This window comes from Ambystoma mexicanum, chromosome 9 (genome assembly GCF_040938575.1).
Source record: "Ambystoma mexicanum isolate Mex_15411 chromosome 9, UKY_AmexF1_1, whole genome shotgun sequence".
NCBI lineage: Eukaryota > Metazoa > Chordata > Amphibia > Caudata > Ambystomatidae > Ambystoma > Ambystoma mexicanum.
In genome coordinates this window covers 515,978,238-516,554,953 of record NC_090931.1, presented here as the reverse complement: position 1 = coordinate 516,554,953, position 576,716 = coordinate 515,978,238, and the positions used below count along the sequence as shown (strand labels likewise).

At 48.6% G+C, this 576,716-nt stretch overlaps 1 long non-coding RNA gene across 1 annotated transcript; it reads left to right on the top strand.

Moving 5' to 3' along the window:
• The first annotated feature begins 142,420 nt into the window (after positions 1–142,420).
• LOC138488231 (uncharacterized) lies at positions 142,421–455,671 on the top strand. Its single transcript, XR_011274615.1, has 2 exons — positions 142,421–142,626; positions 447,812–455,671. It is a non-coding gene; the product is annotated as an uncharacterized lncRNA (long non-coding RNA).
• The last annotated feature ends 121,045 nt before the right edge of the window (positions 455,672–576,716 follow it).

The following is a 576,716-nucleotide window of genomic DNA, read 5'->3' as shown; positions in this document are numbered from 1 at the left end:
TGGAGAAGTCATCTCGGCGGTGTCAGCCCATCGCAAACGACGCACCCAAAAGATCGTGGACGCCGAAAAATTAATATCTGAATGTGAGGAAAAATTCCTCGTGCAAGGGACCCAAACCACAAAGGAGGCCCTGATAACGGCCCAAGAAGCCCTTAGCAACCTGGCCCTGGATAATGCACAAACAGCCCACCAACTTGTTCAAAGGCAAATCTACGAGAAAGGGGACAAAGCAAATAAAACATTAGCCTGGCTGGAAAGACGCGAACAAACAATCCGATCGCCTGAGGGGGAACTATTACCTGCAGACTCCGACATAGCGGAAGCATTCGCCACCTTTTATGAAAAACTCTACACCCCGCCCATAGGGAACCCCACATCCATTCCCTCATAATTTCTTGACCAGATCAACATCCCAAGACTCTCAGCACAACAAGCAGACCTCCTAGATGCTGATATCACTGAAAATGAAGTGCAAGAGGTGCAGGCACAGCTCCAAACCGGGAAGACCCCGGGCCCCAATGGTTTCCCAGTGGAGACCTGGAAATACCTCGGCACAGCAAACCTGGACACATGCACGGCATGTTTCTTCGAAGTAAAGAACAAAGCGCACTCCCCCTGGACCTCAGAAGAGCGTGCATAGTGGTCATACCCAAAGCCGGGAAGCCTCCGGAAGACTGCCTCTTACCGCCCCATCTCACTGATCAATGGGGAGGCCAAAGTCCTCGCCAAGGTACTGGCAAATAGACTACTCAAGGTAATCGAGTCCCCTGTTCAACCGGATCAATGCAGATTTATGCCCAACAAGTCCACCCGCATGAACCTACATAGATTCCAACTTGCCCTTGACAGGGCCCCGGAGATACCATGCCCGCTGGCCCTCCTGGCGGTTGATTTTGAGAAAGCATTCGACTCAGTCGGGTGGGAGGCTTTGTGGGACATTATGGCCCGGATGAACTTTGGGCGAGACTTTATCTCCTGGGTTAGACTCCTATACGCATCCCCAGAGGCAACTGTAAGGGTAAATGGCAGGACTTCTAGACTGTTTTCACTGGGGCGAGGGACCAGATAGGGCTGCCCCTTTTCTCCCCTCTTATTCTTGCTAGCTATTGAGCCACTAGCAATTAAACTTCGATCGGATAAAAACTGGTCCGGATTCACCTGCCCAGGAGGAGGAGATCGGCTCTCGCTCTATGCAGACGATATCCTCATATACCTTAGCAACCCTCTCACCTCATGCCCGACAGTGTCCCACACCCTCAAGGAATACCAAGATTTTGCCGGCCTGAAGGTGAACGAGCAAAAAACCATTCACTTCCCGATCCAGGGTGGCGACACAGCGATTCCTGAGACTTGCCCCTACCACATTGCCATTCGAGAATTCACATACCTAGGCATATGCATCAGCCCGACCCTAGACGGATACCTCCAGCTTAACCTGCAACCTGTACTAGACAGGTTTACCAAAGATGTCTCCCACTGGCAAACGCTCCCCCTATCACTAATGGGCAAGGCAGCCCTGTTTAAAATGATGACACTCCCCAGACTCCTATATGTTCTACAAAATGTTCCACTTCCCATCCCCCACAAAACCTTTGCAGGCATAGACAGAGGCCTACGTACACAGCTCTGTTGCGGGAAACAGCCCAGATTCGCTCTTACCACACTCCAACGCTCTGTATGGGAGGGAGGCATCGGATTACCTTGTATACGCACGTACTATTTAGCAACACAGACGGGGGGTGGTAAATGAATGGCTACATGCCAACACCACACTACCACATATCCGCATTGAAACTGAAGCTATGCGCCCGTAACACCCCTACAAGCCCTATACGCCACCAGTAACCGAACCTCGAAAATGCCAAGAATGTCACTCCATATCCCGCCATACCTGGAGGGAAGCGCATAGACATATTGGCTGGGGAGCAAAACCAACACTTGCCCAACCCACTACTACAACATACAACTACAACATACACCTCCCAGAAATACAGAGAATGGGCTGTTTCGAAAACTGGGAAAAGCGAGGGATAACCACACTTGCACACGTGATCCAAGAGGGACACATGCTAGAATTCAACACCCTTCACGACAGATTTGGTCTGACACTGATAGACCGATTCCGACACACACAACTGGCTCATGCCATAGACAACCAGTTCCCAGACATATACACCATACTCCCCTCCTTCCCTCTAGAGACCAACACGCTTCTGCAACGTATTCCGTCCAAAGTCACATCAACACTATGCCAAGCCCTTAACTCTTTCGGAACTAAAGAACTCATTAAGCTGAAGGAGAGGTGGGAAAGGGATCTAGGCGACCGAGAACCGGAAGGACGCACTGATGTTCCCTCGAGAGATAGGTAACAAAGCCAAAACTCAGGATACTCCACCACTCCTATTACCCTCGAACGACCATTGCCAGATGGGGGAAGGCCGGAGGTGTGACATGTCTCCGATGCAAACGAGAGACGGGTAACTTTTTTCACATGATATGGGACTGTGAGGTGCTACAAACCTTTTGGGAGGAATGCATCAATACACTGTCCAACATACTAGGAGCACCAATTCCAAAGGACCCCAAAATGATACTCTTGGGAATCTGGGGGGAAGTCGACCTCATGAAACATGAAAAATCGTTCCTAGCGGTGGCAATGGGCACAGGGAAACGATTGACCGCTGCAACCTGGGGCTCGGCAGACTCTATATGCTTGAACCGCTGGCTCATTGAACTAAGCAGGTGCACATCCATGGAACGTCGCATCTACAATGCGCGGGGCTGCACCCGAAAATTCGAGAAGATATGGGGCAAATGGCTAGATGAATACTGAGAGATACCCCTCCCCCCAAATCACCCCCTTCCTCCTTCCTCTCCTCACTAGGGGACATGTCACTTTGCCAGAACTATCACCCGTTTTTCTGACTTTCAGGGGTATGCAAGACACCCCTAAGACTTTGCTTGCCATCGTTGTCAATACTGCCATTTTCTTTTCTTTTTTTTTTAAACTTTGTTTATTAAGGGAACGGTTCACAGCAAGACAATTCTCATAAGCAGTGCAGCACAGCATGTGCATAATTTCGACAATGACATACATCTGTGGCAATGAGGCAGGCATCGTCACCTAGAGTGATGGAGTAGGTGTTACATCAGCATCAGACATCAAATCACATAGGTACAGACGTAGCAGCGACCATATATCTTTGGGACGACAGGGCGTTGGGACTGAGAAGACAAAAAGTTCCTCATCATCATTCACCATACATAAGTCTTTCAGGAAGTTGGATCGGGTAGGCCCTGCAGCGGACTTCCAACATTTAAGGATGCAGCGTTTGGCAATAACACACGAGATATTAAAAAACCTCCCTGTGGTTTCCTTCACCTTTCCAATGTCACCAAACAGGTATTTCAGGGGGGACAGAGCGCTGGGATCGCCTTTACCTCCTCAAGGAGCTCAGCCACTTCTCACCAAAAATCAGCAATAACAGGGAACGACCAGTACATATGATACGCTCCAGCATCGGGGGCGCCACATTTCGAACATGTACCTGTGCAACCCTCCACAAATTTAGCTAGCCTAGCCGGGGAGTAATGTAACTGATTCAGGATTTTAAATTGGATCAGTCGGAGTCCTGAGTTCATGGAGACCGATTTGGTGAGTTGACAATATCGGGCCCATCTCACGTCATCAATGTGGGTTCCCACATCCCGCTCCCAGGTTTCTCCGATAGTGTTTCGTGAGGGGGAGTGTGTTTGCACCAAGGTGTATAGCGACGAGATTCCCTGATCATGACCATCCGTTGTCACCATAGCTCTGATGCATTCATGTGTCTGGGGTTCTGCCGGGAAGAAAGGCCATTTAGCAGCAAAAGCTGTTCTCATACGATAATATTGAAGCCGCTTAAGCTGACCCCCCCCCCCCCCCCCCTCCACACTGCATCTATGAAGTCTGTGAGTTCACAAAACATGCCATCGGGGAACATATCTCGCATCCTAAAGAGTTTATTCGGGTCCCAGGTTCGCTGAAGGGCCTTGTCAAAAGTCGGGGAAATACTGGAGAAGTTCCACAGGGGTATATCTGGGTCATAGGGGATCTCTAGGCCAATCCTCCTGTAAACCCTGGACCAAGCTCGTGTGGTGATGTATACCGGGTCGAAAGGGCAGTTGTTACCATAAGTAGGGTTCAAAAGGACCGATCGTATATCATTAGGGCGGACTGCGTGCTTTTCAAGAAGAATGTGTGGGGCTGTGTCTTCGGGGTCAAACCAATGCTTCACAAATTATGCCTGTGCTGCTATACAATACAATTCAAAATCAGGGGCCGCAATACCGCCCTGTGAGTATGGCTCCACCATCTTGTCCCAACCCAACGTAGCAGTTTGCCCGTTCTAGATAAAGGAAGACGCCAATGATTTAAGTTTCGCAAAAAAGGCTTTACCGGGCCAAATCGGGATGTTGTTGAACAGATATAAGAGTTTGGGTAGAACTACCATTTTAAGTAGGGTCACTTGGCCGTATAAGGACAGAGGGAGATTAGCCCATAGTTGGAGCTTGGTCGTAAGGGTGAGAAGTAATTCGCCATGATTATGCGAGTACAGCAGCTGTCTATTTCTGGCCACCATGATTCCCAGGTATCTTACCTGCGTGGGGGCAGGCTTAAACCCTGTAATGTGAGATAGGTCACCTGTATTAGGGGCCAATGGGAATATTTCAGATTTGGGGACATTGATTTTATATCCTAAATATTCTGAGAATTCGTGATATCAGATATAATGTGTTGCACATTCTCATGTGGGTCCAGGACATATAACAGCGTATCATCCGCGTACAGTGATATAATTTGGGGAGGGCCAGTCATCCTGAGACCTCTGTGCGAGTGGTGTTGATGGATATATTCCACCATCAGTTCAATAGTGAGTGCAAGGAGAATGGGCGAGAAAGGACAGCCCTGTCTGGTCCCTCTGTGTAGATGGAAAGAAGGGGACAGGGTGTTATTAGTTAGGACCTTGGCGGATGGTTGGGTATACAGCAGCCGGACGCATTTAATAAAATAAGGCCCAAGTCCAAACCTCTCGAGTACCAGGAAAAGATATGTCCAGGAGACGGAATCAAAGGCCTTTTCGGCATCTAGGTCCACTACAGCCGCTTTTGCCTCCGGATCTATTTGCGCCAGCACATTAAATAGTTGTCTCAGGTTTAAAGCTGTAGATCTAGTTGGTATGAAGCCAGCTTGGTCAGGGTGGACCAGGATTGGCATGTACGGCAGGAGTCTGGTGGTCAGAACCTTGGCAAAGATTTTCACATCAGTGTTGATTAGGGAGAGTGGCCTGTAGGAGGCCATATCCTGTGCTGGTCTGCGTGGCTTCAGAAGGACCGTAATAACTGCTTCACGCATCGAGTTTGGAAGGACACCACAAGTCATGGCCTCCTCCCCCACTTTCAGTAAGAGTGGGGCCAGTTCACCCTGAAATTCTTTGTACAGTTCGGCGGTCAGGCCGTCTGAGCCAGGGGCGCGGCCACCGGATAGAGATTTAATGGCCTCAGTGAGGTCTTCAATAGTAACGGGTTGATCCAAAATGTTTCGTGTCATTTGGGTAAGTGTTGGGAGATTGAGGGAGTCCAGATATCTGAACGTGCCTTCCCTGGTTTTGACATCATGATCAGAGTACAGAGCAGAGTAGAAATCAGCAAAAGTAGAATTAATGTCACTTTCCTTATTGACCGTGACCCCGGCCGGGTTCTGGGTGCTAGCAATTGGGTGAGGTGCCTGTCTGTTCTAAGCATGTTGGCCAGAAATCTCCCCGCGCTATTACTCTCCCCGTACCTGGGGGCCTTAGCCGGGGCAGCCATGTATAAGACTTCCCCACTGGCTAGCTCCTTGAATTCCTTAAGGGAAGGGTGCATTTTAGATAGGGTTTCCTTGTTCAATGTGGCGCTATAATCCGTCTGTAATGCATCTCTTGTGGCTTCAGCCACACCCAGTTCCCCTCTCACCGCTTTCAGCATACCTGTAGACTTACCCAGTATAGTACCCTGGATCCAAACCTTGAATGCCTCCCATAGGTGCTCACCGAACCCTCGTTCAACTCCAGAAATTCCTCAATTTCAAAATGTAGTGCCTCACAGATATTGGGGTCCCCAAGGATCGCAGAGGGCATTCTCCACCTTTTAGCCAGAGGTGGGGAGTCATAAAGGCTGATGTCTAGTGTTATCAGCGAGTGGTCTGAGAGCGTGCGGGGGTGTATTGCACAGTCAGAGATCGCCCCAGAGAGGGATGAACTAATGAACCAATAATCTATATGGGAGTGGGAGTCATCAACAGATGAGTAGAAAGTGAATTTCCTCTCATGTGGATGTAACATGTGCCATGCGTCAATTATATTGGTTTGTTCCATCATCTGTCTAACAGTAAGAGCCGCTTTAGACGGGGCCCTGGGGGAGGTAGATGAACGATCCAGGGAGTGATCAAGAATCATATTGATATCCCCACCCCATATTATTTGCGTCTCTTCCGATGTGGACAGCATATCAAGGATTGCGCAGTAAAATAGCAGGTCATCTATGTTAGGACCGTATCTGTTAGTCAGCAGTATTTGCCGTCCCGCCACCTCCCCTCATACCAACACGTATCTACCCAGAGGGTCTATCTTACTAGAAAGATACCTAAAGCATAGCTTGGGGTGTATAAAAGTCAGGACTCACCTGGATTGTGTTGAATACTCTGTGGTACCTATGAGGACCCCATCGTGGGAGAAATTTGGTATTGATACTCCCCAGCGCATGCGTTTCCTGTATCAGCAGGATGTGGGGGTCATGGCGTGTAATGTATATGGCAATTTTCCTTGCCTTGACTGGGTTGTTGAGACCCCGAATGTTCCAGGAGAGTAGTCTAATGTTCAACCCACCCTTAGCCTGCGCCATAGTTGCCTATCGGAGGAAGCGTTTGCCAAGTATGGCGCCATTGTCTCAAGTGATGGAAGAATCCCGCTGGAAAGTAGTCCCCTGATTTTAACTTTGTAACATCCCCAACCATGCCTGGCAGAACACCAGGAAAAACTTTTAACTGTTTCCCCCGCCAACCCCCACCCGCATCATCAACCCCAACCCGATGATGTATCCCATCAACCATAACTTGGGAAGTCTCCTGGGGGTGTGAGCTGTACTCACGTGACCGACCACCATGGGGCGGGGGGGGGGGCTCACGGCCCTATGACAACATATGGTGGACAGGGCCTCCTTGCCGTCAACGGGTTATTGAACTTGTGGCAAGGCAGTGCGGAGTAAGTTTCATCAGCCAGCATGGACCTCCGGTTCCGCCACCGGCCGGGGCGGCAGGTTTCGGTTAGTCTCCCGGCTCCCCGGGGGAAGGGGGATTGAAGCCTCGACATACATCATGGCCTCCGTAGGATTCTCAAAAAAGTGTGCACGGCCTGCGTGTTGGATGCGCATTTTAGCCGGGAAGACAAGTGCATATGGGATCTGGCGTATCCTCAGCTGTCTCTTGACCGGTTCGTAGGACCTCCTCAACGTTTGCACATTAGTTGAAAAATCTGGATATATGTGTATCCTGTTGTCTTCATAATGTAGGGAGCCTTTTTCTCTGGAAAGCCTCAGGATAGCGTCTCTGTCTCTATAATTCAGGAGTCGGGCAACGATCGTGCGGGGCGGTGCTCCAGGCTTGGGGGTGGGGGGCCAGGGTACGATGGGCGCGCTCCACAAGAAAATGATCGGAGAAAGCATCGGAGCCCAAGAGGGATTTCAGGAGGTTTTCTACCTGGCGTCCCATGGAGCCTTTTCCGAAGGATTTGGCTACTCCGACCAGGCGGATGTTGTTTCTCCTGGAACGAGATTCCAAGTCGTCGCACTTGTTCAGGGTTTTCTGCAGGTCACCCTTTAACTGGGCGATCTCGCGGCTGTGTTGTGCTATCGAGTCCTCGTTCACTCCAATTCTGTTCTCCGCCTCCATAGTGCGTGCACTTTCCTTGTCAACCCTTGCCTTCAGAGAGCTGATCGTGGCCCCTATATCGTCCAGTTTGCTGTTAACCACCAGGAATCCAATCTGGACCATCGATAATAGTTTGTCCACTCTCTCATCCATTGGAGACTCCGGTTAGCCGCCAGAGGGCTCAGCGGGAGTCTCGACAGACCCATGTGGCTGGGAGCTGGCAAAGGAGTCCATCGGACCAGTTTTCTTGGGGCCCATACTTTTCTTTTCGCTGCGGCCCATATATGAAATCTGTTGGGTTGCGTCCACACACGTTCTGGTGTCTAGTGGTAGTCGGTGGTCAGCGATCGCCGGCACTTAGGCGTGTGATTCAATCATTGGTGTAGTTTGTGGGCAGCATGCGCTGCATACGGGGCGGCGAGGGCAACACTGCTTGTGTGGCGGGTATATCCAGAGGAAATGCGCAAGAGCGTCCCGGGAGGAGCCACGACAAGGGCACCGACCTTATGATGTTATCAGCAGGCCCCGACGAGCGTACGCAGCTGGCACGCCGCCGTTGGCAAGGTCCGACTCGGTGGTCAGTCAAGGATCAATCCGCGGGGCAGCAACGGCTCAGGGAGCGGGTCGGCAAAAAAGTAATGGTCCGTCCGGGCCGGGCATGCGGTGTTCACCCAGGAGGAGGACCGGGGGCCAGCAGGATATATTCACCGGCAACTCCGAAGTGTATCAGGAAGGCACCCGGCAGCAAAAAGGCGCGTAGTGCGGCTCCTCCCCTCTCCGCCCCGCAGACAAGCCGACGCCTCCGGCTGTCGCGTGATTCCTCTGGAGCCGTGGTCCGGGTATGCCGCCGCCGCACTCACGATGTATGTTTCCAGTCCGATATATCAGGATTGAGCCGGCGTTTCTGCAGGGAAATCAGTGGAACAATGCCGCAGGTCTTCCACTGCCGATCACAGATGTTTATTGGCGTGTAGGTGGCCCCGAACAGGATTAATTTTATAGTAGGATATGTTACGGGCCGGAGCTCTCCCTTCAGGCGGCCATCTTCGTTGTGCGCAACAGCGCCCACAGCCTTTTTCTTTTCCGATAAATGCCTATGTTTATGATGTTTTGTTGTTTAAACTCAAATAAACAGTTAAAAAAAAAAGAAAACACAGGCTGCCTGTGGAAGTACGAGAAGATCTGGGAAATATGGGGTTGAGAGAGCAGGGCAACTGAGGTGGAAGGGACATGCATGGAGGAGGTAGGGGGAGGGAGAGGCAGGCCCGGGGGGAGAGGAAAAAGTGAAGATAAATGGGAAAGGGAGAGGGTGGGAGAAAGAAAGCGGGGAGAGGGTATGGAATATTTGGACATGGGGAAAAGGGTTGATGCCTTAATGTTGAATTGATGGTTGCTGTCTTTGGTGAACTCACTTCTGTACAAAACCTAATAAAAACTTGTTTAAAAAAGAAAGAGAAGGCACACACTTGTTTCCATGCTTATCAGGACAACACTGCCTTGGAGTCTCACTGGACTTCTAAAGCCAAGGTGCTATTTTTTTTTAAAAAAAAAGGTTTTATTTTTCACTCAGCTCGCAAATTCCAGTCTTATTACCAGCAGTATTGTATCTACAATTGACATTTCAATTTGTACAGGTATCTTATCTAACATTACATTACACGGCTTCAGCGAACATGAGGTTTTGTGTGTTATAAACAAACCCTAAACCTTACCCCTCTCCTCCCCCCTCCCTAACCCAAACATGCATGGTTTCAACCTTGTTGCTCTGGGTTTTCAGTCTATTGTTCGTTCTTATGAGAGGGCATTGCATTATGGTCAAATCACATGCTTATTCTTGAGTAGTTTGGGTTTATGGAATTGTCCTTCCCTGTCATCTACGTATTCATGAAAGGGACTCCATACCACAAAAAAATGTTGATGCGCCCCTGCATTTAATGCACATATTTTCTCCATAGCCATTACCCCCCCCCCCCCAAAATCTTCACCCAACACCAAGATATTACGGGAGCTTCCACCGTTCCCCATCCCTGAGTTAGAGTCGGGCAGTTCCGCCATCAAGAGATGTGTGATGAGGGCTGCTGTTACCACTTGCCGCATAAACCCCCTCTACTGCTGCCCCCATCAGGACCACTGTTGGTGAGTGCGATAGCTGTGCCCCATGATCAGTTTGTTTTATGTGTCCCAGGATCTCTTTCCAGTATATTTGGGTTTTAGGACATGTCCACCACATATGTTGTAAATCACCTATTTCTCTGCATTGCCTCCAACACAAAGGGGGGTACTTCGCATTCATCCCATGTATCCGGTGGGGTGAGAGGTACCATCTATAGCAGATTTTGTATGCCGTTTCCTTAGTAGACATGCTTTTGGACATTTTGTGTGCCAGTCTCCAGATTTGTTCCAATTCCTCCCCCGTAATTGGGGTGTCCAAATCCCTTCCCCTCCTGTCCATGTATGGGAGTTGGACTCCCAAGTTTGCCCTATCTAGCAGTCTATATAGTCTGGATAACCCCTTGCATGGCGCGCCTTCTTGGAGGGTCAGTTCTAGTCCTATCGGGGCTCTTGTGCCTGCCTTTGCGACCTCCTTCTGCATAACCCAGTGCCGGGTCTGTATGTATTTGTATCGGTCTTCTTCTCCTATACCAAATTTCTGTTTACAATTTTCAAAGTAAGGGCTTTCACGTACTGAAAAAAATATTTTAATAACAGAGGTTTAGTTCCCCTCCAGGTATCCCAGAATGTCTCTATCTGACCGGGGGTGAAGTCATTATTATTGGCCATTGGAGTTTGCAGTCCCAAACCTCTGGGTACTTTCTTCCTTTTGAGCGCTACATCCCATCCGCGTAATGACACCTTCGTTGCTTCTAGAAGCTGCCCCTCGAGCCGAGGTTCGCATAGCGTGTAAAACCCTTAAAGGAATAGTTGTGACCCCTTGTTCAATCTCACACCAACCCCTTTGTGTCTTTTCTGCTGCCCATTTCAACATCTGTGCTATTGTGCCGCAAGGATGTATCTCTCCAAATCTGGGACTCCCAACCCTCCCAGAAGAGTTGGGCATGTCAGGACTCTCTGCTGCATTCATGGTTTCTTCCTGTGCCATATAAAGGATACCATTTCGGACTGCAATATCTTACACATGCAAGATGGTATTTGTACTGCAAGAGAGCTAACCATGAACAGTAGTCGGGGAAGCAATGTCATTTTTACGGCCGCAATACGTGCAAACCAGGGGAGTTCCTGGGTATCCCATCTACGTAGGTCTTCCTTAAGTTGTTTCCACAGTGGGGTTATGTTTGCCCCGTATAATCCTTTATATTCGCTCGTTAATTGTACCCCCAGGTATTCTATGCTGTTCTCTTCCCATATAAAAGGGTAATCTTTGCCTAATTTCACTATTTCCTCGCTATCTTCGTTTATGTTTAGGGCTTTGGATTTCGTGTAATTTATGGTGAACCCTGAAATTGAAGCAAATAGTTGCAACTTTTCCATCACTCTGGGCAATTAGCTATTTGTGTTTTTCAATAATAAGAGAATGTCTTCCGCGTAAAGCGCTATTTTGTGTACCTCTTTTCCGCTTGTTATCCCCTGAATCCTCTGATCTTGTCCAACTGTGACCGCCAGGGGATCCATAGCAAATACTAATGGGGACAGATGACATCCCTGACGTGTGCCTCGCATTATCTGTTCCGATATTTACCCATTAACCAGGAAGTTGGTTGATGGTATTTGGAAATTCGCTAGTATAATCTGGGTGAACTCGGGCCCACATCCGAACGCTTCAAGAACCCTACGCACATATCCCCAGTCTAGACTATTGAAGGCTTGGCGCGCATCTAGTACTGCTATTGAGAATAGCTGTCCAGTTCTTGTACCCATATCTATTATATCTATCGCTCGTCTTAGGTTATCCTGCGTATGTCTCCCTACTATAAAGCCCGCTAGATGTTCATGGATTATTCCCAGGAGGACCTTCATCATCAGTCTAGCAGCTAGAACCTTGGCGTATATCTTAGCTTCACTATTTAATTATGCAATTGGGTGGTAACTGGCGCAGTCTGTGGGCTCCTTCCCTGGTTTAAGAATTAGAACCATAGTAGATTTTTCCATCTCTTCATCACCCCTTGCTTTCTTATATGATTAAAGAGTCATGTTAAAGGTGCAAGCAGTTGGTCCCTAAACGTTTTGTAGAAACCGCTTCCTAAGCCATCAGGATCGGGTGTTTTATTAGTAGGCAATGAGGTTATTGCGTCACTTACTTTTTATGGCGTGATGAGTACTTCCAAGAGTTCCCTTTCCTCGCTGGGTATTTGGGATAACTGTAGCGCTTCCATATTTCTAGTCTGTGACTGTGACTCTAACCCTTCTTGTTTCAGGAGCCCTGCATGGAATGTTTCCATGATTCTGAGTTTATCCAATTCTGCTGTGAACATTCTACCTCCCTCATCTCGTAGTTGGCTGAAATAATTCTGGGTTTTCTGATTTTCGCTGCTAGATATCGATTAGCTTTCCCGCCCTGCATATAATATGTTTGTTTAGTATTCAGTAGCGCTCGTGCAGTGCCGTCTGCCGTATGTGCTTCTAGCTGTGCTCTGATCTTCCGTAATGCCCTTAGGAATTTTTGTGCCCGTCGTGTTTAATGTCTGGCCTCTGCTTCTTTGAGTTCCCGCTCCAGTTTTCTCCTGATCCCCTCTTTACTCCTGACGTATATTATGGATTGGGATAGGAATTCTCCTAGTGCTACCGCCTTACATGCATCCCAAATGATCTTCCAATCAATCTCCCCAGTATAATTTTCTGTGAAATAATTGCTAATTACTTTCTGCATGTGCGCTCTCAGTGCCATATATTATGAGTTACTCACCGTAGTGACTAACGTACTCTTAGTCCTTAGTGCCCTTTCCTCCATACTGCAGGGGCGTCCCTTCCAAGGAACGGGAGACAGAACCATTTTCACCAGAAAAAACCTTCTTCCCCTTTAAATTCAGAGGCGCGCAGGAGTGCGGCAATGGGAGCATGCGCTACCCTGACTCTGGCGCCACTCCTCAGTCCCCATTGATGCGTCGACAATATTTAACATCGCCTAATGACACCAGTATTATTAGGTGGGAGGATGGTGGGACGTATGGAGGAAAAGGGACTAAGGACTAGTCAACACGGTAGCTCATAATTAATCTTATGTCCTGTCGCCTTTCCTCCATTATGCATGGGCGATTACAACTGAATGTAGCCCCAGGGTGGAGAGGAGACCCTCCTTAAGCAAATAGGTTCCCGAGAACCACCTGTCCGAAGGCCCTGTCTGATTTGGAGCCGGGGTCCAAACAGTAATGCTTACAGAAAGCTGAAGGGGTGGCCCAGGTAGCTGCCCTGCTTATGACTTGCCACGGAACCTGCTGCTGGAAGGCGATGGCCGTGGCTCTAACCGCAGGAGCGTGCATGTTGGCTGGCAATGGCTTGTGCTGCCCTTGATAGGCCTCTTTGATGGCCGCAACCATCCACCGTGTAATAGAAGCCTTGGATGCCTGATAACCCGCACTGGGGCCCCCCAAAGGTGACAACAAGTGCGTCTGACTTGCGGAAACCCTTGGTCCTGTCCAGATAGAATTTCAGAGAGTGCCTGACATCCAGACAGTTCAAGACGCTCTGAGCATGGTCCTTGGGGTCAGCGAAGAACGTAGGGGAAGACTATTTTCTTGTTAAGATGAAAGGAGGAGGGTACCTTATGTACGAATGCCAGGTGAGTCCGCAGGACCACCTTGTCCCTGTGCAACGTGGTGTAAAGTTCTGAGGCCACCAGAGCCTGGATCTCGCTGACTCTGGGAGCGGAGGTAAGTCCCACCAGCAAAGCAGTCGTAATGGTGACCAGCCTGATGTCCGTGGATACCATTGGCTCAAATGGTTTGTGCGCCAATGCCCCCAACACCAGATTGAGATCCCACACAGGGTGTGGCCTCTTAATGGGTGGTTAAAGCCTGGACAATCCCGCCAGATGCTTCTTGGCAATCGGGTTGGAGGAGAAGACGACTTCCTCTGAGTTTCTGTAGGCCCTATGGCTGCCAGGTAAGTCAGACATGTGTCCACCTGAACGCATGAGTGCGCGAGGTGAGCTGAGAAAGAGCAGGTCGTCCAGCGTGCATGTAAGGGGGGGGGGACACTCTCCTTAGAGTCCGCCCAGTGACCGAACCTGCTCCATTTGCTTTTATATTGGCTCTTTGTAGCCTTGCTCCTGGCGCCCCGAATGATCTCCAGGTTGGCTTGTGATAGGCTCAGGTGCTTGAGGGTGATCTGCTCAGGAACCGCGCTTCGAGGGCGAACTTCTGAGGCGTGGATTGGAGGACCCTGCCCCCATGTTGGGACAGGAGAGGTGCCGGACCCAGCAGAAGGTGCATGGGTGGTTTGTCCGTGAGGCTCAGCAGTTCGGAGAACCACGGTCTCACCGGCCACCAAGGAGCTATCAAGATGATAATGAGGTGACAAGCTTCCCTCATCTTGCAGAGTACCCTGGGGACCAGAGGTGTGGGAGGAAAGGCGTATGCTGTCAAGCCTTCCCATTGAATCTGCAATGCGTCCCCAAGTGAGCCGGGGCTCAGCCCCTGGCAGGACATGAACGGATGGCCCCATGTGTTGAAGACCGTCTGCAGCACCTGATCGTTCAATTTCCATTCATAATTGTGTGCTCCCAGCCTGCTGAGCCTGTTCGCTTCCAAGTTGGCCTCCCCCGGGAGGTGGACAGCCGTGAGGTAGATGTTTTCCACGGCCCATTCCCACATGCTAACCACTAGGCTGCACAGCGGAGGGGACCTGGTACCCCCCCGCTTGTTGACATAGTACATGCTGGCGGAGTTGTCCGTCTGGCTAAGGACAGCCCTGCCCCCAATGAGCAGAAGGAAGGCTCTGAGGGCTAGCCAAATGGCCCCGAGCTCCAGCCAGTTGATATACAACACCTGCTCCTGCCAGGTCCAGACTCTGTGGACGGTTTGGCTGTCCAGAGTGGCTTCCCAGCCCTCTAGGAAAGAATCTGTAGTGATGATGACCTGCGGAGACTGCTGCCGGAAGGGCTTGCCCGTCCGCAGGTTGCAGTCCCTGGACCACCATGTGAGGTCAAAGTAGAGAGAAGTCGGTATGCTGACCAGCTCCGCTTGGGAGCACTTCTCCAGTTTTCCATGAGGCTGTGAAGTGCAGCTGTAATCTCCTCATCCGGAGCCTCGTGTGTGGCACGGCCAGGAGGACCGCTGCCATGATAACCAGTAGGTATTGGTACCACTGCTCTAGTAAGGAAGTGCGTAGTGTGGCCCGCTTGATGGCCGTAATCTTGTCCTCCGAGGGAAATACCTTCTCGGAGCTTGTATCCCAGATGACGCCCAGAAAGGTGAGGCTCTGTGTGGGATGCAGCTGCGACTTCTTTAGGTTGATAGTAAACCCCAGGTCGTGGAGTGTGTTCATAAGCGCGGAGGAAGTGTGGGTAACCCCTTCTGGGGATCTCGCCCTGACGAGCCAGTCATCCAGGTACGGGTAGACATGGTGACCCTGGGCCCTGAGGAGGGCTGCCACTGCATTCATGAGTCTGGTAAATACCCTGGGGGCTGAGTTGAGGCCAAAGGGTAGCACCTTGTACTGGAAATGACAGCCCATGATCTTAAAGCATAGGCAGGAGCGATGAGGGTGACATATTGGGACGTCTAGGTAGGCGTCCTTCAGATCCAGGGAGCACATCCAGTATCCCTTGTCTAGTGTCTCCACAATGAGTGCTGGCGTAACCATCTTGAATTTCTAAAGAGGGAGGGAGAGGTTAAGGGTGGATAGATCCAACACAACTCTGAGGCCAGCCTGGTTATTGTTTTGTATGGCGAAAATCCTGGAATAGAAGTCTAATCCTCTCTGGTACGCTGGTATTTCTTCCACTGTTTGGCTCTCGACGAGCGACCGGATCTCAGCCAACAGAGTTGCCGTCCCAATATGTGTGAGAGGAGGGAGGAGAGGGAGGTATCGGTAGGCGCTACCAGTTGGATGCTACAGAGAGGATCCAGTGGTCTGCAAAGTTCTGGCACCAGAAATGCAAGTGAGAGGCAAGCCTGCCCCCCACTGGAGACTCGTGGACCTGAAGGGACGTGTTATGCCTTTTTACCGTCTGAGGCTGCTGCTGAGGAAGGAGACTGGAAGAAGCCCTTGCCCCCCCTTTTTTTTTTTGCTTGCGCCGGTGCTGACTCAGCGAGCAGTCAGGTTGTCTCGACCTCTGTTCCTGGAATCCCCGGAACCCACCAAACGTCCACCCCTTGTCAGAGCGTTGATGCGACTGGGTGTTCGCCTTGGGCGTGGCCTTCGTCAGGATAAAGACTTTGCAGTTTGCAAGTTGTTCTTTTTACCTAAATCCTCATCGGTGGTAGAGTGGAAGAGGTCACTACCCTCGAGCGAAGGTCCAACATGCGATACGGGACATCGGGGTTAAACTAGGTAGCCCGAAGCCAGGCCGTCTTTCTCATGTCCGTGGCGATGCAGAAGGCGCGGCAAGAGGTATCGATGTGGGCCACGGTGGACTCCATGATGTCCTGCGCTACCAGCCTGGATTCTCCTAGACCCGCCTTGAAGCGTGCCTGGCTCTGCACCGTACCTTCCGGAAGGAAATCTGCTATTTCCCGCCACAACCTCTAGCTAGCGGCTGCCAGTATGGGAGGCATTGGTGTACAGCTTCTTCCCATACGCCTCCAAGATCTTCTCCTCCTTGCCTAGCAGCGCCGAGGACGAGTTGGCCGAGGACGACTGAGGCTTGAATAGAGTGACGCTGCAGCAATTACTGAAGAATGTGGCTGGGGGTGCATTGATAAAAAGAGTGCATCCATCCCCTTCCATCTGTCTATACTTGGCATCGAGGCGCCGACTGACGGGCTGGGCCGAGTGTGGCTTGAGCCACCCCTTCTTGGCCAGAGCCACAACGTCCTTCTGCATCGGGATACCAATCTTGGTAGGGATTCTTAAGGTGAGGCCTTCTGCCAAGTCCGCCTCCTTGGGTTGCTCTACATCGGGTTGAGGAAGGCCCAGATATTCTGCAAAACCTGCAAGCCTGTCGTGGAAGGCCTTCGCTGACAACGGCGTGTCAGGGTCTTCCTCCTCGTCTGTATCCACCCGAGTGTTCGGCTGGTCCGGACTGGGGGAGGGGTGCTGTGCGAAGTGGGCTGCGGAGTGGAGACTGGAGCCAGAGGCTGCTGCGTGACCGCCTGGGCTGCGGGAGGCAGGGGAGCCGGAATCGAAGGAGCAGGCAGGGGCAGCTGGGCCGCGCTGGGGCCTCTGGCGCTGGAGCCAAGAAAGGAATGACTATGGGCGCCAGTGGAGTGACCGGGGGCTGCAAGTCCCTGACTGCATCCTGTAGGATGGCCCCCATATGGGGGGGTCCGCAACTGCGCCAGGAACTGTTAAAACAGATTTCTGAACTCTGTCCTGGAGGCGCAGAGGTTCAGAAGGCCAACCTAATTACTTGGAACAGGGTAACCTCTGGACAAGCCAGACCAATCAGGGTAGCGAACGCGGCGGTCAAGACTAAGTCTCAAGAGGGGTGAGGGTGACAAAGCCCGCAATGAGCACACAAAGCAAGGACACTTACAAATTACTCCAAACAGGTGTTATATTAAAAATATATACACATTTATTCCAAGGCCTTTGCAACAATGACCGTAGCGAGAAATCACGATAAAACTCTAGTAAACCAACACATACCAAACCAATACAATATATATACAAATACAAATGAGTCTAAAGCGTTAGATGCATGAAATGTGTAGTCCACCTAGAAGGGGAGTAAAACAGGCAGTGCGAAATAATGATTAGACCCAGTCCGCCTTCAGAGGCACCTAACTAAAAGGAAGTCCAAGCCCTACGAAGAGTGGAGCCTTGTGCTCAAAAGTACCGGCACACGCTGGTGCCAACGGGCAAAAAGAGGAGTCTCTTCGAGGAAATCAGGCAGTTCAGTTTGGTGCACAAATGAAGAAGAACAGAGTTCCGCGACTCAAGCGCAGTCTCCACTGTGGGCAGAAGCAGAGCGCGAGTACGGAAAGGCGTGCTGTTTGACACAGCAGGGAAAAGCTATGGGATCCTGCAGGAGGGCGACCAATTCCTAGCTATACTACTCACCGGTCCCCGATGCAAGCAGAGCCAAGCTTCTCCGCGTCAGTTTCAGTGCTGGCAGGTTCAGGGGAGCAGGGGACGTTGCGTCGTCGTGTAGATTCTGCAGCAGCAGAGTTGAGTTAAAGATGTCCCAAACGAAGTGAACCCGCACAGTTTGTTACCACAGCAGGGCAACGGAGCGGCCGTGTGTATCTCAGCCAAATGTACACTACTCACTTCAGACCTGGGAATGCCAAGTGTACGAATCGTGTGAGAGTGACAAGGACTCGAAATACAACACAACCTGGCGGCGGTTACAGAGCAAGACTCCTGGGTAGGCTGGTCAGTCTGCTGGATGGCCCAGAGACACTTCCGAAGGCTTACGTGCAGGAGATGGTGAAGATGCCGAGAATAGCTGTCCCCGCTATTCCAAGGGTTGAAGTACCAGTACAGGCCTTCTGGTTCGATCAGAGGTAGAAAGGGTTTCACAAAGCGACAGCAGTGCAGAGGAGCAGTCCTTCAGCGGGTCACCAGCGATTCCTCGGTTCAGCCTCGTGGTTGCAGGATACTTGGCTCCTGTACTCCTTCTTTTGTGAGAACTCAGGAGATTGACATGGTAGTGGCGTTTCCAGCCCCCTCTTATCCACGGTTCCCTTTGCGCCAAAACGGAGCGGACCCAATGGGAGATCCGCTCATCAAACACACCATACGTGGACCTATCACGGACCACGGTGGTCCCAGGCATTCATACCAACTAGACTCTGGCACCCAGGATGTGTATTGGGACCAGACATCCCAGCCCACATCCTGGAGGCACACACAAGGCCTGTAGAAGCCCGCGAAAGCATCTGAGCATCGTGGGAAAGTACATGCCCAAATAAGGAAGGCCCCGGGTCGGCTCGACCTGGGGAAGGTGAAAGGGGCAAGACGGTCAGCGGACAGGACAAGGGAGCCTCGTGGTCTGGCCATTTTGGGAGCCAAGCCACCATTTTGGGCTAAGCGCGAGAAATGCTTAAAACGCCAAAAGGAGCTCAAAAACACAAGAACCGATTGCTGCCACCATTCCCGTCTGTGATTCACTTGCACCGATCAGTTACAATCCAAAAAGAGTATCTAGGGCCTGTAGAAGGCTAGAGACCCAAGAGAGCAGAAACTTAGCTTACAGTGCCCTCTTGTGTCATGATGCACGAAAGCTGCAACATGATAAAGAAACTACGGAAAACAGCGTTTCCCGGTACTGACTGTCTTAAGGGCATGTCTGTTTCCCCGTAAGAATGGAGCAAAAGCCCAGAGGAGTGCGGCAGAAGGCTGCACTTCTCTGGCAAAGTCTAGATCATGGTGAAAAACAACAGCAAAAAGTTTAGGAGTTGCCACATGGAAGGAAAATTACTCACAATTAAGAAATCTTTCCTAACAGGAACCTTTCGACGAACCGGTCTACGGAGGCAGAAGCAGTGGCATGGGATGTTGACAGAGTGGCTAGGGGCTGCTGAGGCCAGAGCGCCCTCTCAGTCTAGGTAGCAGGAGAACCTGCCATCCGCTGCAGATGGATAAACGGTAGACCACGTACCTGGTTGACATCAGTCCCACCTTGAAACTCAGTGTTAGGGAGAATTCTCATCTATGGCTAGTTTCCCTCACCTAGTGAGTCCCCCCAGCAGCTTTGCTGGATTTCTGTTTTTTATTTTTTTCCACTTGGTAAGAGTGAGAGCTTTTCCCCCACTCTTACCTGTGTTTTGTTATGTGTTTCCATCTGTTTTTGTGATTGTGGACTCTGAAGTATACCACTTCAGTAGACCCATTCTTTTTGTGTGTCACACAGCACCTTCAGTGCCGTGGCACAGGGTTGTCTTTAAGACTTCCCTCGACTCCATTTCTGAGGCGACTACTGTCCCCCAGAAAAGGGTAAAGTTACCATTAACTTTACCTAGTCAATCTACCACAGATCCAGTACACCCCATCTTCCATGGAGTTCTGGAAAAGGTTAATTTGTATGCCTTTTTATCTGTACCTCCTAGAGCATTGTTTCACTCTTAACAATTAGACTTGGCTGGTGGCAGTGGTACCTACCCCAACTTTTCTACCGCGATTATATACATAAACGTGGTACTGTTCTTGGCTATTATATTAGCCTCGAACATAAACCCCGCTTGACCAAATCTTCTTTCTTTTGGCTCCGGTTGGGTTCATTCGCCATTTCTTTTTGTTAAAGTCCTTCTTGTGTTTTACATTGCGCGGCAAACTGGGTTCACTTTCTTTGTTCACCGTCCTTTGGCGGGCTTTCTGTTCAGAAGCCCTCCACCAGGCGCCTGGGTGTCTAGGTGGGCTGAATGTGAGGGAGGGGTGTAGTCACCCCCTGCACAGGGTATCCTAGGAAACCCAAGTCGCACTTTGTCATGATTGGCCAGGGTAGTTGTCCGGGCTGGACAACGCCCCTGCTGGGTGATTGACAGCCAGGCTGTGTGAATGGGGGTTTTTCCACATACAAGGCAGGTCTCTTGGGCTAGAAGTCAGAGAGTCGCCACTGCAACTACAAGGAACTGAAGAGAAGCAAAGAGAACGGCGGCTGCTGCAACTACCCCGTCCCAGTGAAGCCCTGCTGCAGTCCCGAGCTATCTTCCCTTCAACGACTTAGAGAAGATCCAGTCCGGAGTCCTCTTCCCTTGAGCTTGGTGGGGACAACCAGCTCATCTTCTACAGCCAGAGGATCCTCTTCCTTGGTCGAAATCGCTGAACACTGCTGTAGTGGTCCGGATAGCCACCTGAAGAGCCTCTCCTGTTTTTTTAAGGAGCGCACCTTTTATTCCTTGTCGCTGCTACCGGCTTCATCCCTGTGTGGTGCAGACCCCCTTCAGACGTCCTTCACAACGAAGCTACAGGAATCGTGGGTCTGTGGGAAACTAACAGGAACAACTGCCAGGGCACCAGCTGCACCACTGGAACAAGGTACTGTGTTCTGTTGAGGAAACTGGGTGAATCCCTTTTTCTTCATTTTCAAGGCTTGCCCTTGTCTTCCCTTCTTATAACTTTTGCTGCTGAACATTGACAATATCCAAGTACTGTTGGCTACGTCGAATCTTGAACTGTCTGACTGTGTGATCTTCGGCAACTGGCCCCGGTGTCGTTCGACTCTGGCTCCGGCCCTTTGACTTTTGAACTCCTGTCTCCGAATGTTTCTTGAGTCTGCCTGCCTAACCAAAATATTGCCTGTGATTTTTGCCTCCAACTCCCTCTGGGTATCTCAAGTGCTAAGTGTGTTTTTGCCCCGGTAGCATTTCATGTCACGGATACGCGTTTGTTTAGTAGACCGAACTGTCAAAAAGTGATCGCAATCGTATTCGCGGTAACATGTTTTTGTGCCTAACAACGGTTCATTCCAACACAGGGTACTTACCTTGAGACTTAATGTACAAAGTGAATTGGTTAGTTGTAGTATATTTAACGTGTGGTTTTTTTTGAAGTTTCATAGAAGTGTTGTGTTTATAACGAATGGTTTAAAATTAAATGTACTTATATTTTTATACCTGAAACCTTGAGTCAGTGTTTGCTTGAGTCACAGTAATTGTGGTCCCTTTGTGTAATCTCTGCTACTGCTCATATACTCTTGAAATACGCCTGGCTGCTCCGCCACTGCTACCACTCTGACATAGTAGTACAGGCTTGTACCAAAGTTAAAACTTGTATTGCCACCTGTAGTCTTAATTGTGTGTAGTGGTCCCTAAGGGTACTGCACAGGATTCTGCCGAACACTCGTTCACCCGCCTGCTCTGTTCCTAGGAGTGGCATCGGACGAGCGGCCATGTTTTCTGGTGCAGCAGCCATTTTGCCGAGCTGCGTGCCACGTGCCTGATTCGTGGTGCATGGTTCACTGGGCCCGGCCTCCTCCAAGACTCTTGGTGGTGGAGCATGAGGCCTACCCTGCACCTCAGGTTTAGGCCTTGAAGGCGTATTGCCCTCTGCATTGTCTCCGGTAGTGCTGCATACAGGTGCCCCCTCAGACATTGAGCCGGTACTAGAGCGTTGCCCCTCGGGTGTACACTGGGTAAAAGAACCTTGCGGTTCCTCAGCACTGATTCCAGAAGGATCGGACGACCCCTCGGCCGTGAGGCCAGTAGATGGACTAGCCTCGGTGCATGTGCTGGTATTAGAACCCGAGAGGTTCCTCCCGCTTCGGCGTTTCCTCGGGAAGGAGTTGCCCTTATGAGGTGCGATGGAAAATAGCGGCCCTCCTTTGGGCCTTGATCTCTGCTTGATGAAGTTTTTCATGTCCTCTGAGAGCATGGGGTCAGACGTAATGAAGAGGCCCTCGCAGACTGGACACCTGCTGAAACCCGCTGAAGTCGACGTGCGCCAGGGAGGAGCATGACGGCGAAGGAAAGAGTACCTGAATGACAAAGAGAAGACAAAAAGATTGAAGGAGAAGAATTTGGGGAAGAGCGTGTGGTATTATATGGCCGAAGACAAACCCAGGAGCGCTGGTGAAATCGACCCGTTCCCGTCAGAGCAGAAACGGGGACTGGGGAGTGGCTCCGGAGTAAGGGTAGCGCATGCTCCCAGGGCTGCATCCCTGCGCACCTCTAAATTTAAAGGGGAAGAAGGTTTTTTCTGGTGAAAAAGGTTCCGTCTCCTGTCCCTTGGAAGGGACGCCAATGCAGTATGGAGGAAAGGGGTCAGGACGTAAGAGTACACCCAGGATCAAATCTTTTAACCTCCAACGTTTCTGTTTCTTGGGCGTCCTTGGCCATTTCAATTTATATCATCACCGGGGCATGGTCAATTATGTATTTAACTCTGATTTCTATGTTAACTGCTTGAGGGATTAATGTTGCAGAGACTCATGTCTATTCTTGAGTAACCCTTATGAACCGCTGAGTAATGCGTGTAGTCTCTTACCTGGTCGTGAAAGAATCTCCATGCCTCTATTACCCCCAAATCTCTAAACAGTTTCCCCAGTGCTTGCCTATTCTTTCAGTCTGCCATGGTGGGTGGGAACGTTTTGACTAGTTGTGGATCCATCATGCAGTTGAAGTCTCCGCCCACAATCACCTTTCCTTCACACCAGCTTCCTATTTGCTTTAGTGTTTTCCCCAGAAAAAGATCTTGTTTTTCATTAGGGGCATATATTACCACCAATGTGTAGATCTGCCCCTCTATTATACCTTTGAGTATCAGAAGCCTTCCCTCAGGATCCATGTATAGGAATCGTTTTGTAAAGTTCACCTTGGCCCCTAACATGATTGCAACTCCTTTCGTCTTTGTCCCACTAGAGGCGTAGTACTGTTTAGGAAATGTCTTATGCAACATCCTTCCTTCATCTTTGGGAAGTAGATGGGTCTCCTGTAAGAGTGCTATAGAAGTCTGAAGCTCTAAGAGCCTCCCCAGTATCAAGTGACATTTTGCCAGCTGGTTCAGCCCCTGCACATTCAGGGCTATAATATGTATCTCAGCCATATCCAAAAAATTCCCGGTGATCCTCCACCAATGCTTACACCTCTTGATTTGCCTATCTTTAGACCCACACAAGATTTGTGCCATACAACAAACAATTCGGTATCCCAGAAGTACTGGGACGAATAAAAGGTCTGAAGAGGCATGCACTTGCAATAGTCATACAATTGAGCCTAACGGTCCACACTGAAGGAAATTGGGAGGCATAAACGCCCCCCTCCAGTGCAGGCATAGGAGGAGAGGAGGGAGCTAGAACTAGATGAAGCCTTTTACTCGCGTAGAAAGAAAATATTGTTCACCGTTATAATGCTGTTATTATCTGAAGGAGTGGCCACGTGTCACCAATTAAGTCGAGTGAACGTTGCAAAGACCATTACCAATTACCTTACCTTGTTAAATCCATTGTTAAAATCTTTAACTTCTGAAAACTACATCAAAAAGTGGTCGCGTGTGCTTAATTGTGATTCCCAAAGGAAGACTGAATTTGCAGCCTTCACTTTACACGGGAATACAATTCAATACCAAACTTTTGTATGTGCTTAATTGATTTCTAAAGAAAGACTGCATCCTATTCTTAACTTTAACATGGCATACCTTTCATGAATAAGAAGTTAGTGTATATATTACTGAAGCAGAGAACACATTGCCCAAGCCAAGTGTCTCCTCATATTAACAGTAATATCTGCCTTTCTCGAAATTGAAAAGCAATCTAATTGTGCTGTGAAGTTACTAACAATGAATTAACTTAAGATGAAAGTGTGCAAGCATAACCTGAAGCTAAGAGAGTGGCACCAAGGCTGCTGGGTAGTTAATTGGGCTGATAGCTGGTACAAGTACAACTGGGCAATGGAAACCCGCTGCTTGTAAAGACTATTTTCAAGTAGACACAACCTGTAGTGCCAAAGGTTGTGGAAGACCGAGAAGTGAGTCTTCAAGGCAAATCCAGGTTGTCACTCTGGCAGACAAAGAGGCTGCCCCTTTTGAAGAGAGATATTCAGAGGAAGAGTGCCTTGTCTACTAGAGGGTGTTGAAGTGCTTTAAAGTATATCTTGTCGAACCTTATCTGAGAATCCAAATCGCTGAAGCTGTGTTAGTAGTTCAAAGTACTAAAGCTGTAGTGGTATATCTGGCTGTCAGTAGATGCGACACTGCAGTAGTCTATACAAGGTGGAATACTGTGAGACAAAGATGCCTATTCTCATGTTAAATCAAATAGAAGTGTGGCTGTTGAAGTGGAGGCGGCAGCACTCCTAAGTCATCCTGACATATATACCATTGTGAATGCTAAAATCTGCAACTAAAGCAATACTAACTGGTGACTAAGAATTGTATATTAACAGTGTGGATATTGCATTTCCCTTTTGAGTTGTGGCAAATATTTTTGAAGAGGTGACAAAGCTCCATAGCCCGGATTACCATTAGTGCTATTTTTCTGGAAGTAGAAAGTTGATATTTCTCCCAGGAGAAGAGATTTGTTGTCAGTGGAACTCTGGTTAATGAACTTTTACTTTAACTGATACAAGACAATTCTTTCTTTGGTTGAACATTGGCAGAATTGACTTTGAATCCTGGGGAAGGGAAATTATACAGGACATTAGGTCATTCAGGAACTGAATATTGTTCGGGGCATGCTGTATTACCATATATTGTCTTTGTGTATTCATTGCTAAGAGTGAGAGCCAGTTATACTGTGTTAGTGTGTTCCCTTAGCTTTGGTGAGGCAGGGAATTGGTCAGCAGAGTAGGGACAGTGAGGCATTTTCTTAACATATTTATTTTCAGGATAACATGGCATACTTTGATCGTCAAACAGGTGTCCGCCTCGTATTACTGACCCCTCACAGAATACAGCCTCTCCAGTCTACAACCTGCCTACATCTGCCAGGATTGGATGTCCATCATAAGGTTTCAGCTTGCAACAGAGCCCTATATATAGCCCATCTATTGTTGCATCCCTTTTACAGCAACTCGCTAGAAGACTATAGCATCTCTTGACAATGGAGCACTCATGAAAAAGCTGCTGCGTGTGACCAGACCCAACACACAAAATATAATTCCCCTGAAACCAGTCGGACACATGTGACAGCTTTGACACACAGTAGATGTTGATTCATAGACCAGTTGCCATTGAAGACCGCTATTTGACGCCATAGAACCTAATTGCATTGTGAACACTTTACCAAATGCAACTTGACAATTTTAGTTACCCTTTGTTATTGCCAGTTGCCTCACATCATCTCCTTTCCTTCACCTTTGTTTCTTTTAAACCCCATATCATGTACAATTTCCTGCATACCCATGAGAAATACTGTTGGAAGGGCAGATGGAATGTAGCATGTTGCCATCCACATAATTGTCAAAAGGAAAATAACATGAACCCATACAGCCCTGTACCCTCCTTTGCTCATGCTTCTAGACCTAACATCCAGTCCTTTGCTGGAAGGGGTAGCTGCTGTCCTAAGAGATAAAAATAGTTTTTTCTTTTTCTTCAATTTTTCTTCCTTGTATTTTGTGCCCCAGTTTCTGGGGATCCAGCAGCTTCTTCTGTGAAAGGTCTTTTGCCATTACTGGTTGGCGTGCCTCTTGCCACATACTTTCTGTCACTTAGTGCTCTTATCCACAGGGGAATCCATGGGGTGCCAAGGGAGAGCTTCTTCCTTTTCAACTTTCTTCTAATTCCCTCCTAGTATTGTCTGTTTTTAAATAGGCTCCCTCATGAGGCAACGAGTTCCAGCATGACCACCTATTTGAGAAGAGGTCCGTCATGACTACAAGAGTCAATTGTGGTATTGCGCTGGGCTAATCCGTCTCTTGTGCTGAGGTGCTTTCTATATCGAACACCACGACTTGCCTGAGATGCTCCTATAGTATCTGGCACTCTGGCTGAGGGGGTGTGGATGAACCTCTGATAAACAAGTACCTGGGCAATCCCCAGAGGGCCTTCAAAGTCCCATACATTACACTAGTCCATGTAATACACATGGCCCAGTCCACCTTTTCTGGGCCAACACTTCTCCCATAGCTTCCCTTAACATGAGGGTACGCAAGATGGTGGACAAACAGCCTAGAACTTGGTCAGTTGAGCAAAATGGCACTGGCGTGCCCTTAGTGCTTACCCAAAGCCTAGAAGGCTGCTGCCTTTGTAAGGCTCTTGCTGCTCAAGATGGGAGTTGGAACATACCCTCTGAGTAATTCTTGTCCAGCTATCTTCCGATTGGGACGTTTTCTGAGCCCCATCACTCAGTGACCCGAGAAAGACGATAAAACCATCTGTACTGCTGTCGTCCCATACTAAATCTCTTTGGACCTCTTACTCCAGGTACAAGCTACAAGAATCGCTACAAGCTTTTAGGCTAGCGGTTCAGGCCCAGTCTCGACATGTGGGGACCATTCCATGGGTTAGGAATAGTTCCACACAGCTTGATGAATCAATTTCTCAGAAATGTAAAATGTTTGAGTACACCAGCAAGAAGACATTTCTTAAAAGAAATGATGTAGGGTTGGGGCTACTGGCCAGTAGCCATACAGTTGTGATTCCTACGTGATCAATGGCCACCCTTGCTAAATCGTCAGATGAGGGTGGGGGAAATTCTGGCAAATGCATCTGTGGTCTTTAGATGAGGGGAGACATGGGCACCGTTGAAAATGTCTTGCTATGGTCCTTGTTCTCTGTACAGCCAGAGATCAGCTAGTGAGTTTTCCACTCTGAGCAAAGAGAAGCCAGTGCACTCATGGTAACTCTGCCCAGCCCTGCTTCAACCTGAGAAATACAGCTGAAGAACCTGGCAGCCACGTGAGTGTTTTTGTTCTGTCGCTGTGGAGACCAGTCCAATGTAGTAGGCTTTCTTTTGCCCAAGATGCATGTAACAAGGTTAGTCATTGGCCTGCTTGTCTGAGGTGCCTAGTGTTGATCATGGAAGAATAAAAACTCAGTGGCCCGGTTATGATCCCACTGAAAATTAAGGATTGCAATGAGCAGGAAAATGCCGGGGCTCTGATCAAGTACTTAAGACCAGCAATCCATGAAATGTTGGTTGCAGTGATGGACTTGTTCGTAGCACTGTAGCCAAGTGTGATGTCTCTATGGCAGTCAATAAAAGTCTCGTAAAATGAGGGTGTCAACATGACCCTGTGTCTACACAAAGTTTCAGCTGATTTGCTTACTTGGGTGCACTGTTCCTGCATACAAAATCTGTTGAGGGAGGTGTGGCTGGGCACATCGCCAGCTCAATTAAGATCTGCAACAGAGCACCCTTATGAAATGCAAGGAAATTTAAACAGTCACATCTTGGTTGAACTAAGGAATACCTATTAGTACAAGTTCCCATTTCGGCTCCTTTTCACATGCAAACGGCAGCATAACCTGGGGACCCCAAAAGTAGGCTATGGATATCCTGGGGCTCAGTCTGTGATGAGCAAAGAAGGAGGGAGGGTTGCAGTCCCACTACTAACTACTAACAATTCTTTGAGGCCCAGATGTTGCTTGAAGGTAAAAATGGCGAGATCTCAGTACTGAACAGTTGAGTGACTGGTTAACAGACATGCCCTCTTACTGGATTAAGAGCCTGAAAAATATAGGTTCTTATTTTCTCACATCGTCCCACATATGGGAGATTGACAATGTTGTGGTGCCTCTACCCTTAATTGATGGTTGAGGGCAATGGGCTGTCAAGTTGTTAATCTGTTGGTTGAGGTTTTGGGTTCTATCTCGATTGTGGCAGAGATTTGGCATGGTTTGTTAAGATCCCAAGTTTTTGTGCTATGTACTGTGACTTCTGCAGCAGAGGAAGAGGCCACATTGATTTGGATCCTTTAAACGACTTTACTCTTGCTCCTGGATCGCATGCTCTATTTAGATAGCGGCTCTTAATGTTGAAGGGTAAATTACTTACTCATTTAAGAGTAGAGTGAACCTCTTAAAACACCATAATTTTGAAGCTGATGTCGCCTTTTTACAAACACGAGTCCAAGTTACTGAGGGGTGATCAGAGAATGTTTCACTCCAAATTGTTTCCCCTTCATTTATTTTGCATTTGCAGGGGGAACAACGGCCTCACAACTCTGCAGTCGACAAACCAGTGTGTTGGGTCCAAATTATTTTATGCGACTCCCATGTTTCATTATTTGGGGCAGTATAGCAGACTTAGAAAATGGAAAGTTTATAATTGGAGGCATTAATTGAATCATTGGGTGGGGGGGAGATGTGATGTACTATTGGATCATGCACTTGATGGCTTTTACCAGGACATTTCCTTCCTGGTGCATCCATACCAAATTCACAATGAGGCTATATGTGATCTGTCTGACATGTGGTTTCATAAACATATGCTCTAAAAAGGGACTGTACTCATCCAACCTAGCTTAATCGAAGTTGGATGAGTTGTTCAACGACAGCATACTTAAACAACTTTCTTTAAAAGACCATGTGAGGATGTGCTCAAATTACGGTGAATAATTTTAGTGATCCCATGGTAGTTCTAGAGCTTTGAAGAGCACCTCTTGCATTACTTGGAGGACAGTTACTACAAAGATTAGTTACAATTTCTGGGAAAAGTATAAACTTGTCAATTGGAAAAAGAATTTGCATGGCCGTGGCACCCACTTACGATAGACAATCTGCAGCTGTCACCTCTACCTAATGTTACTGAGTTGCAAAACAGGCCAGAATCCAGTCTTGGAGAAACTGTGCAGACCGCTTTTGGCAGCTAGGGCTGAAATTTAGATAATGTGATGCTTTGGTGCATAGTTTTCTCAAAACCAGACAATCCTATTATTCACGGGCCGGCAAAGTCAGTAAGGTTTTGGCTTATAAATTGGAATCCCTTTTATCACAAAATACAATCAGTTATGAGGTTATAGTGACATTTTCGAACGTCACATTTTCGAAATGCCATTTTGCCGACACCGAAATGCCGGGGGGAAAAACATTCAAATGTTTTAAAAAAATATATATATATTTAATCGGGGGTCCCCAAACCCCTTTTTTTGACACTTTTTTTTGATAATGAAACAAAAATAAAACATATAAAATAAAAAATAATACATTCAGAATTTTTTTTTTTCGACATTTTTGTGTCGACAAAATGGCATGTCGAAAATGTGTTTTCGGAAATATAACTGGATACCCAGTTATAAGGTATACATTTAGCTAAACTGTGCCCTTTTTTCTGCTCAGAAACTGAACCAGAGTTGGCAGAATATGTTCTTGCGGTTCTTTGAGAAGAAAGCTTGGAATCTCTTGAGCCTCGGGTCACAGGGAGGAAATATGTGTTAAGTCCCTCCCCAAATAAAACCCCATGCTAGTCGAAGCATTTGGCCTTGTTTCATGTGTCGGGTATCACTCCAACTATAAGGTAATCAGGCAGACACCTAGCTTGGCACCTCGTACCACACCATTGTAGTGTTCAATTATGATGTACAGATTTATTCAAAGGTGTCGACTAAGCACCTTTCAACACTTGCTTCCTAATCTAGTAGACCCAGAACAGGCTGGCTTCATCATTGCACAACATGCCCATGACAACATTCATAGTCTCTTTGAAAGCAAGAGAAGAAGAGCCCCATTGCCGTCATCTGTCGTCCCCGTCCCGTCGGCCCGCAAGAAGGCATTTAACTAAGTGAACCAGAGCTTTCCGGAAGGGTTTTCTTAAAGTTGGCTTTGAGACATGCATCATGAAATCTTTTGAAGCATTATAGCTGCCTTCAGACTGGGAATCAAATGAGTAATATCACAAAACCCATTACATTTGAGCGGGTGCATCAGACGAGGTTGCCTTATGTGCCCCGCTTGTTTTTGCTCTATGCATGAGGCATCTGACATAGGATCATCACAAACGATGCATAGCTAGACCAGGCAGAGATTCATGACTTAAGTGTTGGGCTCCCAACACAAACTGGCATTGTTTTAGAGTGTTTTCTCTGATGTGGACTCAGTGCTCTCCCTGCCAAATTTGATTCAAGTGAACTGTTTTGAGGTGATGCCAGGATATGTCGTAATCTATGGGATATCGAGGGTTCACAATAACTCTGCGCCTACTTGCATGAGACAATTGTTTTGCCTCGTGATGTTCCAGTAGGCCACTTAGAACATTATCCTCAAGCTTCTTTATTCTTTTCATGCTTTACCTGTCCGGTGTCAACAGTACCGACTTCTTGCATTTCAGCGCAAACTTTCATTTTACCTGGGCCAATGGTATGCAAGGGGGTGGTATCAAAAACCCATCTGACGAGTCACCAAATTAGTGGTCCGGGCATCTGTCAGCACAAGAAACCTGCAAGTAGCACAGACACTTTCTGCTTTTACTGGTTGGATTAACCTTCCCAAGAAAAGTGGCGTAGCTTAGAACGGGGTTAATTTCCAGTTAGCCTAGAATATCTCCTGTCTTTATCCATGGGTCTGACCAAGTCCATGCTTGGAGACAGGGCAATCCTTGTTATCTTTATATAGAGCTAGATCTAGGATGAAGATTGAACTGATTCCCAATGCCTCACTGCAACAATCCTTATTTTGTACAGGGTTGACTAGCAATACATTTGGGTGTTGCAAGGTTGGGTGGACGGGGGCCGGTGGAGCACCTCAGTCACAGGGAAATCGTACTATGAAGGAAAAATCAAATCCCTGGATGAATGTTTGTGAATCCTCTTCCAGTGGGAGAGGGTTTTTGATTGTTATAGTAGGTCATTGACTGCATCACCTGAACCCACTCCTCATAGATAAACACTTGTTGCAATCTGGCTTGGTCATGCGTAGGTTTCCTGTTACATAAATGATTGGATGATTGGGCTTTCCCCACATTGGCACTCATACATGACTGGATTTGAGGAGGATTGTGTTAGATTACATCTCCGTGGACAACGTGAATGAGAGCAGCAAAAGTGTTTCTCTGTAATCATGTTATAATGAAAGTGCCTACAAATAGATTGAGTTGAGACTTGACCCAGGTGATATCACACAAGACCCTCTCGTAATGCTCTCCCCTTCTGCTGAAGGTGGGTGCTGAGCCAGGGGCACCCTTTCAGAATGTATTATGGTTTACAAAAACGTTTATCGATGCTACAAATATCCCAATTTACAATACCATTCCCATAAAAAGATTCCATTTACATTACATGATATTTGGGTTAGCGCATACTGAAATAGATATTATATAAAAAAAAAATGCTCTCGAACATATAAAATCTTTAAATACTACTCACTTCATTGCAAAATAGTCTCCTCCGAAGATTATGAAGCTTAAAGCAATTCAGAATTCAGTGTTCAATTGGAACACTGACATAAATTAAAAACAAAGATTTGCTGAGACCTTGCTCATCTGTCACCACCAAGCTTTATCATAATGCTGTGCTACTGCGAAAAGTAGGTGTGTGCACAGTTTCCCTGCACAGTGTGTAAGCAGTTTGCAAATACCTCGCCCCTTTTGCTCTGAAAGTTGGGTTAAGTCATTTTAGCATCAGATTCTTATAGGGACAGGGGATCAGGAAGGCAATTGTAATTTCCACATAGCCTAGGCCACACAGGCATATCTAGTTAGAGCCTCCCTATTTCCTCTATCTGCCAAACAGTGAGGGAGCTGGCAAGTTCTAGTTTCTCCATTTTGAAAAAAAGTAGTTAGCTGAGGGGGTTGAATCGTATTGACGTGAACCTCGAATCCCTCCAGTGTTTTGATGATGTGGTAGTCTAACAATAGTCTTGAGGAGATGAGGATGTTGTGATTTTGTTTCCGATTCAGACCCCAATGAGCTTCTGCCGTCTTTCTGTTTTAATGTTCAAAAATGCACTCATTCTGATATTGAAAGCTTCACCCAGAAGAGCAATGATCATATTGATATCCTGTTTTTAATTACCCTTTCACCTAATTTCTGGCAGTTTTAAAGTGGGTGCAGCAGAAAGTAGGATTAGTAAGGCTTTCATGCATGTATTCTCAGCTCTTGCTAGAGCTGAAGAATCTGGGCCTTATTACGAGGTTGGAGGTAGCCATGGCGCTATTAGCGCCATGGCTGCCTCCAAACTCGTTCTGACTCCGCCCTGGTGAATGGAGCAATTACCGGTCCATTCCAAGGTTGGTGGGACCGGTAATTCCCCATTCACCAGGTCCATTCCCATTTGAGCCCCCATACGGCTCAATGGGAATAGGGAAGGCGCTAATAACGGTAGCGCAAATTGCAGTAACGTTATTAGCTCGAGTCCCTTTGCGGGTCCCGTCCTTCACGCCTGGAAAAACCAGGCGTTAAGGGAGGACCCGCAAAGTGAACTCATAGTAGGGCAGTACGGGATTACCGGTGCCCTTGCCGGTAATCCCTTACCGCCCACCTCGTAATGAGGCCCATTGTGTACTCCCAAAACTCTGTGCCAGATAAATGTACAAGTAGTGAAAACCATGTTCTTCCCAGACTTCCTCTCCTTCGTGTGGAACCTAATTAATGATTTTGTAGCGTGACACAACACGTTTTGTACAATCCCTCTGCCCCATCCAGCGAGCAGTGCTTGCAATACATATGCCCATATAGTCCTAATACAGAACTTGGGGAGGTTTGTTGTCAATTGGAAGTGATCTTTGTTTTTTCAAAGTGTAATCTATTTTCTTTGTTTTGTTTGCTGCAACATTTTTCAAACCTAATCATTTCAAGTACGGCGTAGTCAACATGGAGGAGGACACCTTCTGATTTCAGACACCTACTGATAGTTGGTACGTCGGTTTGCAGTCGCCTCCAAGGGCAACCTGTACAGAAATAAACCATATTTGACTAGTATTATTGTGCATGCTTTTGAGAAACCTTTATATCAAAATGATCTCTCATAGCCAGCTTCTTGTCATACTTCCTTTGGTTTGTCTCTGATAGACTTGAAATGACTTATTTCTGAATGAAGAGAAAGTCAAAAAATGTGATCCAACTGTTCCTTGCTTACTTTTGAATCCTACCTTTGTGACTTTTCTGGTATTTGAAACGTACTCAAATCCCGTCCCCTTTCCTCCATCCTTGTGGGCATCCCCCAACATTGGGACGGTACCCTGAACCTTTGGCAGCGAGAAAATTAGCTTCCACTTTAAATTTAGTATATCGTGCAGGGGAACAGCCTCTGGCGTGGGAACACCCCGCCCTCCGGTGCCTCCCCTCAGTCTGCTTTGAACACATTGGTCACTTGGATACCTGGCTACTCCTAGTACATATTAGCATACTAGCGGGGGAAAGTGGGTGGGGCCTATGGAGGAAAGGGGGCTATGGACTATGTGTACTCTAGTTACTACGGTGAGTAACTTTAATCACTCGTGTCCCGTCCCCTTTCCTCCATCCTTGTGGCCAATTCCACCAAACAAGAACATAGGGTGGAGCTGTGATAACCTGCAGCATATCTAGGACGAAGTAAAAAGGTTCTTCATAACCGCTTGACCAAACTCTGCATCGCCCCTGGAGCTGGTGTCCATCTTGTAGTGCCTACAGCAGGCTGACGGGGTGGCCCAAGTAGCTACCTTGCTGATGACTTCCCAGCATGTCACTGAAACGTGACGGCTGTGGCCTGATCAGGAACCAGGCTGCCAGGGCCAGTTTGGCTGGGTCTGGATGTTCCACTGCAGCGCCCTGCTGTGTCAGGAAACTCATTCTAGGGATTGGAAGATGGACGGGACTCTGGGAGCGCAACTGCAGCTGATATGAAAACCAGGGTCTTGAAGGCCAGTTGGGGGCAACCAGGAAAACGGCTGCAACCCACAGAGGCCTGGAACTTGCAGAGTAGTGGGAAGTAACGCTTAACACCTGCAGCCATTTCAACAGATGTGGAAGGCATCTCCAGTGACCCCCGACCTGCCCATTTTTCACTGCCAAATGTTCGGTACCATCCCCATGTAGGAAGGATGGCGGAAAGGGTACTATGGACTAGGAGTACTCTAGTCACTACAGTGAGTAATTTTTATGAAAGGGTACCACTTTGTCAGATTGCCCAGATTTGGTAATTGTTTCACTTTTAGTCACAGCTTCAGTTATCTTATATACAATATTGACCCAGATCTGTTCTAACCTATAAAGCCAGTCCTGGCCATTTGCAAGCCTTTTCGACAAACTAGCATCATCAGTTTCTATTTATGTAAAGTTGACTTGAAAAATGCACGGCAACAGTGATCCATCCAGACATTTGGGAGTTAGTACAGCTTGTTCTGCTCTTTCACTGTATCATTTAGACAACTGTGTATACCACACTTTACAATTAATACTCTTCTGTACATGTGGTTTCATTGTGTTCCCTGTTGTTTTTTTCTCTAAATCTTCAGAAGCCTTTCTAGTCCCTGGAGTTTCTGCAATTTTGCTCTGTATATGATTTCTTCTTGGCCAATTAATTTGATATCCTCCTCTTACCATTTCCTTTGTGTGGCCCAATCTTCCTTTAATCAGTTTGCCAAGATACCCGATTTGTATCCTTTGACTTTGTAAAGAGAAAGCACTGCATCTTTCCAACAGATGTATATTGCAAAACTTTGACTGGAAAGGTTGACTCGTCAAGTATAGCACTGTCCTATATGACGGGGAGAACATCCCACTCCTTAATCTGGGCCCATTGCAGCTGCATCTTATTTGGAGTAATACACCGGGCTGCGAAAGTGGCAGGCATCTTTTAACCCCTTTAATTTAAGAGTAGCACTCAAAGGATTGTGGTTATATTTAACCCTAGGCAGAACAGCCATGTCCTCTACTAAAAGGCCAGTTAGCAAAATCAGTTTGCCTTTTTAATTTTCTGGAAGCAAAAGTGTAATTTTCTGGGATAAGAGCCTGGGTATACTAATTTAGATTCCAGAGGCCATGCAGATCTGCCTTTATAAGATAAAGTTAACCATTGTATTTGAGTTGCATTGCTTAATTTGTCAAAGATGGTCCCAGGAAAGCTGGAATCCAACCCATGCTGGAAGGCCTCCCATGATCCAGCCTCATTTTGCTTTTAGGGCTGCAACATGCGACTGAGTAACCTTCTGTCACTTGTCCCTGTTATCCATGTCTCCGGGACACAGCCCACTAAGAACTTTTCAGTGAAGGCTTGCCAGTCGGTATGCTCTAATTTGCCTTTAAGTCCTGCATCAATCCAGGACACAATCTTAAAATTATTTAATTGCTGATTTCCGGACTCATTAGTCTGTATCTTTAAAAAACGTAAATGCTTCCCTCGATCCCACGATTGTCACAACATGATCCTTGTATAGCTTCAGAGATTAGGCTGGTCCTGTTGCATAGTGCATCCTGTCTTTTATGGGATGCTCCTCAAGCTCATCATGAATCCATACTGATTTAAGGCAATACCTCCACCACATTTCCTCCACAATTGCCTGTTTTGGTGCTTGTTTCCTGTGCCTCCTCATGCCCAGTTTTTCTGCTAGATTTCACTTGGCTGAGGGTGCCCATTCCTGCAACTAAATCCCACTCGTCTTCTAACGCGGGGAAATCAGAATTGTATGAACGACAGCAAGCTTGTCAATATCCTACATTACTTGTGAGCCAACTGAACTTTATCTTTATGCTATCCCCCTCTAGCAGGGTATTTATTATACATTCTTCATCTTTATGTATAATACCTACCTCACAGTTTAATTATTTCTAACATCTCAGATTTAAGTTAATCTTTGTCTCCTTGTGCCTTTCCCTACTTCCTACCACCTAATCTCTCCCAAGCATTCATCAGTACACACCCAACTCTTTGCGTTGATACTTCTGTCAGCTGGCTTGGCAACCCCAGATCTCTCCCTGACAGAGGTATGTCTCTTACTTGACTAATCTGTTGAAGCCCCCATACTTCAAAGTTCCACTTGCGCACCTCTCAAGTCCATCACCCAACTACACACTATCTCTAGTACCATGTTTTGCCTGGTCTTTAAATTGCCATCTCAGTTAAAGTTTCTCCTAAACGGAGCTTCTATTCCTGACGTCTCACATGCTTGCCTGTCAAAAAATCGACAAATAAAAAACGTGCATCCCAGCTATCACATCCAGATTCCCTACCCTCCTTCCGAACTGCTCTCTCCGACCAAACTGCCGGTCAACTTACTAACTCTTCTTTCCCTTCGCCATTTCCTATTCTTTTCTACCCTCAGAATAGGATTGGGTGACACCCAGGTGGGGTCACAATACGCCATTATCAGACAAGGCTAGTACACTAGGTTGGTGACGGGCACGGTATGAATGCTTTATTGCATAACATGGGGAGCCTCCTACTTCTCAATGGCCCGTAAAAGGTATCCTGGGAGATTTCAATGAATCCATGTTCTAGGCTAGTTTCTAGATAGGTACAGGCAACCAGGTTTATGGTAGACATGCAATGAGTCTCCTATAAGGCCCCTCCCCCTCGACTCTGGTGGGGCCAACTTGTGCGATTCTCAAAGAATACCACAGATAGACATGTGTTCTCCTTGTATCACGCTACCCATGATCCAATGATATTGCTGTGTTGCACCGGCCTAGACTATTAAAGGCTTTCTCGTTGTGCTAGGAGGTTCTGGAGTTTAAAAAGCCTACTAGGCCCTGGGACCTTGATTCACCAAAGCATGAGCTTGTTCTCGGATCTTTAATTATGCTGGCTGCTGATGGTCGATCCTGCTCTTGATAAAAACTGTGCCATGCATAATTCCTATATTTGGTTTTGTTTGCTCCTGTGAAACCTTAATATCTTTAAATATATTGGAGGTTTGGCTTCAGGCTGACTTTCTTCAAATTTCAGTGCATGTGCGCTAAAAGCTGGGGTTTATGGAATTTCTGCACTGTCTGTGGCCATCTGCTGTAGAAACTGTGATATTGGCGGCTATTCTCCCTTGTACACGTGAGTAGGGTTTCCACTCAGCTTGATGTAATGAAAAATGCAAAAAGAATATAAGAATTGCCATATTTATTTGTGAAATGGTTTCTACCAGTAAGAATGGATGCTGCTTTTTGTTTTGGACCGGACAAGAAATTGGGTCTTAGCTACAGTAGTCCTGTTGGCCCACTTCATAGATTCATCTTTAATATCATCTATTTCAGTTGAATCGAGCTCTGCTCCCACAGGCAAGAAAATGTACAGGTGCTTCTAGAAAAGGTGACCCTTTGTGGTGCTTTCCATTTATATTAGTACAGTGCTGGTGTGTTCTTAGCGGTCTGCAACTTAAAGTTTTGGAGAGAGTTCTTTTTGCAGATGACTTGCCTTCACGTAATCTGTTTTTGGCATGCACCGAAGAGGTCAAGTTGGTCTTTTCTTGACCTGTTGAAAAATGTTGTGGTGCTGGCTGGCTGGCTGGCTCTGAAATTCCTTATTGTCCCCCTGATCTCTTGAGGACTAGCATAGCCACATTCACCAAGGGGAGACTTGGTTTGCCCTTATAGAGTATGAGCAGGCCCTGCAGCAGCGGCATCATTGAGGGTTGCCCACCTGCATCTGGTTATCACCAGCGGCCGGACCCACCCGCCTTCCACCAGTCCCAGAATGTGGTATTCTGCTCCTGTGGACACTGGGTTGGGGCGCTCCTACATTTCTCTTGCTATCAATATGGGCCTCATGTGGAGGGAAGTGCGGCTCAACTTCAGACTCTATACCTGGAATTAAAAATAGAAATGAGAAACCTTGTGCCTTTTTAATTGTTAACTTACATTTTTATCTTGGATTATTGATTAGCAAGTCTTATAATGGTTAACTATTGATTATTATATTTTGTATTCATCATTACAAAGCTTAATAAAAATTGCTGAACTATATAAAAAAAATTAAATAAATGAGTAGCCTCCGGTATTAGCACAACACAGGTGCATGAGATCAAAATATTTGAAGTACCAAGGCCCACACAAACCTGAAACAAAGTATTTGATGTTGCAGTACTAAAGCATATACACTCCCTGCACCTACTAATTGCTCTTATAATTGCCTCATTTCTATCCTTGGAGAGAAGTGGTCATGGAGGCAGTGTGTCTTGAGTGAAGCGTTGGATGAGTTTGTTGGATACCTACGGTCCTCTTGTGATTTATTTCTCCCATAGCAACTGATTCGAGGGGATTGGGTCCTCTGACGTATTCCATATCTTTGACAGTAATCACCACAGCTGTGCTGCTTTGGAAAATTTTCTGCGTCCTACGTCGATGCGCCGTCCCCGAGGACCTCCTCCGCTGACGTCACCCGATGTGATGAGTAGGATGCACGACGCCCGTAGCCTCAGTTCCGTTTTTACCGCGAACTGTAAGAGGATTCAATTCAACACTACAGCTAAGTCAATGCCTAGTCTGGGATACTGAATGGAAACCCTTATTGATATATCTTTATGTCCAGTTCATGCGTTCTGGATGACTACCCCTATATAACACCCCTCTCTTGGAATCCCCCTGACCCCACTGAGCCAAGAGGTAGTTCTGTTTTGCAAGTTAAAAGGTTTATTTGATAATTTAAACAATAGATATATATATGTCACACCTTATAATAAATTAATAATTGAATATCACACTTAATCTGATATGATAAAGATTAACAACGGAGAATCTGGCACTAACACGCTTCTCTATAATCAATAAGGAGTTGACATGAAATGGATAAGGTAGCACAGTGGTAAATAGGTACAGAAGTATAATGTGGTAGAGAATGCTTTATAGAGTTCAAATGGATGGAATGTTGAATGAATGAAATGCAGTATAGAAAATACTCAATATGATTTCAACAAAACAATGTAATCACTTTTCTCTGGCAATCCCCTCCCCCCCTTGATGCAATGCAAGGAAATGGAAGGAAGCACACAGTTCTCAGAAATGCAATCAACTGTAATTCAGTTCACCCCAGCAAGCTTACACTACAGAAAACAGATAGGAGTTTTGAAAACACAGGCCCAAATGCTTTTATATGTGCTAGCAATGGATGAGAAATATGCTGGAAATGCTTTTAATTCCCTTTCAGAGGTTCAGGGTGAGTGATAGCTACTCTCTATGAATTCAGGATCACCTTAACAATGCTTTAGTAGTAACTAGCAGGTAAACAAAGTTTTTGGCAAGGAAAAGCAAAACTGCTGTCTTTTTACACGTGGAGAAATTTGCCAATCGCGGCAAAATTCGCGCGTGCGTTTTCCACGATTGCGGTAAAACTATAAAGGGTAGGAATGTGGTTCTTGGTGCGATTCAAAGCTAAGATTCTAAGCTTTCAAATGAAAGTTACTGCAAGTCTCTAGCACAAACGGTCGCGGAGATATGAGCGATTAAATAAAGGTCGTTTTTCAGATTTGAAATTTTAAAGTTCAAAAAGACAAGTGCAGCTTGCAACTAGAAAATGACAAGTGACAGCTTTGCAAATGACAGGTGACGGTTAAGAGACAGTTCTACTTAGATTAAAATAGGATTGAATTATATTATTTTAACTAAGAGATTGGTTCTGCACAGTTTTGCTATGTACTCACACTATATTCTTGAGTGAAATGGGCCTCATCACGGATCTGGTCAGGGTTTTAGACTGGGCTCTGGTCTCTCTCTGGGCACAGCGTCTGGTCTCTGGAACTGCTCGCTCTCTGGTCTGGTCTCTTAGTTCTGGATAGATTGAAGTCTCTAGTTTGGCTTTCTGGAGGTTGATGAATTTGAAGTCTGGATCTCTGGATGTTGTATGGTCCGGCAGAGCGTGTTGCAGCAAATGGAATTGAAGGTCTCTATCTGTCCTGACTCTCTGCTTTTATGTGTTTTTAGAGTGGGGGTGTATGCAGCATCACCAGCCCCTACCCCTCTCCACTTGCCATTGGTCAAGCTTCCATTTCTCACTTGATTGGCGAAGGAGCTGTGAGTTAGAGTGATGTCATCCATTTATGATCTCTTGAAACAACTCCCCTATCATCTGTGCACCCAAATCTATATATGATCAAAATCCATATTTCACAGTTACACAGTTGTTTGAAATTACACATACATGGTGTGGCTGAATTTAGCCATGTCTCTGTCCAAATCTGCTCTTTCTAGGAGCTTGCATTCAAAAATGGCAACTTCTAGCACTTTTTCATGTGCTGAACAACATTGGATCTTCATTAAATTTTATACAACTGTTCCTCACATATCTACCCACATACCAATGCATTTTCGTTTGTCTAGCTGAAACAGGGAGTCTGTAATATTAATAAACAATGGGGTTTTGCCCCAGAACATCACACAAATTGGACTTTGGGCTTGAATTAAAGGTACATTTTTTAAATTAAAGCTCTCAAAGTTATACATTTCTGTCATTTGATTACAAAGAGTTATCAGTGTTTTTGTAAAATATATATTTTACTTTCAATTCAGTCCTCAGAGTGTTGAAGTCCGCCTCCAAGACTTGGGTGGGTCAGTCACAGATCTCTGCTGGCTGGCAGATCTTTGTTGACAGCAAACATCCAGAATTAACATATTCCTTTCAGAGGAAAGGGTCCTTTGTGTGGTGTCTGGCAAGCTCACATCAGGAGGCCAGGGGGCCACTTTGCATTTAATTAACAGAACCCTGTTATTTCCTGGCTTCTTGTGTTGAGTTCTGAAGTGTCAAGAGTTCTCAGGACAGGCAACCCCTTTGAACCTTTGATGAAATAAGATCCCTTTCTTTGCACTCATGCAGTTTGCAAGACAGCTCTCCTGTCAGAGTTTAGACCGCTAGCGCCACCATCAGGATTTTGTGGTTACTGCATCCATCCTTGGGATTTTTTTTTTTTAGATTGATTCCTTTCAGCAAGTGATATTATATGGAGTAGATTGTCCATGTTCAGGACATGGCATTGGTGTGTTTCTGCAGTAAAGTAATTCTGTGCCCATGATTTTGCCATATTTGACATTCAAGAAAAATGAATTCCCAACAGTATGGGTTTGCTTTTGGCAATCAGCATTGCATCTCTGAACTCACAATATAGGCAAAATGGGATTTTCCTGTGCATTTTCTGGGGAGCTCTGGCCATTATGATGTTTTCAATGCCAGTACTGCACAGTAGGGCCCGGATGCATGGGTAAATACATCCCACAAGCCCCCCTTCTTGCGGTGGCCATCTGATCCTTCACTAATGGGACCCGCAAGATCTGGGATGTAGTTCTCCTCTTCTTCCGATAAATGGCACAGTTCAGCATCTTTTCCTCCATCCGGTCGGATCGATCGGTTCTCCTCGCCGGTCCTGATGGGAGTATTGGGCGGTCCACTGGGCCCATTGGATCTTCGTTCCCGGTCTCCGGATCGTCCTTCTTGGTCATTCTTCATGGTTTCATCTCTCCTAGGATGATAAAGCAAAAGCGGCAATATCTACTCATAGACGATTTTTTTTTCCACCACTGTTGAGATAGTGGGGCAGCATATGCATTTTATCATAACGAAACATTACATTCTTATTTTAATAAAAACAGTATGACTAAGAGACAGTTTCATACAAATCACAGTATGTTAGAGACTAGATGTGGTATGTTTTATGATTGGAACTGAATTAGTCTGATACAGTACCCGCTAGGATTCCAGAGGATTCCTCCAGTTGTTGCAGAGTGTGCCTGGGATGGCAACATTTCAACTGGTTTATGTGGACCCACTTGTCTTCCCCCTCTGCCGAACCGCCTTTGGGGATGCGGATCTTGTAGGCCACAGGGGAGATCTTATCGACGATCTCAAAGGGTCCCTTCCATGTAGGCAAAAATTTGCGCTGCTTGGCCTGGTTCCTTTGGAAGTTGTATAGATAGACCCGGTCTCCCACCTGATATTCCTTCCTGGAAGTTTTCAGGTCATAATGGGTCTTCATGCTATCAGCTGATCTTTCTAGATTCCGCTGAGCATAAGCAAAAGCATGTTGGAGGTGTTTCCTTAAATTCTCTACATACTCATGAGTAGTGGAGGCATTTATCAGTGTCTGCTCTTGGGTCCTGTAGAGCAAATGCTGAGGAAGCACCATCTTGCGCCCAGTCATCAACTCAAATGGTGACATTTTGGTTGCAGATGAAGGGGTAGATCTGATGGCCATTAGGACCAGAGGTAATCGGATATCCCAACTTGGCCCAGAATCTGCCACAAACTTCTTTAATATGCTCACAATTGTCCGGTTATATCTCTCTACTGCCCCAGAAGAAGCTGGCCGATAAGCAATATGCAACTTCCTTTTGACCCCCAGTATCTCCCACATCTTTGTCATTACTTCACTGGTGAAGTGGCTACCACTCAATCCTTTGAGGTAGACCAAAACGGGAAAAGATGTGGTTAATCATCAAGGCAGCTGCAGTTTCTGCCTTGCAATTTGGGGCTGGGAGACATTCCACCCACTTGGTAAACAAGCATGTCACAGTCAACATGTACTTATTCCCCCTAGCCGAGCGAATCACAGGGCCTACAAAGTCGATTTGTAAATCTGACCATGGCAGTGTCATCCCCCTCTTTTGGAGAGGCGCACGGTGCGTGAGGGATGATGGCTGAAATTGTGCACACACAAGACACCCCTTCAAGTATTGGTCGAGGTCCTGCCCCATGTGTGGCCAGTATGCAACCTCTCTTAAGATTTCCAATGTTGTGTGAAACCCCCTATGACCGGCGGTGGCCGCATCATGGGCGTGACTTAACATCAGGCTTCGGAATGAGGTAGGAACCACCCACTGATCGTGGCCAGCTTTGGATTTCCTTACCAGCAAACCGTCTTGAATCCGGAACATTTTTGGACATTTCATCAACACTCTTAGGTCCTCTTTCCCAATGTAATCGGTATCCGTCAGGGGAAAGTTCTCAGGGTCCTCAAGGTGCTGGTAAAATTTACCAATAATTGGATCCCCCTTCTGAGCAGTAATCAAATCATCATCAGGGGTCTCCTTACTCCATTGTGCAATTGAAAGGTCGTTGTGAGCATTTGTCTGGGACCTAGTGATAGCAGTGACCTGGATTTCCCCCAACAGGGACTCAATCTCAATTAGATCCCCTTGGATGGCCCCGGTTTTGGCCAGCTGATCAGCTAAGTCATTTCCAGTTTTGTCTGGTCCCTCTACTTTGGAATGACCCTTGATCTTTTTCCAGTAGATGGTCATCCCATTCGATGTGACCAGATCATCAATGTTTTGGATCAACTTCCCATGTTTCAAGGGTTTGTTGTTAGCACATAACATGCCTCTGGTTTTCCAATTAACCAGGTGCTCCACGAACCCGTTCCGTACATAATCCGAATCTGTGATTATGACCAGTTCGTGGAGTTGATGCTGGACAGCAGTGAGGATGGCCTGATGCACAGCCATCAATTCTGCCACCTGACTACTTCGGGGACCAATTTTGTATCCAGCGGAGGGTTCTGGGGACTCATTCACCCATGCATTCCCTACGCCGGCCACCAGTTCTTTCTCCCCGTTGTTGTCAACATGGTAAGAGCATCCATCCACATACACAGTGGGCATTCCCTCACACTTGTCTTCTTCAAAGACTTTGTGTGGGGAATTAAGGTATGCCTCCATGTTGTCCTTGATTTTCAGACTTTCGTCCTCGAGACAGTTTTCTCTGGCACAATCATGCAAGTCAGCCAGACCTTGCGCGAGGGGACTCTTCTTGTTTTGGCCATATCTGACCTCCACAGGAAAGCCTTGCATTGACAGAATCCAGGAAGTAATTCGGGAATTACTCACATTTCCGGCCCGGATTCTGTCACTTTGGAGATATTGCAGAGGCTGGTGTGGAGTCTCCACTATGATGTGTGGATAAACGGGCGGTAATTCTTCAATGCCCACACCGTTGCCAGGAGTGCCTTCTCACAATCGTTGAATTTTTCCTCCACTGAGGATAAAGTTTTGCTCGCATAGGAGATTACTTTATTGACCTTGTCATGCTTTTGGTATAATACTGCCGTCAAGCACGTATCAGAGAACCCCGTCTCCAGGAAGAACTCCTTGTTTCTGACAGGGTAAGCTAGGCAAGGCGCTTGTGAGAGGCTTCTTTTGAGTTGTTTTACCGCCTCGGCTTGTTCTGGACCCCATTCCCACTTGACCCCCCCCTTCAGGAGATGAATCAGGGGTCTGGTGATCTCTGCGTAGCCCTCAATGAACTTTCTGCTGTAATTAGTCAGTCCAAGGAGGCTCCTTAGTTCCCGCAGAATTGTGGGGTCTTTCAGTTTCTGAAGTGCTTCCACTTTCTTTTCCTGGGGACAGAGACCCTGAGGAGTAATCTCATGCCCCAAGAAATTAACACGGTTTCTACACCACTGTGCTTTCTGAAAGGAAAGTTTTGCTCCGGCAGCCCTCAACTGTGTCAGAACATAACGGATCTCCGCTATGTGTTCCTCCACAGATGAACTTTTGATGAGGACATCATCTACATAAGCCAGGTTACCCCTTGCACCCAAGTCAGGCATGGCCTTGTGTAGAAAAATGTTGAATTCATTGCCGGAGTTGAGGTATCCGAAGGGAGTCCGGGTCCAGGTGTACTGCTGGCCCCCAAAGGTAAAAGCCAGCTTGTATTGGTCCTCCCTACTGACAGGCACAGTCCAGTATCCATTGGTCAGGTCTATTGCAGTGAATACCTGTGACCCCTGGATCTGGGCCAGCCCTTGGTCAATGTAGGGCAGAGGCCATCGGGAAGTATGGACCCGTTTGTTGAGCTCCCTGAGGTCGGCACAGAGTCTCCACTGGCCGTTTGGCTTCAATATTCCCAGCACCGGATTATTGAAGGTGCTGTGGACTGGACGGATTATTCCCCGGGACTCAAGGTTCTTAATTATTTCAGTAAGGGACTCCATTGATGCGAGAGGCAAGCGATATTGCTTCACAAACACAGGAGTCATGCCAGGGTCCGTGGGGATTGTTGTTGTGTGGATGTCAGTGCGACCACAGTCATATGAGTCTACCGCAAAGAGATCTTGGAAATCCAAGAAAACTTGTTTCAACTTTTGCTTTTGTTCCAGAGTCACACAGGCATCAGCTAGGTTGACTCTCTCTTCCACCATCTGCCTGAAGCCTGGAAAGATTTCTGGTTTGGCTATTTCCGCGGCCTCCTCCAGCTGGGTGGAGAAGTCCCTGGTCAGAGTGCTGATTTGGACCGGAGGCTTCAGGTGGGAAAGGCAGCCCTCATGTACCTGGAAAATCACCTCATCCCTCCTGAAGTCACACGTCACATCTTCCTTACCATAGGGGCAGGAAGTGTACACCAGGAAGTTCCCCCCATGCCCGGTGAAAATCCTGTCTGGTGTTGTATTGTCCTCACTGTCACTGTCAACACAGTCCTTGGGGATTGGTCCTAACAGTTCATTTACAAGATCAATGGAGAAATGTCGGTCATCAACCGCCATTCCAATAATGGTGCCTGCGGCTAGAGTAATACTCTTTAAGTCGCTGTTATCCACCTCTATTAGAATGGTGTCATGTTCTATGTTGACTAATGGAGTTGGGTTTACCCCCAACCCTTGCTGTTGGAAAGAAGCATTTAGATGTATGTAAGCATCAGGGTTTTTCAACTCTTGTCCCCTTTTAACTTTCACTTCCAGGGAGAATTGTCGGGTCCTTTCTGGGATGGTGACTTCCTCTTTAACCTGAATTTCAACTGCATAAGGTAGCAATTGAGCTGACCTAAATGCTTTTTCTGGATCATCAAAGCCCATGGGATTATCCGCTAATCGGGACCAAGCTTTGAAGTTTATTAGGTCCAAACTAATGGCAAAGCGATTGAGAATGTCACTGCCTAAGTAAAAGGCGGCAGTGACGTCTCGCACGACCCAACAATTATGGACTATGCTCTTGTTGCCAATGGAGATTTTGAGCATACACCTGCTTGGCAGGAGATGTTTTGAATTGGGTGCTTCCAGGTCCATTTCCCATTTGTCTATCAGTTTGAAGGTGGGAATGGCTGGATCTTTTGGAAGTTGGCGAAACATGGCTTCGCTGATGAAGCTCTTACCGTTGTTCACACACACTCGAGCGAGAACAGAGTCCTTCCCATCATTTAACTGAACAGGGATGAACAACTGCTCTCCAATTTGCTGAATATCAGCCAGGCTTTGAGCTGATTTCACATCTTTCTGGACTATAGGAGTGGGAGTTTCAGATTGTGGATTGGTATAGAATTTCAAAGTGTTTCCTTCCAGCGTGGAATACCACTTTAGACTGGAAGGAAGGTTGATTTTCAGAAATAGAGAGGACCCCCCATCACCAGTCTGTTGTCCTACTGCTATGACTGTCACGTCTGGAATTTGGTTGTTCTGGAAGTGAAATTCTACTTGGTCAGATTTTTGTTCAACCATGTGGCAGGTGCCGTTTAAACTAACATGGTTGACACTCTGTTTTAATTTTATTGGTCGGCTAGTCTGGGTCCAGAGGACCTTGTTTACACAATCTATTAGGGGTGACAACCTTCTCAGGAGGTCATTCCCTAGTAAACAAGGGGTGCCCTCTGGGGTCACTACTATGACCGGGTGTTTCAACTTGTGTCGCCCAATTTTAATGTCCAAATCTGCCGTCCCCTCGACGGGAATTTCCTTCCCGTCAAAGTTCTGCAGTTGTCCAGGAAGAGAGGTGAGAGGAATTAGGTAATTCTCTCCCCTTCCTGCATTCAGTTCATCAAAGGCCCTTCTGGACAGAAGGGTAGCTTGAGATCCTGTGTCCACCAGTGCCAAAATTGTACCCTGCCCCTGTACTCGGACCGGGGCATAATATCTTCCCTCCTTTTCCTCAAGGGGGCTCAGATAATGTACATTTTTGGACAACTTGTGGGCTAATTTTCTGGTTTTGGACATCGCTAGCGAAGAGATTTGGGCAGAATTCTGTGGAGAGCCTTGGGAATCTGAAAGAAAAAGTTGGCAACTGGAGATCAGAGCCATTGTGGGTTCCCCTGGCTCCGGTTCTGGGCCGCCCCCCCCTTTTTGGAGGCAGTCACAAGGATGGGTTTGAACCAGGGGATTTTCTTGCTGTTGGTTCTGGGATGAGATGGTGGGCGGCGGTAGCTCAGTCTCCACATCTCCCCAGTCTGGATTTGCATCCCTAGGGACCCATTTTTCTTTGGGAGGAGTTCCCCCCTCTCTGAAGGAGAAGATCCTTTTCCCAGAATCCTCTGAGGATCCCTCTCCCTCAAATTGGAAGATCTGTACTTCCTCCTCAAACTGAGTCTGTTTGGGTCTTTTGTTTCTCCTACCCCCCTCTGCTCCTTAGGGGGCCGACTTTCAAGGGCAGGAGATTTTGTTTCCGGTTCCTGGGTTTCCAGGGGCTGTTTACAAGTGAGGAAGGAAGCTTCCTCCAAGGCTTTACACCCCCCTTCCCTTTGTGCCTCCTCCCTGGGAACCGGTGTGTTATCGGGGTGCTGCCCCCGTCATTGTTCTGGAGCACCAGGTCCAGAGTTGGGTACGTTCTGCGCCGGCATGCCGATCTGAGGGTTCTGCTGAGCCCTCAGTATGTGACCCATATCCCGCGCCATGTTTTGAACCTGGCGCTCTAACTGGGAAACCCGCTCAGGCTGATACGGGGCCCTGTTTTCTCCCCTGGGCTGATCCCGGGAAGGGTAGCTGTCCCTCCTCTGGTAGTACCCCTGGTTGGGAAGATTTGGGTACCCCTCCACCCTTGGCCTCCCCTCTCCCGGATTCAGTGGTCTGGGCTCAGGGAATTGGGGAAAGAAGGATGGATGGTTTTGGGGCTGAAAGTCGGGTGGATATCTGGGGAAAAAGTTCTGCCCAGGGTTTGGTACATTTCTGCCCTCCTGTGGGAAGTTTGGAGGGAAGTTCCCTGGGTTAGGTGCTTGGCTGGATCCCCCCCTTGGGCTGGAGGAGTCCACACATAACCCAGGATGGGTCGATTTCCCTTGTAACGGGGACTTACATAATCAGGAGAGCGAGGGACCCCATTTGTGGGGCTGCCTCCTTGGCTCCCTGTCTGTGACTGGCCCGAAGACCTTCTGGGCCTAGCATTATTAGGTGCAGGTAGGTTTTTAGGCCCCCCCATCTCCAAATCCAAAACGGGGGTGACCTTTACCTCTGCCACCTTGGCAGCAGCAGGGGTGCTGTTGGCTTTGGGGTTTTTCTGGGCATTACTTTTGCTATCTACCGGTTTCTGCACCTCATAGATCCGGGTAGCCTGTTCAATGACCCAGTCTAAAGATCTTTTCTCGTGAAAATCCCTCACGAGCTGGGTCATGATATATTTGGGCAAGGCATGGAAAAACGTATTAATAAATTCCCTGCTATCCGTGCGCACCCTTCTTGTGGTCTGTGCAAAAGCCCGCTTTAACTCCTGCACAAATTCTTGTGGGGCCTGATCCTCCCCACATTGCAAATTGTAGGCTGCCTTGCGAGCCTCTTGAGGATTTCTGTGAACAGAAAAATGTTTCAAGATGGCCGCCTTATAGGTGGACCATCTTAAATGATTTTGGTCCTCCAGCCCCGCAAAGAAACTGGAGTATTCCGGGGAGAAGGTCCACTTTACATATTGAATACAGCTTTGGCTGTCCTTCAAATGGAAAGTCTCCATCATTTGTTCAAACAACTCTAAGTGCTCCCAAACAGAATACTTAGCGTTCTTATGGTAAGGCGTGATGACGCTCCTGATCGCCTTAATCTGCTTTAAGGGGTCCTTTAGCAAGGCCCTTTTTGCCTTATTGGCCTTTTTAGTTCGGGTAACCCTTGTCCATTCGTCCTCGGACTCAGAGGCACTGCTCCCAGAGGTTCCCGTCTGTTCTTCCAGGTTTTCCCGGATTCTGCGAGCCTGGGAATGGCTGGCAGAATGTGGGGACCTGGTCTCCTGTGTCCTGCGCAGTTCAGAGGAGTCTTCAGATTCCTCCTGGCTGCCAGGATTTGATGGGTACCCCCTCCACTGACCTAATTGGGCAGAGGTTTTCAGGATGCCCTTAATGGGCCTACTCTCCTGGGGTTCCCCACTGAACTGTACTGTACTTGGGTGCCCATACCCGGATGCCCACCCCTCCATTCCTGGGTGGTACTGGCCTATGAGCCCCATGCTTCTGGCTGGATAGTAATCTGCCATCCCTGCGGTCCTGTGCTCACGTGCGCCAGGGGACATGGGGGTGGCAGAGTCCAGGGACTGAGAGGTATGAGGGCCTCTGGTACTAGGGCTCCTGAGGTTATGCTCCGGAGTTTCCATTTCCCAGCGAACCTCATCTCTATCCGCCCCTGCTCCCTGTTGCAATGCAAGAGCCTGCATTTGTGCTTTCAGTTCCTCTGTTAAGGCCTTACTCAACTCTATCAGTCTCTCCTGCATCGCTACCTGTTGTTGGAGCCTATCATTGTGTTGGCAGAGAGCCTCATTCTCTCTCTGTGCTTCCTGATTGGTCCTGGAGTACTGGGCCAGTCTTTGCTGCAGGAGGGTTACCTCCTGGGCAATGTCCCTATTGCCTGCTCCTTTCTTGCCAGAGCCTCTTCCACCCTCCTGGTGTGCTCTAACAAGTTCTGGTTTTCTTTTTGGAGGTCACCCAGCCCCTGGAGTGACAGGTGATTTTCTTCCATTTTCCTTTTTAAACGGCAGACTTCCTGGCCTATGGCGTCTCTTTCCTGACTAAGAGCCTGCATTTGTGCCGCCAGGTCGTCCCTCTGCCTTTGGAAGGTACCAGCTTTCTGGCGCTCCTGGTCAAACTCTGTCTGGGTATCCAGGTCTTTCAAAATCAGTTTATTGCTCTCTGCCTTCTCTCTATCTAGGTGGCTTTGCAGGGTGACTACCTGCTCAGCACATGCCCTATTGAAGTCTAGCTGTTGCTCCAGCTTTTTCTGGCTTTGCAGTAGGGAGTCCAAACCTTCTTGGTGTTCCTTCTGCAAGGCCAGAAATCTGGTATCCTGTTCTGACTTTTCCTTTTGCAGCACATCCATATCCTCCTTCATTTTAGTGATGTACAGTCTGCTGTCATTTTCTGACTCCTGGCTCCTCTGCAGCCTCTGCTCAGAAGAGACCAGGTCAGATTGGACCTTCTCTAACACCATCTGTTGCCTATTTGCCAGATTTTGGCTTTCAGCACATCTATCCTGCATGTCTCCCATATATAGGTACAGGTATGCTGCTATCCTGGCAATCCTATTGTGTTCCTCTTTGGCTTTAGGAGCCATATATAGTTCACTCAGGGCCACATGTAATGGACCCTGATCTCTCCATAAGTCTGACCCTGTTTCAGTGACCTGTCGCGTGATGGCCTGCAACCAGGCATCCTGGCCCTGCTCAACCCATTCACCTCTCACAAATAGTTTATGTAAGAAGTGCTCTCTGGCTATTTTCATATCTACCAAGGTCGTCATTCTAGAGATTGGTCTCTGTCCTGACTTACAGAAGTTAGTATTTTATTTTTGCAGAACAGAACTTTTCTTGGAGTGTCCCTTTTGAGGAATGCTTCACAGCGTAATGCAGCGTGGTGATCCGACCGGATGTATGTATCCCGTCAATTAGCACACTGTATTAAGCTGCACAAGTGGTAAATCTAACCCAACGTCTCGGCTCGAGCCCCCAATTTGTAAGAGGATTCAATTCAACACTACAGCTAAGTCAATGCCTAGTCTGGGATACTGAATGGAAACCCTTATTGATATATCTTTATGTCCAGTTCATGCGTTCTGGATGACTACCCCTATATAACACCCCTCTCTTGGAATCCCCCTGACCCCACTGAGCCAAGAAGTAGTTCTGTTTTGCAAGTTAAAAGGTTTATTTGATAATTTAAACAATAGATATATATATGTCACACCTTATAATAAATTAATAATTGAATATCACACTTAATCTGATATGATAAAGATTAACAACGGAGAATCTGGCACTAACACGCTTCTCTATAATCAATAAGGAGTTGACATGAAATGGATAAGGTAGCACAGTGGTAAATAGGTACAGAAGTATAATGTGGTAGAGAATGCTTTATAGAGTTCAAATGGATGGAATGTTGAATGAATGAAATGCAGTATAGAAAATACTCAATATGATTTCAACAAAACAATGTAATCACTTTTCTCTGGCAATCCCCTCCCCCCCTTGATGCAATGCAAGGAAATGGAAGGAAGCACACAGTTCTCAGGAATGCAATCAACTGTAATTCAGTTCACCCCAGCAAGCTTACACTACAGAAAACAGATAGGAGTTTTGAAAACACAGGCCCAAATGCTTTTATATGTGCTAGCAATGGATGAGAAATATGCTGGAAATGCTTTTAATTCCCTTTCAGAGGTTCAGGGTGAGTGATAGCTACTCTCTATGAATTCAGGATCACCTTAACAATGCTTTAGTAGTAACTAGCAGGTAAACAAAGTTTTTGGCAAGGAAAAGCAAAACTGCTGTCTTTTTACACGTGGAGAAATTTGCCAATTGCGGCAAAATTCGCGCGTGCGTTTTCCACGATTGCGGTAAAACTATAAGGGGTAGGAATGTGGTTCTTGGTGCGATTCAAAGCTAAGATTCTAAGCTTTCAAATGAAAGTTACTGCAAGTCTCTAGCACAAACGGTCGCGGAGATATGAGCGATTAAATAAAGGTCGTTTTTCAGATTTGAAATTTTAAAGTTCAAAAAGACAAGTGCAGCTTGCAACTAGAAAATGACAAGTGACAGCTTTGCAAATGACAGGTGACGGTTAAGAGACAGTTCTACTTAGATTAAAATAGGATTGAATTATATTATTTTAACTAAGAGATTGGTTCTGCACAGTTTTGCTATGTACTCACACTATATTCTTGAGTGAAATGGGCCTCATCACGGATCTGGTCAGGGTTTTAGACTGGGCTCTGGTCTCTCTCTGGGCACAGCGTCTGGTCTCTGGAACTGCTCGCTCTCTGGTCTGGTCTCTTAGTTCTGGATAGATTGAAGTCTCTAGTTTGGCTTTCTGGAGGTTGATGAATTTGAAGTCTGGATCTCTGGATGTTGTATGGTCCGGCAGAGCGCGTTGCAGCAAATGGAATTGAAGGTCTCTATCTGTCCTGACTCTCTGCTTTTATGTGTTTTTAGAGTGGGGGTGTATGCAGCATCACCAGCCCCTACCCCTCTCCACTTGCCATTGGTCAAGCTTCCATTTCTCACTTGATTGGCGAAGGAGCTGTGAGTTAGAGTGATGTCATCCATTTATGATCTCTTGAAACAACTCCCCTATCATCTGTGCACCCAAATCTATATATGATCAAAATCCATATTTCACAGTTACACAGTTGTTTGAAATTACACATACATGGTGTGGCTGAATTTAGCCATGTCTCTGTCCAAATCTGCTCTTTCTAGGAGCTTGCATTCAAAAATGGCAACTTCTAGCACTTTTTCATGTGCTGAACAACATTGGATCTTCATTAAATTTTATACAACTGTTCCTCACATATCTACCCACATACCAATGCATTTTCGTTTGTCTAGCTGAAACAGGGAGTCTGTAATATTAATAAACAATGGGGTTTTGCCCCAGAACATCACACAAATTGGACTTTGGGCTTGAATTAAAGGTACATTTTTTAAATTAAAGCTCTCAAAGTTATACATTTCTGTCATTTGATTACAAAGAGTTATCAGTGTTTTTGTAAAATATATATTTTACTTTCAATTCAGTCCTCAGAGTGTTGAAGTCCGCCTCCAAGACTTGGGTGGGTCAGTCACAGATCTCTGCTGGCTGGCAGATCTTTGTTGACAGCAAACATCCAGAATTAACATATTCCTTTCAGAGGAAAGGGTCCTTTGTGTGGTGTCTGGCAAGCTCACATCAGGAGGCCAGGGGGCCACTTTGCATTTAATTAACAGAACCCTGTTATTTCCTGGCTTCTTGTGTTGAGTTCTGAAGTGTCAAGAGTTCTCAGGACAGGCAACCCCTTTGAACCTTTGATGAAATAAGACCCCTTTCTTTGCACTCATGCAGTTTGCAAGACAGCTCTCCTGTCAGAGTTTAGACCGCTAGCGCCACCATCAGGATTTTGTGGTTACTGCATCCATCCTTGGGATTTTTTTTTTTTAAGATTGATTCCTTTCAGCAAGTGATATTATATGGAGTAGATTGTCCATGTTCAGGACATGGCATTGGTGTGTTTCTGCAGTAAAGTAATTCTGTGCCCATGATTTTGCCATATTTGACATTCAAGAAAAATGAATTCCCAAAAGTATGGGTTTGCTTTTGGCAATCAGCATTGCATCTCTGAACTCACAATATAGGCAAAATGGGATTTTCCTGTGCATTTTCTGGGGAGCTCTGGCCATTATGATGTTTTCAATGCCAGTACTGCACAGTTTTGAGGTAGGGCCCGGATGCATGGGTAAATACATCCCACAGAACGTGTTCGCTTTGTGAATCTCGGTACGCCGCGACTCTTTGGAGTTTCTGTTGTAATCTTCTCGGTTCTTTGAACCTGTTCGGTTTTGTGAAAAGGCCTGTTTGTGATGATGTCTACCTCGTCTTCAACCCCGCGTCCGGGCTTCAAAAATTGCGGGGACTGTGGGTCCAAGATGTCGGTAACGGACTCGCACGACGCCTGCCTCTGGTGCCTCGGGAAGGCCCACGACACGGACGACTGTGTCGACTGCCAGTCACTCACGGCCAAGCCCTTGCGGGAGCGCAAGAAGTTGTCGGTAGGTAGGGTGTCTAAGCCCCAGGACTCGAGGTCTCCAGGGCTTTCGACGGATGAATCGAGAGGCGACTCTCCGTGTCATCGTCGGAGGTCCAGTGGGTCTCCTTCCAGGAGTCGGTCTCGCCACTCCTCTGCCTCGTCGAGGCATTCCTGGAAGCGCCGGCATCGGTCGCCTTCCCCGTCCTCTTCCGAGGACCCCACCCATTGGCTGGTTGCTTATCCCACCATGCAAGCGACACCGGAGGAATGGGCTTCCTTCGGGAAGATGTTAGCAATTCTCGAATCGCAGGGCACCGGTCCGTCCACGCCTCCGAGTGGGGTCGGTCGAGAGACACCGCTCGCATGCCTTTGGGATCGGGTGGTCGGCACGGTTCGCGGAAGAGGTCCCTCTAGGACAATAACGGTTCTCGCCATGCCCATTCCAGATCCCGGTCCTCGATGCGCTCGAGACCGCGTGATCGTGTGCAGTCTTTGAGGAAGACGTCGACGCCTGTGGCGCCGAGGTCGTTGACGGCCTTTCTCGAGGCTCTGCCTCCTAGGGGGTCGTCGACGCTGTCGGTGCGTAGGTCGTCGAAGGACACGCTCGGAGCTCTGGCTTCGAGGCCTGTGTCGACGCCGTCGATGCTGGCGGCGCTGCGGCTGACGTCGATGCCGATTCACTCGACGCCGATTCTCTCAACGCCGGCGCCGATTTGTTCGGCGCCCTCTGCCTTTCGAGGCGGTGGTATCGGAGGGGCCCAGTGGTACAGGGAAGCCCCTAGAAAGGCTCTGGCTAAGGCCAGGCATAGCTTTGGTTCCCAGGTGCCTTCCTCTCACCGCCTGGAGTACATTTCAGAGGTTGATGAGGGCACTGACGAGGGCTTGGTTCCGGATACGGTGCCAGGTGAGCTTCTCTCGGGCCATAGCCAATTTGAAGACCTGAGGCAGTCGCTGCATGATGCCAGTGGACTGGACACCTCTCCGGAGGTGGAGTTTTGGAGACCTCAGCCTGACACTCATGCCGATTCTTCGTACCGGCGCCTTATGTCTCGGGTCACCGAGTACTTGTGATGGTCGGCTCCCCCAGGGGAGTTTGTTCAGGATGATCTTACGGACATCCTCGATCTTGGTCCTCCCACTGACCCGGTACTGCCGTTTCATATGGCTCTGCAGAGAAGGGTGGCGGCGGCTTGGACTGCTCCGGAGAGCCTCCCAGCAGTGGGCAAGTCTTTGTCGCGAAAATACCGTCCAGCCAGTAGCGACCCCTGCTACTTGTCCAAGCACCCAACTCCGGAGAGTTTGGTGGTGCAGGCAGCTACGGCCCCAGCAAAGCAGGCGTCGTATCATACCATCCCTCCGGATAGGGACGACAAACGTTTTGATGGCTGGGTGAAGGAAGTGTTTTCTTCAGGGGATATGGCGCTTCAGGCAGCCAACTCCGTATGTGTCTTGTCTCGTTTCACACACACTCTGTGGAACTGTGTTGCATTAGCGGCTGAACATATTCCCGAAGGGGACGAACGGGATGGTTTCCTTGCTATGGTCCAGAATGGCAAGGATGCCATGTGTGAGGCGGTTCAGTCGGGTTTGGACATGGCAGATTGTGTCAGCCGGTCCATGGCGGCGAGCACCGTAATATGCAGGTTTGCGTGGTTGCGGAAGTCGGGGTTCGCTCCTGATATGAAGTCCCCGCTCCCCAACATGCCCTTTGACGGTGAACATCTTTTTGGCAGCAAGGCTGATGAGAGCCTTGAGAGGTTGCAGACCTCCAAAGCTGCAGCGAAGTTGTTGGAGGGGGGGAGGTTCCTTTCGTTGTTACTCATCCTTGAGTAAAGCGAGAGGAGCTGTCAGTCAAAGGGGCCACCGTAGGAGTACCAGAGGTGGAAAACAGGGTACTCGAGGTGCCAAAGCTGCTCGGGCAGTTGCCTCTTGGCCCTCAGGCAACGCCGCAGTCGCTACCACTCAGTCATGAGGCCATGTCCCATGGTTCGCCGGTTGGGGGAAGGCTGGCGCAGCATCTTGTAGAGTGGCGTGCCATTACTTCAGATGTGTGGGTTCTGGAGATCATAACCCACGGCAGTCTTCCCTTTTGGCAGTGGCCTCACGACAATCCACCTGGGAACCTCTTTGAAGAGTCCGGATCCGCTCCTTGCGCAGGAAATTCAAGCCCTGCTGGAGAAAGGTGCCATAGAACTGGTGCCTGTAGCGGAGAGGAACAAGGAATGGTATTGCCCTTATTTTTTTGATTTCAAAGAAAGACGGGGGCATTGAGACCCATCATGGACTCGCGCGGTTTGAACAAACTCCTCCGGAAGGACAAGTTCAAGATGGTTACTCTCTCTCTCAAGTCCTCCAGGCCCTTCAACTTCAGGACTGGTTGGTGTCTCTCGACCTCAAGGATGCTTACTTCCATGTGCCGATCCGTCCCAAGCACAAGAAGTACCTGAGGTTCGCGGTTGCCGATTCGCACTTTCAGTTTCGGGTCCTGCCGTTCGGATTGACCTCCGCCAGAGGGTTTTCACCAAGCTCATGGTGGTGGTGGCAGCGCATCTCAGGAAAGGGGGGGATTCACGTCTACCCTACCTGGACGATTGGTTGATCAGGGGGGACTCTCCCAAGCAAGTCCTGGATCATCTGTCCGTCACCTGCCACTCCCTTCACAAGCTGGGCTTCTCCCTCAATTTAAAGAAGTCCCATTTGACGCCAACACAGCGGCTCCAGTACATCGGAGCAGTGCTCGACACTTCCCTGGGGCAGTGTTTTCCTCCCCAGGTGAGGGCTCATCACATTCAGCAGATGGTGCACAAGTTTCAGCATGCCCAGACGCTCCCAGCGTTCGAGTTCTTGAGGTTACTCAGCCTCATGGCATCCTGCATTCTTCTGGTGCCAGAGGCTCGCCTGCGGATGAGATCTTTGCAGTGGGCACTCAAGACGCAATGGTCGCAGTCCTCCGGCAGGATGTCGGACCCGGTTCAGGTGCCGCCCTCGGTCGCCCGGGACCTTCTGTGGTGGGCCGTCGAAGGCAACTTGATGAAGGGGGCTCCATTTTGGCTTCCCTGGCCGGTAGTGACGATCGTGACGGATGCATCCCTCACGGGATGGGGAGCTCATGCCAACGGGCTGACAGTCAGCGGTCGTTGGTCTCCGTCGGAGTCCAGACTCCATATATATCTGTTGGAGCTGAGGGCCGCCAGGCTAGCCCTGAAGGCTTTTCTGCCGACTGTGCGAGGAAAGAGTGTCCTGATCCTGACGGACAACACAGTGGCCATGCACTACCTCAACAAAAAGGGGGGGCAGGGTCACTTCCTCTGTGCAGGGAGGCGATGCAGCTCGAGTTCTGGGCCATCCAGCAGGAAGTTTCGATCTCGGCAGTTCATCTGGCCGGAGATGAAAACGTGACGGCGGACGCTCTGAGCAGGCAGAGCGCGATCTCTCACGAGTGGGAGTTGGCTCAGGAGATTCTCCTGGAGATCTTCGCCCTTTGGGGGACCCCTCGAGTGGATCTCTTCGCCTCCAGTGTCAACCGAAAGTGCGAAAGGTTTTGCTCGCGGGAATTTCCTCCAAAAGGAGCCTTAGAAGACGCGTTCGTGGTGGAGTGGTCATTCCCGCTGCTGTACGCGTTTCCTCCAGTCCCCGTCATCCCGCAAGTGCTGTGGAGGTTACGGATGTTCGGTTCCCGGATGATCCTCATCGCTCCGGCGTGGGCTCGGAGGACGTGGTACCCGGACCTTCTCGACTTGTCCATCTGCCCTCCACGCCGTCTTCCCTACCGAGACGATCTGCTCTCACGGGAGGGGGGTCAGGTTCTCCATCCAGAGGTCAGATCCCTCAACCTTCACGCTTGGCTTCTGAAAGGTTGACATATAAGGATTGGGACCTCCCTGAAGACGTGATGGAGGTGTTGCTTTCGGCCCGAAGGCCAGCAACAAAGTCTCTGTACCGTTGCCGTTGGCGTAAGTTCTGCGACTGGTGCAGAGTTCAGAATGTGGATCCTTTTGCATGTGACATCCCCATGGTTCTGTCCTTTTTACTTTCTTTGGCCCACAGGGGCTTGCAAGTAGGTACCATTAAAGTTTACCTGGCGGCGCTGTCCATCTTTAAGCGCTCGTCTGAAGAGTGTTCTTACTTTAAAATCCCTTTAATTTCACAGTTTCTGAAAGGGCTCACTAATGTGTTCCCTCCGTCACCTTTCCTGGTGCCCAGTTGGGATTTAAACCTTGTTCTTAAGTTTCTTATGGGTGCTCCGTTTGAGCCTTTACATTCTTGCCCTTTGAGGCTGTTAACTCTGAAAACGGTGTTTTTAGTTGCGGTTACTTCCGCTCGCAGAGTGAGTGAGTTACAGGCACTTTCAGTTAAGCCACCCTTCACTGTATTTCACAAGGACAGGATTGTCCTTAGAGTTCGTCCTTCTTTTCTTCCGAAGGTAGTGACGGAATTTAATTTGGCCCAGAAGGTTGTTCTTCCGGCATTCTATCCTCCTCCGCATCCTGGTAAGGAAGAGGAGAGGCTCCATATGCTTGATCCTAGGAGAGCTTTAAGCTTTTATGTTTCACGCATGTCCCGGGTCAGAGTGGACAATCAACTCTTTATTGGTTACGCTGGAAAGCGTTTAGGGCAAGCTGTGACGAAACAGACTGTCTCGCCGGATTATTTTGGCCATCTCGGAGTGCTACCGCTTGGCGGGTAAGGACCCACCGGCTGGCTTGTGGGCCCATTCTACCAGGGGTATGGCTGCATCTACTGCCCTGCAGAGGGGTGTTCCTATTCGCAACATCTGTGATGCAGCCACCTGGGCTTCAGTACATACATTTGTACGTCACTATTCCCTCGATTCCATCCGAGCACAGGATCTGGCCTTTGGCAAGGCGGTCCTTTGCTCTGCTATTTGATTGGCTATTCTAAATTTTGATTCTAAATTCTTTCCCTCCTCCTTGCTCTGGTACTGCTTTGGGAGTCTGTCATAGATATGGAATACGTCGGAGGACCCAATCCCCTCGAAGAACAAGTTACTTTCTTACCTGGTAACGTTCTTTCGATGGGATGGTCCGATGACGTATTCCATATCGCTCCCGCTCTGCCTTCCCCGCTGCAGAATTTCTTTTGCGATTGCATCTTACGTTCCGCAAGGCTTTGTGTCTGACTGGCAGTTGACTAGTGTCACACGTTCTGGGGGAAAAAACTACAACTGAGGCTACGGGCGTCGTGCGTCCTACTTATCACATCGGATGACGTCGGAGGAGGTCCTCGACGACGGAGCATCGACGTCATCGGCGCAGGACGCAGACGCCGAAAAAAGTTTCCGAGGCAGCACAGCTGTGGTGATTACATGTCATAGATATGGAATACGTCGTCGGACCATCCCATCGAAAGAACGTTACCAGGTAAGAAAGTAACTTGTTCTTCTCTGGCAAGACGTTATGTGGATGCAAGGGCTTTGAATCTGCCCAATATTAAAGCAAATTGGATTTGCCCAAAATGCAGGTGACAGTGCCACACGTAACTTGATTCTTTAGCAGTTGCAACACTCTATGCAAGAGAGGAGACATTGTCTGTTTTGACATCCAAAGTAGAGGCATCGTTTTAAACTAGAGCAGCTATCTGGCTGTATGACCGAGGATGAGTAAATATTATGACTGAAAGCACAGTGCAGGTCTTGACATGGTCCATGCAAACAATGGTGACCCGGAGAATCTCTCGGAGCAATAAGAACCACATTCTGGGCATTTTGAAATCAGCAGACTGGTCCCATGGAGCAATCCTTAGAGGGGATTCTCCCCAATTTGGTGGGAAAGACAGTGCTTTCCTCACACTTTCGGATTCAGCTTATCGCTGTTTGGGTCCTCTGCTTAAACTGGTCCCACTCCCATCTGCAACCCACACATTTCGCCCTAAAACAGGTCATTGCTTGCATGTTCAACAGTCGAGAATGTGACTTGTTGCAGACAAGGAGGGAAAAGGGTAGTCTACAACATCCCGCAACAATTCAGATTTTCCCTGGCAATTTTCCTGCTGTGCAAAACTCCAGGAAATAATTTAATGAAGTTTGAAAGCTCTTCCGGGATAGAGTGATCCAATATGTAATCCTGTTCTCTGCGAAGATGGGAAAACATTAATTTGAACTTGCCCAGAAGAAGGAAAGTCATATGGGAACACAAACATTAAAACAAGTACTACCCTATGTTACTATATTGTGTTGCCCTCAAAGGTTTCGATTTATGTGTATGAAGATGGAAGTGCACTCGTACCATGATACTTCACGTTAAGTTGTGTACATATATGGTTCCACAGTTGAATGCTGAATTGCAAACAAACACATATGAAACCTAGAAAATGAAACTCATCATCTGATACCAAGGGAAAGAAATTCAGTTATGAGTTGTTTGTTGGTACTCTCATATCCAGCAGTGGATGGATTCTTTACTTTTTAGCAACAACTATTAAGCTGTCACCATGGACATGTTAACACAAAGGAAATAAACTAAAGGAAACCTAATGTATGTAAATATCGTTTGAAAAGGAAACCGCTGTTACTGGAATATCCTAAGAAGGGATTGTAAACATAAACGTCTAGAAAAACACCAGCTCCAAAGCAAATTCTATCAACATTAGGAATACCAAAATGACAATTAATAATTGGGCCCAAAAGCTAAACACAAAACACTTGCCATGTGTCAGTTTCCATGATGTGAACACGCCTCCACCTTCAATGTTTCCCATGTTTATGAATACAACCAGGGGGCAGCAATTAAAGTTGCAAGCTATTAGCCAGCCATAAAAAGGTACTCTCCACCTCAACTCTATACACACAGCACACCATTTCTTACTTGCCAAGAGTCAAATTTAGCTAGCGATCGGCGAGTGCACATTTTGCACACTTATGTTTTCTTCACGTCTTTATGGTATAGATAAATATGCATAGCTTATTCCTTGTTCCTACATGCTAAGTATTTACTTTTTGGTTCACTTGAAAAACAATCAACAAGGGACACAGGACAATATCATCCCAAAGAAATAATTATATAACGTGACCATCCCTGCCAACGGGTGCTGTTAATATTTTTGCTGTGCAAATTTGTATCTACATAAACAACCTCAGTATGTGTTATCAGATCTTTGGTGGTTAGGTTACTGACAAATAATGTGGGTTTTATCCTGTACTGGAGGTGGTGGTACTTTTCTTTACTTCATAAATCTGCTTCTTTGTGGTCATGATGGTATCTAGGAAATGATGGATGTTTTAAGTTTGTTACTTTGTATTACATTATTTAGCACTTAGTCAATGTCTTCAGCATGTAAGACTATTAGAGCTGTATCTTTGAATATGAGGGGCATCTGTAACCCGACTATAGCTAGAGGTGCTGATGTTTTGATGCGGCATTGGTGTGAAGCTGTCTCTCCTGCAGGAGACTCACTTCATTGATGGAGGACACTGTGCCTGTGCTACAAGTTGGGGCTCCTTCAAATGGTTTTCCAGTTTTACGTCCCACTCCAGAGGAGTCCTGAATCGTCTGTATAGAGACCTGCGCGTTCATCTGTTGAAAATAATAAAGGCTCTGAACGGGAGTTACGTTATGGTGGTAGGCGCGCTGGCAGGAACTGTAATGTGAATTCTCAATGTATATACTCCAACCAATGACACATTGGCCTATCTTGATAAATTGCTGAAGGCAGAGACTTTTTAATATTGGATACAAACCTTGATTGGTCCACAAACGGCACACGTTTACACAATCTGCTAAAACCCTTTTCCGACATATGGAAGTGCTTACCTTAGTCTGTTTCGCATAAGCAAAATGCTGGAGATGAGGATTGGACCTTTCATTTGTCTGTTGATGTCTTGCCATCCAAGATAGGTCTCCGGCTGGCGACTGGTGGAATGTTCTGAATATTTTTGCTTTGTGTTATTAATCCTCCCATCTTGGATCGTTCTTGGTATTTATAAGCCGTTCTCCTGACTGGGGTAATGGCAGCTATAAGCCATCATAGCGCTTTTAAAGTCCATCTTGCAGAAGAGACTGAGCATTTCATTAGAATTGTGCTCCCACAATTCTCCAATTTTGCAAATCTCTCAAAGCCTGGACTCTTCAACAGCCTCTGACCACAGGCTGCACAGGACGCAACTCACAGTGCTGAGCTACTGTTAAGATGACAGCCCAAGGGCAGGCTACCCAAACCTTGTTCAGTGCTCCGCTGCTCTCGAGCTAGGTCTGTGCTTTAAAAAATAAAAAATTAGTAATTGATATCTTTTTTTTTTTTTTGTCTGAGAAACCTTGAACGTGTATATCTATGGGGTATGCATGTCTAAAGAAACTGAAAGTCACTTCATAAATAGATGCAAGTACATGAAATAAAAGGTGTGCGAGCAGTCCGAGGGCGTCCTCACTACTTTCCCCTATACATCCGCCTCACAGGTATAGGCTGTCGCTTTCAGAGCCTGACACTGGGGGTGGATATGCGAGTGAGAATCACCTGTGTGGAGGGGACTTTGGGAGTTTAGATGAGGCACCCTTGGGTGAGACAAGGTATTCCCCAGTTGCTCTTTATATAAGGACTCAGATACCCCCCTGGCCTTTGTAGGGTATTACAAGTCCCTTCCCTATTATTTCCTAAAACCATCTCCCAGTATACACCACTCTGGTACTGGACGAGGACGAGGGATGCCGAGTACCAAGCCTGTTATGCAGTAAAGGAACATTGCCTGCACCTTAGGCCATGGGCGTGGGGGGAATAAATGGCCCTCACTGGTGAAACTAATGAGACACCTGTGTAAAGCTTGTAGGAGAAGCTGGAAGTGAAGCCAGAGAGATGTGTGCCCGAGGCGCCTACGAGCTGCAGATTCTTTGCAGCAGAAGATGAGTGTGGCGGGCGCGTTCGATAGGTCTGCGGTAGCAGAGCGGGTCTGTATACCTCCTGGAATCGGAGAGACTCCCACTCCGTACAACCGAGGCAGCAGAGATCCTGAATGAGAGGCGCGCCGAGCAGCGCCTGCCGCTGCAGAGTTCAGCACTTGGAGACGGCATACCCGGTTAGTCATTAAAGCCCGAGTGACTCTGTGGTGTGGACCTCGTTGTTGATGCAGGTCGCGTCGCTTGTCAGTGAACGACCAAGCGCTTACGCAATATGAATACCGGCCAAGCTGGAACTAAATACTTTTGATAAGCAGAATAACCTGAAGTTGCTGTGAAAACTGAATTAAAGGTTTTTATGCATACTGAACTATAAAAGAGATGAAAATGACCAGGCCAAGAGAGGGCCAAAGAAACAGCAATATTTAAACTTGTGAAATACACCCGTGAGTGGTGCAAATTCCCAACAGGTGAGTAAACTCAGAATTTGGTGTTGGTTTGTTCAGTGTGACTGATTGGAATGAAATGTACCCTTTTTGAATACTGATCTGAAAGAAAGCAAGTGTGGTTGAGTTTTGGAATATTGAGACCTTTGCAAGCTTGGGGAAGGGAACCCCTCATTTTGGTTACGTGAACTAGCCTGAATCTTGGGGAAGGGAAAACCATTTTCCTACCAAGAGCTGGCAGAAGCTCTGAACTTTTGTTTTACACTTCGAATTTTGATGCCGACATCCCTACACATTATATACAATTAGATTTGAGGGCAAGTATAGGTTTTGGACACAGGCATTTGCTTTGGACTTCCTCACACAGACTATCATTCGTTTCAGTTAGGTAGGGAAATCCCACCTTAGCACAGGGACAGTTGGGCCTTTTTCCAACCCTCTTTTTGCTTTAAATAAAAGTTTATAACCCAAACTTTACTCAGTTGTCTATTCTTCATGATGCCTTCCCAGTTGGCATAGATGGCTATGGTCCTTCAATGTCAGCGACATGCTTACTTCATTACACTATTCCTGGCGGATCCTGAAACAAAATGCATGTACCATAAAGTTACAGCACTTAAGTATGGGGAGGGCAACACGCCAGGTTGTCGTCTCTTGGATTATTGAAGTGAAAAATAGTGAAACATTAGAAGTGAAAGATACTCCGGCTTGTCTTTGTATTAGCGATAAAGAGATCAATTACATTTCTCTGTACTCATCTAAACGTAGTTCCTTGCAGTTCATGATACAATATTTAGCTTCAGACAAGCCCAAGGCCCTGATCGGCTAGTGTGAGTTTTTTAAAATAATTTGCTTGTCTTGTTTGTTTAAAGGTCATGTGTTAATACCATGACTCCTCCAACACTGGTACGCTTCCTTTTATATTGGGCAAAACTTAACTTATTGTCATGTTAAAACCTGGTAAATCTACGAGAAAATGTAAATCCTTTAATCCCTTATCACGATTGAATGTGGAGAGTCTTGCTAAAATACTGACGAATAGTCTTCCTATTCTTTCAAAAATGGTCTGGCCAGAGCAATCTGGTTTTGTTCCAGGCAGGTCGACCTGTCTTTTCTTGTAATGTGATGTAGTGACCCATCCTCATTCAGTGACAGCAGTGGCTGTAATGGTGGATGCAGGAGGATTTTGACAGAGTGGAATGGCCCTTTATTTGCTGACCTTGAGAGGATTTGAGTAGGGGATAGTATTGTCTCATGGGAATAATTGTTATATAGCACTCCCTGGGCAAAGTTGCTTACAAAAGGGAGACCCTTTATGACATTCCAGTTTGCTTCTGGTGTGCGCACTGTCTCTTCTGTCATTTGTTTTGATAGACCTAGTACCATGTATATTGAGAGAATTCCATATCGACAGAGGTCTCCATTTCTACTACTGGAAGGTCTTGACACGGCTCTACACACAACCTCTTTATCTTTGTCAGTCTAACCAAATCTTGGGGTGTTATCAGGCCTATATATAAACTGCAGCAAATACGAGCTCTATCCTCGCAGTATCTATATCGCCACCTGGCACTAGCTTAGCCTTTAACTGGTGTGCAGACTATGTCCAATACCGGGGCGTTCACATTCCTACTGATGCTGTAGCACTCAATACGGCTAACTTCGTGCTATTACAGTCCTGTACAGAAAAAGTCGATAAATGTTATTGCTACCAGAAATGCGACCTTGTCCAATAGGAATTTCCGGGGGGCAGTTTCCAGACCCTCAAAGGGGGGGGGCCCCTACCAAGCCCCTGGAGAACCAGCGGTAGGGCCCACAGGGACACCATGGACCTCGGGGTGGCCTTTTGTTTTTTTAAACTACAAAAAAAAGCTTGGACACTAAAGGCCACTACATGGTCTAAGTGTTCCAGTTGAAGTGATTGGACCCAATAGCAGCTCATTGACAATTCAGTGAGGCCAGGGACTGATCTAGGAGAAAACAGTCCCTCAAATCAAGCACCTGAAAAGGGTTAGCCTCATACGGTGGAAAAACCTTTCTCAGTACACCAGTGTGAAAGACTGCTAGTGTCGCTGGTAGGCTTTCCTGGTCGCTGGTCTGCATTCTACTTTAATACAGAAGCCTATCCCCTTGGAGCAGTGCAGGTACTCTTACGTTCCGTTCCCTTTCCTCCATACTGCATGGTTGTCCCTCGCTAGGGACGGGAGATGGAACCTTTTTCACCAGAAAAAAACCTTCTTCCCCTTTAAATTTAGAGGCGTGTGGGGTGTGGCACTGGGAGCATGCACTCCCCTGACTCCGCCCACTGGTGCCACTCCTCTGTCTCCTTTTCCGCACCAACTGGAACAGGACGATTTCACCAGTGCTCCTGGGTTTGGCTACGGCCATATAATACCACGCGCTCTTCCCCAGATACTTTTGTCTGTCTTTTTGTTGTCTTATCAATCAGGTACTGTGTCCTCTGGCGCCGTGCTCCTCCCCCGACGCATGTCGACTTCAGCAGGCATCCAGCCTGCAAGGGGCTCTTCCCTACACCAGATCCCCACGCTCTTTGCCTCCACTGCCTTGGCCCCGACCACGGATGGGAGGGTTGTACCGCATGCAACACACTTTCATTGCGTGCTCTGAAGAACAGACTAGCTCGGTGGAGGGAGCTTTTCGAGAAGTAGTCTCTAATCTATATATCTAGGCTTGCCTGAACGACTCCCAAATAAACTCCCAACGCATACAAAATGCGGCGGCCAGACTACTCCTTAAACTACCTCGAAGAGAAACGCATCACACCAGCGCTGAAAACGCTACACTGGCTACCCATCAAACAGCAAATCAAGTTCAAATCAATGTGCATAACCCACAGAGCAATCTACGACCAAGGTGCAGAGTTCATCAGAAGAAAACTAAACATACATCACACTGCAAGGCCACTCGGGTCCATCAGCGACATCAGTTTGAAACCCAAATCATACAACAAGAGAAAGCTTGGAATATCTTCCTTTTCTCACCTCGCCCCTAAAACCTGGAACAAACTACCAAAGAACATAAGGAACACAAGAGATTACCTACAATTCAGGAAACTCCTTAAATCATGACTCTTCACCCCATAACCAGAAAGAATGCCCATAAGGACATACACTGAGGAACTAGGCCGAGAGAAAAGCCTACTCTGACTCCCTAAATCATCAACCCTTATCAATAAGGATATCTGGCCATTTAACATATCTACTTATCAATTTAAAACAATCCTCACCAATTATAACTAGAACTCCCACCGTTTCAGTTGGAGGGGGAGAGCAAGCTATCACCCAGCAATGGCACCTGGCAACTCGCGGGACAGGCAGCAATGGAACATAGACAGTAATGCATAGGCGAGAACTAGGAGAGATAATATAACTCCACCACCTAAGCAGGACTTATCCCCGCACCCTGGATGCACCAAGCCCAACACCTTAGCTGGGGGCCAACCTCTTCCCCGGCCCTGAAACCAGACAGTCAGGGAAGAGAAATTTATACCACCCAATGGATTATCAACAGTAAATGGATGGAAAGAAGCTGGGTAATAACAAAACCCCACTATCCTTCTAGGAACATTTTATCTGCTGAAATAGCCACAGTATCACCACAGAAACTAGACAATCATTATACCTAGAGAGAATATCCCAACCCACTTTGACTACCTGATACATAAACTAAACTACAGGGATTATGAGACATACAACCCACTAACCAAAACCTCTCATTTCTGCACTTACTGCACACAAAACCAACACAACCACCTCTCTTACAGCAAACCGCACAGACTTCACCAGACCGGAACAACAAACTACCAATACATAGATCCCATCAACAGCACGCAAGGTCCTGCTTCGCACCCATTTGCACACCCAAGCTCAGCGCATGGTGAAAACCAAACTGAAGCTGCCAACAGTACACCATCTGTCACTTTCCTACGCCCTCTTCACCCACTAACCCACCCCCTCCACCTTTCTTTACAGATGCGACTGAGCGCCTGGAGACCAACTCTGTTGGTGACAGTGCTCTATATAAATACCTTTAACATTAACATAAGTCAAGGCCCAGCCGAGGGCTGCTCTTTTCCAGCACCTCCCGCAACGGTGGCTCCTTCCAAAGGAAACACCTGGGCGGGAGGAACCTATCCAGTTCTCACTCCAGCACGAGTACCGAGGTCAGCTCAGCTACCAGCCGCCATCCGAGGGGTCTGTAGATCCTTCTGGAGACAGTGCTGAGGGACTGCAGGGTTCTTTTACAGGGTGTACACCCGAGCGACTATGCCCTCGTACCCGCAACACGGCCAAGGGCGACACGCCTACCAGGCCTCGGCCTGAGGTGCAGGGTAGGTCTCATGCTCCATCGCCAAGAGTCCTGGAGGAGGCTGGGCCCAGTGAGCCAAGAACCATGACTTCGGCACATGGCATGCAGCTGGACAAGATGGTCGCTGTGCCAGACAAGATGGTACCGCCCTGAGGAATGGAGCAGGTGGGACAACGAGTTACAAGGTGGGACTGGTGTCAACCAGCTATGTGGCCTACAGCTTATCCATCAGCATAGCAGGGCATGTTTAACCCGCAGCCAGCTCGACAGAGTACGCACCTGCCCCAGCAGCCACCTACACTCCCGTCAAGATCACCTGCCACCCCACCGGCCTGCAAGGACCGGTTATTTGAAAAGTTCCTCACGCTCATGTGATCTCCTCAGATGGGGGCAATCCTTAAGGAAGTTATCGGGGACGTGCTCCCTCCGGCCCCTCTGTCTGCACCTATAGTAATTCCTCCTATGGCTCCAGCGCCGCAGGCCCCGGTACAGCCCCTGCTGCCCACCCCATCTCCTTCGATTCCGGCTCCCCTGCCTCCCACAGTTCAGGCGGTTCCCTACCAGACTCTGCCGCAGCCTCCGGCTCTGGTCTCCACACCTCAGCCCTCGCCGCCCAGCACTCCTCCAGCCGCACCGGACCAATCGGATGCCCTGGTGGACACAGACGAGAAAGAAGACCCAGACACACCATAGTCAGCCAAGGCCTTCCACGAATGACTTGCAGGTCTGGCAGAATACTTGGGCTTTCCTCAATCTAAAGTCTAACAACCGGAGGCGGGGGTACTTGCCCAGTTCCTCACTCTACGCCCTGCGGCTAGAAAGGGGACCCGGTCCAGAAGGACGTTGTCACCTTGGCCAAGAAGGGTTGGCTCAAACTCCACTCATCCCAGCTTGTCCATCGGTGCTTGGCCGCCAAATATAGGCGAATGGAGGGGGATCCACTCTTGCTGTTGGCCCACCCTCTACCACACTCTTCAGTGATTGCTGCAGCGTCCCTCTATCTAGTCTTTATCCTTACGAAGGCCACGCCCAAGGCGTACACCCAGTCATATCAACGCTCCGACAAGGATGTTCTGGGGGTTCCGCAGCTTCCAAGAACCGAGGTCCAGGCAGCCTGCCCATTCTACGAGTCAGCACTGGCGCAAACAACAAAAATAGGGTTCGGGTGGGGGCAAGGGATTTTTTTCAGTCCCTCTCCTACGCAACAGCCTCAGAGGGAAAGAAAGCATGACACGTCCCTTCTAGTCCACGTGTCTCCGGTGGGGGACAGGGTTGCCCTTCACGCACAGTGTGGGCATCCGAGGTTTGCGGACCCCTGGATCCTCTCGGTAGTATCCACGGGGTACTGCTTACCGATTCCTCCCCTCCACTCCCACAGATTGGGACAGCAACTCTGTGGATGTAAATTCAGTCACTCGTCGAGAGCCAGGCAGTGGAAGAAGGCCCAGCCTCCCAGCAAGGATTGGGCTTCTGCTCCAGGTTTCTCGCCATACAAAAGAACCACCAGGCTGGCTAGAGAATTGTGTTGGACCTCTTGTTAGGCAGAATCCTGTGCAGTGCCCTTGGGGACCACTGCGCACAATTAAGACTACAAGTGGTAATACAAGTTCACCTTTGGTACAAGCCTGTACTACTATGTTAAAGTAGTAGCAGTAGCGGAGCAGCCAGGCTTATCTCAAGAGTATATGAGCAGTAGCAGAGATTACACAAAGGACCACAATTACTGTGACTCAAGCAAACACTGACTCGAGTTTCAGGTAAAAAATATAAGTACATTTATTTTTAAACTATCTGTTATAAAACGCTTCACTTCTATGCATTCGAAACCAAACATAAAATACACTACACACAACCAATTCCACTTTTGCCAGTAAATTCAAGCGAAGTACGTTAGGATTTCACAGAGCAGTGTAGCGATAGTAACGCGTACCCGCGGATAGAAATGCTCACGAAGTTAAAACACACTTTGTACTTATTAATTTCAAACAAGGGAAAAGTGAATAAAAATCAAAGGCAATACTTTTCCAAGGCAAGGAGACTTGAGGACTTGTTCAAAGATACAGATTAAAGTCAATAGGCCTGCGCCAGTGTCCGCTGAGGATCACACGTTGAACAGTTCGAGATTCGAGATGCCAAGAGTTCGTATGATTTTCAAATGGAAGAAAAAGTTATAAGAAGGAGGGAAGAAAGAACAAGTCTTTGTGGAGGAGAAGGGTTCACCCCGATTCCGGCTGGTCAGACAGAGAATGACCAAGTGTGCACAGTACCTTTTTCCGTTGGAGAAAATCTGGTGCCACGGCAGTTGTTCCTGGAAGTTCCTGCTGACTCACGGTTCCTGCGGCTTCTGTCGTGGGGACAAGGCTGACGACGTCTGGAGCGATCTGCACTACCCAGGGATAAGGCCAGCAGCAGCGAAAAAGAACAATGAATAAAAGGTGCGCTCCTTTAAATCGGGAGAGGGCTCTTCTGATGGCTATCCGGACCACTGCAGCACAGCAGTGATTTCGACCCAGGAGAGGATTCTCTGACTGAAGAAAAGACAAGTTGGTTGATCCCACCAGGCTAAAGGGAAGAAGACTCAGGACTGGATCTTCTCTTGTTGTTGAAGGGTAGATAGCTCAGGACTGCAGCAGGGCTTCAACGGAACTCGGGGTTGCAGCAGCCGTCCTCTTCTCTGCTTCTCTTCGGTTCTTTGCAGTTCCAGTGGGGACTCCGACTTCTAGCCCAAGAGTCCTGCCTTTTATGCCAAAATCCCCCATTCACACAACCTGGCTGTCAATCACTCAGCAGGGGGGTTGTCCAGACCGGACAACCACCTCAGCCAATCATGGCAAAGTGCGACTTGGGTCTCCAAGGAGTCCCTGTGCAGGGGGTGACTACACCCCTCCCTCACATTCAGCTCACCTAGACACCCAGACGCCAAAGGAGGGCTTTGGGTCCGAAGCCCGCTAAAGGTTGGCGAACAAAGGAGGCAAACCTGGTTTGCCGCGCAAAGAAAGACCCAAGAAGGATGTTAACCAAAAGAAATGGCGATTAAACCCAACCCGAGCCGAAATAAACAGTATTTGGGCTAGCGGCTTTAAAGTTCAAGGCTACTAACATAGCCTAAAACAATACCACGTTATGTAATATAATCGCGGTAGGAAAATTAGGGTAGATAACACTGCCACCAGCCAAGTCTTAATGTTAAGGGAGCTAAACAATGCTCCAGGAGGTTTAGATAAAAAGGGCTAAGAATTAACCCTTTCCAATAATCCATGTAAGATGGGGTGTACTGGATCTGTGGTTAAATGACTATGTAAAGTTAATGGCAACTTTACCTTTTTCTGGGGGACAGTAGTCAGTCCTAGTAATGGAGTCGGTGGGAAGTCTAAAAGACAACCCTGTGTCACTGCACTGAAGTTGCTGTGTATCCCACAAAGGAGTGGGACTACTGAAGTGCTGTACTCCAGAGTCCACAATCAAAAGAACAGATGAAATACATATGGCAAAACGAGTTGGGGAAAAGCTCACACTCTTACCAAGTGGAAAAAATTAACTCCAGAAATCCAGCAAAGCTGCTGGGGGACTCACTAGGTAAGGGAAATTAGCTATTGAATGAGAATTCTCCCTAACACATCTCCACCCTCAACCTCTCCCTTCAAAAATTCAAGATGATTACACCAGCACTCATTGCAGAGACGTTGTGCAAAAGAGACTGGATGTGCTCCCTGCATCTAAATGACGCTTATCTACACATCCATATTATGCAACCGCATCGCTTATTTATACGATTCAGGATCATGGGCCACCATTTCCAATACAAGGTGCTACACTTCGGTCTCAACTCAGCTCCCAGGATATTTACCAGGCTAATGAATGCAGTGGCAGCCCTCCTCGCGGCCCAGGGCCACCACGTGTACCTGGACGACTGGCTCGTCAGGCCGAGATTTCCTGGGCGTTTCATCACACTTCCTCCACCCTTATGATCACACTACACGAGCTGGGATTTTCGATCAACCTCAAGTCTTCGCTGCAGCCTACGCAGAGCTTGACCTTCCCGGGCCGCATCTGGGACACCAACTCTGAGATAGTTTTCCCCTCGGAGGACAAGATTGCGGCCATCAAGAGGGCCACTAGTCACTTCCTTACCCGAGAAGTGACCTCAGACTGGTGGTACCAACATTTGTTAGGTATCATGGTAGGTGTCTTACTGGCCGTACCCACACTAGACTCAAGATGAGGGGATTGCAGCTGCACTTTGCAGCCTCATGGAATCAGGAGCGGGGCTCCCAAGCAGAGCTTGACAGCATTCCTCCTTCGCTCCACTCGGACTTCACATGGTGGTCCAGGGACTGCAACCTGCAGACTGGCAAACCCTTCAGGCAGTGGACCCCGCAGGTCACCATCACCACGGATTCCTCCCTGGAAGGCTGGGGGCGCCACTCTGGACAGCCAGTGTCCATGGAGTTTGGACCCGGCTGGAGCAGGAGTCTCATATCAACTGGCTGTAGCTGAAAGCCACCTGGCTAGCTCGCAAAGCTTTCCTTCCGCTCATTGGGTGCAAGGTCGTCTTCATCCAGACCAACTTCACCTGCATGTACTATGTCAACGAACAGGGGGGGGTACCAGGTCCCCTCCACTGTGCACCCTAGCTATGAGCATATTGGAATTGGCCCTGGAGAACATCTACCTCACGGCCGCCCACCTTCCGGGGGAGTCCGACCTGGAGGTGGACAGGCTCCGCGAACTGGGAGTGGGCAATTACGAGTGGAAATTGAACAATCAGGTGCTGCTGGAGACCTTCAGCAGATGGGAGCATTCTCAAGTGGATCTCTTTGCCTCCTGGAACAAGAAGTGCCAGCAGTTTGCTTCCTGGCAGGGCCCTGGCTCCCTGGGTGACACATTCTAGATACAGTGGAACGGCATGACCACGTATGCCTTCCCTCGGACACCCCCCTGGACCACAGGGTGATCTGCAAGATAAAGGAATCTTGGCACCTCAGCATCATCCTGATAGCTCCTTGGTGGCCGGCGAGACCAGTGTTCTTGTTCGCTTCTCAGCCTCTCGGACAGGCCGCCCATTCACCTGCCGATGGGCCTGGCTCATCTTCTGGCGCTGCAGGGGGGCAGGGTCATCCACCCTGCCCCACAGAAATTAGCCCTTGCAGGGTGGTTCCTTAGCCCATCACAGGCTAACCTAGAAATCATTCAAGGTGCTAGAAGCAAGGCTACTAGGAGCCAGTACAAGAGTAAATTGACTAAGTTCTGTCACTGGGCGGACTTTAAAGAGCGCAACCCCCTTACGTGCACGTTGAATGATGTGCTCTCCTCTGCACACCTTGCTCACTCAGGCGTGCAGGTTGACGCACATAATTGGCAGCCATTTGGGCCTGCAGAAATTCGGAGGAGGTCTTCTCTTCTTCCAACCCGGTAGTCCAGCAACATTTGGCTGGCCTCTCCAGGCTATACCCGCCCATCAAAAAACCACACCCCGTGTGGTACCTCAATGGGCGCTTTTGCGCACAAGCCGTTCGAGCCAGTGGCATCCGTTGACATCAGGCTGGTCACCATTAAGACAGCTCTGTTGGTGGGCCTCACCTCTGCTCACAGAATCGGCGAGATCCAGGCTCTGGTGGCTTCAGAACCCTATACTACTTTTCACAAGGATATGGTGGTACTGCGTTTCTACCTAAGATACCCTCTGCTTTCCATCTAAACGAGGCAATAGTCTTACCTGTGTTTTTTGCCGACCATAAGGACGAGGCTCAGAGGGTCTTGCACTGTCTGTATGTCGGATGCGCTCTGAAATTCTATCAGGACAGGACCAAGGGCTTCCACAAGTCAGATGCTCGGTCACCTTTGGAGGGTCAAGGCCTGGTTATCAGGCATCCAAGGCCTCTATAGCAAGGTGGAGGGTTTTGGCCATCAGGGAGGCCTATGAGGGGCAGCACAAAACACTTCCAGCTAACATGCACTCCCATGCTGTTCGAGCCAAGGCCACGGCCATTGCATTTCAACGGCAGGTACCATGGCAGGTCATCAGCAGGGCAGCCACCTGGGCCATCCCTTCGGCTTTCTGGAAACACTACTGTTTGGGCCCTGGCTCTAAGTCGGACGCAGCTTTCGGGCAGGTGATTCTAAGGAATCTGTTTTCTTAATGTAAGGAGGGTCTCCTCTCCACCCTGGGGCTACGTTCAGTTGTAATCGCCATTGCAGTATGGAGGAAAGGGGATGGGACGTAAAGAGTAATTAATAGTTACCCACCGTAGTGACTAACATACTCTCAGTCCATAGTCCCCTTTCCGCCCTACGTCTCACCATCCTCCCCCTAATAATACTGGTGTCATTATGCAATGTTAAATATTGTCGACGTGTCAATGGGGACGGGGAGTGGCGCCGGTGGGCGGAGTCAGGGGTGCGCATGCTCCCAGGGCCGCGCTCTAGTGGGCCTCTATATTAAAAGGTTCTGTCTCCCGTCCCTAGCAGTAAGGAGGAAAGGGTACTATGCACGAAGAGTACATTAGTCACTACGGTGAGTAACTATTAATTTTTTGTCTGACCTCCCTCCGGACAAGCAAGCCGCCTTCAAAGCCGGGATGGCAGATGCCCATGCCATTGTGCAATTCCTCGTTGAGTCTTGTGTCTCCCACCTCGACACAGCCTGCAGAGGACTGTGCCTTGGTTTTGAGATGAGAAGGGCGGCGTGGATGCACAACCCTAAGTTTTCATTTGACGTTCAGGAGCAGATTCTGGATCTGCCCTTCGAGGGCGTGGACCTTTTTCATTCGTCAACCGATGACTAGTTGACGAAGAAAACCTCCACCCACTCAAACCGCCAAGTCCTTGGCCATCCTGACAAAACTTGGATAGAAATATTTCCCTCTGTCTCAGGGCTGGACGGAGTTCAAGCCCTTTGCTTTCTCTGGCTTCAAGGGATTCCAGGACCGCGGTACACAGAGGCCTGACAGGTCACCCAGCGACAACCGGAGGAAGCAGCAGAGGACGTTGCAGCAGAGGACGTTGCACAGGTTTTTCCACTCCCCCTCCTCTGCCCCTGCCTCTGATGCCAAGAAGCAGTGAGGTCAAGGTCTGGGAACCCAGCTCACCTGTGGGGGGTTGTTTGGTTCTGTTCCAGGACACCTGGAAGCATCTTTTGAGTAACCTGTGGATCCTATCCGTAGTCTCCACGGGCTTCAGTCTTCCTCTTACTTTGCCTCTACCATCCTCTTTAACTCTTGGTCAGATTGGGGCCCTGGCTCTTTTACAGGAGGTCCTTTCGCTCTTGGAGATGCAGGCGATAGAACTGGTTCCTGTTGTAGACGGGGGCTCTGACTAATATTCCAGAATTTTTGCGGTACCCAAGAACCACCAGGCGAGTCTGATGGTGTGGTTGGGGAGGGGGGAGTTGCATGTCTTTACACCAAATTTATTTTACAGAAAATGTTTCAACACATTTTTTTCCCCTAAAACATGTTTATCGAATGTAGATTAATAAGTGTTTATGCACTGTAACTCATTCACTGAACAAAATACAGGTTTGATGAAGCAAGGAGAGGAATGAGAAAAGGACCCTATCTGAGTGAAATCTTGGAAACTGACAGTTGGAAACCACCGTTCTGTCATTGACCAGCTGTGTGTTGATTGCTTTAAGTGCGGAAGCCAGGTCAATTACAAGAGGAAAAAGTGACTATGAACAAACACAGGTTAGTGAAAATAAAATCAATACGAACATGTCCCTTGAAGTAAAACCTGTTTCTCCCTCATTTTATAGTGTGAGAATATCAGATCCTGTGGTGGTTATAATTTCTAAAAGGGGCAAAAAACAACTAGTTAAGATACAATTAGAACAAGGAAAGAGAAGTTAAAGAAAAATATATTTGAAATGTTCAGATTGCCATTACAGCAAGTGCAAGGGAGGGGCTGTTACCCATGGACAAAGTCTAATCCATAACGTGGAACACAACAACCTTCCGGATAGCACTAACATTTTAATTTAAAAAAACGTTACTGAAATGAGGGAAATATTCGAAAAAAATGAGGATGAACGTTTGGTCATTAAATGAATGAAAGTCTTACAATTGCAATTATGCGAGCATCGGCAAACAAAAATCAACTTTCCATTAGCACCAGAAAACTTATGACACATAAAATTGCTACCAGAAATGCTAATAACTGCTGAATAGGGAAAGTAACTAGCAAAGATTACACATTTTTTAACAAAAAAAAAAGGGATTACTTGAAAAATTCAAAACCATGGCATGTTGATGCAACATTGAAGTATGTCCAAAACCATTTTCACAATTTTATACAGTACACAGGATGATTGAAACAACACTAATACCATTGATTTATGTCCTTATGCCAACCAAATCAAAGGAACAGTACAAACATTTTTCGATTCATTCGTGAAAACTGATCGTCTAATTCCCCTGATTTATTCTTGATTATGAGAATCAACAAATTAAAGCGATTGACATTTTCCCATTATGTAAAATCCAAGGATGTTTTTTTCATTTTACCCAATCAGTGTGGAGAAAAATAGATAAAAATGGCATGCAATCAAGATACATAGATGATTTGGAGTTCCAACATAACATTACATTGTTTTCATTAGCCCTTGTAACAATAGATAATGTAGAAGAATATTACGAACATTTAACAGAATCAGATTTTTTTAAAACAATAATACTTGGAACCACTTCTAGTTATTTCGATAGCACTTGGATGGGACAATTAACGAGAAGCGGATCAAGCAGAACCAGATTTGATTAAAAAAAAATGTGGAATTGTTATCATGCAGTAGTGAAAGGAATTGCAAAAACAAACAACAAAATAGAAGGTTGGCATAATGGATTGCGACAGTCTTTTAAAACTAACAATCCCAGTTTATGGACATTTATTAAACATTTGAAAATGGAACAAGCTCCCCAGGAAATGCAGATTGCACAGTTTATAGCACGGGAAAAGAGACAAACTCAAAGAAAAAAATATCGAGACACACAGCAAAGACTGAAGGAATGCGTTTTGGGATTTGAGAAACATGAGAAAATGAACTATTTTTAAACCGTATATCTTTCAATATAAAGTGTTGAAGAATGGACAAATAGCCTACCACAGCATTCAGGAAACCACGAATCCAATAAGAAATACAAAACCAAATAAACCCACACCACAGCAAGAAACCAACAACCCAGGGAAAAAAACAATAAAACCCCAAAATAATCCAGAAGAGCAAAGGCATCCAGCTTGAAATCGGCAGCTCGAAATCCATAAAAAAAATCCTCAAACAGGAATCCAGGAGAAAATGCACAGCCAAGAAACCACAACCAATGAATCCACAGAAAAAGGTATCCAAAATCCACAAAAAAGCTGACGGCCAGGAACGATAACCTGGAGACATCCATAGCAAAATCCACAAATGTCCAGAAACCAGAAGGAAATCCACAGCCGCGAAAAAGAATCCAGTGAATCCTCAGGGGGAAAAAAAGCAAAATCCAGAAAAAGAAAGCAAAACATGAAAAAAATAAACCTCTAAACAAGAACTCCAAACACATCCGAACGGGGGGGAAAAAGGGACAATTCCAAAATGGCGGAAAAGTAAAAACGTCAATAGAAATGAATAGAAAAATTGACTGCACATCGACCCCAGGTGGTCAAAGAAAATATCTACAAGAACAGTTGCATTTACAAATTAAATTAATATAGTTGAACATTTTTAATGTTACATTTGTTATATTTGATGTTAAAAAATTCAATAAATGATTTTTTCGATGAAAAAGCCTTTCAATAAGCATTTTTAGGTGAAAGCTCTAGATGTAAATTATTTCTGTGAATAGTCTGTATACCGTCTGAGGGTTGTCCTGGGCTGTCATTTATTGTCTTTACTGCTGGAACGCTTCAAGATGATTACTTCTGCGCACATAGCCGAGTCTCTGTGTGCAGGGCACTGGATGTGTTCCCTGGACCTCAAGGATGTCTGCATGTACCCATCTACCAACCACATCGGAAGTTTCTGCGGTTCACGGTTGTCGTACCACTTTCAGTACAAGGCTCTGGTCTTCGATCTGAACTCGGCCCCTCGTGTCTTCACGGAGTTGATGAACGCATTGGCGGGCCTTCTCCGCTTGGCGGGCCATCATCTGTACACTTATTTAGACAACTGGCTGGTGAGGGCGGGTGGTGCACTCCTGCCAGAGATTGGTGAATATTCATCAGCTGGGGTTCTCCCTCAACCAGAGGAAGTCAGTTGTGCCCATCTCAGGTACTGCTCTTCCTAGGGACGAGTTGTAACACTACCGTTCAGTGGGTGTTCCCTACACCCTTTCTGGCCAACTCAACCACCTTGGCATGGTGGTTCCAGCACATTCTGGGCCTGATGGCCTCCTGCGTGCTCACTCTACAGCATGCCTGTCTCAAGCTGAAGCGCCTCCAGCTCCATCTGGTGGCCAATTGGGATCAGGAGACGGGGTCTGTCGTGCAGGGTCCCAATACCACTGCTCCTACTGCCTGATCTTCACTGGTGGCTGATGAAGGGCAATGTTCCAGTGGGAGCCCCCTGCACCTGGCTGTAGCCTTCCCTGGTGGTGACGACAGACTCTTCCCTTTTGGGCTGCAGGACTAATCTGGAGGGCTATGTGATTCACGGAGCATGGTCCAGGACAGAAGCCCTCCTGCATATCAGTCTGCTCGAGTTCAGGGCAGTGGGCCTGGCCCTTGAGTCGTTTTTGCCCCTCGTCTGGGACAGGTCTCTTCTGGTCAGGATGGACAATTCTACTCCAATTTTTTACATGAACAAGCAGTGTGGCACCCGTTCCCCCCACCCCAACCTATGTTCTTGTTCAGTGTAATCACCCACAAGGATGGAGGAAAAGGGGACTGGCTGTATGAGTAATTCAAGTTAAGTTAGTGACTAGAGTACTCCTAGTCCTTAGTCCCCTTTCCTCCATATGTCCCACCTGCCTGTCCCCGCTAGTATGCCAATGGCTAATATGTATGGGCGTAGCCAGGTATCCAAGCTTCTGATGTGTTCAAAGTGGACTGAGGTGAGGCGCTGCGTTCCCACGCCCCAGGCCGCGCCCCCATGCACTATACTGAATGTAAAGGGGAGCTCCATTTTTCACTGCCAAAGGTTCCAGTGCCGTCCCCATGTTGGGGGATGCGACACAATGATGGAGCAAAGAGAACTAAGTACTCTAGTCACTATGGTGAGTAACTTTAATTATTTATGAAAAGATGGTACCTCCTGGGGCTCCAGACACTCCCATCACTGTTTACTGAACCTAAGGCTGCTTGGTGCAACCATCAGAAGACGGATTACAGGTCAGGTAAAATCCTGATTTTTATTTATTTATTTTTTCTTTCATTGAATCTTCATTAGTGTCTTCAAGCTAGAGCCTTAGGGTTTGAGCGCTGATCTCTCTCCAGGCCACTGGTGGAAAATGTTAAGTAGTTCCTTCATAGAAACAAGTGAAGTGTTTTGTGGAGCCCCAATGGGATGCCAACCATATGTGTGCTTCAGTTCAGAATCTTTATCATGTCTTCTAAAGTTAAGTCATAAGTGTTTTTGATTGCGATTTGAATCTGCCAGGACAGAAACATGGAGGGTTTGGAGCAGGCTGAAGTGTGCGCCAATCTCCTACTTTTCTTCCAGAATGAGAGCGAAGATGCTGTTCTTTACAAAGGTGGTTACAGCGTTTTGCCTTTCTATGAATCCTTGTGTGACAAATCCAGTGCATTTGTCCCTTCTATCCAAGGGAGAGCCACTTGGGACTAGGTTGGTGAGCCTGTTAGGCTGAACACCCCCTAGTTGACAGAGACCACAGAATGCTGCTCTCGCCAACGCAGAACAGAGCAGGAACCATTCAGCCTTAGGAGAGAAGCCCTGACCATGCCAGGCAAGGGAAAACGCCTCCCGCTACTCCCAGCACTGACGAGGAGCGTCTGAGACGCTGAAACCCAAGCGATAGCCCAGAATGCAGTGTTGCATCAGCCGAGGAGACCGCCAGAGGAACACCCCTAGAGCTAATCAGGTATGCTGTTATGCCAGGAATAGGGGTGAGGGCAAGGAGACCCACCCTAGCCCAGAGCGGGCTGAAACAGAGACCCTTAAATGGGTGAGATATCAGTACTCCAGGGAGAAGTAGAACTAGCAGCAACCAAAGCGGCTGAAAGAGAGAAACACAAGAGAGTGTTTATTGAAACTACTTAGGATCTTCGGAATACCGGACAAGGAAGGAGAGACAGAGAGACCTCAAAAGGATAAAACTTATTTCAGGGAAGGATTCCATAGATAATCCCAAGTTTGAAAGGATCCATAGAGACGGTGGCACCGCTGGGGGCCCCAGATCTCTTTGTCTGCTTCCATAACTACCTGGATAAGGTTACAATTCTAGAGAGGGCTAAGAATGTGAGGCCTGTCGCATATGGCGAAGCTAGAACTACTATTTTCCAGGACTTATCGCTGACCCTTGCAAAGAGAAGGCTCTGCCAGCCCCTTACCAAGTGGCTTAACTAGAAAGGCATCCAGTAAAGGTGGGAGTTCCCTTTTTCAATTTCCTTAGAAATCGACGGACACGGGCACAAATTGGTCAGAGGAGGAGATTAATGGAGCCATGAACAAACTGCTGGGGGACGCTGAGTTTCCCTCTGGCTCGCGGGCGACCGGCACCGAGGGAAGACCGTGGCCACTCAAGGGCCCGAGACAGAAGTGTGTCCCAGGCACCTGCAAATACAGGGAGCAGAGTACCTCTGCGGCTGCCGGAACTTGAGCTATCATGGAGACGGACTCGCAGATTTATTAATCAGTTCTGGGTTCAGGAAAGGGTGGCGCGAAAATATTGTAGGAGCTGCCCGCAGTCTCAACACTGAGGGACTGTCTACTGGGAGAGGGGGTGATGTATGGGGTGGGGGTTAGTTGATGTGACTCCACGCTGTTGATCCCTGGAGAGGAGCGGCGGGGGGGTGGGAAGAGTGGGGGCTCACAGATATGGTGAGATTTATGCATACAACCTATCTGACTGGGTCAGGTTGGTGGTTCGGCCACACCTTAGGATGGTTCCTGGGGGAGGTCCAGGGAACGGGGAGTGGTGCTTGGGGGGGGATTTGGAGGGGTGGGTGGGGGGGGGAGTGGGGTGAGTTGGCTCTTTGTTGTGTCAAGTATTGGTCTGGCTCTGGAGAAGGCACGCAACCCACAGCAGCATAGCAATTGGAGGGATCAATGGCAGTGGGATAACATGACGACCGCATCAGATGATGGGCAGCAAATGGATTTCCTGAAGGTTGGCACCCTGAATTTAAAAGGTCTCCACTCCCAGACAAAGATCTGATAGCTGGGGAATTCCACAGGGTTGGGCTTGACATCCTCTTTCTACAGAAGACCAAGTTTGTGAAGGGGGGTGAGCGGAGAACTTTGAACAGTAAGACAGGACATGAAATTTGGGGCTCTGGCCCCTCTAGGAAAGCTGGAGTGGGCGATCCTGATGCGGAAGACACTTAGAATGGTGGTCTCAAAGGTTTGGTCAGATGTAGATGGGTAGGCCCTTTTGGTCACAGGAAGTGTTCGAAAAGGTGAACTTTACGTTTGCACCGATTTACACGCCCGACCCAGGGACAACAAAGATTCATGAAGGGTACACTCCCCAAAATTCTTAGTGAGAGTTCTGGACATGTGGTTCTGGGAGGTGACTTCAACACATGGGATGATGTGGCAATAGATAGGCCGGCTACGCAGGACAGGGGACAGGCGTCCGCGAGGCAGGGCCCTGGGGACATCGGGGAGTCACTGGAACTGCATGGTATGAGAGATATATGGTGCCACTTTGACCCACAGGAGAGGGGCTACATGTTCGTCTCACCCCCCCTCGGCACTTTCACAAGGATAAAACTACATCTACATTTCAAGAGGTCTGTGGGACATTGGCCAGGGGTCAGAGATCCACTCTATCTCGTGGACTGATCATGATCTGGTCACCTTGGACCTATGCTGGTTGGGAATGAACCCCAGGGGCACGAGGTGGCGATGTAATTAATTTATGATACCAGGAGAGTTTTCTGGGAGGCAGGTAAGGCTACCTGGCGTGGAATACTGATCAGCACGGGGGCTTGGAAAAAGAGGGAGTGTACCGTCATTGAGGAGGAGATCCTCAGACTGGAGAAATGGGCACAGTCAACAGGGGGGAGTATAAGGAAGAATGCCTTGCGGAGGTAAGTGTTAAGAGGGAAGAGCTGAGACTACTTCAGAAAGGGAACATAATTCAGAACCTGCTATTTCTTAAATATTTTTTGACTAGGTCGACAACGAGGATGCACTCCTGGCGGCCTGATTAAGGGGACAACGGGCAGAGAGGTGGGGTCTCAGAAGTCATTCGGAAGGAGGAGGAGCCAGTGTCATCACCTGAAGAGGTAGGTGCTAGACTTTTGCCTCCTTTTACAAGACATTGTATGGCTCAGAATCCGCATGGGAGGAAAGGAGGATTGACACATCTGGCAGATAACTGCCCACACTAACTAGAGTGGAGTCCCTGGAACTGGAGGACCCCATAACAGGGGAGGAGATCAGGAGGGCGGTGGCACGAATGCCCCTGGGTAAAGCACCGGGTGAAGATGGGTTCTCGGCAGGCTTTTACAAGTCCTTCTTGGAAGTCCTTATCCCCTTCATGATAGAACTCTTCAACGACATACTAGAGACGGGTTGCCCCCGACTCATTCTTGCAGGCCCTCATCATTGTAATACCTAAAGAGCGGAGAGATCCCAGGATGTGTGGGTCTTAGAGGCCTATGTCCCTCCTCCATATCGATGCCAAAATATACGCTAGGGTTCTCACGGCCAGGCTGGAGGGGCACATGCCGCGTTTGATAGACCAAGACCAGGTGGCTTTCATCAAGGGACGGCAGGAGGCGGACACAATGAGGAAGTCTTTGCATTTACTTCATGAGGTGGCCGGGCAGCAGGGGACTCCACCTTTCTCTCAGTGGATGCTGAAAAAGCCCTTTGATGGGGTAGAGTGGGATTTCCTGAAAGCGGTCCTGGTCAAATATGGTATGGGGGACCGGCTCTTACGGGGGAATCATGGTGATGTATGCCTCACCCAGGGCATGTGTCACGTCAATGGTAGGGTATTCACGTTGCTTTGGCCTGTGGAGAGGAACTAGGCAGGGGTGCCCCAATCCTGTTCATACTCCCTGGAACCGTTGGCTCAGAAGATCGGGGGGGGCCCGGAGTAGACAGTCTCTGCATTTGGGAGGGAGCAGGAGTACAACATAGCATTATATGCGGATGACATGTTACACATAGTGAACCCCCTGCTCTCACATAGTGAACCCCCGGTCTCAGTGCCAATGGCGATCCAACTGATCGAGCAATATGCCGCTATATCAGGATTTAAGATTAATCGGTCCAAGTCGGTTCTCCTGCCCTTGAACAAGACCGCAGACCAGAACGTAGCCAGGTTGGCACCCCTGGGAGTGTGGAGGTAGGCCCGGGGCTGCTCAGGTATGATGTTGGTAAAGTATTGTTTATGTATAAAGTGCCTATAACGCAGGCAAGTATTTCAAAGTGCTCAAGGAGAGTGGGAACATGAGGAAAAAAACTGTTGCTCAGAGCCCTTGAAATTCTGAGAAGATAATAGTCTGCACAGGCAGAGTAAATGTGTAAAGTACATATAACAGTTGAGATACAGCAAATAGGCCTGACAACGATTCTGCAGTTTTACCAGTGCAATTAAGTAGTGAAGACAAGGGAGGACAGACAGATGATCTTCAGGCATGGTGCGTACGGATTGTGCAAGTGCGCAGCCGGTCACAGGGAGGTGGGGAGGTCCAAGTGCACCTATTCGGTGGAGACTGGTGTAAGTGCACAGAGAGCCACTCTCTTTGGTTATTTCTCAAGTGCAGTGAGTGTGGGTGAGGTGTAGAGCTGTGAGGCAAGTGGGAAAGAGGACTGGCAGGTGTGCCCGGGACCCGTGAGAGGCTGAGGTACACGAGGCGGCCAGTCAGCAAGCTTTAAGGAAGAGGAGGGAGAAAGGGAAAGAGCAGACCGCTAGGTTAGCAGGAGAGAGAAGGAAGAGAAGAGGAAGGTCTTTAGGAGTTTCCGGAACTTAGGAAGATCAGGTGGAGGGCGGCAGGGGGGCTATTCCAGAGGGAGACACCTGCTGAGGATAAGGATCTCCCTCCAAATCTTTGCTTGGAGAACCGACTCACTTGCAGAAGTTTGGAGGTAGAAGAGCAGAGGACCAGTGAGGGACAGTATTTAAGTAGGCAGCGTTGCAGGCAGGTAGGTCCCAGGCCCCAGAAAGCCTTGTGGACAATGCAGAGGGTCTTGAACTTGATCCTTGCAGCCACAGGGAGCCAGTGAAGGGATTTCAGCGTTGGAGAGATATGGTCCCTGGGCTTTAGGCCAAGGATACGTCTTGCGGTTCTGTTCTGGATGAGTTGCAGAGGGCGCATGGCAGAAGGGAGGTTGAGGAAGAGGCTGTTACAATAGTCCAGCCTAGAAAGAACCAGGTCTCTGGAGACAGTGAGCCGCTTGGGGAAAGTGAGAAAAGGTAGAGTACCTCTGAGGAGGTCTAGCTGATAGTTAGATTTTTTAGAGATGTCCGAAATGGGAGAGAAGGAGAGAGTGGAGTCAAAAATGCCTCGCAGGTGGGTGCGGGCGCAGGGCCAAGGGAGGCCGGCCAGAGTGAAAGTTGGAAAGCGGGAGCAGGGGTCCCAATGCGAACAATCTGTTTTGCTGGTGTTGAGGCAGAGGTTGTTTGCAGCACACCATGGTACCTGGGGATCAATATGAGTAGGGATCTTGGAGAGCTTCACTAGACTCATTTCATCCCACTGATGGACAAACTTTAAAAAGACCTGGAGAAATGAGGAAGCTTATGGTCTCCTGGCTGGGATGCTGTAACGCCCTCAAAATGGTCTTCCTCCCCAAGATCCTCTACTTGTTCCATCTTACCCATCAAGATCCCAGACTCGTTTTTAGTGTCGCTAGGAGCGCCATGCTAAGATTCCTCTGGCAGGGGAAAAAAGCCAGGATCCCCACGGGGACCCTCTGCCTTCCTAAGGAAAAAGGAGGGGTGGGCCTCCCTGACGTGAAGCTTTACTATAAGGCTGTTCAACTCTGAGTCCTGATACTTCACAGCGAGATCTCCAATGGGTCACCCTAGACAACACCCACAACACCCACATGCATCCGGCCACGGTTGGGGAATGGCTCTGGGTCCTGAAAAATAAGATGCCACGTAGGATTCTCGAACACCAATCTTGGAGACAATTTGGTTTGTATGGAAAAAGGGTACGGATATGGTAGGGGTCACAACTTGGCCATCACCGCTGCAACATATCTGGGTGCTGGGGAGTGTGAGACGCTATAGGAAGCCTTGAAAGTTTTCAACCCTGGTTTGAGGCGGGACTGGAGAGGGTAGGACAGTTCTGGAGGGAGGGGAGATTTATTACCATACAGAAACTTGGAGGCCTTGAATATTGGCAAACTTTCAGTCTTTCTCTATCTCCAATTTAAGGGGGCACTGACAAGGGTGGGCTTGAGGGAACAGATCCAGAGGGTCCTCACCCCTTTCGAGAGACTCCTAGACACCAGGAGGGAGGGGGGCTGGTCTTCGCCATGTACAGAGCCCTGGTTGAGGCAGGCGGGGGGGGGGGTCCACTGACAAGCTAAGGGAGAGATGGGAGAGAGACCTGGGAGGGGGGTGGTTGGACCAACTTCATTGGTATAAACTCTGCAGGGGTGCCTGGCGGACTTCAATATCCTGCCAATATAAACTCCATGCAATTAAGCTCCTACACAGGTGGCAATAGGACCTGGTCAGACTTTCTAAAATGTACCAAAATGTCAGCCCTCTGTGTTGGCGACAATGTGGGATCAGGGCAGACTACTGGCACAGGTGTCAAAGGGTCCAGGTGTTCTGGGGTGAGATCCTGGGATGGATCAAGGAGTTTGAGGGTATACCTAGAACGAAAGCCCCATTGCTGGTCTTGTTTGGATTAGAAGAGGTGGATGGAGACTCCCCCCCCGATGGCGGCAGGCCTGCTGCTTGCAACCAGGGCATGCCTGGCGATCCGATGGAAGAATGCGCACATCCCAAGTAAAAAGGAATGGATCAGTGTTGCCAAAAATATGTATGTGATGGAACAAATTATGGCGGGTCTCCACAGGGTCCGAGTATCTGTCGAGATGGAATGGGCGGAATTTGTGAACAAGTATGTGTCACCCACCTGGGTTAGACTGAGCCGATGAGCTACTGGTAAATTGGACTGGGAGCACAGGGAGAGCCACTGTGGAAACACTATGCCCATGGGGCGATGTAAATGGTCAAAAGGTGTAAAGGGACCGCCCGTAAGGGCCCAGGAACTCGGGACTCTTATGCAACAGGACACTGCCGTGATGCGACATGCCAAGCCGACTAGATGTGAATGAGCCATAGTTTGAGGGGCGGGGGAGCATAGAGTGAGGCGTGAAGGGAGCGGGAGTTTAGCTTTATGGTTTGATGGCTGTTACTGTTGGCGGAAGGCCGAAGACTAATTCAGTTTCTCTTAGGGGTTTTAGAGCTTTCTAAATGTTCCATCTTATCACCTCTGTTGCCTCAATGGAGGCTGTTTGGTTGTACTGCTCTTGAAAAAATGCCAATAAAGTTTAATTTGAAAACAATAAAAATAAATGGCCAATACCAAGAAAACCTATTGCCAAACCTCAAAACGAATACAAAAAGGGTGGGTGTGTTGGATTCCTGCAATATTGGCGCTTAACAAATAGGTTATATTTCTAGGAGGATTCCTATGTTCTGTGGAGTCCTATAGCGATGAGAAATGTAGTCCACCCGTTGTAGATTAGTGCCATTAAGTCTTTATTATCACTATGTGTGCTGACATGTTTGTTCACATATTGATAGTTTATCGTATCCAAACAAGTAGTGTGACATTTGCAGAGTGATTTAGTGAAAAGCATGTAGTGACGTGCATAAGTTTAAAAACTGAATTTCATCTCGTCACTACCACAACCCACCACTGCAACACACCCCCATGTGTTCAACCATGTACGAGAGAACAATCCACAGGCACCCCACTTAGGCTGGTCACATGAAAATTAATGTAACAATAAGTAACTTGCAGGGAGGCAAATGAGCAATTGTGACATTTTGGAAAGCATAGACACCCGCCATTCATTACCATATAGCCACAAGGCAATCCACTACCATTCAGATTTGCTTTTGCTGATCTCCTGTAAACCGAGGGGGCACTACCATCCTTTAGTCACAGAATATCTACAGTAACCTCTGCCAAACAGTTTGGTTGCTAGGACCACGCCTTAAACATAATCCATAATTTCTTTCTTCCGAGAAGCACTATTCGCTGCAATCATTCATCATTGGCTAGATGCCATATCAACCTTATACTCGGGAAACATCACATTTGGTAAGCCCACAATGATTACCATTATACAATTATGAACTTCACTTTATATTCAAAATCATTATGGAGCTGTAGACCGCTAGGGGGCGCAGAGACTGATGGCCACCTGAACTTCGTTTCTTGCCGCCCCAGGGAGAAAGGTGATGATAAAGAGCTTATTTCGCCCCAAATCTCAATAAGCAAGCACCCAAAAGTGCTGTGACTACAGACGATGAATCATTACCACCCTAGATGCCCGCCGGGGGGAAGATTAAACACCGAAAGCTGAGCGGAGTGCCCATCCCCCCTCAGGCCTAGAAGGTAATGGCGTGCTGGCTCTGAGCTTCGCTAAGGGAAAGAGCCGACTCGTGGTGGGCCGGACTCCTAGACTGTGACACACTCAGAGAAAGGGGCCGGGCCGCATACTAGCGGTCCATCAGCAGAGGAGCCGCAGAAGAGGACGGATTCCAACCATCTGTGAGAAACGAGCGAGGCAGAGGCACACAGGGAGCTGGGATGCGGCCCCAGCAGGGGGAAGGACCACGGAGCGCTTAATGCAGGCGGGGATCGTCCAATCAGCGCCCCATACAGCCCATAGATCATGCGCAGACTCAACAGCAGCAAGACCGGGAGAGAGGCCACCAAGAAGGACTAAAGCCTGAACTCATGAACATCGTGTATGGCCACTCCTGAGAGGATCTATCTCGCCAGCGCCATCTCCTCCAGCTGGACCAGAACCCCAGAGCTAGCACTCCAACACCCGGAACCCGCCACAAAGAAAAGGGCAAGAGGCGAACCAACCCTGAAGCTCCAGGAGATAGGTGAAGAAGAAAACATATGCGCCCCGGACATGCGGTAAGTGGCAATTTCCAAAACCCTGGGTGGGGAGGCCCTGCGTGCAGCGCAGCGAGACAGGACCCACTTCTGGCTTGAGGCAAGGAGGTAGTGAGAAGACCATGCGCAGTGTGTAAATAGGTGGGAGCGAACTCACCCGTGACCAGGACAGACCTGCGCATCAGAGGGGGGGGGGTAACGCTCCCGGCAAGGCGGGACTGAGTTTCCCACAGCTCTCGGCGCGACCAAGGCAGAGAACCCGGAGTGGTGACCAAAACCAGGGAAAAAAGGGACCAAACAAACGAAAAAGGACTAATAAGACCACCAGACCGCCTGCTCGTGGGGAGAGGGCTCCCAGGGAGCAGCAGTGAAGAGCAAAGGCGGAAAGAATATCCAGAGGGAAGGAAGGGATCCGACTGATCCATAGGGGCACAAATCCTCTACGCCCAGCAGGGGAGACACCAAGACTGGACGCAGGGGTGATACCAAGCCTGCCAGAACGACACACAAAAAAGAACCAGGGGGGGGGGGACCCCCGCTGAGCCACCCCAGCATGCGGGCATAAAGAGGAAAAAAGAGTGGAGACACGCGCAACCTCGATTCTAGATAGACTGCAGCAATATAGGCGTGAAGAGGCTCTGGACTCCCTCGCTACCGAAATAAATACCACGGCCACTAAAGAGGACATTGCAGGGATCATGGCAGAGATAAGACTCCCTGCGCACAGATATACAAATGTCCATCTCAGAGCGTAAATGAAAAGTGGAGCACATAGAGGGAAAGGTTGAGGACCAAGAGCATAACCAGACCAACACGGACCTAATGGAGATGAAGTTGAATGCTCTGATGGCTGACACAGACCTGAAAGAGGAAGAAATTGCGCTCAAAATGGATGACATGGAAAACGGGGAAAGGAGATCCAACCTAAGAATCCTGGGCCTGGAGGAAAAAGATGGCGAAACACTGGCCCAAGTTGAGAGAAAAGTACAGGAAATAATTAACCACATATTTGAGGCCGACAGTGGAAAAGAAGTACAAATTGAGAGAGCCCACAGCGGTGGTCGAGCATTTGCAGAGGGCCCCGCTCAATAGTTGTCAAATTCCTTCATATAAGGAGAAAGCAGAAGTCCTCCTGAAAGCAAAGGAAACTCAGAACATTGAATTTCAGGGCTCCAAAAAAAACTTCCAAGACCTCTCTAACCTTACCCTGGGTAGACCAAGAGCATGCAGGCTCCCAACAGCGTGGCTGACGGAGAGGTTCATACGGTACAGATGGGGATACCCCTTTGACTTAACTTTTGATTACAAAGGAGAAGATTATAGAGTGGTCACCTCTGATGAAGCAAGTCAAGTACTCAAGTTCTTGTCAGGACTGAACAATGAAAGAGCCCCAGCTGGGCCTGAGGGATCCCAAGCCTCACAGTCAAAGGGGGACGAGGAACCCCATAGATGGAGAAAGCGAACCAAGGCGGGTTTAGGCACGCATACTTCCTCCCAGATCTCGCCCAAGAAGCCGTTGTGAGAAGGTACGCGATGAATGGGGGTAACCCAAGCACTGGTCACACACACTACTACTTCTGGTTTGAAATCGAGGGGGGAAAACAAACGGTCTCCACGGGGGGATATGTTTTTCAAACCTAGTGGCCCTCACGCAAAATGAGGGCGTCTCGACCTCAAGGACCTAGGACAGTTAAAATGGCTGTGGTCCAGTTAATTGGTCTGTTAATTTTCAAGTTTGAAGTGAGATGGGGGTGGGGGGAGAAGGGGTTTGAGAGGGCGTGCAAAAGAACACAGGAACCAGGGGAAACACGGATCAAGGGAAACTAGAGGGCAGAATCAAGACACAGCGATTGGGGAACGGGAAATTCAACATATAAATGACTACCACAGCTAAAAGCGGGGAAGGGACTACAACTTTGAGGGTGGCCACACTTAATGTTAAGGGACTAAACTCTCTGACTAAGAGGTCTCTGGTGGTAAGGGAATTTGACAGAGCAGCGTTGGATGTGCTCTTCATAGAGGAGACCAGGCTTAAAGCGGGGGAGAGGAGACCATTGAGAGGGAGGGGAGTGGGGCAGACTTTCCGAGCCTCAGCGAGCCTAAAAAAAAAGGGTGTAGCCATGATACTCCACAAGACGGTCAAACTTGTAAACCCGGAGGTGCAATCGCTTATGGGGGTAGACTTCTGATAGTACGGGGGGAATGGAACAACGTGCAGATCACCCTAGCAGGAGTATATGCGCCCAACCAGGGGCAAGCAGCGTTCCTTAAGGAAGCCCTATCCACAATCCTGGGGAAAAGTAGGGGCCTTCTGGTAATGGGGGGGACATTAACACATGGGCCGATCCACACACTGATAGACAAGCCACGAGGGCAATGAACTGAGACACTTCAAGGGAATTAGGGGTACATTTTTGGTGTGCATCGCAGAGGGAAACCTGGTGGATATTTGGAGAGCAGCCAACCCAGACAAGAAAGGGTACTCTTTTAAATCCAGTGTTCATGAGACATTCATGAGGATAGACTATCTGTTGGTAAGCAGGGAAACCAGCCCAAGGATCCTAGGTAGTGACATTCGTCCGGTGGGATGGTCGGACCATGACATGGTTAGGGCAACTCTTGACCAGGAAGGGCTTATCAAGCAAGTTTATAAATGGCGCTGCAATGAATATCTGTGGATGGACCAACCATGCTCACAGGAACTGGAAGAGGCAATACTTCCAAATAAACGATAATGGGGAAGTGGGAAGAGGAACACTATGGGAAGCGGGTAGGGCAGTATGGAGTGGCCACCAGATGAGGGAGGGGCCAAGACGAAAGAGAGAGAGTAAGTTGCTAGAAGACAACTTATGAAAGGAGATTACCACCCTGGAGGAGAAAATGCATACACTAGGGTCTTTCCAATAGGATCACATAGAATCGCTGAAGCAGAAAAGAATAGATCTCAAAGCCCTGGGTAGAGGGGATGTCCTGAGGAAATTAACATTGAAAGAAAAGTTCTACGAGAAGGGAGACTAAGCCGACAAAATGTTGGCAGCCAGATTGAGAGGGCAAAGAGCTGAGAGATGGGTGGAAAATATCAAAACTGAGGAAGGAGATTGGACACAGACCCCAGAAGGCATAGCCACGCTGTTTGCCAGCTTCTACACAAAGCTGTACACCTCAGGAGGGAGCCTAGATAAGACAGCAATGAAAGAGTACATCAAGGAAGCTCGGCTGACTCACCTAACTGCAGCTGAGCAACATCGCCTGGACTCCCCCCATATCCCCAGACGAGGTGAAAGTGGCAATGAAGAGGCTCTCCGCGGGTGGCGCCCCTGGTGAAGATGGATACACCATGGGCTTCTAAAAACACTTCGCAGAAACACTTGCCTCGCAACTCTCAGATTTATTTAACCTCATACGTGATACCGGCAGCTACTGTACTACTATCGGATGCTCCCAATTACTATCCCTCGAACCCACTTTCAAGAGATTAAGGCCAAACTTGTAACATTTTTATGGCAGGGGAAAAATCAATGTATTGCCTACAGCACCTTGATCCAACCAAAACAAGGAGAGAGGGAGGGGTCTCCCGGACCCATACACATACTATCGAGCGGCCCAGCTCCGCACCTTGGTCCCACATCTGAGAAACGATCCTCAAAAGCAATGGGTAAGATTTGAAAACCATCGAATGCGACCTGTTACATTCGGAGAGTGACTGTGGGCCCCCAACAGTCATTCCCCTCAAGTGTGATCAATCACTTTGCAATGGGCTCGCTCTTTAAGATATGGTGGAGCAGAAGAGACATGAAGGAGCTGACGAGGCCTGCCCCCATGTGCTTCATCTGGGTCCCCCCTTCCTCCCCCCCATAAGAAAGGGCCTTCAAGAACCAAGTCCTTATCTATCATAGTACGAGGTGGGCTTAGAGAGGGTGGGCCAAATTATGAAACCTACTGGGTGCATGCTAATTCAGGACCTGGAAACCACACTGCAAATAGGCCCCCTGGATGTATTCAAATATTTGCAACTAAACGGAGTGCTTCAAGCGCCAAAGTGGAGAAAGAAACTTCAGAGAGATCGCACTCCTTTTGAAAAAATAATCAGTGAAGCTTGCTCAACCAGGGCTCATCTTGTTAATGTACAAATCTCTGATTAGCGAGGCAGAGAATGGAATCTATCGCCTGCGGAAGAGATGGGAAAAGGACTTTGGGGGGGGGGGGGTTTCCCCTGACACTCCAATTGTGGAAACAGATGCGCAGATCAGCACAGAAAACCTCAATTTCGGCGCAATATAAGTTGCACGAAAAGAAATTATTACACGGGTGGCATTACAACCCAAAGAAACTATCAAAAATGTATAAACAATCGAGCCCGCAATGCTGGAGGTGATGTGGCCTCCAAGCTGATTATTGGCATATGTGGCGGTAAGTCCAGATTTACTGGACAGAGGTCCTGACATGGATAAGAAGAGTAGAAGGAACTCCCAGATACAAAGACCCAAGATTGGTGCTGTTTTGTCTGGAAGAGCTAGGAGACCGTTGGATACGCATGACACACTTTCTCCTCCTGGCAGCCCGGGTATGTATCACAATAAGCTGGAAAGACCATGACCTCCCAACGGAAGCTACCTGGGCTCGCAAAGCTAGAGAACTTTATGAGATGGAGAACATTACGGCAGCCATACACCTCTCTCCAACCAGAGAAATGGAATGTGCCCCGTTCCTTGAAGCCTACAAATAAGAGCCTAAACGGCCCATCGACCATGCCCCTGATCCTGTTGAGACACAACTGAAGCTTGGCAAGTTCCTGCTCACGGTCTATTCACGGAAAGGGGGGAGTGGGGTAGGGGAAACGGGGGGGGGGGCGGGAGTTGAGGGAGGGGGACGGGGGAAATCAGTTATAAATTAAAGGGGAAAATCTATTTTGGACTTGTTGCTAAGCTATTGGGAACGAAAAGTTGATGTTTAAAGCTTATGTATGTGTTTCTCTGAAACGCTGAATAAAACGATACAGGGGGGGGAGGGTGTTAGGAGGTGCTTAGTACCAACTTGAGATCTCATCTCCCTGTCCAATATTCTTGTCACTCATGGCATTGGGTATCTTGGTTACAAGGGAACCCTGGCTGTGTTGACTCAGTAAGTGTTCCAGATTCCAAGTGGTTCACTGCTGGGGGCCATTCTCTATCTTTTCTGAATAAAACCTCTCAACTTATGTGAAGTCTCTGAAGTGTATTACAGAACCATTTAACATTGGCAACGAGGATTGGGCCCAGTGAGACACGCCCCCCGGCAACAACAGGAAGTGCACAGGAATTGCACCAGTTTTGGATTTTACTGGGTGCAAGAAAGCACAGGAAGGGTATCCTGGTCATATTGACCGCCTGGACCTGGTCTGTGTCTCGGAGCGGACATAGTGCAGCCTGAAGCGGAGTGTCTCTCCAGGAAGCATTGTTTATTTTTGAATTTGGAAGGTGAGAGGAGCATCATTTACTTATTGGTATTGGGGAGTATGGTGGATTACTGAAGCAACACCGAGTGAGGGATGCCTAGCGTTAGCTTCACACAGACTTGCATCATTCAAATGCTTCAGTGAGCCCAAGGTGCTGGAATATTTTCATTGTGCGATCCTGCCGTTGTCTGCAACCACCACCATTATTTACATTTAAGTTTATTTTAACTTTGCAGATTTAAAGAGTTTGGATTACTTGCTACTTTTGGGGAACAGTGCTTCAGAGGAAGAGGTTTGCTTGTACTGGGGGTGACAGTATCCAGGTTGAGACATGGCAAACATACCGGCTCCAGTTTTCTTCCTTCCAACGCCAGGTGAACCTAGAGTGCGTTGGTTAGACTCGAAGGAGGGCTTTTACAAATATGTGCTGGCTGCATTTGGCCCCAACTTTTCCACTGAGCGTAAAGAAGCACTCCTCTTTCATTGCTTAGGTGCTGCTGTGCAAGAATTGTTAAAAAAGCTTACGGAACGTCCAGATATTCCTGAAGGGGGGCCATTTGAAAAAACTTTACCAAAGTTGGACAAACATTATTGTGTTGAGGAGAATGTAATACTAGAAAGGTACAAGTTTGCCACAAGAGACCAGAAGAGTGGGGAGAATATTGAAGAATTTATAACTGTTCTTAGAGGTTTGGCTATTAAGTGTAGATTTGGTCATTGTCATGACGAACACATAAGGGATCAATTGATGATCAAATGTTCAAATGACAATATCAGAAGGGAATATTGGAAGGAAAAGAATCCCTCTCTTGACAGGGCGATTGAGATAGCGAAAAAGGTAGAACATACAGATAAATGTATAAAGGTTCTTCAACAAGACAATCCATCGCATGATAGGCCCAAGACAAATGACAATGAGGCTGCGATACAAAAGGTTTCAAGTGGTACAGAGAAGTGTTGCAGGGCCTCCCCGCCGTCCTTTGCAAATGGGCAGAAGGACAGAGAATCGTCAGTCTTGCCAACAGTGGTTGTCCATGAGGGAAGCCAAAGGATCACCCAGTGAGACTAATGCATTTAAGGGTGGTAGAGATTCTAGTTACTCGAGATGTGCTCCAATAAGGAGGTGCTTCAGGTGTGGAAGTCTGTCACATTTAGCATCTGACAAAGTGTTCTGCGATCCACATAATATGTAATGACTGTGGAGTGAGAGGACAAATGGCCAGGTGTAGGAATTTCAATGCAAGCTCAGGTCAGGTACATGAGGTCAACGTAGAGCATGAGTATGACCCAAATGATGGTGATGGTAGGGAGGTGGTGTTTTCAGTCAATGCCATTGATGGGAAAGTGAAGAAAAAGAAACCATACGCCACAGTGATGGTTGGAGGTATACCTGTGTCGATGCTCATGGATAGTGGAGCGGATTATACCTTGATAAGTGTGCATGTGTGGAGAGAAAACTTTGGATGCTGTACCTTATGGGAGAATATAGTAAAAGCGAATGCCTATGGAGATGTACCGATAGAAATGATAGGATGTTTTGAAGCGGAGTTGCAATTCAAGGATAGGAAGTCAACAGGAACAGTCCATGTGGCCACTAGAGGTGGGGAACTCCTGTCCTGGAGTGATCAAGCTGAACTGAAAATACGGCTTGAGGCAAGTCACCCAGATCAAGTATTGGCTGTAGGGAGTGAAGCCGCTAGTACCGTGGTAAATGATGGGAGAGCACAATCCAATACCACAATTGATAAATTTGGATGTTTGAAAGGGTTTGTGCATAAGATTCGATTGAAGAGAGATGCCACTCCACAAATTGCTAAATTACGTACCATCCCATTAGCCCTCAGAAGATGCAGAAAGGGAATTGAAAATAATGGAGGGTGAAGGAGTAATAGAGAAAATGGATTCCTCAGAGTGGGTTAGCCCTATAGTGATTGTGAGAAAGGGTAATGGATCTTTACGAATATGCATAGATCTCAGACATCTTAATAAGATGGTGGTAGCTGACAAAATTTCCACTACCCAGGATAGATGATTAAATTGCAGGTGCATCTGGTTCTGAAATATTTTCCATTATTGACCTAAAATCGGCCTATCATCAGGTGGAGTTACATCCTGACTCCAGAGACCTTACAGCTTTCATTACTCCAATTGGTCTTTTCAGATGCGTGCGTATGCCGTTTGGATTGGTTTCGGTGGCGAGTGTGTTCCAGAGCATAATGTAAAAGTTACTAGGAGGTGAAAGAGGTGTCATGTGTTACCAGGATGATGTGCTAGTGTGTGGAAAGGATGAAATGGAACATAAGAGACTAGAGAGAGTGTTTAAAATATTTAAAGAAGCGGGTCTTAGTGTCCCTAGAGAAAGGTATATTTAAAGCTAACATGAAATCACAGGGGAAGGAGTCAAACCCAAGGAGAAGGCCATAGAAGCCATTTGTAAGATGGAAGTGCCAATGTCAAAGGCAGATGTATTGTCTTTCCTTGGCCTGGTTGAGTTCTATGGAAAATTTGTCAGAGGGCTGTCTGACATGTCAAGAAATTTGAGAATGCTGACTCGGAAAGGTGTTACCTTTAAGTGGAATCATTTATGTAGGGAGGAGTTTGACAAGATTAAGGATGCCATTGCCAATGCTCCCATTTTGATTATGTTTAAATAAAGTAGACACTCATTACTGTTTGTAGATGCCAGTGAGTATGGTGTTGGAGCAGTCTTAATGCAGGAGGATCAGGAAGGTCTGCACACAATAGCGTTTGCATCTAAGTCGCTCAAAGGACATGAGAATAGATACTCTGTAGTGGAAAAGGAGGCACTAGCTTGTGTCTGGGGAGTGGAAAAATTCAAAAGTTTCCTGTGGGGCAGGGAATTCACTTTGTGCACAGACCATAAGCCTTTGATTGGTATATTCACCAAGGGTGGTCTGGAGGGAGTTTCCAGGCGCATTATGAAATGGGTGACCTCTTTACAAGGATTACAATATAATATGCTACATGTCAAAGGTGAAACCAATGTAATTGCTGGTGCCTTGTCCAGATCAGTGCTGAGAGAAACTTTGACTAAAGAGGAATTTCCAGGTCATGGGAGCGATGTTGAAATATTTCAGGTTCAAAGAAGGACAATTGGGACATTGCTTGTTCCGAGGATAATTTGTACCAGAGTTTTGCGTTTGGTGATGGAAGGTAAGACCAAGAGTTGCCTGGGTGACCTAGGTGGTTTTGCCAAGGTTAGAGATGAACTCTGGATTGATAAAGGGTATTTACATAGGGGTCATCAGATGGTGGTACCCCTCAAGATGAGGAAATTGGTAATTGATCGTGCTCATGTTGGGCACTTGGGAATAGCCAGGACCAAAGGTTTGGTTAGGTCAGAGTTCTGGTGGCCTGGTGTGGACAGACACAGAAGAAGTAGTCAACGGTTGTAGTCATTGTATTAAAGGGAGTAAGGTACTCAAAGTACAGAAAGTTCCCATGACCGTGAGGAGATCACCTACAGTTACGTGGGATGAAGTTGCCTTGGACTTGTTAGGCCCTTTTAATATAAGAGGTGGGAGAGATACTTATGTATTGGTTGTCATGGATTTATTGTCTAAATGGCCTGAAGTATTTATACGGAAGGATATTTCCAGTGGTGGAATCACAAAACTTATGGAGCAATTATTTTGGAGAAGGATTTCCCGGAAAATGTTTGTCAGATAATGGTTCTCAATTGGTGTCCAGGGAGTTTAGAGTTTCTGAGCAGTCATGGCATAGAACAAGTAAACACCTCTTTGTATCATCCCCAAACCAATGGGTGCGTAGAACTCTTCAACCGCACCCTCATGGATGCCATTAGAATTGCTGTGGCCACTGGAGGTGATTGGATAAGAACTGTAATGGAGAGGACATTTCAGTACAGATTAGCTCTGCATAGTGTTACAGGTGTCTCCTTTTGAGGTGCTGAGGGGAAGGAAGCCTAATTTGCATGTGTGTCCTGGTTGGATGGGAAAATCAAAAGTAGTGGGAGTGAATGTAGAAAAAGTGAGAATATTTGAGTCGGGGGTCAAATCCAAAGAGCGGCATGACCAAAGGAATGCCTGTAGAGAGTTCAAACTTGAGGAAGGTGACTGGATCAAAATTAAACTGCCTACTAGTCCGCAAAGGTGCATCTCTATTTTCCCTGCCTAAACAGGTTGTGAAAGATTTAGAATCTTCTGTCCTTGTCAAAGGAGGTGGTATTTGGAACAAGGAGAGGATAGCACTTTGCAAGATTATTAATGGGACCAATGTAATTTAATATCATTGTTCCAGTAACCTATCCACTTTAACAACTGTTATTTCAGCAATGTTATTTTTTTTCGTTGCTTGTATACTTTTATACTTTGTTATTATTCTGTTCTTTTATTTGGTGTGAAAGGAAGGGAGGTGTTAGGAGGTGCTTAGTACCAACTTGAGATTTCATCTCCCTGTGCAATATTGTTGTCACTCATGGCATTGGGTATTTTAGTTACAAGGGAACCCTGGCTGTGTTGACTCAGTAAGGATTCCAGGGGAGGTTGAGAGCTGAAGGAGAGAAGTGGTTCACTGCTTGGGGCCGTTCTCATGGATGTATCTTTTCTGAATAAAACCTCTCAACTCGTGAAGTCTCTGAAGTGCATTACGGAACCATTTAACAGGGGGGGTCAATATGAAGCTGACTGCGAACAAACACAATCTCCTGTTCCTTTTCTTCCCCTGTGTTGCTATGTCTCTCGGGCTGTATGATGATCTTATTTAAACTTGTATGCAACACATATACCAATCACCCAAAAATCTGGAATAATTATTCTGCATAGTGATAATGGACAACTGATTATGTATGTAGGATGAATTGATGTCACAACACAACCATTCCTTCTTTTAAAACTTTTGCACATGTCACTACACACACTTTTCACTCTGCACCTGTCACACTTGTGTTTGGATACGATAATCTATCAATATGTGAACAAACAATGTATGATGGTTGATGACCACAGCCGTGATAAAGACCTTGATTGGTCAAAACACGTGTCGGCACCCACAGTGATAATAAAGACCTAATGGCACTAATATACAATGAGTGGACTACATTTCTCATCGCTATAGTACTCCACAGAACATAGGTTATATTTCTAGGAGGATTCCTATGTGTTAAGTGCCAATATTGCAGGAATCCAACACACCCACTTGTTCCTCACTTGGGGCGCAAGAGCACTGCCCTAAGGATTCCTACAGCCGGCGGCTTTTTAACACCTACGTGCAAGGATGGTGTTTGGCGCGGTAATGTTACTGGTGCTCTCACCTCCTTCCAAATTCACTAAATACAAAAAGGGGTGTGAGATTGTTTTCAAGAAAAGAAAGAAGTGTTCATAAATAATGTCAGGGTGCGATAGCTTGCAACTCCCTTCCCCGCGTTTGAAGTACGGGTAAGATGGGAGCTTGGATCACAGTACACATTCTAGCTTTCCCAGCACGAGTTAAGAGTTCCAATGGCAGCAATCGAGATCGTTGATGGCTAAGTCTTGTTCCTCTTGATAAAGTATTTTGCCTTCCAGGGCCCGATATTTTCAAACAAACACAAAGTTCTTCTCTGCAGTTCACATTTGGTGAGGGTGTCACCCTGGGGTCCCCCTCTTCTGGGGTTGACCCTTCAAAAACAGTTCCTTCTCAATAGATTTTGGGTGATGTCTTCACCCTATGATCTCCCTCATTCAGGCTTGTACCCGACTCGACTGTTGGCCTCCCTTGGTTCCCTATGGCTTTCAACAAGTCCTGCTATGGTACTCAGTCTGTTCAACAGTTTGCTGAGAAACCTCCATTTCTCGGGTTCACGTGTTCAGGGAGAGAACGGCTAACCCCTAGATCCCCCTCTTCTGGGTGGCGATGACCCTTCTTTGACAAGGTGGAAGTGAACGTCTCCTGTCTTAGTGTCTCTTGGTTTCTCCCTCGGCCATACTTGGATTCCAAAACATCCAGCAGGACTGTGTACTTATCCTGTCCTCTCCTTAACGTTGTACACTCAACTTGGCTTTTCAATGTCTTTTCACATTTCATAGTGGACATCCCTTGCTTTTGTCAACACACTGTTTCTCTGGACTTGGGACTTTGCTCCTTCTTGTTAGCACCCATCTTCTGGATTCACTCTTGCCAACTTCAAGTTCACTTTCACTTGTGAAGTTCACGTGATTCACTTCCCCTTTTACTTTCACCATGCGGGATCCACTTCCCTTACTTACTCTTGCGTCCCGTCCCCTTTCCTCCATACTCTATCGGCATCCCTTCCAAGGGACGGGAGATGGAACCTTTTTCACCATAAAAAACCACCTTCCCCTTTAAATTTAGAGAAGCGTGTGGGTGCAGCCCTGGGAGCATGCGCTGCCCTGACTCTGCCCTCCGGCGCCACACCTCAGTCCCCTCTTCTGCATCGATGGGAACGGGCCAGTGCTCCTGGGTTTGCCTTCGGCCATGTAATTCCACGCGCGGATACTTCTTCTTTGTCTTTTATTTGTCTTTTTATTATGCAGGTACTGTCCTCGGGCGTCATGCTCCTCCCCGATGTTAGGCAGAATCCTGTGCAGTTCCCTTGGGGAACACTGCAATAAGATTAAGACTACAGGAGCCACAGTAAACCCAATTGGTAGCAGTCTGCACCACCCAGATTTACCTGGCAGCTGTGGCTGAGCAGTCAGACTTCTCTCAAGAAGAGTAGGGCAGTATGCAGAGTATACACAATAGGGCCAAAACACAGTAGAGCAAACAAACAGTGACCAGAGCTTTGTATAAAAAGTATATAGTTATTTATTTAAAACACACTTTAGGTAATACACTAGCACTCTCAATGAAAGGTAATCTAAAACGCAGTCAGGTAAGTATATGCACCTCCCTTGAGAACTATCAGACAAGTCAGGGTTAAAGCACAACTATTTGTTCAGACAGGAGTGAGTGTTTAACCTAGATGGCACTCCAATAGTTTAGGTTAAAAAGGGAGAGAAAAAGGCAGAGCATAAAATAAAACCGTTCCCACCACTTTTAAGAGTTCAGAGCAAGGGGAGAAAGGCAGGTTATACTGTAGAGCCCAAGTTCATAGGCCAGGCCCACTTTAAATGGAGCAAAGCGAAATGTGCCCAGGATCACACGGTTTAAAGTGCACTGAAAGCCTTTGCAGAGTGTTCAAAAGAGGTTGGGGTGGTTCAAAAGGTATGGTTGGAGGTCTGGAGCCAACCCAGTATAGGAGCCACGGATTTAAGGGTCACCTTTAGCAATCTGTAGAAAGGGGAGGCCAGGCAGGACACAGTACCTTAAAGAGAACGGAAGCTCCAGCGGGGGCAGTTGCTCCCGGCAGTGGTTGCAGTTCGTCGTTCCGACCAGGGGAAGAGAAGATCTCGTCGAGGAGGAAACTTGGAGTCGTTGCACTGCACTGGGATGAAACCAGCCACAGAGTTCCCGATTAAAAGGTGCAGTCCTTTTATTTGCAGTCAAAAGTGGTGAGCTTGGCTATCCGGCCGCCGGGGTGCTTGGCACGGGCGATTCGATCAAGGGCCATTTTTAGAAGGCGAAAAGGGTGAACTGGTTGTTCGCACCAGCTCAGAGGAAGAAGACTCGTCCAACAGAAGATCTTCTCTTGTTGTCGGGAAACTGGTGAGGTAGCTGCAGCAGGGCTTCACCAGTGGTGTCGTCATGGCAGATGGCTCAGCTTCGTCCCTCTTTGGATTCTTAGGTCCTGTGGCGACTTTTGAAGTTCCAGTCCCAAAGGCCCTGCTTTTATGCAGAAAAACCCCATTCATCAGCGTAGCTGTCAATCACACATGCTAAGTGGTGAGCCGGGCGACTCACCACTGGGCCAATCAGAGTAGAGTGTGACTTGGGCTGGTAAGCCAACGCAGTCCAGGGTGCCTATTGCCCCCTCTACCCCTCCTATGGATCCCAGACAGAGTGGCACCACTTGGAGGGCTTCTGTGGAGAAGCCCGCCAAAATAGTGGAACAAAGGGCTCGACCTTGGTCAGAGTTACAGAGGCGAACACAAACGCCATTTTAGAACCGAGTTCTGGCAAAAAGACCAAACCTTTGATTTAATATTAAATAAATAAACCAATGGTATCTTTAACATTGCACCAAAAAGTGGTACATTTAAAACCAATGGGAAAATCCGATAGAGAATATTCGGGTGGAATATTTCGCGTGGTAACCGCTGCCACCAGCCAGAAACTCGACGAGGGGGGGGGCGGGACAGTGCCCCCTCGAAAACAGACCCAGGGGCAATCGAATTACCCCTTACCAGTACTTCCACAATATGATGGTTTGTGCTGGTTCTGTTCACAATTTTGGACTAGTAAAGCCAATGGTGACTTTACATGGGAGCCTGTTTGGCGCATGGGAGCGTGGCGTGACCTATCCATTACGCTCAACCTACATGTCCCTTCTGAACTTCCATATTGGAGCCCCTACACCTGGACTAACTAGCTAGGGCGCTTTGCCGTATGCTACATAGTCTTGCACCCTGCAATTTCTACGCACATCCATGTGACAGCATTGTAAGTACTCTCTACCTGCTTGACAACGCTCAGCCCTGTATTCTAATGTACTGCATCAGTGCCTCATATTGATGCCACTACCTTCACACACTAAATGCATTTGTACGCACACACAACAAGCGGACTTCTTGGCGGTATATATGTAGTATTGGGACTGTCAATTCTAGGTGCCCTTTGGGCGTCTGCATATTTAGTGAGTACGGGGACTGCAATTCTAGGTGCCCTTTGGACGTCTGCATATTTAGTGTGTACGGGGACTGTCAATTCTAGGTGCCCTTTGCACGTCTGCATATTTAGGGAGTACGGGGACTGTCAATTCTAGGTGCCCTTTGCACGTCTGCATATTTGGTGAGTACTGGCACGGTCAATTCTAGGTGCCCCTGGCATGTTTGCATTTTTTAGCTACTATTGGGATCATCACATTTGGGTGCCCAGTCGCTGTTGCAAAAACACCTATGCCTAGCTCCCAGTTCCTATAATCAGCATTCACGCAGCGCCTTTCTATACTCTGTAGGAGTGGCCATAGAATATCCAACCATGCGCATCACCAAGACTTACCTCACATATACACTCTACTCCTTATTCCTGGCCACTTTCATAATCACCACAACAATGGCCACACTAACTCCACACCCTGTAATCTGCAGGAAAGAAATATGCGACTTAGAGCCAGGCTACCACGACTTTACAATCTCAAAAAGAATAGAACGAAACCTTCTATCCTCAAACACACCTTAACTGCCACTAACCTTAATCCATCTGTCACAGATGTTGAAAAACCCTCTAAAACACAGATTCACCTTCCTCATACCTAGAAGAGATAAAAGTACACCAAACTTAAAACTACTCAAGAAAAAACTACCAATCCGACCTTATCAGGAGCACTCATCAATGCAAGGTCCCTCATAGCACACAGCACGGAGATTGCTGACATACTCACCTTGGATAACATAGACATTTTGGCTGTCTCCATGATGTAGCAGGTCCCGCACTTATGATTGCCATACCAGACAACTACAATATACTCAGAGTAGACCGGCCCAACTCAAGAGGCAGTGGCCTAGCTATCCTTGCCAAAACTAAATTAGCAATAAGACTCACCCCTCCTCCAGCCATCACATTGTTCGAACTACTTTCAGCTAAACTACCCATCTCCAATAATAGTATACTAACCATCCCACTTGGGAACTTTGAGGAAGACCTATCCAGCCTCCTCACTAACAATATCAAAGATTCCACGCAGCTCCTATTACTAGGCGACTTTAACTTGGGATTCAACGATGTTGAGGACAAACGGGCCCAATCCATCCAATCTATCTTAGTTGAACATGGCCTCACTCAAAAAGTCCTAGCCCCCACACATATAAAAGGACGCACACTAGATTGGATAGCTAACCTGAATTGCACTACCTCCATCGCTAATATCATACCTCAAACCTGGACAGACCACCAACTTATCTGCTTTTCATCTTTCATAGAACCCTTTCAAACAAATACTTGTGAAACAGTACCACCTCTACCTACTAGAAGCAAAAAAGATAATACTGCTGAAAAACTACTCCTTCTCCTCCTACCAGCTCTTATTGCTAGTACCAACAACCCTGACCCAAACTCATTAGTCGCTACATTTAACATCTCATGTCCAAAGCCTTGGACACCATTGCCCCGATCAAACTATGTAAAAGTAAACAATCACACCTCAATTCCTGGTTCACCCCCTATCTCAAAGAACTATGATTCCAAAACGTAAACTCCAAGCTATCTGGAGACACTCGCCCTCAGCTGAGAACAAAACCTTACTTGCCAACCTTGCGAACAAATACAAGAAAAACATAATTCAAGCTAAAAATAATACATTCAGTGAGGGAATCAGTAAAGCTAACTCCAATTCTAAAGAACACTTCTCCATCCTTGGGGAAATGGAAAATCCAGTTGCTCCCACGAACAATGTCCCCAAAGACAAACAATGGTGCACCAGCATCCAAAACGCATTAGCAAATAAAATTACAATGTTACAGGCCAAAATTGCAAAGAAGAAAGCCACTGAGTTCCACGGGAACCCATACTACCCATCTGACGGATACACCAAGTACAGACGGACTAGGTAGCTGTAAACCATTTAAGTTCACTAACATTTCCATACTGGAAACTGAAAAGATTATTTCATCTCTGAAACCATCGAATTGCCAGGGTGACAGCTGCCCGGCACAAGTAATTAAGGACGCTGCTAGAGACTTAGCACCCTTTATCTCTAAGCTAATTAATGCCTCCTTTAGATCCAGTACCGTGCCTACCAACCTCAAAGAATCTTAAGTACTGCCTCTCCTTAAAAAACAGACCCTGGACTCGGCCATCCCTACCAACTATAGGCCCATTACTACAGTCCCGTTCCTCCTTAAAATCATTGCTAGAGTAGCCTACCTCCAGATCCAAAAATACCTGGAGACGAACCAACTTCTAGGAACACGCCAATCTGGATTCAGGCCACAACATGGCACTGAAACAGCCTTAATTGACCTTAAGACACAAATGGACGAGCTGAAGGGCAAAGGTAAAACAGCTATGATCCTCCTTGACTTATCGGCGGCCTTTGACCTGATTGACCATGCAGTGTTATACAAGCACCTAGCGTCCGCTGCCCATTTCTCAAGTGAAGCTATAGCTTGGATACAATCCTTCCTTGCCAACCGTACGATGAGTCTTCTCCCCCTTAGCTTCAGCGGACCCAATACAAATCACCTATGGTGTCCCACAAGGTTCATCTGTCTCCCCTACAATGTACACTTTCGAAGGGATTGTGTACTCCGACGTATTCCTTATGTTTGATGATTCGTCTCCAGCTTGCTGGCCTCGGAATTTTTTTCTCTGTAGAGGGCGCTACGCGTCGACATCCGCCAAGTCGATGTCCCTCGAGAGCCACCGTATCGGCGCCGACGTCACCATGCCCATAAATAGCCATGCGCGGCGTCCGTTGCTCAGTTCAGTTTTTCAGCGCTTCGTGGGGCCTCGGAATATCGTTGCTCAGTTCAGTCAGATAAACCTTGTAGATTTACTCAAATACCAACTCATTCTCGTTGGCTTCTTCATCGGAACCGACAACGCCGCGATCCGGCTTAAACAAATGTCGAGACTGCTGTAAAAAGATTTCGATAACGGATACACACAGGATCTGCTTGTGGTGCTTGGGAGCCGAGCACCATTGTTCGGAGTGTGAGGACTGCATGTCCATGACGGCGAAAGCCTTGAAGGAGCGCACGGGGAAGCTCGAGAGAGGTAAGTCGGTCAAAACCTCCTCGAAAGTTTCTTCGGCTGAGTCGAGGCATTCGTCTCCTCGCCGGCGAAAGCATTCCCATTCTAGATCTCGAAGTAGCTCCCACCATTCGTCGAGATTCAGACACTCAAAGAAGAGACGTCGAAGATCCCCTCCCTCGTCATTTTCTGTTTCCCCAGAAAGGGTCTCCTGCCCCACAAAACACAACTCTCAGGCTGAGCGGGGGGAATTCAGGAAGAAAATGCTAAGCGTCTTCGAGAAAGCGGCCTCGACCCCCTCGAAGACAGCTGAGGGTGATACCCTGGGTGAAAAACCCAAAAAATCGAAACACCGCGAGTCGCTGCACCCGGCGAAGGATTCCACCCGAGAGCGCCACGGGCCATCGGGTAAGAAGGCACCGTCTTCGACGACCTTGTCGAAGATCCCTTCGATGCATGGATCGACGCCATTGTCGAAGGGTTCTTCGACGCATCAGTCGATCAACTCGACGCCATCTACGCCGATGAAAGAGAAAACCACGGCTACTTCACATCCAACGGTGATACCAAGAGCCTCCGGCACGACGCCTAGACCGTCGTCGACATCCTCGAGTAGGATCCCGATCCTCTCGAGTTCTTCGAGGCCTCTTCCAGTTTTCACGACGCTGTTCTCAACGCCTTCGAAGCCTGTCACATCGGCGTCGACGACATCGACGTTTTCTCGCCCAATAATGACGAGTTTGGCTCCTTCTGCCTTAGAAATGGGTTTTACACCATTTCCGAGGTCAGAGTACCCCGGATTATCTTCAATCTATGAAGAAGGGGAGGATTCTGACCAGGAAACCTTCGGGTTGCAGAGGATTTCACCTCTGAGGAAAGAAGGTTGAAAGACCTACAGGAGTCATTACATGAGGCAAGTGGGCTGGACACTTCCCCAGAAGTGGAATTTGTTAAACCAGACCCAGGGGAACATGCCGAAACACCCTATAGAACCCTGATGGCAAGGATTATTGAATTTATGGGTTGGTATGTGCCTTCACCTGTTTTTCAACAGGATGACCTGACAGACATACTAGACAAAGGTCCACAGGAGGAGCCTGTGGTCCCCTTCCATGCAGCCTTACAAAGAAAGATTTCATCTAATTGGGAAACTCCTGAAGTTATCACTGCAGTTAATAAAAGATTGTCAGCCAAGTATAGGGTAGCTCCAGAGAGCCTGGTGGTTCAAGCGGCAACTTCATCAAGCAGCAGGTCCGCTTACCCTACTGTCCCACAGGATAGAGATGACAAAAGGTGTGATTCTATGGCAAAAAAAGTATTTTCTGCTTGTAGTATGGCGTTGAAGTCCATCAACACCACCTGCACGCTCGCCAGGTTCAGTCACACACTGTGGGAGTGTGCTTCATCAGCGGCTGACTGCATACCCGAAGGAGAGGAAAGGGAAGCCTTCCTTAACATTATTAAAGATGGCAAAGATGCCATGTGCGAGTCACTTCAAACTGGCATCGATTCCGCTGACAGTATCAGCAGGGCCATGGCGGCAAGTACGACAATCCGCAGGCATGCGTGGTTGCGAAAGTCTGGCTTTGCTCCAGATGTACAGGCCAGACTTTTGAATATGCCCTTTGACGGCTCTTCTTTATTCGGTAAAAAGGCTGATGACAGTATGGAAAAGTTGCAGACATCTAAAGAAGCGGCAAAATCTTTAGGAGCTGCAATCCGCCAAACTCCTTTTCGCCCCTCAGGAACCTCTGGAAGAAGAAAGTCCTTTAGCTATTATTCCGCATTCGGGAAAGGCAGAGGACAGCTGCCTCAAAGAGGTCAAAGGAGATCCACCCGAGGTGGACGGGTCAAACGTACTAAAGCCGCAGCAGCAGCAGGTGCCTCTTTACCCTCAGCATCTGCATCAGCCGCCCCCAGACCACTCTGAGGTCTTTCCACACAAGTCACCTGTAGGGGGCAGGTTAACTCACCATCTGACGGAATGGCAGGCTATAACGTCAGATGCTTGGGCATTGGGGACAGTTGCCCAGGGTTACTGCCTACCCTTTCTACGCATCCATCAGAGTCATCCACTGGGGCACAGCTCTCTAAAAGTTCCATATCCACTCCTCTTGCAGGAAATGATAGACCTGCTAGAGAAAGGTGCCATAGAACCGGTACCTGTAGCGGGCAGGAACAAGGGCTGGTACTCCCCCTACTTTCTCATACCAAAGGACGGACGGAGGACTGATACCCATCCTCGATTTACGAGAATTGAACAAGTTCCTCAGGAAGGACAAGTTCAAGATGGTAACTCTCTCTCAGATCCTTCAGGCCCTCCAGCTCCAGGACTGGCTGATATCTCTGGACCTTCAGGATGCTTATTTCCATGTGCCAATCCATCTCAAACACAGGAAATACCTGAGGTTCGCAATTGGCGACTCTCGTTATCAATTTCGAGTTCTGCCATTTGGGCTGACCTCCACCCGAGGGTCTTCACCAAGCTAATGTCGGTAGTGGCTGCGAGTCTAAGGAGGGAAGGGATCCACGTCTACCCCTAACTGGACGATTGTCTGATCAGGGCTGTATCTTCGGAACAAGCTCAGATCCAGCTACATTATGTCTGCCACTTCCTTCACAAACTGGGCTTCTCTCTCAATTTAAAGAAGTCACAGATGATACCATCACAGAGACTCCAGTTCATTGGAGCGGTCCTGGACACTTCCCTGGGAAAAGCCTCAGAGGTGAGGGCTCAAGATATTCTGCAGATGGTCAACAAGTTCCAAAATGCTTAGTCTCCCAGCCTTCGACTTTTTGAGGTTGCTAGGCCTCATGGCTTCCTGCATCTTCCTTGTGCCAGAGGCTTGCCTGAGAATGAGATCTATTCAGTGGGCACTGAGAACTCAGTGGTCGCAATTCTCAGGGAGAATGACAGATCTCCTCCGGATTCCGGACAAGGTAGCCCACGACCTTCGATGGTGGGCCTATCCAGAGAACATCTTGAAAGGAGAACTGTTTTGGCAACCATGGCCGGAGATCACAGTAGTCACAGACACCTCGCTCACGGGGTGGCGAGCCCATGCCAACGACTTGACCATCAGCGGTCGTTGGTCTCCATCAGAGTCCAGACTACATATCAACCTATTAGAGCTGAGAGCGATCAGACTAGTGCTGAAAGCTTTCCTGCCATCAGTACAGGGGAGAAATGTCCTGATAATGACAGACAACACGGTGGCCATGCACTACTTCAACAAAAGAGGAAGCGTAGGGTCACTGCCACTGTGCAGAGAGGCAATGCAGCTCTGGTTTTGGGCAATTCAGGAAGGAATCTCTCTATCGGCAGTCCACCTAGCCGGAGAGAAGAACTTGACAGCGGACGCTCTGAGCAGGCAAAGCACAGTCTCCCACGAGTAGGAGCTAGCTTAGGAAGTCCTTCAAGAGATCTTCGCCCTTTGGGGAACCCCTCAGGTGGATCTGTTTGCCACAAGCACCAACAGGAAGTGTCATCTGTTCTGTTCAAGGGAATTTCCCCCGAGAGGAGCTCTAGGAGACGCATTCGTAGTGGACTGGGTGTTCCCACTCCTTTACGCGTTTCCACCAGTCCCTGTTATTCCTCAAATGATCAGGAGGTTGAGAAGATTCCGGAAAACCATGATCCTAATTGCCCCGGACTGGGCCAGGAGAACGTGGTACTCGGACCTTCTAGATATGTCCATCTGCCCTTCAATCCGTCTTCCACTGAAAGGGAATCTTCTCTCACAGAAGGGAGGTCAGGTTCTCCATCCAGACATCAGAACCCTCAACCTTCACGCTTGGCTTCTGAAAGGGTGAGGTATAAGGATTGGGACCTCGCTGATGACGTTATGGAGGTGTTGCTTTCGGCCAGAAGGCCAGCAACAAAGTCTTTATACTGCTGCCGTTGGAACACATTTTGCAGCTGGTGTAGAGAAAGGAATATCGACCCTTTTTCATGTGTACACCAACGGTGTTATTGTTTCTACTTTACTTGGCAAACTCAGACCTTCAAGTTGGCACTGTAAAAGGCTATTTCGCAGCGCTTTCAATCTTCGCACTGCGGAGGAACCATCGTATTTCAAACTACCTCTAGTGTTACAATTTCTCAAGGGATTAACTAATGTTTATCCTCCAAGACCATTTCATGTTCCCTTATGGGACTTAAATTTAGTCTTAAACTTCCTAATGGGTACTCCATTCAAACCACTCCACTCTTGTTCGATGAGATTTCACACGCTTAAAACTGTCCTATTGGTAGCACTAACACTAACATCTGCTAGGAGGGTGAGCAAGCTACAAGCTCTCTTGTAAACTCCCCCCATACAATATTCCATAAGGACAAAGTTGTCCTACAGGTGAAGCCTAATTTCCTCCCAAAGGTGGTTTCTGAATTTCATATTACTCAGAAAATGACCTTACCTTCGTTCTACCCTCCTCCCCATCCGGGAAAGAGGAAGAAAGGCTACATAGGCTGGACCCAAGGCGAGCTCTGAGCTTTTACATCATCAGACTGGCTAGGATTAGGCAAGCAGACCAACTGTTTGTAGGATACTCAGGTCACAAGTTGGGACTACCCATAACAAAACAGACCATTTCCAGGTGGATTATTTTGGCCATTCTGGAATGTTGCAAACTGGCAGGGAAAGGGCCACCCCAAAATCTTAGGGCTTATTCAACCAGAGGTATCGGAGCCTCTTCGGCCCTCCAAAGTGGGGTACTGGTCCGAGACATATGTGCGGCTGCCACATGGTCGTCCGCACATACGTTCACAAAATTTTACAACCTGGATTCCTCCGCTAGTTAAGAGACCAGATTTGGAAAAGCCGTATTACATGCAGTTCATTCCTAAAAGGGATACATGACATTACTCCCACCTCCAATTACATGCCACTGCTATGGGAGTCTATCAAAGATAAGGAATACGTCGGAGAACACAATCCCTTCGAAGAACCAGTTACTTTTTACCTTGTAACGTTCTTTCGATGGGATGTTCCTCCGACGTATTCCTTATCGCCCCTCCTATCCATCCCCGCAGTAATACTTCCCTTGTGGTTGCAGCTTATGCTCCTTCAAGGTCAATAACCAATTCAGGCATGACCTATCTTATGCTACAAAACGGAACTGAGCAACGGACGCCGCGCATGGCTATTTAAGGGCATGGTGACGTCGATATGGTGGCTGTCGAGGGACATCGACTCGGCGGACGTCGAGGGACATCGACTTGGCGGACGTCGACGTGCAGCGCCCTCTACAGAGAAAATATCCGAGGCCAGCAAGCTGGAGATGAATTATCAAAGATAAGGAATACGTTGGAGGAACATCCCATCGAAAGAATATTACAAGGTAAGAAGTAACCTGTTCATCTTCACTAAGCCTTTCTTTGACAAACTTGACAGACTGTGGGTAACCTATACTAACTACGCGGACAACACGCAGATCCTTATACCACTATCTGGCAACTTTGTCGCAGACACAGCTCTAGTAAACAAGATTTACCTCATCATTCAGGCATGGATGGCCTCCCATGGCCTCTGCCTGAATGACAACAAAACAGATACTGATCCTGGGTTCCGACTCTAACTTTAAACTCAGCACCAGCTACACAGCCTTCAATATAGATGGTAACATAATCAAGGTGGTTACCGAGGTAAAAACACTAGGTTTCTACCTTGACGCCACACTATCTCTCAAGACAAGTCAACTCCCTGGCCTCATCTACAGCCTACACCTGCAAATTAATCAAGGCCTGCAGACCCTACCTCTCCAAAACCAACTGTATCACACTAGCCAATGCCTTAATGTCCAAACTAGACTACTGCAACGCCCTATATGCAGGTGCCAATAAAACTATCATAAACAAAATGCAAATACTGCAGAACAATGCTCTCAGAGCAGCCTTGGACATACCCCGCAGAGAGCATATTTCCAATATTAGTTAGGACCACCAGTGGTTAAAAATTAGCGACAGAATTCTCCTCAAGACGCTATCTATCACCTGCAAAGGGCTCAACAATACAGCACCACCATATATCTCAGCTAGACTGACCAGAAAAAAACTCCAGACACCACACCAGAGCTTCTAACCATCTTCTACTTGAAACCCCTAGATTTAGACTTACGAAATCAGGGGGTGCGAGCTTCCCTGTTAGAGTTGCCCATGCCTGGAATGCACTAAGAGCTGATCAACCATATTCTAGATTTAGATGTAAAGTGAAAAGTTGGCTTCGGACTAATGATACCCACTAATCTGGTCTCCGGCTCTATACCTTTGGATTCATGCATGTAAATACTCTGAAACCTGTACTTTCCTGAAAATCGTAACATAGACTATCCCTCCCCCCGTGTGTTGTCCTAACAGTTCGTATATGTGTACTGTAAATACTGTAATAACATGTATGCATTTATTGTATGTAACCAAGCTTAGACATTCTTGTGTCGGCTGCTCCCGGCTACCCCAGGATTTGGAGCGCATTATCAAATAATAAACTAAACATGCCCTGGGAGACAGTCAGTCCCAGGGTATGGAGTCTAGGTTTGGGGGTCACTGTGACACCCCTGTGGTACTGCACTGAGGGTGCTGTGTACCACACATACAGAAAAACAGATGATACCCTATGGAGTAAAAAGAAAGCCCATAAGCACATAAGTCAAAGACATACCTCAAATCATGCCGAAGAGTGGGAGTAAAAGAGTCTTTCTCTTTGCAGGAGAAAAAAAACAAACCCCAAAAATCCAGCAAAGCTGCTGGGGGACTCACTAGGTTTGGGAAATTAGCCTTATAAGAGAATTCTCCCTAACACCCTACACATGTCGACGTCCACAGGGTTCAGCAGGTGTCCATCCTGCAACTGGCTCTTCCAACTTCAGACCACCACGCCCTCTGCCTATTTTGCCTTGGCCCAGACCACGGTTGGGAAGCTTGTACAGCGTCTGGCTCGCTGAAGAACAGACTAGCCAGGTGTAGGGAGCTCTTCCAGAAGTCTCCTCCAGAGGACCTCAAGAAACATCGAGCCAGGCCCAAGGTAGGGCTGCGATTTTCTATCGCACCCCACAAAGGAGACGCCTTCCCAAGGACTTAAGCACAGGAGGGACCGTTCAGGTCCTTGTACCAGCTCGTGCACCGAGGCTGCTGCAGCGACCGGCCTTCGGGCCGAGGGATCCTTGGATCCTCCCGGTTTTAGTGTTGAGGGATCGGAAGGTTCTTGTACCGGATTGTCATCCGAGGAGTTCCGCCCTTGTACCGGCAATATGGCCGAGGGGCTATGCCCTGGTACCGGCAATACGTCCAAGGGGGCGCCTAAACGCAGCTCTACCGACCCCCGGGTCGAGGGTGTCACACCTTCCGGGCCTAGACCAGAGGAGCAGGGCAGGCCTTGTGACACACACGCAAGAGTCTTGGGAGAGACTGTGCCCAGCGAGCCGAGCAACACGTCGCAGGCGCGTGGCAGGCAGCTCAACAAGATGGCCACCGCGCCAGACAGAGGCACCCGTCCGACACCTTCCAGGAGTTTGTCGAAGAACAAGTGTCAGGGTGGGACTGGTCTCAATTATGTGGCATACAGCCTATCCTTCTTTTGCACAGGGCAGCTTCTCACTGCGTCCCTAAGGGCAAGGTATGCAGTGGCTCCAGCAGCTCCCGGCTACCCCATCAGTACCCCCTGCCACCTCTATGGCCAGTGAAGAGGGGTTCTTCAAGAGGTTCCTTGGGCTCATGAAGTCCCCTCAGATGGGGGTTATCCTCAAGGACTCCATCAGGGAAGTCCTCCCTACGATGCTAGCGACACCACAAGCACGTAAACTGGCACAGCTGCCACCTCTGCCTTCCCAGCCTATTCCACAGGCGGTTCCGCACCAGCCTCCTCCTCAGCCTCCGGCGCCAGCTACTTCTCCGCAGGATCCTCCTGATCCACAGTATACAGACAAGGAGGATGCTGCTGACACGCCATCCTCAGCCAGGGCCTTCCATGAAAGTCTTGCAGGGCTGGCGGAGTACCTGGGCCTACACGAGGTTGAGCAACCGGCAGAGGGGGTTCTGGCTGAAGTCCTCACTTGACGCCCCTCTGCCAAAACAGGGATTCCACTGCAAAGCAATTTAGTCTCCCTGGCCAAGAAGGGTTGGCTCAAGCCCCACACGGCACAGCCGGTCAATCGACACCTGGACGCCAAGTACAGTCAGATGGAGGGGGATACACTCTTGCTCTCAGCCCATCCACAGCCACACTCCTTGGTGATAGATGCAGCATCGCTATACTCCAAGCCGCGGCCTCCTGCGGCACTGCTAGGCACGGAGGCAAAGATCTTGAAGGCGTACGGGAAGAAACGCTATTCCAACGCGTCCCTGCATCTTTGTCAGGCCAACGGCGATGCCATACTTGCTGCCACTAACCAAAGGTTATGGCGGTAAATTGCGGGCTTCCTCCCGAAACTCCCTACTTGGAGCCAATCACGTTTTAAGGCGATGCTGGCTGAGGCCAAGCTGGTGGCGCACGTCCTCATGGAATCCACTGATGCCCATATTGACACCTCTGGCCGTGCCATCTGTATCGCCACGGACATGAGAAGGACAGCCTTGCTCCAGGCGACGAAATTCAACCTGGACGTCCAGGAACGCATATTAGATCTACCGTTCGAGGGGGGGGGGGTGCCCTCTTCCACTCCATGGATGAAGAGCGGGACAAGAACCGCTCACAAACGGCCTGGTCTTTATCCATCTAGACAAAGACCACGCCCAAGGCGTACACCCAGTCACTGCAGTGCTCCAACAGGGCGTGTACGTAGAGAGGGTTCCGCAGCTTCCAGGAACAGGGATCTAGGCAGCCGGACCGCTCACCGCCTCGGAACCGGCGCAACCAACATAAAGGGGGGAGGGAGTAAGGGCTTTTTCCAGTCCCCCTCCCCCCTCCACGACAGCCTCCGGGGGACAGAAGGCATGACACGCCCCTTTGGGTCCACGTGTCTCCAGTGGGGGGCAGGCTTGCTCTCCATACACATTTCTGGTGTCAGAATTTCATGGACCCTTGGATCCTCTCTGTAGTATCCATGGAGTACCACCTCCCTATACCAGCCTCTCCTCCCTCCTCCACTCCCACAGGTTGGGACAGCAACTCTTTTGGCGGAGATACGGTCGCTCGTAGAGAGCCAGGCAGTGGAGGAAGTCCCAGCCTGGCTTGCGCTTTTACTCCAGGATTTTTGCCATTCAGAAGGAGGACCAGACAGGCCTGAGAGTTGTGCTGGACCTTTCCACCCTCAACATCTCCTTACCCCCGCATAAATTCAAGATGATTACGCCAGCTTTTATAGCGGAGACATTGTGCAAGGGAGTCTGGATGTGCTCCCTGGATCTGAACGACATGTAACTACACGTCCTGATTTGGCAGCCCCATCATTCTTTCCTACGGTTCAGGATCACGGGCTACCATTTTCAATACAAGGTCCTTCCTTTTGGTCTCAACTCGGCCTCCAGCGTCTTCACCAGACTATTGAATACGGTGGTGGCCCTCCTCAGGGCGCAGGGCCTCGACATCTACCCATACCTCAACGACTGGCTCGTTAGGGCTACATCTCCGGAAACGGTTCCCCACTCTTCCCATGCCCTTATGAACACACTGCACGATCTGGGCTTCTCGCTCAATCTCAAGAAGTCGCAGCGGCTACCCACTCCGACTATGACATTCTTGGACTTCATCTGGGACACGTGCTCCGAGAAGGTATTTCCATCAGAGGACAAGATCTCGGGCATCAAGAGGGCCACCGCCCACTTACTCAACAGAGAAGTAACCTCGGCTTGGATGTACCAGCATCTCATGGGTCTCCTGGCGGCGGTCCTATTAGCCGTCCCACACACGAGACTGAGGATGAGGAGGATTCAGCTGCACTTCGCGGCCTCATGGAACCAGGAGGAGGGCTCAATTCAAGGCCTGGAGAGCCACCCTGGAGGATCTCTCGGTCCACGGCACCTGGACTTGACAGGAGCAGGAATACCACATCAATTGGTTAGAGCTGAACGCCATCTGGCTGGCACTCAGAGCATTCCTACCACTTCTCAGGGGCAAGGTTGTCCTCATCCAGACAGAGAACTCGACCAGCATGTACTACATCAACAAGTAGGGGGAGGCACCAGATCCCCTCCTCTGTGCAGACTGGCAATCTGCATGTGTTAGTGGGCCCTGGAGAACATCTAACTCACGGCAGTCCACCTCCTGGGGGAATCCAATCTGGAGGCAGACAGGCTCAGCAGGTTGGGAGTGGACAATTACGAGTGGCAGCTAAGCGACCTAGTCATTCAGGAGATCTTCATCAGGTGGGGTCATCCCCAGGTGGATCTCTTTGTCACCTGGCACAACAAGTGCCCTAAGATTGCCTCCTGTCAGGGACAGGGCCCCAGCTCCCAGGTCGACTCATTTTGGCTTCAGTGGAACCGCATGAAGGCGCACGCCTTCCCACCCACTCCGCTGATCCACAGAGTGATCTGCAAGAACAAGGAGTCTCGCCAACTCATCATTCTAATCGCTCCTTGGTGGCCTGCCAGGCCATGGTTTTCTGAGCTGCTCAGCCTCTTGGAGGTGCCTCCGATTCACCTCCCGACGGGCCCAGCACATCTTCTGGCGCAGCAGGGGGTTCAGGGTCATCCACTCGTGCAACAGAAACTAGCCCTCACGGCGTGGAACCTGAGCAGGTAATGCTGCGCCACCTTCGCCTCTCACAGGCCAATCTTGAAATCATACAGGGCGCAAGGAGCAGGGCTAACAGGGCCCAGTATAAAAGCAAATGGACCAGATTCGGCTACTGGGCAGACTCTAAGCAAATCGACCCCCTGGCATGTACTTTGGACGACATACTCTCCTTCTCGCCCACTCTGGGGTGCAGGTGGACACCTGCCGCACATATCTCGCAGTCTTCGGGGCTTACAGGAACTCAGAAGAGGGGATCTTCTCCTCCAATCCTATCGTCAAACATTTGACAGGGCTTGCAAGGCTCTACTCGCCTGTCAAGAGGTTGCACTGCGTGTGGGACCTCCACATAGTCTTGGGCACCCTGGCGCACAAACCGTTCGAGCCAATGGCGTCCGCAGACATCAGGCTGGTCACCATCAAGACGGCCTTACTAGTCTGCCTCACCTCGTAGAGTCAGCGAAATACAGGTGCTGGTCGCCTCGGAACCATATACTACCTTCGACAAGGCACCCTCTGTAAGCAGACAGGAAGTGAGCTTTGCAGGAAGGGGAAGGGCAGACTATTGAGAACCAAGATGATCAACCCACCTCTTAACGTAACTCTCATTGAGCCTACGACCAGAGGGCCTGCAGGCACAGTTGCAGATTGTTAAACTGGAATTCAGGGCAGGGATAAAGACTGATTGTTGAGGGCTATTTTTTATACAGTTTGTTTGGGGCAGCAGGAGGATGGATTTGAAGGAGAGCAGGAGTGAATCCCAGAGCAGGAGAGCAGTGGAAGGGAGTGGAGGTGGGTAAGTAGCAAGATGAGGTGAATTTTTGTGAACGGGGCATTGCACTCCTGGAATGTAAACAGGGCACTATACTCATTGTAGTTAATCAGGACACCATATACCTAGAGGTGGTTGAGAAGTGATGACGGATGGAATGGAGAGTTAAAGATGAAGAATCCTCAGAGGTGTAGTGGTAGGTTTGTTGGGGGAGCAGGAAAGCTCCAGGCAATTGGTGCAGGAGTTGCTGGAAAGGGGTGGAAGTTTAAAGGAGAAAGGTGGAAAGATGTTGAAGGAGGTAGGAGGGTGTGCAAAGAAGCTCTACTGGGGTTTTGGCAGAGGTAAGGAACATCAACAACAAGGTTGAGAAGTTAAAATGGGCGGTCGAGGAGACTGGACAAAAGGTTGAGTGAAGAAGTTGGACAAACAAGAAAAGGCGTAAGAAAGGAACATTAAGAGCCAAAGGCGCAGAAGAGATATCTGGAGAGGTGTCAATCAAGGAAGTGGCTGGATAGAGGGAGTTGGTTTAGGATCAAGTAAAGAATTGATCAGGTGGAAGAGGACTTTGTAAAGGGGCTCTGAACACATCAGTTTGTAGTTGGTTGAAAGATTGTTGGGGGCATGGAGGAAGTAGGTCAAGACAGAGGTGAACACCACAGTGAGAACAAAGGATCACAAAGGTGACCAAGGAGAGGACGTCTGAAGAGATGAGCAATACAGTACAAGTGAACAGGCGACTGAGTAGTGTGGAGGATCAGAGAGGAAAGAAAGTTTTGAAATGTATGATAATGGAGAGGGACAGAGGCAGGACAAGAGACGGTGAGACCTCGAACAGACTGGTTGTGGTTAGGAAGAGGCACTGATCAGGAGGAGGTGTAAGAGAATGATTTGCGGTGATGAGGGTAGGATGTACAAGTTTGTTAGGGTAAGACCCAATATCGCCTGCAAGAGGTCAGAAGAGAGTGATCATAACCTAGAACCGGGTGACAGCGTAGGGAATGGCAGCATAGGGGATTTTGGGCCTGGCTAAGCAAACCCTCACCAGGATCATTGCACTACTCTCCAGGAAGAGTTCAGCTCAAAAAGCTGAGGAAAGATATTTGGATTACCTTTTATTTGCCCCTTATTTCTTATTTTGGCCCAACCTGTAAACCCAAATAAAACCTCTCCATGACACAAAGGTATTAACCGGTGCACACAAGTATTCATTGTAGCCTTTTGTGGCACTCAACCATTTCATATTTCTATTGACGGAGAGCTTGCTACATTTTAAAACTTGTGCCTTCACAACTGTTACTGGCAGGGCTGTCTAAGCCTTCCCAGAAAACTACTTCTGCAAAGCAGTTTAAAGGTGATCATTTTTATCTCTGCAGGATTTTATGCCTTTCATGATCGACCTCAAGATCAAAAGGACAGCTAGTGTAGACCTTCCTCCTCATATGTAAGTGGCAAAAGACGCCAAATGATTATTTTTTGTTGTTTTGGAATTACAAGAAAGAACATCAACAAAGTATACATAACAGGCAATTCAAAACGCATCCAGGGTTTAACAGCAACGGGCCCATTACATTATCAAATGCAAAAAATGAAAAAAACCTTAAGGAAGAAGGGGAAAAAAACTAAAATGGGGGTGAAGAAAAACATTCAGAAAAAAGTGAGGGAGCTAAATGTACAAGTCATTAAAATTATCCCAAATAGCTGCATACTTATCAAGTCGCTGTTTATACTTGAAGGACACCTTCTCCATGCCAAAAAGGATCGATAAGCTGTGAAGCCAGTCTTCAACAGTAGGCCTGGCATCACTCTTCCAATGCAACACAATAGGCTTCTTACCCACCACAAGAGCTCTATAAACCCAAGCGAGTTTACCAACAGACAAGTCCGTATCGTCTGGAAATATGCCCAAAATGCACAACGTAGACATTTGAGGAAGAGAAAGGCACAGCCCAAGGTCCATATGCTGGAGAAGCTCCACCAGTACGACTGGATCTTCTTACAATACCAGAACATACGCAGGGTGGTACCCACAACCCTTTTACAATTCCAACATCATTAAGACAACCTACAGGACACCAACTTTTAAGGGCACCAATAGATGTAATGATCCTTTGCTGACTGAAGCTCAAATCTAATTCTATATTGAATCTGCATGGACCAGCACATATACGAGAACATTCAATATCAGAGTTTGCACCCTATGTCTCGGTCCCAGCGGTCACTGCCACACAAAGACTTCAAGTTATATTCACATAGAGTAAGTAGTTTATAGAGCAAAGAAGCTGAGAGTGGCATACTCTTAGTCAAATACAGGATCGTAGGCAAACCATGCAGACTAGCATTGGGGTGTGTGAACAGTACACCAAAAAGGTTCTGTAGGGCTGAATAACCATTGAATCCTGGCAATTTCAACTTGTATTTGAAGCGCAAGTACTCAAAACCAAAAAGAGTATGCCCATCATGAACTTGACCTATTTTACTAATACCAGCCATTGCTAGGAAACCCAAGTAAGTGTCCTATTAATCTGCACAGCTGGGTTCCTCCACAAACAATCTGCACAAAGCAATAATTCATCTCCACGGGTCACATTGCTCTTCTTCCAAACCTGTAAGACCTGCTCAATAAAAGGTGTAGTCGAGTAACATGGAAGTCTACTGTCCGTGTCAAGCAGTCAGGTGGGATAGGAGAAACGGAATCCTTCTCAATATGGGACCAGTTCGGAAAATCATCTTGGTCTAGTAAACGGTAACGGAGCATAAGCAGTGTGAAGGCTGTGTGATATTTCCCAACTACAGGAATACTAAAACCACCCAAGTGCACCTACCTCAAAAGGACCTCTTTTGGAATTCCTGGCTTCCTACCCTCCCCCAAAGAAAATGCCTAAATGTGTTAATATCACGCTGCAGCTTACCTGAAAGTGGAGGTGGAAACATGCTCAAGACATACAGCAACCTGGGGAGTAGGGTCATCTTAATTGTACTCATTTACCCCATTGCAACAAGGACAGTCTATCCCACTTAAGACATAGCCCAATGCTCAAACCCAGAAGTGAATTTGCGTCCCTAGTGACCTGCTTAGTGACCTAAATACTTAAAACCACACTGGTGCCAAGCATTTTGCCCACATCAAAGAGGGCCCTGTGACACGAATACTAGATGGGGAAGATCATCGTCTTATCAACGTTAACCTTATAATCAGAGATTTCCGGGTCTGATAGTAACACCAATAGATTTTCCGCATATAAAAGCACCTTAGAAACACAACCACCAAACAGAATCCCTCATATACCCTGATGCGCTCCGAGCACAGCAGCCAACGGCTCGATTAACAAGTCGAAAAGCATAGGCGACAAAGGACAGCCCTCCCGTGCACCTCTTCTAATGGCAAAGAAATCGGAGGTAAACCCATTGATGGACACCGCAGACTTAGCCCATTGTACTAGACATGAAACCGATGCAAGAACCGATGCCCGTGGTTTATTTTAAACAGGACTTGACGGAGAGAAGGCCCGTTCACCCTGTCAAGTGCTTTCTTAGCATCAGTACTGACAGCTGCAAAAGCTTCGCTGGGGGGGGGGGTCATTCCTAAGATGGATAATGTTGAACTCCCCCCTCAGGTTATCATAGCTATTCCTGCCATAAACAAAACCTGTTTGATTTTTGTGGACTAGCTTCGGCCGCAAGCTATTAAATATCCTTGCATTTACTTTTGCCAGGAGCTTAACATCTGCATTTAGCAATGGTATCAGCTGGAAATTAACGTAAACAGAATGGTCCTTGCCCGGCTTAGGTATTGCAGTGATCCGTGCAGACTGTATAGTATCCGTCACAGCCTCCTTGTGTTACTTCCGCATATAACCACACCAATAAAGAGGAAAAAAACGCCACTAAACGTCTTGTAGAACTTGATCGAAAGGCCATCAAGCCTTGGACACTTGTGAGAAGACACTGCCTCCATTGAATCAGGGACCTCTTGACAGACGGCTGCATCGAGATTGGGTTTGTAATGTTCCTCCAGCCCTGGAAGAACATGGTCCAAGAACCCCCAGTCTCCGTAATATGCCCATCATTATATAGAGAAGCCTAGAATTTCTGAAAAGCCCCACAAATGTTCACATTCCTCAAGTGCGATCATCATTGCCTGCAATAAATAGCACTTGTTTTCCCTTTTCCCAGAATTTAAGCCGGTTGGCCAATAATGTTCCTGATTTCTTGCCTCGCTCCCTAAAAGCCTGCCTATTAAAAAAAAAAAAAGCTGTCTCTATCAGTCCTAGAGTGTAACTAGGAATCAAGAGAACGCTTGGCACAAAGCATAGAAGACATATTTACAGACGGACAATGATTTTAAACCTCTTCCACCAATTTATATGCCTTATCCAATTTATCAAGTTCCTCCAGCCCTCGTTTCCTCTTAAAAGACGCAAAACTAATCTATTAAAATAGGCTTTCAAAGCATCCCAAACCACAGATGGTCGCAACTGAATCCAAGTTTTCCTGTAAAAGTGTTGAGATCTCAGACTGTTTCACAAAATCTGGGTCCAACAATAAAGATGTATTCTAACTTGTTAATCAATTTCTTAATTCAAGCTTGTTAATTTTCTTTGAATCACATGCTGTGCATATAGTCCGACATCCATTGGTAACCGCAGAGTATTGCATCTTGTCTTTCGAGGATCAAAAGGGGACGTCGGCATGGGTGTGCCTGTAACACTATCCCTAAAGTGACGTGTAGTGTTCCCAATATCCCTCATGCATCGAGGTCCCTCATTGTTTTTTTCCGCCCAGTTAACTGGTCGCCCTAATGCAGAGCTCTTCATAAAACATTGCGTTATTGTTATATTCTCGACCTTCAGTTGTTTGTTCTTATTGTCACTCCTTTCGACGGCTGATTTTTGTGCCACCGCCGAAGGCTGCTGACTACGGAACTTCAACGTCTGTTGATCCGGTCGGCGCTGCTGACCACGTGGCCGGGCCTTCTGGCCGGCCTGTACAGTAGGGAGAGTGGGGTTGGGGTGGTCATATTCTTTTCAAGAATGCCTTTCATTTTTCGCTCTTTGTTCCCTTGGGTTTGTTGCCGCTATCACAATCCTGCACTATGGACAGGGCTCCATTTAGATTGTCCTTCTTGTAAGGCAAAATATCTGTGGAAAGACCAGCACCGTAGGTGCAATAATCGTATTCCTCCCTGATCCCAACGAGGCGGCCTGTAAACTCCTCCATCCCAAAACTGTTAACGAGCTCTGTTTGAAGCGGTGGGCGGCCTACGGTATGTCGCAGGCCGAGAGTAATTCCCCTGCCGCCACAGCCGCCGAGTGCGACGAATAGGTTAGCTATGACCAAGGCTCCACTTCGGAAGCCATTGACCTAATGGCAGAGAGTTCTCCAAATCGCCAACGGACACGTCGAATATTTCGGTGGCGTCTGCTGATCTTGATGATCGGCAGCCCTTCCCGCGACAGTGGCATGCGTCCGGACAATCCAAGAGTACGGGCGCAAGCACCAAAACGCACGCGGCTGTCGAGACGCATCAGAAGAAAGCGCTGATGCCGCTTAAGGCCCCAGTTGTGCTGAAAACCACAGCGCAACCACTGGCTTGATCTACACACCTCCCTGTAACCCCGAGTATCAGCGATAGGATCGCTTTGGCGGTGAAACTTAAAGAACAGTCGAAAGATACGTCGAAACAGAAGGAACAGCCTAAAGATGTGTCTAAAGACACGTCGCAACGCCCAGAGCCTTGAAAAGAGTACTCGTTGAGAGCCCTTTGCCTTTATCCAAGACCGTAGGCGAAATATCTCGATGTTCTAGAGAGGAAAATAGTCGAAGACCCCTTTCCTCCCCTGGACGACTCTGGTTCATCATCATTGTCCAGGGATACATTTGAGGGGTGCATGAACAGACTGGAGAAGTTTGTTGAATTCTCAAAGGTTTGCTCCCAAGAGGCCTTGTGAGGAGCTTCCTTATACGCCTATGGTCAAGTTTCAGAGGACCTTTGAGGATCCTCATGAAGAGAATGTTACGACCTTACTGATGAGGTTCCTATAAATCCCTACATGCAGGATGATGATCCCTTTGGGCACCCTACTGATGATCCTGCTGATCCCATAGAGGGTTGGGAAGACAACCATCCGGTTGATAATCAACCTTGGCCGTCCCCTAAACCTACCCCGGACCCCGACTTTGTGGATGGATTACCCTCCTACCACACCAGTCCGTCGGGCCTCACCTGTGGATTATCAGATGTCGTTTAACGCCATCTTAAATCTTAAAGAAGGCTGCTGAACATTTACAAATCGCCACACAAGAGGCTGTGCCAGATTCAGATTCTGTAGGAGACCTAATAAGAGAAAATCCTCCTGCCAGTCAGGCCATTCCATTGCTGAACTCTTATCAAGAGATGTTTGGCTCCCTCATTGTTAACACCAGCTCATTCCAGGGCGGTTAGCCCCAGAGTACCGACCCCCTTTACATTAGCGGGCATGCCACTCTGGACTCCCTCGTAGTTAGGAAAATGAGAAAGAGGGCGGGTGTCCCCCCTGTCTACAGGTGAGGCACCACCTGATACAGAAAGCAAAAAGTTTTATGCACTGGGAAAAAGGGTTACGACTGATTCTGCATTCTCCACCCGAATATCCAACAACACCACTCTGTTGGCTAGCTATTCAGATGTACATTGGAACCTGCTGCAAGGGGCCCTACAAGAGGTCCCTGAACCGGTGCAGGCTCGGCTAAGTGAACCACAACATTCTTAAAAACACTTTGGACGCTGCTGAAACAGCTGGAAGGACCTTGCGCCAGGGTACCCTACTAAAACGACACGCCTGGTTATGGAACTCCGGGTTTAAGCCTAAGATCCAAGCAGCCTTAATAAACAAGCCGGTTGAGGGGACCAACGTGTTCGGCAAGGCCGTGTATGAAGCACTTAAGACAGCCAAAAAAGAACATGAGACTCAAGACCTTAAACCAGATTGCCCAAAGGCCTTCACAACAGAGGGAGCGGCTCTTTCCTTTCGTGGGCAATCTCACTCCCCTCAAAACAAATATAATTCTGGAAACAACTGGTCGTCAGGACAAGAATCTAACACCACCACACATCCACCTAGAGGACAACGCCGTGAGGAGGGTAGGGGCCAGAATTCCACCCCCAGAGGCTCCCCTGTCTCGGGTCAGAAATGACCCTCCGATCCGGGTCCCCTCCCATGCCTACCTGGTCGGGGGACGTCTAACATCATTCCTTCATGCATGGGAAGGGATAACAGACCAGTGAGTGCTCAAGACTGTCGCCCATGGGTACTGCATAGAGTTTTGCCGACCACCTCAATTCAGACTGCCAAAATCAAGACGCCTGACTCCGGAACACCCACGCATCCTGCTGCAATAGGTTGAGATCCTGCAGGAAAAGGGCACCACAGAAGTCGTCCCTCTTCTACAGGTAAACAAGGGTATTTATTCAATATACTTCCTTGTACCCAAAAAGGATCTCACTATGCGCCTTGTGCTAGACTTGCGCCCAGCAAACAAATTTGTCAAACCTCAAAAGTTTCGTATGGTCACGTTGCAAGAGGTAATTCCTATGGTTACGCATGGGGGATTACAGGGCAACATTGGATATGAAAGATGCTTACTTTCATATTTCAATGTTGCCGGCGCATAGAAAATACCTAAGGTTCATGATAGAGGACAAACACTATCAGTTCAAAGTACTCCCCTTCGGCATTGCTTCAGCACCAAGGGTGTTTACGAAGGTACTGGCAGTGGCAGCAGCGCATTTGCTCAGGGCCTCAGTCCCAGTTTACCCTTACCTCGACGACTAGCTCATAACGGGGGATTCCTACAGAACATGCCTGTCCAACACTCAAAAGACGATAGACCTCTTATTCAGCCTGGAATTCTCCATCAACGAGAAGAAATCCAGCCTAGAACCCAGTCAAGTCAAGCAGTTTCTAGGGGCTCTAATTCGGACAGAAGAAGGCCTAGTCTTCCCCTCCAACGAGAGGGTTCAAAACATGCTGTTTCAGATCCCTCAGTATGTAGCCGGTCGACAGGTGGCAGTACGCAAAGCCATGAGACTGTTAAGAATGATGGTGTCCTGCATTTAGTTAGTTCGCCATGCGCGTCTGCGTCCCATGTAAGAGTGGTTCAACAGCCGGTGGTGTCAGGCAAGTGGACAATGGAACAATCTAGTGGTTGTCTCGCCAGCCCTCGTTCTCTCTCTACAGTGGTGATCGATGGGAAGCCTCTTGCAGGGAAAGGCCGTCACCACCCATGCAGTAGAAGCCACTCTCAGGACGTACGCATCTCTCACAGGGTGGGGGGGGCCTCACCTGCTTCAACAGACGTTGCATGGCCTGTGGTCCCCAGAAGTAGCACCCAACCACATAAATCTGTTGGAGCTATTAGCCGTATTCAAAGCACTGAAAGCCTTTCAGACACAGCTGCAGGGGAAGACAGTCCTGATGCTCAGACAGCACCACAGCCATGTACTACCTGAACAAGCAAGGGGGCACACACTCTATCGGGCTATCCAAGCTGGCCAAGAACATTTGCAAATGGGCTCTCAAACACAGGATGTTCCTGTTGTCCCAACACGTTCCAGGGGAACTCAATTTTCTGGCGGACTTGCTCAGCAGAGACTTCCCACTGCCCATAGAGTACGAATGGTAACTACACAAAGACATAGTCTCCAACGTTTTCGCATAATGGGGCTTCCCAGAGATAGACTTGTTGGCAACTCTGGAGAACGCTCAATGGCAAGATTACGCCTCCAGGTACCCCCAGAACCGATCCAAGGGGAACAGTCTCTGGATAACATGGTCAGGAAATTTGTTTACACCCGCTCCACCCATCCCCCTGACCGCTCCTCACCCTCCCCGACTCACCCTACTCAAAAAGATAGTGCACAAGATGCACCAGGAACCAGTCACCATGATATTGGTGGCCCCCTTGTGGGCCCCCCAACCCTGGTTCTCTCATCTGATGGAGATGTTACAATCTCCTCCAATGAAACTGCCTTGCCCATACAACATGCTATCTCAGGGCAAAGGGGAAACACTGCACCCATGCCCGCAAACTCTGAATTTAGCGTCCTGGCACTTGAGGTCATAGAGTTCAGGCATCTCCAACTTCCTCAGAGATGCATGGACATACTTAGGGAGGCGAGGAAACCGAACACCCAATATTGCTACTCCAGTAAATGGAAGCGCTTTGTTATCTGGTGCAATTCCAAGGGCGTCAATCCCATTGACTGCTCTCCTACACACATTGTATTGTACCTAACTCGCTTACTAGACTCAGGCCTGGTGTTTAATTCCCTGAAATTTTACTTAGCTGCTCTCTCAGCCTACACTACGTCACAACAGAAGGTGTTGTGGTGGAAAATACCAGTTATTAAGGCTTTCATGGAAGGGGTTAAAAGGATTCAATCCCCCATTTCTAACCCGGCTCCCACATGGGACCTAAATGTGGTATTGACTAGATTTATGGGGTCTCCTTTTGAGCCTATGCATAATCAAGGATCTTAGCTATATTATAGCCTTCCTCATGGCTATCACTTCTATTAGAAGAGTCAGTGAAGTACAGTTCTAGACCCTTTTGTTACAGTTCAGAGATAAGGTGGTTCTGCGCACTTGCCCTCGATTTGCGCCTACATTTATTTCCATGTGACCCAATCAATCGAACTGCCTACCTTCTTCCTGAACCCCACGAACACCATTAGATGTGCGCAGGGCAGTCATGTTTTACCTTGAAACTACTGAACCACTAAGAAAGACAAACCAGTTTTTCGTTTCAGTGGCAGCTGGTAGAGAAGGAGATCCTGTCTCTAAATCAGCCATCTTAAGGTGGATTGTCAATTGCATCACACTGTTTCTCTCTTGCTAAGAGAGAACTGCCCTTCAAGCCTAGAGCACACTTTACTCGAGGCACTCGGGTTTAAATAGCACTCATTGCAAATGTTCCCCTAGAGTCCATTTGCAAAGCGGCAACCTGGAGTTCTGTACACACCTTTACAAAACACTATTGCCTACACACTCATTCTAGGTCTGATTCTCAGGTGGGACAAGCTGTACTAAGACATCTTTTCACTACTGTTCCTTCTCACAACCCACCTCCAACTCCGGGTACTGCTCGCTAGTCTATGCACAGCAAGTGATTCTAAGCAGATTAACAAGCATCAGAAGTCCTGCTTTACTTGCCGTAATAGCATTTCTGATGATTGTATCTGCTTAGATTCACATGAGCCCACCCTTTCTCCCCGCTCGGGTGGCAGGATCATAGACTTCTTACTACTTTCTCTCTTATGTACTTGCTCATGATGGTCATTAGGCTCCCTCATGGCAGAAAAAATACAATCGGAGGGATATCGATGCGTGAGGGATTTTGGGTTCACTAAACGTCACGTTGGGGATAGTGTTACAGGCACGCCCATGTCGACGTCTCATTTTGATCCTCGAAAGACATGATGCAATACTCCACGGTTACCACTGGATGTCGGACTATATGCACAGCATGTGAATCTAAGCAGATACAATCATCAGAAATGCTATTACGGTAAGTAATGCATGTCATTCAAACACCAGTGCCAAAGCCCATTTAACCTATCGGACAATTTATCCATGGCCACCTCTATGTAGGCATGGTCAGAGATGACGACACTGCAGATAGAAGCACTATGAACCATATCACAAACACCCCACTAATTAAAAAAAAATATGCATGCATGATGAAGTTCCACGTGGAGAAGAATGAAAGGTATATTTCCTACAACCCCGGTTAAGACTACGCCAGACATCATGCAAGTCCCATTTACACAAGTTTCTCCAACCCCATTTTTACCCTAACAACCGTGTAATAATGCAACCCATTGGATTTATCCACAGCTGTGTAAAGTTGTATTAAAGTCACCCCCTATGATAAGCTCTGCATTCCCCATGCTGTCCAACACACGGTCCATCTTCTGAAAGTCTGCCTGACCCACATTAGGCGCATAGACTTTCAAAAGCACAAACACGTTTTCCCTCCGCAACTTGACCCCACCCATACCTAACTTTTAGTCTACATCATCCACAGTATACATTAAATCCATCCTGAGTAAAATGGTTACACCTCTAGAATTACTCGCAAACCTACTCGAATTCCTGAACATAGGTATTATTTATTGCAATAAGACATCAGACTTCCTCTTATTCAAAGACTTTTTTCCTCCTAACAGGATTATTTGCACCTTTGACATTCCAGCATAACAACTTTAAGTTGTCAATCCAGTTTACAATAATGAGAATGTCAGCCCCCAAATCACACACCACCACATGAAGACATGAAAACTTGGATGGCATTAAACCATAAATCCAATCCCAATAATCATATGTGCAGCCAAACAAAAATCCTTAGCACATTATGATATATTTTATTTATATTGCGCTCGTACACAAGTGTTTCAGAGCGCGACAAGGCAAGGTAGGGGAACAGGGGAGAACAAAACAACGATCTTACTAGGCCCAGTGACATTGAGAACGTGCAAGTGCATGGGAAAGGGTACAAGTGCATGGAAGGGGGAGAGTGGAAAGTGCAGAGCAGAGGAAAAACAGATAAATAATCATAAATATAATAACATAGATAATGGAGCAATAAACAGGGGTAGTGCAGACAAAGTGGCAAGTGCTGTGTTTACGGCAGCTGAACTGGGTAAGTCTGATAAGTGCATACAACGAAGAAAATGGGGGGGGTTGTGGGACTGTATGGGTACAGATGCAGTCCCCAGTGCAAGGGGTGGCCAGGAGGCAGTGCAGAAGGGTGGCAAGGAGAGCAGGTACCTGGGCCAAGGGGACAGAGGGTGGCCAGGTGCACAGTGCCAAGAGACCAGATCAGCAAGGGAGAGGAGGAGGAAAGGCAGATGCAAAGAGGAAGGTCTTGAGGTGCTTCCGGAACCGGAGATGGTTCTCCTCAAGTTTTAGAGGGGCAGGGAGGCTGTTACAGAGGAAGGCCCCGGCCAGAGACAGAGATCTACCCCCAGCTTGTTTCTTTGAGAAACGACTGACCCTGAGGGAGGTAGAGGAGCGAAGATCTCGAGAGGGGAGGTATTTGCAGAGGGATAGCTGAAGGTATTTTGGACTCTGGCCCCAGAAAGCTGTGTGGACAATGCAGAGGGTTTTAAATGTAAACCTTGCATACACTGGGAGCCAATGGCGAGATTTCAGATAGATGAGGAACAGAACAGCCCAGCAAAAGAACCGCAAATAAAGAAAGAGACCAAAACAAATAGGAGGAGGGATAAATAAAAGGGGGGGGGGGAATCACACACACCCACCATATCATATTCCCTGCTCTTCCTCTGGCCCTTCTGCAGCCACCCCTCCTCCCTCATTCTCTGCCTTTCCTCTTTTCTCTCCAGACGAGGTTTCTAGACCAGTCCGATCTATGAAAGTCTTGTCGAAACAGGTTCCCCCCTGTTCCTCCAAAACTATCAAGGACCACATTGACTCCCTGGCTCCTGCCCTGGTGGATTTCTGCAATCACTCCTTTGCCACTGGAGTCTTCCCTTCCCCCCTGCAGCACTCCCTATCGCCCAATCTCCATCACTCCCTTCCTGGAATCTGTTGGTTGTCTTCATGACCATCAGTCTGGCTTCAGAGCTGCCAGAAGCACGGAAACTGCTCTCCTGAACATCCGTGAAGATCTGCTCACCAACCTTGACTCGCACCCGTGCGTTATCTTGCTTGATCTCTCTTCTGCCTTTGACACTGTCGACCATGCCATCCTGCTCAACTGTCTCCGTGATAACCCGGGTATCATTGGTCAGGCTCTGGCGTGGCAGACTTCTTTCCTCTCCGACCGAGCCTCCCAGGTCCAACTTGGGTCCTTCCTCTCCGACATCTTTCTCTTCCTGTGGTGTTCCCCAGGGATCTAACCTCTCTCCCTGGCTGTTCAAACAATACCTGGCACTCATTGGCCACCGCATCGCCGCTCTTTCCCAACTTTCAGTGCTATGCGGATGATACCCAGCTCATTTTCAGGCTACCCTCGGCCTCCTCCCCCTCTCCTTCCCTCATCTCTGACTGTCTGCCATCCAGGAATGGTGTGCCACCAACAACCTCTGCCTTAATGCCAGTAAGACTGAGATTCTACTCATCGGCACACCCATTCCCTCCTTCCCTGCAGCTCTCTGGCCGGCCTCTCTTGGCCCTCCTCCCACTCCCACCTGCAAAGCTAAAAACCTTGGGTCATCTTCGACTCTGCACTCTCCTTCTCCCCTCACATCTCTGACGGCTCTAAGAAGTCACACTACCAGCTGCACCTCCTTAGAGGTATTCTTCCTTTCCTCTCCTTCCCCCAGAAGCTCACTGTCTCAGAGCCCTGGTCCTCTCTAAGATGGACTATTGTAAAAGCCTCTATCTAAATCTGCCTGCCTCCTCTCTCCGCCCACTGCAACTTATCCAGAACAGGACTGCGAGACTTGTTCTTGGCCTCAAGCCCAGGGATCATATCTCTCCAGGACTGAAATCTCTGCACTGGCTCCCAGTGGCTACGAGGATTAAGTTCAAAACGCTCTGCATTGTACACAAGGCTTTCTGGGGTCTGGGGCCACAATACCTTCAACTCTCTTCCTAAATATCTTCCTTCTCTAGCTCTGCCTCCAATTCCCTCAGGGTCTGCTGCTTCTCCAAGCAACTAGTTGGTGGCAGATCTCTCTCTTCGGCAGGGGCCTCTCTCTGGAACAGCCTTCCTGCCTCCCTGAAACTCAAGGAGAACCATCTCCGGTTCCGAAAGCACCTCAAAACCTTCCTCTTTGCTTCTGCTTTCTCTCCTCCCCTGCTGAATTCCTGACTGAAATTGCACTGGTTACCTGGCCACCCTTTCTGATCTCTGGCCCAGGCCCCGTCAATTGCCAACCTGCACTGCCTCCCTGGCAACCCCTGCACCTGGGGACCGTTTTTCTGTATCCCTACAGTCCCCCTACCAGCCCTTATGTCTGCACGTCCTTGCACTTGCCACTAGCTGGCTGTTTTGTTTTATTTATCTTATTTATTCCACTTTCCCATGTACTGCACTTTCCCCTCTCCCTTCCCCCCGCGCACTTTTCCTTTCCCAACTTCCCATGCACTTGCGCGATCTGAATGACACCTGGCCTAGTAGGATCGCTGTCTGTCCTCCCTTTGCCCCCCCCCCCTGGCCTCGTCGCGCCTTGAATCACTTGCGTGTAGGCGCGTTATAAATGCCATATCATATCACCCACTAACTGGGACATGGCGCAACAAGGGCCAAAAAGCAGCCAGCCACCACACACATCCCAAATAATCTTATGAGCAATGAATAAACAAGCAAATTAGTCTCAATGCAACAAAGAGCTCCCACTGTTCAAAGGTAAGAGGTAAGCAAACATAAGGATAGGCCCCGTCCCAATATGGCATAACCCAAGTGAGCACAAGGCCTAACCAGTCTAAGCCAAAAGACAAACCCAAAATCAAAGAAAGCTAACCAACCCCTAGGGACTACACATGCAAAAGAAAAGCCAACAGCACAAAGAGTGTGCAAAAGGGAAAATGAAGGAAAATACAAAAGGTAACCAAGAAATGGCAAAGGAAACAAAAGTCAATAAGCAGAAGCTTATGTCGGCAAAGGCAACAAACAGCAGAGACAGCCTAGCAGAGTGTTAGTCTTAAGGCACATGAAACATATATTCAAATGGATTGTGTCGTCCCACGTATTCCTCATCTTAGATATTCGTAGCTTCCAGCTTTGCTGCTTGAATTTGTTTTCCACTAGGGGGCGCTGTGCCTGAGGTTGCGGCATCTCTGTCCCTCGAGGGCCGCCATACAGCGTCGACATTATCTGCAGTATAAAGGGCTCAAGCTGCGCCTGTTGGCTTCAGTTCTGTTTTTCCGATTGCTCTGCTTTGTCATGAAAACGGCGCTTCCGTTTTCTGCGAAATGTCTACCTCGTTGAATCCTTCCATGCCCAAAACTGGCTTTAAGAAATGTCAGAAGTGCGGGAAGATGTCGATCACTGACCCCCATTGAAATTGCCTCTGGTGTTTGGGCCCTGACCATCGGGCCGATGAGTGCGGTTCCTGTCAGGCTATCACCAACAACGCTCTTAAGGAACGTAGAGGTAAACAGGCAGTGGGGGAGTAATCCTCGAAGTCTTCTTCGTGAAAGCAAAAAGAATCGAGAGAGAAATCCCGACATGGGTCGAGGAATTCAAGATCGAGAAGTCGTTTGAGGAAATCTTCCTCAAATCGAAGAAAAGACGACACTGATCTCCTTCGTCCTCTTCCTTGTCGGCTGATGCAAGGCTCATCTCATACCCTTCAAAACGCGATTCCCCCAAAAAATGGGAGGCCTTCAGAGCCTTGATTAACATTTTTGCGAACGCAGCCCAGACCCCCTCGAAAAAGCTGTGTGGATAACATGCCCCATCTCACTCCAGAAGTGACAGGGGGAGGTCAAAGACCAGATGCTGAAATCCGATATGTCATTGAGGTTGTCGTCAAAAGAAATTTCTCTGACACCTAGTAAAGAAAGATCAAACCTACCGGTGCATAAATCGGAGAGACGGCTAACAAGATGGCACCGGGAATCCACCCGCCATCGAAGGATACATCGACGCATCTATCGAAGGTGCTCTCGAAGCCGACTTCGAAGATGGCATCGACACCTTCCTCGACTGTATCGAAGGCTCCTTCCACGTTGTCAAAGCCAGCGGCCATGACATTGACACCTTCGACGCCATTGTCGAGGCCAACTTTAATTCCGGTTCCAAAATCGCCATCTTTGTCGAAGCCAAGGTCGATGCCTATTGAGTCACCCAGAAAGATATACCAGCCACAACCTAGACAAGACATTTTCAGGTCTGTCGTCCATTTATGAGGAGCAATCCTCTGAAGAGGACATTAATCCAGCTGGAGTGAAATTTGGGACTAGAGATGTCCCTGAAGAATTAATAGACCCTAGATCTAAGATGGCTGACCTTTATGAATGCCTACAAACAGCCAGTGGCCTGGATTCTTCTCCTGAAGTAGATTTTGATGGACCCGACCCTGCAGACTATGCAGACTCTGTGTACAGAAATTTGATTAATAGTCATTGAGTTTATGGGATGGAACACTAATTCACCTAATTTTGATCAAGACGACATGACGGACATCCTTAATGAAGGCCCTCAAAAGGACCTTGTCCTCTCCCATCATAAAGCATTGCAAAAAGGGTCATGGCCACATGGGAAACCCCAGATTCTGGCCCAGCTATAAATAAAAAATGTGTAGCTAAGTACAGGCCTTCCTTTTCGGACCCGGAATACCTAGCAAAACATCCCTTGCCTGAGAGCTTAGTGGTGCAGGCGGCCACATCTACTAGGCATTCGGATTACCCTTCGATTCCCTGAATAGGGACGACAAATTGCATGGCTGAGGAAGCCTGGTTTTGCACCAGATGTGCAATCCAGATTACTCAATATGCCTTTTGACGGCTTGAGGTTGTTTGGCAGCAAGGCGGGCGAAGGTTTAGAAAAGCTGCAGACCTCGGAAGCAGCGGCTAAATCACTTGGCCCTTCTATAAGACAGCCTCAACAACACTCCTACTCAGGGTCATCTTCCTGAAGGAACCGTCCTTTTAGATGCTTCTCCTCATTTAGGAGAGGGAAAGGAAAGGCCAGTCAAAAAGGACAACAAAGAAAATGTCCTTGTGGTGGAAGAGGAAAGAGTGTTAGATCAGCCCCAGGAGCGGCAACTGTCCCCTCAGCCGCTGCTGCAGCCACTGCAAAGCCACTCTGAGGCCTTGACCCACAAGACTCCAGTGGGATGCAGGATCACTTAGTATGTGAACGAATGGCGGGGCATTACTTCAGATACCTGTGCACTAGAATCAGTGGCCCATGGTTACTGTCTTCCGTTTCGACAAAGGCCTCCGGACCATCCACCGGGGAGCCAGCCCTTTCAAAATTCCAGACCCGCTCTTTGTGCGGGGAAATTGTAACCCTGCTAGAGAAACGTACAATAGAACATGTACCTGTAGCAGAGAGGAACAAGGGTTGGTACTCCCCTTATTTTCTCATTCCCAAGAAGGACGGAGGATTGAGACTCATCTTGGACTTAAGAAATTTGAACATATTCCTCAGGAAGGAAAAGTTCAAGATGGTGACCGTTTCTCAGATCCTTCAGGCTCTCCAACTCCAAGACTGGTTGGTTTCATTGGACCTTCAGGGTGCTTACTTTCATGTGCCAATCCATCTCAAGCACAGAGTACCTGAGGTTCGCGATTGGCAGTTCTCGTCAGTTTCGCGTTCTGCCATTTGGGCTGATCTCCGCCCCAAGAGTTTTCACCAAGCTGATGGCTGTGGTGGCAGTGTGTCTCGGGAGAGGGGATTCACGTCTACCCTTACCTGGGCGATTGGTTAATCAGGGCAAGTTCACCCGAACAAGCCCAGGAACATCAGACAATGACCTGCCACTTCTTGCACAGACTGGGCTTCTCTCTTTTACAAGACGTCAACAAATGATTCCACTCCAAAAGCTCCAATTCATCGGAGCAGTCCTAGCTACTTCCCCAGGCAAAGCCTCGCCTCCCAAGGAGAGAGCTCACCACGTTCTGCAGATGGTAACAAAGTTTCAGAATCCCCGGCCTTCGTTTTTCTGAGGTTGCTCGGCCTCATTGCATCCTGCGTTTTTCTGGTGCAGGATGCCAGATTGAGGATGAGAACCCTTCAATGGAACCTCAGGACCCAATAGTTGCAGTTTTCGGGGGATATGTCAGATCTTTTACAAGCCCCAACCACTGTGGCTCAGGATCTTCTACGATGGGCTTGCAAAGACAATATCGTCAGAGGAAAATCTTTTTGGCAATCATGGCTGGAGATAACTGTAGTGACGAATGCCTCACTCACAGGGTGGGGGAGCCTACAACAACGATTGGACAGTCAGCAGTCGGGTTCCATGTGTTAATATCCCCACACTAAAATATTGCCATATTTTTGCGGCAATATTAAGGCATGGAACCTGCGGGGGACACCCCTGCAACCCCTGTATTTGAAAGGGAGCAGGGGACACCCGCGCTTCCAAAAACACCAGATATTATCCCCAATAAAAATATAGCCTATGGCCGTTCCTGACGACCATATATACAGCAAAACTTTTGTTGGGGATAATATTATGTGATACCAGCAGCCGTTGGTCTCTATCAGATTCCAAACTACAAATCAACATTTTGGAGATGAGGGCAATCAGACTAGCGCTTAAGGCCTTCCTGCCATCTGTACAGGGAAGGATTGTCCTGATAATAGACAACACATTGGCCTTGTACTAACTCCACGAAAGAGGTTTGCTCTGGTTCTGGGCAACACAAGAAGGAATCTCTCTATCAGCAGTTCACCTAGCCAGAGAGCAGAACAAGGCGGCGGACGCTCTGAGCAGGCAGAGCAGTTTCCCATGAGTGGGAACTAGCTCAGGAAGTCCTTCAAGAGATCTTCACCCTTTGGGAAACCCCTCAAGTGGATCTGTTCGCGACCGAGGTGAATCGGAAGTGCGAACAGTATTGCTCAAGGGAATTTCCTCCAAGAGGAGCTCTGGGGGACACGTTCGCAGTGGAATGGGAATTTCCACTCCTGCATGCGTTTCCTCCAGTCCCCGTCATTCCTCACGTAAACAGGAGGTTAAAGTTCAGGAAAATCATGATCCTGATTGCCCCGGATTGGGACAGGAGAACGTGGTACCCAGATATTCTGGACATGTTCATCTGCCCTCCAATGCATCTTCCACAAAGAGGGGATTTCCTCTCGCAAGAGGAAGGTCGAGTTCTCCATCCAGAGGTCAAAAAGCTCAACCTTCACGCATGGCTTCTGAGAGGTTGAGTTATAAGGATTGGGACCTCCCGGATGACGTAACAGAGATTTTGTTTTCGGCCAGCAGGCCAGCAACAAAGTCCTTGTACCGGTGTCGTCGTAACAAGTTCAGTAACTGGTGCAGGGAAAATAATATAGCCCCAATCCTATGTAATACTCCTATGGTTCTTTCCTGTTACACTTGGCCAATTTGGGGCTCCAAGTTGGCACTATAAAGGGATACTTGGCAGCGCTTTTCTATTTTCAAGGGCTTCTCAGATGAGGTATCTTATTTTAAAATGCCCTTGGTTACTCAATTTCTGAAAGGGCTCGCAAATGTGTACCTTCCAACAACCTTTCAGCTTCGCATCTGGGACTTAGATTTAGTTCTAAAATTTCTCACATTTATCCCTTTTGAGCCATTCCATTCTTGCCCGTTAAGGCTCCTCACTTTGAAGACAATTCTGCTAGTGGCAATTAAACCAGCCTACAGGGTGAGTGAGTTGCAGGCGCTCTCTTGTAAGCATCCTCACACCATTATCCATAGGGACAAAGTTACTCTTGGGGTCAAACCTTCTTTTTTACCAAAAATAGTCTGACTTCCGCCTGTCGCAGAAAATTACCTTACCTTCTTTCTATCCTCCTCCGCATGCAAGTAAGGAGGAAGAAAGGCTACTCAGACTGAACCTGAAAAAGGCTCCCAGTTTCCATACCTCCAGTGTGGCTAAATTTCGACAAAATGATCAACTCCTTGTCGGGTATACTGAACACAAATTGGGTTTAGCGGTCTGAAATCAGATGTGGTCCAGATGGATAATTTTGGCACTTACTGAATGCTATAAATTGGCTGGTAAAAAGCCTCCAGATGGGCTAAGGGCCCATTCAAATAGGGGCATGGCGACTTCAACGGCTCTTCAGAGGGGTGTCCCGGTCCAAGATATTTGTGCAGCGGCCACCTGGTCGTCAATACACACCTTCGTGAAGCAGTATTGCTTGGACTCAAATCATCTCAAGGTGGCCTTTTTGAAAAAGCCGTTTTTCACACGGTTCATGAATAACATTTCTGGTACTCCATCCTCCGAATTCATACTGCTTTGGGAGCCTATTTAAGATAAGGAATATGTGGGAGGACACAATACATTCAAAGAACAAGTTACTTACTAACGTTCTTTCGATTGGATGTTCCTCCCACGTATTCCTCATCGACCCTCCCAGCCTACCCCGCCACACAGTTTACGCCAATTGCTCTCCGTATTCCTTAAGAGCTGAAGGTCAATGAATGCCTGGTCATCTGATGCACTTCATCATATCGTAAAAACATAACTGAAGCCAATGGGCTCAGCTCGAGCCCTTTATACTGCGGATGGCGTTGACGCTCGACAGCAGCCCTCGAGGGACACCGACGCTGAGACCTCTGGTGGAACATTTTTTCCGAAGCAGCAAAGCTGAAAGATAAGAATATCTAAGAGGACCACATGGGAGGAACATACAAACGAAAGAACGTTAGTTGGTAAGTAACTTGTTCTATGCACACAGTATAAACAGGCCACAAAGCTCGGCATATGTACAGAAGTGTGCCCATCCAGAAAACTATTACTTAGCCAGTGAAGGGTAAGAGAACATTGCCAAAGCTTCCATTGCACAGTGGTCTATTTTTTTTCTACTTAGGTTCCCACTAGTCCTCATCTGTGCCATACTCTGAACTACCGGGGTGGAAATGTTTAGATACCGAGGCAATAGCATCTGCCGTTTGCCCGACCACTGCATGAACATCTTGTGTGAATTTGGCTGGGTGTTGATGGGAGGCGAGGAAACGGATAGAATGGGTGGAGCTGTCTGTCCCCATCCGCTATGTAATACTAAGGACATCTTCATAAAGCCTCCTTTGCCATGCATGCATGTATGAATTAGACATCAGCAAACGTGTGCTGTGTACAAATGAAATCATACATGTATTTAAAAAAAAAAAAAAAATTGCGGGAGCATCCAGGGGTGCGCGTTATTGGCATACGTTTGTTCAAGAAATCAGACAAATATTAGCATAGTTATTGTTCAGTACTGCAAATTTGCGCATAAATCGGTCAAGCAAGGGGAGCAAAATACTCTATTTACAGTCTGTCCAGTGCCAGCATGAGTATGCTTCCAGTACACATGAATCAATTATGAACACAGCCTAATGAGAATCCCGAGTGCAACCTCCCTATAGAAGCTTCTGGATGTCAACCATGCCCATCTGTGTCATGCCTTCCTTTATAGCAGAGCACAGGAAAGATTACCTACTGGAAAAAAGGGAACTTCAATATTCGTACCTTGCAGTAAGAAAACAGTCCCCAAGTAGGCAGTTCATCGGGTCAAAACCCTAACACGAAGCAACCATGAAGGAACCGAAACAGTATTTATTTTATTTTTTTGTGCATTTGTAAGGCACTTATACATAAAGTAAATTGTGTTTCAAAGCGCCTGCAGGGCCATGGGGAGGGAACATGGGAAGGAATGCATATATAATAACAGTGAAGAAAGAGAGAAGCAGTTCTACTAGACCTTGTGAGCATTCAGAGCGTGCAAGTGCAGAGAGAGAGATGGGAGGTGGGGTTAAGTGCTGGGAGTAGCAAGGAGGGAGGTGCTAGGGAGTAAGTTGCATGCAGCTGTTAAGTGCCTGGCAGAGATCACTTGGTCGGATTGGTCAGCTGCCAATACAATAAGTGCAGGCCTGTGATAGCACAGGCTAGTCGGCGCCCAAAGGCAAGTGCTGGGCGGAGGCTGAATGCTATTGGGGGAATGGGGGGGGGGGCAGGACACATAAGGGCCCTGGTCACTGATCACCGTGACTGAGGGGTTTAACACGGGAGGAAGAGGGGGGGGAAGGATGAGGTGAAAAGGAATGTCTTGAGGAGCTTCCAAAATTTAAGATATCCGCCTCAAGGCTGAGAGAAGGGGGGGATGCTGTTCCAGAAGAGGAAACCAGCCAAGGAAAGAGATCGGCCACCAGCTCGCTGTTTAGAAAAACGCTTGACACGCAGAGAGTTGGCTCAGGAGGAGCGTAGAGATCTGGAGAAAGAGTATTTTGAGAGAGCCAGTTGAAGATAGCGTGGTCCCAGGCCCCGGAGAGCCTTATGGATGATGCAGAGGGATTTGAATTTGATCCTTGCAGCAACCGGGACCCAGTGGAGAGATTTTAGGGCTGGAGAGATGCAGTCCCTGGGCTTGAGGTCAAGGATACGTCTTTCAGCCCTATTCTGGATGAGAGGAGGGTAGATTAAGGAAGAAGCTTTTATAGTAGTCCAGACTTGAGAGTACTAGAGCTCTGGAGACCAGGAAGGAACCTTTGAGGGGGGGGGGTAGTTAAGTTGGACTTCTTGGCAAGGTCCTCTGTGAGGGAGGAAGGGAAGAGAGGAGTCGAAGATGACTCAAAGGTTTCTGGCTTCCGATGAAGATGGGGGCGAGGCCATAGAGGGTGGCCAGAGTGAGGGGAAGGAGGGAGCAGGATTCCCAATGGGAAAGAGCTCAGTCTTGCTGGCGTTCACGCAGAGATCATTGCGGGGACACCGGGGCGGAATGGCAAATAGGCAGTCAGGTTTGATGGAGAAAGTAAGGAGAGGGTCAAACGGAAGCTTGAAGAACACTGGAAGTGAGAGAAAGTGGAAATTAGGTGTGCAAAAATAGGATAAAAACACATTTAAGGCAGGTTGCACAAAAACGCATACAAAAAGGTGGTCCAATTGGAAAAATGGAAATGGAAAAAATAAGAAAGATGGGGATAATTTTATAACAAAATCAGTACTTGGCCCTAAGTGAGCAAGCTCCCTTAGCATGGTCCTGTTATAAGTTGGCCAGGAAAGAGCAAGCGCTCAATGGATCTGTGAAGGAGTGTGTGGAGCGATCCACCACAATCTTGAGTGTTACTTTATGGTGTACCCTGCAAGTGAGGTGCTTTTCTCTGGCCAAACGTTTTGAGTCCGCAAACAACTTCCTCTGGGCAATAACTTCCCTGCTGTAGTCATTAAACAGCATAATTTTACAATTGTCACCCCACTTCAGCCCACCAAACTCCATGGCTCTCCATCAACATTTCTTTTACAGGGAACCTCGGAAGCTTCACCAGGAAGGCACAGGGCGGGGTGACCAACAGCACGCTTGGGGACAAGTGTACGGTGAGCCCTCTGAATCTCCAGAAACGTCCCCGGTGGCAGATCCAGCAGTTATGGCAGAACTTTTTGCAGAAAATCCATTGGGTGACTATTTTCAATACCCTCTGGAAAGCCAGTAATCCTGATATTGGAGTGCCTTGAGTAGTTATCCTGCTCAGAAATGCTTTTAGGGGCAGCATCATGGACAAATGTGGCACGTTATCTTCCAGGGTTCTCAGCTGATCTTCCGAGCCAAAGACCCTGTATTCCAGCTCATCAGTTCGCTTTTTCACCTTAGCCTGGTCCGCCTTCATTTCCTAAACAGTCTTGTTTAACCATCCCAATGGAGAGTACAACCTCATCCATTATATCAGTCAGATAATCTTCAGCAGACTGGCTGAACGGACACCGTCCTGGAAACAACTAGAATCTGGCAATGTATTATATCATGGCTTTTCGTCTATGGACCTTGTAATGCTTGTGTGAGAAAAGCGACCTAGAATAGCATGGCGTCGATGCGCAGCCATTTTTTAACACATCTTCGATCACAGTAATAAAGTCTGCATTTCTGCGTGCCTCACAGAATGAGCAAGTAGCAACGAAAATAGAGCAAGGTCACATAAATATTATTCAATTGGACTTAACGCAGAGAATAGTTATTGTATTGTCCATTGAAGGACGCATTCAGAAAGGGAGTCGGAGCACACAGTAGGTGCATCATAAGGGGTCTCGGAATGAATGCGAGAGAGGGAGGGGCGCTTGGTTTTTCCAATTTTAACTGGATTTTTCCATCCTCTTCCCTTGGACTTGTGATCTGCTTTTCGGCCTAGAGCAGAACACAATTGAGAAGGGCGGGGAAATGCCCCCATAAAGGAGAGAGCATTGTATGGAGAAAGTTAGTTGGAATCTGGACCTCCGGGTGATGCAGTCTCGCTGAAAGGGAGGACGCTCCACTTCAGACCCCGTTGGACGCAGTGATCTCTTTGCCTCCCTGCTGAGGGACTGAGCAGTGTTGGTGGTGGTCAAGATGAAGTTTTCTTCTGCCTCATGTTTTACGGTGATGGAACCTATATTCAAATTCTTATATATCTTAAATGTATGTTTATTGGTATCTATACAAGGCAGTTGTTTTATAATCTTATAATCTTATGATGTGTTTTTTTTTTTCTGCTAGTCTGAGTCCAATTACTTGTTTTTGCTGAGGGGGCCGGGGAGACACAAGTATTAGTACTTTCCCCACAGGGCCAAATGGATGCAAAACAGACCTAAAGCCCCAAATCGAACTATACTGTGGCTGACTGCCACATCAGTCGGGTAGCAGGGAGGAACGCCACCCTGTCTGAATGGAGGGAGATTGCACAACAAATGGTTTCTGAGTCATTGCCAATTGTGATACTGCCTGCACACTCTCACCCACTTCCCCCATTATTCAGATTCTTCTCACATCATAAATATGGAATCCTTAGAACACGAGAGCCACAGTGTTTGTCCCTTTACGTAAAATAGAATTTGGGGTATTAGTCCAAGTTTGTTGCTTTGGAAAAGAACAGCAGCACAGTTCAGTTAATCCACTGCCTTCCGGATGAGGAAGTCAAAATGGTTTATCCGGCTCAAAGTCCCTCCTCCCATCACGTGCGAGGTTTGGCTCTATGTAGTCAACCTGCGTGGTGATAAAAACAGCATTTCCATTTGGCCACTGCATTACATATTTCTGAGGTTCCCCACCAGGAACCATCATCAGTACAAAATGCTAATTTTCATGTGGAAGACTTCGACGTGTATCTTCACAAAGATGACTGTCATTAAGGAAGGAGTCCACCGCTACCACATAACGACATTAGTTTAGTCTGAGCAGCTACATATCACCAAGCATCAGTGCACCTGCAGTCCCTCCTGAACTCAACTTTCTCTGGGGCCTTCAATCGGCCATTTGACTGCTCATCACAAATTGGACTTTGTGGCATTAGTGGACTTACATCCAAGTAATAAGGTAGGCATACAGACATTGTATAGCATTGTTTAGCAACAATAGATATGTGGACATGTGTGCACCCTGCCCCTTTCCCTTATGTGGAAATTGAAGGGTGGCCTGTTTTCTACAGGATATTTCGACCCTTTTACATTGAGAACCTTCATTTAGACTGATTTCTCTACTGCCCCTCTTTTATATCAATTTGAAGCATTTTTGGCATAGTTTAGTACTGCCCTCTCTACAAACAGGATTTACAGTACTGCTTGTAACTGCACATCATCAGAATCCAGGTGACTCATGCAACAGTAGGAAACTGTTTACTTTCAACAATAGTTTTATAGCTTGTTGGGTATAGATTCACTTTCAACTCGCCTACCTACTGTGAAGTGAAAAGTTGCAAAAATAAGTTTCACTGATAATGCACCAACACAAATTATGCAACAGATTATCAGAAGATGGCGTTTGTCTGGGTGGCTAACTTGTGGGTTGGGCCTTAAAGTATAATGTGGCACAAGTGTGTACTTTGCGAGTTAAAATTCTGCAAGGCTAACTGCACTCCAACCTCCCATGGTTAATAATTTAAGGATCATATCATTTGGTAACAGCTTTTACAATAGTGTTTCAAATTGGGATGAACCAACAGAAAGCAGGATGTGAAAATATGCTCTAGACTGCCAGTGTACACTATGCCAGCTATTTAAGACCAGGATATAATTTAACATGCAGCAAGTGCCTTGGACAGCTGGTATAGACCTCGCTGTCTGTATTGAAGATCATTAGTATCATCTGGAGACATTTCAGTCATGTTTACTTGGCAGAGCTGAGCAATGTGTAGGTGATGCCCTGTATTCGGATGGATGGGGCATGGAATTTAACACTCCCTATGCAAAAAAAAACTGTGTGAACTTGTTCAGCTTTTTTAACTGATCTGTGATTCTAATGAGATGGCCACAAAGGAAAGAGTAGCTCCATCTGCTCAGACAGAGCCACAGGTCCAAAGAGCGGCAGCTGCAGAGACCCTCAAAGAGGAAATCAAAAGCTGTGCTGTGAGATGAAGGCTAAGAAAAAAGACAAAATTAGCCTTCTGTTGGATATCTGAAAAAATGTATTTCTTTATTTGAACCTTGGTGTAGTGAAAGCTTCGGTGTCATAGGTTTGTAGCTGTATTGTGCCATAGTCTGATCTGAAAGAGGACACCCTGTTTTTTGTTTCCAAGGTTGGTCATGATAACTGGGTACGAGGCATAATGTTCCATCCCGGTGGAAAATTCATTATGAGCTGTGCCGACGACAAGACTCTTCGTGTTTGGGACTACAAGAACAAGCGATGCATGAAGACTCTTAATGCGCATGAACACTTTGTTACATCTTTGGGTATGTATTCCATATGACTTCTTTCTACAAAATGTTGGAAAATAGTTTTAATATTCTTTTAAAATGAAATTTTTTTTAATGCTATTTTTCATGGAGTAGAATTTGAGTTGATCTAGAGAATTGTATGTTTCTCTGTCACAGAATGTCCAGAACATTTGACGCCCTTTTCTTGGTGTTCCATTCAGAAAAATGTCTCTGAGCTGCATAGAAACATAGAAAGGGGTTTTATAGTGCTGGTACATTCAGCCTTGCTTACAGATAGTTGAGAAATCTGTACATCCGTTGTAGAAAACTGGTCATTTCTTTCAGCACGTAAGCAGAGGTTTGAAAGTGCTGTCGCCGCTACACACGTAACTCAATCCCTTCTCTCACTTTGGAGCAATAGGTTGTATTTGCGGAACAGTAATTTACTTTTGACATGTCAATTTTAAAGTTCTTCAAGCTTTGTATTGTGTATGTGGAGGCTGTTTTCCCTCGGACTTTATTTTTGCCTCAGTGGTTCGGATGTTGCTTTCCTAAACAGTGATGGTGCCTCAGACTCCTCATTGGCAGCTTGTCCCTTTTTGATGTAGTCCCTCAGCAATGGGTTTCACTTTTACAAAGAGCCTTTTGACCCCAGTGCGCTGCTGGTTTTCAAGGAGTTTGTGGTGAGCAAGCCAAATGCGAGTAAACCTCTGGTCTATTTCGTTGGCTCCTGTTGACTCGTTCCTACCAGGCATATCACCATGGTCTGTTATGGCAGCTGCCACTGTGCACTGCTCCTAGGTGCTTTCTTTGCCTTACAGTCGCTGCTACCGTGCAATGCCAGCTAGAGTTCAATCTTTCGGAGGCCTGGTCCCAGGATACCAGGGATTCCAAAGAGTCCTGCAACAGTTATTTGTCCAGGTTAGCCTCTGACTGGACTCAAGCCTCCACCAATATTCATGTTGTTGCTTTTTCTATTGATCCTTCTACCAAGTCAATACACTTTCATTATCCAGGTTGGAGCCTATGGCCCAAGTGGTCTCTTCCTCTTGTTGCTTCAGTCTCCATCAGAAAGTGGCTTCAGAAAACCTTTGAAAACCCCCTTCCTATTAGTTTGACTCTCGCAGTGAGGGAGGCAATAATACACACTTGGACCCAAAATCAGACTATGATTGGCTCTTTACCGTCCTTTTATTCACTTTCACATAGGTATACAGCTAAATAGTTGAATAAATGCAATTGGTTATGCATAAACATATGCAAGAATGATTATACAAATGTCTACATCACTGTTAGTTCAGTTGCAGAAGAAAACGTCATCTCAGCCACGACAACACTACCCAGTCACAAGGCAATTAGGCAGAGAGATCACACATGCTAACGGGGTCTGGAGCGGAGCGTCCTCCCTCTCAGCGAGACTTCATCACCAAGGGTACCAACTCTCCCTACCATCAGGATACCGCTCTTCTTATGGTGGGAAAACCCGTCTTTGCCCTGCCCCCCACACCTTTTTCCTTAGGTTGCCATCCGTCCATGGCCAAAGGACAGACACCAAGCATAGGAAGCAAAGAGCGGAAAAATCCAGTCAGTAGTGGAAAAACCCAGTTTGTTTCTGGTGCGCTCGTTCCCAGCACCCCTTACTAATGCACCTGCACATTTCCAACTCCCTTCTTGGCTCGACCTTGAGCGAACTATCCAACAACTATCCTTCATAGTGAGCTCATCTGTTTCATAATATGTTGCAACCTTTGCAGAATTCATGTCTGCCTTCTAACTGAGCTCACAGAAAAGTAGACTTTCACTGCGGTTTGGAAGTGAATGTCCAAAATGGGCATGCACCATGTTTTAGCTCATTTTCGCACACGCATTACACTCCACCCTTTGGACAATCAACTGCCATATCCCAATGAACAAAAAGATTTTTTTTGAAACAGACGAAAAATACCCATCAAAATCGGAATGCAACAACAACAAACGAAACAATAAGCACAGCAAAAACCCCAACTAAAATATAACGCAATGCCCCTGGAATCCACGAAAACACCTAATCCCGCCAGCTCCCACCCTGATCTTGAGTGACTTGGGAAATTAAGTTGTTTAAATAGCCAATGTGCTGCTCCATAGAACGGGAACGATCATCCAAATCAAAACACATCCCTTGAACAGCACTGCAACCCAAATTGTGCTTTAAAAACAAATAGATAGCATTCCTGTTTTGCAAAATAGCTTTTCTAAAATGTCTGTTGGCTAACAGCAGCACAGTCAAAGCTTGAGAGGTTTCATTAAGTCCTTTCACTACCACACAAGCCACCTTAATCAAGGATTTATAGCCCGCAGCAGCTAAACCAGAATCTCCAACAAGGAAATTGCAAGTGCTAACACTTCAGCTTCAGACAACAAACGCACATTAGAATCACCAGTCGGGGGACAGGCCAATATGATGAACGGCACGCGGAGAGCAACGAATAGCAGACTGCAAAGGAAACATCAAGCTAAGGCGTGGTCAAGGCACAAGGGCCACCATAAATGTTAGCGGGAATATAGGAGTAGGTAATGTTACTGCAGGAAAATGGCCAACCTGTAGGAAGCTTAACAGGGCGTATATGACTGGCCACTAAAACAGTCAAATTAAAGAACATGTCATTAGACAAATCAGTACAAACTGACATAGATGGAGGACATACACGCTTTTTAAAGCCAGTACTGTTTCGAGCATTAGTCCAGTCCAATTGTTGACATTTGCCAATGTGCTGCGGATCACAACTCATTAGGTAACAAACATCAGCAGGAGCAATATTGTAGGTGACAAACGGGTCATAGTTCTCAATTTGTGATCATTGTCTGCGCAAAATCTGAAGTACTCATAAACAGAAAAAGAGCCTCTGACATCCGAATCCTCCACGAGAGAATCATTATGCAGTACTCTGAAAACGTGCCGCAACACAGGGGCCGACGTAGGCACAGCCACGAGGCACTTCGAAATCAAATGTGCGGTATCATGAACCTCAGCCAAGCAGAAGTGGGAGATGTTGAGCACACAGGCCCGTACAGTCTCAGGTTGCTACGCAATTGCAGCATAGCCATTCCACACCAAAGACATGGGAGTTGTGGAAGGGGGGCAAAACATCACACCCATGTCCACAATGTTACCGCTAGGAGCCACAATACCACGCAGTGGAACTGGCAGCAGGCAGCGTGGTAACATCAAAGCTGCCAGTCGTCATCCAGACCATTTAAATTCAGCTGCAACATGGAGTCACTTGCCACGGTTTCTCGCATGTCCCCTGACCCTCCCAAATGGACTCCGCGCGAAAACCACACACAGGGTCTGGAAAAGAACATTTCAAGAAAAAAATAAGATCAGTGAAGAACATCACTCACGTAAATAACATGTCAGCGGAAACATGCCTCAATTTTCTCTTCCCTGGTTCCATTACAAGAACAACTTGGTCCTCCCTGCTGCAACTACATCTTCCGGAACCAGTGGACCACTAGGTTTCTCCACCCAAACTTTCGCTCACGGAACCATTCTGTCTGATTAGCCAAAATCCTTATCCCCACGTATCCTTATCTCCCTTCTTTACCATAGACAACTTTACAGGTACAATAATTAACTGCGCCACCCTATCGCCCTTATGGATAGGTAGGTAGCATGTTCTCCCCACTATTGATTAGGATCACTTTTATTTCTCCTTGATACTTAGCTTCAACCATCCCTCCCAATACCTGGATTCCTCCAGATGCTAATCCAGATCTATGAGCAATTAATCCTATATGTTCTGATGGGGAATTTGCACTCCAATTCCCGTGTCGATAACACTGATTCCTCTGAGTTCCAGTCTAATGTCTTCCCTCGCATGTAAATCCACCCCTGCAGACTCTGGCGTGGCTCGATAAGGAGCTAGAGCCCCAAGTGACATTTCCCAGTACATCAATGTCTCAAATGCGCAGTTTGGCTTAATTTGTAAGGCTGGCGTTAAGATACGCATTAATGGAGTCTCACCATTGGCAATTGGTCTGTTACTCAATACTTGCACCGCATCCAAAACACGCTCACGCCACCCTTTCAGATTACCTTCACCAGTTTTCTGCAACTGTTCTTTCAACAAATCATTAATTCTCTCAATCCCGAAGCCTCCAGGTGATGCGGGACGTGGAAGATCCATTCAGCACCCTTTTCCTGACAAGTCTTGAATCAGTTTTCCTTTAAAATGTGACCCATTGTCACTTTTAATCTATAAAGGTATTCCATAATACACTGCCACTTGAGCGAACAATTTAATAGTATTCAATTGCGTAGCTCTCTTGCACGGCAACTCCATCAAATATCCAGAATGTGTCCACAATCGTACACACCTACTTGACATCCTGTGCTAATTGGCATTGGACAGATATAATCGATCTTCCAAAGTTGTCCATGTAAAGTACCTCATTTTAGTGTACCATGTATGACATGTGGAATAGATCTGTTTCTGATGCTGATACACTGAACATTGCAAAATTGTTTTCACCACTTCTAAAGGAATGCTGATTCCTGTCTTGTGCCCACATGATAGCCTTTTCTCCAGGATGCCCACTTTTCTGGTGTGCCCACTTAGCAATCCCTTCCAGATCATTTTCCTCAGACCTTGCATGCATAGCTGAAATTTTGGCATGTTCCTCTGCAACAGAATTCAACCAACATTCGAATGAGTCCATTGCACAGTGTGCATCTACATGATATACAGTTATGGTGCTATGCATTAACATGTCGGCGATATCTTGCCACAGTTCCTTTCCCCATAATTCTTTTGCATGAATCTTCCATCTATTCTTCTGCCATGTTGGCAGCCAAACAGCAAGTTAATTCGCAACGGACCATGAGCCAGTATATATATAACAGCCAGGTGCTTCTTGTTTTAATGCTTGGTAAACTGCATATAATTCTGCAAATTGACTACTCTTCCCTTTTCCTGATGTCTATATTTTCTTTATTTTGGGATTGCACGCCACGGCCTTCTGTGTCGCTCAGTCCCCACATATTTGGCTGAATCATCGGTGAACCATGCATGTTTAGTTTGTTCACTCGTCAACTCTCCATACGGGACTCCCCATTTTACAGGAGATTCACAGACTTCGGCCCCCTCCAAAGGTTCCAAATCAACCAACGGAACACCAGCCACTTGCCCATGTAACCTTGCTATCGAACCCTTTTCCCGTTTTGGCACGATCTTGATTGTACCACTTCCATTTAACAATGCTAGCCTCTTGAGCATGTCCTATTTGATGTGTTTTATTCAATGTGTTTTAGGAGGGCTCAGTACCCATTGCATAATCGCAATTTCCTGTCGGATCAATACATCGTGACCCACTGTCATTTGCTCTGTATCCACAAGAGCCCAATAGCATGCCAACAACTGCTTTTCAAAGGGAGTACATCGGTCACCAGCTTCGGGTAATTTACGACTCAAAAACCCCAAAGGAACGCGCTTTCGGTCCCGTTTCTGCTACAAACTCCAATTGGCATAGTTTTCCTGTACAGACGCTTTTAATTCCACTTCCCCTGCACTCAATGGCCATACATCAAGCACTCTCTGTATAGTATCTTTTACTGAAATGCTTTCTCTTGCTCCCCTTCCCACTCGAAGCGATTTCTTTTGGGTCACTTTGTAGAGGGGCACAAGAATCTGCTGCAAATGTGGTGTATGCGGTCTTCAAAACCCAAACAACCCATGAACTGTTTAGCTTGTTTCTTCTTCATAGATGTAGAAAACTCAGAGATTTTGTTTATACTTTGGCATCATTTCCCGTTGCCATTGTGCCACTGGATTCCCAGGAAAATCACGGTCTCCACTGGACCCTGGGTTTTTGTCTAAATAATTTCCCGTCCTTCCTTTCTCAAGCCCTCAATAACAAGGCGTAGGTGCGTCCGCACACTCTGCTGATCCTTTCCCTGTTTTAAAATGTCATTGTTATAGTCCGAAATCTGCTCATCAGGTTAGCACAGAATTCTATCCAAATGTTCTGCCACCAGCCGGTGACAGATTATTGGACTATGCATGTGTCCCATTGGCAAACGTTGAAACGTATACTGCCTCCCATTCCAAGAAAACGCAAACTGCTCTTGACATTCTTCTGCAATCGGTACGGTGAAAAATGCATTTGCAAAATCTATCACTGTGTACCCAGTTCCTTCCAACTTCTGCACTTTTTCAATAAAGTTAACAGCATCTGGAACTGCAGGTATTAATGAAGAAGTGTACTTATTCAACTCTCGATAATCCACAATCATCCTATAGCTTCCGTCCGGCTTCTTGACCAGCCAGACCGGATTGTTCCAACCGTGGTTACAGGTCGTACCACACCTGCTTCAACATACCCCTTAATGGTGCCTGGAATCTCCTTCTGCCCCCAATGAATATATGGTTTCATAGATACCGGTTTTGTGGCTAAGGGAACCTGCAAATGGGCATTTTCAATTTTGCAAAATCACGGAGGTACACGTCAATGCTCTCACCCCGAACTGATAGGTTAGGTTTTACCTCCCAATCCTAATGTCAAACCCTCCAGAACATCAAAGCCAATAATGTATTCAAGTTTGGGAACAAGCAACACTTGGTATGTATTCATTTTCAGATTACCAATTTTCAGATGAGCTCTGGTTTGGACTGCGGGGGTCTCTTTCCCTCCCAATCCAGTAATGGTGAAATGCCTGCCATTAAATCTTAGCGGATTCCCATGAATCAATGAGGCCCTGCCCCGGTATCAATCAAGGCGCAAACCTTTGGGGTATTTCCCGATTGCCAGAATAACTTCACATTCGCATGGGGCCGTCTGTCTACCATAATTCGGGCAGCCGCTACCGGGATTTGACCACAATCCTATTCTTATTCTGAATGCGCGTATTTGGACTCTGTCTCCAACATCGCGCTCACAACTTTCCGTAAATCAGCATAGGTCAGCTGGTATGGTGGTCATCCGCATTCTCAGGCGGCACAGAAGGGACCTGCCTTTTCACTTGTTTGTACTGCTCTTTTCCTTCGAGCCCTCTTTTTATATAGCTGATACATTTCTCGGGTTTCGATTTCATCAATATCTTCTCGTGGCACTCCATTTTCTAGTAGTGCCAAAAACATATATTTCCACAACACACGAGAATCTGGACTATCAAACCTATTTCCAGGGGTTTGTGCTATCACTGTGATCTCTCTCTCTGTCTCTCTGTCTCTCTCTCTCTGTCTCTCTCTCTGTCTCTCTCTCTGTCTCTCTCTCTCTCTGTCTCTCTCTCTGTCTCTCTCTCTCCTGTCTTGTCCCATTCTCCTAGATCTGCCAACTGTCTGATAGCATCCACCACCTCATCTGGTATTTTACCAGTCATCTCCACCAGCAGTCTCATAATGACATTTTTGTATGCAGGAGGAGCAGTTCGAATGATTGTATTTCGGGCTGAGACTGATAACGCTACTAACCCCATATGTTCGGGATCCTCAACATGGATGGCTTCTTTCATGGCATGCTCCCTAAGCCTCTGAATTGCCTCTCTCAATGTGTACCATTTCTTCTCCTCGCTAGGCCAGTCCGATGTAATTGGATACTTGAAATTACACCCTTGAGCAGTTAACTGTAAACACTTGCGGTTCTCTCCCGTCATTGAGGTGTCCCTGCCTGCAATACCTCCTGAATGTGTTTCCTGTGACAATTGCAGAAATCTTGAGGCATCCGTCGCGTCCTCAAAAAGACCCGCTGCACCTCCATCGAATAATTTGACCATGAAGGTTAACATAGGCTCACCAGCCCTCTGTTTCAATCGATTCTTTATTTCCCAACTTTCTGTTGAGAATAATCCTCCAAGGTTGTCAAATCCACTATACAACCTCCAGGATTATTCGGATTTGGCCCAGCTCGCCTACGCATCACTGGTTTAACATGCAACTCTTTCCGGCCAGGTTCTGGTTTGGACAGCACTTCCCTCTCTGACCAACTCTCTGAACTGATACTGTCGAGCACATCTCCCTCCCATTGGTCAGGGTCCCAATCAACCCCTGCAGAGGCAATCATTGTTGCTACCTGGTGGGTTTTTACCCTCCCTCTTCTCTTTCGATATTTGTATTGGGCGACGCTTACAGTAGCTCACTCGGCTACTGCTTGATATTGATCTGCCTTATACGCATTAACGCAATATGTTTCTCGGCAGCCAGCTCCTTTTCCAGTCTTAGGACACTCGCCCGCAATTCCACATTCTGTTAATACATCCTTCTGAATGCATGCAATAAAATCCACCCTTGTCTACTTAAAGTGGAACACTCCTTTTCCACAGGTAGCTGTTGCAGGCACCCCGCCACCTCGGCCGGACTCTTCTCTCCTAAACTCATATCCCAGGTCTCACTCAAACCTGCGCCACTCGCCCAAGTCTGCCAATTTGTCATATGGACTTTGTCCACCCATGGATCATCACTTCAGGACAGTCTCCGCTTGCGGAGCTTCCTTTTTTCCTAAATGGGGAACTCCTGGTGTCAATGAATGTTTCACGTCCCTATCGTCCATACCTTAAACCACACCCACCTTCTTCCTAAACACTAAAAGGAAATTGATTTTCTGAGTCCAAGCTCCAAATTTGTTGAGTTCTTTGGCATCAATATCAGCAGAAAGACCCTGCTCACAGTGCCATTATGTTTTGCTTTTCTGTCGCGTGTACTGACCCTAGAACCACTTGATTACACAGACCAAAAGTTCTTGGACTCAGGGAGACAATAATACACACTTGGACTCAGACTATGATTGGCTCTTTAAGGGCCTTTTATTCACATAGGTATACAGCTAAATAGTGGAATGAATGCAATTGGTTATACATGAACACGCACAAGCAAGAATGATTATACAAATGTCTACATCACTGTTAGTGCAGTTGCAGAAGAAAACTTCATCTCGGCTAAGACAACACTACCCAGTCCCAAGGCAGGAGGGCAGAGAGGTAGGCAACCGTCCCCGGCCCAACCCTTGCAGAACTCATGCCTGCCTTCTAACTGAGCTCACAGAAACGTAGACTTTAATTGCAGTTTGGAAGTTAATGTCCAAAATGGCTGCGCACCAGCGCCATGTTTTAGCTGATTTTCGCACATGCATTACATGCCCCTAAGCCCCCTCTCCCCTCGGGTGGAGTTGCAGATGACCTACCTGTCACCAGTGCTGTCAGTCACATCCCTCCAATGTGCATTAGGCTTTTGTGTCCAGTGATGTTGGGCAAACAGACCATCTAACCAAGTGTGGTCAAAACTGTATAGTTGTCAGCCAATCTACTCCCTCTCTGCACAATTGCCACTGAAGCATTATGTGCAGCTGACATCGCCAAAGACCCAGATATCTGAGTTGAATGTGTACACACTTGTTAGGTCCCTGCACACTGTGCACTATATATATACTACACAAATCTCGGGAGGCAATGTTTGGAAGGATTCAAGACTTGAATGACTATTTCAGACAGGACGGTGGGCTCCTCTGTGAACTTATCCAGGTTGTGGGCTGCTGTAAATGTCCTTCAAGTTAGTGAGCGTTATACAGATTTTGATTGCTTTATATGGGCCTGGCTATTGCCTGCTGTCAATAATAAGGGCTATGGCTGCCAAAAACCAATATGACTCTGTGAAGGATGCCTGCAATTCAAAGTTTGAAACCACATCTAAGAATGCTCATGAAGAAAGCTGCTAGAGTTTATTGTGGCAGCACCATCCCTGTAAATAGTTCCAACAAACCAACCTTTTGCCACATATCGTAGTTTTTGTAAAATAGTTACTATGGGGTTGTCGCGCTAGCAGTCAACCTATGGGAGTTTTAACATGCTTTAATCTCAATTACCCTAAAAATATTGTTCAAATGCATTTACTGGCCCACTGTTGAGGGTGAGAAGCACTTGATGTTTTTGACATCCTTATGATTTTTATGTGAAATAATGCCCCTCATACTTACCCTGCGGTAACCGTGCCTTGTCCAAAATCTGTGTGATCTGTTCCCCATTTGTTTTAAATGTTTTTTTTAAACAATGTGGGAATGCTTAAAGATAAGTAAATTGGATAGTAGTACAAAGTGCTATATGAATTTTTTAAAAGGTTAAAGGAATAGTGTGCCGAATAATATTGTCCCGAGCGTTCAGGTATGTGTTTTTAAGCATAAGTTGACTGATCGTATAAACATTTCCTTTAAACCTTACCGTAGTTTTCCTCACTTTTACACATGTGAAATCGGGCAGCTGGGTGTGGCCATCTTGTGCTAATCGTATCTGTTGCCACATTGCCCTAAGGTGAACCGCCCTGGCGGCACTAAATCATATCCCCGCCCCTGAAGCTGACATCACCATTCCTAGTGATTCTCTCCGCCTATCTCCATGACGTTACTGGGCAGCGTAGCCAAACGCGCACAGTCATCACCTATGTCTTGACGTCAGCGGACGCAGAACCCGGAATATCAACACACATCCTCTCACAGCACAGCACGTCTCAATTTTGAATACAAAACATTATTTTTAAAGGAAACCGTAATACACTATCATTTATAATGTGCATGTATTTCTCAATAAACGCTCCGAGAATATCCATTGATTTCCATATTCAACCACATTGGTAATTTCTTTGTTCTCGGTCCACAAATGTTTATCGTGAGTCAGTGTTCCTTTTGGGTATAAGAAGCGCATTGGACGCACTGTGAATTGCAAGGCTTCGGCATCAACTTGGCGCTAGGCCACCATAAACAATTTCAGGTTGCTTCTTATCGCTGGTACCACGACAGGCATATCGGCCCGGGGCAATCGTCACAAAAACGGTGTCATTGTGATCCAGCCATGTAAGTGTATCTGCAGCTGCCGGCTAAAGAAGTCATCAATTGGTATGTGGAATCGATGACGTTCACAGAAAGGCAGGATGTAACTGTGTAGAAAACATAACAGAAATGTGTCTCAGTGGCCGTTCTTCATTCTAATTTATCAATTTACCCATAAATTCTGCACCGTGTGAAAACTAATGAACACAAACGTGAAACAATGGAAACGCGGAGAAAACCTAGTGGAAAGTTAGTCTACAATGTGCTTGAGGGGTTAGTGCTATGGAGTATGTTTAGCTCGCAATGGGATGCAGAAGTTGAAGAAAGAATTCGAAGAACACATAGACGGCATTTTAACAGAATATTAGCGTAGAATTTGACGTAGGTGGAACCTTGGGGAACCCAGGTGTGGACTACTTGCATTTCGGTGCTGGACTGGCCATTTGCCCGGGACAAAGACGAGTACACACAGGTTGTTTTTGCGTGTTGCAATATGCCACAAACAACCCATTACAATGTAAGCCAGCAATAACGGTCCGATAATGAAACCTTGACTCATTTGTCTATAAAATCATCTACAGTAAAACGTACATAATATTCAGCATTTCCATTCTATCTGCGTACCGCAGAGACTCCTTTCAGATCAACAAATGTTCATAAAATGAAATTACATGTTCCTTTGTCCAGTTTTGGAATGGTGAACCTTATCATATTTGACAGTATTGTACACCTTCATTCATTCCATTTGAAATACTCCGAAAAACAATTGAACCTTATACTGTGTAGGATGCGTGGGTGTGCACAGCCAATGTGAGCGAATAGCCTTGCAGACAACAGTGGCATCTGAAATATTTTAGAAAAACAAACTGTTTGCTGGCATCTACCAATGCCGCGCAAAATTTCTAGTGATTTACTTTTTTTTTTTTTTAATGAAAACAGTTACTTTACTTCCAAATGCCTTATTTCTTAGTGTCCCTCTGGTGAACTGCTCTCTCCCAGTGCCTCGCACAGCAAGCACCCACCACCTGTCAGCTCAGCCAGTCTCCTGTTCTCAAAGTAAATCAGCTAATCATTTTTGCAAGTATTAAGTCTCTTGCCCTGACCAAATGTGCTTGTACGAGAATGTCAGAGCAGGCTCCAACCTTGGTGCACAATCCGTCTCTGCTCACTGACTTGGGCCATCTCCAACCCCCTCCTGCCAGGCTGTGGTCCGATGACCCCTGTTCCTTTTGAACGCATCTGGTCCCCAGACCCTACCCCCGCATCACCTCAACTTCACCTCCCATATACCTAATCAGGAGTGGTCATATATTTTGGTAACACTGACACCTATCTCCACTACGTTTTGAAATCGTAAGACTTCGAGGGCTGCAAATCATATATCGGCCCCTCTGATTAGGCATCCGATAGCAACAACCCCTTACACATGCCCCTGTAAAAATATAGATCAGAATGCACCTATTTCTCACCAACAACCCCCTTTGATGCGGCGTTCTGCTTACAGTCAGTAGTTCTTGCGTGCCAAGTTTCTTATGTAGCCTAGGTCTCATTCCTTTGTGGGACACATTTATTCAACTATTTGAACACGTGCTTGGTAAGGTAACTGCAGAACCCCAAAGTTGCTTTCATGCTGATAGCCATCGGACCCTCCCCCGATCAGTGAAGGACCCACAAGAGCTTGACGAAAGCAGGAAGTGTGAAAGCACAGCATCACACTGTATAACATCCTCCAAAAGACACTTCTGGCACACAAAAAATGGGCAAAGAGGATACATTTTAAAAGACAATTTGGACGCTTTATTTGGACACTTTGTATAAACATTGTTGAACCAATAAATAGTTGCGAATCATTTGAACCAGGAAGTCAACTGTTCCACGAGGTCTGCTTTCGGTGGACTGGGCAAATTTGCAATGTTTTGTGGCAATGTATGTGTCCTAGGAACAAAATCATGAGTGAGTCCATGAGTATTTATGTCCAACACAGTCAAAGTGCTCAACTGTGGTGGACATATCGGCCGAACAGGACATACTGAAGTCGAGATCTTTGGCTAGTTCCTCGGTCAATTGTGTTGAGACTTCAGCGTCTGTTATTTCAGCTTGTGTTATTTGCACACAAATTGGAGAAATCATAAATGTCGATTGTTTAATGGGTGGCCATTTTTTTGCAGGTGTAGATTGTGTGAAGTGGTCACTGATTCATTCAAAAGCATCTTCCTTATATTCAGTTTCCTCTTCTTCTTGTCGAGTTCACATTGTAGCAATGGTCCAAAAACACTTTGCTTGCTTCGCCAGTCACATTCAATTCATTTTCTGGCCATTGGGCATAAGCATCTCGAGTCTGCTTATTGACTGGACCACGACGCACCTCAAATAGTAGTTGCTCCATGGTGAAATCTGTTTGGCAAGCAGCATCTTTGGTTTCATTTGTCGTCTGTCTTCATATTACTGCTTTCATTGTATTTTTTACAAATACAAATATTTCGTTTTCTTCTAGGCCTCTAGGAAATGGGTTGTAAAAACATGTTCAATGTAAATCCAACATGCAGTATATAGCACTTTAGAACAAAAATAACATGCTATGAAGACACCAGCCCAAACCACTTTTTGTTAACAAACTTGTTTTAGTTCCCCTTGTTTTCTTGATTTTCTGTGAAACCATGTTCTTTACTGTAACGACCGCACCAGCAAGCTGGTCCGTCACCTCTGATCATGTGCCTCCTCTTCTAATTCCCGTTCTTGTATACATCCCTTAAATAGAATATTCATTAAAGTCAATCGTTTTTTTAAATCAAATTCTTTCCTCGCACACATCGCTTACATACATATCCTCGTAAACTGTGTACGTCATTTAGTCAAAATATACATTTTGAATTTCACCGGATTGTTGGCTAGTGTACTCGATCAGAGATCACCGTGCGAAACCCATTGTTTGTAATGTTGCAGTCAAGCATTTTGCATTGTATTCGGCACAGAAATTGTAACGTTGAACTGAAAAGGTACAAGTTTGAAAAGATGCTTGTTCATAATGTCACTGTCTAATAGTATCAGATGTAGGATATACTTGCTTTCATTCAACGGAACTGTCAGTACGCATACCGCATGCGCTGAACCAGCTCCAAAGGATTATGTAATTGTAGTTGAAGTCCCAGCATCTGCCTGTAACACACAGTACTTGTTTTAGTATGGATGAAAACGGTGAAATTGAACAGACACAATTGGATGTAGTCAATGGTATATGTCAATAAAAACCTATAAATGAAACATTATGTAAACTAACTACAGGATACGTAAACTATTTCATATTTAAAATTCCATGCATATTACATTTCTGTAATCGAAAAGCGAAATAACTCTACCTTATAGGCGCTCGAAGTTGTTGACTCCGGGAAAGAAATGGATGCAGAATCTTGCTCCTTCATTTTCAGTGCATTGTCACAAAGTGATAAAGGGAAAATTAGATTTGCCTTAAATGTGTGGGAAGATCCAACTCTCAAGAATATGAACTTCAACAAGTCTGTATGGCTCACCATTGTTTTACTGGACGTGTCAGTGATATCGTCACTACCGATAGTCTGTGCTTCAGAGAATATGCTCACCTAAAACAAATTGACATGTGAAGCAACCGATTACGAAAAGATTGTGCTTATTTCGAAGGGCACTATAGCATAGTTTTCTGTGTTTCTTAATCATTTTCTATGATGCTCCTAAACCCAGGGACAGATGTATAGCAAAATGGGGTATAGTTATAAATCAATACAATCTGGTAAATATGCAAAGTTTAGGAAGAAACATTTACACCAAAAGCACCAATCCTTCCATGTAGTTACCTATTTAGTACCCCAAGGCCTACAGCTAAATCATGAACCGTGACTCACATGAGGCAGCGTGTGCGTGAATAGAGTTGGAATGGCATTTGGAAGCAATTTTCTAGATGTTCTGAGTCGATGCTTCTTTGTGTACTGCGATTGGTCATACATATTTGTGGTAAAGTGCAGGCTGCAGATGCAGAATCGATCACCCCTCAAGTCCCCCAAGACATCCTGGGCTCTTTCAGGCTCTTCTGGCGCAAATCTGCAATAGCTGACCCATTCTCTTATTAGATCTATATTCCTCGGGAATATATGCATTCTCCAGCATGGGGTCTGGCATGGATTCACATGCTCATGAATATTCCCTGCCGTCAGGCCGGAAAGCCTCGGTATAGAAAAAATCAGTTTCGTTTCTGATCTGTCTTTCTTAGTAGTAACCAATCAGTGGTCTCTGGGTCATACTGCCCCCAGCCAATGACTGCCCTCTCCCTAAGCCCCGCCTCTGGCAGCCATCCTCAGATTTTTACCGCACGTTCAAGTGTTGGGAGTCCTCGTGCTGTAGCTCTCGAGCTTTTGCTGCGTTTTCACGCTTTTTCAGGAGATTTTTCTCATTTTTCGGTTAAATAGAGCCTCAAGCTCCACCGTTTCTACATCCGATCAACAGGGTCCCGTTTCGGAGTTTTCTACGCCCCTCAAGCGTGAAGATTTTGTCGTGTTACGCTTTTGGAGGATTCCAGAAGTTCCGAGGCCTACCCCAGACATAGCCCAGGAGAAAGGAAGCTCGACGCCCGGGAAGCTGTTCAGGACCTGCCCTGGATGCCAGCTTCAGAATGTGTTCAAGGAGGACGAGCATTCGTTATGCTTCTACTGTCTCCATGAGGACAAGGCGCACGTGGAGAAGGACTGTGCGTTTTGTGGGAACATGTCAGAGTGGACCATGAAGGATCGTCACCTCCGTTCTCGCCAACTGGCTGGAAGGGAAGAGCCCGTCAGGCGAGAAGAAGAAAAAGAAGTCCGAGCAGTCTTATAAGTCCTGTGAGGGCGCCCCTGCGACAGGGGCCCAACAAAAGGCCAAACACCGCGAGTCTGCGGGCACCGGGAGCGCCGAACGGTCGGGCTCCTTGGCTGCCAGGCAGGGCGCATCCTCCACGGCGCCATCAACCACGAGCCAACGCTCTGGCTCGGGTAAGAGGAAGTCCGAGAACCCGGCAAAGCTTCAGAGGCCACGGTCGATCTCGAAGATTCCGGCAGAGGGGGAGCGAGGCTCGGACCCTCCCCCCAAAGTGAAGGCCCCAGGCGTACAGAAGGTGACGATGGTCTTAATTCACCCTGCTAAAACCTCGATTGAGGATGTCGTAGCGGCCCTGGCTCAGCCTGTGGAGGCGACCTCAGGATCCAGAGTGTCTCTGCCACCGCGGAGGGAATCGTCTTTCAGGCCCATTGAGAAAACCCCCACGAAGTCCCCGTTGGAAAAGGATGGGGAGGGGCAGGTGGCCATCATGGATACGGACACAACCTCTGAAGAAGAGCTCATCGAAGTCATGGAGGAGGCCCAGCCCATCGGGAGGGATCCCGACGAGGGCGACGGTGTCACCGACGAGGTTCCTCAAGAGCCCTCGCGCCTGTCGTTTCCGATGCCGCAGGACACTTCGGCGGCCATTTTGTCAGCGATTCAGTCCTTATGCTCGGAGATGAGGACAAGGTTGCCCCTCCCCCCGACGGAGGTACCTGAGCCAGACCCGACGGGGGAACCGGGACCTTCGGAAAGTCCACCGCATAAGAAGAGGACGCATCCTCCGCCACCTCTCCCACCTCTGCGGCCTGCTCTGCCTTCCCCCCGGTCTACTACCCACGGGGATGACGCAGGCACGGACACGGCTACGACAGGTACAGATGACGACGAAGGCGACGACTGGACATGTCCCCCGTCGCCCCCTGCTCGGGCGTCCCTGCCCGACGAGATTGGATCCTTCCATGCCATGATTTCCAGGGCATTCCAGCTCTGCCCCGAAGAGAAGAAGGAAGGGTTCCTTTACCAACGGCGCGAGGCTAAAAGGAAGACGGTCCTCGCCGTACCACTTCTTGATGACATCTGGGATGAGGGGCTCGCCCTCCTCAAGAATCCTGCCACGGCACCTGCAAAGAGGGACCGGTACGAGAAGAAGTACCGGGTCCCCGACGCTGCCCCCTTGTGCCTTCGGGCGCAGCCTGCCCCGGATTTGGTCGTCTCGGCGGCGGCAAAGAAGAAAGCTGGGGGGGGGGGCGCCTCGACATCAACTTCCCCACCGGACGCGGAGGGCAAGAAGCTGGACACGATGGGACGGGTCATCTCATCCGCAGCGCCGGCTATCAAGGCGGCCAACGCCCTGGCTATCGTAGCCCGCTACGACAGGGAGTTGTGGTTCAAAATCGCCCCTCTATTGGACTTCCTTCCGGACGCCGAAAGGGCTGAGGCCCTTGAAATCTTACAGGAAGGTGAGATTGCTTCGGACCACGCCATCACGGTGGCAACAGACATCACCAACACCGGTTTCCGTCAGTTGGGCAACGGCGTTTGCCTGAGACGACGACGATGGCTCAAGGCGACGGATTTCCGCCAGGACGTACAAACCAAAGTTTTGGACATGCCCTTCGATGGGAACAACCTGTTTGGGAAGGCGGTTGATGAGTCCCTTCAGGCTATCAAGACAGACACAGAGACTGCCCGGGCACTGGGGGTGCTCCAACGACGATGGGCGTCCTTTCGGAGCTCCGGAGGCAGACACGGTGCCTCCAAGAGATCCGGCAGTGGCTACTCAACGTACCGCCAAGTGGCAAGATCTTCGTCTCAGGAGGCCTACAGGGGACGCGGCAAGTCAGGTGGTGCCCGTCGTCGTCGACAGGGAGGTCAAGGAGGCAAGGCAGCCTCCAAACAGGATTGAACCGACCGTGGGGTCGGGCCCCCACCGAAGCACCCCGGTGGGAGGCTGGCTGACGAGGTTCGTCAGCGTGTGGGAGTCCATCTCCACCGACCGTTGGGTGCTGGACGCCCTGGCCCAAGGGCACGCCCTCGAGTTCCAGAAGTGCCCTCGCGTTCCACCCGTGGCTAGGAAGGAAAATCACATCCCTCAACTACTGTTGGAAGTAAGGGCGATGCTCAAGAAAGGTGCCATCGAGCTTGTCCCAAAGAGGCTTCGGGGCTCCGGAGTTTACTCAAGGTACTTCCTCGTAAAGAAGACAGGAGATGGCGCCCCATCCTGGACCTGCGACGACTGAACAAGTACATCAAGGCACAGAAGTTCCGGGTGGTCACCCTCCAGCACGTGCTGGGACAGCTGGAGGAGGGCAATTTGTCGTTGTTGGACTTGGAGGATGCGTACTTCCACATCCCCATTCTAAAAAGACACCGAAAGTTCCTCAGGTTCGTGGTCCAAGGGCGGCACTACCAGTTCAAGGCCCTCCCGTTCGGATTGAAGTCGACACCCAGGGTGTTCACCAAGTGCCTCGCACCGGTGTCGGCGCGGCTGCACCTGCAGGGGATCCACGTCTATCCCTACCTGGACGACTGGCTCATCCAGGCCAAGGACAAGGGAGCTCACTGTGGAGCACACCGCGAAGACCGTCCAGCTGCTCACGGACCTGGGGTTCTCCATCAACTTTCCAAAATCCCACCTGGTCCCGTCGCAAGTCGCCCTGTTTCTGGGAGCCAAGCTCGACACAGTGGCGTGGCTGGCCTCGCCGTCGGGGGAAAGGACCAGGAGCATTCTTGGCAAGGTGCAGAGTCTGCTGGCCACAGATATGGCCAGGGTAAGATCCATCAAGTCCCTCCTCGGAATGATGTCCTCCTGCATTTATCTGGTGCGATTTGCAGGCTTCGGATGCGCCACTTACAAGAGTTCCTTGACACCCGCTGGGTCCAGTCGACGGGCAGCTTCGATGACAGGATCCCACTAAACGAGACGTTCCGTCAGTCGATTCGGTGGTGGGGTACCCGCTCTCATCTGTTGGCGGGCATGGACTTTCAGACCCCAGCTCACCAGGTGACGGTGAAGACGGATGCCTCCCTGTAAGGTTGGGGAGCGCACTCCGGAGATCTTCACGCAAGAGGCCTTTGGCTCCGGAGGAGAAGTCACTCCACATCAACATCTTGGAGCTCCGCGCAGTGTTCTGGGCCCTCGGTCTTTTCTTCCGTCCCTCAAGGGCAAGGTGGTGAGGATCTTCACCGACAACACCACCACAATGTTCTACATCCGGAAGCAGGGTGGAACCAGATCCCCTGCCCTATCCAAGGAAGCCCAGGATCTGTGGCATTGGGCCGTCGCACAAGGGATGTTTCTGGTGCCTTTTCATCTGGCAGGAATAAAAAACACCATTGCGAATCACTCAGCAGAGAGCTGCGCTCGTGCCACGATTGGGAACTACGCCAGGATCAAGTGGATCGACGATGGGGCGAACCCCAGGTCGATCTCTTCGCGACGGCGAGGAACTCCAAGTGCCGGAGGTTCGCTAGCAGGTTCCCCCAGCCGAGGAGCATGGGCGATGCTTTCTCGTTCCCCTGGGATGGCCTATTTCTTTATGCGTTCCCTCCGTTTCCGTTGCTGCTCCGGCTCATCAACCAGCTCAAGAGGTCCCGGTGCAGGATGATCCTCGTCGCACCGCCGTGGCCGAGACAGATCTGGTTCCCGGACCTTCTGGACTTGTCAGCATCCACACCAGTCAAGCTGCCGACGGACGCGGATCTTCTCTCCAGAGAAGGAGGCGCCATTCTTCATCACAACCCAGAGTCGCTGAACTTGCAGGCCTGGCTCCTGCAGCACTAGAGTTGGAGGGTACGACATCCCAGCCGACTGCAGAGGGGTTCTTGCAAAGGCCAGGGCGTCCTCAACTCTCAAGTGCTACGCACATAAATGGATGAGGTTCTCTGTCTGGTACCATGCACAGAAGACTAACCCTCTGCGGATTACGGCCCCTCAAGTATTGCCGTACCTACTGTCATTGGCCAAGGCTAGACTAGCTCACGCTTCCATCAAGATACATCTGGCCGCCATCTCACCATAAACTAGGACTACGGGACAGGCATCCTTGTGGTCTCATCGGCTGGTGAAGGAATTTATGAAAGGATTGTTCCGATCATCCCCGGCATGGGAGCTCAACGTGGAGCTGACCAGGCTCATGGGGGGGCCCATTTGAGCCTATGCATTCGGCACCGTTGAAGTTTCTGTCGTGGAAGACAGCTTTTCTCGTGACCATCCCCTCCGCACGACGAGTGGGAGAGATCCAGGCCCTATCTTGCAAACCACCATACTTGACTTTTCACGACACAAGGGTGGTGGTGAGGACGCACCCCTCCTTCATGCCCAAGGTGCCATCGGACTTCCACCTCAACGAACCCTTGGTGTTGCCAGTTTTCTTCCCATCGCCTTAGTCGCCGGCTGAGATCACTCTGCACTCGCTGGACGTAGCTAGAGCGCTGAAGTTCTACGTGGACCGCATGAAGAGTTTTCGGAAGACATCACAGCTGTTTGTAAGCTTTGGACGTGTGAATCAAGGGAAGGCTCTCTCGGAGGCTTCCATTTCCAGATGGCTCTCCGGCTGCATCATGCACTGTCACCGGTTGGCAAACCGACCGCTGCAAGGCCGTCCGAGAGCCCACTCGACCAGAGCGATAGCTGCTACCACGGCGTTCCTATCTGGTGTGCCCCTGCTCGACATCTTCAGGGCTGCAACGTGGAGGTCGACGCACACCTTCACGAGATTCTACTGCGTCGATCGGGACTCCAGGGAGGAGTCCAGGGTCGGCCAAGCAGTGCTGCGCAACCTGTTCGCTTAAGGTGAGCCTGGTGAGGAGGTAAGAGATGCTTAATGTTGAGGGGGGGTTTTTGTATTGCTTAATGTTGAGCCTGTTGCCACCTCCCGTGGTTGTGCATGTGTATACTGCTATGTATTCTTATATTCATGAACATGTGAATCCATGCCAGACACCATGCTGGAGAAGGAACAAGTTACTTACCTGTAACAGTTGTTCTCCAGCATGGGTCTGGCATGGATTCAGATGCAAACCCTCCAGCCTACCCCTCTGCGGCTCTTCACTTGGCCATAGTGCCACTTTATGTGCTACCAAATCTGAGGATGGCTGCCAGAGGCGGGGCTTAGCGAGAGGGCAGTCATTGGCTGGGGGCAGTATGACCCAGAGACCAGCGATTGGTTACTACTAAGAAAGACAGATCAGAAACAAAACTGATACTGATTTTTTTCTATACCGAGGATTCCCGGCCTGATGACGGGGAATATTCATGAGCATATGAAACCATGCCAGACCCATGCTGGAGAACAACAGTTACAGGTAAGTAACTTGTTCCTTATTGTGCCTTTAGGTTTGGCATGGGTCTTATAACGGCAACCGTAAACCATACAGGCAGGCATTGTTGAAAAATGTGTTAAAAAAAAGTCGACATCGGAAAAAAATATTTTGCATGAATGCGTGAGAAAGATGGAATTATTTCATACATTTTTCTATGCAATGTTTGTTTTGGTCACAGAAGCAAAACCTGTGTAGCGTAGCCGACTGTATTGTAGGATAACTTTCATACACGATTGATTGATGTGACGAAAATCATAACATGTTACTCGTCCCTTGAATGTACTATCATGCATCAAAAGGAAACCTGATTATAGACACGGTCCGCGCAAGATGCATTTCTATCCCAATTGACATTGATGACAATTGCTATATTTCGAGAACAGAACCAATCAAACTGAAGTCAATGGCAATGGCAATGAGATGAATGAACACTACAAGACTGGGTACATTTGTTCGAAAAAGATAGAAATTTAGAGATCAAGAAGAGATGATTAGGTGACCTGCCCTTACCTTGACCAACAAACTGATTCAGCAAGCAGGGTAGTTAGTAGCAGGAGAACAGGTAGCGCGATCACAAGTTGACTTCCAGTGCTCATAGATGTTATTATGTTAAGGGGTTTGTAAAGAATTTGAAAAGTGTGTGTGAATGAGTGACATGTATATGGCGTGGTCTTATGTGGATAGCAGGGGCGCGGCCTGCTTCAGGGCAGCCTGCTTGGAGACACTGGGTATGGCTAGCCCATGTGTACAATGGCTCCTTCGTTGAAGATACCTTTGAAGTGTATATGGTGTCTGGCACCTCTGCCGTATCCACCCATTCAGCCTTGCAAGGACAAGTGAGCGTGTCCTTGAAACAACCATTCATAAAAGTTCAGTTGTATTTTATTTTGTTGCTGATGTTGATGGCACAAATGTACTACACATTGTATACTTCCGGCTGCAGCACAGTGTGGGAAAATCCCCTGTACTGACCGCTGTCACTGGGGAATGCGTCTCTAGTGGCACCAACAACACAGGCGGTATTACTCGTCGAATGCAGTGTCCAAGCCTCCCATGAAGCCACCATGTAAACACACGAAAGTCCACCAGGCTGTACCACTTGTGGAAGATAAAGATACAAACTGTATTTAAATGAACAAGATAAGTGGATCAAACCTTAGTTGAAAATGCAATCTTGTATCCTATGGCATTGGTGCCAGTACAAATGTTACTTCACGGATCAATCAACTTGGGCTTTAAAGTGTAGACACATTACAAATTGGGACACAGAGAAATATTGTTTCTTCATTATACGCGAAAGACACATAAGATAACCAATATGATTTCCACAAATCGCAAGTGATGTATAGAATTGCAAGACTACATTCATTTGCCAGTGATAGATAAAAGTTACGACAATATAGGAGACAAACATGAAATGTTAGTGGCCTAAGTGACATCACATCTAGAGTACACTTACTCATTACTTGGATTGGAAGGGCAAACTGTTGTACGAAGTTCGTGCATAAGCACCATCATAATCCTCAACACGGACCGTGTGAGGCAGGTTGCCCTGAAGTAATGCAGCTCGGTAACGCATTGCAGCCGTGTCTCGTCTTCCATATGTAGGACAAGCATCAACAGTTTTCTCGGCAGCAGCAGTTCTCCTCGGTTGGCATTGCCTCGCACCGATTGCAGGTACACCAGGTGGAGAGGTCATCCATGCGACTAGGCTCAGGCTCTTGATCTGGTGATTCGTCCTCCCAACTGTCGTCCAAAGCCCCATTGTGTCTGTATCTTTCTCTTGCGCGTAATTCTGCCTCGGAATACTGCAGCTCAGCAGGGCTGTATTATGTGACAACATTAAAATAGATAGTAATGATAGTACTAGTATCTGTTCGAACAGGCTATGAGCAACAAAGATAGCTGAGCAGAAACGAGCCACAGGATACACAAAGACAGTGGAATCGATTTGAAAAGCAAATCTGATTTTGTCTGATGAGAAGCAGTCTGTTTATACTTGAGGAAAGAGCCATCCTGCCATTTCCATGGAGCCCTTACATTAGCTGGAGCACAGAGAACGTTGACACGAGACGTGCATTGACATTGTGAAATGGGCCGTACGCGTATATTGATCACAGAATCAGGGGATACGATTTAGTGCCGCCAGGGCAGTTCACCTTAGGGCTATGCGGCAACGGATAAGATTAGCACAAGATGGCTGCGCCTTGCTACCTGATTCACGTGTGTAAAAGTGAGGAAATTTACGGTAAGGTACATAGGAAATGGTTGTACGATCGATCAACGTATGCTTAAAAAACACATGCCCGAACGCTCGGGACAATATTTTTGAGCGCACTATTCCTTTAAGGAGAGGAATGAAAGGTTATCAGTGCAAAGTTGCTATCATTAGAAACTAATTTGGCATCCCTACTTGCCCAAAATGGTTTAACTTGGATAAATTACTTCTCCAGCATTGGATCTTTCATAGATTCACATGCTTTAATGTTGCCCGTCATCAGACTGGGAATCCTCTGTAAATTAAATAATAATTAAAATATTAAAACTTTCTCGGGAAAGAAAAGTAAAGAAAACTACACCCACAGGGCCCTATAAGGCTTGTGTAGCCTTTCACTTGTGGAGTCCCTCAACCTCCTTTTGGTCCATTTACACACTAACCAATGAGGTGGCAGGGCTGGCTTAGGCTCCACCTCAGTAAACCATCTTCAGATTTGTCACCATGTCTTACAGTACAGGGGAATCCTCTCGGCTCTGAGATTTTCCGACATTTTTCATAGTTTAACTTTTTTTTACAACCAATTTAAGCTTTTCAGCTTCCTTCACTCAGGGGCTTCCTGCCCTGCTCACGGAAGCCTGTATTTTTTTCAACACTCCCAAAAACGTTGTCTTTGCACTGTCATGCCTGAACAAGGCCAAACTGTTAAGAAGAAGACCTCTCTCTTCCAAGACTGTTCCAAGTGTGGAAAGGAGGTCATCTTTGTGAGGGACCCACACAAATTGTGCATACCTTCATAACATTCAGGTATGCAGTATTTGTCAGACATTCACCAAGAAAACCCTGGAGGATAGGTATAGAAGACTGCCCTTACATCTGGAGAGCAGGCAAATGTCCTCAGATGAGGAATCCTTCAAGACAAGACTGCACCATCAACCTCCTCCCGGCACACTGAGAAGCAAGCTCATAAAAGGAGACCTTCAGTGGACAGAGCACACTCCCCACCAGCCAAGGACAAGAAGAGGAGTAGAAAGTCCTCTAAAGAACTCTCCAGAACCCAGGAGGCCATGGTGACAGGGGATTCACAAAAAGGTCAAAGGGCAAGATGTTTCTTTATCCTCTAATTCATCAGTAAAGCGGTCGTCCACGGGGACACAGTCCGTGATCAAGTTAGCCTCAGCATCTAACAAGACTATGCCGTTGTCGACGGTTAAACCGTTGTCTACTACCAAACCAGCATCCTCGTCGACTAAGTCATCGTTGTCTAGCACTCTTCCATGAAGGAGTCATCGAGCAAGTGCTTGTCGATGACTAAGACGACGTCCTCGTCGACGAAGCACTCGTCAAAGGCTGAATTGTCCAGGGAGAGCCCGTCGACAAAGCTTCTGTCTATGGATAGGTAGTCAATGGAAAACCCATCCGCGGTAAGCTCTTTGATGCACAAGCAGTCATCTACCAAGCTTCCACCATCGTCAACTGAGGAACCGTTGACGAGCCAAATGCATGCTTTAGCTCCACGGTCTTTACAAGGACCTACTGCGCAGGTCAGCCGAGGAGCATTTGCCTCAAGATGAGGTTTTAAGCATCCATTTGCATTTAGAAGGCCTGTAAGGCGCAGTTTGCCTCGCACCAATCACCGAGATTAATTAACTCCCAGGTATCATCTTACAAGAGGAATTCTGAGAAGGGGAGGGACATTACCAGTTCAAAACAAGGAAAATAGCCATCACTGGCAACCTACAATGGAGGTTGCTGCAGGCCCTTTCGACCCAGTGCCGTTAGTCCATGCGCAGGATTATGGAGGAATTCAGCAGGAGGCAAAGGCACATTGCCTATGCACTGCGATCAGAGCAGATCTCCTAGGTACCGCACGCCTCGCTGTTCACCACTGCCTCGTCAGCCCACTTCAAGAGACGGGTACCAGGGGCGCAAGCACCATCGAGAGGAGCGCAGAGGACGACACTCCCCATCGCCCCCGAGATCTTCTCCAAAAAGAGCGATATCAGCTCCCTCTATTCTATTAGATTTTTATTAAAGCGCCAATTCGCTCGCATGCCTCGGAGCGCTCTCACACAATACAAACAAAAAAACAGATTGCAGGGGTCGGCGGAAATATGCAGAGATTCCTCTCCGATCCATGGTTTGCAGGGTTGTCGAGAGAGCAAACCTATATACCGCCTCCATCAAACAGATGGGTTTTGAGGGCTCTTCTGAATTGGGCGGACGACGGCAGTTGCCTAATAAAGGGAAGGTCATTCCACACCCTTGGTCCCCTGGCATTGAAGCTAAGCTAAGGTCACTGTAGGTCTTCAGTTTGAAACGTGGTTGTGATAGAAGGTCCTTCTTGTTGGATCTCAGTGTTCGTCTGTGTGGCAGTCTCTTGATACGTGACTGAAGATACCTGGGTGCAGTGCCTGCAAGGTACTTGTGTACCAGGCAGGATGCTTCATACTGGACCCGTTGATGAACGGGGAGCCAGTGCAGCTTCCTCCGGGCGTTGGATACATGGTCCCTGCATCCTATACCACAAACCGCTCTAACTGCTCCATTCTGGATTATCTGCCGTTTCTTTACATTGGCCATTGTGGTGCCAACCAGTAATCTGCTGCAATAATCAAGCTTTGAGTTAATGGTCCCTGTTGCCACTAGGGCTCTGTTAATCTCTGAAAGATAGTGTTGAATCTGACACAACAGATATAAGTTGTATATGTGCAGCTGGAACTGACATGGGCGATATATTTATCAAAGTTTAGGTTGCAGTCGAAGATAACTGTGTCTTGACATGACTAGAAACCTGGACAGTGGCCCCTCCAACTAGGAAATCTTGGAGTCTAGAGTCTTGAGTTTAGCCACACTGCCAACAATCAAGATCTCTGTCATTTAGTGCCAAGATGTTCTTTCATCCAGGTTTTAATGCAGTCAAAAACTCTGGTGACCAGCAGAGAGTCCACCTCATAAGAACCTGTTAGTTCCAGGACAATCTGGGTATCATATGCATAATTTTCGTATTTGACACCCAGACCGTCCAGTAGATCAAAACAGGGCTTGGAGTAGATGTTATAAAGCAGCGGGGACATGCTGGAACCTTGAGGGACGGCACAACTAAAAGCGACCTCTTCTGACTTAGTCTCCATGAGCTACCTTAGCTCTCCTGGGTCCCAGGAAGGATCTAAACCAATTTGCTGCTGGTATAGAGCATCTGCCCACCTCAATGAGCCTTTCTGCCAGCCTATCGTGATTAACGAGATCAAACGCGGCGGATATCCAAAAGCAACAACATAGACACTCTGCCCTGATGAACAATTCCGGTTAGCATGGATTTAATCTCCATCCGCACAGTTTCCTTTCCATGATTTTTCCTACAGCCAGATTGTCCAGTGGACAGAATGCCCATCTCCTCAACAAAAATATCCTATTCTATACAAGCAACTTTGTCAATGATCATAGGGAGGAAGGGACATTAGTTATGGGGCGATAGTTCAAAGGTTCCTACGGATCTAGCCCTTCCTTTTTTAGTAGGGGGTAATCCAGGCTTCCTTCATACATTCTGGAACTGCCCCTTCCTGGATGGAACGGTTTATGAATGACGTAACTGAAGCAGCTATACTTAGGAAGTATTTTTTAAACATGGATGCGGGTAAAATGTCACCCATACATGAGGTAGATTTGAGGTTTTTGACAATTGACGATATTTCCTCAACTGTGACCTGCCTGAATGAGCAGACGACATAATTTTTCTCCTCACTGCTAACAGTCGCAGCTTCTGCACCAGTCGCCTGATGATTATAGGGATTTGGCTGTATGGTTCCTTGGTGCTGTTTAACCTTTAGCACAAAGCTATTGTGAATTCTCTGACACCATGCATCATTCACAAGAGGCTGGGGTTCCTGCGTGTTCCCCTTAATCTATCTTAAGATGTTAAACAGCTCTCTGGTGCTAGATCTAGTTCCCAGAATGCGCTCTTCCAATTTGGCTTTTTTTGCTCCCAGGATAACTTCCTTATAGTGCTTGGCTGCCTCTTTGTAAACGGCCATGGTATTTTTTGTTGTGAACTTCCGCCCTCCTCTTTCAGCTGCTTGTTTGAGCTGTTTGGCTGCCAAGACATCAGAAGAGAACCACTGACTGTCACTAGGGTGTATGTCTTTTTTTTTCCGTGGCATTTTACCTTATCAAAGGCAAGATTTAGAATATTGCGTAGTTGAGCAGTGTAGGAATCCAGTGAGCTACTATCCTCAATCGCCAAGAGTTGGGGAGAGTTGATAGATATAAAGGCCTCATGGGAGACATTACGAATAAATCTGCATAAGATGGGTTTAACACGTGCGCAGGCTCTTTTCGTGACATATCCTGGTATAAGAATCGAGAAGGAGATAAAGTGGAGGTCAGACCAGCAACAGGCTTCAACATCTATATGTGAGCTGATTTGAATTCTGCACAGTATCCAGTCCAGTGTGTTGCCACCTTGACTAGTAGAAACGGTGACACATTATTTGAAACCTGCACTCTCCAAGAGGTTCAGCAAAGCACCTGCCTCCAAGTCAATGGGATTGTTAACCCAGAGGTTAAAATCTCCAGCTACTATAAATGGGGTCTGTGGTTTTATATGGGGCCCCAGGAAAGCCCAAAAAGATTCCCGGAAATATGGCAAAGTGGCTTGGGGACGATGGAGGATGAGGAGACAGAGTAGTGATATGGCTCAAGTAAAGTTTAACTAATAGATCCTCACAAGCATTCAGTGCTGGTATACTGGATAAAAGTTAAAATTGTCTCTAAAAGTTATGGCTACCCCCCCACCCTTCTGTGCAATACCGTCCGCATGCAGAGCTCTGTAGCCCATAGGAGTGGCTAGCTGTAGAGAGTCTAAGTTGGCCTCACACAGCCAGGTCTCAGTCAAAAGCAGTGTGTCCACATCAGCTGACAGTAGTCTGCTTCCTCTGTAGCATGACCGGCTAAAGAACAGGTGTTTAGTAACTGTTTTCAGTGATGTGCTTGTACTGGGATGGCAATTCGCTACCTCAGAGATTTTTAGAACACTGTTGGCGTCCTCCGCCAGCTCTGTTAAAACGGGCTCACTCAGACCAGTCATTGATCGAGGAGATTCCCCCGTGGGTGCAATATTGGGACTGGAATCTGTTTACTCTGAAGAGGAAGAAGGGGAACCTGATGAGCCATTCAAAGAGTTCACCGACTCCGATAGGCAGGAAGACGAGCCCGAGGAGGGTGAGCTTCCACAGGACTCGCCTGACACAGACCGAGACTGGGAGTCGGTGACCATTGGAAAAACAAATTAAACTGGACCCACTGGGAGTTCCATCACCTCCAGACAATGTGGTATCCTTTCATACAATCATGGCAAAATCAGCAGAAATGTTTAAGATTGAGGTCCTACTGAAGAAAAAGCGTCGGTTCTATATGAACACAGGGACAAGAGGCGCCACACCATCATGACAATCCCTATCTTGGCAACCATCTGAGATGCAGGTATAAAGATTCTTGCAACACCACTGTCCTCCCCAGCGTTAGTAGCTAGACCGTAGAAAAAAATACAAAGCCCCGGACTTGGCCCCTTTATGCCTGAGAGGCCATCCAAAACCGGACTCTCATCACTGTAGCAACAAGAAAAAGGCTGCAAAACCTGGCTCCCCCCCCTCACTGTTCCATCGGATAAAGTGGGACGTAAGCTGGAAGCCATTGGCGTCAAGGTTTCAACAATGGCATCGCTTCCAGTTAGAGCAAGCAACGCCATGGCCATGCTGGCTAGATTTGACAGAGCTATGAATCTGTATGTCTAAACTGGCAAAGCATCTCCAGGAAAAATTCCAGCAGGATGCCAGGTCCATCATTGCTGATGGCCAGGCAGTTTCGGACCACATGATGGAAACCTCAGTGGACACCCCTCAATGTGGTTTCAGGCAGATGGCACACGGAACAGTACTTAGGTGTCAGGCCTGAGGAAGGCCACCAGTTTTAAACCAGAGGTACAAGCCCAAATTCTGGAAATGCCCTTCGATGGTCAAGACTTATTCGGCAAATAGATTGATGATCATTTAAAGGGAATCAAGGCTGACATGGACACAGAGCAATTAGCCCTTTAAAAGACAAAGACCAGGACCGACGTTCCCTTCGTACCTTTCGAGGCGACAGCACCAAATACAAGTCTTATGGCAAATCCTACCAGGGTCAGACGCCTTCCTCAAACCCCTACCACTGGGGGAGCAGGTACCAACAGTCTTACAATAGGTACCAAAATCAGCGTGGCAACAGAGACTTGGAAAGAATGTACCCTTACCCAATGCTCCTCCCACATCCAACACTGGTAGAAGGACGCGTTACAAGGCAGCTCGACCAATGGAACAACATAACGTCGGACAAATGGGGCTTCAAGTGACAAAAGGACACGATAGAATTCATACAGAACCCACCATCCCACCCGCCACCAAAGAAAAACATAATGCAGCTGCAATAGTTAAAGGAAAGTACTACAAAAAGCCGCAATAGAGAGGGTACCTCCTTCTCAAAAGGGAAAGGGTTTCTACTCTTCTTCCTAGCACAAAAAAAAAACGGCCAGTGGCGCCCGATCCTAGCCCTGTGGGCCCTCAACAAATGTGTACACGGATTAAATTCAAAGAGTTCCCTACAATTGGTTGGCCCCTGGCTCAGAAAAGACAGTTTCCTCTCCATTCTAGACTTGGAGGAGGCGTATTTTCACATTCCCATCCATCCAACACACAGAAAATACCTCCGGTTCAGTCAGCAACCAACACTTCCAGTTCAGGGTGCTGCCTTTTGGACTAAAATCTGCACCAAGAGTGTTCACAAAATGCTTAGCCCAGGTAGCCACCCATCGCTGTTGGTCAGGAATACAGGTTTTCCCTTACCTGGACGATTGGTTGGTGAAGGGAACCTCCCTAAACACAACTTTGGCAGCAGTGGAAACACCATCACTTCTGCAGGACCTAGGGTACAAAATCGAGGACAAGTCTTTGCCTATCCCTGCACAAACAGATTTTTCTTGGGGCAGACCTCGACACCAGAGTATGCCCCTCAGCAGACAGGGTTACTGCAATGCTAAATCTCATCCCATGGTTCGGAAGCAGGACCAACTCGGTCAGGCAATAGAAGTCCCTTTTGCACATGTCATCCTGTATCTTCCTCATACCAAACTGCAGACTAAAAATGCGACTGCTTCAGGGGGAGCTGGACAACTAATGGGCACAGCACAGCGGGTCATGGGAAGACATTGTTCTCATCACCCCAAGTTTTCACAAGGCTTTCGGATGGTGGACCGGCCGCCCCAATCTTCTACAAGGTCCATTTTCAATCTTCTACTTCCACCCTGCTACTGAGGACAGACGGATCACTCTCGGGATGGGGAGCCCATCTAGGCAACCTCCAGGCCAGCAGTATATGGTCACCAATAGTCTTGCCTACACACAAACTGGAACTCTGGGTCATTCGGTGGGCTCTAAAGTCCTTCCTGCCAGTTTTGATGGGCGAGATTGTGACAGTGCAGATAGACAACACCACGTCTGTGCACTACACGAACAAACAAGGGGGCACCAAAGCCAACATTCTCTCGTAGGAAGCACAACTGCCCTGGAATTGGGCACTTATCACAAAATTCACATGCGAGCGAAGCACCTTCCTGGCAAGGACAACTTCTTAGCAGACCCACTCTGCCGGCATTTCCTACAATCACGAGTGGGAGATCAACAAAAGAGATCTCGACAGAGTTTGCCGCATGTGGGAGAACTGCAAAACAGATCTGTTCGCAGCTCACCACAACACAAAAAATGCAATCTGTTCGCTTCCAGGTACCCGGAAAGACATTCACTGGGAGACGCATGCCATGGAAGGGAAAACTTCTTTATGGTTTTCCGACACCCTTGATTCCGCGGGTGCTGCACAGAATGATCGAGCAGCCCTGCACAATGATTCAAATGGGGCCGATGTGGGCACGCCAGATCTGGTACCCGACGCTCCTTCAACTAGTCATCAGGAAGCCAGAGTATTTCCGACCCCACTTGCACCTGTCATCTCAGCAGAAGGGCGAGCTACTTCACCATGACACAGCCAGTCTATCCCTCAGGGGTTGGCTCCTCAGCAGCAAAAGGTTCCCAACCTCACGCTAGACCCGGAGTGCTGGGATATACTACGGGTGGCAAGAGCCCCATCGACAAGGCGGACATATTCCAAAATATTGAAGCGTTACAGAGCATGGCGTCTACAGACCAACATATATCCCCTATTGGCATATGTAGAGCAAATACTACCGTACCTCTTACACTTGGCTAAAGAGGGTCTAGCTATATCTTCTGTTAAAGTCCATCTCTCGGCTGTGGCTGCTTACCTAACCAAACCTCACCAGTGTTCCCTATTGTCTCATCCAGCGATTAAGACTTTTCTCAAAGGACTCGCACGTCGTTTTCCCAAACAAAGGAAAATCGCCGCGCCATGGAGCCTTAACTCAGTATTGGCCACATCAATGAGCGCACCATAACGGCTCTATCTGCTGAACCTCCTTTCATCTATTTTCAAAGAGATGTTTTTTTTACGGACTCGCCCTAAACGTATTTGTAAGATCTGGCAGAAGCCATTCTGGCAGAAAGGATCGTTCTACCTACATTTTTTGCCAACCACAAGACCACCGTTGAATGCACACTGCATTCACTGGATGTGGCAAGAACACTTAATTTCTACTTGGAATGTACGGACTCTTCATCGCATTTGTGGGATGAACCAAAGGCATAACCAATCAATGCCTGTCACGTTGGGTATCCAGCTGCATCGCGCACCGTCATGAACTCGGAAACAACCCATTGCCATCCACGCCCAAAGCGCACTCTACCTGAGCAAGGGCGACTTCAACGGCCTTTCAAGCGAGTGTCCTTAAAGGACATCTGCAGGGCAGCCTCATGGAGCACTCGCCACGCTTTTGCTCAGCACTACTCTACGGCTATCATTTGTGATGTCTACGACTGCTAGGTATTCTATTCAATCATGTGAATCTATGAAAGATCCATTGCTGGAGAAGTCTGTTACTTACCTGTAACTGTATTTCGCCAGCATTGGTATCTTTCTTAGATTCACATGTGCCTGCCCTCCTCCTCTGGGGAGAGGCTGACTCGGGTGGAGCATAAGCCATGCCACCTCATTGGTTAGGGTCTAAAAGGACCAAAAAGAGGTAGAGGGACTGCCCATATGAAATGCTACACAAGCCATATAGGGCCCTGTGGGTGTAGCTTTCTTTTCTTTCCCAATGAAAAGTTTTAATTTAATTTTTAGATGTTTTTATTGGCATTTATAATGGCATAGAGTAGTTAGACATGGATGCATAACAACATCCAGTTTGTCACGGTGAGTTGCCCGGTAAACATGCAAAACAATAACAAAAAGAAAACGATAAACAAACAGTAACTTGACCTTCCCGCCTCCCATCACTGCATGGGTACCTGCCGGCCCCTCTTCGGGCCCCGCTCCAGGCACCGTCTGGTTGTCACTTAAGGTTACAGAGTCAGAGTTGTTGTGGGTATAGCTGTTAGTTCTGCTTCGAGTCTACAGTTCGTGGCCAGTGATGCGCTCAAGGTGGCTTAAAGTCTGTCAGGAAGGTCATGTCGCTCAGGAGAGCCTTCCAGGACTCCAGTGTTGCATTTGTGTCCTCTCCTCCCCGGCTGCTCCCTTCCTCCCAGGCTTTGGTTTCGGCTCTAGTCCATCTCTCCATTTCCCTGATCCACGGTTCGTGTCTGGGGCCACCTGGGGATTTCCAGGCCATTGCTATCGTTCTCTTCGCTAAAATGCACGCCATGTCCATTAGTTTCACTATGTGCTTGATTTTACTCAATCTGGGGTATGTGCCCAGAAGGCACTCCTTAGGCGTCCACTCGTACCTTTCCAGCCCAGCTCCCCTGCAAGTCCTTTCAACAGCGGACCAGAGTTTCTTGGTTTTGGGGCAGGTCCAGAACATGTGGATTAGGTCTGCGTGCTCGCTGGTGCACCATGGGCACTTTGGTGAGGCTTTTCTGCTGAATGTGGATACCCTTAGGGGGGTCATGTAGGTCCTGTATAAGATGTTGAGCTGGATGAGCCTGAACCTGGCATTACGGGACACTTCCTTCGGGTACATCAGGGCCCTGCCCCACTCGCTCTCCGTGATGTCTGTCTCCAGGTCCGCCTCCCACCTTTCCTTCAGGGGTGCGCTCCTCGGGTTGCGCCTGTCGTTCAGTTGGGCATACAGTCTCGACGTGGGCTTCCAGCCGTCGCATAGGTTGTGCATCTCTTGCACAAGGGGGTGGGTTTCCGGTTCCTCTGGCCATGTGCTCCATGTCTTCTTAGCAACCTGTTTCACCCTCTGGTACCATAAGAATTGTCCAGCAGCTAGCCCTTCTTTCACCTGTAGTGAGTTGAATTCTCTGAAGCTTCCGTCCTCGTACATGTCCCCCCAGTTGTATAGGCCAAGATTCTCCCATTTCCTCATTGCTGGCAGATCGTTGGGTGTCTTACAGACGTCGGCAAGCATGGGGATTTCAGGCATGTATGGTTGGGCCAGGTCGAGCGTTGTGCGTGCCTTGTTCCAGACTTGTCTCCCCAGCTTCACCAGCATGGGTGGGTCAGGGGGCCCCACCTGTGAGTTCCAGACTACTTCTTTAGGGTACATTGGGGCTACCAATGGGCGGATAAGGCCTGTCTCAGCTGTTGGTTCGTCGGATAACCACTTAACCACGTGCGTGAGTTGCGCTGCAAGATAGTATTTTTGGAAGTCGGGCAGCTGGATTCCGCCCTCTTTATACGGGAGAGTGAGGGTGTGGAGCGAGAGCCTATGTCTGGCCGGGCCCCACAGGAAGTTTCTGAGGAGAGATTCCAATTTTCTGAAGAAGGGAGGGGGTATATAGTGCGTTATGTTGGTGAAGTAGTACAAGAACCTTGGTAGTATTATCATCTTAGTGATGGCCGCTCTGCCCATCACAGAGAGTGGGAGTCGGGACCAAAATTTGATGGATTTGCGTACCCCTCGCATTGCTGATTCCGTGTTGCTTTCATGTGTGGAGGCGGGCGTGTGCGTGATGGTGAGCCCAAGATAGCGGAACGCTACCGTCTGCCACTGAATCCCGATGTCTGGTAGCCCTTCTGTTTCCTTCCCTTGAAGGCCGGCCAGAGGGAAGGAGCACGACTTCTGCCGGCTAAACTTGATCCCGGAGTATTTCGCGAAGTTGTCCAGGATGTCTAGAGCTGTGGGTGCATTCATCCGGGGATTGCGCAGATAGAGAAGGACATCATCTGCGTACAGCGAGATGATGTTGTCCGTTTCGCCCGTTCTAATCCCTGCATCAAAGAGCTGTTTCCTGAAGTAGATCGCTACTGTTTCCAGACCGAGGACGTACAGCATTGGTGACAGTGGGCATCCTTGCCTTGTTCCTCTTTGGATGTCCCAGGGTTCAGACACCACACCCCCTGTCTTTACCCTCGCCACTGGGGTGTTATAGAGCACCTTGATCCATCGTATGAAGTGCTCGCCTAGTCCGAACTCCCTCAGAGTCTCAATCAGCCATTCCCAATATATTGAGTCGAACGCCTTTATGGCGTCCAGTGAGAGCACCGCCAGGTCTTCCTTGCTCTCTGCGGATTGTGCTATAACGTGCTGGAGTCTTCTCAGGTTGGCTGTGGTGTTGCGCCCCGGGACAAAGCCGTTCTGGTCCTCGTGTATTATAGATCCGATCACCCTGGACAGCTTCTTAGCTAGTATGGTTGTAAGGATTTTGCTGTCGTAGTTCAGCATTGCCAGAGGGCGGTATGAGTCGCACTCATCGGTGGGCTTGCCAGGTTTAAGCATTGGAATTATGAGCGTCTCTCTCATACTGTCGGGTAATATGCCAGTCTCGTATGCCTCTGTATATACACCGTGTAGCACCGGGGCTAGGATCTCCTCGTAGGCTTTGTAAAATTCTGGTGTGAGGCCATCGGTTCCAGGAGTCTTGCACGTAGAGAGAGACCTAATTGCCTCCGAGATGTCCTCCTGCGTGATGGCCTCTCCTAGCATTTCTCGCTGTTCCGGACTCAGTTTGGGGAGACCCACTTCGTCCAGGGTGTCGCGAATGTCTTGTGTTGGGACCAGTTCACCGTGGGAGTAGAGGTTGGCGTAGAAGTTTGAGAAGACATCGTTGATTCCCTGTTGTGTCCTCTGGGTTGCTCCGTGTTCGTCCTTGATTTCCTTGAGGGCTTGTCTTGGTTGCTCTTTCCTGCACAGCCAGGCCAATATCCGGCCCGGTTTGTCCGCCTCCTTGTGTGCCTTAGCGGTGCGTATGGTGAAGTCGAATTTGGACAGCCTGTCCCAGGCTAGCCGGCATCCGTCTCTGATTTCTGCCAGCTTGGGTTCCCTCTCGCTGGGTGAGGTGGGGCTGTTTTCTAGTCGCCTAATCTCTTCTTCCTTGTCCTCGAGTTCCCTTTTCAGTTGCTTCCTGATTCCACCTGCTTCCGCTATCACCTCGCCTCTGGTTACTATCTTCATTGCCTCCCAGAACGTACTCCATTTCGCGACTGACCCCTTGTTGATTCTTATGTATTCTTCCAGCTTTTCACGTAGGGTGTCCTTGAATGAAGGGTCCGTCAGGGTCTCCGTAGGCATGCGCCACATCGGGATGGGGGGTCTGGGGCCTCTCAAGCTTAGTCGCATGAGTAGCGGGGAGTGGTCTGAGATCGACCTGCCTAGGTAATCTGCGGAGTGCACCCATGGAGTGAGTTCGCCGTTGATAAAGAAGTAATCTATCCTGGTGTGGAGGCCATGTGGAGATGAGAAGAATGAGTAGGATCTATCGGATGGGTGAAGGTCTCTCCAGATGTCGACTAGGTCCAAGTTTTCAACTGCTTTACGGAGTGTTCGTGGGACGGAGTTGTTGGTGGTTTGTGGCGTCCTGGACCTGTCCATCTCTTCATTCATGACGCAGTTGAAGTCGCCCCCCCACAGGAAGGTGTCATCTCTGTGGTGGGCAATTCTAGTGCATAGTTGTTTCAGGTGGGAGGGAATCCCGTGCTGGGGGAAGTATGAGTTTACGATGCATATCCGTGTGTTCTCTATAGTGCCCCACACCACTACGTATCTTCCGTCCTTGTCTGCTTCGGTTCCCATTTGGTGGAATGGTGTGTCTGGGCTTATCCATGTATATACACCCCGTGCATATTTGGAATAATATGCGCCGCTGCCCTGCCCCCCCCAGTAATCTGCTAGTTTGTGTGTGGACTCTGCCAGGAGGTGTGTCTCCTGGAGCAGTGCGATCGATACCTTCTTGCGCCTCAGGTAAGAGTGGACGCGGTTCCTCCTTACATAGGATCCCATCCCTCTGACGTTCCATGTGATTATGTTAAGTTGTGATGCCATCACTTGGATGTAGTTTCTGTCTTGGGTGACTCCTAGTCTCTCCAGCGCTTGGTCTCGTGTTGCTGCGCGCCGTTGCTTGCGCTAGTGCTGCTGGTCGACCCAATGTTCCTCTCGGTGTCAGGTGCGGGTTCGTTACTTGAGTTTGTTTGGGTGGCGGGGCGGTCTTAACAGTAACATGTAAAAAATAACCATAACTGGTGCACCCAGCGCCTGCCGGTGAAATGCAGTGCTCGGGTGCTCTCGCGCTATCTGGCCCCATCCGGGTTTCCAGCGCGAGCAAGGTCGTGCTGGCAACAGGCCTGCACTGGACTTTCGGGGGCTGTCGTTGCTTGCTCATGTGCGGGAGGCCCGGCCGGCCCGTAATCATTTTGCGTTCTCGTGTCACGCTGGTGTCCAGCGTGCTCGTTGAATAGTTCTAGATCGAGGTTCAGTATGTGGGTCAGGGGTTCTGGCTCCAGGCGATCATGCTTAGCGGGCTCCGACGCCGCCCCCCGGGATGGGCTCTTCAGGGACCTCGGCCAGGTTGTTGTGTTCCATCCACATGGTGGCCGCGTCTGGGGTCTCAAGGAATATCGCTCTCCCCTTGTGGATCACCTTTAGCCTGGATGGGTACAGTAGCATGTACTTCAGGTTCAGTTGCCGCAGTCTGGCCTTGATTGGAACAAAGGAGTTCCTTGCCCGCTGCACCGATTGTGTATAGTCCGGGTAGATGGTGATTTTGGAGTTGTTTCTGTCAATCACCCCGCCTTCCCTGGAGAATCGCAGAATCACCTCCCTATCTCGGAAGTTGAGGACTTTCGCTATGATGGGTCGGGGGTAGGAGCCTGGAGGGGGCTTCTTCTGGAGTGATCTGTGGGCTCTCTCTATGGCAAAGCCCTGAGACAGCTTCCCAGCCCCAATCTCCTGCTGGATTAGGGATTCGATATACGCGGTTGGGTCGGAGGTCTCTGTCCCTTCAGGAACGCCAAGGATCCTGATATTATTTCGCCTGGCGCGGCCCTCTGCTTCCTCCGACCTTGCCTCCAGGATGCCCACCTTCCTTCTGAGATCTGCCACCTCGGCTTTAAGGTCTTTCGTGTCCTCCAAAGTGTCTCTCTGGGTGGATTCTATGTTGGTGACCCGCTCTGTCAGGTTGCGAGCGTCTTGGCGGATGAGCTGGATATCGGCTTTCACCTCTCCTATCTTAGAGTCTATAAATTCCTTCAGGGCCGCTATTGCTTCGAGCACTTGGGTGTTTGCGGGGCTCTCCCCCCGAGTCTCCTGCGGCGCCGCCTCTTTTGGGGTAGATTGAGCGGCTAGGTGGGCTTTGGTCATAAGGAAGGGGTCCATTGTGGCCGGTTTGGGCTTGCTCCTCAGCGTGGACATTGTGGTGCTGCTTGCGCGGTTGTTGCGCCTCTTTGAGCTGAGTCGCTGCGTGGGCCCCGCCAGTCTGTTTCCTCGATGGCCTCACCTGCGGCGCTGTCGTGGTGAGGGGTGTTCGTGGTGTGCTGCTCTGGATTTGGCGGGTGCGCGCTGGCTCAAGGCCGCGGGCGGTCTGGGTCCGGTAGCGCCGAGGGGTCTGTCCGCCTCCAGGGTGCGGCGTCGCAGTGTGTCCGGGTGGACAGGGCACTCGGTGTGTCCCCCACTGGATGTTAGTGGTGGGGGGCACTCGGCGCCCACAGCTCCAGTGTGCCAGTCGGCCGTGAGGCTTCGGGGCGGGGGGGCGGCAATCCAGGGGGACCCGCGGCTCTGGCAGGTGACCGCGGTGGTTGGCGCGCGGTCCGCGCTGTCCAAGGGCTCAGGCCGATGCGTCCGGGGCCTGCGCTCATCCCGGGCCCCAGGTCTCGTCCACTTCCCCTAGAGGCTTCGCCGGGGGAACCCCGCACTCCACTGCGCGGCCCGGGCGAGCTGGGTTGCAGGGGGCCGGCGGCGTTGGGCTGCGATTCGCGCCGAGGGCTCCTGGAGGTCCGCTTCTGGCCCCACCTCCTCCGATCTGCCGTACTGCTCCGGGCGACGGAAGGGGAAGCGGCCGCCGCCGGCGCTCCTCCCCAGCCACTCGGGTTCGCAGCGTTAGTGCGCCGCGGCCGCCATCTTGCGCGTCTCTCCTGAGGCCAAGGGGGGCGCCGGGCCAGGCCTCCTGCTCGGTCCCCGTCGTCCGATTTTTGTCGGACCAAGCTGCGGAGGGCGGGGGACCGTCCGGACTTCGGCTGGATCTTCTTTGTTTTCGGCTCAGATGGTGTTTTGGCTCGCTAGTCAGGATCAGATTACGGGCTCGGCCGGAGCTCGGAGTTTCAGCCTCCTCACTCCATGAGCACCAGGCCACGCCCCCCCAATGAAAAGTTTTAATATATATTTCTATTTAACTTACCAGTCTGACGGGGATTAGTCAAGCATGTGAATCTAAGAAAGATACCAATGCTAGAGAAATACACTTGCAGGTAAGAACTAAGACTACCTCTCTAGACTTAAATTACCCTGCCTGGTAACTTTTCCCTTTTTTCTAATATCCTTCATGCAGCATACTAGCCAACTGTGACCTCAATGTTTTGAATTTGCTTCCGATTACCTTGCCTTTTCATCTGCCCCTGTTTAGGACAAGGGTCTGCAACCTTTGGCTCTCCAGATGTTTTTGACTACTACTCCCATCAGCACGTAGTCAGTGGTAGTTGTAGGGCAACATATCTGGAGAGCCACAGGTTGCAGACCTCTGGTGTAGGAGCATGGGCTGAACAATGCAGAGTGAGCCCATTCATCACAACTGATTCTACCATGCTCCCTTTTGTTGGTTTACCTCCTGTGAGATGTGATTTCCCTCTTGCCATGCCTGCATTCATTAGAACTCTGATCTAGGAATTGACTTTGGTGAAATATTGTCCAATTGTACTGCTTGTCACTGACCGTTGTTGCTGATTCGGGCATTTTATTAACGTTTGGGCAGCCCCTGGTGATCGGTTGACCACCAACACTTTCAATTAATGCAGTCCCATGATTGGAACTGAAACACTAAAGATCATGTCATATCAAGCTCTGCTGGATCTGTTGTCTTCTGCAGAGGCCAAAGTATATAGCAAAGTCTCAGTATCGCTGGTGGGAACAGCGGAATTGTACATTTTCAGGGATTCCTTACAAATGCAAAACCCTTCCTGGCCAGTACTTGTGGGAACCAACCACAGAGGCGCAGGTACCAAATACAGAGAGAACCAATAACTGGCATACTCCAACCAAAGTAGAGCTTGCAAGAAATTGGAGCTTTAGTGGCATCAATGCACTCCTAGCACGTCTTTCCTGTCCTCGCCAACCTGTTCCGTGGTTTCCTCACTCAACCACGTAAATCCTTTCAACACCACTTAATCCAGTCAACCATTTTAGAACACCCACTGGTGAAGTATTGCTCCACTCACCATGGTTTCTCACATGTCTGGTTTCAGCTAGATGAGTTGGCCTTTGTTGCCATTAAAATACAACGGCCAATGCCCTCACCTCTCCTGCAACATTGAACATGCAAGTCACTTTGATGTGACTGCTTTGGTGCATGCAATCCCTTTGGACATCGTTTGGCTCAAGTTGAACAGGTCAGCACTGAGGAGAAAACTTAAATTGTGAATCGTGTGTAATGAATGCTCCTTAAGACCTTTTTTTTTAACATAAATTGCTTGCTTGTTACCTACACCAAGTCGTTATTTAGGTATGAAATATGTGTATATTTGTTTTCATATTAACCTCTGTGCAACCCCTTTATTCTTACTAAGGGTTATACTGTACTCATGTCTACACCACTACCTCTTACTGTAAGACTTTATCTTTATTGCCCGACCACCAATGGTTCCCTCTAAGCTGTGTGCAAATGCGCTTTCCCAGGTTCCTTCTGGGTGCCGCTCAGAAGAATTTTAGCAGCGCACACAGACAATTCCCACCAATTCAAAAAGATTTAAAAGGCACAACCCACAGCAAGTATCTAATATTTGCTTTCTCATAAGGGAAAGCTCAATTGGACTAACAAGGCTTGATATTCTGGTTAGGCTATTTTCAATGCCCTACTGTGCAAGCTTGACCTTGATACCTAAAAAACAGACTACACCCACAAGAGGTTACAAACGAATATGAAAAAGTGTCTCCAAGACCTTAAGATATAGCTAAAATATGCACACACACATTAACCAAATAAGCTTCCCTCCCCACCCATGACTCCTATACTTGACTGTACCACTCTTACACCTTATGACTCTAACATCCGCCCCAGTCCACATTCATATATTACCAGACAACTGTGACTTTGCCTATCTTGGCTCTGCACAAGGTTGCCAGACTTAAACGTAAACCCAATTGGTTTCTTTTTGTTATAATATGAATGACGTTCAAGCACAAGAATTTCTGTTGATCATGGTGCCTTAGCAAAAGCGTCACCCAGACTAGGTAACCCGATTAGCAGCTCAAATATCAGATACTGACACTAAGTAAGCAGGCTACTTGGATATAGAACCTCATCCCATGCTTTTGATTCTTTGTACATGCATCACACAAGCTCTTTGTAGTGCTCCCTTGCGGGTTAATGCATTATAAAACTCCAATATTATTTTGCCCTCAAGTTTTTGAGTAGGCAAATATATTTAGCGTCTCCTACTTTAGCATTGCAAACATTACCCTCTAATTGGAGAGCAAATTTCCAACATCATTTTCTTGGCCTGCAAGGAATAATGGGTATGGACTATGCCTGGCATTATTTGTATATGGTATTAGGGCAACAGATATTTAGATGACTAGAATGCTTTTTACACAATCGGCATCCTTTCCCAGCTTTCAGAGTTTCATGGGGCATAGACGTTAACATATTATATGGTAATTCATTGCTATACTAAAACGGTTTCACTGAGCACTTGTATAATCCTACACAACAATTAAGATATGTTGCTAACAATGTTGTATTCTATTTGTAGTAATTGTGAAGCTGCAGAATGGACATTTTCTTAAACTGCACATAATGTCCTGGTGAGGATTCAAATATGTTTTACTTGCCAAGCATTGTGACTATGCTATTGTGGCTATGCAAATATCTCGGTTAGTGTGTTTCTACTACAATCACTCACTTTTTACAGAGCCCCATCAACTAGTATTGGAGGCTAGCACAGGGGGGTGGGTGGAAGGGCACAGATGAACACTCCTTCAGGATGAAGAGCAAATGTGAGAAACCAAAGGGTGTCTCACCTGCTAGTACCTAGGGAATCTCTCTCTCAGGTGGCCAGGGCACGGCCATTGCCTTTGGATCCAGACCCTGGGGGTGGACCAGTGCGGGAGGGGGACCTGGGTGAGGGGTCTTCAGGAAGTGGGGGTGAGACAGCCAGTGGCGAGATGCAGTATTCCTCCCTTTCCCATGACCCCTCCTATTTCATAGGATTCTCTGCTGTCCCAACTCCTCCCCCACCCCCCGACCACCCCTTCCACACAAATGCCTGCTGGGCAGAGGAAGAGGGTGACAGACTAATAATGCTAACTCTTAAACATTGCATTGGACATGGCCCGTTAATTGGGTCAGGCAAAGTCGGGCACTTGCCTCCAAGTGCATACATTGGATACCCATTAGCTCTCCTCACACGGATTAAAGGCGCAACATAGAGATGCACACTCAGCAAGATGAAACACGAGTAAGAGCAGAACTTCCGGGGTGAAGTCGAACAAACCTACTGGAGCAGATCAACAGGACGAGAGCCACGGGTGGAGAACCCCAGGAGTTCCATGCAGGAGGCCATTGCCTCCAAAAGGCTGCGAAAGACACATGTAGAAATCAGATTCCCAAATTAGAAGGCTGCATTGTGTTTCAAAGATGCCAGCGACCCTCCCGGGTTTAAAGCAGAATTGGGGAGGCAAGCCCAAGCCTGTGATACTAAGCTTGACTCGTAAACTGGAAGACTGTAAAGACAAAGAAACAGAGACAACTGGTGAGTTGGCAAGTGAGGTGAGAGACCAGTGTGTGCTAAAGAAAAATTGAAGTGGCAACATTATATCGCAACATTGAAGGCTGCATGCGTGTGAATGAGACGTAAAGAAAGGCAGATCCACTAATTAACCTTGAAGTAACGATAGGTGTAAAGTTAGTGGTCTGGTGAAAGAAATTAGCCCACTCGAAAGTCTCTGAGAAAGGTGAAAAGTTTGTAGCAATAAAGTGAATGAACTGTAAAAACAAGTTGATTGAAATTGACCCAGAGAAAAGGGGAGAGTAAAAGGTGAAAGTTTAACTTTGGTTCATAATACAGTGAACTACCCAGACCAAGAAGCCCTGGGGCAAGTAACATAGAAGTGAGTTGAAAGCTGGAAAGTAGAAGTGGTCCTGCAGAGGTCTGTAGAAAAAAGCTGCACACTTTGGAAAGTTTTCGACCATAAGTTAGGGGAAGGCAGCCCCTAAAGGAAGTGAATTAAGCTTGGGGAATGGAACCTCCTGCAAGTGTTCTGTTTTGCTGTGAAAGGTTTGAGCCTGACTGAGGCAGACCAATGTGAACTGTGTTTTTTGAAATTGGAAAGGAAAACTTTAACATGGAAGGCCAGGCGGGCCTCTATCCACGTTTTGAACTGCTTTTGTGATAAGAGCTTGAGCCAGAGTGTGCCATCTTTCCTCCGCCTTACTTCGTGCTGTCCTACATAGGGAGGAGCGCTGACTCTGCCACACTTATTCTTTATATATATTTGAACACCGACTGTCCTTTGTATAAGTATTGTCCTTTTCACACTTTTTGTACAAGATATATGGCAGGCAATAGGTTTTTGTTGGTATAGGCCATTTTTATTTGACGGACTCAACTAGGACAGTTTTATTTATTAATTGATGGTCGAGACTACTCTCATTTTAGCTATCGAGTAAGTAGGAGTTTTTCCAACCCCATTGAAACTTAAATAAAGGTCTTACAAATTGTACCTTTTGTGTCAGTGTCATACTTGTGATACCATGCGTCCCTTCGACAAAGCAGCAACTTTCAAAAACCAAATTGGATGTTTTGGCATTGCAGTACAGTGAAGAAAATGTATTTGCTAAAGGATAGGAAACTCTAGTAACAGTCTAGGAAACTGCATCGTCTGTTTCTTTCTATGCTTCACTGCAGAGGGCTTTTCAATATAATCATGTGTTTGTGATTATTGCCTCTAGCATCCCCATGCATCTTGTTTAAATGATATCCGTGAATTTCAGAAGATGGGTCCCTAGTTAAAGAAGAAGGCACCCAATCTAGTGTACCTGTGAGCATTGCTGCTATTGATTTAAAAGGCAAAGATATGTGATTTTCTTCTACAGGGCTCATGGAGAAACCTCAGTAATGCTCTTGTTGAATTTTATCTATGCTGTGGTAAGGAACGGTGGACACAACTATAAGCTGCATTATTTGCCCTGTTATTTCACTTCCTATGTGAAGGTTGTAAGCAGAACTCTGATAAGATTGTACTCCCTACTTAGAGTCGACTGATTTTTCAGGGAGTAATAAAATAATTATCTTTGACAGTAGGGAAATTCCATGCTTTTTAAAATATGTTCTTTCCTGTTAAAATTCCTCTGGACATCGGACAGTAATATTATTCCTACCTATGCAACGGCTCTTCTGGTTACTGATTCATAAAGATATAATTTGAATATTGTGGTTAGATGCGGCAGGAAGTCTTCTATATGTTCATGGTTTCCCGTTTTTGTTGGGTAAATTGTATGCCTTTTAGCCGAAAAGGCTTGTTTTGCGTAAATGTTGTCAATACTCACAGGACAACGTAAAGTGGATAGGAAGCAAAGATGCAGGAATTCTGATCATCATATTCAGAGGTGCAGTTAATCTGATGCAATTACCGTCCTTGCACAAATAGAGCCATGGTTTTGTGGCCCTTGAATGACTTCATTAAAGTGCCACATTAACTCAATTGGCATATTTTCTTACCCATTCCTCTTAGTTGCCATTGTTCCATTTGGTAAAAATGGTATCTGAATTTTTTGACAACCACATGAGTGATGACCGATGTTTTAAATAAAATAAACATGAGTGTTTTATTTCAATGGCATTAAACACTTTCTGCATTGTTTCTGAGCAGTGCCAACAAATGAATAGCCACAACTAAACCTATTGTTTATTCTGAGCATACAAAGCTTTTTTGTGCCTGCATGTTTTTTTTCTCTGCACTAGCGTACTTTTAATAGGTACTTTGACATATATTGAGGTCTTGCACTGGTTGATGAACTGTCCTTAACACATATCCAATATTTATTTTAGCCTATATATGTTTAGAAAAATTGTTGTAAGATGCACCTTTTACACTGATTGGTAATGAATTTCAGTGGTTGGGAAGGGGAAATGCCACCTCCAAACTCTTGGGAGATGGTGGCTCACCAAGTGTGCATGCTCGCAAAGTGGCTTCCCTCGTTATTCCGTTGCGCACATGGAAAATAGTGTGCACGAAAGCTAAACATTCCTGCACTTTACCACGGTTCTACTCACAGCAGGGGCCAATTTTCCGAAGAGACCTGGCCAGCCTTCAGTTCCGCCCCTCCACTTCGACATCCCAGAGGGCGGGTGACTCTCCAATTTTGTCAACCAGGGGCTCAACATCACAACGGATGAATGAGTGTTATCTTTGATTCATCACAGACACAAGTTGGACTTCCATTTGATGACCACCCACCATTCCTCCCTCTACAGAAGTGGGAAAAAGACCAGTCCTTACTGCACAACTGTTAGGCAGAATCCTGTGCAGTTCCCTTGGGGAACACTGCAAGAAGATTAAGACTACAGGAGTAAGCAGTAAACCCAATTGGTAGCAGTCTGCACCACCCAGATTTACCTGGTAGCTGTGGTTGAGCAGTCAGACTTCTCTCAAGAAGAGTTGGGCAGTATACAGAGGATACACAAACGGGCTAAAACACAGTAGAGCAAGCCAACACTGACCAGAGCTTGTTATCAAAAGCATGTAATTATTTAACACACACTTTAGAAAATACACTAGCACTATAAGTCAAAAGCAAGTTCAAACACAATCCGAAAAGTATACACACCTCCCTTAGCAATTATTAGACCAGTCTAAGTCAAAACACCACTTTTTGTCAAAACAGAGGTGAGCGCGTAACTTAGATGGCACTCCAACAATTAAGTTAAAGGGAGAGAAAAAGGCAGGTCATAAAAATAAAAGTTCCCAACCCTTTTAAAAGACCAAAACAAGTTAGTGAAGGCATAGTCTACTGTAGAGCCAAAGTTCATAGGCCAGGCCCACTTTAAATGGAGCAAGGTGAAATGTGCCCAAGATCACACAGTTTAGAAATGCATTCAAGTCTTTGTATAAATGTTCAAAAGAGGTTGGGTTGATTTAGAAGGTCTGGGGGCCAACCCAGTTGGAAAGCCAAGGATTTAAGGGTCACATTTAGCAATCCATAGAAAGGGAGGCCAGGTGGAACACAGTACCTTTAAAGTTGAGGAAGCTCCAGCGGTGGCAGTTGTTCCTGGCAGCGGGTGGAGTTTGTGGTTTCGACCAGGGGAAGAGATTATCTCGTCGAGGAGGAAACTTGGAGTCTTTGCACTGCCCAGGGAAGAGACCAGCCGCGGAGTTCGTCGGTTAAAAAGGTGCGGTCCTGTTATTTGCAGTCACAGTGGTGAAGCTTGGCTATCTGGCCACCGGGGTGCTTGGCACGGGCGATTCGAGCGAGGGACGTCCTGGAAGGCGAAATGGCGAATTGGTTGATCCCACCAGTTCAGAGGAAAAATACACTTTCAGCAGAAGATGTTCTCTTGTCGTCAGGAAAGTGGTGAGGTCGTTGCAGCAGGGCTCCACCGGTGGTGTCGTTGTTGCAGATGGCTCAGCTTCTCCCCTCTTCGGATTTCTTGGGTCCTGTGGCGACTTCTGAAGTTACAGTCCCAAAGGCCCTGCTTTTATGCACAAAAACCCCCATTCAACAGCCTAGCTGTCACTCAAACATGCTAAGTGGTGAGCCAGGTGGCTCAGCACTGGCCCAATCAGAACAGAGTGTGACTTGGGTTGCTAAGGCAGCGCAGTCCAGGGTGCCAATGCCCCCACCCACACATCCTGTGGAACCCAGAGTGGCACCAGTTGGAGGGCTTCTGTGGAGAAGCCTGCCAAAACGTGGAACAAAGGGCCCGACCTTGGTTGGAGTTAGAGACGGACATGAACGCCATTTTAGAAAACAGTTCTGGCTAAAAGACCCAACCAGTGATTTTATATTAAATAAATAAACCGGCGGCATCTTAAACATTGCACCAAAAAGTGGTGCGTTTAGAATCAATGGGAAAATCCCATAGGAAATATTCTGGTGGAATATTTTGCATGGTAACCACTGCCACCAGCCAGAAACTCGACAAGGGGGGGACTGGACAGTGCCCCCTTGGAAACCGACCCGGGGCAATCTAATTAACTCCTTCCAGTACTTCCACAATATGATGGTTTGTACTGGTTCTGTTCACTATTTTGGACTAGTAAAGCCAATGGTGACTTTACATGCCCTGGGAGACAGTAGTCAGTCCCAGGGTATGGAGTCTATGTTTGGGGGTCACTATGACACCCCTCTGTTACTGCACTGAGGGTGCTGTGTAACACATACACTAAAAACAGATGATACCCTATGGAGTAAAAGACCCCATAGCAATAAGCAAACAATAAGTCAGAGACATACCTCAAATCAGGCCAAAGAGTGGGAGGAAAAGAGTCTCACTCTTAGCAGGAGAAAAACAAAAAAAATCCAGCAAAGCTGCTGGTGGACTCACTAGGTTTGGGACATTAGCCTTATAAGAGAATTCTCCCTAACAACAACGTTGAGTCCATCTTTTCCAAGGGAGCAGTCGAACACATCCCGGTCAACCAGCGAGACCAGTGTGTTTACTAGAGATACATTCTCATAAGAAAGAAATCTGGAAGACAATATTAGACCTATGCCTAATCAACAAGATAAATCAGTCCCAAACCTTTTGGATGGTCACGCTACAACACATCCTGAGCCAGCTACAGAGAGGGCCTTTCCTGTCTTCTCTGCTCTTGGAAGACTCGTAATCTCATGTTCCCATCCTTTATCGGCACAATGTTTGAGGTTTACTGCGGCAGGAAGGTGTTGCCAGTTCAAGGCCTTAACCGTTCGTCTCAAGTCAGCACCAAAGGTGTTCACCACATGCCCTGAAGTGGCTGACCTCATTCATTCGGGCATCCATGTTAACCCGTATCTTGACGACGGACTGGTCAGAGCCTCATCTCTCCCCCTGGCTCTTTGAGACGCAGAATCTTTGATTCAATGTTTATGCCTGCTGGTATTCTCTGCCAAGAAGTCCTGCTTGGTTCCTTCTCAAAGCGCTCTGTTGGGATCCTGTCTGAATACTGTCCTACATTCAGACTGGAGGATGTCTCGGAGTGTAGTTCAGGGGCAACACGCTCGCCCTAGAAGCAAGACGACACAGAGCACCACAGGTTCGATCCCCGGGTCAGCGCTTGGAAACCTCTAGGTATTAAGCGCGTTATAAATAACCAATCATATCATTGCCTCCCTATCAGACAGGATGACCTTCATCCTGGTGAAAACCCATCGGCTTTTGCGGAAAACCGCTGTATTAGTGCGCAACCTGATGTCTGCCTGCATCTGCCTGATCCGACACTGCAGACTTCGGATGTGGCCTCTCCTTGAATATCTCGATGACAACTGGAAGCCATCTCTGGCGGTTGGAAGGACCAGATTCTTGTCACACTGCCATTCCAAGACGCACTGTGTATGTGGTTAGTGCACTCCAATATCACCCAATGTGTGCCCTTTAAGCCCATCAAGTCAGTCATGATGGATGCATCCTAGAAGGCCCGGGAGCCCACACAGGCGTAAACCACACCAGAGGCCTGTACTCGCAGCAGGAGAAGTTGTTGCACATAAAGGTCCTTGAGGTGCAAGCAGTGTTCTGGGCGCTGAAGCCTTTTCAGTTACAAGGTTGGTTGTTTCAAGCGTTCACCGACAACACAACAAACATGTTTTACATTCACAAACAAGATGGCACCCATTCTCCAATTTTGTTCTCTAAAGCCCAATCCCTATGAAGATGGCCCATAGCCCACAAGATGTTCCTCATCCCATTCCATCTTCCAGGGATTCACAACACGTTGGCGGACTCTCAGTAATGGAACAGTGGTCCTGCTATGAGTGAGAACGCCTGCAAAGCTAAATTCATCATATCTGCCATATATTGGGAGTTCCATAAAGGACCCTCTTTACCACTGAGCATAAGAAATGCAGGGCATTCACCAGCAGGTTCCATCCCGTGGGAAGCAAGGGAATGCATTCACCTTCCCGTGGGGTGGAAAATTCCTTCATGCCCCCCCCTTTCCATTCATCCCATGAATCCTCAATGTTTTCAGGCAGCATCAGTATAAACTAATCTTGGTGGGCCTGGCCAAGGCAATTCTGGTTCTCAGAAATCCTCAGGTTCTCCAGCATGGGGTCTGGCATGGATTCATGAATATTCCCCTTCAGGCTGGGAATCCTCAGTAAAGAAAAAATAAGTTTCATTTCTGAACTGTCTTTCTCCTAACAACCAATCACTGAGATCTGGGTCATACTGCCCCCAGCCAATGGCTGCCCTCTACCTAAGCCCCTCCACTAGCAGCCATTTTCAGATTTTTACCGCATGTTCAAGTGTTGGGAGTCCTTGTGCTTAGCTCTCAAGCTTTTTTTCTGTGTTTTTGCTTTTTGGAAGATTTGTACTCCATTTTTCAGTCAGTCGAGCACCTGTGCTCCATCGATCAATCTTCGATTTACAGGGATCCGTTTTTGGATTTTTAAATGCCCCTCAAGGGCGAATTTCATTGAGTTTCTTCGATGGGGCTTCCAGAAGATTCTTCAAGGTCTACACTGCGTGGATCATGGCGGACGACGAGAAGGAATGCCCCTCTTTTCAAGCTTTATACTGACTGTGGAGTGTTTATATGGATGATAAACATTCCCAATGTCTTTACTGCCTGTACCCGATGCACAAGGAGGAAGATTGTGTGTTTTGCCGTGAGCTCTCGACTTGCACAATGATGGATCGTTGTAGACAGGTGAAGGAATGTCTACAGGGCAAGGCCTCTGCACTGGGTGGGTGCCGGGAGCATGCCTCTCCCGGATCCGGGAATGCTGAGCGGGCTTCTAAGTCCTTTGATGGTGCACCTCCCGCAGGGGTCCAGCAAAAGGCTAAGCACCATGAGTCCACTGCCACCGGGAGCGCTGTTGCGGTGGGCTCCTCGGCGGCCAGGGCGCGTCCGATGTCTCCATTGACTTCAGTCAGCGCTTAGAATCGTCGTCCATGAGGAAGTCGGACCATCCAGGCAAACTCAAGGTGGCCCCGGAGACGGCCAAGGATAAGTCCAAGACAAACCTGCAGGACAAGGCATCTGGGACGACCAAGGCCAAGCAGGACAAGGGACCGGTCCGGACTGTGAAGGCCCAAGTACACCCAAAGAAGGCCCCGCCTTTAATCAAGGTGGTGGTGGTCTTCCTCTCGAAGGCCGTGGAGGTGAACCCGAAGGCAAGAGTGTCCCTACCGGCCAGGAAGGAGTTTACTTTCCAGCCCATAGAGAACACTCCGGAGAAGAAGATGCCGGTCATCTCCCTGAGACTGTCCCCTCTGGACGCGTAGAAAGGGAGTGGTGGCATGGAGGTACTCCAGGGCACGGATATCTCCTCAGAGGAGGAGCTAGTCTACCTTCAGACCATCCAGGAGGAGGAGAACGTCTGGATCAGGCCCTATAATGGTGCCGATGACGAGAATACCGCCAAGGCAGGCGATGGAGAGCCGCAGGGCGACGGGCTTGGCTTTCTGCGTGCGCCCCTGCTTCCTATTCCACTTCTGCCTCAGCTACCACCTAGAGACCTCTCCATGGACATTATCTCTGCACTACATATTCTGGTCACTGAGATACAGATGAGGATGCCTATTGCGCCGGCGGTCCTTCCCGCGGGGCCGGGGCGACCCTCTGGAGACGGGGAACCGCTGGCCAAGAAGAGTAAGGGGCACCCACTGACTCCTTGCCACCCCTCGCTGCCCTCTTCCCCCCCCCCTCTCCCTGAGGGATGTGACGGACCCTGACACGGCAACGTCCCGGAACGGACTAAGACAGTGGGATTAGGGACCTCCCGTCGCCGCCTCCCAGATCCTCCCCACCGGATGAGATGGGCTTGGTTCACGCAGTGATCTCCAGAGCTTCGGAGCTCGCTCCAGAGGAGGAGGGCTTCCTGAACCAGCGCCGCGAGCCGAAGAGGAAGACCATCCTTTCGGTTCCACTCTTGGATGACATCTGGGACGAAGGCCTGTCTCTCAAAAACCCTTCTATGGCTCTGGCAAAGAGGGATCGTCTTGAGAAGAAGTACAGGGTGCCGGACTCTGCACTGAAGTGCTTGCGGGCCCAACCATCACCGGACTGATCTCGGCAGCGGCTAAGAAGTCGTTGTCTGGCGCTTCTTCCTCAGCAGCGTCCACCCCTCTGGACAGTGAGGGGAAGAAGTTGGATGCCATGGGACGACGGGTTATCTACTCTGCGGCGACGACCATCAAGGCTGCCAACTCCATCGTTATCGTAGAGCGGTACGAGCGAGAGCTGTGGTTCAAGATCACTCCCATCCTGGACTTCCTCCATGATGACAAGAGGTCGGAGGCGTTGGAAATTCTGCAAGAAGGTGAGGTGGCGTCTGCCCACGCCATCATGGTGTCCACGGACATCGCCGATGTGGGGTTCTGCCAGATGGGCAACAGCGTTTGCCTTAGTCGTCGTGGCTGGCTCAAGGTCACCAACCTTCGACAGGACGTCCAGACAAGGGTTTTGGACATGCCCTTTGATGGAGACAATCTGTTCGGGAAGGCTGTAGATGAGTCTCTACAGGCCATCAAGGCAGACACAGAGGCAGCAACAGCTGTCCTTTCGGGCCTCAGGAGGCAAGTCTCTCTGTTCTGCCAAGGGTTTCGGCGGGAGTTCCTCTTCTTACTGCCAACCCTCCCGCTCCTCGGCCAAGGAGCCCAACAGGGGCAGTTCCGAAGCTTTCGGAGGAGGTCGTCGCAAGGTACCCCAAGGCGGCCCGTCAGCGTCCAAGCAGGAATGAACCGGCCGTGACGACGGGCCCCCACCCGTGCACCCTGGCAGGAGACCAGCTGGCAAACTTCGTCAGCGTGTGGAAGACCATCTCCACCGACCGTTGGGTGCTGGATGCTCTTGCCCATGGACACACCCTGGAGTTTCAACGGAAGTGTCCACAAACCACGTCCCTCAATTCCTGCTGGAGGTTCAGGCCATGCTAAAGAAAGGGGCGATAGAGCTCGTCCCAAAGCAGTTCCCGGGCTATGGAGTGTACTCTAGGTACTTAATCGTGGGAAAGAAGACCAGGGGCTGGAGGCCTATTCTCGACCTCCGACGACTGAACAAATACATCAAGTCCCAGAGGTTTGGAATGGTCACTCTTCAGCATATGCTAGGACAGCTAGAAGTGGGCGACTTTGTTGACGTTGGACCTGGAGGATGCTTACTTGCACATCCCAATTCACAAGGGACACTGCAAGTTTCTGCCTTTCGTCGTTGAAGGGAAGCATTACCAGTTCAAGGCTATTCCCTTTGGATTGAAGTCAGCGTCACGGGTCTTCACCAAGTGCCTGGTGTCGGTGGCGGCGCATCTGCGACTGCAAGTGATCCATGTCTACCCTTACTTGGACGACTGGCTCATCTGGGCCAGCTCAAGGAGTATCGCAGTCGACCACGCGGCAAGGACCGTCCGCCTACTGACTCGTATGGGGTTCTCTGTGAATTATGCAATGTCGTGCTTGACTCCATCGCAGGACGTGCTATTCCTAGGATCCCAGCTCAACAGTGTTGTGCCTTGCATCGCTGTCTGGGGAGAGAGTGGCAGCCATCCTGGGCAAGGTGCAACGGCTGCTCGCTCTGAAGATCGCCACGGCAAGGGCCATCAAGTCTCTGTTCGTCATTATGTCGTCATGCAGTTACCTCATCCGACTCTGCAGGCTACGGATGCGGCCACTGCAGGCGTTCCTTGACGCCTGTTGGATCCAAGTGTCCGGAAGCTTGCATGACAAGATTGCTTTCTACGAGGGGGTTTTCGGGTGATCAGATGGTGGGGCGTGTGCTCTCATCTGAGCGGAGGCGCAAACTTCCAGATCCCACCGCATCAGCAGACTGTAACCACGGACACCTACCTGGAGGGATGGTGAGCCCACACCGGAAGTCTTCACGCCAGAGGCCTGTGGCTGCTGGAGGAAAAGACGTTGCACATCAACGTGCTGGAGCTACGGGCGGTGTTTTGGGCCCTCAAATCGTTCTTGCCGTCCCTCAAGGGCAAGGTGGTGCGGGTCTTCACCGACGATGCCACCACAATGTTTTACAGCAAAGCAGGGGGGTACCAGGTCCCCAGCGCTCTCCAAAGAAGCGCAGGACCTATGTCATTGGCCCGTCGCTCAGGGGATGTTCATCCCGTTTCATCTTGCAGGGGTAAAGAACAGTCGCCGACACTCTGAGCAAGGAACTTCGCTTGTGCCACAAGTGGGAGCTTCGGCAGGACCTAGTGGAGAATGTGTTCCGCAAATGGGGCAATCCCCAGATCGACTTGTTTGCGACGGCAACGAACGCCAAGTGCCGGAGGTTTGCCAGCAGGTTTCCCCAGCAGTGGAGCATGGGGGGCGCATTCTCATTCCCTTGGGAAGGCCTCTTTCTGTATGCGTTCCCTCCGTTGCCATTGTTAGTTCGAGTCATCAATCTACTCACACTGTTGGTGCCTGATGATCCTCGTCGCACCGGCGTGGCCGAGGCAGATCTGGTACCCGGACCTTCTCAGCGTGTTAGCGGCAGCACCAGTCAAGCTGCCAGTGGTCGTGTACTTTCTCGCCCGGTAAGGAGGCGCCATTCTTCACTGCGATCCAGGGTCTCTGAACCTGAAGGCCTGGCTCCTGCAGCGTTAGAATTCTGGGATACGATCTCCCGGCAGACTGCAAGGAAGTTCTCTCCAAGGTTAGAGCATCGTCTACTTTGAAATGTTAGACTCCAATGGAAGAGATTTGCTATTCGGTGGTGTTACCAGAAGATCGACCCACTGAAGGTCTAGGCTCCTCAGGTACTTGCATATTTGCTGTTGGTGGCCAAATCTGGGCCGTCGTTGGCCAAATCTGGACTGGCCCATGCCTCCATCAAGGTTCATCTGATGGCTATCTCCCGTTACACCAGATCCACAGGATGGCCATCTTTTGTGGTTGCACCGTTTGGTCAAGGAATTCGTCAAGGGACTATTCCGCTTGCTCGCGCTGGTGGAGGCTCCGGCATGAGTGCTTACTAGGCTCATGGGACCTCCGTTCGAGCCTATGTATTCTGCACCACTCAGGTTTTGGTTGTGGCAAACAGTTTTTCCCGTGGCCTTCACCTCTGCACGACGAGTGGGGGAGATCCAGGCCCTCTGTAAACCACCTTAGTTGACTTTTCACAGGACGAGGGTGGTGCTGCGGACGCACCCCTCCTTCATGCCCAAGGTGCCGTCAGACTCCTCTAAACAAGCCCTTGGTGTTGTGTTTTTTCTGACGCCTTTGTCGCCGGCTGAAAGTACTTTGCACTTGCAAACCCCACGCCTGAATCTAAAAACACCTTTCTCCTATCTAATAACAGTTACAAATCAGCCATAATCTCAAGCAAGGCGAATGCCTACAATACACAGATCAGTAACGCTGCTTCCGATTCAAAAGAACTGTTCTCCATTCTGAGAGAATTGGAAAATCCCATCCCAATAGCCAACCCTACCAAACCAAGCAAAGATTGTTCCACCAAACAAAATGCTTTAGCCACAAAAATCAAACTACTACAATCTAAAATCACCACCAAAAAAGATCTACTAACAAGTAAAAACCTCTGTGACAAACAGACTCAAAATACCGCTGTCATTACCAGCCCTCCTTTTATCTTCACCCCAGTCTCCCAAGAATCGGGAGATTCAGCCCCAGCACAAATAATCAAATCCTGTGCCCACATTCTCACTCCTATCATCACCAACTTCGTGAACGCCTCCTTTAAAGCTAATCTGGTCCCAGCTAGTATTAAAGAAGCTTAGGTTACCCCATTACTAAAAAAAAAAAAACTTCTAGACCCTACTGTCCCCACCAATTACCACCCCATAACAACAGTTCCCTTTTTACTTTAAAATCATTGATAAAATATCTTACAACCAAATCCAATCTCAAACAGCCCTACTGGATCTTAAAATCCAGATGGATACCATTAGAGATTCAGGCAAACTATGTATCCTCCTCCTCCTACTAGACCTCTCTGCAGCGTTTGACCTCGTGGATCACGATAAACTCTGCAATACCCTAGCCAAAGACTTCAACTTTTCCATGGATGCTACCATGTGGATTAAACTTTTTAGCTTACCGTACCTCCAGAGTCTCTATAGGCACCCAAGACACCCTACTCATTAACAAGATCTATGCGATCATCCAAAATTGGATGGCCCTAAACAGTCTTTGCCTAAACGATGAAAAGACCGAAATCCTCATAGTGGGTTCCCAGTCTAAAATTTGCGCCCTTCACTCTGACTATGCCTCTATCAACATTGATGACACCATGATACCGGTCTTGAAACAAGTAAAAACATTAGGAGTTTACTTGGATGCCAATCTAACTATGAACAAACACGTTAGCAGCCTCTCATCCTCCACTTCCTACACAGCAAAACTAATTGCATTAAGCAGACAATTTCTCACCCCCGCTAACTGCGTCACCCTGGCCAGAGCTCTTAATATTGTCTCGACTTGACTATTGTAATGTACTACTGTTAGGCACCTCGAAATCCAATTTAAAAAAAAACTTCAACTCGTACAAAACAAAGCCCTAAGAGCAGCCCTCCACATGAGGAAATCCGACCACATCTCCAAGACCAGAAGAGGGCACCACTGGCTACCAATTGCAAAAAGAATAGTCTTCAAAACCCTGTGCATTTCCTACAAATGCCAACGGGGCTCAGCTCCCACATAACTTCATAAAGTCCTGCAAAAAAAATTAGCCTTCAGAACCCTCAGATCCCACAACTAGCAACTTCTGGAAATCCCTGATTCAAGAACACCAAAGCAGGTGGCAGCAGCTTTAAATACTTAGCCCCCAAACATTGGAATTCCCTCCCCAACAACGTTAAAGCAGAGGGCACCCTCGCTGGCTTCAAAAAACACTCAAAACATGGCTTTTCTATTAATATGAAGACCATAACCCTGAGTGCCTGTAAATATAGCTGCAAACTTCTCACACGTTTTAAATATGTAACTATATTTGTTGCGCTCACCATACTAGATAAAGAATGTCTAGAACGAATTAGCTCTAACCTACTGTGTAACATTTACTCTGTATGTAATATTGAAAAATGTGCTGTAAGATGGGATTATTCTGTATGCAATCATGAAAAGTAACTTGTAACCATGTGATTATTCTGTATGCCATACTGAAAAATATACTATGTAACCTCGTCGTGATACCAGAGGGTCTGGGCGTGTAACAAATACAATAAATAAAAATAAATAAAATTGCTGGACGTGGCTAGAGCACTGACGTTTTATGTGGCACGCACAAAGAGTTACAGGACAACCTCTCAAGTTTGTCAAATATGGTCCATTGGAAGGCCCTGTCCAAGGCTTCCATTTCTAGGTGGCTCTCCGGCTGTATCACTCACTGTCACCGGTTGGCAAACAGACTGCTGCCTGGCCGTCCGAGAGCCCACTCTACCAGAGCAATCGCTGCTACTACAGCGTTCCTGTCTGGCGTGCCCCTACTGGACATTTGCAGGGCTGCTACGTAGAGGTCGACACACACCTTCACGAAATTCTTCTGCATCGACATGATTCCAGGGAGGAGTTCAGAGTCTGCTGAGCAGTGCTGCGCCACCTGTTCGCTTGAAGGTAAGCCTGGTGAAGAGGTAAGAGATTGCTTCTGTTGGGCCTTGTCACCTCTTGTGGTTGTTCATGTGTACTGCTATGCATTTTTGATTCATAAGCATGCGAATCCATGCCAGACCCCATGCTGGAGAAGGAACAAGTTACTTACCTATAACTGTTTTTCTCCAGCATGGGTCTGGCATGGATTCACATGCGAACCCTCCCGCCTGCCCCTCTGCGGCTCTTCTCTTGGTCCTACTGCCTCTTTATGCGCTACCAAATCTGAAGATGGCTGCCCGAGGAGGGGCTTAGTAGAAGGCAGTCATTGGCTGGGGAGCAGTATGACCCAGAGCTCGGTGATTGATTTATAGGGGAAAGACAGTTTAGAAAGAAAAATGAAACTGGTTTTTCTGTTACCGAGGATTCCCAGCCTGACGATGGGGGAATATTCACGAGTATGTGAATCCATGCCCGACCCATGCTGGAGAACAACAGTTACAGTTAAGTAATGTGTTCTTTACCACTGGATTGCATCAAGATGATTACTCCCGCGCACATAGCAGAGTCTCTGTGTGCAGGGCACTGGATGGGTTCCCAGGACCTCAAGTATGTGTATCTGCATGTACCCATCTATCAACCGCATCGGAAGTTTCTGCAGTTCACGGTCATGTCGTAGCACTTTCTGTACAAGGTGCTGCCCTTTGGCTTAAGTTCGTTAGGAGACAGTGTAGTTGAGTGCTCAAAAAAATGGGCTCAAGTGCTCAGATCTTTAAGTGCTCTGCATTCTGTTATCAGATGTGCAAGAGTTTCCCGAGGACCTTGGCAGAGCCGATGAGTGTAATTGCACACCAATACTGGTTTCCGTCCCTCCATAACTTCCCTAGTAGGATAGAGGTTAAAGCGTAATCTCATAAAGTCTTGCCTCATAGCTGGTTCAATATCTGGGGATTTCACCTTGTTTCCTACTGTCTCAAATGATCCCTTCCCCACTTTTCATAGTTGGGATCCTTTCACCTGTAGATAGCCAATCCAGGTCAAACAATTTTCTCTTAACAAGATCCGGGTTTGCTATTAGCAGCTCCTCGTTTAGCGCAAGGCTTTTTAAGATTTTGACGCATATATTCCTCCATTCATTGAGGGACTTTTCATTGTTAGTGGTCAGGGCCTTATTCAGTACCTCAAAACACCCTTTTCCTGGGGGGGATTAAACACTTTCTCAAAAGAGACCATGATTTCCACACCATGGAGGTGTAGAGTGAAACTGTGCCCATCTCTCTTCTTATCACCTCTATTGGAAGTGATTTGGGCATGTTCAGGGCTTGTCGCCAAAAACATCCCTCCACTTGAGACCAAACCGACCCTGAGAGTTGCAGTTGAGCTTCGAGCCGTAAGTTAGAATAGGCGTCGCCTTTAACCTGTAAAAGTTGATTAGCGGGAATAGGGAGAATTTACCGTATTTACGGTTAATTATTCTCGCCTGAGTGGCCAGGTTTTTTTTAATTTTAATTTCACAATGGCTTCTCCATGGGAATCATCCATGCTGGTGTTTAAGGTTAGACTTAGGTACTGCATTGACGATACCTCTAGGATTTTCTCCCCTTGCAGAGGCTCCAGCTTCTTTTTATACCTCTAGGGTCCCTTACGTCCCCAATAGTCAGGATTTTTGATTTCTTTGGGTTTACAGTTAACTCGTTTATTCCCACATACGTTGACAAGGCGTTCAGTTGTCGCTGTAGTCCTATCTTGGTTTGATCGAGGAGAAGGTCGTCCACGTAGAGGAGTCTTCCCACCAGTGTTCTAGCAATGCTTGGTGGGAAGCTTCTTACTTCCTCAAATACCACCTCTACATCAGATATATGTTATAAATCGCTGGAGCCAGTCTACATCCTTGTTTGATCCCCTTTGTAGTCCTGATTTCTTTTGTCAGTGTTGCAGCCCTATCCAACCGAACTTTTATTGTTTTTCCTGAATTTAACTATTCAAAGCCCCTCTCAGATCCGTCAGGCAGCCCCAAGTTGTCAACCTCTTCCAAAGCAAATTTCTGCCTATAGAGTAAATGTGTGGGCCAGGTCTATTGATGCAATGTATATCTTATTGTGCTCAGTCGCTTTTGCCCGGCATTTGAACAGGTTTATGAGGAAAAAATTCAATGCGGTTCCCGTCCCCTTTTTGAAACCTGACTGCCATTTGTCTTGATGGTCGTTTATCAACCACCATTTATTTATCAACTATTTATTTCACAGCAGTATGGATTACAAATATTCATATGTCAAATTTCAAACAATAATATCACCAGCATCCTTCCCGCCAACTACCCCCATCTGGGGTGCCGTTTGCTGCTGAAATTTAACTAATACAACTCCCTCTCTCGCAAACCCCCCCATCCCCCGGGCCTCAATAACAATTCAACATTTGGGTGGAATATAGCATCTACTTCCAACCACCTAGGAGGACCTTCAGGCACAAACTTTCTCGCCACTCAAATTTTCCAGTTATAGGATAGAGACATTACGAAGTAGCCTAGGTTTAAAGTACATCTGATACCTATCGTCCATGAATTCATGCAGCGGTGCACAGGTATTGATATATTTCGAGTAGGAGCCATCGGCAATTGCTGTCACTTTCTCCATGGCCATCACCCCCCAGAGTCTCACCCACCATGCGGCCACTACAGGCCCATGCTTGTTCTTCCATGCCTGCGCTATGGTGATTCTTGCTGTGCTCAACATGTGGGTGATGATTCCAACCCTGCAACCAGAATTGGCGTAGCTCCCCTCCACTGTATCACCCAGCAAGACGACCACCGGGTCAAACAGCAATTGTCTCGGTTATGTCTTTTATGACTTGGAACCTCCTTCCAATAAGTCTCCACCACCGGACACTTCCACCATGTATGAATTAAATCCCTAGGTTCTCCGCAGCCTCTCCAACAAAGGATGGAATAGTCTGAGTTGATGGAATGCATTTGTTGTGGTGTCATGTACCAGCGAAGGCAAAGCTTGTACGCCCCCTCTTTAATTGATGTGCATTTAGAATCCTTGGCGGTGCGATGCCATATGCGGCCCCATGACTCCCCCGAGATGGGTCCACCCACATCGCAGCCCATTTTTGCATATATGGGAGAATCTCCTCCGGGTCCGCCTCCCCCATCAGCCGATACAATCTCTACACCCCTTTCTCTTCCTTTCCCTCTTGTACCGTAAAGTCCAGGCCTGTGGGGGCTCTTGTAGCTCCCTCTCGTACCCTCGCATTGGTAATCCAATGTCTGAGTTGGATGTAGTGGAAGTGTTCCTTCTCCGGTATCTGGAATTTGTCTTCGCAACTTTCAAAAGTTAACAGCATACCCTCCGAGTAAAGATCCCCCAGTACCAGAGCCCGTTCCTTCCCTCCCCAATGCTTCCAAAAGTTTTGCTGTAAACCTGGTGTGAAATCTGGGTTATGGGCTACCGGGGCAAGCGGGCCTCCCCCACCCTCACCTTATTCCCCCGTAGGGCTTTGTCCCAATACCACAGGGTGGCCTTGGAAGCCCCCAGTAGTGTGCCCCCTTTGCCTCTATGCCGACCTGCGAGGAAACCCATCAACCACCATTTATTAAGGTGTTTCAAAAGAATTGCTGAAAACAGTTTGCCTACTACATCCAAAAGGGCGATAGGTCGGATTCTAGCAACTACAAACCTATCGCCCCTTTTGTAGTACACTGGCACTACTATTGACTTAGTCCAAGAGATTGGAATTTTTTTAGTCTTTTCAATTTCCTCAAATAGTAGGACCATGAAGTCTGCCCATTGCTCCGGTTTCTTTTTTAATATGGCATTTGTCAGGTCATCAGGGCCGGCCGCCCCAGAGGAACTTGCTTTTTTTTAATGAGTGACAGGCTCTCCTCTTTGTCAAATTCAAAACTCCAAACTGAGTTAGAGGGTGTTACCATGCTGTGTCCTTCAATTGTTAAACTGGAGAACAAACCCGCAAAGTGGTTCTCCCTACTGGTAGATGAAACAGAGTTCTCAAGGATGGCATCTTGGTGAACAGTAGATTTATTCAATAGCTTTCAAATCTCCACTGTGTTTTTGGTGGCTAATAAACACTGCATTCTCTCATTGTCCAGTTGGAGGAGACAGTACCGATAAAATTTGAGCCATGATTGTTTTTCGTATCTTAGAACGTCTCTTAATTCTGGTGGTGCTTCCTTTTTTCTGTAACCGGAGGAGTCTTTTCAAAGCTTTTTTCATGTGTGCAATTTCCTGGTTGTATGTGTGTTGTCTCGTATAGACCTGCTTCAGGCCTGTAGCTTTCTTGACCTGGAATGCCTTAAGTGCCAAGGAGTACTGGAGCAGCAGTGACCCTGTACCATAGTCAACTTTGCTGTTGCCTGAAGCCAGTGACTGAGTCATCCCCATGATAGCGTTAGATGAAATTCTTAGCCGGTTAAGGCCTGACGTAACCTCTATACTTAAAGTATAGCGCATTTGTGCAGGTCCCCTCATCTTCCCCTCCGTTCTGTCCCCCACATCTCTAACAGGTTGTGATCACTATTTACAGAGGGGACCACTTCAAAGTGGCCCATCTGTCCCAAGAATATCTCTGAAGCAAATACACAGTCAAGTATTTTGGACTGGTGCCCTCTCTTATATGTCGCTTTTGGTGAAATGTCACCCTTAGTGCTGCCATTCACTAGGTTTTTTCCAAGGCTTCCATCAGCAGAGACCTCTTAAAATCTTTGAGTTGGCATTTTTAGGTGTGTTCGTTATCCACTCCTGTCTGGAATTAAAGCATTCTATGTTTAGATCCCCGCACACTAAAATGTCTACCCATACAACACCTCCCCCTCACCCCCCGACCCCCCACTCTTGGTCTGCACTGATCAGATACTCCCTATCTGACTAACCTTGCACTTGGCCTTCACAGGCTGCACTACCACTGTTTTGGATCACCGTATTTATTTATTTACTTATCTTGTCCTCTCTTATGCTCTGCGCTTTCCAATTTCTCCCTCCTCCCATCCACTTGCACGTTCTCAATGTCACTGGGCCTAGTATGATTGTTGTTTGTTCTCTCTCCTGCTCCCCTCCCTTTGCCTTGTCGCGCTTTGAAACACCTGTGTATGAGCGCGATATATATAAAATATATCATATCATACATTGTTGTAGCTAACTCTGGTCTCCTTACAGTGTCTATTAAGTTTACTGCCAGTGGAGAGGCCGGGTTGCATATTAGAAGATAACACTTGTGAAGTTTAAGATTTTTTTTCCAGCAGCACAAGGTGGACTAGTAGTTAGGGGTTCTGTGAATAACACTTTGTCCATCCATTAGTTCTTTTACTGGCGATGACTAGCCCTGCCATTGGTCTACCCATCGCCCCTATCGTGGCTGGGTTCTGGAAGATTTCATAACCCTCCAAGGTTGGTTCGGCAGTTAACCAGGTCTCCTGGAAACACAGCAAATCGTATTTCTAAAATTCTAAGTACCCTTGGCCAAAAAGGTGCACAAAACCCCTAGTGTTCCAAGAACAGATGATCCAGTTTTGGAACAGGGAGACATCTGCGCACTGTGAGCATTGTGATATAGTGGCTAGAGTCCTTACAAGCCAACTGCAGTCTTCCTTTTGGGTCTCAGCCAGTTTGTTACTGAGATTTTTCCCTTGCTTCCTGGTCAACTTGCGGGATCCACCTTAATGGAGGATTTATCCCGCCCTTTGTTGTTCCCACAAGAGTTGCTCTTGGCCACGGTCCTTTCCACTGACCATGCTTTTTTCCATAGTGCCCATTTTCTCCTGTATTGAGGGGTGATCATAAGCCCCTTCGAGGACACTCGTATCAGTAAGTGCTTGTTTATTTATTCGTATTTTTAAGTGCACATCAGCCCTTAGGCATCATGGCGCTGTTACAGATATTCATTACTGGTTACATAGGGAAGAAAGCATAGCAGTTACATAAGATTATACATTTGGTTCTTATAGTACTTGTTCCTTAAGCCAAAAGCCCATGGTTTGAAGTCTGTGCCCTTCCTTACTTAGAATGTCCTTGGTTTTTCGGTCTGACAAGTGAATAGTCACTTTGTCTAGATAAGTTTCCTCAGGAAATTGTATCCGAAGTAATTTTCTTGATTGTATGTTCCTGAGTTCGTCCACTGTGCCCAAGAGTCTCATGACATTGGTTCTATTTAAGATTAACTTATCGTTGGTTTTTAGAACCCTTTCTAAAAGGAAGCGAGAAGCGAGTGTTATTGCATTTCTCAATCGTCCGTGTGATTTTGATGTCATCTTTCACTTTAGTTACTTGCCTCCATCTAGGTGTTTGGACTACTTCGTTCCTTGTCCTGGCAACTTTTCTTTTCTGGTCCCAGTTTTTATATTCTTCAGTTGCCAATAGTTCCAGATTTTCCGTACCCCTTACAGGAGAAGATCTCATAGTTCAAGGGACTCTCAAGTCACATTCTCTTACTTAGTCTTTTAGTATCACAGACCTTTCATTGTCCATAAATCTTACTGTGACTAACTTTCATTTAGTAATGATGGCATGTGGATTGGCCTACCGAATCTCCTCTTCTGTTTCGGAGAACTGCCCCTATATTACCTCATTCTGATGATTTCATTGAGTCTCCATTCCGATCTAGCTAAGGAGTATTTGAGCCAACCACTTCTAAGTCATCAGAGTAAGTTGACAAGTTAAGTAACACCTCATCAATGTTGTCCTCTTGTGGTGTTTCGTGGTCTTGAATTTGAGGTTTTATAATGAGCTGCTCTGCCCCAATCTGAATATCTTCGGCCCTTGTATTTTCTGTGATCTTATTTGATGTTCTATGAAAGATCTCCAGGTCTTCCAGCATAGTGATGTTGCAAACTGAGGGCGTGGGTTTACTTTTTGACTCCTCCTCACTGGGGACTGCTTTTGCTCTGGTTTTTGTCGTAGTTGTTTGTTGTTTAACTAGTAATTCTTTTGCCGCACCTTTTTTTTTCTTGGTCCAGTTTCTTCCTACATGCCAGTCTCTTAGCCTGCGGAGAGTCAGTTCTCAGTTGTCTTTGTCCACCTCATTTAATTTACTAAAGATTTGAAATTTCTTTGACACCTGGGGTGTAGACAACTGATCTTCACTCTTGTCCACTTGAGGCAAGGATCCATTAATATCTTTATTTTCGGCATGCGTCAAGACATTGGGGATTGTTTTAGAACTCTCCTTCCCAATTTCGTCAATGACCACCACTTTTGTTTCTTCCTGTTTATCAAAATTAGAACCAGTGTTGTTCACTTCCTGGGACTTCTTGTGGCCTGTGTTGTCGCCCATCGGTGGCCCCTGCTGCGTAGCAGAATTCTTGTTTTTATTCTCCCAGACTAGAGCATTTTGTAAATGTGTATTCAGAAAGAATCTTTCAGATCGTCTTCTCTCTTTATCCAAGATTATGGGCTCAGTATGCTTTTTAGGATATTAGTGGTTTGTTCTTTATTCGTATCCAAAGTACTTTGGATAGCGGTGATGATTCCTTCCACATAAATCATCTTACTATGCAACATTGCAATGACCGTGGTTTGATATCTAATTTGTTCATTTTGGGACTCTATCAGCTGCATAAAGGGAGCCATCGTTAAGTGAAAGCTGTACTCCATTTTGGGTAAATCGAGTTTGAGCGATTTAATTCATCCTTGCGATGTTCCACCTGGGAAGCTGTTAAGTCCATTAACAGATCCTCATCCAGTGAGTAAGGTGGAACCTCTTCTGTAATAGTCAGTTGACACTTAATTGAGTGTGTCTTCCTCTTTGATGGAACAAGGTCAAATTGATGCTGCTCAGTTTCAACATTAACCTCTTTAGTGCCAAGGAAGAGCTATCTCGTCCTTGGGATTACCTCCCTGTTGCCAAGGACGAGATAGCTTGTCCTTTCAGGCACACTGTTTTGTGCGATCCCTGCAGAGCAGGGATCGCACAAAACTGTAATCCAACCCCCAGGCTATGTGAGGGAGAGGTTCCTCTTCATGGCCCGGGGGGTGGATTTCCTTCAATTTCACGTCGGTGTGCGTGACCGACGCCGACACGAAATTGAAAGTAAATTCACTGCGGCAGCCTTTTTCGGCTGCTGTGGTGAAGAGAGAAGGTAAGAGCCCCTCTCCCGCTGCCTCGATCTCCGGCTGTATTTCCAGCCGTAGATCGAGGCAGGTATCGTTGGAAAGGTGAGATCCTCCCCTTTCCAAGGACACCCTGTGTGAAAACATTGCTGCTCGCGGATCGGGCGCAGGGCGCGCGCGATGCGCTGGCAGCAATGCACAGGGATGTCTTTGAATGGGGGGAGGTGGGGGCTGCTTACAGTAAGCAGCCCTCGCCCCCCTCTCTGGCCCCCAATGCATGGGAGCACATATTTGTACAACCCTGGGGGCAGATGGCTGATCATCTGCCCCCAGGGAAGGGGGCAAAATAAAAAACGAAAAGCACAAAAACAGAATTTTGGGTGGGAGTGGGGGGGCCACTAGCCACCAGGGATATATTTTACAGAAAAGGGGGGGGGGTGGGCCTCTCCCCCTCACCCCAAGGAGAAATGGGGGCACCCCTTGTAGCCCTCCCTGGGGGCAGTTATCTGGTTTTAGGAAGGGATATCTGATCCCAGGGAGGGCTGCATGAGATGCCCCCCCTCTTATCTGCCCCCAGGGAGGGCTGAATGAGATGCCCTCCCTTGCATTTGGTGCGGGGGGGTAGAGGGTCACCCCCCATTACATTAGAAAATTACCTGGCAGTTTAGGGTGCCCCTCAGCCCACCCTAAAGTGTAGTGTACAGTTTTCCATTTTTCTTTGTTTACAAAACTTGCCTTGGCACAGAGGGGCACATTGGTGGCACCCTAGGGGCACCCTAGGCCCAAATCTGTAGGTTGCCCACATGAACAAAATGTGCTGTGGCGAAAGGCTTGGGGTTAACAGCGGGTTACCCTTTTCCTTTTGCGCCACCCGATAGGTGCACCCACGCATGCGAGGTACCGTTTTCGTCGGGACACCTGTGGGAACGCAGGAGGGTAGGCCATGTGGTGTTGGGGGCGTGTTTCGATGGGTGAGCCGAGCAAAATGTGCGGAAAATGCGTTTTTTTTCCCCCACATTTTGGACTTTGCGGGGGTGTCTGGTTAATAAATTCTGGGGCGATTTGGGCATATCCTACCTCTGCGGATTCCCACGGGTGTCCTCTTTTCGGAAATGCATGGGGTTCCCTGTTTTCCCTGGTGGCTTGGACACTCGAGGCCCATATCTGTATGATGTGAGAGTGTGACATTTTAGGTGTGAAAACAGACTTGGGGTTACTTGTGTTTAAGGCTTTCCCCTTGGCGGCCAGGTAGGTGCACCCACACATGTGAGGTACCGTTTTCATCGGGACACCTGTGGGAACGCGGGACAGTAGGCCATGTGTTCTTTGTGTGGTTTTCATAACGTTTTGACCCATTTGCTGGTGCCCTTTGTCACACAACCCTTTCATTTCCCAAATGTGACCTACATTTAGTCGCTGCTTTATGCACCATACTCTTTTGAAACCTGCACAAGTCACCTACCCTTGAAAAGGTCTCCCTCTGCTCTTTCAAAAAATGTATGCTTGCCGTTCCTCACCACATTGGTTTTCCCGATTTACACATGCCAAGTGCGTCTGTTCAGGCCGTGAGCGTAAAACTCCTGTGTACCATGGCTCAGTGTTTGGCTTGTGGTATTGCTTGTTTTGTAAAACACTAAAAAAATGTGTGCTCTCCTAACTGCAAGAGTCGGGGGAATGTAGCGGAGCATTACTTTTCTCAAAATTCATAGAAGCCATTGCCGTACCAAGCCAACCATGTCCAACACATACCTTTTTTTCGGTCATTTTCCCGCTTTTCCCCCAATCTATGGCAATTTCCCCTACCTAGTTGTTGCCTGACCTACGCAAATCACCCCTTCCTAAACTTGGAATTTTGTCTACGTTTCAGAAATATATGCCTTTCTGTACTCCAATTCGGCTTTCCTACCCTTTTCTTCCATTCCGTCCATGCATGTCCAATTGGCAAAAATGGCCAAAATCGCCTACCTCTCACAAAACGGTTGATAACCGTATTAAAATATTTTATTTTCGTTTCCACTCAACCTGTTCTTGAAGGCCAGGAAATTGGGGAACTCAGCACAGCAAACCATTTGTTCCTAGCTCTTACAAGGAAAAAAAACACAGGCTTATTTGTACATAATTTTATTGGCATTTTTTGAAAAAACCCAACATTTTCGCCCTTTTTGCTTATTTTCTCACCCCCCTAGAGCACCCTAGGTTTCCTGCGTGGCGTTAAAACCGCCTACATGAGGGGAAAAAAAGGAGCCAAATTTGGCAGAGATACCTCATGTAACAAAAAAGTTATAAGCCATTTAATGGCCACATACCGAAATCACCAAAAAAGGCCCTGGCACTGGGGGGAAATACCCATGGCAGTTCAAGGGTTAATTACTAATGGGGCGGCTTGCGCTGGTAGAGTTTCCCAAGGACATCTCCTGTTGACAAGACACCTGGGATACTAGTCTGTCCCAATCTTGCTGTTGCTGCTGCCCCCCTTGAACATGGGCTGCTATCTTCCAATGTGGAGGTTTCACAGGAAAAAATGCCCGAAGGACCCTCTAAGCGTTTCCACTTAGTCGTCCCTCCCTTTGGTGTTTGACCTTCCCGCCCCTGTGGTAAGTCCTTCCTGTTGCAATGGAAGCGTTGATTCCCTCCCAGCAACACAGGTTATTCCACTGGGTTTCCATGTGCTTTTTGAAGAAGACTGGGCATGGGGGATGTACAAAGGTTTTCTTGCATTAAGTCCAAAGGTGTACGTGTGGTTGGAGGGTGGAGTTTTACTAGTACAGGACTTTGAATTGATGGAAGGAGCAACTCCTAGTAAAGCCTCCTCACTGGTTCTTGCTTTGCACTTAGAGTTAACACTGTGTATTTTCATCTTTTCAACTGTAGTGTCAGTCCTTGCATTTGGTAATGTTGCGCCCTCTATTGAAGATTGATCTGCAGGACCCGAATCTTTCTGGGAGATACTCTCGTGTGAGGCCGTTTTGTTTGCAATTTCAACTGTAGGAGTCAATGGATAGTCTTTTGCTAGAGGGGCATGAGATTCTGTCGGAGCAACATTGGGTGAAGAGGAAACAATTTCTGAGCAGAGTTTAATCTCCTCCTCGTCCACCCTGTTGTCCATAGCGTAGCGTTCGGAATACCATTTGTTGAACTAAGTTCCAACTCCTCCCCCTTCATTGCTCCAAACATGCAAGTGTGTCACTCAGCCCTCCACACTTTGCCAAGGCTGAATCAGTTGCACAGCAGATCAAAGGGACTAAGCCCAACAGTCTCTGCTGTGCTAAATCCAGATATTTGTCTTTCTTTTTATTCCTCTATGTTCCGTATCCAGAGTGTTTGCCTTTTGTGTCCAAAATTTACAGCTACAGTGTTCAATCCGGGTAAAAAGGAAAAAAGAGGCCCCACGCGAGTAGCTTCCCTAAGTGTTATTTTGTTTTCCCCGCAGCACAGCACAATTCAGCGCAACACAGCAAAGCCTGCCAGCCTGCGCAAGCGCCAAGAGGTTTATCCGGGGAGGGGGAAGCGAGAGGACTTTTCGCGGGCAGGCGAACCAGCACGGGAGAACCCGTCTCCTGGGTACCTCTATGGCCAAACTGCACCTAGACACCTCTGCAAACGGAAACCACACACTTCTGCGGCTCACCCTGCTACTGCCGCTCCGCTTCAGAAGCTTCGTCCTTTGGCGTTTTAGCCCTGGCTTGGCCCTGCTCTCTCGAGACACGCTGGGTCCCAGCGACACTCGTTCGACTCTCGCAGTTTAGAGAAAGTGACCCTCTCTCATCGGTCTCAGAGTCAAGCCGCACCTCCAACGCACACACAAAGTACCCTTATTTGGACGGCTGGCTGGTGAGGGCGGGGTCACCCAAAGGGTTGGTCCACTCCTGCCAGAGACTGGCGGATATTCTTCAACAGCTGGGATTTTCCAGCAAACAGAGAAAGTCGGTTATGCCCATTTGAGGAACTGGTCTTCCTAGCGGTGCGATGGAACACTATGTTCAACAGGTGTTTCCTATACCCGAGAGGCTTCTGTCCCTCCGCAAGGTGGTGGGACACTTTCTAGCCAACACGACCTCCTCAGCATGGTGGTTCCAGCACATTCCTGGCCTGATGGCTTCCTGCGTGCTCACTGTACAACACGCCTGCCTCAAGATGAGGTGCCTCCACAGCTCCACCTGGCAGCCACTTGGGATCAGGAGACAGGGTCTCAGTCGGACAAGATCCCTATACCGCTGCTCCTTCTGCCCGATCTTCGCTGATGGATGGCAATGTTTCAGTGGGAACCCCCTTCACCCGACCAGAGCCTTCTCTGGTGGGGACTGACTCCTCTCTTTCGAGCTGGCAGGCTACTCTGGAGGGCAATGCGATTCATAGAGCATGGTCCAAGATGGAAGCCCTCCTTCATATCAATCTGCTCGAGCTCAGGGTAGTGGGCACCGCCCTCAAGGCGTTTTTGCCCCTCATAAAGGACAAGTCGGTTCTGGTCAGGATGGACAATTCTACAAGGATGGACACTTTCCTTTTTTTTTTTAATTGTGCATTTTAGCACTCATTGGTTTATATAAACGTGTATTGAGAATGAGAAAACGGGAGACCACTAGGGGGTGCGGACAGCAATGGCCACCTGATCTGAGGCTCCTGACCCGGCGACGGAGAAAGAGATGACTGAGCACATTTTAATTGCTCCAAACTACACGACAAAGGCTTTGAAAGGTGTGTGAATGTGCACAGAGTGCATTTCTGCGGTGAACGGTGGAAAAAGGTGAAGATCAGGGGTGATCCGTCAGGGGAGAGTGCAAGGTCCCGCCGCACGCAGAACGAAAAGGCCCGGGAAGCTAAGGCGCCAAGCGCCAATTTGAAAATTGAAGACCACAGAGGGAGAAGCCCCACCCGGGCACAGCCATGGTCAGCGTTTGTTAGGCTCACCCAGCGTTTTTGCTTGTAGCGTAGAGGGAAAAGCGTTCTGGGAAGGTCCCAACGAGGAAATTGGATGCAGGCATGAGAGAGAGCCCTCCGACGTACACCGAGAAGCTAGATCACCCTGACCGGCCCTACATTCGTGGAAGCTGCAGTTGAGGGCCCAGACACTGCAAGGACCGAGCAGAGCAGCAACGCACCTACTGAGAGCAACGCAGCTCCAGTGTAATCTGTGAACAATAAGTGAAGGAGCTGAGCGGCCCACCAAGGGGAGAGATGAGCTAGATGTGAGCGGGACTCGGAGGAGCCAAGGGAGAGTGAAGAGAGCAAGATGGCGGATCCTGCAGTACATCTTGAAAGGAAGGACACAAACGCTCTGTAGAGCACTACTGGGAAGCGCCATAACACGCAGGGATCCGAGCGCCATCCTTACCAAGAAGGGAGACGGTACACAGAAGCTCTGTGCTGGGCAGAATCCTGTGCAGTTCCCTTGGGGAACACTGCAAGAAGATTAAGACTACAGGAGTAAGCAGTAAACCCAATTGGTAGCAGTCTGCGCCACTCAGATTTACCTGGTAGCTGTGGCTGAGCAGTCAGACTTCTCTCAAGAAGAGTAGGGCAGTATACAGAGGATACACAATAGGGCTAAAAACATAGAGTAAGCAAACACTGACCAGAGCTTGGTATCAAAAGTATATCATTATTTTTCTGATGTTTGTTAATCTGCTTAGAATCACATGCTGTGCATAGGTCCGACATCCAGTGGTCACTGCGGAGTATTGCATTTTGTTTTTCGTAGTCGAAAAGGGACGTCGACAAGGCGTGTCTGAAATACTATCCCTATAGTGACGTGCGTTGTACCCACAATCCCTCACGCGTCGAGGTCCCTCATATTGTTTTTTTCCGCCCAGCTACTGGTCGCCTTTACGCGGAGCTCCTCGAGAGACATTGCAGATTCCATCTCCTCGACCTTTGGTCGTTTTCCTTTAAATATATAACATATCGATCCCTCCCTCGACGCAGTTGTGAAGCTGTCTCCGCCGAGCAAGATCTTCGACGGAGGGGACGAGCGGAGGAGATCCCTCGGCATTGCCGAACACGTGGCCTGGCCTTGCAGGCCAAATACAGTAGGGAGAGTGGGGTCATGGGACATCTCTGGTTCTTTTCTGGAATGCCTTTCCTTTTCCCCGTCCTTTCCCTTGGGGTCGTTATCACGATTTATTGCCTCGGCTATGGAGAGGACACCCTTTAGGTTTTGCCCACTTTGCAAGGGCAAGTTTACTTGGAAGAACAGGCATTCACGGTGTAACCGCTGCTTGCCCCTCGATCACAAAGAGGAGGGTTGCACGGCTTGTCGGCTTCTGAAGCCAAAGACTCTAAAAGACCGTAGGGTCAAGAGGTGGGCGGCCTACGCTATGTCGAAGGCCGATTCTTCACCCGCCGCTGCTACCACCGACAGTGACGAGGAACGTTTTAACACGACCTCCGCTACGGAAGTCGTACACCCCTCTAAAGAGCGCTTGCGCTCTTCGTCGTCTGTCCCCGGCCCCGACGGGCTCGGCTCACGCCCTGCTTATGGGGATGAACACCCCGGCGACACTGACGCACACGATATCACACATAAGCACACAACCCATATCTCTTCTTCGTCGAAGACGAAGAAAGCATCAGCGCCCAAGGAGACGCAGGTACCACCGGCGGCTTCCTCGGACCGTTCAGGTTCAAAGCCCCTCTCGCAGCCGCGACCAGCGACTGGGCTTTCGGCAAATAAGGGCGCCGCCCCCAAACCATCGGCCGGTGCGCACCAGCAGAGAGCGCACGCCGCCGTAGAACGATCGACACCCGTAACGTCGAAACCACAGCCCTCCGCTGACAAACGAGTCGCAGAGAGCTTGTCGAGGATCGTTGTAGCCGACGCCCAGAAGCGTATGCCGAAAGACACGTCGAGCGCTACGCAGAGGTCGAAAGACACGCCGAAAAAGCCCGAAGAAAGACCGGGACTACCCCCTTCAGTCGGGGGGACCCCCAGCACACCGGAAGGCTTTTCGGAAGGCGACGGGACACTTTCCTCAACGTTATGGGAGAGGTCGAGCCGTTTTCAGCTAGATAACACTAATTTTCCCCCGCTAGACCGCTCAGGGGTACCCCATGAAACCATGGAAAGGCTCCATCTCTGCATGGAGAGAATGGAGAGGTTTATGAAGACCCAGAACCCTCCCACTCCCAAGAGAACAAGAGAAGGGCCTCAGGAGGACCCCAGGGCCAAATATCCGAGACTAGTCAATCCCCAGCAGGACACAGCCTCAGACTTCCATAATGTGTATGACCTCACTGGTGAGGAACAATACTTGGAGGAGGATGAATTTGTGGACGATGAAGAGGGACAGAACCAGGAGGAAGGTCTGGAAGACAGCCCAGACATGGTAGGAGAAGGCTTCCGAGAAAATCCAGAAGAAGGACCTTCTCATCCCTGGCAATCCCCATCAGTATATTCGGACACTGATGTCCTGAACCTAAATCCTCCTGACAATTCACCTGTTAGAAACACGTCTCCCATTGACGATCAGCCCACATTCAATGCCCTGTTGCGCAGAGCAGCAGCACATTTCGAACTGGAAACTGGGGAGATCTCTCCTGAAATAGACTTTGTGGAAAGAGTAATTAAGGAGAAACCCCCAGTCAGCCAGACCATTCCCCTCCTCGCTTCAGTGAAGAGAAGAATCATCCCTTCGCTATCCACACCCGCACTAATCAGAGGAGTTAATCCAAGAATTGAAAAACTTTTCACTCCTTCACCCTCAGACCCGCTGTACATCAGGGGACATTCCATTCCGGATTCCCTTGTAGTAACTAATACAAGGAAGAGGGCAGGGGTGCCGCTGTCCACCAGCGAGGCACCACCTGACAAGGAGGGCAAGAGGTTATATGCCCTTGCAAAGAGAGTCACATCCTCGGCTGCCTTTTCGGCAAGAATTGCGAACAACAATTCTTTGCTAGCTAGCTACGCGGACGCGCAGTGGGCCAAACTGCGCAAAGACGCCGAAGAAGCGCCGGAACCACTACGTACACGCCTGCTATCAACTATTGGCGAAGGAACCCAGGTCAACCAGAGTATTGTAAAGAACTCTCTGGATGCTGCAGAGACAGCGCGACGTTCCCTGGTTCAGGGAATACTCCTAAAACGCCATGTATGGCTGCGCAACTCAGGGTTCAAACCGGAGACACAGGCGTCTTTAATAAATAAACCTGTTGAAGACTCAAACCTCTTCGGGAAAGCGGTGGATGAGGCTCTGGAGATGGCTAAAAAAGAGTTCGATACTATCAAACCTCTTGACCAGATCTCTAAGCCCACTACCAGACGCGGCTATGGCAACAAACGCTTTTTTCGTGGCCAACGCCAACAGCAGAATCAGCAGCAACAGTACCCTGCCACCAATTACCAGACCAATAGTGGGCAGTACAGCCAAAGAGGCCAGCGCCGGGGCAAAGGGAGAGGTCGGGGGTCCACCCCCAGAGGCTCCCAAGCCCCCAACAACACCAAGTGACGCGAAGATTCGTGTCCCCTCCCATGCAACACCGGTCGGGGGCCGGATAACATCCTTTCTTCCAGCATGGGAGGGAATAACGTCAGACCGCTGGGTACTTTCCACCGTAGCCAACGGATACTGCATCGAATTCAACAGTTCCCCCAACATACAGACCCCCGAGGGGACGACGCATGACACCGGAACACCTTGCCATCCTTCTCCAAGAAGTACAACAACTGCTGGAAAAAGGAGCCTTAGAGGTTGTGCCTCTATCTCAGGTAACGGAAGGTATTTATTCAGTGTACTTCCTTGTACCCAAAAAGGATCTAACCATGCGCCCTGTATTAGATCTGCGCCCAGCGAACAAGTTTATCAAACCCCAGAAGTTTCGTATGGTGACCTTACAGGAAGTGATCCCACTGCTATCACAGGGAGATTACATGACAACATTGGACATGAAAGATGCATACTTCCATATTTTAATGTTGCCAGCGCACAGAAGATATCTCCGGTTCATGATAGAGGGCAAACACTACCAGTTCAGAGTGCTACCCTTCGGCATAGCATCAGCACCAAGGGTATTCACGAAGGTACTGGCAGTGGCAGCGGCCCACCTGAGCAGGTTGTCCATCCCAGTTTACCCTTACCTCGACAACTGGCTCATAACAGGGTATTCTTGCGAAACATGCTTCTCCAATACCCAAAAGACTGTAGACCTTTTGTTCCAGTTGGGCTTCTCCATCAACGAAAAGAAGTCCAGCCTAGACCCCAGCCAAGTCAAACAATTCCTAGGGGCTCTAATTCAAACAAAGGACGGCCTTGTCTTCCCCTCCAACGAGAGGGTCCAAAACATGCTGTTTCAGATCCCTCAATATGTGACCGGTCGAGAGGTGACGGTACGCAAAGCAATGCGCTTGCTAGGCATGATGGCGTTGTGTATTTATTTGGTACCTCACGCGCGCCTGCGCATGCGCCCTATGCAAGAGTGGCTCAACAGCCAGTGGTGTCAGGCCAGCGGACTATGGGACGATCTAGTGGTGGTCTCGCAGGCCTTGGTTCTCTCGCTACGGTGGTGGACAAAGGAAAACCTGGAAAGAGGGAAACCCTTTGCCACACCCGCGGCGGAAGCCACTCTAACCACAGACGCATCCCTCACAGAATGGTGGGCTCACCTATCCCATCAGACTGCTCACGGAGTGTGGACTCCGAACGTAGCATCCAAGCACATAAATCTACTGGAGCTACTAGCTGTGTTCAAGGCGCTAAAAGCCTTCCAGGAACACCTACAGGGCAAGACTGTGTTGGTCCTTACAGACAGCACCACAGCCATGTACTACATCAACAAGCAGGGGGGCACCCACTCTCCAGGACTGTCCAAACTGGCCCAAAATATATGGAAGTGGGCTCTCAAACAAAACATGTTCCTACTGTCACAACATGTACCAGGGGAACTCAATCTGCTGGCAGACAAACTCAGCAGAGATTTCCCCCTGCCCGAAGAGTACGAATGGTGACTGCACGAAGACATCGTCTTCGACGTCTTCACACAATGGGGATTCCCAGAAATAGACCTATTTGCAACCCTGGAGAACTCGCAATGCCTAAGTTACGCCTCCAGGTACCCCCAGAACCAATCCAAGGGGAACGGTCTGTCGATGCAATGGTCAGGGAAATTTGTTTACGCTTTCCCCCGACTCCCCTTCTCAACAAGGTGGTGCACAAGATGCACCAGGAACAAGTGACCATGATATTGGTGGCCCCTATGTGGGCCCGACAGCCATGGTTTGCTCACTTGATGGAGATGTCTCTATCTCCCCCAATGAAACTCCCCTGCCTGTACAACATGCTGTCACAAGACAAGGGCAGGACTCTGCACCCATGCCCCCAGAACATGAACTTAGCAGCTTGGCTCCTGAGATCATAGAATTCGGACATCTACAGCTCCCGCAGAGATGCATGGACATCCTCAGGGAAGCCAGAAAACCTAACACTCGCCACTGCTATTCTAGCAAGTGGAAGAGATTTGTCATCTGGTGCAGAGGATAAAGCATCAACCCGATTGACTGCTCTCCCACACATATTGTTCTATACCTGACCCACTTATTGGATTCAGGTCTAGTGTTCAATTCCATTAAAGTCCACCTAGCGGCACTTTCTGCATACACCACTTCCCAACTCAAGGTGTCGTGGTGGAAGATCCCTGTTATAAAGGCCTTCATGGAGGGAGTAAAAAGAATACACCCCCCGATAGCTGACCCAGCTCCCGGATGGGACCTTAACGTGGTACTTACCAGACTCATGGGCTCACCATTCGAACCCATGCACAAAGCATCTCTTAAAGACCTCACTCTGAAGACTGCTTTTTTAATAGCTATCACCTCCATCAGGAGAATAAGTGAACTACAGGCTCTTTCTGTTCTAGATCCCTTTGTTACAGTTCAGAGATAAGGTGGTTCTACGCACGCACCCAAGGTTTGCTCCGAAATTCATCTCGAAATTCCACGTAAACCAGTCTATAGAACTGCCAACGTTCTTTCAAAATCCTTCCAACTTGGGAGAAAAAACTCTGCACACACTAGATGTGCGCAGAGCAATCATGTTCTACATGGAAAGAACCAGACCACTGAGGAAGACTAATCAGTTCTTCGTCTCGGTGGCAGCAGGAAGAGAAGGGGATGCAGTTTCAAAGTCCACTAATTCTAGATGGATTGTTCAATGCATAACTCTCTGCTATACTCGTCTAAGAGAGAACTGCCCTTTAAGCCAAGAGCACACTCTACTCGAGGCACGGGGGCGTCCATAGCATTCATTGCAAATGTTCCCCTTGAGTCCATCTGCAAAGCGGCTACCTGGAGTTCTGTGCACACCTTTACAAAAGACTACTATCTAGATGCACACTCGAGATCTGACTCCCAGGTGGGACAGGCAGTATTAAGACATCTTTTCTCTACTGTTCCTTCTCATAACCCACCGCCAACTCCGGGTACTGCTCGCTAGTCTATGCACAGCATGTGATTCTAAGCAGATTAACAAACATCAGAAGACAATGCATTACTTACCGTAAAAGCATTTCTGATGGTTGTATCTGCTTAGATTCACATGCGCCCACCCTTCCTCCCCGCTCGGATGGAAGGAACATAGACTTCCTTTTATATCTCTCTTTTCTGTACTCACTCACGTCTAGAAGGCTCCCTCAGGGCAGAAAAATACAAACAGAGGGACCTCGACGCGTGAGGGATTGTGGGTACAACGCACGTCACTATAGGGATAGTATTTCAGACACGCCTTGTCGACGTCCCTTTTCGACTACGAAAAACAAAATGCAATACTCCTCAGTGACCACTGGATGTCGGACCTATGCACAGCATGTGAATCTAAGCAGATACAACCATCAGAAATGCTTTTACGGTAAGTAATGCATTGTCATTTAAAACACACTTTAGGAAATACACTAAGCACTGTAGATCAAAGCAAGTTCAAACACAATCAGTAAAAGTATACACACCTCCATTAATAATTTTTAGACAAGTCTAGGTCAAAACACCACGATTTGTAAAAACAGATGTGAGCGCGTAACTTAGATGGCACTCCAATAATTAAGTTAAAGGGAGAGAAAAGGGCAGGTCATGAAAATAACAGTTCCCAACACTTTTCTAAGACCACAGCAAGTTAGTGAAGGCAGGGTCTACTGTAGAGCCAAAGTTCATAGGCCAGGCCCACTTTAAATGGAGCAAGGTGAAATGCGCCCACGATCACACAGTTTAAAAATCACTCAAGTCTTTGCAGAAATGTTCAAAGGAGGTTGGTTTGATGCGAAAGATAGTTAGAAGGTCTGGGGGCCAACCCAGTTGGAAAGGCAAGGATTTAAGGGTCACCTTTAGCAATCCGCAGAAAGGGAGGCCAGGCGGAACACAGTACCTTAAAGAGTGAGGAAGCTCCAGCGGTGGCAGTTGTTCCTGGCAGCGGGTACAGTTCGTAGTTTCGACCAGGGGAAGAGAAGATCTCGTCGAGGAGGAAACCTGGAGTCATTGCACTGCCCTGGGAAGAGACAAGCCACGGAGTTCGTTCGGTTAGAAAGGTGCGTTCCTTTTATTCATGGTCACAGTGGTGAAGCTTGGCTATCTGGCCGCCGGGGTGCTTGGCACTGGCGATTCGACCAGGGGACGTCCTGGAAGGCGAATGGTAACTGGTTGTCCCCACCAGCTCAAAGGGAGAAGACTCTTACAGCAGAAGATCTTCTCTTGTTGTCGGGAAAGTGGTGAGGTCGTTGCAGCAGGGCTCCACCGGTGGTGTCGTTGCTGCAGATGACTCGGCTTCTCCCCTCTTCGGATTTCTTAGGTCCTCTGGCGACTTCTGAAGTTCCAGTCCCAAAAGCCCTGCTTTTATGAAGAAAAAACCCCATTCAACAGCCTAGCTGTCACTCATACATGCTAAGTGGTGAGCCGGGCGGCTCACCACTGGGCCAATCGGAACAGAGTGCGACTTGGGTTGCTAAGGCAAAGCAGTCCAGGGTGCCAATTCCCCCACCCACACATCCTATGGAACCCAGACAGAGTGGCACCAGTTGGAGGGCTTCTGTGGAGAAGCCCGCCAAAAAGTGGAACAAAGGGCCCGACCTTGGTTAGAGTTACAGAGATGGACACAAACGCCATTTTGGAAAAGAGTTCTGGCGAAAAGACCCAACCGGTGATTTTATACTAAATAAATAAACCGGCGGTATCTTTAACATTGCACCAAAAAGTGGTGTGTTTAAAATCAATGGGAAAATCCCATAGGAAATATTCCGGTGGAATATTTCACGTGTTAACCACTGCCACCAGCCAGAAACTCGACAAGGGGGGACTGGACAGTGCCCCCTTGGAAACAGACCCATAGGCAATCTAATTAACCCCTTCCATACTTCCACAATATGATGGTTTGTACTGGTTCTGTTCACAATTTTGGACTAGTAAAGCCAATGGTGACTTTACATGCCCTGGGAGACACAGTCCCAGGGTATGGAGTCTGTTTGGGGGGTCACTATGACACCCCTGTGTTACTGCACTGAGGGTGCTGTGTAACACATACACTAAAACAGATGATACCCTATGGAGTAAAAGATCCCATAGCCCAGAAGCACACAATAAGTCAAAGACATACCTCAAATCATGCCTAGGAGTGGGAGGAAAAGAGTCTCACTCTTAGCAGGAGAAGAAAACAAACCCGAAAAGTCCAGCAAAGCTGCCGGTGGACTCGCTAGGTTTGGGAAATTAGCCTTATAAGAGAATTCTCCCCAACACTCTGCATCGCGGTAGCAGAAGGTAAGCGGCTGCCCTCGCTCAGAACTCCCCGCGCCCGCTGCAAGAACTCCGGCCCATGCACGAAGGGAACCGGAGCGACACAGAAAAGGCCAACGTCCCAACATCGAAGACTAAGCACTGACTCACCCAGTAAAGCCCCCCTGCGCACTCCATAGACGCTGTGACCATCTCCCTAAAAGGGAAGGGTCCACCCAGAAGAATTGGTCAGCCCTCTCCTGGAAATGCAAGGGAGTGGAAGGAAATCTGGCTGACGGGACTAGGGGGCCTAACGGCATCATCAAGGGAAGTACCGCCAGCAACCGTAAAGTGAAATGGCGCTCTTGTGCACCCCCCTCAACCCCCCCCCGCCTTTATAGCTCTTTGAGCATACCAGACTGTGCAGCAAACTGTGGAGATCGTAGAGAAGGCTAAGCACGGTCTAAAAGGGGGGGGGCGGTTTGCGGGAGGGGGAGACCAAGCAGGGAAGCGCCGGACAGGAGAGTGCAGGCAGCACAAATCCCCACAGACAACAAGGGCAGGGTGCCGAAGTGAACAACAAGGAGGTGGTCCTCTTCCTGCATGAGAGATAAACAACTCCAGCTGTGAAACCCATAACTTCACCTGTGCCCTGCAGGGGAAGGTGAATAAGACTTACAGTCTGGGGTAAACGCCCCCTTTCACCTTTTGAAGGCATAGCGTGAACCCTGGAAGCTGGGGGGGGCACCCTAGGGGATACCCCCCTCCATAAACCTTGTAGCCTCCTTGTCAAAGACACAGAAGAGACCCAAGGCAGCTGCAGGAAGACGCCTGGATAGACTACAGCAATTTAGGAGGGGGGAGTTAAGTTGGAATCCATCGAGAGTAAGGTGGACAATTTGGAGCACAATCAGGTCAACACATACCTAATGGAAATGAAGCTCAACGCACGCATGACAGAAATTTAAATGAAGGAAGAAGAACTCTCCCTTAAGATGGATGACCTGGAGAACAGGTAAAGGAGATCAAACCTGAGGATAATCGGGGTGCCGGAGACTGATGGGGAAATGCCTGCCATGGTGGAAAAGAAATTTCAAGAAATGGTCAGTCACCTATTCACCTCAGGTGGGGGCAAAACTGTGAGCATTGAAAGAGCCCACAGAGGAGGCAGGGCATTTGCAGCAGGGGCAAGGTCGATAATAGTGAAGTTTTTGATCTTCAAAGAAAAGACTGAAATCCTCATGAAGGCAAAACAGTTGCAAGACGGTATACCCAAGGAGCTAAAGTAAAGATTTTTCAGGACTTGTCAAACTTCACACTGAGCAAGAGGAGAGCATGCAAACTCATTGCCTGGTTGACGGAAAAGTCAGTGAGATATAGTTGGGGATACCCCTTTGACCTCACTTTGGAATGGAAAGGTGAAGAATATCGAGTGGTTACCCCGGAAGAGGCAAAGCAAGTACTACAACACCTAACAGGGCAGACCGAAAGGAATCCAATGGGGCCCAGCCAGAATCGTCTCTCACAAACACAAGAGTCCGAAAGACCACAGCAATGGCGCAAGAGATCCAAGAGGGGGAGGAAGTACGCTAAACTAAGCCCAGCGTCGCCCTCAAAGCCGCCGTGAAGGATGGGAAGGGTAAAATCAGGCTACAAAGCTGTTGTCTCACACTCACAACAATGACAATGGGGTTACAAAACAGTTTAGTCGCTTGGGTTGTGGTCTGATCCTAGTGGCTCTCTAACCTAGGAGGGCGTCTCTTCCCGTTGAGCCTAGGTCAGGCACCATGACCGCGGCTAGTTTTTTGGGGCAGTTCTTTACCCACAGTTTACACGTTGAGTTTAAGCTGGTTAATGGTTCAAGGGGAGAGGGAGGGGTAGGGCTACGCGCAGGGAGACAGGCAGAAGGGGTCACCTCAAACGGCAGCATGTAAGACCGATCCCAGGGGGAACAGGGGGTGAGGCCGAGAACCGGATGGGGCCCAACATGAAAATGTCACCGCCTAGTGATTATATACCAGAGGTGGGAACTCTGAAATTTGGGACTCTCAACCTCAAGGGGCTTACCTCGCCCACTAAGCGATCGCTACTACTGCGTGAATTTGATAGGGCCGACCTAGACTTGCTCTTCATCCAGGAAACAAGATTGGGGGGGGGCCCTTGAAGGGGAAAGGGATAGGGCAAATGTACTGGGCATCTGCTGACCATAAGGGGGGGCAGTGGTGGGGTTATGATCCTTTCGTAAAAGATTTAGGTTAGAGAGCCATGAAGTGCAATCCTCTTAGAGGGGAGGCTCCTGGTGGTGAGAGGGGAATAGGAAATGACCCCGCTTACTCTAGTGGGCGTGTATGCGCCCAACCAAGGTCAAGGAATATTCAATAAGCCCTCACGAAAGCATTGGAAGTCGCCAGGGGCCATATAGTAATAGGGGGAGATTTTAATACTTGGGCAATCCTGCAAATAGACAGGCAAACCACTCAAGCAGTCAATAAAATCCCCCATAAAGGTGAAATGGGTGATTTTCAGAAGAACTTAGTGGAGGTGGACCTGGTGGATGTGTGGAGGTCGGTGAATCCCGATGTTAAGGAGTTCACGTTTCAATCACTGGTCCATGGGACTTTCACCAGAATAGATGACCTACTGGTCGCTAAGGGGGATGTATCCTTGATTAAAAGCAGTGGGATTCGTCCCATAGGATGGGCTGACCACGATATGGTTGTGGCAACAATAGAAATGGAGGTGTACAGAAGGCGTGTAACCAAGTGGATATCCAATGAATTCCTTTTAAAGGATAAGCTCTATTCACAAGACTTGAATAAGGCGATCCAGGAATACTTTCAGATAAATGGGGGAGGAGAGTTAGGGATTACAATGGTCTGGGAAGCCGGTAAGGCAGTCTGGAGGGGGCACCTGATGAAACAAGGAGCCCTGCGAAAAAGGGAAAGCAAATTGCAGGAAGAGAAAATAAGGGTGGGCGTCTTCCGTCTAGAAGAAAGGCTCCACAATTTGGGCTCATATAGGGGGGGAACATCTTGAAGCGCACGCTCACAAGGCCGATAGGATGTTGGCGAACAGACTAAGAGCTCAGAGAGGTGGTTAGATAGGATTAAAACGGAAGAGGGTCCACCAATTTACCGATATCTGGGCACCAGTCCTAGACTATGATCAGAACTGCCCTGACCTATAAGCCACGCTTGATCGCGAGAGCCCTCCACTCTATGGGCGACCCCTTGCCACCTGGTCAGGCCGAATGAGGCCCGAGAACAATGCCCTCGAGGGAACACAGGGCGTGGGAGGATGGGATATTATGTCTTACACGCTCTGTGAGGTTATAAGTAATGTTACTGTGTATGCTCTCCTGTGTGCTGATTTATAAATAAACAAATTAAAAAAAATGGAAGAGGGAGGTCTGGTACTCTCCCTGGAAGGAATAGCCGACCAATTTGCGGAATATTACGCCAAACTCTACACCTCAGAAGGGGGCAGGGAGGGAGTGGAGATGGGGGAATACCTACAGAAACTGGGGCTAATGAATCACACCACGGAAGAGTGCACCCTCCTGGAATCCTTAATTACCCCTCAAGAAGTCGAAGTAGGAATCAAACGCCTCCCTCCTGGTGGGGGCCCAGGTGAGGATGGATATACTATGTGCTTCTACAAACATTTCGCCAAAACCTTGTCCCCCCACCTAGCCGAGTTGTTTAACCATGTCCGCGACAATGGACATGCCCCACCTTCCTTCTTACTAGCACACGTAGTGGTGATCCCGAAAGCAGGAAGAGATCCCACCTCATGTAAATCGTATCGGCCAATCTCACTTTTAAACACAGATGCCTAGATTTATGCGAGAGTGCTGGCCTCTCGGCTGGAGGACCTAATGCCCCGCCTGATCCACCCAGATCAGATGGGCTTCATCAAAGGGAGTCAAGGGTCGGATGGTATGAGAAAAACTTTAGACATTATGGATCACTCCAGAACAATTGCAGGGGACCATGTACTGCTGAGTATCGATTCAGAGAAGGCCTTTGACCGGGTAGAGTGGGCTTTCCTGTGGGCCACTCTGGAGAAGATGGGATTCGGGATGCGCTTTCTTTGGGGAATACAGGCAATCTATAGCAAGCCCAAAGCTAAAGTGGCCATGAACAATAATCAGGGGAATTCAACCTATCTAGGGGAACCAGACAGGGGTGTCCCATATCCCCTCTTCTCTACGCTCTATCAATTGAACCCCTGGCCAACATTAGGAACAGTCCATCCATCAAGGTAGTTAATATTGGGGACACTGAATATAAACTAGGTTTGTTTGCTGATGACATCATGCTTTACATCTCTGACCCCAACACATCGATTTCCTCTCTTATAGCCGCAATGAAAGAATTTGGCGAATGGGCAGAACTCGAGGTGAATATAGAGAAGTCATCTCTCTTCGCTTTTAAAGCCTGGATGAGACCCTTTGATGAAATCATGCTAGCTGGGAATATTCCGAGACACAAAAGGAACTGAAATACCTGGGGATTAAAATCACGAAAAAACTTCGAAGACTGCTACAAAGCCAACTTGCCCCCGCTGAAGTCAGAAGACCTAGAAAGGTGGAACAAACTCACAGTATCCTGGCTGGGCCGCCTGCAATAAAAATGGTGATACTGCCCAAAATCCTATCACTATCACATGCTGCCCATCCCTCTCCCCAAGGCGCACTTTGTGGAACTGCAAGATATATTCTTGAAATTCCTCTGGCAGGGGAAGAAGCAGCGCATTGCCTACGACACCCTAGTTCAGCCAAAGGAAAAAGGAGTAGGCCTGCCAGACCCCCATAAATATTATTGTGTGGCGCAATACTGTGCTCTCACCCCACACGTGAGGCAACAAGCAGAAGCAGTGGGTGGCCATCGAAAACTACAGACTTAGGCCAGTGACCCTCGGCGAATGGTTATGGGCCCCAGAAAAAGCTTTCCCCAAGAGCGTGCTGAGCCATGTGGCAATGTGGCCCCTCATGAAGATTTGGTGGAATGAAAGAGAAATGAGGTCTAACAACCTGGCCCTCCCCACTGAGCTGTAATTGGGCCCCGCCAGTCAAATTAAATTCAAGACCCGAGCAGATAACAGGGTTAGTTTGAAGGAGATCTCGAAAGAGTGGGGCAACTTATAAAAGAGGGACGATTTATAATGATCCAGGAGCTAGAAGACGGTCTATAACAGGGCCCGCTGACTGTGTTTATGCTCCTTCAACTAAAGGGGGTGCTTACCACTCCACTATGGAAAGATAAAGTGCAGAGAAGCCTCAACGCCTTTGAAAGAATACTCAATGAAGCCCAATCAACCGACGGCCTCACCTCACGCCTTTACGGTTCAGTGATGGCAGAGAAGCGAAGTCATCTTGAGGGACTGAAGAAAAGATGGGAGCAATACCTGGGCCCACAAATGACAGAGCAGCTCTGGGTAAGGATGTGCACGGCAGCGTAGAAAACGTCAACCGCAGGGCAATACAAACTGCATGGCATCAAGCTGTTGCATAGGTGGCAGTACGACCCATTGAAACTCTCCAAAATGTTCAAGCAAACAAGCCCTCAATGCTGGAGGGAATGCAGGAGCACTGCAGACTATTTGCATATGTGGTGGTCCTGCCCAAAGGTGCACGTTTTTTGGAGCGACGTGCAGGCATGGATTAGGAGCGTGGGGGGAGTTCTTAGAACCCTCGACCCCAGGTTAGTGCTTTTTGGTCTAGAAGAAGAGGGTCGTTTGATGAAAGCCCACCACATGACTCGATTCCTATTGCTCGCTGCCAGAGTTTGTCTCACAATAAATTGGAAGGCTAAAAGCCTCCCCTCGGAACAGACATGGGTCAGGAAAGCCAGAGAGCTTTATGAAATGGAGAACATTACAGGGACTATTCATGGACTGTCGCCGAGTAGAGAAATTGAGTGGGCTCCCTTCTTGGAGGCATACAAGAGTCCAACGATCGCTTCATCTGCCAGTCCCCCCCCCCCCGTCCCCAAGTTCTCTAAACCCGGCAAACTCTGGTTATTGGTGCCTCGCTATGTCCCTGGAAGGTGGGGGGGGGGGGGTTGAGTTATAACCATTATCCCTGTTCTTTTTTCCTCTAATAACTCATGAGTAGATTCAAGTTTAATGTACTAGCTGTGGTGCGTTTATGATTATCTGCTCTCATTCTGAAAATGTTTAATAAAGACAATTTTGAAGAAAAAAAATGAAAGCAAAAATTAAAACATTAAGAAAAATCGAACAAAGAGTAAAACACTTGCTAATGTTTACAAACAATCTTTTGCAAGCTGTGCAATGAGCGAGTGTTTGTCTGAAAAGGAGTGTCTAATCAACAAGCTGTGGAATGGTCAGGTCACTGAAAGAAAGAAAAAAGGAGGGGAAAAGGGAAGTGTCTAATCAACATGACAGTGAGTGCATGATCAAGATTTAGGCATAATCTTTCCCTTAGTTCGTCTAAAATCTTTACTACTTCCACTGTCCGTTCTCTTTAATGACCTGAATTTACACGTTCCCAAAATGAATCTGAGGTAAGCCAATCGCTTGTGCTCACAAACTTCCTTAATCGACTTTTGCATAATTCTTTAGTGGCGTGACACAATGTAAATGTGTCGTGTAGACTGCACTTTATTTTCACTGCATACATCACATTCATGTTTTCGAGAGCCGTGATCTCTTGCTGCCTGCGCTTCTGCTGTTTTCACTTGATTTAGTCAAAAACCGTGTCACATAATTTGGCAAAAAATGTTTTGGTTTGTCAAATAGCAACATTGAAGATTTAATATTTTCTCATTTGTGCTATTGTCATGATCCAATCTATTCGAGATAAAGCACACTTTACTCCTGTTGTATTCACAATGAGATCCTCGAGTTATCTCTGACTCTCAGAACATATGCTTAGTTAGACCAGGAACCTATTTTGGTCCTTGTTCATTTCTTGTCTAATGTCTCAATTCAAAGACTCTTCAATGTCATAATACACCTGAATAAGTTCTGAATTTTCCAATCCAAGGAAAGTTTTAGAGATGGTAACCACAGCTCATATTTTAGGGACGCCATGTGGTAATTCGGGAGTAGATGTAGTACATTTTCCCAAAGTTTTCCTTCATACGTTCCCACTTTATCTGCTGTAGTACCTGTGGAATTGCATCATACCCATATGGAAAGTGATGCTACTACTTTCCATTTGTATTATTTTACTAGAGGAATTATGGAGAATTTGCAGTAGGTTGAATATATTTTTTCATTTGTGCTCCAAATGATGAGACTTTTAGGTCCAAATATTCTTCTCGCAAACCTTTGGACTGTGTCGATTTCAACTTGATGCCTTGGTATATTGTGTCTTTTACCACCGGTATTATCTGATCTTGTCGCAAGCATTCTCCTTAAATATAAACATTTTAGATTTGTGTCAACTAACAGATCATTTCCTTTTGCATAGGCTCCAAAGGCATTTAGTAGGCACTGTAGCCCTCTTAGCGTGTAGTCAAAGAGGACTACATCAGCATATGCCATCCACTGTATGTTTAGTGTGCTAATCTTCGGACTTGCCTGTGAGTGCGGCAGACAGATCTGCCAAAAAGAGGTTAAAGAGACAGGCAGCCAGAATGTACCCCTGGCTCAATCCACGGTCTGTTTGTATTTCTTCTGTTAGCTGACCTTGGATGTCTAGACGTACCCGGACTGTAGTGCCTTCATATAAGCTCTTAACTATTAATGGGAGGCCTCTTAGAATTCCCCAGGAAACAAATTTTGTCTATTAATGGTGTCTGTTGGGAAAGATTCCCATTTATGTGAAGTTTTCCCTGTAACCCCCCAACTTTTTGCTTCTGTTTAACGCCATAGTCTGACTTTGCCAGTCGAGCACAGCCTTCAGCTTCACTCACCTGGGCTTTGTCGCTCACTTTGTTATGGGGAAACTGACATGCCCTTAAAAGCTGTCAGTACTGGGATACTTTGTTTGCTTAGTTCTTTTCAATGTTGCACATTTTCTGCAACATGTTATAAGTGCACAATGTACCTTACAGTACAGTTTGCTTGGGTCCTCCTGTCAGTTCCCAGGGCCCTAGACTCCCTCGAAGGATTTTTTTTTTTTTTATAGAAGTGCAGATGTGCCTTGGACAGGGCTGGTGGCCGCTTATTTTTCATATATTTTAACCCTTTCCTGCCATGCAAACTACGTTTGGCACAGAAAGGTGGCCTGGCTCCAAAATGGCCATGCGCCGAGGTTCTTTGACCTGTCCTTTTGCCATATTGCACCTTCACCTTCCCCAGGTCGAACCGACCCGGGTCAGTCCTCATTTGGGCATGCATTCTACCGCGGAACGCCAAGCTTTTGCAGGCTTCTGCATGCCTTGTGTGTTTGCGCTTCCAGGATGTGGGTTGGACTGTCTGGTTCCAATACACCACCGTGGTCCATGATTGGTCCATGTATGGTGTGCATGCATGTGAGCAGATCTCCCATTGGATCCTCTTCGTTTTGGAACAAAGGAGATTCTGGATAAGAGAAGGCTCCAGACACCCATACCTTGTCAATCTCTTGAGTTCTTACTGAACGAAGGATAGGATCGAAGTATCCTGAAACTAAGAAGCTGAGTCGAGGAACTGCTGGTGACCCGCTGTAAGGTTTGGCACCCTGAGCCCGCTGTCCAGCTGGACCCGTCTGCATCTGATCGAACCAGAAGGTCTGCGAAGACGCTTCGACCCATTGGAATAGTGGGACTAACTATTCTCTGCACCTTCATCACTCCCTGCAAGTAAGCCTTCTTGGAATTGTCCCTGGGCCAACCAGTGGACTGACCAGCTTGTGCAGGACCTTTGCTCTGACACTGCTGCTAATTTGAGGAGACCCTTGAAACTTGGTACATCGCAAACTGTGTTCCCGGCACTCTCACACTGAATTTCGTGCACTCGTTCTCAGGTCTGAAGTAAAGGGCGAGCGCCCGAACCGGAGTACGTGCGGGTTACTGTGTCGCCCAGCCGTGGTGACGAACTTCGCTGGTGTGCCCCAGACCCCCCCAGCTCTCCCCCCCCCCCCTGTGCCCTGAAGCCAGTTATAGTGAAACTGGCCTGATCCATCCCCCAGGAACAGAGAAATTGCCCAGTTCCCGTTTGGGAATCATTGCTGTAACTTCGCTGCAGAGCCGCACAATTGCCGCATTTTAACCTGCGACTAAAGTGGACTCGGCTGCTGAAGTTTGGTCCACAGTGCGCCAGGGATCGGTGATTACTTGCAACTGTTACCGGTGGCCCCTAGCGCATCCATCAATTTTTACGCATGAGTGGCCCCTGAGGGCCCCTCTCTTTTCCACAGATAGCCTGAGCTATTCCCAACTCCTGGAACTTGTTTTGCCCTCTTGGGGAGCCCCTCCTCAAATAATGGGAACTTATTCTGCATCACCTCACCCACCTTCCTGAGCTGCTGCAGACCCTACAAGAGACTCGGTTGTCGGCCATCTGCACTACTGTTTGCGCGCCAGCTTTGCAAGTACATTTTGAGCAATAGGCTCCACTCTTCTTAGGGACCGGACTGCCTTTCAGTTAGGATTGTGATTACTGCAGTATTGCTTAAAGACTTTGCACTGCCTGCTTCCTTTACTTTTCAGGTTGTGGACCCATTTCGTGCATTACCCCTTTAGGCCACTTGGTCTTGTATATATGTATTATAGTAGGATTGTGTTAGTTTAAAAGTATTACTGTTCATAACTACTGTTGAACTTCAAATGCATATATATATATATATATATTTCTGAGGCTTGTGGAATCTGCTTAGATCACATGCTGTGCATAGGCCGACATCTAGTGGAAGCTGCGGAGTATTAGTTTGTTTTTCGAAACTCGTAAAAGGGCGTCGACACAGGGCGTGCCAGTAATACTATCCCTAGTGTGACGTCCACTGTACCCATGATCCCTCACGCGTCTGGGACCCTCATTGTTTCTTTCCGCCATACTTGTCAGAAGCATTTTGCGGAGTTCCCTGGCCTTAGCCATACTTTTGCTAAATATTGTTAAATTTACCTATTTCTCCACCCCAACGTCGAGTCACCAAACTACCATACTTGACGCCGGCCCGGAGAAGAATTCGACCGTCGGCAGCTGCACGGCGGATTTGGGCCTCGGAAGGCCTCTGGCCTCGGCCCTGCAAGTAGGGAGAGTGGGGGGTGGACATACTCTACACTCTTTTGGTATATAGGTACATTCTTCTATATTCCTACACTTACAAGCCCGCTGCCACAAGGTGCATATGGAGGGTACCCCTTTCCAATTCTGCCGCAAGTGCAACCGCAAATACCCTTGGGTCGACAGGCACTCCACGTGCAATCTCTGCTTGCCGAGGGACCACCCCGAGGCGAACTGCAGAGCGTGTAGTAGGTTTAAACCCAAAACACTTAAGGACCGTTCGATCAAGCGTTGGGCCCACCATGCCAGGCGTCAACGGTCCGAATCGGCGTCCTCTGGGCGTTCTCGATCAAGATCGCCGCATGACTCCAGGAAATCATCCACTGTTGCCAAGAGTGCCTCGCTCCCCAAGGTAACGGAAGTTCGATCGTCGGAGGACGAAGATGACTTCCATCCCCAGACCGCACTCCAGGAGTCGGTGCCCACAGACCGCGTTACGGCGGCTCCCGAACCCCTACCTCCACACTCGAAGGATAGGGACACTACCCCCAAACCTCGATGCCAGGCGTCGAAAGGCTTTGAAGGGGCGAAAAAACAGGGTTACCACTCTTCCACTCACGGGGAGGGGGAAAAACAACAAAGGAAGCAGCCTCTGCCTACTTCCACACCTGTAAAACACTCCACATAAACAGACAGACCAGTCCAAGTCTTCTGCTATCACAAAGACCCCTACTCAGACCACCAAGTCTAGTCAGGATAAGTCAGAGAAACTTCCAGAAAGAGTCATCCCCAGTTCTAGAGAATGGTCTAGTGATGACATAGACAGGGTCATGTCAAGGATGTCATCATTGGCAGATTTTTACGCAAAAAACCCTGAACACTTTCTCTCTTATACTCCCGACGGGTCAGCACCCTCAGGCTCTAAGGATCCTATACCTCCAAGTAAAAAGTCCCGGTTTGAAACACCAACACGGTCTTCGGACCCCTTCTATGTACAGCCCTACTCTGAGTATCAAGGAGAGACATCCTTTTGTGAGGATCCAGATTTGGGCATGTTGGAAGAACAAACTGGTACGGGCTACTATGGGGATGATGAGGATCAAGAAGAGGATGAGGATGACCCGTAAACCTACAGAGTAGATTCCCCTGTAGAGAAGGAACCCCCGGTTACCGACTCCCCTGTCGACAACCAACCTCTCCTGAATGAAGTTCTGTCTCGAGCAGCTGAACATTTCCACATTGACACTCGGGGTGCTCAAGAGGAGAGGGACTTCGCCGAAGAGTTAGTGGGAGAAAGGAGGCCTGTTGCTCGGGCCATCCCTATCCTGAAGTCTATTCAGAGGAGAATAGACCCTTCACTCGTAAATCCTAACCTCACCAGAACAGTGAACCCCAGGATTGAAAAACTTTTCAGGGCAGTCCAATCAGACCCACTGTATATAAGGGGGCATCTGAAGCCAGACTCCCTGGTTGTTACAAACACCCGTAAGAGGGCTGGGACACCCTCGTCATCGTCCAAAGCTCCTCCTGACAAGGAGTGCAAGAAACTGTATGGTTTGGTCAGGAAAGTAGCCTCCACTTCCGCCTACCAGGCAAGGATTGCCAACTCCACCACCCTGTTGGCCAGCTACAACTGCCATCAGTGGGAAGAAGTTGCGGCACTCATAGACTCCGCCCCAGAACCCTTAAAGAGCCTGTTGGCACGAGTTTCGGCGGAGGGCAGACCCGTGTCCGGTTGAATTTATAGGCAACCTTTGATGCCGCGGATAACGCCGGCAGATTGATAGCAGAAGGAACTGTTATCAAGAGACACGCTTGGTTACGGCAGTCTGAATTCAAAGCTGAAACCCAAGCATCATTGTTGGATAAACCGGTGGAGCCGGATCTGTTTGGTAAGGCGGTCGAGGACGCGCTGAAAAGGGCCAAGGACGAGTATGAAACGCTCAAATCCCTAGGCCAACTAACCAATAAACCCCCTAATCAGAGAGGGAATGGCAATTTTCATCGCCCACGTGGCCAAAATTCCCAGAGAGAATCTAACTATTCCCAGGGGCAGGGTACACTGTGGAGCAATAATAACCAACAGTCTACCTAGGGTTACGGCAGGGGTAATAAAAGAGGATGCGGAAAAGGTAGAGGCAGCCCCAGTAGAGGAGGCGGCACGCCTCCACCAAAACAGTGACGCTCCGTTCAAGGTCCCTTCTCACAGAAACCCAGTAGGGGGACGCATTTCCAACTTCACCCAAGCTTGGGAAGAGAACACATCAGACAGATGGGTGCTGTCCACAGTATCCGCAGGGTACTGCATAGAACTGTTAGAGCGTCCCAGAAACCATCCTCCACGACAAAAAATACATTCCTTGGACCACCAGAAGATCCTCTTCGAGTAGATCGTCAATCTGCTAGCAAAGGACGCGATAGAACTCGTCCCAGGACACCAGGTAAACAAGGGTATTTATTCAACTTACTTCCTTGTGCCAAAAAAAGATTTGACAATGCTCCCAGTATTGGATTTACGGCCTGCAAACAAGTATGTCAAGCCCCAAAAGTTTCGCATGACTACTCTCCAGGAGATAATCCCCCTCCTAAAAAAGGGGATTACATGGCAACATTGGACATGAAAGATGCCTATTTTCATATTTCCATGTTCCCAGCGCACAGAAAGTACTTGCGTTTCAAGGTGGACAGTCGGCACTACCAGTTCAAGGTACTGCCCTTCGGGATAGCTTCGGCTCCAAGGGTATTCACCAAGGTACTGGCGGTGGCGGCAGCACACCTACGCAGGGATGCAATCCCGGTGTACCCTTACCTGGACGACTGGCTCATCACGGGGGAGACCCCAGTAATTTGCAGAGCAAACATTCAAAGGACTATCGACCTCCTCTTCGAATTGGGCTTCTCAATGAACGAGAAAAAGTCAAGTCTGGTGCCAAGCACATCCAAACAGTTCCTAGGAGCTATCCTAGACACTCAAGAGGGGTTAACCTTTCCTTCCGAGGAAAGAATTTGAAATATACTGCTGCAAATTCCGCAATATCAGTCCGGTTGCCAGATAACGGTACTCAAAGCAATGCGTTTGCTGGGCATGATGGCGTCATGTATTTACCTGGTCCCCACGCGCGCCTGCGCATACGTCCCATGCAGGAATGGTTGGCAAAACAGTGGTCTCAGGCAAGTGTTCAGTGGGACGATCTAGTGGTCGTTTCGCCAACACTTGTATAAAGCCTTCACTGGTGGACAAGAGAGAATCTGTCCAAGGGGAAACCCTTTTACGATCCCGAGATACAGGCGGTAGTCACAACCGATGCATGCCTGACTGGGTGGGGAGCTCACCATCTCCACCACACAGCTCAGGGTCTCTGGTCGCACTCAGTGGCCAAGAATCTATCAACCTGTTAGAGCTTCTGGCAGTATTCAGAGCACTTCAAGCGTTCAAGCCCTACCTGTTAAATCTGTCAGTGCAAATCCGGACGGACAGCACTACAGTCATGTTCTACCTGAACAAGCAAGGAGGGACTCGGTCGCCAAATCTGTCCAAGCTTGCCCAGAAAATCTGAATATGGGCACTCAGACGGAACATCTTCCTGTCATCGCAACATGTTCCAGGGGATCTCAATTCCCTAGCGGATGTTCTGAGCAGAGACCCCCTCCCAGAGGAACACGAATGGTGTCTACACAGAGAAGTCGTAGAAGATATCTTCTCTCAGTGGGGTTTCCCCACTATAGACCTATTACAAGCGAAAACAGACAGTGCCCAGGATTTGCATCCCCTGGGAGTCTGGTTGGGGGAACCTGGAACGCCCTTTGGATGAACTGGTCAGGGATGTTTGCGTATGCTTTTCCACCAACTCCTCTAATCAGGAAGGTGGTCAACAAGATAAACAGAATCGATGACGCTCGTCCTAGTTGCTCCCATGTGGGCAAGACAACCGTGGTTCCCACACTTACGCAGATTGGCGGTGTGCGAACCCATCAAACTTCCGGGCTGGTACAACCTACTGTCCCAGCACCAAGGTCAAACAGTGCATCCTCAACCCAACTTAACGAACCTGGCAGCATGGCTCCTGAGGTCATAGAGTTCGGACATCTCAATTTACCACAGAGGTATATGGACATCCTAAAGGAATCTAGGAAACCTAACACGAGGCACTGCTACTTTGACAAATGGAAGAGATTTGTTATCTGGTGCCAGAATAAACAAATCAACCCAGTTGATTGCACTCCTTCCACTATTGTTACATACATGCTCCATCTGCTGGACGCAGGACTGGTTTTTAACTCACTGAAGGTACACCTGGCAGCCCTGTCAGCTTACACCACTTCCCATAACAAGGTGTTGTGGTGGAAAGTACCATTAGTTAAAGCCTTCATGGAAGGAGTAAAGAGACTTCACCCTCCTATTTCAAACCCACCACCAGGATGGGACCTAAACATGGTGCTATCTAAGCTCATGGGCCCCCTTTTCGAGCCTATGCACAAAAGCAGTCTCAAACACCGACTTACAAAACGGCCTACTTAGTAGCAATTACATCTATAAGAAGAGTCAGTGAAATTTAGGCTTTGTCAGTGCAAGATCCCTTCTTTACTGTCCATAAAGATAAACTGGTTTTACGCACACCACCTAGGTTCTCACCTAAGTTTATTTCAAAATTCCCCGTGAACCAGTCCATCGAGCTTACGGCTTTCTTCCAAAAACCACAAAGCTCGGATGAGGTGAATATGTAAACAAGACCAGACCCCTAAGGAAAACAGATCAGCTGTTTGTCTCCGTAGCTACAGGCAGAGAGGGGGATCGCGTCTCTAAAGGTGCCATCTCTTCGTGGATTATTAACTGTATCCAGCTGTGTTACTCACTTTCTGAAAAGACTCTGCCTTTCACGCCTAGGGCCCACTCTACAAGAGGCATTGGGGCCACTCTGGCTTTCATTGCAAATGTACCCCTTGACACCATTTGCAAAGCAGCTACTTGGAGCTCTATTCACACTTTTACTCAGCACTACTGCATTGACACTCATTCCAAGACAGATACACAAGTGGGACAAGCGATTCTAAGACATTTATTTGCTCATGACCCTTCTCACATCCCACCTCTTTCTTCAGGTCCTGCTCGCTAATCTATGCACAGCATGTGATCTAAGCAGATTCCACAAGCCTCAGAGGGTACATTACTCACCGTAATCGTATTTCTGATGCTTGTATCTGCTTAGATTCACATGCGACCCACCCTTCCTCCCCTCTGAGAGAAGGCGCATGGATGCTTGTAGTCTTACCTTTCTATCTGCTTGGATTATCTGTACTCCCGCTACTCCTCATGCCACCTTATGTCAGAAAAAATACAATCTGAGGGTCCCAGACCTGTGAGGGGTCATGGTACAGTGGACGTCACACTAGGGATAGTATTACTGGCACGCCCTGTGTCGACGCCCTTTTTTGAGTTTGAAAAATAAACTGTAATACTCCGCAGCTTCCACTAGATGTCAGCCTATGCACAGCATGTGAATCTGAGCAGATACAAGCATCAGAAATACGATTACGGTGAGTAAGGTATGTATATATATGTGTATATGTATATATTTATGTATGTTTATATTTATGTATGTATATATGTGTATATATGTGTGTATATATATTATGTATGTATATATAGTATATATATAGTGTATATATAGTGTATGTATGTGTATATATATTTAATGTATATAGTATGTATACTGTATGTATACAGTGTATGTATGTGTATATATATATTTAGTGTATGTATATAGTATGTATACTGTATGTATGTATGTATACAGTATGTATGTATACAGTATGTATGTATATATGTATATATATATGTATGTATAGTATGTATATATATATATGTATATATATATACTCCCTCCCACGGTAGCGGCCGTGTAATTATGGTTAAGTAATTTGCTAAACCCATTGGAAGAGCACTTTTTGGGCGGCTTATAACTTTGCGCCCACCCCCCTTGACGAAACCTCACCAAACTTTGTAAAAAAAAAAAAAAAGTAGATGGCCCGCTCTGACTTTTATTTTGTGCAAAGTTTGGTGAGGTTTCGTCAAGGGGGGGGGGGGTGCAACATTTTTATTTTCTCCATAGACTGGAAAAATACTTTGCTCACGCCTGCAGCCTAAACCGCTGGATGGATTTTCACCAAATTTGCAGCAGGAGCGGCAGCTTGGTCCTGAAAGTGTGCTTTTTGTAAATTTGGTGGAATTCCATCCAGTAGTTTCTTTTTTTTTAAATGACCAAAAAGCAGGTCCAAAAAATAACATCTGGGTCCGCTCCACGGACACACTTCGCTATTAGCTCTGCAGACATGACTCCGATTGGCTAGTGGGTCGCGGTCATGTCCGTGTACAAGAAAAGTGTTCGCTGATTGGTTGGAGTGCACCATGAGGTCCGTCACATTTTCTTGATGCGCCCACCATGTTGGATTTGCAGATGTCTGCGGACAGGGCAGCGTGGAATAGAGCAGAAATCTAATTTTGGGGGGGGTTGTTGGTGTGGAAGAGTGGCTGGAGAGGGTGGGAAAGTGAGATATGGGTCAATTGCTGTATTTGTTTAGGTGGGAGAAGGCCGTGATGTGATTGCGGTGTCCCCGGTCGCCGCGGTTGTCCGCAGACATACTAAACACTGACCACATTACTGGGTATTTTACTATGCTTGATATATTGGTTTTGGGTAGTTAGTAGAGTATTGGGTGAAGAGGGTATGTATTGAAGACTTTGTGTATTGGCTGTAATTATTGTTTTAGGATGTTAATTGTGGTTGTGTTTGTTTTTGGGTTGTGATCAGTGGGCAGGTGTTTGCTTGCATGAGTGTGTTGTGCTGTGGTGGTTGCAGCCAAGACTCTAGGCCCTGGCCACAACCACCGCACCATAACACACCCATGCAAGTAAACATTTTTGGTTGTGGTCCATGGTCAGGTGTTTGCTTACATAGGTGTGTTATGTTGCAGTGGTTGTGACTGCAATCATTGTATACTTTTTGCTTTGTTGGGGCTGTATGGAGTTTTTTGGCCAGGCCATGCACCCAAGACTGTAGGTCCTGGTCACAAGCACCCCAGCATAGCACACCCATGCAAGGGAACATTTTGGGTTGTGGTCCATGGTCAGGTGTTTGCTTACATAGGTGTGTTATGTTGCAGTGGTTGTGACTGCAATCATTGTATACTTACTGTTTGCTTTGTTGAGGTTGTATGCAGTTTTTTGCATGGTATGGGAAATTGGAGCAGAGCTTGTTTTTTCATTCTCAGTGATAAAAAGAAAAGATCACATGTTAGTGTAGGTAGTTTGTAATGAGTTATTGCATTGCATAGTAGACATTTCTGTAGTTTTTCGACCCTCATAGTTAGCACTTTGCAAGTACTATGCTTCAAATCAGTGTACTGTGCAATTTGCTCAGTTCCTGTGTTTGTTCGTATAATCATTGGGTCTGCGGGGAAAAAGAAAATCCATGCAGTATAAAAAAAAAACTTTCTACGTTATGGTGCAATCTTTTTCAGTGGTTGATTTCAGTAGGAGGAATTGAATAGGTGTATGGTTTTTGGTTTGGAGGTAGTGGTACTATTATTGCAGTTAGAAACCAGTTGGTGTATTCTAATTGTTTATTTCTTGTTGCATTTTAGCAGTATTCATTTATCTTTTTGGCTGTTGCAGAATTTTGGGGCAGTTAGATACTTGTTGGCGAATTCTAACTGTTGATCGTTTTTAAGTTGTGGAGGGTAGCGTTGCAGGGTTTCATTAGAAAAATGTATATTGCAGTTTTCTGATTCTAGTTGGATACCAGTTGGCGTAGTAACCACTGTTTATAGTTTTTCACTGTTAGCTGTTGCCTTATTCTATTAGTTAATGGATTTAAAGGTTATTGAGAACATTTTGTAGATGTTCATACTCCGATTAGTGAATACATTTTGATTTTAAGAATATTAAGTAAGAGTTTACAAGGTCTGCTGGTAATCTTTGTTTTAGAGTAATAGAAGTATCATTACATTCGAACCATCCACATTTCTTTATGTATGCAGTGTAGTGACCTGCATTGGTTGTGGCTCCTGCGTGGTAGATTATGCCTACTGTTGTGAAGGTTTTCTTGCCAAGTGATACTTGTCAATGTGTGAATCCAGTCAGCTTGCAGTCGTTTTTGGTACCATCTGCATTGTTACGCAAAAGCATTACTATTACGTTTTCACTATGTGACTGTATTTGTAAGGTGGAATGATTATCGGAATTGCAAGTAGTACATAATCTGCCATGGTTTGCATTTTGTTCAAGCTGCTGAAATGGAATGGATTCACATTTGGGTATGGATACATACACAAAGCGTTCATTAGGGACTTGTTCCTGTGCCACATGGCTGCAGAGAGTGCATGTATGTTTCCACACGTATGAAATCTGGAAGATTTCATTTATAGGTGTTTTTGTTTTCCAGTTCTTGTAGTAAGTACATTAGACATTCTTGTGGATCTACTTGTGTGTTTAAAGTGAATCTGACCAGTCCAGCACAATAGTCCAATTCCTGCCTTATTCCAGAAACACTAAGTGTTGTCAGGATTGATGCTTGCATTTCTATGAAGGACTAACATTTGCAAACATAATTGGTCTGTCCAGTTTTCAACAATTGGTGGCAATTGGAATAGAATATTGATTGCTAAATTTGCAAAGCAATTTACACCAGTTGCATTGGAAAAATTGATGAAAGTGCACGTTGTTTAGTTGTTTAGTTGGGTAGTTGCTTTTGTTTGTGCAGTAGATACTTGTTTGGTTGTGGTCATTGATGTATTAGCTTCTTTTATTTTCTTTGGAGGTATTGTTGTGAGATCCTGTATAATTTGAGTCTGAAATAGTTTTCTTTTAAAAACTTTTGCTTTTTGAGGATCAGGCTAGGTTTTGAGATGGGGTGCATACAGTGCACATAGTCTATTGTACTTACAATGCAAGGAATATCAGCGTTTACTTTACTTGCACAAAAGTTGACTAGAAATAGTCCTTCAAGTGTATGAAATCGTGAAGGTGCTAAGTATCTCATGCCTTCTTTAACCCCTTAAGTGCCAAGGACGAGATAGCTCGTCCTTTTTGGCACTCTGTTTTGAGTGATCCCTGCAAAGCAGGGATCGCTCAAAACTAATCCAACCCCTGGTCTATGTGAGGGGGGGGTCCCCCCTCACTACCACGGGGGCTGGATTACCTTCAATTTCATGGCGTGCCTAATGCACGCTTGCATGAAAGCCATTTTGGGCTGCTGCAGTGTAAATGAAAGGCGAGTCTGCACCTTTCTCCCCATAGATCTCCGGCTGTATTGCAAGCCGGAGATCGAGGGAGGTGTCGTTGGAAAGGGGAGATCCTCCCTTTTCCAACATCACCTTTTGTGAAAGCATTGCTGGCTCAATCTGCGCCCAGCAATGGCCACTAGACACCAGGGATCTGTCTGAGAGGCGGGGAGAGGTTGTGGTTGCTTAAGGTAAACCCCCCCCCACGGCCCCACAAGCAAAGGGGGCACATATGTGCAGAACCCTGGGGTCAGATGGCTGTTCTGCCCCCAGGGAGGGGGACAAATTGAAAAAAACAAAAAAGAAAAATGCAATGGGGGTGGGGGCCACTAGGCACCAGGGATTTTTTTTACCCATGAAATGGTGGTGGCCCTCCCCCTCCCACACCAGGGAAGGGGGCAAAATGAAAAAGAAAGAAAAAAAAAACAAAAGGGAGTTTGGGGTGGGAGTGGGGGGCGGGCACTAGCCACCAGGGATTTATTTTATGGAAAAGGGGGGTGGCCCTCACCCCAAGCGGCAATGGGAGCACCCCTTGTAGCCCTCCCTGGGGGCAAATATCTGCTCCTAGGAAGGGGCATCTGGCCCCAGGGAGGGCTGCATGAGATGTCCCCTGCATTTGGTGTGGGGTAGAGGGTTGCCCCCCATTACTTTAGAAAATTACCTGGTGGTTTAGGGTGCCCTTCAGCCCCCCTAAAGTGCAGCCTGCCATTTTCAATTTTTTTCTTTGTTTACCAAACTTGCTTTGGCGCAGAGAGGCAATCTGGCCCAAGGGTGCCGAAACCCTGCTTCCCCATCCATTGGGGGCCTGTCCAATGTTTTGGGGTGGCCTTCTCCCCCACCCCAAATGGAGTGTGGGGGGGCACCTCATGCAGCCCTCTCTGGGGGCAGATATCTGCCCGTAGGAAGGGGCAAATGGGTTTTCACTAGGGCGGAGGGGTGAGGTACAGTAGACCACCAAGGATGGCTTGCAAGGGGATGGGGGGGCATTCTTGGAAATTATTGATTAGTTTTTGCGGGTGTAACTGTAGGGAACACATGTTTTCTATCCTGTTTACAGCTTTTTCTACGCGAGCAGCTGCAACGTTATGCGAGTACTGTTTTTTATTATTCTATGGTTAGGGCCCACTGTCAGTCGGGTGGGTGAGGCTGGGGCTGTATTGTTGGTGGTGTGGGTGGGAATGGGCCGTCTGGGCAGATAGTTTGGTGGGCTGGGACACAATTGCAGGGGCAGGCCACAGATTTTCCCCCCATGCCAGCAGAACATTGGTGTTTCCCTGGGAGTGGATGCCTCCCATATGGGTTGTCCGTCTGCAAACCCAGGCTGCGGCTCTGGCTGTGCTATGTTATAGGTGTCACTTCCGTGGAGGAGTGGGGATCCTGCCGGGGATCCCTGGAGCTGCAGCTGTGCTTAGGGGAGGGTACACCCACATGGTGCATGGATGTCCAAGGCCGGGACATTACCTCTAACCGTCCTGGAGTTGCGGCTGGGCTGCAGTACAGCTTTTCCGTTCAGGGAGGTATTGGCACACTGCCGGGACTCCCTGGTGGGGAGAAGCTGTAACGCAGGCCAGCCAGAGTTCCACAAAGTCGGCGGTAATATCCCTGGCCTTGAGCACCCTTCTCCCAAGTGGGTCTTTGGCGGGGCTTGTGGGTAATACATTCTGGGGAGATTTGCACAAGTCCGACATCTTTGGATTCCCACGGGTGTCTTCTTTTCAGAAATGCATGGGGTTCCCTGTTTTCCTTGCTGGCTTCGACACCCTAGGCCCAAATCTGTAGGTATCCCACACAGACAAAATGTGCTGTGCTGAAAGGTTTGGGGTTACAAGTGGGTTACCCTTTTCCTTTTGCGCCCCGGTAGGTGCACCCACACGTGAGGTACCGTTTTCGTCGGCACACCTGTGGGAACTCGGGAAGGTATGACATCTGTTGTTGGCGGCGTGTTTCGGTGGGTGAGCCGAGTGAAATGTGCGGAAAATGGGGGGGGGGGGTTTGCCACATTTCGGACTTTGCTGGGGTTTCTGGGTAATCATTTCTTGGCCGATTTGCGTAAGTCAGACCTCTGCGGATCCCACGCGTGTTCTCTGTTTGGAAATGCATGGGGTTCCCCGTTTTCCTTGGTGACTTGGACACCCGAGGCCCATATATGTATGGTGTGCCCGTCTGGAAAAATCGTGAAATTCAGCTGTCGGAAAAGACTTGGGGGTTACCCGTGTTTTAGGCTTTCCCCTTGGCACCCAGGTAGGTGCACCCACACATGAGGTACCGTTTTCATCGGGACACCTGTGGGAATGCGGGAAGGTATGACATTTGTTGCGTTTGTGTGGTTTTCATAACGTTTAGCACCATTTGCTGGTGCCCTTTGTCAGACAACCCTTTCATTTCTCAAATGGGCACTACATTTAGTCGCTGCTTTAGGTACCATACACTTTTGTAACCTGCACAAGTCACCTACCCTTGAAAAGGTCTGCATGTGCTCTTTCAAAAAATGCATGGTTGCCGTTCCTCACCACATTGGTTTTCCTGATTAATGCATGCGAAGTACGTCAGTTCAGGCCGTAAGCATACAATTCCTGTGTACCTTTGCTCAGTGTTTGGCTTGTGGTAATGCCTGTTTTGTGAAACACTACAAAAAATGTGTGCTTTCCTAACGGCAAGAGTTGGGGGAATGGAGCTGAGCATGGTTTTTCTCATAATTCATAGAAGCCATTGCCGTACTAAGCCAACCATGTCCACCACATACCTTTTTCTCGTTCATTTTCCCGCTTTTTTCCCCTACCTAGTTGTTGCCCGACCTGCGCAAATGACCCCTTCCTAAACTTGGAATTTCTTCTACTTTTCAGAAATGTATGCCTTTCTGTCCTCCAATTCGGCTTTCCTACCTTTTTCTTCCATTCTGTCCATGCATTTCCAATTGGCAAAAATGGCCAAAATCGCCTACCTCTCACAAAACGGTTGATAACTACATCAAAATATTTTTATTTTTGTTTCCACTCCACCTGTTCTTGAAAGCCAGGAAATTGGGGAATTCAGCACAGCAAACCATTTCTTCCTAGCTCTTACAAGGAAAAAAACACAGGCTTCTTTGTACATCATTTTATTGGCATTATTTTGAATAAAAACATAACTTTTTCGCCTTTTTTGGTTATTTTCTCTCACCCCCCTACAGCAACCTAGGATTCATGGGGGGGGGGGCAAATTTGGCTGAGATATCTCATGTAACAAAGTTACAAGGCATTGAATGGCGACATACCGAAATCACCAAAAAAGGCCTTGGCACTGAGGGGAAAACCCCATGGCACTTTAAGGGTTAAACACTGTGCTGCCAATATCCATCAATGCTTGATCTAGGGTTTGTGATTTATGCATGGTGACTGGGCATGCTAGAGATAAAGAAAATTGTTCTCTGCGTACATACATGTCTTTGAAAAGAAGGAATCGGGCTGTTGAGTGTCCTATCCTTTTAACTTCTGACAGTTTGTTAAAGTGAATATTGACAAATAATGTTGTCACGTCGGTATGTTTGAAAGCCAACAACTGTACCAAGTGCTCCATTAACTAGTCCTTGTTTCACATCAAGGTTTCGTTTGAGCATTATTCTACAGTTTAAAGACAATTTTAGTATTTTCACTAAACCAGCTGTTAGAGAGTTTTCTAAGGTACTTAGTCGTGCTGTGGCTTGTTCACGCAGGGGTTGTTATACCGTGCACGTCCAGTTGGTCTGTGGTGTAAATGTGAACTATTGGTTGCATTTCATTTTTCAACATTGTTTCATTGAATTGTGCACAGCTTGCAAGAGTTGGCATCAAGGACATACAGTTTACATTTTTGTGTGATAATTGTTCCATGACATCAGTAGCACATGAGTTATGCCCGTAGAGTGCATGGATGTGTCTATTTAATATAGATTGTGTTTCTTTAGATAGTACACCAACTCTAATATTTTTCAAAATGTTGGGGTAGATGAGGTCTGCAGACTGACGTATGTTTTCAGTTCTTTGTATTGGAAATGTTGCCGAAGATTGACATTTCCTATGCTGCCAAGAGTTTTACGGCATAGTTTGTGCCCTAAGGTTTTAAAAATAGGCTCACCTTTAACTGGTGTTAATTGAAGATCTCTGAAAACAATGTGTTTTCCTCCAAAGAGTTCTTCGTAGTCTTTTTTTTTTTTATTACCTCTTGTAATCTGATGTGAATCAAAGCCAACATTAGGTTAGAGACCATGCTCACCTCATCTATTAGGAGCATTTTCATTTGTTTCAAAACTCTGCGTAGTTCCATTGCAGCTTCTGGTGAAAGTTTGTAGTAGTCTAATTTGTTTTGGAGTTCTACTGGAAGGAGTAGCAATTGGTGTTAAGTGACACCGCCTATGTTGTAGGAAGCTGAACCTCTGGGGGCAGTTAGACAGCTGACAGTTTGTTGTTTGTCAATTGTTGGAGGAACTTGCTGATGTTTTTTTATTAAGAATGTTTTCCCTGAACCAGCTTGACCACTCGCATATAGCAGTATAGGTTTGTACTCTTGACGGGTACAAGTTTTAGTTTCGTGCTGCATACCATGTTCAATTTTAGTTATTTCTAGGAAAATGCTATGCTGTTCATTGTTTAATTGTGATTTGAGTATAGGAAAGTCTTCTGTAGACCCTTCATACTGGCACATGGTGTTTTCTACTTCAGTCATGGCTAATTCTGCCTCATTTGTAATGAGTGGCTGTCCAAGTTGCTGGCTCTTGGCTTCTTGTTAGAGAAGGTTGACTGCTGTCAGGAGTTTCTATATTTGGTTGTGCCTGGAGTAGTAGTTCTTGTTGCAGTTCATTGTCTAACATGGTTTTGTACTGCGTAAAATTTATATGTTATAGTGATTTAATTTGGTTTGAATGCATCTTCATAGGAGACCTGGGTATCTAATCTTTTTTTCATGGTTTAAAAAGTTGTAGTAGGGCCATGTAATACAGTTCTTTATGTTGAGGAGTTTTTAATGACAATTTCATATGATTAATTAGGCTGCGTGTGTTAACTTTCACTAGGCTGCCTTCATTTTTCGACTCGATCAACATTACTCTTACATCCCGTCCCCTTTCCTTCTTACTGCATGGCGTCCCTTCCAAGGGACGGGGGGGGCAGAACCTTTTTCACCAGAAAAACCTTCTTCCCCTTTAAATTTAGAGGCGCGCGGCCCACGGCGCATTCACTGCCCTGATTCCGCCCTCCGGTGCCACACCCCTGTCCCCTTCTCCACGTCAACTGGAACAGGCCGAATTCACCAGCGCTCCTGGGTTTGGCTTCGGCCATGTAATTCCACGCACGGATACTTCTTTGACTTTTTTGTCTTGATCATTCAGGTACTCTGTTCTCAGGCGTCACGCTCCTCCCCGGCGCATGTCGACTTCCATGGGGTTCAGCAGGTGTCCATCCTGCAACGGGCTCTTCACAACTTCAGACCCCCACGCCCTCTGCCTATGTTGCCTTGGCACAGACCACGGTTGGCAAGCCCGTACAGTGTGTGGCTCGCTGTCCTCGAAAGTTCTGAAGGACAGACTTGCCAGGTGGAGGAAGCTCTTCCAGAAATTGCCAACAGAGGGCCTCAAGAACTTTGTGAAACACAGACCGGACCAAGGAAGGGCCGCTTTTTTCCATTGCACCCCGCTAAGGAGACTCCTTTTCACTGACTCTCCCGTGCTGGAGGGACCGTTCACCTCCTTGTACAAGCACGTGCACCAAGGCTGCTACAGCTACCGGACCTCAGGCTGAGGGATCCTCGGATCCTCCCGGTGGTAGTGTTGAGGGACTGGAAGGTTCTTGTACTGGATTGTCATCCGAGGGGCTATGCCCTTGCACCGGCAATATGGCCGAGGGGCTACGCGCTAGTACCAGCAATATGTCTGAGGGGGGCCTCTAAATGCAGCTCTACCGACCCCCGGGCCTAGGCCCGAGGAGCTAGGTAGGCCTTGTGATCCCCACGCAAGAGTCTTGGAGGAGGCTGGGCCCAGCGAGCCGAGCAACACGTCGCAGGCAGCTCGACAAGATGGCCGCCCCGCCAGACAGAGGCACCCGTCCGACGTTATTCCTGGAATGCAGCGAAGAATGAGTGTCAAGGTGGGACTGGCCTCAACCAGGTATGTGGCCTATGGCCTATCCCTCTTATGTGCAGGGCAGCTTCCCACTGTGTCCATTCGGGCAGGATATGCAGCGGCTCCCGTCTACCCCGTCTGTACCCCCTGCCACCTCTACGGCATGTGAAGAGGGGTTTTTGAGAGGTTCCTCGGCCTCGTGAAGTCCCCTCGTATGGGGGCTATCCTCAAAGACGCCACCAGGGAAGTCCTCACGACTATGCTAGCGGCACCACAAGCGTCTCCACCGACGCCCCGGTGAAGCCGCTGGTCCTGGCTCCCCAGCCGACTCCTCAGGCGGTTCCGTACCAGCCTCCGACGCATCCTCAGCCACCCGGCTGCGGTTTCTGTGCCCCAGCCTGTGGCTCCAACTAATACTTCTCCTCCTCCGCAGGATCCTCCTGATCCGCAGGACACGGGCGAGGAGGATGATCCGGACTCGCCATCCTCAGCCATGGCCTTCCACAAACACTGGGCTGGCGGAATACCTGGGCCTACCCCAGCCCGAGGTCGAGCAGCTGGCAGAGGGGGTTCTTGCTGAAGTCTTCACGCAACGCCCCTCTGCCAAAACAGGGATTCCACTGCAGACCAATGTCATCTCCCTGCCCAAGAAGGGCTGGCTCAAACCCCACTCGGCCCAGCCGGTCAATCGACGCCTGGACGCCAAGTCCAGGCTGATGGAGGGGATACACTCTAGCTCTTGGCCCATCCGCAGCCACACTCATCTGTGACCACTGTGGCATCACTATACTCCCAGGCCTCAGTCGTCCTCCACCGCCTCCCCTGCGGCCCTGCTAGGCAAGGAGGAGATGATCTTGGAGGCGTACGGCAAGAAACTCTATTCCAACGCGTCCTTGCATCTTTGTCAGGACAACGCAGCCGCCATGCTGGCGGCCGCTAACCAAAGGTTATGGTGGGAAATTGCGAACTTCCTCCCGGAACTCCCTACTCGGAGTCGATCACGTTTTAAGGCTGTGCTCGCTGAGGCCAAGCTGGTGGCGCAGGACCTCATGGAATCCACCGTGGCCCATCTTGACACCTCTGCCCGTGCCATCTGGATCGCTACGGACATGAGAAGGACAGCCTGGTGACGAAATTCAACCCTGATGTCCAGAAACGCATTTTAGATCTACCGTTCGAGGCGAGGGACCGCTTCCACTACACCACGGACGAAGAGCTGGACAAGAAAAATGGCTCACAAACGGCTAAATGGTTATCCATTTTGACAAAGACCACGCCCAAGTCGTACACCCAGTCACAGCAGCGCTCTGACAGGGGGCGTACATATGGAGGGTTCCGTGGCTTCCAAGAACGGAGGTCCAGGCCACTCGCCGTCTCAAAATCAGCACAAGCAACAAAAGGGGTGGGGGCTGCTTCCAGTCCCCCTCCTCCGCAACAGGGGAAAAAAGGCATGACGCACCCATTCGGGTCCACGTGTTGCCAGTGGGGGGCAGGCTCGCTCTCCACGCATATTTCTGGCACCAGAATTTCACGGACCCCTGGATCCTCTCCGTAGTCTCCACAGGGTACCGCCTCCCTATCCCAACCTCTCTCCCCTCCTCCCCCTCAAGTTGGGACAGCAACTCTTCTGGCGGAGGTCCGCTCGCTCGTAGAGAGCCAGGTGCTGGAGGAAGTCCCAGCCTCCCAGCGAGGCTTGGGCTTTTACTCCAGGATTTTCGCCATTCAGAAGAACCAGGCTGGCCTGAGGGTTGTGCTGGACCTTTCCACCCTCAACCTCTTCTTACCCCTTCAGAAATTCAAGATGGTTACGCCAGCATTTATAGCAGACACATTGTGCAAGGGAGACTAGATGTGCTCCCTGGATCTGAAGGACACATACCTACACGTCCCAATTTGGCATCCCCATTGTTCTTTTCTACGGTTCAGGGTCATGGGCTACCGTTTTCAGTACAAGGTCCTTCCTTTTGGCTTCTATTCGGCCCCTAGGGTCTTTACCAGGCTCATGAATACGGTGGCTGCCCTCCTCAGAGCGCAGGGCCTCCACATCTACCCATACCTCAACGACTGGCTCGTCAGGGCTACATCTCCGGAAGCCGTTCACCACTCTTCCCATGCCCTTATGAACACGCTGCACGATCTGGGCTTCTTGCTCAATCTCAAGAAATCACAGCTGCAGCCCACGCAGACTGACAATCTTGGGCCTCACCTGGGAAATGTGCTCCGAGAAGGTATTTCCGTTGGAGGACAAGATCTTGGCCATGAAGAGGGCCTCTGCCCACTTGCTCAGCAGAGAGGTGACCTCGGCGTGGTGGTACCAGCATCTCCTGGGTCTCTTGGCAGCGGTCCTGTTAGCCGTTACACACACAAGATTGAGGATGAGGATTCAACTGCACTTCGCAGCCTTGTGGAATCAGGAGCGGGGCTCTCAATCCGAGATGATCAACGTTCCTCCGTCTCTCCACCCGGACATGACCAGGGACTGCAACCTACAGACGGGCACGCCCCTTTTGGCCGCCCTCGCCACAGGCCACCATCACCACAGACTCCTCGCTCGAGGGCTGGGGAGCCACCCTGGATGGTCTCTCGGTCCACTTCACCTGGACTCGACAGGAGCTGGAATACCACATCAATTGGTTGGAGCTGTATGCCATCTGGCTAGCGCTCAGGGCATTCCTTCCACTTCTCAGGGGCAAGGTTGTCCTCATCCAGACAGACAACTTGACCAGCATGTACTACGTCAACAAGCAGGGAGGCACCAGATCCCCCTCCTCTGTCCAGACTGGCAATCCGCATGTGGGAATGGGTCCTGGAAAACGACACCCACCTCACGGCAGACCACCTACCGGGGGAATCCAACCTGGAGGCGGACAGACTCAGCAGGCTGGGAGCAGAAAATTACAAGTGGCACCTAAACAACCTTGTGATTCTGGAGATCTTCAACAGGTGGGGTCATCCCCAGGTGGATCGCTTTGTCACCTGGCACAACAGGAAGTGCCCTCAGTTTGCCTCCTGGCAGGGACAGGGCCCCGGCTTCCTGGGCGATGCATTTTGGCTTCAGTGGAACGGCATGAAGGCTTACTCCTTTCCGCCCACACCGCTGATTCAGAGTGATTTGCAAGATCAAGGACTCTCACCAACTCAACATCATTCTAATAGCTCCATAGTGGCCGACCAGGCCATGGTTTTCGGAGCTGCTCAGCCTCTCGGAGGTGCCTCCGATATATCTCCCAACAGGCCCAGCTCATCTTCTTGCGCAGCAGGCGGGCAAGGTCATCCAACCAGCGCCTCAGAAACTAGCCCTCACAGCGTGGTACCTGAACAGTTAACGCTGCGGCCCTCAGGCTCTCCCAGGCTAATCTGGCAATCATACAGAGCACAAGGAGCAAGGCTACCAGGGCCCAGTATAAAGGCAAATGGACCAGGTCCTGCCACTGGACAGACTCCAAGGTAATCGACCACCTGGCATCTACTTTGGACGACGTGATCTCCTTCTCGGCACACCTCGCCCTTTCAGCGGTCCAGGTGGACACCTGTCGTACATACTTTGTAGCCATTGGGGCTTACAGGAACTCTGAGGAGGGGGATCTTCTCCAATCCTATCCTCCAGAAACATTTGACGGGCCTTGCAAGTCTCTACCTGCCCATCGAGAGGCCACACACAGCGTGGGACCTTAACATAGTATTGGGCGCCCTGGCTTACAAACCGTTCGAACCAATGGCGTCTGCAGACATCGGGCTGGTCACCATCAAGACGGCCTCGGCTCGTACAGTCAGCGAGATCCAGGCGCTGGTCGCCTGGGAACCATATACTACCTTTCACGGGGACAAAGTAGTCCTGCAGACATATCCAGCATTACTGTCCAAAGTGCTGTCTGCTTTCTACTTGACGTAGGAAATAGTCCTTCCTACGTTCTTTGCCGATACGAAGGACGAAGCACAGAGTGCTGCACTGCCTGGATGTCAGTCGTGCCCTGAAGTTGTTCTTGGGCAGGACCAAGTGCTTCCATCCCGCTGGATGGTCTCTGCATCATGGAAGCGTACGAGGTCCAGCGCAAGCCACTTTCGGCCAACATGCATGCCCACGCAGTCAGGGCCAAGGCAACGGCCATTGCATTCCAGCGCCATGTCCCTTGGCAAGTCATAAGCAGGGAGGCCACTTTGGCCACTCCCTCTGCTTTCTGCAAGCATTAGTTTGGATGACGGCTCTAGATCTGACGCGGCTTTCAGACGGGCGGTTCTCAGGAACCTATTTGCTTAAGTAGGGTCTCCTCTCCACCCCTGGGGCTACATTCAGTTGTAATCGCCCATGCAGGATGGAGTAAAGGGGACGGGACGTAAGAGGAATTCTAAGTTAGTCACCTTAGTGACTACCGTACTCTTAGTCCATAGTCCCTTTTCCTCCATATGTCCCACCAGCCTTCCCCCTAATATTATTGGTGTCATTAGGCAATGTTCTATTGTCGACGTGTCAATGGGGACTGAAGTATGGTGCCGGAGGGCGGAGTCAGGGCAGCGCATGCTCCCTGGGCTGCACCCCTGCGCGCCTCTCAATTAATAGGGGAAGGTTTTTTCTGGTGAAAAAGGTTTCGTCTCCCATCCTTTGGAAGGGACGCCCATGCAGTATGAAGGAAAGGGGACTATGGACTAAAAGTACGTTAGTCACTACAGTGATTAACTTATAATTTCTTCTCATATGATTTAATATTATTTTTGAATGTCAAGTTTTGGGCTGTGTTATAGACGCATGGTTTCCAAAGCAGTACTCTGATTTGGGTAGTATGTGTCTAGTAAATTGTTTTTCAAAATGTCTTGGCTGTTCGGATCATTTTTGGCTATTGTTTCTATGTCGTCATATGATTTTAGAACTATTTTTCTGGATTTAGCAGGACCAAGGCTTAGCCATATTATGTTTTCAGATTTCCCATACATGGCAGTACCAGTTAAATGGTGTGCGGCTTTGTAGCAGCGACATTCTCTATGGGAGAGTATTTTTATGCCAAAGCTGTACAATTTCTGTGACAGTGTTTTGTCAGATGATATGTCGTCCCAGAGGTCTTTGAGCACTGTTTTCTCTGCTTTTATTAAGTAAGCTGTGACATATTGTGCAACTGCAGTGGAATTGTCTGCAATGTACTGCACATCTAGATTTGCATTCCATAGGAGGGCAATGATTGCATTGTAATCATTGATGTACATTGATCCTTCTGTTCTTTGTATGCAGTATGTGTTCTTAGGTTATTTACCTTTGACACTATGTCTAACTAAAGACATGAAGTTGTTCACTTGTCCTGTTGTTGAAACTTGTCTAGGGAAACCAAAGCAGTGTTTGGTGTAGTATTGCCCTTTATTTTTATATTTGCGCCGACAATACTTGCCACGCTTGTGTCTTTGAAATTGTAAAATGTGTACATGTAGGTCACTGTGTAGTTTGTGAAGGGATTTCACAAGTGACATATTTCTGAATGAACTGCAAAACAGTGGCGTCACTGTCCTGACCAAATTTAGGAGCATCTTTCATCTACAAAAGCATGTGGATATGTGGTGCTCCTCTGGCTTGGTATTCTTTTCTCCAAAGGAAGTGTTGCACTTCTCTGAGGGGAGGAATCGTTTTATTACAAATTAAGTGTAGCATGGCAATAAAGCGATGATGGACATATCTTGATACATTTACAGGATCAAGAGAGCAGTTATCCTGGTGTTTTTATGTATATATTTGTTTTTGTTTGCCATGCATAGGAAATCGTGCAAATCTTCCCATGCATACTCTGCACAACTTAATGTCACAAACCATGTGGGTGGACCAAGGTTTCTTATCATACAGCGTACTTCTGCGTGTCTTAAGAACCGGTATTCTTTTGTACCACGCATGTTGGCTAAACGATTTGTAATGCTTGACTGTAAAACTTCATCTTTTTCTTGTACTTTTTGTAATTGCATAGCAGGCATATTCGGAAAATTGGTACCTGATTTCAATGTTTGTGCAACTCGGTAGCACAGAGTTGCTAGTTCACTTTCAAAGCGAACGTGGAATATGTATTCCACGTTTTGTCTGAATCGAGGGTCTTCAGAATACATTCATAAAGAGCGGTATTCTGATGCTGTTGTGTGTCTCATCATACCTTCCTTCTTTTCCAGTAGGAAATAGTAGAGGAAACGCTTGTGCTTCCACACTTTTTTTCCCATTTGCTTATTGGCGATCCTTTGGCTTGCCGCATTTGGTAAGTTTCCAGTGCATCATCTATGGTGTCTTTAGAGCGATATGGGTGAATTGTATAATGGTCTAAATATTGGATTCTGTAGTAGGATCTAGAAATTGAAATTGGCCAGTTCCTTGTTAAGACGGATTTCTGAATTCTGTCCTGGCGGCGCTGAGGTTCAGAAGGCCACCCTAATTACTTTGAACAGGGTAACCTCTGGACAAGCCAGACCAATCGGGGTAGCGATCGCGGCGGTCAAGACTAAGTCTCAAGAGGGGTGAGGGTGACTGAAAGCCCGCAATGAGCACACAAAGCAAGGACACTTACAAACTACTCCAAACAGGTGCTATATTAAAAATATATACACATTTATTCCAAGGCCTTTGCAACAATGACCGTAGCGAGAAAATCACAATAAAACTCTAGTAAACCAACACATACCAAACCAATACAATATATATACAAATACAAACGAGTCTAAAGCGTTAGATGCACGAAATGTGTAGTCCACCTAGAAGGGGAGGAAAACAGGCAGTGCAAAATGATTAGACCCAGTCCGCCTTCAGAGGCACCTAACTAAAAGGAAGTCCAAGCCCTACGAAGAGTGGAGCCTTGTGCTCAAAAGTACCTGCATACGCTGGTGCCAACGGGCAAAAAGGGGAGTCTCTTCGAGGGGATCAGGCAGTTCAGTTTGGTGCACAAATGAAGAAGAACAGAGTTCCGTGACTCATGCGCAGCCTCCACTGTGGGCAGAAGCAGAGCGCGAGTACGAAACGGCGTGCTGTTTGACCAGCGGGAAAAAGCTATGGGCTCCTGCAGGAGGGCGACCAGTTCCTAGCTATGCCACTCACCGGTCCCCGATGCAAGCAGACCCAGGCTTCTCGCGTCAGTTTCAGTGCTGGCAGGTTCAGGGGAGCAGGGGACGTCTCGTCGTCATGTAGATTCTGCCGGAGCAGAGTTGAATTAAAGATGTCCCAAACGAAGTGAACCCGCACAGTTTGTTACCACAGCAGGGCAACGGAGCGGCCGTGTGTATCTCAGCCAAATGTACACTACTCACTTTGGACCTGGGAATGCCAAGTGTACGAATCGTGTGAGAGTGACAAGGGCTCGAAATACAACACAACCTGGCGGCGGTTACAGAGCAAGACTCCTGGGTAGGCTGGTCAGTCTGCTGGATGGCCAAGAGACACTTCCGAAGGCTTAAGTGCAGGAGATGGTGAAGATGCCGAGAATAGCTGTCCCCGCTATTCCAAGGGTCGAAGTACCAGTACAGGCCTTCTGGTTCGATCAGAGGTAGAAAGGGTTTCACAAGGCGACAGCAGTGCAGAGGAGCAGTCCTTCAGCGGGTCACCAGCGATTCCTTGGTTCAGCCTCGTGGTTGCAGGATACTTGGCTCCTGTATTCCTTTGTTCGTGAGAACTCAGGAGATTGACATAGTAGTGGCGTTTCCGGCCCCCTCTTATCCACGGTTCCCTTCGCGCCAAAACGGAGGGGACCCAATGGGAGATCCGCTCATCAACACTCACACCATACGTGGACCTATCACGGACCACGGTGGTCCCAGGCATTCACACCACCCTAGACTCTCTGGCACCCAGGATGTGAATTGGGACCAGACATCCCAGCCCACATCCTGGAGGCACACACAAGGCCTGTAGAAGCCCGAAAAAGCATCTGTTTCGCGGGAAAGTACATGCCCAAATAAGGAAGGCCCCGGGTCGGCTCGACCTGGGGAAGGTGAAGGGGGCAAGACGGTCAGCGGACAGGACAAAGGAGCCTCGTGGTCTGGCCATTTTGGGAGCCAGGCCACCATTTTGGGCTGAGCGAGAGAAACGTGCTTAAAACGCCAAAAGGAGCTCAAACACAAGAAACGATCGCTGCCACCATTCCCGTCCGTGATTCACTTGCACCGATCAGTTACAATCCAAAAAGAGTATCTAGGGCCTGTAGAAGGCTAGAGACCCAAGAGAGCAGTAACTTAGCTTACAGTACCCTCTTGTGTCATGTTGCACGAAAGCTGCAACATGATAAAGAAACTACGGAAAACAGCGTTTCCCGGTACTGACTGTCTTAAGGGCATGTCAGTTTCCCCGTAAGAATGGAGCGAAAGCCCAGAGGAGTGCGGCAGAAGGCTGCACTTCTCTGGCAAAGTCTAGATCATGGTGAAAACAACAGCAAAAAGTTTAGGGGTTGCCACATGGAAGGAAAATTACCCACAATTAAGAAATCTTTCCTAACATTCCTGACGAGTCTTGAATTATTTCGGCTGTTTCCCTCAGGTTTTCTTCAATGTTTATTTCTTTGTAGTATTCATTGTTGTCTTTTAGATATTGCAGTGCTTCTCTAACTTTTAGTCCACTAGGTGCTGCCAAATGTTTTGGTCTCTTGTAGGTACACCATTTACTAGGTTAATCAAAGATTGATCTATTGGACGTTGCACTCCCAGAGTGTGTACATTTTCATTGAGATCTAATGGCAAATAAACTGCTTTGCCACAAATGCCTTTCAGTATTTCAGAGAGAGGTAGTTTTGCTGCTTTTGGTTGAAGGCATATTATTGCTTGAAATGGGTGCACTGTTTGAATTATAATGCTCTCCTACAAGTTAAGTTGTTGCAGTGGTTTTGGCAGTGGGAACATTTCCAAGTTATTAGTGATAGCACGTGAAGGTATTTGGTTGTTGTCAAGTTTTACAGTGCAGTATCTGCCAAGTATTGAGGGGTTAGTAATTTCGTATTTGTTTTCTGCTATAATATAGAGCTAATTGGAACCACTTGGATTCTTAATGGTCTTCTATTTCGTACATTATGTCCACAGTTTTTGTGCTATTTCTTATAAAAGTCCTGCGGCAACACACACACATGGTTTGGTACTTCAGAAGATGTGCTTCTAAACTTCAGTATTTCTTTTTTGCATGTGTGTAGTATAAGATTGCCATCTGTAAGGTTGTTGCTACGCCGTTCTAAAGACATTGAATTTTGTAAGTGGGTTTCACTTCCAAAATATTTTCTATGGATATGCTCGATTTCTTCAAGTAGTTATTTGGCTGTACCATGTAGAAGAATGTTATTTAAATTGGGCAGTGCTAAAGCAGGACCTTTGTCATATTACAGTTTATGAACGGGATTTCTTACAGTTGAATGGTGTGTTCCCATCATTCTGATATGATGGAAGGTGCTTTTGTAAGTAGGTCCAGAAATGCAGGCTATTGAATGTCCTTGTAGTCCTGTGTATTTGCACACTGGACAGGAGTCCATAGCTTGTAATAGTTGTATTTGTCTTTGCCTTTCACATACTGATTGAGGAACTGGCGTAAAGATGTGAAAGACTTTTTGCGTACGTTACACATTGATGTGCACGGCCATTTGTAGATTGGACGTATTGGTTCAGTGGAATGGAGAGCGAAAGATAAGTTTGCTGGGGATATTTTTGTGAGCAGCATTTCTTGTTCCATGATGGTATTAACCTTTTCATTGCCTCGTCCACTGCTATATATGGCAATTGGGTTTGTTTGCTTTGGTTTGTATGCTACTTCATTATAGATAATTTCCTTTTGAGAAGGATTGCACTGTTTGAGAGCTTCCAGGGTTAGTTTGTTTTCTGTGGTAGGTTTTAAGGGTTGAGCATGATTTCTCCCCTGTTTTTATTAGTTTTTGAAGGACTCTGTGGTGGAACATTTTTTGTAAAATATTTTTGTTATGCTTACTTGTGGCTACATCAAGATTTACAGGTGCAGTATTGGCACTAGTGGTAGCTGCAGTCTTTTTAATACCTTTCTGTTTAGTTTTACATTTTCAAAGTGGAGTCGGTTCCTTTACTGCAAGCTGCTTTAGTTTCGTTTAGTGGCTGTATTAGCTGTTTTGTTTGAACTTTTTGTATACATTCTGCTATAGGTAGATGCTTATTTTGTACACTTAGTTTGTTTGCTCTATTTCGGTGTTGCTTTCTACAGGGTTGCTTTTCGGTAGGCATTCTTTGGTGTCTTTTAGAGAAAAAAGAAAATGTGGGTTGGGATGTTGTGCAATGTATGTGTGCATTGTGCACGAGTGTCGGAGTATGATGGTAGGCATGTATGTAGAGGAATGGAATGTGTGTGATTGTGGAATGGGCTGTTAAGGTTGGTAAGGCTATTCTCATATTTCTGTGTTACTATACTGGTGTTCAGATGACAATACAAAATGTGCACCTGCTGAGGTGCAATAAGTAATACTGAATGTAACGATGTATGGTTGATAAAATTGTTTGTTCGAAGGGATTGTGTCCTCCGACGTAGTCCTTATCTTTGATAATACGTTTCCAGCTTGCTGGCCTCGGAAATGTTTTCTGTAGAGGGCGCTGCGCGTCGACGTCCGCCGAGTCGATGTCCGTCGACGTCACCATGCCCATAAATAGACAAGCGTTGCGTCCTTTGCTCAGTTCCGTTTTTCCGCGCTTCGTGGGGCCTCGGAACGTCGTTGCTCAGTTCAGTCAGGTTTATCTAAATCTATTTCGAAATATTCCATATCGTTCTCAATGGCTTCATCAGAACCGTCGACGCCGCGATCCGGCTTCAAGAAATGTGGAGACTGCGGTAAAAAAAAATGTCAATAACGGATCCACACAGGGTTGGTTTATGGTGCTTGGTGTCCGAGCACCATTGTTCGGAGTGTGAGGACTGCATGTCCATGACGGCGAAAGCCCTGAAGGAGCGAAAGGGGAAGCTCGAGAGAGGTAAGTCAGCCAAATCCTCCTCAAAGGTTTCGTCGGTCGAGACATTCGTCTCCTCGACGTCAAACACTCCCATTCTAGATCTCGAAGCAGCTCCCACCATTCGTCGAGATCTAGACACTCAAAAAAGAGACGTCGAAGGTCCCATTCCTCGTAGTCTTCGGTGTCCCCAGAAAGTTTCCTGACCCACCAAACAGTTCTCAAGCTGAGTGGGAGGAATTCAGAAAGAAAATGTTAAGCGTCTTCGAGAACGCGGCCACGACCCCCCTCGAAGATGGATGAGGGTGATACCCCGGATGAAAAACCCAAAAAATCAAAAAGCTGCGAGTCGCAGCACCCGGCGAAACATGCCACCCGAGAGCGCCATGAGCCATCGGGTAAGAAGGCACCGTCTTTGGCGTCGAGGGTTCCTTGGACGCATCGGTCGATCGGCTCGACGCCATCGTCGACGCCGATGAAAGAGGACCAAGGCTCCACAGCCAACGGTGTTTTCAAGGGCCTCCGGCACGACGCCAAGAGAGTCGTCGATGCCCTCGAGTAGGATCCCGATCCTCTCGAATTCTTCGAGGCCCCTTCCAGTTTTGTCCACGCCATTTTCGGCACCTTCGAGGCCGGTTACATCGGCGTCGACGACTTCGACATTTTCTCGTCCAATAACGACGAGTTTGGCTCCTTCAGCCCTAGAAATGGGCTTTACTCCATTTCAGAGACCAGAATACCCTGGTCTTTCTTCGATTTATGAAGAAAGAGAAGACTCTGACCATGAAACTTTTGGTTTACAGAGATCCTCACTGCCTGCTGCAGAGGATTTCACCTCTGAAGAAAGGAGGCTGAAGGAACTACAGGACTCACTTCATGAGGCCAGTGGACTTGACACTTCCCCAGAAGTGGAATTTGTAAAGCCAGACCCAGGTGAACATGCCGAAACACCATATAGATTCCTGATGGCAAGAATAATTGAGTTTATGGGCTGGTCTGCGCCTTCACCTGTTTTCCAACAGGATGATCTAACGGATATATTGGACAAAGGCCCACAGGAGGACCCGGTGGTCCCCTTTCATGCAACCCTGCAAAGAAAAATTGCATCCAATTGGGAGACTCCCGAAGTCATCCCAGCAGTCAATAAGACTGTCGACAAAGTATAGGGTAGCGGCTGCTGACCCTGAATACCTGTCAAAACACCCGACCCCAGAGAGCCTGGTGGTTCAAGCAGCAACCTCTTCCAGCAGTAGGACTGCTTACCCTACTGTCCCTCAGGACAGGGATGACAAGAGGTACGACTCTATGGCAAAGAAAGTCTTCTCTGCCTGTAGTATGGCGTTGAAGTCCATCAACGCCACCTGTACGCTCGCCAGGATCAGTCAAATATTATGCGAGTGTGCTTCATCAGCAGTTGACTGCATACCTGATGGAGAAGAGAAGGAAGCCTTCTTTAACATCATTCAAGATGGCAAAGATGCCATGTGCGAGTCTCTTCAAACTGGCATCGATTCCGCTGACAGTATCAGCAGGGCCATGGCGGCTAGTACAACAGTCCGCAGGCAGGCGTGGTTGCGAAAGTCTGGCTGTGCTCCAGATGTACAGGCCAGACTTATGAATATGCCCTTTGACGGCTCTTCGTTATTCGGAAAAAAAGGCTGATGACAGTCTGGAAAAGTTAGACTTCCAAGGCAGCAGCAAAATCTTTAAGAGCTGCTATCCGCCAGACTCCTTTTCGCCCCTCAGGAACCTCTGGGAGAGTAAAGTCCTTTCGCTATTATTCCGCATTCCGAAAAGGCAGAGGACAGCCGGCTCAAAGAGGCCAAAGAAGATCCACCCGAGGTGGACGGGTCAAAGGTACTAAGACCGCAGCAGCAGCAGGTGCCTCTTTACCCTCGGCATCTGCATCAGCCGCCCCCAAACCACTCTGAGGCCTTTGCACACAAGACACCTGTGGGGGGCCAGGTTAACTCAACATCTGACGGAATGGCAGGCTATAACGTCAGATGCTTGGGCGTTGGAGACAGTTGTCCAAGGTTACTGCCTTCCTTTTCTACGCATCCCTCGGTCATCCACCGGGGAACAGCTCCTTAAAAGTTCCAGATCCGCTCCTCTTGCAGGAAGTTAAGCACCTGCTAGAGAAAGGTGCCATAGAACCGGTACCTGTAGCGGACAGGAACAAGGGCTGGTACTCCCCCCTACTTTCTCATACCAAAGGAGGACGGAGGACTGAGACCCATCCTGGACTTACGAGAATTGAACAAGTTCCTCAGGAAGGACAAGTTCAAGATGGTAACTCTCTCTGATCCTTCAGGCCCTCCAGCTCCAGGACTGGCTGGTATCTCTGGACCTTCAGGATGCTTATTTCCATGTGCCAATCCATCTCAAGCACAGGAAATACCTGAGGTTCGCAATTGGCAACTCTCATTATCAATTTCGAGTTCTGCCATTTGGGCTGACCTCCGCCCCAAGGGTCTTCACCAAGCTGATGTTGGTAGTGGCGGCGAGTCTAAGGAGGGAAGGGATCCACGTCTATCCCTACCTGGACGATTGGCTGATCAGGGCTGTATCTTCGGAAATGGCCTGACCCAGCTAGATTATGTCTGCCTCCTCCTTCACAGACTGGGCTTCTCCCTCAATTTAAAGAAGTCACAGATGATACCATCTCAGAGACTCCAGTTCATTGGAGCGGTCCTGGACACTTCGCTGGGAAAAGCCTCGCCACCAGAGGTGAGGGCTCAAGATATTCTACAGATGGTCACCAAGTTTCAAAATGCCCAACGTCTCCCAGCCTTCGACTTTTTGAGGTTGCTAGGCCTCATGGCATCCTGCATCTTCCTAGTGCCAGAGGCTCGCCTGAGAATGAGATCTCTTCAGTGGGCACTGAGAAGTCAGTGGTCACAATTCTCAGGGAGAATGTCAGACCTCCTCCGGATTCCGGACAAGGTAGCCCACGACCTTCAATGGTGGGCCTATTCAGAGAACATCTTGAAAGGAGAACTGTTTTGGCAACCATGGCCGGAGATAACGTTAGTCGCAGACGCCTCGCTCACAGGATGGGGAGCCCATGCCAACGACTTGACCATCAGCGGTCGTTGGTCTCCATCGGAGTCCAGACTACATATCAACCTATTAGAGCTGAGAGCGATCAGACTAGCGCTGAAAGCTTTCCTGCCATCAGTACAGGGGAGAAATGTCCTGATAATGACTGACAACACGGTGGCCATGCACTACCTCAACAAAAAAGGCGTGGGATCACTGCCACTGTGCAGAGAGGCAATGCAGCTCTGGTTTTGGGCAATTCGGGAAGGAATCTCTCTATCGGCAGTCCATCCAGCCCGAGAGAAGAATTTGACAGCGGACGCTTTGAGCAGGCCGAGCACAGTCTCCCACGAATGGGAGCTAGCTCAGGAAGTCCTTCAAGAGATCTTCGCCCTTTGGGGAACCCCTCAGGTGGATCTGTTCGCCACAAGCACCAACAGGAAGTGCGATCTGTTTTGTTCAAGGGAATTTCCCCCGAGAGGAGCTCTGGGAGATGCGTTTGTAGTGGACTGGGAGTTTCCACTCCTCTACGCGTTCCCACCAGTCCCTGTTATTCCTCAAATGATCAAGTTGAGAAGATTCCGGAAAACTGCCCGGACTGGGCCAGGAGGACGTGGTACCCGGACCTTCTAGATATGTCCATCTGCCCTCCAATCCGTCTTCCACTCAGAGAATCTTCTCTCGCAGAAGGGAAGTCAGGTTCTCCATCCAGACATCAGAACCCTCAACCTTCACGCTTGGCTTTTGAAAGGTTGAGGTACAAGGATTGGAATCTCCCTGATGACGTCATGGAGGTGTTGCTTTCGGCCAGAAGACCAGCAACAAAAAGTCTTTATACCGCTGCCGTTGGAACAAGTTTTGCAGCTGGTGTAGGGAAGAGAATATCGACCCTTTTTCATGTGATACACCAACGGTGCTATCGTTTCTACTCTACTTGGCAAACTCAGGCCTTCAAGTTGACACTGTAAAAGGCTATCTCGCAGCGCTCCATCTTCAAGCGCACTGCGGAGGAACCATTGTATTTCAAAATTCCTCTAGTGGTACAATTTCTCAAGGGTCTGACTAATGTTTACCCTGCAAAACCATTCCAGGTTCCATTATGGGACTTAAATTTAGTCTTAAACTTCTTAATGGGCACTCCATTCGAGCCATTTCACTCTTTCGCATTAAGATTTCTCAGACTTAAAACTGTCCTACTTGTAGCACTAACATCGGCTAGGAGGGTGAGTGAGCTACAAACTCTCTCCTGTAAACCCCCCTCATACAATCTTCCACAATGACAAGGTTGTCCTCCAGGTGAAGCCTAATTTTCTCCCAAAGGTGGTTTCTGAATTCCATATTACTCAGAAAATAACCTTGCCTTCATTCTACCCTCCTCCCCGTCCGGGGAAAGAGGAGGAAAGGCTACACAGGCTGGACCCTAGGCGAGCTCTCAGCTTTTACATCAGCAGAATGGCTAGAATCAGGCAAGCAGACCAGCTGTTTGTAGGATACTCGGGTCACAAGTTGGGACTACCCATAACAAAACCATCTCCAGGTGGATTATCTTGGCCATCCTGGAATGTTATAGACTAGCAGGGAAAGAGCCACCACAAAACCTCAGGGCTCATTCAACCAGGGGTATCGCAGCTTCTTCGGCTCTCCAGAGAGGGGTACCGGTCCGGGACATATGTGCGGCTGCCACATGGTCGTCCGCACATACATTCACAAAATTTTACAATCTGGATTCCTCCACTGCTCAAGAGACCAGATTTGGCAAGGCCGTATTATACTCGGTCCATCCCTAAAAGGGATGCATAACACTATCACTCCCTCCTCCAATTACATACCACTGCTACGGGAGTCTATCAAAGATGAGGAATACGTTGGAGGACACAATCCCTTCGAAGAACAAGTTACTTTCTTACCTGGTAACGTTCTTTCGACGGGATGTTCCTCCGACGTATTCCTTATCGCCCCTCCCATCCATCCCCGCAGTGATAACTTCCCTTGTGGTTGCAGCTTTCGCTCCTTCAAGGTTACTAACCTATTCAGGCATGTCTTTTCTTATACTACAAAACGGAACTGAGCAACGGACGCAGCGCGTGTCTATTTATGGGCATGGTGACGTCGACGCCGATACGGTGGCCGTCGACGCGCAGCGACTCGGCGGACGTCGACGCGCAGCGCCCTCTACAGAAAAAATTTCCGAGGCCAGCAAGCTGTAAACGTATTATCAAAGATAAGGAATACGTCGGAGGAACATCCCTTCGAAAGAACGTTACCAGGTAAGAAAGTAACTTGTTCTTCTACAATACCACAGTGTTTGAGTAACAGAACACTACGACAGTATTGCACTTTGTTGGATGAGGAACATACATCGGGTGTTGCCAGCCGATAGCCCTGTATTGCACTCTTAGTGGGATAGAATCCCTTGACAATTTGAATAGCAGATTGTGAGTCGGAATCTCCTAGAAAGTGGGAGACACCCCCTCCATAGTATACAAAGAACTCTTCAGGAGCGAGGTAGTTTAGTACTTGTATACATTCATAGCTAGAATAGGCTATGTATTTAAATAAGAAAGTTGTGCACCTGGTAAAGTCAGTTCAAGAACCACCGAGAACCTTCAAACTGCAGGAGCATAACAGGTTTTTATATAAGCATATGTAAATAAATTCATTACAAAGAATGAAATGAAAAAAAACGAAAAAAAAACAATTAATCAGTTCAAACCCAAGTCTAAACATACAGTTGGTTTAAGGGTCGAACTCAACATTAACGAATGGCAAAAAACTGATAACGTCAAAGAAAACTTCCTTTGATGTAAATGTACAATACCAAATGGTAATTTAGATTCCAAGTTAACATACAGTGTATGTAGACACAAGAATGTGGATGGGTTGTAGCATAACATCCAATGATACACAATCACAATAATTCACATTCAAAAATAATGGTAGTGTGTTTTGTCCTAAACACTCCTGGGTGTAATAGAGTGCCAACGCGTTTCGGATTCAGTTGAATACATCTTCAGGGCAGGAAATGTGTAGTTCCTTCGTGCATAAGTGGGTGTTCCTATAGAAATGTAAGGAAACTAATTAGCTCATTGGGAATTCGAAAAAGCAAAGGTTGCATGTAACATCCAAAGATAGGCACTAACCTTAATGGAGAGAGTTCTAAACCATGTAATAAGATCTGTGTGGGAAGCAAGAGGTATAGTATCAGCTTGTAAGTTACTAGGTTTGTATTCCCCTAGAATTCAAAACTTTTAAGAGGGGAGAAGGAGTAAAAGTATGACCCACCACGTCCAGAGGAAAGTCTAAGGCACTCCGGGTGTGAGTGGATAGACTGACAGTCGCTCGCACAGTACGCGTGCTGTAAAGAATCAAAAAATGCAAGTTTTACTTTTCAGTCGAATTCCGTGACGAGGGAGAATTCATCTCATGACAGTGTAAAATTCAGAGTCACTGTATTAGCTGAGTCAGTGGTGTCTCATGGAAAGGGTCGAGTATCACGCTCGGTTATGGCAGCTGGTAAAAACCTATTATAAGTACCATTGGGACTGAGCATGCAGCTCCTGCAGGTCCATTCTTACCTGCATTCACGATGCGGACGCAATGTATGCGAGATCCGCCAGGTGGGCTGTCGGTTCCCAACTGTGGGTTGTTGAGAGGTCGTCATGGCAGCCGCGCGCATGCGCGGTCCTGTGGTGGACGCCATATTGGAGGGGGCATACGGCGGACAAAAGGAACGGGATAGGATAGTTTACAAAAAGTGTTCGAAGCGTACCTCAACTCTAAAGTGTTAGTTTGGATAGTGTAGCGCTTCTAGGTGCAAGCCGAAGACATTTATGACACTATTCACCCCCGATCAATGTGAGACTCGCAACGCGAGTAGGTTGTCATGGTGATAATCGTCAACATGCACGGCGCTGCAGAGTGCAGCGTCTAATCCCGATCAGTCATGTCACGGAAAGAAAAGAGATCGACTCAAGTAAATAAAACCCAGTCAAACATTGCAATGATGGGTATCTGTATAATGCATCGATTACTCCTACGGAGGAGCACCGGTGCAAATAGCATATATCGAGAATGGATTTCAGCCCAACTTTGTTGGATGCAAACAGTAGGTTTCTTCTATGTTCTGTCTTGTACTTCAGACGCTAATGGTTTTCAGGAGTGTGGTCCTCACTTCAATTGTGAAAGAAGGAAGTTAGTACATGTGTGTTAATTGCACAGTAATTTCACTTGAAGAATAGATCAGTTACATTTGCAGAAGTATTTCTTTCTAGGAAGCGGTAATGTATGTGTTAAATTGCATAGTTTTGTATATGAATGGGGATTTTTGAGTATTTATAGGTGTCCTATGAGGTGCACTTTTGAAAGTGTGTGTTCCTGTTGCACTGTTTAGTGTGGTAATGGATCAGTGGAAGTTGTAGTAGGGTGAGAAAAAAAGCTTGGAAAGATGTACAGATTGAAAAGGAGAATGTTTTTGTGTATAGTTCCATTAATTATTTTGTGCTACACGAGTGATGGAAACCTTTCAGTTCTTGGCTTTTTTATCCACATTTCTATTAGCACTGTTCTGAATGTACACTTATATTCGTTTGGTTTTGCAAGAACTATACGTTTCAGGCACTCTGCTTAATGCTTGCTTTGGTAAGATACAAGCTGCTTTCCTGTTTAGTGTGCATTCTAGGAATTTCATAATAGTGTGTTAAGGGATAAGTGGTTGTGAAAATGACAGAAGGAATAAGAGAATAATAGTTTGGACATTGCAATGAGTAATATGGGTAAATTAAAACTTAATTAAAATTTGTAAGTGAATTTGATAATAGGAGATGGGAGAAATTACAGTAAGCTTTTTTTTTTGCAGATTCAATGGCAGGTACCCTGTTCATATGCATTTATAAAAGAGTTGCAAATGTACTGTGAACAAAATATTCATACCTGTAGTTTGTATTGATGTATGTTGATGTGGATGAATCTGGAAGGAGAAATCTTGGAGAGTTTTACAGTAGTTTTAGCTGTATGTGCTTTGCAATCACAGGAGACTTGTACTCAGTGATGAACAGTTCATCTGAAGTGCTGAATTGTGATGAGAGTTAGATGAAGAGTTCTTGGGAGTGATTGGTTGATGCTTGTGTGACTGCTTAGGTGTTGCCAATGAGAGAATGGTGCAGACAGTGATGTGGAAAGGGATAAAGGGCTGTCTCTGTGTTGCAGGGTCTACGGACAGGGTGTGCCACATACAGGGCTTCTCAACATGCCTGGCATGGAAAGGGGACTGTGGGGATTAGCCAATCATGTGTTGGAGTTATTTGTAGGAAGAGAGGCTGTGTGTAGTGAAGATTGCAGAGGTTAAGAAAGTGAGGGTGTTGGTAGTTGATTTGTTTGTACTTGTTTTAGAGAAGTGTATACTATGTCTAAAGATATGGCTGCCAGTTTTGGTTTTGAAGGAGTGGAGGTTTTGTGGTCAACTGCAAGGTTCCAATATGCAGGCAGTGGTTGGAGTTTGTAAGGGTTTCTCCATGTGGAACAGTCCAGGTGTAGTGGTACTGCATTGTGGTGGTGTTCATTTGGGATACATCAGTGCTCCTAGTTTGTTGAGTGCACTTGAAAAATTGGTTCAGGCAGTGATGGTGGTTCTTCCAAGTGCCAAGGTTATTTTTTCTGAAATGTTACCTAGGGTAGTATGGGACAATAGTAATGTTTTCTGTCCCCAACAAAATGGTGCAAGGTGTTTGGTTAACAAAGGCATGTCTGTTTTCTTGTTTAGGGCTGATATGTTGTCTTGTAATAATGACAATATCGATTCCGTTAATGGTCATTATTTCAAAGCATATGGCATTTCTTAATCCATATTGGGAAATGCCATGTTATTTGAAAATATAAGGAATGCTTTACAGAGGATAATGTGAAGACATCTGGAGGAAAATAAGTGAAAAAGAAAAAAAATAACAAAATGAAACGTGTTTCTTTTCAGAGCCACCATCAAAGAGGAAATGGAGTACACTGCTTACATTTTCTTTCCCCGCTCTCACAGATTTCACGATTTGTGCGTGTTACATATGGGGATTTTGAGGCTGGCAGGCATGCAAATGAGACTGTGCGGGCCATGGGATTGGTCAATAAGGTTTACTGGGTGTGATGTGTAAGGACAGACTTTGGCAGAAAGTTTGTTTCCTGAGAGGAGAGCAGATAGCTATGGCTGTCTCTTTTAGAAGGCAGTGTGTGTGGATTTTGGCTGACTCGTGGATAAATTGGTTGGAGGTGCATGCAGAGCGCTGTGGAGTGGCTGCACATTTTAGATTCCCTTGTGCTTGTGCACTGGCATGGAGTGCACAGAATGTAGTGGCTGGATTTGGTTCCTCTGGAATCTCCTTTTAGTTTGCAATGAAAGAAGGACTTGGGGAAAGTCATGGACATGCTTCCAAACTCGCAAGTAATTTTATCTCGTATTGGGCAGAAACAAATGTGGCTGCTTTCTTCATTTGGTCCACAAATGGAGAAAGCGAGGCGCAATGTCAACAAAACTGTGTGCTTTTTTGAGTGATTTTGGCATGTCCTCTTTTCACAATGAAAATATTATGTTTCGTAGCACAAACATTTTTCGCAGAGATGGAGTCCAGCTTAATGATGCTAGAAATCAGATTTTTCTGCGAAATATACAAAATGCATTGGGCCCCTTTTTAGAAGTATAGCAATCCTTTTTCCAGGAGATGTTGACAACTTGAAGTTTTCGAAACACAAAACAAAACGCTCTTTTCAGAGCCACCACTTCCTCCCGGAGAAGAGTGCAATGGTTTTGATAGCGCAATACCCCAAAAGTCTGTGGACTTCAAAAAATGTACAGGGCCCTGCAGCATTTCATTGGCACTTCTATTTTTAAACTGAAAGGTGGCTCTGAAAAGACCCTTTTTTTGTTGTTTTGGATTTCTTTTGGTGTTTTAACAAGACACACTAGGAAAGGAGGGGGCACCAACCACTGGGATAAAGGGCAGGTGGAGAGAAGATGATGTTGGGTGGGCCTCACTTAGGTAGGTGACAGACTTTCTCATGCTCCCGGACTGTAGCCTCGACAGCACTTCGAAGTGTCTCCCCCCTGCAGAGTACCGCGTCGCAGTACATACATAATACAGTGACCCTCGAAAGGTAAGGGTCTCCTGTGTCGCGTATGGCCTGCGAGGCTGGTTCAGAGATGCGCTGCCCCACAGGAGTGTCTTTTGTGGTGGCAGGAGCAGATACGGAGGATGTTGTAGAGTAACTCAACCTAATACTTTGATCAAAGGGGGCGACCCACCGAATTGCTGCCTTGTAGAATGACCTTAGGTGTCGCTGCATTGGAAGTGGTCACGTAGCTGTACAGACCTGGTTTTCCACAACTGAGCACACCTTGTCTGCACGTGCCTTGGATACCCTTCCAATGGTGGTAAACCGACTCCACACCCAAGACTCACATTGGCTGGCAGTAGTAAGGACTACCACTACCTTATCCTTGTCTTCCTCTTCATCCCTCTCTACATCTCCACGCCTGTTCCCCTCTCCACGCCTTGGGAAGGTGGTGGTGGAGGGGGTTGGGGTGGTGCTGAGGCAGCTTCAGTAGAATAGGCCATGGTTGCCATATGGGATAGTTCTTCAAATGTACCATGTTAAGATGGATTTCTGAACTCTGTCCTGGAGAGGCTGAGGTTCAGAAGGCCAGCCTAGTTTCTTGGAACTGGGTAACCTCTGGACAAGCCAGACCAATCAGGGTAGCGATGGCGGCGGTCAAGGCTAGGTCTCAAGAGGGGTGAGGGTGACTGAAAGCCCGCAATGAGCACACAAAGCAAGGACGCTTACAAATTACTCCAGGCAGGTGTTATATTAAAAATCTAGACACATTTATTACAAGGCCTTTGTAACATCGACCATAGTAGAGAATCACGATAAAACTCAAGTAAACCAACACATCACAATCAATACAATATATATACAAGACCGAGGGGTCTAACGAGTTAGGAGCACGAAATATGCAGACCACCTAGATGGGGAGGAAAACAGGCAGTGCAAGTAATCGTTAGGCCCAGTTCGACATCAGAGACCACCTAACTAGAAGGAAGTCCGAGCCCTACGAAGAGTGTAGCCTTGTGCTTAAAAGTACCTGCACACGCGGGTGCCAACGGGCCAAGGAGTCTCTTTGGGGAAATCAGGCAGTTCAGAGAGTTGAACAAACGATGGCGAACAGACCTCCGCTACTCATGCGCAGCCTCCACTTGTGGGCAGAAGCAAGGCGCGAGTACGGAGAAAGGGGTGCTGCTTTTCAACAGCAGGGGAAAGCCACAGGATTCTGCAGGAGGGAGACCGGTTCAGGGTATTGACTACTCACCGGTTCCCGATGCAGGCAGACCCAGGCTTCTCTGAGTTAGTTTCTTCGCTGACAGGTTCAGATGCGATCAGATGGACGTCTCGGCGCCGTGTAGATTCCGCGGCAGCAGAAGTCAGGGTCGAGGGTGTCCCAAACGCAGCGAACACGCACAGATGGTTACCTCAGCAGGGCAACTTGGCAGCCGCTTGTATTCCAGGCCCATTGTACACTTCTCACTTCAGACCCGGGAACGCCAAGTGTACGAAGTGTGCGAGAGTGTCGAGGGCTCGGATTTCAGCAGCAGCCAGACGGCGGTAACAGAGCAAGGTTCCTGTGTAGACTGGTCAGTCCGCTGGATGGCACAGGGACGCTTCCGAAGGCTTACGTACATGAGTTGAAGATGCCGAGAATAGTTGTTCCCACTATTCTAAAGGGTCGAAGCGCCAGTACAGGCCTTCTCGTTCGATCAGAGGCAGAGGGTTCTCACAGGACGACAGCAGTGCAGGGTGCCAAACCTTCAGCGGGTCACCAGCGATTCCTCGACTCAGCTTCTTATTTGCAGGATACTTGGCTCCTTTATCCTTTGTTCGTGAGAACTCAGGAGATCGACATGGTAGTGGTGTTTCCAGCCTCCTCTTATCCAGGGTTCCCTTTGCGCCAAAACGTAGAGGGTCCAATGAGAGACCTGCTCACAAAACACTCACACCATACGTGGACATATCACGGACCACGGTGGTCCCAGGCATTCAAGACTCTCTAGACTCTCTGGCACCCAGAATGTGTATTGGGACCAGACATCCCTGCCCACATCCTGGAGGCTCACAACAGGCCTGTAGAAGCCCGCAAAAGCATCTGTTTCTCGTGGGAAAGTACATGCCCAAATAAGGATGGCCCCGGGTCGGCTCAACCTGGGGAAGGTGAAGGGGCAAGACGGTCAGCGGACAGGACAAAGAACCTCGTGGTCTGGCCATTTTGGAAGCCAGGCCACCCGTTTTGGCCAAACGCGAGAAGCGCGGTTAACAGGGCAAATGGGAGTTCAAAACACACAAACAATCGCTGCTACCAGTCCCGTCTGTGACATACTTGCACAGTTCGTTATAAATCCATCGAGAGTTACTAGGGCCTGTAGAATGACTAGAGACCCAAGAGTGCAGTAACTTAGCTTACAGTGCCCTCTTGTGCCATGTTGCGCAAAGGTTCAACATGCGAAAAGAACTACAGAAAATAACGTTTCCCGGTACTGACTGTCTTAAGGGCATGTCAGTTTCCCCGTAAGATTGGAGCGAAAGCCCAGAGGAGTGGGGCGGAAGGCTGCGCTTCTCTGGCAAAGTCTAGATCACGGTGTAAAACAGCAAAAAGTTTGGGGGTTGCCACATGGAAGGAAATTACCTACAATATGAAATCTTTCCTAACATACCACAGCAGGCAGAGGTCAGCAGCAAATTCAATGTAGGACACCAGCAATGTGGAGCAATGCTCTCTCTGGTAGCCAAAAACAGAATGAGGAGTAGCTCTAGGGTGTGGCCCTTTTATAGGGGAGCTGGGGAGCGCTTTGCGGACAGCCGTGCTGTCTGTGGACAATTTGAACACCAAAACGGCCTCAAAAAGTTCCTAATAGTATCTAGATCATCAGGGGCATAGTCTGGGACCTCTACAAGGGTGAAGTTTCATTGAAAAACATCTTGGATTGCTCAAAGTGCTTTTCCGGTGTACTTGGTTCCAGACCCTGTCCGCTGTCACTGGAGTACACTCGGCATGGGTGCGGTCACATGATGACGTTGCGGACACATTCGCGAATGGGACGGCTATCCGTAGGACACCTATTGCGCGGGATGGGTTGTACGCATGCGTGCCGGTGTTCTACGGACAGGTTATGGCTCCCTGAACTAATTAAAAATGCGACCCACGTGCAGCGGACAGTTACGGACAGGCACGATATTGGTAGGATCCTGGGGGTGGGATGCGCACAATTGTCCGCTGGACAGGGTTAGGGTCCCCGAACTAAGTAAAGGTGCGTCACAACTTTACGAACAGGTTAAGTGTCCGTAGGACACCACCATTTTGGTTAATTGCAGACATTCCGAACAGTCGCGCTGTCCACGGACTCCCAAACAGCTTTTTTTAAAAAAAAAAAAATTTAAATACAGGCACATACAGGAACAGTATATGTATCACTTTATTAATACACAAAAATCTAGAAATTATGAAAGGGGGAAGCAGAAATGGAGACATATAGAGGGGAATTAGGGTTTTCTACATGTAGGGTCATAGGGGAGGAAGGGATGGAGGTCTAATAACATTTTTGGGGATGGTTGACTGGGACATGGAGAAGGGGTACAGGTGCACGTGGGACAGTGATATTTCATTTTTCCCATGATATGGTTTTCTACAAAGTCTTTCAAATCAAGGAAATTGAGCAATAATTGATCAATTCTTTCTTCTACGTGCACCAGATGATTTTCCACACAGTGGCCCTCATTACGACCCTGGCGGAAAGTGACTGACCGGACCGCCACAGCGTAAATAGCGTTTCCGCCATTGCACGAAGGAGCAAACTGCGGCCCATTCCGACCCATCGAGCACGAGCACCACGGCATGGCGGAAGTGCAAAGTCCGCGACGGCGGAAATGACCCCAAAACGGCCCACACCGCCGCCGTACGGCGCCCCAGGTGCAATACCGCCACCCCTCTTAGCGGTCACCGCAGTGTGCGCCTACCGGAAAGTACGGTGGCCGGAAATATACGGAAACGGAAGTCAAAACACGGGGCCGGAACGGGAAACATCCCGGCGTACACCTATAAATACACTAAAACCACACAACCACTAAAAACACTACCCTGAGACACACCCCACCCCGTCAACCACCCTAGCGAAACCAAGAAAAATGGGAAAAGTAGCGAAGAAAGCGTGCGATCGCAAGCGGCAGGTCCACTTCTCCCGCGAGGAACTCACCGTGCTAACAGAGACCCTACAGGAGAATGCTGCCGTCGTCTTCAGCACGCAAATGACCAGGACGGCACTTGCAAACAAGAAGGCCATATGGGCTCTGGTGGCACAGCGTGTAAGTGCGGTGGGGACCGCACCCAGCACCCCACAGCAATGCCGCAAGCGATGGGACGACCTGCGGATACGCGTCCGCAGCATACTCTCCGCCAACCGCAACATTGCCACAGCCACCGGGGGAGGTCCTGAATCACCCATCAAGTTGACCCCCTGGGAAGAAATTTGTGCCTCCACCATCGGAATGGAGAGCATTGAGGGAGTCGGAGGGATGGAGAAAGGAGTGCAGACATCCGAAGATTCAGGTAGGTGGGCCAGATATAACAATCCACACAGTCCATCCATGTGAAGTACCATGCGTCCACATAGTGCAACAGAAACACATGTCCAGGAGAACGTCCACACACATCGGCCTGATAGCGCACGTTAAAATCCACAATAAATACATAAATAATTAAAAACCCCTAATACACGCACTACACGTGCAGCAGGCACACCCAAACTGCAGGCTGCCAAACAACTGCACCCTCACTCCACACACAAATCAAAGCACCTCCAAGTCCCCGACCCAAATCACCCTCAGGTACCACCCCAAAGCATGTGATACAATGCCATTCCAATTCCCACAGACCCATCAATAACCCTCGCCCTCCTTTACTCCACCACAGGGTCCGATCCAAACGACGAGCTACAGGACACCCCTACCAGCACACCTGCAAAGAGGGCCAAGACCAACGGCCAGAGACCCTCCACCTCAGCTGCACGCATCAAGACACGGCAGCAGCACAAATCCGGTGGCAGCACACAGGAGGGAACATCAACAGGCACCCCAGCAGCCAGCATGCCCACAACACCACCACCACAGGTCCCCCCAATGGATGCCACAGAAGGCACTGCCTCTGGTGGCAGCAGCACCATAGGTGACACCCCATTGATGGCAGCATGCTCGGACACAGAAAACGGGGATGTCGAAGTCAGATCCATCCATGACCTGTCCCAATCCCCCTGTCTGTCCCATCCCGTACAACATGAGGATACCACGCAGGGGCACCCACAAGACGACGACTGGCCATCCCCCCCAAGCCCTGTGGCAAGGCAACATGAGGACAACAGCCCCTCTGTGACACCACCGCAAATGGCCATGGCCCAGCAGAGGCAACAGTCCCTCGACAAGTTAATCGTCCAACAGCAGCAAATGGCCACACTCCTCAAGGGCCATGCCGATGAATGTGGGGGCACCAAGGCAGACATAGAAACATCAACAGAGACACTTAGGGCAGAAATGGAGAGAGGTACAGAGACGCTAAGGGCACAAATCGAGAGTAGCACCGAGAGCCTGAGAGTCCAAACGGAGAGTAGCACCGAGAGCCTGAGAGTCCAAATGGAGAGAAGCACCGAGAGCCTGAGGGGGGAACTGCATGCGACGTCCAAAGACGTATGTGCCGAACTTGCCGCAGTGCGCCGTGTGCTCACTGAGCTCTCGCAAACCCTTAGGGACATGCATGGACGTGATCAGGCAGACACATCATCCGTTGCAAGTTCCGTCCAGGGCAGCCCCCAACGTAGATCTGGGAGGACCCGGCGCTCCACAGGCAGGGGTGCCCCTGATACCCGCAGAGGGGGCATGCAATAGCGACAGCCCACTGACAATGAGCATCTTTGGACACTGGTGTTCGGGGGGGAGGTAGGAGGGTGGAGGGGGTGTGTTGGGCTCACTTGGGTGGCGGGTCGATAGGGTGTTCAACATGATATCACATATGCCATAAAAAGTGCACGATCAACCAATGAGATGTGTGGACATTGATCTTTGTGTACTAGGCCATCATAGGCGTACAGTCCATATTGTGCATGTCCCAGACACACGCAGTGCCACGAGTCCCGTGTCCATGTATCAGCCACCAGGCGTGAGTGCTAGAAGCATGCATCAATGAGATGCTGACGGATGTCACGGGCCTCCGGTGCCTCGCAGACTCCATGAGGTGCTGCCACATCCCCACCCTCATCATGACCATCATCAGGTGCTTGCAGTTCTGCGTCAGGGGGCATGGGCACATTTCTACGTACGCACATGTTGTGGAGCATGACACATGCCATGACCATCTTTGCAACCTTCTCATGGCGGTACAGGAGTGCCCCGCCAGACCTGCTCAGGCAGCGGAAACGAGTCTTCAGTAGGCCGAATGCCTGCTCAATGACTACACGGGTACGTGAGTGGGCATGGTTGTAGTCCTCCTCATGCTGGTCCCGTGGGTTCCGGACTGGTGTGAGGAGCCATCTCTTCAGTGGATATCCAGCATCACCTGTATGTGGACGAGAAACGTAGGATGTGGAATGCCATTGATACGTACGCACACACCCCCCCCTTCCTGCCAGTACATTGCCAAATCACATACCCCACATCATCATGCATGCAATGAGACTCACCGAGTAGCCAGGATCTGTTCCCTGCGTGTCGCTCCATGTAGCGTGGTATGGTAGAGTTCCTCAAGACCATGGAATCATGGGTTGATCCAGGGAATCGGGCACAACAATGCGTAATGATCCTGTTGGAGTCACACACCATTTGTACATTCAGGGAATGAAATTGTTTTCGGTTGCGGTACTGGGCCTCCATGGCATGTGGGACGACCAATTCAACATGGGTGCAGTCGATGGCACCAATGCAACCCGGTATGCCGGCAAGTGCATGGAATCCCACTTTTGTGTTGGTTATTTCCTGCTCCGAGCGTGGTAGAGAGATGTAGTCGTCTGCGTGCTGCAGGAGGGCATCGAGCACTTGGAATAGTGTCCGTGAGAACAGTGGCTGAGAAATGCCATGCAACTGTCCGACTGTGTGCTGGTAGGTGCCAGTGGCCAGGAAGTGGAGTACAGACACCACCTTCAGTAGGGGTGGGATGGCGGTTGGGCTATCTATCATGCTGACAAGGTCAGCCTGTGTCATGTCCACAATGGCGGCTATGGTGTCCCGGTCCAGACGGTAGAGGGTGTGGATCTGCTCATCAGTGAGGTTGAACGGATGTGCTCGGAGGCGTGGTATTGCGGGCTGCCTGCGTGGTGGTAGTGGCTGTGCTGGTGGGCCTTGCTGGCCCTGCCTTGGCCTCCTCCTCCTCCTGCGTCTCCTCCGTGCGGCTGGTTGTAGTTGATGTTCGTCTTCCTCTTGGAGTCGGAGCACTTGCAGTGCTATCAGGTCCCCCAGGGCCAACATCGCGAGTCCTGCCGGTAGCATTTCGCTGTGGTTGTGGGAGGAGACTGGCTGTGCAATTTATGTGTTTCCAGGCTGTATGGCCTCCACCTGTGGTGATTGATTCCACCTGTGCCAACTGCTCTCCCCTTTGGCCGAGCATGTCCCGCGCACGACGCTGCTAATCGGGTATTTGTATCTTGCTATTGCATTCATGTATTTGTACCCGATGGCCGTGTAAGATTGGTTGATATGTTCATTCTGCTGTGGTCCCATTGTTTCCCATACTATCTGTGCAGTCGCGAACGGACTTGTGAAGGGTCAGTGGAACGTAGTACTCGAGTAACGGTGGGCCCTCATGCATCACTGTACTGAGTTGCAACGACGGGCGTGGCTTCCCATTCGTGGGTGAAGGCAGTTGCCATTTTCACGCACAGCCGCACTCGATGGAATAATTAGTGATTTCAAACGGCCACAGATGCCTTTTCGACGTGATGTTGCAAATGAGGAATTCGAAGGGCGGCGCTTTCGGTTTCCGGCTAGCGGCGAGGAGATGCCCACAGGTCTGTCTGCAAATATAACGTTCTTTTGTTCTATGTCCTTGAGACAGGGCCCATGGCGAGGGAGCAATGATTGATATGAATAGTTTGGGATGCGCAATAGCTACGTGGGCGATGAGGCCGGGCATTCCCAAATACATGTTACTCACAACACTGGATTTACGGCCTGGGGCACTGTGGATTTAGCAGGCTGCATTACGCACAGACTCAATGGATGTTTCTAATGTCATGTGAGTAATTATTCAGGCGTTTTGATTCCTGGATGAGGGTATGATGAATGGATGCATGGGCAGGTGATTTGATGCAGAGTTTCCCTTGTACAGGGCTTCTTGGGGTCTATCCGCCTCCCCTACGCTATGTGATGCAGGGCTGCCATAGTGGGCCCATCGTCTATCTGGCCTTGTTGAGCCCTCCCTGTCTCGACGCGCACTCAGCCACTTGTGTCCATGCACGTTAACATTCCCCTCTGATGGATTCTGTTATGGCAGACGCATGCACAGGTACACTCGTTTGTGATGGTGTTTACACCTCGATATAGAGAGTTATAAGTCGCAAGTGGTTTTGGGGTGGTGATGATCCTTTGGAGTGGGCTAGCATGCATATGGCTGTGGATTTCGTGTGCTCATTGAAGTGAGTTGTTCGTATGTGGTTCTGATGGCCATTCTGTTCTTGTTCTTTTCTTTTGGTTGACAGGTATCTCCTCCCCTTTTGCCACTGCCATCTGTATGCCACTCCTGCAGATGGATTTTACTCCCAACACCTGCTGCTTCGTGTTAATCGGTGGAGCAGCATTACGATCTTATGGGACGATCGCCAGTGGCCCACATGCCCTTACGCAGTACTGGTGGCTCGGAGCAACATTTCGGCCTTTCAGCTGGACTAGTGCCTCCACATTGGGACGGCCCTGCGGTTGTGTGCGCTTCCATGTAGCCTTTTCGTACGTGAATGTGGCTCTGTGTACCATGCTGGAACAGGGCGTCACACAAGTGGTGGATGGTCATTTCTTGCGGATGCAGCCCTCAATGGTGGAATGTGTTTTTGAGTTCGTGGCCTGATGGCTGTATGGGCTTGGTGATTTAGTTGTGCATTAAATTTCTGATCGGATTTGGCCCGTGTAGCGTTTTTCTTTGCAAGTGATGTGGCATGTGCCTATTTGTGGGGCGATGTATTGTGAGGAGATCTGCATTGGGTTCCTGCTTCGGAGTTTAGTTGCGTGGTACTGTACTGGGCGCGTTTGCCTACTGAGCCCGTGAGGTCAGGGATGGGGGCTGCCAATGTGACAGTTTGAATGTTGTCATGCTCAGGGGCGGGGGATTGGGTTTTGTGTAACAGATGCCGGTCAGCCAGGTGGACTGGTGGAATGATGTGTTTTCGGATTGTTGCTGGGCACAGGTGCCTGTGTTTGCGTGCGTTTCTTGGTGGGGGACTGTGGTCATGTCCATTGGGATGGCTTCTGTATTCGTGCCATCTGTGCCCTGCAGCTCCCATTGGCACCTCTTGTGTTGCTTTTGTTCGTTGGCATGCATGGGTGCTTTGTACTTTTCAATGGTTGCATTGTGACTTCTTTGCACCTACAGGGAGTTGTACTTTGTGGGCAGGGAGCGGTGTACAGGCACTCAGTGGGGCCGTTTACGGTTGATTCGCGATGCCGTACTTCTCACCATGGCGGAATGGTCCATTCCGCCATGCCTGATGGCGTTAGGTACATGTCCGCTAGGGTCGGAATTGGCGTACCGTTGCACCATGGTGGTGTTTGCGGTTTGGCATGGCGCGCGCGTGCTTAGTGCAGTTAGCGTTGGCGTTCACTACGGTGTCGCTAATGGCTTCGTACTTTGCGGTGACGGGTCGTAGTCGCACCGAGCGCTATTCGATGGCGGTATTGCATTTCCGCCATCGTTTTCCCATTTCCGCCAGGGTCGTAATGAGGGCCAGTGTCTGTCTGTTGTTCCATTACTACATGATGTACTGTTTTTTTGAGTATTATTCCTATTTTCTGTATGTACTGTTAAAGAAAGAAAATTTTGGTGTTATGAAGTGACTCGCATATCTTCTTATGGTTGACTTGCCAGGTTTAACAGCTTCTTGTGACACCTTGACATGCAGTTACAATAGTTCATAGTAAGTTACATAAAGGACATTAACACTGGCAGCCTATCACCCAGGCAGGGGGGTTCACCAACTGACCAGGGCTGGAACCTTCACTCACACATTCCAACACTCAGACATCAACACTCCACATGACATCACAACATTCCTGCTCACCCAGGCAAGACATATACAACAGTTGGGTACATGTGAAATAATGTGCATTACTTGGCTTACTTTGAAAACTGCAGTGTCTACCAGTAGTATCACTGTATTCACTCATTTCATCCTGGGGGAAAATGTTCTTCAAGCCACTCCAGGGTGCTAGACATTTCTGTGTAAAAAAAGATAAATCATTTTTGAGTGTGTCCTACTAAAGAAAGTTCAGAACTATAGGAATTGATCTAGTGTACTTACCAGTTTGTTTTTCAGTTTTGCTGTTACTGCTTTGTAGGTGTGCTGTTGCTAGTTGGTTTGCAGTTTCTGTATAAAGCATTAGTGAGGTAATTCTGCTGGAGGCATGTTATTTCTTTTTGGTGTGTTCCATTATATTTCAAATGCTATGTAATTTCACTGTTGGTGTCTTGCGTATACAGTTTGTAGTTATTTATTTTTTAATATAATTCATTTATATGCTGCTCTTTGAACATGTTCAGTGTGTTTGTTGTATGATACAACAATGTAAGCTACCCCCTGAGCTTTTGGACAGTGTGGACGTTGCCAGAGTCCGCGGACAGTCGCATAGTCTGCGGACTCTGCAGCAATTAGCATGGGCCAGGGGGTTCAGTATGTTGTATGGTATATCAATATAAACGAAGGGTATCCTGTTAAAAACCTATGAAATTCATGATATGTACATTCAGTGAAAAAACGTTGTTAAATAAACGTTATGGTTACAAGTAAAACCAAATAAAATCGCCAGTTATGGTAAGCTAAGCAACCATAACTCGCACCACCACCATGCACTGTTAAGACTAATACCCATGACATCAAAGATAACATCACAAATGGCATTCATGACATCACATGTGCATTTAGCTTTTATGAACAGCATCTACAAGGGATTGTCATTATAATGTTTGCAGAAAAATATAAACCAATCATTTGAAGAACTAACATTTGCCAAGTAGGTTTGTTAGGTGATGCATTGCTATAAACACCATTGTGTTACTGACTTCATTCCAGTACATGAATGAACTCATATACAAATTTAGGCATTCTCGGCAGCATGTGCCATAGAACTGCAATTTCAAATAGCATCTTGTGTAATAACTGGCAAATTTCGCTGAACCTTAAAGCTGTGCAGTTGACAGCCCAGATGAAACTGATTTTCCACTGCCACTTTTCATTGCTGCCTTAGAAAGATTACTACAAATTAAAGGCCGTACCCATTCTTCTGTATGGCTTACATTTATGCTTGCTGAAGATGGGTACCATTCTAAATATAATTCAAGGCAAATTGTGGAAATCATTTCTAGGGCTACCAGGATACCAACCGAATCGGATCCTCTCATGAATTAGGTCTACTTCCCCTGAGTGATAGATTTGAAAGGTGCATGCTCAATAACTTCATGTAAATGGTCTCACCTCCACCTAACTCTCTATGAAGATTTGCACCATTACATGAATAAGATTTTGATGTCTTAGAATTTGAATAAACAAGACATCATTAATCGTCCAGGACTGATGAAAAAACGATTCCTTCTCAATTCCTGGGCATTGAATTCAGATAGGATCGAAAGCTATTCCTCTTTTGCCGATTATTAAAACTTGAGACATGCACAGAAACAACGATGCGCCTATCTGTTGCAGTCTCCTGATAACAAAATGTGTGCGACATGAGATTTCGTCTTGACCTAGTTCACTCTGGATCGTGAATTCGTAAATGGTACAGGCACGACTTTATTGATCTTGGTCTCATATGTCGCTTTTGTACAAATGAAATGGAGATTCTACCGCATCTTTTTCTGTTCTGTCCGTATGTTCAGCTTGATAGGAAAGCCTACCTTGGAGATTACATAGGGTCAGAACTAAATCATGAAGGCCATATAGTCTGGTCACGGTGTATGTGGGGCAGTACTGATCAGATAATTATAGCTACAGCACGACTTGTATGTAAGATTGAAGAAGCCCTTAATGAAAGAAATAAAGGGTTACTGCCCGCATCATAGACTCTGGAGGATGATGTTTTCTTTAGAGTAGAAACATTTAAGCGCACATGTAGTCTCTTTTTTGGGTTTACTGAATGGCGCAAATGCTCTAATGAGATGGAGTTGATACTGGAACAGAAAGCCAATACAAAGGTGTGTATTTAGATTTCGGGTCATGGTGTGGCATTGGCTCGGTGTAGCTGTACGATAATCTAGATCTCACGCTAACATGAAAGTGTACCTCATGATATAAAACGGCCTAGTTTGTCTGCTTAATTGCTTCCTGGAAGCTGGCATAAATTAAAGGAATATGAGTTGGGGTGCTCTGCCATGAAAATCTTTTCCATTGACTTAGTCTATGCACTTAGTTACCAGAGAACACTGAAAACAAGAGTTAGTCTTACTGCTGTCTGTAAGCCAGCCCCACTACTGTCTGTAAGCCAGTCCCACTATTTCTTTAAAATTGTGGTAATCTATTTGCCATTTAGGTCTTCAAAAACCCATAAAATGTGTAACTGGAAAATGTCAAATACATGTAGACTAGTGGCTCACTTACTCGCAGGCTCTATTGGAGAATGATGTGGTGGGTTGGGGCTGTGTTTTTCCTAATTTGTACATAGCATATTTTGCCCAACTTGTTTAAAAGCGAATCCTGCACAAATCTAGAACTTAGATCAGTGCTTTTCTTACTCGTAGGCTCCAATAGAGAATGATGTGGCGGGTCGGGGCTGTGTATTTGTTGATCACAACCTGTCAAAAAGCGAATTTTGCACATATCCACAACCCAAACACAAGGCCAATCTGTTTGTTTTATCTTTAACTAAAAGTCAATAGGATGACACATAGGTTGCTATAAACATACTCTTATTTGTGGAACAATTATTCTCCGGTCCTGAAGTATGTTAGATGTTCCATTCGAATCTCATGTGAGAAACGCTCAATTCTATGAGTTGAGCTGAAGCTGTTGATTATGTATTTCTAGAGTAATTGTATACCCTGTATATGTATTCTGTTAAGCATGAAAAGATGATCTTGTTCTCTTTTAGAACATTCATACATTGCTCACAAATTGCAAGTTTTAAATTATAGTATCTACAATTTTCAATAGTTTTTGTTCAGTATGAAAAGATGACCTTGTTATCTTATAGAACATCCATACACTTAGTTATTAACTGAAAAGACGATATACTCTGAGAGACTTATTTGATTAGGTACTGAAAATGATATCGCCTTTTCTAGAACGCTCATATACTATTAAAAAAATCGTATGTTTTAAATGGGTATTTCTTCTTTTTATAGTTCATGAATCATATTGATTTTATGCATATCTGTTGATTTAAAGTATTTTGATATATTTGTAAAGGTTTTGTAAACCCAAAAAAAAAACCTAAACATAAAACCGTAATATTCAAAATCTTCCTATATTGGGTAGTAAAATGATCCTTTTGTTTCAGAATTTTGTGCACTGTGACACATACAAGTGCCTAACAATGCCTTCCTTTCAGCATAATTGTACTAGAACACACAAAATATTTTTAAAAAAACCACAAAGCATGGAAATATGAGCATATACAGGGAAAGTAAAGTAAGCAACAAAAAAAAGCAGCGTTACCAGAAAGTGTTCATAACCTAACTACTTAAGTTCATGCACAGATATAATTGCTGCCTTAAAGCAGCTCCTTCCCTTATGTATATATATTGTATAATGTAAGTGGATTCTAAGAAAAGTAGTTTAAGTACATATGAGAAGAGTAAAGTCTACAAACATAGTACCTTTTTTGCATTTTTTATTCCAGGTTATCGGTGAAGAAAACCACCTGGCCTAGATATGTTTGTGAACAAAAAAGAAGGGGTAGCCAGACATGTGATGTCATCTTTGATGTCATGGGTATTAGTCTTAGCAGTGCATGGTGGTGGCACGATTTATGGTTGCTTAGCTTAGCATAACTGGCGAATTTCAGGGTTTTTTGGTTTTACTTGTAACCATAACGTCCCTTTCATAAAGTTTTTTCACTGAATATATAATATAATATATAAATATAATATATAGATTCTCCCTGACTGGGAGTGATTTGTAAGTGTCCTTTACTCTGTGTGCTCATTGAGGTCCTTCAGTCACCCTCACCCCTGCTGAGACCTAGTCTTGACCGCCGCCAATGCTTCCTTGATTGGTCTGGCTTGTTTAGAAGGTTACTCTGTTCCAAGAAACTAGGCTGGCCTTCTGAACCTCTGCCCACCAGGTCAGAGTTCAGAAATCCATCTTAACGGTGTCAAAAGCCTCGGATAAATCGAGCCAGGTGCCATGTAATGGACAACCTTCCTTTATCCACGATTTACATATTACCGACATGGCCAGGCCGTTTAGTGTGGTAGACAACTCTTTTCGGAATCCCGTCTGGAATATGCTCAGAATTTCATTACTCTTAATTCAGTCCTCTAATTCTCTGAGGACCACCGATGGAAATATCTTTCCATCGACGTCAAGCACCGGGGATCCGACGGTAATTTGCAGGAATCCCGCAATCAGCCACTTGTATATGGGGATAACCGCACTCTTCCATGAGTCTGGGAGGATTTTATTTTCAAAGCATTTTTCAAACATTTGCAGTGAGATTGTTGCCCTTAGGCCTAGAATAGCATTTGTGAGTCCATTTGGTCCTGCCGCTCGTGAGGATGAAGATTTCTTAATAGGTCTTTATCTTGGTCTTTATCTAACTTCAGTTTCCAAGGTGCTGATGACTGCTCTTCGCTTACATTGGGGCTCACGGCTCTAAATGTGTCTCGAATATAGTTGGTCCAGTTTGTTTCTGAGATGACATTACTTTAAAACTCATGCTGGGGACAATTCATGTTGAGTATTTCCCAGAAGTTAAGTGAGTTTTTTGTTATCAGAGTGTTTAACATCTGCGCACCGTCCCTTTGTATCTGCAGGCTTTTTTGGGACCTTGACCAGTTCCTGTACTCATTTCTAAGCATCTTTTCTTCTTTTATTTTATCCAGCAAGAATCTTTCATAGATTTTAATTTGGTGATGGCTTTCCTTACCTCTTTCTCTTGCTTCCTGTCCCCTTTCCTCCATACTGTATGGGCGTCCCTCCTAGGGACTGGAGTCGGACCCTTTTTCAGCATAAAACAATCATCTTCCCTGTTCAATTTAGAGGCGTGCGAGGGTGTGGCCCTGGCAGCATGCGCTCCCCTGACTCCGCCCACTGGCACCGCTCATCAGTCCTCTTTTGCGCATCGACGGGTGTTGAGGAGAATTCTAAGAAATGTGCTAATTCCCTTCACCTTGGAACTTTGCTGGATTTTTTTTTAACCCGTAGAGGGAGACCCTTTTTTCCCACTCTTGCATGTATTTATTGTGTTTCTTTTGGTTATGGAGTCTGAAAAACTCCATAGGCATCATCTTTTACATTGTCACACAGCACCTTCTGTGCAGTGCCACCGGGCAGTCTTTCAGATTTCCCAAAGGTTTAAATACCTTATCTGGAATTAACTACTGTTTCCCAGAGCAGTAAAGTAAAATTGACTTACTTTTTGTAACTTTTTAGACCCAGCACACACTCTAACTTCTCATGTAACATTTTTATGTTAGCCTTTTTTCACTGAATGGCTGGTGGCAGTGGTTTCGTTTTTAACTACTGTGCTTTGCATTTAGTACAGGCTGTGTTCGCAGCTGCATTACAGCAGCCAAGAGGGCCATTTTTGTTTTGGTCTTTTTTCACCATTTCTTTGTGCAAAGATCCTTCTTGAGATTTACTTTGCACGCCAAACAAGGTTTGGTCCCATTGTTCGTTTTGGCGGGAGGGTGCCTGGGGTGGGCAGGAAGTGGGGGAGGTGCCCGAAACTCCCTGTGCTTAGTCTCCTTGGAGACCCAAATGCACTCTTTAGTGATTGGTTGGCTGACTGTCCGGCAAAGACAGCAACCCTGCTGGGTGACTGACAGCTAGGCTGAAATGAATGGCAGACAGCTAAATAAAAGGTGAGGCTTTTGGCTTGGAAGGCAGAGTCGACCACTGGACGAAGGAACCGAAGAAAAACTTGAAGAGGACGCCTGCTGCAACTCATGGACCGTTGGTTTGGACTGTTGGTTTGCCCCGTGAAGCCCTGCTGCTGTGCTGAAGCTATAAATTCGTATCGACGGAGAAACCCCTGCAAGGACGACTTCTCCCCTTGAGTTGGTGGGACCAATCAACTCCAAAGTAAGCCACCTGGACATTTTCTCGGAGCGGTTTGCCTTTCCACAGAGTTGCTGCTGGAAACCGAATAGCCAGGGAGATGATCACCCGATTGTGTGCGTTGTTTTTAAGTTGGCCAAGAGCTCCAAGAAGATCCTCTGGGCTCCAGGGAAGCAGGACTGACCGAGCGTGAGCTCCCTCAACAGAGTGCAGGACCACAGATGCAAGGAAAGTACATCTCGACAGCCAGGAACCACAGTGTTGCTATTTGCGGTAGTCGTGGGGCTCTGAAACACTGAAGTGCCACTTGTTGGAAAGATTGCTGGTTTCAAGCGGTGACTGTCCCATTGCAGTGCAGGAGTCCCCAGAAGTCCTCCCTCTTGTCCCCACGACTGAGGCCCAGGAACAGAGAGCTGCACAGGAACACAAGTCATCTGCTGCACGTTTTCTTCAATACAAAAGTACTGTAAAGTCTGAGAGAACTTACCTCTCATTGTAGAGTTGCTTGCATCTTCTACTACTCACAAGTCTTATCAGCTTGTGGCCCTACATTTGATTCTTCTTTTCTTCAAAGACTTCTAAAACATTGTGCAAAGACTTTTCTACTTACCTACCAGAGGTGCTTCATCCTATATAAGACTTTTGCCCATTGACTTTGGCCTAGCCTGTTATACTGAATGACTCTGCTTAGGGGATCCAAAAGTATTTGCCTGCTTAAGAATGTGTGTGGTCTCTTGTTTGTCATAATAACCTTTTCCTTTTACCAACTTCTAACAGTATTCTAAATGCAACAATAAGATATTAATGTCCCCAGCACCCTAGCTATTGAAGTCACCGGAGGATGTAGGTTGTGTCTGTGGGCCATCCCAAAAGGGTCTTCACTGATTTTGGAATATTAAGAGTGTGTGTTTTGAAGTGAATTTGAGTGTTACTTTTATATTGCTCCCTTCTGAAGAAGGCTTACTCTGACTGATAAATTGTTTAGTCAAGAAGCCCTGTGTGTAAGAGTTTAGTTGAATACCTGTCACTGTGAATCTCTTTGTAACTCCCCTACAGCTGACATTGACCCATCTTGAGATAAGCCTGGCTGCTCAACACGCTACCAAACTGTGTAGTACAAGCTTATACCAAAGGTTGGGTTTCCTATTACCTGTAGTCAGAGTTGTTGTAGTGTACCCTAATGGTACTGCATACAAGCTTTGCCTAACTATGGGAACGGATCGCTTTCACCAGCGCTCCTGGGTTTGGCTTTGGCCTTGTAATTCCACGCGCTCCTCCCCGGACTCTGTCTTTTTCTTCTAATCTTTAAACAGGTACTCGGTCATCTGGCGCCACGCTCCTCCCTGGCATATGTTGATGTACTTGGGCTTCAGCAGGTGTCCAGCCTGCGAGGGGCTCTTCCCCATATCTGACCCCCACGCTCTGTGCCTCTGCTGCCACGGCTGGGACGGCTGTACGGCGTGCGACACGCTTACACCGCAAACTCTGAAGAATAGTTTAGTAAGGTGGAAGGAGCTCTCTGAGAAGTCATCTCCAGAGGACTTGAAGAACTTCGTCAAGCAAAAGTCAAGGTTCAAGGCAGGGCCGCTCTTTTTCCATCGCACCCCGCAAGGGTGATTCCTTCCCAGGGAAATGTCCGCGTGCGAGGGACCGTTCAAGTTATCATACCAGCGCAGGTACCGAGGCTCATTCAGCTACCGGCCACCAGGCCGAGTGGTCGCTAGATCCTTCCGCAGACAACGCAAGATTCTTTCACCGGGTGTCCACCCGAAGGGCTACGCCCTAATACCGGACAAATGTCTGAAGGGGTGCCTGTATGCAGCGCTTCGGCCGAGGGCTCTACGCCTACTGGGTCTGGTCCTGAGGTGCAGGGTAGGCCGCAGAATCCACCCCCAAGAGTCGAGGAGGAGGCTGGTCCAAGCAAGCCGGCACCATGATGCAGACACCGACCCCTTTTGGGGAGTAGGTAGATAGTGTCCAGGTGGGACTGGTCACAGCCAGGTACATGGCCTACAGCTTGGATGAGTTGCCTCCTTCGGGATGTTATTCGGGACATGCTTCCACTATGTCCCACCGCTGGCACCCATAATCATTGCACCTATGGCTCCTGTGCAGCCCCAGCTTCCCACGCCGGTTCTTTTGATTCCGGCTCCCCTGCCTCCCACAGCTCAGGCCGTTCCACTACAGCCTCCGCATCAGTTTCCCGCTCCAGTCACCACACCTCAGCCAACGGCTCCCAGTACTCCATCGACACCAGACCAATCGGACACTCTGGTTGACACTGATGAAGAGGATGACCCCGCCACACCCTTGTCGACCAAAGGCTTCCACGATCGACTTGCAGGTTTGTCTGAAAACTTGGGGCTTCCACAACCTGAGGTTGAGCAACCGGAGGCGGGGTCCTGGCCGAAGTCCTCGCTCTACACCTCACCACGCAAACAGGGATTCCAAGGCAGAAGGACGTTGTCGCCTTGGCCAAGAGGGGATGGCTGAAACCCCATTCAGCACATCCCACCAACAGGCGCCTCGACGACATGCATAGGGAGTTGCAGGGGGATACACTCTTGTCGGCACACCCTCTACCACACTCCCCTGTGATTACTCTAAGCCGCAATCATCTTCGGTCACCTCGTCCTCTGCGCTGCTAGGCAAGGAGGAGATGACCTTGGAGGCGTATGGAAAGAAGGTCTACTCCAACGCCTCGCTACACCTTCGTCAATCTAATGTGGATGCCATGCTTGCAGCCGTTAACCAGAGGTTTTGGGGGGAAATGGCAGACTTCCATCTGGTGCACAGTTAGACACGCTTAAAGGCGGGGCTGGCTGAAGCAGAAATGGTGGCTGAGGGCATCATGGAGTCCAGTCTCGCATATCGACGCCTCAGGCCGTGCCAGCTGCATTGCCACGGACATGAGAAGGCCTGGCTCCGGGTTACCAAGTTCAACCCGGTCATCCAGGAACGCATATTGGTGTTAGGGAGAATTCTCATAAATGGTTGATTTCCCTTACCTAATGAGTCCCTCGGCAGCTTTGCTGGATTTCTAGGATTCATTTTTTTCACCTGGTAAGAGTGTGAGCCTTTTTTCCCACTCTTACAGGTGTTTTGCTATGTGTCTTTCTACTTTCTGTGTGATCCTGGGCACTGGCGCCTCACCTACTCCATGTGCACCACTTTGTGTTACACAGCACCTTCAGTTCAGTGACACAGGGTTGTCTTTGAGACTTCCCACTGACTCCATTTTTCGGGGGCTGACTACTGTCCCCCAGAAACAGGTAAAGTTGCCATTAACTTTATAATAGTCACTTTAAACCACAGACCCAGTGCACCCCATTTTACATGGAGTATTGGAAAGGGTTAACTCTTATCCCTTTTTGTCTGGAGCCTTGTTTCTTAACGTTAAGACTTGGCTAGTGGCAGTGGTATCTACCCTAACTTCTCCAGCATGGGGTCTGGCATGGATTCACATGCTCATGAATATTCCCCGTCAGGCTGGGATTCCTCGGTAAAGAAAAAACCAGTATCAGTTTCGTTTCTGATCTGTCTTTCATAGTAGTAACCAATCACTGATCTCTGCGTCATACTGACCACAGCCAATGACTGCCCTCTACCTAAGCCCCGCCTCTGGCAGCCATCTTCAGATTTTTACCGCACGTTCAAGTGTTGGGATCCTCGTGCTATTGCTCTCGAGCGTTAGTGCTATTTTTTTCACTTTTTTCTCAAAAACTTCGATTTTTCGGTCAAAAAGAGCCTCAAGCTCCACGGTTTCTTCATCCGATCAACGGGGACCCGTGTCGGATTCGTCTACGCCCCTCAAGGGTGAAGTTTTCGTCGAGCCACGCTTTTGGAGGACTCCAGAAGTTTCTCAGGCCCATCTCGGACATGGCCCAGGAGAAGGGAAGCTCGACGCCCGGAAAGCTGTTCAGGGTCTGCCCTGGATGCCAGCTTCAGAATGTCTTTAAGGAGGACGAACACTCCTTTTGTCTTTACTTCCTACATGAGGACAAGACACACGTGGAGAAGGACTGTGCGTTTTGCGGCAATATGTCGGAGCGGACCATGAAGGACCGCCATCAACGTCTCGCCAACTGGCTGGAAGGGAAGAGCCCGTCAGGCAAGAAGAAGAAATCCGAGCGGTCTTCTAAGACCTTTGAGGACGCCCCGGCGACGGGGGTCCAACACAAGGTCAAGCACCGCGAGTCCGCTGGCACCGGGAGCACCGAACGGTCGGGCTCTACGGGCGCCAGACAGGGTGCATCCTCCCCGGCACCATCAACCACGAGCCAACGCTCTGGTTCGGGTAAGAGGAAGGCCGAGCACCCGGCGAAGCTCCTGGAGAGGCCCCGGTCGAGCTCGAAGGCCCCATCGGAGGGAGAGCGAGGCAGTGTCCCTCCCCCCAAGGAGAAGGCGGTGAGCGCACCTAAGGTGGTGAAAGCCTTAATCCATCCGGCCAAGGCCTCTATCGAAACAGTCGCAGCGGCCCTGGCTCAGCCTGTGGAGGCTACACCAGTGGTGGCGACCTCGGGGCTCAGTCTCCCTGCCACCGCGGAGGGAGTCCTCTTTTATGCCCATCGACAGGACCCCCGTGAAACCTCCGACGGAGAAGAAAAAGGGGGGGCAGGAGGTCGTCGTGGATTCGGCCTCAACCTCTGAGGAAGAGCTGATCGAAGTCTTAAGCCACGGCGTTGGCGTGGAGGAAGACCAGCCCGTCGGGAGGGATCCCAACGTAGGAGACGACGATAACATCGAGGGTGCCGACGGGGCCCCTGAACGCCCGTCGGACTCCCCTCAACCAGCGCCACAAGACAACTCGGCGGCCATTTTGTTGGCTATACAGTCCTTATGCTCGGAGATGAGGACGAGACTGCCGTTACCACCAGCGGAGGTACCGCTCCCGACGGGGGACCCGGAGCCAGGCCCTTCTGGGAGCCCTCCCCCTAAGAGAAGAAGGATACATCCTCCACCTCCTTTTCAGCCATCGCGCCCTGTTCAGCCCTCCTCCCCGTCCACGGCTTGTGGGGATGATACGGGGACTGACACGGCCGCGACGGGTACAGACGACAAAGATCTGCCGTCGTCACCTCCCACCCGGGCTTCCCCGCCCGACGAGATTGGATAGTTTCACTCCATGATCGCCAGGGCATCCGAGCTCTTCCAGCTCTGCCCGGAAGAGAAGAAGGAAGGTTTCCTTTATCAACGGCGTGAGGCCAAGAGGAAGACTGTCCTCTCCGTGCCTCTACTGGACGATATTTGGGATGAGGGCCTCGCCCTCCTCAAGAACCCATCCAGGACGCCGGCTAGAAGGGATCGGTACGAGAAGTAGTACCGGGTCCCGGACGCGGCCCCCTTGTGCCTCTGGACACAGCCGACCCCGGACTCCGTCGTCTCCGCGGCGGCCAGGAAGAAAGCAGAGGGGGGGGTGCGGCCTCTACGTCGACTTCCCCGCCGGACGGCGAGGGAAAGAAATTGGATACGATGGGACGTAGGGTCATCTCGTCTGCAGCGACGACGATTAAGGCGGCCAACGCCTTGGCTATCGTAGCCCGCTACGACAGGGAGCTGTGGTACAAACTGGCCCCCCCTGCTGGACTTCCTACCGGATGACAAGAGGGCGGATGCCCTAGAGATCTTGCAGGAAGGAGAGGTGGCGTCGGACCACGCCATTACGATTGCGACGGACATCGCTGACACTGGATTTCACCAGTTGGGCAACGGCGTGTGCCTTAGGCGGCGTGGATGGCGCAAGGCTACTGATTTCCGTCAAGACGTGCAGACCAGAGTCTTGGACATGCCCTTCGATGGAAACAACCTGTTTGGGAAAACAGTGGACGATTCCCTTCAAGCCATCAAAGCAGACACGGAGACGGCTCGGGCTCTTGGGGTTCTCCAGCAATGGCGGCCGCCCTTTCGGAGCGGCGGAGGCAAACAGGGTGCCTCCAAAGGTTCCGGTGGCGGATTTTCCACCTACCGTCAAGCGGCCCGTTCGTCGTCGCAGGAAGCTTACAGGGGACGAGGCAAGTCAGGCGGACCCCGCCGTCGTCGCCAAGGAGGTGAAGGCGGCAAAGCCTCGTCGAAGCAGGACTGAACCGGCCGTGGGGTCGGGCCCCCACCGAAGCACCCCGGTGGGAGGCCGGCTGGCGAGCTTCGTCAGCGTGTGGGAGTCCATCACCACCGACCGTTGGGTGCTGGACGCCCTAGCCCAGGGTCACGAGCTCGAGTTTCAAAAAAGGTGCCCGCGCGTCCCCTGTGGCCAGGAAAGAACATCACGTCCCTCATCTTCTCTTGGAGGTAAAGGCGATGCTCAGGAAGGGCGCCATCCAGCTCGTCCCAAAGAGGCTTCGGGGCTCCGGAGTTTACTCAGGATACTTCCTCGTGAAGAAGAAGACGGGAGGATGGCGTCCCATCCTGGACCTACGACGACTGAACAAATTTATCAAGGCACAGAAGTTCCGGATGGTCACCCTCCAACACGTCCTGGGTCAGCTGGAGGAGGGCGATTTCCTGTCGTCGTTGGATTTGGAGGATGCCTACTTCCATATTCCCATCCTAAAGGGACACCGAAAGTTTCTCAGGTTCGTGGTCCAAGGGCGTCACTATCAGTTCAGAGCCCTTCCCTTCGGACTAAGGTCGGCACCCAGGGTGTTCACCAAGTGCCTCGCACCGGTGGCGGCGCAGCTGCGCCGAGAGGGGATCCACGTCTACCCCTACCTGGGCGACTGGCTCATCCGAGCCAAGACGAGGGAGCTCGCCGTGGAGCACATGGCAAGGACTGTCCAACTTCTCACGGACCTGGGATTCTCCATAAACTACGCCAAGTCCCACCTGGTGCCCGCGCAAGACGCACTTTTTCTGGGAGCGAAGCTCGACAGTGTTGCTTCTGGCCTCTCCGTCGGAGGAAAGGACGAGGGCCATTCTGGGCAAGGTGCAGCGGATGCTGGTTGTGGACGCGGCCAGAGTGAGGTCCATCAAGTCCCTCCTCGGAATGATGTCTTCTTGCATTTACCTCATCCCCCTGTGCAGGCTCCGGATGCGCCCGTTGCAGGAGTTCCTCGACGCGCGCTGGATCCAGACGACGGGCAGCTTCGAGGAGAGGATCACACTCGACGAGATTTTCCGACGAGCGATCCGGTGGTGGGGCACCCGCGCACATCTGACGGCGGGCATGGACTTCTAGACCCCCGGCCACCAGGAGACAGTGACCACGGATGCCTCCCTGGAAGGTTGGGGAGCGCACACCGAAAATCTGCACGCGAGAGGCGTTTGGCTCCCGACGGAGAAGTCCCTCCATATCAACGTCCTGGAGCTCCGTGCAGTGTTTTGGGCCCTCAGGTCCTTCCTTCCGTCCCTCAAGGGCAAGGTGGTGAGGATCTTCACCGACAACACCACCACCATGTTCTACATCAGGAAACGGGGCGGAACCAGGTCCCCAGCCCTGTCCAGGGAGGCGCAGGATCTGTGGCATTGGGCCGTCGCCCAAAGGATGTTTCTGGTGCCGTTTCATCTGGCAGGGATAAAAAACACCATCGCCGACTCACTCAGCAGGGAGCTGCGCTCGTGCCACGAGTGGGAACTACGACAGGATCTAGTGGACCGCCTCTTCCGACGGTGGGGCACACCCCAGATCAATCTGTTCGCGACAGCGACAAACTCCAAGTGCCGGAGGTTCGCCAGCAGGTTTCCCCAGCCGAGGAGCATGGGCGATGCTTTCTCGTTCCCCTGGGAGGGCCTGTTTCTATACGCGTTCCCGCCATTGCTGATCCGGCTCATCAACCAGCTCAAGAGGTCACGGTGCAGGATGATCCTCGTCGCACCTGCGTGGCCGAGGCAGATATAGTTCCCGGACCTTCTGGACTTGTCAGCGTCCCCGTCAATCAAGCTGCCAGTGGACGCGGATCTTCTCTCCAGGGAAGGAGGCACCATCCTCCATCATGACCCAAAGTCGCTGAACTTGCAGGCCTGGCTCCTGCAGCGTTAGAGTTTGGGGGATACGACATACCGGCCGACTGCAGAGAGGTTCTTGCAAAGGCCAGGGCGTCTTCAACTCTTAAATGCTACGGACACAAATGGAAGAGGTTCTCTGTCTGGTGCCACGCACAGAAGATTAACCCTCTGCGGATTACGGCTCCCTAAGTACTGCCGTACCTACTGACGCTGGCCAAGGCTGGACTGGCGCACGCGTCCGTCAAGATTCATCTTGCTGCGATCTCCCGATACACCAGAACCACGGGACGGACATCTTTGTGGTCTCATCGTCTGGTGAAAGAGTTCATGAAGGGACTGTTCCGATAGTTTCCACCGGTGAAGGCTCCGGCCCCGGCGTGGGAGCTCAACGTGGTGCTGACCAAGCTCATGGGACCTCCGTTCGAGCCTCTGCACTCGGCTCCGTTGAAGTTCTTGTCGTGGAAAAGAGCGTTTCTTGTGGCCATCACCTCCGCACGACGGGTGGGAGAGATCCAGGCCCTTTCCTGCAAGGCCCCGTACTTGACTTTTCACGACACGAGGGTAGTGCTCAGGACGCACCCCTCCTTCATGCCCAAGGTGCCGTCGGACTTCCACCTCAACGAACCCTTGGTGTTACCTGTTTTCTTCCCGTCGCCTTCGTCGCCGGCTGAAAGGACTTTGCACTCGCTGGATGTGGCTAGAGCGCTGAAGTTCTACGTGGACCGCACGAAGGGTTTTCGGAAGACGTCACAACTCTTTGTGAACTTTGGACCTGTCAATCAGGGGAAGGCTCTCTCGAAGGCTTCCATTTCCAGATGGCTCTCCGGCTGTATCATGTACTGTCATCGGTTGGCAAACCGACCCCTGCCTGGCCGTCCGAGAGCCCATTCCACCAGAGCGATCGCAGCTTCCACGGCGTTCCTATCTGGTGTGCCCTTGCTGGACATCTGCAGGGCTGCTATGTGGAGGTCGACGCACACCTTCACAAGATTCTACTGCGTCGATCGGGACTCCAGGGAGGAGTCCACGGTCGGCCAAGCAGTGCTGCGCAACCTGTTCGCCTAAGGTGAGCCTGGTGAGGAGGTAAGATTTGCTTAATGTTGAGTTTGATGTGATGCTTAATGTTGAGCCTTTGCCACCTCCCGTGGTTGTGCATGTGTGTACTGCTATGTATTCTTTATTCATGAGCATATGTGAATCCATGCCAGACCCCATGCTGGAGAAGGAACAAGTTACTTACTTGTAACTGTTGTTCTCCAGCATGGGTCTGGCATGGATTCACATGCGAACCCTCCCGCCTACCCCTCTGCGGCTCTTCACTTGGTCATACTGCCACTTCACGTGCTACCAAATCTGAAGATGGCTGCCAGAGGCGGGGCTTAGGTAGAGGGCAGTCATTGGCTGTCATCAGTGTGACGCAGAGATCAGTGATTGGTTACTATTACGAAAGACAGATCAGAAACAAAACTGATAATGATTTTTCTTTACCGAGGATTCCCAGCCTGACGACGGGGAATATTCATCAGCATGTGAATCCATGCCAGACCCATGCTGGAGAACAACAGTTACAGGTAAGTAACTTGTTCCTTTTCAACCGCCGTTATCTTATATAAACGTGGTAATGTTTTAGGCTATTATATTAGCCTCGAACATAAACCCGCTTGACCAAATACATTTTATTTTGGTTACGGTTGGGTTTATTCGCCATTTCTTTTTGTTAAAGTCTTTCTCGTGTTTTTCTCTGCGCGCCAAACTGGGGATGACTCCTTTGTTGGCTGTCTTTTCGCGGGCTTCTACACAGAAACCCTCCTTAAGGCGCCTGATAGTCTAGGTAGGCAGGATGTGAGGGAGGGATCTTCAGACCCCTGCCATGGGTTCCCTTGGTAACCCAAGTCGCACTCTAATTGGCTAAGGGGACTGGCCTTGCCAGGCCAGCAACCCTGCTATGTGATTGACTGCCAGGCTGTATGAATGGGGGAAAACTGCATAAAAATTAGGTCTCTGGGACTGGAAGAGCAGTTTTGCCACTGGAACGAAAGAACCAATGAGGAACTGGAAGAGGAGGATCCCTACCACGACTGAACCGCCCGGTGAAGCCCTGCTGCAGGTCCGAATCTCCGAATCCGACGACAGAGAAGATCCTCCAGTAAACTTCTTCCCTTGAGCTGGTGGGACCAACCAGGTCGCCAAAACTACAAACCAGGACCCCTCCTCTGATCGAATTTGCTGTTCAGAGCTACAGTGGGCCGAATAGCCAGTAAGGTCGGACCCTGTTTGGGTTTTAAGGAGCACACCTTTTATTCGTCGTTTGGCGCTGCTGCTGGTTTCTTCCCTGGGTAGTGCAGGACCCTCCAGTCTTCCTACTTCTGATCAGTCCGAAAGTCGCTTCAGGAACCGTGAGCCTGCAGGAACTACCAGGAACGTCTGCCTCAGCTACAGCACCCCTCTCCGTTTTAAGGTACTGTGCAAATCCGGTTGTGCGTTTCGCTCAGCCGCGGTGAAAGTGTTTGAAATCGTTCTCCAATCCGAGGGCTTGTCCTTCTCTTCTCTTTGAACTAACTTTTCTACCAACCAACCTCATCCCGAATCTGTGCCACAAACTTTACAGCGAACTGCCCTGAACTGTGTGATCTTGAGCAAAAGACTTTTTACCCATTGACTTTGGCCCTAAGCCTTTTCTCGCTGATCTCCTCACTGTAGTCTCTTGTTCAATTGCCCTGAGTACTTGATGATTTTGCCTAATTTCTAATAACTTAGTCTTTCCCTCCCTTTTAAATTGCTGGAGTGCCATTTTGCTCCCACTTCATTTTGTGAGAATAACTTGACTGGAATTTAAGGGAAGTGGTGTGGTGTATTTAGGATTGTGATTTTGATCTTGCTTAGAATAGTGAAATGTTGCACAACTGTTGAGTAAATAAATATATATTCTTTTACTTAGAAACCTTGAGTCAGTGTTTGCCTGAATTACAGTAATTGCTGTCCTTTGTCTAACTATCTGTACTGCCCACTTACTCTTGAGATAAGTCTGGCTGCTCCGCTACTGCTACCACTATAACTGTGTAGTACAGGCTTGTACCAGAGGTGAAATTGTACTGTCACTTGTAGTCTTAATTGTGTGTAGTGTTCCCAAAGGGTACTGCATATAATTCTGCCTAACAATTGCACCTTCCATTTGAGGGTAGCACCTCTTTCATTCATCCACAGATGTGGAACTGTATAAGAACAGTTCACAAACTATGAAGTTGTTATCCATCCTTACAAAGTCCACGCCCAAGACTTTGTGTCAAACGCACCCGCGTTCCTGTTGGGCAGAATCCTGTGCAGTTCCCTTAGGGAGCACTACAGAAGATTAAGACTACAGGTACATGCAGTAAATCCCCTTTGGTATCAGTCTGTACCACACAGATTTTGTTGGTAGCTGTGGCTAAGCAGTCAGACTTGTCTCAAGAGGGAGATGAGCAGTATTCAGGGTTTTCACATTAGGACCTCAATTCTTTGGAACAAGGAAACACTGACCAAAGCTTGGTATCAAAAAGAATATATATATTTATTTTACATACTCTGAGGTTCACACACTAATAACTATTATAAAAGCAAGTTAAATCAGTCAAGAAAAGTACACGCAACTCCCTATTTAAATTGTAGACAAGTTTGAGCCAGAGTGAAAACTGAGCAAAACGGAGCAGTGAAAACCAAGCAGAAATGGCGCTCTAACAATTTCTCAAAAGGGAGGGAAAGGCCAAGTTATACAGGAATATACTCTTAAACACACCATCAACACGTCCTAATAAGATTGTGAACAAGTTAGGCAAGGCAGTACTTTAGCATGTGTAATACTGAGGTGAAAACCGAGCAAAATGGCACTTCACAAGTTTAAAAAGAGGGAAGGAAAAGGTGGTTATAAGAGTTAGGTGCACCGACACATTTCTAGGTGAGAAGCAATCTAGAGAAGGCAGTTGTAACAGATTTAGCCAGAGTCAATAGGCATGTGCCAGAGTCAGTGGTACAGGGCAAATTGCCCAGGAGCAAAATGTTCTAGTCGCTGCAGTCAAGTCTTTGTTAAACGATTCGAAAAGGCGGTTGCAGAAGGTGAAAGACAATGTTAGATGTTAGGGGCGGCCAACCCAGTAGGTAAGTAAAGCATTTAAAACACCTTTAGCAGTACCCAACGAAAGGGGAGGCCTGGCGGAACAATGTACCTTAAAAGTGGAAGAGGCTCCTGCCGTGGCGGTAGTTCCTGCAGTTCGGGAGATCCAGCAGAGGAAGAGAGGCTCGTGGAGGAAGGTTCGAGTTACTGCACTGCCCAGGGATGAAACCAGCTGTGGTGCTGCCAAACGAATAAAAGGTACGCTCCTTTAAGTCGCGGTCCGGGTGGACGGGTGCCTGGCTATCCGGTCTCCTAGTGCTTGGCACTGGCGATTTGACCAAGGCTTGTCCCTGAAGTCGATTGGCGAACTGGTTGGCCCCATCAGCTGAAGGGAAGAAGACTCTTGCAGGTGAAGATCTTCTCAAGTCGTTGGAGAAAAGTGGTGAGGATCTGCACTAGGGCTTCACTGGTGGGTCAGTCGTTGCAGATGTTTTTGGCTTCTCTCCTCTTCGGCTTCTTAGTTCCAGTGGCGACGTCTTGTCCTCCAGTCCTCAGGACCCCGCTTTTATGCAGCAAGACCCCTATTCATACAGCCTAGCTGTCACTCGCACAGTGGGGTGGCTCTCCTGGCGGGAGAACCCCTCAGCCTATCAGGCCAGAGTGTGACTTGGGTTGCGTAGGCAACCCTGTCCAATGTGCCTATTCCCCCTCCCACATATCCTGTCTACCCCAGACTCAGTGGTGCCGAAAGGAGGGCTTCTGTGCAGAAGCCCGCCAAAAGGACTGACAAAGGATCCCGACCTAGGTTAGGATTAAAGAGAAAGAAATATTATCGAAGTTCTTGCAATAAAAACCGACCGGAGTAAAGTTAATATTAAAATAAACAGGCGGTATGTTAGAGGCTGTCAGTAAAAGTGGTAGCCTCGAACAATAGGAAAATCCCATAGGAAAATATTTGCGGTCGAATATTTACGGTAGTAACCACTGCCACCAGCCAGAAACTTTTCAGAGGGGGACTGTACAGTACCCCCTCTAATATGAATACTAAGGAAAAACTATTAACCCTTCCCAGTACCTCCATACTAAGATTGGTTGTACTGGTTTTGTTCATAAGATTTGACTAGTAAAGTCAATGGAGACTTTACATACCCTGGGAGACAGTAGGGTATGGAGTCTGTTTGGGGGTCGCTATGACACCCCTGTGGTACGGCACGGAGGGTGCTGTGTACCACACATGTAAAAAGATGATTCCTATGAGGGTGAGAAAACCCCATAGACTTTAAGCACACAAGATAGCCTGAAACATACACTAGCAATCTGACTAAGAGTGGGGGAAAAAGGGTCTCACTCTTAGCAGGAGAAAAAAAAGAAACCCTTCAAATCCAGCAAAGCTGCTGGGGACTCTATAGGTAAGAGAAATTAGCCATAGAAGAGAATTCTCCTGAACAGTTCTGACAAGGGGCAGCCCTTCGGCGGGTTCCAGGGCTTCCAAGAACTATGGTCCAGGCAGTCGGAACGCTCTCCGAGCCAACACCGCCGCAAACCGCACAAGGCAGGGAATAAGGGCTTTTTTTCAGTGCCCCTCCTCAGAGGGAAAGAAGGCACGACACTCCCATCCGGGTCCACGTGTCTCGGGTGAGGGGGGGGGGGGGTCAGGCTTGCTTTCAATGCTCCACAATTGACGCGCAAGGTTTGCGGACCTCTGGTCCTATCCATAGTTTCCACAGGCTACCGCCTACTGATCCCTCCCTCTCCTCCCTTCCAGTCCCACTGATTGGGACTCTGTTGGCTGAAATTCAGTCGCTTGTTGAGAGCCAGGCAGTGGAAGTCTCAGCCTCCCAGAGGGGAATGGGTTACTACTCAAGGATTTTCGCCATACACAAGAACAGCGGACTGGCCTGAGAGTTTCCACCCTGAACCTTTCCCTTCTACTTCAAAAGTTCAAGATGGTTACCCCAGCGCTTATTGCAGAGCCACTGTGCAAGGGAGACTGGATGTGCTCCCTGGATCTGAAGGACTCTTATCTACACATCCTGATTTGGCAGCCCCATTGGTCCTTCCTGCGGTTCAGGATCATGGGCTTCCACTTCAATCCAAAGTTCTACCCTTTGGCCTTAATTCAGCCCGAGGGTCTTTATCAAGCTTATGAATGCCAGTGGCAGCCCTTCTCGGGGCCCAAGGACACCATGTCTATCCATATGTAGACGATTGGTTCATCAGGGCGAGATCCCCAGATGCGGTCTAGCACACCTCCTCCGCCCTCATGAACACAATTCACAACTTGGCATTCTCCATCAATCTCAAGAATTCTCAGCTGAAAACGATGCAGAGTCTACTGTTCCTGGGTCCCATCTGTGATACGAGGTCCAAGAGAGTCTTTCCATCGGAGTACAGGATTGCAGCCATCAAGAAGGCGGCCACGAGTCACTTTCTCAGCAGAGGTTTGACGTCAGCTTGGTGGTACCAACGCATCCTGGGTATAATGGCAGCATGTCTTCTGGCAGTACCCTGCACAAGACTCAAAATGACAAGATTACAGCTGCACTTCGCAGCCTCATGGAATCAGGAGCGAGGCTCACAGGTGGAACTCGTCAGCATTTCTCCCTTTCTCCCTTCCTACGCCAGGACCTAGTCTGATGGAGCATGGACTGCAATCTGAGGATTGGCAGGCCCTTCAGACCATCACCACATCTCCATTCGTCCTTGGAGGGCGGCTGGGGAGCTACCCTGGAAAACCACAGCGTCCACAGAGTTTGGTCCCTTCAGGAACAGGAGGCCCATGTCAACTGACTGGAACTGAAGGCCATCTGGCTGGCTCTCAAGGCCTTCCTGCCGCTCATCAGTGCAACATGATCCTCAATCAGACAGGCAACTCCACCAGCATGTACTACCTCAACAAGCAGGGTGGCATCAGATCCCCTTTGCTATGCACCCTGGCAGTCAGCATCTGGGAATGGGCCCTGGAGGTGAACAGGCTCAGCAGGCTGGGGGCGGACAATTAAAAATGGCAATTAAACGATCAGGTCCTTCAGGTGATCTTCAACAGATAGGGTCATCCGCAGGTGGACCTCTTTGCCTCCTGGTTCAACAGGAAGTGCCCTCAGTTTGCATCCTGGCAGGGACAGGGTCTAGGCTCTCTGGGTGTGATGCATTGCAGATACAGTGGAACAGCATGAGCGCCAATGCCTTCCCACCCACGCCACTAGTACACCAGGTGATCTGCAAGATAAGTAAGTCCCAGCACCTCAGCATCATTCTGATAGTTCTGTGGTGGCCAGCGAGTCCATGGTTCTCAGAGCTACTCATTCTGTCGGACCAGCCTCCGATGCACCTTCCGCTGGGCCCAGTTCATCTCCCATCGCAGCATGGGGTGGGGGGAGGTCAACCACCCTGCCTTGCAGAAGATGGCCTTTGCAGCTTGGTTCCTGAGCAGGTCACGCTGAAGCATATGCGCCTCTTGCAGGCTAATCTAGACATTCAAGGGGCTAGAAGCGATGCTTAGGAGCCAGTACCAAAGCAAGTGGTCTAGGTTTTGCCACGGGCGGAGTCTAAGAATGTCGATCCTCTCACTTGCGCACTGGACAATGTGCTTTCTTTCTCAGCACACCTCGCACACTCAGGGGTGCAGATAGACACGTGCCGCACTTATCTGACGGCCATCAGAGCCTACCGCAACTCTGAGGAGGAAGTATTCTCGTCCGCCAATCCGGTAGTTAAACGACATCTGACGGTCCTTACTAGGATCTACCCGCCCATTAAGAAGCCCCACCCTGTGTGGGACCTCAATATAGTGCTAGGCGCCTTGGCGCATAAACCTTTTGAGCCAATGGCATCCGTGGACATCAAGTTGGTCACAATGAAGATAGCTCTTTTGGTGAGTCTTACGTCGGCATGTCGTGTCACCGAGATCCAAGATCTGGTGGCTTCTGAGCCATTTGCTACCTTTCATAGGGACATGGTGAGTCTCAGAACGCACCCCACGTTCCTACCTAAGGTAGCCTTGGCGTTCCACCTAAATGAGGAGATGGTGCTCCTGACTTTCTTTGCAGACCCCCACAGACGATGCGCAGAGGGTCCTGCATTGCTTAGATGCCAGGCAAGCGCTAAAGTTCTATCTAGACGGAACCAAGAGCTTCCGCGAGTCGGGGGCTCGAGTTCGGCGGGTCAAGCCCAGGATATCAGGCGTCCATAGCAAGGTGGATGGTTGCAGCAGTTAAGGAGGCCTATAAGGGGCAGCACAAGCCACTTCCGGTTAACGGCCACTGTCAGGCCTTTAACGCCATTGTCGACTCCGACACAGTTGACGCTGGCTGGACCGATTTTGTTAGTTCAGCCCCCAGGGCCTGTGGAGCCTCCAAAAAAGGTGCTGGCTAAGTGGTTCCGCACCTGAGAATGTTTGATCCTCTACCAAAAAATGATTTTTTTTGTGTCCCTCACTTCCATTTTTGAGGACGAGGTGCATTCGAATGAGGAAGATGCCCCTTTTGGTCTCCAGGATGGAACCCCTAATGTGCCTGAATGTCTCATTTCAGAGGAGAGTAGAATGCAAGATCTTTGTCACACTTTGCATAATACTAGTGGTATTGACACCTCTCCTGAGCTGGAATTCTGCAAGCCAGAGCCAGGGGAGCATGCTGACTCCTCCTACTGACAACTTATGTCTAGTGTTGTTGAATATTTGGGCTGGTCTAGGGCTCTGTGCATTTTGATCAGGATGATCTCACCGACATTTTAGACCAGGGTCCGCCTATGGATCCTGTTACCTTTCCATGTGGCTCTTTAAAAGGGTGGCCAGGAATTGGGAGACCCCGGAGCCTAATCCGGCGGTGGACAAATATCTCACGAAAATACTGCCCTTCCAGTAGCGACGCTGGCTACCTGTCCCAACACCCCACTCCCGATAGTCTGGTTGTCCAGGCAGCCTCGGCTATCTCGAACAAGACAGCGTACCCTACCATCCCTCCTAATGGGGACGATAAGCGCGTGAATGGATGGGCGCGTAAGATATTTTCGGCAAGGAGTATGGCGCTGAAGTTGGCCAACTTCACCTGTGCCTTGACAAACTGTGTACACTCTGTGGGAGTGCATATCTATGGCAGCAGAGCATATTCCGGAAGGGGATGAAAGGAATAGCTTCCTGGCTATTAAGGACGGCAAGGAAGCCATGTGTGAGTCCCTTCAGTCTGGGTTGGATACTGCAGATAGCATCAGCAGGTCCATGGCTACGAACACTGATGCGCAAGTTTGTGTGGTTGCGGAAGTCTGGTTTTGCACCTGATGTGCAGACTCATCTTCTCAACATGCCATTTGACGGGTCTCATCTGTTTGGCAGCAAGGCTGATGAGAGCCTTGAGAAGTTGTAGACCTCTAAGGCGGCAGCCAAGTCTTTAGGTGCCTCTGTTCGGCAACGCCAGCCCTTTCGTCCTAGCGGACAACCTTGGAGGTGTCTATCTTTACGTTTCTACCCCTCATTTAGAAGGGCGTGAGGAAAGGCCAGTCAGAGGCAAACGAAAATGTCCTTGTGATGGACGAGGTGGAGGTGCCAAGCCAGCTCAAGCTGCTGCCTCCTTGCCATCGGCGTCTGCAACAGCCGCTTCAAAACCGCTCTGAAGGCTTGTCACGATTAACCAGTCAGGGGCAGACTGTCCCAGCATCTCGACGAATGGCGGGCCATTACTTCAGATGCTTGGGCTCTGGAAACAATAGCCCACGGTTATTGCCTTATTTTTATAGTGCAGCCTCAGACCAATCCACAGGGGAAACACTCTTTGAGGATCCCAGGTCCGCTCTTTGTGCAGGAAATCTTAACCCTGCCGGAGAAAGGTGCTATAGAACCAGTGCCTGTAGCGCAGAGGTTGAAATTGCAAATTTTTTGATCCCCAAGAAAGACTGAGGACTGAGACCGATCTTGGAATTGAGATACTTGAACACGTTCCTCAGGAATGCCAAATTCAAGATGGTCACTCTTTCTCATATCTTTCGGCCCTCCAATTGCAGGATTGGTTGGTGTCATTGGACCTTCAGGATGCTTATTTTCATGTGCCAATCCATATCGAGCACAGGAAATACCTGAGGTTAGCTGTTAGTGGCTCACACTATCAGTTTTGAGTCCTGCCATTCGGGTTGACCTCCACCCGAGGGTGTTCATCAAACTGATGGGGGTAGTGGCAGCACATCTCAGGAGAAGGGGAGTCATGTCTACCCCTACCTGGACAATTGGCTGATCAGGGCGCATTCTCCCGAAAAAGCCTTGGATCATCTCAACGTTACCTGCCACTCTTCAGACTGGGCTTCTCCCTCAAGTTCAAGAAGTTCCAGATGACACCTTCCCAACAGCTCCAGTACATCGGGGCTGTCTTAAACACGTCCTTGCTACCCAAGGTGAGGGCTCAAGACATTCTCCAGATGGTAACAAAATTCCAGAATGCCCAGTTTCCCGGCTCTCGAATTCTTGAGGTTGCTCGGCCTCATGGCATCCTGCATTTTTCTGGTGCCAGAGGTCCGCCTGCGGATAAGGTCCCTTCAGTGGGCTCTCAGATCGCAATGGTCCCAGTTCTCCGGACGGATGTTGGACCAACTTCAGATCCCGACCAGAGTCTCACAGGATCGTCTGTGGTGGGCCTGCAAGGAAAATATTCTGAATGGACAACGTTTTTGGCAATTATGGCCGGAGATAACTGTAGTGACTGACGCCTCACTCACAGGGTGGAGAGCTCACGCCAACGATTTGACTGTCGGCGGGCGTTGGTCTCCATCGGAGTCGAAACTACATATCAATCTTTTCGAGCTGAGAGCAATCAGACTAGCGCTGAAGGCTTTTCTGTTGTCTGTGCGGGGAAGGCATGTCCTGATAATGACGGACAATACAGTGGCCATGCACTACCTCAACATGAGGAGGCGTAGGGTCACTATGACTGTGCAGAGAGGCAATGCAGCTCTGTTATTGGGCTATTCAAGAAGGAATCTCCCTGTCTGCAGTTCACCTAGCCGGGGAGGAGAACACTGGGGCAGACGCTCTGAGCAGGCACAGCATGGTCTACCCCTCAAGTACATCTGTTCGCAACCGGGGTCAACCGGAAGTGTGGGCAGGTACTGAGCAACGGAATTTCCTCTGAGAGGAGCTCTAGGAGACGCGTTTGTGGTGGATTGGAAATTTCCCTGCTGTATGAGTTTCCTCCAGTCCCCGTCATTCCAGACGGTTCGGGAGCCACATGCTCCTCATTGCCCTGGATTGGGCCAGGAGAACATGGTACCTGGACCTTCTGTACATGTCCATCTGTCCTCCGATACGTCTTCCACAAAGATGGGATCTTTTCTCGCAACAGGAGGGTTGGGGTTCTCCATCCAGAGGTCAACACTCTCAACCTTCACGCTTGGTTTCTGAAAGATTAAGATGTAAGGGTTGGGACCTCCCGGATGACGTGATGGGGGTGTTGCTTAAGGCCAGAGGCCAGCAACAAAGTCTCTGTACGTTGCCGTTGGAATACGTTTTGCGACTGGTGCAGGGAAAAGAATGTTGATCCTTTTCAGCGTACCACTCTGCATGTTCTATCCTTTCTGCTTTCCTTAGCACACTGTTAGGCAGAATCCTGTGCAGCGCCCTTAGGGACCACTACACACAATTAAGACTACAGGTGGCAATACAAGTTTTACCTTTGGTACAAGCCTGTACTACTATGTCAGAGAAGTAGCAGTGGCGGAGCAGCCAGGCTTATCTCAAGAGTATATGAGCAGTAGCAGAGATTACACAAAGGGACCACAATTACTGTGACTAAAGCAAACACTGACTCAAGGTTTCAGGTATAAAAATAGAAGTACATTTATTTTTAAACCATTCGTTATAAACACTTCTATTAAACTCAAATAAAAACCACACGTTAAATATACTACAACTAACCAATTTACTTTGTACAGTAAGTCTCAAGGTAAGTACCCTGTGTTGGAATGAACCGGTGTTGGGCACAAAAACACGTTACCGTGAATAGGATTGCGATCACTTTTTGACAGTTCAATCTACTAAACAAACGCGTATCCGTGACATGAAATGCTACCGGGGCAAAAACACACTTAGCACTTGAGATACCCAAAGGGAATTGGAGGCAAAAATCACAGGCAATATTTTGGTTAAGCAGGCAGAATCAAGAAACACTCAGAGACAGGAGTTCAAAAGTCAAAGGGCTGGAGCCGGGGTCGAAAGACAACGGGGCCAGTTGCCGAAGATCACACGGTCAGACAGTTCAAGATTCAACATAGCCAACAGTACTTGGATATTGTCAATGTTCGGAAGCAAAAGTTAGGAGTGAAGACAAGGGCAAGCCTTGGAAATGAAGAAAAAGGGATTCACCCAGTTTCCTCAACAGAACACAGTACCTTGTTCCAGTGGTGCAGCTGGTGCCCTGGCAGTTGTTCCTGTTGGTTTCCGCAGACCCACGATTCCTGGAGCTTCGTTGTGAAGGACGATGCCGTCTGAAGGGGTCTGCACCACAAAGGGATGAAGCCGGCAGCAGCGACAAGGAATAAAAGGTGCGCTCCTTAAAAACAGGAGAGGCTCTTCAGGTGGCTATCCGGACCACTACAGCAGTGTGCAGCGATTTCGACTAAGGAAGAGGATCCTCTGGCTGTAGAAGATGAGCTGGTTATCCCCACCAAGCTCAAGGGAAGAAGACTCCGGACTGGATCTTCTCTAAGTCGTTGAAGGGAAGATAGCTCGGAACTGCAGCAGGGCTTCACCGGGACGGGGTAGTTGCAGCAGCCGTTGTTCTCTCTGCTTCTCTTCGGTTCCTTGTAGTTCTAGTGGCGACTCTGACTTCTAGCCCAAGAGACCTGCCTTTTATGCGAAAAACCCCATTCACACCGCCTGGCTGTCAATCACCCAGCAGGGAGGTTGTCCAGCCCGGACAACTACCCTGGCCAATCATGACAACGTGCGACTTGGGTTTCCTAGGATACCCTGTGCAGGGGGTGACTACCCCCCACCCTCACATTCAGTCCACCTAGACACCCAGTCACATTCAGCCCACCTAGACACCCAGGCGCCTGGTGGAGGGCTTCTGAACAGAAAGCCCGCCAAAAGATGAACAAGGAAGCCTACCTAGTTTGCCGCGCAAAGTGAAACACAAGAAGGACTTTAACAAAAAGAAATGGCGAATAAACCCAACTGGAGCCAAAAGAAAGACTATTTGGTCAAGCAGGTTTATGTTCGAGGCTAATATAATAGCCAAGAACAGTACCACGTTTATCTAATATAATCGCAGTAGAAAAGTTAGCCACCAGACAAGTCTAAATGTTAAGAGCGAAACAATGCTCTAGGAGGTACAGATAAAAAGGGATATGAATTAACCCTTTCCAGTACTCCATGGAAGATGGGGTGTACTGGATCTGTGGTAGATTGACTAAGTAAAGTTAATGGTAACTTTACCCTTTTCTGGGGGACAGTAGTCACCTCAGAAATGGAGTCGAAGGAAGTCTTAAAGACAACTCTGTGCCACGGCACTGAAGGTGCTGTGTGACACACAAAAAGAAGGGGGCTACTGAAGTGGTGTACTTCAGAGTCCACAATCACAAAAACAGATGGAAACACATAGCAAAACATAAGTCCAGCAAAGCTGCTGGGGGACTCACTAGGTGAGGGAAATTAGCCATAGATGAGAATTCTCCCTAACACACACACAGGTCTTCAGGTTGGAACCATTAAATGTTACCTGGCAGCGCTATTCATCTTCAAGCGCTCATCTGAGGAATGCTCCTATTTCAAAATCCCACTGGTGACTCCAGTTCTGCTTTTCAGGTTCCGGTTTGGGACCTCAATCTGGTGTTAAAATTCCTAATGTGTGCGCCATTTGAACCCTTGCACACATGTCTGTTGAGGTTAACCTTTAACACAATACTATTGGTTGCTCTAACATCTGCACGTAGAGTGAGCTAGTTGTAGGCACTTTCTTCTAAGCCACCCTTTACTATATTCCACAAGGACAGGGTGGTGTTGCGGGTTAGACCCTCCTTCCTACCTAAAGTAGTTTCAGACTTTCGCTTAAGTCAGAAATTTGTGCTGCTAGCCTTTTATCCTCCGCCTCATCCTAGTAAGGAAGAGGAAAGGCTCCATAGGTTGGACCCTAGGAGAGCATTATGTTTTTATATTTCCAGGATATCCATGTTGAGGATGGACGACCAGCTCTTTGTAGGGTATACTGGACGCAAATTAGACCATGCTGTTTCTAAGCAGACCTTGTCTGGGTGGATCGTCCTCACTATTTCTGAATACTATCGACTGGCAGGCCAGGACCCTCCTGAGGGTTTGCGTGCACATTGTTAGGAAAGATTTCATATTGTAGGTAATTTTCCTTCCATGTGGCAACCCCCAAACTTTTTGCTGTTTTACACCCTGATCTAGACTTTGCCAGAGAAGCGCAGTCTTCCGCCGCACTCCTCTTGGGCTTTCGCTCCATTCTAATGGGGAAACTGACATGCCCTTAAGACAGTCAGTACCGGGAAACGTTGTTTTCCGTAGTTCTCATGTTGCAGCTTTCGCGCAACATGGCACAAGAGGGCACTGTAAGCTAAGTTACTGCACGCTTGGGTCTCTAGTCATTCTACAGGCCCTAGAAACTCTCGATGGATTTACAACGAACTGTGCAAGTATGTCACGGTTGGGACTGGTGGGTTTGGCCAAAATGGGTGGCCTGGCTTCCAAAATGGCCAAACCACGAGGTTCTCTGTCCTGTCCGCTAACCGTCTTGCCCCTTCACCTTCCCCAGGTCGAGCCGACCCGGGGCCATCCTTATTTGGGCATGTACTTTCCTGTGAAACAGATGCTTTCGCGGGCTTCTACAGGTCTGTTGTGAGCCTCCAGGATGTGGGCTGGGATGTCTGGTCCCAATACACATCCTGGGTGCCAGAGTGTCTAGTGTGTCTTGAATGCCTAGGACCACCGTGGTCTGTGATAGGTCCACGTATGGTGCGAGTGTTTTGTGAGCAGATCTCCCATTGGGCCCTCTCCGTTTTGGCGCGAAGGGAACCCTGGATAAGAGGAGGCTGGAAACACCACTACCATGTCGATCTCCTGAGTTCTCACGAACAGGATAAAGGAGCCAAGTATCCTGCAACTAAAAAGCTGAAGGTTTGGCACCCTGCACTGCTGTCGTCCTGTGAGACCCCTCTGCCTCTGATCGAACGAGAAGGCCTGTACTGGCGCTTCGACCCTTTAGAATAGTGGGAACAACTATTCTCGGCATCTTCACCAACTCCTGTACGTAAGCTTCGGAAGCGTCCCTGTGCCATCCAGCAGACTGACCAGCCTACACAGGAACCTTGCTCTGTTACCGCCGTCTGGCTGCTGCTGAAATCCGAGCCCTGGACACTCTCACACGCTTCGTACACTTGGCGTTCCCAGGTCTGAAGTGAGAAGTGTACATTGGGCCTGGAATACAAGCGGCTGCCGAGTTTCCCTGCTGAGGTAAACATCTGTGCGTGTTCGCTGCGTTTGGGTCACCCTCGACCCTGACTTCTGCTGCCGCGGAATCTACACGGCGCAGAGACGACCCTCTGATCGCATCTGAACCTGCCAGCGAAGAAACTAACTCTGAGAAGCCTGGGTCTGCCTGCATCGGGGACCGGTGAGTAGTCCATACCCTGAACCGGTCTCCCTCCTGCAGAAGCCTGTGGCTTTCCCCCGCTGTTGAAAAGCAGCACCCCTTTCTCCATACTCGCGCCCTGCTTCTGCCCACAAGTGGAGGCTGCGCTTGAGTAACTGAGGTCTGTTCGCCATAGTTTGTTCACCTCTCTGAACTGCCTGATTTCCCCGAAGAGACACTCCTTGGCCCGTTGGCACCCGCGTGTGCAGGTACTTTTGAGCACAAGGCTCCACTCTTCGTAGAGCTCAGACTTCCTTCTAGTTAGGTGGTCTCTGATGTCGAACTGGGCGTAACGATTACTTGCACTGCCTGTTTTCCTCCCCATCTAGGTGGTCTGCATATTTCGTGCTCCTTACTCGTTAGACCCCTCGGTCTTGTGTATATATATTGTATTGATTGTGATGTGTTGGTTTACTTGAGTTTTATCGTGATTCTTTACTGTGGCCGATGTTACAAAGGCCTTGTAATAAATGTGTCTAGATTTTCAATATAACACCTGCCTGGAGTAATTTGAAAGCGTCCTTGCTTTGTGTGCTAATTGCAGGCTTTCTGTCACCCTCACCCCTCTTGACACCTAGTCTTGACCGCCGCCATCGCTACCCTGATTGGTCTGGCTTGTCCAGAGGTTACCCTGTTCTAAGAAACTAGGCTGGCCTTCTGAGCCTCTGCCCCTCCAGGACAGAGTTCAGAAATCCATCTTAACACACATTCCACCAGGGGCATGGCCTGTTCGACAGTCCTTCAAACGGGGTTGTCCCTATTAAAAACATCTGTGAGGCTGCAATTTGGTCATCAATGCACACGTTTACTAAGCATTATTCTCTGGATACTTCTCATGCTCGGGATGTTGCTCTTGGTAAGGCTGTGCTTTACTCTCCCTTTAACTCTTTGCATATCTAAATTCTTCACCCTCCTCCAAACATGGCTTTCGTTCCAACAAGGCTAAGTACTGTCCTGCCACGTGGTTATGGGAATTTTTGCTAACCCGAGGAGGGGAAAAACAGAACTCTAACCAGATCTGGACGACTGGTTGGTACGAGGTCCAACGTATCAGCAGACTGTTTTCTCTGAGATGAATAGAAGTTCTTCTCCCCAACAATTGGGATTTGCAAAAGTTACACCAAATCTTGCACAGTTCCTTCGAAACATTTGGTGTTCCTGGATGCGCAGTTCCTCACGCACCAGTCTCATCGGGCCCTCTTCAGACAGAGTGAACAAATGGATAACCCTAGCAAAGACCTTCACTCCAAACAAGCAAGTCACGGTGTGCACATTCCTGGCTCTCCTAGGGACCATTTTTTCCTGCATCCCTCTAATCCCCCATTGCAGGCTACTTATGCGGCCAGTGCAAAGGTTTCTAGCCACCAGATGGTCCCAAACCCAGGGGTCCTGGTCAGACAAAATCACCATCACTCAGACTCTCCCAACTGCACTAAAATGGTGGATATACCCCTACAACATCACAAAGGGGATGCCCCTTGTGGAACTCCACTACCATCTCATGATTGTGACTGCCTCCTTGGCGGGATGGGGAGCTCACTTGGCCAAGCACCAAGTCAAAGGCATGTGGATGCCCAAAGAATCCGTCCTCCACATAAATGTGTTTGAACTACGGGTGGTACATTAGGCTCTGAAATCCTTTCTCCCTCTAATCAAAGATTCAGTGGTACGAATCTTCACGGACAACACCACAGTGTTTTATCTATGGAAACAAGGTGAGACATGGTCAAATACCCTGTCCAAGAAGCACACACCATTTGGCACTGGGCCCTTCACAACAATACTATGCTCCAAGTATTCCACCTCCCAGGTATACAAAAGAAACAAGCGGATACACTCAGGGTAGATTTGTCACAGTCCCACGAATGTCAACTACACATCAACCAGATATCCAACATCTCGGCATGGGGCCATCCACCTCTGGACATATTCGCCACTCAGAGCAACAAGCAGTGCAAGAAATTCGCAAGCAGGTACCTCATCCTGACTCTCGGGGGACGCGTTCTCGTTCCGATGGACCGGAATGTTCGCATATGCGTTCCCTCTCATCAGGAAGACGATACAGATGATAACCAAATAGAACTGCAGGATAATACTGGTAGCCCCGTACTGGTTCAGACCGACTTGCTTCTTGGACCTTCAACTGGCGGCGGACAATCCAATCCACCTAGGATCACACGCCAATCTCCTTTCACAAGACAGGGTGATTCTCCACCATAACCCGGGCTCCCTCAAATTAACAGCGGGGCTGCTGACCGCTCTGAATTCGACCACTTAAACATCCCTCAAGAACCCTTCAAAGTGAGGAATATGGTTGAATTAACCTGCAGAGCATGGGTTTACATTGAAAACAAAGAGGGGAGGTCCTCTTCTCACCGACACTGCCGGTAGTATTTACACCGGGGCTCCCTCTGACTTCAGAATTGCTATGTTAATGTCATGAAAAGACTTGAGGTGAATCGTTACTGGAACTTTCCTAGTGGGAGGTTCATAATGCTGGAAGAGCTGAGAACTAGGGAGTTTGAATGCCTTAAAGGTGTTTCTGTATTAGACTACAACGTTGCTATAAAAGATGTTTTTGGTCATTTCCAGAACAGCCCGAGATAGCCCCCATACTGGAGAAGATACTCAAAGGGGGGGTATAATAGGAGGGTAATCTCAGCAATATATGCTGGTCTTGTTTCCAAAACAAAGGAGGAAAAATTGGTTATTTCACTGGGACGGGAGCTATCTAGAGAGGAATGGGGTTATTGTTGCAAGGGGACAAGGAAGGTCGCACTAAACACCAGATTTAAGCTAATCCACTGGAAATACTTGCACCATTTTTACTAAACCCCTGCTGGACTCCATGAGTACTTCCCAGGGTCTCCCAGCAGCTGCACCAGCTGTGGAACAGACAGATGACTATAGATGTGGCATGGGCTGGTTTTTGCATTCTGAGAAGCAGTGTTCCGTACCATTGGGGAGGAACTCGACCCAAACGCGGTGGTGGAACTCCTGGGATACACCAAGATGATCCCACGCAGCGGCTTGCTGGGTTGCTGCTCCTCTTAGCCAAGAGGCAGGGGCCATGGTGTGGAAGGGCCCGATGCTCCCTAAAATAGAGGACTGGCGTTCAGATGTCAGGTATTGTAATGATATTGAGAAGGGGGTACAGAGGGACATCGACTCACCTCACTGATATAGGTGGTATGTGGCACCCATACATTAACTATCTGATTAATCAATCACGAGAAATGGAGGAGGACCCTGAGAAGACCCTGGGGAACTGAGAACGAACCGGCAGAGAGAGTTGAAAGTTAGACGCACCGGGCAGTAGACGCCCTAAGTCCAGCTACCAGTATGGGAAGGACAAGGTTATAAAAACACACCCTATACATCTCAAATGTAATGCTGAACCTATTTGACACTTGTTGATTGCATGGACTGCCAGAAAGACACAGGACCAATATCCATATGAGTGATCTTTTGGGAATAGTTAATGTTGGTTCATGGATGCCATAAAGTGTTTTGTTTAATTCTGAAAACACCAATAAAAAAAAATAAAAAATAAACAACATCCCTCAAGAGTGTCAACGCATTCTAGCGGCAGCTAGGGCTCTGTCCACTAACCTCTCCTACAACCATAAATGGAAAAGGTTCTTTACGTGGTGTGCACAGCAGTCCAAACTGCAGCCACTGGCCATAAAACATCAACAGGCTCTTCCCTACTGTCTCAAATTGACACAAGAAGGTCTAGCAATCTCCTCCATACAGGTGCACTTGTGGCAATTTCTAGATTCACAAGGAAAAGAGCAATCGCTTCTCTACAGTGACAGGCTGCTCAAACACTTCTTAAAAGGCCTTCTTTCATACTTTTCCTCCAAAGAAAAAGATTCCACTGGTATGGAGCCTGAATCTCGTCAAGGCTGGTCTTATGAAAACTCCTTTCAAACTTCTATCAACAGCACACAGCAAGTTTGTGAGCTGGAAGTTGGCATTCTTAATAGCCATTACATCATCTCGACTGGTTTAGGAGATAGAAGCTCTAGTAATCCTCCATATCTCTGATTCGCAAAAGACAGGGCAATACTTTCCACAAATCCTCACTTCATACCAAAAGTGCCATCAGTTTCACAAGAATGCAACAAAAACTCTGCATACATTCTTTAAAAACGGCACTTCACCAGCAGAGAAAGCCCTGCATTCCTTGGATGTGCAAAGGACGCTAGTATATTATTTAGACAGGACAAAGTCATTTAGAGCAACTAAACAGCTCTTTGTCCATTTCAAAACAGGGCATCGCAAGATGGATTTCATCAACAATCTCATTTTGTCACTCGTAAAACCAACAGGCCTGCGCAAACTGCGGCTAGAGCGCATTCTACAAGGGCAAAGGCTGCTTTTGCGGCTGTCTGGTCCGGAGTGCCCATCAAGGCATTTGCCAGGCAGCAAGTTACACTTTTTCCAGGCACTACTGCTTACAACAGCACCACGCTGAAGGCGTGCGCATAGGATGAGCAGTCCGGGGCAGCTTCAGGGGTATTTTATTGCTTATACTTAAGATATGATAGGTTATTTATAACACACTTAATACCCAGAGGTTTCTAAGGGCGGACCCGGGGATCGAACTTGTGTTGCTCCGTGTCGCCTTGCTTCCAAGGCGAGCACGTTGCCACTGAGCTATCCTCCCGAGAGCTATCCTACTTGTGGGCATCTACTACTCCTACGTCCTGTCCCCTTTCCTCCATACTCCACGTCCCGTCCCCTTTTCTCCATACTTTTGGGACATTCCGTCCTGTGTGACGGGACTGGAGCACCTTTTGTAAAAAAAAAAAGCATCAAATTGAAAATGTGTCCTCCTTTTTACACGGGGTACAGCACATGCCCCCCCCCCCCCCCGACATCCCAGCTCTCCTTGGGTCTGCCCTGCGCATCCCCCTTCATTCCTTTTCTCTGCCGCGGTCGGCGCTGGATGCACTTGCATCTCTGGGAAGAATGTCTTTTTTTCTTTCCCGATCTGCGGTTGCGTAGTCCTCCGTCTATGCCGGATCATTTGGGATTTGTTGCTTGTTCCTCTTGTGAACGTCGCTTCGCTAGGGCGGATCCCCATTCTCTCTGTTTGAAGTGTCTGGGACGGGATCACCGCTGGGACTCTTGTTTCTACTGCAAATCCCTTTCGGTCCGGGCAATTCAGTGCCGTCGTTGGTTGGAGGAGATCTTCCAGAGTTCCTCCACCACATTTTCAACTTCGGAAAGAAGACGCGCCCGGTAAGGTCCTTACTTTTCAGGGCACCCCGGCGGGGGACTCCTTCCCAGGGTTTCTCCTGAAGTGCCTCGCAGCCTAATAGGCATACCAGGGTTTTCTCTGAGGGTTCCCGTGAGGGGCCTGCTGATACCGGATAACGATCCAAGGTCCACTAATCAGGTGCTAATAGCCAGCATAGTCGTGCTGAGGCGTTGGGTACCGGAGTTCGCTCCGAGGTCTCCTTGTTTGGAGCTTCCCACAGACACCAGGGTGCGCCCTGAGGCCTCTGTTGAGGTTTTCTGTACCAAATTCCCGTTCGAGGCCCCCCTCGAGGGAGCTATAAAGACCGGACTCTGTTCCGAGGTTCCTCTTATAGAGGCGAAGTTGTGTACCAACAGAACTGTGCGACCTATTAAGGTCTTGCCTGTGAGGTGGATTCCTTAACTTTCCCGCGCTCGCTGTGTTACCGGTTCTGTTGAGGGGGCACAGGGAGAGGTCGCTGACTGTAACTCCTCTGTTACCGGCTTCACAGAGGTTCCTCTTGTTGAGGCTAATTCAAGGGACAGGATCTCAAGTAAACATTCAAGGCCCCATAGTATCGGCTCTGCCGAGGATCCTTGTGTCAAGGCTAAAGTTTCGATCAAGTCCCCTGAGCAGTCTGTGGAGTCACCTGCCTCATCTCCACATGTGACGCAGTTCTCCTCAGATGCTCACAAAATGTCGGGCCTTCCTGCGTGGTCTATGACGGCAATTTTGGATTCTTCCCTCACACCCAAGCTATCGACGGCGGGTGCTGGGAACTTTCTTTTTGGTGACAACCTTTTCTACGCGACAGTGTGAATCCGTTCCGCCCCTCTTATGACTGGTGTGCTCGGATGCCACTACCACATTCGGTCTTGCTTCCTCCTACATCTGCCCCATTGGTCTATGTAGACCCGGTTGGTGGCGGGCCCTCTGGACAGCCCTCCTCACTACTTTCGTAGGGTTATGCCCCTCATGAGCGGCCTCTGCCCACTCCAGTGACTATGGGTCTCGGCAGAAGATGCCTTTTTTAGGACATTTCATAGTCTTATGAACTCTGATCCCATGACAAGTGGCTCGATTCCTTGGGCAAGAAGATTTTTTCCAACTCGGCGCTGCAATTGTCAGGCTAACGCACATCTCATTTTGGCGCCGGCGAATATACAACTGTGGAGGGATTTGGCTGACTTCTAGGAGTGTTAAGACGGATTTCTGAACTCTGTCCTGGTGGCGCAGAAGTTCAGAAGGCCAACCTAATTACTTGGAACAGGGTAACCTCTGGACAAGCCAGACCAATCAAGGTAGCGATCGCGGCGGTCAAGACTAGGTCTCAAGAGGGGTGAGGGTGACTGAAAGCCCGCAATGAGCACACAAAGCAAGAGCGCTTACAAACTACTCCAAACAGGTGTTATATCAAAAATATAAACACATTTATTTTAAGGCCTTTAAAACAACGACCGTAGCGAGAAAATCACAATATCACAATATTAAACCAACACATACCATATCAACACAATATATATACAAATACACAGTCGCAAGCGTTTAAAGCACGAAATATGTAGTCCACCTGCCAGGGAAGGAAAACAGGCAGTGCGATAATGCTTTCGACTTAGTTCGCCTTCAGAGGCACCTAACTAGATGGAAGTCCGAGCCCTGCGAAGAGTGGAGCCTTGTGCTCAAAGTACCTGCCACGCCGGTGCCAACGGGCAAAAGGGGAAGCTCTTCGGAGGAAGTCAGGCAGTTCGGGTTAGTGCACAGCAGAAGGAGGACAGGTTCCGCAACTCAAGCGCAGCCTCCACAGCGGGCAGAAGCAGAGCGCGAGTACGGCCAAAAGGGTGCTGTTTTTACACAGCAGGGAAAAGCAATGGGATACTGCAGGAGGGCGACCAGATCCTAGCTAAACTACTCACCGGTCCCCGAAGCAAGCAGACCCAGGCTTCTCCACGTTTGTTTCAGCAGCTGGCAGGTTCAGAAGAGCAGGGAACGCCTCGTAGTCGTGTAGAGCAAAAAGACGTCCCAATCGACGAAACCAGCACAGTTTTGTTGCCGCAGCAGGACAACGGAGCGGCCGTGTGTATTCAAGCCAAATGTACACTCCTCCCTTCAGACTTGGGAACGCCAAGTGTACGAAGCGTGGGAGAGTGACAAGGACTCGAAATACAACACAACCTGGCGGCAGTTACAGAGCAGGACTCCCTTGTAAGCTGGTCAGTCAACTGGATGGCCCAGAGACACTTCCGAAGGCTTACTTGGCAGGAGATGATGAAGTCGCCGGGAATAGCTGTTCCTGCTATTCCAAAGGTCGAAGCACCAGTACAGGCCTTCTGGTTCGATCCAAGGAGGAAAGGGTTTCACAGGACGACAGCAGTGCAAAGGAGGATTCCTTCAGCGGGTCACCAGCGATTCCTCGGTCCAGCCTCTGGGTTGCAGGATACTTGGCTCCTGTATTCCTTCGTTCGTGAGAACTCAGGAGATCGACATGGTAGTGGTGTTTCCAGCTCCCTCTTATCCACGGTTCCCTTCGCGCCAAAACGGAGGGGAGCCAATGGGAGATCCGCTCATCAACACACATACCATACGTGGACCAATCACGGACCACGGTGGTCCCAGGCATTCACACCACCCCAGACTCTCTGGCACCCAGGATGTGTATTGGGACCAGACATCCCAGCCCACACCCTGGAGGCACACAAACGACATGTAGAAGCCCGCGAAAGCAACCACGTTTCGCGGGAAAGTACATGCCCAAATAAGGAAGGCCCCGGGTCGTCTGACCTGGGGAAGGTGAAGGGAGCAAGACGGTCAGTGGACAAGACAAAGGAGCCTCGCGGCCTGGCCATTTTGGGAGCCAGGCCACCATTTTGGGTTCAGTGCAAAAACGTGCTCAGAACGCCAAAAGGAGCTCAAAATAAACAAAACGATCGCTGCCACCATTCGAGTCCCTGAATGACTTGCACCGATCAAATACCATCCTAAAAGAGTATCTAGGGCCTGTAGAAGGCTAGAGACCCAAGAGAGCTGTAACTTAGCTTACAGTGCCCTCTTGTGTCGTGTTGCACTAAAGCTGCGACACGATAAAAGAAACTACGGGAAACCACGTTCCCCGGTACTGACTGTCGTAAGGGCATGTCAGTTTCCCCGTAAGAAAGGAGCGAAAGCCCAGAGAAGTGCGGCAGAAGGCTGTACTTCTCTGGCAAAGTCAAGAACAAGGTTAAAAACAATAGCAAAAAGTTTAGGGGTTGCCACATGGAAGGAAAATTCCCTACAATTACGAAATCTTTCCTAACACTCGCCCCTCCCAGACTATGGACAGGGGGAACTAATCCACCCCTGGATGAGTCTCTTGTTCAGGTCGGTTAAACATTCTGGACAACCCATCAGCATTGCTATGTTGGACACCTGGCCTATGCTCAATAGTGAAGTCGAAGCCTTGTAGACTTATGGACCACCTAAGCAACTTTGGATTCTCCCCCTTCATGTTCATTAGCCACTTTAACGGCTTATGGTCAGTCTGCACAGTGAAGTGGGTCCCATAGAGGTAGGGCCTCAGCTTCCTTAGGGCCCACACAACAGAGAAACATTCTTTCTCTACCGTGGACCATCTGAGCTCTCTGTCCTTAAGCTGGCGACTAATGAAACCGATAGGGTGTTCCTTACCCTTCTCATCTACTTGTGATAGTACAGCTCCTATCCCAGTGTCAGAGGCATCCGTCTGCACGATAAAAGGTCTTTGATAATCAGGGGCCCTGAGCACAGGCGCCTGGCACAAGGAGTCTTTTAAGCCATTGAAGGCCTTCTCACACTCGTCGGTCCAAGTTACCTTCTTGGGTTTCTTCGGAGTTGTGAGGGCAGTCAGAGGAGCAGCTATGGTGCCATAGTCTGCCACAAAATTGCGATAATAACCCGTGAGTCCTAAGAAGGCTCTCACTTGGGTTTGCGTAGTGGGGGTAGGCCAGTCTTGTACTGCTTGTACTTTACTGGGTAGAGGCTGTATCCTCCCTCCACCTACTTCATGTCCAAGGTAAACCACTGAGCCTTGTCCAATCTGGCATTTACTAGCCTTTATGGTCAAGTGGGCTTTCTGAAGAGCCTGGAGCACAATCCTGAGGTGTTTCACATGGTCTTCCCAGGTGGCACTGAAAACTGCTATATCGTCCAGATATGCAAGACAGAATTCGTCCAACCCATTCAACACATGATTCACAAGCCTCTGGAAAGTGGCAGGTGCATTCTTCAACCCGAACGGCATTACCCGGAATTGGTAAAGGCCGTCTGGAGTAGAAAATGCTGTCTTCTCCTTGGCATGTTCTGCTAAAGCTATCTGCCAATAGCCAGCAGTGAGGTCAAACGTGCTGAGGTACTTGGAGGCACCCAAAGTATCCACCAGCTCATCTGTTCGAGGCAAGGGGTGTGCATCTGTCTTGGTGACAGCATTCAGAGCCCTGTAATCCACGCAGAACCTCAATTCAGAAGTGCCTGCTTTTGGAACCAAAACCACAGGACTGGACCAAGGACTACTAGAGGGTTCAATCACCCCAAGATCTAACATCTTGTTGACCTTGGTCTTAATATAAGACCGTACTTTATCTGACATCCTGTATCCCCTACTTTTGGTAGGTACACTGTCTCCTGTGTCAATGTTATGTTTGCACCAAGGTGTCAAACCAGGGGACTGTGAAAACAGGGGGGAAAACTGCCTAAGCAAACTTTTCACCTCAGCCTGCTGATCAGAAGTCAGGTGAGGGGCCACTCGGACACCCTCAACGGAGCTATCTGAAGGACCGCTTTGGAACAGGTCGGGGAGAGGTTCTGACTCCTCTTCCTCAACATCTGAAGCCAGTAGCAGTGCTGCGATTTCGACTCTTGGGACGAAAGCCTTCAGCCTATTCACGTGGAACACTTTTGGAGCCTGTCCAGGCCTTCCAAGGTCCACTAAATAGTTTACCTCACCCAGGGGCTCCACCACTGTGTAAGGGCCTGACCATTTGTCCTGTAAAGCGCGAGGCCTTATTGGATTCATGATCAGGACTTGCTGACCAGGTGTAAAGTTGATGAGGGAAGCTTTCTGGTCGTACCAATGTTTCACCAGCGCTTGCCCTGCCTTCAATTTATCACTAGCCAAGCCCATCAGAAGTACCATCCGTTTTCTGAGCCCTAGCACATAGTCCACTACATTGGTAGTAACAGGGGGAGTGGGCATCTCCCATCCCTCTTTGACGATGGCTAAGGGTCCCCGTACGGGATGACCGAACAGAAGTTCGAAGGGGCTGAAGCCAGCACCCTCCTGTGGTACCTCTCGGTAGGCAAACAGCAAGCATGGTAAAAGAAGATCCCATTTTCTTCTCTGGGGCTCCTCCAGAGCCCCAATCATGCTCTTTAACGTTCTGTTGAAACGTTCCACCAGATCATTGGTCTGGGGGTGATATGCAGAAGAGAACTTGTAGGTGACCCCACATTCTTTCCACATAGCCTGCATATACTCCGACATAAAGTTGCTGCCACGATCTGACACAACTTCTTTAGGGAAGCCAACCCTAGTAAATATGCCGAGTAAAGCTTTTGCAACCGACTTGGCAGTTACAGTTTTCAATGGGATGGCCTCAGGATACCTGGTTGCATGGTCGACCAGCACCAGGATAAACCTATTGCCCGAGGATGTTTGCGGGTCAAGGGGACCAACGATGTCGATCCCTACCCTTTCAAATGGTACCCCCACAACTGGGAGCGGTACCAACGGAGCTTGGATTGTCGCGCCAACCTTACCAGACAACTGGCAGGAGGCACAACTCCTACAGTGACTTTCTACTTGCACCCCCATCTTGGGCCAGTAGAAGTGCATGGATAACCTTTGCTTGGTCCTCTTCATACCAAGGTGACCAGCAAGGGGAACTTCATGCGCCAACTGCAGGAGGAAGGGCCTAACAGCAAGGGGAACCACCAACCTCCTATGGTCTCCTTCTGTAGACTCTGTGGGCTCACTATACAGGAGTCCACCTTCCCAATAAATCCTATGCTTCCCAGGAGGTTCACCCTCAAGCTGGGAGCAGGCCTGTCTCCTTAGGCCTTCCAGAGATGGGCACTCACGTTGGCCTTTACTGAATTCGTCCCTATCAGGACCTCCTTCAACTAACAAGTCTTTTAGTTCAGGATGATCGTTGGGGTCGAAAACTTCAGGCATCGCCACCTCCTCGTCAGGCCCGGGCGATTGACCAACTTCCTCCACCGCAGTGGTAGGCGAGCTCGGGGGAATATTCTCTTTCCCTCGTCTTGACTTGTAGACTCCTTTCGCCTTGGGTTTCCCCTTCGGCTGGGGCGGCGTATTGGACTTGGCCAATGCTGCCCGTGCTTGAGACCGTGTGTAGGGTCTTTCGGCAGTGTCTCCTACGAGCCCTAAAGCTCTGAGATCATTACCCAACAAGACCTTTCCCGGGACGTTTCTCTGAATGCTCACTGGAATCCTGACTGCTGTACCATTTAAAGTAAGATTTACAGGGATCACGGGAAACATACGGAGGGGGCCGTCAGCCAACTTAGTGGGCATCAGAGTAGCTCTGGCAACTTCCTCTGAGTCTACCAAGGTAGAATCCACTACAGTTCGACTGCACCCACTATCCCTAAGAGCTGGAGTCTCCACTCCATTGATCAGCACACTGTCTTTAAAGTAGTGCTTGGTATTATGTTAATGTTAATGTTAAAGGTCATTTGTACCGCGCACTATCACCACCGAAGTGGTCCCCTGGCGCTCTGGTGGCTCTGAAAAGGGGAGGAGAGGGGGTGGGTTAGTAGGAATAAGCTGGAAAAGTGCAAGAGAGCAGTGATGTGCTGTTGGCAGCCTCAGCCCGGTGGTTCCGTCGGCCGGGCTTGGGGTGTTTTATGGTCCGTAGTCGTCGTGTGCTGTTGTGCAAGGCTATGTGTGGTTTGTTTTGTTGTTGCATTGTTGTGATGTTTGTGCGGATTGCTGCGTTTAAGGCTTGTGGTTGTGTTTGGTTATAGTTTGAGAGGTGTCTGCAGAGGGATGGAGTTGTTAGTTGGTTGGTTAGTTGGCATTGCTGTCCTTGCAATTGTGGGATTCCATCTAGGTCCGGTACATGCTAACAGTCACATTTCTATCTAGATGCGACGCAAGCTAGGGTTCATAATTCTAAGTGTGGTGCATGCTAAGAGTCACATATGCTAATGGTCCCATTCCTGAAATTCCAGATTATCCGGAATCCTAGCATAAGCCTCTGCGACTTTAGGCTCCCAGGAACCCAGGGACACTAAAACTACCTCAGCCTCTATTCCGCTGGGAAATGAGTCTGAGGAGAAGGATGCTCCTGTAATCTCTTCTTCCTCGTAGGAGGAGAAGGCCAGATTAGCGGAGTGGACCCCCAAAGGTCTAACCTTACAACGGGGATCCCCCTTCACATGGTCAGTTGCTCCACAAGAAAAACAAGCCCCAGTGGGTCTGTTTACGTAGGGAGGCTTATTGTAACCAGAGTTCTGTTTCGGAGGCGCACCTCCACTACCCTGTGAGTTCTCTTGTGTCTTACCCTTGTTTTTCTTTTTGTGGCCCTTATGGGAAGAAGATTTAGCAGATTCCCCACCCTCCATATCTTTGGACTTTTTCCCTTCCTCCTGCTTACCAGGATGAGTTTTGTCCTTATGGGACACTCGATGTGACACCCATAAGTCTGCTGCAATGGCCAGCTTCTTAGGATCTATCTCCTTCGAATCGGCCAAATGCTGCTTAAGCTCCGGGGAAGAAGAAGCAAAAATGTGTTCCAGCATGACCAGATTGATCATGCCTTCGAAGGTAGAAACCTTATAACCTTCGACCCAGCCAGTTAAGTTTTTCAAAGATTCAGCGACATAAGATACCCAAGTACCACCTTCCTTTTTCTTATACTCTCGAAAACGCTTTAAATATTGGGCCGGAGTCTTCCCAAACTTTAAAATGAGAGTTTGCTTTAACATTGCGAAATCAGCCCGCTCAGGCTTCGACATTTCCATAATGGCACTGCAGCCAGAATGGGGCAGTCTACTGAGCAACCACGCAATCTTATCAGCATTGTCAACTTCTTGAACCTCACATGCATACTCAAACGCATTCAGCCAGTCCATAATGTCATTCCTTTCTTCATACACACTGAGCAGATCTTTTGGAAACCGTGGATGAGAGGAAGCCCCAGACCCATGTCTAGGACCCTTGGACCCATTTGCAACCTGAAGCTTGGCCAGTTCCAACTGGTGATCCCTGTCTTTTTGTTTTTCTGCCTGTTCGATTTTTAGTTTGGCTATGCTGAATTCAAGCTCCTGCTGCCTCAACCGCAGCTCTTGCTTCTTGAATTCAAGCATAGCCTCCCCATCAACACTGGCAGAGGAAACATTAGACATTACATCCTCCCTGTCCTCGTGATCGCGATGGATCAGTGCAGCGGCAGAACCGTCGGTTCTACCAGTGAGAGCAGCCCCACCACCTTCTGCACTGTCCTCAGAAGTTATAGCGTCAAGCTGCACTTCTTGCCACGCCACGATTCTCTGGATCATTTCCAATTTTGTGCCTTGAGAGGAAACACCTCTCTCCGCACACATCTTTTTCAGCGTTTCTGATTTGGAAGCATTTAAAGTTAACAAGGTATTTGCTTCCATACTGTTTGATAGGACTATGGCCTTTTTAAAGTTATATTACAACATTTCACTACGTGTACTGTTTGGAATAACCTGAAATGCCTTAGTTCGAGCGCAACACTGGATACCTTCAGTCGTATCCCACCGCTGTACACCAATTTGTTAAGACAGATTTCTGAACTCTGTCCTGGTGGCGCAGAAGTTCAGAAGGCCAACCTAATTACTTGGAACAGGGTAACCTCTGGACAAGCCAGACCAATCAAGGTAGCGATCGCGGCGGTCAAGACTAGGTCTCAAGAGGGGTGAGGGTGACTGAAAGCCCGCAATGAGCACACAAAGCAAGAGCGCTTACAAACTACTCCAAACAGGTGTTATATCAAAAATATAAACACATTTATTTTAAGGCCTTTAAAACAACGACCGTAGCGAGAAAATCACAATATCACAATATTAAACCAACACATACCATATCAACACAATATATATACAAATACACAGTCGCAAGCGTTTAAAGCACGAAATATGTAGTCCACCTGCCAGGGAAGGAAAACAGGCAGTGCGATAATGCTTTCGACTTAGTTCGCCTTCAGAGGCACCTAACTAGATGGAAGTCCGAGCCCTGCGAAGAGTGGAGCCTTGTGCTCAAAGTACCTGCCACGCCGGTGCCAACGGGCAAAAGGGGAAGCTCTTCGGAGGAAGTCAGGCAGTTCGGGTTAGTGCACAGCAGAAGGAGGACAGGTTCCGCAACTCAAGCGCAGCCTCCACAGCGGGCAGAAGCAGAGCGCGAGTACGGCCAAAAGGGTGCTGTTTTTACACAGCAGGGAAAAGCAATGGGATACTGCAGGAGGGCGACCAGATCCTAGCTAAACTACTCACCGGTCCCCGAAGCAAGCAGATCCAGGCTTCTCCACGTTTGTTTCAGCAGCTGGCAGGTTCAGAAGAGCAGGGAACGCCTCGTAGTCGTGTAGAGCAAAAAGACGTCCCAATCGACGAAACCAGCACAGTTTTGTTGCCGCAGCAGGACAACGGAGCGGCCGTGTGTATTCAAGCCAAATGTACACTCCTCCCTTCAGACTTGGGAACGCCAAGTGTACGAAGCGTGGGAGAGTGACAAGGACTCGAAATACAACACAACCTGGCGGCAGTTACAGAGCAGGACTCCCTTGTAAGCTGGTCAGTCAACTGGATGGCCCAGAGACACTTCCGAAGGCTTACTTGGCAGGAGATGATGAAGTCGCCGGGAATAGCTGTTCCTGCTATTCCAAAGGTCGAAGCACCAGTACAGGCCTTCTGGTTCGATCCAAGGAGGAAAGGGTTTCACAGAACGACAGCAGTGCAAAGGAGGATTCCTTCAGCGGGTCACCAGCGATTCCTCGGTCCAGCCTCTGGGTTGCAGGATACTTGGCTCCTGTATTCCTTCGTTCGTGAGAACTCAGGAGATCGACATGGTAGTGGTGTTTCCAGCTCCCTCTTATCCACGGTTCCCTTCGCGCCAAAACGGAGGGGAGCCAATGGGAGATCCGCTCATCAACACACATACCATACGTGGACCAATCACGGACCACGGTGGTCCCAGGCATTCACACCACCCCAGACTCTCTGGCACCCAGGATGTGTATTGGGACCAGACATCCCAGCCCACACCCTGGAGGCACACAAACGACATGTAGAAGCCCGCGAAAGCAACCACGTTTCGCGGGAAAGTACATGCCCAAATAAGGAAGGCCCCGGGTCGTCTGACCTGGGGAAGGTGAAGGGAGCAAGATGGTCAGTGGACAAGACAAAGGAGCCTCGCGGCCTGGCCATTTTGGGAGCCAGGCCACCATTTTGGGTTCAGTGCAAAAACGTGCTCAGAACGCCAAAAGGAGCTCAAAATAAACAAAACGATCGCTGCCACCATTCGAGTCCCTGAATGACTTGCACCGATCAAATACCATCCTAAAAGAGTATCTAGGGCCTGTAGAAGGCTAGAGACCCAAGAGAGCTGTAACTTAGCTTACAGTGCCCTCTTGTGTCGTGTTGCACTAAAGCTGCGACACGATAAAAGAAACTACGGGAAACCACGTTCCCCGGTACTGACTGTCGTAAGGGCATGTCAGTTTCCCCGTAAGAAAGGAGCGAAAGCCCAGAGAAGTGCGGCAGAAGGCTGTACTTCTCTGGCAAAGTCAACAACAAGGTTAAAAACAATAGCAAAAAGTTTAGGGGTTGCCACATGGAAGGAAAATTCCCTACAATTACGAAATCTTTCCTAACAAGGAGTTAATTCCTGTGCTTATCAGACACCAGGGTCTTGGCGCAGGATATGCTGGAGGCTGCTGCGCACCATGTCGACACCTCAGCTCGAGGCCTCATGCTGGGGGTGGACAAGGCAGCAACAAGGTCAGTTTTTCTCTTGGTCTTCAGCCTCCACTTCAGGGTAAGGCAGTCTCTCTGCTGAAAAGTCTGCAAAATATTTTTGGCTCTCGCATAAGACTCCTGTGGGACTGCGAATCTCGTCTCATTTGGAGGAGTGGCAAACCATCGCGAAGACCGGTGGGTTTTGTCCATCACTCGGGCGGGCTTCCGCTTGCCCCTATCCCACCCTTCAGTGCTCCTTTTCAGCAGTCGGGGATGCCCTCCCTCAGAGCCGAGGTCCAGAAGCTTCTAGATCTCAAGGCGATGGAACCCGTTCCCCTAATGGAACGAGGGGAGGCCTTCTACTCTCATCTGTTTATGGTGCCAAAACCCAACCAGGCTGGCCTGCGCACCATTCTAGTTCTTCCCAGTTCAATCCTTCTCTTCCCCAAGCGAAATTCAAGATGATCATGCCCTGCCAAATAAGATCCTCTCTTCAGAAGGGCTACGTCTACAGGGTATTCATGTGTATCCATATACGGACGACTGGCTTCTGCGCAGTCCTTGGCCAGTGCAAGCCTTGAGCAATCTTCAGTCTCTCCTTCAGCTCCTGTTCGGTCTTGGGCTGTCGGTGAACTGGTGGAAATCCTCCATGACTATCTCTCAGGACATGATATTCCTGGGTTTCCGTTGGAACACGATCGACTGCAGAGTGTACTTGGACAGGATGGCGGATATGTTAACCACGTGTCAAGTTTTCATTCAGTCAAGTAGCATGTCGGCCTGGTGGTTCCAGAGGCTCATGGCCTTCTGCGTGCTTGCTCTTCCCCTTGTTCATCTCAAGATGCGACTCACCCAGAAGGCTCTTAGGAGCTCCTGGCCTCAGGCAGTGGGCCTGGACAACGAAATAATTCTGGTTCCAACCTGCATGATGACAGATCTCCCATCGTGGTCATCTTCCAGCAATCTGTCGGTGGGTGCTCCTTTTCAGGAGCCCTCCCCTCAAGTGACCATTATGACGGACTCCTCCCTTACCGGGTGAGGCGCAGCGATGGATTATCTTCAGGTTTTCGTTTTTGACCTATGGTCCCCACAGGACAGACAATTTCACATAAATTATCTGGAGCTTCTGGCGATTTTCCTGGCGCTCAAAGCCTTCAAGCCAGTGATTGTGAACAAAGTGGTCCGCATCCGCACAGACAATGTGGTATCCATGTTTTACATCAACAAGCAGGGGGGTACCAAGTCACCTCCCCTTGTAGATCTAGCCATTCAGATTTGGGAGTGGGCCATTCAGCACAGTGTTTGGCTGCTGGCTGTCCACATTCCAAGCCAGCTGAATGGAACCGCAGACTCTTTCAGCTGGCAAGCTGAACACGGAGATCCTCTCTGACCATTTTCGCCATTGGGGCACTCCAGAAGTGGACCTCTTTGCGACATCATCAAACAGAAAACTTCCTCTTTATGCTTCTAGGAACAGGCTTGGGGCGTCTTTCCTGGGGGGATGCTATCGAGATTCCATGGCACAAGAGGGCCTACGCTTTCCCGCCTCTTCCTCTGATTCACCGGGCGCTATGTAAGCTCAGGAACATGACTAATTGCACTCTCCTGTTCATAGCCAGATTCTGGTTTTCGGAGCTTCAGCATCTGTCAGTCTGCTCACCGATCAGGCTTCCGCTGATTCCCTTCCTGCTTCACCAGAGTGATCAGCAAATGTGGCACCCCTCCCCACAATCATTTAGCTTGATGGCCTGGTGCCAGAGTTCAAATCTTTAGAAGGTTTCAACTTGTCCGCGGATAATATGCGTATTATCCAGGCGGCTTGAAAACCTTCGACAAGGTCTCAGTAAAGGAGCAAATGGCTCAATTTCTGTCACTGGTGTTTAGCAAAGCACCTGGACCCCAGAGAAGCTACCATCGACAAGGTCCTGTTGTTTGTTTCTCATCCGGCAACTTTAGGCATACATGTCTTGTCTGGTAGGACTTATTTGTCGGCTATCGCTGCTTACCTGTCCACGGACTCATGCTCTTTTTCATTGACAAACCCTGTCATTAAAAGACACTTTGCAGGTCTATTACATCTTTATCCACCTGTGCGCAACCCGCATCCAAAGCGGGAACTGAATGTGGTCCTCACTGCCTTATGCCATAAACCTTTTGAGCCCATGGCTACTGTGGACTTGAAGTTCGTTTCGTGGAAAATGGCTTTTCTGATTGCAGTGACTTCGACAAGGCGTGTAAGTGAGCTTCAGGCCTTGTCTGTAGAGCATCCATTCCTCACCTTTCACAAGGATAAGGTTGTCCTCCGGACCAATCCTTCATTCCTTCCAAAGGTGGTATCCAATTTCCATCTGAACCACTCTATTTCCTTACCAGGGTTCTTTCCAGACCCGGCCTCAGATGCCGAGAGGGTATTGCATAATTTGGATGTCAGACAAGCTCTAAAGTTTTATTTGGATAGAACATCTAAAATGAGGAGCCTTCCCCAGTTCTTTGTGATTTTCGGATACCCGAAAGGACAGCAGGCCTCGAAAGCAACACTCCCGATGGATTGCTTTCTGTATTTGAGGCGTATACCGTTCAGGACCTTCAGCCTCCAAAGGGAATTCATGTCCACCTTGTGCGGGCAAGGCGGCTGCCGTTGCCTTCCAGAAATGTTCCCTGTGAAAGCATTGCCATAGCAGCTACGTGGGCTTCCCTATCAGCTTTTTCTAAGTATTACTGCTTAGACCTGAGCTCCAGAGCCGATGCTCAGTTCGGGCAGGCGGTTCTTAAAAACCTCTTTCAGTAAAGGAGTTCCATCCACCAGTTTTCCTGTGAGGAGTGCTTGGTAATCTCCCAAAAGTATGGAGGAAAGGGGGCGGGACATATAGGTATAACAAAGTTACTCACCGTAGTGACTATCTTATTCCTAGTCCATAGTCCCCTTTCCTCAACACGCCTGCCCGCCGTCCCCTCTAATAAGTATCCTATATTATTGCTTAAATGGTCTCAGACCTGGCGATGGAAAAGGACTGAAGGACGATGCGCAGGGCGGGGCTAAGGAGGGCGTGGTTACAGCCACATGCGCTACCCCGCATAAAAAGAGGACACATTTTCAATTTGATTCTTTTTTGCAAAGTGCTCCTGTTCGTCCCACAGGACGGAATGTCCCAAAAGTATGGAGGAAAGGGGACTATGGACTAGGAGTAAGGTAGTCACTACGGTGAGTAACTTTGTTATACTGTATGGGTGTCCCTCGCTAGGGACGAGAGACGGAACCTTTTTTCACCAGCAAAAACCTTCTTCCCCTTTAAATTTAGAGATGCACGCTCCCATGACTCCGCCCACCATTGTCACTCCAGTCCTCTTTTCCGCATCGACATGAACGGACAGCTTTCACCAGTGCTCCTGGGTTTGGCTTCGGCCTTGTAATTCCATGCACTCTTCCCCGGATACTGTCTTTTTTGTCTTCTAATCTTTAATCAGGTACTCTGTCCTATGGCTCCACACTCCTCTCCGGCACATGTCGATGTATGTCCTTGGGCTTCAGCAGGTGTCCAGCCTGCAAGGGGCTCTTCCCCACATCCGACCCCATGCTCTGTGCCTCTGCTTCCTTCATCCCGACCACGGCTGAGAAGGCTGTACCACGTGCGACGTGCTTACACCGTGAGCTCTGAAGAACAGGTTAGCACGGTGGATGGAGCTCTTCGAGAATTCGCCTCCAGAGGACTTGAACTTTATCAGGCATAAGTCGAGGCCCAAGGTAGGGCCGCTTTTTTCCATCGCACCCTGCAAGGGCGACTCCTTTTCTAGGAAACATCTGAGTGGGAGGGACGGATCAGGTTCTCACACCAGCACAGGTACCAAGGCTCATTGATCTACCGGCTTCCAGGCCGAGGGGTCGCTAGATCCTTTCCGGAGAAAGTGCTGAGGGACCGCAAGGTTCTTTTACCGGGTGAGTCGTGTGAGAAAAGTGTGAGGCGTTGGCAAAGAGCAATGCAAATATAATTGGAAACCAAAAGTAATTTAACTTTGTGCAAGATACCGTACACAGAATGGTCCGGTGCCACGTGGGCGCTCATTCGACGGTCTGTTAGGTATCCAACTAATGCTGAATGTGAGAAAAAGGAATACTGAGATCGAAGTGGTCATGCAACGGACTGGCAAAATCCCATACACACTCGAAAGTCATCGATAGTTTAAAGTGCATCACAATTGGTCCAAGCCTGGCTGAGGGTGAAAAATTGGCCAAGAGAAAGGGATCTGAGCCCGGCTGAGTGGAATCCAGGGCAAATGCCCAAATTGAACACTGGTAAAAGGAAAATAAAGTATGTGTGTTGGTTTTTGTGTAAACCAGACCCTCCGGGTCAAGAGACTTGCAAGAAGCAAAGAGGCTTGGACACAGGAGGTCCTGAACTGTGAAAATAGAACTGTATCCTAGTGCCACAGAAGCCAGTGTGTGCTTTGCTCAAGTGAACCACCTTGCCCCATGCTGAAAACGTGGAGAGGGGAAGAAAAACGGCCCTATCATCTTTAATTAAAATTTTGTGAAGACTTATTTCTTTTTCATGAACTTTACCCACACTATTTTGTAAATTTAGTAGTAAGGATTGGCAATATTTTTTTTTTTTAGTATAGGCCCTTTTGATTTGACAAGGCTCCACTAGGACTGCATTCTTTATTGTTTGATGGTCGTAGCTTGCTCCAATCTGTAGATTTAGGTTTAAATAGGCGTTTATTGAACTTTTGCAAGGGTGAGCTAAACACCAGAGGGGGTGCTGTTGCGCAGCACGCAAGATGGCCGCTGCCTGAAAGGCTCCTGCATCGGCAATACTATCCTTCTAAAAATCCTCTGCCAATAGGGCCTGCTCGACCCCCCCCCCCCCCAAGAGTCTGCCTATATTGAACTGGAACATCAAGGCAACGGGTGAGCCAGCTCTAACATCGGAAGATCAAAGGGAAGGGTGGATCTGCAAACCTATCCTGCCGCGACCTCCGCTTAAATGCTCGGTGCGGAGTGGAGGAGGGGCAGCCCCACCCCGTGGGATCGCACTGTGTGCCCCACTGCACCTGCAGTCAGCGCGATCTGCTTATATGGGTGGTGTGGCCATACCTTGGACGACTCCACTGCGCCCTCGCAACCTGCCCGGGCTCCCAACATACACTCTCTGTTCGGGTGACTCTGCAGACCTGTGTAGGCATGCAGGGGCCCCTGTGGCACGGACGTGTGCTTGATCAACTAGCGTTGGCAGCGCAGACCGCCCAGTGCCTCGAGGGGGCCCCATTGAGTGCATTGGACGTGGTGCCAGGACACTGCCTGTCTTCCGTCTCTGACCTCGCCCCTCACAGAGCCCGGGTCGAGAGACCTGCTTCACCCTGCAGCGGGCCGCCTGCTATACCATTTATCCAGCGTTCCTGAACTCCGCCCGGAACATGGCGAACCGGCTATTCTTCCTATACCCTGGCATCTGACACCCGCTGTGTCGAGGCGGCACCTATCTGTTGAGTGGGAGTGCATGCTGACCCTTGCCGGGCTCCACCTGCCGAGGGGGCCGCACCTCGCACCCCAACCCATCCATCTGACATCTGGCGTGCCGCACTGGGGGGCTCGCCCTGGGTGCTTGGAGCACGGGGGCTGCAGTGCCCCACCCGGAACCCATCTCTCAGCGGGGTTCGACCTGCCGAGGGGGCCGCGCCTCGCACCCCAACCCATCCATCTGACATCTGGCGTGCCGCACTGGGGGGCTCGCCCTGGGTGCTTGGAGCACGGGGGGCTGCAGTGCCCCACGCGGAACCCATCTCAAGGCGGGCCTGAAATCCATAGCCCACGCCCTTGCAGCTCACCAGAAGGGGAAACAACCAGTGCGGGGCCCGTTGGGTGCCACTGAAGACCCGCACACCACCCCTGCATCCTAATGACTTTTGGCCTCACTCAGCTAAGTCCAGCCATGGCCCGGAGGGTGGAGATACTCCCCCTGGCGAAGAGCTTCTCAATTTATTGACAGTGTTCAGTGCCCTACTGTTGTGTCCCCCGGGGGAAGCCTCATTAGACTTCAGGAGGGCCTCCCTGCCAGCACGACATTCATTAGACTGACTGGCTGGATCAATAACATACATCAGCATCTCTGTTGCCTGCAGCGGGCCCCGCGCATTCCCTCCTCCACCAGTACTTCATTATCTGGACCCTACCGGCTACTGGCCCAATACATTGGACGCACACCCACAGACTGAACTATCAGAAGGGGACTCTGCCGCGGAGCTCCGGGCTCTCGGGCCGCCCCGCATATGCTACTGCTCCACCCCACCCCTCCCCCTCGGTGGATCCATCGCGCCTGCTGTTCTGGGAATTCCACCCCACCGGGCCCTGCTTCCCCGTGACACACACCTGCTTGAGGGCTACACAAGCGCTCCAGAGGATCTTCAGTGAGCAAGACATACGGAACCTCGCCCAATCCTTGCCTGACATCAGTACCAAGGCGACACCCCCGGTCTGCTGAATAACAGGGAACAGGTGGCCAAGGCGAGTCGGACAACGGCCATAAGCTACTGGACAAGCACCAGCCCAACCACCCGCTGTCGCGCAATACCCTTGCACACGCCCGAGACCGACCTGGTTGTGACATTGCTTGGTGGAAGCCACCTGAGAGTCCCCACAGCCCATCATTCTGCATACCACAACTCTTCTCATCAACCGCTCGCTCCCCTCCGGGCCCAGAGCTACATCACCGCCTCGGACTCCCCCGTCGGAATCAACGTCATAGTCAACCCTAAGAAGCAAGCCCGGATGGATAAGTTTGCGCAGCCTGACCAATCTCAACCACCTCCGGCCTCATCTCCAACTCCACCGCCATCTCAGATGATAGACATTGCTGCATTGAATCAAATGCTTTTGGCCCTCAAGAACAGCACAGACAACCTAGGTGCAAAGATAGACACCCTGACATCCAAAGTGGACATCTCTGCTATACAGATGAATAAACTCTGCGGACGCATGTCGGAAGCCAAACAACGCCTAGGGGAAAGCGAGGATAAGGTGTGAACTCTCCAACGTGAGTTGGCGGAGCCACAACGAACGGTCAAGAAGATGGTTGCCAAAAACGAGGACCTGGAGGGGCGCTCCAGACGCAACAACTTGCGGATTATCGGCATCCCTGAATCGACAGCAATCGACAACATGGAAAAGTTTGTAGAATCCTTGTTGGTCGAGATCCTGGAAAACCCCCCGCTCACCTCAATGTTCATGGTGGAGTGGGCCCATTGCTACCTGGCCTCCCCCAGGCGCCCATGAGGGTCTGATCATAGCCAGAATCCTCAATTATAGAGACACTGACGTCATCCTTCAATCTGCCAGAGAAAAGAGGGAGCCGAGTTGGGCTCGTCCACCATCAGAGTGTTCCCATACTTTAGCCCAGGAGTGCAGGACCAGCACAAAATGTTTCAAACTGTCAAACGGTCTACACAAGAAAGGCATCAAATATGCAATGCTATATCCCGCCAAACTGTTCAGCATAATGGATCCACCTTCACCTCCCCGGAAGCCGCGGAACGCTTCGCTACGAACCTTCCGGACCCTGGCGGCTCACCCCGTCGCTCGCTGCAACATCGCTGAACTACAATTGTGACATGGTTCTCAGATTGTGAAACCCTGGCTAGGCTACAATGCGACTCCGGAATGCTTCGAAAGTTTTCCTGTGGCCATACACAAGGCTGTTGCTTATAGGAGCATCATAGCCGCCCCTAGCACCTTTGCCCCCAGCCACTGCAGGTCTGGTTTTGTACATTTGAAGGATCAGTTTTGAACAGGGGGGAAAGGGTGTGGGGGGGCTGGTAAGTTGCTGTTTCTGGCGTGGGCGTGATTGCGATCAGGGGGAGCCAAGTTTTAGGCTTTCAGTTGTAATTGATGGTCATGACTGTGACCAGTCGTTATACGGGGTCTATCGCAGTTCACAAGGGGTACTCTACGCTCACCAAGTCCAGACACTATAACACGCCTTCTCGCAGTCCACATAATGGCTTCAACTGCCAAGCCTCTACAAGTGACATGGCTAATCCCACGATATTGCAGAAGCCTCCGGCTTCCCTATCAATTCTATCCTGCAATATCAGGGGGCTCACTAACCATAAGAAACTGCGACTGATCACCAATTTCAGCAGGAATCACGGGGCGAATATATTATGTCTACAGGAGATGCACCTCTCACAGGATGCCCCCCTCCCCAGGCTTGCAGGTTGGGGAATTCATAGGTACCACTCACCTTACACCTCCCACTCTAGAGGAGTGGCCATCTATATACATGGATCCCTACAGTATAGAATGCATGAATAGACCAATGACACAAAAGGGCGATACATTATTCTGGCGGAGTTAATGTGTCGCTTGAAACTCCTCTTAATTAATATATATGCTCCCAACACGGACTCCCCTGAGTTGTTCCATCATTGCGCCAGCCACATCCACAAGTACCCCGGCTATGAGATATTATGGGTGGGTGACTACAACCTCGCCCTTACACTAATGCTAGACAGATCCGCAACAACACAACAGACTCTCCCACAGGCGGTCAAAACCTGGTCATCTATCACCCTATATCATGACCTGCATGACGTCTGGCGCACTGTCCACCCCACAGACCGGGAATACACATTCTTCTCTGGGGTACACAAGCTCCTCCAGGATCGACTATATATTGGCCACCAGCCCGATGCTCAGGGACGTAATGGAGGCATGGGGTTTGGCATGGATTCACATGCTCATGAATATTCCCCGTCGTCAGGCTGGGAATCCTCGGTAAAAAAAAAATCAGTATCAGTTTCGTTTCTGATCTGGCTTTCTTAGTAGTAACCAATCACTGATCTCTGGGTCATACTGCCCCCAGCCAATGACTGCCCTCTCCCTAAGGCCCCGCCTCTGGCAGCCATCCTCAAATTTTTAACGCACGCTCAAGTGTTGGGAGTCCTCGTGTTTAGCTCTTGAGTTTTTTACTGCGTTTTCACACCTTTTCAGGAGAATTTCTCATTTTTTTGGTTTAGTCGAGCCTCAAGGTCCACCGTTTCTACTTCCGATAACGGGGACCCGTTTCGGAATTCTTCCACGCCCCTCAAGGGTGATGTTTTCGTCGAGTTTACACTTCTTGGAGGATTCTGGAAGATCTGCGGCCTACCTCAACGGACATAGCCCAGGAAAAGGGGAGCTCGATGCCCGGATCCAAGCTGTTCAGGAACTGCCCTGCATGCGGATTATATAACGTTTTTAAGGAGGACGAGCATTCGCGATGCCTCTACTGCCTCCATGGGGACAAGACGCACGTGGAGAAGGACTGTGCGTTCTGCAAGAACCTTTCGGAACGGACCAAACAAGATCGTTGTTCCCGCCTCGCCACCTGGCTGGAGAAGGGCGAAGCAAGTGAGAGGGCCCAACAGAAAGCCAAGCACCGCGAGTCTGCGGGCTTCGGGAGCGCCGAAAGGTCGGGCTCTTCGGTTGCCAAGCAGGGCGCTAATTCCCCGGCACGTTCGACCACGAGCCAGCGCTCTGGTTCGGGAAGAGTAAGTCCGAGAACCCGTGTAGGTCGCTGGAGCGGACCCGGTCGATCTCGAAGGGGGAGCGAGGCGCTGACCCACCCCCCCAAGGCGGAGGCCCAGGACGCACCTAAGGTGGTGAGGGCTCTGATCCACCCGGCTAAGGCCTATACCAAAGTGGTCGCTGCGACCCTGGTGGTGCCGGCTGAGACTACGCCATTGGAAACGGCCTCTGGGCCCAGAGTATCCCTGCCGCCGCGCAGGGAATCCTCTTTCCAGCCCATCGCTAAGACCCCCGTGAAGCCCCCGGCTGAAAAAGAGGGGGTGGGGCCGGTGGCCATTACAGACTCGGAATCGGCCTCTGAGGAAGAACTGGTGGAGACCGAGAAGGGCCTCAATGAAAGGTCCATAGGCCTCAACGAGAGGTTCAGAAACCTCAACGAGAGGTTTGAGAAGGTTCGATCCCAGGGGAACGGTTCCTGCTGACGTGATCGAAGATGGCGACGACGAACAGGGCCCAATGGAGCGGCCATCCCATCTGTCGCAGCCATTGCCCGAGCCCCAGGATAGCTCGGCGGCCATTTTGTTGGCAATCCAATCCTTATGTACCGAGATAAGGACGAGATTACCACGCACCCCGACGGAGGAGCCAGAACCAGGCCCGTCGGGAAGCCCTCCGAACAAGCGGAGGAGAGTCCACCCCACTCCGCCCTTCGTGCCTGCGAGACCGGTGGACCCCTCATCCCCCTCGCCGGGAGAGGATACGGCGACGGATACGCCGACGGACGATGACAGCTGCGATGACACAGCAGACATCCTGTCATCACCCCCCACCCCCCTCCGCGGTCGTCTTCAGCCGACGAGGTTGGCTCTTTCCACGCCATGATAACCAGGGCATCCGAGCTCTTCCAGATCTGCCCTGAAGAACAGAAAAGGGAGGGGTTTCTGTACCAACGACGAGAGGTTAAGAGGAAGACCGTCCTCGGGGTGCCATTACTCGACGACATCTGGGACGAGGGGCTTGCTGTCCTCAAGAACCCTGCCATGACTCCCGCCAAGAGGGACCGGTACGAGAAGAAGTACTGAGTCCCCGATGCCTCCCAGAGTGCCTCAGGGCCCAGCCCACGCCGGACTCGGTCGTCTCGGCAGCAGCTAAGAAGGCAGCGGGCACGGCGGCTTCAACTTCCACTTCCCCGCCGGACAGCGAGGGCAAGAAGTTGGACTCTATGGGACGACGAATCATCACGTCGGCGGCGGCGACGACTAAGGCGGCCAATGCCTTAGTGATCGTGGCCCGCTACGACATGGAGCTCTGGTTCAAGATAGCTCCCCTGCTAGATTTCCTGCCTGATGACAAAAGGGCAGAGGCCCTAGAAATTCTGCAGGAAGGCGAGGTGGCGTCGGATCACGCCATAACAGTGGCGACGGACATCGCCGATACCGGATTTTGCCAACTGGGCAAAGGAGTTTGCCTCCGACGACGGGGATGGCTCAAGGCGACATACTTTTGCCAGGACGTCCAGACCAGAGTGTTGGACATGCCGTTCGACGGCAACAACCTCTTTGGTAAGGCGGTGGATGAGTCTCTACAGGCCATCAAGACCGACTCAGACGGCCCGGGCCCTTGGGGTGCTTCAGCAGCACCGGCCCTTTCGGAGCCCTGGAGGCAGACAGGGTGCCTCCAAAGGATCCAGCGGTGGCTCCTCCGCTTACCGCCAGGCGGCCCGCTCCTCTTCCCAGGAGGCCTACAGAGGTCGCAGCAAACAAGGGGATCCTGCCGTCGTCGTCATGGAGGCCAAGGCGGCAAGGCCCCCTCCAAACAAGACTGACGCAGCCATGCTGTCGGGTCCCCACGGAAGCACCCCGGTGGGAGGCCGGCTGTCTAGGTTCGTCAGCGTGTGGGAGTCCATCTCCACCGACTGTTGGGTGCTGGACACCCTGGCCAACGGGCACTCGCTGGAATTCCAATAGAAGTGCCCTCGCATTCCTCCCGTGGCCAGGAAGGAGAATCACGTCCCTCAACTGCTGTTGGAAGTAAAGGCGATGCTCAAAGGTGCCATCGAGCTTGTCCCCAGGAGGCTCCGGAGTGTACTAAGGTACTTCCTCGTCAGAAAGAAGACACGCGGTTGGCGCCCCATCCTAGACCTGCGTCGGTTAAACAAATACATCAAGCAGCAGAAATTTAGGATGGTCACCCTCCAGCACATGCTGGGACAGCTGGAGGAAGGCGACTTCCTATCGTCGTTGGACCTGGAGGATGCTTACTTCCACATCCTAAAAAGGCAGAGGAAGTTCCTCACGTTCGTAGTTCAAGGACGCCACTACCAATTAAGAGCCCTACCGTTCGGATTAAAGTCGGCACCCAGGGTTTTCACCAAGTGCCTGGCACCAGTGGCGGCGCGCCTGCAGCGGATCCACGTCTACCCCTACCTGGACGACTGGCTAATCAGGGCAAGGTCAAGAAAACTCGCCGTCGATCATACGGCGAGGACCGTTCGGTTGATCACGGAGCTGGGGTTCTCCATCAACTACCCCAAATCCCACCTGGTTCCATCGCAAGTAGCACTGTTTTTGGGGGCGAAGCTCAATACAGTGGAGCAATTGGCCTCCCCTTCAGAGGAGAGGACCAAGACCATCCTGGGCAAGGTACGGCACCTGTTAGCCACGGACGTGGCCAGGGTGAGGTCCATCAAGTCCCTTCTTGGGATGATGTCATCATGCATCTACCTTGTACCCTTTTGCAGACTTCGGATGCGTCTGCTGCAGGAGTTCCTCGACGCCCGCTGGTTTCAGGCAAGGGGCTGCTTCGAGGACGGGATCCCCCTTGACGAGCAGTTCCGTCGGGCGATCCTATGGTGGAGTACCCGGGCTCACCTCACGACGGGCATGGACTTTGAAACCCCGGCGTTTCAGGAGACGGTGACTACGGACGCCTCTCTGGGAGCTTGGGGGGCCCACACTGGAGATCTCCACGCAAGAGGCCTTTGGCTCCCGGAGGAGAGGTCTCTTCACATCAACATCTTGGAGCTCTGTGCAGCGTTCTGGGCGCTCAAGTCGTTCCTCCCGTCCCTCAAGGACAAAGTGGTGAGGGTCTTCACCGACAACACCACCACGATGTTCTACATACGGAAGCAGGGGGGCACCAGATCCCCAGCCCTATCCAAGAAGGCCCAGGATCTGTGGCACTGGGCCGTCGCCCAGGGGATGTTTCTGGTTCCCTTCCACCTGGCAGGAATAAAAAACACCATCGCTGACTCACTCAGCAGGGAGCTGCGCTCGTGCCACGAGTGGGAACTGCGCCAGGATCAAGTGGATCGACACTTCCGACGATGGGGCAAACCCCAGATCGACCTGTTCGCGACGGCAACGAACTCCAAGTGCCAGAGGTTCGCCAGCAGGTTCCCCCAGCCGAGGAGCATGGGCGATGCTTTCTTGTTCCCTTGGGACGGCCTGTTTCTATACGCGTTCCCTCCATTGCCGTTGCTGCTCCGTCTCATCAGCCAGCTCAAGAAGTCCAGGTGCAGGATGATCCTCATTGCACCGGCGTGGCTGAGGCAGGTCTGGTTCCCGGACCTTCTGGACTTGTCAACGTCCCCGCCAGTCAGGCTGCCGGTGGGCGCGGATCTTCTCTCCAGAGAAGGAGGCGCCATTCTACACCACGACCCACAGTCGTTGAACTTGCAGGCCTGGCTCCTGCAGCACTAGAGTTTGGAGGGTACGATATCCCGGCTGATTGCAGAGAGGTTCTTGCAAAGGCCAGGGCGTCCTCAACTCTCAAGTGTTACGGTCATAAATGGAAGAAGTTCTCTGTCTGGTGCCGTGCACAGAAGATTAACCCTCTGCAGATTACGGCTCCTCGGGTGCTTCCGTATCTACTGTCGCTGGCCAAAGCTGGACTGACTCATGCCTCCATAAAAATACATCTGGCTGCCATCTCCCGATATACCAGGACTATGGGACGTGTGTCCTTGTGGTCTCATCGCCTGGTAAAGGAATTTATGAAGGGACTATTCCGATCATTCCCGCCGGTGAAGGCCCCTGCCCCGGCGTGGGAGCTTAATGTGGTGCTGACCAGGCTCATGGGAGCCCCATTCGAGCCTATGCATTCGGCGCCTTTGAAGTTCCTGTCATGGAAGACAGCCTTCCTCGTGGCCATCACCTCTGCAGGACGAGTGGGAGAGGTTCAGGCCCTATCTTGCAAGCCTCCATACTTGACTTTTCATGACACGAGGGTGGTGCTGAGGACGCACCCCTCCTTCATGCCCAAGGTGCCGTCTGACTTCCACCTCAAAGAGCCCTTGGTGTTACCAGTTTTCTTCCCGTCGCCTTTGACGCCGGTCGAGAGGACTTTGCACTCGCTGGATGTAGCTAGGGCGCTGCAGTTCTACGTGGACCGCACGAAGAGTTTTCGGAAGACGTCACATCTATTTGTGAACTTTGGGTCTGTGAATCAAGGGAAGGCTCTCTCGAAGACTTCCATTTCCAGATGGCTCTCCGGCTGCATCATGAATTGTCACCGTTTGGCAAACCGACCGCTGCCTGGCCGTCCGAGCCCATTCGACCAGAGCGATTGCTGCTACCACGGCGTTCCTGTCTGGTGTGCCCCTGCTGGACATCTGCAGGGCTGCTACGTGGAGGTCGACGCACACCTTCACAAGATTCTACTGCGTCGATCGGGACTCCAGGGAGGAGTCCACGGTCGGCCAAGCAGTGCTGCGCAACCTGTTCGCTTAAGGTGAGCCTGGTGAGGAGGTAAGTGATGCTTAATGTTGAGTTGTTGTATTGCTTAATGTTGAGCCTGTTGCCACCTCCCGTGGTTGTGCATGTGTATACTGCTATGTATTCTTTTATTCGTGAGCATGTGAATCCATGTCAGACCCCATGCTGGAGAAGGAATAAGTTACTTACCTGTAACTGTTGTTCTCCAGCATGGGTCTGGCATGGATTCGCATGCGAACCCTCCCACCTACCCTCTGCGGCTCTTCACTTGGTCATACTGCCACTTGGCGTGCTACCAAATCTGAGGATGGCTGCCAGAGGCGGGTCTTAGGGGGAGGGCAGTCATTGGCTGGGGGCAGTATGACCCAGAGATCAGTGATTGGTTACTACTAAGAAAGACAGATTCGAAACAAAACTGATACTGATTTTTTCTTTACCGAGGATTCCCAGCCTGACAAGTTACAGGTAAGTAACTTGTTCCTTCTCCCCCAAACTCTTTCCGACCACTCCCCATAATGATTTGCATCGCAGCCCCCTCTCATCCCCCCCCCCCAATCATAATCCGCTGGCGTTTCAGGGCTACCAGCCTGGAAGACATAGCGTTTTGATCCAAAATAGGCCAAGACATTCAGACCTACTGTAGGCCAATGAAGGCTCAGTACCCGATCAAGGCATAATATGGGAAGCCTTTAAGGCTTATGTTAGAGGCTGCTGTATGTCCAGAGAGGGAGGGGTTCTGAAGGCTATCCGGCGGTCCATGCGTGCTCTATAGCTCAAAATCCAGGATGGGGAGAACAGACAGGGCATCTGATACTCCTGAACTCAGTCGCGAGCTACTGTCCTACAGGCAAGAGCTCCTACGGCTGGCGAATAACGAGGAAAGATTCATAGGGGAACCGATCGTAGCGGCTGGGTATGGCGAGGGCGACCGCCCAAGCAAGACCCTGGCCTGGGCCATTAGAAAAGAACGACAATCCACCAACATAACAGAAGTGGAAAATCAAAACGGGGATCTCATTAAGGATCTGCAGGGTACCAACAATGAATTCAGGGAATACTATAATCGGCTCTATACATCCCGTCCTTCTCCTGAACATGACAAACTAACCCGCTACCTTGACGAGATAGCGCTAGGGTGGCTAGACCAAGATCAGGGAAACTCTCTTAACCCTATTACCGAGGAAGAGATCCGTAGTGCAATAAAATCACTCCCTAATAGGAAGGCCCCTGGTCTAGAGGATATGACAACGAAATGTTATAAGGCTTACTCAGACCAGGTGATCCCCCACCTGTTGGCCATGTATGAATGGGCACTATCCAGTGGTTGCCTTCTGGAATCCACCAGATCTGTCCTGGTAACGCTGATCCTGAAGCCCGGGAAGAACCCTTGACAGCTATCCTCATATCGCCCACTATCGTTGGTCAACACAGATAAGATTCTAACAAGTATGCCTACAGACCGTATTGCCAGGCCTGGTTTATCCCTGGTTGGTCCACCCAAAAAAACTTACAGCGATTATTTAGCCTATTGCATAACGTTGACCCGGAGGTACCTATAGTGATTGCCGCCCTCGATGCTGAAAAGGCCTTACACTCCGTCGAGTTGCCTTTTCTCTTTGAGGTACTGCAGCGCTCCGGCTTAGGGTTAAGCTATATCCAGTGGGCCAAGTTATTGTACACCGCCCCTAGATCTACAATATAGACCAATGGCATAACCTCAACGCACATTTTTCCTTCAAGAGATACCCGCCAAGGCTGCCCCTTCTCACCGGTCCTATTCATCCTGGCGATGGAACCCCTGGCTTGCCACGTTGGAGAACTGCATGCACACCGAGGGATCCGCATACACACGCACTTGTCTATCATCTCTCTTTATGCCAACGACATCCTGCTCTATGTCAAACACCCCCACCAGAACTTGACCCTGTTGCCACAATAGGTGGTTAGATTTGGCAAATTCTCCAGGCTCCGGATTAACTGGGACAAGTGGGAGGTCCTCCCACCTAACCACTACTGCACAGCGGGCCGATGTTAGGGACGACTTTCAATGGTGCCCCCTTGGGATTCGGTACTTAGGCGTCAGAGTTTCCACCTCACGCGACGATCTATATAGAGATAACTGCATTACCCCGCTAGAGGTCCTAAAACAGAAGGTGGAGGCTTGGCTACTACCTCTCACAGGCGGCCCGTGACATGCAAAGCGTGGGAAGGGATAAACCAGTTGCTATAGACTAATCCATGCTACCTGCCGGAGCTACCGGTCTATGATATCATGGGAATCCCACTCGCACACGAACGATCCTTTAAGGAACGTTTCCGGTCGTTGAAGGTACAGTCCCTTGGGGATCTAGTGCAGGGTGATAGATTTGTGTGGTGGGAGGAGTTGAAACTCAGAGGGGAACATAATGCTGTGACCTTGCTCCATTATTACAGACTAAGGGGAATTCTTCTTTTAATTCTTCTTTTAACTTTTAACTGTCTTTTTATTGATTTTAACACATAACCAGGTTCAACCACAAACAAACCCATCCCCCTCCTACCCCCCCACCCTCCCCCACCCATGTTCCCTAGGAATTCAGGACAGCAGTAAATTAACACATGGTCATGACAATCTATGCAACATGCTGGATTAAAACAGGTTCAGAATACGAATTCTATGAGGACACCACTGCAACATATAATTACTTTGCAAATATTGCAGGAGAGGACACCAATCCGCGTAAAAGTTCTAAGGGGTACCCTGCAATTTATGGGTCATCCACTCCATAGTGACAAAGTGCCATACTTTTCTGAGCCACTGGAGTTGTGTTGGGGGTTCCCACTGTTTCCAGCCTTGAGCTATTGCTAGCCATGCTGCTATCACCAAAACCATAATCACTTTGCGCTGGCGCCTAGTATATACTGTCTGTTTCGGGTCCCAGAGTCCTGCCAGCCACACTCCTTCCCCCAGGGTCCCGAGCCCTTGGACCATTTTTCCCACTTCAGTCTCAACTTCTGTCCAAAAGCCTTCCAGAGCTGGACACGCCCACCAAATGTGCTTCCAATCCCCTCGTCGGAACCCCCCGCCAGCACTCTCCATGCTTGTTAGGAAATATTGTTCATAGTCTTTCTGGTGTCAGGTGCCACTGCAGTAACACCTTATGCCACATTTCCCCCAGGTGGATCGACCTAGTCAGTTTGGGCACACTTCGCCAAGCTTCCTCCCAGAAGTGCTGTGGAATCTTCTCCCCCACCAGTGTCACCTCCCACTTCTTCATGTAACTCCACCAGACTTCTCCCCTTGCGAATTAAAGTGTGCATATAGTTTAGATATCAGTTTCAGAGTACCTGTATCTGTTGTCAGTAAGGTTTCAAAACTCGTGAAGGCCCTTGTCCCTGCTTCCCTATTGACGGGGGATGAAAGCCAATGGATTAGTTAAGTGTGTTGGTACCTATCTGAGCCAGTCAATCCAAATTCTTGACACCTTCTCCAAAGGGCCTAAGAGACTGTGCAGGTTACATATCGCAAATCTTTGTGCAGCCCGCCTGTTTCCAGGAGGAGAATGCCTTCGGTCCATCCCCGGTGAGAAGTCAAGGTTTCCAAATAAGCGTGTGAAGGGGGAGGGTTGAGTTGTCAGACCCCCCCCCCCCTTTTAACTGCTGTACCCCATGCGTTAAGGGTTACCCTCAGGATTTCACTTATTTTAGTGTTCACATGTCGGTTTCTTGTGGGACCAAATAAGGTTTGAAAGCGGGGCTCGCGCCATATCCTGCTTAGTCCACTTGTGCTGAGGAGTGTCCGCCACCCATTGCTTGATCACCCGAAGTTGCGCAGCTTCGTAGTACTTTTTAATAGGCGGAAAAGCCAGGCCGCCCTCGCCCACATGAGCCATCATTGTGGCCATTGCTACTCTCGGTTTCTTGTTGTGCCACACATAGGCTGACATCATCTTGTTCAGAGATCTAAAGAATGACTTGGGGAGCCTTATGGGAAGGGCCTGAAAGTAATAGTCAATCCTCCCGAAGGCCCTCTAAGGGGAATCCTAAACACTAAATGGCCTAACTTCCCACAAGCCCCTTCCCCACACCCGGCTCAATGCTACATACTCAAGCATTTAACATTTGGTAAACTTGTCTCCACCATATATAGATTGTCCCGAAATGGGGGAAAACCACAGAGACAAGTGTACAAATCCACATAGGAAACTTCCCTAGGGTGGGCGCTGAGCGAGGACCAGTGGAAGCTTATCTGTATGCAAACTAGATGCATATAATTAAACTGTAGATACAGGCTGGTCCATTTCAAATTTGTTCACCACATCTATTATTCCCCGCTCGACCTTAGTAGATTCTTTACTGAGAGGTCCCCTGCATGTAAGAGATGTGATGAGGCCCGTGCAGACTTTTATCATGTGGCCTGGTGCTGTCCTCGCATCAGGTTGTTATAGACGAAGATCAAGGACGCAATGATAAAAATATTGCCCCAACCAAGGGAATACTTGCCTAAATTATGGCTCCTGGCCTTGGTTAAAGAGGGCACTCGTACTGTAAAGCTGGTGGGTATGGCTTCAGTGCTAGCCAGATACCTGGTGGCGAGGACATGGGGGAAGGGTACCCCCCCCCCCATGTTTACAAGGTGGATGATAATGACTATGTGCAAACAAAGGAAATCCAGATATGCCTACTCACTACCTGCCGCCCTTTTGATTATTGGCCACCCTTTAGACAATATTATTCTGAAATTAACCAAAGGCCACAGTCTCCAGAACCATCCGGTGGGCACTAGCGTAAGGATTTGCGAGAGATGTCCTCCGTCTCAGCTACGAGAGGCGATTGTACATTAATCCGAGCCCCGTGAACTTTCCTCTAAGCTGATGTCTGAGTATTGAACACTCTGAACTGTGAGCAATGAAACCCTTGTGATTTGGGGAGACGGTTGGTGAGGGAGGGGGAATGTTGGGGGCTCCGTTTGAATGTTGGGGCCCTTGGTTATTGTACAGAAAAGTTTTTAAAAAAAGTTCAATAAACACCCTTGAACTGTGGTCACTTGTGTCCATCTTACTATTGCTACCATGCGTTCCTTACCCAGTCACTTCTTGACTCTTTTACATACTCTACGATTTCAATGTCGTCTGAATCAATTCTCCTGAGTGAGGGTACACAGTGCAGTAATTGCAGAACGTTTCTCCGATTTAGATTGACCTCATTCCTTGGTGATGGTATGTTTTCTAAAAAGAATGTTTCAATACTTTCTAGGGAACAATTTTCCCATGAAGCTGCTGGTTCTCTCGCAGCTTGCTCAAGGTTGTGGGACTTGGTTTGTTAATTATCTCATGGGCATGTTGGATTGTACAGGTCCTTGTCAATTTGTTTTCGATTGTTGGGTTGTGTTGACATATAGTTGTATAGAGCTTGCATTGTTTTTGTGATAGTTAAGAATGTCAGTGAGATGCCAACTTCTTCTTGCCTGTCGAGAGGATCAATGTCCTTACATGTCCTTGTTTCTTCTTTGTTGGCAATGTGTGATGGATTCAATGGAGGCGCTCTTGACTATACATTTAGGAGAGTCTTGGTTGTCTCTAAGGTGTCCTCGTTCTCATCTAGGTAGTAAGACAAATTCTCTAGAAGGTCTTGGTCACCTGTGACTTTTGCTTCGCAGGTTTCCTGATCAGCAATATTAGAATCTTTATCAAGATCTATGAGACACTTTGCTTGTGGTCTTTCCATTTGCGTTTGTTTCTTGGATGTTCAGTGACTTTGTGATGTCTACTCCTAGTGGTGGAGTAAATTCTGGAGTGAGGGGGTGGAGTGTAAAGGTTTCAAAGAAATGCTCTTGAACCATTGTTTTAGGTTTGGATCCTGGTCAAGCATCTTTTTATTTATATATATATTTCGGATGTTTGTTAATCTGCTTAGAATCACATGCTGTGCATAGGTCCGACATCCAGTGGTCACTGCAGAGTATTGCATTTTGTTTTTCGTAGTCAAAAAGGGGTCGTCGACAAGGCGTGTCTGTAACACTATCCCTATAGTGACGTGCGTTGTACCCATAATCCCTCACGCGTCGAGGTCCCTCAGATTGTTTTTTTCCGCCCAGCTTCTGGTCGCCTTACGCGGAGCTCCTAGAGAGACATTGCAAATACTTACTACGGACCGCGGTCCTTAATTTTACTTATTATATTGTTAAAGATCCCTCCCCTCGACGTTGGCTGTGAAGCTGTTCCTCCGCCGAGCAAGTTTTCGACGGAGGGGAAGAGACGGAGGAGATCCTTCGGTGCTGCCGAACACGTGGCCTGGCCTCGCCGGCCAACATACAGTAGGGAGAGTGGGGGTTCGAACTTTTATCTTCTCTTTGAGAATGTCTTTCTTTCTCCCCTATCTTTCCCTTGGGGTTATCACCAGTTATTATTGCCTCAGCTATGGAGAGGACACCTTTTAAGTTTTGCCCACGCTGTAGGGGCAAATACACTTGGAATGACAAACACAAGCTCTGTAATCGTTGCTTGCCCCTCGATCATAAGGAGGACAGCTGCGCGGCCTGTAATCTCTTGAAACCAAGAACGCAAAGTTAAGAGGTGGGCGGACTACGCTATGTCGAAGTCAGTTTCCTCACCCGCCGCCGCTGTTACAGAAAGTGACGAGGAGGGTGATGGATAACTCGACGTCCGTTACGGAAGTCATTAACCCCCAGAAGGAGCGCTCGTGCTCCTCGACGTCAGTCCCCGGCCCCGACGGGCTCGGCTCACGCCCTGCTCATGGGGATGAACACCCCGGCGACAAGGACGCACACAGACCCCATAGGCCTAAGCACACAACCCACGGCTCTTCGTCGAAGACGAAGGATCCATCAGCGCCGAAGGGGACGCAGGGCACTTCGGCGTCTACCTCAGACCGTAAGGGTCTCAAGCCCCACCCGCAAACGCAGTCGCGACCAGCGATTGGGCTTTCATCAAACACGGGTGCTACCCCAAAATCATCCGACGTAACACTCCATAGAGCAGCCGTCGAGCAACAACGCGTAACGCAGGCAACGTTGACACCAGAGTCCTCTACTGACAACCTCGTTGTCGAGAGCCTGGCGAGAATTGTTTCCGAAGAAAAACGTAAGCGGACGACGAAACAAGCGTCGAATACCGCACAAAAAGCTATGGAAACGCCGAAAAAGCACAAGAGTAGCCAGGGACTGCCCCCTTCATCTAAGGGCACTTCTGAACTACAGGAGGGCTTTTCAGAGGTCGACGGAAACCTTTCTTCGACGTTGTGGGAGCGTTCTAAGCGTTTTGAAGGTGAAAACACTGATTTCCCCCCTCTAGACTATTCAGGGGTCCCCCATGAGACCCTTGAAAGACTCCATTCTTGTATGGAGAAAATGGAAAGGTTTTTGGGAAACCAAAACCCACCCACACCCAAAAGACCAAGAGAATGGCCCCAGGATGACCCTAGGGTCAAGATTCCTAGGCTGTTCCCCCTTCTACAGACGTATATGACCTCACTGAAGAGGATCAATACCTCCAGGAAGATGAGGAGTGTTTGGGTGGAGAGGAAGAACATGAGGAAGAGGGGTTTGAAGAAGATCCTTACACTAGTGCAGGAGCTTTCGAAGAAGATACAGCTACCTCGCATCCTGGCAATCCCCATCAGTGCACTCAGATCCTGATGTCTTTCACCCTTCTCCTCCCAAGGATTCACCTATTGGAAACACCTCTCCCATAGATGACCAACCTTCACTTAATGCACTATTGCGCAAGGCAGCAGCGCATTTTGAAATAGACACAGGGGAGACTCTTCCTGACATAGACTTTGTAGAGAAAGTTATTAAAGAAAAAGCCCCCGTTAGTCAGTCTATTTCGCTCCTGGCTTCTATAAAGAGAAGAATAACTCCTTCCCTTTCCAATCCTGCCTTAGTCAGAGGGGTCAACCCTCGGATAGAAAAGCTCTTCAGCCCTTCGCCCTCTGACCCTTTGTACATCAGAGGCCATTCTATTCCGGACTCCCTCGTAGTTACTAATACAAGGAAAAGAGCAGGGGTACCACTATCCACTAGTGAGGCACCACCTGACAAAGAGGGCAAAAAGCTCTATGCACTTGGGAAGAGAATCACGACGTCCGCTGCCTTTTCAACTAGGATTGCAAATAACAATTCCCTACTAGCTAGCTACGCAGATGCACAGTGGAGCAAGCTGCGCAGCGAAGCAGAGGACGCACCAGAACCCCTACGTTCACGCTTGTTAGCTACAATCTCAGAGGGAACTCTTGTAAACCAGGGCATCGTAAAGAACCCCTTAGATGCCGCAGAGACGGCTGGCCGTTCCCTGGTTCAGGGAATACTTCTCAAACGCCATGTCTGGCTGCGTAATTCGGGATTTAAGCCGGAAACCCAGGCTTCCCTGATAAATAAGCCCATAGAACAAACACATCTGTTTGGGAAAGCAGTTGATGAGGCCCTAGAACATGCGAAGAAAGAGTTTGATATCATCAAAATTCTTGACCAAATTTCTAGGCCCCCTAACAGACGCGGCTATGGCAATAGACGCTCCTTTCGTGGCCAACGCCAGCAGCAAAACCAACAGCAATTTTACTCTGCTACCAACTGGCCCTCTAACCAGGGTAACAACACCCAGTTCAGTCAAAGAGGCCAACGCTGTGGCAGAGGAAGAGGTTGCGGCTCCAGCCCCAAAGGTTCCACGCCCAATACCAACAAATGACCCGAAGATTCGGGTCCCCTCCCATGCATCACCGGTCGGGGGCCGGCTAACATCGTTCCTTTCAGCATGGGAGGGAATATCGTCAGACCATAGCCCACGGATACTGCATCGAATTAAACGGTTCCCCGAAGTACAGACCCCCACGGAACCGACGCATGACACCAGAACACCTCACCATTCTTCTTCAAGAAGTAGAAGAGCTACTGAAAAAAGAAGCTATAGAGGCTGTCCCCCTATCTCAGGTAACAGAAGGTATTTATTCAGTGTACTTCCTTGAACCCAAAAAGGACTTAACCATGCGCCCTGTATTAGATCTGCGCCCAGCGAAAAGGTTTGTCAAACCCCAAAAGTTTCGTATGGTGACCTTGCAGGAAGTAATCCCACTCTTATCACAAGGGGATTACATGACAACACTAGACATGAAAGATGCATACTTTCATATTTTAATGTTGCCAGCGCACAGAAAATACCTCAGGTTCAAGATAGAGAACAAACACTACCAGTTCAGAGTACTACCCTTCGGGATAGCATCTGCACCAAGGGTATTCACGAAAGTACTAGCAGTGGCAGCGGCCCATCTGCGCAGGTTATCCATCCCGGTATACCCTTACCTCGACGACTGGCTCATAACAGGGGATTCTTACGAAACATGCTTCTCCAATACCCAAAAGACTGTAGACCTTTTGTTCCAACTGGGCTTCTCCATCAACGAAAAGAAGTCCAGCTTAGACCCCAGCCAAATCAAACAATTCCTAGGGGCTCTAATTCGAACAAAGGACGGCCTCGTCTTCCTCTCCAACGAGAGGGTCCAAAACATGCTGTTTCAGATCCCCCATTATGTGGCAGGTCGAGAGGTGACGGTACGCAAAGCAATGCGCTTGCTAGGGATGATGGCGTCATGTATTTATTTGGTACCTCACGCGCGCCTGCGCATGCGCCCAATGCAAGAGTGGCTCAACAGCCAGTGGTGTCAGGCCAGCGGACAATGGGATGATCTAGTGGTGGTCTCGCAGGCCTTGGTTCTCTCGCTACGGTGGTGGACAAAAGAAAACCTGTTATTAGGGAAAACTTTTGCCACACCCGCAGTGGAAGCCACTCTAACCACAGACGCATCCCTTACAGGATGGGGGGCTCACCTATCCCATCAGACTGCTCACGGAGCGTGGACTCCGAGCTTAGCATCCAAGCATATAAACCTGCTGGAACTACTAGCGATGTTCAAAGCACTGAAAGCCTTTCAGGAACACCTACAAGGAAAGACAGTGATGGTCCTCACAGACAGCACCACAGCCATGTACTACCTCAACAAGCAAGGGGGCACTCACTCTCCAGGACTGTCCAAGCTGTCCCAGAACATCTGGAAGTGGGCTCTCAAACACATGTTCCTACTATCACAACATGTACCAGGGGAACTCAATCTGCTAGCAGACAAAATCAGCAGAGACTTCCCCCTGCCCGTAGAGTACGAATGGCGGTTACAAGAAGACATCGTCTTCGACGTCTTCACACAGTGGGGTTTCCCAGAAATAGACCTGTTCGCAACTCTGGAAAACTCTCAACGCCAAGATTACGCCTCCAGGTACCCCCAGAACCAGTCCAAGGGGAACGGTCTATCGATTCCATGGTCAGGGAAATTTGTTTACGCTTTTCCCCCCGACTCCCCTTCACAACAAGATAGTGCACAAGATGCACCAGGAACAAGTTACCATGATACTGGTGGCCTCTATGTGGGCCCGACAGTGAGCCATGGTTCGCTCACTTATTGAAGATGTCTCCATCTCCTCCAGTGAGACTGCCCTGCCCGTACAACATGCTGTCACAAGACAGGGGCAGGACACTGCACCCATGCCCTCAGACCATGAACTTAGCAGCCTGGCTCCTGAGGTCATAGAATTTGGACATTTACAACTTCCACAGAGGTGCATGGACATCCTCAGAGAGTCCAGAAAGCCTAACACTCGTCACTGCTATTCTAGCAAATGGAAAAGATTTGTCATCTGGTGTAGAGGGAAGAGTATCAACCCCGTTGACTGCTCTCCCACACAAATTATTCTGTACCTGACCCATTTACTGGACTCGGGTCTAGTATTCAATTCTATTAAAGTACACCTGGCAGCGCTTTCGGCTTACACCACTTCACAACTCAAAGTATCGTGGTGGAAGATCCCAGTAATCAAAGCCTTCATGGAAGGGGTAAAGAGAATACACCATCCAATAGCAAACCCAGCTCCTGGCTGGGATCTAAATGTGGTACTCACCAGGCTCATGGGGTCACCCTTTGAACCCATGCACAAGGCTACTCTTAAAGATCTCACTCTTAAGACTGCTTTCCTAATCGCTATTACCTCCATTAGGAGAGTAAGTGAACTACAGGCCCTTTCGGTTTTAGACCCCTTTGTAACAGTTCACAAGGATAAAGTGGTTCTACGCACACACCCAAGGTTCGCACCGAAATTCATCTCCAAATTTCATGTCAACCAGTCTATAGAACTACCACCGTTCTTTCAAAATCCTTCAAATCTAGGAGAAAAAAGCCTGCATACACTTGATGTGCTCAGAGCTGTCATGTTTTACATGGAAAGAACTAGTCCACTGAGAAAGACTAATCAGTTCTTTGTCTCGGTGGCAGCAGGAAGAGAAGGAGATGCAGTTTCAAAATCCACTATATCTAGATGGATTGTACAATGCATCACTCTCTGTTACACTCTTGCTAAGTGAGAACTACCCTTCAAGCCAAGAGCACACTCTACTCGAGGCACTGGGGCATCCATAGCATTCATTGCAAATGTTCCCCTTGAGTCCATCTGAAAAGCGGCAACCTGGAGTTCTGTGTACACCTTTACAAAACACTACTGTCTAGATGCCCACTCTAGATCTGATTCCCAGGTGGGACAAGCAGTATTAAGACATCTTTTCTCTACTGTTCCTTCTCACAACCCACCTCCAACTCCGGGTACTGCTCGCTAGTCTATGCACAGCATGTGATTCTAAGCAGATTAACAAACATCAGAAGACAATGCATTACTTACCGTAAAAGCATTTCTGATGGTTGTATCTGCTTAGATTCACATGCGCCCACCCTTCCTCCCCGCTCGGATGGAAGGAACATATATAAAAGGATGTCTATCTCTTTTCAGTACTCACTCACGTCTAGAAGGCTCCCTCAGGGCAGAAAAATACAAACAGAGGGACCTCGACGCGTGAGGGATTATGGGTACAACGCATGTCACTATAGGGATAGTGTTACAGACACGCCTTGTCGACGTCCCCTTTTCGACTACGAAAAATAAAATGCAATACTCCGCAGTGACCACTGGATGTCGGACCTATGCACAGCATGTGAATCTAAGCAGATACAACCATCAGAAATGCTTTTACGGTAAGTAATGCATTGTCATATTTGCCAGTTTACTTTGATTGGATATTTGGCTTTTAGTCCTCTGTGCGTTTTTGATGATTGATGATACTCAGTCTGGCTGGTGGGGGTACATAGAACATTGCTTTTGGAGATTCTTTTGTTAGTTCTCCAGCATGGGGTCTGGCATGGATTCACATGCTCATGAATATTCCCCGTCGTCAGGCTGGGAATCCTCGGTAAAGAAAAAACCAGTATCAGTTTCGTTTCTGATCTGTCTTTCGTAGTAGTAACCAATCACTGGTCTCTGCGTCATACTGACCACAGCCAATGACTGCCCTCTACCTAAGCACCGCCTCTGGCAGCCATCTTCAGATTTTTACTGCACGTTCATGTGTTGGGATCCTCGTGCTATTGCTCTCGAGCGTTAGTGCTATTTTTTTTCACGTTTTTTCTCAAAAACTTTGTTTTTTCGGTCAAAAGAGCCTCAAGCTCCACCGACTCTCCATCCGATCAACGGGGACCCGTGTCGGATTCGTCTGCGCCCCTCAAGGGTGAAGATTTCGTCGAGCTTTGCTTTTGGGGGACTCCAGAAGCTTCTCAGGCCCGGACATGGCCCAGGAGAAGGGAAGCTCGACGCCCGGAAAGCTGTTCAGGATCTGCCCTGGATGCCAGCTGCAGAACGTCTTTAAGGAGGACGAACACTCCTTTTGTCTCTACTGCTTACATGAGGACAAGACGCACGTGGAGAAGGACTGCGCGTTTTGCGGCAATATGTCGGAGTGGACCATGAAGGACCGCCATCAACGTCTCGCCAACTGGCTGGAAGGGAAGAGCCCGTCAGGCGAGAAGAAGAGGAAGAAATCCGAGCGGTCTTCTAAGACCTTTGAGGACGCCCCGGCGACGGGGGTTCAACACAAGGCCAAGCACTGCGAGTCCGCTGGCTCCGGGAGCGCCGAACGGTCGGGCTCTACGGGCGCCAGGCAGGGCGCACCCTCCCCGGCACCTTCAGTCACGAGCCAACGCTCTGGGTCGGGTAAGAGAAAGGGCGAGCACCCGGCGAAGCTCCTGGAGAGGCCCCGGTCGAGCTCGAAGGCCCCATTGGAGGGAGAGCGAGGCAGTGTCCCCCCCCCCTCAAGGATAAGGCGGTGAGCGCACCTAAGGTGGTGAAGGCCTTAATCCATCCGGCCAAGCCCTCTATCGATACTGTCGCGGCGGCCCTGGCTCAGCCTGTGGAGGCTACACCAGTGGTGGCGACCTCGGGGCTCAGAGTCTCCCTGCCACCTCGGAGGGAGTCCTCTTTTGTGCCCATCGATAGGACCCCCGTGAAATCCCCGGCGGGGAAGAAAAAGGGGGGGCAGGGCGTCGTCGTAGATTCGGCCTCAGCCTCGGAGGAAGAGCTGATTGAGGTCTTAAGCCACGGCCTTGGCGTGGAAGAAGACCGGCCCGTCGGGATGGATTCTGACGCGGGTGACGACGACATCGTCGAGGGTGCCGACGGGGCCCCTGATCGCCCGTCGGATTCCCCTCTGCCAGCGCCGCAAGACAACTCGGCGGCCATTTTGTTGGCTATACAGTCCTTATGTTCAGAGATAAGGACGAGACTACCGTTGCCGACGGAGGAACCTCTCCCGTCGGGGGATCCTGAACCGGGACCTTCTGGTGTTCCCCCGCCCAAGAAAAGAAGGATTCACCCTCCACCTCCTTTTCAGCCGTCGCGCCCCGTCCAGCCCTCCTCCCCGTCCACCCGAGGGGATGATACGGGGACTGACACGGCAGCGACGGGTACGGACGACGAGGTATACGACGAGGATCTATCGTCGTCTCCTCCCACCAGGGCTTCTCCGCCCGACGAGATTGGATCGTTCCACTCCATGATCGCCAGGGCATCCGAGCTTTTCCAACTCTGCCCTGAGGAGAATAAAAAGGAAGGATTCCTTTATCAACGGCGCGAGGCCAAGAGGAAGACTGTCCTCGCGGTGCCTCTACTGGACGACATTTGGGATGAGGGCCTCGCCCTCCTCAAGAACCCATCCTCGACGCCAGCTAGAAGAGACCGGTACGAGAAGAAGTACCGGGTCCCGGCCCCCCTGTGCCTCCGGGCGCAGCCTACCCCGGACTCCGTCGTCTCTGCGGCGGCCAGGAAGAAAGCGGGGGGGTGCGGCCTCCACATCGACTTCCCCACCGGACGGCGAGGGAAAGAAATTGGACGCTATGGGACGCAGGGTCATCTCGTCTGCAGCGACGACGATTAAAGCAGCCAACGCCTTGGCTATCGTGGCCCGCTACGACAGGGAGCTATGGTACAAACTGGCTCCCCTGCTGGACTTCCTACCGGACGACAAGAGGGCGGATGCCCTGGAGATCCTACAGGAAGGTGAGGTGGCGTCGGACCACGCCATCACTATTGCGACGGACATCGCCGACACTGGGTTTCGCCAGTTGGGCAACGGCGTGTGCCTTAGGCGGCGTGGATGGCTCAAGGCTACGGACTTCCGTCAAGACGTACAGACCAGAGTCCTGGACATGCCGTTCGATGGGAACAACCTGTTTGGGAAAACAGTGGACGATTCCCTTCAGGCCATTAAAGCGGACACTGAGACGGCCCGGGCCCTTGGGGTTCTACAGCAACGACGGACGCCCTTTCGGAGCAGCGGAGGCAAGGGCGCCTCCAAAGGTTCCGGCGGCGGTTTCTCCACCTACCGTCAAGCGGCCCGCTCGTCGTCTCAGGAGGCCTACAGAGGACGAGGCAAGTCTGGCGGACCCCGCCGTCGTCGCCAAGGAGGTCAAGGCGGCAAAGCCTCGTCGAAACAGGATTGAACCGGCCGTGGGGTCGGGCCCCCGCCGAAGCACCCCGGTGGGAGGCCGGCTGGCGAGCTTAGTCAGCGTGTGGGAGTCCATCTCCACCGACCGTTGGGTGCTGGACGCCTTAGCCCGGGGCCACACGCTCGAGTTTCAAAGAAGGTGCCCGCGCGTCCCCCCCGTGGCCAGGAAAGAGCTTCACGTCCCTCAGCTTCTCCTGGAGGTAAAGGCGATGCTCAGGAAGGGCGCCATCGAACTCGTCCCAAAGAGGCTTCGGGGCTCCGGAGTTTACTCGAGATACTTCCTCGTGAAGAAGAAGACTGGAGGATGGCGCCCCATCCTAGACCTGCGACGTCTGAACAAGTTCATCAAGGCGCAGAAGTTCCGGATGGTCACCCTCCAGCACGTCCTGGGTCAGCTGGAGGAAGGAGACTTCCTGTCGTCGTTGGATTTGGAGGATGCCTACTTCCATATTCCCATCCTAAAGGGGCACCGAAAATTCCTCAGGTTTGTGGTCCAAGGGCGTCACTACCAGTTCAAAGCCCTCCCCTTCGGACTACGGTCGGCACCCAGGGTATTCACCAAGTGCCTTGCACCGGTGGCGGCGCAGCTGCGCCGCAAGGGGATCCATGTCTACCCCTACCTGGACGACTGGCTCATCCGAGCCAAGACGAGGGAGCTCGCCGTGGAGCACACGGCAAGGACCGTCCAACTTCTCACGGACCTGGGATTCTCCGTGAACTACGCCAAGTCCCACCTGGTACCCGCTCAAAACGCACTGTTTCTGGGAGCGAAGCTCGACACAGTGTCCCTTCTGGCCTCCCCGTCGGAGGAAAGGACCGGGTCCATCCTGGGCAAGGTACAGCGGATGTTGGTTTCCGACACGGCCAAGGTGAGGTCCATCAAGTCCCTCCTCGGAATGATGTCTTATTGCTTCGAAGGGATTGTGTCCTCCGACGTATTCCTCATCTTAGATATATCCTTCCAGCTCTGCTGGCCTCGGAAATTTTTTTCTCCAGAGGGTGCTGCGCGTCGACGTCCCTCGAGTCGATGTCCTTCGACAGCCGCCGTATCAACGCTCGACGTCATCCTGCCTATAAAGGCCGCGCGCAGCGTCCGTTGCTCAGTTCCGTTTTTCCGCGCTACTCGGTGCCTCGGAAAACCGTTGCTCAGTTCTTAGTCAGATAATACCTATTTACCTCGAGTTATTCGATCCGTACTCGATGGCTTCCTCGTCGGAACCGACAACTCCTCGATCCGGCTTCAAAAAATGTTGAGATTGTGGGAAAAAGATGTCGTTGACCGATCCTCACAGAAATTGTCTGTGGTGCTTGGGAGCCGAACACCATTGTTCGGAGTGCGAGGACTGTATGTCCATGACAGCTAAGGCCCTGAAGGAGCGTAGGGGGAAGCTGGAGAAAGGTAAGACTTTTAAAGCTGCTTCTTCCTCGACGAAGTCGAGACATTCGTCTCCTCGTCACCATTCACGCTCCAGGTCTCGGAGTGGGTCTCATCACTCCTCGAGATCGAAGCACTCGAAGAGGAGACGTCGAAGATCCCCTTCTCCGTCTTCCTCTTCCTCTGTTTCGCCAAAAAGAATCCCTTGCCCCACGAAACATAGTTCCCGGGCTGAATGGGAGGAATTCAGGAAAAATATGATGAGCGTCTTCGAGAAAGCGGCCTCGACCCCCTCGAAGACTGCCGAGAGTGATGCTCTGGTCGAAAGACCCGAAGGTCAAAAACGCCGCGAGTCGCAGTACCCGGCGAAAGAAACCTCTCGAGCGCGTCTCGAACCCTCGAGTAGGACTATGACCTCCAAACCTTCCTCGAAGGTTCCGTCGACGAAGGTTCCGTCGAGGTCGATGTCTTCGACGCCGTTGTCGAAGGGACCTTCGACACACGGGTCTGTTGACTCGACGCCGGCCTCGACACTGGCGTCGACGCCGAGAAAAGTCATGGTGACCACACATCCAGTGACGATCCCCAGGCCCTCGACGTCGATGGCGTCGATATTGTCGAGTAGAATTCCAATTCTGTCGAGGTCCTCGAGGCCTCCACCTCTGTTTTCGACGCCACGCTCGAAGCCTTCGACGTCGGCGTCGACAACATCGACGTTCTCGAGGCCAATAATGACAAGTTCGGCACCCTCTGCCTTGGAAATGGGATTTACTCCCTTTATGAGTTCAGAACAATTGAGAACTATATCCTCAATTTTAGAAGAGGGTGATTTGTCTGAACAAGACACATTTGAGTTACAGGGACCTGTAACCCTAGTTAGAGAGGAATTTTCCTCTGAAGAGCGCAGATTAAAGGATCTTAATGATTCTTTACATGAGGCAAGTGGGTTAGACACTTCCCCTGAGGTGGATTTTGCTAAGCCAGACCCGGGGGAGCATGCTGAAACCCCCTACAGAGCCTTAATGGCCAGGATTACAGAGTTCATGGGGTGGTCTACACCTTCACAATCTTCCCAGCAAGATGACCTCACGGATATTCTTGACAAAGGCCCACAAGAGGATCCAGTGGTGCCCTTTCATAAAGCTCTTCAGAGAAAGATCATGACAAACTGGGAAACCCCAGATGTAATACCAGCAGTAAATAAAAAACTGTCTGCAAAGTACAGGGTATCTTCCACAGACCCAGAGTTCTTGTCTAAACATCCATCCCCAGAAAGTCTGGTGGTACAAGCTGCATCCTCTACCGATGTCAAGACGGCTTATCCTACAGTCCCACAGGACAGGGACGATAAAAAATATGATGCTATGGCAAAGAAAGTCTTTTCAGCATGTAGCATGGCGTTAAAGTCTGTTAATGCTACTTGCACCCTTGCTAGGTTCAGCCATACACTTTGGGAGTGTGCTTCTACAGCGGCTGACTGCATCCCGGAGGGAGAAGAAAGGGATGCGTTCCTGAATATTATACAGGACGGTAAAGACGCTATGTGCGAATCCCTCCAGACGGGCATTGATTCGGCTGACAGTATCAGCAGAGCAATGGCGGCAAGTACATCAACCAGGAGGTTCGCTTGGTTGAGAAAGTCGGGTTTTGCCCCAGATGTGCAAGCCAGGCTCTTGAACATGCCATTTGGTGGCTCTTCTTTGTTCGGGAAAAAGGCGGATGACAGTTTAGAGAAACTGCAAACTTCAAAAGCAGCAGCAAAATCCCTAGGAGCTGCAATCCGTCAGACTCCTTTTCGTCCCACGGGAACCTCTGCGAGGGGCAAGTCCTTTCGCTTCTACTCCGCATTCGGAAGAGGTAGAGGACGACCGTCTCAAAGGGGTCAAAGAAGAACTACCCGAGGTGGACGGGGTAGATATTCTAAAGCCGCAGCAACAGCAGGTGCCTCTTTACCATCGGCATCTGCATCAGCCGCCCCAAAACCACTCTGAGGACTCCCCTCACAGGACACCTGTAGGAGGCAGGTTGACTCAACATCTGACGGTATGGCAGGCTATCACGTCAGATGCTTGGGCATTGGAAACAGTCGCCCAAGGTTACTGCCTGCCTTTCCTAAGTATACCTCAGAGTCATCCACCGGGGATCAGCTCTCAGAAAGCTCCAGATCCGCTCCTCTTGCAGGAAATTTTGGACCTGCTAGAGAAAGGTGCCATAGAACCGGTACCTGTAGCGGAGAGGAACAAGGGCTGGTATTCCCCTTACTTTCTCATTCCGAAGAAAGACCGAGGACTGAGACCCATCTTGGACTTGCGAGAATGGAACAAATTCCTCAGGAAAGACAAATTCAAGATGGTCACTCTTTCTCAGATCCTCCATGCCCTTCAGTTTCAGGACTGGTTGGTATCTCTGGACCTTCAGGACACTTATTTCCATGTGCCTATCCATCTCAAACACAGGAAATACCTGAGGTTCGCAATTGGCAACTCTCACTATCAATTTCGAGTACTGCCATTTGGGCTGACCTCCGCCCCGAGGGTCTTCACCAAGTTAATGTCGGTAGTGGCTGCAAGTCTAAGGAGGGAAGGGATTCACGTCTACCCCTACCTGGACGATTGGCTGATCAGGGCTGTTTCTCCGGAGCAAGCTCAGATCCAGCTAAATCACGTGTGCTACTCCCTTCACAAACTGGGCTTCTCCCTCAATTTAAAGAAGTCTCAAATGATACCATTGCAGAGACTCCAGTTCATAGGAGCGATCCTGGATACTTCCCTGGGAAAAGCCTCGCCACCAGAGGTGAGGGCTCAAGATATTCTACAGATGGTTATCAAGTTCCAACATGCCCAACGTCTCCCAGCCTTCGACTTTTTGAGGTCGCTAGGCCTCATGGCATCCTGCATTTTCCTTGTGCCAGAGGCTCGCCTGAACATGAGATCCCTCCAGTGGGCACTGAGGACTCAGTGGTCACAATTCTCAGGGAGAATGACAGATCTTCTTCAGGTTCCCGGCAGGGTGGCTCGAGACCTTCAGTGGCGGGCCTGTCAGGAGAACATTCTGAAAGGAGAACAGTTTTGGCAACCCTGGCCGGAGATAACAGTAGTCACGGATGCCTCACTCACGGGGTGGGGAGCCCATGCCAACGACTTGACCATCAGCGGTCGTTGGTCTCCATCGGAGTCCAGACTACACATCAACCTGTTAGAGCTGAGAGCCATCAGACTTGCGTTGAAGGCTTTCCTGCCAGCTGTACAAGGGAAGAACGTCCTGATAATGACGGACAACACGGTGGCCATGCACTACCTCAACAAAAGAGGAGGCGTAGGATCACTACCCCTGTGCAGAGATGCGATGCAGCTCTGGTTTTGGGCAATCCAAGAAGGAATCTCTCTATCGGCAGTTCACCTAGCCGGAGAGAAGAACTTGACAGCGGACGCTCTGAGCAGGCAGAACACAGTCTCCCACGAGTGGGAGCTAGCTCAGGAAGTCCTTCAAGAGATCTTCGCCCTTTGGGGAACCCCTCAGGTAGATCTGTTCGCCACCAGCCTAAACAGGAAATGCGACCTGTTCTGCTCAAGGGAATTTCCTCCGAGAGGAGCTCTGGGAGACGCGTTCATAGTGGACTGGGAGTTTCCGCTTCTGTACGCGTTCCCACCGGTCCCGGTCATTCCTCAAATGATCAGGAGGTTGAGAAGATTCCGGCGAACCATGATCCTAATTGCCCCGGATTGGGCCAGGAGAACGTGGTACCCGGACCTTCTAGACTTGTCCATCTGCCCTCCAATTCGACTTCCGCTCAGAGAGAACCTACTCTCACAGAAGGGAGGTCAGGTTCTCCATCCAGACATCAAAACCCTCAACCTTCACGCTTGGCTTCTGAACGGCTGAGGTACAAGGATTGGGACCTCCCTGATGATGTTATGGAGGTGTTGCTTTCGGCAAGGAGGCCAGCAACAAAGTCTTTATACCGCTGCCGTTGGAACAGATTTTGCAGCTGGTGTAGAGAACAGAATATCGACCCATTTTCATGTGGTACACCAATGGTTTTGTCCTTCCTACTATATTTGGCAAATTCAGGCCTTCAAGTTGGCACCATTAAGGGCTATCTCGCAGAGCTATCTATCTTTAAGCGTTCTGCGGAGGAACCATCCTATTTCAAATTACCCTTGGTAATACAGTTTCTAAACGGGTTAACCAATGTTTATCCCCCAAGACCATTCCAAGTTCCCCTATGGGATTTAAACTTAGTACTAACTTTCCTGATGGGTACACCTTTCGAACCTCTCCATTCTTGTTCGTTAAGATTCCTTACCCTTAAGACTGTTTTATTAATAGCACTTACATCTGCTAGAAGGGTGAGCGAATTACAAGCTCTTTCTTGTAAACCCCCTCATACAATCTTTCACAAAGACAAAGTTGTCCTGCAAGTGAAGCCTAATTTCCTCCCAAAGGTAGTTTCTGAATTCCATATCTCTCAGAAGATTACCCTACCATCTTTCTATCCTCCTCACCCGGGGAAAGAGGAAGAGAGGTTACACAGACTAGACCCTAGGAGGGTTTTAAGTTTTTACATTAGTAGACTAGCCAGGATAAGACAGGCAGACCAGCTGTTTGTAGGTTACGCAGGTCACAAGCTGGGGTTACCAATAACTAAGCAGACCATTTCCAGATGGATCATTCTAGCCATTCTGGAATGTTATAAACTGGCAGGGAAAGAGCCCCCTCAAAACCTTAGGGCTCATTCGACCAGAGGTATTGCAGCTTCATCGGCCCTCAAAAGAGGCGTGCCGATTAAAGATATATGTGCGGCCGCTACATGGTCGTCTGTCCATACCTTTACACGTTTTTACAATCTGGATTCCTCCTCTAGTCAAGAGACTAGGTTTGGAAGGGCTGTACTGCATTCTATTCATCATTAGACAGCGTAAAGTCAGTACTCCCTCCTCCGAATATAGAATACTGCTATGGGAGCCTATCTAAGATGAGGTATACGTCGGAGGACACAATCCCTTCGAAGAACAAGTTACTTCTTACCTTGTAACGTTCTTTCGACGGGATGTTCCTCCGACGTATTCCTCATCGACCCTCCCATCCATCCCCGCAGTTCTACTTCCCTTGTTGTTGCAGCTTACGCTCCTTCAGGGTGATTAGTCTAGTCCAGACAGCAATACTGTGGGCTACAAAACGGAACTGAGCAACGGACACTGCGCGCGGCCTTTATAGGCAGGATGACGTCGAGCGTCGATACGGCGGCTGTCGAAGGACATCGACTCGCGGGACGTCGACGCGCAGCGCCCTCTGGAGAAAAATTTTTCCAAGGCCAGCAGAGCTGGAAGGATATATCTAAGATGAGGAATACGTCGGAGGAACATCCCGCCGAAAGAACGTTACAAGGTAAGAAGTAACTTTTTCATCTACCTCATTCCCATGTGCAGGCTCTGGAAGCGCCCGTTGCAGGAGTTCCTGGACGCGCGCTGGATCCAAACGACGGGCGGCTTCGAGGAGAGGATCACACTCGACGAGAGTTTCCGCCGAGCGGTCCGGTGGTGGGGCAACCGCGCGCATCTGACGGCGGGCATGGACTTCCGGACCCCAGACCACCAGGAGACAGTGACCACGGATGCCTCCCTGGAAGGGTGGGGAGCGCACACCGAAAATCTGCACGCGAGAGGCCTTTGGCTCCCGACGGAGAAGTCCCTCCATATCAACGTCCTGGAGCTCCGTGCAGTGTTCTGGGCCCTCAAGTCCTTCCTTCCGTCCCTCAAGGGCAAGGTGGTGAGGATCTTCACCGACAACACCACCACCATGTTTTACATCAGGAAACAGGGCGGAACCAGGTCCCCAGCACTGTCCAAGGAGGCGCAGGACCTGTGGCATTGGGCCGTCGCCCAAAGGATGTTTCTAGTGCCGGTTCATCTGGCAGGGATAAACACCATCGCCGACTCACTCAGCAGGGAGCTGCGCTCGTGCCACGAGTGGGAACTACGGCAGGATCTAGTGAATCGCCTCTTCCGACGGTGGGGCACACCCCAGATCGACCTGTTCGCGACGGCGACGAACTCCAAGTGCCGGAGGTTCGCCAGCAGGTTTCCCCAGGCGAGGAGCATGGGCAATGCTTTCTCGTTCCCCTGGGAGGGCCTGTTCCTCTACGCGTTCCCTCCTTTGCCACTGCTAATCCGGCTCGTCAACCAGCTCAAGAGGTCACGGTGCAGGATGATCCTCGTCGCACCTGCGTGGCCGAGGCAGATATGGTTCCCGGACCTTCTGGACTTGTCAGCGTCCCCGCCAATCAAGATGCCGGTGGACACGGATCTACTCTCCAGGGAAGGATGCGCCATCCTCCACCACGACCCGAAATCGCTGAACTTGCAGGCCTGGCTCCTGCAGCGCTAGAGTTTGGAGGATACGACATACCGGCCGACTGCAGAGAGGTTCTTGCAAAGGCCAGGGCGTCCTCGACTCTTAAATGCTACGGACACAAATGGAAGAGGTTCTCTGTCTGGTGCCATGCACAGAAGATTAACCCTCTACGGATTACGGCTCCCCAGGTACTGCTGTACTTGCTGACGCTGGCCAAAGCTGGACTGGCACACGCGTCCATCAAGATTCATCTTGCTGCGATCTCCCGATACACCAGAACCACGGGCCGGACGTCCTTGTGGTCTCATCGTCTGGTGAAAGAGTTCATGAAGGGACTGTTCAGATCGTTCCCGCCGGTGAAGGCTCCGGCCCCGGCGTGGGAGCTCAACGTGGTGCTGACCAAGCTCATGGGACCTCCGTTCGAGCCTCTGCACTCGGCCCCGTTGAAGTTTCTGTCGTGGAAAACAGCGTTTCTTGTGGCCATCACCTCCGCACGACGGGTGGGAGAGATCCAGGCCCTTTCCTGCAGGGCCCCGTACTTGACTTTTCACGACACGAGGGTGGTGCTCAGGACGCACCCCTCCTTCATGCCCAAGGTACCGTCGGACTTCCATCTCAACGAACCCTTGGTGTTGCCTGTGTTCTTCCCGTCGCCTTCGTCGCCGGCTGAGAGGACTTTGCACTCGCTGGATGTGGCTAGAGCGCTGAAGTTCTACGTGGACAGCACAAAGTGTTTTCGGAAGACGTCACAACTCTTTGTGAACTTTGGACCTGTCAATCAGGGGAAGGCTCTCTCGAAGGCTTCCATTTCCAGATGGCTCTCCGGCTGTATCATGTACTGTCATCGGTTGGCAAACCGACCGCTGCCTGACCGTCCGAGAGCCCATTCCACCAGAGCGATCGCAGCTACCACGGCGTTCCTTTCTGGTGTGCCCCTGCTGGACATATGCAGGGCTGCTACGTGGAGGTCGACGCACACCTTCACGAAATTCTACTGCGTCGATCGGGATTCCAGGGAGGAGTCCAGGGTCGGCCAAGCAGTGCTGCGCAACCTGTTCGCCTGAGGTGAGCCTGGTGAGGAGGTAAGATGCTTAATGTTGAGTTTGATGTACTGCTTAATGTTGAGCCTTTGCCACCTCCCGTGGTTGTGCATGTGTGTACTGCTATGTATTCTTTATTCATGAGCATGTGAATCCATGCCAGACCCCATGCTGGAGAAGGAACAAGTTACTTACCTGTAACTGTTGTTCTCCAGCATGGGTCTGGCATGGATTCACATGCGAACCCTCCCGCCTACCCCTCTGCGGCTCTTCACTTGGTCATACTGCCACTTCACGTGCTTCCAAATCTGAAGATGGATGCCAGAGGCGGTGCTTAGGTAGAGGGCAGTCATTGGCTGTGGTCAGTATGACGCAGAGACCAGTGATTGGTTACTACTACGAAAGACAGATCAGAAACGAAACTGATACTGTTTTTTTCTTTACCGAGGATTCCCAGCCTGACGACGGGGAATATTCATGAGCATGTGAATCCATGCCAGACCCATGCTGGAGAACAACAGTTACAGGTAAGTAACTTGTTCCTTATCCTCACCTGTAATATATTCTGAGAGTGCAGTTGGCTCTCCTTTATTTGTAATCTTCACTCTTTCCTTTGGATCTTACAACAGTGTATGCGCCTCATTTATCTCGAATGCCTCGTTCGAGGTATTTTTGATGGTGTCCTTGATTTCAGGTATTCTTGCATTTAACTTTGGTTGTCTCGTATGAGCAGTGTTCTTTGCCATCTTAGTTTGTGGTTTTAGGTTGTGCGTGATTGCCTCATGGTTGCGAGCATCAGATTTAGTGGTCAGCTCATTTCTCAGATTGTCCTGTTTGTGATTTTTGCAGCATCGCTTTGAATTGTTTCCTTATCCATTTAGTGGAGCCAAGAGCCAACCTCATGATCGCCTTACCTGAGAGATCGCCACTTGCCAGGTCACAGAGTTGAGGTTGCCACAGTGCCGAAGTGTCTGCTTTGTGGTCAAGTCGTGTTTGTACTGTTGAAGTGAAAGATTCCAAAAAGATCATTTTGGAATGGATCATTGCGAGTAACGTGGCATGATCCTTGAGACTGTCATTGAGGGTTTCATATTTTCTTAAGAATGGAGGCAGAGTTATGGATAAGGCGGCCATCACATTGTTGTGGATTTGCATCCCTGACTGACAGTTGTGCTTTGTGTTGGTTCATGTCCTTTGGTGATGGTTGACTACTTGATGAGGATAGGGTTGATGGGCTTGATAGATTAGAAGAAGGGATCTGGCTCAATGTTTCGTGAGCTGGGATGGTGCGGAAGTGACTTATGTTAACGCTTTATGCAGCGAAGCCAGGACCATATAAGTTACCCCATTATTTTAATGATTGCACTTTGCGCAGTCAGGGTTTATGACTGGCGTTGAGACGTGCTGGTTGTTGAAGTGACCTTCTGAGATTGCGGTTCGTGTGGTACTTTGACCTAGCTGGAGTTTCAGTTCCAAAATATCTAGCCTATCTTGCTGCTAACAAATCAGCAGGGATCATTATTCTTCGGCTCTCCACTCTCTACTTTATTTCCTTTCGTTATCATTGTAGTTTTTGTTTAGTGCCATGACAAAGGATCTTGGGTTGGGGGAGTGTTTAAGAGCTCAAGCTCAACTATGTGAGACGATGCTGCTGTCGGCACACGGGCAGAGGTGTCCTTACTAGGCCAGGTGTCATTCAGATCGTGCAAGGGAAGGGGGGGGGGAGGAAAGTGCGGGTGCGGGTGGGGGGGTGCAGTACATGGGATAATAAATAAGATAAATAAAAGAACGGCCAGCTGGTGGCAAGTGCAGGGTGAGTGCAGACATGAGTGCTGGTGGGGGGGTATCTGAAGGGATACAGAAAACAGTCGCCAGGTGCAGGAGTTGCCAGGGAGGCAGTGCAGGCGTGCAACTGGCTGGGCATGGGCCTGAGATCAGAAGGGTGGCCTGGTAACCCATCATCAGCAGCAGAGAGGGTTAGAGAAAGTGGAAGCAAAGAGGTGGGTCTTATCTATTTGTATTTATTAGGTTTATATAGCGCTTTACACCAAAGCGCTGCACATTTAACAGGATACATTTAACATAACAAAATAACAGTAACAATAGAAGCAAATTACAATTTTGAATCGGCCAACAAAACGTTAAGTAGAGCAATTAGACAGAGGGAAGGGGTAGAGAAGTGGAGTAGAGCTAGGAGGAAGAGGAAGGAAGGGGGGAGGAGGAGGAGGAGGGAAAGGAAGGGGTGAGGATGGGGTCGGGGGCAATGGAGGGAGAGGCTTAAGGGGGGGAAGAGGTAAAGGGTGGGAGAGGGGGAGCGAGAAGAGGGAGGGGTATCATGGGGGAATGGAGAAGGAGAGATTTAAGGGACGTGCGGAAAGAGGAAAAGGTAGGAATAGAGCGGATTGAGAGAGGTAAGGAGTTCCAGTGGAGGGGGGCCAGGAGTTGGAAGGAGCGGAAACGGAAGGAGGCACAAGGGGAGGGAGGAACAGTGAGGAGGAAGTGGTCAGCGGAACGAAGGTAGCGAGAGGGAGTGTAGAAAGAGAGATCAGGGGGAGCGAGATTGTGGAGAGATTTGAAGACTAATTTCCAACACTTGTGGGATCGCTATTGGGTTATGTGCGCTATTTACCACCAAAAAATTCTAAAAGATGGGTCGGCAGCAAGTGATATCTTACCCTCAAACTTCCCACAAAGTTTGTAACAATAATACAAATAAAAACCTGATTCGGGAAGATATCTCGCGCTCACACCTATACTTTAACAAAATTTCTAATCAATTTTGGTCCAATAACATTAATGTAGTGAAACGACTTCAATTTAAAAAGTCCATCAATGCAATGATTCCCAGCAACAAATGTTTTTTAATTTGTCCAAGAAAAACAGCCGACACGTGTTTCGACCTTTGGTCGTTCTCAAGGCTGTGTAGAATTATACAATCAAATAGTATATAGCAATTAAAAGAAATTATAAAAAGAAAACCATACCATATAGTTCCACATGTCAGGTCAGGATGAGAGGTCTTTTTGCCATAATCAAATATTTGAATTGATATGAAAAAAAAAAAAAATTCAAAGGCCACAAATTAGTTCCTCTATCAAAGAAGGCTCTAAACTTTTTAACGTCTCCAGATTTAACTACATTTAGAAGAAATAATATTTAAAATTTCAAGATGTTTGTTACATGCATAGTTAGTTTTTAAACACAAAATCCCTACATTTTCACCTTGTGAAACCATTCTAGCTAGACCAAAATATAAATTTTCAAAGTTAAAATTAAAATGTATTGGTAAATTTGTAAATATGACTGTATTCCCCTGTTAGTACTTGATCATGCAATGTTACTGTAACTAAGACTTACCCCATATATAAATCACTAGAATTCACAAGTTTGAAGTATAAAGGATCACTCAGTTTACTTGGTCTTGAGTTGTAACTTCAATTTTCAGATCTGTATAAGAGATTCCGTTTTATTTTAATTTATTAATTCAAATTACTAAACTGACTGGTATAATGAAATAATAATAAATGCTCACCAGCTTTTAACGATTACGATTCTTGAAAAAAGTTTTTTGTATAGCAGGATGCTATCACATTCCAATCATTTTGACACATAAATTGTGTAGTCTGGAAACAAAGTTCACCTACAAAAATAGTAAGCTCATTTGTATATATCACTATGATTCAATCTTCTCCATTAAAGCATTGATCTTAGATTATCTTAAGACTCACCATTTAAAGGGTTAGATCCCACGTCTCTTGTTTTCTAAAGGGATCCTGCACCCATCACAGAATCTTATATACATTTTGCCCGCGAAAAAACCGCGGGCCGTGTTTACAGTGACGTCACGCGCACACGGACGCGATGACGTCATGCGTAAAATGCCGTGATGACGTCACGCGTACGGGCGCGCGATATCGTCATCGAATGCATTTAGCAAACGCGGGCGTGTAACTTATCATTTACTATTCTCGCATCAAATATCTGTTCTTTATCGGAGTTTAAATTCTCACAAAGTGACTTAGTACCCCTCAAATGTACTTCGAAACATTAACAATTAATTTAGACTATATAAATAAATATATTAATGTTACCTTATGGAATGTGCGAATTAGGATTGATGTGCATTATTGATTTTAGTATATGATAGAATGGCTTCACAAATGATGAATATATCATAAATATTCATAAAAGAAATATTTCCATTTTATAAAAACACATGCATCTCATGATCATGATTGAGACCATATAAGGTACTCCTAAAATAACAAATTAACTTGCATTCTTCTTGCCTTAATTTGAGCCTAAGATTACCACCTCGTTTCCCCATTTTAATCTGAATTAGTACAATATATCTAATATTGTCTTGATTATCTAACTGATGACATTGCTGCCAATGAATTGCAAGAGGTGACTTCGGGTCGATACTTCTTAGACTGGCCAAATGTTCCCTTATTCGAAATCTCAATTGTCGAATAGTACTACCAATATAGAGTTTTCCACATGTACAGATGATGGCATAAATAACAACTAGTTTTGCAATTAATAAATTCCTTAATCTTAATTGTCATTCCATTAGCATCAGAAAAAACATCACAATTTACATGTGCATACTTGCACTGATTACAATTACCACATTTGAAAAAACCCTTCTTTCCTTTTAACCAAGTCTCCTTAATATTTTCCTCTTTGATGTTCAAAAAAGACGGACTCAATTTTTGTTTTATCGTATGTGCCCTCTTGAAAGTGAACTTCGGTTTATCCGTCAGGAAAGGTAGCAGATCCTTATCAAGTCTCAAAATGTCCCAATGTTTGGACACCATTTTGTAAAGATATGATGAGTCCTGAGAAAATTGTGTTATTATGGAAGTATGTTCACCTGGTTGCTTCTTTACATGTTCGCATAAAAGTTCCACTTGACTACATTCTTTGTACTTTTCAGCCGCTTTTTTTTATACATCTCAAATTATAACCCCCGTCTCTAAATCTGTTCATAAGCAATTTAGTTTCTTCATGGTAATCCATATCCCGACTACAATTTCTCCTGGCTCGGTAAAATTCCCCCACTGGAATATTCTCTATTGTAGATCTTTGGTGACTACTTTGTGCACAAAGTACAGAGTTTACCTCTGTTGGCTTACGGTATGTTTTAGTCTCAAAATGCCCATTGTTGACAAAAATATGTAACTCTAGAAAATCAATGCTTTCCGAACTAGCTGAACCAGTAAAACTGATACCAAATTTGTTGTTATTGGTATGTGCCACAAAAGTTTCAAATGATTCAGGTGATCCTTTCCATACAATTAATACATCATCTATAAATCTCCTCCATACTATTAAGTTGGTTCTAAACATTTCTTGTTCATAGATGTGTGTTTCCTCATATTGGGCCATAAACAGGTTGGCCAGGGACGGAGCAAATTTTGCACCCATGGCCACCCCTTTGGCCTGTACATAGTATTGTTCGTTAAAGATGAATACATTGTTATCTAATGTGAATCTCAAAAAACTCTTAAGCATATCTATATGTTGGATATAAGAGGCAGACGAATTTCCAAAGGTGTAGTCTAATGTCTGAATTGCCAAATCATGATCTATGCTAGTATAGAGGGCTGAGACATCCAGCGTAGCTAAAAGATAATCCGGTTCCCATTTCAGATTTTTGAAAAATTGTAAAACATGTCCACTATCCCTAATGTAGGATTTCATTCTGAGAACATTAGGTTTTAGGGCTTCATCCAAGTACTGTGACATGCCTTCTGTTACCCACCCTATACCACTCATGATAGGTCTGACTGATGGTAAAGTTTCGTAAACCTTATGTATTTTAGGCAAAAAATATAGGGTGGGCATAGTTGGTTCCGTATTGGTCAGAAAAGCCTTTTCATCATCTGATAAAAAGCCCTTGTCATACCATAACTGTATTAGTTTCAAATGTTCAGTTACAATTTTCTTTGTAGGGTTAGATTTCAAGGAGGTGTAACATTGTGAAGTATCTAAATGTAACATAGCCATTGTAATATAATCATTGGTATTCATCACTACAATGTTACCCCCCTTGTCCGCTTCTTTAATGGTTATCATTTTGTCATTCATTAAAGCCACTAAGGCTTCCGTTTCCTCTTTACTTAAATTGGATCTGCATCTCTTTCTCTTATAGGTTCCACTGTCCATATGTCTATGGATATCCTTAATGATTGCCTTGTGGAAAGTTTCAATTGCATTCTCTGTACCCAATTGTGGAGTAAATTTCGATTTCGGCTTTAATTCTTTTAGATCAAGATGTCTGGTACTGACACCCAATGTTTGACAAATTGACTCTGTATCCACTATAATATCTTGATTTAAATTCGTCAGAGTAGTAATATTGTGAATATCAGAGATAGTATACAAACTCAGCGGGTTCAAGGTGGTCTTAGGCTGAAACACTTTTGCCTGAGTTGCAAAGAATTTCTTTAATTTCAATTTTCTTATAAATTTGTAAATGTCTATCTGAAAATTCACAAAATCTGTTTTTACACTTGGTGCAAAGGATAAACCTTTATTCAACACAGCAATTTCCACCTCTGAGAGTCATTTATCCGACAAATTGATAACCAGATCACATTTCATTGGTTCCCCTGTCGTTTCTTGGTACTGGACCTGGTCAGAATTCCAGGACGACCCTGATCTTCGTCGGAGCTTCCACTCCCGCTTCCGCTTACCCCCTCTCCTGCCCCTTGTGTGGAACCTGGTGTTGGTATAAATGCTGCTGGTGGTGTTGTGAATCTGACTTGTTTTTGATTTATAAATCTGATGTTTCCCTTTTTGTGTCTCCGTATCTGTTCTAAAAAACTTTTTCCTCCACTAGGTGTGGTATCCATAACTTCTTCAACACCACCAGCAGCATTTATATTATGGTCTCAATCATGATCATGAGATGCATGTGTTTTTATAAAATGGAAATATTTCTTTTATGAATATTTATGATATATTCATCATTTGTGAAGCAATTCTATCATATACTAAAATCAATAATGCACATCAATCCTAATTCGCACATTCCATAAGGTAACATTAATATATTTTTTATTTATATAGTCTAAATTAATTGTTAATGTTTCGAAGTACATTTGAGGGGTACTGAGTCACTTTGTGAGAATTTAAACTCCGATAAAGAACAGATATTTGATGCGAGAATAGTAAATGATAAGTTACACGCCCGCGTTTGCTAAATGCATTCGATGACGATATCGCGCGCCCGTACGCGTGACGTCATCACGGCATTTTACGCATGACGTCATCGCGTCCGTGTGCGCGTGACGTCACTGTAAACACGGCCCGCGGTTTTTTCGCGGGCAAAATGTATATAAGATTCTGTGATGGGTGCAGGATCCCTTTAGAAAACAAGAGACGTGGGATCTAACCCTTTAAATGGTGAGTCTTAAGATAATCTAAGATCAATGCTTTAATGGAGAAGATTGAATCATAGTGATATATACAAATGAGCTTACTATTTTTGTAGGTGAACTTTGTTTCCAGACTACACAATTTGTGTCAAAATGATTGGAATGTGATAGCATCCTGCTATACAAAAAACTTTTTTCAAGAATCGTAATCGTTAAAAGCTGGTGAGCATTTATTATTATTTCATTATACCAGTCAGTTTAGTAATTTGAATTAATAAATTAAAATAAAAAGGAATCTCTTATACAGATCTGAAAATTGAAGTTACAACTCAAGACCAAGTATACTGAGTGATCCTTTATACTTCAAACTTGTGAATTCTAGTGATTTATATATGGGGTAAGTCTTAGTTACAGTAACATTGCATGATCAAGTACTAACAGGGGAATACAGTCATATTTACAAATTTACCAATAAATTTTAATTTTAACTTTGAAAATTTATATTTTGGTCTAGCTAGAATGGTTTCACAAGGTGAAAATGTAGGGATTTTGTGTTTAAAAACTAACTATGCATGTAACAAACATCTTGAAATTTTAAATATTATTTCTTCTAAATGTAGTTAAATCTGGAGACGTTAAAAAGTTTAGAGACTTCTTTGAAAGAGGAACTAATTTGTGGCCTTTGAATTTGTTTTTTTTTTTTCTTTCATATCAATTCAAATATTTGATTATGGCAAAAAAACCTCTCTCATCCTGACCTGACATGTGGAACTATATGGTATGGTTTTCTTTTTATAATTTCTTTTAATTGCTATATACTATTTGATTGTATAATTCTACACAGCCTTGAGAACGACCAAAGGTCGAAACACGTGTCGGCTGTTTTTCTTGGACAAATTAAAAAACATTTGTTGTTGGGAATCATTGCATTGATGGACTTTTTAAATTGAAGTTGTTTCACTACATTAATATTATTGGACCAAAATTGATTAGAAATTTTGTTAAAGTATAGGTGTGAGCGCGAGATATCTTCCCGAATCAGGTTTAGATTTGAAGACTAGGCATAGAAAATGAAATTTAAATTGAGTGAAAGGAAGCAAGCCAATGGAGGATAGGGGAGCAGAGATGGAGTCTCGGGGTGGAGGGGGGGGGGAGACAGAGGGTACAGATGGAAGAGTGGTAGATAGATTTGAGGGGGGCGAGATGTGAAGTAGGTAGACCAAAGAGTAAGGAAGAGCAGTAGAAGAGGCGAGAGAAGATAAGGGAGGAGATTAAAAGTTTAGCATGTAAAGTAAGGGAGGGGCGGGCCTTTGCAAATATTATAGAGGTGGTAGCGACGGGCACGAGAGGTAAGTGAGAGATGGTGGGAAAAAGTGAGAGAAGAGTCGAAGTGAAAGCCTAAGTTGCGAGCGTGGGGGGAGAAAGTAAGATTAGAGGGAGGAAAATGAATGAATGAAAGGAGAAGAGGGAGGAGGAAGGGAGTTGGAAAGAAAGCAAGAAGACATCCAGTTTTTAATAGCAGTAAGACAGGAGGAAAGTTTAAGGTGCAGATCAGGAGAGAAGGAAGAGAAGGAAAGAAAGAGCTGTGTGTCGTCGGCCCAGAAATGGTGAGAGATGCCAAATGAGGAGATAACGGGGGCAAGGAGGGAGGTGTCGAGTGAGAATAGGAAAGGACCAAGCACCGAGCCTTGGGGTACTCCGTATTCGAGAGGGTGGGTGGGAGAGGAGCAGCCTACCCAGGTAACAGTAAAAGAGTGGGAGGAGAGGTAAGAGGATAGCCAGTTGAGTACAGAACCTTTGAAACCAAAGGAGGAGAGAGTGTTGAGAAGAAGGGGGTGATCAACAGTGCCGAAGGCAGCAGAGATCAAGAAGAATAAGGACAGAGGATTGCTTAGAGTGTAGGGCAGAGAAGAGGGGGTTAAGGATGTAAGTGAGGACTGTTTCAGGAGAGTGTTTGGGCGAAAGCCAGATTGAGAAGGGGGAAGGAGAGATTAATGACCAAGGTAGAGAGCTGCGAGTAGGCGAGGCGCTCAAGAAGTTTAGAGAGGAATGTGAGAAGTGAGATAGGACCGAAGTTGGAGGTGAGCGGGGGATCAGCAGAAGGTTTCTTCAAAATCGGAATGATAGTGGCATGCTTGAAAGCAGAGGGGAAGGTGGCGAGGAAAGGCAGGTGTTGAAGACGGTTAGGTAGGGAATAAGAAGAGGCTAGATCTTAGGAATAAGAAGGGAGGGGACCGGGTCAGATGGAGCAGACGAGGAGTGGGCTTTGTAGAAGAGGATAGAAATGTCAGAAGCGGAGACGAGGGAAGAATACAGTCATGCAAGTAGAGGGTGAGGAGGGAGAAGGGGGGGGTAGAATGAAGAGGAATGGATTTGTTTTGCCGAAGGGCAAGAATCTTGGAGGAGAACTAGTTTGCGAAGTCAGAGGGAGAAGGGGTGGAGGAGGTTGAGGGATCAGGGGTTGGGGGAGACTAGAGAGTTTGGAAGATGCAGCGGGGGTGGGAGGCTTGGGAATGAAGAAGGTTAGAGTAGTAGGAGCGTTTCCGATGAGAGGCAGGAGACATGGAGGGAGTGATAAGAGAAGTAGGAGGTTTGGTTGGAAAGTGAAGGAGATTTGAGCCAGTATGTCTCAAGACGTTGGAGGAGACGTTGCATGGAGGGGAGACCAAGGTTGAGAGGGTTTCTGGGTTGGACGGAAGAAGGAAAAGGGGTGGGGTGAATCAAGAGAGGAGGAGATGGAAGAGGAGAGAGTAGAAAGTGCATCATTGGCCGATGGTGAAGAGAAGTCATGGAGAGAGGGGAGAGAAGAAGAGCAAGTTTCAAGAAAGAGGGAGGGATCAAAGTTACAAAGGTCACGACGTGAGAAAATAGAAGGGGAAGGCTTAGGAGAAGAAGGAAGGGGGATAAGGGAGAAGGAGAGTAAAGCATGATCGGAGAGATAGAGAAGAAGTGTAGAGACAGTAGAAAGAGTTAAAGATAAGGTCAAGAGTGGAGCCAGAGGAGTGAGTAGGAGAGGAAGAGGGGAAAGAAGGCAGGAGTTGAGGATGGATGAAAGGGGAGAGGAGTGAGGGGGAGAAGGAAAGTGAAGATTAAAGTCGCCGAGAGCAGTAAGGAGAGGGAGAGATGAGAAAGGAGGTGAATGATCAAGGTCATCATAGAAGGTAGAGAGAGGGTCAGGTGGGCGATATATGATTAGAAAGGTGATGGGGTGAGGAGAAGGATATGTAAAGAAACTCGAAAGAGGGGAAAGAAGGAAGGGATGGAGCGGAGGAAGAGGAAAGGTATTTGGGGTTGAAGAGGAGGCCAAGACCTCTGCCACAACCAGTAGCACGAGAGATATGAGAGGAGGAGGAGGATTGAGAGGTGGTTAGGGAAGCAGGGACTGTGGTGTTGTGAGGAGGGATCCAGGTTTCAGTAAGGCAGAGGAAATGAAGATTGAGACAGAGGAACATGTCAAGAACTGCTGCGGTTTTTTTGCAGAGGGATCTAGCTATCCAGAGAGCAATGATGATACGAGAGGCGGGTTGGACTGTGGGGGATGGGGGTAGAGAAGGTTAGGGCGGTGAGAGAGGGTAGGGGTAGTAAAGGAAGAGTGGGGGGGATTAAAGAGGGGAATGGCCATGAGGAGGGTGAAGTAGAGTAGGAGAGTGTTAGGCAGAATTCTGTGCAGTGCCCTTAGGGACCATTACACACAATTAAGACTACAGGTGGCAATGCAAGTTTTACCTTTGGTACAAGCCTGTACTATTAAGTTATAGTGGTAGCAGTAGCAGAGCAGCCAGACTTATCTCAAGTGTATATGAGAAGTAGGAGAGATTACACAAAGGGACCACAATTACTGTGGGTCAAGCAAACACTGACTCAAGGTTTCAGGTAAAAAATAGAAGTACATTTATTTTTAAACCATCAGTTATAAACACAGCAACAAAGTCTCTGTACGTTGCCGTTGGAATACGTTTTGCGACTGGTGCAGGGAAAAGAATGTTGATCCTTTTCAGCGTACCACTCTGCATGTTCTATCCTTTCTGCTTTCCTTAGCACACTGTTAGGCAGAATCCTGTGCAGCGCCCTTAGGGACCACTACACACAATTAAGACTACAGGTGGCAATACAAGTTTTACCTTTGGTACAAGCCTGTACTACTATGTCAGAGAAGTAGCAGTGGCGGAGCAGCCAGGCTTATCTCAAGAGTATATGAGCAGTAGCAGAGATTACACAAAGGGACCACAATTACTGTGACTAAAGCAAACACTGACACACGTTAAATATACTACAACTAACCAATTCACTTTGTACAGTATGTCTCAAGGTAAGTACCCTGTGTTTGAATGTACCGGTGTTATGAACAAACACGATACCGCGGATACGGTTGCGATCACTTTTTGGCAGTTCGGTCTACTCAATAAACGCGTATCCGTGACATTAAATGCTACTGGGGCAAAAACACACTTAGCACCCGAGATACCCAGAGGGAGTTGGATGCAAAAATCACAGGCAATATTTAGGTTAGGCAGACAGCATCAAGAAACACTCAGAAACAGGAGTTCAAAAGTAAAAGGGTCGGAGCCAGGGTTAAGTGACACCGGAGATGTGTTGCAGAAGATCACACCGTTACACAGTTCACTATTCAGCGTAGCCCAAAAGTACTTTGATATTGTCAATGTTTGGAAGCAAAAGTTATAAGAAGGAGGGAAGCCATGGGTGAGCCTTGAGGATGAAGAAAAGGGATTCACCCAGTTTCCTCGAGTAGAGCACAGTACCTTATTCCAGTGATGCAGCTGGTGCCCTGGCAGTTGTTCCTGTTGGTTTCCAGCAGACCCACGATTCCTGGAGCTTCGTTGTGAAGGACGATGTCTGAAGGGGGTCTGCACCAAACAGGAATGAAGCCGGCAGCAGCAACAACGAATAAAAGGTGCGCTCCTTAAAAAGAAAAAAAAACAGGAGAGGCTCGGCAGGTGGCTATCCGGACCTACACAGCAGTGTGCAGCGATTTCGACCACAGCAGAGATCTCTGGCTGAAGATGAGCTGGTTATCCCCACCAGGCTCAAGAGAAGAAGACTCCGGACTGGATCTCCTCTTAGTCGTTGAAGGGTAGATAGCTTAGGACTGCAGCAGGGCTTCACCGGGACAGGGTAGTTGCAGCAGCAACAAGTTCCTTGTAGTTTCAGAGGCGACTCTTATTTCTAGCCCAAGAGACCTGCCTTTTATGCACAAAACCCCCATTCACACAGCCTGGCTGTCAATCACGCTGCAGGGGGGTTGTCCAGTCGGGACAACCACCTCAGCCAATCATGGCAAAGTGCGACTTGGGTTTCCTATGATACCCTGTGCCATGGGTGACTACACCCTTTCCCCACATTGTCTACCTAGACACCCAGGCGCCAAGAGGAGGGCTTCCCTGCAGAAGCCCGCCAAAAGACGGTGAATAAAGAAGGCGAACCTAGTTTGCCGCGCAAAGTAAAACACAAGGACTTTAACAAAAAGAAATGGCGAATAAACCCAACCGGAGCCAAAAAAGCGGGCTTATGCTTAAGGCTGAAAAAACAGCCAAAAGTATTACCACGTTTATCTAGTGTAATCGCGGTAGAAAAGTTAGGGTAGATACCACTGCCAGCAGCCAAGTCTAAATGTTAAAAGAGCAAAACAATGCTCAGGGAGGTACAGACAGAAAAGGGGTACAGATTAGCCCTTTCCAGTACTCCATGTAAGATGGGGTGTACTGGGTCTGTGGTAAAAATGACTATGTAAAGTAAATGGCAACTTTACCTTTCTCTGGGGGACAGTAGTCAGCCCCAGTGAAATGGAGTCAGGGAGAAGTCTTAAAGACAACTCTGGGTTACTGCACTAAAGGTACTGTGTAACCCATACAAGAACAGGGGCACCTCGAGTGGTGTGTTCCAGTGCCCAAGATCACACAATGAGTAAAACACATAGGCCAAATCAAACATAAGAGTGGGAAAAGGATGTACACTGTTACCAGGTGGAAAAAATAAACTCCAGAAATCCAGCAAAGCTGCTGGGGGACTCACTAGGTGAGGGAAATTAGCCCTAGAAGGAGAATTCTCCCTAACACCATGGCAGTTGTTCCTGATAATTTCCTGCAGACCCGCGATGCCTGGCTTCGGCACGAAGGACGACGATGAAGGGGGTCTACACCACACAGGGATGAGGCCGGCAGCAGCAGCGACGGTTAATAAAAGGTGCGCTCCTTAAAAACAGGAGAGGCTCTTCAGGTGGCTATCCGGACCACTACAGCAGTGTGCAGCGATTACGACCACGAAGGGGGCTTCTGGCTGAAGATGATGAGCTGGTTATCCCACCAGGCTCAAGGGAAGAAGACTCCCGACTGGATCTCCTCTTAGTCGTTGAAGGGTAGATAGCTCAGGACTGCAGCAGGGCTTCACCGGGACGGGATAGTTGCAGCAGTCAACCTCTCCTCCACTTCTCTTCGGTTCCTTGTAGTTCCAGTGGCGACTCTGACCTCTAGCCCAAGAGACCTGCCTTTTATGCGAAAATCCCCCATTCACACAGCATGGCTGTCAATCACACAGCAGGGGGGGGTTTCCAGCCCGGACAACCACCTCAGCCAATCATGAAAAAGACGGACTTGGGTTTCGTAGGATACCCTGTGCAGGGGGTGACTACACCCCTCCCTCACATTCAGCCCACCTAGACACCCAGGAGCCTTGAGGAGGCATTCTTGGCAGAAGCCCGCCAAAAGACAGTGAACAAAGAAGGCAAACCTGGTTTGCCGCGCAAAGTAAAACACAAGAAGGAGTTTAACAAAAAGAAATGGCAAATAAACTGCACCGGAGCCAAAAGAAAAAAGTATTTGGTCAAGCAGGTTTAAGTTCGAGGCTAATACAATAGCCTACAATATTACCACGGTTATATAAGATAATCGCGGTAGGAAAATTAGGGTAGATACCACTACCACCAGCCATGTCTCAATGTTAAAATAGCAAAACAATGCTCTAGGAGGTACAGAATTTGACTAAATAAAGTTAATGGTAACTTTACTCTTTTCTGGGGGACAGAAGCCGCCTCAGAAATGGAGTCGGTGGGATGTCTGAACGACAACCCTGTGTCACGCAAGGTGCTCTGTGACACACACAAGAAGGGGGCTACTGAAGTGGTGTACTCCAGAGTCCACAATTAAGAGTGGTGAAAAGCTCTCAGTCTAAGTGGAAAAAAATAATTCCAGAGATCCCGCAAAGCTGCTGAGGGACTCACTAGGTAATGGAAATTAGCCATGAAATGAGAATTCTCCCTAACAGAGTACAGGGGAGGCGGAGAGGTGAAGGAGGGTGGGGGTAAGGGCAAAGAGGACAGTGGGGAGGAGATATGGCCAAACGCATAACCAAGGGGGGGGAGAGAGGAAGGAGAGGGATAAAGAGGTGGTTAGGAGAGCAGGTAGCAGAGGAGGGAATGTAGATAGAGGGGGCAAGGGATAGGAAGGCGGGTAGAACAGTGAGGACCAGAGAGCTGGCAGATGAGGGCTGGTAGGTAAGAGGTCTGGAGGCCGCACTGGGAGGTAGAGTTGGGTTAGCTGAAGTGGGGCACTCAGAGGTGGCGGCAGAGGTGGGTCATTCTGCGGAATGGACTTGCGTGTGGGCTGTTCCGTGAGGACCAGAGAGCTGGCAGATGAGGGGCTGGCAGGGGGATCGAGTTGGGTTCATCTGAGGAGAAGTACTCAGAGCTGGCAGATGAGTTGGGCAGCAGAGGTGGGGCACTGAGCTGGTAGATGAGGGGCTGGTAAGTAAAGAGGTCTGGGGGCCACACTGGGGCTGATTTGGGATCAGCTGAGGGGGCACACTGCGGAGTGGACATGTCGGTAGAGGAGGCGGGCAGAGACCTTAGGTTCAGGGAGCCGGTAGCAGAGAGTGCCTCAGTAGCAAGGATGCCCAGGTGTGAAGAGGAAGGTGGGGAAGGACACAAAAGTTGGAGAGCTGATTGAGGAGAAAGGCTAGAGGGGTCAGCAGGTGAGGGGCTACCTAAGGCTCGTAGTGGAAAGGACGCCGCGGCCCAAGTAGCGGGGGGGCGGGCTGTGAGTCTCAGGGTCGGGGGACAGTAGATGAGGAGAGATGGTGGGCACTGAAGACCAGAGTGCCAGCACAGGAACTTCGCAGGAAGAGGTTCCAAAGGGCACTGAAGTTAGGGTGCCAGCACTGGAAGAGCACAGGGAGTGGCTCAGTTGAAGCCCAGAGTGCCTGCGCAGGGAGAAGCTCGGCGGGGTACTGAAGTCTGGCGTGCAGCGCAGGAACTGCGTAGGAAGAGGCTGTGATAGGGGCTGAGTTGGGATTCTGCCGATGAGGGGCCCACAGTAGCAAGGATCGCACAGTCGTGAGGAAGGGCGGGCAGTGATGCCAAAATCTGGGAAGTCACAGGAGGCTCCGAGGACTGGGGTGCTCGCGTCGGAACTGAGCGGGGAGAGGCCTCGCAGGGGTCCAGCTGGGATTATCCGATATGGGGTCTTTGAGGAGAAATTTGGTGGAGGCTCACTGCAGAAATCCGACTGGGCTGTGAGGAAGAGGCGGCAAGACCCGCCGCAGCAAGCAGGAGCAACAGTCTGGGCAAGATGTACTGCACTCACCGCAATACGCCGGGAGCACCAAGCTCCAGTCCAAGGTAGAGGGCGGGCTGGCACACGTTGGTCCCGGGGGACTGAGGCTGAGGAGGCTGAGTGGGAACCGCTGAGGACCAAGCAATCAGGCTGGCGGTGGCTCGACAGCGGATCCGAATCAGGACAGCTGCAGAACGTTGGGATTCCGGCCTGGGGAAGACAACAGCACCCACCGCAGTACAGAGGGGAGTCCCTGTCCAAGGCGAAGGGCACGCCGGCACCGCTGCAGGCAGGAGGATTGAGGCTGAAGAGGCCAGACTGCGCGGCCAAGCCAGGAACTGCCGAGGAGGAGCCCGCGATTGAATGGAGGCGGGCGGTGGTGCAGCAGAGAGGGCCCGGGGCAAAATGCAGCACCTCACGCCATAGCCACTGGAGGCGCGGGCACGAATATGGCTGGTGGGTTGTCCCCACGGCTGGTACTGCGGAGGCCGCACTGAGGAGCTGAGCCCGGACTGGGCGAAAGAGTCAGATTCTGGAAGAAATCACCGCCGGAGGAGCCCCCCGGGCTCAAGGACCAGGAACGGAGGTAAGAAGGATGATTATTTGCTGTATATATTGTTTTAATTCGACTGATACAGCCTGGGTTGAGGAGGCGCCGGTTCTGGTGTCCGAGCTTCTGCGCCCCCTGGTGGTATGGTCTTATGGTGCTTCCGGAACCGAAGATGGTTCTCAAGTTTCAGGGAGGCTGTTCCAGAGGGAGGCCCCAGCCGAAGAGAGAGATCTACCACCAACTCTTTGTTTGGAGAAGCGACTGACCCTGAGGGAGTTGGAGGTGGATGAGCGGAGAGCTCTAGAGGAAAGATATTTAGGAAGAGAGAGTTGAAGGTATTGAAGCCCCAGGCGGCCTTGTGGACGTTACAGTGCAGGTCACACATGAAAGCCAACACAGGCTCATCAGTAGGATACCCGATATACAGTCGTATCTCATTTGGGCCACAAAAAGCAGCATAGATGGCTCATCATGAGGGCAAGATTTGATTGTCTATTGTTGAGGGGAAATATTGAAAAGTGGCCAGGATATCTTGATGACCCAAGTTGCCCAGTGTATGGGGCCCCAAGAGCGGATCTGAGCCACTTTATATATTTTTGTTCCGGTTATGGGGACATCAGAAAATGAACAATCCTGCCGATTTTATAAAATGGTATCTAGTCAATTCATCTAAAACAATTCCATCGAAATGTTTCCATCTAAAACATTTCAATCTAATGCATGTTTTGGGGGGTAAAGGGTTAATTTTTGTTCAGGTGTATTTTAAGGGTTAAAAAAACAGGGCCCCAACAAAAGAAAATAAAAAAATGCATTAGATGGACATTTTTTAGATGGAAAAATTTAGCTGCAATCGTTTTCGATGAAATGACCATAAACCTTCAAAAATGCATGGATATACGCTGCTATAGACCCGCGTTGACACTGCGTTTGACGGCGGAATCTGAATTGACGGCATGGGCCCTTTTGTCTTCTCTGAAGGGTGCTACGCACAGAAGAGGATTTTAAAGGGTTAGGATGCTGCATTTTGTTATTTTTAAGATTTATGGACTTGATGTTTCTGTCGAACTGATGAATTTTTTTGTGATCGATTTATCTACATGCTGTATTCTAAGGATTTTTATGTTATGTATTGTATGTGTTTGATGGATGTCTTTATATCCGAATTAACTTAATGAACTGGAGTGAAAATGTCCATACCGGACCTGCATCGAGTCTGTGGTGCCTCCGGGTGAACCACCGAGTTCATGACTGCCGCTCCTGTCAGTCAATGACGGTTAAGGCCTTGAGAGAGAGGAAGGGGAAACTAGTGGCATCTAAGCCATCTCAAAATCCCCTTGTTACCCCCTCAAAAAGATTTTCAGATGACTCTAGGAATATTTCCCTAGAGGAAAAGCAGTCCAAACACCAAAAGCGCTAGATGTCTAGATTTGGACACTCATCCTCCCATAAAAAAATCAAAGCAGGATCACCGCCATCAGAATAGTCCCTTTCATGAGCAAGTCGCCGTCCCCCGCTGACTAGGAAAGATTTTATGGCAAAATGCTGGAGGTCTTTCAAAAGGTGTCTCAGAGTGCCCCTCCAAAAGAGCATAAGATAACGCCTAAGAAGTCCAATTCGTCAGATAAAACCAGCAGGACACCTGTTGAGTCCTCCTCTTGCATGCCATTGAGTCCGGGAGGTAAGTCTCCTCAACATATGTTGAAGGAGTCTTCAAAACACAGGCAGAAGTCAAAGTCTTCCTACTCGAATACTGATAAGGTACATGTACCTGGGCCGTTGAATGCCCCACCCCCCCTGTCGAAGCATCTATCGAAGTATGTGAGACCGTCGATGACATCAATGCCGTTACTGACTTCGCCTTCGAAGATTTCAAAACCTGTGGTCGATGCGTCAGTCTTTTAAGCTTGTGAAGAATCCAGAATGAAGAAGCTGGTTCAGAATTTAAAGGAGGCAAGTGGCCTAGACACTGCCGGAAACTGACATTGCCAACCAAGAGGTGTTGCGTCATTCTGACCCTTCTTACTGGGCCATGATGAGTAAATTCCCTTGAGTGTCTAGGTTGGGGAAACAGATGGCCATATTAGAAAAGGATGATCTCACTGACGTCCTTAATAAGGGACCCCCACCACCCTCCCAAGAGCCTATATTGCCCTTTCATACAACTATGAGGACAAGAGTATTAGCGAACTGGCTTAAGCCAGACTCCACGCCTGCAGTAAATGAGAACTTCACAAAGAAATATAGAGCTGCATCTATTGATCTACGGCCTACCTCTCTATCCCACCAGATAGGGATGACAAGAGAATTGATACAGGGGGGGTTAGGTGTAAGTAATATGGCCCTCAAATCAATCAACCTCAACTTGTGCCTTGGCCAAGTACACCCACACCTCGTGGGATGTTATTGCCTTAGCATTGGAACATATCCCTGAGGATGGCGATGAGAGAGAAAGCTTTTTGAATCTGGTGAAGAATGGCAAGGATGCCATGTACAAGTCACTACAATCTGCTTTAGACTCAGCAGATTCAGTTACCAGAGCGATGGCAGCCAGAACAGTAGCCAGAAGATTTTCAGGTCTTGGAAAGCCAGGTTTACTCAGGAAGGACAAGTTCAAGGTGATAACACTTTTGCAGATCCGTCAGGCCCTTCGACGCCAGGTTTGGTTGGTGTCATTGGACCTTCAGGATCCTTACTTTCATGTGCCCATTCCATCAGAAATGCAAAGTACCTGATGTTTGCAGTGTGTGGTTCTCATCCGTTCCTGGTTCTGCCATTCGGGCTCATCTCTGCCCTGAGGGTCTTCAAGCTTATGGCGCTGGTGGCAGCAGGTCTAAGGAGGGAGGGGATTCACATCTACGCCAACCTGGATGATTGGTTGAACAGGGCTTGTTCTCCCGAACAGTCACCTCAGTCAGACTTGCCACTTCCTCCAAAAGCTGGGTTTCTCCCTGAACTTCAAGAAGTCCTGCTTGACACCTTCACAGAAGCTTCAGTTAATTGGAGCGGTTCTGGATTCATCCTCGGGGGTCGGGGGGGGCTGAAGCAGGGGGGGTGCCCAACATATTCTGTCATTAGACTTCCTAAGGTTCCTCGGCCTCATGGCTCTTAGATACCAGTGGTCTCAATTCACCAGCAGAATAACAGACCTACTTCAGGTCCCGAACAAGGTCACCCAGGATCTCCTGTGGTGGGCCTGCCAGGAGAATGAGTGGAGAACCCGTTTGGCAACCATGCCCAGAGAAGACATTTGTGACAGATGACTCTTACAGGATGGGAAGCCCACATGAAATACCTTTCAGTCAGCGGTCACTGGTCTCTCTCGGAGTACAGGCTTCACATCAAGCTTTTACAGCAGAGGGCAGTCAGACGAACGCTGATGGCCTTTCTGTCCTCGGTACAGGGGGAAAATGTCCTGATAATGGACAATAGTGTGGCCATGTACTACCTCAACAAGAGGGGGGATATAGGGTCACTATCTCTGTGCAGAGAAGCAATGCAGCTCTGGTTTTGGGCACTAAGAGAAGGAATCTCTGCTGAGAGTTCTTCTAGCCGGAGAAGAAAACACTGTGGTGGACGCTCTCGACAGGCAGAGCAAGATCTCCCACAAGTGAGTTAGTTCAGGAGGTCCTTCTGGAGATTTTCGCCCTTTAGGAAACCTCTCGTGGATCTATTCGCAACCAGTGACACGAAGTGCGACCTGTGCTGCTCCAGGGAATTTCATCTAAGAGGAGCTCTAGGAGACGTGTTTGTGGTGGACTGGGAGTTTCAACTTCTGTATGCGTTTCCGCCCAGGCCCCGTCATTTTTCATGTCATCAGGAGTTTCTGGAAATCCATGATCCTCATTGCTCCGGATTTGACCAGGAGAACATGGTACCCGGACCTTGTTGAAATGGCCATCTACCCTCCAATAAGTCTTCCCCCAAAGAGGGGACTTGCTCTCGCAAGAGGGGGGTCTCCTTCATCCAGAAATCAGTACTCTGAATCTTCACGCTTGGTTTCTGAAAGTGTACGATACAAAGAATGGGCCCTTCCGGAAGAGGTGATGCAGGTGTTGCTTTTCGGCCAGAAGGTCAGCAATGAAATCTCTGTACCGCTGCCGTTTGAACAAATTTTGCAGCTGGCGCAGGGAAAAAGTTCTGATCCTTTTCACTTGTTGTAACTCTACTGTTTTAACTTTTTTACTACATCTAGGGCCCCAAGTCACCACAGTAAAAGGATACCTGGCAGCGCTTTCTGTTTTTAAGTGTTTGCCAGATGAAGGCTGCCACTTCAAGGTCCCTATTGTAATCCAATTTTTGAACTGATTGATAAATTATAATAATAAATAATAATTAATAATAATTTAGCTTTTATATAGCACTACGAACCCTCAGATATCTGATCGCTGCTTATTATTACCCACGGTGTATAGTGCTCATTTATCGACCTCAAAAGGATGAAAGGCTGAGTTTTGCCCTGTCGGGACTCGAATCTGCATCAACAGGCTCTGCACAGATGTCAAAGCGAGCGCTCTACTATCAAACTACAAGGTTTGAAAAAGGCCAAACTCTTCTGAATCTGCAAGGAGCTGGACAATCCTGTTGCAATCTCTCCTGTACTCTTAAGTCCCGCCCCCTTTCCTCCATACTGTATGGGTGTCCCTTTCAAGGGGCGGGAGACGGAATCTTTTTCACCAGAAAAAAACGTCTTCCCCTTTAAATTTAGAGGCGCGCAGGGGTGCCCTGCCCTGACTCTGCCCTCATGTGCCGCACCTCAGTCCCCTTTTCCGCGTTGACGGGAACAGCCCAAATTCACCAGTCGAATTCACCAGCACTCCTGGGTTTGGCTTCGGCCATGTAATTCCATGAGCAGATAATTCTTCTTTGTCTTTTTATCATTCAGGTACTCTGTCCTAGGGCGTCACGCTCCTCCCGGGCCCATGTTGACTTCCACAGGTTTCAGCAGGTGTCCATCCTGCAACATGCTCTTCCCAACTTCAGACGCTCACGCCCTCTGCCTAAGTTGCCTTGGCCCAGACCACGGTTGGCAAGCTTGTACAGCGTGTGGCTCGCTGTCATCGAAAGTGCTGAAGAACAGACTAGCCAGGTGGAGGGAGCTCTTCCAGAAGCCGCCTCCAGAGGACCTCCAGAAACATCGAGCCAGGCCCAAGGTAGGGCCGCTTTTTTCCATCGCACCCCGCAAAGGAGACGCCTCCACCGAGGCTGCTGCAGCTACCGGCCTTCGGGTCGAGGGATCCTTGGATCCTTCCAGTGGTAGTGTTGAGAGACCGGATGGTTCTTGTATCCGATTGTCATCTGAGAGGCTTCGCCCTTGACGCGGCAATATGGCCGAGGGGATATGCCCTACTACCGGAAATATGTCAGAGGGGGTACCTAAACACAGCTCTACCGACCCCTGGTCGAGGGTATTGCACCTTCTGGGCCTACGCCCGAGGAGCAGGGTAGGCTTCGTGATCCACACGCAAGAGTCTTGGAAGAGGCTGGGCCCAGCGAGCCGAGTAACATGTCGCAGGCACTTGTCAGGCTGCTCGACAAGATGGCTGCCGCTCCAGACAGAGTCACCCATCCAACGCCATTCCAGGAGTTTGGCGAAGAACGAGTGTCAAGGTGGGACTAGCCTCAACCAGGTACGTGGCCTGCAGCCTATCATTCTTTTGTGCAGGGCAGCTTCCCACTGCGTCCATACGGGCAGGGTATACAGCAGCTCCCGGCTACCCCGTCAGTACTCCCTGTCACCTCTTCGAGGGGATCATGAAGTCACCTCGGATGGGGGTTAGCCTCAAGGACGCCATCAGGGAAGTCCTCCTATGATGCTAGCGGCACCACAAGTGCCTCCACCGGTGCCCCCGGCTCAGCCGCTGCCTCCGGCTCCCCAGCCTATTCCACAGTCGGTTCCGCCTCAGCCTCCGGCCCGGGTCCCTGTACCCCAACCTCCAGCGCCAGCTACTCCACCTCCGCAGGATCCTCCTGATCCACAGTATACGGACGAGCAGGATCCTGACACGCCATCCTCAGCCAGGGCCTTGCACGAACATCTTACAGGGCTGGCGGAGTACCTGGGCATACCCGGACTCGTGGTTGAGCAGCCGGCAGAGTGGGGTTCTGGCTGAAGTCCTCACGCGACGCCCCTCTTTCAAAACAGGGATTCCTCTAGAAACCGAAGAAGTCTCCCTGGCCAAGAAGGGTTGGCTCAAGCCCCACTCTGCCCAGCCGGTCAATCGACGCCTGGACGCCAAGTACAAGCATATGGAGGGGTTACACTCTTGCTCTCGGCCCATCCGCTGCCGCACTCCTCGCTGATCGCTGCGGCCTCACTATACTCCAAGCCTCAGTCGTCATCCTCAGTCGCCTCCTCTGCAGCGCTGCTAGTCGAGAAGGAGGAGAAGATCTTGGAGGCATATGGGATTAAACTCTATTCCAATGCGTCGTTGCATCTTCGTCAGGCCAACGACAATGACTTACTTCCGGAACTCACTACTCGAAGCCAATTACGCTTTAAGGCGGGGCTGGCTGAGGCCAAGCTGGTAGCGCACAACCTCATGGAATCCACCGTGGCCCATATTGACACCTCTGGTCATGCCATCTGTATCGCCACGGACATGAGAAGGGCAGCCTGGCTCCGGGCGACGAAATTCAACCTGGACGTCCATGAACGCATATTAGATCTACCGTTCGAGGGGCGGCCCTCTTCCACTCCACCACGGATGAAGAGCTGGACAAGAACAGCTCACAAATGGCCAAGTCTTTATCCATCTTGACAAAGACAACGGCCAAGTCGTACACCCAGTCACAGCAGTGCTCCGACATGGGGGTGTATGTACGGAGGGTTCCACGGCTTCCAGGAACAGCGATCCAGGCAGCCGGACCGCTCACCATCTCGGTACTGGCGCAAGCTACAAAAGGGGGGGGTGAAGTAATGGTTTTTTCCAGTCCCCCTCCTCCGCGACAGACACACAGGGAAAGAAGGCATGACACGCCCCTTCGGGTCCACGTGCCTCCCGTGGGGGGGCAGACTTGCCCTCCATGTACATTTCTGGTGTCAGAATTTTGCGGACCCCTGGATCGTCTCCGTAGTATCCACTGGGTACCGCCTCCATATACCAGCCTCTCCTCTCTCCTCCGCTCCCATAGGTTGGGACAGCAACTCTTTTGGAGGAGCAGGCAGTGGAGGAAGTCCTAGCCTCCCAGCGAGGCTTGGGCCTTTACTCTAGGATTTTCGCCATTCAGAAGAAGAACCAAGCGGGCCTGGGAGTTGTGCTGGGACTTTCCACCCTCAACCTCTCCTTACCCCTACAAAAATTCAAGATGGTTACGCCAGCTTTTGTAGCGGAGACATTGTGCAAGGGAGACTGGATGTGCTCCCTGGATCTGAAGGACGCGTACTTACACGTCCCGATTTGGCAGCCCAATCGTTCTTTCCTACGGTTCAGGATCATGGGCTACCCTTCCCTTGTGGCTTCCCTCTTCAAGTTTCATCAGAATAAAGGTCCTTCCGTTTGGCCTCAACTCGGCCCCGAGGGTCTTCACCAGATTAATGAATACAGTGGCTGCCCTCTTGAGACCGCAGGGCCTCCACATTTACCCATACCTCGATGACTGTCTCCTCAGGGCTACATCTCCAGAAGTGATTCACCACTCTTCCCATGCCCTTATGAACACACTGCACGATCTGGGCTTCTCGCTCAATCAAGAAGTCCCAGCTGCAGCCTACGCAGACTCCGACCTTCCTGGACCTCATCTGGGACACATGCTCTGAGAAGGTCTTCTCGTCGGAGGACAAAATCTCGGCCATCAAGAGGGCCACCGCCCACTTCCTCAGCAGAGAGGTGACCTTGGCATGTTGGTACCAACAGCTCCTGGGTCTACTTGCAGCGGTCCTATTAGCCGTCCCGCACACAAGACTAAGGATGAGGAGGATTCAACTGCACTTCGTGGCCTCATGGAACCTGGTGCAGGGCTCTCAATCCGAGATGATCAACGTTCCTCCATCTCTCCACCCGGACCAAACATGGTGGTCCAGGGACTGCAATTTATGGACGGGCAATCCCTTTAGGCCGCCCTCCCCGCAGGCCACCATCACCACAGACTCCATTCGAGGGCTGGGGAGCCACCCTGGATGGCCTCTCGGTCCACGGCACCTGGACTCGACAGGAGCAGGAATACCACATCAATTGGTTGGAGCTGAACGCCATCTGGCTAGCACTCAGAGCATTCCTACCGCTTTTCAGGGGCAAGGTTGTCCTCATCCAGACAGACAACTCGAACAGCATGTACTATGTCAACAAGCAGGGAGGCACCAGATCCCCTCCTCTGTGCAGACTGGCGATCAGCATGTGGGAGTGGGCCCTAGAAAACGTTTACTCATTCACCTCACGGCAGTCACCCTCCCAGGGGAATCCAATCTGGAAGCGGACAGGCTCAGCGGGCTGGGAGCGGACAATTACGAGTGGCAGCTAAACAACCTTGTTGTTCAGGAGATCTTCAACAGGTGGGGTCTCCCCCACGTGGATCTCTTTGCCACCTGGCACAACGAGAAGTGTCCACAGTTCACATCCTGGCAAGGTCAGGGCCCCGGCTCTCTGGGTGACGCATTTCACCTCCAGTGGACCGGCATGAAAGCCTACGCCTTGCCACCCACTCCCCTGATCCACAGGGTAATTTGCATAATCAAGGAGTCTCGCCAACTCATTATTCTGATAGCTCCATGGTGGCTGGCCAGGCCATGGTTTTCAGAGCTACTCAGCCTCTTGGAGGTGCCCCCGATTCACCTTCCGATGGGCCCAGCACATCTTCTGGCGCAGCAGGGGGGCAGAGTCATCCACCATGCCCCAGGTAAACTAGCCCTCGCAGCATGGTTCCTGAGCAGGTAACGCTTCAGCACCTAAGCCTCTCAGAGGCCAGTGTGGAGATCATACTGGGCGCCAGTAGCAAAGCTACCAGTGCCCAGTACAAAAGCAAATGGACCAGATTCTGCCACTGGGCAGACTCGAAGGGTATCGACCCCTTGGTGTACACGTTGGACGACGTGCTCTCCTTTTCGGCGCACCTCGCTCATTCAGGCGTGCAGGTTTGATTTGATTTTGATGAGATTTATTTGTAGAGCGCGCCATGCTCGAAGGCATCTGGGCGCATATTTTAGTACACCTGCCGCACATACCTTGAAGCCATTGGGGCTTACAGGAACTCGGAGGGTGCATTTTCTTCTCAACCCTATCGTCAAACATCGAACGGGCCTGCCCGTCAAGAGACTACACCCTGTGTGGGTCTTGGGCGCCCTGGCGCACAAAACATTCAAGCCAATGGCGTCCGTGGACATCAGGCTAATCACCATAAAGATGGCCTTACTAGTCAACTTTATCTCGGCTCGTAGAGACGGCGAGATCCAGGCGCTGGTCGCCTCTGAATCATATACCACCTTTCACAAAGACAAGGTAGTCATGCGGACTCACCCGGCATTTCTGCCCAAGGTTCTGTCTGCGTTCCACTTGAACGAGGAGATAGTCCTTCCTATGTTTTTTCCCGATCCCAAAGACGAAGCACAGAGTGCTGCCTGGATCTCAGGCGTGCCCTGAAATTCTACTTGGACAGGGCCGGACTCATGGGTGATCTCGGTAGTCTCCGCTGGCTTCTGACTTCCCATTCCATCCCCTCCTCCTTGTGCCCCACCCCCTCCACAGATTGGAACACCCTCACTCTTGGCGGAGATCCGTTCCCTTGTGAAAAGCGAGGCGGTGGAGGATGCCCCTCCTGCATCTTTGCCATTCAAAAGAAGAACCAGGCGGTCTGCGAGATTTGCTAGATGTTTCCTTCCTTAACCTGTACCTTACTTTGCAGAAGTTCAAAATGGTGACACCAGCTCTTAAAGCTGAGACACTGTGGGAGGGACTGGACGTGCACCCTGGATCTGAATGACTCATGTCCCCATAGTGCAACCTCATCGGGCCTTCCTCAGGTTCAGGCTCATGGGTTTGCATTTTCAGTACAAGGTACTACCCTTTGGTTTGAATTAATCTGAGGATGCTCACAAGACTCATGAACGCTGTGGCAACTCTCCTCAGGACGGAGCGTCTGCCCTACCTCGATGACTGGTTAGTCCGAGGCACAACTCCGGAGCAAGTCATGGCCTCGGCGGACAGGCTGATGGCTACACTCTTCAAGCTGGGCTTTTCGATCAACCACCAGAAGACCCTGCTCTGCCGCACGCAAACTCTGGTGTTCTTGGGACTGATATGGAATACGCAGACGTTATTCCCTACAGAGGAAAAGGCTTTGGTAGCTCATTTTGTCAGCAGAATAGTAACTACAGCTTGGTGGTACCAACACCTGCTGGGAGTGCTAGCGGCATGCCTCCTCGCCATCCTCTACACCAGTCTCCGAATGAGAAGGCTACAGCTGTATTTTGTGTGTTCCCGGGACCAGGGAACAGGTCATCGGGGGGCTCTGGTCCCCATTCCCTCCCCCTTGCAGTGGGACTTCAGATGGTGGGGCCAGGAGGCGTACCTCATTCAGTGGGAGTGTCCAATCTAGAGCTGGACAGGCTCAGTCGGTTGGGCTCCGACAATTACGAGTGGCAGCTGAATGGGAGAGTCCTCCAGGAAGTCTACAACAAATTGGGTCCCCCGGACATAGCCTGTCTGTGACTGAGCAACCAGACTTGTCAACAGTATGGGTCCTGGAGTCTAGGAAGCGCTTCAGACACCTTGGGACGGGATGTGAGCATACGCATTCCCCCCCCCCCATACCACTCATACACAGGATGGTGAGCAAGATCAAGCAATCCCAGCAGTTGCGCCTCATCCTCTTAGCACCTCGGTGGCCTGCAATGCCCTTGTTCTCCAGCATGGGGTCTGGCATGGATTCACATGCTCATGAATATTCCCTGTCGTCAGGCTGGGAATCCTCGGTAAAGAAAAAATCAGTATCAGTTTCGTTTCTGATCTGTCTTTCGTAGTAGTAACCAATCACTGATCTCTGCGTCATACTGACCACAGCCATTGACTGCCCTCTACCTAAGCCCCGCCTCTGGCAGCCATCTTCAGATTTTTACCGCACGTTCAAGTGTTGGGAGTCCTCGTGCTTAGCTCTCGAGCTTTTACTGTGTGTTTCGCGCTTTTTCAGGTGAATTTTCACACTTTTTCGGTTAATGGAGCCATAAGCTCCACCGTTTCAACTCCCGTTAACGGCTACCCATTGCGGGACTTTCCTACGCCCCTCAAGGGTGAAGATTTCGTCGAATCAACTTCTTGGAGGATTCCAGAAGATTCGCGGCCTACTTCGAGATGGCCCAGGATGCGAGTTCGTCACCCGGACCCAAGCTGTTTCGCAGCTGCCCTGGATGCGGGCTGCAGAATGTGTTTAAGGAAGACGAACATTCGCGATCCCTCTACTGTCTTCATGGGGACAAGACTCGTGTAGAGAAGCACTGCCAGTTCTGCAAGAACTTGTCAGAGTGAACCATGAGGGACCGTCGATCCCGTCTCGCAAGCTGGTTGGAGAAGGGCTCGACGGGTGAGAAGAAGAAAGGGTCCGAGCGGGCTTCTAAGTCCTGTGCGGGCGCCCCGGCGACGGGGGCCCAACACCAGGCCAAGCGCCGCGAGTCCGCTGGCTCCGGGAGCGCCGAAAGGTCGGGCTCTTCAGTCGCCAGGCAGGGCGCACCTTCCCCGGCGCCATCAACCACGAGCCAACGCTCTGGTTGGGGGAAGAGAAAGTCCGAGACCCCGGGTAAGCTTCGGGAGAAGCCCCGTCCGATCTCGGAAAAGGGGGAGCGAGGCGTCGCCCCTCCCCCGAAGGCAAAGGTCTCTATCGAGGCTATCGCGGCGACTCTTGCCAAGCCGGCAGAGACACTGCCAGCGGAGACTGCCTCCGGGACTAGAGTTTCCCTGCCGCCAAGGAGGGAATCCTCATTTCAGCCCATCGTCGTGGCCGCCATGATGGAAGAAGCGAGGGGGGGCACGGTGCCCTCCTCTCGCTCGGAGTCAGCCTCGGAGGAGGAACTGACAGAGGCCGTGAGGAACCTCGAAGTCCAACGGGCGACTTTCGAGAAGGTTCGATCCTGTCAGGAAGATCCTCGGGAGATAACCGAGGAAGACGACGATGGTGAGGAAGAGCGGCCTTCCCTTCCGGCGCAGCTTGATCCTAGGCCTCAGGATGGCTCGGCGGCCATTTTGTCTGCCATCCTGTCCTTCTGCTCTGAGATGAGGACGAGATTCCCGCGGCCCAGGCCGGAGGACCCGCAACCTGGCCCGTCGGGAAGTCCTCAGAACAAACGACGGAGGACCCAACCCACTCCTCCTCTCGCCCCCGTAAGGCCTACAGTTCCCTCCTCGTCCTCCCACGAGTCGGGAGATGACGGTGCGTTGGGCTCGACGACGGGTTCTGAGGGCGACGACGACGGAACGGGTCTCCCGTCGCACGGGCCTCGCCGCCCGACGAGATTGGCTCATTCCACGCCATGATCGCCAGGGCGTCCAAATTGTTCCAGCTCTGCCCGGAGGAGCAGAAAAAGGAAGGTTTCCTCTATCAGCACCGGGAGGCCAAGAGGAAGATGGTCATCGCGGTGCCCCTAATCGATGACATCTGGGAGGAGGGCCTGTCGGTTCTCAAAAACCCCTCCACGGCACCAGCCAAACGGGACCGGTACGAGAAGAAGTACCGGGTCCCCGAAACCGCTCCCCTGTGCCTCAGGGCCCAGCCAACGCCAGACTCGGTCGTCTCGGCGGCGGCGAAGAAGAAAGCGGCGGGGTCAGGAGCCTCGACGTCGAATTCCCCGCCGGACGGCGAGGGAAAGAAGTTGGACGCCATGGGGCGGCGGGTCATTTCGGCAGCGACGACGATCAAAGCGGCCAACGCCCTGGCGATTGTGGCCCGTTACGACAGGGAGCTCTGGTTTAAACTGGCCCCCATATTGGACTTCCTGCCGGACGACAAAAGGTCCGAGGCCCTGGAAATACTGCAAGAGGGCGAGGTGGCGTCGGACCACGCCATAACGGTGGCAACCGATATTGCCGATACCGGGTTCCGCCAGCTGGGCAACGGTGTTTGCCTACGACGACGGGGTTGGCTCCGGGCGACCGACTTCCGTCAGGACGTCCAGACCAGGGTCTTGCAACTTGTTAGGGAAGGCGGTGGACGAATCCCTCCAAGCCATAAAAACGGAGACGGCCCGCGCCCTAGGAGCCCTTCAGCAACGACGGCCCTTTCGGAGCTCTGGAGGCAGACAGGGTGCCTCCAAGGGATCCAGCGGTGGCTCGTCGTCCTACCGCCAGGCGGCACGTTCCTCGTCTCAGGAGGCCTACAGGGGTCGCGGCAAGCAGGGAGCGCCTCGCCGCCGTCGGCAAGGTGGCCAGAGCGGCAAGGCCTCCACCTCCAAGCAGGACTGAACCGGCCGTGGTCTCGGGCCCCCACCGAAGCACCCCGGTGGGAGGCCGGCTGACGAATTTCATCGGCGTGTGGAAGTCCATCTCCACCGACCGTTGGGTGCTGGATACCCTGGCAAGAGGACACTCTATCGAATTCCTGAAGAAGTGCCCTCACGTTCCACCTGTGCCCAGGAAGGAAAATCACGTCCCGCAACTGCTGTTGGAAGTATGGGCGATGCTCAGGAAAGGCGCCATCGAGCTTGTCCCGAAGAGGCTCCGGGGTGTACTCAAGGTACTTCCTCGTCAGGAAGAAGACGGGCGGCTGGCGCCCCATCCTGGACCTTCGTCGTTTGAACCAATACATCAGATAACAAAAGTTCAGGATGGTCACCCTCCAGCACGTACTGGAACAGCTGGAGGAAGGCGACTTTCTATCGTCGTTGGACCTGGAGGATGCTTACTTCCACGTTCCCATCCTCAAAGGTCACCGAAAGTTCCTCAGGTTCGTCGTCCAGGGACGCCACTACCAATTCAGAGCACTGCCGTTCGGATTGAAGTCGGCCCCCAGGGTCTTTACCAAGTGCCTAGCACCAGTGGCAGCGTGGCTGCGCCTGCAGGGGATTCACGTCTACCCCTACCTGGACGACTGGCTCATCCGCTCAAGGACGAGGGAACTCGCCGTCGAACACACCACGGATGCGCCCTCTTCAAGAATTTCTCGACGCCCGTTGGATGCAGGCGACGGGCACCTTCGAAGACAGGGTCCCCCTCAACGAGGTGTTCCGGCGGGCAATTTTGTGGTGGGGCGTTCGAGCGCACCTCACGGCGGGCAAGGACTTACAGACGCCGGCGTATCAGGAGACGGTGACGACGGAGGCCTCCCTGGAAGGTTGGGGCGCCCACACCGGAGATCTCCACGCAAGAGGCCTCTGGCTCCCGGAGGAGAGGCTCCTGCACATCAACGTCCTGGAACTCCGAGCCGTGTTCTGGGCTTTCAAATCGTTCCTCCCGTCGCTCAAGGGCAAGGTGGTGCGGATCTTCACGGACAACATCACGACAATGTTTTACATACGGAAGCAGGGAGGCACCAGATCCCCAGCCCTATCCAAGGAGGCACAGGATCTGTGGCACTGGGCGGTCGCCCAGGGGATGTTCCTGGTTCCCTTCCACCTGGCAGGAGAAAGCAACACCATCGCCGACTCGCTCAGCAGGGAGCTCCGCGCGTGTCACGAGTGGGAACTGCGCCAGGATCAGGTGGATCAACTCTTCCAACGATGGGGCAAACCCCAAATTGGAACTCTAAGTGCAAGAGGTTCGCCAGCAGGTTTCCCCAGCCGAGAAGCATGGGCGATGCGTTCTCGTTCCCCTGGGACGGCCTATACCTGTATGCATTCCCTCCGTTGCCGTTGCTGCTTCGACTCATCAGCCAGCTCAAGAGGTCCCGGTGCAGGATGATCCTCGTCGCACCGGCGTGGCCGAGGCAGATCTGGTTCCCGGACCTTCTGGACTTGTCAACGTCCCCTCCCATCAAGCTGTCGCGGACGCGGACCTTCTCTCCAGAGAAGGAGGCGCCATCTTCCACCACGACCCGGTGTCGCTGAACCTGCAGGCTTCGCTCCTGCAGCGCTAGAGTTTGGAGGCTACGATATACCGGCCGATTGCAGAGAGGTTCTTGCAAAGGCCAGGGCGTCCTCGACTCTCAAATGCTACGGTCATAAGTGGAAGAGGTTCTCTGTCCGGTGCCGAGCACAGAAGATCAACCCCCTACGGATTACGGCCCCTCAAGTGCTGCCGTACCTGCTATCGCTGGCGAAGGCTGGGCTAGCCCATGCCTCCATTAAGATTCATCTGGCGGCGATCTCCAGATATACCAGAACCACAGGACGGACGTCCCTGTGGTCCCATCGACTGGTAAAAGAGTTTATGAAAGGACTGTTCCGGTCGTTCCCGCCGGTGAAGGCCCGGCGTGGGAACTTAACGTGGTGCTGACCAGGCTCATGGGGCCCCCATTCGAGCCGATGCACTCCGCACCGATGAAGTTTGTGTCGTGGAAGACTGCATTCCTGGTGGCCATTACCTCCGCACGACGAGTGGGAGAGATCCAGGCCCTATCCTGCAAAGCACCGTACTTGACTTTCCATGCCTCGAGGGTGGTGCTTAGGACGCACCCCTCCTTTGTGCCCAAGGTGCCGTCAGACTTCCATCTTAACGAGCCCTTGGTGTTACCTGTTTTCTTCCCGTCTCCTTCGTCGCCGGCCGAGAGGACTTTGCACTCGCTGGATGTGGCTAGAGCGCTGAAGTTCTACGTGGACCGCACAAAGAGTTTCCGGAGGACGTCACAGCTGTTCATGAACTTTGGACCTGTGAATCAAGGGAAGGCTCTCTCGAAGTCTTCTATTTCCAGATGGCTCTCCGGCTGCATCATGCACTGTCACCGGTTGGCTAGCCGACCGCTGCCAGGCCGTCCGAGAGCCCATTCGACCAGAGCGATCGCTGCTACTACGGCTTTCTTATCTGGTGTGCCCCTGCTGGACATCTGCAGGGCTGCTACGTGGAGGTCGACGCACACCTTCACGAGATTCTACTGCGTCGATCGGGATTCCAGGGAGGAGTCCAGGGTCAGCCAAGCAGTGATGCGCAACCTGTTCGCTTAAGGTGAGCCTGGTGAGGAGGTAAGAGATGCTTAATGTTGAGTTTTTGTATTGCTTAATGTTGAGCCTTTTACCACCCCCCGTGGTTGTGCATGTGTGTACTGCTATGTATTCTTTATTCATGAGCATGTGAATCCATGCCAGACCCCATGCTGGAGAAGGAACAAGTTACTTACCTGTAACTGTTGTTCTCCAGCATGGGTCTGGCATGGATTCACATGCGAACACTCCCGCCTACCCCTCTGCGGCTCTTCACTTGGTCATACTGCCTCTTCACGTGCTACCAAATCTGAAGATGGCTGCCAGAGGCGGGGCTTAGGTAGAGGGCAGTCTTTGGCTGTGGTCAGTATGACGCAGAGATCAGTGATTGGTTACTACTACGAAAGACAGATCAGAAACGAAACTGATAGTGATTTTTTCTTTACCGAGGATTCCCAGCCTGACGGGGAATATTCATGAGCATGTGAATCCATGCCAGACCCATGCTGGAGAACAACAGTTACAGGTAAGTAACTTGTTCCTTCTCCGTCCTTTGTCAGATGTCAGCCCAGCCAGCAATGCCCCTCTTGCTCGGGAAGGGTTCTCTTCTGGTGCAACAAGGGGGTGGGGGGGAACAGTCCTGCACCCCTATCCAGAGAGGCCAGCCCTTGCAGCCTGGTACTTGAGCAGGTAACTCTTCAACCTCTCCAGTTACCTCGAGACAGCCTGGAAATCATACAGGAGCATGAAGTTGATCTACATGAAAACAGTGCAAAAGCAAATGGACCAGGTTCTGCCTATGGTCCAAGGAAAATACCTTGCCTTGGACAAATGTACTTTCTCTTCTGCCAATCCAGTTATAAAAGGGCATTTGACAGGTCTTACTAGACTGTACCCTTGGGTCAAGCACCCGCACCCCATCTGGGATCTTAATATCGTGCTCGGTGCCTTGGTTACTCAAAGGACAATGCTCCTAGTTGGAATCACTTCAGCGTGCAGGGTCAGCAAGATCCAGGCCCTAGTGGCCTCAGAGACATTAATCAAATTTAATTGGGACAAAGTTGTGTTCATTATGCACCCCAAGTTCCTTCCAAAGGTGGTTGCCTCTTTCCATATTAATGAGGACATTGTACTTCCAACTTTCCTCCCAGAACCAAAGGAAGTGGCAGAAAAGACTGCCTGGGTGTCAAAAGAGCAATTAAATTCTATCTGGACAGAACTAAGGGATTCAGCAAGAGGGATGCCTTGTTTGTCACATTCAGCGGCTCAAAGCCGGGTCACCAAGCATCCAAAGCTTCCATAGCTAGATGGATGACAACTGTGATCCAGGAAGCATTCAAGGTGCAGCACAGGGATCCGGCAAAGGGCATGCATGTGCATGCCATCCGTGCCAAGGCAGCGGCGGTCGCTTTTCAGCACCATATACCATGGCAGGTGATTAGCAGGGCTGCGACATGGGCTACCCCATCAGCCTTTTGCAAAGATTACTGCCTGGATACCAATGCCAGGGCTGACACGTCCTTCAGCCAAGCAGTCATGCGTAATCTTTTCGGTTAGAGGGGCAGCTCTCCTCCCAGGGCGGTTGTGTCAGTGGTAATAGCCCATACAGGGTGGAGGAAAGGGGGCGGGATGTAGGAGTAATTAAGTTTTACTCACCGGAGTGACTAATCTACTCCTAGTCCCCTTTGCTCCATAGCGCCCTCTCCCAACACCTAGAGAAGCCCTCCACCGTACTACGACGAGCCGTGAGCTGCAGGAGCAGCTGATCTGATCCGTACCCGATGCTCGCCGTAAGAGTGCCTGCACGGCCTGATGGGCCTGTTCATCTGCGAGGTGAGCTTTAATTGGGCTCATACTGCCTGCCTGCTGCAGATATCTTTGAGCATGATTGCGGCAGGAATCCACTTTTATGATCAAATATTTATTTGGCATAGAAGCTGCCTGCCTTTAAGATGGCAGCGCTGCCGCACGTTGTTTACTTGCTTTGCTAGGCAATGAAATTCCATTTGAGCCCCCAACATCCGTCGGCAGGCGGAAGCCGGTCTCGCAGAAGCAAAGGCCGTTTGCCCCTGTTCGCCACGGGGAGCCAGGATTCCTCGGTCTACATACACGAGCTGCAGATACACTATACCGCAATACTGCTGTTCACCCTCGCTACGCTTAAGGTAACACCAGCCCTACCAGCAAATCATCTGAACCTTGCTGCATAACTCCTAAACGCATCAGGTCTCACGGCACTATCTTGCCATCTCCTCACATACCGAATATTTGTATGCCTCACAGCATTGGAAAATGCACCGGCCCATCCCGACAGACTATGACCTACCATACTTTGCTATGCCGACACCGAACAAGTCCACCTCTATAGTTCGCATCAAACCCACTGTCATTTAAATGGGATCTATCTGTACATCTTGCCATCTGAGCAATAATTTAACCAACCCATCGCTAAAGACAATGCATGTTTGCACTGTGCTGTGCTAAAACAGAAGTAGCCGCCTAGTGTGTACTGTGCCACGCTGCTAGTAAACCGATTTAGCCTATTCTACCTAAGTACATTTAGCCACACTGATAGTAAACCAATTGTATGCTTTGTAGCTGCCTGCTAAAACGGAAGCAGTTTACTAGAGTGTGTTTAAACTCTACACACAATAACAAAATGGCTAGGGTGTACATAGCCACTTGGCAAACTGATTAGATGTCTGTACCTTGCCGCGCTAAAATAGAAATAACTGCCTACAGTGGACCCAGCCATATTGTTAGCAAACCAAATTAGCTTTCTCTAGCAGAATGTATTTAGCCACACTGTTTTGTTAGCATATTGTTTCCATAATTGCACCTTATCCTGCTAATTGCACCTTGCACAATGCCCTGATAAACTGAAGGAGATAGCCTCCTAGAATGTGCTCAGCCTCACTGCTAGCAAACCAACTGCATGCTTACATTGCCTAGTTAAAACAATAATAGCTTACTTGAAGGTGTTTAGCCTATTCTACCAAACGTACTCTGATATACTGCTGGCCAAGCAAAGTAGCCCATGCCACCAGAGTACATCTAACTCTACTATTAGCAAATAGAAGTAGCCGATTCTGTTAGAGCAGATTTAGTGTTCCTGTTGGCAAACAAACCTAGTCTGTATTCCGACCTAGTATCAGCTAACCCCACCTACCTCTCATGTCTGACTGTACACCTGTGCCAGACTGTACACCTGTACATCCTATCGCGATCAGTTGAAACAATATATCCTATCAGACCTTTGCGCCTTATGCTAAGTTTTTTTCTTTCAAACCACATATGCCACCCTCTATCTACGTATAAAACTGAACTCCTGTTTGTGAAACACCACATCATAATTGGCCTCAAGTGCACCATGTATGCTACACCCTCACAGCCAATCTTACTGTGGGCCATACTGGCACTAGTTCTAGACTCCATAGACCTATCTAGCACACCTGCTCCAGACTCTACTTCAACAAATACTGTGGTAGCCATATCGGGTGCTGCATGCATTCCATCAGTACATAGCAATATGGGCCAACAACTATGGTCATCCACCGTTAATCCAACCCAAAGTCCACCTAGAACTAATATACCTTGCCACTTCTCCTCCAGAAACATTAGACTCCACTCTAGACTGACGAAACTATTCGAGCTACCTGCCAGTTTAATAACTAACATTGGCCTCAGGAGAAAATGCCTCGACGACAAACTATCATAACTAAAAATCTCAATCCCACTACTCGATCCACGCCTAAGATCGACAATCCTACTCTCAAAAAACACCAGCAGAACACCTCTCGCCACTGACTGATGAAGTTAACAGTACTTCACCCACTCCAGAGACAGGAATTCAGGTTCCAAACCTTAAGGGGGCCTTATTAAACTCTAGATCCTTAGTAGCTCATGCCACGGAGGTAGCTGACCTAATTCAGGCAGGAAACTATAACTTTCTAGCTGTTACTGAATCATGGCTACATGTAGCAGCAAGCCCCACCCTCATGCTGGCAGTACCCAACAATTACACCATTCTCAGAGCAGACAGAACCAAGACTCGTGGAGGAGCTATAGCTCTCGTAGCCAAAACCAACCTAGCCTTGAGACTAGTCCCCTCCTCCGATGTTAAGTCCTGTGAATCCCTCACTGCCAAACATCCCATCTCTGACTCCCAAACGCTCACCATTCATCTAATCTATAGACCTCTGCGCCCCATTGGCGCTTTCGAGGAGGACATCGCCACTATTCTCTGACAACCTAAAAACACCTCACAAGTACTCTTGCTTGGGGATCTCAACCTGGGATGCAATTACCCCAAAGACCATCAAGCAGCAGTAATAGCCAATGTCCTCACTGAACTCTGCCTCACTCAGAGTGATACTACCAACCTATGACAAAGGTAGAACACTTGATTGGGTGGCAGATCACAATTGTAACGCCTCTATCACTGCCATAACCCCTCAGCTATGGACAGACCACCATCTTGTAGCAGTCACATTAGATGTTTAAAATTCTTTTGAACCAAAAATAACCCAATTGCTCCTCCCACCCTAATGAGGAACAAAAAGATCACCGCAGATAAAATCCTACCCCTAATATTAACAACCCTCAACTCACTACCAGACACCACTGATCCTATCACCCTAGTTAATTAATATAATAAAACCATGACTGAAGCCTTGGCCACTATTGAGAAAAAGTAAACCCAGAGCACATCTGAACTCTTGGTTCACCCCACACCTCAAAACCCTGAAAACGGAAAAAGCGAAGTCATCTGGAGGCAGACACCTTCTGATGTAAACAGAGCCAACTGTATGAATATTTCAACCATGTATAAGAAATAAATACTTCGCACCAAGCAGGAAACGTACAATAGGATCCTGCAAGCCAACTCAAGTGTTAGGGAGAATTCTCCTTCTAGGGCTAATTTCCCTCACCTAGTGAGTCCCCCAGCAGCTTTGCTGGATTTCTGGAGTTTATTTGTTCCACCTGGTAAGAGTGTACATCCTTTTTCCACTCTTACATGTGTTTTGGCCTATGTGTTTTTACTCATTGTGTGATCTTGGGCACTGGAGCACACCACTCCAGGTGCCCCTGTTCTTGTATGGGTTACACCGCACCCTCAGTGTAGTAACCCAGGGTTGTCTTTAAGACTTCCCTCTGACTCCATTTTGCTGGGGCTGACTACTGCCCCCCAGAGAAAGGTAAAGTTACCATTTACTTTACATAGTCATTTTTACCACAGCCCCAGTACACCCCATCTTACATGGAGTACTGTAAAGGGCTAATCTGTACCCCTTTACTATCTGTACCTCCCTGAGCATTGTTTCGCTCTTTTAACATTTAGACTTGGCTGGTGGCAGTGGTATCTACTCTAACTTTTCTACCGCGATTATATTAGATAAACGTGGTAGTGTTCTTGGCTATTATATTGGCCTCAAACATAAACCCGCTTGACCAAATTGTCTTTCTTTTGGCTCCGGTTGGATTTATTCGCCATTTCTTTTTGTTATAGTCCTTCTTGTGTTTTACTTTGCGCGGCAAAGTAGGTTTGCCTTCTTTGTTCACCGTCTTTTGGCAGGCTTCTGCAGAGAAGCCCTCCTCAAGGCGCCTGGGTGTCTAGGTGGGCTGAATGTGAGGGAGGGGTGTAGTCACCCCCCCGCACAGGGTATCCTACGAAACCCAGGTCGCACTTTGCCATGATTGGCTGAGGTGGTTGTGCCGGCTGGACAACCCCCCTGCTGCGTGATTGACAGCCAGGCTGTGTGAATGGGGGTTTTGCGCATAAAAGGCAGGTCTCTTGGGCTAGAAGTCAGTCGCCTTTGGAACTACAAGGAACTGAAGAGAAGCAGAGAGAATGATGGCTGCTGCAACTACCCCGTCCCGATGAAACCCTGCTGCAGTCCTGAGCTAGCTACCCTTCGACGACTAAGAGAAGATCCAGCCCGGAGTCTTCTTCCCTTGAGCCTGGTGGGGATAACCAGCTCATCATCTTCAGCCAGAGATCTCCGCCGTGGTCAAAATCACTGCACACTGCTGTAGTGGTCCGGATAGCCACCTGCCGAGTCTCTCCTGTTTTTAAGGAGCGCACCCTTTATTCGTTGTCGCTGCTGCTGGCTTCATCCCTGTGTGGTGCAGACCCCCTTCAGACATCCTCCTTCACAACAAAGCTCCAGGAATCGTGGGTCTGCGGGAAACCAACAGGAACAACTGCCAGGGCACCAGCTGCATCATTGGAATAAGGCACTGTGCTCTACTCGAGGAAACTGGGTGAACGCCCTTTTCTTCATCCTCAAGGCTCGCCCTTGTCTTATAACTTTTGCTTCCAAACATTGACAATATCAAAGTACTTTTGGGCTACGCTGAATAGTGAACTGTGTAACGGTGTGATCTTCGGCAACAGGTCTCCGGTGTCACTTAACCCTGGCTCCGACCCCTTGACTTTTGAACTCCTGTTTATGAGTGTTTCTCGATGCTGTCTGCCTAACGTAAATATTGCCTGTGATTTTTGCCTCCAACTCCCTCTGGTTATCTCAGGTGCTAAGTGTGTTTTTGCCCCGGTAGCATTTCATGTCACGAATACGCTTTTATTGAGTAGACCGAACTGTCAAAAAGTGATCGCAACCGTATCCGCGGTATCGTGTTTTGTTCAGAACACCGGTTCATTCAAACACAGGGTATTTAACTTGAGACATACAGTACAAAGTGAATTGGTTAGTTGTAGTATATTTAACGTGTGGTTTTGTTTAAAGTTTAATAGAAGTGTTGTGTTTATAACTGATGGTTTAAAAATAAATGTACCCTTTGTGTAATCTCTGCCACTGCTCACATACTCTTGAGATACGCCTGGCCGCTCTGCTACTGCTACCACTATAACTTAGTAGTACAGGCTTCTACCAAAGGTAAAACTTGTATTGCCACCTATGGTCTTAATTGTGTGTAGTGGTCCCTAAGGGCACTGCACAGGATTCTGCCTAACATCAAGTACAAAGGAACTCTTTGTTATCCTAAAAGAACTTGAAGCCCTGATCCCTGTGCCTGCTAATTATGTGAAGGATAAAATCTGGTGCTCCGACATACAGAAGGCCCTCGCTAACAAAATCACCACTCTTGAGGATAAAATTGCCCAAAATAAGCAAATATACCTAACTTGACCACACCGGTCTCAATTCTCGAGGTAGAAAAAAATCATCCTCTCTCTCAAACCCTGGAAATGTCAGGGAGATAATTGCCCTGCCCAAATCATTAAAGATGCAGCTATAGACCTGGCGCCCTTCATATCGAAGCTAATCAATGCCTCATTCTCTACCGGCACCATCCCAAGCAACTTAAAGGAGTCCTGGGTACTCCCGCTCCTCAAACTGTCATTAGACCCTACTATAGCCACCAGCTATAGGCCTCTAACAGTGCCATTCTTATTAAAAAAAAAAATCTAGATGGGGTGACCTACCTCCAAATACAGGATTACCTGGAGCATAACCAGTTACTAGGAGCCCAGCAATCTGGATTCAAGCCCAACATGGTAGAGACAGCGCTGATTGACCTCAAGGCACAAATTGATGAGCTGAGAGACAAAGGGAAGTCAGCCTTACTACTCCTCCTTGATCTCTCAGCAGCGTTTTACTTGGTGGACCACAAGGTCCTATGTAATCACCTTGATTCAGCAACACACTTCTCCCAGTCTGGATCCAATCCTTTCTAAGCAACCGGAGTATGAGAGTCTTCTCGCCATCAGCAGCTGCAGACTCAATACCCATTACTTGTTGAGTGCCTCAAGGCTCATATGTCTCGCCCACAATGTACAACATATTTACCAAGCCCCTTTTCGATCTAGATCATCTCGGTATCACCTACACTAACTATGCAGACGATAGCCAGATTCTCATACCTCTTACTGGGGATTATGATAAGGATTTGGCCTTGGTAAACACAATCTACCTCATCATCCAGGCATGGATGGCTGTCCATGGTCTATGCCTGAATGATGACAAAACTGAGTTTATCATTCTGGGACTGCGCCTAACCTTAATGCACTTGGTCACAAATACACCTCCTTTAGCATTGATGGCAACACTATCAAGGTCGCCAAAGAGGTAAAAACCTTAGGTTTCTAACTGGATTCTACCCTTACCTTTGACAAACAGGTTAAAGCCATGGTCTCCTCCTCGGCATACACATGTAAGATGATAAGAGCCGGCAAACCATTCTCATCTAAAAACAGCTGTACCATTCTCGCCAGAGCTCTTATCTTGTCCAAATTGGACTACTGTTACGCCCTATACCTTAGCAACACTTCCCAATAAGTTTGAACAAGTTTAGGCAAGGCAATACTTTAGCATAGAGAATATGTAAATGAAAACTGAGCAATATGGCACTTCACACGTTTTAAAAGTGGGAAGGAAAAGGTGGTTAGAAGAATTAGGTGCATCAACACAGTTCTAGTTGAGAAGCCAGAGTCAATAGGCCTGTGCCAGGTCAGTGGAACAGGGCAAAGGGCCCAGGAGCAAAATGTTCTTGTAGCTGCAGTCAAGTCTTTGGTTAACGATTCGAAAAGGTGGATGCAGGGGACGAAAGACAATGTTAGACGATAGGGGTGGCCAACCCAACCCAAAAGGTAGGTAAAGGATTTAAAACACCTTTAGCGCTACCACACGAAAAGGGAGGCCTGGCGGAACAAAGTACTTTAAAGTGAAGAGGCTCCTGCGGGGCGGTTGTTCCTGGTAGTTCCTGCAGTTCGGTGGATGCAGCAGTGGAAGGGAGGTTCTCGTCGTGGAGGAAGGTTCGAGTTACTGCACTACCCAGGGATGAAACCATCTGCGGTGCTGCCCAACAAATAAAAGGTATGCTCCTTTAAATCGCAGTCCAGTGGATGGCTGCCTAGCTATCTGGCTTCCAAGTGCTGGGCACTGGCGATTCGACTAAGGCAGGTCCAAGAAGGCGATTGGCAAACTGGTTGGCCCCACACGCTCAAGGGAAGAAGGCTCTTTGAGATGAAAATCTCCTCGTCGTGTGGAGAAAAGTGGTGAGACGCTGCAGCAGGGCTTCACCGGTGGTTCAGTCGTTGCAGATGTCTTTGGCTTCTCTCCTCTCCTTTCCTTTTCGGTTCCTCAGTTCCAGTGGCGACGTCTTGCCCTTCCAGTCCTCAGGACCCTGCTTTTATGCAAAACGATCCCCATTCATGCAGCCTAGCTGTCACTCACACAGTGGAGTGGTCATCTTGGCGGGAGACCCTCCAGCCTATCAGGTAAGGGTGCGACATGAGTTGCTGCAGCAACCCTGTCCAGGGGTCCAACTCCCCCCTCCCATGCAATGGACCCACCCCAGACTCAGTGGTGCTGAAAGGAGGGCTTCTTGGCAGAAGCCCGCCAAAAGGACGAACAAAGGATCCCCGACCTGGTTAGGCGTTTAGAGAAAGACACGAGAAAGAATTTATATTAAGGTTCTGGCAAATAAAACCTACCGGAGTAAAGTTAATAATAAAATAAACCGGCGTTATGTTAGAGGCTGTCGGAGAAAGTGGTAGCCTCGAACAATGGGAAAATCACATAGGGAAATATTTGCGGTCGAATATTTTCGGTAGTAACCATTGCCATCTGCCAGAAACATTTGAGAGAGGGACTGTACAATACCCTCTTGAAAATGAACACCAGGGAAAAACTATTAACCCTTCCCAGTACCTCCATAGTAAGATGGGCTGTGCTGGTTTAGTTCATAAAAATTGACTAGTAAAGTCAATTGTGACTTTACATGCCCTGGGAGACAGTAGTCAGTCCCAGGGTATGGAGTCTATGTTTGGGGGTTGCTACGACACCCCTGTGTCACTGCACGGCGGGTGCTGTGTAACACGTGTAAAACGATGGTTCCTATGAGGGTGAGATAAACCCCATAGACATTAAACACAAAAAATAGCCTAGAACACACATAGCAAAGATGCCTAAGAGTGGGAAAAAGAGTCACACTCTTAGCAAGAGAAAAAAACAAACCCTTAAAATCCAGCAAAGCTGCTGGGGGACTCTATAGGTAAGGGAAATTAGCCATAGAATGAGAATTCTCCCTAACAATTCCCTAGCAAGGTTTTCCAGCATCCGATCTATCAAAAGTGGATTGAGGTGAGGTGAGGCACGGCAGGGCGGGGGCTACTGGGCGGTCCCAGGGCCGCGCCCCTGCACGCTATACTAAATTCATAAATTCAACAGGAAAGCTTTTTTTCTGCTGCCAGAGGTTCCGGTATCGTCCCCATGCCTGAGGACGCCCCATAAGGATGGAGGAAAGGAGACTAAGCGCTAGGAGTACTCTAGTCACTAGGGCAAGTAACTTTTATTTTGCAAAGCAGCAACATGTAGTTCTGTTCACACTTTCGCACAGCAAGAACATTATTCGGGTGGCAAAAAACTATTTTAAAGCATTTATTTGATTTGCTGTCTTAAAACATTTAATGCGTCGCCCCCACCATTGGATACTGCTTGCTTATCTATGCAAAGCATGTGAATCGAAACAGATTTACAGGCCTCAAAAAGCAAACATTACTTAGCAAGTAATCATCCGTCTGTGGCTTCTCTGTTTAAAATTACATGAGCCCACAATGCAAGCATTTTAAAGTGACATTGTCGTTAAAAAAATGCATATGTTAAAAATGATTTGCACTATGCCAGTACTTGGACACAACATTGACATAAGTTAGAAGTAGGTTGCAAAAACTTGACATTGATTATGCTTATTTGCACTATGCAAGCACTAAAGGAAGATACTAACAAAGTGGTAATCTTAGCCAAACATCCCTGAGCTGTTTTGTCTGTGTTTGAATTAATCATGTGAAGAATAAAGGCCCACAATATTCGGAATATATTTCAAGGGGAGTCTTATGGAAATACTTATCTATTGATTTTTTTATTATGTGTGCCGTTCTTTTGTTACAAATTGGAATTGCAACATGGCTGCTGTTACAGCACAAAGAGAATCCCTTTGTTATGCTTCTTACTATAGTAAAAATAACAAAAGACTTTACACGTGTTACATTGGACTGAGTGTATGAATCAATTGTATGTGAACAAACACTTAGTTGGGTGTGAAATGCATTGTCACTTCAGCCAGGCGCGTTTGGAAGCTGCAGCCGCTTTCCATCCAGCCGCTCTTCAAGATCTTCCAAAAGGATCGGGTCATTCTTCAACCGCCCCCAAGGTTCATCCCTTAAGGGGTGTCGGAAATTACATTGCTTGAGCGGATAGTGTTGCCCACCTTTTTCAGCATCCATACAACTGCAGCTGAATGGTCACTCCATTCCTTGGACATTTCAAGAACGCTAAAACTACATGCAGAGGACAAAGGACTTCAGACCTTCAACCAAGACTGTTTGTCGCTTTTGCGGGCCGCAACAACCGACGATCTAAGCAAGGTCTAGCTGTTGGGTGTCTAATTGTATCTCCCACTGTCATCAGATAAGAGGCAACCAACTCCTATCTCCGCCTACAGCACACTCCACCAGAGGAAGAGCAGCATCGGCGACTTTCCAAGCGAGTGTGTCTTTGAAAGATATGTTGAGCAGCCACAGGTTTGCCAAGCATTACTGCTTTGAGGAAGATACCAGAAAGGAAACGGCAGTCGGACAAGCAGTCCTTCAGCACCTTTACGCTTAAGGTAGGAGCAGCCTATATAGCCATCCTTCCCTTTTTTGTTTCCTAACATGCATTTTCTGTGCAATTTCTCTACATAAGAGCAAGACTCTTATATATTTCTAACATGCACAGCATTTGGTTTACTGCTTGGTTCACATGCTTCAAGCTTATGAATCTATGAAAGAACCAATGTCGGAAGTCTGTTACTTACATGTAACTGTATTTCTACAGCATTGGATCTTTCATGGATTCACATGCTGTGAATATTTCCCGTCAGGCTGGGAAACCTCAGTAACTTTAACCTACCGTTTTCCTATGGAAAACTTTGACACCTTAGTGTCCTATTGACATCCTTTTTGGGTGCTTTAGCCTACCCAATAGGACGTTCGGTTTAAACATCCCCGCCCCCGCGGCGTCCCTTCAGATTTCAACCGTCTCGAAACAGTTGGGATCACCTCATGTCTACTCTTCGTGTTCTACACATGCTTTTCGTACTATCGGCCATTGTCATCTGTGGGCCAGAAAAAAATGACTGTTTAGGCCTTGTGCTACCTGCGGCCTAAAGAAGGTCTTCGGGGCGGATGGCCATGCAGATTGCCTGTATTGCCTTTACCCCAATCATTCGGCAGATGCCTGTGAGATCTTCCATGGGTTTTCTCAGAGAACGCAGAAAGACCGCAACCGACGGCTGATTAGTTGGCTCAAAATGGTCGCTTACCTGGGTTCAAAGGTTTAGTACCAGGGAAGCAAGCCTTTGGCTCCGCTGGTGAAGGTGTCTACGCAACGGAGGGCGATGTCCGCTGAACCCCCGCCAAGAAATAACGCACAGAGGTGCCAGCATCAGAGGTGGGTAAAGGTGGTTCCTCTGAATCCAAGTTTCATCGGTCCAAAGGTGCGAGTAGCTCCTCGCTCTCCAAGGGGTTAAGTGATAGGCCCAAGAAGTCGGCACAGAAGTCTGCATCGTTGCAAAAGGCAAGGGTGAGAGTCCTCTTCGAAGCACTTGTCGTGTAAGGACTGGCATACGTCCTCTTCCAGCCGAGACTCGTTCAAGGACTGTTCCGGAACTTCAACCACGCAGCTGGCGTCGCCAGAGGAGGCCAGGCCTGTGGAGGCCTTAGTGTTGACAGAGGTTCCGTCGTCGACGATTGTGGTACAATCCATACTCCCTTCGTCGACGGGGCTGTCATCGGCTCAGTCTACGAATTTAGTCTACGGCTGTGACTGACTGTCAGTGGTCCGCAATTGCTGTTGTTGACGCAGCTGGAGGTGGATTGTGGTTTGTTGCCTACGGGGATCCGTGGCAGTGTGGGGTCGGCTTCGTGCCGTTGCTCCCGGTGAACATTTTCCAACAGGATCCAGCTTCGTAGTCAGTCTCCTCAGGTCAGGAAGTGGAGCATGAACCCAGTTTCCATCCATCAGTGTTTGGTCTGCGGGAGGCAGGTCCATCTAAGTTGAGTTGGGCTGGGGCGCCCCTGGTCCCATTGGTGAACCCTGCTGTCTATGCAGATGTTAAGTACGCTTCAGTCGCTGTTGGGACAATTGGATGCTCAACTTCCAGCGGCTCCGAGCCTGGTGGCTCCAGTGGTGCGTAGTGTGTTCCAGTGGTGTGTAGTGTGACTGAGGCCCCTCGCCCGAGTCCCCCCGGGAATTAGCAGAGATTGCCGTCACGGGTGGGGTTGAGCTTACCAAGAAGTTATCCAGAGGAAGAAAAAGCTAGTCGCTTTGTATCAGGAAAGCAGGCCTTGTGACGTCTTGTCGACTGTGTCCTCGTCTCCCAGCAGAGATGATACATGGGACACAGACCCGGAGGTGAAACCGCCTAGTAGCCCATCTCAGCCGTCTCCGCCGGACGATATTGGGGCGTTTCACACTATGATGGCAAAGGCGTGCCAAAAATTTGGCCTGGCTCCTGAGGAGCAGCGAAAAGACGTTTTTCTTTTCCATCACATGGGAAAGCAACGGAAGGCAGTCTTCTCGGTCCCCATTTTGAACCATGTGTGGCAGGAGGGCCTGCGCACGATGCGCCGTCCTTTTTCAGAACCGGCAATGAAGGGGTGTCTGGAGAAGTTTAAGGCACCTGATTCGACCCCCAAGTGCCTCATGTCTCAGCCCACGGCTGAGTCGTTGGTTTCGGCGGCGGCTACCCTGAAGGTGAAGAGCCACCACAAGTGTTACGCTACCGGACAGTGAGGCCAGGAAACACAATGCTTTTGGGTAGAAAGTCCTCACGGTGGGCGCTATGACTGTGAAGGCAGCAAATTCCTTGGCCATTATGGCCAGGTATGACATTTTATTGAAAAAAGTGATTCCAGGCCCCTGTGTGTCTGCTTCCCCCTGACTCCAGGCGTTGCCTTCCTGGTTACCCTCTCCCTCCTGCCTCTGATTGGCAGACTCACCAGGCCATAACTGACCCTCCCAGGGCAACCCCTGCGGCTAAGAGCCCCAAAGCAAAGGGCGGGTCCTACAGAGGCGGCTCCAGAAAGTATCAGTAGGTGTCCGCAGGAGACGCCAGGAGAAGCCAGTGCCCAGCCGTCAACCAGCACCAACCACCCAAGTAAGTGTGGCATGGGTGGGGAATAGAGTAATTACTCTACTCCAGAAAGCCCATTCACTCTACATTACCCTACCTCTGAACTGTGAATGCTTGCATATGCCACACTTAGCCAGATTTGTAAATGTTAGCATGCACCACACCTAGATGTAATCAAGAACATTAGTCTGCCTCACTTCTAGACAGAATTGTGCATGTTAGCAAGTACAGCATTTGGATAGATTTGTGAAATTTAGCCTGCGCAATACCAAAACAGATTTGTCAATGATAGCAACTACATCTTAAGACTGTTTCACACCTAGATTTTTTAACCCAGAGATATTGTACCTAATTAGATTGTCACATCTAGATAGTCCGCTCTAAGATTAGTGTTGTACTCTACCTCTTAAAACTGTCATCTTGATAGAGCACTGGAAGCTTACTGTGGTGTACCTTTCCTCTTAAAACTGTGTCACATCTAGATATTGTGCCCAAGAGATATTGTGCCTACTCAGTGTGTGCCCTGCCTCTTAAGACTGTGTCACACCTAGATAGTGCGCTGATGGTTTACTGAGTTGAATTCCACCGCCTAAGACTGTCTCGCATGTAGATATTGCGCCCACAAGATATTGTGCCTGCTCTGTGTGGGATTTCTGTGTTGTACTCTGCCTCTTAATACTTTTTTACATCAACCCCTACCTCCCACCCAATCATCCCTCCCCTCCTTCCTTCCCATCCCCTCACCAAAACGCCCTGCTCCCCCCCTGTGACATCCTCCACCCTCCCCCTGCAACCCACCACCCCGTTAACCTCTCCTCGACACCTGCCAGCAAACCCCCCTGCACCATATCCCTTCCCCTCTCTAAAAGCAGCACGTCTCGCCCTCGCAAGAACAGTAGCTGCATCCCCTTCACCCTCCGACCCCACACCCTGACTGCACAGAAACCCTTGAAAAGTAGAAACCGACCCTGGTCGGCCTCGACTGTCCACTCCTCACCACTTCTACCCAACCTCCCAATCTCTCCCTCCCCATCCCCGCTACACTCCACCAAACCCCACCCCCACCCCACCCAATGTCCCCTCGCCCAATGACCATCCAGCCACTCGCCCGCCCTCCCTAATATCTACCCACACCCCTCACATATCCTCCTCCAACCGCCTACTCTTCCCAGCCGCCACCGACTTGCCTCCACCCTTCGTCACACTGAACCCCTTCCTCCCCTTCACCTCCCATCTCCCTGACCTTGAGCACCACCCCTCATCTTCCTGCCTCACTGTCCTTGAGCACCACCCCTCATCTCCCTGCCTCACTGTCCTTGGGCACCACCCCTCATCTCCCTGCCTCACTGTCCTTGGGCACCATCCCTCATCTCCCTGCCTCACTGACCTTGAGCACCACCCCTCATCTCCCTGCCTCACTGACGTTGAGCACCACCCCTCATCTCCCTGCCTCACTGTCCTTGAGCACCACCCCTCATCTCCCTGCCTCACTGTCCTTGAGCACCACCCCTCATCTCCCTGCCTCACTGACCCTGAGCACCCCACAGCTCCCCTTTCAACTCACCCCCATGCACCTCTTACACCCACCATGCTCCATGACCACACTCCAAAGTCAAGTGCATCCTTTTTAATGCCCGCTCTGTAGCGAAAAATAGACACAGCATCTTCGACCTCCTCTCCTCTGACAAACCTGACCTAGTCTTCATCACTGAAACCTGGTTGTCGAGCGACTTTGCCCCTGTTGCACATGAGGAATTCCCCTCTGGCTACTCCCTCATCCCACTCAACAGACCCTCAAGAGGAGGCGGCTTGGCAGTCCTCTTCAAATCTCACTTCTCCGTCTCACTTGTTGATTCTCAAACATGCATTCCAGCATGCAAATCCCTCCTTGTTAAACTCAGTGCCTCCGACTTTCTCCAGCATGGGGTCTGGCATGGATTCACATGCTCATGAATATTCCCCGTCGTCAGGCTGGGAATCCTCGGTAAAGAAAAAACCAGTATCAGTTTCGTTTCTGATCTGTCTTTCGTAGTAATAACCAATCACTGGTCTCTGCGTCATACTGACCACAGCCAATGACTGCCCTCTACCTAAGCACCGCCTCTGGCAGCCATCTTCAGATTTTTACCGCACGTTCATGTGTTGGGATCCTCGTGCTATTGCTCTCGAGTGTTAGTGCTATTTTTTCACGTTTTTTCTCAAAAACGTCGTTTTTTTCGGTCAAAAGAGCCTCAAGCTCCACCGACTCTCCATCCGATCAACGGGGACCCGTGTCGGATTCGTCTGCGCCCCTCAAGGGTGAAGATTTCGTCGAGCTACGCTTTTGGAGGACTCGAGAAGCTTCTCAGACCCGGACATGCCCCAGGAGAAGGGAAGCTCGACGCCCGGAAAGCTGTTCAGGGTCTGCCCTGGATGCCAGCTGCAGAACGTCTTTAAGGAGGACGAACACTCCTTTTGTCTCTACTGCTTACATGAGGACAAGACGCACGTGGAGAAGGACTGTGCGTTTTGCGGCAATATGTCGGAGCGGACCATGAAGGACCGCCATCAACGTCTCGCCAACTGGCTGGAAGGGAAGAGCCCGTCAGGCGAGAAGAAGAGGAAGAAATCCGAGCGGTCTTCTAAGACCTTTGAGGACGCCCCGGCGACGGGGGTCCAACACAAGGCCAAGCACTGCGAGTCCGCTGGCACCGGGAGCGCCGAACGGTCGGGCTCTACGGGCGCCAGGCAGGGCGCACCCTCCCCGGCACCTTCAGCCATGAGCCAACGCTCTGGGTCGGGTAAGAGGAAGGGCGAGCACCCGGCGAAGCTCCTGGAGAGGCCCCGGTCGAGCTCGAAGGCCCCATCGGAGGGGGAGCGAGGCAGTGTCCCCCCCCCTCTCAAGGATAAGGCGGTGAGCGCACCTAAGGTGGTGAAGGCCTTAATCCATCCGGCCAAGCCCTCTATCGAAACTGTCGCGGCGGCCCTGGCTCAGCCTGTGGAGGCTACACCAGTGGTGGCGACCTCGGGGCTCAGAGTCTCCCTGCCACCTCGGAGGGAGTCCTCTTTTGTGCCCATCGATAGGACCCCCGTGAAATCCCCGGCGGGGAAGAAAAAGGGGGGGCAGGGCGTTGTCGTAGATTCGGCTTCAACCTCGGAGGAAGAGCTGATCGAGGTGTTAAGCCACGGCCTTGGCGTGGAAGTAGACCGGCCTGTCGGGATGGATCCCGACGCAGGTGACGACGACATCGTCGAGGGTGCCGACGGGGCCCCTGATCGCCCGTCGGATTCCCCTCTGCCAGCGCCGCAAGACAACTCGGCGGCCATTTTGTGGCTATACAGTCCTTATGCTCAGAGATAAGGACGAGATTACCGTTGCCGACGGAGGAACCTCTCCCGTCGGGGGATCCTGAAACGGGACCTTCTGGTGTTCCCCCGCCCAAGAAAAGAAGGATTCACCCTCCACCTCCTTTTCAGCCGTCGCGCCCCGTCCAGCCCTCCTCCCCGTCCACCCGAGGGGATGATACGGGGACTGACACGGCAGCGATGGGTACGGACGACGAGGTATACGACGAGGATCTACCGTCGTCACCTCCCACCAGGGCTTCTCCGCCTGACGAGATTGGATCGTTCCACTCCATGATCGCCAGGGCATCCGAGCTTTTCCAACTCTGCCCTGAGGAGAAGAAAAAGGAAGGATTCCTTTATCAACGGCGCGAGGCCAAGAGGAAGACGGTCCTCGCTGTGCCTCTACTGGACGACATTTGGGATGAGGGCCTCGCCCTCCTCGAGAACCCTTCCACGACGCCAGCTAGAAGAGACCGGTACGAGAAGAAGTACCGGGTCCCGGACACGGCCCCCCTGTGCCTCCGGGCGCAGCCTACCCCGGACTCCGTCGTCTCCGCGGCGGCCAGGAAGAAAGCGGGGGGGGGGGTGTGGCCTCCACATCGACTTCCCCACCGGACGGCGAGGGAAAGAAATTGGACGCTATGGGACGCAGGGTCATCTCGTTTGCAGCGACGACGATTAAAGCGGCCAACGCCTTGGCTATCGTGGCCCGCTACGACAGGGAGCTATGGTACAAACTGGCTCCCCTGCTGGACTTCCTACCGGACGACAAGAGGGCGGATGCCCTGGAGATCCTACAGGAAGGTGAGGTGGCGTCGGACCACGCCATCACTATTGCGATGGACATCGCCGACACTGGGTTTCGCCAGTTGGGCAACGGCGTGTGCCTTAGGCGGCGTGGATGGCTCAAGGCTACGGACTTCCGTCAAGACGTATAGACTAGAGTCCTGGACATGGCGTTCGATGGGAACAACCTGTTTGGGAAAACAGTGGACGATTCCCTTCAGGCCATTAAAGCGGACACTGAGACGGCCCGGGCCCTTGGGGTTCTGCAGCAACGACGGACGCCCTTTCGGAGCAGCGGAGGCAAGGGCGCCTCCAAAGGTTCCGGCGGCGGTTTCTCCACCTACCGTCAAGCGGCCCGCTCGTCGTCTCAGGAGGCCTACAGAGGACGAGGCAAGTCTGGCGGACCCCGCCGTCGTCGCCAAGGAGGTCAAGGCGGCAAAGCCTCGTCGAAACAGGATTGAACCGGCCGTGGGGTCGGGCCCCCACCGAAGCACCCCGGTGGGAGGCCGGCTGGCGAGCTTCGTCAGCGTGTGGGAGTCCATCTCCACCGACCGTTGGGTGCTGGACGCCTTAGCCCGGGGCCACGCGCTCGAGTTTCAAAGAAGGTGCCCGCGCGTCCCCCCCGTGGCCAGGAAAGAGCTTCACGTCCCTCAGCTTCTCCTGGAGGTAAAGGCGATGCTCAGGAAGGGCGCCATCGAACTCGTCCCAAAGAGGCTTCGGGGCTCCGGAGTTTACTCGAGATACTTCCTCGTGAAGAAGACGACGGGAGGATGGCGCCCCATCCTAGACCTGCGACGTCTGAACAAGTTCATCAAGGCGCAGAAGTTCCGGATGGTCACCCTCCAGCACTTTCTGGGTCAGCTGGAGGAAGGAGACTTCCTGTTGTCGTTGGATTTGGAGGATGCCTACTTCCATATTCCCATCCTAAAGGGGCACCGAAAATTCCTCAGGTTTGTGGTCCAAGGGCGTCACTTCGAGTTCAAAGCCCTCCCCTTCGGACTACGGTCGGCACCCAGGGTATTCATCAAGTGCCTTGCACCGGTGGCGGCGCAGCTGCGCCGCGAGGGGATCCACGTCTACCTCTACCTGGACGACTGGCTCATCCGAGCCAAGACGAGGGAGCTCGCCGTGGAGCACACGGCAAGGACCGTCCAACTTCTCACGGACCTGGGATTCTCCGTGAACTACGCCAAGTCCCACCTGGTACCCGCGCAAAACGCACTGTTTCTGGGAGCGAAGCTCGACACAGTGTCCCTTCTGGCCTCCCCGTCGGAGGAAAGGACCAGGTCCATCCTGGGCAAGGTACAGCGGATGTTGGTTTCCGACGCGGCCAAGGTGAGGTCCATCAAGTCCCTCCTCGGAATGATGTCTTCTTGCATCTACCTCATTCCCATGTGCAGGCTCCGGATGCGCCCGTTGCAGGAGTTCCTGGACGCGCGCTGGATCCAAACGACGGGCGGCTTCGAGGAGAGGATCACACTCGACGAGAGTTTCCGCCGAGCGGTCCGGTGGTGGGGCACCCGCGCGCATCTGACGGCGGGCATGGACTTCCAGACCCCAGACCACCAGGAGACAGTGACCACGGATGCCTCCCTGGAAGGGTGGGGAGCGCACACCGAAAATCTGCACGCGAGAGGCCTTTGGCTCCCGACAGAGAAGTCCCTCCATATCAACGTCCTGGAGCTCCGTGCAGTGTTCTGGGCCCTCTGGTCCTTCCTTCTTCCCTCAAGGGCAAGGTGGTGAGGATCTTCACCGACAACACCACCACCATGTTTTACATCAGGAAACGGGGCGGAACCAGGTCCCCAGCACTGTCCAAGGAGGCGCAGGACCTGTGGCATTGGGCCGTCGCCCAAAGGATGTTTCTGGTGCCGTTTCATCTGGCAGGGATAAAAAACACCATCGCCGACTCACTCAGCAGGGAGCTGCGCTCGTGCCACGAGTGGGAACTACGGCAGGATCTAGTGGATCGCCTCTTCCGACGGTGGGGCACACCCCAGATCGACCTGTTCGCGACGGCGACGAACTCCAAGTGCCGGAGGTTCGCCAGCAGGTTTCCCCAGGCGAGGAGCATGGGCGATGCTTTCTCGTTCCCCTGGGAGGGCCTGTTCCTCTACGCGTTCCCTCCTTTGCCACTGCTAATCCGGCTCGTCAACCAGCTCAAGAGGTCACGGTGCAGGATGATCCTCGTCGCACCTGCGTGGCCGAGGCAGATATGGTTCCCGGACCTTCTGGACTTGTCAGCGTCCCCGCCAATCAAGCTGCCGGTGGACGCGGATCTACTCTCCAGGGAAGGAGGCGCCATCCTCCACCACGACCCGAAATCGCTGAACTTGCAGGCCTGGCTCCTGCAGCGCTAGAGTTTGGAGGATACGACATACCGGCCGACTGCAGAGAGGTTCTTGCAAAGGCCAGGGCGTCCTCGACTCTTAAATGCTACGGACACAAATGGAAGAGGTTCTCTGTCTGGTGCCACGCACAGAAGATTAACCCTCTACGGATTACGGCTCCCCAGGTACTGCCGTACCTGCTGACGCTGGCCAAAGCTGGACTGGCACACGCGTCCATCAAGATTCATCTTGCTGCGATCTCCCGATACACCAGAACCACGGGGCGGACGTCCTTGTGGTCTCATCGTCTGGTGAAAGAGTTCATTAAGGGACTGTTCAGATCGTTCCCGCCGGTGAAGGCTCCGGCCCCGGCGTGGGAGCTCAACGTGGTGCTGACCAAGCTCATGGGACCTCCGTTCGAGCCTCTGCACTCGGCCCCGTTGAAGTTTCTGTCGTGGAAAACAGCGTTTCTTGTGGCCATCACCTCCGCACGACGGGTGGGAGAGATCCAGGCCCTTTCCTGCAAGGCCCCGTACTTGACTTTTCACGACACGAGGGTAGTGCTCAGGACGCACCCCTCCTTCATGCCCAAGGTACCGTCGGACTTCCATCTCAACGAACCCTTGGTGTTGCCTGTGTTCTTCCCGTCGCCTTCGTCGCCGGCTGAGAGGACTTTGCACTCGCTGGATGTGGCTAGAGCGCTGAAGTTCTACGTGGACCGCACAAAGTGTTTTCGGAAGACGTCACGACTCTTTGTGAACTTTGGACCTGTCAATCAGGGGAAGGCTCTCTCGAAGGCTTCCATTTCCAGGTGGCTCTCCGGCTGTATTATGTACTGTCATCGGTTGGCAAACCGACCGCTGCCTGGCCATCCGAGAGCCCATTCCACCAGAGCGATCGCAGCTACCACGGCGTTCCTTTCTGGTGTGCCCCTGCTGGACATATGTAGGGCTGCTACGCGGAGGTCGACGCACACCTTCACGAAATTCTACTGCGTCGATCGGGATTCCAGGGAGGAGTCCAGGGTCGGCCAAGCAGTGCTGCGCAACCTGTTCGCCTGAGGTGAGCCTGGTGAGGAGGTAAGATGCTTAATGTTGAGTTTGATGTAATGCTTAATGTTGAGCCTTTGCCACCTCCCGTGGTTGTGCATGTGTGTACTGCTATGTATTCTTTATTCATGAGCATGTGAATCCATGCCAGACCCCATGCTGGAGAAGGAACAAGTTACTTACCTGTAACTGTTGTTCTCCAGCATGGGTCTGGCATGGATTCACATGCGAACCCTCCCGCCTACCCCTCTGCGGCTCTTCACTTGGTCATACTGCCACTTCACATGCTTCCAAATCTGAAGATGGCTGCCAGAGGCGGTGCTTAGGTAGAGGGCAGTCATTGGCTGTGGTCAGTATGACGCAGAGACCAGTGATGGGTTATTACTACGAAAGACAGATCAGAAACGAAACTGATACTGGTTTTTTCTTTACCGAGGATTCCCAGCCTGACGACGGGTAATATTCATGAGCATGTGAATCCATGCCAGACCCATGCTGGAGAACAACAGTTACAGGTAAGTAACTTGTTCCTTCTCCCACAGCTTCCTTATCATTTACAGACCTTCTGGTTACGACAGTCCTTTCACAACCAACCTCTGTGAATCTGTAGCCACCATTCAAGTAAATCACACCTTCCTGACTCTCCTAGGAGACTTCAACATCTGGTTGGACATCCCCACCAACCCCATGGCCCATTCACTGGTCAACAGTCTTGATGCGCATGTGCACCGAGGCTGCTTCAACTATCGGGCCGAGGGATCCTCGGATCCTCCCGGTGGCAGTGTTGAGGGACCGGAAGGTTCTTGTACCGGATTGTCATCCGAGGGGCTCCGCCCTTGTACCGGCAATATGGCCGAGGGGCTATGCCCTAGCACTGGCAATACGTCCGAGGGGGCACCTAAATGCAGCTCTACCGACCCCTGGGTCGAGGGTGTCCCACCTACCAGGCCTAGGCCCGAGCAGCAGGGTAGGCCTTGTGATCCACATGCAAGAGTCTTGGAGGAGGCTGGGGCCAGCGAGCCGAGCAACACGTTGCAGGCACGTGGCAGGCAGCTCGACAAGATGGCTGCCGCGCCAGACCGAGGCACCCGTCTGATGCCATTCCAGGAGTTCAGCGAAGAACGAGTGTCGAGGTGGGACTGGTCTCAACCAGGTACGTGGCCTACAGCCTATCCTTCTTATGCGCTGGGCAGCTTCCCACTGCTTCCATACGGGCAGGATATGCAGCAGCTCCAGCAGTCCCCGGCTACCCCGTCGGTACCCCCTACCCCCCTCAGTCCAGTGAGGAGGGGTTCTTCGAGAGGTTCCTCTGGCTCATGAAGTTAGCTCGGATGGGGGTTATCCTCAAGGACGCCATCAGGGAAGTTCCCCTCCCCCCCCCCCGACTATGCTAGCGGCACCACAAGCGCCTCTGCCGGCCCCTGTGCAGCCGCTGGTCCTGGCTCCCCAGCCGACTCCTCAGGCGGCTCCGTACCAGCCTCTGCCATCTCCTCAGCCCCTGGCTGCGGTTCCTGTGCCCCAGCCTCTGGCTCCAACTACTCCTCCACCTCCGCTGCATCCTCCGGATCCGCATGACACAGATGATGATGAGGAGGATCCGGACATGCCATCATCAGCCAGGGCCTTGCAAAAACGTCTTGCAGGCCTTGCAGAATACCTGGGCCTATCCCAACCCGAGGTCTAGCAGCCGGCAGAGGGGGTTCTGCCTGAAGTCCTCACGCGACGCCACTCTGCTAAAATAGGGATTCCTCTGCAGACCGATGTAGTCTCCCTGGCCAAGAAGGGTTGGCTTAAGCCGGTCAATCACGCTTGGATGCCAAGTACAGGCAGATGGAGGGGGAAACGCTCTTGCTCTCGGCCCATCCTCAGCCACACTCTTCGGTGATCGTTCCGGCATCACTATACTCTAAGGCTCAGTCATCCTCAGCGGCTCTACTAGGCAAGGACTAGGCAAGGAGAAGATCTTGGAGGTGTACAGCAAGAAACTATTCCAACACGTCCCTGCACCTTCGTCAGGCCAACGCCGATGCCATGCTGGCCGCCACTAACCAGAGGTTATGGCGGGCAATTGCCGACTTCCTCCTGGAACTCCCTATGCAGAGCCAATCGCGTACTCTCACGTCCCGTCCCCTTTCCTCCATACTGTATGGGCGTCCCTTCCAAGGGACGGGAGACAGAACCTTTTTCACCAGAAAAAAAACATCTTCCCTGTTGGGCAGAATCCTATGCTGTTCCCTTAGGTAGCACTTAAGAAGATTGAGGCTACAGGTATATGCAAGAAAATCCCCTTTGGTATCGGTCTGTACCACAAAGATTTAGTTGGTAGCTTTGGCTAAGCAGTCAGACATATCTCAAGAGGGAGATGAGCAGTATTCAGGGTTTACACAGTAGGGCTACAGCACTATGGAACAAGGAAACACTGACCAAAGCTTGGTATCAAAAAGAATAAATATATTTATTTTACACACTCTGATGTTCACACACAAATCACTATTATTAAAGCAAGTTAAATCAGTCAAAAGTATACACGACTCCCTATTTAAATTGTAGACAAGTTTGATCAAGAGTGAAAACTGAGCAAAATGGCACAGTGAAAACCAAGCAGAAATGGCACTCTAGCAATTTCTCAAAAGAGAGGGATAGGACAAGTTATACAGTTTTGGACTCTTTTTAACACACCAGCAACACTTCCCAAGTAGATTGTGAACAAGTTAGGCAAGGCAGTACTTTAGCATATGCAATACTGAGTTGAAAACCGAGCAAAATGGCACTTCACAAGTTTAAAAAGAGGGAAGGAAAAGGTGGTTATAAGAGTTGGGTGCACCAACACATTTCTAGGTGAGAAACAATCTAGAGAAGGCAGTTGTAACAGATTTAACCACAGTCAATAGGCCTGTGCCAGTGTCAATGGAACAAGGCAATGTGCCCAGGATCAAACTGTTCCAGTAGCTGCAGTCAAGTCTTTGTTTAACGGTTTGAAAAGGCGGTTGCAGAAGGTTAAAGACAATGTTAGATGATGGGGGCGGCCAACCCAGCAGGTAAGTAAAGGATTTAAAACGCCTTTAGCGAAACCCAACAAAACGGGAGGCCTAGCTGAACAATGTACCTTAAAAGTGGAAGAGGCTCCTGCGGTGGCGGTAGTTCCTGGCAGTTCCTGCAGTTCGGGAGATCCAGCAGAGGAAGAGAGGCTCTCGTCGTGGAGGAAGGTTAGAGTTACTGCACTGCCCAGGGATGAAACCAGCCGCGGTGCTGCCAAACGAATAAAAGGTACGCTCCTTTAAATTGCGGTCCGGGTGGATGGGTGCTTGGCACTGGCGGTTCCACCAAGTCAGGTCCGGGAAGGCTATTGGCGAACTGGTTGGCCCCCACCAGCTCAAGGGAAGAAGACTCTTGCAGAAGAAGATCTTCTCAAGTCGTTGGAGAAAAGTGGTGAGGATCAGCAGGGCTTCACCGGTGGTTCAGTCGTTGCAGATGTCTTCAGCTTCTCTCATCTTTGGTTTCTTGGTTCCAGTGGTGACGTCTTGTCCTCCAGTCCTCAGGACCCAGCTTTTATGCAGCAAGACCCCCATTCATACAGCCTAGCTGTCACTCGCACAGTGGGGTGGCTCTCCTGGCCGGAGAACCCCCAAGCCTATCGGGCCAGAGTGTGACTTGGGTTGCGTAGGCAACCCTGTCCAGGGTGCCTATTCCCCCTCCCACACATCCTATCTACCCCAGACTCAGTGGCGCCGAGAGGAGGGCTTCTGTGCAGAAGCCCGCCAAAAGGACGAACAAAGGATCCCCGACCTGGGTTAGGATTATAGAGAAAGACACGAGAAAGAAATATTAAAGTTATGGCAATAAAAACCTACCGGAGTAAAGTTAATATCAAAATAAACCGGTGGTATGTTCGAGGCTACCACTTTTACTGACAGCCTCTAACAATGGGAAAATCCCATAGGGAAATATTTGCGGTCGAATATTTATGGTAATAACACTGCCACCAGCCAGAAACTTTTGAGAGAAGGACTGTACGGTACCCCCTCGAAAATGAACACTGGGGAAAAACTATTAACCCTTCCCAGTACATTCATAGTAAGATGGGTTGTACTGGTTTAGTTCATAAGAATTGACTAGTAAAGTCAATGGGGACAGTAGTCAGTCCCAGGGTATGGTTTCTGTTTGGGGGTCGCTATGACACCCCTGTGGTACAGCACGGAGGGTGCTGTGTACCACACATGTTTAAAAGATGATTCCTATGAGGGTGAGAAAACCCCATGGACCAGAAGCACACAAGATAGTCTAAAACACACACTAGCAATCTGTCTAAGAGTGGGGAAAACAGGGTCTCACTCTTAGCAGGAGAAAAAAATAACTTCAAATCCAGAAAAGCTGCTGGGGGACTCTATAGGTAAGGGAAATTAGCCTTAGAAGAGAATTTTCCCTAACATTCCCCTTTAAATTTAGAGGCGCACAGGGGTGCGGCCCAGGGAGCATGCGCTGCCCGGACTCTGCCCTCCGGCGCCACACCTCAGTCCCCATTTCCGCGTCGACGGGAAAGGGCCGAATTCACCAGCGCTCCTGGGTTTGTCTTTGGCCATGTAATTCCACGTGCAGATACTTCTTTGTCGTCTTTTTTGTCTTTTTATCATTCAGGTACTCGGTCCTCAGGCGTCACGCTCCTCCCTGGCGCATGTCGGCTGCTACAGGGTTCAGCAGGTGTCCCTCCTGCAACGGGTTCTTCCCAACTTCAGACCCCCACACCCTCTGCCTATGTTGCCTTGGCCCAGACCACGGTTGGCAATCTTGTTCAGCGTGCGACTCGCTGTCCTCGAAATCGCTGAAGAACAGACTAGCCAGGTGGAAGGAGCTCTTCCAGAAGTCGCCTCCAGAGGATCTCAAGACCTTCGTGAAGCATCGAACCACGCCCAAGGTAGGGCCGATATTCTCCATCGCAGCCCGCAAGGGAGACTCCTTCCCAGGCACTCTCCCGTGCGGGAGAGACCGGTCAGATCCTTCTACCAGCACGTGCACCGGGGCTGCTGCTACCGGCCTTCGGGTTGAGGGATCGATCCTCAGATCCTCCCGGTGGCAGTGTTGAGGGACCGGAAGGTTCTTTTACCAGGTCTTCACCCGAGGGGCTCCGCCCTAACACCGACAATATGTCAGAGGGGGTGCCGAAACGCAGCTCTACAGACACCCGGGGGGAGGGTGTCACACCTACTATGCCTAGGCCTGAGGAACTGGGGAGGCCTCCTGATCCACACGCAAGAGTCTTGGAGGAGGCCGGGTCCAGAGGGCCGAGCAACACGTTGCAGGCACGTGGCAGGCAGCTCGACAAAATGGCTGCCGCGCCAGAAAGAGGCACCCGTCCGATGCCATTGCAGGAATTCGGCAAAGAACGACTGTCAAGGTGGGACTGGCCTCAACCAGGTACGTGTATCCTACAGTCTACCCCTCATTTGCTCAGGGCAGCTTTTCTTTGCGTCCATATGGGCAGGGTACTCAGCGGCTCCGGCAGCTCCCCGCTACCCCGTCAGCACCCCCTGCCACCTCTTTGGCCAGTGAGGAGGTGCTCTTCGAGAAGTTCTTCGGCCTCATGAATTCATCTCAGATGGAGGTTATCATCAAAGACTCCATTAGGGAAGTCCTTCCCGCAATGCTAGCCGCACCACAGATCTCTCCACCGACGCCCTGGTGCAGCCACGTCCTCCCGCTCCGCAGCAGACTCCGTACCAGCCTCTGTTGCTTCCTCAGCCTCAGGCCGCGGTCCCAGTACCCCAGCCTCCGGCACCAACTACTCCTCTTCCACAGGATCCCCAGACCCACAGGATACGGGTGAGGAGGATCCTGACACGTCATCCTCAGCCAGGGCCTTCCATGAAAGTCTTGCTGGGCTGGCAGAATATCTGGGCCTGCCCGTGGTCGAGCAGCCGGCAGAGGGGGTCCTGGCTGAAGTACTCATGCAACGCCCCTCTGCCAAGACTGGGACTCCACTGCAAACCAGTGTAGTCTCCCGGGCCAAGAAGGGCTGGCTCAAACCCCACTCGGCCCAGTTGATCAATCAACGCCAAGTACAGGCAGATGGAGGGGGATACACTCTTGCTCTCTGCCCATGCCCAGCCGCACTCTAAGGTGATCGCTGCAGCATCACTGTACTCCAAGCCTCAGTCGTCCTCAGACTCCTCCTCTGCGGTGCTGCTAGGAAGGAGGAGAATATCTTGTAGCCGTACGGCAAGAAACTCTATTCCAACGCTTCCTTGCATCTTCGTCAGGCCAACGCAGATGCCATGCTGGCAGCTGCCAACCAAAGATTATGGTGGGAAATTGCGGACTTCCTTCTGGAACTCCCCGCCCAAAGCCAATCGCGCTTTAAGGCGGGGCTTGCAGAGGCCAAGCTTGTGGCACATGATCTCATGGAATCCACAGTGGCCCATATTGACACCTCTGGCTGTGCCATCTGCATTGCCATGGACATGAGGACAGCTCTGGGCAACAAAATTTAACCCAGACATCCAGGAACGCATCCTAGATCGACCATTCGAGGGGGCTTTGGTGGGGGGCCTGTTCTACTCCTTCACGGATGAAGAGCTGGACAAAAAGAACAGCTCACAAACGGCCAAGTCTTTACCCATCTTGACAAAGACCACTCCCAAGTCTTACACCCAGTCACAGCAGTGCTCCGACAAGGGGCGCGCGTATGGAGGGTTCCGTGGCTTCCAGGAACGGAGATCCAGGCAGTCGGACCGATTGTCGTCTCAGAACCCGCGCAAGCAACAAAAGGGCGGGTGAGTAAGGGCTTTTTCCAGTCCCCCTCCTCTGCGACAGCCTCAGAGGGAAAGAAGGCATGACGCGCCCCTTTAGGTCCACGTGTCTCCAGTGAGGGGCAGGCTTGCTCTCCATGCGCATTTCTGGCGCCAGAATTTCACGGACCCCTGGATCCCCTCTGTAGTATCCACGCGGTACTGCCTACCTATCCCAGCCTCTCCTCCACCCCCTCAGGTTGGGACAGCAACTTTTCTGCCAGAGATCCGGTCGCTCGTAGAGAGCCAGGCAGTGGAGGAAGTTCCAGCCTCCCAGCAAGGCTTGGGCTTTTACTCCAGGATTTTCGCCATTCAGAAGAAGAACCAGGCGGGATTTCCTTTCCACCCTCAACGTCTCCTTACCCCTTCAGAAATTCAAGATGGTTACGCCAGCTTTTATAGCAGACATTGTGCTAAGGAGACTGGATGTGCTCCCTGGATCTGAAGGACGTGTACCTACACGTCCCCATTTGGCAGCCCCAGCATTCTTTCCTACGGTTCAGGATCATGGGCTACAATTTTCGATACAAGGTCCTTCCTTTTGACCTCAATTCGGCCCCTAGGGTCTTTACCAGACTCATGAATACGGTGGCTGCCCTCCTCAGAGCGCAGGGCCTCCATATCTCCCCATACCTCGATGACTGGCTCGTCAGGGCTACATCTCCGGAAGCAGTTCACCACTCTTCCCGGGCCCTTATGAACACACTGCACAATGTGGGCTTCTCGCTCCATCTCAAGAAGTCACAGCTGCACTCCACGCAGACTGACATTCTTGGGCCTCATCTGGGACCCATGCTCCGAGAAGGTATTCCCATCAGAGGACAAGATCTCGGCCATCAAGAGGGCCACCACCCACTTCCTAAGCAGAGAGGTGACCTCGGCATGGTGCTACCAGCATTTCCTGGGTCACCTGTCGGTGGTCCTATTAGACCTCCCATACATGGGATTGAGGATGAGGAGGATTCAGAAGCACTTTGCGGACTCATGGAACCAGGCGTGGGGCTCGCAATCCGAGATGATCAACGTTCCTCCATCTCTCCACTCGGACCTAACATGGTGGTCCAGGGACTGCAACCTACGGACGGGCAAGTCCTTTCGGCCGCCCACCCCGCAGGCCACCATCACCACAGACTCCTCGCTCCAGGGCTGGGGAGCCACTCTGGATGATCTCTCTGTCCAAGGCACCTGGACCCGACAAGAGCAGGAATACCACATCAGTTAGTTAAAGCTCAACGCCATCTGGCTAGCGCTCAAGAGCCTTCCTGCCACTTCTCAAGGGCAAGGTTGTCCTCATCCAGACAGACCACCCGACCAGCATGTACTACATCAACAAGCAGGGAAGCACCAGATCCCCCTCCTCTCTGCAGACTGGCAATCAACATGTGGGAGTGGGCCCTGGAAAACATCTACCTCACAGCAGTCCACCTCCCGGGGGAATCCAACCTGGAAGCGGACAGGCTCAGCAGGTTGGTAGCGGACAATTACGAGTGGCAGCTAAACGCCCTCATTATTCAGGAGATATTCAACAGGTTGGGTCCTCCCCAAGTGGATCTCTTTGCCACCTGACACAACAAGAAGTGCCCTCAGTTCGCCTCCTGGCAGGGTCAGGTCCACGGCTCCCTGGGCGATGTATTTGGGCTTCATTGGAACTATATGTGGGCTTATGCCTTTCCTCCCACACTGCTAATTCAGAGCGATTTGCAAGATCAAGGAGTCTTGCCAACTCAACATCATTCTAATAGATCCATGGTGGCTGTCCACGCCATGGTTTTTGGAGCTGCTCAGCCTCTCGGAGATGCCTCCAATTCACCTCCCGACCGGCCGAGCAAATCTACTGGCAACGCAGGGGGCAGGGTCATCTAGCCCTCACAGCGTGGTACCTGAGCAGGTAACGCTGCGGCACCTCAGCCTCTCCCAGGCTAATCTGGAAATCATACAGGGCGCAAGGAGCAAAGCTACCAGGGCCCAGTATAAAAGAAAATGGACCAGGTCCTGCCACTGGACAAACTCAATGGAAATCGACCCCCTGGCATGTACCTTGGATGACGTGCTCACCTTCTCGGCACACCTCGTCCACTCTGGCGTGCAGATTATCTGCCGTACATTCCTCGCAGCCATCATAGCTTACAGGAACTCGTCAAGAAGCATTTGACGGGGCTCGCAAGGTCCTAACCGCCTGTCAAGAGGCCGCACTCCGTGTGGGACCTCAACATTGTCTTGGGCACCCTGGCGCACAAACCATTTGAGCCAATGGCGTCCGCGGACATCAGGCTGGTCACCATCAGGACGGCCTTACTAAGCGGCCTCACTTCGGCTCGTAGAGTCCTCGAAATCCAGGCACTGGTCGCTTCGCAATCGTAGTCTACCTTTCGCAGGGACAAAGTAGTCCTGCGGACACACCCAGCATTTCTGCCCAAGGTGCCGTCTGCTTTCCAACTGAATGAGGAAATAGTCCTTCCTATGTTCTTTGCTCATCCTAAAGACGAAGCACAGAGTGCTTCACTGCCTGGATGTCTGGCATACCCTGAAATTCTACTTGGACAGGACCAAGGGCTTCTGCAAATCGGATGCCATGTTTGTCACTTTTGCGCATGATCAGGCCTCCATATCCTACTGGATGGTCTCCGCCATCAAGGAGGCGTACGAGGGCCAGCACAAGCTGCTTACGGCCACATGCACGCCCACGCAGTTAGGGCCAAGGCAACGGCCATTGCATTCCAGCACTATGTCTCTTGACAAGTCATAAGCAGAGCGGCCACTTGGGCCACTCCCTCAGCTTTCTGCAAGCATTAGTTAGGATGCTGGCTCTAGGTCTTATGCGGCTTTCAGACAGGCCGTTTTCAGGAACCTATTTGCTTAAGGAAGCTTTCCTCTCCACCCTGGGGCTACATTCAGTTGTAACCGCCCATGCAGTATGGAGGAAAGGGATCGGGACGTAAGAGGAATTCTAAGTTACTCACCTTAGTGACTAAAGTACTTGGTCTTCAGTCGCCTTTCCTCCATACATCCCACCATCCTCCACCCTAATAGTTTTGGTGTCATTAGCCAATGTTAAATCTATTGTCGACGCTTCAATGCGGACGGAGGTGTGGCGCAGGAGGGCGGAGTCAGGGCAGCGCATGCTCCCTGGGCTGAACCACTGCGCGCCTCTAAATTTAAAGGGGAAAGAGCTTTTTTTCTGGTGAAAAGGGTTCTGTCTCCCGTCCCTTGTAAGGGACGCCCATGATGTATGAAGTACGTTAGTCACTACGGTGAGTAACTTCTAATTTCTCCAGAGGCAGGTGTGGTTGCGCTGCACTGACTTCCGTCCAGAAGTCCAACATAAAGTCGTGGATATGCCCTGTGATGGGGAGCAGCTCTTTGGCGAGAAGATCGATGAGGCGCTCAAGGGCATGAAGGAAGACACTGAGACAGTAAAGTCCCTGGTGGATCTGCAAACGGGATGTTCTTTTCGCCCCTTTTGGGCGTTTCGATGGGCCTCTCGTAATGCCAGATTTGCTGCCTCCCGCGACCTAGGTTACATTCGCCCCAGTTACTCTTCCCAAGGTTTCAGGTACTCGTTCCAAGCGGCGCAGAAAAGCAAAGACTACCAGGTGCAGCGTAAGAATGGTCCTGCCTCCTCAGCTGCTAAGGGATGGCAATCTGTCTCACCAATGACTGCCATGCGGGCAGTCAACTTGGGGGCAGTGTTGCGACACGTTGACGAGTGGAATCTTATCACTACGGACCGCTGGGTACTGGATACGGTATGTCTTGGCCGCTCGTTTGTAGTTTCGTGGTCCTCAACTCCCAATTCCACTGTACACGTGGTGCAGCCATACCTGCATGTCCTGCGGCAGGAGGTCAAACTCATGTTGGCGAAGGGCGATTGAACCAGTTCCGGTATCAGAATGGGGCCAGGGGGTATTTTGTCACCCAAAAGCCCAATGGAAAGTGGAGGCCTATTCTAGATCTTGGGCCGTTGAACAAGAATCTGCAACGCCTGAAGTTCAAGATGCTGATGCTGCAGGATGTGATCCGTGTGGTGCAGCCGGGGGAGTTCCTGGTGTTAGATTTGGAGGACTCTTACTTCCACAACCCGATGAGGCCAAACCATCTCAAGTTCCTGTGCTTTCTGGTCGGGGACGACCATTACCAGTTCTGTGTCCTCCCGTTTGGGCTTAAGTCTGCGCCCAGAATGTTCACAAAATGCCTGGCTCCAGTGGCTGCCTTCCTCCGCAGGGAGGGGCATTGTGTACCCGTAGCTTGACTGGTTGTTAAGGGGGCCTTTGCCAGAAAGGGCGTTAATCTCTCCAGGTGTCCATGAACCTGCTACTACGACTGGGCTTCGCAGTAAACTTCGCAAAATCCTTTCTGACACCATCCAGGGAGTTGGTTTTTCTCGGCTTCAACAGATTGTTCTGTGCGAGAAACTGGGCATCGTCGGAAGAGAGAGAGTGGTGAAGTTGTAGTCCAGAGCGGCTGAATGTGGCCGAGGAACAGTGGTCTCGGTCCGCAGTTGCATGTCACTGCTGGGGTCCATAGCTTATGCCGAACTGTCGCTTGTTCATGCGACGGTACAAGAATTTCTCGCTGAAAGGTGGTCGCAAAGTAGAGGGTTATGGGTGGACAAGGTGGTCATCTCCAAGGGACTGGTGGAATCCCTGCGATGGTGGGCATGCACAGACAATCTGGTATGAGGCATGCCCCTGCTGGAGCATAACTTTCAGTTTACACTAGTGGCGGAGGCCTCACAGGTGGGTTGGGGGGTGCACCTCGACCAGTCGCAGGTCCAGGGCCTTTGGTCTACGGAGGAGGCAGGATTGCATATCAACGTACTGGAGTTGCGAGCGGTACACTGTGCCCTGAAATCCTTTCTCCCTTGTATCCAAGGCACGGTGGTTTTAGTGTTGACGGACAATACCACTACAATATTCTATTTAAGGAATGAGGGGGGCACGCATTCTCGGCTCCTGTCCAGAGAGGCTCAGGAGGTGTGGCATTAGGCCATTGTGCAGCAAATTCATATTCTGGCTTACCATCTGCCGAGGTTCCAGGATGTGCAGGCAGACACACTCAGCAGAGACGGGGGGACAGTTGCATGAGTGGATGCTGAAGAAGGCGTAGGTGACAAAGATCTTCAGAAAGTGGGGGTTTCCCACTCTCGACTTGTTTGCCACGCCGAAGAACAAGCAGTGCCCATTGTTTGCCAGCTGAGTGGCTCATCCAGGGTCAAAAGGGGATGCGTTCTCGTTCCCATGGACGGGCCTCTTCGGGTGTGCATTCCCTCTGTTTCCGCTGCTTCGACGGATGATCCAGTGGGTGCGCAGATACCAGTGCAGAATAATCTTAGTCGCCCCACTCTGGCCCAGACAGACATGGTACTAGATCTCCTTCATCTAGCGGTGGAAAAGCCGCTTCATCTGGGGGCGGAACATGATCTACTATCGCAGGATGATGGGAGAGTGTGGCATCACGATCCGGCATCTCTGAGCCTGGCTCCTGACCGCTCACAGTTTGGTCATTTAGGTATTTCACAGGAGGGGCGTCGGATCCTGGAGGCGGCAACGGCGCCTTCCACTAATGTCTCTTACTGTAGGAAATGGGTGAGATTCCGTGCCTGGTGTGAACAGCAGCCGGGAGTGCGGCCATTGGAGGTTACTCCGGCCCAGGTTCTCCCATAACTGCTTGGTGCAGGGGGCCTGGCGTTGTCAGTCAGGGTACATTTAGCGGCCATTTCCAGATTCACCAGAAAGCGTCCGGCTAGTCCTCTGTTTAGTGACAGATTGGTTAAGCATTTTCTGAAAGGACTTTCTGACTTTTCCCCCGGAGAAAAGGTGTGCTCTAGTATGGCGTCTCAATTTGGTTCTCGCTGCTCTCATGAAACCGCCGTTTGAGCTCATGTCGACGGCATCCTTGAAGTTCCTTTCGTGGAAGGTTGCATTTCTAGTGGCAATCGCATCTGCCAGGAGGATTTCGGAACTTCAGCGCTGGTCATTGACCCACCGTACCTGCGATTCACGAGGGACAAGGTTTTCTTGTCTACTAATCCGCACTTCATACCAAAAGTGCCTTTGGAGTTTCACAAACGCGCTACAATTGCCTTGCCCTTGTTCTTCGTCGAAGGGAACCACGCCGGCTGAAAGAGCCCCACATTCTCTGGACGTTAAGAGGGTGCTGAAGTTTTATCTGGCCCGTACTCAGGATTTCAGGCCGTCGAAACAGCTATTTGTGGCGTTTGGTCCCTCCAGCAATGGACAATCCATTTCCAAGCAAGGACTTTCACGTTCGGTTTTGTCCACAATTTAATTTTGTCAGGAAAAGGCTGGCAAGTCCTTGATGTGCAATCCTAAAGCCCATTCTACAAGGTCCACGGTGTCGGAATCCCGCTCATTGATATTTGCCAGGTGGCTTCTTGGGGCGGTGCCTACCTTCACCAGACACTATTGTCTGGGTCAGCAACATGTGGAAGATGTACAGGTGGGACGGGCGGTCCTTCAACGCCCGTTTCAATAAGGTATGCCCCTACAGCTTCTGTGGTTTGTATTTTACTCTATCACTTGCTGGTTCTGTTATCATGAATGTTGTGGGATGTTATTTGTTGTGTTTGTGGTTATAGCCTGGGGTTGGTTTGCCTGTCATGCACCTCCAAGGGTGGTTCGTACTGCTATATAATCTATTCACAGTATGTAAATCTGTGAAAGATCAATGCTGGAGAAGCGAGTAGTTAACTCCATCTCTCCAGCGTTGGTATCTTTCATGGATTCAAATGCGCCTGCCGGCCTCCCCCTGCAGGCAAAGCGTGATTCGGGTTTCCTCTACTTTGGAAGTTAAAATCTGAAGGAAAGCTGCGGGGGTGGGGCTATTTATAGCAAACATCCTATCGGGTAGCCTAAAGCACTCAAAAAGGACATTGATGGGACACTAAGGGGTCGAAGTTTTTCCATAGGAAAACGCTAGGTTAAAGTCACTGAGGTTTCCCAGCCTGACGGGAAATATTCACTGCATGTGAATGCATGAAAGATGCCAACGCTGGAGAAATGGAGATACAGGTAAGAAACTACTCCCTTCTGCAGCATTGGTATGTTTCCTAGATTCACATGTGCAAGCCCTCCCCCGCCTCGGGAGTGGCTGCTCCGTATCCAATCAGTCCTCACCTATGTTGGGAGGGTGGATAGCTCAGGGGCAATACATTTGTCTTGGAAGCAAGACAACACAGCAGAACACAGGTTTGAATTCCGATCCTGCGCTTAGAAACCAATCTCTGGTATGATGCATGTTAATACCAGAAAAATTATATTTCTGGTTCAAAATCTGAAGATGGATGCCTGGGGCGGAGCATAAACCCTGCCACCTCAAAGGGTAGACTCTAAAAGGACCAAAGGAGGTGGAGGGACTGCACTAGTGAAGGACTACACAAGCCATATGGGGCTATCTGTATAGCATTTTCCCATGGAAAAGTTTGATTTTAATAACAATTTCCAAGGTTTCCCAGTCCGACGACGGGAAATACAGTTACAGGTAACAGACGTCTGGTGCTGCATGCAAAGAGTTTGACTATGATCTATGATTTACAAGTAAGTAACTTCTGAATCAATGCTCATCCGATTCAGCACCACACAATGCTCTCTGACGACCTATTCTAAAATGCAATTATGATTTTGAAATGTAATAGAAATACCTAGCCGTGAACCACGTTTTCCCCAGACATGCAAGTTAGGAGCGTTTATCATCTGATTAAATCTTTTATGATCTTCACTTGTCAGGCTCTGCATTAAAGTAAACCTTCAAAGCAGTACATCCACTCTTTAAAATGATACTATATAGTCGAGGAAGGCACTAGTGCCAGTGGGTGCCCCCAGACAGCGGGGCCCTGGGCAACCACACAGACTACCCTTGCCGTGGGCCGGCTCTGAACTCCACTCATGTTTTTCTTAAATGTCACAAAAGTAGCATTAGTGCATATATAAGGAGCTCAGCATTCTTTGTGTTCATTGGCGGTAAGATATGAGATTCCGCTCTTCCAACAATGGTTGCATGACCTAGTGGTTAATCTCCATGTCTTAAATTATATATGGGATAAGGTGGGCACCCTACCATATGTTATAAGGTTATTGCAAGTTGCCAACGAGTTCCATGACCAAATAGAGGAGCGATTCCGAAGGCAGAGTTCCTTTATAAGGTCATGGAACTCTGAGGTGACCTTCAAATATCCTTTTTAAGTACAGCATATTTTTTTTTATTCCTGATAATACATGGCCACACTTATCTCCTGGTGTCATGCTTAATCTAATGTAAAATATATTTTATTTGTTCCATATTATTGATGTAGAATGTCATTGGATTTTTTAAAAAAAGCTAACATGCAGTTTGTAATTTGTTGCAGAAAAATTATTTGAGCAGTTTAAGAAAAGGAATCGCAATTTTATTTTTTATTTTTGTGCGTTAAGTGCAAATTCTTGCTCACATGTTACACTCCAGAAGTGGCCAAATGAAACAATTGGTTCCTTGTCAATTTCTGTCTGTAAAGTGTCTCAAACTATTTTACAAGCACAGAATTTGAAAAGCTTGCCTCTGCTTTGGTCCACTTATCAGGTTTCTTTTCAACAAGCTGTATAAAAGATCCTGCCATAAAAGCCAGATGATATGCATAAAAATGTGGAACTCCTAAACCACCTTTCTCCAGAGGCAATTGCAATTTCCACAATTTAATCCTTGGTAGTTTGTCTTCCCTACATCCAATGGTAGCATGCTCAGAACGTAAGTTATTTTTGTAGTGGAGATCATTTTAAGGACATTGACTTTATCCCATAGAGAGAGATTCAGAAACTTCCACCTCTCCAACTCCTGCTTAAGTCCTGCACTTAACACCTTCATATTCTTCTATGCCATTCCTTCAAATTTTTTGGTCATCCAGACGCCCAAATATTTAAGTTTCTCCGGGCACCATTTAATCCAAGAGTTGTAATCGGCAGCTTATCATAACTGTTAGCGGTATTGCCTCTGACTTTGCCCTGAGTATTTATTGAAATCCCATATAAGTTCCATAAGAGTTGGCAGTGAGTTTCCCTGGTCCCTCAGCACTAGTAATGGATCATCTGCATATAACCATAATTTCTGTCCTACTCCGCCATAGCATACTCCTTGTATTTTTTGCTCTTGTCGAATTGCAGCCGTCAGTGGTTCTATTGAGATTACAAATAAAAACTGGCACCAAGGACATCCCTGCCTAGTACCCCATTCCAGTTCAAAGCTTTCTGATCTCATGCCATTGGTTCCGACATCTGCTGTCGGGTTGGAGTATAAAAGCTTAACCCAATTTATAAAGCATTCCCCAAGACCCATTTCTTCCAGCACCTCATACAGATAACTTCAATTCACCCTGTCGAAGACTTTCTCTGCCCCTAGAGCTATCCTGACAACCACTTCAGGACAGAAAAATAAAATGGAACCCACAACACAATTTTTGAGAAGCTCTTGAAAGGAATTTGTGAAACCTCTGAAACCAAGGACTAGCTTACTCCCACCCAGCCACTACCGATTTGTTGCCTGGACACCCCAAGACATGCCCTGCTCCTAGGCACTTGTCTGTATATATTCTTGTTTCTGATGTTTGTTAATCTGCTTAGAATCACATGATGTGCATAGGTCTGACATCCAGTGGTCACTGCGGAGTATTGCATTTTGTTTTTCGTAGTCGAAAAAGGGACGTCGACAAGGCGTGTCTGTAACACTATCCCTAAAGTGACGTGCGTTGTAACCACAATCCCTCACGCGTCGAGGTCCCTCAGATTGTTTTTTTCCGCCCAGCTACTGGTCGCCTTTATGCGGAGCTCCTCGAGAGACATTGCCAAATAGTTTCTTCGACCTTTGGTCGTTTGTTATTAATATCAATAACGTACATCCCTCCCTCGACGCAGAGCTGTTTCTCCGCCGAGCAAGATCTTCGATGGAAGGACGAGCGGAGGGGATCCTTCGGCGCTGCCGAACACGTGGCCAGGCCTCGCCGGCTATACACAGTAGGGAGAGTGGGGTTTTGTGGCCTTTCTTTCTTTTCTTTAAGAATGCCTTTCTCTTTCCCCTCCCTCTCTTTCGAGGTCGTAGTTACACTTATTGCCCTCAGCTATGGAGAGGACGCCATTTAGGTTTTGCCCACTTTGCAAGGGTAAATATACCTGGAAGGATAAGCACAAACGGTGCAACCGTTGCTTACCCCTCGATCACCAGGACGACGGCTGTGCGGCCTGTAAATTACTAAAGCCCAAAACTCTAAAATACCGCAGGGCCAAAAGGTGGGCGGCCTACGCCATGTCTAGGCCTGACTCCTCTGCCGCCGCCGCCAAGTGTGACGAGGACAAGTGACTACACGGCCCCCGTAACTGAGGCTGTAGACCTTTCAAAGGAGCGTTCATGCTCCTCGTCGTCCGTCCCCGGCCCCGAAAAGCCCGGCTCACGCCCAGCTTATGGGATGTACACCCCGGCGCCAAGGACGCACACGCAAAAACCCCAAAGCACATACCCCCCGGCACGCATTCGTCGAAGACGAAGGCAGCCATAGCGCCAACGGGGACGCCGGGCCCACCGGCGTCTTCCGCCGACCGTAAGGGTCGTCAGCCCTCCCCACCACCGCTTCCGCGACAGGCGTCTGGGCATTCTAAAAATAAGGGCGCTAACCCCAAAACCTCCGGCGACGCGCATCGCAAAAGCGCTCACGTTGCCAACAAGGACTCGACGGGCAAGGACTCGACGAGCAAAGGCTCGACGTTACATAGGCTCGACGTTACATAGCGCGACGGCGACCGATCCCTCGGAAGAGAGCATGATCGCCGAAAGCCTCGCGCGCATAGCATCTAAGGACGGCCAGAGACGTACGCCGAGTGAGACGCCCAAAACCGCGCACAAGGCCAAAGATACGCTGAAAGCGCCAGAAAACAGATCAGGCCAGTTCCCGACAGAAGGCCCTAGCCAGCAAAAAGGCTACTCAGAAGGCGAAGGCTCTCTTTCTTCGACGTTATGGGACAGAACCAGACAATTACAGAAGGAAGAAACCCCCTTTTCTTTCCCAGACCGTCCTGGCCGACCTCAGTGGACCTTTGAAAGGTTCCAGACCTGTATGGATAAACTAGACTGGTTCATGTCCATCCCAGAAGACAGAACACCCAAGAGACCAAGGGAGGCACCCCTGGAGAGTCCAAGGGCTAAATACAAGAAGTTTTATAACCCCATACAGAAGGACCCCATACAGGAGGACATATACCCTCACAATCCCACTGAGGAAGATACCTTCTTCCAGGAGGAAGATGAGTTCACCTATGTTGAAGACCAACAAGAAGAGGAAGGTTTTCACGAGGAAACAAACCTATGTGAGGAGGTATTCCAGGAGGACACAGGCGAGGGCGACTCAAATCCCTGGCAGTCACCGGCTAGGTCGACAGACACAGGCAGTAGCAGTATAGTCATCAGGTCTACTGAAACTACACCAGTCAGGAACCCTTCGCCTGTCGATGAACGCACCTTCAATGCACTGCTGAAGGCAGCAGCACATTTCGAAATTGAAACTGGGGAAGTCGCCCCAGACACCGATTTTGTGGAGAGGATTATCAAGGAAAAACCCCCCACTGGCCAAATTATACCCATCCTCGCCTCAGATAAGAGACGTATTACACCTTCTCTTTCCACTCCTGCATTGGTGAGAGGGGTCAATCCGAGGATTGAGAAACTGTTCTCTCCCAATCAATCAGACCCATTATATATTAAGGGTCACTCAATCCCGGAATCCCTGGTCGTGACCAACACCAGGTAAAGGGCAGGAGTCCCACTATCTACCAGCGAGGCACCCCCAGATAAAGAGGGGAAGAAGCTGTACGCCCTAGCCAAGAGAGTCACCACCTCTGCAGAATTCTCTACCAGAATCGCCAATAATAATACCCTATTGGCAAGCTACGCCGATGCTCAATGGGCTAAGCTCAAACAGGACATCGAAGAAGTTCCCGAACCCCTAAGGACTCGTTTGCTAGCTACAGTTAACGAGGGCTCTCTGGTCAATCAAAGCATCGTCAAGAATACCCTCGATGCAGCAGAGACGGCTGGCCGCACTCTGGTGCAAGGAATTTTACTGAAGCGTCATGTCTGGCTTCGCAATTCCGGATTTAAGGCGGAAACACAAGCATCCCTTATTAATAAACCCATAGAGGAGTCAAACCTCTTTGGGAGAGCAGTGGATGGCGCACTGGCGAACGCAAAGAAAGAATTTGACGCAATAAAGACCTTAGACCAAATTTCAAAACCCCCTTACAGGCGGGGATTTGGTAATAAGCGCTTTTTTTTAGTGGACAACGCCAGCAACAAAACCAACAGTATTCTGCCAGCAACTACCAGGGTAATAGCGGCTAGTACAATCAGAGAGGTCAATGCCGTGGCAAAGGAAGAGGCCGGGGTTTCACCCCCAGAGACTCCCAAGCCACCAACACCACCAAGTGACGCGAAGATTTGCGTCCCCTCCCATGCAACGCCGGTCGGGGGCCGGTTAACATCCTTTCTTCCAGCATGGGAGGGTATAACTTCAGACCGCTGGGTACTTTCCACCGTAGCCCGCGGCTACTGTATAGAGTTCAACAGTTCCCCAACATACAGACCCCAGAGGGGACGCCGCATGACACCAGAACACCTCGCCATCCTTCTCCAAGAAGTGGACCAACTGCTGGAAAAAGGAGCCATAGAGGACGTGCCTCTATCTCAGGTAATGGAAGGTATTTATTCAGTGTACTTCCTTGTACCCAAAAAGGATCTAACCATGCGCCCTGTATTAGATCTGCGCCCAGCGAACAAGTTTGTCAAACCCCAAATGTTTTGTATGGTGACCTTACAGGAAGTGATCCCACTGCTATCACAGGGAGATTACATGACAACATTGGACATGAAAGATGCATACTTTCATATTTTAATGTTGCCAGCGCACAGAAGATACCTCAGGTTCATGATAGAGGGCAAACACTACCAGTCGGCATAGCATCTGCACCAAGGGTATTCATGAAAGTACTGGCAGTGGCAGCGGCCCACCTGCGCAGGTTATCCATCCCAGTATACCCTTACCTCGACGACTGGCTCATAACGGGATTCTTACGAGACATGCTTCTCAAACACCCGAAAGACTGTAGACCTTTTGTTCCAACTGGGCTTCTCCATCAAGAAGAAGTCCAGCTTAGACCCCAGCCAAGTCAAACAATTCCTAGGGGCTCTAATTCGAACAAAGGACGGCCTAGACAATCTAGTGGTGGTCTCGCAAGCCTTGGTTCTCTCGCTACGGTGGTGGACAAAGGAAAACCTGATGATAGGAAAACCCTTTGCCACACCCGCGGTGGAGGCCACTCTAACCACGGACGCATCCCTCACAGGATGGGGGGCTCACCTATCCCATCAGACTGCTCACGGAGTGTGGACTCCGAGCGTAGCATCCAAGCACATAAACCTACTGGAGCTACTGGCGGTGTTCAAAGCACTAAAAGCCTTCCAGGAACACCTACACCACAGCCATGTACTACATCAACAAGCAGGGGGGCACCCACTCTCCAGGACTGTCCAAGCTGTCCCAGAATATATGGAAGTGGGCTCCCAGACACAACATGTTCCCAATGTCACAACACGTACCAGGGGAACTCAATCTGCTAGCAGACAAACTCAGCAGAGACTTCCCCCTGCCCGAAGAGTACGAATGGCGATTGCACGAAGACATTGTCTTAGACATCTTCATGCAATGAGGATTCCCGGAAATAGACCTGTTCGCAACTCTGGAGAACTCACAATGCCAAAGTTACGCCTCCAGGTACCCCCAGAACCAGTCCAAGGGGAACGGTCTGTCGATTCAATGGTCAGGGAAATTTGTCTACGCCTTTCCCCCGACTCCCCTTCTCAACAAAGTTGTGCACAAGATGCACCAGGAACAAGTTACCATGATACTAGTGGCCCCAATGTGGGCCCGGCAGCCATGGTTCGCGCACTTGATGGAGATGTCCCTATCTCGCCCTTCCCTGCCCGTACAACATGCTGTCACAGGACAAGGGCAGGACACTGCATACATGCCCTCAGACCATGAATTTAGCAGCCTGGCTCCTGAGATCATAGAATTTGGACATCTACAACTTCCGCAGAGATGTGTGGACATCCTCAGGGAAGCCAGAAAACCTAATACTCGCCACTGCTATTCTAGCAAGTGGAGAAGATTTGTCATCTGGTGTAGAGGTAAGAGCATCAACCCAGTTGACTGCTCTCCCACACACATTGTTCTGTACTTGACCCATTAATGGATTCAGGTCTAGAGTTCGATTCCATTAAAGTCCACCTGGCGGCACTTAAAGTGTTGTGGTGGAAGATACCAGTTATCAAGGCCTTCATGGAGGGGGTAAAGAGAATACACCCTCCGATAGCTAACTCAGCTCCCGGATGGGACTTTCCAGACTCATGGGCTCACCATTTGAATCCATGCACAAGGCAACTCTTAAAGACCTCACTCTTAAGACTGCTTTCCTAATAGCTATCACCTCCTTTAGGAGAGTAAGTGAACTACAGGCTCTTTCGAAGGGATTGTGTCCTCTGACGTATTCCTCATCTTGGATATCTCCTTCCAGCTCTGCTGGCCTCGGAACATTTTTTCTCTCTAGAGGGCGCTGCGCGTCGACGTCCTCCGAGTCGATGTCCCTCGACAGCCGCCGTATCCACGTCGACGTCATCCTGCCTATAAAGGCCGCGCGCAGCGTCCGTTGCTCAGTTACGTTTTTCCACGCTTACTCAGTGCCTCGGAATACCGCTGCTCAGTTCTTGTCAGATTAATCCTATTTACCTCGAGTTATTCGATCCGTACTCGATGGCTTCCTCGTCGGAACCGACAACTCCTCGATCCGGCTTCAAAAAATGCCGAGATTGTGGGGAAAAGATGTCGCTGACTGACCCTCAGAGTTTGTCTGTGGTGTTTGGGAGCTGAACACCATTGTTCGGAATGCGAAGACTGTATGTCCATGACAGCTAAGGCCCTGAAGGAGCGTAGGGGGAAGCTGGAGAAAGGTAAGACTTTTAAAGCTTCTTCTTCGTCGACGAAGTCGAGACACTCGTCTCCTCGTCACCATTCGCGCTCCAGGTCTCGGAGTGGGTCCCATCACTCCTCGAGATCGAAGCACTCGAAGAGGAGACGTCGAAGATCCCCTTCTCCGTCTTCCTCTTCCTCTGTTTCGCCAAAAAGAATCCCTTGCCCCACGAAACATAGTTCCCGGGCTGAATGGGAGGGATTCCGCAAAAATGATGAGCGTCTTCGAGAAAGCGGCCTCAACCCCCTCGAAGACTGCCGAGAGCGATGCTCTGGTCGAAAGACCCGAAGGTCAAAAACGCTGCGAGTCGCAGTACCCGGCGAAGGAAACCTCTCGAGCGCGTCTCGAACCCTCGAGTAGGACTATGACCTCCAAACCTTCCTCGAAGGTTCCGTCGACGAGGGTTCCGTCGACGCCGAGGTCGGTGTCTTCGACGCCGTTGTCGAAGGGCCCTTCGACACACGGGTCTGTCGACTCAACGCCAGCTTCGACACCGACGTCGACGCCAAGAAAAGTCACGGTTACGACACACCCAGTGACTATCCCCAGGTCCTCGACGTCAATGGCTTCGAGATTGTCGAGTAGAATTCCAATTCTGTCGAGGTCTTCGAGGCCTCCGCCTTTGTTTTCGACGCCACGCTCGAAGCCTTCGACGTCAGCGTCGACGACATGGACGTTTTCGAGGCCGATAATGACAAGTTCGGCACCCTCTGCCTTGGAAATGGGATTTACTCCCTTTATGAGTTCAGAACAATTGAGAACTATGTCCTCAATTTTGGAAGAGGGTGAATTGTCTGAACAGGAAGACACATTTGAGTTGCAGGGACCTGTAACCCCAATTAGAGAGGAAATTTCCTCTGAAGAGCGCAGGTTAAAGGATCTTCATGATTCCTTACATGAGGCAAGTGGGTAAGACACTTCCCCTGAGGTGGAGTTTGCTAGGCCAGACCCGGGGGAGCATGCTGGAACCCCCTATAGAGCCTTAATGACCAGGATCATACAGTTCATGGGGTGGTCTGCACCTTCACAATCTTTCCAACAAGATGACCTTACGGATATTCTTGACAAAGGCCCACAGGAGGATCCTGTGGTGCCTTTTCATAAAGCTCTTCAGAGGAAGATCATGACAAACTGGGAAACCCCAGATGTCGTACCAGCAGTAAATAAAAAACTGTCTACAAAGTACAGGGTATCTTCTACAGACCCGGAGTTTTTGTCTAAACACCCATCCCCAGAAAGTCTGGTGGTACAGGCAGTATCCTCTACCGATGTCAAGACGGCTTATCCTACCGTCCCACAGGACAGGGATGATAAAAAATATGATGCTATGGCAAAGAAAGTCTTTTCAGCATGTAGCATGGCGTTAAAATCTGTTAATGCTACTTGCACCCTTGCTAGGTTCAGCCATACACTTTGGGAGTATGCTTCTACAGCGGCTGACTGCATCCCGGAGGGAGAAGAAAGGGATGCGTTCCTGAATATTATACAGGACGGTAAAGACGCTATGTGCGAATCCCTCCAGACGGGCATTGATTCGGCTGACAGTATCAGCAGAGCAATGGCGGCTAGTACATCAACTAGGAGATTCGCTTGGTTGAGAAAGTCTGGTTTTGCCCCAGATGTGCAAGCCAGGCTCTTGAACATGCCATTCGATGGCTCTTCTTTGTTCAGGAAAAAGGCGGATGACAGTTTAGAGAAACTGCAAACTTCAAAAGCAGCAGCAAAATCCCTAGGAGCTGCAATCCGTCAGACTCCTTTTCGTCCCACAGGAACCTCTGCGAGGGGCAAGTCTTTTCGCTTCTACTCCGCATTCGGAAGAGGTAGAGGACGACCGGCTCAAAGGGGACAAAGAAGAACTACCCGAGGTGGACGGGGTAGATATTCAAAAGCCGCAGCAACAGCAGGTGCCTCTTTACCATCGGCATCTGCATCAGCCGCCCCAAAACCACTGAGGACTTCCCTCACAAGACACCTGTAGGAGGCAGGTTAACTCAGCATCTGGCGGAATGGCAGGCTATAATGTCAGATGCTTGGGCATTGGAAACAGTTGCCCAAGGTTACTGCCTGCCTTTCCTACGTATACCTCAGAGTCATCCACCGGGGATCAGCTCTCAGAAAGCTCCAGATCCGCTCCTCTTGCAGGAAATTTTGGACCTGCTAGAGAAAGGTGCCATAGAACCGGTACCTGTAGCGGAGAGGAACAAGGACTGGTACTCCCCTTACTTTCTCATTCCGAAGAAAGACGGAGGACTGAGACCCATATTGGACTTGCGAGAATTGAACAAATTCCTCAGAAAAGACAAATTCAAGATGGTCACTCTTTCTCAGATCCTCCAGGCCCTTCAGTTCCAGGACTGGTTGGTATCTCTGGACCTTCAGGACGCTTATTTCCATGTGCCTATCCATCTCAAACACAGGAAATACCTGAGGTTCGCAATTGGCAACTCTCACTATCAACTTCGAGTGCTGCCATTTGGGCTGACCTCCGCCCGAGGGTCTTCACCAAGTTAATGTCGGTAGTGGCTGCAAGTCTAAGGAGGGAAGGGATTCACGTCTACCTCTACTTGGACGATTGGTTGATCAGGGCTGTTTCTTCGGAACAAGCTCAGATCCAGCTAAATCACATGTGCCACTTCCTTCAGACTGGGCTTCTCCCTCAATTTAAAGAAGTCACAAATGATACCATCGCAGAGACTCCAGTTCATAGGAGCGATCCTGGACACTTCCCTGGGAAAAGCCTCGCCACCAGAGGTGAGGGCTCAAGATATTCTACAGATGGTTACCAAGTTCCAACATGCCCAACGTCTCCCAGCCTTCGACTTTTTGAGGTTGCTAGGCCTCATGGCATCCTGCATTTTCCTAGTGCCAGAGGCTCGCCTGAGAATGAGATCCCTCCAGTGGGCACTGAGGACTCAGTGGTCACAATTCTCAGGGAGAATGACAGATCTTCTTCAGGTTCCCGACAGAATAGCTCGAGACCTTCAGTGGTGGGCCTGTCAGGAGAACATTCTGAAAGGAGAACAGTTTTGGCAACCCTGGCCGGAGATAACAGTAGTCACAGATGCCTCACTCACGGGGTGGGGAGCCCACGCCAACGACTTGACCATCAGCGGTCGTTGGTCTCCATCGGAGTCCAGACTACATATCAACCTGTTAGAGCTGAGAGCCATCAGACTTGCGCTGAAGGCGTTCCTGCCAGCTGTACAAGGGAAGAACGTCCTGATAATGACGGACAACAGGGTGGCCATGCATTACCTCAACAAAAGAGGAGGCGTAGGATCACTACCCCTGTGCAGAGAGGCGATGCAGCTCTGGTTTTGGGCAATCCAAGAAGGAATCTCTCTATCGGCAGTTCACCTAGCCGGAGAGAAGAACTTGACAGCGGACGCTCTGAGCAGGCAGAACACAGTCTCCCACGAGTGGGAGCTAGCTCAGGAAGTCCTTCAAGAGATCTTTGCCTTTGGGGAACCCCTCAGGTAGATCTGTTCGCCACCAGCATAAAAAGGAAATGCGACCTGTTCTGCTCAAGGGAATTTCCCCCGAGAGGAGCTCTGGGAGACGCGTTCATAGTGGACTGGGAGTTTCCGCTTCTGTACGCGTTCCCACCGGTCCCTGTCATTCCTCAAATGATCAGGAGGTTGAGAAGATTCCGGCGAACCATGATCCTAATTGCCCCGGGTTGGGCCAGGAGAACGTGGTACCTAGACTTGTCCATCTGCCCTCCAATTCGACTTCCACTCAGAGAGAACCTACTCTCACAGAAGGGAGGTCGGGTTCTCCATCCAGACATCAAAACCCTCAACCTTCACGCTTGGCTTCTGAAAGGCTGAGGTACAAGGATTGGGACCTCCCTGATGATGTTATGGAGGTGTTGCTTTCGGCAAGGAGGCCAGCAACAAAGTCTTTATACCGCTGCCGTTGGAACAGATTTTGCAGCTGGTGTAGAGAACAGAATATCGACCCTTTTTCATGTGGTACACCAATGGTTTTGTCCTTCCTACTATATTTGGCAAATTCAGGCCTTCAAGTTGGCACCATTAAGGGCTATCTCGCAGCGCTATCCATCTTTAAGCGTAATGCGGAAGAACCATCCTATTTCAAATTACCCTTGGTAATACAGTTTCTAAAGGGGTTAACCAATGTTTATCCCCCAAGACCATTCCAAGTTCTCCTATGGGATTTAAACTTGGTACTAACTTTCCTGATGGGCACACCTTTCGAACCTCTCCATTCTTGTTCGTTAAGATTCCTTACCCTTAAAACTGTTTTATTAATAGCACTTACATCTGCTAGAAGGGTGAGCGAATTACAAGCTCTTTCTTGTAAACCCCCTCACACAATATTTCACAAAGACAAAGTTGTCCTGCAAGTGAAGCCTAATTTCCTCCCAAAGGTGGTTTCTGAATTCCATACACTCAGAAGATTACCCTACCATCTTTCTATCCTCCTCCTCACCCGGGGAAAGAGGAAGAGAGGTTAGACAGGCTAGACCCTAGGAGGGCTTTAAGTTTTTACATCAGTAGACTAGCCAGGATAAGACAGGCAGACCAGCTGTTTGTAGGTTACGCAGGTCACAAGCTGGGGTTACCAATAACTAAGCAGACCATTTCCAGATGGATCATTCTAGCCATTCTGGAATGTTATAAACTGGCAGGGAAAGAGCCCCCTCAAAACCTTAGGGCTCATTCGACCAGAGGTATTGCAGCTTCATCGGCCCTCAAAAGAGGCGTGCCGGTTAAAGACATCTGTGCGGCCGCTACATGGTCGTCTGTCCATACCTTTACACGTTTTTACAATTTGGATTCCTCCTCCAGTCAAGAGACTAGGTTTGGAAGGGCTGTACTGCATTCTATTCATCAATAGAAGACAGCGTGAAGTCAGTACTCCCTCCTCCAATAATAGAATACTGCTATGGGAGCCTATCTAAAATGAGGAATACGTCGGAGGACACAATCCCTTCGAAGAACAAGTTACTTCTTACCTTGTAACGTTCTTTCGACGGGATGTTCCTCCGACGTATTCCTCATCGACCCTCCCATCCATCCCCGCAGTTCTACTTCCCTTGTTGTTGCAGCTTACGCTCCTTCAGGGTGATTAGTTTAGTCCAGAAAGTATTATTGTGGGCTACAAAACAGAACTGAGCAACGGACGCTGCGCGCGGCCTTTACGTCGATACGGCGGCTGTCGAGGGACATCGACTCGGAGGACGTCGACGCGCAGCGCCCTCTAGAGAGAAAAACTTTTCTGAGGCCAGCAGAGCTGGAAGGAGATATCTAAGATGAGGAATACGTCGGAGGAACATCCCGTCGAAAGAACGTTACAAGGTAACTTGTTCTTCTGTTCTAGACCCCTTCGTAACAGTTCACAAAGATAAGGTGGTTCTACGCACACACCCAAGGTTTGCAACGAAATTCATCTCGAAATTCCATGTAAACCAGTCAATAGAACTACCAACGTTCTTTGAAAACCCTTCCAACTTGGGAGAAAAAAGTCTGCATACACTGGATGTACGCAGAGCTGCCATGTTCTACATGGAAAGAACCAGGCCACTGAGAAAGACTAATTAGTTCTTTGTCTCGGTGGCAGCAGGAAGAGAAGGAGATGCAGTCTCAAAGTCCACTATATCTAGATGGATTGTTCAATGCATCACTCTCTGTTACACTCTTGCTAAGAGATAACTACCCTTCAAGCCAAGAGCACATTCTACTCGAGGCACTGGGGCTTCCATAGCTTTCATTGCAAATGTTCCCCTTGAGTCCATCTGCAAAGCGACTATCTGGAGTTCTGTGCAGACCTTTACAAAACACTACTGTCTAGATGCACACTCTAGATCTGACTCCCAGGTGGGACAGGCAGTATTAAGACATCTTTTCTCTACTGTTCCTTCTCATAACCCACGCCAACTCTGGGTACTGCTCGCTAGTCTCTGCACAGCATGTGATTCTAAGCAGATTAACAAACATCAGAAGACAATGCATTACTTACCGTAAAAGCATTTCTGATGGTTGTATCTGCTTAGATTCACATGCGCCCACCCTTCCTCCCCGCTCGGATGGAAGGAACATAGATATCTTTCTACATCTCTCTTTTCTGTACTCACTCACTGACGTATAAAAGGCTCCCTCAGGGCAGAAAAAATACAAACGGAGGGAGCTCGACGCGTGAGGGATTGTGGGTACAACGCACGTCACTATAGGGATAGTGTTACAGACACGCCTTGTCGACGTCCCCTTTTCGACTACGAAAAACAAAATGCAATACTCCGCAGTGACCACTGGATGTCGGACCTATGCACAGCATGTGAATGTAAGCAGATACAACTATCAGAAATGCTTTTACGGTAAGTAATGCATTGTCATATACTTGCTTCTACCCGCCGCTTGTGTTTTTTTTTAGGCATATGTTTGTATATAGTCGCACATATATTTGCTCTTTTTCTGCTATATTGTATAAATTCTTGCCAAATACTGTAAACAAGCTTAAGTTGTCATGAAAACTGTTGCACTCGGCTACCCCTGGGTTTGGCGCGCATTACCAAATAATAAAACAAACAAAATGCCATTAAGAGACTAGACTCACCTAGTTCAACCCTGAAATAAAAGATGATGAGAAAACACTATTTTGGCCTGAATGGTTCTTGGGAGGTGTGCAGTGGATCGGGGACCTCAGATATGACAAATGGCTGACCCTGAGTCACGTTCAGGATACGTGGGAAATTCCTAATTGTACACAACATGATTATCAAAGGCTTAAAAGAGCTATTGGAGAAATTCAGTCTAAAGAGGCAACGGATTTTGTAGCCCTAAATGCAATGGAAAAACAGAAGGTGGTGGGCCTGCGAGTAGATACTATTAACTCATTGTCTAAATCTAAGGATAACAGATCACTAATGGAAGAATGGACTAGGAGATTATCATGTGAAATGACACCGGAAAGATGGAAGAATATATTGATGAATGTTTGCCTGTCTACAGTGAGTTTAAGCCTGAATAGGGTCTATTGGACTCCTGAGGGATTACACGAGAGAGGACTGTTTGATACGAATGACTGTTGGGGATGTTTTCACAGAATGGGCACTTTGGAACACATGCTTTGGGAGTGTGAGAGCGAGTAATTGCTGTGGTAGACTATATCATTTTTAACAATGTATTAGGGCAGACCTTGGATTATGATTTTAATACTTTAATTCTCAGTGATGATGAGCTGAATGATCTACGAACTTCGCAACGTAAATGGCTATTTAGAGGTGCCTCATTGGCCAAAAAACTAATATTGAGAGGATGGAAATTGAGACGATCCCCGGAAGTAGATGTTTGGATGGATGAAATGTTGAAATTGGCAGATATGTAAAGGCTGATGTATCAAAGAAAGGAAAAAAAGTATTTTTTGAAAAAATATGGGGTAGTTTCCTGGACATGTATTAGATCTGTTTGAAACAGCCTGTGGTAAATTATTATTGTTGCCTTTTTTGCGGGGGCGGGAGGGGGGGTTAAGAGATGTGTAGTTATAATAATGGTTTATGTGAAATGTTTGTAAATTTATAAAATGTCAATACAAAATAAATTTAAAAGCTTTAACTTGTCACAGCTTTAAGTGCAACGGTGACTGCTGGGGTTCGGCCCTATGCCGACTCAAGCAGCAGACATTGTGACGTCACAACAGAAGCATAATAATCAGTAGTTGTGATGTCATTTTCTAATAAAGGTCAGTTGTGATGTCACAACTAGCCTGTAATAAGGAACATTATTTCTAGGCTTTTATACAGATATTGCAGGCTGACATGTATTACATGAATAGTGTACTCATTTTATTTTTAGTTTGTTTAAAGCATCGCCCTAACACAGTGGTATTCAAACTGTGGGTCGCGACCCCCTAGGGGTCCGCGGGTGCATCCCAGGGGGGCCCTGAGAGCTCAGCATGAAAATTTTTTTTTTTTATTTTTTTTTATTTTTTAGATTGGAAGAAATGGGCAGGGGTGGCCCACATGGGCGGGCTGAAGCATGAAACTGTCTCAGGCAACAATGAAAAAGTGGCCCACAGTTGTAAATGGATATTCATTCCTTTAGTCACAGACTGGGCCTCATTACTACTATGGCGGACCAGTAACAACAATAGTACCCAAAGGGGTGCTTTGTGTTAAAATGTAAGTAAATTGTGATATATTCAGCAACAATGGTCAACATTACTAACTGCATAGTGGCCCCTCACCCATTATGGAGGAGCTAAGGAGCCAGCCCAGTGAAACAGTGAGCACTCCCTCAGCTGCTTTATCCAGCTAATGGAGTGCTCCTGGGCTGGCTGAACTGTCAAAGGGAAACACTGTTTCCCTTTGACAGTTCAGTTTAGTTCCCCAGCCGCACATGCTCACTGAGCCATGCAAGTGCTGGGGCGTTTTGCTTCGCCAGCATTGCATAGCTCATTGGAAATGCTGGCTGGGGCACTGCATGTCTGTATGTCCGAGGGGGAGCTCCTGCGCCTCCTCGCACATACGGACAGAGCAGCTGGAGCAGCACCCACACACAGGCCAATGCAGAAGGTACGTTTATGTTCATTGTTTTTATTTAAACATGTGTATGGATGCGTTATGAGTGAGTGTATGGTGATGGATGCTCATGTGAATGATAGAGTGATTGCTGTATGAATGTGCAGCGCCTTGCATATACACATAATTATGTTCATTGTGTTAGGACCAGTGGGGCCCAGGGGACAGGGATGGTATCTTTTTACCGGACATCTATCATTCAAAACCCTCTGCCTTGTCCACAAGGCTTTCTGGGGCCTCGGTCCAAAATACCTTCAGCTATTCCTCCGCAAATACCTCCCCTCTCGAGCTCTTCACTCCTCTACCTCCAACTCCCTCAGGGTCAGTCGTTTATCAAAGAAACGAGCTGGGGGTAGATCTCCGTCTTCGGCTGGGGCCTCCCTCTGGAACAGCGCCCTGCCACTCTAAAACTTGAGGAGAACCATCTTTCTTCCTGCACTTATCAGACCTACCCTGTCTGCTGCCTTAAACGTAGCACTTGCAAATTGCTGGCTGCACTACCACTGTTTGTTGCCTTTATTATTTATTTATTGTTATTTATCTGTTTCTCCTCTGCTTCGCACTTTCCACTTCTCCCCCCTTCCATGCACTTTTCCCCTCACACTTACGCATTCTCAATGTCACTGGGCCTAGTAAGATCGCTGTTTTATACTCCTCTGTTCCCCTCCCTTGCCTTGTCACGCTCTGAAACACTTGTGTACGAGCGCGATAGAAATAAAATATCAATGCCTGCCCCCTGGACTCCCAGCAACAATTGCAAACTGTTTGGCTATTTACCCATTTTTTGTTAAAAGTATGCTCTACAATGCAACATTTTAACCTATTATTTAAAAAAAAATTCACAGGGGGAAACCCCCCCGAACCTCCCCTTAATGCCCCTCCACTTAAAAAAGATTCACCAGCCGCCACTGGCCCTCAGACTGTGTTGGGAACGGGATGGGGGAACCGAGGGACTATGGTGGGAGCACAATGGGCGGGAACCATGGGATAGTGATGGGAGCAGAGTGGGGAGAGCCCTGGGTGTGTGATGGGGTGGGGAGAGACCAGCGACTGGGTAGGAGTGGGATGAGGGAGCCCAGCGACTTTGATGGGAGCAGGTGACGGCGCGCAATATATACTGTCCATTTGGCATTTCTGGGGGGTCCCGACCTGCCCAAATTTTGCTCGGGGGGGCCCTGGCCAAAAAAGTTTGAAGACCACTGCCCTAACACAAGAGCAGCAAAACGCTGTACAGGGTGTGGGTAGCCAGCATTTGGGCTGGTATCTTGTAACAGTAGCGCAGCACTGAGAGTTGCGGTCTGCGTCAGTCTGTACATCCATTGGGATTAGTCCCTTCTCATGTGTTGTTGAAAAAGCCACTTCTTGAGAGATTGTGCAATTGGAGAATTTTGGGGACATTCCGAGCTGGTACTGGGATAGAGTATGAAAGGGTGGGTGTGACACAAGAACGTTTTTGTCCGTCCTCTTTGTGGGCGAGTTGTGATTCGTAGCCATTGGTGGATTTGCAGAGAGAGGGGCGCATGTGCCACCAGATATGTGGAGCTTAGCTGTCAGGTAGGCTGGTGTGCTACTCGTGACTGCTTTGATCAATGCAGTCTTGAACAGTATCCTGGAATGGAGACCAAGCTAATGTAATAAGTCTAGGAGAGTGGTGATTTGGTCAAATTTCCGCACACCTGTAATAAAACTCATCTTCTCAAAGAGATCCATATCTGAAGGGTAGGTTCGGAAATTGTAGTTGTGTTGCTCTTGCCAGTTTTTAGAATGACACGTACATTGCCTGAAATAGAAAAATAAATGTACTAAATCAAAGCCTGTTGTCAGATCAGCTGAAAAATGATGCCGGTTTTGGGAAGTTAGTTGGGCATGCTACATATGATATGTAGCTGACGGTATCATTTTGCACATGTACTAATTGTGTTAAATACTGAAATAAAAATGTATCAAATAATTTAGGTTTAAGATCAATCCTACTTATTCTAAGCAAAGTGTAGTAAAGCTGATGCACGCAGTTTAACTTTTTTTAAAATTTTGTTTGTTTTACAGATTTCCACAAGACAGCACCCTACGTAGTCACTGGAAGTGTAGATCAAACTGTGAAAGTGTGGGAGTGCCGTTGATTGAATTCACGTTGAAGCCTCGCACACAATCACCTTTCCTCTTGATGCACTCAGATACCATGGTTACCCATTGAGCTCTGTTTAAATAACTATTGTCCTTTCATGTAAATTATTCTGGATGTAGATTGAGCTTCTTAAATGTTACACACAAGTATTCATGCATGGTGAAACCAAATTGTATACTGTAAATTTATACGTTGTCTAGAATTACCATAGATTAAGAAATGTGGGCTGCTTTGGTCAATTCAGACCTAAGAAGGCAGGTTTGTTAGCTGAAACGAGGGCACTAAAACTAACCAATTTACGGTCATTCTGTACGCCAGTCTATTGAGACTTGAAAGATTGCACTTGTTCTCCTATGACAAATTATATATAAAGCCTTTCATTTTGATTTTTCAGAATCTTGTTACTAGACTGTATTTAAACTATTGCAAAGTTTTCAAGATGCATATGACAACGAACTCATACATCTGGTTTACCCAACTGTTATGATTGATCTGGGGTGATGATCGTGCTACCCACATTTGTATGACAATTATTTACATTTTTGCACAAACTAAAAACACGTTTTAGGTTCACACAATCCTTGTATTTTTTTCAACCCATTAATCTATTCTTATTGAAGATGGTTCAAGAATTTGGTGCAAGCCATACCTTCACTTAAAGCTCCCTTCTTTTAATGAAAGAAACCATTGACAAGATTGTAATGGTGCAACTGATCTCTCCCAGTTGATAATGCGCAGTGCCTCATTTCATTAATACTTTTTATTGTAGTTAATTGGGGCGTGCAGCACCCCAAATATGTGATGTCGGGGTTATGTTGATATGTTGTGCCCCACTTTTGGAATCGTGCGGAACCTATGGAATACTACTTAAAGGTTGTGCATAACTGGGATTAATAAAGTTAACATCAAATATTAACATTTTGCAGATCTATCTTTGGCGAGAAAAAAAACGGTGTGCTCTGCATTGAATCTTTGATGGGCCTCTTAAAATGGCCTATTGAAAATGTAGAAATGTTTTAGTTGGTGCAAAATCGTCTGAGTGAAAAGGAAAGCTAAAAAAAACAATTGGTACTTGAAGTGGTGTGTGAAAATGCGACCAGTTGTGTGGCGTGTCCTTTGTAACCAGTTATACAGATTTGGTAAACTTACACATAGCTATATCATCACATTTTGGCCTCAAATGAGTTAAGTGGTAATATGTTTTAAGTATTACTTTATATTCGCAGGTTTGATGTCTGAAAATAACCGTTCAATTCACAACTTTAAACATTGTCAGCTACATCCCATCAGACATTGTTATACAGTAGTTTGGTCATTTTGCGTTTCCCGCCTTGGAGCCAACCCATATATTTACTGCCCTACAGTGGCAGAATTATCAAAATAACTCATAGAAGGCGAAGAATGTCATAGCATAAATGCCCATTCCTTCCCAAGTGCAAACGCCTTTATGATGCTGCATGTTATGGTGGCAAACCATTTATTTTTGCATGGCAAAACGACTTCCTATGCAGTTTCATTTCTGTCCTCGTAATCTGTTCTTTCAGTTGGTATGTGTTTTATCAAGACTGCTAGTTGCTGTCTCGTCACACCACTGCATTTTTCTCCATTTAACGTTACTGCTCTTGCTCTCGGCCTTGCCATTTGAGCCCTGGATCCAAACAATGGATACTTAGCAATAAGTTGTGTTTATCCGAACAGAACTTAGTGTATCTGGTGTCTTCCACTCCTAACATCCAACGAGTCAAGGCTTTGTATGATGGTTTCTCTGTGCACTCTTGATGCACACAAAGAGGTTGACTGATCCTTCCGTTCCATCCACTAATAAGATGCACGTGCACGTACGATTGGTCTTGCTGTCGGCTATGAACCCATGCCCTAATTAATGCAGTTCCCAGGTTCAGTACCAACCACCTCTGCATTATACACTGAGTAGTTATGCTCCACAATAAGGGTGTTTGCTAGATTCCAGTGGCTAATTGCCAATTCTAACCTAGTCCATCAAGCTATGTCTAGCTTCTGCTTCTAGGTGGTTGCTGGAAACAAGGCCTGGCTTGCTTGCCTTGAGATTTGAGGTTTAGTATGGCACTGTTTTTCTTTGCTCATAGCATATCCATTCCGGGATGGCATCATTGTAAAATATGCTCTGCTGAACACCCTCGTGGTAATGATTTTCTTGCAGTATTCCAGGAATCATTGTTTCTTGGTACCACAATTGAAACACCTCAACATCTGTATAGAGGAGTTATCACTAACCTTAAATACCTTCATGATATAATTGTAGGATTGAGACGTCATATATGCTTAGATGAACCAGCCCATGTTATTTTGAATTTGGAAGTGCTGGGTTCAATGCCTGAGTGATTCTTTCAGAACGTCCTACTTGGTTGACTGGTTTTGAAGAACTGTAGTGTGGCTCATTAGGGATTCCATTTGGGAACCATTCCAGGGTGCATGTGAATACTCGCTAATACTCATATTGTTTGTTCCACCTACAAGTGGCTGAGAAATGATTATGCCGGTTCTGAAAGGTTTTATGAAAACACTTTGCCCGAAAATGTAAGGGTGCCACCAGTTGTCAGTACTGAAATAGTTTTCATCTCTTCTTTCGTTGGAGAAATTTCTCTTCTTTAGAAACGCTCATTGTGACAAGACACTTTTATTCCTTCTGAAATCAACATTTTCTTTCAGGGATATTCACAGAATAACCAAGTACTCTGCCATTTGGTTTTTCTACAATCCTCTGCATAGAACAAATTAATGTCTTTCCTTCTAAGTGTAACTCTGGTAAAGTCTTATCCTGAATGAAAACATCAAACTAATACATCAAACCAAGGCATTTTCGTCACTGCAGTAACTCATGCCCACATTTAAAAGAGAGCAAATGCAGAGTTCCTCTTGAGTTATAGTTCTCTAATCACTTTATAATCCTGAAGCCAGATTCATCCTCCTTCCCCTCCCCCCGCTCCCTCCTTGGCATTTGCAGGATGCTGCATGAAGTCTTCTACTACGTTTTCTTTTTATCGCTAAGGCAGATGTGGTCTCTGGAAAAGATTCATGGTTCTAGGTCTCGAAGATGGGCATTTATGGAGCTCTGGTTAACTGTTCCTGAGTGGCTAAATTCCTGTATTCCATATCTTACAACATTGAATGGATATGCGCAGATTGTGCTTCTTCTAGCATTCAATTGTAATGAAACAGTATATTGATGCTTCCTCTAAATGTATGCTTCAATGTAATCTGGTGAAAATCTGGGGGAGCGAACGGTCTTTAATATGTCAAGACATTTCTGCCTAGTTAATTTTTGTTGGAGACCCAGTTTACCATTTTCTAGGGTTTTATTTTTGTGTAGCTTCAGATTTACACCAGGGTTAAGAATATCATGGTGGCTATTGCTTTGCTTCCCTGCTTGCTTGCTCATGTTAGCGTTCTAGGGATTACAGTGTGTGCCTTGCAATGGAAGCCCTTTCTTTAGTCAACCAGAGGAAACCTATTAGTTTCGAATCAGTGCCTGAATATGTTGGCCATATTTGAACCAGTCAACCTTGGTTTTTCCCTTTCCTAACAGCTAACTATTGCTCATTTGTGGAAGTGAACTTTGGTGGTTCGAGTGCTTTCTATGCCCAGTGGTTTTCTATATTTATGTAGTTACACATACATGTCTGAGAATATCGGTCATTCAACTTGCTTCTCCCAATTGTTCAAAGTGAACCCTGAAGCCAAACCCTTGGCTTGTATTGCAAAGCTCAATACTTCCTCTTTCCGGTAGCTGTCCTATGTCCTCACCTCCTATGAAATGGTGACGAAGGATGCTTTTGAGATTGGATATGAATTCCTGCTTTCATTTGAGGATTTACACCTTTTGGTTGCGAGCAGTACTGTTTTCAGATCGCTTGAAGCTGAGGGGTGGCTATTATGCCTTTTTGGTAGTAGAAATATATCTTTACACGTGAAAAGCATCTTCTGCTTTGCTTGCCTTTTCACCTCACATCGAGTACTTTGCTCCATCCCTGCAGGACCAATTTGTTCAACCTATATGATGCTATGACGGATCAAGAAGGAATACGCCCAGGCCCCCCAATAAGGTGTCTACATAGAAATTGATCATTATGAATTGGAGTATATTTTCTGTCAATGGTCTTACTTTTTTGGTGGGTTATTTCTTTGATTGAAGGAATTCACTAATTTAGGACGTATAGTCCAAATGTATACTTTTTATTATCTATGCTTAAGGAAAATCGCCTTTGCAGCCTTCTCTAATTCAGCGACAGTAAGCCGGTTTGAAAACTCCAGTTTTGTGTCCATGACACTGGGACCAAATCTGTTATGCTCATCTTTCAAAAGTGCCCTCTCTAATATGAAAGGCGTGGGATTTTTGGGTTTTTTTAAAACATTTTTGGTCAATTGAACCATCAAGGAGAACTGTGAAGCCAAACTGATTGATCTTAGTAAATGCATCCTCGACTTTGTGATGTGCTGATTGTAGGGTTGTCTTGTTGGAATGTTTTGCTATTACTTTTGCCTCAAACACTGTGTGAAATCACTTCTGAACATTAAATAATATACATTTGGAGTCAGAGGAGCATGATGAATAGTTTTGCCATTTGTAGGTTTTCAGATGAAACCTAAATCTAAAGGAGTACTTGATAACACAGAAGACACTACCTAAATGCCTTTCTCTAGCAATTTAAGGATGGCTTTTTGCTGGAATTGTTTTTTGACTTGCCTGCGATTTTTGTTCACGATAACGCACAGCACATCATTTTGTTATTTGGTTATTTTGCTGATCAACTGCAAGTTCTAGAACTATATCTGTTATGACAAACTGTAGGGCTGACTACTAAAGCCCAGTTTGGTCCTGCCCATGTATTAGACTGCTTTGTCTAAAAACTAAACATAGTCACGGACTTGCTATTCTATTCGTAATGAGAATTCTGGAATGGAATCTTATGTGAAAGAAATAGCGACTAAGACTAGTAAGCAGTATTCACTCCATGAGAGGCTCTTAAAAAAAAAAAAGAAATCCCACAATCCCCGTATATGAATAGTTCAATCTGCTGGCCAGAATGGCTAAAACTGGAGTGTGTAGGGCATGGATAGTACACGCTTTAGCTTTCTTTTTTAATCATGTCAGAGGTTGTACACTGCTTTATTAATTAATACATAAAAAGTATGGGTCTATGTTTAGAAAGGTTAATCTTTTATTAACGATATTTCTTTCTTTGCTATTACACAAGTTGGGATTCCCATACACCAGCAATTGAACAGTAAATAGATTAACGTTTTGGGGAAAAAAGATACTCTGTATCCCATTAAAATGTTTTTCCATTCGGGAACATTCACAGGGCAAAAGACAAATTCCTCAGCGTATAAAGCCTCAATTTGTAGTATCAATCTGACATTTTAACCTAAAAAACAGTATCCGTTTTTTAATTCACTGTGTATGGTATGGCGAAGTCGAAAATGAACATTCTGGACGCCTTTATATATGTTTCCCACTATTGCCTTAAAAAGGGATCTCTGCGCAAAAATGGTTCTCACTGGATTTGGACCCTCCATCTCTGTGCCTGGCTTCCACAGCAACCTACCAAAAACGGGGATGCTGTACTTTGTTCACCATTAAATACTTGGTTTAAAAACACACTGCAGGCCTAGTAGTGCTTTTTAACAGAATTAATAGCAAAAAATTAAACTATTTGAGTGTCAGACTTTATTTTAGAGCTTAATATAATGGACAATAGTTAAATTAGTGGTCATTAATGGAATTAGGTTCGAAGTTCTCTTTCTGGCACAGGAAATATTCACAGCTTTCTTGTGCCTTTCTTTATTATTCCTTTCGTAGTATGTGTGCCCCACAGAGGAAGAACTAAACTTTAGGAGGGTCATTTCCTTTGTCATACTTGGAAGACAAGCACCGGGTTGGTGGACTGTACTAGCTGATAGCACACAAGCCAAAGTTACTGCTCATACTTTTACTGAGTTCTCATGCGCTGCTACGGCCCTCCCAGTCGTTGTCTGTCACACATTAGCATAGTGGCACAAGCATCTAGAGAGCTGATGCTGAAGGCGCGCCTTTGTTTTCTAAACTCTTCATAAATGTGAACTGTTTTAGAAAAGCGGTCCAAATGGCTGCCAAAGTTTCAGAGGAGACTTTGCAGAGGGTAAGCACTTTTATTCTGTAATTAAAGAGCAAGCAGGAGGCGAGTGCTGGAATCTGGAATGAACGTAAGCTTCTATCTGCAGGTCGACCTCGAATTGCAGGCAACCGCATTTGGTTTCCGTGCCATTGCCAGGTTTTGGTTAATCTGTCTTCAGTCTCTACTGTGCTGGTCAGAATTTTGCGCACACCACTTAATTCAAATCTTATGTTGAATTTTGTCAAGGACTTAAGTGATTGGAAAATGTGTTGTGTACAAGAGCATTAGGGATGGGTATATTAGCGATAGTTAATATTTTTTTTAAAAAAGTGTCTTCATTAGGCCGTTTCCAGAGCAAAACAAAGCTGCACTGTTATTGCCATCTACCTTATGCGTTTTCTTTACTACTTTAATTCGCCTTTTCTGAACACTGAACTGCTTGCTTTCTGGTTTGGTAATGAATGAAGTCTGTGTTGAAATTCATTTCTTCTGTGTTGAAATTCATTTCTTCTGTGTTGTTCATTGGATTGGATATGGAAAATCTAGAAATACTAGCACTAGCAACTTCAGGTACTAGCTGGGGAAAAAAATGTAATTTCATGTGAACTGTTACCGTGCTGCACATTACATATCACCTAAGTTCGTTCCTGCCCATGCCGATTGCTATGCTTGAAAGCAAGCAAATGAACAAAAAACGAAATTGTTGATGCTTTTATTGAATTGTGCACTTTAGAAGTTTAAGCCGTCCTTAGTTTTGTATGGTGTCATCAATGAGGTGCCCGAGGCACTAATCATAAATAGTTGCTAGCAAACTGTCCTATGGCCCACGGATTACTATAGTATTTTGAGACCGTCGACTATAGATGCACCAAGGCCAGTCTTATAATTGTCATATCCCGTTTCCCTTTTTGTTTTTGTGAACTGACTGCTTGCTAGTATTCGTAATGTACCTTTTTTTCACAAAAACGTAATTAAATTTATTTTTCTATTTCTATTGAAAAGTCGGGGTTTGCTAATTTTTAAATGACACACAATGTTCTTTTTTGTTTTAAATAGTTGAATTGTATGAAAGAGAAGGGCACATAAACATATTTCTACTAATGTAAAAAAAAAATCAAGTTCATTAAAAACGAACTGGTACGCTTTACTTTATTTTCAGCTGAAGAGAGATCTGCAATTAAAGAGGGTGCAAAAGTTTTGTGTTGGTGGGGGACGTAGAAACCAATGGATTTACAAGTCATAACTCTTTTTAACCGGTCCTACCTGGGGTTTTTATCTTTCCACTGTATCATGTGAGTTTCTGCATTCTCGATTTGCCTTTTTGGGGTATTCCCCATTTCAAAAAGACATTAAGCTACTGGTCCTCAAGTTGGATAGACGGACACTGACATGAAGATGAACGGCAATTTCTTAAACACTTTGAAAGTTTGCTGTTGGGTGGAAACAGTTACCTGATTGTAGGAGTTAATTGAAGATATTGACTCAAGTTCAAAAAGTATCAGTAAAGGAATGTATATAATACTGCTCTGTGTTTTACAGTAAGATTTGTTGCTCTGAGACTGTGTTAAATAAAATGTATTCGTTTTCTGCCTATTACAAAAATCCTATTGTACCAATTGGTAAACTATTAAATGCATATAAAACCGAGTGTGTTTCATTTTTTGCAAATGATAGCTTTCATATTGACAAGTTTTGTCCCCTCTTGTATTTCCCATTCTTTGTGCTTTTGTTCTTAACCTTGAAACGTAATCCAGTAGCTTAATTTCTTGCTCTTCCTTCTCTCCACATGGTTGGAATCCTATTGTAAACCAGCTCAAAACTATTTTAAAAAGGCTGTCCCTCGCTCACCAACAGTCATTACGTTTTTAGTTTGGGCTGTTAGATAAAGCACCACCTCTAAGCCAAAATGATTGCATTAGAGTACAAATGGTGAGAAATGGTAATTGGGAGGGTCTCGAAGTCTGTAGGTGTTTGGTTATTTGACTGCCCATGGTCATGCTAATCCCTATGGCCATTCCCAACCAGTTTTGCCACCTCCAACAGCAGCTCTTTGAGCGCAAAGTTTGACGGTAAGGCCTGACTAAAGCAAGCTCAAAGTGGCTGCCAGTATTTTTTCAAAAGTCTTCTGAGAGTTCATGACTTAATTGGAGTTGTAAATGTGCTGTTGGTGCAATAAAAATGTTTTAACCAGACCTGCCTCCAGCCACTCGATTTATAAGCACTATGCATGTCATTCAGTCATGTTGAAAAAGAAGTATTGTCAAAGCCAACAGTTTTGGCTTGTATGTTTGTATTAGGCATTTACTAGGCACTGCTATTGGATGCCCAGGTACTCAACATTTTGCACCTACTACCATCAATATCCAGTTAATACCACTATGGCAGTGCCTTTCCCATACGTACACACAGAACAGCCCAGACTGTTGGCATTGCCAATGCTTCATCTATCTGTTGGGAATTTTGTCGGGGGTGGGGCGATGACGTGTCCTTTAGTTTGAGGATATGGGGGAATAGCTGCATTCCTTTTGCAATAGAGCTGTTTAGGTTTGGCAATTTTGTGGCACTATGTTTGCTGCCCATAATCCCAAACTATTAGCATGGGGGAAGTGAAGCTAGACTAGAGCTGGGCTGTGATGGGAGTCATATATAGCCTGTGGGTGTTTGGCTTTTACCCACCCATTAACCACGCTTAACCATAATAGTCCCTATGGCAATTTTCAGCTACTAACAGCTTCTCCACCCCCACCCCACCCACAACAACATCTCTTCACCTCACCCTCGGATCTCTGAGCTAGTTGTGTGCTTTTATGGGAATGCTAATGTTGCATCTAAGCAGTCTTCTGAAAGTTCATTTCGAAGGGATTGTGTCCTCCGACGTATTCCTTATCTTAGATATCTCTTTCCAGCTTTGCTGGCCTTGGAAATTTTTTCTCTCTAGAGGGCGCTGTGCGTCGACGTCCGCCGAGTCGATGTCCCTCGACAGCCGCCGTATCGACGTCATCCTGCCTATAAAGGCCGCGCGCAGCGTCCGTTGCTCAGTTCCGTTTTTCCGCGCTTACTCAGTGCCTCGGAATATCGCTGCTCAGTTTCGTAGAGAATTATTCCATTTTCCTCAAGATATTCGATCCATACTCGATGGCTTCCTCCTCTGAACCGACGACCCCTCGGTCCGGCTTTAAAAAAATGCTGAGACTGTGGAAAAAAGATGTCGCTGGCGGACCCTCACAGGGTCTGTCTGTGGTGTTTGGGAGCTGAACACCATTGTTCGGAGTGCGAGAACTGTATGTCCATGACAGCTAAGGCCCTGAAGGAGCGAAGGGGGTAGCTGGAAAAAGGTAAGACTTCTAAAGCTTCTTCTTCCTCGACGAAGTCGAGACATTCGTCTCCTCGTCACCATTCGCGCTCCAGGTCTCGAGCGGGTCCCATCACTCCTCAAGATCGAAGCACTCGAAAAGGAGACGCCGAAGATCCCCTTCTTCGTCGTCCTCCTCTGTTTCACCTAAGAGAATCCCTTGCCCCACGAAACATAGTTCCCGGGCTGAATGGGAGGAATTCAGAAAAAATATGAGAGTCTTCGAGAAAGCGGCCTCGACCCCCTCGAAGACTGCCGAGAGCGATGCTCTGGTCGAAAGACCCGAAGGTCCAAAACGCCACGAGTCGCAGCACCCGGCGAAGGAAGCTTCTCGAGGCGTCACGAACCCTCGAGTAAAGCAAAGACCTCGAATCCTTCTTCGAAGGTTCCGTCGACGCCGAGGTCGGTGTCTTCGACGCCGTTGTCGAAGGGACCTTCGACACACGGGTCTGTCGACTCGACGCCATCCTCAACACCGGCGTCGATGCCAAGGAAAGTCACGGTTGCGGCGCACCCAGTGGCTATTCCCAGGTCTTCGATGACCATGTTGTTGAGATTGTCGACATCCTCAAGCAGAATTCCGATTCTATCGAGGACCTCGAGGCCTCCACCTTTGTTTTCGACGCCACGTTCGAAGCCTTCAGCGTTTTCGAGGCCGATTACAAGTTTGGCACCCTCTGCCTTGGAGATGGGTTTCACACCCTTTGTGAGTTCAGACCAATTGAGAACAATGTCCTCAATAATGGAAGAGGGAGAACTGTCTGACCAAGAAGAGACATTTGAGTTGCAGGGATCTGCAACCCCAGTTCAAGAGGAACTCTATGATTCCTTACATGAGGCAAGTGGTTTAGACACTTCCCCAGAGGTCGAGTTCGCTACGCCAGACCCGGGGGAGCATGCTGAAACCCCTTATAGAGCCTTAATGGCCAGGATCACAGAATTTATGGGGTGGTCAACACCTTCACAGGCTGACCTCACGGATATTCTTGATAAAGGTCCACAGGAGGATCCTATAGTACCTTTTCATAAAGCTCTTCAAAGAAAAATCATGTCGAACTGGGAAACCCCAGATGTCGTCCCGGCAGTAAATAAAAAACTGTCTACTAAATACAGGGTATCTTCTGCAGACCCAGAGTTTTTGTCCAAACACCCATCCCCAGAAAGTCTGGTGGTACAGGCAGCATCTTCTACTGACATCAAGACTGCTTACCCTACCGTCCCACAGGACAGGGACGATAAAAAATACGATGCTATGGCTAAGAAAGTCTTTTCGGCATGTAGCATGGTGTTAAAATCTATTAATGCTACTTGCACCCTTGCTAGATTTAGCCATACACTTTGGGAGTGTGCTTCTACAGCGGCTGACTGCATCCCGGAGGGAGAAGAAAGGGAGGCGTTCCTAAATATCATACAGGACGGTAAAGATGCTATGTGCGAATCCCTCCAGGCGGGCATTGATTCGGCTGACAGTATCAGCTGAGCAATGGCGGCAAGTACAACAACCAGGAGATTCGCTTGGTTGAGAAAGTCTGGTTTTGCCCCAGATGTGCAAGCCAGGCTCTTGAACATGCCATTTGATGGCTCTTCTTTGTTTGGGCAAAAGGCGGATCACAGTTTAGAAAAACTGCAAACATCAAAGGCAGCAGCAAAATCCGTAGGCGCTGCAATCCGTCAGACACCTTTTCGTCCCACAGGAACCTCTGCGAGAGGCAAGTCCTTTCGCTTCTACTCCGCATTCGGAAGAGGTAGAGGACGACCGGCTCAAAGGGGACAAAGAAGAACTACCCGAGGTGGACGGGGTAGATATTCAAAAGCCGCAGCAACAGCAGGTGCCTCTTTACCATCGACATCTGCATCAGCCGCCCCAAAACCACTGAGGACTTCCCTCACAAGACACCTGTAGGAGGCAGGTTAACTCAACATCTGGCGGAATGGCAGGCTATAACGTCAGATGCTTGGGCATTGGAGACAGTTGCACAAGGTTACTGCCTGCCTCTCCTACGTATACCTCAGAGTCATCCACCGGGGATCAGCTCTCAAAAAGCTCCAGATCCGCTCCTCTTGCAGGAAATTTAAGACCTGCTAGAGAAAGGTGCCATAGAACCGGTACCTGTAGCGGAGAGGAACAAGGGCTGGTACTCCCCTTACTTTCTCATACCAAAGAAAGACGGAGGACTGAGACCCATCTTGGACTTGCGAGAATTGAACAAATTCCTCAGGAAAGACAAATTCAAGATGGTAACTGTTTCTCAGATCCTTCAGGCCCTTCAGTTCCAGGACTGGTTGGTATCTCTGGACCTTCAGGTCACTTATTTCCATGTGCCAATCCATCTCAAACACAGGTAATACCTGAGGTTCCATTATCAATTTCGAGTGCTGCCATTTGGGCTGACCTCCGCCCCGAGGGTCTTCAAGTTAATGTCGGTAGTGGCTGCAAGTCTAAGGAGGGAAGGGATTGGTTGATCAGAGCTGTATCTCCGGAACAAGCTCAGATCCAGCTAGATCATGTTTGCTACTCCCTTCAGACTGGGCTTCTCCCTCAATTTAAAGAAGTCACAAATAATACCATCGCAGAGACTCCAATTCATCGGAGCGATCCTGGACGCTTTCCTGGGAAAAGCCACGCCACCAGAGGTGAGTGCTCAAGATATTCTACAGATGGTCACCAAGTTTCAAAATGCCCAACGTCTCCCAGCCTTCGACTTTTTGAGGTTGCTAGGCCTCATGGCATCCTGCATTTTCCTAGTGCCAGAGGCTCGCCTGAGAATGAGATCTCTCCAGTGGGCACTGAGAACTCAGTGGTCACAATTCTCAGGGAGAATGACAGATCATCTTCAGGTTCCTGACAGGGTGGCTCGAGACCTTCAGTGGTGGGCCTGTCAGGAGAACATTCTGAAAGGAGAGCAGTTTTGGCAACCCTGGCCGGAGATAACGGTAGTCACGGATGCCTCACTCATGGGGTGGGGAGCCCACGCCAACGACTTGACCGTCTGCGGTCGTTGGTCTCCATCGGAGTCCAGACTACATATCAATCTGTTAGAGCTGAGAGCCATCAGACTTGCGCTGAAGGCTTTTCTGCCATCTGTACAAGGAAAGAATGTCCTGATAATAACGGACAACACAGTGGCCATGCATTACCTCAACAAAAGAGGAGGCGTAGGATCACTACCTCTGTGCAGAGAGGCGATGCAGCTCTGGTTTTGGGAAATCCAAGAAGGAATCTCTCTATCGGCAGTTCACCTAGCCGGAGAGAAGAACTTGACAGCGGACGCTCTGAGCAGGCACAGTCTCACACGAGTGGGAACTAGCTCAGGAAGTCCTTCAAGAGATCTTCGCCCTTTGGGGAACCTCTCAGGTGGATCTGTTTGCCACCAGTGTCAACAGGAAGTGCGATCTGTTCTGTTCAAGGGAATTTCCCCCGAGAGGAGCTCTGGGAGACACGTTCATAGTGGACTGGGAGTTTCCACTCCTGTACGCGTTTCCACCGGTCCCTGTCATTCCTCAAAAGATCAGAAGGTTGAGAAGATTCCGGAAAACCATGATCCTAATTGCCCCGGATTGGTCCAGGAGAACGTGGTACCCGGACCTTCTAGACTTGTCCATCTGCCCTCCAATTCGACTTCCACTCAAAGAGAATCTGCTCTCACAGAAGGGAGGTCAGGTTCTCCATCCAGACATCAAAACCCTCAACCTTCACGCTTGGCTTATGAAAGGCTGAGGTACAAGGATTGGGACCTCCCTGATGACGTTATGGAGGTGTTGCTTTCGGCAAGAAGGCCAGCAACAAAATCTTTATACCGCTGCCGTTGGAACAGATTTTGCAGCTGGTGTAGTGAAAAGAATATCGATCCCTTTTCATGTGGTACACCAATGGTTTTGTCCTTCCTACTGTATTTAGCTAATTCAGGCCTTCAAGTTGGCACCATCAAGGGCTATCTCGCAGCGCTATCCATCTTTAAGCGCACTGCGGAAGAACCATCCTATTTCAAGTTACCCTTGGTAATACAGTTTCTAAAGGGGTTAACTAACGTTTATCCCCCAAGACCATTCCAGGTTCCCCTATGGGATTTAAATTTAGTCCTAACTTTCCTGATGGGCACAACTTTCGAACCACTCCACTCTTGTTCGTTAAGATTTCTTACCCTTAAGACTGTTTTATTAGTAGCACTTAGATCTGCTAGAAGGGTGAGCGAGTTACAAGCTCTTTCTTGTAAACCTCCTCATACAATCTTTCACAAAGACAAAGTTGTTCTGCAAGTGAAGCCTAATTTCCTCCCAAAGGTGGTTTCTGAATTTCATATCACACAGAAGATTACCCTCCCATCTTTCTATCCTCCTCCCCATCCGGGGAAAGAGGAAGGTAGGTTACACAGGCTGGACCCAAGAAGGGCTTTAAGTTTTTACATTAGTAGACTGGCTAGGATAAGACAAGCAGACCAGCTGTTTGTAGGCTACGCAGGTCACACGCTGGGGCTACCGATAACTAAGCAGACCATTTCCAGATGGATCATTTTAGCCATTTTGGAATGTTATAAACTGGCAGGAAAAGAGCCCCCTCAAAATCTTAGGGCTCATTCGACCAGAGGTATCGCAGCTTCATCGGCCCTCAAAAGGGGAGTGCCGGTTATGTGCGGCTGCCACATGGTCGTCCGTCCATACCTTTACACGGTTTTACAACTTGGATTCCTCCTCCAGTCAGGAAACCAGGTTTGGAAGGGCAGTATTGCACTCTATTCATCAATAAGAGGAAGCATGAAGTCAGTACTCCCACCTCCAATAACAGAATACTGCTATGGGAGCCTATCTAAGATAAGGAATACGTTGGAGGACACAATCCCTTCGAAGAACAAGTTACTTCTTACCTTGTAACGTTCTTTCGATGGGATGTTCCTCCGACGTATTCTTTATCGACCCTCCCATCCATCCCCACAGTACTACTTCCCTTGTTGTTGTGGTTTACACTCCTTCAGGGTGATTAGTCTAGTCCAGAAAGAATTATTGTGGGCTACAAAACGGAACTGAGCAACGGACGCTGCGCGCGGCCTTTATAGGCAGGATGACGTTGACGCCGATACGGCGGCTGTCGAGGGACATCGACGCGCAGTGCCCTCTAGAGAGAAAACATTTCCGAGGCCAGCAAAGCTGGAAAGAGATATCTAAGGTAAGGAATACGTCGGAGGAACATCCCATCGAAAGAACGTTAGAAGGTAAGAAGTAACTTGTTCTTCTTAATTGCAGCTGTAAACCATTGTGTGATAAAAATGTATTAACCAAAAGTGCCTTTTGCTGCTTAATTCATAAGCAGCATGTGTCTTCTTGCATCTTTTGCTAGCAACTGCATTCCCTTGACCCGAGTCAAACTTTGTTTTGGAAAAATCAATGTCTTCATAAAAGCAGTCCATCAACAATAAAATAAAACCATATTCTAAAAAAATCATTGATCATAAGCAATACAAATGTATATATGTATTTAATATATTGTGCAATATAGTCGAACTAATGACTTTTTTACATATCACGTGTAAACAAAAGAATACAGTATTTTTACATTTGTTAAGCACACAAAACCCAAGGGCATCAAGGCGATGATGATTTAACACGATCAAAATAAAACATTAGGACACAGTTCTATTAAAGTCTTATTTGTACATCTTTACAGTTTAAAATATATCTTGTCATGCTTGGATATGTATTATAAAATGAAAGTAATATATGCAAGAGTAAGAACATATGCAAGTTTCAAGTTGGAAAAGGCCACAGAGTCTATAGCTCCTTACTTCCTTGATAATGCCAGCTCTAGCCCCAGTAACTTCCAACGATTCTGCAATGTTAAATGTATATTTCATGTATTCCCCTCGGAGTGTATGGTTAGGAAAAGCCTTCATATAGTTAGGGGTCACATAGTAATCCGAAATGTAGCACATATAATCTCTGCTGTCCGGGAGCATCGCTAGTTCAATCATTGTTCACTGTATGTTTGATTATTATTTTGAATATAGATAGGAGAGTAGCACTCAGTGATATTATATGCCTCACATCACTTAAGTCCCTCTTTTAATATCATGTCATTGATGTGACTAACAGTATATTGCACCAGAGTTTCATGGTCTGTGTACAATAATACATAATGTATTAGATTCTGTGTTAGCTTCCAATATATGTTCAATCGTTTTTTCCCCTTCTATATTTGAGCCTGTATAGAAGAGATGCCCCATACTTGTACGTCTTGTCCCTTTCCTCCATACTTTGGGACATTCCATCCTTTGGGTACCGGAGCACTTTGAAGAATCAAACAATTACGTTTTTACCTTTTATTTTTACACGGGCCACTGCACGTGTCCCTGCCTTCCTGAGCTCCACCCAGCGCATCGCCCTTCAGTCCTTTTCTCAGCGCAGTCGCGGTCAGATGCACTTGAATCATGGGGAATTTTTTCTTTTTTCCCCACTTGTCCTTCATCTTCTTGCTCCGGTTCCACAGTTTTCTCTGTCTATGCCGTAACTTGGGGGATTTGTGTTCTGTTCTTAATGCGAATGTCATTTCACAAGGGCGGATGCCCATTCTGTGTCTGGAGTGCTTGGGCCCGGCCTCTACTGTGACTCTCTCTGTCCGGGCTCTCCAGCGTAGGCTCGTCGGGTGGGAGTAGGTGTTCCAACGGCCTCCTCCTCGACATTTACAGCAGTTCATCGATGAAAAAAGGAAAAGCATCTTACCTGGAGTCCAGAGTTTTCTCTGAGGGCCCCCATCAAGGGGCTAAAACGACCGGATTTTGCTCCAAGGTTCCCCATATGGGGACTAAGACCAACATTTCTGGGGCTTTTTCAACAAGGGTTGTTCCCGAGGTTTCCCAGTCTGGGACTAAACGTGCCGAGCCTAGTCTAGAGGTTTCCTGTAAAGTGACTAAAAATACCAGGGTTAATCCTGAGGATCCCCAAACGGAGGCTATAATCAAAAGCAGCAGGATCGAGGGTCCCCTTTAGGGGTTCTGGCTACCGGGTGTGACCCAAAGCTTTCCCACAATCAATCTTGTGGTCATACCGATACTGCTGAGGGGGTAAATAAGGAGGGCAAAGGAGTCTTCAAGCACCAGCCCTGCTGAGGTTCCCCTCACAGAAGGCTACGATTGATTCCAAAGCCCCTACAATCCCTGTCGTGACAATGGCCTCGCTAAAACCTGTGACGCAGATCACGTCAGGCAGTGACAAAATGGCAGTTCAACCTGCGTGGCCTGAGGCGGCCATTTTGATGAGCTCTTCCAAACCAACGTTCTCAGCCGCTGGTACAGATGGGCCTATTTATGGGGCTGCGCAGCATTTTCCAGTAGCATGTGGACCAAGATATTGAAGACCCGTCCCACTCTCAGAGCTTTTCATGACCGGGTCTTGGATATGATGGTGTTGCTGGAAATTCCAATACCTGAGCCTCTGACTCCACAAGGAGTACTACTTTCAGGAGTGTTAACTCTTACTACACATCAGCGCAATGGTATTTTTCTTGAAAAAGATTTGCTGGTGGAAGCCCATAAGGTCTGGGAGAAACCTCATTCCGGTCAGCATAAAAGTAGAAAAATAGATGCTTGTACGAGCTCCACTCATCAGAGGGCATATCCTCGACTGCCTGTCCGCTCCCTTCATCAATGGTAGTGGCAGCAGCTACGCTTCAGGCTAAGTCTTCCTCAACATCCTCCACGGCTGCCTCTCTGGTCCTGTCCAAGGAGGACACATTTGTAGATGACCTAGAGGAAAATGTTTTTCCAATGCAGGTCTTCAGCTGCGTCAAGCGAATACTGAAGTCATTCTTGCAGCGGCGAACCTCAAGCAGTGGAGAGAGCTTTCGGAATTAGAATATTGTTTCGAGGGGATTGGGTCCTCCGACGTATTCCATATCTATGAAAGGTAATGTCCACAGCTGTGCTGCTTCGGAAAATGTTTGGCTCCTGCGTCGATGACGTCGCTGAGCCGTCCCCGAGGACCTCCTCCGACGGCCGACGTCACCCGATGTGATAAGTAGGACGCACAACGCCCATAGCCTCGGTTCCGTTTTTTCCGCGAACGTGTTCGCTTCGTGAATCTCGGTACGCCTCGACTCGGAGTTGCTGTTTTCTTTCTCGGTTCGTTGAACCTTTTCGGTTGGTGTGAAGACCTGTTCGTGGCGATGTCTTGCTCATCTTCGGCCCCGCGTCCGGGCTTCAAGAACTGCGGGGACTGTGGGTCCAAGATGTCGGTCACGGACTCGCACGACGCCTGCCTCTGGTGCCTTGGGGAGGCCCACGATACGGACGACTGTGTCGACTGCCAGTCGCTCACTGCGAAGGCCTTGCGAGAACGCAAGAAGAAACTGTCAATAGGTCGGGTGTCAAAGCCCCGGAAGTCGAGGTCTGCGGGGCTTTCAACCGATGACTCGAGGGGTGACTCTCCGCGTTGTCGTCGGAAGTCCGGTGGGTCTCCTTCCAGGAGTGGGTCTCGCCACTCCTCCGCCTCTTCTAGGCATTCCAGGAAGCGCCGGCATAGGTCGCCTTCCCCGTCCTCTTCCGAGGACTCCGCCCGTCGGCGGGTCGCTTATCCCTCCATGCAAGCGACACCGGAGGAATGGGCTTCCTTCGGGAAGCAGATGCTAGCGATTCTGGAATCACAGGGCACCGGTCCGTCTGCGCCTCCGAGTGCCGTCGGTCGGCACCGGTTGAGAGACATTGCCCGTACGCCTTCGGGCTCGGGTGGTCGGCATGGCTCGCGGGAGAGGTCCCGCTCGGACAAGGGTAGCCGTTCTCGCCATGCCCGTTCCAGGTCCCGGTCCTCGACGCACTCGAGACCATGTGATCCTGTGCCGTCTTCGAAGAAGACGTTGACTATTTCTCTCGCGGTTCCGTCTTTGAGGGGGTCGTCGGCGCCCAGGTTGTCGAGACACGCTCGGAGCTCCGGCTTCGAGGACTGTGTCGACGCCGCAGATGCTGGAGGCGTTGCAGCTGACGTCGACGCCGATTTGCTCAACGCCTTTTCTGTCGACGCCGGCGCCAACTTGCTCGATGCCTTTTCTGCTGGCGCCGACTTGCTCGGCTCCCTCCGAGGCGGTGGTGTTGGAGGGGCCCCGTGGCACAGGGTTTGCCCCTAAAAAGGCTATGGCTAAGGTCCGGCACTGCTTTGGTCCGCAGAGGTCTTCCTCTTCCCGCCTGGAGTACATTTCTAAGGGTGATGAAGGCTCTGATGGCGGCCTGGTTCCGGTTATGGTTCCGGATGACCTTATCTCGGGCCATAGTCAGTTTGATGACCGGAGGCAGTCACTGCATGATGCCAGTGGACTGGACACCTCTCCGGAGGTGGAGTTTTGTCGGCCGGAGCCTGGCACTCATGCCGATTGGTCATATCGGCGCCTTATGTCTCGTGTGACGTGTACACAATGTGCTAAAATGTAAAACAGTGTATAATTATCAAATTCATAAGTCTACTTGGGTTGGTCAGCTCCCCCAGGGGAGTTTGTTCAGGATGATCTCACGGACATCCTTGATCTCGGTCCACCCACTGACCCGGTTTTGCCTTTTCATATGGCTTTGCAGAGAAGGGCGGCGGCGGCTCGGACTGCTCCGGAGAGTCTCCCGGCAGTGGGCAAGTCTTTGTCGCGAAAATACCGTCCAGCCAGTAGCGACCCCTGCTACTTGTCTAGGCACCCCACCCCCGGAGAGTTTGGTGGTGCAGGCGGCTACGGCCCCGGCAAAGCAGGTGTTGTATCATACCATCCCTCCGTATAGGGACAACAAACGTTTTGACGGCTGGGCAAAGAAAGTGTTTTCTTCTGGGGGTATGGTGCTTCAGGCGGCCAACTCCATATTTGCCTTGTCTCATTTCACACACACTCTGTGGAACTGTGTTGCATTAGTGGCTGATCATATTCCCGAAGGGGACGAACGGGATGGTTTCCTTGCTATGGTTCAGGATGGCAAGGATGCCATGTGTGAGGCCGTTCAGTCGGGTTTGGACTTGGCGGATTGTGTCAGCCGGTCCATAGCGGCGAGCACCGTAATGCGCAGGTTTGCGTGGTTGAGAAGTCTGGGTTCGCTCCTGATGATGCGATAGAAAAGGACTGATGGGCGATGTGCGGGGCGGAGCTCAGGAAGGTGCGATTACGGTCACGTGTGGTGGCCCCATGTAAAAATAAAAGGACAAGTAATATTGTGATGCTTGAAAGTGCTCTGGTCCTGTCCCTATGTACGGAATGTCCCAAAAGTGTGGCGGAAAGGGGACTCACTAGGTGTAAGGTAGTTATTCTAGTCGAACATGTGCTGGTCAGCATTTGGGCATATCCAGCCACAATGGCTCTAGGGCAGATATTTTCCATTTGAACCATTTCTTGAATACCGCGTGGGACCCACATTTCAGCTCCTTACGACATCATAGTAATGATCTTAACTATATAACTATATAATCAGTGTTGAAAGTGCATATCCATAGTTAGAGTAGTAGACAGTTTTGATAGCCCCAATATAACTTTTAGTTTAGTTAGAAATGTATCCTAAATGCAATGCCCATTGTAATTTTCTATCCAAGAAAATCCCTAAGTAAGTCTACCAAGCTGTTAATCTTCCAATGAAAACTGTTCCTTACCTATGTCCTGTCCCCCTTTCCCCCCCCACACTGTATGGGCAACCCTTGCTAGGGACAGGAGACAAAACCTTTTTCACCAGAAAAATCATCTCCTTTAAATGCGGGCGGCCCTGGGAGCATGTGCTCCTCTCACTCCGCCCACAGGCGCCACTCCTCAGTCCTCTTTTCCACGTCAACGGAAACGGACTGCTTTCTCAGCGCTCCTGGGTTAGGCTTCTGGCCTAGTAATTCCACATGCTCTTCCCCGGACAAGTACTTTCATCTTTTTTTCAATCGGGTACAGCTCTGTCCTCTGGAGCCACGCTCTTCCCTGGCGCATGTCGATGTCTACAGTTGTCCAGCCTCCGAGGGTCTCCTTCCTACATCTCATCCCCAAGTTATCTGCTTCAGCTGCCTTGGCCCCGACTACGGTTAGGGAAGGCTGTACTGCGTGCAACGCACTGACACCGCACGCTCTGAAGAACAGATTAGCCAGGTGAAGGGAGCTCTTCGGGAAGTCACCTCTAGATGACCTAAAGGTGTTTGTTAAGCAGATCACCAGGCCCAAGGTAGGTGCACTGTTCTCCGTTCCCCGCAAAGGCGACTCCTTACTTAGGAAGCGCACAAGCGGGATGGACTTAGCCGGTCCTAGTACCAGCGCACATAGCGAGGCTACTTCAGCTACAGACCTCCAGGCCGAGGTGTCGTGAGATCCTACCAGTGACTCTGCTGAGGGACTGCAAGGTTCTGTTACCGGGTCTCGACCCGAGGGGCTACGCCCTAATACCGAACTGATGTCTGAGGGGGTGCCTGTACGCAGCACTACCAGTGCCGCAGCCGATGGCACTCTATATTTATTTTATTTATTTGAATTTATAAATCGTGCAAACGGTCCTGGGGCATCGTGGCGCTGTTACAGATGGATTTACTTAGACAGTCAAACAGTGATAAGATACAGTATACAGTTGTGATGACATTTAAAAGCAATACAATACATGTTACAGAGAAAAAGTTCCAAGGGTTACAGGGGAACTGGCTGATCTTATGGCAGGCAGGTCTAGTTGACGAGATTCGTTTTCAGAGCTCTTCGGAACACTTTGAGGGAGGTCTCCTTCCTAAGAGAGATGGTTAGAGCGTTCCAGTTCTTAGGTGCTAGGACAGGAAAGCTCGAGCCTTCCGGCTAATGCACTTTTAAAGGTGGGGACAAAGAGCTGATTGGAATGCTGGACCCGCTTGGGTCTGTCGGATGCTGCACAGTGAATTCTTTCTGATAGGGAGGTGCTGTGAAGGAAAGGCACATGTGTGTGTGATGGCGAGGGTTTTAAAGAGTATACCCTCTTCAACTAGGAGCCAGTGGGCGTCCCGTCTAACCTGGGAAATCTGTTCCCTTTTAGGGACTCTTAATGCTGCTCTAAGGGCATTATTTAGGGTGATTTGGAGTTTGTTCAGGTTTTTGGATGAGGTGCCTAGAAACAAAGAATTGCAATAGTTCAGCTTGGCCCCAATGGTGGCTCTGGCTATGTTTAGGCAATTTTTGGATGAGAGGTATGATTTAACCACATTTATGATTTTGGTAGGAAGTGCTGCCGATGATGCAATGGTGCTGACTTGATGTGACATTGAGAGGGTGGAGTTGAGATAGACTCCCAATGTTGTGACGGCTGTCGTGATTAGAGTATTCTCGATGCTGAAGGATCTGTATTGACTGTCGAGCTTGGTGAGACCTTCCTTGGGGCCTACCAGGAGAATGTCTGTTTTTGGGAAACATAAACCATTGGCCGCCATTCAGGCCTGGATGAGGGAATGTTTTACTGAGAGTAGCTGTGTCTTGTTCATAAAAACCCAAGAGAGGCAGAAGAACGTGAGTATCATTTGCATAGTTTGTATATGCTATGCCGTGATAGTCTAGGTCATTGAAAAGAGCTAGGGTAAAGATGTTGTACAGTGTAGGCGAGGCACAAGATCCCTGTGGCACTCCGCAGTGGATGGGGGTCGTGGCAGCACAGGGCTGGTCCGAGAATACTCTCATTAATCTTCCTTTGAGGAAGGAAGGGATCCAAGCAGTGGCTTCCCGGGAGAATTGTAGGCACCGCAGGGATGCTGCTCAAAGGGTCTTATGCTCTACAAGATGAAAAGCTGCAGCCAGATCAAGGAGCAGTAGCAGCACATGATTGCCTTTGTCCATAGTTTCCTTTATTTGATTCTTAAGGTCGAGTAAGGCTGACTCAGTACCGTGACGTGGATGGAAACCAGATTGCCTCTTACCCAGGACATTGTTGATTTCCAGAAAGTGTTGAATTTGTAATAATGCAGCTTTATCTAATATTTTTTTAGCAAAAATGACAGTAGTTATAGGTCTAATTATTAGGTGAATCTGGGTCAAGTGAGGGTTTTTTTTGATCAGCGGGCAGACCCACGACTCCTTAAGGGAGGGAGGGGGCGATACCCGAGGAAAATGAATTGTTGATAAATGCTGTGAGGAATGGGGCTAGTCTGTGCAGTCTTTTTCTAGGAGAGGAAGGATCCTATCTTTGGTAAGGGGTCGTGCGGATCTGTCCAGAGCTGGAGGAGTGGATGAGTTAGGTTGGGTGATGTTTCTGGTTTGGATGTAAAAATGTTAGAGGTGATGATAGGTCCACGGGCGGGGGGTGTTGGAGCTCATATCTATGGAAGAGTTGTGGTCAGCTAATCAGTCTAATATTCAACCTTTCGTATGAGTCGGGTCAGTAACTCTTTGGAGGAAACCCATGTCATGGAGTGCTTTGACAAAGGCCTTGCTTCGCTTGTCTTTTAGATCATTGAGGCCGAGGTTGAAGTTCTGCAAAAGGATGGCTTTGGATTGTTTGTTTTTTTTGTCTATCTCCTAGCAAGTGGAGAAGATTTCCTTGGAAGTAGAGTGAAGGGTGGGGCGGGAGGGGGTTGAGATGATGCGGAGAGTGATAGTGTTATCCGTCAGTCTCCCTCTCGCCTAATAAGACATCTGCATACTCTTATGTCCTGTCCGCTTTCCCCTATACTGTATGGGTGTCCCTTCCAAGGGACGGGAGATGGAACCTTTTTTCCCCTTTAAATTTAGAGGTGTCGGGATGCTGCCCAGGGAGCATGCACTACCCTGAATCCGCCTCTGGTCCCACAATTATCAACACAATAAAACAGTATTTCCACGTGTCCAACACATCATTGTAACTTTCATGTTTGCAGAGAAGATCATGTGTACACAATGTGCTAAAATGTAAAACAGTGTATAATTATCAAATTCATAAGTCTAGTTTCATCATGTATTTAACGGTATTCAAAACATGAAAAATACAATGTGTCAAGGTGAAATGCGAGGTGAAAAAGAGAAGCCGTCTATGGAAATTTATTTGGACCCTAAGAAAAAATGGCAAACGGAGATAGATGAAAACGCATTTCAGCCCTTTCTGAAAAATCCATGGGAGCTGGGCAGCCATGAATCCCTATCCGTGTCCCTTCATTGGTTAGCAGTGGAAGACCGGATCACCTTTAAAGCATTGACCACTGTCAATCACTGTATATATGGATCTACACCCGTATACCTTAAAAAAAAAAACACCACATATGAACCTTGCCACACCTTAATATCCAAGGCGCAAGGGTTTGTGAAAGTAACCCCCCAAAAAAGCAAATGGACTTGGACGAACATTCCCTACCAAAGCGGCATCTAAATGGAACAAGCTCCCAAACAGCCTAAGACTAGAGTCTAAATACCTATCCTTTAGGAAGAAACTGAAGACAGTTATTCAAATAAAGGACGTGCATACTAATGTCTATGTAATGTAACCTACTCAGAACCAGTAATCTTATGCTAATGTCCCATCACTTTTCTGTTGTCCTTGTCTTCATGTAATGCTCCCTGATGCCTGCGGGCTTCGGCGCTATAGAAATAAATAAATAGAAGCCACTTTATCACTTGAGCAGGAAAGAAATTTCATTAATGAGAAAATACTGCAGCAAATAGTTGACAGGGAGGAGATCCCAAAATTCAGATAAAGAACCAACCCATTTTTGGGTTGGCTGCTGCAGAGTCAGGAAATAGGGTTGTAGGAAGATGCATGTTAAAAATCGCAATTGGTTCTAAGATGATCCATCATAATTTATGGATAGCGAGTGAGACAAAAAATAAATGTTATCTGGGAATAGGCATCATGCACAGAATGTGTATGGCGTTAGACTTTCTCATCATAATGTGTGGACCAGGTTGGGGAGGGGCTGCACCTGAATTTGAGGACAAAAGACAAGCTTATCATTGCGCACAGATGGCCCCATATGCGATTGGTAAATGCGGGAATGGTAATATCCTTTCTCACCTGTAATTCAGACACATTGCAATAGTGCTAAAACACAGAAAGGGACAACAGATAAAAGATTCTGATGCATTTGTATGGCTTTAGGGCACTACCAGAGAGTTCTCCTACTACTCTAGTGTGCATGAGATCTCAACGCGCATTCACCATTTCTTTGCAAGCTCCAAATGTCTTTTGGAATTTGTGGGTGCCACTTATGAGGGCAGGACACTTTCTGGTCATTCACCCCTAATGGTTGAGTAGATGGTGAATCCTCATCCTGCCCCTGTGCCAACGTAGAAGCTCAGGGCTGAGACCCTCTTAGATGCATCCTTTATGCATGCATGCAGAGCAGATTGAGGAGTTTTTCCGTATCCGTGAAGGGAGTGTGACTGAGAACTGATGGGAGGCATTCAAGGTAGTGGTACAGGGTTGGCTATCTCCAAGGTGGCCGGGGGTACAGTGGGATCTGGTGAGGAAGATATCGGATGCAGAGGTGAATATTAAGCAGGTGGAGAAAACACTTACTAAGAACACTGAGAAGGGGAGGGATCTTTTAACACTAGGCAGGAATGTCTTGAGTATTGAGAGACACTTGGTAGATATAGTTATGCAAGGTATTCCGAGCTGTTACATGGTTGGGGATAAAAGCCAGGAAGACCTCTTTGCGGCAATGCCATGCCAGCAGAGGCCCAAACTGGGATCATGGAGCTGGTTGATGAATGTGGCATGCTATGGAGGTCACAACAGGAAATTAATGGCATATTCCGAAGATTCTATCAATATCTGTAGAGCATAGAGGAGTTAGATTATATGTGGGAGATCAGAGATGCACTGTCCCCAGATTGACTTGCCCACCCTAGAGCAAGGACTGGTTGCTCTAGGAGTGCTGCTTATGATTGCTCTAACCACCGACCTCACCTTCTCAAAACTGATGCGGAAGACACCGGGGGGGTTGGGTGTGGGCGGGAGCCAGAATTCTATAAGAAATATTTGGAAGAGGTGGCCCCAAGGTTGCTGAGTACTTTTGTGGTGGCATATGAGTCCGGGAGGCTGCCTTAGTGTACTGAAACCAGGCAAGCCCATGCAGCATTGCGGTTCATATCGACCAATTCCCTTAATTAATCAAGACTTTAAAATATTTATGGCAGTCCTTGCTGAGAGGCTTAAGGCTGTGTGATCGGGACTCTGCTATTTATCTCAAGTTCTCAGGGGTGTATCAGTGATGAATACAACACAGGCATGGCAGGAAGGTTGTACCATGGTATCGCTGGACATGATCAAGGCATTTGATTCGGTACGATGGGAATGGTTGTAGGCCTCCCTGGAGGTTCGAGGTAGGGGAAGGATTTCTCGGGTGGGTCGGGTTTTTATACACAGCATCTACTGTAACGGTCAGGACAGGCAAACTAGTATCAGGACAATGGAACCTACTAAGCGGCACAACACAGGGTTGCACACTATACCCCCATGCTTTTTTTTTATAATGACTAGAGCACTTGCCAGCATTCTTGCAATCAGAATTTATAGAGGCAGGCCGACAAGATGGAGTGCCATGTTGTCTCGCTATATGCAGACATATTATTGTCAAATTATCCTCTGTATTGCATGTATACGTATTTCTTGGAGGTCCTCGATCATTTCGCAGTTCTCTCTGGGATTACTGTGTGTAGGAAGACATTGTTTATATTTCCACTAGTGGGCAGGGCTGGTCTTGACAAGTCCCACTTACCAAATTTGGTGCTGAAATGGAAGACAGAAATTTTGATATTTGGGTGGGTCAACGTGTATCATATTAGACTCGGTGTACTCCAAACGCAGACTGGAATAATTGATTTCATTTTAGAAACGGCTAGATTGCTCTGTGATCGGCAGGGTGGCATTAATTAAAATGGTGGCCCTTCCTCGCTCATATTATTTTGTCAGCAAACTGTACCTCGTACCACAGATCTTTTTTATGGACTTCATTACTTTTTTGCAATTTTTTTATTGTGTATTATTCGAAATCTTAGACTTTCTACAAAACAAGATAATCAATACAATATAATCAAAATAATATAACAATATCTATAAATACATATAAAAGAACACTTAAAATTAAGAAAAGAGAAATACATATTAACTCATTTGCTATCTCATTAATCATCTCCGTAACAGTGAATCCAATTTCATGACCTTAATCACAGATAAAGACCACCCAGATTCAGATCTTTCAACAATCTCACTATTTCCATTATTAGTAGTGTTTCATTACCTGAGGCTAGCCTTGCCCAGAAACGGTCAGTTTCTAACCAGCCATCCTCATTTACAAAACATGACAGCCTTGTCACCCTGCTTTCTAAAGTCCCCGCACAATTACTCAACAGATGGCTGAGTCTGTGGACAAAATCCCTTACATAAGGTGCAGATATTGTCTCAATCTTTTGCCTACCCGTAAAATTCTATACATTAGGAAAAAAGAGTAGGTTGGGGGACAATATCTCAAGAAATCAGACCTATTAATGGGATCCGGAAATCTCTTCGGATATATAGGAAGCCATACTTGTGGTCTATCCGTGCAGGACAGTTATGGGGACACAGTAGAGGAGCGCATTACCGCCTGCTATTGTACTAATCCAATCAGCCCCTTTTATGCACTCCTTTACTTTCTCCTGATTTTGAATCCAATCCAATTCCATGCATTCACATCCTGTGAGAATGTCCAAGGCCAGGGACTTCAGATCATTTAGGTAGTGGTTCAAATGTCCCTCCAAGGCAAGGAAAACATCCTCATTCAATTACATTTTAGGGGGAACCAGGATTGATCTATATAGAGAGATCATCTCCATTCTATCCACGTTTTCATGGACTGAAGGCACAATTCATACCTTAGATTGGCAATGGGTACGCAATTGAAGAAGTACACACTTCAACAATTTACCCTCCAATCTCTCCCAATCCAATAGATATGACTGGGGATTTGTGTCTAAGCCAAATAATAAATAATGAATTTACAAAATGTATTTCTAATTTTCTTCATACGTGAGCCTAATTAAAGAATTTTCCTCTCTAAGATAGGTGAACTTTAGTAGGAAAGGATGTAACCACAGAGCCCAGGTATGTTACTACTTTAGTGATTGGGATCATTTGATAGTCCAAGTGCCAAGAGAAGTAGTGCTTTGAAATTTTAAGTGGTCTCTTAAAGACAACAATTTTTGACTTAAAAGGATTAATCCTTAAGTCCTTTAACCTTGCATATTCTTCAAGCGCATTCAACATTCGTAGGAGACCAATCTGGGTGTAATAAAGCAAAACGATATCGTCCACATAGGTAATCCAATTTATTCTGACTTTTCCAATCTTTGGACTTGCCAACATGGACTCCTCCAACCACTTCGCTAGATCTGATAAAGATTAAAGAGGAAGAGGGTGACGATACATCCCTATCTAACTCCCCTCTCTGTGCCCTCATTGCCCAGCTCGCCAGATGTTAAACCCCGGTGAGACTGGGGACTGGTGGATGGACATTGCATTGATAATAGAGTGGGTTACCAGTAATGGAGTGATGGGGAAATTTATCGCTGTGGATGGGTCCTGGATAAGCCTCTGTAAGAAATACAAGCTGCTATTTGGTTAGTGTGCTAATTTGGTTTAGGGTTGTGTATTATGTATTGCTATAAACAGGAAATAATTAATTATGTAATTGGTTCTATTCTGTAATAATAAAAAGAATGTACACCAAAAAAATCAATGTGTTGGACCTCTGAGCTGTGTTCTGGGGCCTCCAGTCTTTCCAACCCGAACTCCAGGGCAAAGTGTTAGCTTCTAGATCAGGAAGCACTCTCCCATTCTGTCCAAGGAAACAGACACTGTGGCACCGAACTCTGTCCCAGGGCATGTTCCTCTTTCTGTTTCAACTGGCAGGGGTCCAAAACACCAAATGGGAAGTCTGTCAATATCAGGTTCTTTATCTTTTCTCAAGACAGATCGATTTGTTCACCACAGCAGACAACTCGAAGTGCGTCCAGTTTGCCAGCAAGTATCCTCAAGCAAGAAGCCTGGGGGACGCCTTCTCCATTTCGTAAAAGGACTGGTTTGTGTACACATTCCCTCTGAACCCGCTTCTTCTGTGTGTGATCAATTCACTCAAACAGAGTTGGTGCAGGATTGTTCTTGAGATTCCAGCTTTGCTGTGCCAAATTTGGTATTCTGACCTTCTGTTGGTAAAAACCCTGCAGCAGACTGCCTCTTCTCCCAGATCGGCTCTCCAATGAACAAGGATCGATTCTACACCATAACCCAACGTCCCTGAAGTTTACAGCGTGGCTTTTGCAAAACTAAAATTTTGACCCTTTGCATTGTCATTAGATGCAGAAATTATAGCAAAGGCCAGAGCTCTGTCCACCCTCTCCTGCTGCAAGTGGAAGCGTTTCACTATATGGTGTCGTTCGCAACGGCCCAACCCTCTTCGAATCAAAGCTGATCAAATATTGCCATATCTTCTATCACTGGTGCAAGCGGAACTGGCTCACGCATCCATTAAAGTCCATCTTGCTGTGATCTTTTGCTATACCCGCCCAGCTGGAAAATCTTCCTGTGGTCACATAGGCCAGTGAAGGAGTTTCTCAAGGGTCTGTTCTATATATTCTCTAGTAATGGGACCAGCTACGGCGTGGGAGCTGTATTATTTGGTTCTCTCACCTCAGGCAGAGAGGGCATTACATTTGCAGGATGTTGCCCGTGCTTTGAAGTTTTATATTGTACCTACAAAAGCATTTTACATAACTTCACAACTCTTGGAAATGGAAGCCTTCAACAGGCCTTTCCCCCTGTTCAAGGTGGCTATCTGGCTGCATTTCGCTTTGGCATCTGCTTGCCAACAGGCCACTGCCAGGTAGACCAAGGTCACATTCCACCAGAGACATGGCTTCTACTATGACATTGTCTGGGGTTCCCCTGCTCGACATCTGCAGGGCTGCTACCCACACCTTCACAAAATTCTATTGTGTTGACTGGAATTCCAGGGAGGACAAGCTGTGCTTTGCAACCTATTTGCTTGAGGCAAGTGTTCCGGTGGTCACTGCTTCTGTAGAGCCGCCTCCCGTTGGTTGTGTATATGTACTGCTGTGTAATCTTATACATAAGCATGTGAATTCACGAAATATCCCAAGCTGGAGAAGGAACAAGTTACTTACCTCTAACTCCTGTCCTCCAGCATGGGTTAACATGCAACCTTCCCTCCTACCCCTCTATTGCTCTCTTATTGGTTCCTACTGTCACATTACATGCGCTTTAAATCTGAAGATGGCCACCAGGGCCATCTGGTCAGGCTCTGATGTCTGTTATCCCGAAGCAGGGGAGAGATCCCCCGTCCTATATGTTTTACAGAATGTTTTTGCTTCTCAGTGGTTGATGCAACGATCTTCACTAGAGTGATTGCCTCCAGGTTCAAACATTTTATGCCCCGATTGGTCCACCCTGATCAGGTCAGATTTATCCTGGGCAGGCAGGTGTTGGATACCCTGAGGAAAGCCTTAAATCTTAAGGACCTGGCCAGGGTGAAGGGGCTAGAATCCCACGCTTCACACTTTTGATGCAGAGAAAGCTCTTGACCGGGTGGGGTGCAATTTTTGGTCTTGGGCAAATTTGGTTTTGGGGAAGGGCTCTCCGTGGGATCAGGGCGGTTTACACGGAACCAAAGGTGTGAGTGGCAGTCAATGGGGAAACACTCGAGGCAATTTGTGTTACAGAGGGGTAGGGGGCAAGGGGGCCTGTTGTCTCCTTTGTTTCGCTTTATTATTCGAACCCCTTGCAGAAGAAATGAGCTACTCCCAAATAGAGGGTATACTTGTGGGGGATAAGGAATTTAAATTGGAGATGTATGCAGATATCCTCCTGCATTTAAGGAACCCACACATCGGTTCCTGTGGCTTTTGAGGTCATAGGGGAATATGGGGCCCTGTCGGGTTTCATAATGAATGGGAAGAAATCGATATTGCTTCCTTTTGACGTCGACACAGAGAGATACAGCTGGCCTTCAACCTTTGGCCTTGGAAATTCAACTAGGCTGTATCAGATATTTGGGGGCGATTGTCACTGGAGGACTTGTATAGTGTGAACGTTCTGCTGTTTGTGAAGCTCTGTGAGGAAATGTTTCTTGGAGTAAGTATACCCTCTCGTGGATGGGTCTGTTTAAGGCCCTAAAAAAGAACCTCTTACAAGGGCTCTCTATCTGTTCCAGATGTTACCAGTTAAGATGCCCGACCTGTTGTTGAAGGAAGCTATGCTTTGTTTTCTCTGGCAGTGCAGGAAGGCGAGAATCCCGTACAATATGTTGGTGCTGCCTAAGGATTTGGGGGGAGTGGGACTGTCAGACTTGAGTTGTTATAGAGCTGCACAATTGTGAGCATGTCTCATCTGTGGATGGATGAGGAAAAGCATTGGGTGTACTTGGAGAATTACCACTTGAGACGGTAATGGTCAGGTCGGGTTGTGGGTTGCCAAGGGGAATGTGCCGAGAAAGAATTGGGGGACACAGCATCCTGGGGGTGATATGGGATATTTGGAGTAAGCAACCTGCAATGAAAGGGGTCACAATACGGCCCTCACCAATGAGCCATTTTAATGTGCCCTCTGATTCATGATGACCTTCCGGATCCATCCAGGTATCAGAAATGGCTAGAGAATGGACGGGAGAGGGTGTGTCAATTTGGGGTGAAGGGGCGATATATATTTCCATCCAAGAATTGGAAGCTTCTCTGATATTGGTAATCTTTCGATGTTCTCATATTTACAATAATAGGCTGCTGTTACAGCAGAAAAATTGAGGTCTGAGATTCAAAGAGACCTTACGCCGACAGAGAAAATATTAGATACACATGTGGATACTAAGGGATTGATATCAAGTTTGTATGTTGCATTGGTACTGGCAAGGGAAAAGGGCACGGAGGGCCTAAAAGCCAAATGGGAGATTTGTGTAGGCAAGTGCCACATCACCGACAGTGCACAGAAGCTTTTTTGTGATGCTTTTAAATATCCCAGTATGCGTCCAGTGTAAAAAGACATTTTTGTACTGGCTCTGCCTAGTTTTTCCAATAATGCTACTGTAAGAAAGCAAATCCATGTTGGCACAAGAACACTCATGTCGCCTTTACACATGATACTCTAAAGCCACTATAAGAAAACCTGTCCATGCTGGCTGGGCCAATATATGCTAGTAGCCTCAGGCAACGTAAAGTCAAATAAACTGGTATTGTAGCCCGTTGCACAAAACTCAAGTTGGTTTTGTCTGTAATGCAAACAACATTACTATGTCATGGTCAGGAAGGCATGTAATTCTGGCTTTGTCAGTGTATGAAAGTAGCCCTTCATGCCATGAATGTAAACAGTTAACAGCTATAGCTTCTTAATTAATTGTGATCTACAATATAATCACTCCTAGAGGTGTTTGGAATGTGGAGGAAAAATAGGTGCTGCAAGCCCATGCAGCATTGCGGTTCATATTGACTGATTCCCTTAATTAATCAAGACAGTAAAATCCTTGTGGCAGTCCTTGCTCTGAGGGTATTACCCAAATTGACCTTTTACAATTTACCTTTTGCACAATTGACCTAATTATAGTGGTCCTAATTGACCTTCTGCACAATTTTCCTTTATATTATTTTAGTTATTTTATATATGTATTGGGTTGGTTTTGGATTATAAATAATATAAGGGATTGGGTGGGGAGCTGTGGGGGGTTTTGGATTGGGTGGAGGGTTGCAGGGGGGTTTCCCCCCACATATATGTCCTAATTGACCTTCTAAATTAGGTCAATTCTCCCGAGGTCAATTGTGAAAAGGTCAATTAGTATACAACCTTGATGAGAGGCTTAAGGCTGTGATCGGGACTCTGATACATCCCTGAGAATTTGAGAATGCTGGACGCAGTGATAAATACGACAGAGGCATGGCAGGAAGGTTGTGCCATGGTATTGCTGGACATGATCAAGGCATTTGATTCGGTACAACGGGAATGGTTGTAGGCCTCCCTGGAGGCTCAAGGTAGGGGAAGGATTTCTCGGGTGGGTCGGGTAATGGTCAGGACGGGCAAACTCATATCAGGACAATGGAACCTACTAAGAGGCACGACACAGGGTTGCACACTATCCCCCTTGCTTTTTATACTGGCTTTAGAGTACTTGCCAGCATTCTTGCAATCAGAATTTATAGAGGCATGCCAACAAGATGGAGTGTCATGTTGTCTCGCTATATGCAGACATATTATTGTATGCGTGCAATACGGAGGATAATTTGACGTATTTCTTGGAGGTCCTCGATCATTTCGCAGTTCTCACTGGGGTTACGGCGCTTAGGACGAAATTGTGTATATTTCCACTAGCGGGCAGGGCTGGTCTTGACGAGTCCTGCTTACCAAATTTGGTGCCGAGATGGAAGACAGAAATTTTGATATTTGGGTGGGTCAACATATATCATGACATTAGACTGTGTGTACTCCAAACGCGGACTGGAAAGATTGATCGCATTTTAGAAATGGCTACATCTCTCTGTAATCGGCAGGATAGCATTAATTAAAATGGTGGCCCTTCTTCGCTTATATTATTTTGTCAGCAAACTTTACTTCGTACCACAGATCTTTCTTATGGACTTCATTACTTTTTTGTACGTTTTTTTTATTGTGCATTAGTCAAAATCCTAGACTTTCCACAAAACAAGATAATCAATACAATATAATTGAAATAATATAAGAACAATATCTATAAATACATATAAAAGAAGAACACTTCAAATTAAGAAAAGAGAAATACATATTAACTCATTAGCTATCTCAATCATCTCAGTAACAGGGAATCAAATTTCATGACCTTATTCACGGATAAAAACCAGCCAGATTCAGATCTTTCAACAATCTCACTATTTCCATCGTTAGTAGTGTTTCATTACCCGAGGCTAGCCTTTCCCAGAAACAGTCAGTTTCTAACCACCAATCCTTATTTACAAGGATTTCTAAAGTCCCTGCACAATTACTCAACAGATGCCCGTCTGTGGACAAGAGGACTTACATAAGGTGCAGATATTGTCCCCCCAACCTCCTCTTTTTTCCTAATGTATATAATTTTACGGATAGGCAAAAGATTGAGATATCTCAAGAAATCAGACCTATTAGTGACATCCGGAAATCTCTTCAGATTTATAGGCAGCCATGCTCGTGGTTTATCCTTGCAGGACAGTTATGGGGGACACAGTAAAGGAGCGCATTATCGCCCGCTATTGTACTAATCCAATCAGCCCTTTTTATGCGGTCCTTCACTTTCTCTGGATTTTGAATCAAATCCAATTCTATACATTCACATCCTGTGAGAATTTCCAAGGCCAGGGTCTTCAGATCATTTAGGTAGTGGTTCAAACGTCCCTCCAAGGCAAAGAAAACATCCTCATACAATGACAATTTAGGGGAAACCAGGATTGATCTATATAGAGATACCCATCTCCATTCCATCCACGCTTTCATGGACTAAAGTCCCAATTCATACCTTAGACTGGCAATGGGTACACAATTGATGAAGTACACACTTCCAAAATTTACCCTCCAATAGATACGACTGGGGATTTGCGTCTAAGCCAAATAATGACGGTATTACCTTGCCAATGGAAAGAGGGAGAACTTACTAAATGTATTTATAAGTTTCTTCACATGTGAACCTAATTGAAGAATTATCCCCTCTACGATTGCTGATAGGTGCACTTTAGTAGGAAAGGATGTAACCACAGAGACAGGTATACTCCTTCTTTAGTTATTTGATAGTCCAAGCGCCAAGAGAAATGCTTCGTAATTTTAAGTGGTCTCTTAAAGACAACAATTTTTGACTTAAAAGGATTAAACCTTAAGTCATTAAGTCATTCAACCTTGCATATTCTTCAAGCGCATGCAACATTCGTTGAAGACCAATCTGGGTGTAATCAAGCAAAACAATATTGCCCGCATAGGTAATCCAATTTATTCTGACTTTTCCAATCTTTGGACTTGCCAACACAGACTACTCCAACCACTTCGCTAGATCTGATAAATAAAGATTAAAGAGGAAAAAGGTGATAATAGATCCCTGTCTAACTCCCCTCTATGGGCCCTCATTCTTCAGCTCGCCAGATGTTAAACCCCAGTGAGACCTTAACTGGGATGGCAAGTGAGGGTGTGTAATTGAGGAAGTGTGGGGACTGGTGGATGGACATTACATTGATAATAGAGTGGGTTACCAGTAATGGAGTGGAGTGGATGGGTCCTGGATAAACCTCTGTAAGAAATACAAGCTGGTATTTGTTTGGTTAGTGTGCTAATTTGGTTTAGGTTGTGTATTATGTATTGCTGTAAACCGGAAATAATTGATTATGTAAATGGGTCTATCTTCTAATAATAAAAAGAATGTACAAAAAAAAATCAATGTGTTGGAGCTCTGAGCTGTGTTCTGGGGCCTCCAGTCTTTCCAACCCGAACTCCAGGGCAAAGTGATTTGCATATTCACAGACAACACGACCACAAGGTTCTAAATCAGGAAGCACTCTCCCATTCTGTCCAAGGAAGCACAGACACTGTGGCACTGAACTCTGTCCCAGGGCATGTTCCTCTTTCTGTTTCAACTGGCAGGGGTCCAAAACACCAAATGGGAAGTCTGTCAATATCAAGTTCTTTATCTTTTCGCAAGGCAGATCAATTTGTTTACCACAGAAGACAACTCAAAGTGCGTCCAGTTTGCCAGCAAGTATCCTCAAACAAGAAGCCTGGGGGACGCTTTCTCCATTTCGTGGGAGGACCGGTTTGTGTACACATTCCCTCCGAACCCGCTTCTTCTGCATGTGATCAATGTAATCAAACAGAGTCGGTGCAGGATTGTTCTCGAGATTCCAGCTTTGCTGTGCCAAATTTGGTATTCTGACCTTCTGTCGGTAAAAACCCTGCATCAGACTGCCTCTCTCCCACATCTGCTCTTCTGCGAAGAAGGATCTGTTCGACACCATTACCCAGCATCCCTAAAGTTGACCGCGTGGCTCCTGCAAAACTAGAATTTTGACCCTTTGCATTGTCATTAGATGCAGAAAAATTATAGCAAAAGCTAGAGCTCCGTCCACCCTCTCCTGCTACAAGCACAAGTGGAAGCGTTGTGTCGTTGGTGTCGTTCGCAACAGCTCAACCCTCTTCGAATCAAAGCTGATCAAATATTGCCATATCTACTATCACTGGCACAAACGGTACTGGCTCACACATCCATTAAAGTCCATCTTGCTGCGATCTTTTGCTATACCCGCCCAGCTGGAAAACCTTCCCTGTGGTCACATAGGCCAGTGAAGGAGTTTAAGGGTCTGTTCAATATATTCCGTCTAGTAATGGGACCAGCTACGACATGGGAGCTCTATTATTTGGTTCCACCTCTCAGACAGAGATACTTACATTTGCAAGATGTTGCCTGTGCTATGGAGACAGAGGTGGGCGTTAGAGGTGTGGGTGCCTCTGTGATCGGGAGAAAGCAGCTGGAGCTGCGAGAAAGGGAAGAAAGAAGAAAGAATGCCGTCTGCGTCCGGGGAAGAGGAACAGGGCTGCCGGCATCTGCTGGGAAGCACCCGGAGTGCGAGCAGGGTTTGCCCACCACCCCATGAAGCAGCGGAGTCGCTGGAGAGGAAGGCTGAGGACCGGTGAGTGCAGGGGAATGGTATTGAAGCCATGGTGCTCCTAGGAGGCTAAGCGTAAGTAACAAAGTGCCGTTGGAAGCAAAATTGAATACTGAACTGAAAGAAAGCTTGAAGCAAAGTTAAATTAAATATATTGAATACCGAACTGAATGAAACTTTGTGGGCAAAGCTGTTAGATGCTGAAAGTCAAAAGGGAACGTGCCCATTTGAAAATAACCTATGGAAAAGGGTGCCAGTGTGAAATAGTGCGACAGATAAGACCACAGAGTGAACTATATGAATGGAGTCAGTGTAGCAAGGCCAAAGATTGGTATAAGACATCCAACATATTATGGCAAAGCCAAGAGGAGAGTTCAGAGCTGCACATAAAGCCATGAGGAGATGCTGTCTTGAGCACAAAGCCTCAAGATCTTTTCCTTTTGAACTGTGTTGCCTTGAACGTGGGGAATGGAACCCCCGAGGATTGTGCTTTGAACTTGAGAAAGGTAATCTTTAGACTTTTGTGGAACTTTCCTTAACTTGGGGAATGGGAGCTGAAAAGGATGAGAAGAGCTGTAAGAAGCTCAGAACTTGGAGTAAATCACAATTTCTTTTATTCTTCACATCCCTAGACATTGTTTAGTTTTAGTTGTGAGGGCAAGGATAGGTTTTGGACACAGACCTTTGTTTTTCTTCAAAATAAAATGTTATTGTGTTTTCAAAACAAGGAAACACAAAGACATGCTCTGACCGCAGCCTTTCACATGAATCAACATCCTTGTTATTCAACCCAAAACCCCTCCCCTTCCCCACCAACCCCCATCCCAGTCCCCTTCCCCCCCTCACCTCCCACCCCGTCAGCTTAGTTCAACCCCTTGTCAGCCCATCGTCTCGCGGGAAGACCTGTGGTACATTGAAATACCTCCATCAGGTCCATTTATCACCCATGTTTCTCAAAAAAGGGTAGCCACAGACTTTCAATGTTTAATCTCGATTCCACGAGGATATATGAGAGAAACTCCCTATCATATACGGCTTGAACTTTAGCCAACCAGTCTCTTACTCCTACATCCTGTCCCCTTTCCTCCATACTGTAGTGGGCGCCCCTCACTAGGGACGGGAACTGAACCTTTTTTCACCAGAAAAAGAACACATTCCCTTTAAATGTATAAAGGGAGCATGCCCTCTGCTTACCCTGCTGCCACACCTCAGTCCTCTTTTCTGCATCTACGGGAATGGACCACTTTCACCAGCGCTCCTGGGTGAGGCCTCAAGCCTCATAATTCCATGCATTTTCCCTAATCTTTTGTTTGCTAATTTTCAGGTATTTGGGGACACCGCCCAGCTGTGCCCTAGTCGCATGTCGACTACAGCTGGCTTCAGTGGGTGCCCGTTGTGCGACGGTTCCTTTCCCACATTGGATCTGCATGTGCTTTTCCTCCGGTGCCTTAGGGAAGACCACAGATGGGAAGGCTGCTCATCGTGCCACGCTCTCGCACCCCGATCCATCAAACAGGCTGGCGTGATTGAGAGAGTTGTTCTACAGGACTCCGCCAGAGAGCATTATGGAATACATACGCAGGAAGACCAAGAAGGTAAGCGTACTCTTCTCAAAAGCATCCCACTTGGGCAACTCCTCCCCGGGGAAGACTACTGATTGGAGGGGTCAGTAAGACCCTGAGTAAGGACACCAAGGCTCTTGTAGCTACCGGCTTAACGGCTGAGGGGTCTAAGGGCCCTATCGGTTCCACTGCCAAAGGGCTTCTGGCTTTGGTACTGGGACACATCCCAAGGGGCTTAGCTCTGCTACCGAGAACACACCTGAGGGGGTGCCTACACGCAGCGCAGAGAGTACTACTGGCCACATGGCTGAGGGCCAATTGCCTACCAGGCCCATGCCTGAGGTGCAGGGTGGAGCAGAGTCGATGCCTCCAGGCATGCAGGCCAAGCCCAGGCCCATGTCGTCCACAGTGGCAGGTGTGAAAGGTACAGACAAAATGGCAGCACGCGCAGACAAGATGACGCTCAGGACAGAAGCCCACCAACATGGTGAACCGCAAAGGCGCGAGCCTGTGGCCAGGGCCATTTGGGGGATCTGCGACTCTGGTCACGTGGATCACGTCATACCCAACATTCACGGGTCAGCCACTGTACCATGAGGACATGTACTAGCAAGGAGGGAGCAGACAGCAGGCCTTTACTCCACCACATCTTGCGCCAGATCGCACCCAGCCCGCTTGCAAGGATTATTTTTTTGACAAATGTTTGACCCTCATGCGGTCTCCACAGATGAGGAACATCCTCAACGGCACAATCCAGGAGATGCCGACCACACCGCTACCCCCAGCCTGTGCCTGCACAGCCTTTACCTCCTTCACCACCACGGTTTCCCATGCCTCCGGTAATTCCGGTAGCAGAGTCTACACCCCTAGCCTGGGCCTTCTTCAGTGGCAGAACTACACCTGCGGACCCAGGGTCCCATTCTATCACAGGTGACCAACAAGACACTGATGAGAAGGACCAGGAGGCACCTTTTTTGGTGTGGGCATTCCATGATAGAATTGCCAGGTTAGCTGATCAGCCACAGAGGGAGCCGCCGGAGTTATGGGTACTGGCGGAAGTGTTGACCATTAAAGCATCCCGTTACAGAAGGATGATGAGGCCGTTGCGAAGAAGGGATGGCTTAAGCCCCACTCCACTTAGCCAACAAATGAAAGGCTGGATGTAAAATTCAGGCAGGTGGAGGGAGACACTCTGCTCGTGTCAGTGCACCCCTAGCCACTGTTTTCAGTCATTGTGGTGGCATTTATGAATGCCAAGCCCCAGACCTCCACCGCAACTTCAGCTTTGCTAGGCAAGGAAGAGAAAATGCTCGAGGCCTACAGGAAGGTTTACTCGAAAGCGGGACTTCGCCTCAGGCAGGCCAATGCTGATGCCATCCTGGCAGCAGCTAACTAATGGCTGTGGAGAGAGAGAGAGACTTCCTTCTGGATATTACGGCTGAAAAACCTCTTTCAAGGCAGGATTCACAGAAGCGAAACTCGTGGCACAGGACATCATGGAGTCCATGGTGGCGCACATAGACACTGCAAGCAAGGCTATCTGTGTGACAACCGACATGAGTAGGACGGCATGGCTCAAGGCAACCAGATTAATTCCTGATGTTCAGGATAGGATCCTAGACCTACCCTTCGAGGGTGGTGACTTGTTCCACTCCTCCACGGACGAGGAACTCGATAAAAAGAAGAGCAGCTCACAGACAGCCAAGTCCGAGGCCATTCTCACCAGCCAGCAGCCAAAACCTTCACACAGAACGCTCACGATCAGACAGAGGTAGATCCTTTGGTGGTTTCCGGGGTTTCCAGGACTGCCGGTCTAGACAACCGGACAGGTCACCCAGCCAACATAGGCAAAATCACCTGAAGTCTTTGCACAAAGGCTTTTTTCAGTCCCCTCTCGGTCATCTGTCTCCGAACCAAAAAAGCAATGACCGCTCTTCTCAGGTCCACGGCACCCCAGTCGGGGGCAGGCTGGCCCTGCACAGTCAAGCTTACAGTTAACAAACTCATGGGTGATTTTGGTGGTCTCCTCAGGCTTCTGACTTCCCCTGCCACCCCCCCTCCTCTGTCCCCCCTCCCACAGATCGGACTCCTTCATGCTTGGTGGAGATTCGTTCCCTGGTGGAGAGCGAGGTGGTGGAAGAGGTTCCTCTCCCTCAGCAGGGGCAGGGCTTTTACTCCTGCATATTTGCCATTTAAAATAAGATGGCGGGCCTGCGAGTGGTCCTAGAACTTTCTTACAGAAGTTCAAAATGGTGACGCCAGCGCTTATAACGGACATGCTGCATGTGGGGGTGGGACTGGACATGCTCCCTGGATCTGAAAGACGCATTTTTGCATGTCCCCATAGTGCAGTCCCATGGATCCTTCCTCGGTATCGGGACATGGGGTTGCACTTTCAATACAAGGTTCGGCCTGAACTCAGCGCAGAGGGTATTCACAAAACTGATGAACGCGGTGACAGTCCTGCTCAGGTCAGAAGGCCTCCATGTGTATCCTTACCTGGATGACTGGTTAGTCAGAGGGGGGTCCCTGGAGCAGGTCAGGTACTAAACGACCAGACTCATGACTACACTCTACGAACTTGGGTTCTCAATCAACTTTCAGAAGTCTCAGCTCTACCCTACACAAACTCTGTTTTTTTTGAGGCTGCTATGGCACACTCATAAACAGAGTGTGTTCCCGATGGGCGAGAAGGTGGCGTTGATCAAAGCTTCCATTGCTCACTTCCTCAGCAGAACAGTAGCTACAGCCTGGTGGTCCCAGCACCTGCTTGGAGTACTGGCGGCATGTCTCTTGGCTCACTCCAAGGGTGGGGTGATGCCCTGGGGACTCATTCAGTACATGCTCCCTGGTCCAGGACCGACCACCAAAACCACATCAACTGGCGGGAGAATCAAATCTCAAGGCGGACAGACTCATTTGGATGGAGTCTGAAAATTACGAGTGGCAGCTGAACACAAGAGTCCTTCAAGTGATTTTCAGCAGGTGGGGTCACCCGATCACAGACCTGTTTGTGACGGAGAGCAACCGCACTTGTCAGCAGTTCACCTCGTGGGAGGAACGGGGCGCGGCTTCCTCAGGGATGTGCCCCAGATCCTCTAGAATGGGATGTGGGTGTACGCTTTTCCTCCTACCCCGCTCATCCATCAGGTTGTTTGCAAGATCAGACAATCCCGGCGGCTGCGTCTCGTCCTCATAGTGCCGCAGTGTCGTGCCAGGCCTTGATTCTCAGACCTACAACAGTGGTCAGCCCAACCAGAAGTCCCTCTCGGGGAGGGCCCAGTCCTGGCCCAGCAGGTGGGGCAGTGATACACCCTTGCCTGGAGAGGCTAGCTCTAACAGCCTGGTGACTCTGCAACATCTCCAGCTGTCCCTAGACAATCTAGAAATCATCCAGGGAGCCAGGAGTCAGGCTACTCAAAAGCAGTACAACAGCAAATTGACCAGGTTCTGCTTCTGGTCCAAGGTAAACTGAGTGGACCCACTATTTTGCACTCTGGACCAGGTGGTGTCTTTCTCTGCGTATTTAGCCAGATCAGGAAATCCAGGTCGACACCTGCCATTGGCGCATACAGGAACTGAGGCATGTTTACCTTCTCCTCAGCTAATCCAATATTGAAGAACCACCTAGTGGGCTTGACCAGGCTTTACCCTCCTCTGAGACACCCACACCCAGTCTGGGATCTTAAAAGTTGTTCTTAGCGCCCTTGCGCTCTAACCATTCGAGCCCATGGCCACAGTGGACATCAAATTGGTCACGCTCAAAACAGCACTACTAGTGGGTTCTACTTCAGCTCGCAGAGTTAGCGAGATTCAGGCTCTGGTGGCTTCCAAGCCCTACACTAAGCTTCATCGGGACATGGTTGTGCTACCCAAGCACCCCAGGTTCCTACCAAAAGTAATCTGTCTGTTAATGTGGAAAGAGGAGAGCTCTATTCTTTATGCAGAGATATTGCTCCCTACTTCCTTTCCAAACCGCAAGGAAGAGACAGAAAAGGTTCTCCACAGTGTGAACGTCAGAAGAACTTTCAAATTCTATTTCGACAGGACCAAGGCCTTTCGCAAGGCCAACGCATTGTCACATTTGGAGGCTCAAGACCAGGACAACAAGCATCCAAGGCTTCAATGGCCAGATGGATGACTGCTGCCATCTAAGAGGCATGCAAGGCTCAGTGAAGAGAGTCACTAAGGGACATGCACGCTCATGCTATAAGGGCCAAGGCAGCAGCTGTGCCTTCCAACATTACGTACCAAGGCAAGTAATTAGCAGAGCGATGACTCGGGCCACTCCATCGGCCTTCTGCAAGCACAACTGTGCCAGGGCTGATGCAACATTTGACCAGGCTGTCCTCCGTAATCTGTTTGCATAAAGAATCGAGCTCTCCTCCCAGGGCGTTTTCATCAGTTGTCGCCATACAGGACGAAGGAAATGGGACAGAATGTAGGAGTAATTAAGTGTTACGCACCGGAATGACTACCCTACTCCTAGTCTATAGTCCCCTTTCCTCCATGCATCCCACCATCCTTCCCCCTAAAATAAGAACAGTGAGGTTGAACAGTTCAATACAGCTGACGCATCAAAGGGGACTGAGGTGTGGCGCTGGTGGGCACAGTTAGGGGAGCACATGCCCATAGAAATTTAAAGGGAAAGTGTTATTTTTCTGGTGAACAGAAGGTTCAGTTCCCGTCCCTAGCGAGAGACGCCCATACAACATGGAGGAAAGGGGACTATGGACGTTAGTCCTACCAGTGAGTAACACTTAATTTCCGTAGGAAGCCCTTTCCTTTTCGAGAATTGAGACAGGCAGCTTCTGGTGGCCAGCAACAGGACCCGCACCACATGCCCCACCTCCATTATCTCCTCCTGCTCCACCCCCACTCCGAACAAAAGAAACCATGGGGAAGTCTCCCTGTGGATCCCATCAATTTCCTTGATCGAAGAGAGGACATCCTTCCAGTACTGCTGTACTCTAGAGCACCCCCACTACATATGACCATAATCACTCCCCGTCTTGCGACACTTCCAACACCGGGAATCAAAGCTATTTTACATCTTGGACAGCAGGGCTGGTGAAAACTTCCACCTATTTGGCAGTTTTACGGCCTGCATCCTGTACTGGAGAGAGACTGTAGATTGAGAGACCCTTCAATACATCAGCACCCAGAGCCTATCATCAATTTCCCCACTTCACCCTGGCCGACAGGGGCTCCTTAGATTCCACCAACAGGATGGCTTTGTACAACCTGGTCCCCACTCCATCTAGCAGCAGCTGTTCAGGTTCTGTCAGTCCTCTACGCAGATTGTCCCACACTTGCGATCTGTCAACATGCGATCTGTCAGCTGAAGGTTGCAAAACACTGATAGCCTACCAATGTGCAAACACTCTTCCAATTTTTCCAAGGCAAGAAAATTCCCCTCAATCCACATTTGGACTGCCCTGCAAAGTCCCGCCTCATACCAATGTGGTATCAGCCACTCCATCCCTCAGAGGTGGAGCCCATATACAGCTGAGAGGGGACGGCCATGTGGAGAGCCATTGTGTATCATTTCCCTCCCTCCAAAGGGACCACTAGACCTCCAAAATAGGGTGTTCAACCACCCTCCGCAGGATCCGGGACCGGGGAACCCACAACTTCCCCAATGGAACCGGGTGCTAGGACCACGTTGTCCATGCTGAGCCACTGCTTACTGCAGAGGGGGTCCAGGTGGTAAACCATTAACCAGAGCCGGGCTGCTCTGCGTCACAGGTCGGGAAAACTTACCTTCACCCTCGGAAGTATTGGGGTGCTGTAAGCAATCCCGTTTCTCCTTCCTGCTCAAACAGAATTTTAGCAGGCCTGCTTTCACCTCCTCGGAAAAAGAAGCCGGGACCACCACTGGGAGCATTTGAAAGAGGAACAGGAACTTTAGCAAGACCACCATCTTAATGCAATTCAGGTGTGCCATTCACGAGAGCCCTAACTGCTCAGATCATCCTTCACCACGACCCAGAGCGGCAAGTAATTATGTGCAAAGAGATTTCTGTATTTGTGCGAAACCTCTACCAGCAAGTACCTGAATCCCCCCCTCCAGCACCCGAAAGGGGAGCGTATCTATGAAATCTGTGTAGGTACTTGCCATTCTTTCGGTCAGTAAGGCTACTGACTTATTTAGGTTGATTTTAAAGGATGAGAGCTCAGCATACCGAGGCCGAGTCTCAAGGAGGTGTGGCACTGACACCTTAAGATTGGTGATGTCCACCAAGAGACTGAGTTTATACTCCGCCTCCCGTACTGTGAGATTCCCGCCTCTGTTCTCACCTCTATGGCCCAAGGCTTCATAACCAGCATTTATAGGACATGGGGGGAGGAGGGGGAGCAGGCAATCCTGTCTCGTACCCCTTTCTAGCGGGAATTCCTGCAACTCGCAACCATTAACAACTATTTTGGCCTTAGGCTTGGACAACAGAGCCGACACCATCCATGGAGGAAAGCCCAACTCACCCAATCAAAAGCCTTCTCGGCATCTGGGGAGAGGGGCAGGGCTCCCTCCCTTTTCAGCCTGGGGGCATTTAGAATGTGCAAAGTCTTGCACAGATTGTTGGACCCCTGCCGTCTGCTCTTTGTGGACCTGCCTAGGCAGGTGGAGCTTAAGCCTCAATGTGAGTATCCTGGCAAAAATCTTTGCATCTACGTTTAGGAGGAAAATGGTCTTGTACGAAGAGCAGTATGTGCGTTCCTTCCTAGGTTTTGAGATGACCGCTTTTAGCACCTTGCAGGAATGTCGGAGGTAGTGAGCACTCCCCTGTGATCGAATTAAAGGGGTTGCTTCAGCAAGGTTTCATATTGTTTATAAAAATCTGCAGTGACCCCATCCTGCCCCGGGGCCTTTCCCTGTCTTTCACTGCCCTAGCGCTGATGCTACCTCCTCCCCCGTGATCTCTGTTTCCATCCTTCCAATTCCATAAGGCGTGGGAGGGACAGGCTACCCAGTTATCGATGTATGTCATCCCCCAACTTCATTGCCGGATGAGCATTTAGCTGCTCATAATAGGCTGCAACCTTTGCTGGGATATCCCCTCTTCCATCCACCAGCGCTCCATCCAGCCCGCAGATCTGATCAACCTCTCCACCTGGTTTCCTGTCACTCTGTTATAACCAGGAGATTACCCGCAGCGTCTCCCATTTCATAGTATTTCTACCTGGCATACCTCATTTTCTTACCCACCTCCGTTATTAGGACTGAATGCAGTTTCTGCCTCCTTTCCCTCATCTGTTAGTAGGAGCCCCACCCTATGGCAACCCTTCTTCGTGAGCTGGGATCTCAGGCCCTTCTATTCCTCCCTCAGCATGCCTTCCACCAAACCCGCCTCCCTCTTCTTCCCAGCCCCCTCCGCTATAAGTAGCCCCTGAATTGTTGCCTTAGCCGCATCCCACAACATGGCCCTGGAAACCTCACTGTTATTCGTCTCAAAGCATGCCTCTATCTCCCTGCCCAGGAAGTCCCTGAATACGCTGCCTCTTAAGAGCATGTCATTGCACCTCCACCTGTAACCTCGCCTAAGGGGTCCCCCCACTTTCCAGTCTGCCCCCACCAGTTCATGGTCTGACCACGTGATAGTCTACTCTGGGCATGCCCACGATCTCAGCTATATAAGTTGCCCCGATCCTCAAGACAGACGCTTTGCGTTATTCTGCACTTGCAAGCAGCGTAACGCTCACCGTCGCCTGAGGTTAGACTTACCTTTGAAGACCCTGCTTCCTGGACATCCTGCTTCCTGCCAGCATACTTACCAACTGGGGGAAGCTGCTCTTACCTGTACATCTCTTCGGCGAACAAAGTATTCATCTTTACACTTTCCGGAAACGTCAAAATCTTCATTTTGGCACCGCAGCACAACACGCTCCATCGTCGACAGCAGCACCTGCAAGGAAAAACAGAAGACAAAGTTAGACATTGAAAAAACAGTCAGTTTAAGGTTGCGCTTCACAATACGCGCTTTTCCTTAAACCATAACTTACCTGCTGTCGAACATTGCGGTAGCATCCATCTTCCATCCGGCCGCATCGCGCGTCTCACAGCTGCATTGAGGCCGCATTTCCATCTAAGGGAAGAAAACAGAAGAGAGACATTATTGCGGGCATAAATAGGAGCAACATATAAAGACATTAAACAGAATGAACAGCATCACAAGAACTCAAGAAAGACTTACCAATCATAAGGAGAAGCATAGTCGCAGCTGGACTGGACTAATCATTACCAGGGATCAGTGAAGGAACTAGATCCCATTCGACGCGCCCCTGCCAGAAGTAGCAGGACAGAGAGTTTATCTTCCGTAATTCACAGGTGAGCTTTATGGGCTCACAGAATTCGTACTTTGGGGTGAAGGGTTTAAGAGGTACAAAAATCACAGATTGGCGCACTCACACACTCTTATCTCCACGCAGGAGCAGTATCATCACGTACCACCGCTCACAGCTTTTCTACTGAGGGAGCGGCCTGAAGGGGGTGATTCAAGTTCAGGGAGGGCTGCAACCATGCCTCAACGCCTCTGCAGAGACCAAGTGAGCGGAACAGAACGCAAAACCTCTAATACTCTCTGCCTGGGCGTTATGGAAACATCAGAAACAGATCAGTTAGCCCTCTTACTAGTGGAATTACGGGCTGAAGTACATGCTTCAAGACAGGAAACCAATGAATTACTGAGGGATCTTCTTGTAACACGAGAAAGAACTGACGAATTGGCAAGACAAATGCTATAAACACAAGCACTGCCTGGAGTGACCCATTCTTCTCATTCTTCCACACCACATCAATCAACACTGGTTCAGGTGGTTCTTCCAGGAGCAGTGCCTCTAGCCCCTCCCCAACGCTTCATCGGCGCCCCAAACAAGTTTGCTGTATTTATGAACCAATGTTGCCTTCATTTCTTGTGCAGACCAGGACCCTTTCCTAATGACCAAGCCAAAGTGGCATTTGTACTCTCGTAATTTAGGAGGCAGTGGGGCAGAATGTCTCTATACCTTTGGTAAATTAAGATGACCCTTTATTCCGGAATTTCCAACATGAGATGGAGAAATTGTTTGCCCGTCATACTCAAAGACAAGCTCTGGACAATGAGTTGACAAGGGAGTCAAGATCCATCAACCTTCAAACTTCAATCGTCTCCTAGCCCAGACCACTGGCCAGAAGAGAAGAGAACTACACTCTTTTACAGAGGGTTACGTGGAGAACTTAAGGATGTGTTGGCGCAAGTGGTGAATCCCCCCGAGAGGTGTGCAGACTACATAGACCTGACGGTGCATAGGTTGCAGAATCGGAAAATGGATCGAGCTAGATCAGAGGGACGGCCAGTTTACGTACGACCTCGTGAGAGTCAGACTAAACCACATGAACAGTCTGAGCCAATGCAAATTGGTGGATTACGAAGTCCCCTTACCAAAGCAGAAAGGGAAAAAAGAAGACAACAACAGCTTTGCTTATATTGTGGACAAGCAGGTCACTTCCTCCGTGACTGCCCGGTAAAACCACCCAAGAAAACGGTTTGGGCAACAGACAAAACTGATGACGAAGAAAAACAGAACTCGGGAAACGCCAATGCCCGGCAAGTGTAGGGGTCTGCTCGTCGAGCATGAAAAAGGAATCCGTACAGACCTCATATCTAGTCATTCCAGTGCTTTTGGTGAATCACAAGCAACCATCAAAAATACATGCCTTGGAGGCATATATTGATTGTGGAGCTGTGGGTAACTACATTGACCAAGATTTGGCTCTCCGAATAGGCCTTCCTCTCCAACAGAAGCAGAAATTGGAAAACGTCACTGCTGTGGATGGTTCTCAGCTATCATCCGGCCCGGTGACACAATACACCGAGAAAGTCAAGCTTCTGTGTCAGGACGGGCATCAAGATGACATTACTTTCGATCTCATCGATGCTCCTCGGTTCCAGATGATAATGGGAATGCCCTGGCTGGAGACCCACAATCCTAGGATCGACTGGCGAAAACGAGTTCTGACATTTCCTCATGATTGTGCCGACACATGTTACAAAAAAGAGGACACCAATCTGAAACCGAAGAAAGGAATCGTGTTGGGCCTCATCAGTGCCTTACCGCTTGAATACCAAGGTTACCAGGATGTCTTCGAAAGAGCAAGCCAACGTTCTGCCCCCGCACAGACCCTACGATTGTCAAATAGATCTTATACCTGGAGCCCAGATCCATTGCAGCCGAATTTACGCTCTGACAGAACAGGAAAATCAGCATCTTAGAACTTACCTGGATCAGTACCTGCCGAACAGTTTCATTCGCCCGTCCATGTCACCTGCCTCCTCGCCCTTATTCTTCGTGCCTAAAAAGGAGGGGGACTTAAGAACTTGCATCGACTATAGAGCCATCAATCAGATCACAGTAAAAAAATTGATATCCTTGACCACTTATACCAGAGCTCTTGGACCAAGTGAAACATGCTCATATCTACACAAAACTGGATTTAAGACTGCATACCATCTTGTAAGAGTAAAAAAGGGAGACAAATGGAAAACGGCCTTCTGCACGAAGTACGGCCTCTATGCAATGCAATGCCCCTGCAGCGTTCCAATTCTTTATGAATGATGTACTCTGTGAAATACTTGACGTTCGCGCTCTTGTTTACATTGACGACATTCTTATCTACTCAAATTCCATGGAAGAACATGTAGGCCATATCCGAGCAGTCTTAGAGAAGCTTCGACAACACAAATTGTATGCCAAGTTGGAAAAATGTTTTTTCCATGTAACCGAGGTCGAGTTTCTCGGTTTCATGCTCACACCACAAGGCGTACATATGGATACACGAAAGGTGGATGCAATCCTCCAATGGCCCTCACCAACATCCACGAAAGGAGTGCAAAGCGTGTGTCATGATGCCTACGCCGGGGCATCAGGACCAAGGCCCTCAGCTCCGGGAGCAGGCATCCAGACATTTGTTTAAACCTCAGCAGCCCCAGCTAGGGGCTGTCTGGGTTCAGTCCTGGTGCCTTAGGCGCCAGGCTCATAGACTTTACTTACCTGATGCAGACCATGCTGCAAAAGAGTCCAAGCCTACATGAGGCCTGGATGGGACTATTTTGTTACAGGGACTATTTTTTACTCGGGGGTGGCTCTTACCTGGAACTTCTTACCTGGAACTACTTTGGAGGCTATTTAAACCACACTCGAACAGCAGCACATGTTACGCGTTATTCAGCATCCAGCAGCGTGACGCTCACCGTGCCTGCAGCCAGCATCCAGTCTTCTGCCACGCCCGTGTGCCTGTAGCCAGTATCCAGTCTTCTGCCACGCCCGCCTCGAATCCGGAGCTCCTAGAATAAAGAAGAAGAAAAGGACAAGGTTAGAAAACAAACTTATTTCAAATTCCTCACCTAATTCCGGAACCATTTCATCTCCAGACCTGGAAAGTACATCAGTCCTGCACGCGTCGCTTCGCCAGCTCCAGCACGGCGCCATACTCGCCAGTTCTCACAGCATCTTTCGATCCGGCACTGTCTCCATCATTTCTTCACCGTAATCCAGCACCTAGGGGACGCAAGAAAAAACAAGATGAGCAAAGGGAATCAACAAATACATTCTCTTACCACCATAGACTTACCTGATTTACCATCGGCGGTATTATTCCATAACTCTCCACATGTATATATGCCGCATCTGTAAAGAGGGAGAAAAACAACACGTTAACGCATGCAATAGTTACCAGACAGCGTTGGGTAACACAGACTCTTACCTGAACGCCAGCAGCAGCTACGAGACCTTCTTCTCACGAACTCAGTTGCAACGTAAGGAAGGAAGGGGACAAGAGTGAACAACGGGCACATTGAACTCTTTGAACTTGATACTTACCAATCCCGCCAGGGACTTCAGAGTCAATACTTACCGGAACTCTCCCAACGCCTTCAAACCAGTGAATTAACTGGTATCTACGCGCCCCTGCAAGACACGCAGGATGGAGAGCTCATCTTTTACGAACATAAGGTGAGGTTACTAAGGGGATATCGGAGGAGATTAGTGGGGGAGAGCGATAACCGTTGGGAGGCCATCACTAAAACCCACAGGTGGTTAATCCCTGTCTCTACTTGCACGAAAATACTTCTTCGGGTCCAGCAGACAAGACTAGGCGGGCCAGTCCAGACAGTCATCTCTGCACTACGCATCACGTTGAAGGAGACCACAGCTGTCCGGGACCGATCGACACCTCTGTTGGGTCCAGGTGAGCGTAACAGAACGCGAAGCCTATCTACAAATACCCACCCGGGTGTTATGGAAACCTCGGAAACCGACCAACTGGCCCAATTATTGGGGGAACTTAGGGCAGAAGTACATGCCGCTCGCCAAGAGACTAATGCCCTCAGGAGAGAACTGATTGTCTCAAAGGAGCGCACGGATGATCTGGCTAGGCAACATTAGTTGCCTAGCCAGATCATCCGTGCGCTCCTTTGAAACCAAGCTGGGCAAACGCCCCTACCTGGATATGGGGCAAACCCAACCCCCGTTTCATCAAGCAATCCTGTGCAAGTGGTTTTACCAGGAAATATTCCGTTAGCTCCTCCCGAACGCTTTGACACTCCACTTTTTCCGTGCGGTCCGACTCCTTGGCACCTATGTCTGTCCTAATCCATCATATCTCCACCAGGATCATTTGGATGTCAGCCTTGATGGTGCCTATCTCTGCAGTATGGGTATTCACTTCACCTTTCGCCTTTAGCAGTTCTGTTACAAGGCCCGAGGAAACAATGCAAAGGGCTTCCCTCCAGTTCACCTGCAAGCGTGGCCCTGAATTGGGTCAGATCGCGTGTTAGGCCCCGCTCCACCTCCAACACAGTCCCTCAGCATGCTCTCTCCCGGTGGCTGCGAATCCTCAAGTGCCACAAAGTTCTGGTGAGCCCTAGGCCCCGCCTCCAGTTTTCCTCCACTTACCCACCCTGACCCACTTGCCTCTGGCTCTGGAGATCCACCTAGAGCAGCCGCCAGGTGGCCTCACAGCTCACCACCCCTTCAATACTTTGCTGCCAGTCTGTCCCTTTGTTTTACTGCTCCACCTGCCGAGTGCCCCACCGCCTCCCAGGTCTCTCGTGCACTTGCAGCCCCTTTTATCAGCTGGGCTGAGAGACAGAAGGCACTGCACAAATGAGGGTTTACAGGGGTCAGTTCTGCTACATCTGTTGTGCCAGCACAACGAAATGGGGCCCAGGAGACGGGAAGGCCCTTCAGCCCAGAACCCCAGGAGGGAGCACACAAAATGCTGCCAGGTGGTTTGAACAAAGTGTGCTTGACGCAGTCTAGTAGCCCCTCTTCACACTGCACAATGGGGGCATGGGGCCTGCTGATCGTCCCATGTCGTGTCACCCTAACCTTAAGTCCTCCCTGGAGTGCAACCTCCTTCTCCACAGTCCTCCTTGCCTCCTCTTACCAGGCCAGTGAAGCCTCGTGATCTCGCCAGACGTCTATAGCGAGAGATGCAAGGAGCGTTCTGTGCCACGGGCCGCACCAAGCCTGCTCCTCCTCTGCTGCCTCGGTTCTTCCGTGGTGGGGCCCTCTCATGGACCCGTTTCTCTGCAAAAACGGGCCGTGACAGACCTAGTGCAGCAGGCGTCAGCACCTCAATACCACCCGCTTTCTGATCCGCGGGTCAGTCCTCACATTGGACAGTCCCTCCCTTGCCCGCTCCCAGGCCTCAGGAACCTTCTCCACACCACAGTCCTGCAGCACCAAATTCGGGGGTGGAGGGTCGTCTCCTCCACAGGGCCAGTTGCCCCACCACTACTTCCCCCGCTCGACAACCTGGTTGGCTACGGTCCCAAGCGACAACATCGGTATTACTCCACCATCCACTAGAGCAGGGTACGGAGCGCATCAGTTAGGCTGTCATCATGTTCGCACTTCCTCCACAGACAGACTTTTAAATTGAACTCTCTGACTCAGACTTTCCATAGTTTCGTTCGGGTAGGGACATCCCACCTTTGCATAGGGCCAGTTAGGCCTCCTACCATCCTGACATTTGAGTTGATAAATCATTTATGTTTGAACTTTGAATCTTCTGTCTGAGTCTTGCTTCATGATGCCTTCAGTGCTTTGCATAAAGTGTTTTTGAAAAAAAAAAGAGAAATCTATTTATGTAACTCAATGCAACATCACATTTCTTTCAATACATACATTTGCTCATGTTCCTTACAACATAAGTTTTGTTTTCCAAGATATGACTCCACAGCTCTCGTTAGGACGCTCATTGTCACTGCATTGAGTTTCTTTTGTATTATTGTTACTAAACAAGGGCGAATAAGCCCAACTAAACGTGTAACTAATTATCAACCCCTCCTCTGCTTTAACATAACAAATATGGCTTAGAACACATCTTATGTCTGAAAAACATTTGTTATTTTGCCGGTGTCGCATATGGTATTCCCATCACCATCTTATATTACACTCATGTTTTTAAGCAGTTGCGGTTTGTGGAAATAATGTTTCTTGTCCTTAACATGTTCATGAAAGGGGAGCAAAGTTTTCAAGAATTTGTGCTATGTCCCAGCTTTTAGAGCATACACCTTCTCATTGCGAATACACCCCACATTTTTACCCACCAACATGCTAGTATAGGTCCCTCTATTGTTTTCCAGTTCCGGGCCAGGGTCATACGGGTCACCAGTAGATGTGTGATGAGTGCGGCAGTAGCCCCACTTGCCCCGTAGATCCCTTCCACCTCTGCCCCCAAAAGTATCACCACTGGTGGATCAGGTAATTGTGCTCCTGTGATTTGCTTGATATATTTTGGCCTTATGGCATGTCCACCACATGTGGCTTAGAGTTCCTGTTTCCCTGCATTGCCTCCAACATAAAGGAGAGTGATTCTTATTCATCCCATGTAGCCTCTGGGGGGTCAGGTACCATCTGTGTCAAATTTTGTATGCCGACTCTTTTATAGTCGTTCATTGAAATGTTTTATGGGCTCTCCTCCAAATGTGTCCCCATTTCTCTTCCGAGATAGTGACCCCCAAGTCTTTTCCCCATCTGGCTATGTATGGAAGGTCCTCTGCATATTGCGTTCTATCCAGTAACCTGTATATTCTCGAAATCCTTTTTGCAGAAGACCCCTCCCACATGCTTAGTTCCAATCCCAGTGGTGCTCTTGTGCCTGCCATCTTTACATCGCTTTGAGAGATCCAGTGTCTGATTTGAATGTATTTGTACCTCTCTCCCTCCCCCCGTGAAATTTCTGCTTGCATTCGTCGAAGAGTAATGGATTGCCATTATGATCAAAGTCTTCTAACTTCAATTTATCCCGCCCTTCCCATCTCTCCCAATAGGTTACATTCGAAGGGATTGTGTCCTCTGACGTATTCCTTATCTTTGATAATTCGTCTCCAGCTCGCTGGCCTTGGAAAAAATTCTCTCTGTAGAGGGCGCTGCACATCGGCGTCCCTCGAGTTAGTGTCCCTCGACAGCCACCGTATCGGTGCCGACGTCGCCATGCCCATAAATAGCCACGCGCAGAGTCCGTTGCCCAGTTCCGTTTTTCCGCGCTTCATGGTGCCTCGGAATATCGTTGCTCAGTTCTTCAGTCAAATATACTTCATTATTCCTCAAGAATACCGACTCGTACTCGATGGCTTCCTCATCCGAACCGACGACTCCAAGGTCCGGCTTCAGAAAATGTCGAGACTGTGGAAAGAAAATGTCGTTGTCGGATCTTCACAGGATCTGTTTGTGGTGCCTGGGAGTCGAGCACCATTGTTCGGAGTGCGATGACAGCATGTACATGACGGCGAAAGCCTTGAAGGAGCGTAAGGGGAAGCTCGAGAGAGGTAAGGCAGTTAAAACTTCTTCGAAAGTTTCCTCGGCGGAGTCGAGACATTCGTCTCCTCGCCATCAGAAAAGACATTCTCGTTCTAGGTCTCGAAGAGGTTCCCATCACTCTTCGAGATCTAAGCATTCAAAAAAGTGACGAAGATCCCCTTCCTCGTCGTCGTCTTCTTCCGTTTCCCCGAAAAGGGTCTCCTGCCCCACAAAACATAGCTCTCAGGCTGAGTGGGAGGAATTCAGGAAAAAGATGCTTAGCGTCTTCGAGAAAGCGGCCTCGACCCCCTCGAAGACTGCTGAGGGTGATGCCCTGGGTGAAAGACCCGAAAAATCAAAACGCCGCGACTCGCAGCACCCGGCAAAAGAAGCTACTCAAGAGCGCCACGAACCCTCGAGCAAAGACAAGGTCGCGTCTTCGACGCCATCGTCAAAAGTCCCTTCGACGCATAGATCTGCGTCTTCGACGCCATTATTGAAGGGTTCTTCGACGCATAGGTCAGTCGAATCGCCGCCGATGTCGAGAAAGGACAAAACACGGCCACCTCACAGCCAGTGGCCATACCCAGAGCCTCGATCACGAGAATGTCGTCGACAACCTCGAGTAGAATTCCGATACTCTCGAGATCCTCGAGGCCTCTACCAACTTTCTCAACGCCTTTTTCGATGGCTTCGAAGGCATTAACGTCCGTGTCGACGATGACGTTTTCTCAGCCAATTATGACGAATTTGGCCCCTTCTGCTCTAGAAATGGGATTTATACCATTTCCAAGATCTGATCATTCCAGAGCCTTATCTATTTATGAAGAATCAGGAAAGATTCGGATCAGGAAAGGTATTTTGAGTTGCAGGGATCTGCAACTCCTGTACCAGAGGAATTTACCTCTGAGGAAGGTAGGTTAAAAGATCTCCAAGAATCCTTACATGAAGCAAGTGGGTTGGACACTTCCCCAGAAGTGGAATTTGCCAAACCAGACCCAGGGGAACATGCTGAAACCCCTTATAAAACCTTGATGGCAAGGATATTAGAGTTTATGGGGTGGTCTACACCCTCACCTGCTTTTCAGCAAGACGACCTCACAGACATTTTGGTTAAAGGTCCACAGGAGGATCCTGTGGTGCCATTTCATGCAGCATTACAAAGGAACATATTGGCAAACTGGGAAACCCCTGAGGTTATCCCGGCGGTTAATAAAAAATGATCAGCCAAATATAGGTTGTCTACTGCTGACCCTGAATATTTATCCAGAAACCCAACTCCGGAGAGTCTGGTTGTTCAGGCAGCAACTTCATCAGGTAGTAAATCTGCTTACCCTACTGTTCCACAGGACAGGGATGACAAGAGATATGACTCTATGGCCAAAAAAATCTTTTCTGCATGTAGCATGGCGTTGAAATCCATCAATGCTACGTGTACGCTCGCAAGGTTCAGCCACACACTTTGGGAGTGTGCTTCATCAGCGGCTGACTGCCTCCCGGAGGGAGAAGAAAGGGAAGCGTTTCTAAGCATCATTAAGGATGGTAAAGACGCAATGTGCGAATCCCTTCAAACTGGCATCGATTCTGCTGACGGCATCAGCAGGGCCATGGCGGCAAGTACAACAACTCGGAGATTTGCTTGGTTGCGAAAGTCTGGTTTTGCTCCAGATGTGCAAAGCAGACTCTTGAATATGCCCTTTGACGGCTGTTCTTTGTTTGGTAAAAAGGCGGATGACAGTTTAGAAAAGCCACAAACATCAAAGGCAGCAGCAAAATCCCTGGGAGCTGCAATCCGTCAGACACCATATCGTCCCTCAGGAACGTCTTGGAGAGGTAAGTCCTTTCGCTTCTATTCCACAGTCGGAAGAGGCAGAGGACAGCCGGTTCAAAGCGGTCAGAAACGATTCACCCGAGATGGACAGGTTAAAAGTACAAAAGCCGCAGCAGCAGCAGTTGCCTCTTTACCCTTGGCATCTGCATTAGCTGCCTCCAAACCGCTCTGCCTCCAAACAAGACACCAGTAGGGGGCAGGTTAACTCAACATCTGACGGAATGGCAGGCTATTACGTCAGATGCTTGGGCATTGGAGACAGTTGCCCAAGGTTACTGCCTGCCTTTTCTACGCATCCCTCAGAGTCATTCAACGGGGAACAGCTCTCTGAAAGTTCCAGATCCGCTCCTCTTGCAGGAAATTGTAGACCTGCTGGAGAAAGGTGCCATAGAACCGATACCTGTAGCGGAGAGGAACAAGGGCTGGTACTCCCCCTACTTTCTCATACCGAAGAAAGACGAGGGCTGAGACCTATCTTGGACTTACGAGAATTGAACAAGTTCCTCAGGAAGGACAAGTTCAAGATGGTAACTCTCTCTCATATCCTTCAGGCCCTCCAGCTCCAGGACTGGCTGGTATCTCTGGACCTCCAGGATGCTTATTTCCATGTGCCAATCAATCTCAAATACAGGAAATACCTGAGGTTCGCAATTGGCGGCTCTCATTATCAATTTCGAGTTCTGCCATTTGGGCTGACCTCCGCCCCGAGGGTCTTCACCAAGCTAATGTCGGTAGTGGCTGCAAGTCTAAGGAGGGAAGGGATTCACATCTACCCCTACCTGGACGATTGGCTGATCAGAGCTGTATCTCCGGAACAAGCTCAAGTCCAGCTAGATTATGTCTGCCACTTCCTTCACAAACTGGGCTTCTCCCTCAATTTAAAGAAGTCACAGATGATATCATCACAGAGACTCCAGTTCATTGGAGCGGTCCTGGACACTTCCCTGGGAAAAGGCTCGCCACCAGAGGTGAGGGCTCAAGATATTCTGCAGATGGTCACCAAGTATCAAAATGCCCAATGTCTCCCAGCCTTCGACTTTTTGAGGTTGCTAGGCCTCATGGCATCCTGCATCTTCCTTGTGCCAGAGGCTCGCCTGAGAATGAGATCTCTTCAGTGGGCACTGAGAACTCAGTGGTCGCAATTCTCAGGGAGAATGACAGACCTCCTTCAGGATCCAGACAAGGTGGCCCGAGACCTTCAGTGGTGGGCCTATGAGGAAAACATCTAGAAGGGAGAACTATTTGGGCAAACAATGGCCGGAGATAACAGAAGTCACAGATGCCTCACTCACAGGGTGGGGAGCCCATACCAACGACTTGACCATCAGCGGTCATTGGTCTCCATCGGAGTCCAGACTACATATCAACCTGTTAGAGTTGAGAGCAATCAGACTAGCGCTGAAGGCTTTTCTGCCATCTGTACAGGGGAAAAATGTCCTGATAATGACGGACAACAGAGTGGTCATGCACTACCTCAACAAAAGAGGAGGCGTAGGATCACGGCAATGCAGCTCTGGTTTTGGGCAATTCAAGAAGGAATCTCTCTATTGGCAGTTCACCTAGCCGGAGAGAAGAACTTGACGGCGGGCACTCTGAGCAGGCAGGGCACAGTCTTCCACGAGTGGGAACTAGCTCAGGAAGTCCTTAAAGAGATCTTTGCCCTCCGGGGAACCCCTCAAGTGGATCTGTTCGCCACCAGTACCAACAGGAAGTGCGATCTGTTTTGTTCAAGGGAATTTCCCCCCCGAGAGGAGCTCTATGGGACCCGTTCGTAGTGGACTGGGAGTTTCCACTCCTGTACGCGTTTCCACCAGTCCCTGTCCTTCCTCAAATGATCAGGAGGTTCAGAAGATTCCGAAGGACCATGATCCCAATTGCCCCAGACTGGGCCAGGAGAACGTGGTACCCGGACCTTCTGGACATGTCCATCTGCCCTCCAATTCGCCTTCCACTCAAGGAGAATCTTCTCTCACAGAAGGGAGGTCAGGTTCTCCATCCAGACATCAGAACCCTCAACCTTCACGATTGGCTTCTGAAAGGTTGAGATACAAGGATTGGGACCTCCCTGATGGGTCATGGAGGTGTTGCTTTCGGCCAGAAGGCCAGCAACAAAGTCTTTATACCGCTGCCGTTGGAACACATTTTGCAGCTGGTGTAGAGAAGAGAATATCGACCCCTTTTCATGTGGTACACCAACGGTGTTATCCTTTCTACTCTACTTGGCAAATTCAGGCCTTCAAATTGGCACTATCAAGGGCTATCTCGCAGCGCTATCGATCTTCAAACGCACTGCAAAGGAGCCATCGTATTTCAAATTACCCTTAGTAATACAATTTCTAAAGGGATTAACTAATGTCTATCCTCCAAGACCATTCCAAGTTCCCTTATGGGACTTAAATTTAGTCTTAAATTTCCTGATGGGTACTCCTTTCGAACCACTCCACTCTTGTTCGCTAAGATTTCTCACCCTTAAAACTGTCTTATTAGTGGCACTTACATCTGCTAGAAGGGTGAGCGAATTACAAGCTCTATCTTGTAAACCCCCTCATACAATTTTTCATAAAGACAAAGTTGTCCTACAGGTGAAGCCTAATTTCCTCCCAAAGGTGGTTTCTGAATTCCACATCACTCAGAAAATTACCTTACCTTCCTTCTATCCTCCTCCCCATCCGGGGAAAGAGGAAGAAAGGCTACATAGGCTGGACCCAAGGCGGGCTTTAAGCTTTTACATCAGCAGACTTGCTAGGATTAGGCAAGCAGACCAACTGTTTGTAGGTTACTCAGGACACAAATTGGGACTACCGATAACAAAACAGACCATTTCCAGATGGGTTATTGTGGCCATTCTTGAATGTTACAAACTAGCAGGGAAAGAGCCTCCTCAAAATCTTAGGGCTCATTCAACCAGGGGTATTGCAGCCTCTTCGGCCCTCCAAAGAGGGGTTCCAGTTCGAGACATATGTGCGGCTGCCACATGGTCGTCCGCACATACCTTCACAAGATTTTACAACCTAGTCAAGAGACTGGGTTTGGCAAAGCCATATTACATTCTGTTCATTCCTAAAGGGAAACATGGCGTTTTTACTCCCACCTCCAATTACACATCACTGCTATGGGAGTCTATCAAAGATAAGGAATACATCGGAGGACACAATCCCTTCGAAGAACAAGTTACTTTTTACCTGGTAACGTTCTTTCGATGGGATGTTCCTCTGACGTATTCCTTATCGCCCTTCCCATCCATCCCCGCAGTAATACTTCCCTTGTGGTTGCAGCTTACGCTCCTTCAAGGTCAATAACCAATTCATGCAGGACGGAACGAAAACTGAGCAACGGACGCTGCGCGTGGCTATTTATGGGCATGGTGACGTCGGCGCCGATACGGTGGCTGTCGAGGGACACTAACTCGACGGACAACGATGTGCAGCGCCCTCTACTGAGAACATTTTTTCCGAGGCCAGCAAGCTGGAGACGAATTATCAAAGATAAGGAATACGTCGGAGGAACATCCCATCGAAAGAACGTTACCAGTAACTTGTTCTTCTTTCCCGGGATTAAGTCTGCCTTGTGACACATTGGGCTATGAGGTCCTTCCTAGTCCGGGGGTCATTTTCCTCCATTTCAGTGCCTGATCCCATTTTTGGAGTGAGGATTTTCTTGCTTCTAGCAGTTGGCCTCCCGCTCCTCTATTCCCATTTTTCAGGGATTGTAGTGCACTCAATGGAATGGAAGTAGCTTCCTACTTCATTTTTATGCTCCAGCCCTTGTGTGTTTCAGAATTTGGCCATCGTAACATGGGTGCTAGTTGGGCTGCTAAGATATACTTCTTCACGTCTGGGACTCCCAATACTCCCGTCCATGTCAGGTGGAGGAGGACCGATCTCTGGATCCGAGGTTTCTTTTTATGCCATATGAAGGAAATTATTTCTGTTTGCAAGGTTTTAATCATCCTGGCTGGTATATTTATGGTGAGAGAACTGTTTACATATAACAGCCAGGGTATGACTGTCATTTTGACTGCCGCTATTCTGGCGAACCATGAAAGATCCTGTGTGTCCCATCTATGTAGGTCCTCTATTAGCCTTTTCCATAGAGGCAGGATGTTTGCTCCGTATAATTCTGTTCTTCTTTTTGTTAGCTTCATTACCAAATATTCTATGTCTTTATCTTCCCAGATCAATGGGTGACCCTTACTTAATTCCCGGATTTCATTCATCAGAATATGTTGAGGGCCTTGTATTTATTGAAGTTGATAGTGAATCCTGAGACCGCAGCAAATTCTTGTAATGTGGTTCTCACTCTCTGCAGGGTTTGTTCTGTGTCTCTCAAGAATAGTAAGATATCGTCTGCAACTAGGGCAATTTTATGCATCCCTCCTTTATTGTCTATTCCCAAGATTTCTTGATCTTGCCTAACCGTAGTTGCCATTTGTTCCACGGCCAAGGCAAAGAGTAAGGGTGACAATGGGTATCCTTGTCGTGTCCCACTTTGGATCTTAACCTGTTCCATAAATCACCCGTTCAGCAGGAATCTCGTTAACGGCAATTGGAAATTGGCAAGCACCATTCGCCTGAATGCTGGTCCACACCCAAAAGTTACCAACACCCATTTTAGGAACCCCCAGTCTAAACTATCAAATGCCCGTCTTGCATCTAATGCCGCTATAGAACATTTCTGCTCAGTTCTAGTACCCAAGTCTATTACGTCTATTGCCCTCCTTATATTATCTTGGGTGTCTCCCTAGGACCATATCTATTCTCAAGTATCCCCTATGCGCTGCTGAGTAGTGTGTATAGTCCCTTGCAGTATTGTGGAAAAATCTCCAGGCTTCAAGGTCTCGGAAGAACTTCCCCAGGGCTTGTCGATTTCTATTATCTTGGGGGGGGGGTGTTTTATCCATACTGGGATCCACAACGCAGTTGGAATCACCTCCACACCAACTGCCTATTTTCTGTAGTACTGTGCCCAAAAATACGTCCTGCTTTTCATTTGGGCCATAAAGTGCTATCAGAGTAAATGTCTGCCCTCCCAAAGTGCTCTTTTGAACCAAATATCTCCCTTCTGGGACCCCATAACTTAACTGTTTCCTAAATGTCAGTGAGGCTCCCAATAGGATTGCCACCACCATAGTTTTAGCAAAATATTGTTTGGGGAACGCACAGTGTGTCATCCTCTTTTCGTCTATAGATAATAGGTGTTTCTCCTGTAAGAATACCACTGATGCTTGAAGGTCTAATAGTCATTTCAATATGGAGCGGCATTTCATCGGTGAGTTTAAACCCTGAACATTCAGGGTTACCATATTTATGTCAACCATGTTCAAGGGGATGTATGCCTCTTGCCATTTTTCCTGGTCTTTAATAAGTTCTGAGCCATATAATTGTCCTTTAAACCCCATAGGTAACTTAACTTGATCCCCCCCCAAAATCCCCAACTTATGCTTCATATACAAATTCCACCATTACGACACCTGGTCCATGTGATAGACCAACAGGGTTTCTATCCATAAATCACCCCATCTTTCATTCACAGCCCCTTCCCTCCAGGTTCTTTATATTTTCTACTTCACCATCCAAAATGTCATGCATATGTATGTTTGCCATCCCACCTTTTGAGACTTCTTCAGGTATCATCATTGTGCTTTAGACCTCTTCCCCTCCCTTTTGGATAAGGGCGCCCCCATCACCACCCTTCTTTCCTAGTTGTGCGACCTGGACATTTATCAGGGTCTCTCTGATGAAGGGTCTGCTGGGCGTGAAACATCATCCTTACTCATCAGGTCCACCATCTCCTCTTCCTTTTTCATCGTATTCGAATCTGAGCCCGCATGGAAAAGTCCATCTATATCAGATTCCTTTCTCTTGTAGCCAGCTTGTCACCACCCGGAGCCTCTTTCGTCTCAGCAGTGTAGCTTGTGCCATATCCTGATAGAACGTGATATGTGTTTCTGGAACCTAATTGGGTCCATTCCTCTTGCAGCTTTCATTATCTGTTCCTTTGCTCGGAAAAAGTGCACTCTTGTGATCACATCCGGAACCACGCTTTTCTTTTGCTGATGGGCATTGTAGATCCTATGCGTCCTGTCCAGCATTGTCTCACCTTCAGTGTCACCAAGAACTTGTTGGAACAGTGCCTGAACATAGTCGTGCAGTACAGCTTCTGGGACCGTTGTTGGTATGCCTCCAAGTCTAATATTGTTCCTTCGAGATCTATTTTCACTGTCCTCTTGTCTGGCCATTCCAATTGCTGTTCCACTGAGTCCATTCGCTTAGCCAGTTCACCTTGTTCGTATCCTTGCTAGCATAGTGTCATCTCCGTCTCTTCCACCTTGTGTTCAATTGCCGAGACTTACTTGTTTAACTCTGCAATTGATTTGATGAGGCTGATAGCACAGTCTTTTATTTCTTTCTTTATCTCCGCCAGCATTTCCTGCATGTCCGAATGCCTTGTGGGAGGATCTTTTGTTTCTGGTCATGTCTCGCAGCTCAGATGTGTATTTGCGCTGCAGTCTGCTTGCAGGGTCCTGATTCTGCATCATGGCTTTCATGTCGCTTGAGGGGACCCCTTCAGTTTGTTCAGGTTCTTAGCCATTCTGTCTTTGCCAGTCTTGCCCCCTCTTTTGCCCCCTTTTGACGGCTGTTTTCCTCTTGCTTTGTTTCCCCGCCCCAGGAGATCTATAACAGGTTCAAGCTTCCTCTCTTCCTCTTTTCTTCCTCCTCCGGATAGGCTGCTAATACGAGGGCCTCTCTGTCTGTGTTAGGACTTCTCAGCACCATTTCTGTGTCTCCCTTTTACATAATATGTTGCTCAAAGATTCTTTTACTTCTTGTTACAGTATATTCAATGTATTCCCACATTGAGTCTCTACTGCAGGATATGTAGGACTTTTTCACTGTATGGGGTGCAGGCTCATGTTTCCTTTGGGGTAGTTAATTCTTTCCTCTGCCTTACTTTCTTTCTATGCCCCAGGGTGGCTGGTTATTCGCAAGATCTTCGCCCCTCTACTGCCTTTGGCTTTTCCCCAGATCTGGAGCAGCAGTAGGACATTTTGGGCCACGTAGCTACGTGGGATAATCCATTCCATTATGAGAGCTGTTTACTGTTTCTTCTCCACATGCATTCATCCATTCAGCTCACTGTATGCTTTTAAATGCGAGTTCGGACTTGCTCTGTTCTACCGCTCACTGTGGCCTCTTCCCTCTGGTCTGCTCTCTCTATCCCAGCAGGGGGGGGTCTTGCATATCCCAGCATCCAGTTCTGTGTGCGCGCGGTCACCACCTCCTCCTATCCCTGCGTGTGGGGAGCGCGTCTCTGCTCCAGCGCCTCCCTTGCTCTCAGTGGTCACGTTCAAGATCTGCCGGGCTGCGGTCTTTTCCGGGGCTAAAACGTCCTTCCTCGCCGTTCCTCTGTAGGACTACTCGGCTGTGTTGATGTCTCTGCACTCCTTCTTCAACAGGTCTGCCATCTTGGGTAGGCTCTGACTCTTTCGTTTGCTGCGTTTGTCGGGCAGCCAGCTTCCAATCTCCTCCTCAGAACCAGGGGATGTTCCCCCACGTTCCAATGCTCGATCCATACTTCGGTATGGGTGGTGGTCCCATGTGAGGGGGTAATGGCAAGCAGGGCCATCTTAAGCACTTTTGGGGCCCTGAGCATGGCCATCTTTGGGGCCCCCCTCCAACGAACCAAAGGAATTAAGGGATCAAGAATACTGGTTGCAACCCCCACCCGCCGCGCTCACAACCTATAGGCTGATATGCTGTCTTGCAGCATAATAAGCATGTTTACTCTCTTTAAGTCCCCTTACTTTCTTCATTCAGAATGATAAACAAGTACCATTTGAAGACAAACATTAGCAGTCTACGAAGAGGTTACTGTTCTAGTACATACAGGATACATGTTATCAATAACAACCAGGAAACTATGCAGCCTGTAGTATGAATGCAGGACCGTATGTAAAAGGTACAAGTAGCCCATAATAGACGGAGAACTCACATTAGCTGCCTCACAGAATGCAAAAGTGCTCATGCATGGATAGAGACCACCAATTGGAAGGAAGGAGAATGCTACACATACCGTAGCATGGATAGTGGAGGCAGATTAGAAGCTGCCAGGAAGGTGTTTTTATCCAGACAGACTGAGATTAGAAGTGGGATATGGTTTTTTCGAATAATATTGCGATTAGATATCAAAGGAACAAATGCCTGTAGTGTGTGAAATAAATATGCTCACTATTAACACAGTGAAACCATGAATAAGGCTTTTATGAAGATCATACCATGAGAAGGAAATCACTCTGAAGGGCTGACAATGTTGATAGGTGCCCAGGATCATACATTGGTTAAAGGGGTGAAGCTGGGATTTGTGCCAACTCTGCAATTTCTGCAGTTGAACACTTTCTTTTCCAGTTCTTACCATGAACTAAAACAATCCAATTTTATTAAAAAACGGACTTGGAAAGTACACAAATCATCTTACCAAACATGACCATTTTTAAACAAAATGTTATAGAAGGGTGTTATGCAAAATGGGAATGATTCTAGCTTCATTTTCTCCATCATCAAAGGAAGTATATAAGAACCAGCATACCAATCGATGTGATTAAAAAAAATTAATCTGAGTTGGACTTTTGTATTTTAAATCTTTAAATACTTTCAAAACAATGGCTTGTGACATTTTCATTTATAAATGTGCATAAAAACCTTTGACTTTTAGCAAAAAGCAAACCATGTTTTGTATCAAACAAGCAAACCTTAAAATATGCTTGCCTGAGGCCTGCAAATTATGGTTCGCTCCCTTCCGTCTACCCTCCCTTCCACGAAAATGGCCTGCATAAGAAGAAAGCTCAAGTAATGGGTTAAATGATACCAGCAACATGCAAGACAGCAAACCTCACAGAAGACAGCACAGTAATGTAAGATATATTAGATGATTTGACCAGGATCACTGTATCGTCTGCTGGCAAATCCAGGATACAAGCATTAACACATTTGTTCCATAGTCTTGAATTTGCATACTTATTCCCCTCTTGGACTAACAGTTTATGCCATCGTTGGAGGTGATTGCCTATGTTTTACAACACCCCTTCTGAACAAACCCATTTTTAGAGCTTCACCATGGATGATATGTTCGTTTTTATAGCAACCCCTATCTGGTGCAGGTACATTGCTGATGATAGCAGATGATGTTCTGCAAAACCAAGTACATATGCAGGCAGGTATATAAACTTCAGACATAGGAAAGGCTCAGGAGGCCTTGCTGCAATGTGATATTCTAATTTTGCATATGAACACATCTCTGCAATGGGTGCTTCACACACTGAGCTAACTTCTGAACCATTGTGGCACTCAATTTATCAATATGCATTTCACCATTGCCTATTGCACATGATCAACATCATTCCCACAGGAAGGAAAGAATGCTACAGAGTTTTGCCGTAAGGAACACACAAATTATGTCTTGGGAGGATAGCTCAGGGGCAACATGCTCACCTTGGAAGAAAGACGACACAGAGCACCACAGGTGCGATCACCGGGTCCATGCTTAGAAACCTCTGGGTATTAAGTGCGTTATAAATAACCTATTATTTATATCATACCACAGTGAACACAGAAAGCAATACATGATGAATTGATCAAGGCAGAATGTATTTGCAAAACCAAAAGGCAATGACGGTAGAGCCTCGTCAGAACCCCATAAAATGTGCTATTTAATTTAAGACTGTTGAACAATGGAATCTTACTTCTTCAGATCAGCTAGAGTTATGGGGCCCCCCTCCAAGGTGGGGGGGCCCTGGGCAAGTGCCCCTTTTGCCCTCCCATAGAAACGTCTCTGGTGGCAAGGGGCAAGGCGCAGGAGCTCACCGAGAGAGCATGTTACTCGGTACTCGGCTAGCCACGCCCACCATAAAGTGCTGTTTTTACCTACGTGTGGAAAAGCAGTGCTGAGGTCGGTGGAAGTTAAGTGAAAGAGGCCTTAAACTAATTAAATATTACTAGTGAAGCTGTGTGTTCTTTAAGTAAGAAACTAACAGGCTACCAAAGACTCCTATTGACAATATACATAACAGACTAATGTCATTGTAAAACTTGTTTGTGCTTTTCAACTTTCACATCGAGTGCACTCAATCATACACATACTTGCCAACCCTACCGATTCAGATGGTAGGGTACAGCTTTTTAGGCATTCCTACTGCCTACAGATTTAGATGTTTAATCCTACCGCTATTTTTATATTATCAAGTTCATTTATGGCTCGACAGGGACATCAGCTTCAAAGCTGCAGAATAAGAGTTAGTAGTTTTGATTGATGACACCTCAGTGTCGTGAGTTCACTATCGCTTATAAAATGTTTGCGTGGCAGTGGGACAGGATCCTAAAATAAACACAATATTCAATTTCTATTACTTCAACTACAACATACATATTGGGAATTATCAGACACCAGTGGCTGTTCTGTAAAAAACCCAAATAATTCAGCAGTATTCAGTAAAAAAAGACATGCACAATAGAAAAAACTTAGACTGCGCACACCGACATGTGAAACAGCCAGGGAATCCCTCACTTTCCTATGCAGCCAGCAGCCAAACCTGTCATGCTCTGTCCCAAATTTTTAAAGTAAAGGGGAACCTGGCACAAATTATATTTTGTTTCAAATGTTGAGTGTGCACATTGAAAGTGCTTCTTTCTAGTGTGCAGGTCTATTTTTTTTACTGAATCCTTCTGAAATGTCTGTGTTACTCATACGTCCCACGTCCCGTCCCCTTTTCTCCATCCTTTGTGGGCGTCGCCCAACATGAGACTTTCTCATGTTCGCTGAGACTTTGTAACAGCGGCCTTGTGTAGGCTGCGTAGTCTGGGGTCCACGCCCTACAATAATTACATAAGCCCAAAAATTGCTGCATTTCCTTGACAATACTGGGCCTTGGGGTGGCGCGTACTGCTGCCACCCTATCTGGCTATATTTTTTTCCCCTTTGCAGAAATAAGTTGCCCCAAATATAGTACTTCCTGTTGGCAGTATTATATCTTCTTTTTATCTGCCTTGTGCCCTTTATGAGCCAGCAATTGCAATAATGCAATAGAACCCCTTGTGCACTGTTGCTCATTTTCACTACATACCAGCAGATCATCCACATACTGGTTGATTGTGCCAGGCACCTGAATATTTCTTTAATCGGCATGCAGTACTCTATTGAAAATACTTGAACTTTCACAGTACCCTTGAGGCAATAATGTGGGCTCAAAGCACTGTTGACCATGCGCAAATGCAGTGAGATACCATGAATCAGAGTGAAGTGGGATTGAGAAGAACGTATGTCACTGTCTAGGGAATACTACATAGGATTGTTGCCGGATTTGAAACTACCAGAAACTCCTTCTGCACCAGGTCATTAAGAGGACATAGATCCTGGCTGTTAGGCAGAATCCTGTGCCGTTCCCTTAGGGACCACTACACACAATTAAGACCACAGGTGGCAATACAAGGTTTACCTTTGGTACAAGCCTGTACTACTAAGTTATAGGGGTAGCAGTATCAGAGCAGCCAGGCTTATCTCAAGAGTATATGAGCAGTAGCAGAGATTACACAAAGGAACAACAATTACTGTGGCTCAAGCAAACACTGACTCAAGGTTTCAGGTAAAAAATATAAGTACATTTATTTTTAAACCATCAGTTATAAACACAACACTTCTATTAACCTTTAAACACAACCACACGTTAAATATACTACAACTAACCAATTCACTTTGTACAGTATGTCTCAAGGTAAGTACCCTGTGTTTGAATGAACCAGTGTTATGAACAAAACACAATTCCGTGGATACGGTTGCGATCACTTTTTGACCGTTCGTTCTACTAAATAAAAGCGTATCCGTGACATGAAATGCTACCGGGGCAAAAAACACACTTAGCACCTGAGATACCCAGAGGGAGTTGGAGGCAAAAAAATCACATGAGAAGAACTGACACCACAAGCACACCCTATGTAAAAATGAATTCAGTATGATTTCAATGAAATGAAAAATTAGTATATCTGAGGATGTGTTTTAAGGTGCAGAGGAGAAGGATGCAACCTTGACACCTAGGTTGCGTGATATACAGAAGATACAAAAAAAGTTCCCTAGTCGGGAACTCACGTCCCCTGTACACTATCCTTTGTCTGGAAAACCAGACCAATAATTAGAAGTGTTCAAACATGACATTAAATCAATTTATATATATTTAGAAAAAAATGTTCTTGAAAGAAAATTTCTCAAACAGACAGTTTTAGGTCACAAGTAACCGTCTTCTTTTTATTCATGATGACGAAGTCAGGAGGGGCCCAACGCGTTTCGAGTGCATCACACTTCACGCGGGGCAATAAGTGATTTCTAAAGAGAAATTACAATTCATCCTTACATTAGTGTTAAGACATAATTTTCAGCATAATTTAGTAAACAATTTTGACAATATATGTTCAATACATTAGTACCATATATCTGCCTATACAGCATCTTGGTATTTGTGGTTATCATGTTTCCCATCTTTGAGCATTCATCATAACCATTTAGATATTCTAGTAATAGAAATCTCAATGTTATTGATTTAGTTCTAGTCTTTACAAGGAAAATCCAAAATTTTAACATAATATTCGCAAAAAAATTAAGTGAATAAGAATTCCTAACTGTAGTAGTCAAGTAGCTAAAGAGAAGAAATAATGGTGTGTATATAATTAGCCTAAAAGGAAAAAAATGGAGGAAGATTCTAACCTTGTGATTTTCAATCTTTAAAGAGCGCTGTCAGCAAGCTGATAACGGGGTGGAATAGTCCTCTGGATAGGAACTTCCAATTTAGTCTGCTAAGTACGGCTGGGGGCTTTTAAGGCTTCTGCTTCCCAGTGCTGTCTGTTAAATAAGGCCAGAATGGGACTAGGTTATTTAATAAAACTAAATAGGATAACTACTTTAAAGTGCATAAAAAGGACTTACATAGAAGTCTGGACATTCACTCCTTGTGTAGAGGCTGCAGAAGACCCAACTGGATCAGGCTGTCGAGTCTCTGTGTGTCCCGTTCAGGTCTAAAGTAAAAACCAGAAATCACCAGTATTCCGACACTTCAGAGATAATAACCATAATATCTCTCAGATGAGATTTGCCATTCTGGAAGTCATACACCCCCCATCAAGGGGAGGAGACCTACCAAAACTACTAGCTCAGAGAGCTTTTTTGGATACACAAATTCGATGCCATGTCCCCACTAGGGCTCAATGAAGAATACTACCTAGGTCCATTCATTTAAAAACAACAAATCCACATTTTTTACAAAATTTATGTTTGAAATTCTTTTTCTGGGTAACATACTCCAATCCAAATAGCAATTTTTTAGAATGTGAACCTGTTCTACAGGTCAGATGAATTGCAATCAGCATCCGGAACAATCTTGTCCATAGTTGTTGCTAACTAAGTCCCCACCTTTTGATATATGTTGTTGTTGAAAAACTGTGTTTTTTTCCTTATAACGGATGATGTTAAGAATGTGAACCCTTGGTTGGACAGTGTACTCCTATTTTTTCAACATGACTCCCCATTCTTGACTATGAACATGAATGATTGCACTATGCACGATGTAACATTTGAGATGTTTTACATGTGGATATAAAACTAGGGATTCCATCTTAAGTTCACACATCTTCTATGGACCCTTAGTCACATCCAAAAAGCATTAGAGACTGGTTACATGCTGCCCTCGAAAACTCTTTCTTACAGACTCTTTACCTGAATTTTTACCTAGTTATTCTTATTTACTCACATTCCTTTAAAATAAGTCAAGAGAGGTTGGTCGTTGGTTCGATCCCCCTCTCCCTTTTTTTTGAGCAATTTATTATCCCCGTTCTCACACAGGAACGGCTGATGTTGACATGTGACGTCATTCACGTTTTCCGCGTGATGACGTCACTAGGTAAACAACCGGAACGTCCGGGTGTATCATAACAGCTCCCACATTTCTGTTTAACTTAGGGAGGATCATGCTCATCCCTATTCTATGAGTGTTTTGTACACACTCAGTTTATTATTCAAATAATAAACCTAAAATACGCATTTTGCAAAGTCGAGCATTAACGTCACACGCGCATGTGTGTGACGACGTCATGGCCCTTACACACATAAATAACGTAAGTACAAACAACATGGAGTCCAGTTATCCCGAGGGATCCTGACTCCATGGGCCTCTACTACGTATTTAAGGTAAGAGCATATCCCTCACATTTAGTTAGAATCACCTTCTTGTGGACTCCATCCCCATGATGTCCACAGTAGATTAATTTAAGCCCTTACCGTTTTTACTTTAGACCTGAACGGGACACACGGAGACTTGACAGCCTGATCCAGTTGGGTCTTCCGCAGCCTCTACACAAGGAGTGAATGTCCGGACTTCTATGCAAGTCCTTTTTATGCACTTCAAAGTAGTTATCCTATTTAGTTTTATTAAATAACCTAGTCCCATTCTGGCCATCATGAATAAAAAGACGACGGTTTCTTGTGACCTAAAACTGTCTGTTTGAGACATTTTCTTTCAAGAACATTTTTTTCTAAATGTAAATAAATTGATTTAATGTCATGTTTGAACACTTCTAATTATTGGTCTGGTTTTCCAGACAAAGGATAGTGTGCAGGGGACGTGAGTTTTCGACTAGGGAACTTTTTTTGTATCTTCGGCAAAAAAATCACAGGCAATATTTAGGTTAGGCAGACAGCATCGAGAAACACTCGGAAACAGGAGTTCAAAAGTCAAAGGAGACCTGTTGCCGAAGATCACACCGTTAGACAGTTCACGATTCAGCGTAGCCAAAAGTACTTTGATATTGTCAATGTTCGGAAGCAAAAGTTACAAGGAGGAGGGAAGACGAGGGCGAGCCTTGAGGATGAAGAAAAGGGATTCACCCAGTTTCCTCGAGCAGAACACAGTACCTATTCCAATGGTGCAGCTTGTGCCCTGGCAGTTGTTCCTGTTGGTTTCCCGCAGACCCACGATTCCTGGAGCTTTGTTGTGAAGGAGGACGTCTGAAGGGGGTCTGCACCACACAGGGATGAAGCCGGCAGCAGCGACAACAAATAGAAGGTGCGCTCCTTAAAAACAGGAGAGGCTCGGCAGGTGGCTAACCGGACCACTACAGCAGTGTGCAGCGATTTCAACCACAACAGAGACCTCTGTCTGAAGAAGATGAGCTGGTTATCCCCACCAGGCTCAAGGGAAGAAGACTCCGGACTGGATCTTCTCTTAGTCGTCGAAGGGTAGATAGCTCAGGACTGCAGCAGGGCTTCAGCGGGACGAGGTAGTTGCAGCAGCTGTCGTACTCTCCCTTCTCTTCGCTTCCTTGTAGTTCCAGAGGCGAGACTGACTCCTAGCCTAAGAGACCTGCCTTTTATGCGCAAAACCCCCATTCACGCAGCCTAGCTGTCAATCACGCAGCAGGGGGGTTGTCTAGCTGGCACAACCACCTCAGCCAATCATGGCAAAGTGCGACTTGGGTTTCCTAGGATACCCTGTGCAGGGGATGACTACACCCCTTCCCCACATTCAGTCTACCTAGACACCCAGGCGCCAAGAGGAGGGCTTCTCTTCAGAAGCCCGCCAAAAGACGGTGAACAAAGAAGGCAAACCTAGTTTTCAACGCAAAGTAAAACACAAGAAGGACTTTAACAAAAAGAAATGGTGAATAAACCCAACCGGAGCCAAAAGAAAGACGATTTGGTCAAGCAGGTTTATGCTTAAGGCTGTTAAAATAGCCAAAAGTATTACCACGTTTATCTAATATAATCGCGTTAGAAAAGTTAGGGTAGATACCACTGCCAACAGCCAAGTCTAAATTTTAAAAGAGCGAAACAATGCTCAGGGAAGTACAGACAGAAAAGGGGTACAGATTAGCCCTCTCCAGTACTCCATGTAAAATGGGGTGTACTGGGTCTGTGGTAAAAGTGACTATGTAAAGTAAATGGCAACTTTACCTTTCTCTGGGGGACAGTAGTCAGCCCCAGCGAAATTGAGTCAGAGGGCAGTAAAGACAACCGTGGGTTACTACACGGAAGGTGCTGTGTAACCCATACAAGAACAGGGAGTGGTGTGGTCCAGTGCCCAAGATCACACAATTAGTAATAACACATAGGCCAAAACACATGTAAGAGTGAAAAAAGGATGTACACTCTTACCAGGTGGAAAAAATAAACTCCATAAATCCAGCAAAGCTGCTGGGGGACTAACGAGGTGAGGGAAATTAGCCCTAGAAGGAGAATTCTCCCTAACACTGGCTCATCCTCCAACTACCCCCTGTTGCTTTCTTGACTGGGTATATGGCCGTATTACACATGGATATGGATGGCACAATGATCCCTTGCTCTAAAAGAGCCTGAATAGTGCCTTTTATCCCTTCCTCTGCTTCTCTTAACAACGGGTATTGCTGCACCCTCGGGAGTACTGCTCCTGACTTCAATGTAATCTGTACTGGGGTCACATCTCTCAGTAACCCAACATCATGTGGATTAATAGTCCATAATTGTGCTGGCACGTATCGCATGTCGTCCTCAAAAAATAAAGACTGGGTCACCAATGCCATCAGGGGGCACTGTACCTAGCTATACTGCACCATGATATCACAGGGGATGCAGATTTCCAAAATGATCTCCCCATTTTGCTCACTGTCCCCAAATAACTCATCAGCAATTTCCTTGAATCAAGTGATTACGTCACTCCCTACGATAGGTTATTTATAACGCGCTTAATACCCAGTGGTTTCGAAGCGTGGACCCGGGATCGAACCTGTGTTGCTCCGTGTTGTCTTGCTTCCAAGGCGAGCACGTTGCCCCTGAGCTATCCTCCTGAGCCATCCTTCCTACAATTGTACTGTCGGGTCTACACATAGCACCCATCCTGGTCTGTTCCAATCAAGTCTACTCTTTTGTGTGACACTAATGTCCTTGCAAATCTAATGACAATATTGTCCATGCCACCATCTCGGGTGGCACTATGGGTCAGAAAATAAAATCTGCGGGCACTCGCCAACACTTTGTCGCAATTTGATACACTGCTTTTGCTAGTACCTTGATACCATAGACAAATATATTGAGCTACAAACATCCCTGGAGTGGAGCACACTACCCCTTGATCTGTGATTGATATAGTTACATTTAGTTTACTAAGCAGATCCCTACCCAATAAATTAACAGGGGAATTCTCTGAATATAACCAGGGGGCTCGTACTACCTTGCCTCCAACTTTTATATCCAGCTCCTCAGTGTATGGAACCGTAGAAATAGCCCTAGAGAATCCCTGTGTGTCAAGGGTTTTACCTGATATGGAAAGTTCCCCTCTTTAAATTTTTTTTTTATTGTTTATGGTTAAAATAAAACCTTTACAATTAAAGTCAGTAAGACAACACAATTAATATAAACAAATATTTACAATTATATATAATCAACAACCATAATTAAAACAACCGTATCAACGGATACCTATATACAATTATTCAAAAACATACATTCTTAAATTCATCGAGTAGTTACAGACAACATTATTGGAAATCACAGTTAATCTTAACAATTCATTAATAACATTTTCCAAATTCAATCGTGATCATCTCATTATTGACAAAATCAATAAACATAACAGTACATACGTTCAGAGTAATAGCAAGAGTAGTAAGAGAATTTGCACCAAACAACAATTTATGATAAACACGTCCCTGATCATTGTTCAATTCATGCTAATTCAGAACCAGGGGCGACTACTGATTTTTCAAGTAGTTTACTTTCAAGAATTATCAGAAAATTAGTTTGACTCAAAATAAGACTGAGACCTGCCCCACATGCATCTTTGCCATAAATTCTCCCTGCTCACATTTGATTCTGAGTAGAGATACTCTCCAAACATAACTTTGCTTTCAGGTTCCAAGTACCCACAATAAACAGTTAGATGTTTCAACGATTCATTAATAGTATTACTTTTACAGAATCTACAGTACCCCCTATTGCTCTTACTTTTATATTGGTTCCAATGCATCAATTTTTCATTTGTTTGTAGCTGGTTTAAACGAAATCTTAGATATCGCGTCCTGGCTAAGTGACATGGAAAGATTTCATGATACTTCGGACGATAGCCCCACTGCTTTAGAAATTTAGCATATTCAGAGAAGGATTTATAGGTATTTATTTTATCAACTAAAAGAAACCAGTAGTAGCGACAATATTTGAGTTTACCTGAGGGGAGTCCTAATATCAGGTCCTCATGACTAATCATGGTGGCAGATAGTAATGCCTCCATCTTAGTTCTAAATTTCAAAAAGGAAGGTGGATAGCCATGGGCAATCATCATCCCTAGATCTACATATAACGAATCTTTGGGAGGCGACAACATTTTACCATAATTCACAAGTAAGCGCCAATGCCATTTGACGGATAATGGCAGCAAGCCCAACTCATGGCAGATCATTGCATTTGGCGTAGACAGAGCCAGGCCTAAAACTCTCTTCCACATTTTCCCCTGGATTACGTCTAATGTTCCCTCAAAGTCATAAAGACATATCTAAGGCATAAAGTAGAATCAGCTCCACTTTTTGTAAATAAAGTTTAAGAATTGGAAGCAGAGAGAATTTCCCCAATCGATTGTATATTATTTTCATCTGTGCAGTCAACGGTTGCACTTTGTTGTCTATGATCATCTTCCAGCCATCAAGAGAATATGTACTCGATACGTGGTAACCCAGATATCGAATAGAGGATGACTTTGGAATCGAGATACCATTAAGGCACCAAGTAAATTTGGCCGATCTTTTTCGACCTTCAGCAAAAACAACAATGAAGGACTTTTCAGGGTTCACTTGTAGGTTATGTTTACTAGCGAAAGAATAAAATAAACCAGCCTTTGTCAACCGAATCCTATAAGTAGTTTGTTTGTGCAGAGCTGCAATCGTTGCAACCAATTGGGCAGAAAAAACATATTTAATCAATTTAGCCCACAATATTACTCTAATAACTGAGTCAAAGGCCGCAGTAAGATCAAGGGCTGCCATATAAATTAGACCGGAAGTAGAGAACCTAGCCAACTGATATAAATGAGAAATTACGGTAGCATTTATCTGAAACTTAGGCAACAGATTATGATTACTGATGTGTTGATGGATAGAGTGTAATAGTAATCCGGTAAAATTTTTAGCAGCAGAATCCATAAGAGCTATGGGCCTGAAATTGGCTGGCCGGTATAATAATGGACGAACACCATGAATTAGGAATTCTTCGTAAGTACTGAATAGAATCAAATTTGATTTAAAAAATCGAGGCCCACAGTTCTGGGTTAAGTTTGATTAAACATGGTGGAATACTCTTGAGCCATTCGATTTAACAATGGCCATACGTATATCCTCAATAGTCCAATTACAACCAATAGGGTCAGACGAATTCATGTAAGAAGTAGACAAAAAACCTGGTGGCATAGAAAACTTAGCTTTTATATAGCTAACCCATGTAGGTGCAGAAATAGACGATTCTTCAATGATGTCCGATTTATCTGTCAGGGTACGCAAGGTACTCCAGACTTGTCTAGTTCTATTCTTTAATAATAACGTTAGAAGGTTCTGATTGTCAGTGTTAATCAACTCATATTTCATAGCTTTTATTTGTCTTTTATATGTTGAAACAATATGTGCTTTCAAATCATGATACTCTTTATCATTCACAACAAAACAAACAAATTGTCTAAGCTGATACCGTTTCACTTGACGTAGCTTAACCACCTTCTGATTATATAGATGATGATGATTGGGTAGCCTACTGATTTCAATAATGGACATAATCTGCGCAACATGTGCAGCAATTCTTGATGAGTTCTGTATCTCAGCAAATACACAAGCCTGCCCACCCGTATCCATCTTCAATATAAGAAGATTATCCTTTTGCATAGCCGATATAACTTTGTTACATCTCTTTGAGGTCCACTTGACAGTCAACCGATTTCGATTAAATTCTATACCAGAAAGTATCAGATCTATCCCAAGGGTACCAATCCTGACCCTAAGATGGAATTTCAAGGCAAAATGATCTCCCAGAGATAGATTCGTAATCATTACAGGGTCAATAGACTGCAACAACTTAGAGGAGGCAAAGATGTAATCAATCAATGAGGTCCACGAACCTCTAACTCCAGTGTAATTATAAATTCCTTTTTTGAACGGGACCATTTGAATATCCCAAGTCAGGAAATAGTCTAACCACTTGTTACCATTCTCTTTAGAGTTCTTCTTCTGGTCATGATGACCATATTTACTCTCGTTGTCTAACACTACACAAGTTGAATTAAAATCTCCCCCAATGATAACATTTATACTTGGATTGTGAGAGAAAGCCTGTTCAAAAATGAAATCCAGATGTTTAGTGATTTTGCCAAACGAACACTTAGCCAGATTCCAATAGAGGTTAATTATAAGAAAACCTTAATAGAGCACATCTTTATGGTTGATTTCGACCACCAACAAGGAATCATCAGCCCACTTCACAGTGGACTCCAATCTCAAACTTTTATCAATTAAAATCACCAGCCCCCCTGCGGGTCGACTCAAGATACCCCTGATAGCAGGCTGCTGATGAATATAAAATCCATCCAAGTTCAGTTCACCTACTGCCATGGTTTCTTGTATCAGACATATCCCCGGCCGCATTACCTTATCAAGTAATGAAGTCCATGCCCGCGGGTTAAAGCTACCACAAGAGTTCCATGTCAGAACGGTCAGCGCCTTAATTTCATCCTACTGTCTATCTATTGATTTAGGCATAACATTTGGGTTCACAGGCCCTATACCCATCATTCCCTGAAAGGAAGCTGCAAAATTCATAAATTGTTTCAAAAAATCCTCATTAATCATTGGTAAAGTTCCTGCCATATTTGGTATTGCAGGTGGATCCGGGAGAGTAGCAATAAAAATTTCAGCAAGTTCATCTGAACTAAATAAGCAAGGAATTAGACCTAATAGTTCAAGATCGTCGCGCTGCGCCCAGATTAGTCTTGTGATGATATGAGAGTGGTACCCACAGATCATTCAAGTCGGGTTATTATGTGATAGTCTTCCCCAATCAATATCATCACTTCTGATAGTACGCAGGGCAGGAATAGCCTGGAAGGCCTTGAGCATAGCCGAATGATTCAGACTCATTTTTACAGTGGATGGAGACTTAGATTCCCAGCCCATAATGGATGGCATGTCAGATGTTAAAATCATTATCTCCGTTTTAGGCATAGACTCATACACACTTGAATTCCCTTCATGGATACTAGCATGAGGCTCTGTTAAGGATCTATCCCCAGCCATCTTTGTCTCATTTCTACAGTGGTTAGGCTCTTGTGGTTCAACACTCATACCATCCTCATTAAGCAAGAGTTTTTCGGGTCCTTTTCCCGTGCTATTGGGTGGAATCCATCGAGGGGAAGTGCTGTTGATTGATTCACAATCCTGGTTAGTTTGTGGTTTTGGGGCCTTATTGTTAGATTCTGCTTGTTTTGGTTTAGAAGATGCAGAGTTATTCTGTAATTTAGCAGGACCAGCTACTTTATTTTATTCAATGCCTTCTTTATATAAAAAGCTGGGAACAAGTTTAACAAGTCAGATTGTTTTTGTTTGGCCACATCTACAACCTCATTATGAATTGATTCGCTGTTTCCTTTCACATTAGGTTGTTTCTCCAACAATTTACGCTTCCCTGGCAAGTCTTGACTAACATCAATATTCAGCAGTGCTCTAGACTCCTGAATAAGTTGCTGGAGATCAATCTTCTCCTCTTCAATTGACATGTTTTTCAGCTCAATTTTAAACACCTCTTTACCATCTATATTTACATTTTTTTTTTGCATCAATTGTAAATTTTTTGATTGATTCACCTTACGTTTGGCCGCTCTTACCAGGAGTCTTTTTTGTTTTCTGGATCATACCGGTTCATACACCAGGTCGGCTGCTTTATCGCCCTTCTGCAATCCCATTGAATTATGAGTTTTCTGCGATTCATCTTCCAAATCAATTAAATAGGTTAGTGCAGAAGGGCTATCTGGATGTTTTTCAATACATCCACCAATCGAGTGTGCGGGTGGATCAACTTGTTCCTGTACAATAAGCTGGGCCTCTCTGGCTAATTGAACATTAGATGTGTTCTTTGTTGTCCCTATCAAAATCCGTTGAATTGCTGCAGCATTTGCTGACACCATCATTAACAACTGATCTAATAACTTTGATGGTGGATTATTTTCCTCTTTTTTGTCATTGATGGCGGTAACAGCAGCAAAGGTTGTCATAGCCTTTGGCCCCAATCTGGGGTCTGCTAAGGTTTGCGTGTCGTTATCAATCATTTGGGGATGCATGTTTTGTTTCCCTACTGACAATGCAGCCACCGCCTCACAGGTGAATAGGAGACCTTCTATCCGATTAACCTTGGCTAGAACTTCCATTATCAAACTATTAGAAAAGGTAATTTGCGAATGCGTTTGTTCATGTCCTTTATCAAGCAGGTTTAATATTCTAGTCAAAACGTGAAAATCAGCACCTAGAGCAGAAGTGTCCAATAAATTGCGTTCCACTTCAGCCTGTAATTTGCAGAGACTTGCCCGTTGTTCGACAGGAACATTAGAGATCTCAGGTTCTGTCCCCATCTGAACACCAACACAGAGTCAAGGCTATTTATACTTTCTGATGGTGAGCTAGTCTCAACATTTTTGCATCCACTAGTGGACTCATCTAATTTGGGATGCTCATCAAAGAATGCGTGTGCCTGAGCTTGACTAGATAACAGATTACTAGGAGCAGTATGCACATGCACTTCTCCCATACAATATCTGCTTACTTTCACAGGAGTTGAGGGCCCTCTAGAAAATCGCATCCTTATATTTAATAGTGCTTCTATCGCCGGGGCAATTATGGATACATCCGAAAATCTTGGTTTAGTTGTGCTAATCCCCATCTTCATTAACAATCCTGCATTAACTGGCACTTCAGCGCCTCCGCGCCCAGCTAAATATCTTCATCCTGATTCATATCTTTGAACTTATAAGTCTCAGCTGTAAATGAGAGATCAGGTTGTACAATAGTTTGAGTTGGTAAATTTGGAATGGTAGGCTCTTGTTGAGAGACTCCTTCCTGTCGTGACAGTTGTTTACTAGATTCACCCTGCATTTCAACACATATAGATCTACCCACGTCATTAGAAAGATTAATTTCATTATTCTCAACATTATTTTCAACAATAGTGTGGTTAATTTCTGTATCAATTCTCATCTCAGCTATTGAGTCATGGCTCATCCATCCACTCGGTAGCCCATTCACCATTTTAGATATCTGGTAATTACTTTCACCGGGTGGTCCAGAAACAAGCTAACAAACAATCAGGCCAAAGATCCTCCTACCGCTCGCAGCTCGCCGCGCACCGTGAACAGTCAACAGTACTTTCCAGTACTTACACAGTGCGCGTGCGAGTGCGCGGGCTGCTGGAGCTATATGGAGGCAACCAGGGGCGTAACAGCCAAAAAGGCGGAGTCCGGATAATTGAGTCCTTTAGAATAAGAAAACAAAGGAGTGTTTCAAATACTGAGTAAATCACTGCAGCGCCAATATGCACGTACACAGCGTACATGCTGAACCCAGCGTACACGCTAGAATCACCTTTGTTTATTTTGTTGAGTCAGGCAAAGTAGGTGTGCCAAAGAAAGACATCCTCCGCTCGTAGCTGCACGTTCTTTTAGTCCCTTCAATGCTCATCCAACACGCTGTGAAACTGACGAGCCGGATCAGCAGAGCAGCAAAGCTTTGTGCCAGTCAACAGTACTTTCCAGTACGTACACCATGCGCCAAAGTTCCCCTTCATAATGCATGATTTAGTTGCACCTGAATCTACCATAAATATAAATTGCTTATTTCTTATAAATTGCTCATTTCCGCCTCGACCAAGGGCTCCACTTCAGGGTGTGCGGTTGTCAATAGGATTGGACACACGACTGCTCTCTTAATCAGAATATGTATTTGTCCCGGGAATGAAAAAGGACCGCCACCCTCCATTGTAACTCCTTGGAATGGGGCAACTTTTCCCCTTGCCATCCCATTGAACTGTGTTCCCTCACCCTGCTGTGGCTGTTTCCCACATTGCCCTTGCCTGTCATCCCCATAAGGGAACTGATTTTGACCCCCTCACCCAAGTTTCTGTTGTCCCATTCCTTGAGTCCCTCGGATTCCCTGCCCTGGAGGTGGTGGCCCATAATTAAATCCCATCCCAGGCCTGTTCCTGCCCTCTCTTGCGAAATGCCCCCATCTCCCGCAATACCAGCACTGTGATGTTCCCAATCCCGGGGCCCCATTCCCAAAATGACTCCTGCTCTTGCTCCTCGAAATCCCTATTTTCCCTTTGATACTGCCACTTTCCACCACCCCATTGTCCCTGTCCTCCGTCGCCCAATAGTGCCGCAATTGTGGCATTCACAATTTGTTGAGCGTCTCCCGTCCTTTCCCCCTGAACCGGTGCCGTCACTGATGCTTGGATGACAACCTTATTTAGTTTCTTTTCCACTAATTTTGCCTCGTCCATTTACTGCTTCTGGGCTGTCTCCCTGTCCCGCTCCTTGATTCTCTTACAATGGTGCCCTATTATACTTTGTATCTCTGTCCACCCTTTGGCTTCAATTCCCACAATTTTATCTAGTGCCTTCTGGACCTCTTTTGGTAATCCCTCATTCACGATAAATAGAAAAATTGTACTGAATGATTCCATTGCCCTCCTGTCTCAACTCTCCACATTTCCTCTAATTTAAGATTAAACTTAACTGGGTCATCATCACCACCCATTGTGCACTGCATTAAAGAATGTAAGTCAGGGGTATCTGGGTACATCCTTCGTAGGGCATCCTACCTTACTTAATTAAAGGCTGTTTCTACATGTTCATTATCTGCAAGACTTATCCCAAGGTACCCAGCCCTTGCCCATATGTCCCCAGCCTGGTCCCCAACTATAGCGACCAGTAAACTCTTAAGGCTACCCCTTAGATCCATTTACTGGCTCCAGCTGTAAGCTGGGGGAGAGCTTTAATCAAATTATTTTTGTCCATTTGAGGCCATGGAGCATAGTATGTTATCCCTATTCCTTTTATGTACAAGAGGCATCTGCATGTCTATTTTGTTTTCAACCCCTTTTTTAATACTCTTCTGATCTTGTACTTCCTCCATAATGCTGCGCACATTCGTAATGATTCACTTAGACCTTCCTACTATGCTGCGCATGCTGCTGCTTGTTACACAAAAATACAGATCAATCCACCTTTTCCCCACCCTCTTTTATTATTTTCCACTTTTATTACACACACACACACACACACACACACACACACACACACACACACACACACACACAGTGTGTACCACCAAAGACAGCTAGAGAAAACATACAAAAATAATTGACTAAAATCCAGGCCCATTCCTTATAGCGAGCCACTACTTTTTTTCCTTATATCCTTGTAATACCACCTTCCCAGCTTTTTTAATATGCTGAGGATCCCATTGCTCTTATCGTCATAAAAGAATAATGTGTGGTAATACCTTCTCAAACTATTATGGCTGAGGATCCCTTACTTCCCAGTACTTATACGCAGAGGCTCCCTTTTTCCATTATAAAAAGTAGAAAAACAAAAATATGTGACAAATTCAATACATAACCCACCTCCTATCCAATCTACTCATTAACACATCACCTGAAATCCTATCCAATGTATACCACAACACATCACCAAAGGTCCATTCAATCTATTCCATGTATCTCATCCACATCACCATACTGTCATACATTCATACATGTCCCCTTGTTGTTATCACTTGCAAGAGTATACTCACAAGTGCGTGTGTCACTTGAGTTTCCTCTGTTATGAAGTCCCGAAGTTGGCCGGTCTTTCGCTCTGAAGCCACGCCCGCTTTAGTGAGCAGAGAGGATTTCTTTTAAAATGTCTCCTACTAAAACCACTCAGGAAAGAATGTTTTTTAAGGGACCGGTCGCTATAGATGGGCGTGGCTCTTTCCTGGTGACTGGCCTGGGGCTTCACAAAGTACATGGGTGAAAAAGAGAGATCACGTCATGGTCACCACTGTAAGGGTAGCTCAATTTACAGGAGTATCCCTAATTATATAAAGGTGCCCCTAATCACACTCACACAAGAGTAAATGCACCCCTCTAGGAAAGTAAGGCCAAGAGTCTATCTTGCAAAGATAACAAGTTTATTATTTACAGAAATCAGGATGGGGGCAAAGAACTCTACTCCCTGAACGGTCTTCTATCCCTCTTCCGTTCCTGCCTCATCCCAAACTGGAGCCAGGCAGGGGCGGTTATAATCCGCTCTTGCTGTAGTTGGGTCACTGAAGTGGGGGTTGTTGAAAAGTGATTTGAGCAAATGAGAAATTCCTCTTTTTTTGTAAAGGGGCTGTGGTGTTAGAGGAGTAAACATTTAGAACAGCAAAAAGTCACCACTAGCTACCCACCTCAACCACACTATAGTTGTAGTATTAACTACTCAAAGATAATCAATATCATCCAATTACATGTTCAACCAAAGCATAATATCAAAAGAGAATATTTTAATTTGTATATCTCAAACAGTTTATATTCATCAAGTATAAAAAGCACATAAAAAAACCAATACATGTGAAAGTGATTCAAAGAATAACAGAGGGCAAGAGAAGTGGGATGAAGTCCACACTTTTAGCGGTTTCTATAACAAATGCAAATATAATTCATGTGCATTGTTTGGTTATGTGATGTTAGTAACAGTGAGTAAGACCATGACCAGATATTAAGAAAGCAAGGAATAACAGCGTCTACACTCTAGTGTGTTTCTGGGACAGAGGACAACACTATTATGGTCTAAATTTCATTAGTGGCATCCCGAGACCCGTCTTCAGGACGCAGGTGGTTCAGAAAAAGTGGTCAATTACACTGGATGCATGGAACCTGTGCATCAGTGTAGGACCTACAAATAAAAAATAAAATGTCTTAAAAAGCTATATTGGCACAGTGAAAGAGTAGGAATCCTACTAACCTTCGGTCAATTTCTTTTGGGTGTGGAGGGCAGAATAATTTTGGACATTAAATGGAGCCTATCAATGGATTTGGCATCTGGATAAATCCGCAACTGTGAATAAATGAATCAACTCGAGTAAATGTAGATGGTCAATAATTCTATCTCCGTGAGCCCCATACTATAACAATTAGGCATATGTCAACAGATAAGTAAAGTAATTACCGTCTCAAATTGATGTTGAGAGAGCCAAGAAATGCTGGCTTCCAGTAAGAAATCACGTTCTTGCCGAGACAGCAGGCTATGGACTACGTGTCCCACCATACATCACGGTGTCCTAATGGATTCACAAAAAAAAGTATATTGCGTGTTAGCACCATATCCTTTTTTGTGCTGCAAGTGCTAATAAGTTACTCGGTCGCCCGAGATCAGGCACTTACTTCAGTCAATGTAAGCTTGGTGTAGATGTATTCTTAATGAGTGAGCCTCTCCCGTGGCGTAAAGACAACCTGGTAGAAGGAATGGCCTTAAAAGATCTAGAAAGTAACACCACTTTCGTTGTGAAACCACCGGATAAAGGCAGAGGCATTGTATTACGGGACACTATTTCATATAACATGGAGGTCGAAAAACAACTGGGAGACCAAAAATTCTATCGCAAATTACCTGGCAACCCAACAGTGGCACTGACGGATGTAATCTTGAGCCTTATGAAGCATGCTTATGACCAGAAGAACAAGTTACTCTGTTACCTGGTAACGTTCTTTCGATGGGATGGTCCGACGACGTATTCCATATCTATGACAGTAATCACCACAGCTATGCTGCTTCAGAAAATTTTCTGCGTTGATGCGCCGTCCTCGAGGACCTCCTCCGACGGCCGACGTCACTGGATGTTATAAGTAGGACGCACAACGCCCGTAGCCTCAGTTGTAGTTTTTTCCCAGAACGTGTGCCACCAGTCTTCTGCCAGCCTGACACACAAAGCCTTGCGGAAACGTAAGCTGCAATCGCATAAGAAATTCTGTAGCGGGGAAGGTAGGGAGCGAGCGATATGGAATACGTCATCGGACCATCCCATCGAAAGAACGTTACCAGGTAAGAGAGTAACTTGTTCTTTGAGGGGATTGGGTCCTCCGACGTATTCCATATCTATGACAGACTCCCAAAGCAGTACCAATGCAAGGAGATGGGAAAAGAATTTAGAAAACAGAAATTTAGCATGCCCAATCAAATTGCGGAGCAAAGGACCACCTTGCCAAAGGCCAGATCCTGCCCTCGGATGGAATTGAGGGAATAGTGACGTACAAAAGTATGTACCGAAGCCCAGGTGGCTGCATCACAGATGTTGTGAATAGGAACACCCCTCTGCAGGGCAGTAGAGGCAGCCATACCCCTTGTAGAATGGGCCCGTAAGCCGACCGGTGGGTCCTTACCCGCCAAGCGGTAACACTCAGAGATAGCCAAAATAATCCAGCGAGATAAAGTCTGTTTCATCACAGCCTGTCCCAAACGCTTTCCAGCGTAACCAATAAAGAGCTGATCGTCCACTCTGACCCGGGACATGCGTGAAATATAAAAGCTTAACGCTCTCCTAGGATCAAGCCTATGGAGCCTCTCCTCTTCCTTACCAGGATGTGGAGGAGGATAAAATGCCGGAAGAACAACCTTCTGGCCTAAATGAAATTCCGACACCACCTTCGGAAGAAAAGAAGAACTAACTCTAAGGACAACCCTGTCCTTATGAAACACAGTGAAGGGTGGCTTAACTGAAAGTGCTGTAACTCACTCACTCTGCGAGCCGAAGTGACAACAACTAAACATAGTTTTCAGAGTTAACAGTCTCAAAGGGCATGAATGCAAAGGCTCAAACGGAGCACCCATCAGAAACTTGAGAACAAGGTTCAAATCCCAACCGGGCACCTGGAAAGGTGACAGAGGGAACACATTAGTGAGCCCTTTCAGAAACTGAGAACTGAGAAATTAAAGTAATTTTAAAACAGGAACAATCTTCAGATGAGCGCTTAAATATGGACAGCACCACCAGGTAACCTTTAATGGTACTCACTTGGTACTGTGGGCCAAAGAAAGCAAAAGAGACAGAACCATGGGAATTTCACATGCAAAAGGATCCACATTCTTAACCCTGCACCAGTCGCAGAACTATCTCCAACGGCAACGGTACAGGGACTTTGTTGCTGGCCTTCTGGCCGAAAGCAACACCTCCATCACGTCTTCAGGGAGGTCCCAATCCTTATACCTCAACCTTTCAGAAACCAAGCGTGAAGGTTGAGGGACCTGACCTCTGGATGGAGAATCAGACCCCCCTCCCGTGAGAGCAGATCGTCTCGATAGGAAAGACGACGTGGAGGGCAGATGGACAATTCGAGAAGGTCCGGGTATCACGCCCTCCGGGCCCACGCCTGAGCAATGAGGCTCATCCGGGAACCAAACCTCCGTAACCTCTGCAGTACTTGCGGGATGACGGGCACTGGGGGAAATGCGTACAGCAGTGGGAAGGACCACTCCACCACGAACGCGTCTCCTAAGGCTCCGTTTGGAGGAAATTCCCGCGAGCAGAACTTCTCGCACTTCCGGTTGACACTGGAGGCGAAGAGATCCACTTGAGGGGTCCCCCAAAGGGCGAAGATCTCCAGGAGAATCTCCTGAGCCAACTCCCACTCGTGAGAGATTGCGCTCTGCCTGCTCAGAGCGTCCGCTGTCTCGTTTTCGTCTCCTGCCAGATGAACTGCCGAGATCGAAACTTCCTGCTGGATTGCCCAGAACCAGAGCCGCATCGCCTCCCTGCACAGAGGAAGTGACCCTGCTCCCCCCTTTTTGTTGAGGTAGTGCATGGCCACTGTGTTGTCCGCCAGGATCAGGACATTTTTTCCTCGCACAGTCGGCAGAAAAGCCTTCAGGGCTAGCCTGACGGCCCTCAGCTCCAACAGATTGATATGGAGTCTGGACTCCGACAGAGACCAACGACCACTGATTGTCAACTCGTTGGCATGAGCTCCCCATCACGTGAGGGATGCGCCTGTCACGATCGTCACCTCCGGCCAGGGCAGCCAAAATGGAGCCCCCCTCATCAGATTGCCTTCGTCGGCCCACCACAGAAGGTCCTGGGCGACCGAAGACGGCACCTGAACAGGGTCTGACATCCTGCCAGAGGACTGAGACCACTGGCGCTTCGCTTAAGTGCCCATTGCAAAGATCTCATTCGCAACCTGGCCTCTGGCACCAGAAGAATGCAGGATGCCATGAGGCCGAGCAGTCTCAAGAACTCGAACGCTGAGACAGTCTGGGAAAGTTGAAACTTGTGCACCATCTGCTGAATGTGATGAGCCCTCAGCTGGGGAGGAAAACACTGCCCCAGGGACATGTCGAGCACTGCTCCGATGTACTGGAGCCTCTGAGTTGGTGTCAAATGGGACTTCTTTAAGTTGAGGGAGAAGCCCAGCTTGTGGAGGGAGTGGCAGGTGACTGACAGATGATCCTGGACTTGCTCGGGAGAACGCGCCCTGATCAACCAATCGTCCAGGTAGGGGTAGACGTGAATCCCCCCTTTCCTGAGGTGCGCTGCCACCACTGCCATGAGCTTGGTGAAGACCCTCGGGGTGCAGGTCAATCCGAACGGCAGGACCCGAAACAAAGTGCGAGTCGCCAACCGCAAACCTCAGGTACTTCTTGTGCTTCGGATGGATCGGCACATGAAAATAAGCGTCCTTGAGGTCGAGAGACACCAACCAGTCCTGAAGTTGAAGGGCCTGGAGGACTTGAGAAAGAGTAACCATCTTGAACTTGTCCTTCCTGAGGAGTTTGTTCAAACTGTGCAAGTCCATGACGGGTCTCAATCCCCCGTCTTTCTTGGAAATAAAAAAATAAGGGGAATACCATCCCTTGTTCCTCTCCGCTACAGGCACCAGTTCTATGGCGCCTTTCTCCAGCAGAGATTGAATTTCCTGCGCAAGGAGCCGATCCAGACTCTTCACAGAGAGATTCCCCGGTGGATTGTCTTGAGGCCTCTGCCGGAAAGGAAGACAGTAGCCGTGGGTTATGATCTCCAGAACCCACACATCTGAAGTAATGGCGCGCCACTCTGCAAGATGCTGCGCCAGCCTTCCCCCAACCGGCCAACCATGGGACATGGCCTCATGACTGAGCTGAAGCGGCTGCGGCGTTGCCTGAGGGCAAAGAGGCAACAGCCCGAGCGGCCTTGGCACCTCCAGTACCTTGTTTTCCACCTCTGGCACCCCTACGGTGGCCCCTTTGACTGGCAGCTCCTCTCGCTTTACCAAAGGATGAGTAATAACGAAAGGAACCTCCCCTCCATTGCTGTCCCCTAGGACGAAAAGGCGGAGGTTGTCGAACTGCAGCGCCCAATGACTTCGCTGCAGCTTTTGAGGTCTGCAACCTCTCAAGACTCTCGTCAGCCTTGCTGCCAAAAAGATGTTCCCCCATCAAAGGGCATGTTGAGGAGCCGGGCCTGCACATCAGGAGCAAACCCCGACTTCCGCAACCACGCAAACCTGCGTATCACGGTGCTCGCCGCCATGGACCGGCTGACGCAATCTGCCATGTCCAAACCCGACTGAAGGGCCTCACACATGGCATCCTTGCCATCCTGAACCATGGCAAGGAAACCATCCCTTTCATCCCCTTCGGGAATATGTTCAGCCGCCAAGGAATCACAGTTCCACAGAGTGTGTGTGAAACGAGACAAGGCACAAATGGAGTTGGCCGCCTGAAGCGCCATACCCCCTGCAGAAAACACTTTCTTCGCCCAGCCGTCAAAACGCTTGTCGTCTCCATCAGGAGGGATGGTAGGGTACGACGCCTGCTTTGCCGGGGCCGTAGCCACCTGCACCACCAAACTCTCTGGAGTAGGGTGCTTGGACAAGTAGCAGGGGTCACTACTGGCTGGCCGGTATTTTCGCGGCAAAGACTTGCTCACTGCCGGGAGACTCTCCGGAGCAGTCCAAGCCGCCGCCACCCTCCTCTGAAGAGCCATATGAAATGGCAGTACTGGGTCAGTTGGTGGACCAATGTCGAGGATATCCGTAAGGTCATCCTGAACAAACTCCCCTGGGGGAGCAGACCATCCTAAGTACTCGGTGACCAGTGACATAAGGCGCCGGTATGAAGAATCGGCATGAGTGTCAGGCTCAGGCATACAAAACTCCACCTCTGGAGAGGTGTCCAGCCCACTAGCATCATGCAGGGACTGCCTCAGGTCCTCAAACTGGCTATGGCCCGAGAGAATCTCGTCGGGCACCGTGTCTGGCACCATGCCATCATCAGAGCCTTCATCCACCTCTGAAATGAATTCCAGATGGCGGAAAGAAGGCACAGAACTGGAACCACAGCCGTGCTTGACCTTGGCCAGAGCCTTTCTAGGTGGTTCCCCCGAGCCACGGGGTGCCCCCGTCGACACAGCCCCGAAAGGTGTTGAGGGCGTCGAGTGAATCGGCGCCGGCGTTGAGAGAATCGGCGTTGATGACAGACGCAGCGCCGACAGCCGAAGGCGTCGACGACGTCCTCGGAGGCGGGGCCTCGAGAGAGTCCGTCGACGACTCCGGCGCCACAGGCGTCGACATCTTCGTCGAAGACTTCACAGGTTCACGCAGTCTCGAGCGCGTCGTGGACCGGGACCTGGACTGGGCATGTCGAGAACGATTCCCCTTGTCCGAGCGGGACCTTTCCCGCGAATCGTGACGACCACCCGAGCCCAAAGGCATGCAAGCAGCGTCTCTCGGCTGATCACTGATCACGACCGACCCCACTCGGAGGCGCGGACGGACCAGTGCCCTGCGATTCAAGAATCACCAACCTTTTCTTCCCGAAGGAAGCCCATTCCTCCGGTGTCGCATGCTTGGTGGGGTAAGCGACCCGCCGACGGGTGGAGTCCTCGGATGAGGACGGGGAAGGCGACCGATGACGGCGCTTCCGGGAGTGCCTCGAAGAGGCAGAGGAGTGGCGAGACTGACTCCGGGACCGAGACCCACTGGACTTCCGATGATGATGCGGAGAGTCGCCCCTCGAGTCATCCGTTGAAAGCCCCGCAGACCTCGACTTCCGGGGCTTGGACACCTTACTTACCGATAACTTCTTGCGCTCCCGCAAGGCTTTCGACGTGAGCGACTGGCAGTCGACACAGTCATCCGGGTCATGGGCCTCCCCGAGGCACCAGAGGCAGGCGTCGTGCAAGTCCGTGACCGACATTTTGGACCGTCAGTCCCCGCACTTCTTAAAGCCCGGACGCGGTGTGGAAGGCGAGGTAGACATCTTCATGAAGAATAACTTCACAAACGAACAGGTTCGAAGAACCAAGATGAACAACAGAAACTCCAAAGAGTCGAGGCGTACCGAGATTCACAAAGCGAACACGTTCACAGAAAAACGGAACTGAGGCTACAGGCGTTGTGCGTCCTTACTTATAACATCCAGTGACGTCGGCCGTCGGAGGAGGTCCTCGAGGACGGCGCATCAACGTCATCGACGCAGGATGCAGACGCCGAAAATTTTCCAAAGCAGCACAGCTGTGGTGATTACTGTCATAGATATGAAATACGTCAGAGGACCCAATCCCCTCTAAATGGATCTGTAAGGATGAGTTCGCATTTTTGACTAGACCAAATCCAACTACTCCGGCTTTTTATATACTGCTGAAAATCCATAAAAATGCAATTACTCCTCCTGGTCGCCCAATTGTGTCAGCGATTGGCTCATTGTTGGAAAATGTGTCCATTTATGCAGATTCCCTTTTAAGACCATTTGTCTCTAACATGCAGTCTTGCATCCTCTTGGGCCATGATTCATACTATTTCACATCTATACCACGGTCCCAATGACATTCTGGTCACACTTGATGTTGAATCTCTATACACTAACAACCCCCAAGAACAATGCATAGAGGTGCTACACCAATATCTTGAGAGAAGGGTTAACCAGTCAGTACCCTCCAACTTCATCTCGGAGTGCATTAGATTGGCCCTCACTAAAAATGTCTTTCTATATAACAACACTTTTTACCAACGACGACATGGTACGTCTATGGCTGCTACATTTGCACCGGACTTAGCCAACCTCTACATGGATCACTACGAAGTAAATGTCATCAATGCAGACACCAATCCTTTCTATGGCCAGATTACATCTTGGCATTGTTATATTGACAATATTTTCATGTTATGGAATGGGAGCCAGGAAGCTCTTGACAGTTTCCTTCTTTGGTTGAATAGACAAGCGCCAACCATTAAATTCACTATGACCTTCAACAATGACAGGATCGCATTCCTTGATTTAACTATCTTTAAAAAAAGAGGGCCACACATTGGGCACTACACTGTATAAAAAGCCCACTGACAAGAACACACTATTGTCATACAACAGCTTTCATCCTCAGAGCCTTCGAGAAAATGTGCCCTATGGGCAATTCCTCAGAATCCGCCGCAATTGTAGCGAGATTGAGGATTTCAAAACCAATAGCCACGAACTAAGCATTAAATTGCAGAATAGACAACATCTGAGATCTATGAAACGAGCTCGTAACATGAATCGAGAACTAATTTTGAAAAAACAAACAAGACCACCAGAGGAGAGAATTACATGCATCTCTTCTTTCTCTCTGATAAGTAATGATCTCAGAAGGATTATACTCAAGAACTGGAAAACTGTTCAGAGGATTTTAGGCCTAATTGCCCAAGATTTGCATTTAAGAGGAGGCCCAATCTCCGTGACAAACTTGTACATACTTATCCCATGAATAAAAATGTCACACCAAGCCAGTCGGTACTTTGGGACATACCCCCAGTGCAAGGACACTTTAAATGTGGTCAATGTTCCGTCTGCCACCTCACTAATAACATTAAACAGATCGACCTGAAAGGCCGCACATGGAAATACAAGAGCTTTTCCAATTGCCTCACAAAGTGGGTCATATATGGGATAAAATGCCCATGCGGGCTCCTCCACGTGGGTAAAACAATAAGACCTGTGAAATTGCGAATAGGAGAACATCGTTCAGCAATTCGAAATGAGACACCAGATAAGCCTCTTGTTGCCTACTTCTTAGAGGCTAAACACACCTGTGAAGACATTTTCTGGTTTGTAATACAGACAACAAAGGTCCATCCACGAGGTGTGGATATACGATCGAAAAACTGCCCAGACCGGATTAAACATAGCGGTTGAATGGAAACTATTTGTCCATTAAAAATCTGTTTTTCCCTCCTCCTCCATCTGTTAAATAATGTACTGGATGGGTTTATGCTATGTGTCCATATATACATAATCGATGGGGCACTGTGAGACTTTTATGATATCTTCAGTTTGAAGGAACGTATCCTATCTGGTCCAGTTTTTTTATGCTACCACAGCAGGCATCCGCATCACATGCAGATTATATACAAGTAAAAAATCCTAAAAAAATCCATCAAGATATGAGTGCTATCACCATCAACATGCAATTAGCGTTGCCTTTTTATTACAACTGCTATGCATGTCGTATTCAATATATGGCAGACGGTTTTGGATTATGCTTACATTCCAAGATGGTACACTCATTTGTCTGAGAGAACTACCCATTATATGAGAGTGATTGTGTGCAAGTCCGTTTTCTCGGTCTAGCGTACCGCAGTCACAGACGGAAGCAAAGGATTGCACTTATCTGATATACAACACAAAGGCAGTCCATCATTTTCCACATCTCGTTTAAAACAGGAGAACCATTACCGGTGCGTTGGGGATAAGCGTGCGACTTGTTTCAGAGACCCTCACTCCCGCATCCTCATGAGAATACACCGCTGAGCCTTGACTTCCACTAATCTGTGCCGTCAACCTTGATCTGATTTTACAGGTTTGAAAACATCGATTACAGCAACAGTGGCACCATGCCACGGGAGAGACTCACTCATTAAGAATACGTCTACACCAAGCTTACATTGACTGATGTAAGTGCCTGATCTCGCGACGACCAAGTAACTTATTAGCACTTGCAGCACAGAATAGGATATGGTGCTAACACGCAATATACTTTTTTGCTGTGCCTCCGTTAGGACACCGTGATGTATGGTGGGACACGTAGTCCATAGCCTGCTGTCTCTGCAAGAACGTGATTTCTTACTGGATGCCAGCATTTCTTGGCTCTCATCATCAATTTGAGACGGTAATTACTTTACTTACCCATTGACATATGCCTAATTGTAATAGTATGGGGCTCAAGGAGATGGAATTATTGACCAGTAATCTCCATTTACTCGAGTTCATTCATTTATTCACAGTTGCGGATTTATCCAGATGCCAAATCCATTGATAGGCTCCATTTAATGTCCAAAATTATTCTGCCCTCCACACTCAAAAGAAATTGACAGAAGGTTAGTAGGATTCCTACTCTTTTATTCACAGTGTTCATGTTACTGCCAAAATAGCTTTTTAAGACATTTTATTCCATGCATCCAGCGTAATTGACCACTTTTTCTGAACCACCTGCGTCCTGAAGACGGGTCTTGGGATACCATTAATGAAATTTAGACCACAATAGTGTTGTACTCTGTCCCAGAAACACACTAGCATGTTATTCCATGCTTTCTTAATATCTGGTCATGGTCTTACTCACTGTTACTAACATCACATAACCAAACAATGCACATGAATTATATTTGCATTTGTTATAGAAACAGCTAAAAGTGTGGACTTCATCCCACTTCTCTTGCCCTCTGTTATTCTTTGAATCACTTTCACATGTATTTTTTTATATGCTTTTTATACTTGATGAATATAAACTGTTTGAGATATACAAATTAAAATATGCTCTTTTGATATTATGCTTTGTTTGAACATGTAATTGGATGATATTGTTTATCTTTGTTTGGTAGTTAATCCTACAACTATAGTGTGGTTGAGGTGGGGAGCTAGTGGTGACATTTTGCAGTTCTTAAGGTTGCATTACTGAATACAGGCTGTGGCTTCATCGCAAACGGTCTTGCTTCCATACAAGGGATGCTCCAAAGAATTTCTTTCTTCAGTGTCAGCGATTTAGGACATGCTACTTTACATATTTCTAGCCTATGCAAAAATACACTGTAGCTCATGGTTTCATCATTTTGCTACCTATGAACATTTATCTATAAAAACATTTTCCCGTCATTCTCATCATATTTCATTCATTCTACTCCTATTTTTATCTGGTCCTTAAAACCTTGTTTTCCATAATTCTGCATTGTGTGCATCGAGCCTTAGCCTGCCTATGCCCTTTGACAGACAGCAAACGGCTGCTCAGAGACGTCGTGCTGCTAGTGCTCGCACAAACACTGTGGAAGCTTCATTCTTTCAGGCAGAGAGCCTGTCTGCATCTACCGTGCTTTAAGATCTTAAAAATGCTTGATATTTACAATTTTATTCAGCTATAAGTTATTTGCACTTTATATTTAAATAACCGTCATCTTTCAGTGCCTGCCCATGTCTCTGTATACGATTATATTTGCATGAGAGAGCTTTCCCAGTAGATTCTTGTAGTGCCTATAAAAGGTCAAAAGAAGTCCTGCCTAATTTAAAAAATCGCTTGGCGGTGCAGGAAGACTCTAGCTCCTTCCCAACAGCACCACAAGCTGTTCTGGCATTCCGCTCCAGAAATATGTCCTGCAGGTGCCAAGAAAGGTCTGGGAGAGGCCCAGGGCCAATGCCCAGATGAACAAGAAGTTGGACACTAGGTTCAGGCTGACTGATGGGGAGCCAGTCCTACTGGCCTCCCACCCTCAGCCGCACTCTTGAGTGGTGGCCGCTGCCTCCATCTATTCTAAACCCTCATGTTCATCGTCTTTCTCCTCAGGAGCCTCCTACAGTTGCCTGTCCAAAGAGGATAAGGTCCTTGAGTTTTTGGGCAAACAGTGCTATTCCATATCAGAGTGCATTTGCGGCAGGCCAATGCTGATGCCCTTTTGGCTGCAGCTAACCAGAAGCTGTGGCGGGAGCTGGGGGAGTTCCTGCTTGACCTCCCCCTGGAGAGGCAAGACTCCTTCAAGGCCTGTCTGGTAGATGCCTAGGCCGTTGCGCAGGACCTCATTGAGTCTTCAGTCTCCCACATCGACACAGCCAGCAGAGGGCTGAGAAGGATGGCATGGATGCATGCCACTAAGTTTTCATCTGACGTGCAAGAGCGATCCTAGATCTTCCCTTCGAGGGCGTAGACCGCTTTCATTCATCCACTGATGAGGAGTTGACAAAGAAGAAGGCCTCCACGCAAATCGCCAAGTCCTTGGCCATCGTGGCTAAGCCAGGACAGAAGTCCTTCCCTCAGTCTCAGGACAGGGCTAACTTCAAACCCTGTGCTTTCACTGGCTTCAAGGGGTTTTGAGACTGTGCTACGCGGAGGCCTGAACAGGTCACTCAGTGACAACAGACGGAACCAGCAGCAGATTTGCACGTTTTTTTCGCTCCCCCTCCTCTGCTCCCACCTCAGATACTAAAAAGCTGTGACGTCATGGTTGGGGAGCACAGTAGAGGGCTGGCTGGCTGGCTCTCTTTCAGGACAGCCAGAACTGTTATTTCGAGCATCCCTGTATCCTTCCGATAGTCTCTACGGCTTCAGTCTTCCTCTTCCTCTACCTTCCTCTCCTCCCTTAGGTCAGGTGGGGTCCCTGGCCTTTTTACGGGAGATCCTCTCTCTTCTGGAGATGCAGGCAGTGGAGCCAGTACCAGGGGCTCCGGCTTCTACTCCAGGATTTTTGGGGTACCCAAGAACAAACAGGCTTGGCTAAGGGTAGTCCTGGACCTGCCTCTCCTCAACTTGTCTTTACTGCTTAAACGCTTCAAACTCTGTGCGCAGGGGACTGGATGTGTTCCTTAGTTCCTCAAGGATGCATACCTTCATGTCCCCATCTACCAGCTGCATCCGAAGTTTCTGTGGTTCACGATTATGTCGTACCACTTCCAGTACAAGGTGCTCCCCTTCGTCCTCAGTTCGTCCCCTCATGTGTTCATGAAACTGATGAATGCAGTGGCGGGTCTCCTCTGCTTGGACTTACGACGCGCCACCATAGTTGCTATACCAAAGACAAACCCCCTACCTTGTGCTCGTCCTATCACCCTATCTCTCTTATAAACGGCGAGGCCAAAAAACTAGCCAAGGTGCTTGCCAGCCGGATGCTGTGAGTGATTAACTCACTGGTACACCCAGAACAGTGTGGTTTTATACCCGTCAAGTTCATCCATACAAACATTAGGTGCCTACATCTAACGATGGATCCCACGGTTCTCCCCGAGCCCCTGGCAATCCTTGCCGTAGACCTCGAAAACGTATTCGACTGCAGGAGGTCCTGGTGGGAATGGGCTTTGGGGAACAGTTCATATGTTGGGTCAATCTGGTACCCAGCCATTTTACTAAGAAAATGTTACTGATGCACATTTTACCAAAAAATACCATTTAATTATATATGGGGTGAGGGTAAGAGATTAAAAGGGGCGGTGAGGCGGTTGGGGTATGGTTTAAAACATAAGTGAACGGGGGTTTGGGGGGCCACCACCCCAATTGTAAAATAAATTAAGTATTTTATTTTTGTAAAATTTACCTCGTTAAAAAAGGCTTTGTTGAAATGACAGTAAACCATCCAACTTCTATACATGGCTTGTGTCGCTGAGGTTAGGGTGGATGGGGCAACGTCCAGATCCTTCCCATTGGGGCAGGGGACCCGACAGGGTTGCCCACTCCCCCCGTTTTGTTTACAATGGCAGTGGAGCCACTGGCTATACAGCTTCTTCACACAGACTCAACATGGAGGGGTTTCCGCTGGCCCACCAGCCACGAGGATTTTGTATCCCTTTATGCTGATGATCTGTCGATATTCTTGGGTGACCCAAAAGTCTCTTGTTCAACGTCACTCAGCATCTCCGATACAGCAAGGCAGTTACAGGCCTTAGGGGCAATTGGCATGAATCAGTCCTGTTCCCAATAAAGGGTGGTGACCTGGCGATTCCCCCTGACTGCCCCTACAAGGTGTCACGGACCGATACCTGGGGGTTCACATTGGGCCCGATCCGCTAGAGTTTCTATCTTGCTATCTGCATCCAATCACAGAGAGGTTTTTGCAGGATATGCAACACTGGCACACCCTCCCAATGACACTTATGGGGAAGGCAGCACTATTTAAGATGCTCACGTTGCCCAGGTATCTGTCCTCCAAAATACCACCATCCCGGTGCCCTGGACAAAGTGTGCCAGGGTGGACTCAGCCCTTAGGGACCTGCGGTGGAGTGGGAAACAACCTAGGATTGCCCTGTGTACACTACAGGGCCCTGTTTGCAAAGTGAGTATAGGATTGCTGCATATGCTTTATTACTGGGTCTCCCAAATTGTGGTAATAAATGACTGGCTACACAGGGACCCAAATTTACCTCATGTCCAGGCTGAACGGGCATGGATGGGAGATGTCAAGCTGATTCAAATATTGTACAGGGGTGGCAAAAGACAGGGCTGTACCAACGCCAACTAAACACGTGGTTAAGGTTTGGGGGTCTGCACTTCGTGGCACTGGGTGGGGTGGGAGAACGACAGTGGCCCAGCCTCTGTGGCGAAACTCTCTCCTGCATGGATTCAACAAGATTGGGGTGTTTGGGACCTGGGCCTGCAGTGGTATTGTGACCCTTGTATTGGACCGGGGGAGTTTAGTTCCCTTTCCCACCTTACAGCTCTCCTGTGGGATCCCAGCGGCAGAGAGCTTCCACCATATCCAACTTGCATGCCCAGTTTGCTGATATACAGGCTGTCCCACAATGCTCACAAGGCCAACATTGTAGCGCAACGGATTGATAGATAGGTTACCTCCACCTTTATGTCACGAGAATTGATTGATCTGAAGCAGGGGGCTAGAGACCCCGAAGACTAGGTGGAGGCCTTAGTGTCCCCGAGGGAGGTGGCGATTTCCTCCCGGTTACGCTTGGTCCAACTCAAAATCCTACACAGAACGTATTACTCACACACTGCTCTTTATGTGGTTGGGCCATCCATCTGAGAAGCGACCGAGCAGATAGTACCCTTTTCCATATCTTATGGGAATGCCCGCTTATACGCCGCTTCTGGGAGAGAATTCTGAACAGACAGAGGGGGCTTAGGTGGTGAGGAATCTGTGCCTGTTGAACCTAAACTATTGTTGCTGGGAATCTGGGGTGCTCAATCCTAAGGTTTATATGATTAGTTACTGGTATCCATTGCGGCCATTCTTGCGAAGAGCAATATAGCGATGATGTGGGGCAAACCAGATCTACCCAGGTTTAGCAAATGGGTGGCTGACATGGATATCTGCATGTCCTACGAAAGACAGATCTACAATGCAAAGGGATGCCCACAATGCTCATGTTCCCTATCCTGTCATTTGGCCAAATACACTTTCTACAGCTGACCTGGTGTATGTGCTATCAAATTGGATGTGGCTGTAATGATCATAAGTAGTGCCATGCACCATACCTTAACCCAGGCATAGCTTATATTTTAGGTTTATCCTGCCACCAGTTTGGATCACTTGTGATCATCACAGTTTTGGCACAGGGGTGAATATCTTAAATGCAACCCCGGTGCTGCAGAGACTTGGCTATGTAAAGACTGGAGGGGGATATCTGTACTTCTGCCAGTATATAGTTTGGGTAGAGGCACAAAGCACCCCAGCCAAGGTTCTCTAATGTATAATCAACCAAGGCTGAGACTCAAAGGAGGTAATGCAGGCTGGTTCTTAGGTACAGCGAGTCCCCAAGCTCCCGGCAAAGGAATGTCCACACACTATTTTATTGCCCAACACAGTTCTTTTATTAAATAAAATAAGTTCAAATAATCTTATACCAATAAAAAACACACTTTGTACTCAGGCAACACTATTATACTACTGGAAATAATATATACAACTCTGTAGTACCACAGTATGCCTGGATTGAGTAAAAATGCACCAACTGCTGACAGTTATTAAAAAACATAATTACTAAGCATTGCGTAACTTCATAGATCGTAATTAATGTAGGAGGGCAGGCAAATTTCAGAACATTTGCAGAATGCCATCTTTAGGACCAAAAAGGCATTACTGTGTGAAGATTCCCCCCACCCCCCAACCTGGGCAACCTGTAAGGAAAGGTTAGGGTGTACTGTATGTTGTATATTACAACCTAGTCCAAATATGTTGATCAATAGTCTGCTTCTCTTTCTGCAGATACCACTACCTCAAAGTACCTGGAAAAGCCATAGGAGAACAGGATCCAAGACGAATCTGGGACACCTGGATGAATCCTTAGGATGGAAGATGCTCTTCCTCGTTACAGTACGTTTGGTGCCTTGGCAGGTGAAGTGGTGGAGTTTCTTGGCTTTACTCAACTGGACCCCTCGAGGATGGACCAACTCTGGAAGGAGAAGTTGCTGCGATATCGGTGTTGAACAGAAGAAGGGAACCAAGCAGTGTCTGCAAAAGGCAGCAATGCAGGTCTGTGGCGTTGGTCTCCATTGTCGGGTTGCTACGCCGGCTTTGGATGTCCCCCGAAGACAAAACTTGCTGTGGACCTCAACAAGGTTTGGATGAAGAAGAGTCCTTTGGTGATTGTCGATGACTTTCGGTGGCGACTGATGCAGTGGCAGTAGCAGGTGTCAGGGTTTGGTATCCCACAGTTGGCTACCTTTTGGTTATTTGGTGCTGTAGCCACAGCACAGATGACAGAGTAGCTTTTGGCAACTTTGACTCAATCACTGGATTGGACTGCCCACCGTCACCAAGTCTGGACCCTCAGGATGATTTCTTTGTGAATTGGTGGCGGGAAACCCACCGGCTGCCACTCCTCTGCAGGCAGCGACCCTCAATCTTCTCCTGTGCAGAAAAGTGGACAAATGTCATGCCAGCAATGCCCCTTGAATGATTCTTCAGTTATTTGGAACTTTGGCAGCTCCAGGTGTCAGTTAGCACTATGCCACGGCACCCCCTCTTCCGGGCGAGACACAGCACCCTGGCTTCCAGCAGTCATGAACACTCCTCCAGACCCTGGGTTACACAGATGGACTTCCTGGCTTCAAGATGTCCAGGCACTCCTTTGCTGGACCCATAAAGATCCCTTCTCTGGATGGCAGGCACACCGGACTAGGTTCCTGGATGCTTCGGGAAAAGAGCAGCAGTTGCACAATGTCCACTCCTAGCTACGGGAAGAGGTCACCTATCCATGTCCTCTCAGTAAAGCAGCCTTTGGATTTCTTTAAGAATTGCAGCCGCAGACCTCTTCCTTCAGCTGGACCCAGGATATAAGCCTAAAATGACTTCAGCTTCTTGCTTCAGGTTTCTTGTTTCATCTTCTGGCCAGGAGGCGAGTGAGGTCCCCTATTATACATAACCCTCCCCATTCACTCAGGCTGAGTCAGCCAATCATGCATAAGTGCTCACAGGCATTCAGACCATCCACCCGAAACCAGACTCCCACAACACAGGATGTGGATTGGGTGCAACTCCCCAGCCTTTCAGAGCACTCACTGCATTCATTCCACTTTCAGTCAGGGCATTTTACTCCATTCTCCATTCTTACAGGTCCCACCCAAAGGGTGTGCCCACAATAAGCAGTACCTGGGAATGCTTCAGCCATTCTGGCAGGAGGCAGCCACAGAGCCATATATGGTTCTTCCACCCCACAGCCATTCAGGGGAGGGGAACAGAGCCAGGGCTTCTCAGGACTTAGAGAAACAAGGGGTTAAGGCAAAAGAAAACAAGAGGCTACAGTGGCCATCTTGCCTTTGTGTAGGAATCCATTGATTCATAGGGCAAGGCCTGGGTATCCCAAATATGGAGCATGCCCAGAGCCACTGTCAAGTCAGCCTGTAGCTGCCACCAGCCCATAAACTGCTCTGTTGGCAATATGCATGTGCCTAAAAAATACACTAGAGGTACAAGGTTCTACTTCTACCCATGGGTTGCTGTTAAGATGGATTTCTTAACTCTGACCTGGTAGGCAGAGGTTCAGAAGGCCAGCCTAGTTCCTTGGAACAGAGTAACCTTCTGGACAAGACAGACCAATCAAGGTAGCTTGGCGGCGGTCAAGACTAGGTCTCAGGAGGGGTGAGGGTGACAAAGACCTCAATGAGCACACAGAGTAAAGGACACTTACAAATCACTCCCAGTCAGGTGTATATATATCAAAACTACAAATACAGTTATTCCGAAGCCTTTGCAATTCAACACACAGTAAGAAAATCACAGAAATACTATTAAACCAATACAATCCTCCTAGCTATACCTAGCTATACATATATATACACACACACACACACACCCACACACACACACACACAAGACCAATGGGGTCTAAACGATGAATGCACCAACTGGGTCCACAACCTAAATAGGGAAGGAAGCAGGCAGTGCAAATTGTCCTTAGGCCCTTCTGCATCAAACACAGTCCTAACTGAAAGGCAGTCCAATCCCTAAGATGAGGGGAGCCTAGGTTGAGCGCTCGCTGCTGCGATCTGAGCGTGATCTGCAGGTCGCAGGTTCGAATCTCGGCCAGGCCAACTCAGCCTTTCATCCTTCCGAGGTTGATAAATGAGTACCAATTTTGGTTGGGTGATATTGTATGTAAATATGTGCTCTGTAAAGAGCTTTGGATTAAGGCGCTATATAAATAACACATCATTCTCATTACTTGCGAAGCAGGTGCACACGGTAGTTCAAATGGGCAAAGCAGTGTCTTTTGTAGGGGCTGTAGGATATCAGGAAGGTAGGTGAGGTGATGCAGAATAGGTTCCCACTAGTCGAGGAGGGCCTCCACTTGAGGGCAGAGTCGATTCCAAGAGTTGGGAATAGTTCGCACTAGCAGTGGAAAGGAGAGGGGCCCTCAGGGGCCACTCGTGCTTAAAAATGGTTAGGGTTGCAATTACTCACCGACCCCCGGGACACTCCAGACCAAACTTCGGCTGTCGAGTCCACTTCAGTTGCAGGTTCAAATACAGCAATCTCACGGCTCTGCGGCTTTCAGCAACAAAGATACAGCGTTGATTCCCATACAGGACAGTGGTGATTTCCCCCGCTCCTGGTGGATGGATCAAGCTCGTTCCACTGTAGCAGGCTTCAGGGCACAGAGGACCACAGCTGCAATGAACTTGCAAAGTTCATCACCACAACTGAGCGACACGGTAACCGCGTGTACTCTGGTTCGGGCGCACTCACTTTACTCCAGAACTGGGAATGCCAAGTGTATGAAATTCAGTGCGAGAGTGCCGTGAACATGGAGCTTGCGATGTACCAAGTTTCAAGGGCCTCCTCAATAGGGTAGCAGTATCAGGGCAAAACTCCTGCGCAAGCTGGTCAGCGCACTGGTTGGCACAGGGACACTTCCGAAAAGGCTTACTTGCAGGATTTGATGAAGGTGCCAAGAATAGTTTTATTTTTTAAACATTTTTATCAATCAGTTCAACCAAACGATACAAACTAAACAGGCAGTGCATATATCAACAGTTTCATTATACATTATTCACTGCTAGCCACTGCTTCCCTTATCCCACCCCCCCTTACGAGTCTATTACTTTACACATTCTGTTTCTGCATCCTGTGGTACAGTCTCTCCTTCTGTGGGTTCTGCCGGGTCTTGTGTTGATCCAAACATTTTCGGCTATCAGTAATTTCCAAGCCATCAGGGACTCAGTCTCCTCCTCCCCCCTGCATTAATCGTTTCTTGCCATACCATGATTTCTGCCCCTGCCCATTTCTGCAGATCTCTCCACCACACTTCCACTCTTGGTTTGTGGCAGGTCTTCCACCCATTGCAATTCTCCTTTTTGCAAGCACATAACCCAAATCTTTCAGTTTACTCACATACTTGAGCTTTTGTGATCTTGGGAACCCCCCCAACAAACAGGCCACACTGTGTCCACTACAATCTTGACCCCCTTTCTTTCCAGTTTCCCCTTTACTTCACCCCAGAAGCGTTCGATGACCGGGCATGACCAGAACATTTGCACCATGCCCGACTTTTCCTCATCACACTCGGGTCATGCCTGCCGTCCTGCATTCTCAAACCTCGATATCCTCTGGGGTGTCATAAACGCTCTCTGCGTAATATACAGTTGTATCTGTTTCAAAATCGCATTTCTAGATACTTTCTTATGATATCCCTGTGCCTGTTCCCACATCCCGTCCTCCATCTGGGCCCCTACTTCCGTTTCCCAATCTAGTCTCAACTGTGTGACCTCCTTCCCCACTTTGGACATCAACATCTCATATATTCTAGATATCTCATGGCCCCCTTCAGCTATGTCGTATATCATATCTATGGTGGCATCTGGTTCTTCCTCCAGCACTGTTTCGGGCCATATTCTCTTAATTTTCTGCACCATTCTGTGATATGTAATATAGTGGCCCGCATGCAACCCAGTCTCTTCCCGCAGCCCCTCATAGGTAATGATAGAACCCTCCCGCCAAATATCACCCATTGTTGCCAACCCTACCGGTTCCCAGTGATTTCTGATTATCCTTCTGAGCTGTGCATCTACCCCTGTTAATGCAGCCAGTGGTACCTGCGGAGAGCACGGGAACGGGGTCTCCATCATCAGGCATGCCCTGCGCCACATCTTCCACCCCAGTAGATCATTTTAGGGCGCCCTATCATTTCTGCCTTAGGTACCCACATCATCTCTTTCAAATAAAATGGTGCACAATCGCGCCCAAACAGCCAGGATTCAGAGGTCTCTTCATCAGAGAGCCATTTGGCAACATATTGCAACTGGCTTGCCACATAATACACCTCATAATTGGGCAATTTTATCCCCCCTTTGTGGTAGAAATTCTGTAGCTTCCATAACGCCACTCTGTTTCGTGTGCCATGCCATAGGAAATCCCTACACATACTATTCAATTTGGTGAAGAACTTCTTAGGTATCAGGTATGGTATATTCCCAAAGTAGTGTAAGAGCCTAGGCAGGACCACCTTCTTGAGCATTGCTCCCCGCCCCATCATTGCCAAGGGCAGCTTTACCCAGAACTGCATGCATTTTTCATTTTTTTTGATAGCCACCTCTGTGTTGCACTTATGCTCCTCTTCCACTGTGTGATATATGTCTATCCCTAAATACTGAAATGTGCTGACCGCCCATGGTACCTGTAATACGGGCAACCGCTCCGCCGGAATCCCTTTATACCCCCCCTAATGGGAACATGCTAGACTTCTGGGGGTTCACCGCTATACCGGACAACTCGGCATATCTCTGCAATACTTCTAGGATGTATTGGAGATTTTCTTCTGGGTGCCGCAAGTACAGCAGCATGTCATCTGCGTATAGGGAGATCAGATGTCGCTCCCCTTTCACCTCAATGCCTATGATGTCATATTGTTGTCTCAGGTATATTGCTAGAGGTTCCAGAGCCAGTATGTAGAGCATTGGGGACCACGGACATCCCTGCCTGGTGCCCCTGCTAAACTGCCACTTTCCCGATATCACTAAACCTGTCTTAACTCTAGCCAGTGGTTCGCTATACAGTATTTTTGCCCACCATACGTATCCAGGCCCCAACCCATAGCACTCCAGGGCCGCGAGCAGCCATGGCCATTTAACTGAATCAAAGGCCTCTATGCGTCCAAGCACACAATTGCCATTTCATCTTCGTTTTCGCTGCCTCTCTCAATGATTTGTTGAAGTCGTCTATGGTTGTTGGTGATGTTCCTGTTTGGGACATAACCCGTTTGATCAGGGTGTATCAGTCTACCAATAACCCTCTTCAGTCTATTCACTAAGACAGCAGTCAATATCTTGCTGTCTTGATTCAGCATCGACAAGGGTCTATAGGAGCTGCAGCTGTGCCCAGGCTTATTAGATTTGGGGAGCGGTATTATTATTGCTTCTCTCAGCGACTCTGGTAAGTTTCCTGTCTCAAACGCTTTGTTTAACATTTCTAACAGTGGGGGAAGGACATCTTCCATGTATGCTTTATAAAACTCACTCAGGAGTCCATCTGCCCCTGGGGTTTTGCCAGTACGCAACTGCCTCACCACCTCCCCCAATTCTTCTAGAATAATTGGTGCATCTAGCTCCTCTTTCTCTCGCTCACTTATCTTTGGCAATCCTATGTCCACTAGCGTTTCTCTTATCGTAGCGCGACTACCCTTACCATCGTCTCCATATAATAACTTATAATAGGCTGCTAATTCTTGATTGACTCCCTCTTGGGTGTCTGCTACGCTACCGTCTTCCCTCACTATGGTCCTAATTGTGACTCTGGGGGTCTCACTCTTAAATAACCATGCCAGGAGTCTCCCAGGTTTATCACCTCCCACATGCTGTCTCTCTACATATTTTTTATAGTTGAGGTTACACAATCTATCCCAATATTCCGTGCATCTTTGCTGTAACATGAGTGTCAGTTCTAACTTCTCAACTGTACCATCTTCGCCTCTTAAAGCCTCTTCCAGTTTCTCCTCCGTCTCCTGTAGATCAGCTAGAATACCACCTTGAAGGCCTTTAGATTCTGCTATAGCTACTCCCCTCATCAAAACTTTGAAGGCCTCCCACAGTGTTCCTGCCGAGTCCACACTACCAGAATTTGTCTCAAAATAATTTACAATCTCCTCCCTCAAGTCCTCCCTAAAAAAGGGGTCTTTTAGTGCTTCTGCCCGTGGGCGCCATGTCGGAATCCTCGCTCTTGGGGGGCAGTATTGCCATCTGAAAATCAGGGGCGAGTGGTCCGAAAGGACCCTAGCTTTATATTCTATTTGTGTGATCTCCGCTATTACTTCAGGTGTAGTAAAGACATAGTCCAACCTCGTGAATAATTGCTGTGGGGCAGAATAGTGTGAATATTGCCTGTCCTGGGGGTGTCTCGATCTCCATGCATCCTCTAGGCCAAAGTCACACAGCAATGTCTGTAGCGCTTTGGCGGCAGGGGCAGGTCTATCTGTCTTCCCATCTGATCTATCTACCTTTGGGTACAGTACGCAGTTAAAGTCCCCTCCCCAGATCACTGCGCTCCCCACACACCTGCTCAGATTAGTACACAATGTTCTGATGTACGCCACTGTCTTCTGGTTCGGGGCGTACATATTTACTATGCTTATCTCCCTATTTTACACCAGTCCCCTCAATATAACCATCCTCCAATCTGCCTCAGCTACCACTTGCAATCGCTGAAATGGGACATGTGGCGCCACCCAAATAAGCACACCCTTGGCATAAGCAGAGTATGATGAGCCCACCAACACCCCCCTCCACTTCCCAGCAATCGTATCCATTCTCTCCCGCGTCAGGTGAGGTTCTTGCAGCAATGCAATATCTATTTTTTGTCTACGCAGGTACAACATAACTTTATTTCTCTTTAAATAACTATTGAGCCCTCTTACGTTCCATGAAACTATTTTAAGGTCCCCCATTCCCGTCTATATAGGCTCGTTCCCCGGTATGAACTCCCCACTACCAAAAACACCCCTAACTCCCCATTCACCCCCTCCCACCTCCCGTCCCATCCCCAACAACCCCCCCTTTAACTGTTGCCCAGCTCCATCCCTGGATCTCAGGCACCCCTGCATCTAGCTCTTTCCGGCTCTTGCCTGTACTCGAAGCTCGGCAGGGTGAGGTCTCCCTAGTAGCTAACACACTGCAACTACAACTAATGTTCAGGGGGTAGGTTGCTTTCGCCCTGCCGCTCCTGTTTTGCATCAGTTCAACCACACATTGCTGTGCAATTTGCGTATGTATACACGCTATAAAATTCCAGTTCCTTGAGTTCGTTACAATCAATGGCATCCTAGCCAAATATCAACCTGAATTAGTTGCTCCCCTTAGCCTTAATCTTTATCATGGGCACTGCTGGGGTGCTCGCTCTGCGCCACATCAATATACATACAGTATCCCAGTCACTCATCGTGTTTCTCTTGAGACTGCTCCGTATCTCTTTCCGGGCAGCCCTGCAGGTCCAGCCATGTTGTTGCTTCTTCTGGAGTCTCAAAACAGTACATTTTATTCTTGTGCAGCACCTTCAATTTCGCAGGGGTACAGAAGCATATATTTTATACCAGCCATGCGCAGCCTCCTTTTGATCGCCACATAGCTGTACCGTTGTCTCTGGGCCAGCATTGTGTAGTCAGGATACGCCGTAATGGTGCTTAAAGCCCTTTCAATCGTTCCCCCTTTACGGAAGTATTCCAATATCTTCTCATGATCTTTATAGTTCAGTATTTTCGCGATTATCGCCCGGGGAGGAGCCCCAGGCTTCGGCTTCCTCATTAGGGCTCTGTGCGCACGCTCCACTGCGAATCCTTGCAAGAGTTTTCCGGCCCCTATTACTTGTAGAAGTAGGTTCTCAACGTAGTCTGTCGGGTCTTGTACTTCCTCCCCCTTCCGGCAGGCCGACCACGCGGATGTTATTCCTTCTTGCTCTCCCTTCCGCTTCCTCCGCCCGGTTCTCTAGGTTAGCTACCTGTTGCTTCAGCACATGAACCCCCTTTGCGTTGTTGGTGCTAGTGTCCGTGTTCATTTGCACTGCACTCTCCAGGCTGCTTGTTCTCTCCGCCTAACATCTTGCCTAAGCTATGCCTACTGCGTCTATTTTAGCCTCCAGTGAAGTGCGCAGGTCTGACATCGCTGTCCCCCATGAGTCTCTCAGCTCCGTGATGGCCGCCAGTATTTGGTGAGTGCCTGCTGTGCTCTCCACTGGTGCTGCAAGCCTTTGGGCGCTATGGCCGCAGGAGACAGTTGTGTTTTGGCAAATGCCTCCATTGTGGATTGTTTGTTCTTGTTTACGGCCCCTCGTCCTGTCATCTTGCGGCCTCAGTTATGCGCCCGAGGTTGCTTGGTCTGTTGCTTGGTGTGTTGATCCTGCTTCTCAGAGTTGGTACGTCACGAGTGCATCTCTCTGGGTCCGGGGCAATTATCCCAGAGGGGCCCCAGCGTAGACTTGTGTTTGCTGGGCTAGTCCTAGAGTGGGTTGTGTCCTCCCATGTTTTAGATTGTCTTATTGCGTCTTAGAGGCTACGCTTTCCATTATTATGATCACCCGTCTACCAGGATCTTTGAATGCTGCAAACCGCTGTCTGCATCCACAGCAGTCCCTCTTAAATTCACCACAGTGGCAACCAGTGGCTTAAGCTTCCATCCGCTGGATCAGAGAGTTCACCATCCCCCACGGCGTGGGTTTATCAGCGGTGTCCGTGTTCCACCCAACAGGCACCCCTATTCAATATGTTCCACTGTCCTTCTGTTGTTCAATGCGCTGTCCCACACGCGCAGTGCAGCCCAGTTGTCCCACGTGACCCCCTTTAGTATATACTCCTCACCTTGCCTCAGTCCAGCACCTCCACTTGTGCCTCCGTACACAGGGGAGACATCAGGGTGCTCTTTTACTATTAGTTAAACACTCAGGGCAGTGATCCCCTTTGTTACACCGTCAGAAGCTCAGGGCTCACACTGTGTCTGGCCTTTACTGTTATTAGCATGCAGCATATGTATGCTGCGCGCCCCGATCCACTGTCTTTATTGCCCTTTGTTTATAAGGGCTGTGGTGTCTTTTCCTTAGGCTGGCAGCAGTGTGGGTTTAGTTCCTCCCAGCTCGCCAGGTTCAGGAGCACAACAATTCTGGGTCCGCGCTGGCTCTTCACGCAGCGCGGATCCTCTGCTGCATTGCAACAATGTAACTTCTCGCCCGGCTCCCGCTCGTCAGCTGTGCACGTCCCAGCTGAGGCCCTTCGCTCAGACCGCACCGGGTCTGCCAGCCCCCTGTAAGGCGCCAGTCAGCTCGGGCACCGCCTCACCGTCGCAGCCCGGATCGCTTCAGTGCCCCAGCTGCCGGTCACTGGCACCCTCTCTTTCGCAAGTGTCCTGCCCACGGTGTCAAGTGCCGCGCTCGCAATGTTAGAATATATTTTGCAGCGGGAGCTCGGCGCAGAGAGCAACCGCCTCCACACGTTTCAATCTGCTCTGCCAGCCTCCGCAGTCTGCCGCTTAGATCCCAATGGGAGCTTCTTCCCTGCCATGCCAAAATCCTTTGTTAGCCGCCATTTTAGATTCTGATAACGTTGCATAGCCATCATAGGAAAAGATCCTTATTTCTTGATTGAACATTTCCATAATATTTCAGGTCAGTGCAGAGTTATCATTCCGACGTCCTTGCCGTCATTTGTGGATGCCATAGGTCGTTTTTCTGCATGCAAACAACGGATCAATGTCGGATCTCCAGGAGCAGCTCCTCAAATACGACCTATTCCATGGCCAGTTGGCCACGCTCCCCCAAGGTGCCAAGAATAGTTAGTCCCACTGTTCCAATGGGTCGAAGCGCCTTCGCAGACCTTCTAGGACAACCAGATACAGAGGGGTCCCATGGGGCAACAGCGGGCTCAGAGTGCCAAACCTTCCAGCGGTTACTCGACTTCTTAGTTTCAGGATACTTGGATCCTATCCTTCGTTCTGCGAGAACACCAGCGATCGACATGGGCGTTTGGAGCCCTCTCTTACCAAGATTCTCTTCGCACCAAAACGAAGAGGACCTAATGGGAGATCTGCACCGAGAGGCATACCATACGTGGAACAATCATGGACCACAGTGGTCCCAGTCATTCACAGCACACCAGACTCTATGGCACCCAGGATGTGTATTGGAACCAGATGTTCCAGCCTACATCCTGGGGGCGCGCACACAAGGCATACAGAACCCCACAAAAGCTTGGCGCTTTGCAGGAAAATGCATGCCCAAATGAGGACTGACCTGGGTCGGCTCGACCTGGGGAAGGTGAAGGGGCAAGAAGGCCAAAGGACAGGACAAAGAACCTTGTGCCGTGGCCATATTGGAGCCAGGCCAACCAACCATGCCAAATGTGGTAGTCGGTTTACCTGGCAAAAAAGGATTACAAATATGTGAAATGATATGCTGCCGCCAGCCCTGTCCAAGGTACATCTGCTCTTCTCCTAATAAATACTTCCAGAGTATCTAGGGCCTCTGGAAATGACAGGAAGACCCAAGTGTTCTGTACTGTAAGGTGCATTGTACACTTGTTACAGGTTGCATAAAAGTTGCAACACTGACCAGGATTAAGGGAAACAAAGTCTCCCAGCCAGTACTGACTGTCTTTAAAGGCATGTCAGTTTCCCCATAAGAAGTGAGCGAAAAAAGCGCAGGGCTGTGCTCCTCTGGTAAAGTCAGACTATGGTGTTTAAACAAAGCAAAAAGTTGGGGGGTACACAACTGGAGGGAAAATTACACATGAAATGGACATTTTTCCTAAAGGTTGCCCTAAGGGTATCCCATGGGTACTATTCACCAAAAGGTAAAAATGAAGAGCTGCACTGCCAGGGGTCCAAACTGGACTCTTGCGCAGAAAAAACACTGAAAACAGCAACAGAGAAATGGCAGGACAAGGAGGCCCTGTCCATCCAAAAGCATTTCCAGCATCACAAGCTCCCCGTCCCCCTAATGAGGTTAGGGTGAACTAATCTCCCACGATATTGTCACCCACATCCAGACGGTCAACATAATTTTTGGAAAGGACATGTGCATTATCATGACTCATCCCTGGTCTATTCTCTAAGTCTAGCCCTTGCAGGATGATGGACCACCTGAGCAGTGTGCGGTTTTCGCCCCTTCATCTGTATAAGCCACTTTAAGGGCTTATGGTCAGTTTTGACCTTGAAGGTAGACCCGGTAAGGTCTAAAATGCCTGAGGCTCCAAACTATACTAAAGCATTCATTTTCAACAGTGGCCCACCTAAGTTCTCTAGCTTTCAGTTGCCTACTGATGAAGACTATGGGATGTGCTCTCCTTTTGTTGTTCAACTGGGAAAACACTGCTCCAATTCCTGTGTCACTGGCATCAGTCTGTACAATAAAAGGTATGTTGTGGTCAGGAGCACACAACACAGGTGCCCTGAACTGACTTTCCTTCAAGCCATCAAAAGGCCTCTGACAGTTTTCAGTCCAACAAACCTTCCTAGGGTGCTTGTGTCATGAAGTTTCGGTAGTACCCAGTAGGGTCCAAAAAATCTCTAACCTGGGTTTGAGTAGTCAAAGTCTCCCAGGCCTGTACATTTTGTATATTGCTAGGGAGAGGTTGTATGTTACCCCCTCCTACCTCATGACCAAGGCAATCTGGCACTTGGTGGCCTTTCTAGTGAGTTTGGCCCTTTTTATGGCCTGCAACAACTTATCCAAATGAGTCACATTCTCTTCCCAAGTGGAACTGTAGATATCAATGTCGCTGAGTGGGCTGATTTCTGTTACTCCCTACTTTCAACCACCTCCAACCTGCTACACCTGGGTGACTAACATCCAATTAGACTCCCTATGCACAGCATCCACCCTCTTCAGTGACCTCTGCACCTCTCTATCCCTCTCCATTCTTCCTTCTGGTCCAACCCACTCTGCCAGACACACGCTGGACACCATCATCGACGACCACCACCTCTCTCATCTCCTCTGGTCACCCCTCTCTCTTAGTCTGACCACACTCTTCTCTCCTCCCACCTGCATCCCTATGGCCTTGTGATAACTCCTACAAAAGCCAGCCAAGCTCATTCACAAACATCCATCCGATGAAACAAGTGTCAGCTGCTCTCCTTCAATTCCACCTTCATTCCCCCTTGCCCACCAAACTCAGACTCTACCTCTGACTCAGCTCTCAGCAACCTCTATCTTTCCATTATCAACACCCTTGACATCCTTGCCCCAGTCATGAGATCTGCCTAAAACCTGCCTCCAAGCATAATACCTAGTACAACTCCGAACATGCAGACCTGAAACGTAAGTGCAGGGCTGCAGAACGCAAGTGGCAAACCTCAGGTTCACCCTCTGACAAACTGGCCTGCCGCCTGCTCCAAAGGCATTGCAGACTATCCGTGCCAAAAAGGGGCCCACATTCAGGGACGAGTATCTGGCACGTCCAACAACACGGCTGAACTCTACAAGATCTGCAGTGAACTTGCCAACTCGTCTGCAGGTCCTTTGCAATGCACTCACCACTCACTTCACCTCCAAAATCCAGGACATACTGAACAGCCTTGTCGTGCACTCTTCCAAACCATCACCCTCCCTTCCCTCCCCTGACTACTCACCCTCCTTCCTCCTTCGCCTCTGTCTCTCTGGAAGAAGTCACCAGAGCGCCAACTCCATGAAGGTCTCTTCCAAACAGGTTGCCCCTTGCTCATCCAGAACCATCAAGGACAACATTTCCTCTTTCGCCCTTGCTCTTGCTGATCTTTGTAACCACTCCTTTTTTCATCCTCCCTCAAGCACTCCCTTGTGCGCATCCTCCTTAAAAAACTTGTCAGCCTGCCCTTCCTACCCAGCCAACTATCTCCCCATCACCATCACCCCTTTCCTGGGGAAACTGCTTGGGAAGTTGGCCCTGACCCAACTTAACTTTAACACTGAGCTTGTTGGCGGTGTTCACGATCAATCTGGATTCCGAGCAACCAGAGGCATGGAAACTGCTCTTCTGAACACCTGTGAAGAACCGTTTGCATCACTTGATTCTAATGTACCTGCTGTTCTCATCCTCTCTTCTGCATTTAACAGTGAACCACTCCATCCTCATTAAAAGGCTCCATGACAATCTTGGTATCTCGGAGCGGGCACTGGCCTGGCTGACCTCCTTCCTAACTGACTGCTCTTCCAAAGTCATACTGGGTACCTTCTCTTCCCCTACTTCCTTCTCCAGTGGTGTCCCCTGGGGTTCCAGTCTTTCGTCTAGGCTCTTTAACATCTACCTTACTCTGCTGGCACACCTCATTTCCTCATTCTCACTCAACTTCCAGTGCTATGCTGAAAACACACAACTCTTCTTCAAACTTCCTGCAGACTCCCCTGCACCCTCCATCATTCATGACTGCCACTCAGCCATCCAGGCCTGGTGTACTTCGAATGATCTCTGCCTCAATGTCAGCAAAACAGAGATCCTTGCTTTTGGGACCCCGGCACCCTACTTCTTCCCTTCATTCTGACCTTCCATGGGCTCTCCCCTGCTCCCTCCTTGGAAGCCACAAACCCCAGAATCATCTTTGACCGCTCTCTCTCCTTCCTCCCTCATACTCACGACATTGTCAAGAAGTCCCACATAAGCCTTTTTTCTAACTTTGGACTCCCACACCAAACCACAATATAAACTTGCCAACAAAAGACGTGAATCATTTTCAAAAACAACCCCCAATTTCCCCTTATCCCACCCCCTTCCACCGCCCCCCCTAACCCCAACTGACCCCAAGTGTACCCTCCCCCACCCACACTGCCTGCTCCCAACTAGCAGTGAAATATCCCACCCTGACCCACACTTACAGGCCAACATGGGCAACACCCTGGGGGCGCCTGATTCTGCCACCGAAAGGACCTGGCTGCTTCACCTACTACCAGGTGGAGGCCCAAGCATCAACAAGAGTACTCAGTCACTGGACCAATTAGTTACATGGGCAAACATATTATAAACCCATCAAGCATACGCTGCACAAGTTTAGATTAATCTGGCAAAGCACATATCAATCTTGGTCTGCTGGGACATCCCACACCCATCATCCGCAATGCCTATCCCCAAGGATAGTAACACAACCCAGCACGGTCTTGACTTGAATATCCCCTCACTTCTTCGGCAGCGCTTCCAGAAATTACAAGTTACTCACCTTAGTGACTAACGTACTCTTAGTCCTTGGTCCCCCTTCCTCCATACTGCATGGGCGTCCCTAGGGACGGGAGACTGAACCTTTTTCACCAGAAAAACCTTCTTCCCCTTTAAATTTAGAGGGGTGCGGGGGTGCAGCCCTGGGAGCATGTTCTACCCTGACTCTGCCCACCGGCACCATTCCTCAGTCCCCATTGACGCATCGACAATATTTAACATTGCCTAATGACACCAGTATTATTAGGGGAGAAGATGGTGGGATGTATGGAGGAAAGGGGACTAAGGACTAAGAATATGTTAGTCACTATGGTGAGTAACTTGTAATTACTCTTACGTACTGTCCCCTTTCCTCCATACTGCATGGGTGATTACAGCTGAATGTAGCTCCAGGGTGGAGATGAGACCTTCCTTATGCAAACAAGTTCCTTAGAACCGCCTGTCCGAAGGCAGAGTCTGACTTAGAGCCGGCACCCAAACAGTAATGCTTACAGAAAGCCGAAGGGGTGGCCCAGGTGGTCGCCCTGCTTAAGACTTGCCATGGAACCTGCCGCTGGAATACTAAGGCCGTGGCCTTGGCTCTAACCGCATGAGGGTGGATGTTTGCTGGCAGCGGCTTGTGCAATCAAAGGGTCACATCAAAGGCCTCTTTGATGGCCGCAACCATCCACCGTGCATTGGATGCCTGATTCCGGGTCTGGAGCCCCCAAAGGTGACAAAAAGTGCATTCGACTTGGGGAAGCCCTTGGTCCTGTCCAGATAGAAGTTCAGAGCGCATCTGACATCCAGACAGTGCAAGACTCTCTGAGCCTCGTTTTTGGGGTCAGCGAAGAATGTAGGTAAGACTATTTCCTCGTTTAGATGGAAAGCGGAGGGTACTTTAGGTAAGAACGCCGAGTTAGTCTGCAGGACCACCATATCCCTGTGGAAAGGGGTATAGGGTTCCGATGCCACCAGAGCCTGGATCTCGCTGACTCTGCAAGTGGAGGTGAGTCCTACTAGCAGAGCAGTCTTAATGGTGACCAGCCTGATGTCCACGGACATCATTGGCTCAAATGGTTTGCGTGCCAGGGCGTGCAACACCACATTGAGGTCTCACACGGGTTGTGGTTTCTTGATGGGCAGGTAAAGCCTGGACAAGCCCACCAGATGTTTCTTGACTATCGGGTTGGAAGAGGAGAAGACCACCTCCTCCGAATTTCTGTAGGCCCCTATGGCTGCCAGATACGTGTCTACCTATATGCCTGAGTGCGCAAGGTGTGCCGAGAAGGAGAGCAGATCGTCCAGCGTGCACGTCAGTGGGTCAATCTCAGAGTCTGCCCAGTGACAGAACCTGATCCATTTATTCTTATATGGGCTCCTGGTGGCCTTGCTCCATGCGCCCTGGGTGATCCCGTGATAGGCTCAGGTGCTTGAGGGTGATCTGCTCAGGAACCACACTGTGAGGGCTAACTTCTGAGGAGCGGGATGGAAAACCCTGCCCCCCTGCTGGGACAGGTGGTTTGCTGGACCATGGGGAAGGTGAATGGGTGGTCTGTCCGTGAGGCTGAGCAATTTGGAGAATCACAGTCTCGCCGGCCACCAAGGAACTGTCAAGATGATGCTGAGGTGACAAGCTTCCTTTATCTTGCAGAGTACCCTGGGGATCAGGGGGTGTGGGAGGAAAGGCATAGGATGTCATGCCTTCCCATTGAATCTGAAAAGCGTCGCCCAGGGAGCCGGGGCCCCGTCCCTGCCAAGACGCGAACTGATGGCACTTCCTGTTGTTCGAGGAGGCAAATAGATCCACCTGAGAACGGCCCCATGTGTTGAAGACCACCTGAATCACCTGGTTGTTCAATTGCCACTCGTAATTGTCCGCTCCCAGTCTGCTAAGCCTGTCCACTTCCAAGTTGGTCTCCCCGGGAGGTGGACGGCCGTGAGGTAGAGGTTTTCCAGGGCCCATTCCCACATGCTGAACACTAGGTTGCAGAGCGGAGGGGACCTGGTACACCCCTGCTTGTTGACATAGTACATGCTGATGGAGTTGTCGGTCTGGATCAGGGCGTCCTGCACCCAATGAGCGAAAGGAAGGCTCTGATAAAATTTAAAGTGGGATCACAAACCCCAGCCTCCAATTGCAAAAAAAGAAATCTAACTGGGGTAACGGTGGAGTGTAAAATAAAACAAGGCCAGATGGCTCTGAGCTCCAGCCAGTTGATAGGCGACTCCAGCTCCTGCTGGGTCCAGACTCTGTGGACACTGTGGCTGTCCAGAGTGGCTCTCCAGCCTTCCTGGGAGGAGTCTGTAGTTATGGTGACCTGCGGGGGCAACTGCCAGAAAGGCTTGCCCGTCAGCAGGTTGCAGTCCCTGGACCATGAGGTGAGGTCCAAGTAAAGAGAAGGCGGTATGCTGACCAAGCTCCGCTTGGGAGACCTTCTCCTGATTCCATGAGGCCCCGAAGTGCAGCTGTAATCTCCTCATCCGGAGTTTCGTGTCGCACGGCCAGGAGGACTGCTGCCTTGATACCCAGTAAGTGTTGGTACCACCAAGCCAAGGTCACTGCCCTGGTAAGGAAGTGCGTCGTGGCCCTCTTGATGGCCGTAATCTTGTCCTCAGAGGGTACTACCTTCTCGGAGTACGTGTCCCAGATGAGGCCCAGCAAGGTGAGGCTCTGTGTGGACTGCAGCTGAGACTTCTTGAGGTTGATAGTAAACCCCAGGTCATGGAGCGAGTTCATAAGCGCGGAGGAAGTGTGGGTAACTCACTCCGGGGATCTCACCCTGATGAGCCAGTCATCCAGGTACGGGTGGACATGGTGACCCTGGGCCCTGAGGAGGGTTGCCACTGCATTCATGAGTCTGGTGAATACAGTGGGGGTTCAGTTGAGGCCAAAGGGTAGCACCTTGTACTGGAAATGACAGCCCATGATCCTGAAGCGTAGGAAGGAGCGATGTGGCTGCCAAATCGGGACGTTTAAGTAGGTGTCCTTCAGATCCAGGGAGCACATCCAGTCTTCCCTGTCTAGTGTCTCTGCAATGAGTGCTGGCGTAACCATCTTGAATTTCTGAAGAGGGAGGGAGATGTTGAGGGTGGAAAGGTCCAACACGGCTCTTATGCCAGCCTGGTTCTTCTGTATGGCGAAAATCCTGGAATAAAGCCTAATCCTCTCTGGGAGGCTGGTACTTCTTCCACTCCCTGGCTCTCGACGAGCGACCGGTTCTCTGCCAACAGAGTTGCCATCCCAATCTGTGGGAGTGGAGGGGAGGAGAGGGGGGTACTGGTAGGCGGTACCCCGTGGATACTACAGATAGAATCCATGGACTGAAAAGTTCTGGTGCCAGAAATTCACGTGAGAGGCAAGCCTGCCACCCACTGGAGACATGTGGACCCGAAGGGACGCGTCATGCCTTTTTTCCTTCTGAGGCTGCTGCTAAGGTGGCGGACTGAAAGAAGCCCTTGCTTTGCCCCCCCCTTTTTGTTGCTTGTGCTGACTCGGCGAGCGGTCAGGTTGTCTCGACCTCCATTCCTGGAATCTCCAAAACCCGCCAAACGCCCGCCCCTTGTCAGAGCATTGATGCGACTGGTTGTATGCATGGCCTTCATCAGGATAAAGATTTCGCAGTCTGTGAGTTGTTCTTTTTATCTAATTGCTCGTTGGTCGTAGAGTCAAAGAGGTCACTGCCCTCGAACAGAAGATCCAATATGCGATCCTGGATGTCAGGGTTTTTTTTAAATATATTTTTATTTTATTTTTTAAGGTCAAACAAACACACTACAACCGTTTCAAAACATAGAAAGCATCATATTTCAACACATTTTCAAACTCCCCAACTCCCCCCTCCCCCTTTAAACTAGAGCCAGTTCTCACATATCATTTACGGGAACATCACTGGGTGGCACACTACCTAGACTGCCATCAACCGGGTCCTCTGTTTCGTTGTCACCCTGGTGAGGGTTTGCCAACGAGGCCACCAATTGCCGCCAGGCCAACAAGGGCCCTACTTCTCCCCCCCCCCCCCGGTGACCGCTTCAAACCAGACTACGGGTTCAGCTTCCGCCCATCTCAAGAGGTCTGTCCACCACAACTCCACCCTAGGTCTATGGGCCGCCTTCCAGCCCATGGCGATCCTACGTTTGGCCAAGGCATAGGCCAGGTCCTTCATCTTGCCTATGTGTTTCAAACGCCGGGGTCTAGGGAATAGTCCAAGCAAGCATGACAAGGCCGAGTCCACATCCAGCACTACCCCCCCGCCAGCCAGTTTCGTCTTGACCTCATTCCAAAATCTATGCACCTCCGGGCAAGCCCAAAACATGTGTAGCAGTCCCGCTTTCACCTCCCCACACCTGGGGCATTGCTGTATAGCTGATCCCCCAAACTTTGCAATCTTCCCGGGGGTTAAATAAGCCCTGTGGGTAACATACAACTGAAGCTGTTGGAATCTTGCGTTACGGGACACCTTTTTATGGTACCTCTGGGCCCATTCCCACTGCCCATCCGTCATGGGTCCTCCCACCTCCTCCTCCCAATCTTGTCTCAATTGGAGCAACTCCTTCCCTGCCCTTGCCCGCAGGAGCTCATATATCCTCGATATTTCGTGCCCGCCCTCCGATATATCGTACATGGTTTCCAGGGAGGCATCTGGATCCTCCGCGAGCACTGTCTCCGGCCATCTTTCTCTAGTCTTTTTCACCAGCCTAGTGTAGGTTATATATTGGCCACCATGTACTCCCGTCTCTTCCTGCAGCCGCTGAAAGTCCACCGCCTCTCCTTCCTGCCATATGCCCCCGAGGGTGGCTAGGCCTACCTGTTCCCAGTATCTGCGGACCGATTCAAGCAGTTGGGAGTCGCTCCCACACAGAGCCGCCAAAGGGGCCTGCTGGGAGTATGGTACCGAGTCCCCCCCAATCTTCCATGTCCTGTGCCAGATCTCCCAACCCATCTCAGTAACTGCCCCTTGCCCACCAGTTTATCTCTGCCCAACCACACCACTTCCATCATAAAGTATGGGGCTGTATCTTCGCGCAGGAGCCTGGCTTCCGCCGAATCTTCAGTCGAGAGCCACCTGGCCACGTACTGCAGCTGCCCCGCCAGGTAATAGAGTTCGAAGTTAGGCAGGCCTATCCCCCCCCCCTGTCGCACGGGTTCTTGAGCTTCCACAGAGCCACCCTATTCCTAGAGCTGCCCCACACAAAACCCCTACACACGCTGTGAAGTTTCGCGAATAGGCTTCTGGGTATCAGAAACGGGACGTTTGTAAAAAAGTGCAAGAGTCTAGGCAGGACCACCATCTTGAGCAAGGCCGCCCTCCCCATCATGGTCAGGGGCAGTCTGGACCAAAATACCATACTGTTCCTAATCCCCTCTATCGCCTTTTCCGTGTTGTGCTTGTGTTCTGTTTCGATCTTGTGGTAAATGTTTATTCCCAGATACCTAAATGTTACGGGCTGCCATGGTATTGGCAGAACAGGCAGCCTCTGCACCGGGACATTCCTATAAATACCCAAAGGGAACAGGCTGGACTTTCCAGGGTTCACCGATATACCGGAGAGGATGGCGTACTGTTCTATCACCTCTAGGACGTACTGTTGGTTTTCTTCTGGATAGCGTAAATGAAGGAGCATATCATCCGCATATAATGATATCAAATGCTCTCCACTGGCCGTGTTTATGCCCACCTCCCCATATTGTTGACGCAGGCATATTGCCAGCGGCTCCAATGCCAGTATATATAGCATCGGTGACCAGGGACATCCCTGTCTGGTCCCCCTGCCCAGTTGCAAGAATCTGAGACCCTGGAGCCTGTCTTGACCCTTGCCATCGGGGTGCTGTAAAACAACTGTACCCATCTGAGGTATCCGGGTCCCACTCCATACCCCTTCAGGACCGCTTTCAGCCAGGGCCATCGTACCGAGTCGAAGGCCTTGACCGCGTCTAACGACACTATGGCCAGCTCGCCCGTGTCCTCCTCAGTTTGGTCCATGACATGGTGTAGCCTCCGGTGGTTGTCGGTGATGTTCCTGCCCGGAACATATCCCGTCTGATCTGGGTATATCAGTTTCTTAATCACCCTTTTCAGTCTATTAGCCAGCACCGGCGTGAGTATTTTGCTGTCCTGGTTGAGCATGGACAACGGTCTGTAAGACCCACACTCCACGGCCAGCTTGCCTGGTTTCAAGAGTGGGATGATTACGGCCTCACGGAGAGACAACGAGAGTTCTCCCTTCTCATACGCCTCGTTGAAAGTGGCAAGCAGTGGCTGGAGCAACTCTTGCTGGTATGTTTTGTAGAACTCGCTGGGCAGCCCATCTGAACCCGGCGCCTTGCAAGTGGGCAAGTTCCGAATCACTACGTCCAGCTCATCCGAGGTGACGGGTGCGTCCAACTCAGAGCGTTCTAGATCATCTAAGGTGGGCAGCTCAATGTCCCCCAATGTGTCTAGTATGTCTTGACCCATATCCTCCCCCGTGTCCTCATACAAGTGTCTGTAAAACTTAAGGAATTCCTCATTTACCTCTTTCTGGGTTTTGCATATGCTACCTCCTTCGCCCTGAATCTCACTAATCACCGAGCGGGGGGTCTCACTCTTGTACAGCCAAGCCAGCAATCTGCCCGGCTTATCGCCCTCTGCGTGTATCCGCTCTGTATATTTCCTGTAGCTGAGTCTGCACAGTCTATCCCAGAGTGCACTACAGGACAACTGTAGCTCCTCTACCTTGGTTCTGATATCATGAGCTCCTCTAGCTCTCTTTCCGCCTCCCAGAGCTCCCTTTGAACCCCCCCCATGTAGCCCTTTAACTTGGGAAATAGCTACCCCACGCACCACCACCTTAAACGCTTCCCACAGTGTGCCCACAGAGTTTACGCTTCCCGTGTTTTTATCAAAATATTCTTCAATGGGGTCCCTCAGGCCCTCCCGAAACCCCTCATCCTGCAGAGCCTCAGTCCTAAGTCTCCATGTAGGGATCTGCAGGCGTGGGGGCTGGTGTCTCCAGTCTACCACCAAGGGCGAGTGGTCTGACAGCACTCGTGCCTTGAATTCTGCTCCTTCTATTTCTCTCACTATCCCGGCTGTTACAAACATGTCGTCTAACCTTGTGTACAAATCATGTGGCGCTGTGTAGTGTGAGTACTGTCTATCCGTGGGATGCAGCCTCCTCCACGCATCCTCTAGGCCTAGGTCTTTCAGTAGGGTACTCAGCGCTTTAGCCGCCGGTGCCATTTTTTGCCCTATCCTTGGACCTATCCATACTGGGGTCTACGGTACAGTTAAAGTCCCCCCCCCACACTACCGTACCCCCCGCCAGGGGGCCAAGTTTACCATAGAGGGTCCTAAAGTAAGCCGCTGTATCGTTATTGGGGGCGTACAAATTTATGATGTGTATTTCTCGGTTTTCCAAGAGACCCGTTACCACCACCATTCTACCCTCCGGGTCCACCGTAGAATCAAGCACTCGAAACGGCACGTGGGGCGCCACCCAAGTGACGACCCCTCTGGCATACGCTGAGTACGCCGCCCCCACAACGGTGCCCTTCCATTTCCTCCCGACCACCTCCAGCCTTTCTCTAGTGAGGTGGGTCTCTTGCAGCAGGGCTATGTCTACGCGCATCCTCTTTAAATACATCATCACTTTGTTGCGTTTAAGGTAGCTGTTGAGGCCCCGTACATTCCAGGTCACAATTCTGAGATTACCCGATGCCATCTAGTCAGTCTATCTCCGTCCCATACCTCCCGATAATGTTCCCCATGTAGGGTCGTTTCCTGGCTCCTTCCCTACTATTAACGAACCGTGCCCCCCTCACCCCTTCTCCAACCTCACACCACTGCACACAACTCCCCCCCCTCCCCACCAACCCCCAACAATAGCCCAGCTCCATCCCTGGATCTCAGGCCTACCCACGTCTAGACCCGTCTCGTGACCAAGAACAAGGACCCCGCAGGGTGTCACCAATCTAACAGTGACCTAACTAAGTGTACTACTATCTGGTGCAGAGGTTGCTCCCCAGGAGCTCCCAGTCATCTATTTAGGAGAAGTGAATTCAACGGGACCCGCCGGCAGATGCTGTGACTTCCCCCACACAAGCACAATATCAAACTATATTCTAGTCCCAATGTCATAGCTATGGCCTCACGGGTGCCTCTGCAGCGTGCTACTTATCTCCATCCGCTTCGGTCTGGGCATCCGATTCCTGTGGTCGACCTTGCATATCCAGCCATTCCATCGCGTCGCTCGGCGTCTCAAAGAAGAGGGATCTGTTTTTATGGATCACCTTTAACCTAGCGGGGTAAAGCAACATGTAGCGGTGGCCTGCCTCTCTGAGCCTCCTCTTCACCGTTCCAAAGTTCATTCGACTCCGTTGTACAAGCAGCATGTAATCCGGATAAGCTGTTATATTCGCTGACCCCCTTTCTATCGTGCCCCCTTTCCGGAACAATTCGAGAATCTTCTCGCGGTCACAATAGTTCAAGATCTTTGCAAGCAACGGCTGCGGGGGGGGGGGGGCTCCTGGGGCCGGTCTCCTGGTCAGGGCCCTGTGCGCCCTTTCGATCGCGAACCCCTGGGTCAGCTCTCTGCCTGTAATCTCCTGCAAAAGCATGGTTTCAACAAAATCTCGTGGGGTTCGATCCTTCCATTCCCTCCGGTACCCCCACTATGCGAATGTTGTTGCGCCTGGCGTGCCCCTCCGCCTGCTCTGCTCTGTCCTCCAAGTTGCCCACTCGCTGCACGAGGGCATGAAGTTCCTTGGCGTGTGTATTGCACGCCTCCACGGTCAGGGCCAACTCCTGCTCCAGTTCCCCAGTGCGCTCCGCGATCGTTCGCACATCCTGGCGCAACAGGTTCACTTCTTCTCGGACCGCTCCTATCTTTAGGTTTAGGTCCTCTTGCAACTCTTTCATGGCCAGGCCTAGCTTCGTCTCCCAGGCCACCTTCAGGTCAGCAATTGCTGCCAGTACCTCCTGGATGGTACCCGGTGGGTCCGTCGCCGCCGCAGGGGTTTCTTTGCTCTTGCCCCCTTCCGCGCCCGAGGGCGACCTAGCATAGGTCTCCATCGTAGGCTGCTTGATCCGGGGTCGCACCACCTTGGAAGACATCCTGTTGCGTCGATTGGGCCCACGCGCCCGGCTGTATCCTCGCGGGTTCACTCTGCTCGTCCGCCACAACCCATGGCCTCTGCAGTAGGGGCTCGCCCTTATGTTCTTGCTTTCAGCCCGAGGCGCATGCGACCCGTCTATCTGGTTGGGCTCGCCCACGTTCCGACCAACCTTGTCTTCCTCAGCTCGTCGGACCTTTTATGGCCCTTTGTCCACAGGCGGCCATCTTGGGTGCTCCCCTTCCTTTGCGCGACCGCCAACTTCTTCGGGGTCTAGTTCCGTGAATATGCAGTCTCGCCGTTGGGGAGGGCACGCACCGTATGCCCCCCACTTTCATACGCCTTTAGATGCACCATGGGCTCGAAAGTCCGCCAAAAACCATCACTTTTTTCCCAGGATCAGGATCGGATCATCGGGAGCTCCTCCAAGGAACGTCCTCTCACGTAGCCATCAAGCCACGCCCCCCCTGGATGTCAGGGTTAACCTTAGTATCCCAAAGCCAGGCCGTCCTTCTCATGTCTGTGGCGATGCAGATGGCCCATCCTGAGGTATCGATGTGGGCCACAGTGGACTCCATGATGTCCTGCGCTATCAGCCTGGCTTCTCCTAGACCCACCTTGAAGTATGCCTGGCTCTGCACCCAAAGTTCTGGGACGAAGTCAGCTATTTCCGGCCAAAGATTCTGGTTAGCGGCTGCTATCATGGCATCTGCATTGGCCTGACACAGGTGCAGGGAGGCGTTGGAGTACAGCTTCTTCCCTTACACCTCCAAGATCTTCTCCTCCTTGCCTAGCAGCACCAAGGACGAGGTGGCCGAGGATGACTGAGGCTTAGAATAGAGTGACGCTGCAGCGATCACTGAAGAGTGTGGTTGAGGGTGTGCCGACAACAAGAGTTCTTGACATCTGTCTATACTTGGCATTGAGGCGCTGATTGACAGGTTGGGCCGAGTGTGGCTTGAGCCACCCCTTCTTGGCCAGTGCCACAACGTCCTTCTGCATCAGGATCCCCGTCTTGGTAGGGGGTGTTAGGGTGAGGACTTCCGCCAAGACCCCCGCCTTGGGCTGCTTTACCTCGGGTTCAGGAAGGCCCAAATATTCTGCCAAACCTGTAAGCCTGTCATGGAAGGCCTTTGCTGATGACGGCATATCAGCATCCTCCTCCTCGTCTGTGTCCACCAGAGAGTCCCGCTGGTCCAGAGCGAGTGGAGGGGTGCTGGGCGCCGTGGGCTGCGGAGTGGAGACCGGAGTTGGAGGCTGGTGCGGGACCGCCTGAGCTGTGCGAAGCAGGGGAGCCGAAAGCGAAGGAGCCGGCAGGGGCAGCAGGGGTTGCACTGGGGCTTGTGGTGCCAGAGACATGGGAGGAATGACTATGGGTGCCGGTGGAGTGACCAAGTCCCCGACAGCATCCTGTTGGATGGCCTCATCAGGGGGGTTCGCATCAGTGCCAAAAACCGTTCGAAGAACATGTCTTCGGAGGCAGGAGATATTGACGGAGTGGCTGGGGGATGCTGGGGCCGGAGCGCACTCTGCCTAGGTTGTAGTGGAAACCTGCCCTGCGCTGCTGATGGATAAACTGTAGGCCACGTACCTGGTTGACACCAGTCCCACTTTGAAACTCGTTCACCCGCCTGCTCTGTTCCTAGGCGCAGCATTGGACGAGCGGCCATGATGTCTGGCACGGCGACCATTTTGTCGAGCTGCGTGCCACGTGCCAAAGTCATGGTGCATGGCTGCCTGGGCCCAGCCTCCGCCAAGACTCTTGGTGGTGGAGGTCTGGGCCTGGAAGGCGTATTGCCCTCTGCATTGTCGCTGGTAGTGCTGCGTGCAGGCGCCCCCCTCGGACATAGAGCTGGTACTAGGGCATTGCCCCTCGGGTGTACTCTCGGTAAAAGAACCTTGCGGTCCCCCAGCACTGATTCCAGAAGGATCTCATGACACCTTGGCCGTGAGGCCGGTAGCTGGACTAGCCTTGGTGTGTGTGCTGGTACAAGAACCCGAGAGGTTCCTCTCACCTGGGCGTTTCCTCGGGACGGAGTCGCCCTTACGGGGTGCAATGGAAAATAGCGTCCCTCCTTTGGGCCTCGCTCTCTGTTTGACAAACTTCTTCAAGTCCTCTGGAGGCGACCCTTCGAAGAGCTCCCTCCACCTGGCTAGCCTGTTCTTCAGTGCCCGTGGAGTCAGTGCGTCGCACGCGGTACAACCTTCCGATCCGTGTTCAGGGCTAAGGCAGCGCAAGCAAAGAGCGTGGGGGTCAGAGGTAGTAAAGAGCCCCTCGCAGGCTGGACACCTGCTGAAGCCCGCTGAAGTCGACACGCGCCGGAGAGGAGCGTGACGCCGGAGGGCCAAGTACCTGGATGACAAATAAAGACAAAAAGAAGAATAATCCGGGGAAGAGCGCATGGAATTACATGGCAGGGCTAAACCAAGGAGCGCTGGCCCGTTCCCATCGACGTGGAAAAGTGACTGAGGAGGGCCCAATGGGCGGACTCAGGGTAGCGCATGCTCCCAGGGCCACACCCCCGCGCTCCTCTAAATTTAAAGGGGAAGAAGGTTTTTCTGGTGAAAAAGGTTCTGTCTCCTGTCCCTAGGAAGGGACGTCCATGCAGTATGGAGGAAAGGAGACGGGGCGTAAGAGTAAGTCTGGTACTGCCCCAGAGTCAATGAAGAAATTAGACTTACCTCCATGAAGCACCCGCAGTTTGGATGAGTACAGCATAGCATACTGCAAGCCGTGCTCGCGAAGGGCACGTTTAGCCACCAGGAAAGAAAGGCGAGCCTTCTGGATTGATGGGTTGAAGTCAGGATAGAACGACACCCCAAGCATTCTCATAGTGCAAATCTCCAAGCTTGCGGGCTCTGCGAAGAATCATATCCCGGTCCCTGTAATTGAACAAGCAAGCTATGATTGGTTGAGGGCTCTGGCCCAGTCTGGGAGCCAGTGTGACACCTGGTGCGCCCTTTCAACCAAGAATTGCTATGACAACGGGGGTGTTCGCAGTACCTCCCAAATTAACTTTTTCATAAAATTCTCCAAGTTATGCTGTGGCACTGATTCTGGAATTCAAACGACTCGGATGTTATTCCTATAGGATCTCACCTCCAGGTCCTTGCTCTTTCCTTTGATTACTTTGACTTCCCTCTACATTGTGTCAATCGCCTGTGTCACTTCCTCACTAGTGTCCTCCAGGACACCCACTCTGTGCTCCGCCTCAGATTTCCAGCTACTCTGCTTCTCGATGCGTTCCTACATACTATTAACCTTGTATGCCATTCCATCAAGCTTGGAGTTAATGAATGCAAGTCCGGTTCTCATTTCAGACAACACTAAACTGAGTTCCAATGCCTGGGCACTATTCGCAGACCTTGAGTCAGTCTCTCCCAGGCCGCCATATCCTGGCCTGTCTGGGGTGTCTCGGGTGACAGCATCTTCTCTCCCCCAACACTCAGGCCCTCCTTCTGGGAGAATGGTAAGCAGGGCTGCCGCGTATTACCCTTTGCCATGCACCAGTCAGGGGGCCTCCAGTAGTGTCTCAACTGTACCTCCAAGGTGCCTCGATTCGGTTTCCAGCCCAACTCTGCGCTGTTTCTAGAATGTCAGGATAGGCGCTCCAATGCCATTTTGCCAGGGCCCGCACCAGCGGTAGGGGTAAAAGATGCATTTATCTCTTGGTCACACTTACATGGAGGCACCGGTCTGAAACACTGAGCCACTGGTGGGGAAGGAGCCTCTCCTGCCTCCAGTATTACCATCCGGTGTAGATATAGCCCATAATGGCAAGGGTTGGCCCCAGCGGGCAGTCTGCCAGTATCAGGAGCTCCAGGTAGTCCTCTACGCCCAACAGGAGAAGATCAGGTGCTAATGCCTTCCGTGCACCATTCACTCTCAGGACAAGATCACTGCCCGCTCCTCTCCAAACCTTGTGTCTTCTCAAGGGAGCCCCCACCACTCACTGCACCAGCTGTTCCAGATGCCTGCACCCCATGTGCCGATGCAACAGCCAAGGGGATCGGGCCCACCACTGAGCAAGGAGACCCAACAAGACGCTCCCCTCCAGGGCGAACCGAAGCCCCGGCCAATCGATTACACCCAGATCGCAGTGCAGAGTGTGAGACCAATGTTCCTCCCCCATTGACTGCGAGCAGACGGTACAGTGGCACAGCCCACACCAAGGCTCGATGACGCGATGCCGGTCCCTGCCGCTTCTCTCTTGCGCCCGACAACAGCGAAGCGCTCTGTGTGGAGGTCACATGATCTTTCTTACCCACGGCCCACACTTGCCTTGCCGGGTCCCAAAGCATGTCAGACTGTGCCCCACTACAGTAATTCATGGCACATGCAGTGGGAACGGTGTATGGCCTTCCCCTCTCGCAGATGCCTCGTGGAGCTCAGCAAGTCTGAACCTATCTTGGTCATGAGCGCCCCCAAGAATCTTTAAGAGCTATAAAACAACAAAACATGCTAATACATTAAAACTATTGCTGGTGGAGAGCAATACATTGATTTGTATTTGAGGAAAATATTTAAAATCTCCAACCTAGATAAGGCAATATAATTCTGCCCATCTATTAATCACATTAGCAATAGTGGTGTCAAGAAATACCAGTAGAGGGCACATTCACTAAATATGGATGCTCTTTTCTTGGCCTGGCCCCCAGAGCTTCTTGATGGCCTTCTTCCGATCCCCCTGGTTCCGAGGGTCATCAGCAGGCTCAAGGTGTCCCCTGGGGTGTTTGTCCTGGTGGTCCCTTACTGGCCTCGGAGGGGGTGGTAGTCACATCTTCTAGCATTGCAGTTGGATCCGCCAGCGGTTTTGCCCATTTGGCCATCTCCCTTGAGGTCCCTCGTTCTCGCTCATCCGTTGGGGGTTCTGGAAACTGAGACGAGTGGTCTGTAGCCGTTGAGCCTTTCGGCCCCAGTTTCTGGGACGGTTCAGAGAGTGCATTGGTCCTGTACGCTTAAATCTTACGACAGTCACAGGTCAAATTTTCTGTCTTGTTGTTCCCCGAGGGGTGTTCCGGCGCTGGTCTGTGGGCTGCCTGACATTTTGCAATTTCTCCATGAGGGGTCTGAGAACGGGTTGGCTGTCGCTACTCTCCGTTCTCAATGGGCAGCCATTCAGGCCTTTAGGGTTTCCTGGTCCCCCCGACTGGGCTAGGTAGGGACGGGAGGGGGACCCTTGGCTTGAGGCTGTTGAAGGGTGTGGCAGACTTTGGACCCAGTCGTGGATCCTCCTTGGGACCTTCATATGGTCATGGCTTTGTTGCAGGAGCCTTCCTTTGAGCCACTGGAGGATATCGAGCTGGTTGATGCCGATGACTACCTTTTTGGTTGCAATTACTTCTGCTTGTCTGGGGGAAATCGGGGCCCTCCTTTATAATCCTCTGTTTCTGGTGGTCCGGGAGGAGTCCTTGGTCTTGCGGTGTGACCCTCTCTTTGGGCCCAAGGTCTCCTCTCAGTTCCCTTGGTCTCAGGAGGTGTTCCTTCCTGCTTTCTTCCCGGCTCCGTCCTCTCCCGAGGAGGCTTGCCATTGCTTGGATGTCAAGCGGGTGGTCTTGCACTATCTTTCCCGGATGGATTCCTTTCTTCTCACTGACCTTCTCTTCGTCATCTTTGGGACAGGGGGCTGTGGCTGCAGGGCTTCCACTCCTACTATCACCGGTGGATTAAATCCTTGATTTTCCAGGAATAATAGTCTGCAGGCCTCTGCAGGGTTGATCCACTAGCAGGGTGGCTGCTTTCTGGGCTAATTTGCAGGGGGTGCCTTTGCTGGACATTTGCCGAGCGGCCACTTGGTCTACTCCTAACACTGTCATTTGTTATTACCAGCTCAACGTGGAGGGGCCCAGTTGCACTTCCTTTGGAGTGGGGGTTCTGAGGGCTGTTTCTGGTTGAAGTGATGGCAGGGGACTTGGTGTTCCTGCTTCTTTCTTCTATTCTGTTAAGAAATTGGTGTTGGGTTGGCTTCACATTCATTTTGGTGTCGGTCTCTTTTGTGGTGTGCATGGGCATCCTTCCTGTTTCTGCTTTGGTACGACTCAAAGGTAAGTACTGGGGTGAGGAAGAGGGACGTGGAGGTAATGCTTGGATTACTTACTGTTAATCTTCATTACACCTAGTCCTACTCTTCCTCATCCCAGCACAGATTACCCTTCCCTTCCGCATGTGGGCGTAAATTGTCCATGGCTTGGCTTCCTATTTACTGCTGCGTGTTCGGTAAGTGGGAAGTTATACCTCCTGGGAAGGGAGGGAGGAGGCCAGCTTGATAAAGGGTTCCTGTGAGCATGGACATGCAAAGCAGGGATCGGTCAAAACTGTAATCCAACCCCCGGGCTATGTGAGGGGGAGGTCCTCACTGCCAGGGGGCTGGATTACCTTCAATTTCACGTCAGCGTGAGTAATGCACGCCGGCATGAAAGTGAAAATAATTTTCACTGCGGCAGCCATTTCGGGCTGCCGCAGTGAAAATGAAAGGTGAGTCTCCACCTTTCTCCCCCTCGATCTCCGGCTGTATTTCAAGCCGGAGATCGAGGGAGGTGTCGTTGGAAAGGGGAGATTCTCCCCTTTTCAACAACACCTTTTGTGAAAGCATTGCTTGGCGCGGATTGGACGCAGAGCGCTCGATCCGCGCCCAGCAATGCCCACTAGACACCAAGGATGTCTTTGAACGCGAGGGGGAGGTGGGGGCTGCTTACCGTAAGCAGCCCTCTGCACCCTCACCCCCCAAAGCATGGGGGCACATATGTGCAGAACCCTGGGGGCAGATGGCTGGTCATCTGCCCCCAGGGAAGGGGGCAAATACATTTTTTTTAAAAAAAGGAAATGCAACAGGGATGGGGGGTGGAGGGGCCTAGACACCAGGGATGTTTGCCCCCTCTGAAAGGGTGGTGGCCCTCTCCCTCGGACACCGAGTGGAAAGGGGGGCCACCCCTTGTAGCCCTCCCTGGGGGCAGATTTCTGCCTCAAGGCAGGATTACATGAGGTGGCGCCCATCCAATTGGAGAGGGGGGGAGGGCCACCAGGAATAAGTGTGCAGGCCCCAGGATGCCCAAACCTTACTGCCCCGCCCTTTGGGGGGCCTGTCTCACAATTTTTGGTGGCCTTCTCCCCCCACCCCAAATGGAGGGGGGGTGTACCTCAAGCTGCCGTTTGTAGGAGGCCCAGGGAGGCCTGCATGAGGTGCCCCCGCCACCCATTTGGGGTGAGGGGGGAGAGGGCCACCAAAAATTGTGGGGCAGTAAGGTTTGGTCACCCTGGGGCCAGATTGGCACACCAATGTGCCCCTCTCCTGGGCAAGGGGAGTTGGGTTACCGAAGGGTGTCCTCTTTTGGGAAATGCATGGGGTTCCCTCTTTTCCTTGCTGGCTTCCACACCCTAGGCCCAAATCTGTAGTTTGCCCACACAAACAAAATGTGCTGTGCCGAAAGGCTTGGGGTTACCAGTGGGTTATGCTTTTCCTTTTGCACCCCGGTAGGTGCACCCACACATGTGAGGTACTGGTTTCATCTGGAAACCTGTGAGAACTCAGGACTGTAGGCCATGTGTTGTTGGTGGCGTGTTTTGGTGGGTGAGCCGAGTGAAATGTGCGGAAATTGGGTTTTTTTTCGCCAAATTTCAGACTTTGCCAGGGTTTCTGGGTAATACATTCTGGGCCAATTTGCGCATGTCAGACCTCTGCAGATTCCCACAGATGTCCTCTTTTCGATAAGGCATGGGGCTCCCTGTTTTCCTTGGTGGCTTGGACACCCGAGACCATGTATGGTGTGCTTGTCTGGAAAAATCGTGACATTCAGCTGTCGGAAAAGACTTGGGGTTAGGGGTGTTTTAGACTTTCCCCTTGGCGACCAGGTAGGTGCACCCAAACATGTGAGGTACCGTTTTCATCGGGACACGTGTGGGAACGCAGGAAGGTTTGACATTTCTTGTGTTTGTGTGGTTTTCATAAC